Raw genomic sequence first — 517,315 nt, 5'->3', positions numbered from 1 at the left:
TGCTGGCTCAGCTCTGTGAAGCCCCTTCCTTGACCCTCGCTGGTCTCTCCTGAGTCAGCTGCGCTGCCCCTTTTATCCCCCTCCTCCAGGTGACCCAAGAGGCCAATCGGGACAAGGGGGGGGGGAATCTCTGGGGCCTTATTGGTAAGGAAAGGGAATCCCAAGTCCTCCAATCATCTTTTACCTCTTCAAAACCCCTGGGCCAAATCATTACCAGATTGGTGAGGAAAGGGAATCCTAAGTCCTCCAATCATCCTTTGCCCTTTCAAAACCCCTGCGCTAGGTCACTGCCAGCCAGCCCATCACAAAAGTAAGTAGAGTAAGTAAATGCATGATGATGATGGTAAAAAACTCATTACTTCCATGGACAGGGACACATATGTAGACATATCCACCAAATCTGCCTGCCATAGTGCATCAATATTTGAAACAACAGTTTTGTTTCTTTTAAAACGTCTTCTTGCTGGTTTGTGTAGGGTGTAAGCAGCCTGATCTGAAAGCCAGACAGACACCCCACTTCTGTTCAGAACCTTATTCTGCCTTTTGGCACCTTTAAAAAGCGTGTTCACCCCAGCAAAACTGCCAGCTTCACCAGGAGAGTAATAAACTTCCTTTAACATGGCCTCCTGTGTAGACATGGCTGGTAACTGCTGCCCCCCACACTGCACCCCAAGCTAATATCTGTGTGGTGCATTCAAACACTTGAGGACAAATTTAAACCATGGTAAGACAAGGTTTATTAAGCAGGTAAGAAATACATCATTAACAGAGGTCTTCAGCCTTGTCTTGAACAGTTGTTCAAACCGAGGTCACACAAGAAACCTTCTTCTGAAAAGGGGTGGGATACTTTTTTATTTGAAAATAGTCCCCCAGTGCACTCTTGCTCGGTGACCTCCAGGGGGCTCATAGCCCTGCTTGGTAATCTCCACAGGCTGAAAGCCAGGGTTAACGGTCGTTGTCTTTGGACAAAAATGTTGCACCAGTCTTTGGTCTCAAACTGCTCTCTTTTGGATATGAAGAAAAACCGTTCCTACAAGAGACCTTTACTTTCAGCGGGGTGCCAATGTCCATGTTTTGAAAGCTCTCTTTGAAGGTGTCATCTACCTGCAAAAACCTTGTTATTAACACAGGCCCAGACAGTTACAAGAAAATCACTGCCACAAAAATCATCTAAATTAGTTACCTCACTAGAGTCCCTTGGGACAGAGTTGTCCATGTTCTCCATAGGTGGCTCTGATACGGACTGCTCGAGTTCTGTCACGGTCCCTGGTATTGTTTCAGTAGACCTGGCACCCATCTCACACTCCTGAATCTCCTCCATGTCTGTCCCTGCTTGCCTCAGCATGATCTCAGACAAACTCAGGAGTTGCTCTGGGGGTCTAGAGCAGTCTGGGACCTGATAGGTCATCACTGTACCATGTGGTCTAGGGTGGGTCTTGCAGCAAGAGGGGGTGGGTTTTGGGGGTCTACATGGGCTGTCCTTCTGATGTCATGGACCATGTGGTGGTGGTGTCACACACCACGTGACTGAGGGCTGGAGGCAGAGTTGCTGATGTCACACACCACGTGACCAAGGCCAGGGGGCATGGCTAGTGACTTCACACACCATAAAAAGTCACATTTGTATTGAAGGATGGTGAGCCTATATACTACTATCCATCTGTAAAATAAAAGGTTTGTGAAAATTGGGAACACCTTCTTTAGGAGCTCAAAATTCAGCTTCATTTCTGCAGTCCATTTTATGGCCCCTGTCCTTTGCCCATTCAGGACTCCTGTAAGTGGCGCCGCTAGTTCTGAGAAATGGAGAGCAAATCACCTGTAACAATTGGCCAACCCCAGGAAGGACTGTAGTTGCCTGTTTTGCGGCAAATGGTTTCTACTTATCCACCAGCGGCGTGATGGTACCTCCTCCTACTATGAAACCCAGGTACTTTGCCTCTGGGCTAGCATGCACTTCCACGGGTTTGCTGTCATCACCACTTTTCGCAGCTCCATAAGTATGGCTTGTAGTGCCATCCTGTGTTGGGCCCACATCTGGGTGAATATGATAATATCATCGATATAAGCCATGGCATAGCTGGCATGTGACACCAGGATCTGGTTCATTAACTGTTAAAATGTCGCTGCCGCCCCGTGGAGTCTGAATGGCATCCGGATGAACTTGTTGAGACCCCACAGGATCCCGAAGGCTGCTTTTGCTTGGTACCTCTTGGCTGCAGGTATCTGCCAGTATCCCTTAGCTAAATCAAGCATTGTGATGTAGTGTGCATTCCCTATACCAGGGGTAGGCAACGTTTTTTGGCCAGAGTGCCAAAAAAAATCACAATGCCTGCTTTGGAAGGTGCCGGAGTGCCAACATGTTGGACCCTGAAGCAGCTGTTTGCAGCCTCCCGGCTGCAGCTGGCCCAAAGAGCCCAGTCTGCTTGCAGCAGGACTTGCAGCCTCCTAGCCACCTGTTGGGAGCAGCCTGGGCTCCATGGCTGGGAACAGCTGTTTAGAGCCCGGGCTGGTGTGCCGAGCAAAATGGCCTTGTGTGCCATGCTCGGCACACACGCTGAGGGTTGCTGACCCCTGCTCTATGTGCTGTACTAGGTTGGCCATGTGAGGCATTGGGAAGGCATCAAAGGCCACCATTTAATTTAGGTGATGCTAGTCCACACATAATCGGAGGGATCCATCTGGTTTCAGAACTGGGACAGGAAAAAGCGGCTCTTTATATGACAGCTAAAAATGACGTTTGTGTGATAAAGGTGCTTGCTGAAGGCTCTATGAAGATTTGACCAAGTGTTTTTTTGTCATTTGTTGAGATATTAAGCTATATGTTGTTGCTAAGAGGCTAATTCCTAGGAGCTGGCAAGCATCATAGCAGGAGCTGGTAAGCATCATGGCCCAGCCTCTGACACAGGTCTTTGAGAACTCCTGGTGCTCTGGAATAGTGCCTGAAGACTGGAAGAAGGCCAATGTGGTGCCTATCTTCAAGAAAGGGAGGAAAGTGGATTTGGCAAATTATAGGCCCGTCAGCCTGACTTCTATCCCAAGGAAGTTCTTAGAAAAGTTTATTAAAGAGGCCATCCTTAATGAACAGGCCGACACCAGCATCCTGAGGGATAGCCAGCATGGGTTTGTTGCGGGTAGGTCTTGTTTGACCAATCTCATTTCCTTTTACAAGTAGGTGATCACCTGGACAAGGGAGAAAAGATTGATGTCATATACCTTGACTTCAAAAAAAGCCTTCAATCTGGTATCCCATGATCATCTCTTGGCGAAACTGGCCAATGGTGGCCTTGGGTCCACCACGATCCACTGGCTGGGAAATTGACTCCATGGTTGGACCTAGAGAATAGTAATTGATGGAAGACAATCGTCATGGTTCCCTGTGACCAATGGAGTCCCCTAAGGGTCTGTCCTTGGACCTATATTGTTCAACATCTTCATCAATGATGTGGACACTGGAGTCAGAAGTGGACTGGCCAAATTAGCTGATGACACCAAACTTTGGGACAAAGCATCCGCACCTGAGGACAGGAGGGTGATCCAGGCTGACCTAGACAGGCTCAACAAATGGGTGGACGAGAACCTGATGGTATTTAACACTGAAAAATGCAAGGTTCTCCACCTTGAGGGGAAAAACCTGCAGCATCCTTATAGGCTCAGCAGTGCTACACTGGTTAGCACTACGGAAGAAAGAGACTTGGGGGTCATCATTGACCACAAGATGAACATGAGCCTGCAATGCAATGCTGCAGCTAGTAAAGCAACCAAAACGCTGGCTTGCATCCATAGATGCTTCTCGAGCAAATCCTTGGACGTCATTCTCCCCTTGTACTCGGCCTTGGTGAGGCTGCAGCTGGAGTACTGCGTCCAGTTTTGGGTCCCACAATTCAAAAAGGATGTGGAGAAGCTTGAGAGGGTGCAGAGAAGAGCCATGCTCATGATCAGAGGTCAACAAACCATATGACGACAGGCTGAGAGCTATGAGGCTCTTTAGCCTGGAAAAGCACAAGCTCAGGTGTGATCTGATGGCCACCTATAAGTTTATCAGGGTGACCACCAGTATCTGGGGGAATGTTTCTTCACCAGAGCACCCCAAGGGATAATGAGACTGAATGGTTATAAACTACTGCAAGACCGTTTCAGGCTGGACATAAGGAAGAATTTCTTTACTATAATAATTTCCCCCAAGGTCTGGAATAGCCTGCCATCGGAAGTGGTTCAAGCACCTACATTGAACACCTTCAAGAAAAAATTGGCTGCTTATCTTGCTGGGATCCTATGACCCCAGTTGACTTCCTGCCCTTCAGGCAGGGGGCTGGACTCAATGATTTTCCGAGGTCCCTTCCAGCCCTAATGTCTATGAAATCTATGAAATAATTAATGTCTAAGATGTAGTAAGGCCTTTTATGAAGTATGAGGCTAGTAAATTTAGCAAAGCCTTATAGAAGTGATGGTAGGCCCTGTGGCACAGTTAAAATTAACCTTATCAGAAGAATGCAAAGCTTGTACTGCTATTGGTCAGTCTAAAGACAGTTAAAGTAAAAAAAATCTGAATGGCTGTAAGTTATCAGCATAGCTCAGAAGTTATAAATTGGCTGACACATCTGGAAATCATTTAGAAGGAAGATACAGCTCAGTGAAAGCAACTACTAATTAGCTGTTGACCTGGATCAGTGGGCCTGGGGATCTCAAGGAGCCCAAGGAGTGAATACCAGGGTCCTTCTCAGTACCTCTCGGACAGTGCTGATCGGGAACACCTGACTTTGCTGAGCTTTGTGGAAAGAGAAACTTGTCATACATCAGGCTTCAAAGGGGACTGCTGATAAGTTACTGATGTGAATTATTATAGTCTGTCATTATCTGTCTTAGTATACTACAACTACAACTTAGTAGTTGTGTTTTTGTTAAGTCAATAAACCTTTCTTACCTTTCTACCCCCCAACCACACTCTCAATCCTGAAACTTCTGCTGGCTGCTGGGACACCTTAACGGTCGTATCACCCCCTTCTCTAACATCTTAATCTCCTCGCAGATCTCCAAGGAGGTGGTAGGGCACAAGCCGCCATCTCTCCCATACTATTGCTCCTGGAGTGGGTTTGTTGTATGACAAGCTCCTCAGGCCCATCCTGCGTCTTTGGGAAAGACGTCTCTAAAGTTCCACACCATCACCTTCACTTCTGCCTTCTGAAGGGCTGACAGTTACTTGCTTATCTGGACTTGGTTTTCCAGTCAGGCTTTTGGCTCTTCTCTCGCTAACCCCTGTGGTCCTAGGTCTTCCACTTCACCCTACATAAATGTGGTCCATCCTTCAGGCTCTCACCACTCTTGCAGGAGGTTTATGTGGTAGATCTACCTTTCCCATTGATGCCCTGGCCTGTGGACCTCATAATCTACCAGACCAACCCTGCAGCAGTCTCTGGCTGGTCATTCCTGGTTTTGAGGATTCACATCCGGATTGCTTGGAATTCCTCATCTTCTTCTTGTGTTTCCCTGAACTGCAGCCCACTGGCCACATTGCACAGATCCACTTCTTCTGTGTCCTCCGCCAACTCCCTGTCATCTTCAAACTCCCCAAGCCACCCGTTGTGGTCCCTGAACTGTTGCCATCCATCCTCAGCATCCTGCATCCTTTCCAAGACATCATAGATCGGGGTCCAATCTCGCCCCAGCAACATATCACATGCCAGGCATGGGGCCACTCCGATTAGCAGGTCCCCCAATGTTCCACATATCCCGGGGTGCAAGACACGGAAGTGAACTTACCAGCAACTCCAGAGACAGCGTGTGAGGATCAGAAGGCAGCACCCACACAGCTCGTCAGCCGCCTGTTTATCAAGCTGCAGCCAGCTGATGACGTCATCGCTAAACGCCGGCCAGCGGGGTTAAAAATGGAGGTACACGCTGCAGAGCTGAGGGGAGAAGGAGAGAGCACAGCCTCAGAGGTCCCCGCAGCCTGGACAAGCTGGGACTTGGGAACGGAAGAAGAGGAATGGCCAGGACAGGAGCTGAAGGAGAGAAGAGGATGATCCTGGCGACGCTGTAGAAAGGCGGTGGAGGAACATCAGGATCACCTTGCAAGATCAGTGGGAAGAGCAGCCGAAGAAGTCTGTCCAGGGAGAGAGAGACTGCGAGGGGCTCAAGAAGAGCTGCAGCAGGGAAGAGCATCGTCGCTGGATCGGGAGGTGCCTTAGAGCAGCCAGTGAGCTGAGTGCCTAAGGGGATGTGGCAGCCAGTGTTCTGTTGAAGTACAGGAAGGGAGCGGGGGGGGGGTAGTTGAAGGGGCAGTACGCCTAGTTTTGAGTTGGAGCTTCTTTTTTTCTTTTCTTGTGATTTTGTTCTTCCCCCAAGCTCCGGGGTATCTGAGGGCAGTAAGCCCTCATGGTGGCTAGGTAGGGCTGAGGGGCTTGTGTAGGTTCCAGTCGAGGGTCCCAGGAGTGAGACACCAACTATTTTGAAACAGCTACACAGGAGGCGTGAGGCCAGGGTGTAGGGGTGGTGGAGCCCTGTGAGTGACTGCCAGGAGAAACCTCGGGTCTACGAGCACTCTTGATGACTGGTCCTGGACACTGAGGTCAACGAGTCGTGGCAGGCAAGCATGGGGTCAAGGATTCGGGCAGAGGTTACCAGCTCAGACAGAGGTGCGAGTCTGTGAGGCAAGTAACATCAATGTCCCGAGCGAGAGTGGCAAGAGAGCAACTGGTTGAGGCCCGGCGGTTACACCATGGCTTGAAGTCGGATCCACCAGCGTTCAACCTTTTCTGTCTCACCATGGAGGCAAGCCATCCTCACTGGCATTGCTTTGCTGCCCATTTGGGGCAGGACAAGATCAGCCCACAATAAAAAGACTGGGCACACCAGCATGGCCTTGACAGGGTGGTTCCCCACCCATGCTCTCATGACTGGGTGGCTCCATATGGCGTTGTCTCCCCCAGAGGCATAGGTTCAGTTCACTGGCATCTATTTCTTTTTGTCTTTCTGCCTGCCCCTTTGGGGAACTGTCGGCCTCCAGTGCTCTGTGAGGCTGCTTGGGCACTCATGTGAAAAGTGCCCTGTTCTCCCACATCAGAAGCAGACCATCTCCCTTGGTCCACTCCTGCTAGGGTTTCGCCTCTTCTTGGCCTTACGTGGGTGAGAGTTCCTCAGGCTCGGTGCTGGCTTCTTCCAGCTGTACACTGTTTCAGATGCCATGAAGGCTTCAGCCAGTCTTAGGGCCTCTTCACAGTTGGCTGGTGAGTGCTGGCAGACCCATCATTGGGTGCACTCATTTAGGTCATTCTGGAATTGTTCCAGAAGTATTTGGACAGCCAATGCATCTTGGCCATGAGTAGCCAGGCTCACCCACTTATTCAGCAGATCTTGAAGCAATTGCATCAGGATCCAGAGCCATTTCGGCTTGGAAATGCTTCCGATAGTACTCCGGATTGATCTTGAGCCTGTATAAAATGGCAGCCTTAACCCACTCATAATTCCAAGCTGCTCCCTGGGCTAGGGCTCAGTATGCCACCTGTGCTTTACCTATGATGAGTGCCCCCAGCCGGCTGGCCCAATATCCTTTATCCAATCCAGTCATAAGGGCATGCTGCTGGAATGCTTCGATGTACACTTCTGTACAAAATGTCCCAGGTCATTTTGGGCATCTTGAAGGATGCTAAACTGTGGTGCAGCCAATCTTGTTGCTGGTCCATCATTTGTTGTTGTGCGCCTAGTATTTGGGTGAGAGCCTGCAGGTTCTGGCTCAGGACGTCGGGAGGGGCCATTGTTGCTGGCTGCATCATGATGTCGTTGACTTCTGGTGGGTCCCTTTGAAGATTCCAAGCCAATGCACCACTTTGCACCCATCTGGCCTCATGGAGGCACTCTTTTGCCACTTTGGAGCGTGCACCCAGTGCTGGCCACAGGGTGTGTTCCAGCAGCCTTGGCACCGGGTCCTTTTCACCCCAAAGGAAGCCCCAGTACTCACCTGCCACAACTTGATCTTTTCCTTCAGTATCGGGGTTCCTTCTCATCGCTCCACATGGGTTGGGCACTGCCCTTACTGGGCACTCTTGGGGCTCCACCTCCCCTACACCCTGGCCATGCACCAATCCTTAGGACAACTTGGTATTGGATTGTCAGCTCGCTCTTCAACTGTCTCCATCTGCCTCTTCTCCTCCTTGCTCGTCACACAGCCTCTTCCCATGCAAGACACCCCCAGGACATCGGGCTGACCCTGGTCAAAGTGCTGGGTCTTCCTTTCTTACACTGCTGCCTGTTGTGCTGCTCAGGCTTCTCCTGCCCTGAGAAAGCTGCTTACGACCTCTTTTCTGCTCCGGAGCTCTGCAAAGCTTAAAACAATTTAAGAGAGAGAGAAAAAAAAAAGGAACAGTTTGGGTGCGCAGTCTCGGCCCGCCCCCACTCACAGGTCTGGTATCTATGGCTCCCAAAGTCCCTTGATACCATCCTCCTTGCCCAGCTGTTCTGCTGGGCCAGTGTGCTGCCTCCTTCAGTGGATCCAGGACTCCTCTGTCATGTCCCTCCTTGTCTCCTTCCCGGGCTGTTGACACGGCCTGTGTGCAGCCCAGGGAGCAGCCTCCCTGGTGGTGGTGCCCCTTCCGTTTCCCCGCCGTCGGCTTTTAAATCAGCCAGGCAGTGATTTTTGCAATGTCATCAGCCAGTGCTGTTCCCAGCTGGCAATAACAGCGGCTGATGAACCGCGCAGGCAGTTCACCATGGCATGGCTCGTCCGCTCCACTTTTCTTTTCTGAATGGGTTGGCCCTGCCTTGGGTCCTGCTGTGGGCAGGTGTTCCAGGGCCTCTTCTTGTCTTTCCCTGGGTTACTTACATTAAAAGAATAACAACATCAAAGAAAGCAAAAGTAAATTTCCCAAAGCAAAGCTCAGTATACGTGTCTCCTCTATGGGATGCTGCATCTGCCTGCAAAATGGCTACAGCTTCTGCAGTTGTAACAGTTCCCATGTAGATGGAAGTGCCGCCATTTCAGGATGAAGGACATGATAACAAATCCAGAAATAATGACGTTGCAAATATGATGGTCCAGAGCAGTGGTGTTCAACATACCTGATCCCATGGGCCAGATGAGTAGTGTGGAGCCAGTCCACAGGCCAAATTCTACATGTGAGGTCAGCATGCAGGGTTGGTCTATGGGAGTGGTCACACATGCCAGATCCCACTGCAACCCAAACCCTATGTACCAGCACAATATGGGGCTGTGTCATCCAGTTCACAGGGCTCTCCACGGAACTAGAAATTTTGCAGCAAGTGAGCAATGGCAGGGTTAATTGCCATGTCTCTAGGATTCACACTTCCCTGCTGCCAAATTTCTGGACCCGTGGCTCTGCAGGCTGGATCACTGGTAGGTTGAACAACCCTGGGCTAGGGAATGTGTGACCAGTAGGATTTTTTAGTAATATTTTTTATTGGACCTGACCTGTAGAAATATGCATTCAAGACACTTTGAAATAAACACATTTGATGAGTGTGGAAAAAATTTACCTCTGCCAGATGAGGAGCAGAGCATGGCGAAAGTGAAACCATGGCAGGGAGCTGCCGCGGGAAAAAGAAAACAAAACAAAAAATGGCTGAGTCAGAAGGAGCCGGGATTGGCTCCCCTGTTGGTGGGGGCACACTTTATGGCAGTGTGCCAGGACCAATTGGTCAGCCAGGCCCCTGGAGCCGGGATAAAAGACCCAGTGGAAGACCAGCAGGGCGGGACCAGAAGTGAGGTCTTCAACTGGCCCAGAGGGGCCAGAGCAAGAACCTAGTCCCAGTGAGGGGACCCAGTGGTTACCCCAGGAAGGGGTTTCTGTGAGAGATCTGGGCCAGAGAGAGCCCAAGGACTTACCTATAGAGCCTCTGTGGACAACAGATGAGTACAGCGTGGACTGGAGCCTGGCAAGACCAAGTAGGACAAGAAGCCATACACAACTGACCAACGGCAAGTACAAAGCTTGAAGACAGGGCGACATGCCAAAGGACAGAATGGCACCGAATCAGGGCGACACATAGATGAGGAAAAGGGGGCAGTAGGGAGCACTCGGGTTAAAACACTGTCCCGATCCTACAGTCATAAATTCAGAGAGCGGGAGCACCAAAGCATTCGGTATGCCAACTCCAACAATACAAGTGATGACATCTTTAGTTGGCGTTAGGCGGGGTGTAGGGGAGGCAGAGCCCCAAACAGGAAGAACACCTGGGATGACCAAAGGGAGGCACCAGGAGGGACGGGACTGAACATCTTCCTCTCAATTAAAATTATTTTTCATCAAAGACATGGCAGGCAATACCCTCTGGGGGACCAACCGGAAGTCACCCTTTTAACAGAACTGTTTCTTCCCAAAAGCAACAGCAAAGTCAGAGAGGAACCGCCATACTTGATGCCCAGGTGAAAAGCACGGGAGATTACAATGAACTTTAATTCAAAGTGCCCCGCTACCATTTTTTCAGCACAGGGGACATGTGGGGATGCTAATACATATGACGCATGGGCACTTTTAATTTGCGTGGCTCACTATTAAAAGCACCCAGTGCTGCATCCCAGAACATATGTAAAAATGCTCTTTACTCTGTGCGGTGTATGGAAAGTGTTTTAAATGCTATTAGTGTAATAAGTTATGCCATGAATTGCCTGCACCTCACAGAGAAACATTTAGTTCAGGGTATAGCAATTTTAAACACAGTTCATAATGCTGAAGACCATAATGCTGCTTTGCATTGTTTTGATCACTGAGGAATATAAGCCTCTGATACCCTATATGGAATGTTTAATTGGGACTAGAGATTATAAAACCCTGCTTAAGGGAAGGCTTTAGCAAAAACAGTTATAAAATGTATTTTTACTGGTGTTACCTTTACTTTTTGGGGTGGTGGGGTGAGTTAGCCCTGTGAGCGTGCTGTAAAAATAAAACCATCAAGACTTAACAGTTACTAGAAATTATAAAAGCCCTTCTTAGGAGAAGGAGGTTTTAGCAATAAAAGCTGTAAATATTATACATATTTGATGGAAATAAAGACAGTTTTAAAATGCATTCTCACTGGCATCATTCACTTGCTTCAGTTTCTTGGGGAGGGGGAGGGAGCATGTTGTAAAGATAAAATCAGCTTACGTAACTAGAAGCAGGCATGGGTTAGCTATGTAACTGTTTTAAAGATAAAGCTAGCTTATGTAGGTAGAGGGTCTTAACTTCCATTTTTATTAAAATAATTTTTACTGGTAACTGTTTTAAAACAGAGCTTAATATATAAATATTTGGAGATACAAGATTTAACTTTATGGAAATATTTTTAATGGTAACTTTGTTCTAAAACAGTTTGGTATATTATTTTTACTTTATATGTGTATACACACTATTTACTTAGTGTATTATTTTATTTTTATTACAAAGGGTTTAGCTGGTAAGAAAGCTACATGCAATTTTACCACAGCAAGGTAAAAAATTATTTAAAAACAGAGGCGTTATTTGTGCCTGTGTTAATATAAGTACATTAAGTTATAATACTGCCTGTAACTGGGTTTTTTCAAATGGAACTCTTTCTTCTAAAATAGAAAAACAGAACAAAGGGAAAGCTTTATTCAGTACTGAAAGGCACATTTTCTGAAATAAGCTTTTGAATCTTTCTGCATGTGCTTCTTGGAGATGGAGGTTTTGGGTTGGGACTGAATTAGTTCTATAAGTGTAGAGATTATCTATAAGCATTAAAACCCCAGAGAAAAGCCACTTAGTCCACATACACACGGGCCTACAGACTGCTTTCATGGGCTTCCTGAAACCCTGCCCTCCTGGGGCGAGTATAGCAGTGGGAGCCACCACCCCTTTACTGCAGCCCCCGGATGAGCCGTTTATGGCTCCATCCAGCACCACACCCCAGCTGTGCAGCACCTGCCCCTGCCTCAGCCCCAGCCCTACTCCCTCCCTCACCACTGGGGGTCTCGATCTGCCCCCACCACACACCCCTTCCCTCAAAACAGACTTACCAGTCAAACCCGGCTGCTTTCCATGCTGCTGGGCTGCGCTCTTGGCCACCTCTGTGCTGCACTGTGGCTATGCACATGCACAGGGCATTTATCAGCGACATTATCAGCCACATCAGCCAAAAAAAGCCAATTGCCGATACTGTCAATTTTCCTTATATTGGTGACAATCCGATATGGACCCATGTACTGGTGCACCCCTAGTCATTAATAATACTGTTCAACCTGTTTTCATAGATTCGTAGATTGTTAGGGGCTGGAAGGGACCTCAGAAGATTATTGGGTCCAGCCCTCTGCACCAGGCAGGAAAGACAGCTAGGGTCAGGTAACCCCAGCAAGGTGACTGTCCAGCCTCCTCTGGAGATTTCCAGGGTAGACAACTGCACCACCTCTGAAGGGAGCTTATTCCACAGTCTTGACATTCTAACCATGAAGAAATGTTTCCTAATGTTGAGCCTGAAACGGTCTTCTACAAGTTTGTGGCCATTACTCCTGATTTTCCCCCAAGAGTGCCCTGCTGAACAGCTCTTCACCGAAACTTTGATGTACTTCCCTGATGTAGCAGTAAGCTGCTACCCAGTCCCATCTCATCCTTCCCTTTTTCAGCCTGAAGAGTCCCAGTTCCTTCAGCCTTTCCTCATATGGCTTGTCATGCAAGTCTCTAATCATTCGGGTGCCCCTTCTCTGGACTCTCAAGTTTTAACAAGGACATAGTAAAGTGCAGCACCCAGAACTGGATGCAGTACTCCAGCTGCTGTCTTAACAATACTGAGTAGAGCAGAAGACTCACTTCCTCGGTTTTGCTGGAGATGCATGCCAAACTATTATCTGCCCTGCTGGCAACAGCATCACACTGCCAGCTCATATTCATACTGTGGTCTGTTATTACCCCCAGGTCCCTTTTGTTTGTGGTGCTAGTCAGTTTGGTGCCACCAAGCCTATAGGTGTGCAGGAGACTGTTCATCCCCAGGTGGACCACTTTCTCAGTGCTGAAATTTCTCCTGTTCCAATCCACCCAACTTGCTAGCCTGTTTAAATCCACCTGTATCTGTAGCCTATCTTCAAGCATGACCACTGACCACGCTTCCTTATAACTTGGTGTCATCCATGAATTTGACCAGTGAGTTCTTCACCCCCACATCCAAATCACTGATAAAGACACTGAAAAGTACTGGACCAAGCACCGACCTCTGTGGGACACCACTGGCTGCTTCTCGCCAGGATGACAGATCTGTTCATTAGGATTCTCTGCATCCTACCCTGCAGCCAGCTTCGTAGCCACCTAACTATCTTGCAGTTAAGCCCACAATCTTCCAATTTTCTTGTTAGAACATCGTAGGGTACCAGATCAAAGGCTTTTTGGAAGTCAAGGTATACAATGTCAACCTCCTCTCTCTCATTCAGGTGGTGAGTTACCTAATTGTAAAAGGAGATGAGGCTGGTAAGACAAGACCTGTCCACAATAAAGCCATGCTGGCTGTCATTTACAATCTGCAAATCTATTGCACATAAATTCCTTAATGATTTTTTCCCAGGATTTTCCCTGGGATAGAACTTAGGCTAACTGACCTATAGTTACCCAGGTCCTCCCTCCTCCCTTTCTTGAAGATGGGCACAACATTGGCCTTCTTCCAGTCCTCAGGGACATCTGGAGCAACACAAGTTTTGGAAGTTTTTCCAGGGGCTCTGCAATGACTTTGGCAAGCTCCTTCATTACTCTCAGATGGAGTTCATCCCGTCCTGCTGACTTATATACGTCTAATTTATTTAATTGATCACACCTACAGCAACAGTATGAAGTATTCCTGCCCTGCTCATTCTGTTGCCTATCTGGCATGATTTTCCCCTTGGCCCAGTGAAATACTGAAGCAAAGTAGTTATTCTGGAGTTCACTTTTCCCCTGAGTGTCAGTAACCAGCTGTCCTGAGTTGCTGAGCAATGGCCCCACACTCATTTTTTTCCCCTCCTGTTCCATACATACGTAAAGGACTTCCTGTTGTTCTCAATTCCCATTGCTAATATAAGTTCAGTTGCCACCTTGGCCTTTCTAATTTGTTCCCTACAAGTGCAGGCCATTGTTGTATAGTCTTCCTTGGGGCCTGTCCTCAGCTTCCGTTGTTTGTACATCTCTTCTTTCTTAAGAGGACTGTGATTTCCCTGTTTAGCCAAGAGAGCTTCCCAGCCCTTCTGCTACCTTTTCTCTGCATGGGACTGGACTTCCTTTGTGCTTCAAGGATCATATCCTTAGGGAATGACCACTCTTCATGCACTCCTTTCACCTCCGATCCCTGGCCCCGCAGCACTTCCCCTACTAGTGATCTGAGCTTGTTAAAATGTACATTTTTGAATGTGATGGCTTCATGGTTACTGTCATGCATGCTACCCTCTACATAGAAGTCAGTCACCAGGTTGTCTCCTTTGGCCAGGACCAAATCTAGGAGAGTGTTACCTCTGGTTGACCCATGCATCTCCTGAGCCAGAAAGAGCTCTTCAATGCAGGTCAAGAAGGAACGTGACTGGTCCAACTTGGCCAAGTGTTCCTCCCAAGAGCTGTCCGGGTAATTGAAGTTACACATGACTACCATGTTCTGGGCACACATGGCCTCTGTCAGTGCTTGGGTGAACTCTATATTGAGTTCCTCCCCCTGCTTTGGTGGCCTGTAGTAAACACCTACAGTTATATCTCTCTCTCCATGCCAATCTCCCCACCCTACCCCCACAGCTTGACCTAGAGGGTTTCAAGCCATTCTTCTTTGGAGCTGATGTTGGCCTCCAAGGAGATGCACTGCTCCTTCAGATAGAGAGCTACACCTCCACCTTTCTTCCCTACCCAGTCCCTTCTATGAAGGGCATAGCTCTCTATGGCTATGCTCCAAACATATGAGGAACCCCACCAGGTCTCTATAATCCCTACTAGGTCATAATGCCCACCAGAAAGCAGGAGGGCTAGGTCCTTGTCACAGGGCGGGGACCCAGGAGTGGCCGTGATCTCTCCTAGCGCCCCCTACTGTGCCAAGTTGACTATCAAGCACCCTCGTTCTCGCCCACCACGTCTTTGATGACAAAAGTATTATAAGGGAGGCTACCTTTTGTCCCTTGGATACGGTGCTCTTATTTATCCTGGCCCCGTTCCATGTAGATTGATTTGGTGCCCCCCCAGCCTTATAGGCTGTGTGTGGCCCCTAGCACCCCTTATACCACACCCCAAACCTCTCAGGTGTACTGGACGTCATCTTGTCAAACTCCTTTGCTGCGCCCTCACGGCGCCCCCTTGCTATCTTAGTCGCCCCACTGGGGCCTTTCTCTGCACTCCCCGCGGATGCTCTCTGGCCTTTCTCATGGCCATGCCCACACCAAGGCTCCCTCTTACAATCCTGCCCGCACTGGGCTCCTGCCTCGTGCTCCTTGCTCAGGTGGCCGTAGCTGTGCCTGGCCCCCAAATTCCCCTCCCTGGGGCTTCTATCCCTCTGTGTGCCCTCCCTGGGGCTTCTCACAATTGGGGCTCAGGTGGCCGTAGCTATGCCTGGCCCCCAATGCACTGTGCCTTGTCTCGGGGCTGGGGTCAGTGCACCCCCTCCTCAGGTCTACAAACCCCACCAAGGCTTAGGTGGCCATAGCCGTGCCTGGCCCCAGACCCACCTTCTTGGGTCACTTGCCTGCCCTGGGGCTTCCCCCGCACAACACTGCCCCACTGGGGCCGGGGTCTATACGCCCCCAAAACACGGCACCATCTCCGGTGCCAGGAACCCCCACGCTACTGGGGAGCTCCTATGAGGGCTCCTCCAACCCCGGCAGCCTCACCCGGTCCTCCGGTGTAACAACTACCAACAGAAAACTCAAGCCCCTGGGCTACAACATAAACTCCAAGCCATCTGGCTAAAACACAATTTCTAAGCCCTCTGGCTAGCCATCGTTCAAAACTCTACCAGGGCTTGCTCCGCCAGTCCTCAACCGAAGCTGTTCAGGCCATCTAGCTTCCACTCCCACAGCACTCTCTCTTCCTCAGCTGCCAGAGGGGAACTGCCTTGGCCTAAGATGCTTATATAGGCCAGGCCCTGCCCCCTTCTGGTCAGCTGACCCAACTGCAGTTGCTCCGGCAACCAGCACCTGTCCCTCTTTCTAGGAGCAGGGCACTTCAGTGTCCTGTGACAGTCCCCCTGCTTGTTCCCCACACTCTTGGCATTAGTGTACAGGCACCTATTGAGATCCTCTGCTTCCTTTCATGCTAAAGGAAGAGCTATTCCCTCAGCTCCTGCAAGAGTGGCTCTCCTAGTGTCCCTAGTGTCCCTTTCTACAGAGCTTCCTTGTACATTGGTCCCTGGCCAAGCTCTAGTTAGGTTTTTAAACTAAGACTGTTGGAGGACAGGGAAACACTATCTAGATGATAAGCCATCCTGGCTGAGAACAGGGCCTTACCTCTCCACATGAGGTGGATGCCATCCTTTCTCAGGAGTCCCTGAAGTGTGTGCTGTGGTTGAGGAAGCCAAAGCCCTCTTGGTGACACCACTGTCAGAGTCATTGGTTGACTTCCTCGATGCATCCTTCCCTCTTAGGACTGTGGCCTGCAACTGGGAGCACAGAGGAAATGACCACCTGGGCCCCCAACACCTTGAGCCCAGCCCCCAGAGCTCTGTAGTCACTCAGGATCTGGTCTGGATTACTCCTGGCTACGTCATTTGTTTTCACATGAATGAAAAGCCTGGGGTAGTAGTCAGAGAGCTGGACTAGCCTGAGGATCCTCTCCACAACATCTTGGATGCAAACCCCAGAGAAGCAGCAGACCTCATGGGCTAGCAGGTCCAGATGGCAGAGGGGACCCTCGGTGCCCCAGGAGGGAGCCCCCCCCCACCTTACGCCTCCTTTTGGGGGTAGCAGCATGCTGCTTACCTTCCTCTTCCTCTGGTGTCACCGTTGGAGTCTCCTCATGCATGGGGGGGAAGCATACCTGTTGTGGTCCTACATTTCTTGGAGCATGAGGTGACCACTGTCCACAATATGAATCTCCCAGGTTGCTCTCAGTAGTCACTGGGAGATTGATGCCAATTCTGGTAGACTCCCAGCTAATCTGAAAGGGTTGGCAACCCTATGGGGGCTAGGAATTCTGGGACCAACATGGCAAAGTAGTCACCAAAATGGCAGCCTAAGGGACAGGGTTTCTGATGTCATGCACCATGTGATGTGGGGGTTGAAAGTGAGGTTTCTTATGTCTCACACTCGTTCCAAGATGGTGGTCAGTCCCAAGATGGCAGCAGGGGGGTGGGGCACTTGTTAAGTTGGTGGAATGTGCACCCTATATATTACTAGAGACCTAGAATGGGGAGACTGGGTACTGCACCTTTCAAAGCAATATACAGGTTGGCTGTGCTCAGCTTGATCAATATACAGCAGATTCTGATGATCTGATTCAATCAGCTATTAGATAAAAGCATCAAAAGGCCCCACTGAAGTGTACATGCTACACAGGTGCTGGGTGAGCCAGGTCAAACTGATGCAAGTCCTCTTCCAGTATAGCACTGTGTTGGTTTTTTCAGGTCCATCAGCACCCTTAGTTTTTAAGACTGATTCCACTGTCATTGTAGCGCGTAGGGGCTTTTTGGCGCTTTTTAAACTTAAAAGCCCCCAGACATCCTGCTGAAGTGTGCAAGCTGTACAGACACTGGGAAAGCTGGGTCAAACTGACATGATTCTTCTTGGCATGTGCTGTGTTTAGTGCTGGGGGGATGTTAAGCTGAAAGTAAAGCACCCTAAAAGTCTTCCCCTAGAAGAGCTGTGAAGAAATGATTAAGACCAAGTTAAAAATAGGTTCCCCTGCCCCTCTCTTGCAAGTTCATTGTAATGTGTAATTGCCTGTCTATGTGAGTGAAATGGAATGTAATCCTCACTCAGCTTGTCAGGCCCTAATCCTACCATTCTCCCACATCTCAGCCTGGCCTCCATCACTTCTGCTGGAGACAATGTATTCTGGGCACATTCACACATGCCTGGGACTGTGTATTTGGTACTACGCAGTCATTTAGTACTTGGTTTAGTTACAGTGAGGTAGCTTGTTGCTATAGCAACATAGTGTCAGCGTCATGGTTGGTCTGCCAAAGCTATGTCACTGTAGCTCATCGCTATGGCAACATAGGGTCTCCTGTAGACCTGACCTGTAGAAATATGCATTCAAGCAGAAGTGTCTTTCACATACACCTAGGTATTTGCTCTTCTGAGAGGCTCTTTCAGCTTTCTCTCTGTGAGCTTAATATGCAGTTCAAACCTGGAGTGGAAAAATAAATTTCCCTTCCCTTTGAAAGCAGCACTTGACCACCCAAAGCTGTACCTTTCAGGAATTGGCATTCCCCAGTAAAACATTTTTTACATCATCTCACCAGCTCTAGTTTTACTCCCTGTGCTAACAACTCCAAGCTGCTGCTGAGAACTGTTAATACCAGTGCTCTTTACAACTGTGGATTTTAATTTTAGCTCTCTTTCCTTGCATGTCACAACCTTCTTTTTGAAGTTTGAATAGGAGATCAACACCGACTTCTTTCAGAGAAGGAAACTTTAAGGCAATAGTATTGTTCCACATCTACCCTTACATTATACATCTGCTGTTGCTCTTCCCCCTCCTTGGCCCTACAATGATTCTCCATTTAGGCGTGAACTGCAAACCAAGCTGCTAAAACAGGGGCAGGCAATTATTTTGAGCTGAGGACCACTTACCGAGTTTTGGCAAGCCATTGAGGGCCACATGATAGGCAGCCAGGGGCAGATAAATATTAAATTTTCTAAATTTTTTTAGGGGCCCCACGGGCCAGATAGAATGGCCTTGTGGGTCGCATCCAGCCACTGGGCCTCATTTTGCCGACCCCTGTGCTAAGAGAACAGACATCATGTTGTTCTGATTATGCCCCAATGCCTCAAAAGAAAGCACCCTCCTTCCCTCCACAAGAACTAGTACCATACGTACAGCAACAGTACAGCTCTGGCTAAAAGCAGGAAGGTCCAACCCTGCAGTAAACTGCTGCTGCTCACTATATTGAAGAGCAGCAAAGGGCACCACGTAGCAAGGAAAAAGCTTGTGTGCTAACAGCTGAAATGGGAAGGAAAGGGAACAGTGACATGGAAGCAATGGCAGAGGACAAGAAAGAGGAGTAGCAGTCTTCAGATGCTTAAAGTTACCATAGCAAACCCAGAATGACCAAGAATTTAGGACTGTGATTTGCCTCACTGGTTGTGCCAGCTACTATATCCTCCAGGCATTCTGAAGGACAGTCATAATCACCATTTCATTCTAGTAAGTGCCTTGTAAGGGGTAACAATAAGAGTCACATAGCATTCTTTATCTTTATCTATATCACAGCACGGAGTCCCGTAGGATGGCCGTGATCTTCCCAAGGCCCCCTTCCCATGCCAAATCGGCCCAATGGGCATCTTTGATGACACAGACACCTTTATGTCCTCTTGGGCATGGTTTGCTTTACACTCCGACCCCGTGAACTCCTGGACCCCTGGTGGGTCACACTCCAAAAATAGATGGCACAATCGGTGTTTTGGGGCACCCTAGTCTTATGAGCTATAAGTGGCTCCAATCACTCCTTTACCATGCCCCATGCCTCGCAGATGGAACCGACATTGTTTGGTCTGGGCCTTGTTATAAATTTGGCCCCCTTGTCCTCCCTGGGCTCTCCGCAGCCCTGTCTCACACTGCGCCTTCACTGGTGCCAGGGTTGGTGCACCCCAATGCTGCACCCTCTCTGGTGCCAGGGTCCCTATGCTGCTGTGGGTCCCCTGTGAGGCCTCCTCCATCCCCTAATAGCCTCACCCAAACCACCGGTGTTATACAATAATAAAATCAAACACAAGCCCTTGGGCTGTAACAAACTGAAGCCACCCGGCTGTAATGTCATTCAAACCCTACCGGGGAATACTCTGTCCTACAACAGTATCAGGAGCTGCTCATCCAGTCAGACCTCTCCCCTTTGCTTGCTCAGGCAGAGCTCCTTCCTCCCTGGCTGCTAGCAAGGAACTGCCAGGCTGGTCTCAGCCCTGGGGTTTAAATGTGAGCCAGGCCCTGCCCTTTCTGGTCAGCTGACCAATGGCAGGGGTGGGTCACTAGCCAACTCTGGTTGCCCTGACAGCCAGCAGCTGGGGCTCCCCACTCACTGCTAGGGCTCTTTGCCTAGCATTTCCACTCTTTAAAAGGAGCAGGGCACCTAACTGCTCTGCAACAGTCTGCTTATAGTGCCCCTACAATGAAGAGACAGGGTGATTGCTTCAAGTAAGAATGAATGAAAACCGATCTGGTATCAATTCCAGAAAGACACAAATGTTTGGCAATACATTTTAACCTCCCTGGACATTTTATTGCCAACCTCAGATTGGCTGTTTTTAGACAGCAAAACTTTAAAAAAACCCAACTAGAACAGGAAATTGTGGAACAAGATATCATCCACAAATGGATGATGGATGTCTTAAGTCAGGTCTAAAGGTCTTAAGCTGGGTCTAAACCAAAACTATAAATTCTTATCCCATTGGAGTAGCTTTTAATAAATTCTATGTCCCTCAGTGGGTTAACTTGCTTTGTTTTTTGGGTGAAGTTACATGTTAGACTTACACCATACTAATGGCGCTTAAAACATGAGCATCTGCAAGTCAAAGCTCATTAATTGGTGTTAAGTGCCCTCTGAGCATCTCAAAGTTACCCCACTTCAGGCAAGGGTAACTTCAGTTCACTCCAGAGATAAAATTAGCAATTTGCAAGCCTCCATCGTCCCAGGATGGAATAGAGAAAGAGCCCAGCTGTCCTAGCTCCTAGCCATCACCAGCCCTCTAATGGCAAGTCAGAGGTATGCAGGCAAGAAATGGTATTAATTCAATATGCAAACGCACAACGCCACTTAATATTCCACAGATTTAGTCAGGTGTAAGTGTAACATGCAACTTCACTCTCTCTCTCTTGCCCAGCTTGCTTCACTCAGCAATGTCCTTTCTTTTTCCTTCCCCCCCTTCATATTCTAATCATTGCTTTTTATTTAGCAACTCTTCCTGCAGTCTCTTAATGTCAGATGATGTAACCTGCTGCTTAGGAAAGTTTATGCTATGTATCTATGATGTAGTTAATCTACAAGGTGCAAATCCGCCCTGCCTTCTGTCTGACTTCAGACTAACATGGCTAACTACCTCACTCCATTCTTTATCAAGCCACAGCAGCACCTTAACTGTAAGAAAAACTTCCACAACTGCATAAGTCATCACTAATGGCCACAAAAAAAAAATCTCTTTACTTCTATACAAGTAGGAAAATTAATGACAGCTTTTATTAACACAAGGCTAGGGTTGCTATGGGTGATCTAATTTCTAGGACATTGAAACAAGATCATTTAGCCCTACACTTCCGAAAACCGAGAAACACAAGGTACATACTTACACCATCCTAATGCTGCCCACATGGACACAGGGCATCAGCCCAACTGTTGTATATTTTATTATTTGTGATTTATCATAAACATAATAAAAGTCAATTCCTGTCAATATTGACTCATACCTTGTCACTATTTGACAATCACGTGTTGAGCAAGTCCATGGCTTTCTAAATTTCTGAACTACTGATACTAGTGAAATACACGAGCTATATGGCAGTTTGATTTAAAAGAAAAAAAAAGAGAGATGAGGATCACATTGAGCATTGTTAAAACAAGGTCTTTCCTTGCATAGTTTTGAGTATGCATTGTAAAGGTCTGATGAGGTCTGTTTGGGCAGAAAGAGAGGGGAAAAAAAAAGCAATGAAATGAGCCATTAATGAATTGGAGACCTTTATCCCTGCATCTAGATTTCCATGACAAGCAAAGTAACTGATATCAATTAAGTGCAATGCTTTAATTTTGTTTTGCTTCTTAAACTAAGGAGGATTCTACGAAAGAAAACAGTTGTACCCCTTTAATTCATTCTACAGCCTTAGAGCAAAGGCTGTCAACAAGCTTATGTGATTGAAATGGGCAAGACATTTGCCATTCAGCTGTATCCTACTTGGTTACTTCAGAACTTTTTTCTTTAATTTAGCATCACATTTTTTAATGCTTTCATCAATAGCATAGTTGCTAGAGCTCAAACTATATAAAGATTAGTACATTTTTGAATGAGATAAAACTCTTATGAAGATCCAGAGTGGACACAGACACACAGACACTATTTAAAAATCAGATTTTTTTATTTAAATCTTTTTTTTATTTAATTGTATATTTTGCTTTTTTTAAAGATACTTTTAAAACAATAAAATTATATACAGATAGCTTTAATTTAAGCTATGTTAAGACTCAAAGATATCATGGAATAGAGATAACTTCTAATTATATACAATTTGAGACAACATATTCCTGTAACCTTTTTAGAAGTTTTACAAAGAGGTTACAACAGGCCATGGCCTATATTAGGGGCCCAATCTTATGGGGTTCCCAGAGGCTCCTCCACAGACTTGTAAAGATTAAAGAAAACCACTTTACCCAATGGGACTCAGTGCTTATTCCAGAAGATCGTATGAATCATCTCTGCGATATTTAGTTTCAGTTCTCAAACTGTAGATTTGTGTCTCCAGAGATCACAGGAGACAAGGTTCTTCGGGTAGATGTGATATCTTTTATTAAACCAATTAAATAATTGGAAACATTATCCTTTGTACCCGAACGCTTTCAAATACCCTTCTTCAGGCATAGGGAGAACTTGCCGTCTGCAGAAGTAACATCCTTGTTAACAGCACTATATGGAGATGAGATATAACAGACCTGATTACCCACCCTTCAGCCCTCCTGTCTCTCTGCAAGTTTGCATACACATAGTCAAGTCCTTACCTTTCTCTAAAAATGCAAAGTTCCAAAAGGTAAATGAATAAAGGATATCAAACAACAAGAATACACTTTTTTTTTTGTAGAAAATAACTATTAAATGGAGGCTGCCTGACCAGTTATTTAAATCAAAGCCACCCTGTGAAGATCATATCACAATTCCTTAAGGAAATATGCAAGGTTAATTTTTTTTTAAAAGCTACTTATGGGCACAGCATTGTTCATATTTCCATATTAACTCTAGAAAATGAAATTTAATTTTTTCCTGTTTAAAGGGAATGCAAACTCCATAGTGGCAATACTATACACTACAAAGGCCAGAACTTATCCACTTAGGTCTGGAGCCATTTACTTTACATTTTTCCTTTGTTTGACATATTTGTTGCTGATAAGTAAGTTTAGCACCTTTGACTTGAACAAATCCCCATCACCAGTCCTCATCAACTTCATCCCAGGGTACCAAAGGAACTGGTAGAAGAGATTTTGGAGCCCTTCGCAATAATATTTACCAAGTTGTGGGAAACAGGTAAGGTACCAGAGGCTGGAATAGAGTTAAGGGGTAGCTCTCCTTGCTACAGAGCTTATCTTGCCAGGAGATGGAGTGGGGTGCATGCTGTGCCTTCTGTCTTTTCTTTCCCCTTCACTGCTAATGGGGCCAATGGCCTCCCATTACACCAAAACATCTGTAATGCTGATTAAGTCATGGGGGAAAGGGTGTTTGTTTTAACACTCCATGACTTACAGTTCATTTTGCTTGATCCTCATTCTCCTTGCATTTCTGGGCACTGAAAGGGCATTCTATTTCAATTAATTTTAGGTGTTGAAAATAATTTATAGCTTGCCCCCTATTGGTTTTCTTTTCACTTTTTTTTTTTGTTGTTGCTGTACTCGGGTTCCACAGCCTGTCTTCAGAATCGGTCTTCTCTCAGTCTCCATCCCAAAGCATTGAATTACTGGTTGGTGGGTTTTCTTCATCCCTTGTGCCTCAGGTAGTGGCAAGGTTATGCCTCATGAAGGAGGCAGAGGCAGGCAGCCACTTTTCTTCCTCTGGGTCTCCATTAGATGGCAGCACTGCCACAGGCTTCCAGGGGCACATCCAGATGAGCATGCATGTGCCTATTGCTCTGTCTCAAACCCCTTTGAGATGGGGCAAGAGGCATGCGCAGGAATGAAAAAGTGTTCCCCGTGCTGCAAACTTTCAGCATGGGGAGAAAGTTAAACCGGGGTCTAAAAAACACACAAAAGTTTAAAAAAGCAGGGCAGGGCATGGTCCCAGAGGCTGGGTCCTCCACAGAGACACTCTGGCTGCCAGAGTGCCAGTGCCCCTTGCACTGGTGCTGAACACACAGCCTGCCAGGCAGCACAGTACCAGGGCTGCAGTGCTGGTAAGGGGGTGGGGACCAGACCCCCACCAGCCCTGCCAGCTCCCCCAGCCCTGTCCTGCCCCATCCCTTGCCTTCCTCCCTGAGGCCCCCAACCCCTGCTCTGCCCAGCCCCAGCCCTGCCTTTCCCCCCCCACAAGCCCTGCTCTGCTGCCCACATGGCAGTAGTGCCGCCAGGAGGCCAACTCTGCAGCCACAGCCCACTGGCAGGTGGCCCAGGGGGCAGATGCCTCTACTGACTGTGCAGTTCCCATCCAGGTCTGGCAGGTGCACAGCAGCCCCCACTGCCAGACTGCTGCAGTGGGTAGAGGGTGCAGGGCATTCTCAGGGCTGCTTCAGCAGTCTAGCTGGCACAAGGGGTAGTGTCCCCAGGTACCAATTGCCTGGGCCCCAGAAGTTCCTGAGAGCGAGTAGCCCTGAACTACTTGCCAGGACAGCTTTTTACACCACTGGAGACAGCACAGGTGCTGGCCCCAGGCTCTAGCTCCCCCTGGCTGCAGATCCAGGAGGAGCCAGGCAGGGTTATTTTGCCCCATGTGGTACAATTTGCTTGGCAACAAAGTGCATGCCCAAGAAAGTGTGCCGAGACAAAAAGCCCCGGCTCAAATTTACACTGCTTCTATTTGAGCTACTGCAAGTGCCCATGCTTGCATGTGTGGACGCACCCCAGATGGCCTGGCTGTTCACAGGGAGTGCTCTTCCTAATGCTTTCTCCAGCCCAGATTTATATATCCAAGGTTTAACCCTATGCATGGCTCCAGCCACCCCTTTACCACACCCCAAGCCTTGCTGATGTACCAGACATTGTTCAGTCTTTCACTCTCTCTGGCGCTTTGGCTCTCCACAGCCTTGTCTCACACTGCGCCCCACTGGCACTCTGGCTCTCCGCAGCCTCATCTCACTCAGTGCCTTGTCTTGCTTTACGCCTTGCTGGGCATTTGGGCTCTCCACAGCCCTGTCTCACACTGCACCTTACTGGGTGCTTAGATTCTCTATAACCTTGTCTCGTTCTGCCTTACTGGGCACTCGGGGTAGGCACACTCCCCATACTATGCCCTTCCAGCACTCAGAGTTAGTACACTCCCCATGTTGACCTTTTCTGGCTTTTGTCAGTCACTGCCCACTCTCTGGGGCTTCTCAATCACAGCCCACTCTGCAGAGCTGGGGTCCCCCCTCTACTGAGAGCCCTCTATGAAGCCTCCTCCATCCCCTTATGGCCTCACCCAAGCCACCGGTATAAAACAGCAAACAAAACACAAGCCCCTGGGCTATAACATAAACTCTAGCTGCCCAGCTATAACAATTACCCAAGCCACCCCCAAGGGTGCTCCACCCCTCACCCACATCAAGCTACTCATGCATTCAGACCACTTTTCTTTCTTCACCCAGACAGAGCTCCTTCCCCCTTAGCTGCCAGCAGGGAACTGCTTCTGGCCTGTGATTTATATAGGAGCCAGGCTCTGCCCCTTCTGGTCAACTGACCAGGCAGGTGTGGGTCACTAGCTCCCTCTGGTTACCCTAGCAACCTGCACCTGGGTGGCTATCTGGGCTCTCCAAGTAGCAGGCACCTTAATGCCCTGCTACGTAGTCCACTCATTTTGAAAAAAACCAAAGCCACATATGCCAGCCAGACCCTTGACAAAATGTCCAAGCTGTTTGATTAATTCCAGTACAGTAAGGAGGACTGGCCTTGGCAATGTGATCAGCAGTTTGGATAACAGCTCCACATTCAAGCAGTGCTGAGTTGAGCCTTGCCCAAGAAGAGGCAACCCTGAAATGGCCAATCCCAGTGCATAATCTACAGTATTTTTGTGGGACATACCACATCCAGTGATTTAGAAACGAGAGGGAATAAGGATGAGTGATTATCTCAGTGTTTGTCTTGCCATCTGCTGATGCATCACTGATGTCTGTTCATACTCAAGAGTACAGACAAAATTATTTGCTCTTCTGATGAATGGGAGATAATATTTTAAGCCATTGAGGGGGACGTTTCTTCCTTCGCTTGTTGTGAAGAAGGTGCCAGATATGTGATGATTAGATACCAGATACATGATCAAAAAGTCAGAGTTTAAAAATGTGACTGGGAAGTAGTCACTAATTATTGGTCACTGGACATCAAATATTAATGAAGCATTGATCTGAGCATCCATTTTCCTTGTGTGCATAGCTGCATGACAGAGATGTGATATCAGTAGGCGCATCCACAAAGGCCAGTGATGTATTTTGGAGCATGGAGAGACGGGCCCCTCTAAAAGGCACCACAAAGGCTACAGAGTAGGTTTATTCATGCAGCTCTTTTTCCTGCAATTAGTTTTTGTACATTCTCTAAATGTTAGCATCTTACTGAGCTGAATGCCCAAGTATATAGGAGATGCAGAAAAAGAAACACTGTACCACCAGAAGTAAGCAAAAGGTTGACATGGTGTGCAATGATTATCCAAGTGAAACAGTGAGACAGTTTTCTGTGTACTGAGCTGTATGCACTGTCAATAAGAAATATTTTCCCAGGACTCCAAGGTCACAGGAGAATGTTGTCTTCATCATTTCAAAACTCCTGCCTGTGCAGAATAATACCAAATCATCAGCATACAAAAGTTTTGAATTTTTTTTTCTGGTAAATTAGCAATATATGAATTGAATAAGACAGGAGCAAACACAGCATGTTGCAGAATGCTCTTCTTCAGTGTGTGCATGAGATTCCATTAACCAGTGAACAGATTACAGGAACATCTAACTGGACAGAATGCCCATTATGAAGCAAACAAGCTGTGATTAACGTTGGAGTTTCAGTACCAAATTGTGGTGCCATACTGCATTATGATCTGTGGTAAGATCAAGGAGGTTTAAGAGAAATTATTTAAGTCTTTTAAGAGGTAATTTTTTTTTATTAAAATGAAGGCAGAGTCTCCTTCCATAAGAGAGAATTAAATTGTAGAGGTGTACTGATCCAGGGACAACAGGGTAGACCCTACAATGAGAGACTGCGGGACTTGAACCTGTTCAGCCTTCACAAGCGAAGGCTGAGGGGGGACCTGGTGACCATCTATAAACTCACTAGGGGGAACCAGAAGGGTTTGGGAGAGACCTTGTTTCCCCTAGCGTCCCCTGGCATGACAAGGAATAATGACCATAAGTTGTTGGACAGTAGGTTTAGATTAGACATCCGTAAGAACTACTTCGCAGTCAGGGCAGCTAGGAGCTGGAACCAACTTCCAAGGGAAGTGGTGCTGGCTCCTACCCTGGGGGTCTTTAGGAAGAGGCTTGATGCCTACCTGGCTGGAGTCATCTGAGCCCAGTTTTTTCTCCTGCCCAGGCAGGGGGTCAGACTTGAAGATGTACAAGGTCCCTTCCTACCCTACCTGCTATGATTCTATGATTGCCCTGCACTTTTTATTTGCTTCAGAGGCTGATTCTATGTAATTTGTAGCAGCATGTGTAGAAGCCAGTCTGTTTTATTCAGCAAAATGTGTTTTGCTATTAGTTTAATTCTTCCAGGGATGATACTATATTTACTTGAAGACAAAATGTTCCTGGATATAAGATAAGCCCCCAATAATTAGATTCTATATACAGAAAATACATATATTTATTATACTGTTCCATGTATGGAATATAATTATTGGAGAATCATCTTAAATTCATCCCCCCATTATTGAAGGTGGTAGGGGGAGAGGTGATGAGGGGGGCAGTAATGGGGCAGGTGGTGGGGGGATAGATAGTGGGGGAGACAGTAGTGGGAGCTTGTAGGTAGGGCAGGCAGGCAGGGGACAGTAAAGGTGCAGGAAGGGGTGGCAGCATTGGGGTAGGCAGTGTGGTGGTAGTGGGGTAAGCAGTGAGAAAGGCAGGCAGCTCGCTCCCTGCTGCCTGTCCCCCCCCCAACTTACTCCCATTGTGCCAGCTTCTTTCCCCCCTCCACCCACCCTAGCCTCAGGTTGCCCAATTCCCCCTCCCCTTCTTCCCCCACTCCTCCTCTCTCCATGTTGCTTCTGCCACCCACAGCCTCAGGTCTCTGCCTCCCTTTCTCCCATCTTCCCCCCAAAAGTCTCTTGCCCTCACACCTACCCCTCACCCCCCTCTGCTAACCTTTTCTCCACACCAGCAGGCTCCGCGTCCCTGCTGTAACCCATGGCATGGAGCATGGCTCCAGCCTAGCCCTGGAGCAGTGGCATGGAGCCAGCACTGCTGTACCAGCCCAACACCCCCCCTCCCCCCATGCTCAATTGTAAAGCAAGGGGCTTTCCCCCCTCCCCCCCATGTTAAATGTGGGGATAGATGGACCTCGTTTTCTTATGGAGGAAATATGGTATGTTCCAAGAGTTTTGGACGTAGTAGAGCACAGAAAAACTGTCTGATAGCCACAAGGGTCATCTGCAGTCCTGAGGATGGTGACCTTTTTGCCTCTTACACAAACCTCAGATCTGACAAGAGGGGCAGTTAATCATAAAATGACAGAGCCAGTCTAAGACGGTTGAATTGACACAAGTGAATTGTTCAGGATGGATGTTATCCAGGCCCAGTACTTTCAGACGTTTAGTAGCCTTTTTAGTTCATAAACTTTGACCCAATTATCAAAATTCAAGTAATCTAATCACTAAGGGCAACCAGATGGCAGTGTGCACCAAACTCTACTGTCAGAGTACTTACTGGCAGGGCTGTGCGAAACTGCACCATTTCAGTTTAACTTCCATTTTGCCATTTCATTTCGTCAAAATTGTTTCGCTGTTTTGACATTTCGCCCATAGGCTATAATGGGGAAGATTGAAACAGCCTATAACTGTCATTTCTGGCCTGATTTGGATGAAACCTGCAGGGATGGTAGCCCCTTTTGAAGCCTGCCAAGTTTCAAGGAGATAGGAGCAGGGATTTCTGGGAAACTGCACCTCAAAGTCTTGAAAGCAAAACGCGTGTCACATATGTGTGTTAAGGCACAGCAGGGTGAAAACTGCAGGCATGGTAGCCCCTGCTGAGGGCACAAAGCCTGCCAAGTTTCAAGGAGATAGGTTCAGGGGCTTCTGGGAAACTGCACCTCAAGCCGCTGACAAGCAAAATTTGTGACTGCGCGTGTGTATTAAGGTGCAGCTGTTTTTCCGTCCCTTCCCCAGAATACTGGGATTGGAAGGGACCTCAGGGAAGGATCACAGTCACTGGGCAGCTACACGGTCAATATCAGAGCAGTCCTCCCCTCTTCCCCCTCCCACTCCTTAGTTTCTGTTTCCCTGCAAGCAAGCCTAGCTTTGAAACTCAAAACATCGAATGTCCTTGTTTTGTTTCAAGGGTATTTTGAAGCCTTTCGTTTCAATTTTGCTGTTTTGAGCTTGAAATAAGTTGATACAGCGTCAAAACGAAACACCCAATGAAATTTTGCACAGCCCTACTGGCAATGAGTGATAAGATGATAAGCCCAGGAGGGGAGTGAGCAGTGAAAGCAGATTCTGCCCCTTTATTCTGCTGGCCCTCTGTACAGCTCCTGTGTAACAGCAACTACTCAGCATCACTTACCATTGGCTCCTGCTTGGAAGGTTATCTTTACTGCAAGGGCTGCAAATGAACATTTTTCTTCTAGTGAAAATTTAGAGGAAATGGGATTGGATAATCTGTTTTGAGTGGCTATGTGGGTTTCACTGGACGTCATTATTATGAAGCTCTGAGTTTTAATAAAAAAGGCTTTTTTTATTTAGAAATTCACAAATCAACTTTATTTAAAAGCCTTAACTTCTGATCATTATATCAAGGAGCTGACATTTATTTGTTCAATGCTTTAAATGTCAACCACATTGACATTTATAGCATTCATGGTCTGTGAACTCCTAAGAAATGGAATGAAGCTGTTTCTGTATCTGATGTATGAGGGCATGAGGCATGGGGAGTGTGCCAATCCCATTTCCAAGGTGACTCTTATCTGCCAGGAAACTTTCCAGAACTTTTGAGTCCTATCCCTACCAAAAGGGACACTGTGCAGCTTGCTCTTCCTACTTGCAGAAGGCAAACCATCACCCTGTCTCACCATTACAGGCTGACTGGCAGCATCTCAGAACTGAGCTGCACAAATCAAATTAGCACTTTACTTCTGTTTTATGATAGACAGCAGAAGAAGTGGAGGATTTGCTCAGCCTACCTTTGATGATTCCCATCTCCAGCTTTCTTTTAGTTTCTAGGCTTTGAACTGGACTTGGAGGGCACAGGAAACTCCTAGAGGGTTCACTGCCATGCTCTGCATTTACATGAAAAATGTGGCAGGCAGGCATGCTGTTCCCGTGCCCAGGGTAGGTGCTCCAATTGCTCTGTGCTCACAGGGTTTTTTCATGCAGCTCATCAGAGCAGCAACCTGGTCCTGCGGGAGCAACATGTAACCCAGAATAAGAAATACCACAGAACCCAGCTGGTGTCACTCAGTGTGTGTCCAAGATAGTAAAAAACCAAATCCTGGTCTGTATCCAAGTCGGCCCTGTGTTTGTCCAGGAATAAACATTTCTTGGGATGGTTGGGACACATTGCCCTTCTAACCAGGGTTTGCTGAGCAGCGGACTGCACTGCTGCTTTTCGGCCATTGATTCAATGCTGTTATCCTGGGATAAACTCTGACCATCTCTTATCTCCCGGGAAACCTTTGTTAGGATTTATCCCGGGACAACAGACAGCCGTCTGTCTGGCCATGTCACTTTGTCCCGGGATAAAATGGTTTGTCCCTATATTAATGCCACGTGTGCTTGCGGCTGTAAAGGGAAGAAGTGGGCCGAGCGCCCCGGGCGCTGCCGGCACTTCGTCCCCCTTAGTTTATCAACCCGTTTCAAGCCGTGCGAGGGCAGGGCGGCAGGGCGGCACACCCCCTTGGGCCGGGACTTGTCGCCCCGCCCCCAGCGGGCGCGGAGGTGGCGGCGCGCGCCGAGGGAGCAAGTGCAGCGGCACGTGGATGAGACGGGGGCGGGGCTGTACGGGCCGGGGTCGTCGTCAGGACCCGGTTCTGTTGCGTCACGGCTCCAGCCACCAATGGGAGGCCTCGTTGGCGCAGCCATTTTATTTACTCACTAGTTCGCCGCGGCTCTGTCGCTTCGCGATAACTAATCGCGGCGGAGACTGGCGCGTGTCCCGCCCCTTCCGGCCGGGCGGGGGCGGCAGCGGTTGCGGCAGCGGCGGTGAGTGCTGCGGAAGGCGCTGGCTCAGGGGGGGGGGCCGGGGCCGGGGCCGGGGCCGGGGCCGCGGCCGCACGATCCGCGGGGTGGGCGGGGGCTGCCGCACTTCCAGCTCTTCCCTTCCCCCGCCTTCAGCCCGGAGCTGGCCGCGTCCGGCTCCCTCTGCGCCTTCGCTGTGATTGCTCGAATATGTGTAACGACTTTATAGCTGGTTCCTTTCCAGATTCGGCACAGGCCCTGCCTGCTGCCAGCTCCCAGCTGCCGGGCAGCGCAGCACGGCGTGCGGGGTGCTCCAGGTAGCAGCTGGGGAGACCGTAGCTCCTGCTATCTCCCCGCCATTGTGACCCCCCCAGCTGTGGGGGACCACGGCGGCAGCTGATGAGACTCTTAGTCCCGGCTGCACCCCACATGCAGCTGTACTGAGAGCCCCATCGGGCCTAGGACTCAGTCCCAGCTGTGTGTGGTCCCTGCAGCTGGGACCCCATCAGCAAAGCGGGCTCTCAGCCTGGGAGCCTGCTTTTTACTGATGTAAGAGGAGCCCAGGATCTAGTTGCCCCTATACCAGCAGTAAGCTGCAGTTGGATTTAATGTGCAATGCGTATGGCAGGCTGCACTATGGTGTGGATCCTGCATTAGATCTAGTCTGTATCTGCATGTGTAGAGGGGCCCTGTTTCCCAATTTTTTTTTTCCAAATATGAGGAAGTGGCCAGCATCGCTGGCGGTCGTGCATCGCCTTCTCATTGGTCATTATTGTTTAAAGAACTCTAGTTGACCTGCCAGTGAAATCAGAAGTTTTTTTTTGTTTTTTTGTTTTTTTTTTACCTGCTACTGAAATTTGGGCTGCCTCTTATTGTGTGGGTGCCTGATTGTAGCTGTTGTGATGACTGTCATTACTGCTGTCCATACAAAGCTCTTGTATTGGTATTAATATGTTAAAAGACAGCCAACCTGTGGCTACACTAAGAGTGAGAGCCTATTTTTGTGAACTGTTCTTTGCGCATATTGTATTTGAACTTCTATTCCCCTTTCCTTGTTGAGAACTGACACTTATCACTGAGTCCAGTTCAGTGTTAACTTGTGTACTGCAGCATAAAATGGATTTGAATGCATATAAGGTTTCTTTCTACATGGCAGCAGAGATGTGGGTTTTCTGGAAAATTTTGAATTGGAAAATTTCCAGTGCCCTAAATAGAGCGTGATCTGATTTAGCATGTTTATTTGACTTATATTTAGTAAACAAAACTGAAAAAGTACCCCATGTTAATTTTATGTCCCAATAGCCACAAGTATTTGAACTGAAATATTTGATTAGGGGAAAAAAGTAAATATAGCACACTTAATATGGTTTAAATGTTATACTCAAACAAATTCAAAGCTTCATGTGGAAAGAAATTATTGAAATACTAGCAACAATGTAAAGACAATACACAATAGCATGTGCTTCCCTTACATTTTTTGTTTAAATTTTAAGGAAAAAAAGGCACTGAAAACTGTTGACACTAATTTTAGCACACCCAAAGAACTGCAGGATGTGCTGTGCTGCGGTTTTGATTTGACCTGTGCAGCTAATTAGGTGGATTCATACCTTGATTTTTGGTTTGGCTTATTATGTGAGTGTATTTACCCTCCTGTTTACAAATCAATAAAACATACATGTACTGTTACACACTTCCCGGGCATAATCACCTGAAAAACATTAATTGCATCTTTGAAACTGCTAAGCTTGCCTAATATTGTATTGGCATCCATTCATTCATTGTTACTAATGAATATTATGAAACAATGAATTTTTAGAAATGGAAAATTTTCCACAGAAAAATAAAGCACTGGAAAATTTTCTGCTGCACATCTCTGCATGGCAGTGCTTCAAATTGCAGAACTGACAAATAAGGAAGTGTGTTGCATGGGAGAAGATTATTAGGAATTTCTAAATGTTGCAGGGGAAAAGTTGTTGCAGTGATTTCTCTTTGGGGAAAATAGGGTGATTTCCTATGTTGTCTTCTAGCTAAGGTTATCAAGGCTTTGGATGAGGGGGTGGGAGGGTGTGAAGGTGGATTTAGTCCACCACAACTCCAAGTGAAGGAAGAGCAGAAGCCAAGTCCTCATCTGCTGAATCACTTCCTCCATGATGGAAGATGATAAAATAGCATGGGGCTGTGTGGAGAAGGTGCTTGCCCCATAGTGCAAGCAGCCCCTAGCACCCCCAAGCTGGACAGCAACCTCAGGCCTGCCCAACTCACTCCCTACAGGGGCCTCAATCCCCCTCTTCTTCCCCACTTACCTGCTGGACCTGCCCTCAAGACTAGGGGCCATGTGCATATACTTCCAGTGTCCAAAGTAGGCGGATACATTTTTTTTTTTTTTTTTTTGTGCATACACATGGTGCCCCCTGTCTCACCTCCTTCCTTCTGCTTCCTTCCAGCTCTCTGCAGGCTGGGACTCTGCCAGCCTGCAGGGAGCTCCTTGCCAGCTGACTTCACATAAGATTGGATTTTTCTCACAAAGCAAATTTCTAGTATAATTAAGGTTGTCACATATAAGTGAATTTGTACAAAACGAATTCGCATAAAGAGAGACCCGAGTGTACTTTCTTTTTTCTTCAGGGACTTCACTGAGATTTGCAGCTAATTGAAGCAAATTCTGAGAGTGACTAAGATGCAGCTATCAGGTAGAAATAAATACCAATAACACCATTGAGGGCCTTTGTCCTTATATGGTGATGCAAATGGATGACAAAAACTATACCCACTGCTGTTGGAGTTGAACTTGCTTTCACTGATTCACCTGCTGGTGACATCCAAGTTTGATGTCATAAAAAGAATAAGGAAGTTTAGGTTTGAAATTGTTGAGCCTACAAAATAAAATATCCCCCACTTGTCAGAATCTGTTTAGCAACACAAGTGCCCATGAGCATATTGCTTCCATGCTCTTCTTTGCTTGTATGCTTTCAAACAGTAGGGTTAGATTTGAGTTTTGGTCCTTTGTGGGATTGGCCAAAATTACCAGAGGCTCAAAACTGTAATCCTGTTGTTTCAGTGTCTGCTCTGACACATTTGCTGTATGGTCTTTGGCAAATCACTAACCTGTTTGTTCCTTTTAGATCATTAGAATACTTGCTTACTTCTGAGAGCTTTCAGAAGGAATCATTAAGTTGACCTCATCTAGTGGTGTATTGGTGTGAGAAGAACTGCTTAGACACTAGGGGCACTACCAGCTTTCTGACTAGTCACATGATGACTCATTTTTTATCTTTCTCTGTAAATAGGAAAGAGAAATGTGTTCACTGTGAAACTGAGCCATTTGGGTCAGAGGCAACAGTGCTCTAGATATGTATTTAGTTTTCTAACCGTGGTAATCCATTAACAAGATACAAACAGTGCCTGACTTTCTTATACCTGCCTTATTTCTGGAAATTGCGTGAGACCGAGCAACAGTGGTATTGCTGTAATGACGCTGATTAGTACAGCAGCAGATAGGCCTTGTCAAATTTCTAATATTCCAGTGCATTATTTTTAGGCAAGGACTGCTTGAACAGTGGTGAATTCTGTTGACAAAATTTGTGATCTAGCAGCAATATCAGCTACTTTCCTAATGTAAATGGCTAAAACCCGTTGTGTCTGAGAGTTTAGATTCCTCAGTGGGCTTCACAGTGTTTTGGTTTCTAATCAAACCAGAGGAGTCACTTGAACCAATTACAAAATGATCTGCACTGCTTATGATTAAAGTGTCATAGGGTCTCTTACTTCCTTGCATTTGAACATTTTTGTGGGAGATTTATTATTATACAAGTACATAATAATTAATATAATGTTGATAATGAAGATGATATAGCAAGTTTCTAGCTGCCATGCTTGAGTGACTCTGATCCCTCGTGGTTTTCCTAGGGAAAGTTTTCTCACATCCCTGTTTTGTGTTTTTTGTTTTCTCTTCTTTCAACATTTTTTTTTCATCGAAAAGCTTTTCTGCCCTTGTCTTGCATCTGCATAAGAGAAAATAGAGCCAATCATTTTCTACAGATCCTGTAACTGTAACCTCTATTCAGATAGGTAATCTCATACACTGTTCACAGTTAACTGGCCCCTGTACAGCTAGATGCTTATTTCACTAGCTTTTCTGAGCGACTTGGGATAATTTAATTTAGGATGCTGTAGACTTACTATTACCCATATACATTGAGCTCTCAAGCACATAGCCTCAGGACTGAAAAAAAGACTATGCATCTACATAGATCAGGCACATATCCAAAAAATGTAAATACTCTGTGCTGTCAGTGCTAGGGTGTTAGCAGGCCCCAAACTATCTAACTTCCTGTCATTAGAAGTTTTGAAAATAGCAGCCTTCCTTTTGGGAGTTCCTTCTCCTTCACTCTTTCTGGTGGAATTAAAGGAAATACAACTGTGAACAAAGTAGGTGGATACAGTTATCTTATGTAGTTACCAAAGTACAGTTATTTGCAAAGTGAGCCATAGTTCTGAAAGATGCTACATACATAAGTGGTTTATGCATTTAACTAATATGCAGTAGTCAATTTGTTGCAATGTAACTAATAGACGAGTTGGATTTGGCAGTGATAATGCCATTTGTTGAATTATGCACTTACCCAGGATGCATATAAATGCTATCTTGTCACCTCTGTGCAAAGAAAGTTGCTCTCCTCTCATGGTCCTCTGTGGTCACTTCCCATCAGCCTCTGCAAACACTTCTCCATTTGCTTCCACCTCTGCCAGACATAGCCTCCTCTCTACTTTAGGGTATAGACAAACATACATTTGTAGCTGTTTCATGGGGGAAGAAGGAAAATACATGAGCTTAGTGCACTACTAAGTATAGTAAAACTGCTCCAGCTAACCCTGCTTCATCTGTGGACAAAGTTGGGCCAATTTAGCTCGCATGTATCATTACAGGATCATGCAAACACAACAACTGTAGCATAATAGCTGCTGTTTGCTTCTGAGCAGCAATTCCCCTTCCCCTTTTGAAGCCACTATAAATGTATGTTTGTTCACAAAGTTCTTATCAAGCATCATGCAAAACCCTCTTCTGTGCTGTCTATAGTCCACCTCTGTTTGCATTGTGACTGGCACATCTTGTACACTATTCAAGTTTCCACTTAATATTTGGAAGCTGTAATACAGCATATCTGTGTGCTCTAGGAATTGATGTGGATAAGGATTTGCTAGTGCTTTCTTTTGCTGTTTGTCCAAAGAAGTACCAAAGGATTATGCTGTAGGGCATTGTGTGCTGGCAGGTCTGAATTTCAGGTAAAATAGAAGTCCAGGCTACAGTTGGCAAAGGCTATAGACACTTTTTTGCAAGAGGGATAGGCATATTAATGCCAGTGTTCTGGCCAAGTTACTGCCCAAGCAGTGACTGTATTTGCACCTTACTAAATTTTCCCTTTAGTTTTCACTGGATAGAATTCCACTTGTCCCAAGCTGCTGTGCAATACAGTTGTGTGCTCTACTTCAGAGGTGGCTGTACTTCACTGGTGGAGGAGGTTATTTCTGGATATATTTGTTTGTGAAAGAATCCTGAGGTTCTTTAGGATAAAGGTTTTTTATGGCAGTAGTGTGTCTGATGTATGGCTCACAGGTAGCATGTTACCTGTGGACCCTTTGATTCTGCTTACAGCCACAGAATGCTAAAAAAGTAAAAGAAAGAATAGGGCGGATGCTGTTGCCCACAATGTCACTTGCTCAGTATTGTTGCCTGTGGACTAGCAAAGGTTGGGGACTATTGATTTCTAGTATTCTAGGGTCTTTTCTAAGCTGTAAGGTGTTGACCGTTCCTCATGCCAGGGTATTGTTTTGAAGTCCTCTCAGTTTACTATCCGAATTGAATCCAATGAAGAGCTTTGAAGATGAGGTTCTTAAATGCTATTACGCCTTCTTCCCTTCCTGCCCCCCCCCCGCAGTAATGTTTCCATTGTGAAGTGGTGAATAATACATTTGTCACAGCCTTGTACATTGTGAGACTTGTCACCCTCCCAGTGCTTTATACAACTCGGTTGTACTGTCTGATGCCCTGCTTGGCATCTGCTGCACACATCTGACTCGATAGAAGCTTTCCATTGTAAAGGCAATAATGGATTCAACGTGTCATTCTGTGTATGAAAAGAGCAGAGTTGGAGGGCTGGACACTGAAATGGTACAGTTGCCTCTTCACTTCCTGATACCTTCTATGTCAGGGGCAGGCAGTTATTTTGGGTGGAGGGCTGCCTGACAGGCAGCCAGGGGCAGGCAAATATTAATTTTCTAAACTTTTTAGGGGCCCTGTGGGCTGGCCCACAGACCACATTTTGCCCACCTCTGTTCTGTGTATGTGTGTGTATGAACAAAAGGACAGGATAACTCCCCAGACTGTTCTCTGTTTAACTTGAGTTTGGAAGTGCTAACTTCTCATGCCTTTACATAAAAAATAGATAGGCTTCCTGTCTCCCACAGTGGCCAGTTCCAGCCAGTACGAAATAAGGATGAGTGTTCTCATAATGCACTTTTTCTTTTGTCACAGAGCAAACTTCTTCCTGATCAAATTGTACCTTGAAAATTGACAGGTCAGGCTGATGGACTTTCTTACTTGCAGAGATGTGTTCTTGTTCAGAGAGGGTGTAATTGTTCAGTTTCAATGGGCATTTTTACACATTGAAAAGTGCCCAGTGCTGAGAAAATAGTGGTAGCGCGCTTTTGATCTAAAATACCTCGGAGGTGCTTTAGTTCAAAAGTGCATCACCACCATTTTCTATGCACTGATGTGCATTTCACCTCTTATACAACTGCACGTGGCACAGCGCAGCGCGCCTCAGCTTGTGTGCAGAGCAGACACAATTAATTGAGTCTGCTCTGAAGTGGTGGGTCTCCGGTTCATCACAGGAAAAAAAGTGTGTGTATAAATGCCCAGTATGCCCCCCTGCTTAAACTCTTGCTGTAGAGGACATCTTTTATGTCCAAAGTATTAACTAATTTATTACTAAATATAATCTGAATTATGAAGTAAAGTTAACTGTAACTGATGACACAGTATGTGATTATGCTGAACAGTGCTTTGACAGGGTTCAGACCCTTGTAGTCTCAAAAGCCTCCTGGTTGTTTGCCTTGTTCTAAGGAAAGGCTGAATATTATGTTTTGATTTTTTCCTCAAATCTTTTCTCTTCTCTGGTATTTTGTGAAGTATGATCTGAATGAAGATGTCTGAAAAGTAGACTTTAGTTCAGTGTGAAGTATCAAGGTAAGCTTGTATGGGAAAACTGAAAATCTGTTTAAGTAACAGCAGCCCATCCTCTCTAGGGGGTTTTGACATTTGACATGGGGCTACCATTCCCTTTTCTGTGGAAAAGCTAAAACTTCAAGTGATTTTGTTTTCCAGATCTTCCTGGAGATATGCTTATGCATGTGCCTGGAATGTAAATCTCCTTCTTTTTTTCCCTTTTTTTTTTTTTTTTTTTTTTTTAATGTAAACTTTTAAAAACTTTAAATCCAGATGAATTCCTTCCATGAAGTGGATTACATTTAAGTAGGAATGAAGCACTGTATTTTGGAGTAAGTGTGCCCACACATGTTCTTACTGGAGGAATAGCTCTGTGTGTAGATGAGTCCTGAGCTTTAAGAATTTAGCTCTAATCACTCCATTTCCCTCACCTAGAAGGCTTGGGGACCTCCCTTCATACAAGTCTTCCCCAACAGATGGGAAGATGGGTACAGAATCTAAGCGGCAATCCAAGGTCATACAGTGTCAGAGGAAGCACCAAGAAGTCCCTGACTTGAAGACCCCTTTTGTAACAACGAAACCAGAATATTTGCCATGGTGATGCCATTGTGAATTGATAGTGTAAACAGTGCATGGGGTGTCCTGGGAGAATTGGCTGCAGTTTTGGATGGATTGTTATTTTGGGAGAAGGATGTATTCTTGAAACTTAGAATTTTAGATTTCATTTTGCCAGAGAATTCATTCTTGAGGCCACTGTCTGTTACTTGCTTATAGTCATCAGCGCCCTTGGTTTCTTGATCAGGCAGTCACTCACCTCACCAACTTCCTCCTCCTGTGCCTTGCACTCCAGTTCCTCAGTCTCTGCCTCCCTGTTCAGGGCCTGGGGGTTGGGGTGGAGCAGGTGCCAAGGCACAGGGTTGATAGCTCAGAGATTGCAAGTTTGAGGCCATAGCAGAAATACTCATGGCTTGTCAGTTTCTAACAAATTTCTGAGCTCTACTAAATACCTTGTCACAAGGACACATAAAAGGAAAGGGAAGTAGATGCGTAAGTAGCTGGCTACTGACTACAGAGGTCCCAGGAGAATAGGTAAAACCTTGCCAGATCTTTGTGACTAGCATTTCTAAGCAGAGTGGAGTGGAGTTGCACCAACTCGTGTTTTTTTCTGAAGCTAACTGGCCTTGTTATTTTTGCTTATGTAGGACATAGAGCTCTTAAATAAAGGTAGAATCATTTTGGGGAGCTAACTTTAGTCTCTGCCGTTCATTCAGTAGTCGCTGTCTAAATCAGTCTATGTAAGCTTATCAGATGATTTTAACTCCTTATTTTCAAATTTCTCTGCTTTATGAATAAATTCAAAATTTGGACAACTGAAAGACTGAGCTGTGCTAGCCCTGAGACTAACATGAAAACTATGGAGGCATTTTTAATCTCTCTTTAATTTATCACAGTTATCCTTTGAAAAGTCAGCACTTCCTTATTGAAGTGCTTTTCTCCAGTACTCATGTCTAAGTCTGATTTAAATCAGAGGGATTAATGTCCTTTTTAGAGAGAAATTATGAAATGGGGTCAGAGGTGTGGGTTTTCTGGAAAATTTTGAATTGGAAAATTTCCCAATGCCCTAAATAGGGCATGATCTGATTTAGCATGTTTATTTGACTGACTTTTTTAGTTTTGTTTACTAAATATATCCTGTGTTAATGTTATGTCTCAACAGCCACAAGTATTTGAACTGAAATATTTGATTAGGAAGAAAATTAAATACTGTACACTTAATGTGGTTTTAAATGTTATATTCAAACAAATTAAAAGCTTCATGTAGAAAGAAATTATTTTTATTGGAATACTTGTAACAAGTAAAGACAATGCACAATAGCATGTGCTTCCCTGACATTGTTTGTTTAAATTTAAGAAAAGCTATTGACGCACTAATTTTAGCACACCCAAAGAACTGTGTATGATATGCCATGCTTTGGTTTTTATTTGACCTGCACAGCCAATTAGGTGAGTTCATAACTTGATTTTTGGTTTGGCTTATTATGTGAGTGTATTTGCCCTCCTGTTTACAAATCAATAAAACATATATGTACTGTTACATACTTCCTGGGCATAATCACCTGAAAAACATCAATTGCATCTTTGAAACTGCCAAGCTTGCCTAATATTGTATTGGCATCCATTCATTGTTACTAATGAATTTTATGAAACAATGAATTTTTAGAAATAGAAAATTTCCCACAGAAAAATAAAGCATCGCCTCACATCTCTGAATGGGGTTAGGAGCATGCTAAATTGCAAGCAGTTGCCAAGAAACATAGAAGGAACGTTCTTTTTGGGAGAATTACCAATTTTTATAGGAAATTTTAGATCTAAAACACTATTTTCAGCACATTTCACATGCTCTGTATTAACAGTTCTATGCTGCACCAATTTCATAACTATGGCAAAGAGGTGATGAGTCAATGTCGGGTAATCTTAGGGTACCTGATTGATTAGTGGGAGGTGCATATGAAGAAGAGAGTATTTATTAGTTTGGTAGTAGCAGTAGGATGCAACCACATTTTAGTTTGTCCTATTGTTGCATTTGCTTTTGCTTTTCCATGAGGAAATTTCTTGGCTTTTTTGGCTCTGCTTCTTTTAAGAATTGGAAGCAATGCAGGAGCACCCTTCTTAGGACAGATGACAGCTGCTTTTCCCTTAGCTGCATCAGCACCAGCTCTGTTGTGCTGAGGTGTCTTCTGAAAGGCTGGCTTTTCCCAAGGAACATAAGCCTGAACTTCAAGATAATTTGGAGGGAGGGTTCTTATTTTTAGAATCTGAATTTTAAAATATTGGCACTAGCACTAGAGCAAACTGAACTCAAATAGTGGCTGTGATCTTGGCCTTCTGGCCAGAACTAAAGGGGCAATGTGAAGGCAATAATGCACTGCTTCTGTATGCTATTGGAGTAGACTCTATTAATTGCAGGATTTCTAGATGGACTTGGGCAAGTCACTTAACTTTAGCCTCACTTCCCCCTTGTAAAAAGAGGTGCACTTGTCTTATGGTGTATAGAGCTTGATTAAATGTCTGTGCAGCCCTCAGAGGTCACGTACTGTTTGCTGAACTGGTATCTGGGGAATTGGTGACCTGATCAAACAGAGTACAAAGTATGGGTGTGGAAATAAAGCTTACAAACCTTTGTCCCCCTGCCACTTCCACTGGCATTATCCTTTCCAACAGAAAAGCCATGAAGTAGACTTGCAACCATTTTCTAGAAAGCCTGAAGACTGGGACATTGCCTGCCCTTGGGGAGGATCATAATGGGGGTTCAGGGCTCTGAATTCCTAAATCACTAGCATTTCGCTGCCAGACTCGGTTTCAGTCTTGCTGCATGAAGCTAAAGTCCATTACATAGCCTGATTGGGTCTTGGCCTAGTTCTAACTAGGCTGATTACCAGCACAATCATTGCCCTTTGGGTCAAAGTTGGCAGCGTTAGAGAGGGCTGAGAGCATGGGTCATAAATTGAGTAACTCCCCCTGAGTGCAGGGACTACCAGGTTTGGATGAGGCATACTGGGCAAGGCAGGCTTTGCCCTGCTTCTGCTTGTGCTGTACACTGTATATATAAATATAACTCCATTCTTCAGAGCATTCCAGCTGGAACCTTGAGCCTGCATAAAATTCAGTAACCTTTTTAATAAGGTTGCTGGGAGGTCAGTCAGTTCTGGGAAGCTGAAAAAGAGGGTTAAGAAACCAGCAGTAGGTAACTGGAAGAGTAGCTATAACTCCATGGACATCAGGAAGGTTAAGGAGCTTGGAGCACAAGTGGAGTTCACACTGATCCTTCCTGTGGAAGGCAGGGGTCCTGGCAGAGACCATATTATTCTGAAAGCGAATGCGTGGCTGAGAAGGTGGTCTCAACATGAAGGCTCTGGCTTCTACAACAGGCAGATGTTCTTGGGAGGAGGACTACTATCAAGAGATGGGCACCATCTGATAAGAATAGGGTTGAGCATCTGTGAGCATCACCTGGCCAAGTAAGAAGAAGGGCTTTAAGCTAGGTTTCACAAAGGATGGTGATCAAAACCCTCCAGCAGCAGAGCATGCAGTCCAGATGGGAAAGGATTTGAAGCACCTCACCTCTGGAAAAGGGCTAGTGTCACAGGATGGCAACAAGTGGCACAAAAAGGAAGTGAGGAGGTCAAAATGCTAAATGTATCCAGTGCACATGTGAGAAGCCTGGGGAATAAACAAGATGAGTTGAAAGCTGCAGTCTGTGAAAAGAACTACAATCTGATTGACATCACTGAGACCTAGTGGTACAGGTCTTTTGACTGGAATGCGAACATCAAGGGTTTTAAAAAGGACAGAGTTGGGATGAAAGGTGATGGTGTTGCCTTTTATGTCAGAAGTGCATGCGCTTTTTCCCTGGTTCAGGAGGAAGAAGATGACAAAGCAGAATGCATCTGGGTGAAGATAAAAGGTGAAAGACACAGCACAGATTATAAAGGTGGGGATTTATGATAGGCCACCAAATCAGGTAGAGGAGGTAGATGAGGCACTCTTCAAGAATATGATAAATCTATACAAAAGCTGTGAGATGGTACTGATGGGAGACTTCGATTTTTCTGGACATCTACTAGAAGAACATTGTAGCCAAATATAAAATGTCACGCCTAAATTGTGTGGATCCTCCAGAAAGTGGAGGATGCAACTAGTGGATTATCTATCTTGGATCTTGTCCTGACCAACAGGAAAGAACTGGTGGAGGACGTAAAGGTGATGGATAACTTGGGAGGAAGTGATCACAATATGCTAGAATTACAGATCCTGAGATGGGGAAAGCATAAGGTCAGCAAAATTAGGATGCTACATTTCAAAAAGCGGGCTTCATCCAACTCAAGGAGCTAGTAGGCATGGCATCATGGAGAATAGATTGAAGGATAAAAGTGCCCAGGAGGCCTGGGAGCTTCTAAGGGGCACAGTATTAGAAGCCCAACAAGAAACTGTCCCAACATGATGGAAACACAAGAAGCCTGGTAAGAGACTAGTGTAGCTGCACAAGGAACTTCTGAAGTACAAGTGCATCAAATGCAAGAGGAAAGCATACAGGAAATGGAAGAATGGGCAGGACACCAAGGATGCATACCAGGAAATATAGAAGACAAAGGTAAAGAATGAGCTGCACCTGGCAAAGGAGGTAGAGGACGAGATGAGGTTTTGTAAGTATGTTGGCCGAGAAAGATGGACCTGGGAAGTTGCAGGTTAACAAGCCAGGGGGAGCACCTAACCCAGAGGTGGGCAATTATTTGGGTTGGAGGGCCACTGAAGGAGTTCTGATAAGCTGTTGTGGGAAGTGGAGATGCTGACCTGGTCCAGCACAAGGGAGTGGGAGGGAGCAACTCATCCTGTCTGGCCCTGGGGGCACTGGATGGAGCAGGTGGGCGGGTGGGGTCTCCATGGAGACCGGCCTGAGACCCCCGTGGGGCTGGTCACACTTAGCTGGGCAGATGGCATGGGGCTGCAGGTGGGTGGTTGGGTGAGTTGGGAGCAGTGTCCAGGGATGGGATGGCAGGCAGGGCTGGGGCCGGGATCATGGGACAGTGACTGACAATGCAGGGCTGGGGCCTGGGGCAGAGCCACAATACACTTCTCATATGTCCTCACCTGCAGAACTGGTGCCCGCTGCTGGGACAGGTGGGGAGTGAATTGCAGCTCTGCCCCAGGATCCAGCTCAGTGCTGTCACCACCCTGCAGTCCCAACCCTGACCCTGTCTGCCTGTCCTGCCCTATGTCATCCACTCCATGGAGACCTTGCCTGCCCACTCTGTCTGGTGCCCCCAGCAGTGGGTACAGGCCAAATGGGCCCAGGTGCCTGGGAAGTGAGGCCAGGTCCAGTGGTGGCAGTGGAGATGCTGGCAGTGGGAGGGAGGGGGAGGGGTAAGGTGGGAATAGTACTCATAGCGTATGAGGCTAAAGAAGAAAACGGTGGTCAGCCTAATCAGTTAAGCAATTAGCTGTTTGTACACAGGTGCTCTCTCCTGTTCAGCATGGGGGCTTTACCTGAGTTGTGTTGTCTGGCTGGGCTTGACACCCCTCTGTTCTCCCCTCCCCATTCCATCAAAGGGCCCAGGGAATATCTCCCAGCAGCAGCCCTGTCTGAGCTGCTGTGTTATCAGTTAACCATTTAAATGATAGAATTAGAGATTGGTAAATGGATAATTTTTTTAAAGATATGTACATCCCTACTTGTTGTGGGCTGGATGGAATCCCTTGGCAGGCTGGATCTGGCCTGCAGACCATATTTTGCCTGCCACTGCGTGTCTGCAGTGAGGGAAGTGATGCTTTCCCTCTTCTTTATGGTAGCACTTCAAAGAGAGAAGTATTTGAAGACTGCTCTCATTTCCCCTCTTAAGCACCCTTTTCTTCAAGCTGAACATAGATTTCATAGATATTAAGGCTGGAAGGTGCCTCGCAGGTTCATTGGATCCAGCCCCTGCCCAAAGGGCAGGAAAGTGAGCTGGGGTCAGATGACCCCAGCAGGGTGAGCATCCAGGCTTTTCTTGAATGTATCCAGAGTAAGTGCTTACCTAGGGGGGAAAATTCTGGGGGAATCTATTCCAGACTCTGGAGACTTGGACGACAAAGAAGTTTTTCCTTGCGTCCAGTCTAAAATGGTCTTCCAGCAGCTTGACTGTTAAACCTCATCTTTTCTTAGGGTGCCCTGGTAAACAGGCATTCTTCCAGATCCTGATGCACACCTTTTTTATACTTATAGGCTGCCACCAAGTCCCCCCAGAGCCTTCTCTTTTCCAGGCTAAAGAGTCCCGTGCATCTCAGCCTCTCCTCGTAAGGCCTGTTCTCTTGACCTCTGATCATGCATGTGGCCCTCGTTTGGACTCTCTCAAACTTCTCTACATCTTTTCTAAAGTATGGAGCCCAGAATTGGATGCAGTATTCCAGCTGCAGCCTCACCGAGGCCAAGTAAAGGGGCAGGATGACTTCTTGGGTCGGGGCCCCTTGGCCAGTCTGCGGCAGGGAGACAAAGACAGCACCAAGTTGAAAACTGCAGTTTTTGCTTCCCTCCTGATTAGGAGCAAGCAGGGCCCTTCCACCAGTCAGTGGTGGGGCACATGCACAGGGGACCCTGCAAAATTAAAGGAGCTGCAGTGCAGCATACTTCCACTGTGAATCTGGTAGGGTCTACGCATGTGCCTGGCTGTCGGTAGCTGATCTGCCAACGCAGCTTTGTGCTAACTAGCATGGCTTGCAGTCTGCCTTGTTATCTTGGTTACTGTTTTCTGTGCCTCAAACTATAGATGTGCCAGATCAATGCACCTTAAGTTGACCAGTGTATTTGCTGCTAATGGGGAGGGGGCAGCAGTATAAGAGGGTGAATTATTTCTGGTCAGCCAGAATATGTTCAGGAAAATGCTTTGTAAATAAGTAGGAGGCTTGGTCTGTGCCCATCTGACCCCCGATTTGCCATCTTTAACTTTTAAGCTAAAAACAGATGCTGCCTTTGTGCTGCCATAAACTTTTTTTTTTATGGGGGAACAAAGCAGAAACAAGCTGATGTCCATGCTCTGTTGTGCCACAGATGCCTAATTTTGTGGCCACAACCAAGGTGATATTAATTTGTGCTGCTATTTTGCAGACTATCTGTTTGCTTTGTGATGGCAGAGTGTGGGCAGCCTGGAACTGGCTGTGCTCTCTAGCCACCCTTGGCAGGTTCTTTGGGGTTCAAGGGCTGGATCTTGTGTGCCCCTGCAATTAGTCTGCAGGGGTGTTCAGGGGCTCAATCCTCCATACCCCTGGAAGCCCTGGGAGTGCTTTCCCAGATTCTCCACTTGCAGAAAGTGTGCCCAGGAATCCCCCAGCAGGGGATTCCCTGGACTTGCATATCATGTTGCCATGCCCTGAATCAGTTTGCCCAGGTTGGAGTTGTCCTGTAGGATTGAGTCCAACGCTGAAGAACAATGGACAACATCTGTTACCCAACAAAGCGGATCAGCTGTGCTGGAATACATCCCAGCACAGCCAGTGCTGCAACAAAAAGGACATGGTTTTTCAGCCTCCATGAACCTGTGTATCTACACTGAATTTTCTCATTCATAAAATAGGGAATGAGGCAATAGCAGTCAAATGGCTTGCTCGAGGTGTTGGTGTCATAAGTCACGTGTATGATTTCTAGTCCTGCTCACTGCCTCTATTGTTCTGCATGCTGCTTTATCTGCAGCTTTTCAAATAGCCTGCTGGCACCTGTTAGCCAGGAGATTCTATGCTACATATGGTCTTAGTGGGTCATCCTAAATGAAATCGCTTCATGAGCAGGGGAGACATGTTTGGTCACTGCTCTTTGGAGGTGTGGGGTGGGACAGCCCAAGAAAGGCTGTTTGGAAAACCCTGCTCCTGCTTTTAAAGACATTGCTTTGCAGTTTGCAGGCCTGTTTTTCTGGCATTGTTTTACCAGCCCTGTGACTCGCATCTCTTCCCTTCCAGATATACAGCATTGCAGGAGAGGCTTTTGTTAGTCCCTAGCCCAGCTGTCTGTCTCTAAAGCTTAGCTGACTAAACTGGCTGTTGTGAGGAAGAGATGCTGCGTGTTGCTGCTGGAACCTGTTGGCGCATGGGATGAACAAGCAGATTGCAGTCCAAGCCCCAGTAATTAAAAGTTGCAGGAGAAGTTCTGAAGGAGAGGGGTTCACTTCCTTGCCTCGTCATTTTCTCCACTCTGCATCTAGCTTTTCTGCCTTTGGATTAGAGGCTTGGCAATCCTAATGGGGGGAAAATTGTTTTGCTCACAGTGGTATAGAGGCAGTTAATATTTCAGGCTTCTATTTTTGTTCATTTGGCATCTGTCCCTGAGAGGGAAAATGACTTGGGTTGCACAGTGAATCATTGGTTTCTTCTGTACCCAAGGCTGCCAGGTTATCAGTGTGCTTCCTGCTTCTAATACAGCATGTGAGGCTCTGAGCTGAGGCTGTCAGTTCCTTTGCGCAGAGCTGCAGGGACTTCTTGTAGTCTAAGATGCAACTGGATCATTAATCGGTAATGCTGTATATGTTGAGTGGACACAGTGAGACTGTCAGGGGCATGCCTGTCAGTTATCCCTGCCAGTTTCTGAGTTAACAGCCGTCAGTGCCTTTCTTTTATCCTACTCCTCATGGTTTAGGAAGCGTCCCCTGTATTAAGGTGTTGCATCAGTTCTTTATTCACTAAAATATTGCTGGAATAGCTGGATTGACAGATGCTGCTTGTTTTCAAACAGGGCCAGAGTTGAGGACAACAGACTGGGGCTGTGTGGCGATGTTGTCTGATGTAATGGAGACTTCAGAGGGAGTAGATGAAGCAGAAGTGTTACACTACGAAGAAATGGAAGAAGAAAGCGATGTTAGGTGAGTCCTGTGGGCCCTCTTGGGAAATGTGAACAGTTAGCTGTTCAACCAGAACTATACATTTCCTAGCAGGAAATTCAGGTGAGCAGGTCAAAGGCAAACATGATATTGCTGTCCTCTTTCCTCCAGTTCTGCAGGCAAGTCTGGAATGTGGGCACGTTTTTATCCTATTCTTCTCCTTCTAAGCCCACTAGGAGAAGAGAGATCAGTGAACGGCCAGAATGAGAAGTTGGGCAGAATGCTGCATTCACAGCTCAAATACAGCTTGTCTTCCTGGGGTGCACACAGCGATCTCCTCCTTCACAGTTTCCCAACTGGTGGTTTGGGCATGGTGCAGTTAGGCTGCAATGGCCAGGGCTAGGGAAGAGGAATGGTTTAAGCTCCCCGAATTTTCCCACAGCATTCTGCTGAGATACCACTATGCTGTTCTAGACATGCCACCTCTGGGACAGGAATTGGTATGGCTGCCTCGGTACGGTGCTGCTTAAGGGGTAAATAGCTCAAATTCTCATGTAGGCAGTGTCATGCTATTTGACAGGTAGGGAGACTGAGTCACAGGAGGAGCTGCAGAATGTGACTTGCTGTGACTGGCTGACTGATTCAACAGGAAGCCTACTAGCTAGACAACATTACTGATTCCTTGAGCCATCTAGTTCTTTACTGATGATGAGTGTGAATGTCTCATTGCTTGTCTTGGGGTACCCACTTCACCTCTTGTAAGGTGTAGGAAAGAAGGTATTGGATCTCCTGGAGTATAATTAGTGTTTCTACGTATCATTTACAGTAGGATGCTCTGGTCTTTCCTCTTAGAATCTGATGGCTTGGAATATGTTCCATATTACACTTGAATACATCCTGCCATTTATTCTTTCTCCTGAAATCAACTTGGAAAGTTTAAGGTTTCACACTTCCTTGTGTATAGGGAAATGGGAGGAGAGGAGGGTAAGCTTGCTGCTGCCGTTTGCCAGGGCAAGAATTGGACTTAGGGACTTACGAACCTGAATTAAGAGATTCATCCTGTGAAACTTGCATTAGTTTTGGTAAACATTTCACTCTATGTTCATTTTAACTTGTCTTTTATTTTTATTAACAACAAATAGTGTATTGGTTTTATGGCTTCAAAGCTGCCTGTGATTTTAGTTTTGAGCAGAGAAATGCTAATTATATTGACCACATCATAGAGTGAGTGGTATGGTTTAATTGGCATGAGATGAATGAACTTTTGACATTATCCATTAGTCAATTATGCAGCCTTCTTAAAAGACTAGTTACAGGCCTTGAAAGCAAAAGAAAAACTTCTGGAACTCTTAAAAAAATAAGCTTAGGGGTAAGTGTCATGGCTACTAAAATCCAAGATCTCATGGTGTACTAATGCATGAGCAAGTCTTATGCTACTGAGAAAGAGGCCTCCTAGATGTCTGTTTTTATATTGGTGTGTTTCTGCTCTAATGAATAGGGCCCTGACAAACTCATGGATTTATTTTGGAAAATGTGCAGCACATGTGGGTAAAGTATAATTTTTCATGGAACTACCACTGATCTTGGCAAATGGGTCCTGGCAGTTCTGTGAATATTCCATGAAAAATTATACTTTACCTGTGCATGCCCCACGTGTGGCAGGCACCAAGCAGTGGGGGAAAATATTTGCGGGGGCCTCAGCCCCACCTGACCCCTACCCCTTCCTCCCATGGGTCTGTTGTAGGACTAGTGTGTGCTGTGACTGTAAGCAGTGGCAGAGTAGCAGCAGTGCACCAAGCACTGCTGGGTGCTGTGGAATGGCAGTGCAGTGGTGCTGGTGCTGTTGTCAGCTGCTGTGAAAGGTTTTTGGGGGGCTAAGTCCTGCTAGCCCTGGCATTCTGCCACCTATGGCAGGCAACACATGCCCTGGTCCTCCAAAACCTCTTCCCCTCCTCCCTATACACTTAGCTTCATCTGGTTGCATCCTGGCTGTGCCCCCAGCATGTGCTTGTAGGCTGGAATGCTGTGAAAGCCCAGGTTTCCCTTTGCAGGCTGGAACACTGCCGGTCTGCAAAGAGAAACTTGTGCTTTTGCACGTTTTTCTGGCACAGGCTCGCAACGCTTAAAAATAGCAGTGTGGGGCTAATTTCACAGTATCCATACAGTCCACAAAATCCCAATTTTTCTCGGGGCCCTACTAATGAATGGCAAGATGTTGGACCTTCAAGTTTGAATTGAACCGGTTTTGCATAGGACCCCCCTCCCTTTTGACCACGTCTTGAGCTGATAAATCAGAGGCCTGAAATACATCAAGGAATCTGTCATCTCTAGGTTATTTATTATTTCTTATTCCACTCAGAAAAGCCACAGCCAAGTCCAACTGGAGGCTATTCTACCCCTTGGAGCAGTTGTGACAGAAGTGTCACCATAATTGCCTGCCTTGTTCATGGTCTCTCTAGGAAGAGCAAATTGAATGACATGTAGGAATTGAGTAAGTTCTTTCTGCTGATTCTGCTTTGTGCTTTAAGGCTGGCTCTATTTCACTAACCATATTTCATTTGAAATATGTTCAGTGGAATGGTTAGTAGTCATGTTGCTTCTGTAGCTGCAAATAACACATGACTTAAATCATTAGCAAATTCTCTTGTCCTGAAAAGAACTTTTTGATTCTTTATGATGACTTTCCTAGGCTGTTTCAATGAAGTCTTTCAGTTTTTAACAGGTATTGCTATTTTTAAATTCTGAAATGAAAATTATTTGGATTCTTGAAAACTAGATATCCTATTAGGATCTTTTTCTGGGAATAAGTGCAGTTATTGGTGGAGAAAAAAGGAAATTTGTTAGAATGTGAATTTGTACCATTCTGGCCTAGGGGTATAAACAGCATCCTCTATGAGCTGGTCTCATCTTCATGCTTGACTTTTGAACAGGCAATGCCAGCTGAACATTCCTGTTAGATATGGCAGCTCTAGGTTTGCTGGATGTACTGCTCCACTTTCTCTGGCTGTGTGCTTGGCAATCTTCTGTAAAGCTGTGACTGGATGCAGTCTGTTTTGCTCTTCTTCTCAGGCTTTATCGTTTAGCACTGCTGAAATATCATGGCCACCACATCCATACAAAACACAATAGGGGAAATGGCTAGCTGAACACCCAGTGCTTCTGCAACCTGGGGGCTGTACTCCAAGCTAGGTGATAACTGTCCCGAGAGAGGTGTTAATTAGTCCAAGTGGGATAAGATGTGTTTTGGTTATGGGTACCATGAAGTGTCAAGCAGTGATTTCATCGCTTCTACTGACCTAATATAGGACCTGTTTGAAGCACAAAAATGGCCAACTGTGTGGTCTGTTATAGTGCAGATGTTCTTGGGGTACGTCTAAGACCCTTAAAGTCTTCCTAGGGCATCGTCCAGGTCTAACGCCCATGTGTTTTTCTGTTCTTCACAGTCCCGCTGATCTCTCAGAGCTGCTAAAGGAGGGGACCAAGGAGTCCCATGATCGTGCAGAGAACACTCAGTTTGTCAAAGACTTCCTGAAAGGACAGATCAAGAAAAAGCTCTTTAAGGTTTGCACTTTCCCACTCTTACTCCATTAGCAAAGGGCTGGTCCAGTTGAAAAGAGTTGGAAGCTTCATGCCAAATTGAAGACATTCTCTTAAGTCCCAATAAGAAAATTGGCTGGTATGATGTTATATGGGTAGGGTTGTAGCCAAGATGAGAATGCTAGGTCAGAAAAGGCTAATAGACTCCTATGTGGCATTACGGTACCACTGCATCGCGTGCCAGGAGAATCCAAGAATAGTTTTGTCCTGGTGTGTCCCAAGCAGTGGGGTTTCTACCATTTGTCTTCAAGAGTACTTCATAGCCTAATGGGTCATATGCTGGGAAGGGCCAAGTCCATATGGGAAGTATTTGCCATCAGGCATCGTTCTTTACGTTAATAGACATTTTTTCCAGCAATTGATCTCTCATGTACGTTTTATGCTTTTGCTTCTAGCTAGCAACTGTAGCACTCTACTTCACCTACTCTGCCCTGGAAGAAGAAATGGACAACAACAAGGACCATCCAGCATTTGCACCTCTCTACTTCCCTCTGGAACTTCATCGAAAAGAAGAGTTGGCTAAAGACTTGGAATATTTTTATGGAGAAGACTGGAAAGAGAAGATACAGTGTTCAGAGGCAACCAAGTGTTATGTAGATAGAATCCATCAAGTTGGACAGCATGAGCCAGAGCTGCTGGTAGCCCATGCTTACACACGTTACATGGGGGACCTGTCAGGGGGGCAGGTGCTGAAAAAGGTGGCCCAGAGGGCCCTAAAGCTACCCAGCTCGGGGGAAGGGATCCAGTTCTATGTATTTGAGAATATTTCCAATGCACAGCAGTTCAAGCAGTTCTACAGAGCAAGAATGAATGCCCTGGACTTGGACAAGAAAACCAAGGAGAAGATTGTGGAGGAAGCCAATGCAGCATTTAAATTCAACATGCAGGTACCAAGCATCTGCCTGTGCTTAATAAGGTGGTGCTGCTTTCATCTTCTAGTTCGGAGATTAATGGAGGTTTTTTTCTTTATTAGATGGTGTAGAACTAAGGTCATTGGCTAAATCCAGGAGTAGGGCAACCCAGAGGAGGAGGAGTAAAGAGCCAAGCTTGTATATTCTTTACACAGGAAGTAAAGACTAGGCCTAATGTATCTACTCATATGTACAGCTTGCACCACAATTGGATCCAAATCTTGCCTGGAGCTGCTGAGAGCTATTGTGATATCTGTATTTAGAGGCAGCCAGCCCTCTGTTCTGATGCTGAAGTGTGAAGGAAGTGTCTGATGTACAGTATACTCAGTTAATTCAAAGGCTCCTAACCTCTGAGTTGGCAGCTGGGCAAGAAAACCAGAACCGTCTTAATTTCTGTAGACAAAGCAAAGGTGTAGCTGGCTTCCCTCTGCAGTGAAAGTGCAACTCAGAGGCTAAATCTGCCAGCAGCTTTGTTCCACTTAAGTGATACGTTCTTGCTTGTGCTATTGAAACCTTGTCCACTTCTGCATGAATTGTGGAATCACAGAGAAGCAGGGCTGGAAGGGACCTCCGGAGGTCATCTAGTCTAACCTTGTGCTTGAGGCAGAATCGTCCCTATCCAGATCATCCCAGACAAATCCTTGTCTAGCTTATTCCTAAAACTACCCAATTAACCCTGTCACACAACTGCAAGGTATTGCACCCTCACCTGCCACCAGTAAAGGTGAGATTCCTATCTAATACAGTGGTCGACTTGGAACACAGTGGAACTGTAATCATGACTTGAGCTTTCTGGTTTTATTTTATCCAAAATTACTATTAAAATTAAAAAGGAGGGGGGTGAGGCAGCACTCTGGAGTTGCTGGATTGGGGAGCTGGGGGCTAACACAGCAGATGCTGCTGGAGTTCTAATTTGCTTTCCTCCTGGTTCAAAGGAGGCCTATTCTCCCCTGCTGCTGTGTCACTGATGCTATCAGTATAGGTGGTGCCCCCCCGACAGGGCCTCTGCTGGCGGTGGCTTCTGCAGGTGCCCCCCCAGATTGAGGAGACACCAGTCACTCATGGGGGAATGCATTTACAAGAGGCTGAGAGCACCCACAGACATTTCATAGATTTCATAGACATTAGGGCTGGAAGGGACCTCGGGAGATCGAGTCCAGCCCCCTGCCCAAAGGGCAGGAAGTCATCTGGGGTCATAGGATCCCAGCAAGATAAGCATCCAATTTACTCTTGAAGGTGTTCAGTGTAGGTGCTTGAACCACCTCCGATGGCAGACTGTTCCAGACCTTGGAGGCTCGGACAGTAAAGAAATTCTGCCTTATGTCCAGCCTGAAACGGTCTTGCAGGAGTTTGTGACCGTTCGACCTCGTCATCCCTTGGGGCGCTCTGGTGAACAAACATTCCCCAAGATCCTGGTGGTCACCCTTGATAAACTTATAGGTGGCCATCAGATCACCCCTGAGCCTACGCTTTTCCAGGCTAAAGAGTCCCATGTCTCTCAGCCTGTCATCATAAGATCTGTTGTCCTGACCTCTGATCATGCGCGTGGCTCTCCTCTGGACTCTCTCAAGCTTCTCCACATCCTTTTGGAATTGTGGAGCCCAAAACTGGACACAGTACTCCAGCTGCGGCCTCACCAAGGCCGAGTACAAGGGGAGAATGACGTCCTGGGATTTGCTTGAGAAGCATCTATGGATGCAAGCCAGCGTTTTGGTCGCTTTACTAGCTGCAGCATCGCACTGCAGGCTCATGTTCATCTTGTGGTCAATGATGACCCCCAAGTCTTTCTTCTGTAGTGCTATCCAACGTAGCACTGCCGAACCTATACGGAAGCTGCAGGTTTTTCCTCCCAAGGTGGAGAACCTTGCATTTTTGGTGTTAAACACCATCAGGTTCTCGACTGCCCATTTGCTGAGCATGTCCAGGTCAGCCTGGATCACCCACCTATCTTCTGGCGTGGATGCTTTGCCCCGAAATTTGGTGTCATCAGCAAACTTGGCCAGTCCACTCCTGACTCCAGTGTCCACATCATTAATGAAGATGTTGAACAGGATGGGTCCAAGGACAGAGCCTTGAGGGACCCCACTGGTCACAGGGCACCACGATGAGTGACTGCCATCAATTACAACCCTCTGGGTCCGACCACGAAGCCAATTTCCCAGCCAGCGGATCATGGTGGAGCCAAGGCCACAACTGGCCAGTTTGGCCAAGAGGTGATCATGGGATACCAGATCAAAAGCTTTTTTGAAGTCAAGATATATGACATCAATCTCTTCTCCCTCGTCCAGGTGATAGGTCACCTGGTCATAGAAGAAAATGAGATTGGCCAAACAAGACCTACCCGCAACAAACCCGTGCTGGCTATCCCTTAGGATGTTAGCCTGGGCCAGTCCATCAAGGATGGCCTCCTTAATAAACTTTTCTAATATCTTCCCCAGGATAGAAGTCAGGCTAATGGGCCTGTAGGGCCCATTAGACATGTCTGGCAGAGAGCAGTTTAGGAACAACTTTTCCATCCAGAGCAGCAGAGCTCCATGTAACTTAATACTCAAGGCCATTTTGACTTGGCTACTAGGATGTGCCCGATTCCTTCTCTAAATTATGCAAAGGAGCCTGGGAATTCTGAAAGCAGCATTTGCAGCTGTATGGGAGAGAATCTCAGCCCTGCAGTATCTTACCTGGGGCTCTGACCTTTTAGTCCTATGATTGTAACTCCCAAAACATACTTGGTGCTGTGCAGGCATTTCACCTTCAGTGAAACCTCAAAACAGAAACAACACACAGGACTGGACTTGCATCAGGCAGGAAAGAGTTTGCAAAGAGGCAGTTACATTCCCATGGTCCAGCCAGCTCTGAAGAAACTGTAAAAAGAGCACCCTTTCTCCCCTCTCCTTCCAGCTGATGCTCACCCTCCCTGGGAATAAACAAAATAGACACATCATTTTAAAAACAATAGGGAAGTAAAAATGGTAATATCTTCAGCCACGGTGTGATGTACTTGAGCAGCATTTCTCAACCCATGGGCCACAACCTAAATGTGGGTCACAAGAATATTTCAAAGGGTCAAGAGCTGTGGTAGGGCAGAGGGGTGGCAGGATGGTGCCTGCCCCTTCCAGTGGGGGTAGGAGGCAGGGGAGAGCTGCATGGCTGGCTTGGCAGCACCAGGGCTGGTACCCATGTTTGTGGAGGTGAGGTGGCTGGGAGATGCTGCTCAGGGGGTGGGATGGGCCATGACCAGGCTGCCTGGTGCAGCGGGGCAGCCCCAGGCCAGGGCAGGGGAGGGTTCCACAGGCCTCTTCTTCCAGCCCATGCTGAGACTGGACTCACTCCACTGCAGCCACCATGCTCTGGCCTGAGCAGGACATGACAGGGGCAGCTGGGGACTCTTCTGGGAGGAGCAGGGAGCTGCAGGCCAGGAGTAAGGGATGTCACTGTGGCCTGGGTGGGGGGCAGGAGACTGGGGGTTGGGCACTGGCAGGGCCAGGGGGATGTGGGTCAGGACAGGCCATTGATCTTTGCAAATAGGTTCTGGTAGGAAAAAGGTTGAGAACTGCTGCACTAGAGGACAATTGGTGCTTTTCTTTTTAGGGACTTCTAAACCTGGCTATTATTCAGTAGGCTTTAGAGTTTGTTCTAAGCTTATCAAGGAATAAGGGTCTAGGTCCATACACAGCTCTATAGAATCAGCCATGGAGATGTGTCCTTGTGTGAATGATTCTACTTGTTGCACCAAAAAGAGGGGAATAACCTTCAGCACTTACGTGGCTTTGGAAAGACAGGGGAAGAGATTAAACAGGATTTTTTCCCACCCTCTAGGGAATTAAGTGTAGGATCTGGTTTCAGTGAAAGAGGTCTAGAAACCTGGTAAAGAACAGCCTGTGAAATTCTAAGGTCACTGCTCCCTGCAGCTTTGTAGGAAGTGGCCAGACCTGCCTATCAGTCTGCATGAATCTCAGTGGCATGTAGGCAACAGTTGTAGGTGCTGTTAGTTGGGGCGGGTCTGCCCATGCTGACAGCTAATCTGCTTAATGAGCAATTATAGTGCCATTTCAATGGAGCATCAAAGGAATGTCAAATGCCAGACAGCATCAAAGTGCCTGACGTTGTACCTTGGATCCGGCAGTTCACTCACTATTGAGCTAAAAGTAAATTCTGGTGCTGCAGTTGGACTTTTTGCTCTGATTTGAAAATGGCCATTGGCTGGCAGCAGGCCTGTTTGCCAGCTGTGCTGCTGGGGCCACTGATTTCAGGAGGAAAAGCGATTAGATTATATGATTAGCCTTGCTGGGCTAACCCACCTTATAGACGACGAGCAAGTGTACACTGTGGTTTGATAGTCTTGAGCACAATGAATCTCAGCTGAAGAATCTGTTGCTGGATGCACAGTGGACAGGGCCCAGTTAAATTGACAAAGCAGATGGCTAGCAAAGCACCAGGCAAAATGCTCAGAAGTGACTTAGTGATTTTTTTTGGTTGTCATCTTAAGGGTGCAACTTATAAGAGAGTGAGTGCTTAGTGAAGTGGGCATCCAGTTTAGTCACTTGTGAAAATGGTAGCCCATAGCTTTTTACTTTGTGATCTGAGCCCCTTTACCTGGAAACCGAGATCCACTATGTGCAAGATCCTCATCCTCCTCTGGAGCAGCCCCTCATTTGAGTAATTTTTGGGAGCTCATGTTGGGGCTTAATTTTTCCCCTGCAGGTGTTTGATGAATTGGACAAGATTGGTGCACTGCTAACAGAAGAAGCCCAAGATGGAGGCCTCCCTGTACATGATGGGAAAGGAAACCTGCACAAATGCCCCTACTATGCTACAAAACTAGGTGGGTTGTGTTTTGGTTACACAGGATACCCTGTCTAAACAGAAAGCCCAGGATTAAAAAAGTCTGTGCACTTACATGAATGTAACATAAGCCATGTTCACTAGGTATATAGCACTGACAAGTCTTCATACATACTGAGTAAAGCTTATAGTGCTGTCAAAGTTGTATTAACAGCCACAAAGTTGACCAACTCCCTTCATTTTCAAGGCTTTGAGTAGCCAACTTTAGAGATGCACTGAAAAGCTTTAAAAGAGTGGAATAGCAACCATGAAACTGGCTCTTGTGTATTTCAAGGCACCCATACTTTCCATTTCTTACTTCTAGCACAGGTAAGGTCCCAGCACATTTCATGTAATGGTACAATGGGATCTTATCCCTGATACCAGAATTGTGCCTTCTGCCATGTATGGCCATGCACGAGGCCAGATTTGTTGAGATTGAGGTTCAGAACCAAATTGCACCATTAGCGCTTGTCAAGCATAGGGAGTGCTTGGGATTGAGGTCCTGGGGTCTCCCTGCACTGGCGGTTGGTATCTGCGACTGTGGAACCCAGCCCTAGGACCACACTGGGGCTGGTCCTAGAGCCCTGTGCACCAAGATATCCAAAAATCTTCTGTGCAGCTCAGCTGCACATGTGATTTTTTTTCTTTTTTCCTTTTTAAAGAACTTGGTGTGGCAAGGTCCTGGGATCTAGGAGAGACTCCTTGATTCTGGGGTATCTGGGTATTTCAGAAAACTGTATGCAGCTCTGCTGCACCTGTGGTTTTTAAAGGTGTCGTTGCACAGGACCCTGAGATCAGGGAATTTCTAGATCCCAGGTCCCCAAAGCCAGGATGTGTCAGTTGTCTTGTTTTGTAGCTCCAGGACAAGGCCTTCAACCTATCAGGTTGCTGGGAACCCTGCAGCTCCCTGCTATCTGACACTCCAGACCTGCTGACGAGCTCCCCTTGACTCAGCACCATAAAAGCAGCAGGATAACATATGGCTGTCAGTCTGCCAACATGGGGAGCTGTCAGCCAAGCTCTGCCATGCAGTTGGCATCAGATTGCAGGGCTACCCTGACCTAACGTTCAGTTTTAGGTGCAATGGAAACCAGTTGCAAAAATATTATGGATTTTATTGAATGTTTTTGTGGGCAGTTTCTTGTTTTGTCACACCATTAACTGCCTGCATGTGTGACCAGTTTACTATTATGGTGCAATTCACAGGTCAGCTGCATCTTAAGTGTAACATCTCCCAGTGGCCTAATTGTACTTCAGTTAAAATGAAGACAGTGGGGCTGGGAGTTATGCCCTTAATTGATAGGTGTATAAGCTGAGTTAATATATAACCCAGTGGTGTTCAACCTTTTGGCTTCATAGGCAGTGTGTGGCACAGGGCTTGTCTACAGGCTGGATCAGGCCCTGGGGATTGGCACCATCTCCTTCTGTCTCCATCCACCAGGATTGGACAGTAGGAATCTAGCACCACCCCCTCCTGCTTCTCATATGCCAAGGCCCAGCACCACCTCCACTGGCCCTGTGCACTGGAATCAAGTGCTCAGTGCAGTGTACAGGGTCCAGCACTCTCCATCGGTCTGGAAATTTGGCAGCAGAGATGCTGTTCCATCGCTCCCCTGTACCAAATTTCCAGATCCATGAGGAGTCCCATAGGCTGGATGATACTGTGCTGCAGGCTGAATCTGGTCCATGGGCCAGGGGTTGAACATTCCTGATGTAGACAGTAAGGAACAAATCGATGATCTCCCGAGGTCCCTTCCAGCCCTAATGTCTATGAAATCTATGAAATCGAGATTGGTACTGTTATGCAGTTATGTGATATACTTATCTGGTGTGTTTATAGAAGTGGACTACACCACACATGCTAATAATGCAGATACATAAAATTACCATAATCAGCTAACTGCTTTCTGTCCTTTCTACCAGGCAAGGGGGATGCCAGCTGCCCGTATCATATTGCCATGGCCATGCTGAAGCAGCCTACCATGCAGTTCATTCTTGCAGCTTGCATTGCCATGGCAGCAGGAGTTGCAGCCTGGTATGTGATGTGACGGAGTTACATTACATGGCATCATCCATTGGCAGAAGATGTGCGCACACTTTTTTGGGACTGCTCTCCTCCTATTGGTGGAGTTTTTAATGCAGGATTTAAGTAAGAAAATAATAAACCAGAATCTTCAGTGAACGCCTATTACTATCTGCATGTAAATAGTAATGCGAACAGAGTGGTACATACCTAATAATTCATATAATACTTGGGATTCTGAGCTAAGAATGTAGCACGGCATTTCTAGTTAAGCATCTTGGAGCCAAAATCTTTGTTGACCTGATGCAGGTTTATAGCCTGGGTGTGCTTCTATCCCGATGCTGTCAAAAGTTTATAAACAATTAGCTTTCCATGTCTTGAGCCTGGTGATGGAGTGGGTGGGGGTGGAGTTCCAAGTTTGATTTCTTGCTGCATCCAGTGGAGCATGGCTCAATACATACTGATGAGGCGCTTGGCCTGTGACATTGGGAGGATCCTTTTAGAACTGGCTTGAATGGGGAATTTGTGCTTTGTCCTCCCCAAGGAAGTCATGATAGAAAAATGAAACTACTACAGAGATACCCCTCGTCTTTACTGTGGCAATGGGGACCAGAAATCACTTATTTAAAATAGGGGCCTTTTTGCCTGGGTACATAACAATTGCTGAACAGAGGGTTCCTCATGGGATGGGGGAGATGCTCTTGTATATATTAAATGAATCACGTTGTTTACTTTTCATGTAACTTATGTGATGCTAAAACCTTTGACACAATAAAGTTTATACTTGGAACTCTTAAAGTGCAAGTTCTGTTTGTGCAGTAAGAAAGGTTGGTCGCTGAGAACTTCACTCAGCCCGTCATTGCCTACCCTCCATTGTGGCTGTGAGCATGTGCTGGGCAAGAATGGATTTGCTTAGGAGGTTTGACATAGGCCTGGTGACCGAGTGTAGCATTAAGTCACAGCCTTCCCAACCACTCCCTTCAGCCTATTCTGAATGTGCACTTGGAAGGGTGCCAAAAATATGAATTAATGGAGGGTTTTTTGGTTTTTTTTCTTCCCCATTCATTAGAATTCCTACCCAGGCAGGCTTGCTCAACTTTGCCACGAGCCTGCAGGATTCTTATCCCAGTAATTTTGCGACAGTGGTACCCAAGCTTTTTACCCCATGGGCTGGATTGGGCCTAGGGTCATGGCAACAGCCTGGTCTTGTTTTGGCCATACAGGTGTAGGGGGACAAGATGGAGGTACCAGTCCAGCTGTGTGGCAATGGCTGGGCTGCTTTAGGATAAAAGGACCAGTCTTCCCTGTTAAATATTTCTTGTAATGAATGACCAAAGAGCCAGATTCTAACTTGAGATATGAATTCATAGTCATAGGAAGGGCTCTCAGGAGGTCATCTAGTTTAGCCCCCTACTTGAGATAGGATTATCCCTGACTAAACTGTCACAGCCAAGTGTTGGTCTAACCAGTTCTTAAAAACTGCAAACAGTTTTCTCATACAATTGTCAGGCACAGAGCTCAAAACATCCCAAACACCCTAACATGCCGCAAGTAAGGCAGGGCGCTGTCATTCCTTCCACTGCAAGGACCGGAGGTAATTGTTAAATACTCTCGATCCAAGGAAGAGGACTGTGTGAAAGCCAGCTTCCACAGAGAATTAATTTAGGAGATACCATAATGTAGTGACTTGTCCATGCTGGCTTTTGCCTCTGGAAGGCTCTATCCACTGAATTAAGTGAATGGGGGAAATGGCCTTCCCCTTGCTGCAGAGAATAGCAGTTATTCCCAGTATAGAGACTCAGTAGCCTTCACGGGCACTTCCTCTTGGTTAGTCCCTGGGTCTTGCTGCAAGAGTTTGTGCTCTTGAACAGTCTGGAAATAGCTGCTTGGTTGTACCTTTGCCCAGTACTAGTCTGGCAGAGTTTGAACAGATCTTGTGGAGAAGTGTGGTATCCAAAGCAGGCAGGTCAGCACTGGGAGGGGGAGACCCTTCACAGAGATGGGCTCGGTCTGTTTCCAGGGAAGGAGAAGCTCCCCCTGGATTAAGAGAGAAGCTGTGTTCTTCCTCGCTTAACTTGCCCCTGCAAAGTGCATAAAATTTTTCCCGTTCTGGAGAACAGGTCTGTTGCTGACAGCTTCTCAGAGGCAAAGCATCTGGCCTTTCCTCTTGCAGGCTCTTTCTGGACTGGATGTAAGCTGTTGTGAAGTTTAACAGGAGCTCTCCTCCAAGCAGATAGCAAGATATTACCAGCTCACTGGCCAAAGCACAACAAGCCCCCAGTGCAGTAATGCAGCATTTCCCAACCTTTTCCATCCCACAGCATACTTACATAAAAAAAAAAAATTGTGGCACACCAGCCCCTCCCCCTCAACAGATAATATAGCTACCACCCTGCACTGCCGCTGCTCCACAGGGCAGGGAGGTGGCACATGGCACTGGCTGGAGCCATGCTTCCTCCCTGCCACCCCCCCAGCGTTGCGGACAGACACGCAAGTCATTTTCAAAATTTCATGGCACATCTCTTGATGTCTGAAGGCCACGCCAGCGTGCTGTGGCACGCTAGTTGGGAAACGCTGCAGTAATGTTTTCCCTGCTTTGCTGGGAAACTGCTGACTGGCATTGCAAAACCCAGCATGCCAAGCTTGGCTTGTGCAGCCACTAAGAAGCTGTCAGTCAAAGGTTCCCTAGAAATGCCATCCAACTGCAGAAGACAGGTTTGTCTATGCAACCAGTGTTGCCTTTTTCCTTGATTTACAAGAGAAAAGCACATGCATGTGGCCAAGACCTGTCTTTGCTGTGGGAGAGGAGCACCAATTGCTGGGGCTCCGTGCAGGTGAACTCCAGGTGGTGGTGCTCCTTTTTTTTTCCTTTTGCCTCTAGTCCAGATACCCTGACTGGTGTGGATGTGATGCAGCGGGACTGAGCCCAAGTCTTTAACCCTGTAGCAACTGCACACCCAGCTCTTGTGGGTAGTGTGCTGTGACACTAAACAGTGTGGACTGCTGACAGCCCCTCTGCTGAGATTGATCTCCTTGGGAATATGCAGAACTGTGACATTTGATGTTGCTGCAGAAGGCAGTGGGTCTTTTCATTTCAGTTCTGCTCCCCTGGTGCATTCCTTACTGGGCATGGCCTTGCTCTTGCGTGCTCCTGTACTGAGGTGGAAGCATGTTGTAACCCAGGATGTATGAGTAGTGAAGTGTGTTGGCCATGCCCTGGGCAGGGGCAGTGCTGAAGGCTGCCAGGCTTTCATCCCACACATCGCATATACCCCATGAAGGCATCTTAACTGCAGCAAGGAGTTTGCTCTTCAGGACTCTGCTCTGTGACCGATTCAGTGCCAGCATGTGGGGTGTGAGTCAAACAGAATAGGGACTTATAGCTGCTCTGGAAAAGACAGTAACTTAATGTCCCTTTTAAAAGAAGTGGGAAGTGATATCAGGCCCTAATCAACTCTAATCGAAGAGTGTGTCTTTAGGGGTTGAGATATGAAGTTGCTGCAGAGCACCGTCTGGCCCTGCTCTGGTCCCTGCTGCTTCCCCTACACCAGTGGCCTCACACCTTGCTTTTGCCGTCTCTTTGTCTGGGGAGAAAGGACTAAAGGCTTTCTCCAGCAGACACAGCTGACCTCCAAGGCTGTGGCACGAGGTAGTGTCAGAACAGATGAGATGGTGAGACCTCAGCCAGGCTACTCCAGGTTGTGCTTCCACCTAGTCTGAGCCAGAGAGGCAAGTGCCAGCTCTGAGGGGGAAGAAGGGAAGTGTGAAAGTACCAGGCAGCACTGCCTGGCATATTCGGGGTGGGGGGGAAGGATGTGGTAGAGGTCCATCCATTATGGAACAGGGGCACTTTTCCAGGACAAAGTAATAAAGAGGACAATATGTCAATCTCTACCTTGCTTTGGGATGCCAGGACAGCTTCTTTCAAGCTTCCTTTGGAGGCACCCCCCTCCAACTTAGCCTGCTCCTTTGAGTACCTGCTCCAACACAATTTCTGACTCCTGTGATTTTAATCATGATTCTAAGTGATGTCCCATCACTGTCACTAGGGCTGAAGTCAGCAAAATATGCCTATTATTTCCAGGACTGCCCTGTATAACTGTGGGTGCTTCTGCCAACCATTTTTCCTTGAGATTGAAGCCCTGTCTCCAGGCAAAGTGGCAGCCGCTCTGTGGTACAAAAGGACACTAGGGGTCAGTCCCCACATGTAGGGGGGCCTGCTTGTAGAAGCACAAATAGCAGCAGCACAAATTTGTGTCACTCTTTGTGATCCAATGTATCCCCCTGTACACATGCTTTGGCATGCAGCAAATTGTCCTGGGTAAGGGTAGGAGGTTGGGGCTAGTACCTACTGCTAGGTGCTCCACCCCATTTTCCCAGAAGCTTTTTGCTATTGGGTTTTCACATTCCCCACATGCAGTTTTTGACACAAGGCAGTTTGTGGTGCCTTGTGGCATCACATACTGCCTTCTGTGCCAAAAACTGCATGCCCCAGCACATGGGGACCTACCCTAGGAGAACACAGGCCCTATAAAGAACTAAAAGAGGGGCAAAGAGAAAATGAATGGTGAAGCAGCCTGGGGCAGGAGCCAGATTTGGGGGGGAGGACTCACAGGATGCCTGAGAGGCTGCACACATAGGCTAGAGATAGACATTATACATAAACTGGTTTAAGTGATCAGAAACTGGTTTAAATCTGTAACTGAATAGATGTTCAGTGCACATAAACCAGTTTGAAAATGACAAACTGGTTTGAGATAAGTCTGATACTACATTCAACCAGGTTTAACTGATTTGGCTCAAACTGGTTTATGCAATATCTGTCCCAGACCTCTTCCTGGTTTAAGTTAAATAAGAATTCTCTGGCATCCCAGATCTTTTGCAACTCTGGGCAGGGCTCTGCTCTAGCCCAGCAGGGCTGGCCCCTCCCCTTTGCTCCTTGGCTGGAGGTAGAGACGTGCAGGCAAAGCAGGGTCTTCCTGGCTTCTTCCTGCTCAACCCCCTCCCCCCAATCCCTGCTCAACAGGGATCCTCCCCTACTCTCTGCCTTACACAGATGCCTCTTGGCATTAGCTAGCATATCGCATGCTGGCTATGGTCCCATGCTATGGGAGACAGGACAAAGGCAGACAGGACAGTGTCCACTTAGGGCTTTTTGGAACTAATCAACAGATAGCTGGTAATGTTCCTCCGTTCCTTCCTTGGAAAAAGTTCTTTAAGAAGAGTTTGAACTAGTGAGAGAAGCTTTTTGTTTGATGGGCTGATAAATCCTAACAACTCTGTGCAACTCAGTGCTCTGTTATCAACTCCCCATTAGGTCCCTTGCTGGTCAGCAAGGGGTGGACGTGGTGTGGTGGGAGCCCCTCCCTAATAAGAGCATCTTGCTGGGGCCGGGCCATGCCCCCTTCCACTCAGTAATGTGGAAGGGAAGGGAGAGCTGCTCTAGTGCCCCCCAGCTTCTAGCCTGAGCCACTGCAGGCATGTGCCTGTGTTGCTTCAGTCCAGAGGGGATGTCTGTACAGTTACAAACCAGTTTAGCCTAGCCAGGTTAGACTAACCTGCAAAGATTGAATCAATTCAGGCTCAGGCTTTCTGAATGTCCCTAGCTGTAAAAGAAGCCAATTCATACAGAGTAGATGTGAAAAAGGGTTTGGCACCTGCCCCAGACAAAGCAAAGGGTGTCAGGGAGTTTCCACAGGTGGATTAGACCCTGGTTTTTTTGCTTCATTTCCTCTTCCCACAGGTGACCCAGCTGCCTGATGCAGACATTCCAGTCATGGACAACAAAATGGAAAGTACCTGGTTCTCCAGACAGTGTCAGCAGGCATCATTCCTTCTACTCAGAAGCTTGCTCAGATGCAGAGCTTGGAAGAACAGTCTTGCAATTAATTTTTACTGGTCCTGCCTTTTTGGGATGCTGTTTGCTAACCTGTCTGAAGACTGGACCATATAGAGCCCATGTAAAGAAGCCATGAAAGCTGCTTGTAACCAAGGCTTTTCAAGACAAACTCGACGTAATCATGACTCCTGCCCAGCTTTCCCTTTTTCCTTTATAAGACTGGAGCTTTGGGATATGGTTGAAGCAGGTAAGGTTCCAATAAGCCATGTCTCTTTCCAGAATTTCTCCCCAAGACTGCTCACTCTATTCAGCACATCTGGAGCTGGTCCTTTATGTAGTTAACTGTCCACAAGGTGGTTCCTCTCCACATCTGGAAGGGATGAGGGCCAACCCTTGCATTTATTTCACCTCTGCTCCCACTGTCATTCTAGCAAAAGCAAACTAGCTATTCCAATAGTATGCCTTTGCATTTACTACTGCAGCAAGTCCAGTATGAACTCTTAAAAATACACACAAACAAACAGAGCTTGCAAGCACTGATCAAATAAACTTAGACTGCCAACAGCCTAGACTTCTCTTATTCTCTGGCTGCTTCAACTACTTAAATACACTCTATTTCACAAGGGACAGACTTCAACTTTGCTGGATGGCAATGGTTAGAATTTTATTGTTTTTGGAGATCAGTTTCATCTCCTTCCCAGGCTTTTCCATGATTGATGAGAAGAAATAACCAAGCAGTCACTAATATTTATTAGACTGGGTAGCCTGGAAAAGTGGTCTGCAATCCACCAGATGAAATTCAACAAGGACACGTCCAAAGTTGTGCTCGAGAAGAAATACCTGCATCCACAAATATAAATTTGGGGGATGACTGGTTAGGCTGAAGTACTGCAGAGGACTTAGGGGTTACAGTAGACTGTAAGCAGAATAGGAGCTGTGCAGGTTTTTGTTTGTTTATTTGTTTGGTGTTGGGTTTTTTTTGGGGGGGGTTGCAAAAAGAAGCTAATGGCACTGGTTGTATTAAACAGGTGTTAATAATTCAAGCAACATGAGGAAAGACTGCATAGAGCAAGGTGGGTAGCAACAAAAATTATTGGGCAGCCAGGGTTTAGTCTGGAGAACTTAAGACTGAGGGGAGATTTGATAACAGTCTTCAAATACCTGGAGGGTGATTAGAGAGAGGATGAAGATAGGTTTCTCTCTATGGGAATATGGGACAGGACTAAGAGCAGAGGCCTCAAGCTGCAGCAGGGAAATGTTAGGTTGGAGATTAGAAGGAACTTTCTGATTATGGATGGTGGTCAACCATTTGTTCCCTAGAGAAGTTGTGGAATCTCTTTATCTGGAAATTTTCAAGAGGTTGGACAGACACATAGCAGGGATGATCCTGCCTTGAACAGAGGGCTGGACTAGATGGCCTTGTGAAATACCTTCCACCTCTTTTTCAAGATCTTATATTCTTGTAATCTGCTTTATTATTGGAGTCTGCAGTGTCATGTTTTTCTTCCAATGTTAGTGTGAGGAGGGCCTAAAGTATATGTAAAGTGAGAAAGCAAAGATTTACTTGAGCCACAGAGATGGTAGACAGCTTACCCACCCACAAAAAAATGTGATCACCACCTTGCCAATGTGCCACAGACCTCATGGCAAGTCCAAAAAAACCTTTAGTTTCCAACAAAACAGGAGCCACAGTGTGTTGGCAATGACCAACAATTCTCCAATAGCTGGACTGAAAACCACTGAATAGCTATCAGAAAGCCAGTGCTGTCTGGCTGAACTTTGCATACTCCTTACCCCAGACAGAAAAGAGCCATCTCACCACTGTTCCCCAACTCATCTAGATCGCAGATCTTATAATGAAAGCAGTGCAGTGAGATCAGGGTCTGTCTTTTATTTATATACAAACATTATGTAAAAGCATTAACAGTTTGCTTTTCTGAGCGCAAAATAATTCACTCCTGACACCATACAAAGCCCTGAAGAACATCTGGAAAAATCAATCCACAAGGAATTAAGTATCGCCCACTGGTGTCAAATGGATATTTGACTCTATACAGATCAGACTTCAACTGTAACAGTTGAGAGCCAGGGTCATGCTGTGACCAGTTTCAAAATTCATGACCCAGAAGTCTCAGCTGGTCTGGGGGGGGACTACAGTCCCACGTTCATTCATCCAACCCAGTTTAGCAAGTGGGATATAAAATGATCACAGAGCAGAAGTTCACATTGTATTTTGATGCCATGCACTAATAAGGAATGATTTCATCAGCTGAAATAGAAGCTATTGAAAAAGGAGGAGTCAGCCAAGACTCCCTAAAGCACCTTGTGCTCCTCATTCTCAATAGCACCAGCTAGTTTTATCCCTCAACCTTCATTCCCTCTTGCCAGCACTTAAACACACAGAACAGAACAGCAAGCAAAGAGTAACTAGTGCTCATTTGCTTCCCATTATGTTGCAGCCATGAACAGTGGATCTCCAGAGAGTTTTACCACAAACCCAATTCGGCTCAAAGGGCAGAAAATTCACGTCACATAAGTTATAGTTAGAACTTGATGGCCATTTAACAACAGTATACTTAAATTAAATTAATTAAAAAACAAACACTAGTTTGTCTTGCTGCACTGAGGTATTACATGCTACCTGCATCACACTGCCATCTTGTGGCAAGTGAGGGCACATCAGTTGCTAGGTAAAATATGGTGGGTTGAAGGCGATTCACAAGCAGCCACCCCCATTCCCCCATGTTACATGTCAATAGAACACAAAACCCAAGGTAAGAGATACAAACCCACATGCGTAGGGGGAAAACAGGGACTTGGTATATACATTCCTTTGCAATACATGGTGCAGATTCAATAGGTGTGTTCTGGGTCCATGGGAATGGCTGGAGCAGAGCATGATGAAGATTCAAGCTCTGTCATGGGATGGGAGTGTGAGACCTCTTCAGGAGTCCACACATCTCCCCATCCCTTACTCCTGTAATACAGTCCTCTTAACTGAAGACAGCCAATCTGGTGGACAGATTTGACAAGACAAAGACATCTAGTGAGATCATCACACCCACTAGTCATGACTGGCTGCAGATTTGAACCCAAGGATCTTGGGGGCAAAGGCTAATGGCTGAAGACTACATCACTGAACTTAAAGTAGAAGTTTATAGAGGAAGAATAAAGGTAAAGGAAAATCTCACAGCAGACAGCTACATCTCCACTAATGTCTTTGACAGCCTGATCCTACCAAATACCACCAAGGTAATGAGATCATGCAAAAACCCACCTCCTCTGAACGTCTCACCTTATCCTTTATTCTCCATTAGACTCAAGATGGAAAAGGGGAAGAAATGCTTCATAATGCTGAGATCCAGAAAAAACAGAGCCCCCCATGATGGTTCCCCACTGTCCTTTGGCAATACCCAATGCCAAAGGTCCTCCCTATGTTCTAGATCACGCAGGACTTGAGCAGACCTGCTGCTACTGCTCCCTTCCAAAGCCAGGCAGTGCTGTGGGGGTAGAAGGACATCTCCTCAGCCCACACCTGCAGGTATGAAGTTCCAAGACCTGCTGACTTCTGCCACAGTGCCTGAGGGTTTGATCCTTAAAAAGGGGCAAAGCAAGGCTTATGTCTTTCCCTGTGCCCAAAACATGGCAGATACAGGGTTAGCTAGTTCTCACTGTAATCCACCAGCTGGGGGCAGCCCAATGTGTCCCTTCATACACTCCTGGAAGGAAGACTGAAACTTCAGAAGACACTGCAGCAATGGGCTCAAAAGCTTTTCACCAGAAATAAGCCTCACATCTCTGACCTGGCCTGTTTGCCCTCTGTAAGTGGACCTGCTGCTTTTCCCATCCTCCCAGGGCAAGGAAAGAGCTGATTAGGCTTTAGAGGAGGAAACACATGTGCTTTCCTCAGCAGCAGATGTAAAGAAAATAAGCAAACACTGTTTCTAAAATAAAACCTTCCCTTTCATGCTGCATAGCCCATGGAGGGCAGCACTTTTGCCTCCAGCAAGTCATGCCTGTCTCACAGCCAGCCAACAAACAGCCTACAAGCAAGACCTGGCAGGGGAGGAGACCACAAGTATTCAACAGAAGCTGCCTGCAGAGGCATCATGCTGCCTGTGGGAGAATTGACCCCACCCAGAGATGAATGAATAGACAGACACAAAGGTGTCCTTGCCTTTCATATATGGTCTCAAAAGCATAAAACTGTAACTCTTAACAAATTACATCTCTGCTTTCAGAGACCAAGAACAGAGCATATAAAGACAACCCCAGCCCCTCAGGGAGGAGGGCACACCCCACAGCACATTCACAGATGCTAGGAAATACAGGAGATATCTGCATGTGGCAGAAGGACAAAGACTGGGCAAGAGTCTTTTAGAATGGCAGCTGCACATGCTGCCAGTTAAATGATACCTGCCTTGTACAATAATGGTCTCCTTTAACAGAGGCTACCAACAGTGACTTTCCTGGACGGTCCCAAGGGATGAGGTAGGAGCAGACCACTAAGTGTGGCTACCAGGAGGGTGCATATACAAGGGAAGGAAAGTCTTCTGTACAATGCCTTTCATTCACAATCCTACTTACAACTTGCTGTATAATAGCCACAAGGGTGAGAACGAGAGACAGCTGGGAACAGCAAGGCATGTGCCATAGCACTCTGTGGTGCAGCCTAGCCTAGCTACTCTGTGCACTCATACCAGCATATGAGCTCTCAGGGGCTTGCAGCTCCTATGGTCAGTGAGAGCACCAGAGCTCTAAAGGCATTTAAAGCTCTTTCAAATGAAGGAAAACTAAACACACACCACCAAAAGCGGAAAGCATAGAGCATTCTGCACGCATAGGTCGGTACGGCAGCACAGAGGAGGTGACAATATTGCTGGCTGCCTGGGGCACTGTTAGCACATGCGCTTGTATGTGTAGATGTAGGCTTTACAGTTGGGGCAGGTGTGCGTCACATCCTTGAAGTCATCTATCAGACACGGGAGAAAGCAGCAGCCCGCGTCACATCTGGAACAGAAGGAGAAAGCACAGCCATGTGATTTGGAGCCAGGACATAGTGGACAGCCTGACAGCCAGGACTATGCCCTTAAGGCCACAGCCTCCTGGACACACACAGTTCTCAGACACAGGACAGCATCACACCTGGTGGAGGAATCCTGGTAGCATATTATATAGGAAACTGGGGGACACTTCAGAGGAAAAAGAAGGGCTTAACCCCTTCAGCATAGGAAGGAGATCTGAAGCATGTTGCTAATGTGTCTTCACTTCAACTCAACTCCATGCAACCCAAGGAAGGTCATTCTAGGGCCTAGGCACTGAGAACAAGCAGCTCAAAAGAAACACTCTGAAGCAGTTACTAGAAATGAGACCAGCACCCTCCATTAGCTGGGTTACAGGGGGATGACTCTTCCTTGGCTGACATGCTTACACAAGGGAGGTACACAATGTACTCTGCCTGGCTGTAGCCAGCGTCACCCAGGAAGTCTGGCAGCAGGCAGGGAACTGTTTGCAACATACACACCAAAGCCACACACATCAAACCTAGGAGCTGCTGTGACAATGCTGAGGGATGGTGCTGCCTGGTAGGAGTCTTGGGCTGGCTCCTCATACTGCTAAACAGACATATCTGCACTCTGGGAGGATTTTCCTTGCAAACACTCCTTTGGGCCAAATACATGCACAGCCCCTCTGGCAGGCTGGGAAGCGCCAGGGCTTTTAAGACTTGTGTTAGGGAAAAGGTGGTACTGAATTAAATTTAAAAATCCCTCCGTGTTGAAGAGGAACCCACAAAGAGCCTGCAGCTCCAGGGTCAAGCACAATCACTGCTTCACAGCATAGAGCCCACCAAAAGGAGGCACATACTGCCACTGGATTCCATGCATCAAACTGCTCACAGGCTCTCTACAGAGGAAACTGTTCATGACGGAAGGTCTCTCAATACACACTTGGGCAGCTTCCTACAAACCCTACAGCAGGTAGCAAGGGCATCCCCAACAGAGCCCATCTCCAACCTGCCTCAGCCTCAGCTAAAAGGAAATAACTGCCAAAGGGTCCTCTACAAGAGTCTAAATCCCAGAGCAGCTTAGAAGAGGAACACACACACAAGCAATAGCCTGGGACCTGCACGCAAGCTCACTGCCTCCCAGCCTAGTCCCTCCTTCAGCAGTGCAAAAAAAACCTGGCTAAATCTTGGTCCATTTAGATTCAGCAGGGGACAAAACAGGTCTGGAAGAGTAACCATGTAATGGAGAAGAGGGTCAGTTTCACACAGACATGGGTCATCCACCACTGTGCAGCAATGAGGCCAATTCTTCCCTTCCTGAATCCATCCACAACCTGCAGCTGGAAGGTCCTAGGGGAGGATGAAGCTCTCCCAGTCATAGCACGTACCCAACAAAGCAGCAGAAGAAGCTGAGGAGGAAGTTCATGAGCCCTACTTCATATGTGATCTTGGTAGTAATGGCCTGCTGGCAGTGAGGACACACTGTCTGCACAGGGGCACCTTGAAATATTTCCCCTTGCAACACGGTGACGGTGGTAGCAGCCCCTGATGGTACAATAACGGTCGCGGTGTGGCCATCAGGAGAGGGGTAGTGCCCTGGACCAGGGTAATAGCCCATGGAAGGGTGAGGTCCTGGGGGTGGATAATAACCTGTGAATGATAAGCAGACACACCTGAGGCCTTAGCATAATTCACAGAGTACCACTTCCAAAGCATGTGACTAACCACAGCACTTGCTGCGACCCCATTATGGTAGTGCCTTAGGCCCTCTGTCACGCTCTGGGCAAGCGCTGAGTAACGGGCAGTTGCTATCCTAGAGACTTGCAAGCTGCTTAGAGGACTTAGCCAAGGGAGCAGCAGCAGCCAGTTAATACAGTTCCTGCCTCTCTGCAGAGGGAGAACAGCCAGCTGGTACAGCTCTGCCAGACACTGAAGGGGTAGAGACAAAGAGCTGTTAACAGATCGCTACAGTCCTGGGACAATGTCGTCTCCCAAAAGCAACATGTTCTCCAGAAGCACTGTCTACAAATGATACAGAGCTGAGGCTCCTTGTGCCCACTATGAACTCCTCAGTGCCTTGGAACAGGGAGAAAATCTTTGCATTATCATAACTGACATGGCCTGATGGCTTGGTAGAGCAAGCAACAGTACCATGGGATTTCAGGCCTTTGTCCCTGTGCAACCAGACAGGATGCCTAGAAGGTGCATGCATTCAAAGAGGCAATACTCACCATGGGACATGTAGGGCCCAGAGCCTTCTGTGGGCATGTGAGGAGGGATGTACCCAGGCTGGAGTGGAGGTTCATATGGGGGAGGCCCAAAGTCTGAAGGTGGTGTGTGTGTCCCTTGAGGCTGGTTGACAGCAGGGGCAATTCCACCTGAAAAGGAAACCAGGAGTCTGCTTGGAGGAGGCTGTTAAGGACCAAGGGAAGGAAAGGAGGTGCAAATTTAGAGTGAAGGAGTGTAGCACAGCTGAGCCTTATTGTTCTGAGCAAGACCCCCCAGAAAGCAGACAGGACTGACCTAGGGGAGAATTCTGGGGTGATGCTACCAGGTGATGTGCTGTGCTGATGGGATCAGTTGTAGTGGACAAGTGGAAACCCGGGGACACATGACACAGTTGAGGGAACCCTGCCAGAGGGACCCCAGTGTCTGCAATTCTCTTTGAACACAGACAGGAGAAGAAGTGGGAGGAGCTCATTTCTGGGCTCAGATTAGCTGGAAAGGAGGCATAATCAGCTCTTGATGGCTCAGCATAGTGACAGGGAGCTTTATGTAAACCTCTGTTCACTGGAGCCATTGAAGGCCTAAACTATGCAAGGGACATTATCCCTAGAACCAACTTTCATTCAGTTTCTCCAGCTTGCTGCTACATCTCCACCAGTGAAATCTCCTCCCTCAGGGCTGAGCCCAGACTTCACATTTGCAGCAGGGAAAAAAGCAGCTCTGCTTCCTGGCCTCCCAGTGCTGACCCTGGTACATGATGCCCTGCTCACACAAAATGCAGGCTTTAAGGCAAGTGCCCATCCCTGGAGCACTCTGGCAGGGACTGAGCTTTCCCTGGGTTCATCTCCTCACACTACAGTCCAGACAGGGGGGACCCAACTACTTACCTGAAGTAGGGGGTGGGCCATTCTTCTCCTCTATTAGAGGTGCTGAGGGACCCCCAGGATAGGGTGGGGGTGGGCTGCTGGTCATTGCTTAGAACTGTTCTGCAAGAAAAAGAATTACATACAAAATAACTGCCACTCACAGATGGGCAGTAAAGAGGGCTATAGGGCTTCTGGCAAGAGTCAGGCATTTCTAGAAGCACTGTATGCCTGTGGAAGCCTGTTACAGCTTGTAGGCAGATGTGCGCCTGCAACCCTCACCCATGGGTCTTCCAAGTTAAGCAGGCTGTGGCTGGGGCCAGAATTTGGGGGGGAGACAAGATGCTATAAAAGAGCAGTGCTCTGGATTCACCAAGGAATTTTCTTCCCTTGGAGTCAGTACTGATCTAAACCCAGCCCAGTGATAGGTGCAGCATGCTGGAAAGAGGACACGTAACTAAACCCCAGTGGGTTCTGTGCCCGAGGGGATGGCTTGCACCAGGTGCAAAACAGTGGACCCTATAATCAAGACAAGAACAAACATTAACTCAAGTGCCCAAATTTGCTTTTCAGTGATTATATTCCATTGCCCACCATTCTCCTGCTGTTTCAGATACACTCAGGCTGCTTGCAGATGTTAAGAGACATGCTTTACCAGAAGCAGCAGCACATTACTTTGACCCAGTTCCACAGTGTCTATATAGATCGGATGCTTCAGTGGGGTTTTATGGTGCTTTTAGCTAAAGCTGATTCAACCAGCTATTAGACAAAAAAAAAAACAGCAAAATGCCCCACTAAAGCACCTGATCTATACAGACACTGGTGGTGAGCCAGCTCCAACTAAGATGCACTTCTGGGCATGCACTAGGTTCAACATGGAAGTTTAAAGTAAAAGCACTGGGTTTTCTGGTGTTTTTGTTGTTGTTTAACACCTGGAAGCAGCCTCAGTGTCCTGCACCAGTTTCTACCCATAACAAGTATACAGATAAACAAACAGCTGTAATTCACTGATGTCATTCCTATTCATTTCCTAATGCTTGAGAATACCCAAGATAGAGGCACTCAGTGGAAGATACCACTAGCATCACTGTGGGATCAAAGAGAAGACAAAATTATCTGAAACTCCTCCCCGGTGTGCTTCAGCAGTTACATACAAAGTTGCTTCCACTGTTCTGCATGTACACAAAAAGAAAAAAAAAAAATGTACACAGTTTTCCCCTCATTGATCATAATCACCTCACCCAGTGGGGAAGAGCAGACAAAAAAGCCCAGAAGGCTTTTAAGGAAATATTTATGCCCAGAAACATCACCTTCTGAAACAGAATTATGGGAAGTACCATCTTTAATTTGCAAAGTTTTACCTTTCTTCTTCTTAAAAATGGGTAGCTCAGAGGCCTTGATGGAGTTAAGAAAATAGAAGTCTTGTCTAAGCTGCGATGCCTGAAAGTCTTCTTGATCTGATGAAGCTCTTTGAAGAGAAAAAACAAACAAAATTACAAAAGAGTGGAAAAGCTGCTACCAAAAGGCTTGGAAAGTATCCTAAATCCCATTCAGGCTGACAGGTACTTTGTCCCTGGTGAACTTGTAGGGAAGAAGTACTGGGCAGAAATTCTGGATCTTGGCAGTCTTATTTTAGGCTTACTGTGACTGCTTATTTTGTGCATATTTTAGTGGCTAAGATAGTCACACTTGGAGTTCCATGTCCCCTTAGACTGCTGCATCAGAGGCTGAGGTTCACAGAAGCACAGTCTCTCTCAGCAGAACAGAATGGGCACATGTGAATTTTATGCTACCTTTTGTCTACAGAGTTCAAATTCTGGCTGGGTAGTAACTGCTACTTTGGAGGAGAGCAATGGACAAATTATCCCCTTGTTTCCCCTTCAGGTAGTGCACACTACACCCCCACCCCACTCATTCAGGCACCTTTTCATTTCAACCACATCCAGGGCCTACTGTTGGTTAATTCCCATATAGGAACTGTGTCCATTACATGGCACTTTATTTTACAAGGAGTGAAATACTTCCACGCCTCAGGCAACATGCATCATAAACAACTCTGCAGCAGCCCTAAAGCAGCAGCACAGGGGACAACTTTGTCACTCCCAGACTGCTAGGCAGCATCACTCCACCATCACTCCCACTGAGCTTGTAAAGCTCCCTTGAGCTTACAAAACAAACAGCCCTATATTTGGAGGGCAAGAACTCCCCATGGGCTGGCAAACTGAGAGGACTACTCACTAACCAAGTAACCACCATGGAGACCAAGCATCACCAAAGATCAGATGTATTACAGACAAAATTTCCAGATAGAAACCAGAAGGGAGCACCTCCAACAAGAAAGCACTTGGATAAAAAATAAAACTGATCCTGCTGCAGCTCTTCAAAATTATTGTGTAGTTCAGAACCCAAATCCAAGTCCCCTCTGGATGGGTAAGGATCAGTGCTGTGGCTGAAGTTGGCCAAGAGACATTCCCTCACGCAATGCATCTAGCCTGTCTGAGCATGTTCACAAAGAATTTACTTCAAACCATTCATGCTCTGCTGTGATTCTGTTCCACCCAAAAAGACCCATAACTCTGTGCAAGTCCCCAAAACATTAGTCATAGGGAAACCACAACTAGTGACAGTGAGGGAGGGGAGTGCAGTGAGGAACAGCCACCTTTAGCCCAACAACTGAACGGTTGCACCACTTGCTCAGAAGGAAGAGATCCAGGTTAAATCGGTCCACTTTGCCCACAGGGGTTTGAATCCATACCCCTATGTCTCAGCATAGTGCTCCAAATACCAAGCCATGGGCTAGGCAAGGCCTAGAGCTCACTCCCTACCTCCTGCTGAAGCCAGTGCACTGAGTAACCAGGACAGAAATATATATGTGATGGTCAGAAAGAGAACTAGGCATAGTGAGTATGGCTCAGTGAAATCAGCTTTGCAGAGGAAAAAGGGCCCTGGGTTCTGCCTCCTGCCCCTGCCCCCAATGAGGGAAAAAGCTATTCCATTGTAATCCATTTTTATATTAAATATTAAAATGCAGAAACACTACTTGGGTAAGGTAGGAGCAAAGACCAAAACTTAGAGTTATGCAAGTTCCTAGCGGTAACAGGATCTAATATTTGCTTAAGCTGCCCAAATATCTGTTAGCTAAAAAGTTAGCTAAATAGGTATTGCTTGCACATCTAAAAAGCACAGCTGGATTTGAACTGTGGAAACACAGGAAAAGATTAATAATATCACTGTCACAGAATGGATGAGGTCTGCCATCTCCTCAGGCCAGAGTACCGCCACTGCAGGACGACAACAAGGGCTTGTATAATAGTGAAGGATGCTTCTATATAGGGGGTGGGGAAGAGCAAGAATAAAAATCAAGCCTTTCTGTTGGAACAAACCTAGGGAGCAAGCCGGAGTGTAGAGAAAAGGATGTTGATCCTAAACATGATCACTAAAATGACAACAGCAACAAGCTCAAGGGTATAGATCCACCCAGTTTTAGCTAGAAAATTAACTGAATTTTTGGACAAAAACAAAAAACAAAAAAAAAGATCCATAGAGCAGCTCTTCTATAAGTCATTATTTAATTTAATAACAGGCAACAGTTTAAGTGCTCTTTGCTACAATTAAGCAGCATGAGGCACTGGAGATGAATTTATACACATGCATAGTACAGATTAACTAGGGTGACCATAAAGAAACTCCAGGCAACCAGGACATTTGGGACACTCCCCCCGTCACTCCAACCCCTGCCAAGTCAGTGGCATTACTGCAGGCGGTGGCAGAGGCTGATGGGCAGGGGTGCAGGTGAAGTCTGGAGGGGAGGCAGAGCTGCCTGGCACACCATGCCACTCTGCCTCCTTGCCCAGCTATGCCCCATGCCCCTCCAATTACAGGACTCCTATTCTAATTTTTTTTTTTTTTTTTTTTTTTTTTTTTTTTTTTTTTACTAACCAGCCAGGAGAGGACTTTGAAAACTGGGACATATGGTTACCTTAAAATTAACCCAATAAGCATATGAGAATGCCGGAAAGCCAAGCCTCCTCATTCACAGTGGACAGCACCACTGAACTATGCCCTAAGCTGCAGTAACATATGAAGATGGTAAAACTCAACCAGGAGACAGAATCTGAGCAGAGCATGCATTGCAATAGCCAAGCGTCCTGGCCGCAAGACAGAAACAGGGCCCAGCAACACTCTGGCTAATTACATCTGGAAGCACATATAAAACTGGAGGGAGATTCAGCTCTCTTCTGTGCAAAGTTACCACCCAGCAACCAGCAGGAGCATGACAGGGAAAGGGGCAGTACAGTGACTTTGCTGTCTCCATGGGAATTTTCTAGTGCTGCTTCCACAGGGAACTGCTAGCATTCTCAGTTCATTATTCATCTCAAAGGAGCTGGGAAATGAATTACAGTAGATATGATCTAGCCTCATCTACTTCATTTGGACCACAGATACTGTCTTGGCTGGCACAAGGACTGCACAGAGGTCAGTCTTGGTTGATCCGTACTCAACCCTCTCAGCCAGCAGGTGGCAACAGTCTAAGCTCTTTGCAAATTAAAGACTTTTTTTGCAAAAATCTTGCTGGTCTAATAAAAGATATCATCTCTACTACAAGTTCTGATTGCCTTTGCCTAGACCAATACAGCTACAACCTGGATACCCAAGTTCTTTGCTTCACACTCCAACAGCTCCTGAAGCCCACCTGACAGAAGATCAGCCTTTACTCCAGCTTGTGCCATGGTAGAAAATTTGACAGACACGAGATGAACCACCTCTGTTTGAAAAAAAGGCAGCTCAGTCTGTCCAGCTCCTAGGTACAAATAAAACGTGCAGAACAGTTCTCTTGGGCATCTGTTGCTTCTTCTGCTATAACTGAGATTCATATTATGCCAATGCAGATTTTGTAGACTGAACACGCAACGCAATTACTTCTGATAGATGATCTTGACAAAGCTTATTTGCACATGGGCAAATGCCAGCATTTTGCACATTTATTCAAGTAGTCCCTTGACTTGAGTTAACGTAATCAATATTCTCCAGAGGAATGTGGATGGCGGTGAATGTCTCCACTAGAGCCAATGTAGCTGCCTATCTTCTTGTCAAACTGCTTTCAACAGTTCTTTCAAAGACTGAAGACACAGTCACTTGCTTTTTGCTCTGAACCTGAGCCTCTGCAGCAGCTATTTGCTTTATATACCATTTAGTCAATCAATGCTGCTTTTCTTCAACACATCCATTGTCACACTGCACAATGAACAAAGCAACTTCTAACCATCTGCGTATGAGGTTCCTACAGAGAACTGCCTTACATGATCCTGAGCTGAAATATATTTTGCTTTCTTGGATTTCTTTTCACTCATGATCTTTAGACTGCAGCATTGCATCTGGCTTCTTAAAAGACAGTGCCAAAATCCTTTTACTTTCCTGACTGGTGAGTCCACATCACTAGCTCAGCCTCTCAGGAGCTCTCTCTCTTTGCTCTATGGGTGCAAAGATTGCTGTGCTTTTTCTGTATTCAGGTAAGCTCTCTTATTTTTGAGGTGATTCCACACAAAAGTATGAGAAACACTGTTTTTCATGCTTTCCATGAAAATCATAAAACTGTGATTTAAGTAGGTCCCTAGTGAAAACACTGCCAGGTCTAAATTCATGGCCTTGCACACAGCGGCAGGGGAATTTTGCTGCCTGGCAGAGCCTCTTGTGAAGCACTGGGACTCCAGCTGCCTTGGGAGAGAAGAGGGCCTTGCACATAGCAAGTCCATTCTGGTGCTGAGTATTTATTACCTCCACTCTCTAAAACACTTGCCTCAGGCAGTTGCTAAGCCTTGTGGCTTCCAATAAGGCCTCAACCAGGTCCAGGCACACAATGTTCTGGGGCCCCCGATGCAAACAAGCTGTGGCAGTGGGAGGTGGGCGGCTGCTGAAGAAGCCGGCGGCAGCAGCAGCAGCACCAGGGAGGGGTGGCAATTGGATGGATGTGAAACCAGCAGCAGCAGGGGAGTGGAGGATGGCAAGTGGCTGGATGTGAAGCTGGCGATGGCATTAGCTGGGGGGGGGGGGGGGGGGGGGGGGAAGCAGTCTGACTCAGGGGACCCCTGTGGCCACAAGTTTCAAAGGATAGCCAGGGCCAGCCTGTCCCTTAAACACAAATATTAGCAACAGAGGAAGTAGCCCAGTGTGGACAAAGTCAATATAACAGACAAATAATTCTTCTATAGCACCTGTCTCTAAGCCAGTGATTCTCAACCAGGGCCCTTTGAAGTGTGCCCTCAGGTGTGAGGGGGTAAGCAGCTAAGCACAGGCTCGGGTCAGCCCAGCTGTTCTCCCACCCACACATCCTAGCCCAGAGATAGGCAAAACATGACCCACAGGCCAGATTCAGGCCAGCGGAGGGTCTTTGTCGAGCTCGTGGTGCATCCCTTAGTCCCTCCTGGCCCAAGTGCTGTCCAGCCTGTGGCATGTCCTGCTGCCCCCCCAGACATGCAGCAGGGCTGGGGTGGCTCTGCAGCTGGATTACCTTTTTAGGCAGTCCAGGTAGCAGCAGCTTTTTCTGGCTGCCACCTCCAGTGGCCCCAGCCCTGTGGTACTGGCATGGACCTGGGGCACAGCCCTGACTCCAGCCCACCCTGCACTGCTCGCCTATGCCAGGCAGAAGCTGCTGCTCAGCACAGGGGAAAAGCAGCCCCACCCCCTCACCACAGCCAGGCCCTTCTTGCTACAGCTGCCCCGAGTCTGCACCCAGGCTGCTCTGACTCCTCTGCACTGTCACCACTGACCCAGGGGGCAGCTCTGAGGCAGCAGTGACAGAGGCAGAAAGGAGCCACAGGGCAACCTGGGCCCTGGCTCTGGGTGGCTGAAGCAAGAAGGGCCCAGCATTAGTGAGGGGGAGGGGCTGTCCTTCCCCTGCACCTGCAGCAGCTTCTACCCAGCCACTGCTCAGAGCAGGTGCGTGGTGCAAAGCACATGTGCAGCAGCCCAGGTTCAGAGGTGTGCAAGCAGATTCTGGCTGGTCCAGTGCACTGTTAGCAGTGGCAGAGAAGAACTACAGGGTGCACAGGCTCTGGGCTGTTGGGAAGGGGTGCTGATGGACTCCAGGGGGCACACTTATTGGCTTGCTTGTGCACATGTGGCCTGTGGCCTCCTCCGGAGGACTTCCTTTGCAACCATCCCTTCTCCCCCGCACAGTTAATCCCTAGGGTTGGAGGCAGTGGCCCCAGGAGCTGGTGTACACCACACCCCCCAGCCCAGGCCCTGTAGCTGCTGCTGTGGGGGCCTATTGGCTTCCATAGCAATGGCTGGGCAGGGAAGTGTGGCAAGCCTGGGCCCAGGCATCCCCAGTTGCTGGGAGAAGGCAGAGCAGAGGCTCCAGTAACCAAAGCTCCAGGTGCTACAAAAAGTTGCCACCAGTAGCAGCTATAACCCTAGGGCTCAGCGGACCCATCTGTCCCACCTTACATGGACAGGGCTGTCACCCCAGGGTGTGGATATGCATGTGTGACACCCCAATACCCACACTTCCTCCCCAACAAACCCCACCCTCCCCTGCACCCTGCCCCCCCCAGACCCCTCCACATGGAACAGACATGCAGCCCACCAATCAAACTCCACCTCACAATATACAAGAGTAAAACTTTATTTTGAGCTATTTTGCAATTGCCTCTATACATTTGTGTGCGTTTGCATAGTGTAATGGACAAAAATATTTTTGAAATAAAACATGTTAAAATAGATGTTTGATTTTTAGTATACGACTTGGGGTTTTCTCCCAGCTCCAAGACAGCAAATCCCTCTTTCCAAAAAGAGTACTTCCAGGGACAAGGGAAGGGACTTCCAGTGGCAAAGGTTAGGGGTTAGTGGCCAGACTTCTGGTCCCAGATGGCAGTCAAGGGGGGGGGCTACTCTTGTGGCTCTTGACAGCACACCAAAAGTCATTAAGTAGCCCTCCTGCCAAAATAATTGCCTGCTCCTGACCTAGGCCCTCTACAACGGGGTAAACAATGTAGTAAATAGATTACTTTTTGAAATGGGGTGCTGTTTGATTCACAAAAAATTATGGAGAAGTGCCTTGAGTCTATTATGGGGAGCCTACTCTAAAAAGGCTGAGAACTACTGATCTACACATTTCAAGGCACTCCACAAATATGCATCAAGTCTCCCAGCAGCCTCCAAATGAAGTACATTCCCCATATCACAGAAGGTCAAAACAGAGACAATCACTTATGAGGATTTTAAAAACTCCTCTTCCCTCTTCTGCTCCTATCTTTTTTTCCAGTTTCTACCCGAAAGGCAGAGGTATCACATGGTGGTAGGACCAGCCCTAGAAGCTGCACTCAGGCAAGTCTGTTGAGGCCGGGGTTTGGACGAGCAGAGCAGGGCAGGGCAGGGCAGGGCAGGGCAGGGCAGGGCAGGGCAGGGCAGCCACTACCTTGTCTGCAGCTTTCCTGCCACCTCACCAGCCAGCACCTCCCCACCACTGGGCTGTGAGACCGGGCCATGGCAGGGTAGACCACTGGCTTCCACTAGGGAACCAGCATTTTATCTTTATTAAGTTGATTTGGCAGACAATCCATCATTTTGCAGTTTCCACAAAATCTGAACAAACACAAAATGGAGTAGACCCCCTACTTAGAGGCAGACAAGGTTCTCTGGGTAAATCTGATATCTTTTATTAGACCAACTCAATAGCTGGGAAAAATTCTCTTAGCAAGCTTTCAGGTTTAAAACCCTTTGTCAGGCAAGACAAACCCCTGATTTAGAAGAGGCAGTGGTGAGGCCTGGAGCTCAAGTAAGCCAAGCTGAGAGTAGAGCTGTGTTAAGATCTCCGGGGCTCTAAGCAAGCCCAGTGCAAGATGGCTGTATGGTAGGACCCAGAAGGGGACCCTGTTGTCTAAGGAGGTCAGCTACTGCAGGGCTGAGCCCAACAAACCCTGACTGGTCAATGCAAGGGGCAGGCCTGGGCCATGATGAGCTATCTAGCACCCCAACTGGGTTGAGGATGGGGGACTGGAGGTCCCCTTGATAAGAGTCGGGGGGGGGGGGCAGAACATCACTGTCAAGGGGAAGAAAGGTTCAGCAAAACAGAGTGAAATGAAGGAGGCTGAAAAACCTCAACCTCTTGAGGGGAGGCATCCAGCAGTAGCTTGGGAACAAACAAGTAACCCAGTAGGGAGGAGACTGGGGCAGGTAGGCCTGCATTGGTCCTGGGTATTACAGAAAACTGCACCCTCCTGAGGAAGGATGGCCTGGTGGGACTCCCTCAGAAGTGCCAGGGCAGTTCCCTCCCCAGTGAGAGGTGAGGAGGGATGCCTTACAACTCCAGCCCCCGCATCATGGTGGGATACCCAAGTCCAGAGACAGGCAAGACTCCAGACACCTGAGCCCCAGGAGGTAGAAAACCCTAGAGGCCCTAGTGAGGGGGCAGACAGAGTGGTCCCAGTGAGGGGACAGGAAAGGACCAAGTATGTCTGCATGATGCCCAAGTCCCACAGGAGGGTAAGACCCTGTGTAGCCCCAGTGAGAGAGGGGGCAGTAAATGTCCCAGAGAGGGACTATGTGGAAGTGAAAGCCCTAGCATGGGAGCAGGCATTTATTTCCAAGGGAGGGCAGCTTACTGAGTTTTGGCAAGCTGTTGAGGGCTGCATGGGTAGCCCTGCCCCTTGACAGATGCCCCACCCCCTGGTCACCATCTTAGGATGAAGTCCCACCCCATCTCTGACCTTTGCCACTGGAAGTCCCTCCCCCTTACCTCTAGAAGTACTCCTTTTGGGGGGGGGGGGGGGAGGGTTTGCCATCTTAAAAAGGGGGAAAAAAGTTGCATACTAACAAAACCAAACACATAATATTTTAAATTTAATTAAAAATATTTTGTCCTGATTTGTACAAGTTGGACAGCATGGACAGCTAGAGACCCTCTGGGTAAAAAATTCGTGGGGAATACAACACAGAGGACACAATGGTGGGAGTCTACTACAGACCTCCCACTCAAAGTCCTGAGCTTGACCAGGAGTTCGCCTGGGAACTGGCTGAGGCCGCTCGCTCCAGGACCTTGGTGTCATGGGTGACTTCAATTACCCGGACATCTCGTGGGAAGATCACTCAGCAAAATCCAAGCGGTCGCAAAGCTCTCTCTCATGCATGGATGACCTCTACCTGACTCAAGAAGTCTATGGGCCAACGAGAAGCAAAGCGCTGCTCGACCTGGTACTGGCTACGGGGGACGACCTAATCGGCGACCTAGTGATCGATGGGAAGCTGGGTGACAGCAACCACAAGCTGATCACCTTCACCATCTGCCGTAAAGCTGACAAGTCAGTCAGCAACACAGAAGTCCTTGACTTCAGAAAAGCCGACTTTGACAAGCTCAAGAGGTTAGTCAGTCAGGCCCTTAGGGACCATGACCCCAGGGAGAAGAAGAGTGGTTGCTTCTCAAGGAAGCCATCCTCAATGCACAAGCTAAATCTATTCCAACACGGAGGAAAGGCAGCAAGAAGGCACAGCAGCCCCCCTGGCTCTTCAGAGACCTAGCGGACCTCCTATGGCTAAAAAGGAAAGCCTACAAAGGATGGAGGACAGGATTCACCTCCAAGGAGGATTATTCTGCGCTGGTCCAGTGCTGCAGGGAGCAAACCAGGAAAGCCAAGGCTGCAACTGAACTCCAAATAGCTTCAAGCATCAAGGACAACACAAAGTCCTTTTTCAGATATGTGGGGAGCCGGAGGAAAATCAAGGGCAACGTTGGACCCCTGCTAAACCAGATGGGGCAACTGACGCCCAGGAAAAAGCCAACCTATTAAATAGGTACTTTGCATCAGTCTTTCATTAGTCCCATGGGACGTCCATGCCTGCTATGGGACAGGGAGATCCAGGTGATGGGGATCCCCTACCCTCCATAAATGCTGACCTCGTGAAGGAACATCTTGAGAAGCTGGATACCTTCAAGTCAGCCAGCCCTGACAATCTGCACCCCAGGGTACTCAAGGAGCTGGCGAGTGTCATAGCCCAGCCCCTGGCACAGATCTTTGAAAACTCCTGGCACTCTGGTGTAGTGCCCGAAGACTGGAAGAAGGCCAATGTGGTGCCAATCTTCAAGAAAGGGAGGAGAGTGGATCCGGCTAACTACAAGCCCATTAGCCTGACTTCTATCCTGGGGAAGATCTTAGAAAAGTTTATTAAGGAGGCCATCCTTGATGGACTGGCCCAGGCTAACATCCTAAGGGATAGCCAGCACAGGTTTGTTGCCAGTAGGTCTTGTTTGACCAATCTCATTTCCTTCTATGACCAGGTGACCTATCACCTGGACGAGGGAGAAGAGATTGATGTCATATATCTTGACTTCAAAAAAGCTTTTGATCTGGTATCCCATGATCACCTCTTGGCCAAACTGCCCAGTTGTGGCCTTGGCTCCACCACGATCTGCTGGCTGGGAAATTGGCTCCGTGGTCAGACCCAGGGGGTTGTAATTGATGGCAGTCTCTCATCGTGGTGCCCTGTGACTAGTGGGGTCCCTCAAGGCTCTGTCCTGGGACCCATCCTGTTCAACATCTTCATTAATGATGTGGACATTGGAGTCAGGAGTGGACTGGCCAAGTTTGCCGATGACACCAAATTTCGGGGCAAAGCATCCACGCCAGAAGATAGGTGGGTGATCCAGGCTGACCTGGACAAGCTCAGCAAATGGGCAGACGAGAACCTGATGGTGTTTAACACCGAAAAACGCAAGGTTCTCCACCTTGGGAGGAAAAACCTGCAGCTTCCGTATAGGCTCAGCAGTGCTATGTTGGATAGCACTACAAAAGAAAGACTTGGGGGTCATCATTGACCACAAGATGAACATGAGCCTGCAGTGCGATGCTGCAGCTAGTAAAGCGACCAAAACGCTGGCTTGCATCCATAGATGCTTCTCGAGCAAATCCCGGGACATCATTCTCCCCTTGTACTCGGCCTTGGCGAGGCCGCAGCTGGAGTACTGTGTCCAGTTTTGGGCTCCACAATTCAAAAGGGATGTGGAGAAGCTTGAGAGAGTCCAGAGGAGAGCCACACGCATGATCAGAGGTCAGGACAACAGATCTTACGATGATAGGCTGAGAGACATGGGACTCTTTAGCCTGGAAAAGCGCAGACTCAGGGGTGATCTGATGGCCACATACAAGTTTATCAGGGGTGACCACCAGGATCTGGGGAAACGTTTGTTCACCAGAGTGCCCCAAGGGATGACTAGGTCGAACGGGCACAAACTCCTGCAAGACCGTTTTAGGCTGGACAGAAGGAAGAATTTCTTTACTGTCCGAGCCCCCAAGGTCTGGAACAGCCTGCCAGCGGAGGTGGTTCAAGCACCTACATTGAACACCTTCAAGAGTAAATTGGATGCTTATCTTGCTGGGATCCTACGACTCCAGCTGACTTCCTGCCCTTTGGGCAGGGGGCTAGACTCAATCTCCCGAGGTCCCTTCCAGCCCTGATGTCTATGAAATCTATGAAAGTTTGTGGTATATACACAGTGTGTGTGTCATGTAGTGCAGAGTGGCCAGTGGGTGGGCAGGAAAGCGGCAGTGGAGTGGAAGGATCCCTGGTCATAACACAGCAAGAAGTCACAATCTTACACTTGCCGTACCGCTTTAAGGCTTTACAGATTTTGTTCAGGTGGGCAGCTGAATAATATACCACACCCCTGAAGTCTTAACTCAGTCCAGAGGCTGTTCTGGCTGCCAGTCTCTCTTGTTTAATTATGCTAAAAAAAAAATTTCCCCAAGTGCAGAAAGCCTATTCACATGAAACTGAGGGTAAGCAATGAGAAATCACTTAAGGATTAAAATCATTTTTTAGAATACCCCAAAAGATGGCAAACTTTAAGCCACTTAATACTCAACCCTCACCCTCCCTGCTTATGTCTGCTAAAATTTCTATCCTCTACACTACAAGTAGAGATTTTGCACTGCCATCAGCTTCACTTAGGAAGTCAGGAGGGAAAGAAGAATGGAGTGCTTAAGTCCATAGCTACACTGCTTCTAAAGGTTTTGCAAACACCAATTTCAATTTAAAACCAGGCAGATTTCAGTCAGCATTAAAAATAAGCCCCCTTTTTAACCAAAATAAATAGGTTTACATTTGCAATGCAACTCAAGTTAAAGCTTTCTGTGTTTAAAGATGTGGCCATTAAGGCCCCTGACACATGTTACTTTAATTACACAATTAACTGGTTAACTGTACAATAAATTTAGACCAATAATATGTGCAAAATCATCACACAATAAAGAGTGGCCATCCAGATACAAAAATGACCAACTAGTCACAAAGTTGTTACTTGGGGGGCCAGGAAGGGAAGGAAATAAAATATTCTTATAGCCATTTTCTTCTATCAAGCTTTAAAAATTTGAATGTATGATATGCCATACATTGGGAATAGGTCTTTACTGGGTCCAACACCCCAAAGCCACCCATCTGGAACAGCACCTGGACTGCTAAAACAGCCCTTGACACTCCGACATACCCCTCTGAGATGGTGGGTGTCATAGATATTAGGGCTGGAAAGGACCCCTGTCTCAGGGGTAGGAAGTCAGCTAGGGTCAAAGGATCCCAGCAAGATAGCCATCCAAGCACTTCTTAAGAGTCCAGAGTAGGTGCTTGCACCACCTTTGGAGAGAGTGTATTCCAGGCCTTGGGGGCTCAGAAGTAAAGAAGTTTTTCCTCATGTCCCTCCTGAAATGGTCTTGGAGGGGTTTGTGACTACTGGACCCCGTCATCCCCTGGGGACTGGCTGGGGGGGGAGGGTATGCCAGCTGGAGAGGCTGGGGTACCTCCAGCATGGTGTGGCCCATCCACTCGCACAGTTGGTTACGGGTTTCTTTTGCCATTCCAGCTGCCTCCTCTCCTCCTGCAGCCAGTGTGCTGTGCTGCTAATTCTCCTGCAGAAGTGCCATGGGGTGGGAGGTGGGGCCCTGCACAAGCCAATTTGCCTTGGGACCTGCACCCTGCTCAGGTCATTGGGGGCGGGGGCAAAATGCAGGCACTGGCCTCCTGCTGCTGGAGAGCCATGGGATGCCACTGGATTTCCCTTGGTCTCTGGTTCCATATTTGCCTCCCCTATACTAGATGGGGAGAGGGCACTAAGGAAACCACGCCAGTGCTAGCCAAGGAAAGATCTCCCCAGTGTGCCTCCTGATTGGTATAGGCGAGGGATTTTTCCCAGCACTTTGCTTACCAAGAAAAAATGAGAATCCCCAGCATGCCTGACTCCCTGGTAGAGAGACTGGCCCACTGAGCCTGGCTATGCTCCAGTTAGAGACCCCATGCATTCTGCCCAGAGCTGAAAACTCTTTGGCTCAGGGGAAAAAGATTCCCCCATGGGCAGATCCTTCTGAAAAAATGGGGTGTAAGTGGTATGATACATCATATAGCACTTTTTTTTCTCTAGTTAAAGAGAAACTAGAAGCTTTACTTACATGGTAGGAGGACTAGCAGTATATTATTCAGTTCAAGATCAAAGCAAAGAAACAGAAATAGCTATTGGAATATGCACTAAAACTTACTACAATATATGTGGTGTGTTAAATGTTACAACAAGATATACAATATCCTTTAAATAGTTTTTGCCTCAGTCCTGTAGTTGTTTTAGTTAAATGTACCGTATTTTTCGGACCATAAGACGCACTTTTCCCCCCCAAAAGTGGGGGGAAAACGAGGGTGCGTCTTATGGTCCGAAGGTGTGTGTCCCAGGGAGATGGGGCAGAGCTTGCCCGCGGAGCCCGAGCGGGACACCCGCCGCTTGTTTATGCCGTGTCCTGGGGAGACGGGGCGGAGCTTGCCCGCGGAGCCCGAGCGGGACATCCACCGCTTGTTTACACCAGAAGCCGGCGCCCGTGCCGGTGGCCAGGAGCCGGCAATAAAAATGGCCGGCCACCAGCACACAGTCTCTCCTGCCATAAAAACTGGGTGCGTCTTATGGTCAGGTGCGTCTTATGGTCCAAAAAATACGGTAAATATCTTATTCAAATTAACAAAACAAAAAAATCTAGCCTCAAGCACCTTGACAGTGCCTCCAATATTTCACTGTCAGTCATTTCTACACCAAAGTTAATATCACTACATTGGAGTTAAGGTTTTTAACTAGAACTAAAAACAGCTTACAGGGCTGTAAAATAGGAGAGACATTACCAGGAAGGGCTAACAGACACCAAAACTGCAGAAGAAAGTATAGCTTGAATAGTGAAACATCAAGACCATTAAAAAGATAGAGGGGCATTTATCTCTCTTCACTCCACAGGTGTTAACAGGAATCAGGGAGATGATAATGAGCTATGAAGTCAATACTCTCTCTCAGCACTACCCGAATAGAAATGCTACTCCCCCTCCCAAGTAGATGGTTTTACAGCACAGGTGGGCAATTATTTTGGGCAGAGGACTGCTTACTGAGTTTTGGCAAGCTGTTGAGGGTTGTACAGGTAGCCCCACCCTTTGGCAAGTGCCCTGCCCCCTGGTTGCCATCTTGGGACCACAAGTCCCACCCCCTAACCCCCAACATTTGCCACCAGAAATACTCCTTTCAGCAAGGGTTTTTGCCATCTCAGAACCAGAAAAATAGCAAATTATATCTTTAAAAAATATCAAACATCTACAACATTCATTAATTTGATTTCAAAAAATAATTTGACAGTGCCACACACACTGCTCCTGAGGTACCAGGACAGGCCCTGTACTCTGGTGATGCAGCTGGGGGCCATGTGGTGTGGGAGCAGCTAGCTGGTACATAGAGAAGTAGTGAAAGTGGCCGCAGGCAAAGGCTTCCAGTGGGAGGGGGCGGGGCTTGGTCCTGGTTCCTACTACCCCTGGCTCCTATCATCTTTGACAGGCAGCCAGAAACAGATTAATATTAATTTTCTAAGCTTTTTTAGGACAGAATGGCTGGATAGAATGGCCCATGGGCCTTATTTAGCCCACCCCCGTTTTAATGTTTGGGTGGATCAAGGATCAAAAACAGAGGTTCAGTTGTACCACTGCACCCCTCCTGGATCTACCCCATATCTCTTCCCCACTCTGTCTGTAGGAGGTTTGGTTATGCCAAGCTGCAGTCAACGTAAAAGGACCTTGGGAGTAACAGGCTTCACTGACCAATGGATGGCCTGATAAAAAAAATGGAGTAAGCAAAATATTACTTCAAGGTAAGAAACAATAGCTGACCAAGGTGGGAAGTAAAAAATTAGAACTCACTAAAAGTACAGATTACAGGAGACAAGCTATACTCAGCAGGGTAAATCAGATGCTCAAATTCAGTAAGGGAGTAAGCTAGAATAGCCCAAACCTCAGCAAGGAGCAAGATCTAGATGCCCAAACCTGAAAGGCTGCAGTTGGCAAGAAATGAGCTGCCGGGGTCTGGACTTGGCCAAGAAATAAGTAAAGAGGGACATCTCCGAGAGAGAAGAATTGGCATGGAGTGGGGGCCTCTAGACCCCCACTATACAGGGGGTTGAGAGCCTTGTCCTTTTGTAGTAAGTTAAGGGGCACCTGTGCACACGTGTCAATTACCATTGTCTGGGCAGTTTTGCCAAGCTGGGATGATTATCATGCAGACCTGCTAGATTTATTGTCTTTTTAGGACAGCAGCTATCTGAGCTTTTACTGCCAAACACAAATTTGAATCATTATTTCTGTGTCACACCCAAGCTCGAAGAGCAATAGCAGGCAGGAGGCTGGTTGGGAACTCTTCCAAACTCCCGAGTGCCTCAGAACTAACACCATCCATCACCAGAAAGGGGAATCGCCAGTATGCCTGGCTCTGTGGGACAGGGATTCCCCCAACCCTCAGACATCTCCCCTACCCACCTCCAGGGCCAGGTAGGAGCAGGGGGCATGGGGTAGAGGACATTTCTTCAATTAATGTCCCATCACTCCTACAGTTGTACTGGTGACTTGCAACTGAACTCAATGAGCTTCCTCAGCTAGTCAGCAGCAGCACAAGCTGGCACACCATTTCTTCCCCACCCCCCTCCCGCCCCTTTGATAGCCTGCCCTTTGCACATATAGCCATGCAAATGGCCTGATGTTTTCATAGTGTGAAAAACATCTGCTTGGGATTAAGAAAAGACTACCAAGAATTCTATGGCATTTTAAAGCATGTATGCACACTCAGAACATGAAAACAAGCTCAGTTTTCACATTTTTGCTGAGCGCTGTTTTCATGGAAGTCTACTACAATTCCTGCAATTAAAGAACTTCAAAACAGAAAGCAACTTACATTTTGAATCTAGTGTTGATGAGGTAAGTGAAAGAGCACAGCCTTGCCAGTGCAACTGTATCCATACAGAGGGTCTGAAGGCCTGACTGTTGGTCAGATGTCAGCTCTTTACAGCCCAGACAGACACAGCTATATGTCAGTAGGGATCCATAGTGCAGACCAAGTCTTTTAAACAAGGTTTTTTGGGTTGTTTTTTGCCTCCATAGTAAGACCCCTTGAATCAGGCTAAAGGAAGCAGATTCCAAAGCATGCCTCTCTCGTGGCCCTGGCTGCTAATGACAGCCAGTCTGGCAAGCTTTTTAACTAAAACGGTTTACACTTCAGACAAATATTTTAAAGCCAAATCTCTGAAAGCCAGCTCCTCTCTCAAATGACAAAGGTACCATTTATTCTAGAAAGTTGTCCCATATTAACTATGCTGATCTAGGTAAGTGGTGCAACCCCCTGGCATAGACTCAGTTTAAAAAATGGTTTCGAATTAGATCAATAGTTTTTCTTGCATAGGAGTTTCTTGCACAGTTTTCCTTGTGAAGATACCTTTATGCCAGTAAAGAGCCACTCAAATTGGCATTTCAACTAGTGGCATTATTTGAGTAAAATTTATACATTTAATTAAAAGAGAGTTACACCCATAAAGCCTCAGCATGGGACTGAGCACACTCTCCATGCCCCAGTTCAAGACTCAGCAATCAATGAAACAGCAATTTTTGAAGTAAAGTCTGAGGGTTCACAATGCATAACTCCAGCATCCACAAGTGAGTCTCTTGACAAAGAGAAGACAAGATTTAATATTATGCCTACCCCTCAAGGCAAAACGTCTGGGCCTCTTAAGGCAACAAAAGGCAGTAAGAGCCCAGTATTCTTAAAATAATCTTTTTTAAGACATAGGAATCATCAGTAACCAGACTTCAGGATGGTCTGCCCTGCCTAGCCCTTGGCATGAGCTGAAGTGGGCTAAATAAAAATCAGAGGAGGGGGTGGGGGTCCCCCCAGTGGCCAATCGAAGCACACAAAAGTGAAACCATAAGTCCCACTGTGCCACTTCCAGTTTCACTGCTGTGACCTGAGTCCCGCCTAGAGGGCCCACCAGCTGAGAAACCCTGCCTTAGGGTGTCCAGCAAAACCTGGCAGTTCCCTATTGTACGGGAACAGCTGTCAGGACAGTTTGGTAAGTTACCTTGACTCTTCCATAGCAATGGCAAGCAGCTCTTACAGCAGGGGTGGGCAAAATATGGCCCATGGACCACATTTGACCTGCCCCCTCCCTACAGCATGCAGCCCTGCTGTCACCAGCAGCAGCAGCAGCCAGGGAGGTCACTGGGCTTGTGCCTGGCAGGGAACACAGCCAACACTGCATGTGGCAGGGGAAGAGAAAGCACAGCCTGCTCAGCTGCCTCCATTATCAGGGCTCTGTGCCATGCGTCTGCAGCTCCAGCAGGGAAAACCCTGTGCTGGAGCCTGCTACCTTCCCCACCCCCTGCTACGCAGGTCCCTGCACTATGTTGGGAGTGGAGGGAGCCCCAGACCTGCTTCCCCAGAGTCCAGCCTAGGGCTTCCCCAATGCAAGTGTGGGAGGTGCAGGTATGCCACATGCAGCCCTTGTGATAGAGGTGGCCAGTGCTGCACTGGGAGAGAAGCACAGCCCCAGCGCAGCCTGTCTAGCTACCTCTTATTGCAGGGGCGGTGTGGCGCTCCCACAGTCGTAGCAGAGAAGCCCCATGCTGGACTCTGCAACAAAACAAGGGGCAAGGCTCCCAGTGGCAAAGGTCAGGGGGCAGGACTTCTGGTCCCAGTGTGGGAGGCAGGGGATGGGGCAACTATCAAGGGGCAGAGCTACCTATGCAGCCCAACAGCTTGCCTAAACTTAAGTCACCCTCTACCCTAAATTGCCTGCCCTGGTCTTACAACCACTCACATGTAAGCCTGGTATGTACTTTCAGCCCTTTTTTGTGGTAAATATGCAGCCTGTAGTGTCAGTGTCTCAAGTCTACTTCCTTCCATTATATGTGTATGCAAGCCATGTTATTCACCTACACATATGATACAGAGGGGAGAACAAGCTGGGTCCATTTCATCTCCAACTCACACATATGCTTCTTTCTTGTGAGACAGAGAACAGGCATCAACCAGTTAGTCTCCACTTGTGTACCAGATGATTGTGGTCTCCAGATAATGGGTGAGGAATGCTTTGCCAGCAGCAGCAGCAGCAGCAGCAGCAAGAAACTATCCCTGAAATAAGTTAAGTGCAATCATAATACAAACCCAAGAATCAGATACTATTATTCTGCTACGAGCTGAAGTTAACAGAATATTTGCTAATCTGTTTGAGTGGTTTTAGATAGGGACTTCCAGTTCAGCATGAAGACAAGCTCCAATTAACCACCCTGGACTATCAGAGCCATTTATTGCATTGTGCCTGCTGGAAACTTAAAGATTAATTCTGTTAATAAACTGCTACTTGGAAAGAGTTAAAATCTGAGGGCTTCAGCTGAGTTGTGTATTAAATCAGGGTTCAACTGAGATCACTGCTTCAGGGTTCACAGTGTTAACAAGCCTTTAACTAATATGGACATGCCAATGGTGCAGTCCTGAGACAGGCAGCAGTGTTCAGATGAGCCAGCCTTTGGATGACAATCTAAAAATTAAGTTCCTTTCTAGTAACTATTCAAATAAAAAGGTCAAACTTGTGAACAAAAATAATATAAGGTTTGGGCTATTTTTACTGTTTCCACATTGGATAAATAAATAAGGATTTTGCTCTTATACAAGGAGTAACGCACTTGGCTTACCATTAGAAATTCAAGTCTTAACTGAATTGGCACTACTAGGATCTTGACATCATAAGCATAAATGAAACAAGACAGACCGCAGAGATTTTTTTTCTTCTCATTCAACTCCGATTCCTTTGTTCTGTAAGCATATATTTAATACCCAACACATGGAAGAAAAATGCTCTGTCACCTAGATTCCACCCCTGAAAAAGACTCCTAATCTGTATATCCAGGCCCTAAAAGTCTCCAGCCGCACAGGGATGATAAAGCTAGAGTTTCCTGACATTTCTGAGCTAGAAAACAAAAAGCAAAACAGAAGACTTAAAAAAAAACCCCCAAGAATTAAAATTCAGGCACTCATCCTGCAAGCAGCAGCAAGAGGGCATAACACGCATGTACCCCCCCATTTCCTCCCCCTCCTAATCTTGATATTCTTTTGCAGATCATTTTAAAGTAAAAACTGGACACAGTCAGTAAATCTGCCTTTGCAATTTATAAAAGAATAGGGAATAACTACCAATAGCTTGGTTAACATTATCCCAGCCTCCCAACCATTGTGAAGCACCCGGAATAGCAATGCTGCTGCTGCCTTCCACTTGGGACATGCAGCCTGTAAATCTCTTTGGAATCATTCAAGTCAAGCGCTACAGACACCAATACATTCCTTTATATAAATGTATAAACAAAGTATATTGCACACAGTTCATATTTATGCATAGGAGTTACAACCCCTATTACAGCAGAAAAGAAGGGATCCCTAGGGAGATTCTAGGGCTTGGAAGAAGGGACTCTTTTGTAGAGGTCAGGGTTGACAATCACATGAGAGATAGTGAATGCAGTTACACAGTATAGCATTAGCAGCCTCAAGCAAGTTTTCATAAGCCTGATGTGGTGTGCACATAACTACAGTGTACTGTGTAATACCTATACCATAGAGCAGGCAACACCATCCTTTCTTCCCACACAGAACACAAGTCACTTCCCTGAGCTCCAGCACAGTTAATTGCCTGCTTAGCTTACTACACGTTGAGGAAAGTACCACAATGAGCTCAAATCAGAGGGTTATTTTTAAAGTCATAGCAAAATTTACTGCTTTACATGACAGGCAACAGCCATTTCTGTGCGTTATCTAGTAGAATGCAGGAATATTTTCAAAGCAAGTCAGCTTTGAAACAGGCATCCTCATTCCCCAGCCTGTTCTTGGAAGATCCTCAACACGGATGCTGCTTTTAGTTGGTGTTCCTGTCCGTGACAGGGGGCCGTCTGGCAGCTGCTGTAGTCATTAGCCCACCCATCTGCCTAGGACAGTCCACTCACCCATCTTGCCTTTATAAACCATTACTAAATTGAATATATCAAAAGGCAAGAGGCTGTCCATTTTACTGCCCGATGCCAAGGGCGTAACACATTGCACCAAGCCTCCCCTTATACCATGTCTCATGCATCACAGATGACACTGTGTGGCTCTGGCCCCATAATAGACCCCATTCTATGCCCCCCTGGTGTTCAGACCCCACTTGGACCCCTCCTTCTCAGGCAGTCTACCCCACCCTCATTCTGGGCTGCAAGACTCCATAAGCCTTTTCCCTCATGGCTGTGGCCCCCTCTGGGACCTTTGGCCTCACTGGCCTTGGCTTTGTCTCTAGGCCAGTCAGGACTCTTGGCCTTTAGCCCTGGCCATCCCATGTGGATCCTGGTCTGTGCAACCCACACGCAGTCTTTCAGGCCTCCCATGTGGACCCTACTCTTCGTGGCCCAATCACTCTTACATACCCTTTCATTGGGGTCACTACACCACCCCCTCACCAGGGCTACTAGGCAACCCTTGGGCCTCAGGCCTCTGACAACATGCTTGGACCCCTCACCAGCCCCTTCTATGGGGCAACCCACCAGGCTGTGGGGGCTGAAGCTATATGGCGCCCTATGCTCACCTTTCACTAGGGAGGCACTGGTGTGGTATTTCCTGGAGACTGCTCCACCACACCATCCCAGGACCAGGAACCTCCTTCATCCCCATAGTTCCTGCCCTTTACCTCCAGGTGTCCTGGGAACAGCAGCTCCAGCTGATAAAGTTATCCCTCTGGCTACCTGCAGCAACTACACACTCAGCTGAGAGCCTGGGTTAATATACTGAGGCTATCCAGCCCTATCCTCCAATCCAGGAGCCCCCTTGCAGTCAGGTGACCACCTTGTTAAGCCACACCACACCTGCCAGCTGCTCCAGCAGCCTGCTCAAGCCTCTTAAAGAAGCAGGCACCAAAGGTGTCCTGCCACACTGCTCCTAGAGATTATGCAGAACAGAATTAGGAAAATAAAAGAATAAATAATTCACACCCCTATAGCCTTCTTAAGGAAAAGAATGCATTAACCCTACCCCTGGCTCTGTAGTGCACTCCCCTTAACTTAGTCGAGCATTAACACCCATACTACCTCATAAAGGAACACTCTACTCCTTTCCCGGTAGCAAGCAAAGCTGTGAGTGGAAGGGTAGGACTACAAATTTGTTTCCATGGCAAGGGGAAACAGAAATCAACCTAAGTTCTAATGGGAAAAAGGCAGGATCATTTCTGAGCTACTCAACTATATTTTCCTGAACAAAAAGCTGCACGTGTTTAGCATAATCCTCCAAGAGCAGAATCCCCATGTGAAAAGGCCATAAAACAGTGGAAAAAGCAGCCAGTTTGCCATACACCCAGCTGTGAGAGTTCAGCTGGACAAATATTGCTGCTTCCAAGAAAGTAAGGCTTTTACTTTGGTGCAAAGCTAAAGAGATCTGCTAGCAGAATAGATCAAAAGAAAGACTGCCTGCATAGGAAAAATAACACCATTCACCTTGGCAGATGCGCCCAAGTCAAAGCGTTGACACTTCCCACTCTGTTCCTTCAGACACACACAGGCTAGAGAAGATCCTGGGTTCTAGCTGCCATTGAGCCATTCACTCAACCACATGACCTTGGCCAAGTCACTTAACCTTCCATGTGCCACAGTTAACTCAACAGGAAAACCAAATAAGTAGTAGGAACCTGGCTGAAAACCAAGTACTGCTGCCAAGGCAGGTTTTCACAGGGAAATGAATTAAGAGCACAGAGGAACAAGCACTGTGCTGCAGTTAGTTTAACTGTTCCTCAGTCAGAAATTCCGAGCTGTCCCCCCCCCCCCCAGAATGCAGCTGGGTGGAAGCAGAAAGAAGAGTGGGGGTGGAATCCCCAGATGAAACAGCATTTCTTTCCAACATCCCCCAAAGGATTACATTGTGGGAGGACCACTTGGGAGGACCTGCTGCTACCACTGACATTGACTCCAGTGCTATTGGTGCCTCTGGATGGACTGGATTGATTAGGCACTCATTCGCTATTGACACTGGGAAGGCAGGAGCAACACTACTAGGAGCTTAAACATTGAAAACATTAGAAAAGCAAATCAGGGTGCAGTGTTCCCTCTGCAGTTCAGCTGAAACCGCCTCCAGAAACTAGAGCACAGCCATTAATGCTAAGTGAGAGCACACAGGGCTCTAAGAGGACTCAAAACAGGCTTGTAGGAGGCTGCATAGCACAGCTATATTTGTTCCTCCAAAAGAACAGAAGACTGAGAGGAGACCCAGAGCATGCAAAACCTCCCCATGGAAAGTGAATCACTGGAAAGCTAGTCTCACCTCCATTACCAGCTACTTTGCATTGAGCCAATAGTGACCTGGATTCAGAATGAGGGGATGGGCTACAATATTTTGGATGTTATGAATTTGGTTAAAACAAACAGCAGTACCCAAACCTGAAATTCTCTCAACCTTATGAGTCTCTGCTCCAGAAAGGCTCCAAAGACAAACCCCCTCTGCCAAGAGGCAGAGTGACTTCATGCTGGCACTTCCACAGTACCTCCTTACTGGCTCAATCCCATGTTCTATATAAAAAGAAGAAGAGTCAGTGGAAAGCTCCCCCAACACAGGCAGCTGAATGAGACCTTATATCTGCCACCTGATTCCTTCCCAAACTTTTCATAAACCTAAATGTGGATAAGTTATACTAAGGGAGAAAAAAGCATTGGAATAATCTATGTGACTTGTGCAAGATCTACTGAATTTCTTCAATACCTTCTTTAGATTTAGGACAATAACCAGCAAAAAGCCTACAGAGTGTTTGGAAAAATGCAAAGGAGATTACTACAAAATCTAGTCTCACTGGTTTTGCGTGGATTTCTGTGAAGAAATCAAGTTACAATACACTTTATACCACTTTAAGGCTGAGGACTGGATTGACTCAGTTCAGGTTAGACCCAGCCACACCACTGGTACTTTTAACTGCAGCAGCATGGGAAAGCACCCACCACCACCTGCACTTTCCTCACAGTGGCACAGGAAAATGACTGCTGCCAAAGGTTTCCACCATCGAAGCCCCATGTCTGTAGGCCGTATCAAATGGCTCTGTGGGCTGGATATCACAAGCCACAGGTTGCCGACTACTGCTTTCTATCAGGGTCAGGCAATTATTTTGGGCAGAGGAATGCTTACTGACTTTTGGCAAGCCATCGAGGGCCACGTGACAGGCAGCCAGGGGCACATAAATATTAACTTTCTAAATATTTTAGGGGCCCTGCAGGCCAGGCAGAATGGTCTGGCAGGTCACATCCAGCCCCCGGGTCACATTTTGCCCACCCCTACCGTAACCCCTAGCTTTTGCCACTAGAAGTTCCTCCCTTGCCCCTGGAAATACTCCTTTCAGCAAGGGATTTTGCCATCTCAGAACCAAAAAACAAACAAACAAACCAACCAACCAACCAGATGTAGTCTAAAAATCAAACAGTTACAACATTCATTAATTTGATTTAAAAAAAATATTTGTCCTGATTAACATGTTTCTGTAATGTACAGAGATGACTGCACAATAGCTTCAAATGAAGTCTTACTCTTGTATATTGTGGGGAAATGGAGGGCATGGGGGTGGGTACAGGTTTGTGGAGGACTGTGAGTATATGGGTATGTAGGATGTGGAGAGGGTGTAAGCATGTGGGGGATTCTCTGGGGGAGGGGAGGGATAGGTGTGGAGGGTACGATCTGCATGTATGGCAGTGCAGGGGGGGTGCATGTGTATGATGGGGTGTGCATGTGGGACTCACCCAATGAACACACACACACACACACACACACCCCCCCCCCGCTCCCGGCCCCAGGGTACCAGCGCAGCCCCATGCTCCAGTGATGCAGCCAGGGGCCATGTGGCACTAGAAGCCAGAGAGCAGGGAATCAATGAAAGCAGCAGCAGGCAGAGGCTTCCAATTGGAAGGGCTGGGGGTGGAGAGGGGCTGGGGGGCGGGGCCCAGCTGGCCTTGCTCCAGAGTCCTGCTGGCTTCCGCTGGGTCCTACTACCCCTGGTGCCTGTCATCCATGCAGATGAATTAGTTTTCTAAACTTTTTAGGTGTCCCATGGGCTGGATAGAATGGTCTGGCGGGCTGGATCCAGCCCACAGGCTGTATTTTGCCCGCCCCTACCTGCTCTATACCCAACATTAAGTATGCAGTACAACTGCGTCTGTTTTTAACTTAACATGCCCTTTTCTTAAATAAGAACATTCTCTTACTGCAGTATATAATGGAAGAACATACTTCAAAAAGTAGCGGCTAATGTAAATCTACAAAAATACAGCAAATGTGAAAAGACACAAAGTACATGATGGCATATACAAAGCTTCCCCCACAAAAGACTTTTTCCTACCTCAGAGTACTTTGCAGTTTATTGCAATAAAACAAATTCCATTAAACAACTAAGGGCAAGGTGAATTAGCCTCATCATTATTTTTCACTTTAAAACACTAAAAGGTTGGGGAATGCAAAGAAACTCCAGCATCACTTCCATGAATATTTGGCTACATTCCTTTCAAGACTAACTCTGTCAATTCTAAATTACAGCAGATTCAGATTTTACAACATCATGGAAGTGCAAGCTATGGATTAAAAATAAATTCAAAACCCAAGCCCCCCAACAGAATATGTACAACACCTATGCCCCATTTTCTGACAGGAGTTGATGGTACCCTGGTGCTGTGACTTTAGTCTCCAATGGCGCCTATACATGAGCACTGATGCTGCTCCGACACACTGGAATTCCAACATATCAGAGCAGACTCGATTAATCACGTCTTCTGCATCTCAAACAAGCTTTATCTAAGTGCCCCACAACCACCATTTTCAAGCATGGGGATGCTGATACAGGAGATGTGGAAGTGTTTTGGAGTGGCTTCAAAAGCCCTCCCCTCTCCCCCCTCCCCCAAGCATGTGTAAACATGCCCCAGAAGGTTTTGTGCACTCAGCAGTCTTTAAATATATTTGCATTCTCCAGCTGATTACACTCTCTCTACATTATAGATCCTTGCAATAGCACACTAGTAGAAACTGCCTTAGTGTAGACAGGCCCATTGCAAAGGCATCACAAATCTGTGCATCAGCCACCAGTGGAGTGCCAGTGGGGCACTGGTGTTTAACTTTTTACAGTTGTTGGAAGGGCAAACTCACTACCAGTAAGTGTAATAGCCCTAGCCAAGCTTTGCAGACTGGGCTAGTTTAAAAAACAAAAAACAAACAAACAAAATACACCTTTAATCAGAAAGGGACCGTGACAGGGGGGTCTTCCTGGGGCTAGATCTCAAGTGAGCCTCCCCACCTGCCTAAGGCAGTCTGCCCCGACTCACCTGCCACAACCTGAATGTTACTCTGATGTATATTAAGCAGAAGGCTGCCCATTCACTACCCCAATGCCAAGGGTACCATCCAGTTCCAAACCTCCTCAACCTGGTCCTGCCTGACCAACCTGATTGCCTTTTATGACCAAGTAACTAAATCCTTGCATGATGGTGTCACCATGGACATAGTCTTTCTAGACTTTAAGGCCTTTGATGCCATCTCTTACCCCATCCTCATCAATACATTAAGCGACTGTGGCATTGATGCCTGCACAGTTGGATGGGTAAAAAAATTGGCTGATGGGGCACACTCAGAGAGTAGTGGTGGACCGGTTGTAGTCAACTTGGCAAGATGCAAGCAGTGGGGTACCTCAGGGCTCAGTCCTCAGGCCCACACTGTTTAACATCTTCATCAGCGACTCGGACAGCGTGATTTCCACCTCTTGTCCAAGTTTGCTGATGACACTAAAATGTGGGGCAAGGTAGACACACTTGAAGGGAGAGAGAGGCTGCAAATAGATTTAGACAGACTACAGAAGTGGGCAGATGAGAATAGGATGGAGTTCAACATAGACAAATGTAGGGTGCTGCACCTTGGGAGAAGGAATCCACAGCATACGCACAGGCTGGGGAGTTCCCCTCATAAAAGCAGAGGCAGAAAGGGATCTTGGAGTCATTATTGACTCCAAGATGAACATGAGCCACCAATGCTAGACCACAGCCAGCAAGGCTAGCCATACCTCGTCACGCATCCAAAGATGCATCTCAAGCCGGTCCAGAGAGGTGATACTCCCCCTCTGTGCAACATTGGTCAGGCTGCAGTTGGAGTACTGCATCCAGTACTGGAATGCCATACTTCAAAAGAAATGTGGCCAGTCTGGAGAGGGTTCAGAGGAAGGCCACCTGTTTGGTGAGAGGGCAGCAGGACAGGCCCTACAAGGAGAAACTGAGGGACCTGAATGTGTTCAGCCTCAGCAAGAGGAGGCTGAGGGGGGACCTGGTAGCCACCTACAAACTCATCGGGGGAGATCAACAGCAAATAGGTAGAACCCTTTTCTCCCCAGCACCACCTGGGGTGACAAGGAACAATGGTAATAACCTGATGGAGAATAGGTTCAGGTTAGAGATCAGAAGGCAATATTTTACAGTTAGGGTAGCCAAAATCCGGAACCAACTTCCCAGGGAAGTGGTCCTCATCCCTACCTTGGGCAAATTCAAGAGGAGGTTGGATGATCACCTGTCTGGGGTCTTGTGAACCCAGCATTCATTCCTGCCTGTGGCAGGGGATCAGGCTAGATGATCTGTTCAGGTGTCTCCTGACCCTAGCTACTATGAAACAACCGTGGCCCATGCCTCACAGATGGCATCCAGATTGGTATTGCTCCCTAGTCTGAGGCCAAGGCAAACTCAGTCCTTTTGGGGGGGGGGGGGGGGGCCTCATACTGCTCCCCTCTCACAGGGGCCTCTAGGATACCACCCATTACTGGGCCACTCTCCACTAACCTTACTCCCCTTTGGGCCTTCGGGCTTCGCTACTGACTCTGGCACTAGCGCACAGCAATTCTGGATCCTGCGAGTTCACCTACTCCATGTGTCATAACCTTGTGCTGACGTTAGGCTGCTTCTGCCCCTAGCCCCTCACTGGGCAAACAGTTTTCACTCTTAAAGTTGGCCCATCTACTGGCCTTCAAGCCACCCTTGCAGCTCTACTTGGTATGCCCCGCTGCAACCCTTCAAGCTGCTCTATGCAGCCCTACTGTGGACCCCGCTAATGTAATCCTTCAGGCACCCTGCTCTACACAGGCCCACACACTGATACTATCCCCTCTGGGGCCTCCAAGGTCTCTAACCCCTGTTGGACTCAGGTGCTGCTTTATAAGCATGCCTGGCCCCTACCACAAGTTAATGCTGCCACTGCTCACATGCTGCCAGATTTCCTGACTTGTGACATGGTCCCACAAGCTGGATTTGGCTTGTGGGCTGGAGGTTGAGTACCATTGCCTTAGGAGGAAATAACAAAAACTCAGGTCTGTGCAGTGTGGAAGCAGTGACCTATGGGTATGTGTTACAGAATAAGCTATAAAAATCTTAAGTTTGTAAATTCCACTAATAGAAAGTAATTAAATAACATCATAAGACAGTCCAGAGGAGAGCCATACACATGATCAGAGGTCAGGAAAACAGACCTTATGATGAGAGGCTGAGAGGCATGGGACTCTTCAGGTTGGAAAAACATCTGGTGGCCTAGAAGTTTATTTGGGGTGTTTACCAGGATCTGGGGGAACCCCTGTTCATCAGAGTGCCCCAAGGGATGACAAGATCAGACAGTCACAAACTCCTCCATGACAGTTTCAGGCTGAACATAAGGAAGAACTTCTTTACTGTCTGGGCCCCCAAGGTTTAGAATAGACTGCCACTGGAGGTGGTTCAAGCACCTACTTTGAATGCCTTTAAGAGACATTTGGATACTTATCTTGCTGGGATCCTATGACCCCTGCTGACTTCCTGCCCCTAGGGCAGGGTGCTAGACTCAATGATCTTCCAAGGTCCCTTCCAGCCCCAATGTCTATGAAATCTATGAACTCTCTACATTACCTACCGGATGGTGAGTGTTAGGGTTAAGGTGCCCCTACCCACCTGACACCAGAGAGGTTATAGGCCTGGCATTTCTTGGGGGCTGCTCCACCACAAACAGCCCTGTCAGACCACCCTTCCCTAGCAGGGTGCAGTTTCAAGTCATGCCCAGGACCAGGAGCCTCCTGCCATCCCCATTGCTCCTGCCTTTACCTCCAAGATGTTCTCAAGCAGTAGCTCATCCAGGTGACGTTATCCCCTTAGTGACTAGCAGCAAACTCCTGATTCAGGCTGTGTGAGCTGGGTCCTAAAATGGCTGCCCTTATCAAGCACCTGCCGGCTGCCTGCCTTCAGTCCTTAAAGTGGCAGGCACCCAAAGGTGAGCTGCCACAGGGACTAATGTGGTCTCCAAACTGCCCATAGGCAGGGCCAAAGCAAGTCTGGCAGCATGGAATGATGCTCACCTTCAGCTAGTGGAGGAGTGCTGCGAATTGATGTGTGGAGCAACAGCCTTCCCCCTCCCATTCTAGCCAGACCCCTGGATCCAAATACTAAATTTCCCAATCCTAAGAAAGTTATTTTTATTCCCTTTATTTTCAACATACTGCCTACTCAGCTTTTTCCAGATCTCTTTATAAAACTCTCTCATTAGAAATTTCACACACAAATTGGTGGGTAAAGGTAGGTAGCAAGTTGCTCCTGAGATCAACCAGGACCAGACCAGAGGTTGAAGATCAATGACCCTCATGTGCCACTTTAGAAAATACCTGCTCTGAAATCTTATGTGACAACCTTGTAAAGGATAAAAAATGCAGAGCCATCATTCAGGCAAGGCTCATTTAAATATAGGTGGACCTGACAGCCTCACAGGCTGACTAAAATGCAATTCAGCTATGCAAGTTCAGTAAGATTGAGGACTGTGCATGCATGGCTGAATTCCTTTTGCAAAACAAGCTGGGTCAATTGCATATAAACATGTTTCTACAGGCTACAGCTCCTGCCATCAGCAGTAAGCTATTCACCATGGAAAATGGTATTAAGAAGCTCATAAAGGAGTTCAGGATCATATTAATCCACATGGAAACTTATAACATGACGGTGAAGCATTTGGAAATCCAAGCTTTAAGTAAATAGATCAGGCAATCAAGAATGTTTTCATGTGGACACTTGGGGCACTTGTATACATGATGGGGGTTTAGTCCTCAGGGTTTAATTCTATGCCCCCTATATTGAAATGGTGGGTTTTATTTTTTCCCCATCACTGTGTACACGTGATCTCTCAGAAATCTCATAAAATTCTCTGTGTGCTATTCACAGTAAATTACTGTAGGGGTCGTCACATAACAATCCAACCCCTGATCTCTTGGTACTAAATTACAGCAGGGGGTGCCTATAGCTCACAGTATGCTGATATGTACAGACCACCGAAAGTTTCATTTAGATAATTTAATTGTCATTTCATTACTTTCATTACATTTAATTCTTTTTACACATTTTAAAAACTTTTTTTACCAATATTTTTAAAAAGTTTTTATTCTTTTCATTCCTATCTTTACCTTTATTCTCACCTTATTTTTCTGTTTACTATGTCCTCAAGTAAACTTTATTTTGTGTGTAAACCTGCTAGCTTTTTATTTCACTTACATATATCTTCCCGCACGTATTGGTTAGGAGATTCACGCACATTGGGAAGGTTTCCTAAGTATATTGGACTGTTGTGTGGTGATGTACAAGAGGTAAAGTGCTGCTGGACCTGGTACAGGCTAAAGGGGATGATCTAGTCAGCAAACTAAGAATCAAAGGGAAACTGGGAGACAGTGACCACGAACTGATCGCCTTAACATCCGCCATAAGGCTGGCAAGTCAGTCAGCAATGCAGAAGTCCTCAACTTTAGGAAAGCTGACTTTGATAAGCTCAGGAGGCTTGTTGTTGAGGCCCTAAGAGGCCATGACTCGACAGGGAAGGGAGTCCGAGAGTAGTGGCTGCTCCTTAAGGGAGCGATCCTGAAAGCACAAGCAATGTCCATCCCATCTCAGAGGAAAGGTAGCTAAAGGGTACAGCAGCCTCCTTCGCTCAGTAGGGAACTCGTGGTCCTCCTACACCAAAAAAGAGAGGATTATAAAGGCTGGAAGGCAGAAATCACCACAAAGGAGTATTCTGCACTGGCCCATATCTATAGGGAGTGAGCCAGGGAAGCCAGGGCTGTAACCGAACTCCAGCTGGCTACACATATCAAGGACAATAAAAATTCCTTTTTCAAATATGTGCGGAGTTGGAAGAAAAGCAAGGATAACATTATTATTGTGACCAGAATTCAGCATCAAGCTGACCAGAGACCAGCATTAAGCTAACCAGTGGTCAACAGACAACTTCCCCCCAACCTTCCATAAGCTAGCAAGTCCCCCACCCCATCCACAGTCCCCCTTTTAAAAAGAGAAAGTGTGAAATAAAAAATCCAACAAACCAAATAGAAACCTTTATCTACAACCAACAATAATAAAAAAGGGAAACAAATAATAAAACTACTCCTTTAGGATAGTGATTTCTAATCAATATGAATTACTATGAATTCCTATAATGGTGCATGAAGTGTTAAAAAACACAATGATAATAATAATGCCATTACTATAACAATTACCATAACGGCTCACTTAGTATAACAGCGCAAAAATAGTGAAAAACAATAAATAATCAATTCTAACTAAAAGAACCTGACTCTAAGGTGGACTTTCATCCAGAGCTTGACAGAGAACTATAGGATCACAGAGCACGGATTCATGCCGACCATTGCTGCTCCTTGGCAGGGGCAGGGGCAGGGGCAGGGGCAGGGCCAGGTGCAGCACTGGGGCCAATGACCACCAGGCATAGACTCATTACCACTATGACCATCAGTATTTGCCAGTCTTACTGGGTCTTAGAATGTTGTGTCCAGTTTTGGGCTCCACAATTCAAAAAGGATGTGGAGAAGCTTGAGAGAGTCCAGAGGAGAGCCACGCGCATGATCAGAGGTCAGGAAAACAGATCTTACGATGACAGGCTGAGAGCCACGGGACTCTTTAGCCTGGAAAAGCGCAGGCTCAGGGGTGATCTGATGGCCATCTATAAGTTTATCAAGGGTGACCACCAGGATCTGGGGGAACGTCTGTTCACCAGAGCGCCCCAAGGGATGACGAGGTCGAACGGTCACAAACTCCTGCAAGACCGTTTCAGGCCGGACAGAAGGAAGAATTTCTTTACTGTCCGAGCCCCCAAGGTCTGGAACAGTCTGCCAGCGGAGGTGGTTCAAGCACCTACATTGAACACCTTCAAGAGTAAATTGGATGCTTATGTTGCTGGGATCCTACGACCCCAGCTGACTTCCTGCCCTTTGGGCAGGGGGCTGGACTCGATGATCTCCCGAGGTCCCTTCCAGCCCTAATGTCTATGAAATCTGTGAAATCTATGAAATGCCTCCTGAACTAAGTGCGGCTCCTTTCACACTGGACAGCCATGATGCTTCCTGTAGCATGATGGACCCATCTGACCAGCTCACACAGCCACTGCTCGCATTCCCTGAGGGCAACCACCAGTCTGTCGGTTCATGTGCCAGCTGCAGCCTGCCTTGGCTGCTGGTGTGTCATTGGTGGCAGTGTTGAAATCAGAGCTGAAAATCAAGAAACTTGTGAAACAGAGTGAATTAATGATGCTTGCTGCTCTAAAGACGCATTCAGCAAATCTTGCAACCAGAAAAGAAGCGGCCAGACCAAAACACCTGGGAAAGAGGTACCTGACCACAGGGGGTAGCAGGCCCTGAGTGGCTGTAAACAGGTGCAATCCCACTGCAAGCAAGTCTCCCTTCCCCCCCTTCTCCTCACAGCCCAACCTAATCACAGCTATCAGTTTAGATGAAAGGTGCTTCACATACCGGGTGTGGATTTTGAGCTCTTTAGTCCATCCTCCTCCTCAGAACTGGCAGATAACATGGCTAGGACATTTCTGCTATCTTCTCCACTGGAGTTCCTAGATCCCTTGTGACTCACAGCAGTGCTTGGCAAAGTGTCTACAGGCAAGGACACCCTGGAGTCTCTATCCCTTGATGTTCACACAAACCTCCATTAGTGGCTGGAGGTACCTGTAGTGGGCCATATCGCATAGTGGGGTGCCCTGTCACTGTGCTCTAACAATATCCCTGAAGAAGGTAGCCCATGAGATTTTTTGCCTTGACCTGGCACTGGAGCGGGGGGGCCCTGCTGTACCCCTGCTCTGCCATTCTCCTTGCACCATCAAGGTAGATGTGCCAGTTGGCCCACAGGCTGCAAACTGGCACACGACCTCAGGGTCCTCCAGCACCTGCATCAGGCTCTTTGTTTCGGTCAAGGTCTAGTTGGACCTAGATCTACGAGCCCTTAACAGGATCCTTCAGAAACAACAAAGACTCAGGAATGTGTAATAGTTCTATATCTACTTTTGTACTAATCAATTTGTCAAGAATATGAAAAAACTGGAAACTTGGCAGGTTATTGAGGCCATCTCTAATATGGGGGGCCAACAGCCACAAAGGAAAACAGTAATACCAATTTCTTGCCTCTAAAGAAGCTGGTTAGGAAACAGCTTGAGAGAAAGAAAACATGCAATGCATTTTCCTTAGCAAAGGGAGGCTTGATCTTTTCCTTACGTGCAGAAATGCAGATTCCAATATAACCCTAGGCAAAGTGACCCATTCCTCATTCGCCCCAAAACTGTCATGTTATGACATAGGGAGCACTTATTATAGTCTACTCAAATTCTGAATGTACAAATTACCTTACACAGACCACATTCGCCAGTCAGCTATAACTTGGGGAGACTATAACCTCCTGTTTAAACTGTGTACATTTGTAGCCCTTGCCTTTTCCTCTTTGATCATGTAAAATGTCACTGCTTTGTTGTTAATTTAAAGGTACTGTTGATCGCTAGGTTTCCAAGCCTAGAGCATTCAAGACTGAACGCATTTTTGACACTGATGCCAAGTGACATGCCTGCAAAAACCTTCCAACTTAGCTGAGTAAACCACTTTTTCTGCCTCTCCAATCAGAGCACCCTTTTAGTAGGCTTTGAGTTGAACTCCTATCAAACTAAGCCATCCTACAGTATTGTACCCAGAGGGGAATTAACCAGAATCTACACAGCTTGAAATAACTAAGCACGTGCAAAACAGAGTACCGCAAGGAATTCTCAGTCCCTAAAGTGCAAGTGTGTTCAGATAACATCTCTGTAAAAGAGCTATGGCAAATCTAACCAAACATTTTTCTCTTTACACTCTGCATCTCTCCCCTTCCAAAAAACTTCTGTATTATTAAAAGGCAACATTAGGGGTTAGCCTCAAAGCCACATAAAACAATATATTCAGAAATAAGGTAATTTCTTCTATTATATAAACATGATCAATGAACCCACATAAATGTTAACAACAAAAAAATTTCAGTTTGTTCTTTTCCCACTGTTTTTATAATGGACTAAGATGGCACCCGGACTTCAAAGAATACTACTTACATTCCGTCTAATGAAATTGTGAGAAGTCTCAGATCTCACCTTTTTTCACTGAAATGTAAACCAAGGATAGACTTTGGTAGATCTGGATGGTAATATCATAAGTCCAAATATCTGAAGCCCAAATTACAGCTGTCTCCAACTTTAGGGGTGTCTTTTTTCTGGAAATGTTTGTTTTAAAGGTTAATTGAAGAGGAGAAACAAACCATATGCACAGCAGCCTTCAGATGGGATCTCAGCTGGGTCAACTAAAGATGACTTTGGAAGCTTGAGCTCTGAATATAATTTTTGTGTAAGGCAAGTATTTCTTAGGGTGATATTTTTTACTGGACTAACTATGTAGTTGAGATAAAGTTAAACTAGCTTTTGAATCTGAGGAAGAATATCTTATTAGTTTAACTTTATCCCAACTGCATAGTTGGTCCAATAAAAGATATCACCCTAAGACATCCTTGCCTCCTGTATAATTTCTGGACTAGCACAGCTTCAGCATCAGTCTTATACTAACATAACAAGGAAGATAATTTTTGTGCAGTCCCACCCACTGTTTTATAAGTACGCAATGCATAAAGATGCAAACTGCATAAGAAACATCCACTCTTATGATGTAGACAACTAGCACATCAAGTAATTTATTCTTATGCCTGTGGTGGAACGCTTTCAGAGCATGCTTGGGTAGAATGGTGTTTAGTTTGGTTGGCTAAACGGCAGCACAGCATATTCAAGAACATAGAAGGGACGCTTAACAGACACTGTACTCTGTGTTTCAATGCCATAGTACTTTTGTTTGTCTAAGCAATTGCTATTGGTAACCACAGTCTTTGAGAAAATACACAATGCTTTGAGTTTCTATAAAAAGCAGCAGTTCTTGCAAGGCAAGGGCTTTAATACATCAAGACATTTTTTTCTTCTCAGCTAATCTTGATGAAAATAGCTTTGCTCTTGATAAAACAGAAAGCAGATTAAGATTATTTGATATTAAATACTAAGCTACTTTCAAATTGCCCTTTCAACAACATGGTATGATGGGAGGCACCACGGTCACTCAGAGGAGGTCATTTGTCACTAGTAAGCAACACCTTCAAGCCAATGCTTGCAAGGAGCTGATACTTTCTAGAAGAGACTTTACAGGGAGAGTAGCAGCATTACCTAATCACCAGAGATCTGGGTTTTCCGTTTCCCGTGGAAAAACGGAGAAAACCATGAATTTCCCGATTTAATTGGAGAAAATGCAGATTTTCCCTTTTAGCAGGGAAACCTGTGGATTTCCACCTTTTGCAAAGAGCCCTGCAAGCTGGCTGTATTCCAGCCTGCAAGATCGGTTTGCAAAAGGGGCAGAAAAGCCCCAGCCCTGCAACCCCCAAGCCCCACTTACCTCCAGGAATGAAGAAGACTGATCCTGAGGCAGCCTCCTGTAAGTGAGAGTGTTGGGTCCCACACTTTTACCCTCCTTGAAGTCCCTTGTGATCAGCAAGGATCCTGGTTTTCCCTGATAAAAAAATCACAAATTCCCTGATAAAATAGGGGGGAGGGTGAAAGTGCGGGACCCAACGCTCTCACTTACAGGAGGCTGCCTCAGGATAGTCTTCTTCATTCCTGGAGGTAAGTGGGCCTTGGGGGTTGTGGGGTAGGGCTAGGACTAGAGGGGAAGCTGGCTGGGGGTTGAGGGAGTGAGGATGTGTTGGGGGAAGACATGGAGTGCCTTCCCCAATACATTCCCCTCCTTCAACCCGGGCAGGCGTGTAGGCAGGCGGGGAGTTGGGGACAGAGCACGCCACAGGGCACAGTGGTGAAGGGCTGAGGGGCGCTGCCAGTCCCCCACCTCAGCTCATTCTGTGCCAGCTCCCAGGAACAGGGCCGGGGGGGTGAGGGCAGCAGTGCCCCTCTGAGGGCCACACATGCGCTGCCCAGCCGGGGAGGAGGGGGAGCTTGCATGCGGCAGCTGCCACCACCACTTCACCGCTGCCACTACACCTCACACTGCTTGACTGTGGTTGGCGGTGGGAAAGCCACACAGGACGCAGGGTGCGGTGGTGGCTGCCATATGCGAACCCCCACCCCAGCCAAGCTGGCATGTGAGGCCCCCAGAGGGACACTGCTGCCCTCCATCCTGCTCTGGCCAAGCAGCATGGAGCATGGCAGCAGCAGTGCAGTCGTGCTGGTGGCTGCCACCGTGTGTAAGTGGATATGCGATGTGGGGCAGCTGTCGGTGGCGGTGGGGTGGCGGCCGCCTGCAGCAGCAGCAGGGACAGTGCAGTAGTAGTGGCGTCCACTGCATGCCCGAACTACTGCACTGCCACTGCCGTACCCCGCATCACGTGCCCTGAGTAGGGCCATGGGGGCGAGGGCAGCAGTGTCCCTCTCCAAGCTACACATGCCTGCCTGGCCAGGGGGGAGCGGGGGCTTGCATGCAGCAGCCACCACCCACTGCCACATCCTGTGCAGTTTTCCCACCGCCAGCCGTGGGCAAGCAGCACAAGGTGCAGTGGCAGCGATGCAGTAGTGGTGGTGGTAGCTGCTATGTGCATCCCCTCCTCCCTCCCATTCTCCATCTGCCCCCCCCAACCCCTTCTTTTTCCCCTGTCCACCCACACACACCTACCTGCTGGGAGGGGGGTGTATGTCTGTGTCTGTGTGTTTGTCTGTGCCTGTGCCTGCATGTGTGGGGCTAGGAGGCTGTTGTGGGGGGAGTAAGGGGCACGAGCAGGACTAGGGAGGCTGGATGGGGGAGTGAGGAGCACTAGCAGGGCCATGGGGGGCCTTTAATTTTTATCACAGATTTGGGGGGTTTTATCAGAGAATTTGCGATACTTTATCAGGGAATTTGTGATTTTTTTATCAGGGAAAACCACGATCCCTGCTGATCACAAGGGATTTCAAGGAGAATCCTAGAACATCCACCCCTCCTGCTACAGCACAGAACTTAAACAAACCCGACTACATCTAGTCAACCATACCATCAGAGTTTTACTTTCATCTTAGTTCACACTATCTTCCTGGCTGTGACCTTGTTTTTAATATCAGACAGACATAAAACATAATAATTATCCATTAAATTAGAATAGACACTATGCCTTCCATTAGCCTTGAGGTCCCCAAATCATAAAACACTGCAATGCTATGATGCAGTTGGAGTCTGCCTATATATCTTGCAAGTTTTTCTTTCTTGCAAGGTAGATCAGTGAAAAGCGAGACCTGATAGAATCCTAGAATTAGATGCATACAGTAAAGGCTTTTAAAATGTTACATTATACTAAGGATGGGCAAAACATCAAGGAAACAAAGAGAGAGAAAAAAGGATCCCTTTATACTCTAAGCTATTTATAAACCATTCCACAACTTCAGTTATTTCCATATGACAACCTTAACTCTCGGACCTTAATCAATATTAGAGTAATTTTCTACAGGAATTAACATTATTTATTTATTTATTTATTCACTATCATAAACATTATACCTACTCTTCTTGTTGTATGGCTTTGGGAAGAAATGTGGGAGATTTCTGAGGGATGATGGCTTACTGTTTAACGCAATTATTCATCTAGTCTTGACAGCCTATATGGAAGAATCTATTTCTTCTCTCCCAATAATTACTTATGTCCCAAACCACCTTTGAAAAAAAAATGTCAATTTTTTCCTGGGGAATTTGAAGTATACTTCAGTTAAATAATAAAGGCAGGAGTAATGCATACACACCCTCAATGCATTGGTTTGGATATTGATACATAATTAGGGGTCAGGGAACAAAGTAAAATAAACCAATGTTTCAGCCACCATGCTTTACTCTATTTAAAAATCTCACACTGGAAAGATGAACTGTGAATAATGGCATTTGACAGGATATCCACTCAGATGCACAATTTTGAACAGTGAAGTCTTTAATAGCATCAGGCAAAAGACCAGCTCTAATCCAGATTAGATACTGTGAAAATATGTGGACTGTTTGACTGTTCATATTAAATGGGTTAGGGAAAGTTTCAATCCAGTTTCAAATGGAGAAAAGTAAATAGTGGAGGGAAAGGAGGAGTGAGAGTGCAACAACTGGCACTTCTGCCTCCCTTGTTGACAGTCTCAGCTGAGAGGCTGAAATAGTCACACAGCTGAATCTGCTGCCTTACACAGGCACCTACTACACGCGCAAAACTTTTGCCAATATAAGATGTTGGTTAATTAGTGCTGAGATTTTCACAATATTTTTATTCCAACAAAAGCTCTGGGCCAGATGCAGAGATGTTGATCAAAAAAGAGTGTTTTTGTCAAAAGGCCTATTTTATTATGGGATCTTGCACAATCTATACTGATAGCATTTTATTGCAATGGTATAGCCTACACCTGCACTTACAGGGTGCATCAAGACAAGTGCGCATGTGCCTGTTGTGGCATCTCAAACCAGTTTGAGATGCCATAAGAGGCACACTAAGAATGAAAAAATGTTCCCTGCGTGGCATATTTGCCACGCAGGCTCAAAATTTGATACCTGGATTTCCAGGTATCAGAAAAAGAAACGTTTCGGTAAAAAGCGGCGCAGGGCACGGTTCCCCACTATGCCCTGAGGCAAACCAGGGCTAGGACCTCCTGAGATGCTCTGGCATGCATCCAGAGCATCTCTATGGTGCTCCCTGCTGCCCTAGCATGCTGCATTCATGTGTGGAGCAAGCAGGAGCAGTGCAAGGCAGTGTGACCCAGGTGCTGTCCCTGGTAAGCAGGGACTGAGGGTGGTGGGGGGAATTTGGGCAGGGCTGTGGATGTGTAGAGGGACTGTGGGCTGGGGTTTGTGTGGTGGTGGGGCTGGTTGCAGGGCATGGGTCCCCGCAGGGCCCTTAGCCCCCACCCCCCACCCCACACCGGTAGCAGCAGTGGCCGTTGGGTGCTCAGGGCCTGCTGCTGTTGGAGCCCCCCTGCGACACAGCACAGCCCTGGCTGCCTCAGACCTAGCACCGCCTATGCCGCTTGTTGTGGGTCTGGCCTGGCTCAGCATGGGGCTGTGCGCCTTCAGGCAGCCCCGGGCCTCTCGGGCTGTCACCTGGCTCCACCTGGAAGAACACTATTTTCAGTATTTTAATGACAGAATTTAGGTTTCTTATCAGACAATTTGCAGTTTTTAAACACGGAACATGCTGATGAGACAAGTGGCAAGACCAGGGCAGAGGAGCCTGACCAGGGCCAGCACTGGAGACCCAGCTGAAGGGAGACGAGGTGGCTGAACTTTTGGACATTTGGGGCCAAGAGGACACACTTTGACAGTTCAAAGCAGGCCACCACAAGAAGCACATCTTCTGGGTGATAGCTGCCCAGATGGCAGAGCATCCCATCCAGGTCTGGCAAGCATGCAGCCATAGGGACGCAGGTCCAATGGGGTGAATGCTGTTGCAGGTGGTAGCAAGTCACAGCCAGGCAGCAGCCTCCACTGCAGTGGGTAGAGGGTGCAGGGGCCACTCTAGGTTAGGGCTGCTTCAGCAGTCCAGCTGGCATAAGGGGTTACTGTGCCCAGATACCAACTGGTTGAGCCTCAGAAGCTCCCTGAGCTGCTTGCCTAGGGCAGCTTTTTATACTGCTGGGGCCAGTACAGGTGCTGGCCCCAGGCTCTAGCTCCCCCTGGCTACAGATCCAGGCGGAGCTGGGCAGAGTCATTTTGCCCCAAATGACACAACTTGCCCCACACCAGAGTGCATGTCCAGGCATGTGTACTGAGGAAAAAATCTCCAAGGCAAATCTCAAATTTGTGCCACTCCTATTTGAGCTTCTATGAGCACACATCTGCATGTGTGGATGCGTTCATAGGGTGCATCCAGACGAGTGCAGATGTGCATTATGCAGCAATGCAGACCCATACGCTGAACATGCAGGCATTCCTCACACTGCTACTTCGCAGCATTTGGGGTGGGAAGTGCGGGTACAGTTTGACCCTGGGAGATCCCAGAGTCAAAAACCCACACTGAAAAAAAGTGGGGTGATGCATGTGATGGCAGCAAGTGCCGCCCAAAACCTGAGCCTGGCTGGCTAGAGCCACACTCTGGCTGCTGGCCAGGCTTCCTGCTGCACGAGTACCACAGCTGCAGCTCCTGGAGGCCCCAGGACCCCAGACAAGGCTGCTGGGGCCAGCAGGGTTGCTGGTCCCAGCTTCTCCTAGCCCACTCAGGGTAACGTGCAACATACTAGAACATGCGTGACATGAGCATTCCCCACGGACAAGGTATGCTGCTGCTGCTTGTTCCACTCATGGAATTTGCCAATATATCTATACAGGTTTCCCTTGATTTATGCAGGTTCTGTATATGCAAATTTGCTCTTATGCAATGAGCATTTCAGACCCATAATTTGTTATATGCGAGGTAAATTCGCTCTTATGTGAACGGTATAGGTGCCCCCCCACCCAAGCAGGTAAGTCTGTGGGGGGAGAGAAAAGGGCCATGAGCCCAGGGCCCCACTCACCCCAGCCCCTGCTGCAGCATTCTCAAGAGAGGCTGGCGCCAGCTGCCTGCAACTGCTGGGCTGCACCGTGCTCCACCTGCCACCCTGACGCCTGAGCTCTGCCTGTCCCCACTCACCCCAGCCCCTGCTACAGCAAGAGCTGTGCCCTCCCACCCTGCACCCACTGACAGTTCCCTCTGTTTTGCTCCCTTGTGCAGCCCCATGAGTGACACCCCTCCCCATGCCCCTTCCCTAGTCCCAGCCTCACTCCCTCCCTCCCTCACTGCCATGGGAACCTATCCCTATTTGTTACATTATAATGTGGGTTTGCTTTATGACAATTCAATTATGCACTGTTCTCCAGGAATGCATGTACCGCATAAATCGAGGGAAACCTGTACTAGCAAAACCTCTAGGCCTGGTCCTGGAGTGGCCCACTTCAGGCCAGATTAGAGGCAAAGGAGAAACTTGCATCAGGACTGCTCATGCTGCACCTGTTTTAAGGTTACACATTGGCCTCCAGTCTCCAAAACTGTTAGACAGGCATCTTTTGCCAGTATAAGATGCACCCCCAAAATTAAACAGTGCACAGAAAATTCTTCCACAAAATTAATGAGCCCAAAGTAATGACATAACAACTGAGAATTATCTTAATTTTCCCTTTATGTTGAATGTGCAGTGTTCTGACTCTCCTCAAAGAAATCTGTGTCTTATTGATGAAGTTCAGTATGGTCCCCGATGGCAGCTATGCTACATATGTTCATTTTAATAGCTAAAACAGGTTTGTGCTTTGCTCAGCATTCAAAAGATCTAACATAGTTGCTGACAATGCTGGCTCCTACCCTGGGGGTCTTTAAGAGGAGGCTAGATGAACACCTTGCTGGGGTCGTTTGACCCCAGTACTTTTTCCTGCCATGGCAGGGGGTCGGACTAGATGATCTACTCAGGTCCCTTCCAACCCTAGAAACTATGAAACAATTAAGCTTCTTTCTAATTCACACAGTCTCATTTTATCTCCTAGCAGGAATTGCAGCATGAGAACAGTATAAATATTGCAATCAAAAAGAGGAAGCAGACTGTCCCTTCCTGAAAATACAAATAGTGCAAGCAGGCTTCCAAAACTATGAACAAGGACCTGATCCTGTAGTACTTACTGCAATCAAGCCTCAGGTGTATTTCAGAGAGCTTTGCCTGCACAAAACCCTGCGAGATTTAGCTCTGAACTGTTAAGACAGCGGTGTCAAATCTATGGCCCACAGGCTGGATCTGGACTACAGAGCCAAATCCCCTGAACTGGTGGGGCTCCTGGAGGGACAGGCAATTTAGGGGTAGGGTCTGCCACTGAAATTCAGGTTATGAAGCTCCATGTGAACAGTAGGAGGGGGGACAACGGAGGAGGGGAGTGATGGCTGCACTAACCCCTGCAGCTCCCCCATGCTGCACATCCCATTGCTGGGTCCCTTGTTTTAAGATATTTAGTTATGAAATGCTTTTCTTATAAAATATAATTTCAATTGATTTTGGCAGAATATTGAATTAAGATTTGGTAAAGAAAAGTTAAGATACCAACACTATATTTTACAAGGTCACAGGGACAAGTATTAAAATGATATACTCAAGAACTGCAACACAAAACTTGCTTCTATTTAATTATTTTCTACCTTTTTTACCCATTTGGTTTTAAGCAGCTCCATAACCTGGGGAAACAGTGTTTCACCATGGCCTGGTTTGGGTTTACTGTCAGTGTTCTAAGTATACCAGTTCAGAAGCCTGAAAATGGGAAGTTACATACACTGCTGCTCCCCCACCCCTTCCCCCCCACCTCCCCATCTAATTCATTTTGCCCTTTTCCCTCTTGGCAAACACTGATCTCTTCATTCAAACAAAGCAGATACAAACAGGCATGTTAACATTAAACAGCAGCTACAGTGCATTACCACATCACTGCTTACAACCACAGAACTCTTACAGTGGGATCAGCTTAAAGCACAATATAGGTCCTGCAACAGTCACCGTAATTTCTTGTATATTAAAGAATTGTTGTTAAAATCTCCTAGAATACAAAACACTCCCTTTCAGATTATAGGTAAGGACATATGAAAAACATTTACCTTAAAGTTGGGCTGTCCACCTGCTAAGCCCCCAGGGTCCACAAACCCTGGAGGCCATAGCCACACATAGCACCCACCATTGCCTTGCGCAGTCCTGAACCACATCTCCCCCTTCCCCTGCCCCGCTGGCCCGGTCTCACTCTCAGCTCCCTGCACTGCATGGCTCAGCTGCCAGAAGAGGGAGGGGGAGCCCAAAGACTCTGACTGCTGTTGCAGTTGGCACAATGCATGGATCAGCAGTCAGATGAGCGCTCAGGCCGCAATTTAACTCCTTGCAGGCTGCATGCATCCCAGAAACCACCAGCTGGACAACCCAACCTTAAGGTAAGTTAGGGGGTGAATTTAGAGAATGTAACATAACTCATGGTAACTTCCTGTGTGCACTCTCTTACTATTTTGATAAAATTGAGGATACCTGACAAGCAAGTACCTAGTACAATAGATCTAGCACTAAGTGTGCAAGACTGGAAACTGTCATTTTTGGCATCACAGTCCTGACACTACTCTAATTGTGTAATCCTGGACAGGTCACTAAGGCTTTCTCTACACAGGGCCATCCCAGGGGGTGGGGTGAATTGGGGCAACCACCCTGGGCCCTGCACTTCGGGGGGCCCCGCAGACCCACCGCTGCAACTGGTGGCAGCTTCTGCAGGTGGTCACCACCCCCGCCTTCCCCTCCCGCCGCTGCCAGCTTCTGCAGGCAGTCACTGTCCCCACTCCCCCCGGCCCCACACAGGCTGATATGCCCTGGGCCCCACACACCCCTAGGAATGGCTCTGCCTCTACATACACCTTTCATTCCACTAGAACTATTTGGAAACTATTTTACTGTTCTAAAACAACACCAGTACAACCAAGACTGCAGATGCAGCAGGTATAGTGATATTAAGGTATCTTACACAGACACTGATATCTTGTTCCACTTCCTGAATAGCAAAAGCAGCACAGGACTCAAAGGGACCACCGTCAAGTAGAGAACCAGAGGTAGTGAGCGCAGGTGGTAAAAAGCGGGGGGTAGTGCAGGGTAAGGTCCTGTGCCCACCTCTCTCTCCTGGCACCAGCTAGATAAGTGTTTCTCAAAACATTTTAGTCTCAAGGCAGCCCTCTGTAACTATTCTGAATTTGGATTCTGGCTCAGTAAATCTCAACCAGCAGCCCAGGCTGCCGCTAAATTCAGAAAAATTTATGGACAGATCCCTTAAGGCTGAAAAGGTTGAGAACCACTAGTACTAGTTATGTCTATCTTTTAGTCATCAGCAAGTTTCATTAGTTTACTCTGACATTTTGTGCCAAGGCCGTTAATGGAAATATTAAAAGGTCCCAAGATAAATCCTGGCAGATCTGCACTACTAACCTCCTTCCAACCTGATATTTCCTCTTTCAATGTTACTTGTTGCTATCTACCCTTAAATCAGTTCTTCATTTACCCGACAGTTCTTTCACTAAACCCCATCTTCTCTAGTTTAACTAATGGCATCCCATATGACATGATATCAAAGAAAGATCAGTTAGTCTGGCACAACGCACTATCTGTAAAACCATGCTGCATTTTTACTGTTTTCAATTTACCTTTATATCTTCAATTATACATTCAACAAAAGCTTTGTGTTTCATTATGGTCAGACTAATGGGCCTTTAGTTGATTAGACCAGTCCCTTTCTCCACCTCTCAAATGTAAGTACTACAGTTACAATGACATGATATCAGCCCTGACTTAATAGCTGTATTAAAAAATATGACCTACCAGACTTGCAATTTCATGTGCCAGTTTTTTCAGGAGGGAAGCTATCCCTTTCTCCAACTTAAATGCATTAAACTCTGAGTTCTGCTTCCACTCCACCTGTGGCAATTTCCACATCCTCAATCCCATTTACCTTCCTAGTTTTATAAAACTCCATGTTCAAAACCATCATCCATTTTGAAAACTGAGGCAAAGCATTCAGTTTAAGCCATATGTGATTGCTTTTAATCTACTATAACTTCCTTTCAAGGTGACATTTTTTTCTGTCCTGGTTCTCCTCTTATTCTTATGGTTAGGTGTGCACCAATAGAGATTTTTTTGGGGCCGATATTGATAGCCAATATTTAAGGAGGCATATCAGCCAATACAAATCCATTTTCCAATACGGCTGCCTCCAGTTGGTAAGTCCATTGTGGTGGAAGGGGAGGGGGAGGGAAGGGGCATGGGGAGGCAGATCAATGCCCCCGACAGTGATGGAGGGGGCAGGGGCAGGTGCTGCCCAGAGAGGGGCCGAGGGGAGGGGGGGCCAGAACTGTGGCTCATGGGGAGGAGGTGGCTCCCGCTGTTGCCTGCACCCTGGGAGAGCACAGGGGGGTGGGGGGCATGTGCCCCCCGGATCTGCACAGGGCAAGGTTGGATGGGCTGCAGCTGGGGCTGCGTGGGGCTCTTCTTGATGGGGGCTGAGCTTGGAGCAGAAGCTGGCGGCACTGGGAGGATGCTGCATCCACCCCATATTTTGCTACCACTCTGCTCCCAGTGCCATTGCTGCCAGTCGCCCAGCACAGCCCTGGCTCTTTCCAGCACGTGGGTGGAGGCAGGGCGTTGAGGCAGGGCTGCACCGGGCGGCTGGGAGCGGTGACCAATAGCCAAATTTGGGGTGGGTGCAGTATCCCCCCAGCACCACTGATGCCTGCTTCAAACCCAGCCCCTGCCAAGAACAGCCCCACGCAGCCCCAGCTGCAGCCTGCACCACCCCACCCTGCTCTGCCTCGCCCAGATCTGGGGGACACCCACATCTCCCCCCCCCGTGCCCTCTCAGGGTGCAAGCAGTGATGGGAGTTGCCTTCCCCCCAACACGAGCTGCGGCTCGCTCTGGCCACCCCTGGCCCTCCCTGTCTGGGCAGTGCCTGCCCCTGACCCCTCCTTCACCACAGGAGACATTGATTTGTACCCCCGCACACACCCCTTCCCTCCCCCCTCCCCTTCCACCACAACAGACTTACCAGCTGCATGCAGCTCTCCATGCTGCTGGCTCTGCTTCTTGCTGCCTGAGTGCTGTGCTGTGCTGCACACAGCACAGGCATTTATCAGTCAAATTATCGGCCCCATTGAGCTGTTTCCAATACAGCCAGTTTTCTTTATATCAGTACCGATCCGATATCAGACCAATGTATTGGTGCACCTCTACTTATGGTTGAAGAACCTTTTACAATTTAATATCTTTTGCAAGGTCTTACTAAGCTCAGGTTTTGCAGCTATCCCTGGGTCTCTATACTTCTTGACTTCCAAGAGGTAGCTTTCCTTGGCAAGCAGTTCTTTTTCCCTCCTCCCTATTGCTTATAGCATCTCTGCCTATCCCAAGATCTTCCTTGGGATGGTTTGGTTAATTAGATCTGGAGCCTTTCTCTTGCTTGCACCTTTTGGTTTTGCACCTTTGGCTTAAAGCCATTCCAAGCCTCAGCTCCATTCAAATCCTAGAGCACCTCAGCCCAGCTCACTTCTGTAATGAAGGTTCTCAATTTCAGAAGGGTATATTTTGGCAAGTGAACTAGTTAGTTTTCTATTTGTGCATGACCTTTCCTTTAAGATGTCTCTACTTCTAATTCCTTAATCCAAGGTTATCTGTTATACATAGTTCTTGAGGTTCTCATTGCTCACCAAAAATCAAGCCTCAAATATAATCATCTCTGGCTGGTTCTGTGACTATCACATGCAGGACTAATGGCGCACTAGCATGACTAGAAACATTTGTCCTCCCAGCATGTACCTCAAAAGTTAATGTCTTCCATACTAACAGAATTCACAATGCACCATGACAGAACTCACATCTGAACCCCACTGCAGGATGTCTAGTAGAGCAGTGGAGTTAAAGCAGGTAAACTTACATGTGTAGGAAAGATCTTAAGCTTCACCTCAGTCCCCCACCCCACACGCTGTGTGCCTGCAGGCAGCATGCCAGAGCCTGGCAGCTCCACCACAACACTGTTCAGGACTGCCCGTCGAACGTCATCCCGGCCACAGCAGGGGAGATCTCCATGAACCGTGCCATCCCGGGCTCTGAGAGCCAGATGCACCCCAACATCATCATCACTGACAAGGAGGCCAAGAAGGTCATGATAGTGGACATGACCATCCGCTTTGAGAACCGGCGCCAAGCCTTCACCGAAACCCAGGCTAGCAAGCAGGAGAAGTACTCCCCACTGGCCAACATCCTGAGGAGCTGCGGCTATGACATGGCAGTCAATGCACTCAATGGGGGAGCACTTGGAGCCTGGGACCCCAGCAACGAGACAGTCCTGTGTGCCTGCTGCATCTCCCGCTGCTACACCAAGCTGATGCGGCAATTCATGGTATCTGACACCATCTGCTGGTCCCATGACATCTAGGTCGAACACATTGCAGGCCAGCGCCAGTATGCCAACCCTGCCAGACCGACTGCCACTAGACTGGACCCAGAGAGGACCGCCTGAACCGTTCCCTCTGCACCTGATGGACTCTGAGACTTATTCTCAACCACTAACTACTCCACACTACCGGGCACAGACCCTGGCAGTAGGACTCCATGGACTGAATGACTTGTTTGTTCAACTCACCCCCTCCACCACTGTGGACCTTTTTATGGGTTTGTCTGTACCTTCTTTTCTCTCAGCAACCCTGCCCTTTCCCCACCCCGCCTCCCACCCCCGGAGGGCTTGGGAGGCTAACACTGTATTCCTCTCCTCACCTCCATCCCTCTCATGTTAGCTTGGGCACTCTGCATTTCCCTTATGGCCTTGTCATTCTTATTCTATGATCATTAACAAGCCCTTAAGCTTCACCTCAGTTCCCCACACAGACTGGGGCTGTGGGGACCGGCCTCAAGGCTGGTTACAAACAAGCAAGGCATTCAGGTTTAACCTGGGGTGCAAGTGCCATACAGGCCATACAGTCCTGGGGTGGATTTGACTTCCTTCAGAACAGGCGTGAGACAGCCGTTCACACGCAGGGGCTGAATGGCCATGAGCTCGAGCCCACCCCGCGGCCCAGGGGGTTGCTTCCCAGGCCGGTCGGCTCCAGTCTGCTCTCAGCCGCCTGCAGTGGGGCCCGGCGGGTCCGCCTCGGGGCGCTCGCTTGGCGGCGGCAGGTCGCGGGAGAAGCCAGGCTGCTTCGAGCGCCCGGCGCAGCGCGGCCCCGCTGCTGCCCAGCCAAGGGCTGCGACTGCCGGGGCCGCCGGACGCGGCCGGGGCAGGGGCGCCTGTGGGCCCCGGCCTGGCCCGGCCACCCCCGAGCGGGCCGGCAGTACCCCCCCGCAGGCTGCAGTGGCCCTGTCCGCGGCGGCCTTGGCTCGGGTCCGGCCGGAGGCGGCGGACAAGCGAGTACCCAACGCTCCTCGGCCTGGCCCCGAGCCCGGCGCCGCGCCGCCATGTCCCCACATCGACGCGGCACCTACCGGGCTCCAGGCAGCGACGATCCGGGGCGGCGCCGCTCGCAGCGCGGGGCGTCCCGTGCGAGCCCGCCGGAGCGGCAGCGCTGACACCGACCCCGCGCCCCGCGGGCGGCGCCTCGCTTCGGCTCCTCTTGTCCCGGCGGCCCTTGGCGGGGCGGGCCTGTGTCGCCCAGCGCTTCAGCCCGCGGCGCTGCCCACAGCCCGGGGCGGCGGGGAACCTCCGCCACCCCGCTGAGCGAACATGAATTGCTTCGCCTCCGAGGAGAGGGGAAGGCTGAAAACCGTGACGCAAACCCTCCCCCGCGTCACTGAGTCGCAGAGGGCCCGGGGCCACTTACAAATATCCACGTCCCCAAAGCTGTCCTCTCCCCTCCGGGGTTGAGCGCTTGGCCCAGGTGGCCTGCCCTTCGGACACCCACCGAGGAAATCCAGGCTTTCCAAGGCCCCTCCTGCTCCAGTACCGCACACCGGGAACAACTGCTCCAAGTAGGGTTGCCAGCCCTCCAGCATAGCCCAGGAGTCTCTGGGAATTAGGCATAAATCTCCAGGACACCGCTGAGTCACCCGGGAGATAAATGATAGGCCATTCATTCAAATAAATATTAAAGGTTGAAGCCAATTGATACAGTAGTCCAGTGAGTTTTTTAAATGTAACAGTAATGTGCACTTGCCTTCCTGAATACAGTACAGTAGATCAGTCATTAATATCATTGTAGCAGGTGATAACACCTCCCCAGTAGATTCAAACCGGGTTGGCAACCTTAGTTCTGAAGAAGGGTAGGGATAGAAATATCAGCATCCTTAACTGATTCACTGCTGCTACAGGGAGCAGGAGAGAGGAGAGTTGTAATCCAGGGGTCGGAAAGAAGCAAGGTTGGTTTGATAATACTTTGTACATTGGGGACAGAAGTTAGACAAGCTTTTGGACACAAAGCACCCACACACAGCAGAGGCACGCAAGTCCTGGATGTAGTCCAAGTCCCAAACTGCCCCTCTGTGCCTATGTAAAGCCCCAGTTACGCGCTGCCCATCTTCCAAGACCTCCAGCCTCACCCTGAGAGCAGGATGGAATTCTGTTGCATGTTTCAAACAGTGCAAAGAAGTTTGACTGGCAAAGTAGATGTCCCCTGGGCCATTTGTGGACTATTTGTAGTAATCTATTTCATATTCAGTTTGACAAAGCCTATGTTTTGAAGTATAAATAAGGTGCCTACAGAATTTCAGGGCCACCAGTTGAGTGGCAGAATCCTCTTGGGGAGTTGTAGATGGCCTGGGGATTAAGGACACCTGACACACAGCCAAGTAGTAGGAGGAAAGAGTGGTTCCAGATGGAAAAATCTTGAGAGTCATGAAAGGGACATGGGATTAAAAGGAAAGGCACATTCCCAATAACAAATAATAATTACTTAGTGTAATCTCATATTTACAGGCCTCTGCATCTGGAAGGATTGCAAAGTAAAATCCACATTGTGGGTTTTATACTCCTTTAGGCATTGTTCTGGATATTTGCTTATCATATGAAATTCACTGAAATGATGAATGAGCCCTTAGTCCCTGCTAGATTAGACTACCTTGCAGAAAGAGGTGATCCTTTGCCCACTAAATGCAGAACTATTTTGATCATGAAAGCTGCTACTTTATAAATGCAAACTTGCCAGGACAGACCAATTTGTAAATGGGGGAGAGGTGACAAATTCTCTGACAAGCTCTGGATGGTTAGTGCCGAGCTTGCTGGAGTGAGCCTTCTGTTTCCACAGCGTTCTCAGCCACTGCGAGCTCAGAAAGCAAGAGGCCAACTTAGTATCTCTCACTCTATTATTTCATTCTCGCCTCCCTTCTGGCAGGCAGGGGCCATTTTTGTGCCTCTTACCTAGGAGGATTTTCTTCCAAAAGAGATATCAATTTCTGAAGGACAAAATAGACTTTCCCTGGCACACATGGTAATCAATCTATGGATCAAATAGCATGGAGCAGCTCTGAGGTATGAGTTATCCTGAAATTGTCTCTCAGATTTCTGACAGGAAGAACAATCTCAGTGGGAAAGAAAAGCAAAGCAAGGAATTTAGCAGTGTGTTTTTTGAGCCTAGAAATTATATGCACCAAAGCTGCAATGTTTCATCCCAACTACCAGAGAGCCAGACTCATTAGTTGTTATCTGGGACCCAGGATGTATACAGTACAGTTCTCCAGAATACCAATACCAACATTTTAAATGGAAGCAAGAAAATGTTCAATTCCACTTAGTGGGTTACTTGAAGAAACAATTTTACTGCCACAGGCAATAACTTTTCCTATATTATTATTTTTCTTGTAGCAGTTTAAATACACTAAGTGCTGTACAGAAACATAATAAAACCCAGGCCAATCCCAAAGATATTACAGTCTCCATGACAGATTAATAATGAAATAAATTATGGATGAAAAAATTAGTCCAGTAGTCCACAACAGTACAAATATTCTAGAAAACATGGCTGGATTACCTGTAATATTACTTAGCACCTCTGTGACACTTTTTAACCAAGGATTTCAAAGCAGCTTTCCAAGGTGGTTTATCATTTTGCCTATTTTACAGAGGATGAAACTGAGACAGAGAAAGATTAGGTGATTTGCTCATGGCTTCATTTTAAATCAATGCTAGAGCTGTGAGTAGAACCTGTATACCCTGCCTTCCCTGTCACATGTCTTTGCAGTAGACCAATAGTTCTCAAATATTTCCATGGTGAAATTAGAGATTCTTTTTTGGGAACCACCCTTCTGCTTCCACTCACAGCCACCTGGACCATGTCCACTGCTGCTGACTCAGACAAGCATCCCATCCTTCTCCTAACAAATGAGGACCCTGCTACATGTGTGAGGCTGAAGTTGGTTCCTTATTCCCGGTTCCTTATTCCCTGTTCCTAGTTCCTTTTTCAAAACTAATCTAGACCCAGTAAAAACTTGTTATTAATGAATTCCACAACCTAAAGAAAGAGAATTTAATTAACTATGCATACATACTAATTAATATGTAAAATAATATTCCACATCAACTACAGAGCTCTAAGTGAAGATCAGATTAGGATGGGATTATGGGGCAAAATACTTCTTGGGTCACCCCAGATTTCATTGCAATGCCACTGGGGAACTGTCCCAAAGAACCCTGACCACAGTCCTGCTTGGCCCAAAGCATGGTTTGGCCGTGCCAGGCTGCCAACTAACAGCCCCCATGCCCACTGTACTAAGTACAATGGCTTGAATAAGGAACTATCATTCAGGCTGGGATCATGGCTACAAATTCTGCTTGGCCCACCCATCATAATACTCTGTGCCATCGGGGGACTGTCCTGGACATCTGTGACCAGAGACTTACCCAGCCCAAACTGCGGTTTGGCCGTGCCAGGCTGACAACAGACAGTACCCCAGCCACTGTGCTAAATGCATGGAACTGAATAAGGAACTGGATTTTGGACTGGGATTATACCAGGAAACCTCCTTAGGCCACCCCAGATCAAGTCTCTGTGCCACCAGGGGACTGTCCTGTACATCTCTGACCAGAGACTTGCCCAGCCCAAAACACAGTTTAGCCGCGCCAGCGTGCCAAAGACAGCACCTCGGCCACTGTGCTAGATTAATGGACCTGAATAAGGAATTGGATTTTGGGCAGGGAATATACCCAGACATTAGGGCTGTGTGAGTCGGCAGTGATCCGACCTGGCTTCGGACCCGGTCACTTCGGATGGCTGTGATCCGATCCAAAGCTCTGGACTGGGTTTCTGCCTCAATCCAGCCGAAGTGGCTCCAAAGCCTCAGAGCCACCTCAGAGATCCAGCTCCAGGGTGTAACTGGAAGGGTGGTAGCTCTTACTGAGGCCAGAAAGCCTGCAAAGTTTCAAGAAGATTGGTGCAGGGGTTGGGTGGGGAACTGCACCCCAAATCCTTGAAGGCAAAACTCCTGTCATGTCTATGTGTTACAACACAGGGGGCTAAAAACTGCAGGGATGAGGCCACAGAGTCTGCCAAGTTTCAAGAAGATCGGTGCAGGGTTTGAAGGAAACTGCACCTCAAGATGCTGACAAGCAAAACTCATGACACAAATGACCCTGTGGGCTGAAAACTGCAGGGGTGGGCCTATGAACTGCATTTCATCAGCCTCCTAGGGAGTAGATACAGAAACTCACGGACTCCACATACACAGTGGAGTTCTGGCACACTGCGACCTGACACCCCAGGCACCTCTGTACTTTCGCCTGCACTGCTACATCCCCCTCCCCCCGCAACCCGCCACCCCAGTCTGTCCCTCCCCCTCGATGCCTCCATTTCCATTTTCACTGACTGGCTTTCTTGCCTGCATTGCAGGCCAGGTCAGCCTCTGGCTTCTTTACTATTCCTTCCACCCAGGACCAACTGCAGGTACTTCCCCAGCCTGACAAAGGGGTTCTCAACCCTAAAGCTGACATCCCGGGCAGCTAAGCTGAGCTTACCAGGAGCCTCACAACTGCCTTCACCATATTGGCCCCATTGTCGGTGACCATGAACCTGCGGGTGAGCTCAGCCTGCCCAATGAGCCACCCCTGCACCATGCGGTTCATGGCCCCCATGATCTCCCTTGCTGTGTGGGACTCATCCAGCACCTTGGCTTGCAGTAGAGCCCGCTGATGGCCTGACTGATCGCACCAGTGCCCTGTCAGGGAGAGGTAGGCATGATCGCCGCCCCAGCTGCGCCAGATTTCAGAGGCGAAGTGCAAGACTACCTATGGCCCTGCCTTGCGCAGCTTCTCCCTCAAGTACTCCCTGAATGCCTGATACAGGGAGGGCACCACCGCCCTGCTAAAGGTGGTGCATGCGGGCACTTTGTAAAATGGGGCCAGAAGTGCTATGAACTGCCTGAACCCTGGCCACTCAACTATCCAGAGCAAGCATCTCCCCAATGCTCTGGGTGACCTCACACACCTTGGGAACATGCCTTGGGAATGTCCCTTTCTGTCCACCTTTCCCCCACCGGTCCAGGGTGGCCTGCCTCTGCTTTGGGGGTAAGGGGACTTTGAGCGAGTGGGAGACTTCCTGTCTGGCACACTCGCACTGGTGCCAAGCTGAGCATCAGGAAGAAGGGCAAGGGGGTGGTGCCTCCTCAGTTGCAGCAGCATGGCCGTGGTGGAGAAGTGTCTCATGTCCTTGCCACGGCTCATGTGCCTTCGGCAGTGCTGGCAGATGGCAAACCTGGGATCATCTGCCACCTCAAAATGATCCCACACTACACTACTCCCCCGCTTCTGGGTTGAGGGTGAGGATCCTGCCTTTTCCCCCTTCTCAGCAGGCTGAGGCTGAACAGCAGGAGATGCCTCAGCCGAGCCACTTGCCTCCACAACCTCAGCCTCCTCTGAGGTGCTGCTTTCCGGAGGAGACCTGGGTCTAGGGGAAACATGAGGGGTGTGGAGCACAAACTCTGATTCCCCCCTCAGTCCCCAGAATTGCCTGAGCCAGCGCACTCAGCATGCCTGGTTCCAGCTCCAGCTTCTCCTCTGGCAGTGGGAGGCTCAGGCTGAGAGCTGAAATTGGGGTGGAAGAGGCAGTGATTCCACTGCTGGTGCCCATTTCTGGACTGAGCAGAGGTGGTGCAGGTGCAGGGACTGCTCCCACCGCCTGGCTTCAACGGGCAACACCGATGTCATGGCTGCTCGGGAATAGACTGCATCTGTGTTTGGGGTGGCGGGGCTTCCAGCTCTAGCTCTCCCTCTCCCCCCCCCCGCCATTCATCCCATCCAGAAAGAGCACACAGCAACTGCTGAAACTTCCTCAGCCTGACGAAGGGTCTTAAAAATTCTTCTCCAACTATTTAAATTGGTCTATTAAAAGATATCAGATTCACCCAAAAAAGCTATCAGTTGGCAGCCTGGTACCACCAAGCTGCGCTTTGGGTCAGGCAAGGTTCTGGTTAGGGGTGTCCAGGAGAGTGGCCCAGTGCCGCAGTCATGGCATGGGGTAGCCCAAGAAGCATTTCCATCTCTAATCCCAGCCCGCTAACCAATTCCTAACTCTAAACCATATATTTAGCATAGTGTCTGGGGTGCTGTCTGTTGGCAGCCTGGTACAGCCAAACCACACTTTGGGCCAGGCAGGTCTCTGTTCAGAAATGTCTAGGAGTGTCCCCCGGTGGCAGAAAGATGTGGTCTGGGGTGGACCAAGAAGGATTTCTGGGTATAATCCCAGTCCAAAATCCAGTTCCTTATTCGGTTCCATATACTTAGCACAGCGGCTGGGGCGCTGTTAGTTGGCACCCTGGCATGGCCAAACTGCGTTTTGGCCCAGGCAAGTCTCTGGTCAGAGATGTGAAGGAGTGTACCCTGGTGGCACAGAGATATGGTCTGGGGTGGCCCAAGAAAGATTTATAGGTATAATCCCTGCCCAAAATCCAATTCCTTATTCAGGTCCATTCATTTAGCACTGTGTCTGGGGTGCAGTCTTTGGCACGCTGGCGCAGCTAAACTGTTTTAGGCTGGGCAAGTCTCTGGTCAGAGATGTCCAAGAGAGTCCCCCGGTGCCACAGAGGTGCAGTCTGGGGTGGCCCAAGGAGGATTTCTGGGTATAATCCCATCCCATAATCCAGTTTCTTATTCAGTTCCATATATTTAGCACAGTGGCTGGGGCACTGTTGTTGGCACCCTGGCACAGCCAAACTGCGTTTCGGGCCAGGGAAATCTCTGGCCAGAACTGTTCCCTGGTGGCACAGAGACTTGATCTGGGGTGGCCTAAAATCTGGGATTTCCTGGTATAATCCCAGTCCAAAATCCAGTTCCTTATTCAGTTCCATGCATTTAGCACAGTGGCTGGGGTACTGTCTGTTGTCAGCCTGGCACGGCCAAACCGCAGTTTGGGCTGGGTAAGTCTCTGGTCACAGATGTCCAGGACAGTCCCCCGATGGCACAGAGTATTATGATGGGTGGGCCAAGCAGAATTTGTAGCCATGATCCCAGCCTGAAAGATAGTTCCTTATTCAAGCCATTATACTTAGTACAGTGGGCATGGGGGCTGTTAGTTGGCAGCCTGGCACGGCCAAACCATGCTTTGGGCCAAGCAGGACTGTGGTCAGGGTTCTTTGGGACAGTTCCCCAGTGGCATTGCAATGAAATCTGGGGTGACCCAAGAAGTATTTTGCCCCATAATCCCATCCTAATCTGATCTTCACTTAGGGCTCTGTAGTTGATGTGGAATATTATTTTACATATTAATTAGTATGTATGCATAGTTAATTAAATTCTCTTTCTTTAGGATGTGGAAATCATTAATAACAAGTTTTTATTGGGTCTAGATTACCTTTAAAAAAGGAACCCAGAATAAGGAACCCGGAATAAGGAATAGAGAACCGGGAATAAGGAACTGGGAATAAGGAACCAACTTCAGCCCCATGCTACATGTTCATATTAAAACTAGGCAGAAACCAGATACAGAGCTGTTACACATTTTCAAGCAGTAACTTTAAAGCTGGTACCCTCTGTTCTTATCTGTGGTCATAAAATATCCTTGAGTAAACAGTAGCTGTCACCTAGGAGCAGAGATTATTCTACCAGTATAGAATTTAATATGTAGTTCACTATCTCCTCACCATACCCCACCAGCAGGCTCATCAGCCAGAGGCAGGAAATCAAAGCATTGCACCACTTTGCCTTTCTCATACTCAGATTATGCAGCACAAAGAGCATTTAGGGCAGCCTGTTCCTCAGTGGTTCTGCAGACAAGGTTATATGAGTAAATATGATATTTTTTATTAGACAAACTGAATAGTTGGAAAAATTGTTCTTCACAAGCTCTCAGGCACAAGCATACCCTTCTTCCTTGATGTTGTGAAATTTCCATTTCAAACAGCAAAATTCAATATCTTCCATGCATCAGAGGTGTTGGCTGTAGCCATGTTGGTCTAAGGACATAGGGAGACAAGGTTATTTGGGTAAATGTGATATTTTTTATTAGACCAACTGAAAAGTTGGAAAAACTGTTCTTTACAAGCTTTCAGGCATGAACACCCTATTTCAATGGTTCTGAGCACTTATAACCACTGACTTTAGCAGAGACTGGTAGAATTTGTGAGGTTTTTATAGCTATCTGTCTGTGTCTGTCATTTGGTTATGTGTAATATACTAGATCATGGGGCATTGTACAGATACAGCCCCTGCCTGAGGAGCTTACAGTCTAAATGCAAAAGAACTGAGAGGGGAACCCAGGACAAAGAGAAGTAACAATTTTAATGTGGGACAAAAGGGGGTAGGGATTTACCATGTCCTGGCTGTTTTACAGCAACTGCCTGTGTGTATGGCGCTTCTCTAGTGGAAAAGTTGGAGGTAAACCACAGTACGTTTTAGTCCTTAGTGAAAGAGGAATAAGTTACCACAGGTTAGTTTTCATTTACCATGAGGTAAGTGCAGGGACATGGACAAATACCACAGAGCAGCTGATAATAATTTATTATGGAGCTGCCCCTTTTTGCTCCATAGTAAATTATTCAGCCTATGTCTCCTATGCCCCAAGTCAGTGCCACAACTGCTAAGCTATTGTTTCTCAGCAATTATATTTGTGTGTGTGCATGCATATGCACATGCACGAGAGAAGAAAATTAAAAAAATATGCCTCACAGAGGGTTCCTTGTTTTGCTGACAGACCATGAGCAGCACTGTAGTAACCCTTGTGATTTTTAAATATATTCTCATCTGTGCTGCATGGTTTCTCAGAGACACAAGGCTGCATACCACGAGGGTTCAGTGTTGCACATGGTTCTCCAAAGTTGAGCATGAGGAGGGCAGTGGCAGAGAGAAGTAACTTAGTATCTACCTGATCTGTAGGGCTGAGGAGCAAGTTGATGCAGAAGATGAGGCACTGATTCCTCTCATGCTTAATTTTCAGTAATAGTGCATGGAAACATTAAGGCAGAATGGCCACTGTGTTTTATTTAGGGCTGTCAAATGATTAAAACATTTGATTGCGATTAAAAAAATAATCACAATTAATCACAATTTTAATTCCACTGCTAAAAACTCAAAATTATGTGCAGAAAACTCAAAATTATGCAGGTACTTTGTATGGTTGGGAGACAGGTGTTAGAAATATTATTAAAAATGCATTATCAATAGCTGTTAGCTCCCATCGATAGTGTTGTCCTCTGAATAAGCACGGCTGCCAGCCCTCCTTGTCTCCTTAATGAGAGAGGGAAGGGGGGGTTGGAAACTGAAGGAAAAACTCCAAGAGCTCTTTGTACTAAGGTATCACTCTCTCTTTGTTCTGCAAATTTACTATCTCTTTGTTACACTAAATCACACTTTCTTTCATGGCTCCCACATTCTTAGGCTAAGATAAGAATAATTGCAATCTTAGCCTTGGAGTTAAACCCTCCATAACCTCGAGTGCTTTCTGGGCAAGCGCAATAACCTAATACATATTAAGCCTATCCGCCCCGCATACTTAAGTAGTTAATTATAATACACATGGGATGCATGATCTGACGTATTCTCATGCATGTTTGTATGAACCGAAAATGAGTTGTAAGAGTTCCTGCTTCTGTACACGTGCCAGAGGAGAGGGGATAAAAGCCTGCTAATGATTGTGCCGGGGGGGGGGGGGGGGGGGGGGGGGGGGGGCAGAGGGTTTTGATCTTTTGTCTTCTCCCTCTGACCCTATTTGCAAATACATACCTTTTGTCTCACCAACAATGTGTGCCTAAGGATTTGTTATTCAATGAGCCTCCAAAGAAACGAACCGTGATATTTACATCACAGGTGTGGAGTATATGTGTATGGGGCAAATTTGGGGTGCTGTAGGGGTGGTTTGGAGCCTGGGGAGGGGGAGCCCTGCACACCCTGGCAAGATAGGGGGTACTACAGGTCACAAGTAAGGGGCAGTAGCAGAGCTGGGGGGCTGAGGCTTGGGAGCGAGGGGCAGACACACACACACACATACAACGCTGCGCTGGTAAGTCTGTGGAGGGAAAGGGGCAAGGCGGGCAGATTGAGGCCTCCACAACAAGGGAGGGAGTGGGGCAGGGGCAGGCACCAGGCTGAATAGGAGGTAGGGCTGGGGCGGATTGTGGGACAGAGATGCAGGTGGCTTGTCCAGTTGTGGGGGGGGCTCCCCAGCACTGTGCGCACCTCCGGGTGAGACATGCCCCCCAGATTTGTGCGCAGGGCATAGGTGGGCTGTGGGCTGGGGCTCTGTGCCCTGCTGCCTTTGCCCTGAGAGCCACAAGATGTATGTTACACCTCCCACCACTGGGTGGGGTGGGGACATGCAGTGCAGCCAGTGTGCGGTTCCCAGGGCAAAGACAGCAGAGCCCCCAACCTGCAGCAGACAGCCTCCCTCTGCCTCACGCACAAATCCCAGGGGCATGTTGCCCCCCCATGCCTCCTCCAAGTCACACCCCCAAGCTTCCCACGGCTCCATCCCATGACCTGTCCTGGCACTGGGGATGCTGTGCCTGCATCCCAGTGCCTGCCCCTCTTCCCCCCCCTCACCCTGGGGGCCTTGATCTGCCCCCCTCCACCCCTTCCCTCTTTCCCTGCTGCTCCCTGCCCATAATGGCACTGCTGTAGATGCAGCATGCAAGTTGTGGCTGCTCATGTGATTCTGTGTCGGACAAAAGACCAACACACAGGTCCAACAACCAAGATTTTTATTGAATAACACACATAGATCAAGTGGGGAAAAGCAATGCTTTATGAAAAACCATCCTCTCTCTCTCTCCTCCCGCCCCCAATTGGTGCTCAGGTTCAGTCATGATGGCCTTTTGCAGTGCTTCTGGATACAATGATCTTATGGGAGGGATACCGGTAGTTTTCTCCTGAGTTGATGTGGATGGCATACAATGTTGTCAGGGCCCGGTCTTCACTGCCTTTTTTATCTAAACAAACTGCTGCCATGCCTCTGACAACCCACTTAGCCAATCACCTTGTTGCTCCATAATAAATTATTCAGCCTATGTCTCCTATGCCCCAAGTCAGTGCCACAACTGCTAAGCTATGTTGAGCTATGTTGCTGAGTTGACTTCATCAAAACTCAGAGTCTTTTGGTTACATATGTCATTGCTTAGGTATGCAGATTGATGGATGGTGAGGAATCACTTGTTTTATAACCTCAGGAGACAGGGAGTCTGCTGTTTCTTATCTTCTTGTAGATGGTTTATTTGTTCTTCTTAACTTCCTGTTCTCAAGGCTGCTTTCCTCAGCAGACTGGGTATGTTTGAAACCATATTCATTCATTCATTCACTCATGCATTCATCTAAAATTAATTTTTGATAATATTCTCAACATGTACACACTCCTTCCCCCTCCAGCTGCATCTACCCAAAACCCATGCCCAGGCTGCCCTGCAGTCCTCTGTGCTGCCACCGCTGCCCTGCTGGGAGGCCCGAAGGTGGCAGAGCAGACCCTGGGCACAGGCTCCAGAACCATGGGTGTGATTAATGCATTAAAAAAAAAATTAACTCAAGAACTAATCAACATGTTAATTGCATATGTTAACTGCAATTAATTGACAGGCCTAGTTTTGTTACTAGACACTTCTAAATAGCAGCTAACAACAATATCCATTGTTTCTATCTCCTAAAAGGAAAAGGGGATGAACCCTGTTGCAAGAATGGGATATATCCTGCAGCATCTTGGGTAAAATTACATTCTTGCTCTGTGAACTCCCCTGGCAGTTTCATTTGGATCCAATAAACTTTTTCCCTTCCTCTTCTTATCTTTGCTCTGTTCTATATGTGCTGTGGAGTGTCTACTACCCCAGATGGCACTTTTGGTGGGAGGGAAGAGGGGGATATAGTTCTGGAAGATCCTACTGTGCAACCTTTATGCATGCTGGTGAATTCTCTCTCTTATGAGTTGCCCCCCCATGAGCCATCTAAGTGAGTATTACCACTGTTGCTGGTAGGTGTTGTAGGGCTTCAGCCCCTTCTTGGTAGGTGTCTTTTCCCCTAGCAACATCAAGGTCAGATCAGCTGTTGGTGCCACCCAGATGGTTTGGGCACTGCTCCTACTTACCTGCCACATCTTTGATGTTCGTTACTGGGGAGGCAATTCTCTGTAGGTGGCCCCAGAGCAAAGGGGTCTCAACCCTGGTCCTTCTTCGTGGGGCTCCAACCTCCCCTTTACCCCACACTTACCACATCCACAGCCTCAGTAAATGCTGCTCACTGCAGGTCTTCCCCTGGATGATCTCACCTCACCCACACTGCCTGCATCAAAATGGGTTGGGTCTTCTCAGCCGACAATCTTTCCCATGTTGGTCCCCCATCTTTGGGCCAGGTCTCAGGCAACTAAGCCTGCCCCAGCTGGAGCTAACTGTAACCAAGGAGCACTTAACTGAAAGTTCTCCTTAGTTCTGCCAATGGGCCCCTGGGACTCCGTCTCCCAGGACCCACTTAGTTACTTGGGGGGGGGGGGAAGAAACTCATGCCCCCTCCTAGTAGGCATGGGGACAGGCAGCCACCCTGTGTCCAGCCTCTGTCAGTCTTCCCAGTGTGACCTCCCTGGGGCCTGGCTGACCTGCAGCTTATTTTTCATGATTCTGCTAGCTGGTGGTACTTGTTGCTCCCATTCAGGGCTTCATAGCCTCCTGTGCCTTCCTTCCTGCCACCCTGCCCGAGAGTGCCAGCAGTCCCTTGCTGCCACTCCCCGCCACAGTACCTGGGCTCCCTGATGTGGCTGCAGCTCTGCTCCTGGGTGTTCCTCCATTCCCAAGGATTGTGCTCCTCATTCTGTCTGCCGGAGTCCTCCAGCAGATGCTCAGCTCCTCCCCCCACCCCCCACACTTGGGGCTGGTGCTCCCCAGCCCAACAACTGGGGTCTCCCAGCCGGCATCCTGCTCTCCTTTGCCCAGCCCATCAACTGTATTTCCAGCTGCTTTTTGAGCAGCCCACACCTCTCCAGAGCCATGCCCCCAGAGCTTGCAGATTCACAGCTTGGCTCCAGAACTGCTGAGCCTGCATCGGTGTCTCTTCCCAGCTGCTGTTCATCTCAGCTCCTGTGATATCAGGGTCTGTCAGACAGGGGTTTGGGACATGCCAGGGGGCTTTTGCTTCCCTCTCTCATATGTCCCACCTCAAGATGCTGGTAGGCGTTCTTCCATCATTACCTGGTGCCAGATGTGTGTGGCAGTGCTTTCTCTTGATGATCTTGAGAGTCCTCTGATGTGTCCCTTGAATGGCAGCAGTACAGAAAAAATCAGCTACCACATTATTCTTCCAGGGTTTGTATTTTATGGAGAACTGGAATGGCTGCAGTGCCAAGGCCCAACGTGTTATCTTAGCATTATATGTTCTGGCCAACTTTAACCATTTCAAGGGAATGTGGTCTGTTATGGACTGTGAATTCTCTACCAAGCAAGTAATATCAAAAATATTCTACCCCCCATTTCAGGGCCAAACATTCCCTCTCAATGGTGGTGTACCTCCTTTCCTGGTTGTTGAGCTTCCTGCTGGCGTAGGCTACTGGTCTTTCTGCCCCCTCCACTTCTTGGGACAAGACTGCACCCAGTGCTTGGCCTGATGAGTCAACATGCAGGAAAAACAACATTGAAGGAATCAAATGGGCTCTCTGCAGGAAGGTGGTGTTACACATGCCAGATTTTTCAAAGGCCCTTCTTTGTTCCTCTTCTAGCTTTATGGCTCCATTCCCTTTCCCTTTGATTGCCTTAGTGAGGGGGGCTGTGAGGCTTGCGAAGTGGGGAATGAACCACCTATAGTAGCTGGCTAGACTTAGGAACACCTGCATTTGCTTTTTAGTTTGTGTGATCTCATACCTAAGAATAGCGACCACCTTATTGGCCAAGGGTTTGATTTGGCCTTGCCTCACCAAAAATCCGAGCTATTTAGTCTCGGCTTGTCCCGGTATACATTTCTTGGAGTGGGCCATCAAGCTTGCCTGCCTCAACTCCTGCAGTACCGCTCAAACTGTCCATATATGCTGGTCCCATGTTTCAGCATACACTACAATGTCATCAATATAGGCAGCCATGTACTGGTGATGGGGAGCCAGTACCCATTCCATCAATCTTTGAAAGGTTGCTGCAGCCCCCCTGAGGCCAAAGAGCATTCTGCAGAGCTCATACAGTCCCCATGGGGTCCCAAATGCCATCTTAGCTCCATCTTCCAGATGCAAAGGTATTTGCCAATACCTCTTGGCCAGGTCAAAAATGGATATGAACCATGCCTACCCTATTCTTTCCAGCAGTTCTCCCACCTGGGGCATAGGGAAGGCATCAAATTGTGTATGATACTGAGATTGTGGAAAAAGTTGCATTTTTGGGGGCTACCCCACCACAAGGAGCCCTGCCACTGTGACCCCTGAACTCCAATAGGGTACAGTTTTCAGTCTTACTCAGGATGAAGCTCCAGGCTACCCAGCTCTGGCAATTCTTGCCCCTTCTAGGCCACCTCCAGGCTACCCAGCTGTGGCAGTTTTTGCCCCTCCTGGGTTACCTCCAGGCTCCTAGGCCCTTGCTCAGTCTCACCTCTAGACCCCTTAGTTTTGGCTTGCACTCACATTTGGCTCCAGCTCAGTTCAGGGTCTTCCAGGCTCCCTGGCCCTGGCCTCACTTTGGGCCAGTGAGACTCCTGGTCTCAGCAGTGGTTCTTTCTGGGTTCACTTGGACCCCACAATAGGTTCTATACACTCAGCCCTTCTCTGGGCTCCGGTCTCACACTCACCCCCTCCCCGAGCTCTGGATCCTTCACTTGCTGGGTCCCCAGGAATCTCTCCCACCTCTTTAGTTCCTTTCTAAACCTCCAAACTGCTGCAGGCTGTATTCTCCTCGCTTCCATTCAAGTTGCAGCCATCTTGCTGAACTAACTTCCCTTCAGCTGCCTCCAGGATGTTACTGCTGACTCCTCTCAGGGTCTGGGATTATACCCTGCCTAACCCAGCTCTCCTCCAGGGTGAAGTGACTCTTTCAATCAATCCTGGCTCCACCTGCAGGCTGCTTCTCAGGCATAGTCCCTTACTGCTCTCCTGCCCCCTCTTCAAGTAGCAGGACCTCTAAGCTTTCTGCTACACTGAGAAACACCAGGGAAAAAATTTCCTTATGCAAATTTCAGCAAACAATAGCTTTCCCCTAGGACAAAGGAAAACTTCCATCCCCTCCACATCTCTGTAACTGGGAATAAGGAACCAACTTCAGCCCCATGCTACATGTTCATATTAAAACTAGGCAGAAACCAGATATAGAGCTGTTACACATTTTCAAGCAGTAACTTTAAAGCTGGTTGGCTCTTTCTATAGCTAGACAGTCATTTTTGAGAATTACATCTCTGTAACTGCATGAATTTCTCTGCAGAGGGCTGAAGACTTGAGAGCTCTCACTTATTTGAGCTGTCTCAAGAACTAGCTGACTTGACCTGCTGGATGTTCCCTATGGGCTTCTTAGGTAGGAGGACATCCCTTGCTTTACCATGGAGACTAGTCCTGAAAAGCTTATAGCTCTCCTCCCTGAACATACAAGTAGCAAAGACCTGCAATATAAACTCAACACATATTATTCTGCGCTGCATAGCTAGTGTTGGTGACCAGCTCGGATTCATTCCTTCCGGAATAACAGGGCCAGTCCTTTGTGGGGCTACTGCATATTTGGCGTTGCACCATTTTTAAGTTATTCACTGCCTTTATGCAGCCTTCCTGGGCAGCAGTTCATTATTAATCATCCTCATTATGGTACTACATTTTCTGTACCCCATTTAGAAGTCTCCTGCAGTCCAGCAGCCTCAGGCAATCGAAAAGCCAAGCTGCATAAGTGGTATTTCATGACTTGTTGCCATTCACATAAAAAAAATAATAATAATAATCATAGGAGTGAGAGGCAGGTTCCCTACACAGACTCCAGATGGCAGGTGAGGAGTCATCCAACTCACTCTATTGCTGAATTCTTCCCTTGGCCTTACTTGACCAGAATGACCCCCAAGCTACAGCTGAGGGAGCACAAATGGAAGTCTGTCTGTGTGTACTGTGTGGGCAGCAGACCATGGGAAACAACGGCCTTTCACAGCGTTAATCAGGTTGTAAATGGGCAGGTGTCTCTGTCATCGGGCCCCCAGTTGACAAGGCACCGGGGCACCGAACGCGGACACCCCCATGTGGAGCTGCCCGGTTCTGCCCCAGAGGTTTCTCTCACCGACCTCCTGGAACCGACTGCGACCTCAGATCAGACGTGGCGATCCGCTGAATTTAAACATTACTACCAGTTAGAAAGTTTTTTGAGCAGTCACACACCCATGTTTACCAGGATCTCAGCCCTTTGGATGAGGCCAGAGCTGGCCATGCAGTGGACAAACACCTGATCGTCATTTCCATCACCATATTGCACCAGTCTTGAACCGGCTCTGGTGCTATGGTGGAGCTGGTACTAACAAGCCACTACTTGTTGGTCCCAACCCTTGCATAGCACAGGAGTCTGTTCAAGACTCCAGGGCAGTGTGGGGGCTGGAACCAATAAACAGCTGTTCATCAGTCTGTGATGGCACGGGGTCCTAGGGGTGGCCATGAACTCCCCTAGCACCCCCTACTGTGTCAAGGTGATATTAAAAGCACCCTCACAATCTCACCCACCATGTTTTTGATGTTAATAATGTTTAAGGGAAGCTACCCTTAGTCCTGTCTGACACAGTGCTCTGATGCATCCCAGTCTTAGTACTATCTTGGGCAACTCAGTGCACCCCAGCTTTATGGGCTATGTATGGCTCCAACCATCCCTATATCACACCCCAAGCTCACTCTGGGGCTGGGGTCAATGCACCCCTGAATGCTGTGCCCTCTCTGGCACCAGGGTCCCCATGCTACCCTGGAGCCCCTATGAGACCTTCTCCAACCCCTAATAGCCTCACCAGGTCCTCCAGTGTAACAACAACAACAAAAGCAATAACACAAGCCAATCAGCTATAACACAAATCTAAACCTCCTGGCTAAAACAGTCTCCAAACCATGCAACATCTCTCACCCATATAACTAGTGGCTTGTACATCCAGGCCTTTCCCTTTTCCCTGACCAAACAGCACTCCTTCTGTCTGGTTACAAGTTGAGAGCAAGAGCACACTTATAGCCTCCTATCTGGGTCTTATAGTGGTCAGCCCTGCCCCTTCTGGTCAGCTGACTCACCAGGTGTGGGCCCTTAGCTCCTCCTGGTTGCCCCTAGCAACCAGCACCTGAGCCCATACTGCTGCTTTTCAGTAGCAGGCACCTTAGCGCCCTGCTACACAGTCCTAGCCATGGCACCTGCAAATGAGTCATTTCAGGACTGGTGCAATTTGGGGACTGGGACCAACAAACAGTTTCTTGTTAGTCCCAGCTCCCCTACTACACCAGAGTCTTGAACTGGCTCAGTAAGTACCACAAATTGATTATGTTACCTCTGTGGAGCAGTCTGACATTAGCACAACATGGGTTATTTAATACGATCTGGAGATAGATACTCTAGAAGTGTCCTAACTTTGCTAAGACAGGATAGCACTTAGCATATTTTAACTCCTTGAACATGCAGATATTAAAGTTTTAAGTGCAATTAATGCATCCTAAGTGTAACTTGTGACAAGGCCCTGAACCTTTCTGTTACACCATAATGTCTTCAGAAGTGCATCCTTTTCCCAACATCTAAAAAGCATATTAGTTGTGAGACAATGCAGAGCTAATGAGTGTGCTTGTCTTTATCAAACCAACCTGGATCCTTGCAGTCTCAACCTTGACAGAAAGAAGAGCATGACTGGCTACTCTAGGCCTTTTTTAACTGGGGGGGTGGGAAGGAGAGCGTGATTTAACTAGGGGGGAAAGCCACCAGATTTATTTCTTCTAAACTGAACTTTTCTGTTCCTTTATAGATCCTCCCAACTTGCCCTTTATCAGTGAACCCTTGACACTTAGACCAGTCTTTGTCAAAGAATAATTAAATAGACTTCGTTCTTCAGCTGGAAATAATTGCCAGTTCTCTCCAGAAATGAAAATTAATCCTTCTTAGAATAAAATAATTAAAGATCTTTCATAACAGCCCTGGAACTTTTGCCTGTAGCTTCATCTTTTATTCAAGTCCCTGAAGATCTCGTTACATATTAACTGGCAATATAAGGCTGTCAGTGTTCTACGGAACTGGAGGGAGAGCTACTTGGATGAACCAACTGCTTCAAGTTAACAGCAACAAGCAGATCTTCCAGCAGCCCTTTTGCTGTCCTAATTTTCACTGCTTTATAAAAAAAGTCAAAGCTTTTCTCAGCTCATTTCCCTGCTTTTTCTCTTTGCTTGCTTAGATTGCTTGCATGGAACAAAAGGCAGCTTCTCACAGCTATTCAAAACACGACTTTCTCCTTACTTTTGTAAAATTCAGATTTTTTTTCTCTCTGAAAGCTCATCTTTAACATTTCCTTTGTAAACTGCAACAAAATTGTGGGCAAGGCAAGAAGCAGTAACTATGATCATTATCATTTTACCTTTCATTGTGGTAGCAGCAGGAGGCAGGCAGGTCAAAGCACACTTGTGCCAAGGGCTTTACATACAGGTGGCAAATGAGAGTTAATTCCCCAAAGAAGTAACAGTCTAAAGATAAAGCAGAACCAGTGGGTAAGATAAATGAATTGACAGAGTAGAAGCAATTAACCAACAACAGCACAAGTGCTAGTTTGTCTTCTGGGCTGAACAACTAACCCAGCCTACTGTGGTCAAGACTCTGTAGGCTAAACAAATACTATCTCTAACAAACCTAAATCTGCCGGGGAGTGTCCTAAAATAATGGAATCACTCATTTTCCAGGGCACAGGTGTCATCCAGTGTCATCTAGAGCCAGCACAAGGGAATTACCTGGAATGTTACTGTTTGTGCAGAAACCAACGCCTCCCCCCGCAAGAAACCCCCCAAAAAACAACAACAACAACAAAAACCCCAAAACCCAAAACCCAAACAAACAACAAACCCGATGGGTCACTTAATTTCTTCATATTCAAATAGGTTTAGAAATACCTGGGTACATGGCACCTCATGTATTGGGACTTGCCAATATCTTTTTCATGGTTCTCCTGTGGCAGAATCACCAGAACTACAGTTCAGCAGGCCAGTTAACTCAGATCTAAAGCTGCTTTGTAAAGGCAAACAGAGTACAGGTAGGTTTATATTTTGGAGTAGGGGCCACACAGAGCTCAAAATACAAGCAAGCAAGTGCTGTGGTTTAGGTCATGACAGTGGACCCGATTCTGCTTTTAGTTACATCTGCATAAATGTGAGTACCTTTTGACTCAAAAGGAGTTACTCTATGGATGTGTCTACATGTTGCCCTACAGCAACATAGCAACATGCTACATTCCCATACAGGGTGCGATGACAACATAGCAATCATGTGGGTGTACTACACATGATCAGCAGCTACATCACCATAGTGGTATGCTCCTAAAGGAAGTACTAAGCAACGTCACTGTACTGCAATGTGTGGACACGTCCTATATGTGGTAACTCCAGTGAAGTCACTAGAGTTACTTGAGGAAGTACACAGAGGTAGCTGACTGCAGGAGCTGGTCCAGAGGTGTTCCTTGTGCTTGTCATCCTGAAGCATTCATCACTTTTATCCACATAGAGTAGGATTCATTGACCCATCATGGTAATGCAAGCAGTCTCCTCCTTTCTGGTTCAGGGGACCACCCTGCTGTGTGTGATGTAGGGCCAGATGATGGCAGGTGGAGAGGAGTGGTTGCTCTCAGTCAGTCTGCTGCAGCTTCACTGGCTGAACTGGCTGGCAGCTGTCTCAGATTGCCAGAATCTGAACAGTGGTAAAAACCCAGCAGAAGATCCCAGTGTCTGTAAATGTGCTCAGGATGCCAGGCAGACTCTGAGTATACAGATGTTTTTGGCTGCCAGGTACCTGAAGTTATCTTCACAGGACAGATGAAGGCAGAACAACAGTGCTAGCTGCCACTACCAGGGGTAGTTCTGGCAGTCATGCCCCTGGGAGGGATGCTGCTTCTATGAAGTATATCACAGGGTGTTCCACGGAGTCCCCATGCACAGGAGGGATTTGCCTTTGCCAGTGGTTTCATTCCATGCCCACGAGCCGAGCAGTCCTGGGCACGACAGGGAGTTCGTGGAACATCCACAGCGATCACCAGGTAACCAGTCAGTGTTGCGGCTGGCTCTCCGCTGCTGGGCTCTTCTGCTTCCAAGGGAAAATGCCCCTGTTCCTCTGTTGGATTCTGCTGTACTCCTGCGCTGGCCCTGATACAAGTCCAAATAGCTGAGTGACTCACTCATTCTTTGCACAGTCCTTAAGCTGTCTTTTTTCAGATCTTGGCCAGTTCCTTGGTATCCTAGCAACCAGCAGAAACTTTCCAAGCAGAACCCCAAGCAGACTGATGCCATGGTGAGCCAATCACATGCTCATGCCTGTGACTTCCTAATTTTAAGCCTATCAGAGTGTGTTATTATAGATCCCTAAGACAACTAGACCTTGGAACTAACTTCATTGTGTTGAGGCCACCTCAGTGCTCACAGCTACTGGTCTCTCAAGGCCAGAGACGAAAAGAAAGATGAGCTTCTCCCTTACATTTTCGGAGCTGGCGAACATTGCGATTGGCACACCTGAGGTGGGCAATGTCAACTTCAATGCCCTGCACATTCTGCTGCACAGCATTCTGGACCACCTCCAGCTCCAGGACATCAGGAAGGAGATCTTGGAGGAGGAGAAGGATTTCCTCAAACCTTCCTCTGGCTTAACATTGAAAAAGGGGCCCATGCAGCAGGCTGATATGGAGGGGAAATCCAGCTCACTCTTCCACCAGATGCAGCAGAGGCTGGGGAGGATTGAAAGCCAGCTGATTCACTTGAATGATACCCCTTCCACAGCAGAACTGCTGACCAGGAGCCAATCCTTCAACAAGCCAGCTGAGGACATGTGGCAAATGATGCAGCTGAAGAAGAAGATGGAAATGAATGAAGAAGGAATGACAAAGGTGAGAAACCCTGCTGTAGGAAAACTCCCGCTTCCTTTCCATCTGGTGTGTCAGGGCCAAACCCCTCTGCTGGTGGAGATCATGCTGCCCACATGGGGGCTGGCTTCCAAAGGGCCCTGAGAGCACAGGTGGGAGGTAAGAATTAGGCTTAGGACTAGGGGGAACTCTCTAGAAAACTGGCCAGGGCCAGTTCAGGTAAGCAGAAGATAGCATCATTTGGTCCAGTTCATGTAGGCAGGATCAAACTCCATTAAAGAGCAATCCTATGGGAAGGTAAGTCTTCCTGAAACAATTTATTGACTTAGAGCAAGATGATGGGATCCCCAGCATTGGGGATCAGTTATTGATGACCTGGCCTAGGCTCTTGCCATGCCCATTCTTAATGGACAATAACTCAGTGGAGGCCCTGTTCTGCTTCCAATTAAGCCCCATTTCAGTCATGAACAGGGTCAAGTCCTTCGCAGACCTGGCAGAATGCCTCTTGTAATTCCTCTCCTGGGCGCTCTGCAGCACACTGCAATAATACCAGTCATCACTAGGATTCCAGATCCTCCCGATGAGTCACTATATAGGGCCAACAGCCACAAGGCCTGATGTTCTGTGGTCCTGTGCCAGGAGAGAAACTGAATGGAAAAAGTGGCCACATCAGACCCGCTCTTGTGGCCGCTTACCTTCACTCCACATGGATATAAAGGATTACACAAGGTGCAGGACGGGCAGTGGATGATATGGGCTGAAATAGTGTCACCTGACCCAATTGCAAGGATTTATGGCTTTTTTAGACATGAATGACGTGTGCCCCCTGGCAGCTTGGGGGCACGACAGCGGCAGGAGCGTGGTGGCGGCAGCAGGAGCATGGCGGCGGTAAGCGGTATCTCCTGCAGACACCACCGGTGCTGTTGGTGGCAGGGTGGGGGTGCCAAGTGCCAAACAGGGGTGAGCAACCAAACACAGATGCCTCCAGCAGCACTGGCAATGGCCAATGGTCATCTCAGACCACCTGCAGACTCCACCAGCACTGGTGGCAGTGGGGTGGCAAGCGGCAACTGCCCGCAGGTGCCACCGACAGCATTGGTGTCTTTTTGTAGGGGGTGTACCACTGTGATCAGAGGGTGCACATGCACCTGTGTGCACCCCCTACACATTGCCCCTGGATTTAATTTCCTTTGAGCTTGGCTTTTTTATGGTAAGAGCAGCAGTACCATCAACAGGTACCACCAGCAGCCACAAATCATAGCAATAAATGTGCTCCCAGGGATAACTAACAGCACTCAGGATGTCCTTAGCCACTCTCATCTGAAGGCCCATCTTCTGCTTCACAGACATTATAAACCTGACTAATAATCGTAGCAGTCCATAAGGCAAAAAAGGAAACAGAGAATGTGTGTCCCTCTCAGCTGAAATGCAGCCACCTCTGAGCTGAAGCACTGTTGCTGTTTATCAACAAACAGCACCACCACGCAACACTTACGGTTGGACATGAAGTGAGAAACCATGAACTGGCAAGGAGAATGATCAGAGGCAAAATGTAATGTGAGAAATTAGTCATCTTGTCTTTTAATGTCATTATTCTAGATTAGGGGTGTCAAACCCTCGTAGGCCATGGGCTGCATTCGGACTTGGAGTCTTCTCCTGGGCCGGTCTGCAGGACCAGCAGCTGCAATGGCAGTGGATCCAACGGTGACTGCAGCAGGTCTGGCAGTGGCACTGGGGACCTGGCAGTGGTAACAGAACCAAAGGCAGCCACAGGGCAAACAGCTATATCAGCACAGCCTTCATTCATCCCCCTGCTGCCAATGGCCATGTCCATCACAGCCCAGGGGGCCCCAACTCTATGGCAGGTCCCATCCCCCTGCCCCTGCCCCAACTTTCAATAGCTCAGTGGGCCAGATGGAACAGAACTTCAGGCTGCATCCAGCCATAGTCTAACACCCCTATTTTAGGCATGTTTGACACCCCTATTCTAGACTGAGCCAGTGCTGGATTAGCAGTGGGTTGAGTTTCATTGCACAACAGATATAACTGATAGATAGTTTTACTGATAGCTATTCACAAATGACTGTCAAGCCACAGCTGATTAAAAACCCAGTTCCAAGGCCTTTACATTCACTTTTATTAAACCTCTTGCAGGGTCAGTTTGATATAGCAAGGCTGTACAACTGGCAACCTGTGGGTCTGTAGGGGCTACCCTGCAGCTCTTGTGGTCCCAGTGCAGGCTTTGCTCCCTCCTCCAGCTTCTGCTTCCTACCTCTGCCCCTGTGAGGGAAGGAGAAGGACAGCCCATAGGACAGAAGAAACCCACAATTGGAGGTTTTAAGGGAGATGCAGGGATCCTGCACAGCGCAGGGATGCCAGCATGGTGTGGCAGGGTAGGCCACTTGATCTCTAATGTCATAATATCGCCCCTAATATGTGCTGGTGTGGCTGCCTTAGCCTCCAGTGCAGCCAACATCCAAAGCATCAACAGAAACTCTTAACTTTGAGGGACTAACAAGGAGCCTGGAGTTGAAGCCTGGACTTAGGTAATAAAATGTACCATGACTGTCACTGTATGAAAATAGCAGGACCAGCCCTGACGGCCATGCTGCCCTAGTGGCCATGCTAATCCAGTTCCCACTCCAGCTTCTCAGTGTACGCCCTTGCTCTATTTCCTGACATGCCTTGATGTATATAATGTAGGAGGCTGCCTCTGAGTTCTGGAGTGCTCCTGAATATTGGATGCTTGGTCCTGTTCATCTCCCTCTGGACCTACAGTCTAATATCACAACAATTATGCATCCCATTAGCTCTTACACTGCCCTTCAGACAAGTCTTGTGGCCCTACTGACTCTATCTAGGCCATAGGACAGGAAATTACCTAAGGGACATTAATCATAGCCTCCAACCACCCCCATAAGCCTCATCCATGCCTCACAGCTCTCACTCCTTCATTAGACCCTCTGGTCCTGTATTAATTTCCAGTCTCTCGGCTTCCTCGGCCTCTATGGCACCTTCAACCTGCTCAGCATCCTTGACCCTGCCTCTTTCACTGAACCCCTTGACCCTGCTTGCTGTAGGTCTGGGGTCCCTAACCCTCTTTACATGGTGACCCCTGCACAACTGCCTGAACTTTGTCAGCAGCTCTAGTGAGGTTCCTTTGCCCTGCCTAGAACAAACTGGTCACTGTTCTAAAGTTCATCACCATTTAACTGTATTAACATTTCCTAGTAACATAAGACTCCAAGCCTGGTGTGAGCAGGGTATATTGTGTTTGCCCCTATTTGTCATTCTATAACCTCATCAAGGTCCTAGGCACCACTGTGCTGGGCACCGCACAAATTCAGAACAACATAACAGTCCCTACCCCAAAGACATTATAATCCAAAAATAAGACAATAGATAACAGATGGAGGAGTCCAAGGACCCAATGAGACAGTATTGGTTAGCATGACGAGTGGTGGGCTCAGCCTAGTGTCAACTGGCAAAAGCTAACTCAGGCTTCTCCCAGACTTGACCTGACCATGGGTATGTTTCAACACATGGCCTATTTTGTTCCAGCTGTGCCAGCTGCAGTTTTGCTATCATGGGTACCAAGAGCAGTGAAGCCACAGAAGCACATTGGCAAACAACCTGAATATGCACCCATGGTTCAGAGAAACTAGGAGGGCTTCTTCTGTAGTTTGTAGAATGTGATGACCAGGGATCCTGGTTTTCTCCGTTTAAAACTCTAGAATTCTCTAATTGAAACCCCCAAAATCCACATTTTCCATGATTAAAATGAAAGGTATCAGCTGAACACAATGTTTTATTCATATATTTACAATTTTAAAGCAATTTGGAAGCCTACAAGTGCCTCAATCATTATAATAAAATAAATTCTAAATACCTGTATATTTTGGTGTTTGATTTTGGTTTTTTTATCATGGAAAATCAAAGCTCCCCTTGCTCCCTTCGCTCACCAGATCACAAGTCTAGCTGTGGTTGTGCCCCCTGCTGCTTTGTGACGCTGAGCAGTCCTGATATGCAGGTGCCCCTCACTCCCAAACCACAGGCCCTCCAGCTCTGCCAGACAGACTAGCACCCTCCCTGCTCTGCCACTGTCAGCCCTGCCAACATGACCTGCAGGCAGAGCTAGTCTTAGGAGTGGGCAGTGAGGGCAACCATCCAGGGCACTGGAGGGAAGGGGAGCATCATGGCACCCCAGGGCAGGGCCCTGCCTCAGTTCGGGCAGCGGCGGAGGAGGAAGCAGTGAGCTGGGGGTGCCCCTCATTCCTGACCAGCAGTCTGCTGCCCCCCCTCCCCCAACCCTGGACTACATGACCTCTTGAGGGCCCTTTTAACTCTAATATTCTGTGATTATATGATTAATATTCTGTGACCTGATTTTATGAGCAAAGAAAGGTAGTTGGCCACGGATGTCTGAAGCCAAGCAGAAGGCAGGGCAAGGTGGCACCTGTTCAGAAACGCATACACTTTCATGGGTAACAGCCTACTTCAGGGGTGTTCAACCTCAGCCTATGGGCCAGATCTGGCACACATCACCAAATCATCCAGTCTGTGGGATTCCCTATGGGGCTGGAAACTTGGCAGTGGGGGTTGTCTGTAAACCAGAACAAGCTTGTCTCCCAAGGCATTATTTTCCAGGAGTGGTTGGAGGTCATTTATGTGTCTAAGGTGTTAAAGCTGGGAGCTGTAGGTGTAAACAGGAGAACTTTTGCTGTCTTTGTCATAAGATTAATATTGTAGCAAGTCAGAGTGGGGTTTGAGTCTGGCTCTGTAGATTTGAATGGCTGTGGTTTTGAGATTGTATTGTAAGTATAGGAATCCCTATTTCAGATCCTAAAGTGTGCATCCCAGTTGGTGGGATCAGAGCAGATAAGGTTGTAACAGAGAATTTGGCTGTAGATGATGGATCTTGTGGTATGCTTAGGATGAAAGATAATGGTGCAGAGGTAGCTGTGGTGGTCAGTTGGTTTCCAGAACAATGTGGTGGTGATGTGACCATTGCAAAGTTTCATGATAGTATCCCAGAAATGAATTTTCTGGGTGGAATATTTCAGAGTCAATTTGATGGAGGGGTGGAAATTTTTAAAGTCTTGGTGAAATTTCTCTAGATATTTCTTCTCATGCATCAGTGCAGTGAAGATGTCGTTTATGTACCACAAATGAACCAGAAGGATGACAGGGTAGCCATGGAGAAATCAGATTTCAAGGTCTGTCATAAATATATTGGCACACTGGGAGTGGGTTGGGGCATATGTATGAACGGCCAGTACTGTTCATTTGTAGGTGTAGGGAATCATCAAATCTGAAATAACTGTGAGAGGAGAGTGTGATGGAAACAGAAGCAGTGTCCTCATCCGGGATAATGTTCCTTATGGCTTGTGATCCATCCTCATAGGGGATGCTAATGTATAGATATGTGACATCCATGGTAGCTAATAGGGTGTTTGCTGTCAGTGGAGCCCAGTTTCTTTAGCAAATCTGTGATGTCCTTCAAATAGCTGACAGTTCCCATGGCATATGAGAATAGGATAGCATCCACATAACTAGAAACTCTCTCTATGATGGTGCCAAAGCCAGCAACAATATGCATTCTGGGTTGCCAGGTTTGTGGATTTGGGGTTGTAAGCAAAAGTTGTCTAGCCTGGATTCCAGGGAGGCAGAATCAGAAATCCTCTCCTGTGTTTCCAGAAGTAATGTCCTTAAGAGGCTGATTGATTCCTCCTGGTATTGTGCCATAGGGTCCTTGGTCAGGCATTTCTAAAACCCCTTGTTGGAAAGGGAGACAAAGTTGATGTCATTTATCTGGATTTAAAGAAAGCCTTTGACTTGGCCTCCCATGATGTCCTCATGACCAAGCTGGGGAACTGTGGCCTCGACCATCTCATGGTCCAATAGCTGGGGAACTGGCTTTGGGGTCAGACCCAAAGAGTACTAGTTGATAGGAACAAATCAATGTGGCACAGGGTTACCAGTGGAGTCCCCCAGGGCTCAGTGCTCGGGCTGGTACTCTTCAATATCTTCATTAATGATCTGGATTCGGGCATCAGATGCGGACTAGCAAAGTTCACGGATGACACTAAACTATGGAGGAAGGTGGTCACACTGGAGGACAGGCTGGGAATACAGGCCAACTTGGACACGCTTGCAAAGTGGGTGGAGCAAAACCTGATGGCACTCAGAGTAGAGAATTCCAGGGTACTCCACCTTGGGAGAAAAAAACAGCATCTTACTTATAGGCTCGGCAGTGCTATGCTCACTAGCACCACAGCCAAAAGAGACTTGGGGGTCTTGATTGACCACAAGAGGAACATGAGCCACCAACGGTGCTCACCCCACCCCCACTGTTAACACCACTGCAGCTGCCTGCAGGAGCTCCCCACTCCCCACTGCCACGCTCCTGCCGTTGACACTGCTGCTGCCACCTGCGGGAGCGCCCTACTCGCCGCCGCCATGCTCCTGCCGCTGACACTGCCACTGCCGGCTGCAGGAACTCACCATTCCCCCACAGCTTCCGGGAGTATGTGGCATTCATGCCTATAAGTATATAAAGGCAGTGCATCAGGATCTAGGAGATAAGCTGTTCACCAGGGCTCCCCAAGGGATAACTAGGTCTAATGGGCACAAACTTCTAGAAGGCCAATTTAGACTTGGTATAAGGACAAACTTATTTACAGTCTGAGTGTTCAAAGTCTGGAACAGACTCTCCCCAGATGTGGTACAAGCACTCTGGACTCATTCAAAAGGCGTTTGAATGCTTACCTCGCTGGGACAATTTGATCCCTGCAGACTTTCTGCTTCTGGCAGTGGGGCTGGACTCGATGATCTCACAAGGTCCCTTCCAGCTCCTAATGTCTAAAATCTATGAAATTTGCTTCTTGGCTTCCTGTATATATGCTGTTTTGCCCATGACAACAGTGGCACCCCTCCCCCTCCTTATCAGCATTTTGTATGATTATAGCAGCATTGTTTTTCAGTCCAAGTGTGGCTCCCCATTTTGTAGGACTCAGGTAGTAAAGTGCTGTTATTTTTTGGCAATCTCAAAGTGGGCATGGAGGTGGAAACTGTTTATATACAGGTCCAGGGGTTGTGATCCTCAGATGGAGTCCAGGAGGTGTCCTTTCTCTTGTGATATGTAGGGGTCAGGTCCATGGTGGTTTGATCATTGTGTAGCTCTGTTACAGAAATACTCCCTTAGCCAGTGTCCTGTCCTGATCCTCCTACCTCACACCCTACATCTTTCCTGCAGTGGCTCTGGCTCCAGCTCCAGAAGTGAGGAAAGCAGAGCAGCAGTGGTAGCACATAGGGTTAGGAGCAGTGGTCAGAGGCTCACTGCTGCAAGGGAGATGTCACCTTCTTTTCTTGCTGCCAAAAATTGGTGTTCAGCTGTCTGCCTGACACATGTATCAGCAGCAAAAAACGAGGTGAAATTTTCCCTACATCCTTTGCATAAGCAAACTTCTAGCCACGCTCCTTCACTGTGCACTGCCACTGGCTAGGGCACAGTATGGGCACTTACACCTCTGACTCAAGAGTAAATGTGTCGTGTCTGTTCCTTAGTGTGCATGTGTCCTTCCAGAGTTCTGCAAAGCCTTTCAACTGCAACTTGCTGGACATACTAGGAGTCATGGGAACCATGCTTCATGGGTCACATGCAGTCTCTACACACTTGGCACAGCAGAACTGCTGACTGGCCTGGAGACCTGGACCGGTGCCACATGGATAGGTGGTGCACACAGCAGCCGATCAGGATGCTGGCTGCTCCTGAACAGGGGCAGAGTTCAGTAGCTGGCGCTTACTGCAAGTGTGGCTGCTGCAGTATGTGGCCCAGGCTGGGCGGCCTGCTCAGAGTCCCTGACAGCACTGGGCCCAGGCTAGTCTGCCCAATAAGCATTCCTGACAAAATGTCAGGCTTGGCTTCCTGCCAGGTGGACTTCTCTTGATTTCTCTCCAGTCTCCCTGTTCACTGGGGCAATAGAGCACCTAGGGCGGGGCAACCAGGGAAGCCACCCCCGCCTCTGACTTAGAGCAGTGGAAAAAACTGCTGCTGCCACAGCCACACAGTTGTACCGGGAGTGAAGTCACAGCTCCCCTATGCACCTAATGCCTAGTTACACCTCATTACACCCAGATGCCTTGTTACACCTAATGCATTGTGACCTGGTTCCAGCTCATGTTCTTTTGCCCTGTTCACCTCCTCAGGCTATGAATACTCTGCAAGACCTGCTCACCAACATCTACTCGCTGAAAACCACTGTTGACGCCTTCCAGAATGAGCTGAGACTCTTGAAGGACAAGTTCCACAAAGTGTGTAGCCTGCCTGTGCCAGGGGAAAGCTGTCCTGGTGAAGGCATCACAGAAGGACAGCTTATTCTCCACCCCCATTGTGCACTTCCTGGGTGACCCAGCAGGTCTCCATATGGTCCCACATGGCACTCAGCTTCCTCAAGCAGAGAAAAATAGAGCATAGATGGGTGGGAGTGATGTCACAGCAAGGACAAGACAGGTCTTCATGGGCTTCCAAGGGCTCCTGCTGGGCCTCAAAGGATTCTTTCCCCCAACATCAGGGCAACTGAACCTCTCCCTCATCTCCCTATTAATATGATGTGTAGGAGGCTGGAGATTCTGGTTCCTCTCAGTCCCTAGGCAATCTGTTTACACCCCACAGTGCTGCAGTGCATGCTATGTGCAAGGACTGAGTTGAGTCCAAGGCCACGGAGACAAGCACTTTAAATTGTGCAGTTTGGAGTGATGCTTCCCAGCATAGGCTAGAGAGTGGGCTAGATGGAAGCCACCAGCAGCTCAAGCACTCTGCATGCCAGCAATTCACTCCAATGTCATTTGTTCAACAGGACAGCATGGGTGAAATAGGTGAGCAGCTTGCACTACTGAATCAGCACAGCCAGCTTATCCAGACCATCCTGGACAAATTGGTGAGTGGGGGCATGACCAGGGGAAGAGAAACTGCTAGCAAAAGGGCAAAAGCATGTGTGGTAGTAGTCAGGAGGAGTCAGATAGGGATTGCTTAGCCCAGCCCCTATTGTACAGCATTTCAAGAGCCCTATTTATGCAGTAAGTTTAGCGCCACAGTCACTGGTAACTGGTCACAATCACTGAGGGTTCTGCACACAGCCTACACTGGAAACACGTGTCCCAAGGCCTAGGAAAATCCTGATACACACCTGGCCAGATCATCCTGTTGTGCTGGCTCCGTTGACTTCAGTGGGGCAAAGCTGATCGACTCCAGCATGGGCATCTGGTGCCTCCTGAGTCATGTGGGACACTTGCCCCCCCGCCAGTGGCCAGTCATCAACTGTGGGGGTGGTCCTGTGTGTCTGATCACACCAACTGGGGGGTAGGGGGGTATCCCCCCCCAGCCAATCCCACCAACCCACAAGTGGCAGTGGCATGCCGCTGACATTTCCAGGCACTCAACTGATACTTCTGGGAGAGTCCCCACTCCCTGGCTGGTACTCTCAGGGGGGGCACCAGTGCTCTCACCTGCTTTCTCTGCCCGGGAATGCTGCCTGACAGGGGGTGCACCAGTACTCTCAGGGGGTGCATGTGCAGCCCTGTGCACCCTCCACATGTCGCCACTGCACCCCAACTGAGGATCTCTGCTGACAAGTTAATTAAAAAAAAAGCCACCTCCCCCGCAGAGTAAGTAACAAGAAGAGAAGCTGTGGTTGTAAGTGATGCTATCTGGAAAATAAGAGTTCAACCTGGTTTACAAAGGCAAGAGACATGTCTGGTCAGTTAGGCACAGTCAATTCAGATACCTTCACACCCAGATGTGGGGATGTCTTCCTCTCTGCACATGAGCAGCCATATTACCTGTGCACTTGCTGGCCTAGAATCATAAGAAGTTAGGGTTGGAAAGGATTTCTGAAGGTCATCTAGTCCAACTGCTTGCTCAAATTAGGACTATCCTGAACTGGATCATCTCAGCCAAAGCTTTGCTTAGCTGGGCCTTGAAAATCTCTAAGGATGGAGCTTCCATCATCTCTCTGGGTAACCTGTTCCAGTGTTTTATTACCCTCCTAGTGAGAAAATTTTTCCTAATATTTAACCTAAACTTTCCTCGCTGCAACATGAGACTATTGTTCCTTGTTCTGTCATTAGCCACCAGTAAAAATAGTCTAGATCCATCCTCTTTCAAGCCCCCCTTCAGTTGAAGGCTGTTAATAAGTCCCCTCTCAGTCTCCTCTTCTCTAGACTAAATAAGATCAGTTCCCTCAAGCTTTCCTCATAAGTCATGTCCCCCAGCCCCCTCACCATTTTTGTAGCCCTCCACTGGACCCTCTCCAATGTATCCACATCCTTTCTGTAGTGGGGGGCCCAAAATTGAACACAGTACTCCAGATGTGGCCTCACCAGTGCTGAACAGAGGAGAATAATAACTTTCCCTGACTAACTGGCAACACACCTACCAATGCAGCCCAATATCCCATTAGCCTTCTTGGTAACAAGGGCACACTGCTAACTCATATTCAGCTTATTGTCCACTGTGAGCCCAGGTCCTTTTCTGCAGAGCTGCTGCCCAGCCAGTTAGCCCCCAGCCCATACTGGTGCATGGGATTATTCCATCTTAAGTGCAGGAGTTAGCACTTGTCTTTGTTGAACCTCATGAAATTCCTTTTGGCTCAATCCTCCAATTTGTCTAGGTTACTGAATCCTAGCCCTACCCTCCAGCCTATCTAGTACTCCCCCCAGCTTGGTGTCATCTGCAGACTTGCTGAGGGTGTACTCTATGTCATCTTCCAGGTCTTTGATGAAGACATTGAACAAACTGGCCAGCAAACATGCCAAGCAGCTGGTAGCTGAAGAATACATAACAGACACAGCACTCATCTCCCACACTTCACCCCAGGGGACTCCTTAGGAAGCTAGATCCCAGACCTAAACAGGGAGCAGGATTCCTACTGGGATCAAGACTGTTTCTCTCTGGGTAGCTCCTCCATAGGAGTCCTGCTTTGGTGGGTGGTGGGGAAGCGGGCAGGATGGGAGCATTAAAAATGTCTCTGGTCAGTTCCAAGCCCACTGAGCTATGGGACCCCCAGGAGTCTTGTAGCAGCCTTGCTCCAGTACAGACTGGGCATCCTGAGTGGGCACTGAGGACAACAGTGGGCACAGCAGGCTGCCAGCCTTACCTTTAGCATGTTTTTTTAAAATAATATGTACAGCACTGTGCTTAAAGTCCCAGTGATAAGTGAACTGTGGAGGGCACAGCTGGCATAGTGCCTGGAAATCTGTGCCCAGAGGTTGGACTTAAGATACAAGTACAGGGGGCACTGCAGTATAGATGCTGCACCTCAGCCTGCACTAGGATGTCACGTCCTCTGTATGTTGCCCTGAGACAATCATCTCCACACACACACACACACCACAAAAGAGTCTCTGCAGTTCCCAGCCCTCACTGCTCTCTCTTGCATGCCACCCTTCCAGTCTTGGCCCTGAGTAAGGACAAGCATTCTGGCCTTTCCCTACTGCCAGGTACCTAAATTACTAATTCTTAACCAGAGTGCCATATCACCCTGGGGTCCACTGAGATCCTTTCAGGGGTGCCAAAAATGTTATTATTGTTAAGGGTACAAACATGATTCACAAGATAAACCCAGAGATTTCAAATAAAAATCCAGGTTTAAAAACATTGTGACCTGCTGTGGTCTTTCTGCATTCTTTGCTACAGAAGACTTTCTCTATTATTTTTCTGAAGTCAAAAAACAAATAAAAACTTTGGCATTTTCTGAGGGCTGTCTTGAATCTAAGAAGGGGTGCCTTGGGTGTGTCTACACAAGACACTATGTCTCTATAGTGATGAGTTATGGCAATGTAGCTCATTGCTATGACAACATAGCATTGGCTATTATGAACCGTGACTGATGTTACTGCTCAGTACCATCAGAAAAAAAACATTAGGTGCTGGGACTGTGCAGTAGCAGTGGTTATTGCACAATCATTTAGTACTTGCTAAGCAAGTATTTAATGATTGTGCAGTAACAACTGCTCAGTCTGACACACATGTAGATGCACCTCTTGAGTCCAAAAAAGGTTGAAAACTACTGGTTTAAATGCTCTACTGTCATGTAGTTTGCAAAACCTTGGGCTAGCTCTGTCTTCAAAGCTCTTGAACCTGAAAATGAGGATGACAATCTCCTAGAAGCAGGTCCTGCCTCAGATGTAGGGCACAAAACAAGATAACCCCTTGAAGTCCCTTCCTCCCTATACTGTGGTGGTCACTCAGGTTGGCTGCAGCCTGGGATGGTTGATCCCTGTTAGACAGGTGTTACTGCAGACTTGTAGCACTGGTTTGGGTCTGACTTGGCAAGGCTTGTGGTAGTTCTTTGTTCTCTGTCCTAGATTACAGCTCTCCCACTCCAGTGTAAGTGCAGTGTTCCTTTCCAAAAAGAAGATGAAGTCCTCCTCTGATGTAGAGCTGCTTTTTTTCTTCTTCTATTTGCAGGGTGACTTGCAGGAAGAGCTGAGCTCTTTCCCCAAGCAGGCAGACCTGGTACAATGGAGCTGTCTCTTCAGGTCTCTTGCTGACAAGGTTGGCACAAGTTCTTATACATATGGGGGACCTTTGCTAGAACAGAAAAAAGGAAGTACAGAGGCAATAAGAATGTGTCCCATTGTGTGTCTACTATGGCTCTTTGAAGGGGGAATCCAGCTTTGCTGTGGGAGCCCACAGGATGTGGTAAGGGCTTTTATTCTGACTCACGCAATGACACAGATCATGTAGGGCTCTGATTCTGGACATCAGGGGGGTTGTGCTTTTCTCTGAGGGAGAGAAGGCTATCATAGAGCTGATATCTTAGGAACAAGTCAACCTCAACAGAAAGCTTAGGCTCCTGATTAGATGTAGAGAAAACTGGGATTCTGTATCTGTGACCCAGCTGCCCTGGCCCATCCATCTCTCACCCGCTTGGCTGAGCTCTCTGCAGGGGCAGCTGCTATAAAGCCTCTGGGGTGTTCTGTTTCAGAGCCTCTCTGAACAAGGGCACAGCCTGGAGTCCAAACAGGAAATGGCCAGGGAGGCCCTAAGCAAGCTCAGCCAGCTGCCAGAGCAGCACAAGGCCTTGGAGACTCGTGTCAGCAAGCTGGAGAGCCAACTCCAAGAGCAAGCAGATCATATAGGTGAGGCCCTGCTGCCCCTCCTGTCTCCCATCCCCAGCCTGACCTCCAGGGGTCCCTGTGTGTATTGGGAACAAGGGCAGAGCCTTGGCTTTGAGGCTAGAGTAACTGTGGGAGAAGTCCTTAAAACTGTCAATGCAGATGAAGCTCTGTCATCTCTCATTTGTTTTTAGCCAACATGGGGATCTCAGCTGACTTAGCTGCTGAACTGAAAAGAATGCAAGATGAATTAAGCAGGCTTCAGAATGAAGAAGAGAAGGTGATTTTCTGGGCTGAAAGTATTGGTTGTGAGATGGTGTTTTAGTACAATACATAACTTATTTCTACCATAGTCTCTAGGGATGGCTGCATTGGGAGAGTGGGAAGGCTTTGGATGCACCTTGTCACAGATGCGGTCAAATTCCTCAGATGGACACTTGTCATATTGGCCCCAGTCCTCCAGATTCATGTACTCTAAGCTTCCCTGGCCCTCAGTAGGCCTTTTTTGGCCTCTCTTGCAGGTTTCCTGGGCACAAGCTCTTTGTATTTTACCCATAAAGCAGAAATGGAGCCTTGCAGCCTATCTGTCTTAGGTGCCCTAGATCATCACTGACCCTCAAGATCCCTCAGTAACTTAAACTTGCCCTTTCCCAACCACGTGGGCACTCTGGGATAGAAAGCGGCTGGGATGTGGCATGTGACACACACAGACTTTGCACAGAATTCTAAAGCAACATTGTTCTTTACTTAAGCACCAGTGAGTTCTCATATTTAGAAAACAACAAACTTCCTGGACTCAGTGCCACACAATCCCCGCCATCTTGATGTGAGGAGTTCTTTAGGGTCCTCACTATTCAGGTAGGCAGGGATTCTCTCTGCTTCATCAGTCTCCTGCAGCACCTTAAAAAATGATTCACAGCAGCCCCAGCCATTTTATAATCTTCCAATACCCATCACATGACCTTCAGTCCCAACAAGTAACCACAGACCTGCTACTAAGTGACCTCACGTACTAGGCAACCCTAATAAATTGATTCTCCTAGGCTTTAACCAACTTCCTCAGCATACCTAATGCTTATTGAAGCACAGTCTGTGAAGTGAAATATTTTCCTTTGCCCTTAGTCTAGAGTGGATACATGCTAGGCATGTTGCTTGGATGGAACTTCATTTTGTTTTGCTCATCTAAGTAGCAGGTTTTTAATTACATAGCATTTATATGCAGGTAAGCATTTTATTCCTGGACAAACAGATAATTATTTGCATGCACAGACAGGGAAGGCTATACACTGGCCATGTACACTCACCTCTTATGGGCACATAGTGATATCTAAGGCCTAAGATCATAGTTGTCTCATGAATACCCAATATTAGATGGAGGAGGGGAGTCATTCCATCCTTTGTCCTCAGTAGCTGAGGGCTAGGCAGTCATCTGGGGAAGTTAGGAAGCCAACTTCTAGGCCAACCTGTCAGTGGAGGATTGAGCCCAGGCCATGCCTCTCTAATTTCCTCGCACAGCACTCTAACCACTATTCTAACCCCTATGGGCCAAGTACCATAGAAGCTGGTCCCATGGGCAGCCATGAGAAGGAAATATGTGGGAACAGGAAGAAGAGAGTAAGCCAGAGAGTGCATAGCTAACTTAGGTGGTTGCTGGCCTGCTAGGGAGCCTTATGCCCATTGAAGCAGAAACTTCATCCTTTTCTGCCTTCATCCTTCTCTCCATTTTTTCCCTCATGACTTTATTAAATGCAAAGGACAGAGGCTCAGGTGTAAAAATAACACTGGAGTGGGATCTGGAAAACCCCCCTTTGGGTGAGGAAGGCCTAGAGCCTGAGTCTCCAGGTTCCCAGGCAACTATATTAACTACTAAGCTCCCTAAAACATGGGTGGACATTTGTTTTCCTTCACACTGTTGCTGTTGTGCACTCAGGTACATGCGTATGTAGTCATCTACATGTGCAGGGTTAAGCACAGGAAAAGAATGGCTAGCTGTGTATAAGTGCCACAAATACCATTGTAGATGGCTACAAAATTGCTACTTTGACAACCAAACAAAAGAGAATTCCAGTCCTTGTCAGCACAAGTGACATTGCCAGAGAAGTATTCTAAAATGAAGCAATTGTTGAATTAACAGCTTTATAATATTAACCAGAAGTTACAAGCTGCATGTAGGCAGGTTCCCTAAAGCCTCACGTATCCACCTCTTTGAAATCTAACCCACTGGTTATCAAGGTGGTCACCTCCATCAAGTCATGCTTCACATTTCAGGGTTGAACCATAGGAAGATGTCCCTGTCTGGGGAATCCTTGCTGTTAGGGAGGTCTGAGGCAGGATATTGGAATGGAAACTGTTTGGCAGCTCTAATGGGCACAAGGAAGTGGTAGCTATGCTGGGTGTCTAAGGTGCTGATGGTGTCATGCCTTGCTTTCCCCAGAGGCTGGACTTCCGAAAGAACACACTCGCCCAGATGCAGAAGTTGAAGGAGCAATGTGAGAAGCTACAGAAAGTCACTGAGAGGCTCCTGAGCAACACAGGAGACATCCAGGTAATCCTTCAGACATACATACACTTGGGCTCTGGAAGCCAGCAGAGTGTAGGCAGGGCAGATAGAAACATCTCAGAATTATGAAGACCTGTTTGCAGGTCCAAGTGCAGCATGCAAAGCCTTGGGATCTCCAAGTGCCCAGCTGAGAGCTTTGCTGTGTTTGGCAGGGGTGGAGGGAGGGTGCTGTAGCCCAGGAGCATCCAGTGCGTGGTAGACCACACCACCTGCTTGGCTGTTTTGCTTGAGGCAAGATAATGAACTGCAGCCCACTGGGGAAGCTTGCATCTCCTTGGTCATGCAAGGACTGCAGTGATTGAGAAAACAAGGAGAGACTTCCTGTGCTCTTCTCACCTAAGTTAACCTCAACATTCTGTGAACATGTCAGAAAGATTCTGGATCCCTGAGGTTTTCCCTTCTTAGACTGCCTGCTTGCTGATTTGGGACATTACAGATACTTGGGGAGAGGGGCTGTGTTAAACAGGTTGGATGCAGCTTTTCTTTGGCTTCCTTCATGAATACATGAGAAGCCACATATACTGCCAACACCAGGCAGGAAAGAAGAGCTTCCCAGATTTCCCAGCATGCACTTGCTCTAAGCCCACAAGAGGCCAAGAAGCCGTGGCAGAGACAGCATAGTAGGGGAATGTGGTAAAAGACAGCATGGTAGGAGAGGCAGCCCAAACATGACTGGCATGTGGCCACATTGTGAAAAGGGCTGCAGCATGGACATGGCTCAGACCATGCCTGTTATCACTGGGCCAAAGGAAAATGTCACAGATGTGTGCATGTAGTGCAGGCACAGCCTAGGCACCCAGGAAAATGGAAATATTCCATGGCCAGTCAATGTTGCTTGTGGTCACAAGGCATAGGAGGGCTTGTGACCCTTCCCCACTCTACTCCCTCTGGGTCTGTTGACACCAAAGTTTTGGGTGGACTGTCCCAGCCTAGGATAGGCACAGATGGGCAGCTTCAGACTACAGGACAGAAAGAGAATGGTTCAAGATCTGAAACACCTGCCTTACAGTGAGAGGCACAAGGAGCTCAACATCTGTAGTTTCTCCAAAAGAATGTCAGCCATGCTCTTATCAGGATGCTCAAGAGGGAAATAGAAGTGAGCTCTTTATTCTAGTGGATGAAGGCAGTATGACATGCAATGGCTAGATGGTGAGAGGAGATACATTTGGACTGGAGAGATGATGTTGAGGCTTTGCATCAAGAGAGATTGGTGATACTCCTGAGGCCCATGGTGGGTTCCCCAGAACATGTAGCTGTTAAATTGAGACTGGACCTATTTTTCCAAATGATCTGGTCTCACTTAGTCCCCAAGGGTGCAGTGCAGGGACCATGAGATGAGGCCCTTTGAACTAGAGGACCACATCTGTCCTTCCTCGCCTGACAAGTGCTGAGTCTCTACACTGTTTGCCTGAAGAGTGTGTGTTGCCTGCTTGCAGAACCTGCAAGAGATGGTGGAGCAGCTGGACCTGAATAAAGCAGACAAAACCCTGCTTGAACAGGAGATGAATGTGGTGAGTTGAGGCAACCAGTGGCACCAGCTTCAGGGACAAAAGGCCTATCCCCACCTCCCCAGAAATGCGCCTTGCAGTGCTGAGTCCAGTTCTTAATGCTCTGAGGACAGCACTGGCACAGAATATAGTTATCCTGATGGACTGGCCAGGAGCACCATCCTCCTGCATGGGAGTCTGCTCCTTAGGACACTGTCCCATTACATGAAGACAGACCCTGGATCTCAGGAGAAATAGCATCTAGAGTAAATCCTGGTAGCTTTAAGCCTGGCACCCAGACTTCTCTGACTAGTGTATGGAGATGCCTGCATGTTCTGTAAGAATCCAGTTGGCTCCCATCACTGCCTTCCTTAGGTGCTTGCAGGGCAAGGGGAGCACTGCTGGGTCTGATGTCAGGAAGGAGCAGTGTGTTCTGTATGTGAGGGGCCCTTCTCCATAATTCTCTTTTTCTCCTGTTAAAAACAATTGAAGGCCCCATGGCTGCAACTGGATGCTGGCCAATTGGTACAGTGTGTGTGTGTGTGTTGGAATGCGGGGGGCAGCAAATGCTGTTTCTCTTGCAGTTGTGCTTAGTGGCCTCAGTCAGTCACCAGGGCCCACAATGGTGGGCACTAGGGTGCCCAAGTACCTAGCTCCACTGGGAACTGGTTACCTGCCCTTTGGAATTGGAGGCCCAAGGACTTTGAGTGCCAGAGCCTAAATCCTTTCTGTTTCTTGCACAAGCCCTGATGAAGTGCTAGAACTCTGCCCTTCTCTCTCACCTTCCAGATCCTGTGTGCAACCCAGGGAAGAGCCAGGTTTTTCCACTACAGCCCACCTCTCTGAACAGTTCCATCCTCCCTCATGGTGGATGAGAGTTCTCAGCAGTGTGCTGGGGCCATAGCCCCTTCCAGAACTGGGTTCTTTATTTCTCCCAGTGTGGGAGGGGGGATCCTGTTGCTGTCACCCAGTCCAGGCTGCCCAGGTCTCAAGTCCTGCCTTCTCCCACTGTTCTTAGGCCCCAACAACTGATCAACTCCAACTGGCATTAAATTGCACCAGATTTCCCCAGAAGCTGCTCCCTCTCCCCCTTCCTGCCCAACACTGTTACAGCATGGGTAACCACACACAGGTTGCCTGTGCTGCCCTGAGTCAGTTGCATGCCTGCAGCCTGCTCCTAGCTCTGGAGCACCTGCTCCATTCACAGCCCTCCACCCCTGTGGGGAGGAGCCCTGGAGATCCCTTCTGGAGGATGCAGCCATGAGATAGGGGCAGCAGGACTCCAACCCTGTGCAGACCTGAGCCCTGGACCTGCCAGCCTCTGAGCTGGGGAGGAGTCGTCTGAGTATGTGAATCTCTGTTAGAAAGCAGACAAGAGCGAGCTGGAGACCAAGGTGGACCATGACAAACTGCAAAGTGCCACCACTCAGCTGAATGAGATGATGCAGGACCTGCTGCATAAGATGTCCCTGCAGGACAAGGAGTGGCAGAAGGTTCTGGAGAATCTGTTCATCAACATGGACTCCAAGGTAGCAGGTTTCACCAGGGCAGGGGGAGAACAGCCGTGGGGGTGGGAGGCAGTGGGCGGGGTATCACCTCACCCTAACGCAGAGTAAGCGGCCTGAGATTCCAGGAGCTGTAAAACACCCTTAGCTTTGTCTTTGTTTCACACCTCCTCTAGCTTTGCTGGACTAACCTGGTGTCCAAATAGTGTGAGACCAGGATCATGTTCCCTTTCATCTCCTCACCCTCTGCAGTTAGTAACAGATATTATGAGCAGCCTCCCTTGCAGAGGCCCTGGGGACTGAGGGACTGCACAGACCAGGCTCTGCTTACTTACATGATGAAAATGCAGCTCTGTTCCCACTGCATGGGAGTACAATGGGAGCTCATATCCATCCTCAGGGATAACAGTATCTCTGGTGTCCCAGTCCAGGCAGGCAGTGAATAAGCACCCTTTGCTTGAAACCCATATGGATATAGCACCGGGGATCCCTTCAAAGGGTGAGCAAAGGACGTGGAGCCAAGACTGCTCTCTGCTCATTGCTATGTTCAGTAGTGAGCTTACTGTCATGCCAGTAGCAGGAAGGGAAAGGTGGGCACTGATTTTTTCTCCTTTTTCTCCCTTCTGGTCAGGAAAAGATATTATTTACCTTAACCCTGGGGCTTCTCTCCACTTCTGCAGTACTTCAGGGGGCAGCCTCAGTGCTGGGAGCAAGGTGGCCAAAGCAGCCCTGTTTGAACTGGGAGATCAGAGCCCCAGGGGCTTCCATACCTCCAGGGTTGTATCATGGAGGAAGGCTGGGGAGCCCAGCTGGCCTGCTTCCCTCAGGAAGAGCTCTATAGCATGTGCGTGTGAAGACTCCCTGCCCATTACCTATAGTGAGGGGGGAGCCTTCTCCCTGTATCTCTGCTTTAGTATTTGGGTTGGAAGTCACTGCTCGTTGTCTGGGCTTGCCCTCCGTCCCTCCCTGCTGTGGGGCAGCTACATCACATTCTACCTTTGAACATCTGGCTGGGAGCTGAAGTTATTCCTGGGCTAGGGATGGGGCTTCCCCAGAGTGTGCATATCGTATGGACACTTGTTTTTGACTCACACCCATGCTAGGTGATTGCTGATACCAGTTGTCTCTGGTGACCAGGGAAAAGGGGGCACCTGCAGCAGCAGTGGTCAAGATAGAGAGATAACAAGGCACCTATGCTCTGTGCCCTTTATGACAGCTACAGCTGGGCTGGCAGCAACAGTTGCTGTCATTCTTGGGCCTGCTCAAATGGGCATCTGGGGCTGGTATCCTTGCCATAATTGGTTACACTACTGAGCCAAGAAGAAGGTGACAGCTCTTGGGAAGTTAAAGGGTGTGCAGGGGCCAGTAGGGCAGGAAGCAGGGATGTGTCTGCAACAGGGAGAATCTGGCTAAGCAATCAGGAGATTCAGTTCTGGTATGAGAGCAGCCCAGGCCACCAGCAAAGAGGTAGGTTGTGTAGCTAACTTCTCTGCATATCTAGGGCTTGCATCAGGCTTTGTGGCGTGGAGTCACTCCTCCCATGTGAGGGAACTACTGGGGGAGGAGAAGCTTTGAAAGCCCTAGAAGAGTGAGCTGCAGCAGAATGATGCAGACACCTACTGCAAGCAGGTCCCTTCGGAGTCACCTGCTTCTCCTGGTTCTCTGCAGCTGGACCGTGTGGCACTGGACCCCCTGCAAAAGCAACTGGAGGAAGTGTGGAAGTTCATTAAGAAGTATCTGAGCGAGGGCCCACACTTTGATGCTGACAGCGCTGCTGGCTTTAAAAAGTGAGTGGGTGATGGCAGCCTCCTGTGGCAAGGAACAGAGTCTACCCCCTCACTGTGCTATGCCCATGCCTCAGGGAAGTCATGCTGCCCCAATGCACATGGGAGCATAGAGGCTGCACTCAGGTAGCTAAAAAGAAGCCAAGTACAGCTGTTTTCCTCATCATCCTCATGGAGATTCACTCACACTATCAGTTCCAGCAAGTAATGTTCTATCTGGTTAAGCTTGTAACATCACCAAGAAACACTGACTGCTTGGCACTACCTGTAGTCTTTTTTACCTTGCTGCCTTCAGTTACCCTTTCCATAAACAGGGCTATCTGTCCTAACAGGCACATCTGTGTGATAGTAGAGACACCTGTCCTTCATATACAAAGCTAGTGGCAAGTCTCTCTCCCTAGTGCTGAAATATCTTGCTTTCTCTTGGCCTTCTTTGAAGCTCAGGATTTAGCCTGGTACCTTGTGAGATTCTCTGTGAAGCTGTATCGACTGCTACGCAGCACAACCTTCCACTTCTGGACAAAGAGCTCTTGTCCAGGAGCTCCTTATGTTAAAAGCCAAGGGCTGATTAGACTAGACTCTTTGACTCCTATGACAAAATGCTCCACATCACCTTGAGTGTTGGGAAAGGTTGCCCCAGTGGGGTTTATACCTTCTTTTTTCCCTCTTAGTAAAGCCATAAGGCAAGAGTGACTGTCCAGATGTCCTGGGGCTGATCTACAGAGCTAGGCTCTAGGGAATTGGTGTGATCCCAACAGAAGGGTCCTGGCCTTGGTGTCAGGAGATCTGGATTCTGTCCTAACTCCATAATGGGTACTGCTACACCTGGGTGAGCTGTGCAGAGGCTGTCCTTCTGTGGGCATCCAGGACAGTGAAGGCTCTAAGTAGTAGTGTCATGCTAAGAAATACACTTTTAAGCTGCAGTTGATGCCACTGGCATATCTTTGAGCTCTGATCTTATATCTGAATAACACATATCATGGGATCTGTTCCAGGCAACTCTTTGAACGGGTGAAGTGCATTTCCTGTGACAGACCAGTGATGATGACAACTGGGCCGTGAGTACAGAGCAGTATTCCTAACCTTTTTAGATCCAACAGACCCTCCATAACTTTTGTGAACTGAGCGGCACCCCATTGCTAAAATCAATTGATTTATTATAGAGCGTTTGGGCAGGGGAGCAACCAGACAGGGATAAGTCAGGCTTGTGCTCATCTCCTCACACCTTGCTTATCTCTCACACCTTTCAAAGGAACTTACTGCACCCTCATGGTATGTGGTTGAGAGTTACTGATACTGAGCAAAACCCTGATTTTCAATAGTTCTGGTTGAATTACACTACTTGTCACTAGAGGGCACTATTTGACCTTTTGTTTTACACTGTTGCCCTCATACAGGCACCTGGTAACAGTCCGAAAGGCAAGGTTGTACTCCCGGACGCGCCCAGCCAGTGCCAACGGTTATGAGTACCTAGCACAGAAACAGCAAATGAGGTGAGCTACTGCCCAGGAAGCCACGGGGCCCTGAGCCATGATGAAACCAGAGAGGACTCCTTCTTCTTGCACCTGGGCCTTATGTGTGGTGTGTGAGACATGCCATGTACTTGGCTGTAGGGGAGATTGAACACCAGATTCTCCCTGGCCTCCTATGTACTGTCCTGCCCTCTAGTCAGTTTGCCTAGGGACAGACATTACACATAAACCAGTTTAAGTAATGAGAAACTGGTTTAAACTGGTAACAGAACAGCTGTTCAGTGCACATAAACCAGTTTGAAAATGGCTGAAACCAGTTTGAGATTTGGCTCAAACCAGTTTATGCAATGTCTATTTTTATGTTTATGACTCCTTGCTGGTTTAAGATAAATCAGAGCCCCCCAGCATGCTCTCTGGCTGGGCAGGGCAGGGCTCTCTGCTCCACAGCAGGGTTGGCCCTCTGCTGCCTTGCTACAGCTCAGCAGTCTCTTCAGGCATCTGCCTGGCTTCTGCTCCCTCCCCCTCCAATGTGCTAAGCAGGCAATTCCCCCCTCCCTCACAGACACCTCAACATTAGCTAGCAGACCACATGCTGGCTACAATCGTGCTGTGAGAGACAATGGAGGCAGACAGGCTTTTTGAAGCTATTCATCAGGTAGCTTAATGTCCTTCTTTGGAAAAGCTTTTTGCTCCCCCTGTCCCTGCTAAGCAGGAATTCCCCTTTCCCCTCTGCCTTGTGAGAAGGTATCTGTGTATTAGCTAGCCGACCACATTCTGGGTACTTGCTGAATCAACAAGCAGAATCAACAGGTAGCTGGTAATGTCCCCGTGTTTTCTTAGTGGGGCAATAAACACTGAGATAGGAGTGACAGTCTTATCAGCCCCACACCCCTGGCTTGCTTGCCTGTCAGTTTGCTGCAGGCAGTATACAGAAGCAGGGAGGGAAATTGAAAAGCTCTGTATCAGCAGCAGATGCACGCGCTGCACCCCCCCACCCCCCTTTGCCTCAGTGCTAGCTGGGGGTTGGTAACACTCCCACCCCTTGACCAGCCGGCTGGGAAAAGCCTGGGACTGCAGGTAGGCTGGGGGTTTACACCAATTCCTAATCAGAGCCTCCTGCTGGGACCTGGCCACAGTTCCTCAACTCAGCTCTGCAAGGGAAGGGAGAGCTGCTCTAGCACCCCCTGGCTTCCAGCCTGAGCCACTGCAGGCATGTGCCAGAATTTCCTCAGTCCAGAGGGATTGTCTCTATGTTTGGAAACCAGTTCAGTTTAGCCAGATTAAACTAACATGAAAAGGTTGAATCAATTCAGGCTCAGGCTTTTTGAATGTCTGTCCCTAGCCTATGAAAGAAGCCCCATGTCCAGGGAGAATGAAGCAGCCTGTTTCTTTCCCTGGAGATCTGCTAGTGCTAACATTCCCCCTCCACCATCTCACCAGTGCCAGGTGTGAGACACTGGTGTAGCTCAGCTCCTGGCTCAGCAGCATGTGCCTAATAAGGGAGGGGCCTGTGCTCTAGTTCTGCAAGTGATTCAAGTAGGAATGGAGCCTGGTTCCTAACCCCTGAATTTGAGCATCTCCAGGGGAGGTAATTTTCCTTCAAGATTCCTATAGCAAGTTACCCCTATGGAGTCCCAGCTGTCCTCACCGATGATAATGTGAGCCTACTCATGCTTTTGTTCACCTCCCATGCCAACCCCTAGCCATGCTCTTCTTGTTAGACCAGGGTTGGGCAAAATACAGCTCCAAGGTAGCAGGTTTCAGGGCATTCATCTCATCAGGACAGAAGCTCATCACCCCTTGAGAGCTGGTCCTTTCTGCAGGTCCTGTCTTCTGCTGGGGGTGATGCCCATCACTATGCAGCCAGGTGAAACAGTCACTAGTGCATAGCACCAGGTTCAGGGGGAGGATCTTCTGGTTTCTTGGGCATCATTTGCTTCTCTAGTATCCCTGAGCTCACTGAAGGGAACTCCATGTGCCTGTTCCCAGGAGTGGATGAAGAGGGGGTGCTTTGGTGTAGTTGTACCTCCTTTTAATTCCTCCTCCACTCTTGCTGTCTGGGGCCCAGTTCTGACAGAGCTGGGTTGCCCAGCCCCTCTTCCTCAGCCAGGCAGGCAAGCCAGAAACACCTGCAGAATCAGCTGAGGGTCAACTGGGAGCCCAGTTCCTGCCAGGCTGCCCAGCTCCTCTTCTCAAGCTGGGCAGGCAGCCAGCTGCACCTGCCATATCCTGCCAGCCTAGAAGCCAAGGACTTGATCCCAACTGCACCCCGTTTCTAAACTCCCAGATTAACCATTGCCAGGTCTCCAGATCCATGCAGATGGATCTGCCCAGCTCCTGACACTCCTAAAGGATATGATGGCTGATTTTTGGCTAGATAAAGGTGTGATTCCTGTGGTTAACAGTGCAATAAGGGGGCTAATGGGTCCACTCTGTCCTTCTCCAGGGAACAAGCTCTGGAGAAGAAGGACAGGAGTGAAACAACCAGCCATGAGCAGCAGTCCTCGCAGCACTGCTGGCAGTGCCAAGCTCATGCCACTTACCCTGCTGAGCAATATTCCAGTCCAAAGACTCTCACTACCATCTACCCCTATGGAGGCCCAGCTGTCCTCACCTATGATAATGTGAGCCTACTCATGCTTTTGTTCACCTCCCATGCCAACCCCTAGCCATGCTCTTCTTGTTAGACTAGGGATGGGCAAAATACAGCCCATGGACCAGATCCAGCCCACCAGGCCATTCTATCCAGCCCATGGGACCCCTTAAAAATTTAGAAAATTAATATGTATCTGCCCTAGGCTGCCTGTCAAAGATGGCAGGAGCCAGGGGCAGTAGAACCCAGGGGAAGCCATGGCAGGGCCCTGAACAGCAAGGCCTGCCCCCACCAGCCAGAAGCCCCTACCTAGCAGGGGGTTCTGGCCTGGGACCATGGGGCTGTTCATGTCTTCCTGCATGGGATCAGGAAATTCAGGTAAGAAGGTGTAGGGGGTAGGGAGGCAGGGGAGGACTGGGTGATTGCCCCAGTCCTCGAAGCTGGGCTGGCTGGCTCCTGCTGAATCTTGCAGTTGGGCCAGGCAGCCAGGAGTCACATAGTGCAGAGTAGCTGGTGGGCAGGAAAGTGAGGAAAGCAGTGGTGGGGGCAGGGGGAGTGGAAGTGAGTGGGCATGCAAGAGTGTGGGACTTGCACTGGTGTCCTGGGGCCAGCAGGAGCTAAGATGTGGCTGGCAGGGCTGTATGGAGCTAAGCTGGGATGCACCAGCAGGGAGAGCAGGGAGCTGTCCCAGTTCCATAGAGCCTTAGCCAGCTGGGACCCTGCTGTCTCACTCTGGGCCCTGCCAGTACTTGCTCATGGACACCGGTGCGGGCCCTGCGCTCCCGCCCGGCTATCACTGGCTCCCATGCACCGGCTTACCAGTCTCCCCTGTCCCAGCCCCACGGTACAGGTGGGGAACAGTGTGTACAGCCCCAAACCTGCGTGCCCCACGTTCACCTGTCCGGGTTGAGCAGCAGCGGCACAAAACAAACTGCTATTCAGTGTGGGGAAAAAGTGCCACCCCCCCACACCCCCTCCCCGTGGCCAGTGCTTCCTGGTGCAACTGCCCAGAGCCTATGTGGGGCTGCCTGTGTTTCCACTGCATCACCGCCACCTCTGGGCTGCTCCATGGGGCAGTGGTGGCAGCACAGAGCAAGCACAGGTAGCCCCGCATGGGCTCTGAGCAGCTGAACCAGGGAGTGCCAGCAGCAGGAGGGGGAGAGGGAGAGCCCGCTTTTCTCCTGAGTTGAGAAGCAGTTTGTACCACACTGCCACTCCTCAGCCTGGGCCCTACATCCAGCTGGGGCTGAGTGACAGTGGTAGCGACAGTAGCGGCTGGGCAAAAACTGCTGGTCGGTGTGGGGGGAAGCAGCCCCTCTCCCTTGCTACCGCTGGGCAGCTTTTGCTGTGGCCACTGGGAGCTGCGCAAGGCTATGGTGCGGATCCTTTGCTGCTGCTTGTGAGCTGCCCTATGGTTGCTCCACACAGCCACTGCTGCCATGCTGGGCAGCACAGAGGCAGCGATGAAGGAGATGCACTGTAGCCTAGCATGGCATGGACTCCGGGCAGACACAGCTAAAACTGCCTGGTGGTGGTTAGGGAGGTCACTTTCCTCCATGATGAGCAGCAGTTTCTGCCTAGGAGCATGGGGTCTGGGCCGGCAGGGGCTGTATGGAGCTGGGCTGCACTGCTCAAGGAGGCAGAGAAGGAGCCAGCTTGGGTGCATAGACCCCTGCTGGCCCAGACCCCGCACTCCTGCCACCCTGCTCTGGGCCCTGCCAGCACTGGCCCCAGTGCACCGGCATGGGCCCCGTGCTCCCACCCAGCTGTTGCTGCCCACTCGCTGCCCCTTCCCCCTGCCTGCCGCAGCCATTTCCCCACTGCCCCCCACCTGGTTCCTGGCTGTAACACCAGAATTGCAGGAGCAGTTGGGAAGTGGTGCTGGAACAGCGAGGGGTGGAGGGGATGCGGAAGTGGCAGGAGAAGGACAGCAGTGGCAAATGTGGAGATGCGGCAGTGAGCTTGAGCACGGAGCCTGCACCGGTGCTCCAGGACCAGGAGCAGGAGGAGCGTGGAGCCCGGGCTTGCAAGAGCACTGGCGGGGGTCTATCTGCCACAGGCGCAGGGGTGGGCTGTGGGCAAACCCTCCCACTCCACGCAAGCCACAATCCTCTCCAATCACCCTCCCAGTGCACACTCCCAGCCCCCCACAAAACCTATACCCACCTAAACCCCACACTCCCCCACACCTATCCACCCTGCCACAAATCCCACACACACACTGTCCCCCACACCCCACATACGCACAAACCTATACCCACACTCCCACACATACCCAAGAGTAAGACTTCATTTTAAGCTATTATACCATCACCTCTATGTACACTACACAAACACATGTAAATTAGGACAAAAATATTTTTAAATGAAATTAATGAATGTTGTAGTACATTTGATTTTTCCCCAAGCTCCAAGATGGCAAACCCCATTGCTGAAAGAAGTACTTTTGGAGGGCAAGGGGAGGGACCTATGGTGGCAAAGGTCAGGTGTTAGGTGGTGGGACTTATGGTCCCAAGATGGCAACCAGGTGGCAGGGTACCTATCAAGGGATGGGTCTACTCATGCGGCACTTGATGACTTGCCAAAACTCAGTAAGCGGCCCTCCACCCAAAATAATTGCCCGCCCTTGCCTTAGACCCTGCTAAGTGTGTGTCACTAGCATGTCAAACCAGGAGCCTCATAGGGACATGGGAACACCAAGAGAACCTTCCTAAGGGGGTTGACCTTGCAAGGCGATAGGAAGGGCAGTGGTTGCTGGCAAGTGGGTGAAGGCACATGGCAAAGGGAGGTGGGAGGAATTGGGAGACAGTAGAAGAAGTTAATGTCCAGGAGGGTCTCAAGGCTCTTGGTGTCCTGGACTAGGTCTCCATGCACGTCCTATAGTATTCTGTATTCTCCTCCATAGACTGAAGTTGATATTCTGGGCATCGATGGAGTTCTCTACAAGGGCAGGATGAGCTCACAAGCTGCAAAATGGGGCACCTCTCTAGACAAAGAATTTCCAGGTATGGTATGGAAAACAGCTCATCTGGGCACAGCAGGGGTAAGGTGTGCAGCCTACAGCCCAGCACAGCTCTGGCCTGCTTACCCAGTTTGGAGATGCAGCTTGTGGGGGCTGCACATCTCAGCATATGACATGCTAGCTTTAGACAAGCTGTTTAGCTATTTGGCTCAAAATGGCACATTGCATCTTGGGATTGGTAGACACCATGGACTGCACTACAGATGATAATATTAACAACACTACTATTACTCCCTAACACTTACATGGCACCAGCCATTGGTAAAGTGCACAGAACTTTACAAAGGTCATTGTCATGACCTCATTTTATGTGCCTTAGCAGGGTTTCAATGTGGTTCCCTCACTGGCCAGTTTGGGTGTGCCAGAGTGAAAGATGCCAGAGTGAAAGATGGCTGCCCTAGAGTAAAAGCATTTTCCTGTAGCTTGGCTTCATGAATATGGGCCTGTCTTAAGGGCCTGTGGGCCTGATTCCTTGCATCACTCAGATCTCCTGCAGGTGTCTCACCCCATTACCCCATCTCTTTCAATTCTTCACATGGAAGGAACAAAGACCCTTTGGCCACTCTCAAGACATGGGATGGAAAGGACATACTCTGCCACCAGTTATGGCAGCCACTATGTGTCACCCTATGCATGTGAGTCCCTACCACCCTTGTGCTCAGGCTGTCATTCAATGTTAGGGGAATTCTCTGCTCCATAATTGTGTAGTGGAATAAATAGCTGTCCTTGGCATGTGCCATGATAGCAGGTGGAGAGCAGGCTACAAAGACAGGCTGGTAAAATGGGGAGCAGTGAATCTGCTATGGTGAGACATCATTCTTGCACAGCATCATCTGGACAGCAGGGAGTGAGTGAGCACAAGCAGAGGGAGCAGGGCAGGGGCAAGTGCATGGAAAGGCATGAAGAGCTGTGACTGGGAGTTATTATGGAAAGCTGTAAACCAGGACAGCCCAGGGCTGGTGCAGCAAGGAGGATGGAGCTTGGGAAGTAGGGAGGTTCTAGAAGAAGGCTGAGGCAAATCTAGAAGAGGGCAAGATCTAGAAGAAGGCTGGGACAAATCAAGGAGGGTTTGGAAACTAAAGAGGCTTGCTCTGAGCTTCAGAGAATCACAGATGCTCAGAATAAGAGAGCACTGTTATGCCATCCACATCCCCTGCCAGAGCCCCCTAGGTTGCCTTTGGCCAGTGGTAGCCTAACATTAGTCCTGGCTTTACCCTAATGGGGCTGGAGCTGAGGATGAGTGTTAGTTACAATGACGTGCAAAGAACACAGTCTTGTGACTGCTACCCAGTGAGCACTCTGGGCACATTCAGAGCAAAAAGAAGTAGCAGAAATGCTGTATCTGGTTCATGGGAAACACTTATATTTCACCATTTCCTGAGAAATGAACATGCTGAGAAATGTTTGTTTAGAATGCTTCTGTCTCAGAAAATTTTCAAAATTATGGGGATTTTAAGTTTTCAGTTTATTTTTAATATTAATAGTTTGTTATGTTTACATTATTTTAGGAAATATTATTAGTAGCACATCATAGAATTAATTGGTTTTATTTTAAAAATCATTAAGTACAGCTGCTTCCCAGTGCTGGTGGAACCAACTTATTATTTCTAGATCGAAATGGGCGCATCTACATGTTCATTAATATGCCGTAGTTACAGTGCATTAAGTTTAGTACCTGTAATAATGGATACTAACTCAATGCACAGTAACCAATACTACTGAACAGTAACAGTAGTGCATGCCCTTTAAGTGACACTAATGCTCAGTAGATTAATTCTACTGTGCATTAGTGTATCAGCATGGCTTTCACCATGATGCACTAAAGTGCAGTAGAATTAGTCTACTGTATATCTTGTGTCTTGTGTAGATGCGCCCAATGTCTTCCATTTGTGTTGTAATGAGATATTTTGACACTGACAACTTACACAAAAACAGTTGGCACTCCTTGTGCTAATTGGAGGAACAGCTGTTTGTAGTACCTTTGCCTTAGCCTGGAATCATTTTGTAATCTATGAAAAACAGCTACTGCTCTAATTAGTACTAGTGCTTCCCTTCTTGTCTTGTTCAAAGGGCCCAACATCAAACTTCATGATCATAATACAAAATTGAGACACTTGGAGACGGTGGTGCTTGGTCAGTTCCAAAAGTAGCATCTGCCATTCATTTTTTAAAAATAATTTTTAAATACCCTGAACAATGTAAAACAATGCTGATGATCTTGTTCCAGCCTGTTCTGAGTAAGTGCCTTTCCTAGCTCAGCTCCATCAAACCTCTCCTGTGCCCATCAGTGAAATCTGTGCTGTTTTGCCACTGACACAGACTCTGCTTATGTCAGAGTTACCCCACTGAGAGCAGGGAGCCAGGGCCTCCATGGCTAGCTTGCTGTAGCACTTTCATCACTGTGGGCTTTGAATCATTGTTTCACCTGCAGCCATAGTAAACTGAGAAGCCACAGCACCCTCCCCCACCCCAGTCCAGCCATGGACTGCTGTGAAGATAGTGTGAAGACAGGTTTCCTTTTCAAGCTACCCTATAAAGCTAATGTGAATGCAAAGCCCCACTCCTGTCTTCTGGCTTGTGGTTGTGACTTCCCCCTGACTACAGGCAGCTGGAATCTGGACTGAGTCAGATGGTTGAACGCTTTTCTCACTTCTGTGTGTTTCAGCATCTGTTGCCCGGACGAGGGCTGGATCTGTAGGCGGTAAACAGCAGCCTTCCCAGGAGACTACCCTGGATGTCCCCATTCAGCGAGCCACCCCATGGCCTCTGCCAGGAGACAGGGGCATGGCTGGCATGTGAGCCCCACAGGGCAGCAGCATCCACCAGCCCCACCCCTTTCCTTTCTACCCATTATTCCTGGGCAGCTTTAAGTGGCAGGAGCTCCAGGGCTGCTCTGCATGACCTCAGCAAATTGAGCAAGAGGGATTTATGACTGTGTAGAGCCCAGTGCTTGTAGGCAGGGAATTGCAGTCACCATCTCCACCATGAGCTGTTGGGTGAAAGGGCAAGGGCATGGGCAGGATGGAGCCATAGGGCTGCCCTGGAGCATGTGTAATTTCATAATAAACTAGGCGGTCCTCTTCCAGTGCCTAAGCCCTGCATTAACACAGAGACCTGGGGGCAGTCAGAGAAGATCCAACTGGCTGTCTTAGCAGAAGCCCCAGGTCATGAGAGCTCTTTGTGAGTACTGAAGGTGCATGTTAGGGAGGCTTGTGGGTTGCCTGGCTGGTGAACAATGATGATGGCAAGCAGGGCTATGCTTGCCATGCTGGGGGTCAGGGAGCTCCTCTAGGCTGTGGAAAGACTGAGGCTCTGGCACTGCCTTCTGGCTGTCCCAAGGACTGGCATGTCTCCATGCTGTCCACTCAGTAGAACCCAATACGTGCCTGATGCTCAGCTGCTTGTCCCTGCCCTGGCCCAGCAAACTGGCTCTTGGGACTTCAAAGCCACTGATTCTGGCTGCCTAGCTTGCTGGCAGATCCTCAGGGCTCAGCCATGTCCCCAGGAATATTCCTTCCTTCTCCTGCTGCCAGACCAGCAGGCCTTTGTGAGTCCCCACAGGGGTTGTAGAGCTGTAACCAACAGGACCCTGCACCCAGCAGCAGTTGTGGGATATAGAGACACATACCTACAGCTGAAGCTCGGCATTGGTGAGCAACTCCCTTGATCCTAGAATCCCTGAGGCCTCCAGTGAATATTAACAAGAGCCCACATACAGCAGCATGTGTGGGGCTGGAGCGGCTGGTCCCAGTTCTGTGCCTCCCCTAATCCAGCAGCCCTTTGTCCTGGAAGCCCCCTGCCCCTCTCCTTGCCAGCACTAAAGTTGGACAGCAGAGGCCCTGGAGCTGCTCTCAACCCCGCTGCCCATCCAGATGAGGTTAATTTAAGGAACTCCATAAAGTTGTCACTTTTCTAAGATGTGTTGGGTGGGATCATTTTGTGCTGAGGACAGAGGCCCAGGGGGCCAGCAGAGTTACTGATCACACGCCTTTCACAGGACCCGAGACAAGGGAGAATATCTGAAGACATTAATTTTTACCACAAGTGGCTTTTCAGAGATGGGTTACTTCTCTATGGTCAAAAGGAACCTTTGTGGCTCAATCTGACCTCAGTTGTGCCAGTGTAGTACTGGAGTAACTCCATGGAGTGGGTGATATCCAGATCAAGCCTTTTGCCACAAGGGCAGTGATGCTAATCCAGCCCCAAGGGTGTCAGGAGAACAGCTGTTCCCAGCTGTCACCTTTGTATTGTGCTAGTTCATAACACAGGTGTCCACGTTACCCAAACCCTGAGAGATGGAGACAGCCACCCACACGGAGCCCATTGGGTCAGCAGAAAGGCACGTTGCTGAAGAGACTTACAGTGATGCAACCTGTGCTGTCCCTGTAGTGTGGCCTCAGCCACATCAGTGAGTGTTAGTCCAACCCTCAGACAGTTTGGAAGGAGTTTCCCTGTCTCTGCCTGTTTGAAGCCCCTAGGCTGCATCTCTTTCACCTGGGCCCAATTCTGCCTTTGCTTATCCACATGCAGATCCCTTGGTCCCAATTTATGGGCAAGAAAAACAAGGCACAGGTGGGTGAAGTAATTCGCTCAGGGCTTTAGGAGGGAGTTGGTGTGAGCCCTGGGATCAGAATGTGGGAGATCCTGGTTCCCCTGTCTCTTCCTGCCCCACACTTCTGAGTTAACAATACACTCTTGCCTGTAACACTGCTCCCACTAACTGCAGTACTCAAGAGGGGCTGAGCAATGTTCCCTCTAAGAAGTACCGGTCCGTGAGTGCTCTGCTTCAGTCCCACCTCCCCCTTTCAGCACGGCACGGTCTGCTGGTAAGTGTCCCAAAGTAAGTGTCCAGGTGGGAGTGGGCAGGGTTCAGCCACCACCCTTCTCCATGCTAACTGCTGCCCAGAGCAGCGAAGTGGAGTGCTGTGGGGCGATAGACCTGAAAGGGAGGCACCGGGGCTGGTGTGGGACACTTACTGAAGGTACGCTCCTCACTCCTCATGCAGGGGTCAGGCAGAGGCTCCTCCCTGAGCTGGAACAGAGATGAGCAGCTTTTCCAGGGCAGTGGGTCACAGCTGGTGCTATAGCAAGTTGCCATGAGTTTGGGAGTCAATAATAGTCTTCTGGTATATTTATTTAGCGTATGCTGTTTTGGCATATTGTTTAGCTATCTTAAGATGATGTCATCCCCAGCGTAAAGAATTTGAAGACCACCAGGTAGCATAGTAAACGGACACAAGTGAACAATGTAGGACATGGTTTGAATTTGTCCACGGAGCATTTGTTGTCATTGTGAAGGCCCCATTGGTATAGGTTTGTGGCACAGTGACCCTGTCCAGTTCAAAAACAGTTGAGAAGTGCCCAATAATGGCATGGGCAGTGAAATCCTGGTTGATTGATTATAGGGTCAGAGATGATGTGGTGGTCGGTTTGTGCATGTGCTGACCATTCTTCATGCCATCTAGTAATTAAGGAAAATCAAAGGATTTTGAAAGGGTGGAGCATGTTGGACATCTTATGGGTAGCCAAGCTATTGGTGGGTGGAATATGGTCCAATGCATTGACTGTGTAGGATTATCAAGAAGTCTGGCTAATAAGTTTATTTGTGCAGTGGAGATGAGGGGGAGCAATGTTACTGAGGGCTGGTAACCATGGGAGTGGAGTGGGGCACAATGCCCCTGACACAAGACACATTGTAGCATGCAGTTGAGTGTCCACTAGTTTGCCGACTGATGAACGAGCACATACAGGGGCATAGTATTCTGAAGTTGAAAAACAGTGCAGGAGCAGATGAACATGGCGTGGAAGCACTGGCATCCCATGTCTGCTGGTAGCAAAGCAGCTACTTTGGTACAGTGGCTGAAACCCAACATTTACACCTGTGTCACTTAGTGTAGGTGGAACCCCGCTTTTCCCCATTTCTCGCCTGGATTCAAGAAAGTTACACAGGGGTACGGCTGCACATCCAGTGTCCACTCCTTACTTAGGCCTAGGTAAAGGTTGATTATGTTGGTGTAAACACACCCCTAAGAGCCCAGTCCAGTGACAGCATGCACTATCCAGGACTGGCTATAGCAGGGTCTCCACCCCAGAGTGCTGAGGGAATTAGCTGAGGTCACTGCGGCACCCCTGGCTTTACGAGCACTCATGGTGCTCTGGTGTGGTGCCAGAGGACTGGAAAAGAGCCAATGTGGTTCCCATTTTCAAAAAAGGGAGGAAGGAGGACCCAGGAAACTATAGGCCAGTTAGTCTTACCTCAATCCTGGGGAAGCTTTTTGAGAGAATTATCATAATGCATGTCCATGAGGGGCCAGCGGGGGAGATTATGCTTAGGGGCAACCAACATGGGTTCATTAGAGGCAGGTCCTGTCAGACCAACCTGGTGGCCTTCTATGACCAGGTCACCAAAACCTTAGACACAGGGGTAGCAGTGGACATAGTCTTTCTGGACTTTCGGAAGGCCTTCGACACTGTCTCTCACCCCATTCTCATTAAAAAATTAGGGGACTGTGGTGTTGACACCTACATAGTCAAATGGGTTGCCAATTGGCTGGAGGGCCACACCCAGAGAGTGGTGGTGGACGGGTCATTTTCAACCTGGAAGGATGTGGGCAGGGGGGTTCCGCAGGGCTCGGTCCTTGGGCCCGCACTGTTCAACATCTTCATCAGCGACTTGGACAAGGGAGTAAAAAGCCCCCTGTTCAAATTTGCAGATGACACTAAGATGTGTGGGGAAGTGGGCATGTTAGAAGGGAGGAACAGGCTGCAATCGGACCTAGACAGGTTACAGGGGTGGATGGATGAGAACAGGATGGGATTCAACACTGACAAGTGCAAGGTGATGCACCTGGGGAGGAACAACCGGCACCATACCTACAGGCTGGGGAACTCCCTTCTCGTCAGTGCAGAGGCAGAAAAGGATCTTGGAGTCATTATTGATGCCAAAATGAACATGGGCCGGCAGTATGGGGACACGATCAGGAAGGCCAAACACACCTTGTCATGCATCCACAGATGCATCTCAAGCAGGTCCAAGGAGGTGATCCTCCCCCTCTGTGCAGCACTGGTCAGGCCGCAGCTGGAGTACTGCGTCCAGTTCTGGGTGCCACACTTCAGGAGGGATGTGGACAACATGGAGAGGGTCCAGAGGAGGGCCACTCGCATGATCAGGGGGCAGTAGGGCAGGCCCTATGAGGAAAGGCTAAGGGACCTGAACCTGTTCATCCTCCACAAGAGAAGGCTGAGGGGGGATCTAGTGGCCTGTTACAAACTAGTCGGGGGGGGGATCAGCAGGCACTGGGGAAGTCCCTGTTCCCCCGAGCATAACCAGGAGCGACTAGAAATAACAGTCACAAGCTGGCAGAGGGTAGATTTAGGCTATATATCAGGAGGCGCTACTTCATGCTCAGGGTGGCTAGGGTCTGGAACCAACTTCCAAGAGAAGTGGTGCTGGTTCCTACCCTGGGGGTCTTTAAGACAAGGCCAGACAATCACCTGGCTGGGATCATTTGACCCCAGTACTCTTTCCTGCCATGGCAGGGGGTCGGACTTGATGATCTGCTCAGGTCCCTTTTGACCCTACAAACTATGAAACTATGAAACTATGACAAACAAAACTGTCACTTACCTGCAGCAGCAGCCTCCTGTCATCCGGCAGGCAGATCTGGGGGGCTGCACCCCCAGGAGGACTGCGGGGCTGTGCTGGACTCCTCCTGGGGGTCGGCCCCTGATCTGCCTGCCGGATAACAGGAGGCTGCTGCTGCTGCCTGGGACTGGCACTGGGAAGATTGGTGCTGCTGCCCAGGCAGCAGGAGCAGCCTCTTATGATTTGGCAGGCAGATTGGGGGCCTGCACCACTGGAAGGTCTGTGGGGCTCTGCTGGACTCCCCCCCAGCGCTGCAGGCAGGCCCCTGATCTGCCTGCCAGATCACAGGAGTCTGCTCCTGCTGCCTGGGACCAGCAGCAGCACCAATCTTCCTGGCACAGGGTGTGGGCTGTGCCCAGTACCAGTCCCAGGCAGCGGGAGCAGCCTCCTGTCATCCAGCAGGCAGACTGTGGGCCCGCCTGCACCCCCGGGAGGAGTCTGGCAGAGCCTCACAGCATTCCTGTAATCTGGAGGCAGCTTCCTGTGATCCAGCAGGCAGATTGGGGGCCCACACCCCTCTGAGGAGTCCGGCAGAGTAGTCCCGCAGCCCTACTGGGAGTGCAGGAGGGAGTGTGGAGCCAATCTGTCTGCTGGATGACAGGAAGCTGCTGCTGCTGGCTGGGACTGGCACTGGGTGCAGCCCACACCTAATGCCAGGAAGATTGGTGCTGCTGCTGGCCTCACATGCTGTCCAGAGGAGGGCCCCTTGCATGATCAGGGGGCAGCAAAACAGGCCCTACAAGGGGAGGCTACAGCCACAAGAGAAGGCTGAGAGGGGATCTGGTGGCCATCTATAAACTGGCCAAGGGAGACCAGCAGGCAATGGGAGAGTCCCTGTTCCTCCAAGCACTACTGGGAGTAACAAGGAATAACGGCCATAAGTTGACTAAGGGTAGATTCAGGCTAGATACAGGAGACACTACTTCACAATCAGGGCAGATAGGATCTGGAACCAACCTCCAAGGGAAGTGGTGCTCACTCCTACCCTGGGGGTCTTCTAAAGGAGGCTAGATAATCACCTAGCTGGGGTCATTTGACCCCAGCATTCTTTCCTGCCCATGGCAGGGGGTCAGACTTGATGATCTGCTCAGGTCCCTTCCAACCCTACTAACTATGGAACTGTCATATGGCCTGCAGATCCAGGGGTCCACACCCCTGGGAGCACTGGGGGATGTGCAAGAATCCTCCCGGGGGGAGGGGGATGCAGCCCCCGGATCTGCGCCGAATGACAGTAGCCTGCTGCTGCTGGCTGGGACTGGCACTGAAGCCAAGTAAGCCTGGCTTCAAAACTCAAAATGTTTTGAAAGTTTCAAAACATTTTGAGTGCCCTTGTTTCGTTTTGAAGGCTTTTGTTTCATTTTGATTTTGCTGTTTCAAGCTCAAAATGCATCAAAACAGCTTTGATGCAAAATACCTGGCAAAATTTCACACAGCCCTAATGGTTAATACAGGAATAGGTACCACTAGAAGAATTGGAATGCTTGAGGGCCTGGTTTGACTGAACTGCTTACTTAATAGCTGGCTTAAACTCAGCTGCTACCATCAAAAATGCAGCTCTAACCTGCTGCTTTCCTTTTAAATTAGCAGGGGCCATGGCCCCCAGTTACAAAACATGTATATGGATACCTTTACTGGTGTTATGTACAAGTTGTTACATTTGCCTGGGGATTGCAGGAGGGAACAACAGAACTGTAGGCAAGGTACTATTTTTTGAATAAAAAAGCTTTATTGTTCTATAAAATTAACTCCTTGGTCTTTTGAGAACTACACATGGTAAAAGGAGTGGGGTGCAAAGAAAGAACAAACATTGGAGCATCTCAGAATTCCAGAGGAGTTAAAGCTGTCCAGCAGCAGAAAACTGGAAGAAATTTAAGCAGAACTTCACCATATATATGTTGGCCAATGGACCTACAGAGAAGGAAGATTCACTCAAAGTAGCTATTTTTTTTTAAATATAGCGGGCCCAGAAGCTCTGTCTCTTTAGAATAGCCTATAACTCTCAGAAGCAGAACAGAAAACCTATGGCACAATAATAAAAAAGCTTGGGGAATATTGTATACCCAAACAACATGAAACCTTTGAATGGTCTAATTTCCACATGAGTCAGCAAAAAGAATATGAGACAACAGAGGACTTTGTCAAAGACCTCAGACTGCTGAGCCAGACATGCAACTTTGGAGACCTAAAAGAGTCCATGATTAGAGACCAAATGTATTGGGTATAAGGAATACAAGCTTCAAGAAAAGACTGCTAGAGGATCCTGAGCTTAATTTGGAAAAGACAGTTAGAATGTGCCAGGTGGATGAGATAACAAATGCCAGGCTGCGGAAGCTGGAGGAAAAAAACAGAATGAGCTGAACTAGATAGGATTACAAGACTGCAAAAACCTAAGGCAACACACAAGCAATACAGAAAGGAGGATCTCACCATGAAGCAAGCAAGAAGAGGCCAAAGAGAATTGCTTGAAGAAACAGTGGTCAGCTGCAGATGCTGTGGGGGTTACCACAAATCCATGCAGCGCCCTGCATTTGATACATGCTGCAACAAATGCAAAAGATTCAATCACTTTACACGAATTTACAGAAAGGAGCAGGATGCACCACACAAGAAACAGTAGGTACATGCTCTATGCAATGAGGAAAAGGAAAAATTAATTACTGATACAATTCAAGAAGTTCGTTCTTCTGACAATTGGATAATCACCCTGGATACCAATGGACAAATGGTAACTTTTAAATTAGATATGGGGGCACAGGTCAATGTAATACCAGAATACCTTATTCAAAAAATGGAAACTAAAGCCATGTACTATAAGAATAAAAAAGTGAGACATAGAGCTTATAATGGAACAACAAAGGATGTTTGTGCAATGCATGTTAGACACAAATGTAATATAGTAAAAATTCAGTTTGCAACAGTCCCAGGAAAGCTAGTGCCAATTATTGGGTTGCGAACGTGTAAAACTCTAGGCTTGCCACTGAGGGACTAGAAAGCAAGAACACAGAAGAAGAGTTTTCTGATGTGCTTCAAAGCATAGGGAAACTGTCAAATGAGTAACAGATAGAATTAAGAGAACCGAAAACTTCCACCATACATGCTCCAAGAAATGTTCCCCCTGTACTACGGGACAAACTGAAAAAGGAATTTGATTAGTTAACATGGACATAGTAGAAAAAAAAGATGGATCCTTGAGATTGTGTCTGGATCCTGAGCAAATCAACAGGTACATCAAAAGGGAGCATTTTTTCATTCCCACCAGGGAAGTTATTTTTTGCAACATGGCAGAACCTAAATATTTCTCCACTCTGGATGAGTCGTCTAGGTTTTGGCACATTTCCCTAGAAAAGAATAGCACTAGATTATGTACCTTTGATATGCCCTTCAGAAGGTATTGCTTTCATAGGCTTCCTTTTGGACTGTATTCTGCATCTGTGGTATTTCATACAAATGTGCAACAATTTTTTTAATGTCTTGATGGAACTATGGTTTATATTGATGATGTATTAATGTGGGGAAATACTATGGAAGAACATGACTTGAGGCTAAGAAAGACACTAGAAAGAGCTTGCAGAGCGGGTTTGAAACAGAACAAACAAAAATGCAAATTCAGGGTCAAAGAAATAACATATCTGGTAGACAAGCTTTCTGAGAAAGGGGTGCAAGTAAATCCCACAAGAGTTAAAGCCATTACAAACATGCCACCCCTTATAGATAAGGAAAGAGTCCAAATATTACTGGGAATGATCAATTTTGTAGGAAAATATGTACCTAACTTAGCAGAGCAGACCAAACACCTTAGATCACTCCTACAAAAGAATGCTTAGTAGATATGGGAACATGAAGATGAATTTAAAAACTTGCAGGAAAAAATAATTAAAACTCTGATACTAAAATACTATGACCCTTAAAGACCCATTAAACTGTCAACAGATGCTTCTAAAGAAGGCATTGGAGCAGCTTTGCTTTAAAAACGTGGGGATAGCTGGAGATCAGTAGCATATCCATCTAAGGCACTAAGTTAGAGTGTCTATATGCACAAATTGAGAAAGAAAGTTTCGCTCTGGTATATGGCTGCAAGAAATTTCATATATTCATCTATGGGAAGCCTGTGATAGCTGAAACTGATCATAAATCTTTGGTAACTATAGCAAAGAAAGGGTTATCAGACATGCCACCCAGATTACAGAGACTTCTTTCAAATGCAAATATATGATCTAGACCGGGGAGGGCAATTATTTCAGGCAGAGGGCGGCTTACTGGGTTTGGCAAGCTATCGAGGGCCGCATGACAAGCAGTCAGGGGCAGATAAATATTAATTTTCTAAATTTTTTAGGGCCCCTGCGGGCCAGATAGAAAGGCCTGGTGGGCTGCATCTAGCCCGCAGGCCACATTTTGCCTACCCCTGACCTAGACATATAGTACATACCAGGAAAACATCTACTCCTTGCAGATATGTTGTCCAGAGCATATGACACAATGGAAAATTACAGAATTCCAGACTCACACATAGTTAGTACATGTTAATTTAATTAAAAGAGTGATTCCTGACACAGATAAAATGTGGGCACTAATTGCAGAAGCTACTGCTCAGGACATCACATTACAAAAAGTGATAACAGCTATTTGTGATATTTGACCTGGAAAACATGTCTAGCCCCTACTCTCAAGGAACAGCTGTCAGTACTGGGTGGCATTTTGTTCAAAGGCTCACAACTTGTTGTTCCAGCAGTGCTAAAGAAAGACATGTTAAATAGAATACATGAAGGACATCTAGGCATTGAAAAAATGCAAAAGGAAAGCAAGGGGTGCTCTATATTGGCCCAGGATAAATAATGACATAGAAGATGCTGTAAAGGCTTGTACAATATGCCTAAAGTGCATATCGACACAAAGAAAAGAGCTCATCTTGGTCATGGAGGAGCCCGTAGCTCTGTGGTATCAAACGGCCATTGGTTTGTTCATACAAGCAGGAAAAAAATTATGTGTTAGTGCTGGATTATCATTCTTATAACTTACATTACTCGAAAGCACGACAGCAAACCATGTCATAACACACATCAAATTTGGTTTTTGCTAGACATGGGATTCCACAAATGTTGAGAACAGACAATGGACGTCAATGCAACTGTCTTGAGTTTAAAGAGTTTACAAACAAATATAGATTCTGTCACAACACTTCAAGTCCTAAATACCCAATGGTCTGGTGGAAAATGAAGTACAAATAGTGAAAAAAATGTTGAAAAAAACCCTACAGATTCACACACCAACGTTTATCTGTCACTCTTAAATTACAGGGCAACACCCATGAAACATGGATTCTCCCCAGCAGAAATGCTGTTTAACACAAAACAATGTTGCCAAATCTTGTGGATGATTCTCATCAGAATGAAAAGCAAGACATGAAAACATTTAAAAACAAAAAAAAATCAAAGAAAAATGGTACTATGACAGGAGTTTCAGGGAGTTACCACAACTGCACAACAAGGATATGGTGCTTATTTCAGATGGACAAATGTGGAAACAAAAAGCACTAGTTTCCTGTCAAGTACCTCCCAGATCTTATAAAGTAGTCACACTGGAAGGCAGGGCTGGATTAATGCATAGACAAACTAGGCACATGCCTAGGGCCCTGAGCTGTGGGGGGCCCTGGTCTTTCCTCTGCAGTGGCCATGCGAATGGCCTCATTCTCATCCCATCCCTTCCCCTCCCCTCTGCTGGCCTTGCCACTGCAGTAGCTGCTTCCTAGTGGCAGCTCTGAGCCCTGCTCTCCATAGGTAGCAGTGCCGGGCTGGGAAAGGGGGTCTCACCTGGTCCAGGACCCATGAATTTGTTTGCCTATGGCCCACTAGAGGGTTAATCCAGGCCTGCTGGAAGGACAGGTGTTAAGAAGGAACAGGGGGCACTTGCAGCTCATAAAGGGGAGAAAAGAAGCAGCATCATGAGATTCACCAAAGGAACAGAGCTAACATCAAAGCAACCAGAAATGACAGAGGAGGCTGAAAATTACAGAGAAGTAGAGACAACTGAACAAGGAAAGCAAACAAGAACTAGACCAATAAGGATTGAGAATGCAGAGAAACTGAGAAGATCACTTAGAGCTAAAAAGCCAACACAAAGCTGAATAGGGACCTGTTAAAATGTGATTTAATTATGGGTTGAACTAAACTTCCAATGTTAGTATTATATAGGGATATGTTACATGTGTGGATACAAGTGTTATGTACAAGTTATTACATTTGCCTAGGATTGCAGGAGGGAACAGCAGAACTGTAGGAAAGGTACTGCTCTCCAAATAGACAAGCAGAAGGGGCCAGACACATAGCAACCATCTGGATACAGGCAGAAAGAACAGCTGGAGTCTCCCTACTATTGCAGCAAGCAAATAGGGCCTGGGGCAGGGCTGTGTTCCCTGGGCCTAGGTCTTGGAAGCCCCAGTCTGCAGGCAGCACACTGGGAGTCCGGGAGTTGTTCATAGCAGCATGCGACTAGCCTGGCTGAGCACCTACCCTGGGAGGGTTGGGAGCCATGGGCTGGGGGACTGGTTCAGCAGTGACAGGAATGTGGGTCCTCCTCAGTTCTGTTGCTAAAGGCAGCACTTGGGTCTCACATCAGGTGCTGGGTTCTTGCCTTCCTCCATGCTCTTTTCCCTTTGTTACCTTCCCTTATAGGAAGCTAGGCCCTTTCATGTTGTTCCTCTGGCTTGGAGATCTTGAGGCCAAACCTGAGCACAAGAAGAGCAATGACTTGGGAACCTGTCAACAGCCTTTTGTAGTGCATCCTGGCCTGCTGCCAAGGAGTACCAGTCAGGAAGCCCTGCCAACCCTAACCCCAGCACAAGGCCCCTACCAGCTCCATCCCTAGACTTAGCTCAGGGAACCCTGTCAGCCCCAAGTTGCTTCTTCCAGGATCTCCTTTCAGCCCCAAGTCTGTCCTTAGACCAGGGTCTTCTACCATCCCCAACCCTAACCTTTGTCCATCAAACCCTTTAAATTCCAAACCTTGCATCTGTCATCAGTCTCAATCCTAACCTTAACCTGAGAAGGTCTACCTGTTCCAAACCTAGCCCTAACCTTACCCCAACCCTATCAAGGAGATCCCTATTAATGCAAAACATAACCCTTGCCAAAGAACAGTCCAGTCCTAACCTTAGTCCAAGGAGACTTACAAACTGCAACCACCCCCAGGCCTAACACTAGCCCTGGCATGGTGACCCGTACCAGCTGCAGCCCTAAACTTGTTCTTAGCCCAGGGTACCCTGTTAGCCCCAAATCTAACCCTGCCTGGCTCATGAGTCCCGAACCCAACCTTATCTTACTGACCTCTATCAGTCCCAACCCTACACTTACCTCAGGGGGCCCTGCCCTGCCACAGTCCTAACTCAAAACGTTTTGAAACTTTCTTGTTTTGTTTTGAAGCTGTTTGTTTCATTTTGATTTTGCTGTTTCAAGCTCAAAATGCATCAAAACAGCTTTGATGCAAAATACCTGGCAAAATTTCACACAGCCCTAATGGTTAACACAGGAATAGGCACCACTAGAAGAATCAGAATGCTTGATTGAGGGCCTGGCTTGACTGAACTGCTTACTTAGTAGCTGGCTTAAACTCAGCTGCTACCATCAAAAATGCAGCTCTAGCCTGCTGCTTTCCTTTTAAATTAGCAGGGACCATGGCCCCCAGTTACAAGACATGTGCATGGATACCTTTACTGGTGTTATGTACAAGTTGTTACATTTGCCTGGGGATTGCAGGAGGGAACAACAGAACTGTAGGCAAGGTACTATTTTTTGAATAAAAAAGCTTTATTGTTCTATAAAATTAACTCCTTGGTCTTTTGAGAACTACACATGGTAAAAGGAGTGGGGTGCAAAGAAAGAACAAGCTCGAGGACCATCACGTACCCCAATGCTCCACGTAAGTGGAGCCCTACCAGCCTCAACCCTGCTTCTTGTGTGGTGAGCACTGTAGCTCTAGCTGCAGGCCTGTCCTGAGGAGGGCACAGGCCTAGCTCAAGTGTATACATAACCTGTAGGCCTGTGTGAATAGGGAAGTATTTGATTCGGATTCGGCTGATTCAGAGGACAGCAATTCAATTCAGAGATTTGGATTGCTTTTCCAAATTGATTTGGCCAAATTGGCTTCAGAAGATTTGGCACCAATTCAGAGAGATTCGGCCATAGAGTATAATAGGGAATCAATGAAATACCTATAACTTTGTCAATTTGTGGCTGATTCAGATGAAACATACAGCCCTTTCTGAGGGCATGAAGTCTGCCAAGTTTCAAGGAGACAGGTGCAGGGGTTTCTGGGAAACTGCACTTCAAACTGCTGACAAGCAAAACCCATGTCACGTGTGTGTTAAGCTACAGTGGGGTGAAAACGGCAGGGATGATGGCCCCTGATGAGGCCACAAAGCCTGCTAAGTTTCAAGAAGATAGGTGCAGGGGTTTCTGGGAAACTGCACCTCAAGCTCCCGACAAGCAAAACTCGTGGCATGGGTAACTTTGAGTATGTGTTAAGGCACAGCAGAGTGAAAACTGCAGGGATGCAGAAGTCTGCCAGGTTTCAAGGAAATTGGTGCAGGGGGGTTCTGGGACCCTCCACCTCAGGCTGCTGACAGGCAAAAGTCATGACATGGCTAACTGTGTGACTATGTCTGTCTTGGGGCACAGCGGGGTGAAAACTGCAGGCCTGCTAGGCCTGTTGCAACCATGAAGCCTGCCAGCTTTTAAGGAGATAGGTGCAGGGGGTTCTGGCTTCTGGGACCCTGTACATCAGGCAGCTGACAGGCAAAACTTGTGACATGGGTGGGTGACGCTGTGTGTGTGTTAAGGTGCTCCCTCACTGGCACTAGGGCATCTACACAACATGGTAGTGTGCCCCAATGAAGGCTCCTCCCCACCTACAGCCTCATCCTGGTCCACCACTTTAAATAACAACAGGTAAGACAATCTGGTGTCTTTTAGTAGGCCAACTGAATAGTTAGAGAAATACATCTTAGCAGGCTGTTGGGTTACAAAACCCTTTGTCAGGCTGAGGAAGCACCTGCAGTTGGTGTATGTGTGTGTGTGTGTTGTTCCTGGATGGAAAGAACAGTAAAGAAGCCAGAGGCTGGCATGCAATGCAGGCAAGAAAGCCAGTCAGTGAAAATGGAAATGGAGGCATCAGGGGGTGAGGGAGAGGTTGGGGTGAGGGGGATGTAGCAGCGCAGGTAAAAGTGCAGAAGTACCTGGGGAGTCAGATGTCCGGCAGGTTGTAGTGTGTCAGAATTCCACTGCCTATATTGAGTCCATGAGTTTCTGTACCTGCTACCTAGCTGATGAAGTGAAGCTCGTAGGCTTGTCTCTGAAAAGTGGTTTGTAAATTCAAACAAGCACTGAACCTTGCTAACCTAACCTCATCACCATAACTGAAGCCGACTTCCTACAGCTCAAAACACAAAACCCGCCAACAATCTCCAGTACCCCCACAAACGGCACACAAGACTCTATCAAAGACAACAATACCCATCTACCTATGGGGGCACATACCTCACAAAAAAACACTATGTCTCCAGTCTCTCAGGCCTTATCCTGGAAGGGAATAATGTACAAACCACTTTTCACAGCTGGGCGTATGAACTTCATTTCATCAGCCTCCTAGGTATAGAAACTCATGGACAGTGGAATCTTGACATACTATAACGTGCCAGGTATCTGACTCCCCAGATACCTCTGCACTTTCACCTGCATGGCTACATCCCGCTTTCCCCCACTGTTCCCACCCCAGCTTATCCCTCACCCCCTGACACCTCCATTTCCATTTTCACTGATTGGCTTTCTTGCCTGCATTGCATGCCAGGCCAACCTCTGGCTTCTTTACTATTCCTTCCATGCAGGAACAGCACAAACACCAACTGCAGGTGCTTACTCAGCCTGACAAAGGGTTTTTCAACCTGAAAGCTGGCATCCCAGGGAGCTAAGCTGAGCTCACCTGGAGCCTCGCAACTCCACTGCAACCAGCAAGCCTCAGGCCTGTCAAAGACGTGACAGGTCTGGGCTTTCCCCAGCCAGGACTGTGCACAAATGTGTTGTAGCTGGAGGTTATGGTGCCTCCTACCCGCCATTCCCCAGGGGATCCTCAGTCCTGGCATTTAGGGGGCTGCTGTGCCACCAGGCATCCCACCAGGCCTCCCTGACCCTGGCAGAGTGAAGTTTTAGTGGTCATGTCCAGGACCTGGGGCCTCCTCCTTCCCCATAGCCCCAGCCCATACCTCCAAGTTCATCCTGGCATGGGAGCTCAGCAGGGACATGTTTTTCCACTGCTGGCTAGTGATGCAGTGAGTGCCACCTCCAGCTCTGAGAGTGGGGGAGTAACACTAACTGGTGTAAAAACAATAAATGCAGACAGAGTGAGGAGGGTAGTACTCAGTCCACCTGCAGGTGGAGCTTGGGGAACCCCAGCAACGGGAGGTTAATCTTGAGGAACACCAGCTGCTCCACCAAACCAGGATTCAAGCAGGTGTGGGGTGTCACAATATCCCCAGCAATGCTGAATACCCTTTCGCTCAGAACACTGGTTGGTGGACAGGACAGGTGTTTATAGGCAACCGTGGCCAGATCCTGCCACATCTGGCTGTGGCTTGCCCAGTAGGCCAAAGGGTCACAGTCCAGTGTCTCCATGCCCTTGCTGAGATACGTAGCCACCAAAGCCTTGGTGCTACCTCCCCTAGGCTGGGGTCTGGTGTGTCTGGACCCCAGCATTGAAGCCATGCCCTTGGCCCACATTAGCAGCAGCTGACATGGAGGAGACTGACTGGTGCCAGTGCTAGTGCCAGGAGTGCTGGCATAGGAAAGCTTCCACATCCCCTCGCCTCTGTCCTTCTGCCTCCCTGACTCTGTTGACCAGCACCTGCATCAGTGATCAAGGGTTTTGGTGCTGCAAGTGCACATGCACCCCTTCACCCTCGGGTCGCACATGCCCACCAGCATGTAGAGTGTACTAGACCGCAAGGGATCGAGCCATCTCCTGATGCCCCCCTTCAGCCACCTAACCAGTGCCTGCATGTCTAGTGACAGTGGCTTGCCCCAGCCAGGAACATTGATCCTCTGGAACTTCACCATTTGGTTCTCAAGTTCCCTCACTAGGGGGATCACTTGGCTAAGGAGGCCATCATCAGTGCTGAGGGTCTTGGTAACTTTGAGAAAGGGCTTGAGGACCACCAAGATATGGGAGACAGCATCCCACTCAGCTTTGTTAAGGGGACCGACCACTGATCCCAATCTCCCCGAGCAAGGTCATCTCATGGATGGCCTTCTGTTGCTCCATTAGCCTTTCCAGCATCAGGTATGTGGAGTTCTATCAAGTCTCCACATCCTACATGATTTTGTGCTGTGGGATGCACAGATCTCCCTGTTTCTCCTGTAGCATCTTACCCGCCTTGATGCTGTGGTGGAAGTAGCCCACCACCTTTCTATATTTGGAAATGAGCTGGGTGGTAGTGACAGCGCCATCACCAGCAACCCTGTCCCCTTCCAAGGCATCCCTGACTATGAGGTGCAGCCTGTGTGCCACACAGTGGATGCCAAGAAAGTTGGCATCATGGATGGCCTTGACCATATTGGCTCTGTTGTTGGTGACCATGAACCTGCAGGTGAGCTCGTTTGCCCAATGAGCCACCCCTGTACCATGTGATTCATGGCCACCATGATCTCCCTTGTGGGTGGGACTCATCCAGCACCTTGGCTTGAAGGAGAGCCCACTGACGGTCTGACTGGTCACACCAGTGCCCCGTGAGGGAGAGGTAGACGTGATCGCAACCCTGGCTGCTCCAGATGCCAGGGGTAAAGTGCAAGGTTACCTGTGGCCCTGCCTGGTGCAGCTCCTCCCTCAAGTACTCCCTGCATGCCTCATACAGGGAGGGTACCACCATCTTGCTAAAGGTGGTGTGGGTGAGAACTTGGTAAAATGGGGCCATGAGTGTCATGAGCTGCCTGAACCCTGGCTGCACAACAAAGAAGGGCTGGCTATTCAAAGCAAGCATCTCCCCAATGCTCTGGGTGATCTCGCTCACCATTGCAACATGCCCTCCTCTGTCTGCAGCTTTCCCTCACCACTCCAGGGTGGCCTGCCTCTGCTTTGTGGGGGGAAGGCGGCTTTGAAGGAAGAGGGGGCCTTCCTTTTGGGCACACTTCCACTGGTGCCAAACTGAGGAGGAAGAAGGGCAAGGGGGTGCTGCCTCCTGAGATGCAGCAGCATCGCCGTGGTGAAGTGTTTCACCTCCTTGCCCTGGCTGCTCTGCCTTCGGCAGTGCTAGCAGGTAGCATACTTGGGATCATCTGCCACCTCAAAATTATCCCACGCTACACTACTCCCCTGCTTCTGGGTTGAGGGTGGGGCTCCTGCCTTATCCTCCTCCTCAGCAGGCTGAGGCACAACAGCAGGAGGAGCTGACTCAGCTAAGCCACTTGCCTAAGCCTCCACAACCTCAACCTCCTCCAAGGTGCTTTCTGGAAAAGGAGACCTGGGCCTAGGGGGAACTTTGAGAGGTGTGGCGCACAAACTCAGATTCCCCCTTGGTCCTCAGAATATCTTTTGCTAGGGTGCTCAGGTCCCCTGGTTCCAAATCCAGCTCCTCCTCTGGCACTGGGAGGCTTACACTGGGAGATTAAATTGGGGTGGAGATGGTCATTCTGCTGGTGATGGCTATTTCTGGAGTTAGGGGAGGTGGTGCAGGTGCAGGGACAGGTACTGCTCCCACCTCCTTGCTTCCACTGGCAGCAGAAGCCTCATGGCTGCCAAAAAAGAGGATGCGTCTATGTTTGGGGGACAGGGGGGAACTTGCAGCTCTAGCGCTCCCCCTACCCCCTCTAGCCCCTCTCCCTCCCCTGCCAGAAGACCTGGCACTTGCCTTTCTAGCACGCTTCATATTAATCTTTCCTGTGCTGGAAAATGTGTCTGTGTGTCTGATTTCTTCTGTGTTGTGTTTTGTTTATTCTGTGTTGTGTGTAGTGGACTGATATGATTATTGATTATTAATAACTATATATATATAGGTATCTTCTGTGCTATGAATCTGAATGTGTGGCTTCTGTATGTAACTAACTATAATTAATAATATTAATATTGATAACAATAACACAATATTAATAATATTAATGACTATATATATCATCTACTATGAATATGACTTCCTCTTCTTCTATGATGTATGTGTGCGTGTGTGTGTGTGTGTGTGTGTGTGTAATGTGTGCTTCCCTGAACAGTGATAGATCACACTGCCAGGGAAAACACAGCTTTCTTTTATAAAAGTTTTGGGAAAAAAACCCAAGAACAGATATAAATGGAAAGAAATTAATTGGATAAAGATAAGTAAACTAGAGGGATTCTAGATAGTAAGCTAAGCTATACCTATCCAATCCTTTCTAAGAATAAAAAGGAGCAGGCGCTTGACTAGGAAGTCAAGCCAGTCCATTACCTTTCAGACCCTGTTGCTCACTCAGGCAGAAACAGCTCACAAAAGGCACAGAAAGCCTGCAGACAGAGGCTTTTATGTTGTTTCTATGTCTCTCCCCCAGACACTGTGATTGCAAGGGGACTCAGGGAGAGATCACACTCACTGGCTAGCTAGAGATGTCAATCCTTCCCCCCATACTCCCCCTCCCTCTTCTCAGTTTCTGTTTCCCCTGAAAGACGACCTCCAAATCTCCAAATCTTTTCTGAATCAATTCGGAAAGTTTTAAGCTTCTCCCGATTCGATTTGGATTGAGAGATCTGGCCTCCGAATCAGGCCAAATCTTCTCCGAATCAAAGCTTCACACAGCCCTAATAAACTGTTATTTGCATTGTGTATGACCCTAGGTTACAGCTTCTGTCCCAAGGCTTCTGGGCCAGGTTTGCTTCAGCTTTTACTTTCTTTCCAACCAATATTCCAGCTCAGGCTTGTCTGGCTTCTAAGCAGTTAAGGGCCACATTCTATGTGGCTACATGCCCAGGGCTACTAACTGTCAGTGAATGTACTTACTGTCAGTAAAAAAATCAAGCTAAAATGGCTGTCAGCAAAGTCTATAAAAAAACTTTAGCTGTCAGTAAAAACAAAGCAGCTGCAGCTTAACTGTAGCTCTTACAGACCACATCAGTGTCCACATGGGAGTGTAGCACCCTGCAGGGAGCATTCTCTCAGCCATGTGTTGTTGCTACTGCATGGCAGGCTACCTGTAATAACTGCTGGATAGGTTTCTTTGGGGGTCCATGCCAGGATGAGGGGAATGGGACCAACAGGGTGCAGGTTGCAGTCAGAAGCATAAAGATATGGGGATAAGTAGGGGACTCCTGGCTTGGGGGCAAGGAGGTTGGGGGGACAGGACAGCAGAATGTAAAACCATCACTGCAATAAAGTATGGTTACCAAACCCAAGAAAATTGTACTGGAAACTTTTTACTGACAACCAAACTTTTATTTTACTATGGTTGATGTTAAACCTCTAAATTTGAATCCAGGCATTCTAGCTGGGGAATGGCAGAAGACTTGCATTTACTGTATGTAAAACGTATATCAGTAAAAGCATATCAGTAAAAATGTCTGGCTGTCAATAAAAAGCTTGCAGGTTGTCAGTAAAAATATTTGTCTTGGTAAATATTTGTCATGCTGCCTGTGTAAGGGGCTGCTGCCACATGGGCAGCCTCCACTCTCATGCTGCACCCCGCATGTGGGCAGTCCCCTCTCTCCACTGCATCATGTGCATGAGTGTCCCTCCCTGTGCTACACATGCAGGTTCTCCCCCGACCCCATCAGCTTCCTGGTTGCGGGCTCCCCCAACACCCTGGGCTGCATGGCCCCACCCCCTGGGGCAGGTGCAGGTAATGAAGGTGGAAGGAAGGTCACTCAGGATGCTGACTGCTGTTGCAGACCAAGCAGTGTGGGGAATGGCAGTCAGCTGGGGGCCCAAGGACCACAGATTAACCTACAGGTGGCCAAAATATGGCCTGCCAACTAATCCTCTCTGGCCTGTCAGTCACTGCCAAAAGCCTGAGGGAGGGCTGCAACCCACCCTACACTGTGCTGGCCTGCACTACCACAGCCAGGGCTAGTTTGGGCTGTGCAGTCTCCTTCACCCCACCCCCTGCATCCATCCCTCCCTCCTGCCATCACTGTGGCTGCACAGTCCTGGCATCATGGCTGCCAACAGCTGGTCCCACATGGGATGTACACAATGCAGTGTGCTGACTAGATGTCTCATCTGCCAACTGTGATGAGCCGCAGCTGCTGAGGTGCCACTAGAAGGTGAGTCTGTGACAGCTGTGTGGGTAGACTTGGCTTGGAGCAGCCATCCCTAACTTCCCTGGTGCAGCACAGCAGCAATGGCTCATCATGGCAGAATCCAGCATGCTGCATTGCACCCTGTCCTATGCAGGTCTGGCTGTCAGTGGGCACAGTGCCAGGACTCTGCAGTGCCAACTGGAAGCCAGAAGGGAGGGGGAGGATGAATATGGGGGGTGGAGGAGTCCATGTGAGGCCTGGCCTGGCCCAACCCTGGCTGTGGCAGCGTGGAATGGCACAGGGTCCAGCCCCCCCTTCTTAGGCTTCTGGTGGTGGATGGTGGGCCAGATAGGATCAGTTGGCATTTCCCTGCCCCATCCCCCTTCCCCCAGCTCCCAAGAGCTCACCAAAAGTCATTAAATGGCCCTCTAACCCAAACAATTGCCCACCCCTGGATTAACCCTAAAAAATGCCAGTTGGACAGGTCTGTTCCAGCTTATCAGATGCACTATGGCAGGGGTTGGCAAACTCATCAGGTAGTGGGCCAGGATATGGTGGGTGGGCACTAGGACCCAGATGCTGCCACCAGTTTGCTTCATGGCAGCACCAGAAGTGTTGGTTAGCTAGAGCTTTTCTCTGCAGTAGCAAGGGGCTATGGCAACTGTCGCTTTCCCCCATAGGCAATTGGTAGGGGGGACATGCCGCCACTTCTAGCTTTGGCAGGTGGTTGCCACTTGCCAAACTCCACTCCCCCTGTTGCTGCCAGCTTCTGCAAGTGGTTGCTGCTCACCACCCCACTGCCACTGCTGGCTTCTGCGAGCCCTGCTGCCAATGCTGCCACTCACAAACTGTGCCTCCCCCAATCTCAGGATACACCAGTCCCCCATGCTTTCCCCTGCCCCTGCAGGGATCAACACTGGCCACACACACTCCTTGTGCTGCCATTGCTTCTGAGAAAAAAGCAGCAGCAGTAGTGCCCGATTCCTCCCAGACATATTCTGTGCATAGAAGTCCTTGTTTCAAAGCCCAAATCTAAGCAGATGTTTGGGCAGCACTGTGGTATGATGGAGCTCCATCTTAGGCACTCTGTGCCAGGGATGGTCTATGCTACCAGCTACTGCCCCAAACTATGCTGCTGCATGAAAAATTGAGCAGCCACAGGAGCTTTCTCACTCTTTGGCAAAAGACTTGCCTGGTGGGGGTTACACCACAGCAGGAAACACTGGATCACAGCCCTGATGTACTTGACTTGTTCTTCCACCCCTGACACATTGACTCCCTAGCTCTTTTGGGTGATTTTAGCCCTCTGATGCTGCCAGCAGTCATGGTACCTGGGGGAACAATCCATAGGCTGCTGACACCATGACCAGTCTTGAGCCTGTGGCTTCTACCTGACCCTGTACCAGTCCCTTTCACCTCAGGGTGCAGGCTGTGAAATACCACATTCCTGCATGTATCCCCATGCACCACACCTTCCACAGAGTATTACTCAGATCATGTATTTGCATATTACCCATAATCCCATGGGGGTTTGTCTTCGGACAACTTTCAGCCTCCTCTGTATGAACAGTGCATGCCCCTAGCAGTTGGAGGGGGCACAGCAGTGGCAGAAGTGTAGCAGTTGCAGGGTGTTACTCCTGCAGACGCCACTGGCACGGTCAGTGGTGGGAGTGGAGCGTGCTGACCAAGGGGTGGCGACCACCCACTGGCAGTGGGGATTGCGGACTACCTGCAGACACCACTAGCAGTGTTGGCAGCAGGGTGGTGAGCAGCAACTGTCTGCAGGTGCCACCGGCAGTGTCAGCAGTGCCTTTTTTCAAGGGGTACACTACCATGCTCAGGGGGTGCACATGCACCCACATGCACCCCCTATGCATCGCCCCTGCTCCTCTGGATACCAGACAGGCCCATCTCTGCTCCCCAGCTCCTCCTTTCCTCAGCCTTGGGAACCAGAAAGCTCAAGGTGCCTGTTTGACTAAGCCACTTTGTAAATTGGTCTGACCTCTGCTAGTTCCCCATTGGAAGGATGCAAAGTGCTTTTAAGCTGCTCAGCTCAGCAGTGCTTTATTATAGAAGGTTCTCATCCTCCAGTGCAACTTTGCAGAGAAGGTGCTGCCTTCACCCTGGCAAGTGTCTCTGCTAGAGTGAAAAGCAGGGTTGCCTTGTCAGGCACCTGACCTGCCTCTATCTTGGTACTTGTCAACCTTTTCAGACTTGAGGCAGCCCTGGGAAAATGGCAGCTCCTACTTTTCACAAATTTTTTGACTATAGACAAATAATCCAGCAATTCTTCTGTCGCAAAGAACTCAGAAAAACCATAAGTAGTCAGAATCATTTTAACACTATGGATTCCTATTTGAAATTTCTGGGTTTATCTTGTGAATTATGTTTACACACCTAACAGTGATAAATTCAGCAAGCTGTGGAAACCCTAAAAGGATCAAGGCACCCTGGCTGAGAACCATTATTCTATCTAGTAGACTGGGCTGGGCTAGTGTTAGAGCCCCCATGCTGCCTCACTGTAGTTTTCTCTGTCAGAAACTCACAGCTAGAATTTCAGAAACAGACCAGCTCAAGACTGGAGCCAGCAGCAAGTCCCTTGGGAAAGCCAGCCTTCAGCTGAAGGGCTTTGTTCCTTTGATTCTTCTTTGGTGCAGTTGCTCATACGGGGTCTCTCTCTTCACAGAAGCATTTCTTAGTCTACAAATGCCATCAAGTGGCCACTTCTGGGGAAATAAAACCCCAGTATAACCACAGAGCAACACTATACAGGCAGCAAAGAGGTAAGTGTGCCTCAGGCTAAACTGCAGAGCTGCTTTACGGAAACAGACTAAGTCTCTTGCCCTGGCCCCAGCCCCACTGGATTTCCATCTTGGAGTGGGGACATTCTTTTGCTGTACCACTGTAAGGAATACAGCACACCCAACTTCCTGTGGGACCGTGATGCTTTGTGCCCCCCTCTCACTCAGACAATGGACTCAGGCTGGGGTGCACACTGACCCTGGGGTTACACTGGAATGGGTAAGGAAAATATCCTGCTGCTGCACTGTTAGGCAGGGTCTCTTCTCTCCCAGAGTTCTGGCTTTGTGTCAGCTTGGCTTAGTCTGGAAGGCGAGAGGTGTTGCCCAATCCACTGGCAGCAGCTCACAGCAGCCTTGGGGACAGAGCCACCTAGGATCCCTGGTCCCAGAAACAGCTTTCTGCCTCCCCCAACTACTGTGAACAAAAGCAAAGACACTAGGGTCAAAGCAGAAGAATGTGTATTGCAGGTGGCTGCTGCGAAGCACCCAGGCCCCGCACTGCCAGTGTGCCTGGCAGGACTCTCATCCACAAGGAGAAAAGAACAGAGGGTTTAAAAACAATTCCAGCCTCTGTGGGGCTTACACCACATCATGCAAATGGCCCTTCTGCCCAGCCCCTGCCCCAGGGGGCCTGAGGAAACGTGGCATCAGCCAGACCAGGCCAGCTTACTGCCTGCCTACATCCAAACAGCCCCATTTACACATGCCTGGAGGAATCTGAGCCCAGGGGCTCAGGGAAGGGATGCACCCTTTTTGTAGAAAGCAGAGAGTTGTATTAATTAAAAAAAAAAGATGCTAAATATCTTCAAAGGAGCCTGCATTCCCTTTCCCACTCATTCTGCGCTCAGTTTGTGTCAGGGAGGGTGAGGGTTCAAGCCCTACAGCTGAAGAAAAATGGGACTTTTTCTTTTGATTTAAACAAAAAAACAAAACAAACAAACAAAAAAATCACTGGGCATCTTCTTTTCTCTCCCTGCCCTACTCAGCAGGGTGGGTAGGGCCCTGAGGGGAGCAGGAAGGAGGGGAGATGCACATGACTCTCAATCCCATTCTGCTTGGCAGTGGGACCCTAGTCAGTTCTAGGAAGGGGTGGCTGGATCAGCAAAAAGGGACCCCTTCTTCAGTAATTGTCACTTGCATGCAAAACTCCAGCATCCCAAACATGCGGGGAAGGACATCCCCATGTTGAGAGACTCCTGTAAAATCAAGTTCCTGGACGCAGAGGCCACTGACAGCTCCCACATGTGCTGCAGATTCCGTGTGTCCCTGGGGAGCTCCATTCAGTTCTAGGACAAGTAAAACCTACTTCAAACCAAACCCATGCAAGGTGGCTATTTGCTTGTGTCTGTTTGTCTACAGTTGCCAGTCTCCAAGGCAGCCAAATTCCACTGCTCCTTGGGAAGGGACAAAAAAAAAATGAACACAGGGATCATGGGGGGCCTTCCCCTCACTGTGCTCTTACTTCTCCACAGCCTCATCTCTCAGCCTCCATGGTCACATTGGCCTTCTGTTCTGAAGTGGCCTGTTGGGAGACTGCGGCAGGCCAGCCTGAAGGCTGCGAGGGCAGGGCTGGAGTCCACATGGTCTGCTGAGACTGCTGGCCGGGAGGTGAGGCTGCAGGCCAGGCAGAGTTGAAGCCTCCATGCTGGGGGAGTGGCGGGGGTGGGGGTGGAGGAGAAGTCGCCATTGATGCCACAGGGCTGCTGCTGTTGAAGCTTTCAGAGGCCTTAAGGCGGGAGAACATGGTGAGGGCATCTGGGAAGTTCGGGGGAGTGGCTGGCGTGTTGGCAGGAGTACACATCTGTAGGGAAACACAGAGGCAGATGGTAGTCAGGGGCACAGCCTCTCCCACCCCAGGCTAGAGAGCGGCAAGCCGCCAGCTCCAGGCAGAGTATGTCCACAGTGTATTCCATCTCTTTCCCTCAGTCTCTTGTGCTAGGAAGGGAGGAACACCAACAGCTGAGCCATTACAACAGAACCCTGAAGAACCACAGTTTCTTTTGGGTGGCCTCCTACCACAACTGTAGCCAGGCTAAGGTGGGCAGGGCTGGGGGGAGCAGGTACAAGCCAGGGAGCAGGAAGGCAGGAGGGATGCTGACAAAGCTCCTCAGTTTTGCTTTGCAGCCCCTAAGCTGTTTCAGTCCTGGCCTCTCCCGCACAAGCACAAGCACAAGCACAAGCACAAGCACAAGCACAAGCACAAGCACAAGCACAAGCACAAGCACAAGCACAAGCACAAGCAGCTTTGCAGATGCCCCTTAGTCCTCCTGTGCCTCTACTGCTGCTGCAGAAGGAACCCTCTACACTACTCCCTCTCCATTTCCCAAGGCCCTCCTCAACTGAGAGCCACTTGCTGAACCACTACTGCACCTTGTGCAGTATAGCACCCACTTCTACTGCACTGGGGAGCTGAGGATAGTAACCAACTACACCTCCTATTCAGTGGCATAAGAAGCTGAGTTGGCACCTGGGACAAGTCATGTAGGAGAGCCAGAGGGACACTTAGTTTCAGAAGCTGGGGGAGCAGTTCTGAGAGGGGCTGGGGAAAGTCCACGACATGGAAGCACTGCCATACAGGGACTCCCAAAACAGTCCCGACAGAGCTGCTCCCACAGGCTCTGCTTTAGGAGCAGCTGGCGTGAGCAATGACAGCTGGGGACTGCTTTGGAGTTCATAGCCTAGCAGCACTGTTGCTCCATGGTTTCTGCAGGGGTGAGAGGCAATTCTGGCACCCCTCCTAATTTGGTGCCCAGGGTATGTTCCACACTTGCCCACCCAATTATGCTATTGCTCCTACTGGACCCCCACCCTGCTCCCTGTGGTGCAGCACTGCCTAGTGGCAGCAGGGCCTATGCTAACTGAACACCTCAATACTGTGACTACAAAACCCACCATTCTGACCCTTATCAGAGGGTGGCAGGTGAGGTGTGCCAGGTGGCTGGAGTTCTGTTACATCCTGGAACAGGGCTGCTTCCAGCACAGTGATTATTTAAGGCTCCTGAGGACTAATCCTCCTCCAAGCACTCAAAGGTCCCCAACAGGAGCTGCAAATGGTGCCCCTGGGAGCCAGCCTTGCTTTGCCACCTCCCCAGCATCAGAGCCTTCAGACGTGAGATAGTGATCACAAGGAACATGAGTGTGGAATACCATGTTCACAGGAGGGGAAAGGGGAACTCAAAGTCAGTGCTGGAAAAACTACTAGTGCTCTGATACAGCCCTGTGCACCACAACACAGACACCATAGTCCCTGGCATATGCTCAGCTACTACTGCCCATCACCCTTGCTTGGTAGCTCCCCAGGGAAGAAATGTGATCTAGGATGGCTTGGGCTCCAAAAGCCAGGGCTCCCCTTGCACCAATTTTGAAGGCCTGACCCAGGGCAGTAACCTTGAGTCAGTCAGGCAGACTGCATACAGCCTGCCCTGTGCTGCACTGGAGGTCCGATTCTTCAAGGGTTCAAAAGCATTCAGTACTGCAAAGCTCTGTATCCAGCTGGAGTGGAGAGCAACAAGCCTATCCCCACACCCTCAGCTGCCAGAATACATCAGGCCTTGCTGGGTGCTTTACTCCAAACACTCACTGCATGCTGCAGATCCCTGCTTGTCCCAGAGAACTGCAGTCAAATGAGGCCACAGCAAGCAGCAAATCCCTGAGACATCTGACCTAGCAGATTACACGCCACACTAGCAGGAGAGTTTAAGGGGCAAGGTATGGGCAGCCCAGGGACTGTTGTGGGGCTCAGACATAATGGGGGAAGGGCTGTTGCCTTGGGGAAGGGAAGGGAATGGGCATTTACAGGAGGAGCCAACCAGGCCACATGGCTACAAGGAGATGGATCTTGACTCTGGAGTAGAAGACAGGCTGGGCTCAGTGCCCTGGCTCTGGCTGCATACAGATGCTGAGCAGAACTCAGTCCAAGCTCCCTGGCCTCAGAGCAGGACTGAGGCCACTGGTATATAGCAGAGTTCTATGAACTGCATGAGGGCAAGCTGGGTCTGGCACTGCTGTGGCCAGTGCAAAGAGCAGAGCTGCCTGGTATCCTTACACCTCACCCCTGGATGACAAAGAAGGTTCTCAAGGCCAAGTGCCCTGGAGGCCTGTCACAATGGATCCAGCAGCACCTTCCATCAGTGTAGGCTGCCTGCCATCACCAGTGTGAGCTCCTACATACCTACCACACAGCAGCTCTGTGGAGCTACCGCCTTAGCATGTGTGGAATGGGCTGTGCTGGGGGCCCTCAGAGAGTTTGAGTTTCCCCAGGCAGCTGTGCGAGAGACTCGTGTGGCATCGATGGGAGCAGATCCAGGGTCCTGGGAAAGAGGTTACTACTACACTGCTGTTCTGTTCAGAAGCTGCAGCAAATCAGTTGATTGAATGTGCAGGAATGTGGCACCAGTGGATTGTGTCCATCCCCAGCCACCTCCCTGCACACAGGCTCTCTGAAGAACTTCCTGCTGGGAAGGCCACAAGGCTGTGGACTGTCCCCACCCCTCTGCCTGCCCAGTCCTGCTTTCCCAATGCCTGTTCCCACCATGCCCCTCCCTTGTGTCACACAGTCTCTGCTTCACATTAGCAAGCTTCAAATTACAGCTTCTTCTTCCTGGTTTTTCCCTAGATGAGCCCCCGCCCAGCCCTTGCTGCTGTATGGGGCAAACTGCAAGCCACACCAGCAATGCTAGCTCATGCTGGATAACGTGACTGCATACACAGCCTGGGACGCAGGGATCTCCCCACAGGACACTCTCAGGATACAGCCCAGCCTCTGCTATTCTCCACAGGAAGCTTGCTTGGCAGGACATGCACCCCAGCCCCTCTCCACACGTGGCTTTACTGTGAGCGTCTGTCCTCTGCACACTGGCAGTAGCAGCTCAGGTGTGCACAGCAGCCACTGCTCTTCCCCTGATTCAGCAAGGCAAAGGGCTGGGGAAGCACTTACCATCTGATGGTGATGGCTGTAAGGGATGTTTGTTTCTTGGAAAAATGCACTGAGCGCGGTCTGCAAAGAGGAAGGAAGAGATTTATCATTGGGGCTGGGAAGGAGGCATTTGCTTTGCTCAGCCCTCCACAGCCCACACACTGGGCCTCACACACCAAGACAGGCTACAGGACCGGGGCCTTAGGACACTGCTCTGCTCTTGGATCAGCACAGCTGGTTCTTGCCTACCAACACCCTGCTCACTGGAGCATGGGATTCCAGAAAGATCATGAAGAAAAGCTAACCAGCGTGTCAAAACCCAAGATTCTCCATCAGCTTCAGCCCCCTGTGTGTAATAAGAGCCCCAATACAAAGGACACCTCCAAGTACTGGCCTCCACACCCTGCCAACACCAAGCACTGCCTCCTTGGGCAGTACAAACTGCCTCACCATAGCTGTCTCACTCCTACTTCTCTGTGTGAAGTATGCAGACAGGTAAGGCATGGTGCATAGGCAGTTGCTCCTGAGTTTCTGAAGAGCAAACTGTGTTTGCTGTCTGGTTTCATGTTAGACCAACAGATACCATTATTATGCACACAGGTACTACTACTGCACCCACTGGGAAAAGCAGCCACTTCTCAGGTAGAGGCCAGCAGGTTTGTACCTGCTTACAGAAATTTCATGCAGTTGTTTAGCACAGAAGGTGAAGAATATCAAATCCAACTGGGGTGACAGGGAGCATTTAGAGTAAGGGCTAGAACTGGACAAGAGAATCAGGGTTAGCATGCAAACTCTCATGGAAACTGCTAGAGCAGGGGTTGGCAACCTACAGCCCCACAGATCAAATCAAGGCCACAGAGTAATTCTATACAGCCTACAAAGTTGAGGTTCCTGTAGTGTTTTACTGGCAGGGGGCTTCATCCATGCATCAAGGAGAAGCAGTGGCAGTAGCTAGGTCAGATAAGCCAGCCCATCTCAGACTGAGCTAGGTTATTTTGTCCCACTGATTCTGACACATTACTGACCTCTGTGTTACAGAATCTAGAATTATCAGTTAGCGAAGACTACAGTGTTGCTCATCCCATCATATAACATCCCTAAAGCCATGCTGGACTCTGGCATAGGTCAGACACACAGGGACAAGCCCTTCCCACCAGGTTGGCAAGAGCCCACAGCACACGGAAGAGGTCTCCCATCTAAGCTTCACTGCAGGACCTGAAAGGCTCAGAGTGCATGAAAGGCACAAATGCATGGCTGTGTCTGTGCAGGTGCTAAGGCTGAGCTCATTGCCAGCCCAGCCTTATCCCTCCTCTGACATCTGAAGGAACATTTAAGTAAGTTGGATAAAAATGGGAGTGTGGAAGACTAAGGAGGATAATCATCCAAGTGGATTCAGATGAGAGAGTCTTAGACGGAAGGGTCTGGTCCTTCTCTCCCTCGATGTATATCAGGAGTAACTCCAGCCAAGACAGTATTTTATACTGTTGAAGCAGAAAATAGATTCCAGCCCGCAGTGCTTTACTGTATGTTGTATGTGCATGGACTTCCATCAGAACACTGTTATCACCAAAATACTCTGGAAGTGATCAATTCAGCCACTACTAATAAAACAGCAGTAGTAGCATCCAGCTCTCAGATAAGGAATTTTGGTGCAAAACTTACAGCTCTTCAAAGGGTTCCCTGCCAGGTTTCACTGCAGCCACCACCAACAGGCTGCCATGTCTGGGGCAGGACCCAGGAGCTGTTGACCAGCAACTCAATAAAACAGTTTGAGAGAGACTGTGAAGGGAAGGACACTGCCACAGAACACAGGGTGCCCAGTTTGCAGCATTTAGGGTCTACAATGGCAACTTGTCAGGCTTGCAGCTAATTAGCATATACACCAGGGGCAAGCAAAATCCAGCCCACCCAGGCCCGCTGGGCACCTAAAAAGTTTAGATAATTACTATTTAACTGCCTGGCAGAAGTGTTATATCTACATTATGTAAAACATATGTCAATAAAAAAAAAAGTTTGGTTGTCAGTAAAAACCTCTTTTTTGGGTTGGCAACCCCGGGAAGGAAAATAGGTATGGGGACAAAAACCTCTTTGGTGCCCTCTAGAGGTGAAGGGGAAGAAGTCAGGGAGCATTCCTACTTACTGGGTGTGTCTACACATGTATAATTACTGTCTACACGGACACACCCATATTGTGCAGTAACTACATGACTTATACCAACTTGGGCATAAGTTTGCTACCTGCATGACACCCGAGTAGTTACTGAGTAGTAAGGCATGGGTAGATGCTTTACTGTTCAGTAACCCTGTGTGTGCGGATTGACTTGGGACCAACTTTAGTCCCAAGTCAGTCCACAGACAGCTTTACTGCACTGTAATACCTGCATGTGTAGATGCCAGCATAAAAAACACTTACTGCACAGTAAATGCAAGTGTAGTCATGTCCACTGACAGGCTAATCTGAATATACCACTCTCTGACTTTCCCTATGGGCAAATAGGAGAACACTGGGGGCTTTATTTTCAATTGCATTAATATTTACTAATCAGCCCAAACTCAGAAATTTGGACACTTTTCACACATGAAAGAGGAGCAAAGCACACGCCTGGAAGTTAACTGCTGGGGGAACTGGGTCTCCCTAACCACAGCATTATTGGGATGAGCCTAGAGAGTAAGGATGAAGAAAACTGCAGGAGCACAGGATGGTGGCAGTTTACCAAATGAAGAAGACACTTCTGCTTGTAAGTGGGCTGGGTCAGGTTAAGTTGGGCAAGGACATGAGCTTGGATTGTAGCTAGCCAGGCATCTGTTAGCAGCCTGCTCTACTTGTCATGTTGCGTTATGTAGCACAGCTTTTTGATACTAACACAACTCTGGGAGTGGAAGGCAACTGCTAGAGAACAGAGGTTTAAAGGCTTTTAGATGCTTCAGGCCCTAGATGAAGATGAGGCATTAGTCGAGAGCTGGAGCCGGTTGCTGGCTGTTTGTGTGGAATGCTGCAATCTGATCAAGTTGAAACGTCAAGATATAGTCTAAGCATCAGTGGACTATTGATTTTGATGAAAACCAGATGGGGTGATGGATGCACACATTGCTCCTTGCTCCTGGTTAGCAGACCCATCAGCTCCAAGTGGCTCTGCAACTACCTACAGATCAAAGAAGCAAGCAATGGAGCCATCATCAACTCCTTCTGGTATCACTATGCACCCTAGCCATCTCGTTTATAATGCTGACGTACTGCTTGAACTACCTCCCCGAGACAGGAAAGAAATACTGTGATAAGGGGAAATCCAAGCCCTCTGGCAATGGGACAACACTGAGATTGCTTGATACCTGCTAAGTAGTTCCATCACCTCTAGCACCATGTCCCATTTTACCTCTGACCTCCATGCCAAGTGAGCTCACAATATGGATACAAATAACTTACCTAGCTGCACTTGCACTGTATCTGGAACTTTACAGTTCACCACCTAGATCATGCCAGTGGCAAGAAACAAATCAGCACCTCCAAACGCTAAGTGGTAATTGGAACTCCAACAGTATGAAGGTCCTTCAGTGTACAAAAGGGGGCTGTGAACTGAACAAGAATTACCTGCACAATGGAAATTTCAATTTGTATCCCACAAGCATAGCCATACCACAGAAACTTTGCCAGCACATCCATTATGACTGCTGGGCTTAGCAGTATCATACTCCTAATTTAGAAGAAATTGTTGATGCTGGTTGGTTTCTCTTTGACACGTTGACTTGCATGTTAATTGGCAAAGAGTAAAACTGCTCTTTTCTTTCTGAAAAGAAATATCTGGCTGAGATGGTGAGGTCCTATACTGATGGCAGTTCTTTGTCTGTCTGGATGCGATGTGACAAGGCAGAAAACCCTTTTGATGTTGGTGAAAATAGACTGATGCTAGCTATGGACTCCTTCACACAAAACGATATCTCCCACTTGCTCATCCTGAGAGAGGCAATGTAGGTTGGAGAAATGGGGTTCACCCCAGGAGAATGAAGTGCCTGCTACAGAGGAGGGGGAAATGGAAATCACACAGGTACCTTAAAATGTGATAGAGGTGGGGGCACCACAAAGTCATGGGCGTGGGGGAAGAAAGGGAAAAATGGACCGGGGGGTGGGGAGGCAGAGAGAGGAAGAACATGGCCCATAGAGGCCCTGACATTATGGAATGAAGGAGAGACTGAGGGTGTTGCAGGGGATCCTGAAATGAGGGTGGTACCCAGGGAACATGAGGGATGGCAACAGGCAGCACACCCCTGCTAAGTGCAGTGAGCTCAGCTTGCACAAGCAGCACAGTGTGTGACCCCCCCAGTCATAACTAGTTAAAATAGGACCTTGGAATTATTTGCTCTAGGCCCCAAAAGTCAATAATGGCACTTGGGCAGTAGTTACCCATAGGTCCATAACTGTCATCCCCACAAGGTGCTTACTGGCTATATTTGCAAGCAATAGATCAGAGGATGAAACAGCGGGTATAAAGGGCAACAAGCTTCTGCATGCAGGCAGCAATACAGAATTCAATAACCGATGTCAGGACTGAGCTGGGAACCTAAAGTTCTCACATATGCACACATCCAATTATCCTCTCACTCTGCTCCTACTGCAGTGTCATCCTCCTGAATTCAATGGAGACTCCAGTTCAGACAAACACAAGAGAAACAGGACTCAAGCCCTGGACATGCTTGCAAATTTTCCCTTGTATTTCACAATCGGTCTCATGGACTCTCTCTAAACGTCTCTCTGAAACCTTTCTTAGTTCCCTGCTGTTGGCTGGGTGGAGCTATGGCCCTTTCTTGAACTCTCAAAATTAACACCACCTGGTGCACACTGGAACTTGGGGACATGGTAACACTTAGACCAGTTTCTCAGCCACATCCTTCCAGAAGAAGAGTGTGTGGCACACCCAATCTAGTTTGGGCACATAGCTTATCCCCAAAACTGTAGCAACAAAGACAACATCCCTGCAGCAAACTTCAAACACATGGGGAGAAAAAAAATGTTCCAGTTCCCTATCAAATGGGAGGGAACAGAGTACTAGTGATATTGCTGGAGATTCACTTCAAAGCACACAATTCCCAGAGCCTGCCAGATCCCATGACTGAGAAACAGCATCAATGGTTCCGTTGTCAGGCTTGCCTGAATGTGTTACAGACTTCAATCATCTAACACTAAAACAATAACATCCTTGGAACTGCTTCCCCTCCCACATCCAACTTGCACCTGCTCTCCTAGGTTACATTCCTCTCGGCCCCAGATATCAGATACCTAGCACCACTTCTGGAACTGCCAAGTCTGACAGGGTTGTCCCCATGGTCTACAGGACACCCCAAGCACCATGAAATACAACTGGATCCAAGCACTGTTCTTACATCACAACAGCATGTTACACTACCAACACACTGTGGAAGGTGTTTTTCCTATCTAATATTCCCAGCTGATATTAGCCTCTAGGCCTTTCACAGTCATGTACTACTGCCAGTTCTGTTGGTGTGAAGGAATTAATCCAAAGGGAGTCTGGAGTATCTTCATGGACATACACCACTATGCCCACAGTCCAGCCCCTAACAATTGTGAAACCATGTCAGCCAGGATACAGCCATTTCCTGGCCATGGGTATATTTTCATTTATGGGTGAGCACAAGTAAGAACTCTTGGACAACAGCCTCTAAACAGGCTAACAAAACCACCAGAACAAATTAGCAACTCTCTGCCGCAGTCATGTGAGAGTGCCCCACTCCATGTAGTGTTTGACAGCCAGTCAGCACCTTTCTGTTGCTAAGCAGACATGTCCCAAGTGCTATGGAAGTGGCTTGGTGTTCATGGGTCTCGTTCTAAGCCCATGGATCTGGAATCTGAACCAAGCTCTGGGAGACTCTGTATACGTAAGGGTTTGTGTAGACAGGGGCTAGCTAGCATAGCTATCCCAAAGTAACACTTCTCAAGCCACACCCATACAGTAGGAATGGTATAATTACATTGTTATGGTTATAGAGGGAAATACCACCTTCCCCGCAACAAGAATAAAGATGCAGAACCAAAAGCATCCACACCATTCTGCTCTGGTCACTAGACATCCAGTCACTTCAAGTTTCACTACTCTCAGGTAATTTAGTTCTCAAATATCAGTTTAAATAGTAGGATGGAAGGGAAAACCATCCTATATACAGGGGGATGGGAGCAGCAAAACAAAGAGGTCTGGGATGGGCTTTCTGTCTACCTGCACTGGAGCTTCTGAAATCTCATGGGTTCAGGGGCTATCAAACAGCATTAATACCCAGCACACCTTGTGATTTTATTTAGAAAGAGATGGGATGCAACAAAACCAGATCACAATTCTGTTATCCTTACTCTATCTGAGGAATACCTTGCTCCAAGAGCAGTGTTTTGGAAACCAACACGAGCATTCAACAGACCAGATGCTCAGTGGGTATAAATCAGCACAGCTCTACTGAATTACACTCACTGAGGATCTGGGCCAGTAAGCGTAAGGGCCGTGGTGACAGAAGCTAGAGTAACAATATCCTCAGAATGCCACAATATAATAAACACTCCAGCTCAGGGAAAGAGGCATGTCCAGCAGCCATTTTACAAAGGGATTTATCTGAGGGTTGTACTAAAAGTGAATGGTAACATGGTAACTGCTCGTAACACTGCCTTTGTTTACAGCTGAACTTCCTCTGAGTCATGTAAGTACCAAACCAACACTGGAGACCCTTGGCCAGGAGACTGCTGTTTACACTTATGCAACTCACCAAATGGTGGCAAATTTCTGCAACATTAACTGTGAAAATAGCACTTTCAGATATGTTCCTGCCTCAAGTGCTTTGCATGTCAAGCTAGGGTCTAACTTTTTCCTCATGCCGATTTTCCCCATGATCGAGTAGGCTTACTCGTGATTTATAATGGTAATCAGGATCAAGACCATGCTACATACGGGAATGTGTAGCATTCAGGTACGTTGATCTCTTGGTACTTGTGTTAATGCAGCAATAACTGCCCCTGCGTACGCTATCCTGTGTGTCCTGAAGACAAAATGACACCCTCAAGTCCTAGTCTGTCCCTTTCTGCGTGTCTAACCCTCTAGGGTTTTGCATCTGATATTCCCCAAATTAAGTACATTGATCTTTTTTAACAGAATCTGCAAATAAGCAAGTCCGTGAATATGGCACACACTTGATCCCAGTGAAGATGGAGGTTCTCATCTGTTTGGATTTGCACTCACCCACACGTGGACAACCTGATATTGTGCAGCTACCTCTGATTTTGCATCTGGAAATCTCCACAGCAGGTGGACTTGTACAGGATGAGTTACGGGACCTACTGGATAATTTGGGGGGTGTTTTGCATTACAGGGAATATTTTTCATAAGCTGCACTGAGGCACATTGACAGACCTGGGCTACACTGTACATACAACAAGGGGCAGATGCATACAATATAAACCTCTTACTCTCTGCACCGATTCATACCTCCTTTTGCATCCCAAACAGGCACACTAATTACAACGGTGCCACCAGTGTCAAAATCATCACCAAAACAAAGAGCTGCTGGGGCTGCATGAAGAAAATTGTATTAAGAGCCCCGTTTACTATTCCCCTAGCTCTCCCTCTTCAGGCACGCACACTCTTTACCTCCAGGGAGCCTTGCAGAAGCAATACATTCAGAAAGTCTGTCTGCATGTTCCCTACCTGAAATCACAATCCTGTGTGTGACATCAGTCACTTCCACAGCAATCAGTAGATGTAACAGAGGATCCTGACTTTGGGTAAAAGGAAAAAAGCAGCTGGAGCTGATGAAGCTTTAACTGACAAAATCTCTTTTCCTGCTGTTCCTTGAGAATCAAACCCTAGGGAGGGCAGGCACATAGGGAGGGACTCAGGGATGTCATTTTGCCTGGAGGGTACAGGGGATAGCACACAGAGGCAATTACTGCTGCACTGACACTATCACAGAGCACAAGTGTGCAAAGAGATGTTGCACCAGAACTGCAAGAATGCACCCCAAAACCCCACACAGGCAGGGGTATCTTCAAGTGGCACGATCCAGTGTTTACACTAAGCTGGGTTTCTGCTTCCCTTTGAAAGTAAATGTGTTCCCAATTGGGTGGCCTTTACCGATCAGCTACCCCCAGCGTGGGAACCTTACTGTCGGGGCGCAGCAAGTGTTCCATTTTAATGGCATGGGGAAAACACGGTCACAGCCACACGCTGCACAGGCACTTCATGCACAGTCCATCTCAGGTATACATGCATGCGCATGCTTTGGCACACATACATGCACACATCACAGAACTGCAGATACACATCCCAGCACAGCATGCTCCAGCAGCGTCTCCAGAGCCAGTAGGAATGGCTTTTCCCTTACACTGAGTACAGAAGAGTAAATTCCATGCCAGCCCACACATCCCTGGGCCTGGGCAGTGGTGGCAGCATCAGATAAGTGCTCCTTGGCATGAGGGGGGTGGGGGAGTGCTAGGTGCCCCTGAATGCACCGCGACACAGGTGCCAGGCAGGACAACCAGCAGCATCGCCAGGACTGGCTCGTCTGAGGGCAGGCCCGTCCGAGGGCAGAGGCACCTCGGCCTGTCTGACCCGGCCCCTCCCGGGTACAGCGCTCCGCAAGGCTCGGCCGCCGCTCGAGACGCGCCCTGGCCTCGGGGCTGGTAGCGACAAGCCCCCAGGGCCCCTCCTCTTCCGCGCTGTCCCGGCGCCAGGGCCTGCCCCGGCCCCCGCACCCCGCCCGCTGGCGGCGGACAAAGAAGGCGGAGGCTGCTGCCCCCCCGCAGCCCAGCGCGGCAGCCATGGCTCCGCGCGCGGCGCGAGCACGGGGCAGCGGGGCCGCCTGCCGGGAGCCCCCAGCCGCCGAGCGCAGCCGCCGCCCGCGGCACGCGCGGGCACCGCGCACACGCCGCGCGGCTCACCTCGAACTGCCAGTGCGCCGCCTGCAGCAGCTGCTTCGCCTGGTCAGCGGCGCAGCCCGCCGTCAGCACGAACTGGTTGATCATGACCTGGTGCTTCAGCTCGTCCATGCTGCCGGACATAGCGCCGCCCCGCGCCGCTCACAGCCCGGCCATCGCGGCCGGCTCCGGCTCATACAAATATTTACTGTAGGACTGGCCCCGGAGCCTCGCCCCTGCCCCCCGGGCGGGGCGGGGCCGAGCGGGGCTGCCGGGAGCTGTAGTGCCGCCGCGGCCCCCCGCCGGGCGCGTCTGGCCGAGGCGCTCCGCGGGGCGAGGGCAAGGCCGCCCGAGACCAGCTCCCCTCTCTGTGGCTAGGGCCCAGGCCGGGCAGGCTGACGGGCCGCTACCCCTGCGCCAGGCGCGGGGCCGGAACTCGCCCCTACAGGGCACGGGTAGACGGCGGGGGAGCGCGAGCTGCCCCCGCCCGGGCCGGAACACATGCCCGGCGGCGCCCGCGCCTCCATTTCCCAGGGGCCCCCGCTTTGTTTGCAGGCTGGTGTTGGGGCTGACGTACATGCATGGTTTATCGGGACAGCCAATCCCCAGGCACGCTGTGTTACTACCTGGCCATATAAGGTAAACAAATCTGGCGCTCCAATGAGCGCGAGGGGGAGGCGCTGCGGGGCGCTGCCAGCGCGGCCGGGGCGGGGCGGGGCTCGCGCTGTTTACAACCGGCGCGTGTAGTTTCCTGTTGGTGAGCTGGGGCTGCCCGAGTTCCGTTCTGTCCGGCCTTGTCGGAGCAGTGGTGCTGTGTCCGGATGCTGCCGCCCCGTAGCACCGCTCTTGTCTGCCCAAGCGCTGCCCCACCAGGCGCTGTTGCGTGGCGTGCAGCTCCCGTACAAATCTCGAGGGCAACATTGACATGTCCCACGCGCTGGAACAGGGAGCACCGCGTCGCGCTGACGCTTGCCTCGAGTCGGATCTCCTTGTTGATAAGAAGCCTCACAAAGCCATCACCTAGGCGTGTGATAGCAGGGGCAGGACCGGGCTGTGCACGACGCATTTTGGCCTTCCCTGTGATTATATTGTCACATGAACATCCACGGGGGCAATCGATACATTGCTTTGGTTAGACTCTGGGTGATGTTTAACCAGGAGGGTGCTAAAGCAGCGCATACATTACTCTGAGCAGCTGTATTATCCATTAAGAGGATGCGGACCTCCATGTACATGGACCTTTATATGTAGGTACACATATAGCAATTGCCCATGTTCTGTTTTCACTCCAGTACAGGAATGCAGGTCCTTTTGTAAACAGATTCTCCTTCAACGATCTGAAGCAGAACACCTCTGAACTTCTGGCCAAACGCTGCTCTGATCTCCATTCCACATATGCTCTTCAAGAGCCCAGATACTCCCTAAATGCTGTGAAGTTTGAGATCCAAGCAGTTCTGTATTTCTGCTGTGTTCTGTGCTGTCCTGAGCAATGGTTGGAACAGTGGGCACAGACTTATTTTTGCTGAGGGGGCCTAAGATGGACATGTGGAAAAGTTCTATGCATTTTAGGTGACAGCCCTTTTCTCAAGGGGGATCAAGACCCTCAGGCCCCCAGGTACTTGGCACCTCTGGTTCATGGATTCATAGACATTAGTGTCAGAAGGGACTTCAGTAGGTCATCAAGTCTGACCTCCTACCCTGGGCAGGAAAGAGTGCCGGGGTCAGAGGACTCCAGCCAGGTGCTTGTCCGGTCTCCTCATAAAGACCCCCAAGGTAGGGGAGAGCACCACATCCCTTGGAAGCCCATCCCAGATTCTGGCAACCCTGACTGTAAAGAAGTTCTTTCTAATGGTTGGAACAGAAAGAATCAAGAAGGAATTAATACTGGATGATCAGGGTTGAACCAACCTGAGACTTCTTCCGACTCCCAGACTTTGTCATGCTTGAGATTTAGATCCAGATTATAACCTTTGCTTCCATCTAAAGCAGACAGGACTAAGACTGTACCAGGCAGGGAGGGAAAAACATCCTAGGGTTGCTGTGCTCTCCCCTAGCACCCCCTACCGTGCCAAGTTTGCATTAACACATCCTCATTCTTGCCCACCATGTCTTGATCTTATAAAAGTTAAAGGGAGGTTGCCTCTCATCCTCCTGGTCATGGTTCCTGCTACCTCAATCCTTGTTTATATAATGGGGTTCCAAACACCCCAGCCTTATGGGCTGTGTGGCTCCAGCCACCCTTGTATCACCCCCCAAGCCTTGCAGATCTACCAGATGTTGTTCAGTCTTAGCCACAGCCCTGGTCACTCTCTGCACCCCCTGGCACTCAGGCTCTCCGCAGCCCTTATCACTCCACACCCCCTGGCTCTGGGGCTTCTCACACTGCCTATGCTCAGGGCACAGGCCCCCACACTGTCATGGTACCCCTATGAGGCTTCCTCCATCCCCTTATAGCCTCACCCACTCCTCAGGTAGAAACTCAGTAAACAACACATAAGCCCCCCAGCTACAACATAAATCTAAACCCTCTGGCTATCACAACACTCTAAGGCTTCTCCATCTCTCACCCATGTCACACTATTCAGGCATTCCAGCTCCTTCCTTCTCCTCACTCAGACAGCACTCCTACCCCTTCAGCTGCCAGTAAGAAAACTACCTACCTAGCCTACCCTCAGCCTGGGAGTTATATAGGAGCCAGGCCCTACCCCTTCTGGTCAGCTGATTTCCCCTGGTTACCCTGGCAACCAGCAGCTGGGCTCCCTACTTATTGATTCATCAGTAGCAGGCACCTCAGTGCCCTGCTACACAGACTATTAAATTCTTACCTGGATGGCCAGTGCTATGGGCCTGGATTTTTTGTTCTGTGTCTGTACAGCACCTAACACAATGGGGATTTGCTCTGTGTCTGGAACTAGCCTGTGCTGCAATACAAGTAATAATGAGTAAGAAGAGATACTATATCAAAAAAGCATAGCTGCAAGCCTGTTCCCAAGTCTCTAGATTAGCTGAACCACGTTTCTATTCCATCTACATAATTGACAAGCTGTGAAACAAGAGCCCATAGCGGGTGAATGTTCTGGAAGGTGCCAGGGACTCCTGATGACATGAAAAACTCCTCTGAGAACCCAGCATTACCATAGCAGAAGACAGCATGCAGCCAGGCAGGCATCACTGGGGTACTTTGCAATACCAGAGAGGGAGATAAGGAAATAATGCTGCGTTGCTAAGTACTAGGAAATGATAGGCAGGCATGGACATTCAGTACAAATGTCTGGGAGATAATACAACAAAGGAAAAATGGCAAGTGGAGCTAAATAGAAGGAATATTTCCAACTCCACCAAGCTCCCTGTGCTTATCAGAAAGTAGCACTCTGGCTCCAGCAGTTGCTGAGCAGTTCTGGCATCTTTACCACACCCTGTTCTGATACTGTGTGTTTAGAGTAGGGATGGACAATGATTTGAGCCCATGGGCCACATAGGGAGTTTTACTGAGCTCTCATGGGCTGGAACAGCACTCCCCCCTCCCCACCCCCACTTCTCTGAGCACCAGCTTACCAAAACTTTTTGTGGCTAGGGAACAGTGTTTGGAAGTGGGATGGGCAGGTGAGGCTGGGATCATGGGGCAGGGGCATGGGGTGGTGACAGCATGGGGATGGGGCCTGAGGCAGAGCTGTGACCTGCTGCCCACACGCCCCTGCAATGGGCGTGGTTCTGTGGGCAGGGGTGTGCAGGGAGCACATTGCATCTCTGCCCTGGCCCCATGTTATCATTGCCCCGAGATCCCAAACTTGGCCCTGGACACAGCTCCCCACCTGACTGCGTGCCTTGCCTGCATAGCTCCTGGCTGATCTCCATGCAGACCCTGGGATCTTGGGGAGGTGACAGGGTGGAACCAGGGAAGAGCCATGATGCCCTGCACTTCCACGCCTACAGAACCAGGGTTCAGCCTCAGCCCCAGCCCTGCACTGTCACAGTCCTGCAATCCCAGGGTCTCCACGGAGACTGGCTGAGAGCCACGCAGGTAGGGTGCACAGTTGGGCAGAGAGCTGTATCCGGGGCTGGGGCTGGGGCCTGGATCTTGGGGCAGTAACAGCATGGGGCCAGGGCTAGGACCAAGGGACCTGCCGCAAACTAGACAAAATCCCTCGTGGGTCACAGGTTGTATTTTGCTCACCCCTGGTTTAGAGTATTATATAAGGACCATCTGAGGGCTTTCTCTCTAACTCAAATCCATGGGCTGATTTGTGGTACAGTATCTAATTCAGGTCACACATTTCACCTGAGTGATTTGCAGTTGTTTCCTTTGCTCTTATACAAATATGCCAGAGTACGGTCCAAAGCTGCCTGTATTGTAAAACAGTGCTACTATTTTGCCATTAGCCCTCCTGTAAGCTACAGTAATGATGCATAGCACTGCAGCACTTACACCTCTAGGTTCATGATGAACAGTGGAGTTACTCTGGATTTACACCACCATCCTGGAGAGCAGAATGAGGTTATGATTGTACCAGAGTGACAGTGCTGCCTGTGGGGTAATTACCATCCAAGCCTATCCTGCGCTTTGTAGAAGAGCAGAGCATTTCAAGGACGTGACGGGTGTGTTTTATAAGGTCAAGACAGCCGCAGGAGAAAAGGCAGCTCAGAGGAGTTTCTAGTCAGCAAGGTGCAAATACTGTTGGAAAAACAAGTCTGAAAGGGTGCTTAATTAAAGAAAATAGACCTTTTAGACCCTTCACAGTTTGTTTTTCTGTAGGGATGGTTTGGGACCCCAGAACAACAGAGCAAGCAGGGAGAACTCCAGGCCTTTTGCAGGAGGCTGGTGTTTATAGAAGCAAAGTTCATGGGCATCCCACTCCTAGGTCATTCTGACTTTGCCTTCAGTCTCTAGAGCTCCCAAGCTCTGTTATTGTATGAGTACTTGGCAAATAATAGCCTTTACTGCCTGACCATGAGTTGCAGTGGGGACGAGAAGGGATCTGGGAGGAAAGGCAAACCAAGTTGTTTCAGTGGCTAATAAACCAATTGGACTTTGGAACAGCTGATCTGTTAAGTCTAGGATTTAAGGGAAAACACATTGCCTTGTTTACATGGCCGTGCTTTTAACTGTCTTGTCCTGAATTTCCAAGGAGGCTTCTGAATGGCATTTCTGAGTTAGCTAGAGAAATGCTTTAACAATGTTACTAAGAAAAGAGCCTGATCTCCATCGGGTAGATTTAATTTTCACTCTGCCAAATGAAAATCCATATACTGCGCAGGTGTCACTTATTTTATGTCAGATGGCTCCTCAGACTTCACTGGAGTCAGTAGTTTCAGTTGCGGAAAGTCAGAATTCCAAACACGCTGGACTAAATTCACAAGTCAAATATGATGTGCTCTGAGAATTGGTGTGAATGGGAAATAGTGTAGTTGGCATTATTTGGTGTCACCTTGTTTACAAAACTACTGTAGGATGGGGGCAAGCAGGACAAGAGGCTGAGCTTCAAGAATCTCTCACCTTTCCTGCTGCGTTCCACTGGCAGAGGCCTACTCTCTGCACATACCTTCTAAGCCAAATTCGATGACAGGGTGTACTTTCCCATTATCTGGCCAGCTTGTACCCAGTGGCATTTGTCATTCATCTCACCTGGGGAACTGGCCCACAGAAAAACAAATCCATCAGTCCAGGGCAGGATGACAGAAGTAGAAACCCTCAAGGGTGACCACTGCCTTCTCTTCTAGTTTGGCTGTCAGGGATGGTAGACTCATAGTTAGCAAGGTGTTGTCAGGAGATGAGGGGAGAAATCACAGTGTGTATTGCAGAGTAAATGTACTTGGCTAGGGGTGCACTCCTGCCCATATGGTGAACAGTCTTCTCTGACCTCTGTGTGACTGCTGATATCTTGAAGCATGAGACCTGATTGCTCTTCTCCTGCCATGCACAGGCGCTGGTGTGTTACTGTCACAGGCACCCTCCCCTCCCAAGATCAGGGTCCTGCCTCCCCAGCAGCACGTGGATATAAAGATCCAGATGAATGGTCTTTGGGGTCATGTATTGCATTGCTGCTGTAGCCCCACATTGTCTCTGTTGTTTCTCACATGTTGCTCGCTGTGGCTCAGGCATATGAATCAAGGCTTAACCATTCATTGCTGATGCCAGCTCTGTGGAGGAAGCACAGCTTCATGTCTCCTCCAAGCCCTAGCCCAAAGCTTTGCAGAGCTATCTCCCAGGAAGGCAGAGCTCTATGATACAGGGCCTGACTCCAAGCCCCTGGCTTCTATAGGTTTTCACCTTTAATCTGAAACAAGACCTGGGAATTTATGAGAGCTCAGCTAAAGGCAACTGCATAATCACCCTATATTGTGTAGTTAAGGGAACAGCTCTGGAGTAGCCCCAAAACAGGAAGTGGCAGACTCTATCTGGCCCTTCCAGGGGTGGGGAAAGGGCTAATGCAGACTAAGGGATGAGGCTGAGGTTGGTCGCTTATTCCCAGTTCTTTATTTCCAGTTGCCAGTTCCTTTTTCAAAGCTAATTTAGACCCAGTAAAAGCTTGCTATTAATGAATTACACATCCTAAAGAGAGAGCATTTCTTACCTATGTATATGAACTAATTAATATGTAAAATAATATCCTGCATCAAGTACAGTGCCCTAAATGCAGGTCAGATTAGGATAGGATTATGGGGCAAAATACTTCTTGGGCTACCCCAAACTTCCTGTCGATGCCACTGGGGGACTGTCCCAAAGAACCTTGACCTGCATGGACCAAATCATGGTTTGGCCATGCTAGGTTGCCAGCTGACAGCCCCCATGCCCACTGTACTAAATATAATGGCTCGAATAAGGAACTGGTTTTTGGACTGGGATTATCACTAGAAGTTCTGTTTGGGTTACCCCACGGAATACCTCTGTGACACCAGGGGACTCTCCCAGACACGTTGGACCAGAGTCTTGCCCTGTCCAGAGCGCAGTTTGTTTATGCCGTGCTGCTAACTGGCAGCCCCCCATGCCTAGTTTACTAAATAGAATGGTTTGTGTAACAGGGTCCCAACTGAAACCCTGTTACTGGAGAGATTCTGGCAGCTGGAGGTGATTACGCTGATGGGGTGAGAGACACCCCGTGCTTGCCGAGAACCAGTGGCACCTGGCACTGGGGTATATGAAGGGGGAAGAGGCCTGAGGGAGATGCCTTTGGGCACCACGGGAGAAGAGGGTGCTGTTACAGACCCTTGCTGAGGAGGATCAGAAGAGAGGATCCGAGGTGACAGGGCCAATGCAGACCCAATAAGAACTGAGCCCCGGGACTGGTAACTCCGCCGTGCTATTTACTTGAAGCTCCTGGCAGCAGCAGTGAGTCAGAGGAGAGGGAGTCTCAGCACAGGGAAAGCCGTGGCTCTGCGCTGGGACGTGGCAAAGTAATTCGGGAACCAGTGGGGTGGAGGCCACCTGCCCAGCCCCTGAAGAGACAGGGACCCAGCACCCCAACCTGAAACCAAAAAGGGGAGTGGGGCAAAGAGACAGAAATGTCCAGATCCCCCATGCCAGCATCGGGCCTGGCAGGGGAAGCGGGCATCACTCTAATAAGCTGCTAACGATATAATTAGCAGTGAGAAATTGAGATGTGGTGCTGTACGTACCCACTGGGCTAAGCTGGCGGAGATCCTCCTCTTCGGAGTGCAGGGGACCACAGGGACGACTCTGACGGTCTGATCCCTCTCCAAGTTTACCTGTAAAAGAAAGAGCAATAAAGCACCTATTCATTGAAGTCCGATCCAGCGTGATCCTTCTGCCAGGCTGACAACTGACAGCACCCCAGCTGCTCTGCTAAGTATATGGACCTGAATAAGGAACTGGACTGTGGGCCACCCCACGCCATACCTCTGTGGACCCAGAGGAATCTCCTGGACACCCCTAACCAGGGTCATGCCTGGCCCAGAGTGTGTTTTCTTTGTGCCATGCTGCTAACTGGCAGCCCCCCATGCCCACTGCACTAAGTATACTGGCTCATATAAGGAATTTCTTTTGGACTGCAGGTGGTAGAGTCCCTGGATGGCAGCCATGGGTGAGACTCCCTTCTCCAGTGACTTGGCTAGGAGGGAGCTCCCCAGGTTAGTTTGCCACTGACTGTGACTGTGATCCATTTTGAGCTAAAGGTTAATAGTTAAGATTTTAATTTATGCAGGCCCATATACTTAGTACAGTGTCTGGGGAGACTATCAGTTGGCAGCCTGGCACAGTCAAACCTTTTCCTGGGCTGGGCAGGACTCTGGTCAGAGATAACAAAGAGAGACCCCTAGTGCAACAGAGGCATGGTGTGGGGTGGCCCAAGAAGGAATTCAGGCCATAATCCCATCCTAAAACCAGTTTCTTATTTGAGCCATTACATTTAGAACAGTGGCTGGGGAGCTGTCAGTTGGCAACCTGGCACAGCCAAACCGTGTTTTGAGCCAGGCAAAACTCTGGTCAGAGATGTCCAAGAGAGTCCTCCATTGGCAAAGAGGCATGGTGTGGGGTGGCCCAAGAAGGATTTCTATCTATAATCCCAGGCCAAAATGTAGTTCCTTATTTGGGTCCGTATACTTAGTACAGTAGGAATGGGGGGCTGTAAATTGGCAGCCTGGCATGGCCAAACTGCGTTTTCAGCCAGAGAAGTTTCTGGTCAGATATCTCCAGGAGAGTCCCCCAGTTCCACATAGGCATGGTATAGGGTGGCCTAAGACGGATTTCTAGCTATAATCCTGGCCCAAAATCCAGTTCCTTATTCAGGTCCATATACTTAGCACCATGGTTGGCCTGCTGTTAGTTGGCACCCCGGCACGGCCAAACCACGTTTTGGACTGGGCGAGTCTCTGGTTATAGGTGTCCAGGAAAGACCCTGGTGGCACAGAGGCATGGCATGGGGTGTCCCAAGAAGGATTTTGAGCTATAATCCTAGCCCAAAATCCAGTTCTTTATTCAGTTCCATATACTTAGTACAATGGCAGCAGTGCTGTCATTTGGCAGCCGGGCCTGGCCAAACCATGTTTTGGGCCGGGCAAGTCTCTGGTCATAGGTGTCCACAAGAGTCCCCCGGTGGCAGAGAGGTTTGCTGTGGGGTGGCCTAAAAGTGATTTCTAGCTATAATCCCAACCCCATATAGTTCCTTATTTGGTTCCATATACTTAGCATAGTGGCTGGGCTGCTGTCAGTTGGCAGCCTGGCATGGCCAAACCATGCGTTAGACCAGGCAAATCTCTAGTCTCAGATGTCCAGGAGAATCCTCCAGTGGCAAAGAGGCATGGTGTAGGGTGGCCCAAGAAGGACTTCTAGCTATAATCCAAGCCTAAGATCCAATTCCTTATTCAGCTCCATATACTTAGGATAGTGTCTGGGGGACTGTCAATTGGCACCCTGGTACAGCCAAACTGTGCTTTGAGCTAGGCAAGTCTCTGGTGTCAGATGTCAAGGAGAGTCCCCCGGTGGCAAAGAGGTATGGCGTGGGGTGGCCCAAGAAGATATCTAGGTATAATCCCAGCCTAAATTCCAGTTAGTTATTCGGTTCCATGTATTAAGCACGGTGGTGGGGGTGCTGTCATTTGACAGCCTGGCACATCCAAGCCACACTTTGGGCTAGGCAAATCTGTCATCAGAGAGGTGCAGGAGAGTCCCCCAGGGCCACAGAGGCATGGCATGGGGTGGCCAAAGAATGATTTCTATCTATAATCCCAGCCAAAAATCCAGTTCATTATTCAGGTCCATATATTTAGCACAGATGCTCAGCTGCTGTCAGTTGCCTGACACAGCCAAACTGCGCTTTGGGCTGGGCAAATCTCTGGTCAGAGATGTCCAGGAGCATCTCCCAGTAGCACAGAGACGTGTTCTGGGGTGGGCCAAGAAGGATTTTTAGCTATTATCCCAGCCCCAAATCCAGTTCTTTATTCAGGTTCATGCATGAATGATGCGTGCCCCTGGCGGCTGGGGGGGCACGGTGGTGGTGGGAGCACAGTGGTGGTAAGCAGGAGTTCCCGCAGATGCCATTGGTGGCGGGGGAATGGGGTGGTGAGCGCTGACTGGGGGTTGGTGACCACCTGCAGATGCTGGAGGCAGTGGTGGCCAGCAGTGATTGCGGACCGCCTGCAGATGAACGCTGCTGGCAGCAGGGTGGCAAGCGGCGACCACCCACAGGTGCCACCAACAGTGTTGGCGGTGACTTTTTGTAGGGGGTGCACTGCCATGCGTCGGCCCTGGGTCCAGGTACTTAGCACAGTGGCTGGGGTGCTGTCAGTTGGCACCCTTGCATCGTCAAACCATACTTTGGGCTGGGCAAGTCTTTGGTCACAGATGTTCAGGACAGTCCCCTGGTGCCACAGAGGCATGGCAGGTGGTGGCCTAAGAAGGATTTCTAGCTATAATCCCAGCCCTAATTCCAGTTCATTATTTGGGTCCATATACTTAGCACAGTGACTGGGGTGCTGTCCGTTGGCAGTTTGGCATGACTAAACCATGCTTTGTGCTGGGCAAGACTCTGGTCATACGCGTCCAGAAGAGTCCCCCGGTGGTGCAGAGGTATTCTGATGGATGCCCCAAACAGAATTTCTAGCCATAATCCCAGCCCAAATCCAGTTCCTTATTCAAACCATTATACTTAGTACAGTTGGCATGGGGGCTGTCAGTTGGCAGCCTGGCACAGCCAAACTGTGCTTTGGGCTGGACGGGACTGTGGTCAGGCTTTTTTGGGACAGTCCCCCAGTGGCATTGACAGGAAGGTTGGGGTGGCCTAAGAAGTATTTTGCCCCATTATCCCATTCTAATCTGACATTCTTTTAGGGCTCTATACTTGATGTGGGATATTATTTTACATATTAATTAGTATATCTGCCTAGCTAATGACATCCTCTATGTTTAGGATATGTAATTCATTAATAACAAGCTTGTATTGGGTCTAGATTAGCTTTTGAAAAAGGAACCGGGAACCGGGAACAAGGAACCAGGAATAAGGAATAAGGAACTGGGACTAAGCAACCAACTTCAGCCTCATGACTAAGGGCCAGGCAGGAAGAGCTGCCCAGTTTCTTCCCCTCTGTGGACTTGTGATGCCCTGAAATGCATAAGGAAGTTCAGGGAGGAGGCCTGGCTGCAGGAGGACTGCCCCCCCTTTCCCCCCAGTACTGTTGGCACTGCATTGCCTTACTGCACCCCTGCTGGGGTACTGGGTTCTGTTCTCATGGGAATTTTCTTGTCAGGCTCCACTATTTGGGGCAAATAGAGCAAAACTTCATCTCTCCACTCTGCCTCAAATTGTCACTTACTAGTAATCAAGCCTCTGTTTAATCCCCTTCAGACAAGGTGCCTCCCCCTTCCCAGGCCTCTCCCTGCCATTCAACCATGCTCTTTCTACTCCTTGCCATGCTGTGCCTTCTCCTGGGTTAGACTTCTCTGGGGTGTTGCCAGCTCTGTGAGTCACCCTAATTACCTTTCTGGTCACAGCATTGTGAGCTGTTTGGATCAGAGGTTCTATTGCCAAGGAGTGGGTTTGGTTCCTTGTTCCGCCCAACCTGCAGTTTGTCCGCTTATTAAGCACACAACCAGGAAAGCAGTGCTGGACACCCACCAATCACCGAAGTGTTAACAGATCCCCCTCTTCTCTCCTCCTCTTTCTGTTAGAAATGAGAAACTCTCGCCTGAAAGCTCCATAGGATAGAGAGCTTGTCACCTCCAAATACCTGTGTATGGGGTGCCCAACCAAATCAGTAAGTACAACAGCAGTGCTTCTACTGAGCCAGAGTGCTAGGTGCTGGACACATACACATGACAAAACAGCTCCTACCCCAAAGAACTTACAAGTTCAATGGAGACGGGGGAAGTGGCTTGTCCAGGCTGACCCAAATCAGAGACAGAGCCTGGAGTGGAACCCAGTTTTCAGCCTGTTGCTTTGCTTAGTAGACCACCTTGCCCTCCAACAGCCTGAGGCAGCTCGGACACCTGACTAAACATCAGGGGTTCCTAACAGCTCTCTTCAACCAGCTTATGTTCTGTGTCAGGATTGCCCTGTGGCAAGGCAGAAACCTACTGGTATATGGACACATGGAGCTCAAGGAAACAGACTGTGTCAAAACGTTTCTGAGTGAACTCCAGTCCTAGTACCAGAAAGCGGTGGGAGAGGATGGAGAAGATGCAGCCAACTCCACTTGGCAAAAGCTATTCTAATCCAAGAGGCGGAGTGGTCAGCAATAATGAAGATAACAGCAACACAACTGGAACTCGAAACAGCAGTGATGACAACAGAAGAGTCAGCAGCAGTGGAAGCAACGGTGAGAACGACAGTAACAACAACGAAGACGGGGAATAGGTGGACAATGTACACCCCAACAGCGTGGTGAGAATTAAGAGGCTGTGTTATAGAAAGGACTGCGGACGGGTGACTGGGGGTGCAGATGTTGCCTTTGTCACGGGTTTGCGGATTTTAAATACATTTTTAAATTGTCTGTAGAAATGCTTATGCGGGATACTGCATGTGTGTGTGTGTGTGTATGTGTACACACACATATATATATACTAGCCAATTGCCCATCAAGAATGACAAGAAGCGGGGGAGTGGGCCCCATTTGGGCCCACTTCCCCTTCCCTCCTGCTGCTTGGGGTCCGGGCCCTCTCCCCCCCTCCCTGCTGCAGTGGTGGGGAGGAGGGAGGAGTGGGCCTGGGCCAGTTGTGGTGGAGGACCAGGCCCAAGTGTGGGGAGAAGCCAGGCTGCTGGGGCGGGGGGAGGAGCAGCAACCCCCCCCCAAAAAAAAAGAAAAAAGAAAAAAGAAAGAAACTTGGAGCTCTGTCCAAGGCTGTTTCATCTTAAGAAGAGCCAGATGAAAGTGCATAAAGGAGGAGAAAGAAACAGCAAGAGACAAGAAAATACAGCTGGAATTGGATGCTCCCAGTTGTGCTGCTGGATGGCCACAGGCTCATCATGCAGCCCAATGAGCCATACCTGCACCTGGGTTTGTTCCTGACACTGACCAGACAGTCCTCATTTCCTCTGAGCCAGTCTGCAAGCTGTAGCTTTTTGCTGCTGAGACCAGGCCGTTTTCAGCTTCTCGCACCAGGCTGTAATGCTCCCAGCAAGGGATGTACTCTGGGTGGGCTTGTCTTAGCTGGTTCAGGGGGCATAAGGCAGAGAGGCAGGAGGAGAACATCTGGGGAAACAGGGTAAGGTGAAAACTAGCTCTGCAGGGAATCCTCTCATACACAGACCTTTCCCCCACTCACACATACCTCCGCACTTACACATTTGCATGCACACTGAACACTCACTTGCACCCCTCACAGATGCATATAAGCACATTCATACCCACACCTGCACTTATGTATATACTCATACACACTCACACCCCCTTGCACACATACTTAGTCTTGAATACATTCCTATTCACATACCTCTCCTCCCATCTTTACGCTCATTTACACAACTTTGCAAACATTTACACACATCAAACTACACATGTTCCCTCACACTCCTCCATTGGCACGTCTGGCAGCACACATACGCACACTTGAACATATGTTGCCACACCCACCCACTTATCCACATAGTAGGGCGTACACATCCCATTGTATACATAGATGCTCATTTCACGTGCACATATCCACTTCCGCACTCCTACTCCCCTTTATCTCAGTTGAACAGAGGCACCTGCATGCACAAATACTCTTTCACACCCATTCTGACTTTCTCTCCCTTCCAGCAATCCCCCAGAACACTTATCTACTGTTCACTTATGCAGCAGCCATTTGATGCAGGAAATTTCACTCCTCAGTGAGAAGTGAGGTAAGGCAAGCCAGGTAGGGTCCCAGGCCTGTTGGGCAAGTGCCTGGAGAGCAAATTTGACCTCATCAGAGGGTGCAGAAACAACCAACCCTGCAGTGGAGAAGCCTTTTTTTCCATGATGCAGGGGACAGATTGTGTCCTAGGAGGTCCATGCAGAGTTGCCAGAGAAGCCAACTGCCCTTCAGGACACATTTAATTGGTCCTGCAAGCCCAGCAACTGTTCTCCACATTCTTGAGCACCATCTACTGGTTTCTGAGTTGTTAAATTCTTTCTCCAGCCCTCCCATAACTCTAGGAGAGCAGAGGTCACTTCCAGCACACCCAAAGGAGGAGGAAAGAGGGGAGGTCTGGGAGGCTGGCTGGGAAGTGAGAGGCCAAAGGAACTATGTGAAAGTGGGGGCTATGCAAGGGACAGCAGTGGTATCATTCTGGATGTAGCACACTGGCAGGTGCTGATCCTGCATTTTGCATAACAGCTTGTCCCTGAGGCAGGACAATGCAGCTAGAAGCAAAACCCACACCAGACCTTCCCTGAGAGAGACTTGCTTTGCCCTCTACTCCCTTCTGCAAGAAATCAGGAAACATGGGAAGCCCAAAGTCCAGCCTTGCAGTCACGTGACATTGGGTCTGCCCACACAGCCTTGGAGCTCTGCCATTGCAGGGCAGAGGGAGCTGAACTTTGGTTCCTGTTCCTCTCCGGGAGCTTCCATTCTTAGCCCCTCTTTTCTTGCCCAGACACATGGCTTAGATCCTCCATCCTGCCTGGCCAAGCTGCTCTCCCAGTCATCTACCGCATTGCAAACCTCTCTGCACCCAGCTGATCCTCACCTCTCTTGCCTGCTTAGTTTGTGTGAAGTTTGAAGGTCAAAACTGACCTATTTCCAGCTTCAATCTCCCCTGTCAATCCCCACCACAGCTATAGCTTGTCCCCCGACTTTGACAGGTCCCCATTAATAGCCCCAGCCCTGAAGAAGTCTGAAGGTGGTTTAATTGAGCCTGGAGAATCCCAGTACCTACAGCTTCGTCCTGGTTTTTATCTCATTCACTGATGGGCAAAGGCTGGATGAACCTGCTCAGCCCAGGGGCCACCATGTAAACAACATGACTTGTAGGATGTTGGCCTCCAAGAGTTGGTCACTGCTGTGGGCTGGTATAACTCACAGACTGGGAAAGATAGGCTCCTTCAGTAAAATGGACCCTTCCAACCTGACCCAAAGCCCATAGATATCAATAGAAATATTTCCCCTGATTTCCATGGGCTTTGGATAAAACTCCTGAGGTGCATCTACTGCAGCTCAGAATAGATGTACCTGTGGCTATATGTTAGCTTTGTAACAGTGGCACTAAGGGGTCAGCAAAGGCTAACATACACTCAGGGTGCTCCTCTCATGCAGCCTGGGAGTGAGTAACCCTGCAACCACTCAAGCATGACACTGGGGTATATCCTGTTCTTTTTCGCATTATAGCAAAATGAGCTGTCTTGAATTCATTGCCATCTTACTGTGGGAAAACCTGTTTTGTCATTCCTGGGCACATGAGAATTGTGGCAAAACAATGGAGAACTAGATTTGCTTAAGCGGTGCTTGCCTGCATCCACACTATATCATGTTAGCAGCTAACAAGTTGTGTTCAGTAGGACTGAAGCATACACCCCCTTAGAGCCCAGAACAGCTTTATCAGGGCCAAAAGGAAAGGGTGTCTAGGGCCAGGCTTCTCTTGGCCCTCCCACAACTTTTAAAGGGTATTATTTGTATTGTGACAGCATCTAGGAGTCTCAGCCATTCCCTAGGATCCTGTCTGGCTGGACTCTGCAATTCCAGAAGGGAAAGATGGTCACTCTACCACAGAGCCATAAACCAAAGTACAAGGCAAGAGAGAGCAGACAGAGGAAGTGTAGGAAATCACAGAGGAATTGGTCTCAGCACACTAGATACCCAACTGCTAGCACAAGACCATGGGCGATGCCAGATCAGACCACACCTGTGCTCTGTATAGTCCATGTCTTATCTTCAGTAGTAACCAATATTGGATGCTTCAAGGGCTGTTGGCAGAAAGCAGCTGTCGGATAATCAGCTTCTCACCAAAAGTCCCCTTCCAGCTCCTACTAGATAGAGATTGCCTTGGCTTTATTTAATTTTGTCTTAGTATTTACTATAATTCTGGATACTTTATTATTCATAAAAATATCCAGTCCACCTTTGAATCCTGGCCTCACTGACTTCCTCTAGTTGCAAGTTCATGTTATCAGGTTTGAATTTGCCACCTGTTGTTTTGGCTGACTGTTTGTTAGCTCTTGTGTTAGGAGCCAGAGAAAATAAACTCATGCCTTTCCCTGTGCCATTCATTATTCTGCAGACTGTTGCCCAGTCTATGCCAATTTGACCTAGGGGAAAATACCAGTATCTTCCTGAGGCCAAGTCTGACCGTGTCTGATCCTGAGTGGCAGAGGTCCTGTAAGCGCAATGTCATGGCCACGACAGTCCAAAAGCAATGCAAGTGGCAAGGATTTCTTAAGGCAAGCTCTTTTATTGGACCAGCCATGTAGTTGGGACAGTCAGACAACGCCACGCCGCCTTCCCCAGGTCCAAATGCGTCTCTCACTCTCTTTCACGCTCCCCGAGGAGCAGAGAGAGAGAGAGACCCTCCAGCCAGGACCCTCTGCATTTCCTAAGTCCCAGACTTGGCTGTGGCATGTACCGCCGCGAGCCCCTCCAGGCGCCAGGAGGGCAGCGGCACTCTCGAGGGGAATACGCTGCTACTGCCCGGCCCCGGCCCAGCAGCGACAGGAGGGCCGAGACCGCACCCTGCTCCGTGCGCTGCGGCGCGGCGCAGGGCGAGGCTGGGGTCGCTGCCAGCCGCGCGGCGCCTGCTGGGAGCTGTAGTCCCGCGGTTGGACTCGCTTTCCCGGCGGCCCGCGCTGGTACCGTGCGGAGCTGAGTCGGGTCGGGTCTGGTAGTTTGGTCTGTTGTCACCGCCGCTGGTCCCCGACCGGGCCGGCGCCGCCATGGGCTCTCTGCTGAGCCGGCGCATCGCGGGCGTGGAGGACATCGACATCCAGGCCAACTCGGCCTATCGCTACCCGCCTAAGTCCGGTAAGGGCGGCGCGGCCCGTTCCCGGCCCGCTGGAGTTGCCGCTCCTCCGCGGGTCCCGGCGGTGCGGGCGGCCCGGTTCTGCGCCGGGCACTCGCTGCTACCCACTGCTCGGTCGCCAGGCCCCGCAACCCGGGCAGCCCCGAGACCTCGGCAAGTGGGTGGCTAAAGCCCCAAGTGACGCAGTTGCGTGTGTGCGGGCGGGGGCGGGGGGCGCGCGTGTGTGTGCGTGCGTGGGGGGGAGCTTGTGTGTGTGGGCAGGGGGCACGGGTGTGTATCTGTATGTGTGGGGTCAGAAGCAACCCTGCCTTTCATCCCTGTACCTGCAATGTGGACAATGAAGCGCCTGGCTCCAGTGCTGGCGGGGTCATGGGCCTGTGCGTGCACTCAGGTGGGACGCGGTGCCTAGCTGCCACCTGCCTTCTTGGGTCCTCAGGGCTTTTAGCTCACAGCCCTGGTCTTTGGGCTGCATGTGCAGCAGGATGGAGTTTGCCCCGACAGGAGCATCTCACCAAAAATGAAAGAAAAATCAAGACCTGTTTTTCTGCCTTATGGGGTTTAATAAACCCTTAAGTGATGGGCCTGAAACATCTTACAGGGCTCCTTGGCAGGAAAAGGGAGCTTCTGGGGATGAGTGGTTGTGAGCAGAAACCAACCATTAATTTGAATCTCTAAAACTTGGAGCATTAGACTTTTTCACGCCAGGGAGGTTTCTCCTGTCTCTGCATTTCTCTTAATGCTCTTTGACAATGTAAACAATACAAGGTGTGTGGTGTTCACAAACATTAGAGAGGAGGCTAATGTCCTCTGGCAGGGAAATGATTCAGTTCAGCCAGAATCTGACTCCAGAGTTAAAGACAAGGAGTGTGTAATGCCTTGCAGTAAGAGGACACCAAGAGACTGCTGTTACCACCTGCAATTGGGACAGTGTCACAAACCAGTAGAACTTACCAAAAAACTTGTGCCTCAGAGAGACCCTGATTTTTCTTAATGAATCAATGAGTCTGTAGTTTACAGGCTGGCAGGCCCCAAATCTCCCCTGGCTCTGTGGTCACATTTTGCCTCACAGAAAAGATCTTTTTCTTGCCTGGTAGTGATATGAACTGCTTCAATAAAAAGACTCTTTTGTCTGATTTCTGTTTAACTCTACTCTGGAATTTGTGGTGGTAGATGCTTCCTAGCTGATGCTTCTGTTTAGTTCCATCCATCATGTTCTCCTGTGTTTCTCCTACCAATAGGAGACTTGTTTACTTACAAAAGTGTGTTTTTTCTGTAGCTCATAAGATGCTCTTAGTAGCTTTTGCTGATTGATATGATAAGTTCCTTCCCTTCCAGGCCCTGGCTGTGGAATATGGAATTCCAAAGACATGCAGGATGTTACTCTGAAGAACTTAAGTATACATCTCATGCAAATTGGGATGCTGAATTGTAAAAGTCTCTCTTCAGGGAAAATAGGAAATGGGCTGATGCTGTGACAGTTGTTTCAAATTAATCTATTATCTATCAGGCCATCTAATTGGCATCTTATAAACATCTTCTATATTGCCAGAGTCCCATGACTTGTTTTTATTCTTTGTGTTTTTTCTTTTAATTGATGTGAAGCTGAATTAGTGTGGCAATCCTTGCCATAGGGTTCTGGAGGTATAGGTCAGACTAGACTTCAAATAATGCAAATGGAGCAAGAGTGCAGTGTTCTGCCATTTAAGAGCTGGCAGCCAAGAGGCCCTGTCCTTGTTCCCTGAGGACTTCAGAACATGTGCGCCAGAAACTGCTGAGGAAGGGATGCTGTTTGTGATAGCCAAACTTGAGTACACTGTTCATTAGTATACATCAATAACAGGCAAGCAAAGATGCCAAAACAATTCCCATGGCCTTATGAAAGAAAAATAGAAGAGGATGCCAGCTTACTTTGAGGTTCACATGTAAAGCAGTGCCTATTTAATAATGGGGAAAATTCAGGAGATTCATGATGTTACTTAGTGAAATTCTGACATATGGTCATCACAGTGGATTCTAGATATACACTTCTGAAGGCTGTAATTTATCAATCACTCTGGCATTTAGATTACTGTGTCATTTATTCGGAGAGGATGACAAACTAATTTATCTTAATTTAGGAGGAAGTGTAAGTATATGCAGAAGACCTATTCTTGTTTGCAGTACAAAAATAACACTTTCTCAGTAATGTTGGCAGTTTGATCATAGGGATGTTCAAAAACTTGGTTCCTTTGTGGTTCTTTATTACTCACAATGATTACTCTAGTCTTGACCTAGAGTCTGTGTCTTATCCCTGTTCTTCATTTTGTTAATAACAATGTGGAAAGTTTTGTCTCTAACTTGTTTCCTTGACTTCTTCTCTAGTGTTCCTCTGCAACTTCCCGGTCTTCTTGCAGGCTATGTTTACAAGCCTGGTGTCTGGACAGAGCTTTCTCATCTAGGGCTTGAGAGCTGTTTATACATTTGTAAGAAAAAGAATGTGCCTAGCAGCAGAGTGTTCAATCTCTTTCCAAAGGCAGAACAACTCCAACATGAGTCAGTGCATCAATCAGATTCCTAAAACCCAGAGCAACTTGCAAAATTTCTTAGTGTGGGGGTGTCAGACATGGCAGAGCCATGCCATCTGTGATGCCCTTGGGCCTAAGCAGACCCACACAGGGCATGGCACATGCTGGACTAGCACCTTGGGCGGGGCCCAGGCTTCATGATGCAGGTACTGCCTGCCCAGGCTGCTCTGGTACTGTGCTGCACAGGTGGGCACTTGCGGCACAGATCTTAGACCGGCTGAAGTGGATGCTATGCTACACATGGTACCTGTCCTGGCCATGCTGTGCCCCACATGGTGCCTACTCCAGAATGCATTGCTGCACATGATGCCCACCTTGGAAGCTCTGGGATCCCCACCACATCTAGCGCCTGCTGTAGCGACCCTGGGACCTGAACTGTGCTGCGTGCATTGCCCATTCCAACTGCTTCAGGATCTGTGTGCAACACGGGTCCCAAAGCAGCTGAAGCAAATCCTGCATCCAGTAGGCTGGAGAGGGGTTAGGGGAGGGAAGGGAAGTCCATGGGCTTGATCTGGTCTACAGGCCAGCCCCACACTACTCATCTGGTCTGTGGGGCCAGATGCTTTTGACACCCATGGTCTATTGTGACTGTACCCGTATTAAAGGCCAGATCATTTCACTCCAGCACTCTATATTGAGCCCAATAACTTCTGTGCTTGAAGGTAGTATGACTCAGAAAATAGATTATTAGACAGGCACTTCCTCTTTCTGGCTCTGCCTATGGCCTGTTGGATGGCTTTAGATAAGTCAGTTCACTGCTTTGTTCCTTGGTTTCTCCATCTTCAAAGGGGTCAGCATACTTTGGTTTCTGCTGATTAAATAGAGTTCTATAACAGCTTGGTATTAATAGTATTGTGTTTGACTAAAGTATAATTTGTTTGACTATGGCCAAGAAGTCTGTGTACTTTTGAATCTGGTACTTAAATTATTATTCCATTCTCTCTGACTTGGTGCTGTTGCCTAGTTCAACAGCTGCCCTTTGGTGCTGGTGTGAGGTGGTTAAAAAGAATGACTTCTGTTTTGATCCCTGAAGACATGTGAATGCAGCTAATTATTTTGCTCTCTGGTGGGCAGGGACAGCTTATGGTGGCAGAGAGAAGAGGAGTTTGAGGGCTTTGAAGTGCGACCAGATAAGGCAAAACATAGGGTGAAGGAAGATTACTGCAAAAGCCAGTTTGCCTCTTGATCCAATCTGTTGCACCATACTTCCAAACTGTCAGCCTCCGGATTACCACGGTGGACTTGTATATTCATTAGAGGTACACCGATGAAGATTTTTTTGGTCGGTACTGATGGCTGATTGTTAACTGGGTGAGTGTTAACCAGTACTAATCCGATTGCCGATATGCAACCCAGAAACTTGGAGAGCAGCATCCAGGTGGTAAGTCTGTTGGGGGGGAAGGGGCATGGAGGGGGCAGATCAAGGCATCCACAGTGAGGGAGGGAATGGGGCTGGGGCAGGGACAGGAGTAGGCATTGCCCAGCTGGGGCAGTAGTGCAGGGGACAGGATGGAGCTGCAGGAAGCTGATCTGGAAGGGGGTGGCTCCCACTGCTGCTATATTTATATTGGACTTACCTGTTTTCTGACTGAGTGTGCTGTAACGTCTTAGTTGGAATTTGCTTTCCACCTTCTTTGGTTTTGAGTCAGGTGGGTTCTGTAGACAACCTACATATCTTGTTTCCTTGCAAGTTTCTGAACAGATTTAAGGAAGCGATTGACTACCTATCAATCTGGGGTATACATGACAAATCCATTCTTTGATTTTAATGTACGTTTTATTTGCCAGATACTACATGGGACTTTGCTTCTCAGAGGGCAAATATTTTGTGGTTATATTTTCAAGGGTGGTTTGTTCCAGTGCAGGAACCACTTCATAGTATGTAGCCTGGAAAATATGCTACAAATATGGATGCTTTAGGAACACAGCATCTGATTATGAGCATATCTTCCTGTATCTTGAAGGGCAGAAAGGAACTAATTAAGAAAGTAAAGTTTTTGCTTTTAGAATGAAATTCCTAAACATCTGCCAATGACCTATTGGCAGAGAAGTAAATAATGAATAGACACAATTTGAGAGTTAAAATTTAAACATGCGTTTTTAGTAGTGAAGGTGGCAATCCATTAGAATATATTAATAGTGGTTGTGGTGGATTATCCATCAGTTAGTACTTTAAATAAAGATACCTTTTAGAGAAACATCCCGTGTTCTGGTTCAAGCAGGTTGTAATTGAAAGAAGTTATACAGGAGGTCAGAGTAGATTGTTGATCATAGTAGTCCCTTGTTGCCTCAAGTATTACATAAAAATGTTTGCTTTTCCTCTTGCTGTATAGAAATGAACACTATCAAGAGACAGATTTTAAAAAAGCAAAGATTTTTTTAAAATTTGTGTGAAAACTATTTTTGTTGTATGTAATAGTCTTAACCAGACAACTAAAACCTTGGCCCAATACATCAAGTACCTAAATAAACTGAAGCATTTACTAAGGAATAAAAGAGTTAACTATTAAACATTTTTTGAAGTGCGCTTTTTTCCTTGCCTAGGTAAGCTCCTACACACTATCCTCTTTGAAAGAGAAGTTCAGGGTAATTACAGATGTTAAAAATAAATGAAGCAGATCATTCTTGAGTGAATATACAAATGCTTTAATTTTTTGCTGTACAACAAAAGCTTTAATTTTAGCTATACTTTTGTTGTGATCAGTTACAGAAACAGAGGAAGAAGCATTTGTATATTGACTCAAGAATGATCTGCTTCATTTATTTTTATATCTGTAATTCCCCTGGTTACTATATTTGCCCTTGTCTGGGACCTCTCCCGATTGCCATGAGTTTTCAAATATGATGGCCAATGGCACTGAAATATTGGCCAACTTTCTCAGCCCCCTCAGGTGCATTGTGTTTGGCCGTACAGATTTGTACAGTCCAGCTCTTCTAAATAGTCCTTAACCTGTTCTTTCACCACAGGTGGCTGCTCACCTCCTCCCCAAACTACTGCCAGGTGCAGTAGTCTGGGAGATAACCTTGCCTGTGAAGACTGAGGTGAAAGAGGCATTGAGTACTCCAACCTTTTCCTCATCCTCTGTCACTAGGGGCATTTTTACATGTGCTCCCTATGTGGCGCTGGGCACTTCTACTTAGTAAGTTGTGCCGATTAAAAGCACCTGCACATCACATGTATCAGCGGTGCAGCGTGCCTCTGTGTCAAGAAAATGGCAGTGTGCTTTGAACTAAAGCACATAGAACATGTTTTAGTTCAAAGTGAATCGCTGCTATTTTCTCCATGTGGAGGCGCACTGTGCCACTGATGCATGTGATGCATGAGGCTGCCAAAGCATGTCAATATCCAGCAGACTCAATTAATCAAGTCTGCTCTGATGCCCTGGATTTCCAGTGTTGAAGCAAGCTTCCCACATGTGTGTAAGTGCCCCAGGTTTCCTCCCCCATTCAGTTAGGTACCCACACTTTCCCTTTTCTTCCTCTGGTTGCTGATATAGAAACCCTCATTACCCTTCACATCCCTTGCTAGCTGTAACTCCAGTTGTGCTTTGGCCTTCCTGATTTCATCTCTGTATTCCTGAACAATACTCTTATACTACTCCCTAGTTGTTTGTCCAAGTTTCCACTTACAAGCTTCCTTTGTGTTTTAGCTCACTGAAGAGTTCTCTGCTAAGCCAAGCTGGTCTTTGGCCATACTTGCTAGTCTTCCTGGACATTGGAATGGTTCTTTCTTGCCTCCTCGGTAAGGTTTCTTTAAAGTACAGCTAGCTCTCCTGGGCTTTTCTCCCCCTCAGACTGGCCTCTCAAGGGATCCTGTCCATGAGTTCCCTAAGCAAATCAAAGTCTGGTGTCTTAAGTCCATGGTCTTTACTCTGCTGTTCTTCTTTCCTTTTCTCAGGATCCTGAACTCAGTCATTTTTTGGTCACTGCTGCCCAAGTTTCCATCTCCTACTACATTCCCCACAAGTCTTCTGTGTTCATGAGCAGCAGGTCAAGAAAAGGATGGCTCATACTTGGTCTCATCAACACTTGCACCAGGAATTTGTCCCCAACACCCTCTAGAAACTTCCTGTATTGTCTGTGCGCTACTGTACTGCCCTCCCAGCAGATGTCAGGGTGATTGAAGCCCCCCATTAGAACCAGGGCCTGTGACCAGGAAACTTTTGCTGGCAGTTTGAAGAAAGACTCATCTAGCACATCCTCCTAGTTTGGTGGTCTATAGCAGATGCTCACCATGTTGCTGTACCCTCTAACCCTAACCCAGAGACTTCCAACAGGCCTATTTCCAGTTTCATACTGGAGTTCTGAGTAATCATACAGCCCTTTTTACATAAAGTGCAACTCTTCCTCCTCATTTCCCTGGCCTGTCTTCCTGAACAGTCTGTGCCTATTTGTGACAGTGCTCCAGTCATGTGAGCTTTCCCACAGAGTCTCTGTTATTCCAATCATGTCATAGTTCTGGGACTGTGCAAGGACTTCTAATTCTTCCTGCTTGTTTTCCAGGCTCCATGCATTCATGTACAGACACGTGAGGTAACTGGCTGATTGCCCTACTTTCTCAGGAAGAATGAGAAGGCCTCCCATGTTGCCCCTTCCTGCTTGCACTTCCTTCAGGTCACCCACTTCCCCACTTTTACCTCAGGGCTTTGGTCTCCATCTTCCCCAGTGAACCTAGTTTAAAGTCCTCCTCACTAGGTTAGTGAGCCTGTCTGTGAAGATCCTCTTCACTCTCTTTGTCAGGTGGATGCTGTCTCTTCCTAGCAATCCTTTTTCTTGGAACACCATCCCATGGTCAAAGAAGTAAACACCATCTGCACAGCCATCCACTGATCTGTAGGATGTGTCTGATCCTGCCCTGGCCTGTTTCCTTGTCCAAAAGCATTAAGGCGAACACCACTTGAGCCTCCATCCCCTTCACCTTTGCATCCAGAGCCCTGTAGTTGCTTTTGATCTGCTCAGGGTCACCCTGGCAGCATCATTGGTGCCCACATGGATGGAGCATCATGGGGTAGTAGTCAGAGGGCTGGATGAGTCTCAGTAATTCTTCCCTGACACCTCGGATCTGGGCAAGCAGCAACTTCCCTAGACAACAGGTCAGGCTGGCAGATAGAGGCCTCCTCACAGAAGGGAGTCTCTAATCACCACAACCCATCACTGCTTCTTGGTAGCAGTGGTCTTGATCCTTCCAATCTTGGAGAGGCCTGTCCTGTCCTCTTCCACCAATGGAATGTGCTTTTTCTCCTCTGGTGCTAGGACTCGTATCTTTTCTCCAGTCAAACTGCTGTAGGTGGAGATGAAGATTTCTGCTTGCTGTCAGAGGTCACAAGCTTCTGGCTTCCACCTTCCTGGGAGTCTGTGTCCTTTTCGCTAGCACTACCTTTTGGCTGTCTTTCATTCACAGTGCTAGAGGTCTCCTCCAGCACTGAACCGATGAAGTCCTCGTGGCGGAGGATGCTTCAGAGCCTCACCACCTCCTTCTGTAGCTCTCTTACCTGCTTCTTGAGGGATACCACCAGGAGGAACCGCTCACACGACAGGCACTCCCCTACCTGGCTGTCACTGGAAGGAACCTACAAGCCACAGCCTTCACAACAACCAGGACCTGGGTGGAAGCCTCAATGGTGAACAGTCCTGCCTTGACAGACACCTCGGGTACAAGCAGGAAGAAAAGCTGGCAGTGGCTCTGGCATTGTGACATCCTCCAGCCATTTTGGGGTTTTTTAAATCTGTCACCTCTCTTGCTGCCCCTCTTCCAAGCATGGAGCTGATGTCGGGGTTGTGGAGCCCAGCACAGCTGTTTGCAGCCTACCTGCTACTTGCTGAAGCTGCCTGTAGCCCAGGTTGGCTACAAACAGCTGCACTGGGCTCCAGAGCCCTGCCATCAGCTCTGTGCTAGCAGCAGGGAAGAGGTCGGGGTTGCATTGTCTTAGGCCCCTCCCTCACCGTCCGCTCCAAGGCACGTGTGCACCCACTGGTATGGAGCTAATGTCAGAGCCCGGAGTAGATGTTTGCAGCCTCCTGGCTGCAACCGGCTCAGGCTCTGGGTAGCTGCTGCCAGCCATAGTGCCTGGGCTGCTTGCAGCAGTGCTTGCAGCTGTCCAGCTGCCTGCTGGCAGCAGCTGCCTAGAGCCCAGGCTGGTGGTGGTGTGTTGAGCAAAATGGCCTCACATGCCATGTTCGGCACACGTTCCGGGGGTTGCTGACACCTGTACCTAGTCAATGAAATCAAACCTAATTCGTGAAGAAGTTTCACAGTTTAATTTATGGTTACCAATGTAGTGGTTAAAACACTTGTTTTAAATTATTTTAACATGGCTTCTAGAGGTACCGATATGAACTTGTGTTTGTTTAGTTTTGTGGGATGCCTGTTTTCTATGTGCATTCATGAGCCCAAATTCCCTGACCAGCGTCCTGAATGTATATACTGGGTTTCCAGCAGATCTCTTGAAAATCTTAACTAAAATTTTTAAAATAAACTTTAACAAATCCAATTAATCAAATAACAAATGTAATGTTTAAAGATGCCTTCAATCCCCATATCAGGTGTATAGAAATATAGATACTTATCTTCAATCAACGGTGTTCCCAAGTAGTTGTCCACAGTGGAGTTTTATGTTCTTTGTTTCTCTTCCTTTCAGTCTCTAACAGTTCCTGTACATTTTATAGTTCATGTCAAGCATTTGTGTTTCTTCAGATCTGTCTGTAACCTGTTTAATGATTCATCTCACTCTTTTTCTTCAGAATTTTGCATAGTACAAAGCTCACTGTCTTCTACCCAGCTCTTCTTTTAGATTTCAAATTAATTCCACAGTTGTTCCTAACCGTTAGCTAATAAAATTTGCACTCTCCTTCAGGGTTCTAAAAAGTTTTGCAAACTTCATGGTTTGGAGGCGGATGAGTCTCTTTTTTCAGCAAATTCAAAGAACTTCCACTGGATTTCTAAGCAAGGATCTTTTTCCCTTTTTCCGGGCATGACACTGGCTTAATAGGATATCTTTTCTTTTCCACTGCTGAAACTTCCCAAACTTTTTAAAATTAGTCAGCAATTTTTTTTATTTTTTTTTAAGTAATGTCACTTCCAGGTTTTTGCTATAATAATTCTTGCAGCCTCTAGAAGATGAGTGATCAATTCCCTTTGACTCTTGCATGTTGCAAAGTTCTCAGGAAAATTTGGTAAGAATATTAATGGGCTATCTGATAGCTGGCATCCTGTTACTTCCCTTACCATGTCTCCAGCCTTTTTTCAGATCAACTTGATTTTGGTAAACCTACCACCATATGTAATATAATCTTTCCAACTGACCACATACCCTCCAACACTTGCCTGTTCCTGTACCGTAAATACATTTAATTTTAACTGGGATGAGATACCATCAGTATAGAATTTAAAAATTTTCTTTTATTTTTGTGCAGATGGATATGTTAATCAGCTAACAGTTTTGTTTGGGTGGTCTCTTGCTTGGTGCTGTTCTTGGTGCTTGAGTCTGTGCACTCTGGGAAGCCTGTGGTAGCAAGCAATCCAGGGGTAAAAAATGCCCCCCATACTACACTACTCCCCTGCTTCTGGGTTGAGGGTGGGGATCCAGCCTTATCTCCCTCCTCAGCAGGTTGAGGCACAACAACAGGAGGAGCTGACTTAGCTGAGCCGCTTGCCTTCACAACCTCAACCTCCTCTGAGGTGCTTTCCAGAGAAGGAGACCTGGGTCTAGGGGAACTTTGAGGGTTGTGGAGCACAAACTCAGATTCTCCCTTGGCCCCCAGAATTTCTTCTGCTAGGTCACTCGGTCCCCTGGTTCCAAATCCAGCTCCTCCTCTGGCACTGGGAGGCTTATGCTGGGAGGTGAAATTGGGGTAAAGAAGACTGTCATTCTGCTGGTGGTGACTGTTTCTGGTGTTAGGGGAGGTGGTGCAGGGACAGATACTCCTTGTTCCCACTGGCAGCAGAAGTCTCATGGCTGCCAGGAAAGAGGATATGTCTATGTTTGTGGGGACAGGGTGGGACTTGCAGCTCTAGCTCTCCCCCTCTAGGCCCTTTCCCTCCCCTGCCAGAAGACCTGGCACCTGCCTTTCTAGCATGCTTCATATTAATCTTTCCTGTGCTGGAAAATTTGTCTCTGTGTGTGTGCAGCTGTAAAGTCTCTTTTTCTTCTTTTTTCTGATGTATGTGTCTGACTTGTGTTTACTGTTGTGTGTAAAACTATACAATATCTCTTCTTCTCTGTATGTGTTTGTGAGTATGTGTAATGTATGTGCTTTCCTGCACAGTGATGGATCATACTACCAGGGAAAACACAGCTTTCGTTTTAAAAAGTGTGTGTGTATGGAGGGGAGGGAACCAAGAACATATAAGAAGTTTTGGGGGGAAGAATAAGTTGAAAGAAGTGGATTGGATAGGGATAAGTAGAAATATTCTAGCTAGTAAGCTGTATCCGGTCCTTTCCCAGAACAGCAACTAGTTGGAGACTGACTAGGTAGGAAGCCAAGCCAGTCCAGTACCTTTCAGATGCTGTTGCTTAGGCAGAAACAGCTCACAAAAAAGGACAGAAAGGGTGCAGACAGAGGCTTATATGCTGTTTCTGCATCCCTCCCCCAGAGCACTGTGATTGGAAGGGGACTCGGGGAAAGATCAGTCACTAGCCACCTGCAGATGTCAGTCTCCCCCCTTCTCTGTTTCTGTTCCCCTGAAAGACTGACTTCTGAATCTTTTCCAGATCAATTTGGAGGTTTTCTTTTTTCTCCTGAATTGATTTGGATTCAGTGATTCGGCCTCCAAATTGAACTGAATCTTCTCCGTATTGAATCGGTGACTGGAGCTTCACACCCCCCTATTGTCTGGGACAATGATAGCAACATCAAGTGTGTAAATATTATGCTTCTGTAGTTGCTACAAAGAAACAAGCCTGTCAGTACCTACAATTAGCCTCCCTGCTCATTTGTGTGTTCTGTTTTTATATCTCTCATAAGGTCAATCAGAAATCAGTGAGGCCTGGTCTTCCCGAACTCTCTCTTGGAGCCTTAGTTTAATTACAGTTAAGCATAACTGGAAGTCTCACATTATGTAGGTGCAGTATGGAAGCTTTGACAGAGTATTGTTTTCAGTTCCATCTTGGTGTGAATGCTGTATTTTCGTGTCTGCTTAGCAGAACGTTGCCAATGAAACCTTCTATGCCAAGCCCCTCTAGATGTGCAGGTAAAGGTGCAGTGGGATCTGATGTGTGATTCACACCTATGATACCACAGGTGCAAGGCAGGAGGCATGATTGTGGGATCATGAGTCAGATCCGCATCCCACCTTTCTGCTGGTGCAGGTGGAGCCCAGGGCTGTGATTCCTGGCTCCCCCTGTAATGGCAAAAAGCTGACTGGGAGCTCTTGTGTCTGTGTCTGCATCTGCCCCATTGGATCTGCACCCTATGTCTGCACCCCTGCCAGACCTGGATGGGGACCTCACGGGCACTGTAGCAGAGTCATTGCACCCTACTGTAGCAGCCAGCTGCCTGTGAGCTGTGGCTGCACAGTTGGCCTTTGTATGGCACTGCTGCCACATGTGCCTCTGCCCTACCATTTAGGAGCTATCACTTGGAAGATGTTCTCAGTGTAGTGGCCTGCTTTGAGCTGTCAAAGCATATCTTCTTGGTTGCAAGTGGCCAGGAGGTCAGTCACCTCATTTACCCTCCAGTTGGGTCCTAGGTGCCAGCCCTGAGCAGGCACCTCTGTCTGGGTCCTGCCACTTGCCTCACTAGCAGGAATCTTGCTGTTCCCTATTTAAAAAGTGCAAATTCTCTGATTAAAAAAATCCCAAACTCTTTAAAATACCCCCCGATCCATGTTCTTTCACAAGTAAAACAAAAGACTACGATATGTACAGAGAGAGACAGATCAGTTGGGTAATGTTTTATTGATATTTACAATTTTAAGGAAATTTGGAAGCTTGCCAGCACCTCTGTCATCATTTTAATATTATAAAAGCCTAAGTCTGTCTGTCTGTCCATCTGTCTGTCCATAACGCTCCATTCGCGCTCTCTTTGGCTGATACTGGAAACCCAGGTATCAAATTTAGCCTGTGCTGCAAATATGCAGCATGGAGAACAGTTTTTCATTTTCAGTGTGCCTCTTGTGGCATCTCAAACTCATTTGAATCGCCACAGCAGGCACGTTTGCCCCATGAGATTTCTTTTGGTCCAATCCTCCAATTAGTCTAGGTCTTTCTGAATTCTAGCCCTACCCTCCAGTGTATCTACTACTCGCAGTTGGTGTCATTTGCAAACTTGCTGAGGGTGCACTTTCTTTTCCCATTTTCTAGGTCATTGATGAAGATATTAAACAAAACCAGCTCCAGGGGCACTCCACTTGATACTGGCTACCAACTAGACATTGAGCCATTAACTACTACCCTCTGAGCCCAATGATCCAGCCAGTTTTCTGTTCACCTTACAGTCCATTTATTCAAGCCGTACTTTCTTAGCTTGCCTGCAAATGAGTTGTGGGTGACAGTATGAAAAACCTTGCTAAAGTCAAGGCATACCACATCCACTGCTCTCCTTCCATCCACAGAGCCAGTCATCTCATCATAGAAGGTAATCATGTTGGTCAGGCATGACTTGCCCTTGGTGAATCCATTCTGATTGTCCCTAATCACCTTCTTCTCTTCCAGCTGCTTAGAAATTGATTCCTTGAGGACCTGCTCTGTGATTTTTTTTTTTTTATAAGCTTCCATTGTGTTTTAGTTCGCTGAAGAGTTCACTGCTAAGTCAAGCTGGTTTTGTGCCATACTTGCTAGTCTTCCTGTGCACTGGAATGGTTTGTTTTTGCCCCCTTAGTAAGATTTCTTTAAAGTAGATCCAGCTCTCCTGGACTCTTCTTTCCTCAGACTGGCCTCTCAAGGGATCCTGTCCATGAGTTCCCTGAGCAAGTCAAAATCTGCTTTTCTGAAGCCCAGTGTCCTTACTCTGTTGTTAAGTGGTTGTTTAATTCCTCCACGTATTGTACCACGGAGTCTTAGGCTGTGCATTTATGAACTTGACATTTTATCTCTCGCCTCGTATATGTCTATCCATGACTATATGGTGCGTCCTCCACTGCCCCACACACACCTTATCAGTCTGCTGTGTTATAATGTCAGGGTTGTTTTTAAGGTGGAGTATGGCTCTCTGTGCAAGACTGGGGATGTAATATGTATTGTTGTTTTCTTGACAATCTCATGAGAGGGCATTGAAGGGGAAACAATTTATATACAGATCCAGAGTGGGGCTGTGGCCCTCAGGTGGAGTTCAGGAGCTGTCCTTGTGCTGTCTGTAGGTCTTGGTCTGTGGCTGCTTGATCATTGTGTGGCTCCTTGTCATGGAAGCATTCCCTTAATCTTAGCTGGAAGAAAAATACCTTGCCATATAGCTGCACCTAACTGAGTTGTATGGTAGGGCAGAAAGAAAGACCACAAGATATTACAGATGCCTAAGCCAGGCAGAGAATGAGGCTGGATAGGTTGATGATATTACTCTGGACTGTAAGGTGGTTGTTGAAGCATGCAAGTTTGGAAAGTTTTGCTTCTGTTATTTTCTTTAAGGAGTGAAGATGTTTGTGACAGACTTCAAGGCTAGATGCAGAGATCTCCTGGTGAAATGGCTGTTATGTCCATTTGGTTCTGCATTTTGTTAATTCTGCAAGTCTGGTGTTAATCTGCTTGTGTTTGCTGCTAGAACACTAATAACTTGGTTCCTCAGTTTCTCAGGGTGTGAAGCACAGCTTGTCCGAATAGGTTGTGTGGTATATAGAATGGAGTAGATCAGTCATCTGTGGTTCCTTGGGTATGATATTAATTTGCTTTTATCTAGTCAGAATGAAGATATTTGAGTGCACCACAGCAAGTGTGGATTGATTACAGTCCATTTCATTCAGCTGATCATGTCTCTTCCAGGGCTTCAAACTAATTTGACTAGATCAGTTTCTAAACTGACTTAATTAACTTGAAGCTCTTCTCAATTTCAAGCCTCAGCTATTCTAGAGAATTCAAACAGATTTGGAAAGTCAAAATTTAATGGTGACCTGTAAAGAAAAATAAAAAGATGCGTCTCAAGTAAGTCTTCTTGTATATTAAAAATATCAGGAAAGGCAAATCTTGCCTTCTCTAGTTTGGTTGTAGACTTTGCTTTGAGTTCCCAGAATGCACTTCTTCAGTCCTATGATGAAGGAGCAAGGGTAGTAGTAGCTCCCCTTTTAAACCACTTTTAGTGTGTCAGATTTCACATCTTAGTACTGTCTTAGAGCTGTCCCTAGGGGTGTGTGGGGCCCCAGGCATATCAGCCTCTGTGGGGCCAGGGGAGGAGGGGGGCAGGGGAGGTGATGAGTGGCATAGGTGGAGGAAGAAAAAAAAATTTGGGGGGCTGAACGTGTGTGCGCACATGCATCCTCCCCATGGAAAAGTCTACAGGGGGAGGGGAAAGGGCCACGGCATGGCACGGCCCATTGCTGTGGGCCTTATTCCTGGCTGGGATGTGATTCCTTGTGACTGAGGCCCTGGTTGGGCTGGTTGTGGGACAATCAGAGCCCAATAGCTTGTCCAGGGGCGCAGCGTGGGGGAGCTGGGAAGGGGGTGGAACCCCCATCTCACCCTCCCTTGGCTCTCCACGGTGTGCATGGTGGTGGAAGCTGCCCGCCTGCACCCCCAGAGGGGTCTCCAGGCTCCGACTATCCCATGACCTGGCCTGGCCAGGGCCCCAGTCACAGTGAATGGGGCCCTTGCCTGGGCTGGGTCATGGTACAATTCTCATTGTGCAGCAGGGAGGGGACAGGGGTGAATAATTCGCCCTTCCCTTACTCCACTCTCCCCTGCACCATGGGGGATCTCAGTCTGTCCCCATTCCCCCTCCCCCGGCCCAGGGTGATAAAGACAATTAAAATAAACTTACCTGCCTGCATGTGGCTGGATCAGCTTCAGCGCTGGCTGCAAATGCAGGGTAGCTGAGTGTGCCTGCTCCTCCTCCCCACTGCAGCAGCCTGTGTGTGTGGCCTAAGGCTACACCTGATGCTGCACTCCATTTGTGGGGGCTGGGCCCTGTTAGCCCCACCTTCTGCCACTGGCCCGTACATTTTGAAGATGCTGAAAAAGAGGACAGATGATTTTTCTTTGCAGGTCACCTTTAACTCAGTCACACAGTAATTGTATCCTTTTTCATGTTGTCTGAGAAGTGTTAATTTATTTTGTATGTACCTTTTCTAGCCATTTGGAAGGTAGCATTTTTATAAGCCTCCAAAATAAACAAAGGGTGTCTTATATTCTTTTTTCCCTTGTTCATAGTTTCATAGTAGGGTCGGAAGGGACCTGAGCAGATCAAGTCCGACCCCCTGTCATGGCAGGAAAGAGTACTGGGGTCAAACGACCCCAGCAAGGTGATTCTCAAGCCTTATCTTAAAGACCCCCAGGGTAGGAGCCAGCACCACTTTGCTTGGAAGTTGGTTCCAGATCCTAGCCCCTGTGACAGTGAAGTAGCGCCTCCTGATGTCTAATCTGAATTTACCCTCTGCCAGCTTGTAACTGTTATTTCTAGTCACTTCCAGTAGTGCTCGGGGGAACAGGGACTCCCCCAGTGCCTGCTGCTCCCCTCTGACTAGTTTGTAACAGGCCACTAGATCCCCCCTCAGCCTTCTCTTGTGGAGGATGAACAGGTTCAGGTCCTGTAGCTTCTCATCGTAGGGCCTGCCCTGCTGCCCCTTGATCATGCGAGTGGCCCTCCTCTGGACCCTCTCCATGTTGTCCACATCCCTCTTGAAGTGCGGCACCCAGAACTGGACACAGTACTCCAGCTGCAGCCTGACCCAGTGTCGCATAGAGGGGGAGTATCACCTCCTTGGACCTGCTTGAGATGCATCTGTGGATGCATGACAAGGTGTGGTTGGCCTTCCTGTCTGCATCCCCACACTGCCTGCCCATATTCATCTTGGCATCAGTGATGACTCCAAGATCCTTTTCCGCCTCTGCACTGATGAGAAGGGAGTTCCCCAGCCTGTAGGTATGGTGCCGGTTGTTCCTCCTCAGGTGCATCACCTTGCACTTGTCAGTATAGAATCCCATCCTATTCTTGTCCACCCACCCCTGTAACCTGTCTAGGTCCAATTGTAGCCTAGTCCTTCCTTCTAACATGCCCATATCCCCCCACATCTTAGTGTCATCAGCAAATTTGAACAGGGTGCTTTTTACCCCCCATCCAAGTCACTGATGAAGATGTTGAATAGTGCGGGCCCGAGGACTGAGCCCTGGGGGACCCCACTGCCCACATCCTTCCAGGTCGAAAATGACCCGTCCACCACCACTCTCTGGGTGCGGCCCTCCAGCCAGTTGGCGACCCATTTAACTGTGTAGGTGTCAATGCCACAGTCCCCTAATTTTTTAATGAGAATGGGGTGAGAGACAGTGTTGAAGGCCTTCCTAAAGTCCAGAAAGACTATGTCCACTGCTACCCCTGAATCTAAGGATTTGGTGAACTGGTTGTAGAAGGCCACCAGGTTGGTCTGACAGGACCTGCCTCTAATGAACCCGTGTTGGTTGCCCCTAAGTATAATCTCCCCTGCTGGCCCCTCGTGGACATGTGCCAGAATAATTCTCTCAAAAAGCTTACCCAGGATCAAGGTAAGACTAACTGGCCTATAGTTTCCCGGGTCCTCCTTCCTCCCTTTTTTGAAGATGGGAACCACATTGGCCCTCTTCCAGTCCTCTGGCACCACACCAGAGCACCACGAGTGCTTGTAAAGCCGTACCAGGGGTCCCGCAATGAGCTCAGCTAATTCCCTTAGCACTCTGGGGTGGAGATCGTCCAGACCACCTGATTTAAATACATCCAGTCCCTCTAGAAGTTCCCTGACGAAATCCTCCCTGACCCTTGGTCTGGGTGCGCCTTCCCTGGGGCCTGAGGGGGACCCAGTGGGGGGGCTGATCCGGTCCCTGCTCAGGAAAATGGAGGTGAAGAACTCGTTAAATAGGTTAGCTTGGTTGCCTGGTGTGACGACCACATTTTCTAGCGTGTCTCGCAGGGGCCCCACGTTACCTGCTACCTTCTTTTTTGCCTCCTATGTATTTAAAAAAGGACTTCTTGTTGTCCTTGATCTGGGAAGATAGTCCCAGTTCCATCTCTGTCTTGGCCTTCCTGACTGCCCCCCTGCATCCCAGAGCAACCGCAGTATAATCCTCCCTGGTGATGGCCCCTCCCTTCCATTGGGTGTATGCCTTCCTTTTTGCTAGTTAAATGTGAAAATTTATTTGCCACTAGTGGTTATACATCTTATATGTTTCATGGTATAATTTGTCTGAGTTCTGCACCCTGAATCTTAGGAATTTCCTGACTTATTCTTGTTTTTTAACATGAATGTTTCAGTAACACTAAGCAATACTTTTATTTAGTAGGGGTGCACCGATAGATTTCTTGGGCTGATACTGATGGCTGGTTTTTAATGAGCCATATCGGCTGATACCAGCCTGCCACAGCTCTCCATGCTGCAGGGCTGCATATTGGATTATAAATCTGTTATGGGGAATGGGGAGGGGCAGATTGAGGCCTCTGTGATAGGGGGAGGGAGTGGGGTTGGTGCTGAGGCAGGGGCAGGTGCTGCCCAGCTGGGGCGGGGTGGAGCACGGGATGGAGCTGCAGCTTGTCTGGGGGTCAGCTCCTGCTGCTGCATGCCCCCCGGGAGGCTAGTGGGGGGCTGTGTATGCCCGGATCTGCATGTAGGGTGGGGAGGGCGGCTGGGGCGGTGCTGGGCTCTTCCTGGCAGGGGACTGGGCCAGGCTGCTCTTGGGGTGGGTGGTGCTAGGAGAGCAGGTTGCAGGGGCTGCAGCCACCCCAAAATTTGCTGTAACCTCCACTCCCAGAGCTACTACTGCCTGGCCTAGTGCAGCCTGGCCCAGCCCCTCACTGGGAAGAGCCCATGCAGTCCCTAGTCCCAGCCTGCAGCAGCAGCCTGCCCCACCTCCTGTGCAGATGCAGGGGCACACGGCCCCATGCTCTCTCGGGGTGTGTGCAGTGGTGGGAGCTGCCCCTTTCTCTCCTTCTCCCCTGGGTGAGCTGTGACTCTGTCCTGTGCCCTGCCCTGCCTCGGCTGAGCAGCACCAGCCACTTCCCCTGCTCTAGCCCCATTCCTACTCCTTCCCTCACCACAGAGGCCTCAGTCTGCCCCCCCACCATGTTCCTTCCCACCCCGCTGCCCCTTCCACCACAAAAGACTTACCAGTTGGACCCAGCTGCTCTCCACTCTGCTGGGCTGCACTCCTGCTGTCTGCATGTTGTGTTGCAACTGTACGCATACATTTATGGACCACATCAGACAAAAAAAGCCGATTGCTGATACTCTGTTTTCCTCATATTGATGCTGATCTGATATGGGACAGATGTATTGGTGTACCTCTAGTCTTTAGTTTACTTTTTTTTTTTAATTATTTTAAATCAAGCTCAAAAAGATGAGGTACAGCGCAGTTTCATGAACGTACATTTTTTTTCCAAGTGAACCTTTTATAACAGTGTTAGAATCCCATCAGCTAAATATATGGCTGCTGTAAAGAGAAACTAACCAAATTTTGCAGTGCCCAGAGGAAACATTTAAACCAGGAGTCAGCAACCCCTGGCATGCGTGCCGAGCATGGCATGCAAGGCCATTTTCCTCAGCGTGCCACCGCCATCCCTGGCTCTAGGTAGCTGCTGCCAGCTGGGAGCCTGGGCTGCTCCCAGCAGGTGGCTGGGAGGCTGCAAGCCCTGCTGCAAGCAGCCTAGGCACCGTGGCTGGCAGCAGCTACCCCAAAGCCTGGGCCGGCTGCAGCTGGGAGGCTGCAAACAGCTGCTGCCTCCTGGCCCCGGTTAGGTGTGGTGCCAACATCTGCTGCCTTCCTGAAGCCCCGGCAGGGAGGCAGCACCTGTTTGCAGCCTCCCAGCTGCAGGTGGCCCATGCTCTGGGTAGCTGCTGATGGCCACTGAGCCTGGACTGTGGGGCCTGGGCTTTGGGTGGGAGCTAAGGGGCAGGAGCAGGGCTGGGGGGCTCTTGTGGGGGACCTGCACAAAACAAATACACAAGGTCAAAGGGAGTATCAGAAGCTTTATTAATTGTCACCAGGTTTACAATGTTTAGAAAGTCTGGTATTTACTGTAAAAACAAACAAACCCAAAAAACAAACAAAAAATGGGGGGCGGGGGGGCAACATTTATGATGATTAACTATACTAATATGCAGTACATCCTGCCATGTACCACCTGCCCTCGTTTTGTTTTTCTGGCATGCTGGCACTCCGGCACCTTCCAAGGTAGACATTGTGGTTTTTTTTCAGCACTCTAGCCAAAAAGCATTGCCTACCCCTGATTTAAAGAAACAGCACATGTAGGGAGAACCTGTTTGGTTTTGCTGTTTTAAATGTCCTGTGTTGTTATAGTCCTAGATGCTAGTTAGATAGGTAAGGACATTTTAAATAATTTTGTCTGTCTGTATATTGGGTCAGTGGTGACGGTATTGAAAGGATCAGCATAGAACACTGGTTGTAATTTTGTGAGTTTAGCTTGTGTCTGCTGTAGGTGATTCTCTAAAATTTGCTGTAGAACATCTCTTCCTGGGTATTTCTGACTGTGTTATCAATCTGTCACCATAAGTCACTGCCATTTTTTGACTTATTAAGTAATGATCCAGGATTGACTTAGTGTATTCCACAGTTTTTTGTTAGTACCCGTAGGGCTGTAGAAGCTGTCTTGCTCTTTATCATGTCTCCTGCTTAGCTCCTTGAAAACATTTGCCTTGCGCTCTCTAGGACTTGCACTGCACCAGGTTTCTAGCTTGGAAAGTTAATGAGCACTTTATGCACCAGTGTGAATGCATTCGTCTAACAGATGGCCTGCAGGAGGAGAGTAGGAAATAGTGTTTGGGCTTGCATGGTGACTTTTGTCTCTGGCTCCATCAGTCTTAGATTTTTAGGATGGAGAGACTGTTTTTCAGAGCAGAAATTCATATTGTGTCTTGGATTTCCTCCCTAATATGAGATGCAATAGACAGTTAATATACTGTCAGTACAGTAAGGTTTATTTATAGATGTTTCTGCATTACCGTGCTATTTCAGTCCCTTACAGATGTCATTAATAACTTATCTTCCAAAATTCCTCTGAGAGAGGCTTTGTGTTTTGTTGGTTTTGTTTTTTTTTTCTTCTCGCGTTTCACAAACTAAGTGAGGTGTGAGGCCTGGTCTCTGAATCCTGTGATTCAGAGATCTTAGGAGTATTACAGGAAGTGATGTAGTAGGCATGGTGGAAGAAGAGTCTTCTAGCTGTGCACTAAATCAGCGTTGTACCTTATGGTTAGGTGGTGCTGAGTTTCTGGATGGGCCATGTTCTTGATGAAAACCAAAACTTAAGGGCTCTATTGTTTGTCATTGTTAAACATCCTAGTAGCACTTCTGAGAAGAGTGTGAATATTAGTTACAATTTCCTGGCCAAATTACAGCTGGATACCTCTATTCCAGTCCTTTTAATTACCTCTGCTGTTCCAACTGGATATGATATTTTGGCTCCTTCCCATTCTGAACCTCTTGCAAAGTGGAGCCTTTATTTGCTTTCTTAAGTAGCCGCCATTTCTAACCCAGAAAATGTTGTGAAGAGATTCCAGCTGTATAAACTTGCTCCTGCAAATCTGAGGTTATGGACAGGCATACATTTTAACTGCATTAAGAAAGGAAGCACACCAACAGCTGTTACCATTTTATCAGTGTGAGTCCGTAGGAATAGAAGGTAGCTAAATTGGCTTGAGTTTTGACATGAAGCAGGGTTAAAATTAGAACTGTTTTGCTATAGTTGTATCTCTGCAAAATTGTGTAGCTGTAAGTGATGCGCCGTAACCCTTTGATAACAATACAGATGTTATATCTGTACTTTTACTTAGTAAGTAATGTGCAGGTTTGGTCCACAATCTGGATAAAGCACTTAGGAATTTGTGGGGTTAAAAGCACCATAGAGGTGATATCAAAAGGTAGTCTTTTGTGAATGCAGAACAGATTTATGTGCACAGGAATGTTAATGTGAACTGCATATAAATGCAGACTCCCTAAGAAGAGATTATGACCCCTAAACATGTCTCATTCATAGAATACCAAATTATAATCAAGAGTCAGCCATCTGACTTTGAGTCAGGTTAATCAGCCACTGCAATTCTGAGATTTCCTGCATGCAAAATTTTTTTGCAGTTAAACAGATAAAATGCTCCAAAGCAATTCTGCTTGACCTAAAGCAATTCTGCTTGACCTATATAAAATGTGAAATGAATCTCTTTGTGCTCCAAGCTATTATGGAGTTTGGCATAAATGTACATGTCACAATGCACCCCAAGCTGATTGGTTTTATCCATCAGAAAGTCAAACTGGGGTTCTACATTCAGAACGGCTCTTCATTTTACTCTTAATTGCTTGGGGTGCAGGGAAAGGGATTGCTGTCTAGGACACCTTAGCATTACCATGCTGATGTTGTAGACCTGGTATCAGCTAGATTTTGGACCCCACCTGAGTTTGATTATCTTGGGGACAGGATTGGGATGGCATGGGTACTAAGGTGCATGGTTGACAGCTCAGAAGTTGCAAGTTCGAGGCCTGCCAGATTCAAGTGAATCTTCAAATTCTGCTAAGTACCTTGTTACAAGGCCACAAAAAAGCAAAGGATCTCTGGGGAGAAGGACATATTTCTAAAATACAAACATCTGGAAGCCTATGAGCTTGTTAGCAGAGCTCAGTCTTTGGGAGTCCATCATTAAAATGGCACTATCTATGCAGGATAAGACAGAACTTTCTTGAAGCAAAAAGAAAAAAGTTGAAAAAGCGGAAACCTCTTATAAAAACCCTCTTGTTTTCAGAATAAATCATAGTTATGGCTTTCCAGATGGATTGAGAGTTCTGTGTGATTAATGCCTTCGTAACCTTTCAAAGGCATTCACTCCATATAGGGGTTCTTTATAGGGCTCCAAACTGCAGCTAAATGTATGTAGGCAGTGCAGTGAAGTTGTTCGGCTCACTCCTCTAACAATACTGTAATGGTTTGGCCAAGTTTCTTCTTGCTGCTGCTTGTGCTCACTGCTATCGGCATTGACACCACATGACACCAGTGTTGTCAGGAATTCTCTTAATTGCAGTGCAGCATTAGATCTGTACTTTAAAGCACAGCCTGGTTTATGTCACAGGCCTCCCCTGAATACACTGAATAAAAGCTGAAGATTGTTATTGTTTTTCAGGAGTCACTCATTTGAATTTGTTTACGTCTTGTTTTTCCAGGAAACTACTTTGCAAGTCACTTTTTCATGGGAGGCGAGAAGTTTGACACCCCACATCCTGAGGGTTACCTCTTTGGGGAGAACATGGATTTAAACTTCCTTGGGAATAGACCAGTTCAGGCAAGTTGATATGTATTGTCAGTTGCATCTATGTGTATTCTGGTCCTTCAGTAGGAAATCAGCTTTAATACTTCCACTGGAATTGGAGCATGGGACTTCTCCAGGGTTCTGTTTCTGGTTTTGACACTGACTTGCTCTGTGTCTTTGGACAAGTTGCATAAACTGTGTGTTGGTGCTTGTGGCAGAGCACTCAGGTGACCTGTGCCTGAGAACAGAAAAAGCAGCTTGGGAGAGACCCCTAGTGGCCAGAATAGGGAGGCCCAGCTGCCAGTTCCCAGGGCAGCCAGAGCAACAGGTGCTGGTTGCCGAGACAACCGCTGGCGGGGGGGCCAGGTGACAGGAAGGGGCAGGGCGTGGCCTATATAAGCCCAGGCAGGAGGCCAGGAGGGCAGTTCCCTCTGGCAGTCAAGGAAGGCGGGGGCTCGGCCAGTGCAGAGAGAGAGGAGAAGCCCGACTGCATGAGCATCTCCTGATTGCCATGGGTTGGAGTATTTCCCGGTAGGGACTGAATGATGTCCTAACCAGACAGTTTAACTTTTTATGTTATAGCCCAGGGGCTTGTGTTATTGTTTGTTGTTGTTGTTACACCGGAGGACCAGGTGAGGCTATTAGGGGTTGGAGGAGGCCTCATAGGGGCTCCACGGGAGCGTGGGGACCTTGGCGCCAGAGAGGGTGCAGCATTTTGGGGTGCATTGACCCCAGCCCCCGGAGCAAGGGGGGGCTGCAAGAAGCCCCTGGAGCAAGGGGGGGCTGCAAGAAGCCCCAGGGGGGTAAAGGAGAGGGCCAAGTCGCAACAGGGCCCAGGTCAAAAACCACGTCAGTACCATCTGCAAGGCTTGGGCTGCAGTGTAGGGGAGGAAAAGGAGCTGCAGGTAGTGCCCCTGGCACTGGGGCGCATAAAGTGGGCAGCCTCCTGCTAATTGCATCAATCAATTAACCAGTTAAGATCAAGGCATGGCAGGTGAGTAAGCAGGTGGTTGGCCCATAACAGGAGGGTGGAGTCACCCCTAGAAAGCCTCCGGTAGTGATACTCCTGTCACAGTGCTCCTATTTGTAACAAACTTATCCCTTATGTGCATTAGGCTGCAAAGAGCTGTGAGCTTCTGCAGGCAACAGTGATAAGGAATTATCAAATGGTTAATGGGAGATCTATCTCCTAATTTCTTTTGTACGAACACTGCTTTAGAATTATATTCTAAAGGGATTATATTCCCAGAGTCTCAAATTTAGGATTTAATGCAAGGTTCTGTAACTTTTCAAGGTATACCTTTATTAGTGGTAGTGCCTGCTTTATGGGAAATCTTACCTTAATTCTGATTCCTTAATCAACTAATGTAGAATATTGCTGTTAAGCAGGTGGTGAAGATGCAGTGTACCTTGCTATTGTATGGTAATTTAGGAATTTTCCTATGATTGTCTCCAGATGTGTGTCCACCTCGTGTCTTTGAACATGGAGACTTATTTGGCTAGAGGTACCTGTTCAGGACACATGCACCCTCCTGCTTCTTGGGGTTACTAAGGGCATAAAGGGAAGAAAGTTATCAGCCGCTTCACTGCTTGAGACCAAGCTTCTTGGTCTCTGCTTACTGCAGTTTTAACTTCTTTTGACTTTTAATCAGTAGAGTTAGTTTTCCCTATTGCTTACTGGGAATAAAAAAAAATATTTGACCCAGAATAGGTTTCCTCAGTATTGCTCTACTGCAAATGTTGGGTCAGATCCAAATGCTTTTTTTGGTCTGACCTAACTGCCTCTGCTACCTGGAAGAATCTCACATCTCAAGAACATTCATTATCTGTAAGTTTTTCATTTCCTGAACTGACAGGAGGAGGCAAGGCTCGAAGATGCATCCCTTGAGAAAATGGAATGGGCATGCCTCTGATCTGGGAGAACCAAAGTGCAATAGTGTGGGCTCCCTATATTTAAAATCTTTAGCATTGAACTTGAACAAGAAAATGGTGTTTGTGGGTAAGGGGAGCTCAGGGGTAGATTTTTACCTCCCAACAAGTACCTCCAGGAGATTTCCACTTTCTGGCCCTATAAATAGGGTTTTGGTACACAGGAGTTCTTGATTAAGCTCAAGTGCATTTCAGTGTTTTCGCTCAGTTTCAAAATGTTGAGTGAAGAACTGATGCTAACAACAGCTCTTTGACTTTGGCTTTCTCTCTGGCCCAGCTCCATTGGTCTCTGGCTCAATGCTACTGATTACTAGAGAGACAAGTATAGCACTGAGCTATTTACCACTAGTCATTGCACTGCCTAGTTCATTGTTGCAGACCTAGAAGGAAATAATGACCTTGTCCTGCTCCTGGGCATCAAGGGAACCAGTAGCATTGCCCATATTCAAGGCATGAGCAGACTTGTACTGCAGAAGACTGAATCATTACCATTTAACTGCACCTCCCAGATGGTACTAAGAACTTGGCATCAAACTCCCTCAGTGTTCTTTCCTTAAAGCAAAGTTTTCCCAGTGGATCTAACACATGTACTTTTTTTTTCCTCCTCACTGATATCAGAGTATATTCAAGACTTAGAGCACTGGCATGGATATTCCCCTAGAAAGTGTGCCCCACTCTTTGACTATGGGGAGTCTAGAGAGGTGTTTAGCCATGTGAATATGAAGTCAGGCAGAAGGCAGGACAGAGGTAGTACCTTAGAGATTAGCTGGTTCAGAGATTCATGACCTTTCATAAGCAACCGTCTACTTCGTAAAGTGCATCTGATGAAGTAGGTGGTAGCCAGTTAGAAGTCTCTAAAGTGCCACCCTTCTGCACAAGGGTCATACTAGCAAAATACTGGGATACCAGATATAATCATCTCTTGAGCTGTGGTTTGATGTCTTTGCCCTGGGCTGTGCTCATCCAGTGCTAATGTTACCCTATAGGCTATGAGCATTACAAAGGGGAGGTAACTGTAGGAACTGGAGGTGCATTGATGTATCAGTCCATATCGAATTGTCACCAATAAAAGGAAAGTTGACATTGACATTTGGCTTGTTTGGCCAGTGTAGCTGATAATGTTGCTGATCATGTGCGTGCATGCATGCATCTGCAGCAGGCACACAGCGAGGAATGCAGCCCAGCAGCTTGGGGAACAGCGTTGAGCTGGTAAATCTGTGGGGGAGAAAGGGCATGGGAGAGAGAAGGTGCACGGAGAGTAGACCTAGGCCCACATGGTGAGGCAGGGAATGGGGCTAAGGCAGGGGTAGGCGCTGCCCAGGCGGGACATGGGATAGAACTGTGGGTGGATCATCCAGGGTATATGGGAGGATGGGGAAGGGGGGAGCTTCCCTCCACTGTGTGCACCCCTGGGGGAGGCATGTGGGGCATGTGCCCTTCAGATTTGTGAACAGGGTGAGGGCAGGCTGTCCGCTGCAGGCTTGGGGCCGGGAACTGTGCCGGCCTCTTCTTGGTGGGAGGGCTGGGTCGGGATTGTGATTGGGGTGGGCAAGGGTGGGGCGGGCAGCAGTGGCACTGGGGGGGAGGGGCTATGGGGTGACTAAGGTGAATTTAGCCCCCTCCCAGTGATGTTGCCACCTGTCCTGCCCTGAGCACAGCCCCAGTGAAGCCCCCGTGCTGGGAAGAGGCTGGTGCAGACCCAAGCCTGCAGTAGGCAGCCCATCCTTGCCCTGTGCACAAATCTGGGGGATACGTGCCACCCATGCTTGCCCCAGGGGTGCGTGCAGCAACGCAGAGCTGCTCCCCCCACTCCACCCCTCTCTGCCCTCCCTGGCTGAGTCACTTGTGGCTCTGTCCCATGCTCTGCCTGCCCTGGCTGGCAGCTCCTGCTCCAGCCCCATTCCCTCCCTCACCATGGAGGCCTTGATCTGCCCCCCCTTCCTCCCCCCACCCCCATGTCCCTTCCCCTCACTGACTTAGCCCAATGCTACTCTCCAAACTCCTGGGCAGCATATCTGCTATCGGATTGGTATCGGCCGATATGGTTAGTTAGTTAACTAGCCATTGGTATTGGCCAAAAAGATCTTTATAGATGCACCCCTAATAGGAACAAACTACACTGCTCTTTGTTCAAAGGCTTTGGCTTCCCTGTCTACCTTAAAGCCTTCATTGGCTTCCCTGTTTCCTGGAGCAGGAGAGTATGCCTGAGACATTGATCCAACTCACAGACTTGGAAAGTTTTACTGCAGTCTTTCTCCTCCCTCTCCCTGGATTGAAGCAATGATTCCCCAGCCACCCCACACCTAGGTCATGGGCGACTGATGCCTCCCAAGTCTGGGGGGGTCCCCCAGCTGTCAATCCCTGGGCCAGCGGCAAAACCAGAAGTGCGCTTCCACTGGTACTTCTGGTTTCGCAGCTGGTGCTTCCAGGAGGTTCATGGCCAATCTCAGGACCTGCCAATGTAGACAACTTAAAACTTTTTGTAAAGAATGGCATGGACACTCTTCAGATCCCTTTGGAAGAAGCTGAAGAACCAAGGCACAAAACTTTGTCTTAGTGAGAAAAGTGGTTTTGCTTCTAAATTAAATGATTAATGGACCTCGCTAAACGTGTCTGGCAGCCTTTGGTCATGGCATCCCCCATCTTCATGTACAGGGAACAAGAAGTACAAAAGAGATCCATGCGACAGAGTACTTTCATTCCCATTGGGTCCAAGTCAGCTTACAAGTGGTCCTGGATGCAGTCAGCATGACTTCCTCTTTGATGGTGGCTGTAACAGGGTCCCTGCTAGGAGCCCTGTTACTTGGGAAAATCCCAGGCAGCTGTGGGAGGGTTCCCCACACCATGCAAGGTTGGCCAATGGAACGCTGCTTCCGAGGATAAAGGAATGGGGAGGTCTCAGAGAAAATGCCTTTGGGCACCAATGGATAGAAGAGTGGGGATACTTTAGACCCCAGAGGTAGAGGTTCTGGTAGATGATCTGAGGCCCAGAGAGGTGCCGAAATCAAGGGATCACAAAGACAGCAAGTCAGCAATGCTGTCAGTTACTTACGGAGGAACTCCAGCTGCAGCGGTGAGTCTGGGGAAAAGCCGAAGCTCCGCACTGTGATGAAGTGAGGCATCCCTAATTAGAGAAGGGGTCTCAGGGCGAGACCTGGGAGGGGAAGCTGGCAACCACCCCAGAGCTCGGGGGTTAACTGTTCTGGAGCCTGAGGTGCCAGCTCTGACAGCAAGGGAACTCCCAGAGCTGCGCCGGCACAAACCACAGAGATACTGAGGTAATTAGTGGCGATAAGCCGAGGCACGGGCGTGGGAATCCCTTACCCACCTTGAACTCAAAAGTGACTGAGCCCGGCTTGTTAAAGGTTATCACAGACTGAGTGAGAGTAGCTGGGGACGCTCCCCACAGAAGTAGCTGGTGCGGAATGAAAGGTGCCACGTGCACGGACTGCTAATAGCATAATTAGCATCGCAGGACACTGTCCAGCACTTACCTTGAGGATTTCAAAGCTGGAGATCCCCTCCTGAGCCCAGGGGACAGGTTGAACGGGCTGCCGCCTACAATCTGGGCCGCTGTAAAAGAAAAGATAAGAAAAGGAAATGAAATACCAGGAATAATGTAACGTGTCGGAAGTAGTCATTCTGTGGGTACCCGTTAACATTCCATCAATCTCTTTCCTCCCCTAATAAGATTCAAGTCGTAGCAGGCGAGAACCAGAGGAATGGGCGGTGTCCCGTTAACCTGATAACAGTGGCAGTAGCACTCATCATGGCTACAAGGGTTGGCCTTTTCTCCAGAAAGTGAGACTACTGTAGGCAGCCTTCCTTTTGGGAGTGGAGTCGTTGAATGCCAAAGATGGATGCTGTTGAAGAACATGACCTGAAAGTACCTTCTTTATAAGGTGGTCAGCGGGAGCCAGTTGTCTTGGTGCACTGTGACCAGTGAGGTCCCTCAAGACTATGTTCTAGGGCCTATACTATTTAACATCTTCATCAGTGATGTGGACATTGATGTCAGAAGCGGATTGGCCAAGTTTGCTGACAACACCAGACTCTGGGGTAAAACATCTGTACCTGAGGACAGGAGGGTGATCCAGGCAGATCTTGACAGGCTCAGGAAATGGGCGGACGAGAACCTGATGGTGTTCAACACTGAAAAATTCAAGGTTCTCCACCTTGGGAGGAAAAACCTGCAGCATGGTTATAGGCTCAGTAGTACTATGCTGGTTAGCACTACAGATGAAAGGGACTTGGGGGTCATGGTTGACCACAACATGAATATGAGCCTTCGATGTGATGCTGCGGCTAGTAAAGCGAGCAAAATGCTGGCCTGCATCCATAAATGGTTCTCAAGCAAATCCCCAGATGTCATTCTTCCGTTGTACTTGGCCTTGGTGAGGCCACAGCTGGAGTACTGCATCCAGTTTTGGACTTCACAATTCAAAAAAGGATGTGGAGAAGCTTGAGAGGGTGCAGAGGAGAGCTACGCACATGATCAGAGGTCAGGAAAACAGGACTTATGATGAGAGCCTGAGAGCTGTGGGACTCTTCAGCCTGGAAAAGCACAGGTTCAGGGGTGATCTGTTGGCCACCTATAAATTTATCAGGGGTGCTCATCAGAAGCTGGGGGAATGTCTGTTCACCAGAGTGCCCCAAGGGATGACAAGATTGAACAGTTACAAATTCCGCTGCGACCAATTCAGGCTGGACATAAGAATGAACTTCTTCACTGTCCGAGCCCCCAAGGTTTGGAATAGACTGCCACTGGAGGCAGTTCAAGCACCCACTTTGAATGCCTTCAAGATGCATTTGGATGCTTATCTTGCTGGGATCCTATGATCCCTGCTGACTTCCTACCTCTGGGGCAGGGGGCTGGACTCTGATCCTCCGGGGTTCCTTCCAGTCCAAATGTCTATGACATATCCTGACACCAGAAGAAAGCACAGCAGGTAGTCTTGGAGAGGTGTAAAACTACTGACTCTGCTGCTCAGTTCTGTTACTTCAACATAGATTCTAAGATGAGAGTTTTCCCAAAGATGAGGACACCCATACGTTCTGTTCGGTCATCTCTCCCCACTTTGTGCTATGAACGACTGTTTTGATGGGATCATCAAGTCGTCTGAACTAACTCCTGTGATTCTGGTTTCTATTGGACCCTTCCAGCCCTTTCAGGAAGCAGTTGGTCTGTTTCACACCTTTTATAGACCCATATTATTATAGATCCAGAGGTGTTAGATCTAGTTTCAACTGGTTATTTCATCCAGTTAATCATTGCTGTTCACTATTCATGAAGAGGGATGAAAAAAGTGAGATCTTCTCATGAGGTTCTCTTATAACAAGAAGTCTGGTTGCAAGTAGTGATTAAAAGAGCTTTCCCCATCAGCAGGCTGGTTATTTTCTAATCGTAATAAGAGGATAACCCAGGGGTGGGCAAAATAAGGCCTGTGGGCCAGATCCAGCCCACTATGCCATTCTGTCTGGCCTGTGGGGCCCCTACATTTTTTGTTAAAAATTCATATTTATCTGCGCTGGCTCCTGTCAAAAATGATAGGAGCCTGGGGCAGCAAGGCCCAGGAGAAGCCACAGCAGGGTCTGCCTGGCCTTGGCCCTCCAGCCAGAAGTCTCTGCCTAGAGGGACCATGCTTCTGGCCTGGGACTGTGGGGCTGCTTAGGCCTGCGCTGGAGCAAAATTCATATAAGGGCAGGGGAGGGCTGCAAGAGATAGCCCCAGTCCTCCGGGCTGGGCTGGCTCTTGGTGTGTCCTGTGGTCTGGCCGTGCAGCCAGGAGTGAGCAGGTGCCTGGGAGCCAGCAACAGCCAGGATCCTTTCGCCCAGACAGGCGAGTGCAGGGCGTGTGGGGTCGGAGCTGCACGTGCTAGTCCCTGCCTGTACTGCAGGGCTGAGAGTGAGCGGGTGCATGGGAGCCAGCACCGGTGTTCAGGAGCCAGCACCAGCAGGGCCCAGAGCAGGGCAGCTCCCTTCTCTCGTTCCTGGTGCAGCCAAGCCCAGCTTCATAGTCCTGCCAGCTGCACCCCACCTTCCTGCTGCCCTGCTCTGGGCCCTGCTGACACTGGCCTGGGGTAGTACGCAGCTGTTGGTGGCTCCTGCACAGTTGCTCGCTCCCAGACCCCCCACCCCAGCCCCATAGTACAGGTGGGGACCAGTGTACAAACCTGGAACCCTGAGGGCCCCATGCTTGCCCATCTGGGTGAAAGGATTGGGCCCTGGGCTGCCCAGGTGACTGCTCGCCTCCCTTGTAGCCTGGCCTGGGGCCAGGTGGCTGCGGAGACTTGCATTGGGACTGCAGCCACATTTGCACTCTGGTCGCTTCTGCCACTGCCAGGAGGCTGGAGGCCACTGGGGAAGGGCCTGTCTGGCCCAGCTGGCTGGGACATGGCATGGGAAGTCCAGGTAGGCAGTATGGAAATTGCATGCTGCACCTGATGCTTGGGGTGGCAACGGTCTGGCTACCCCACCCCAACCCCTGTACACCCCATGCACTCACCCATACCCCACCCCAAAACCAGTCTACTCACCCATACCCCACCCTAACACCCCTGTACACCCCATGCACTATATAAGAGTAAGACTGAATTTTGAGCTATTATGCAACCACTTCTACATATATAGCACACACACACAATTCAGGACAAAAATATATATTTTTAATTAAATTAAAATACATTATTACGGGTATTTGATTTTTAGTACACAATTTGGGTTTTTTATGGTTCTAAGATGGCAGATCCTCTTCCCCAAAGGAGTACTTCCAGGGGCAAGGAGAGGAACTTCTGGTAGCAAAGTTCAGAGGGTAGGGGCAGGACTTGCAGTCCCAAGATGGCAACCAGGGGGCGTGGCACCTGTCAAGGGGCGGGGCTACTTATGCAGCCCTCGAAGGCTTGCCAAAACTCAGTAAGCAGCCCTCTGCTCAAAATAATTGCCCACCTCTATGATCACCCATCTTGAACAGAGGATGTAGTTCATTCACCTTTAGGCTGAAGTTTCATGATGGTGATGACAGTTACCATAATCCCTTCCCTGGATTTGGAGTATTGGCTTGAATCTCTTGGTCTTCAAGTTGCTTACTTCCACATATCCATCATATCACCCCACAGAAATTACTTGAGGCTTGTGGTAGATCAAAACTATTCAAGGTCTTACCAGTTAGCCTGTCAACAGCTCTATTTTGCAATTGTAGTAGCCCACCTCAGGAGAAACAAAGTGTTTCTGTGCCCTTTTCTGTATAACTGGCTGGAGAAAGGGTGGTCTTCTCTGCGGGTGCTTTAAATTGATGCCTGCTTCCCTGTTCCAGGGATCGAGTCTGATCGTAACCACTCTGAAGTTGTATCTCATGGCAGTACATAGGCTCAGAATCATTGGGGTCCATTGCAGCTTTCACATTAGCTATGACATGCATCCCTTAGGACTAGTTCCAGTTTATTATAAAGATAAGGAATAGATTCAGATAAACCCTGGACAGCCTGTGATTTCACCCCCTGCCCCACCCCCTCTGGTCAGGTCCTTGCTGAAATAGTAAAAAGACCCTATAAATATATTCAAGGAGGTACCCTTCTCTTACTGTCCAGGACAGTGGCTCTTGAGTCTAAAAAGGTTAAGGTATACCTCATTTGACTCAAGGTACCGCTTGAAAAATGCTTGCTGTTAGCTTTCATGCTGGATTTTTTTCTGTATAGAAAAATACATAATTTACTCAAATACAAGTTGTCCCTAAATTCAAGACAACCCCCCAATAATTCGATTCTACACACAGAAAAATTATAAATTTAGTAAATGTTCCATGTATGGAAACTAATTATTAGAGCATCATCCTAATTTGTTGCGTTTCCCACCCCCTACCCCACTATTGCAGGTGGTGGGGGAAGAGGTAATGAGAGGGGCAGTAATGGGGTAGGCAGTGGGGAATAGACAGTGGGGGAGGGATTGGGGGGCTTGTGGGAGTGCAAGTGAGGGGGGCAGGATTGGGGCAGGCAGTGAGAGAGGCAGACAGTTTGTCTTCTTTACACCCCCCCATTATGCCTACCCCCACCCTGCAGCGTTAGGTTGTCCTCGTTTCCTCCTTCCCCTGTTCTCCTCTCTTCCCCTCTCCAGGCCACTTCTGCTACTCGCAGTTTCAGTTTCCTGCCCCCACTTCCTCCTGCCTCTTTTCCCCTACCTGGGCCTCTACCTCCCCCTTACCTTTTCCCTTTGCCGGAGCCTCCATCTCATGGAATATAGTTCCAGCCCATAGCAGTGGCACGGAGCCAGCACTGCTGTTACAGGGCCAGGCTGGAACAGCAGTGATGGCTCTGCGCCCCTGATACGAAGCCTGGTTCCAGCCCATCTCTGTGCTCCAGGCTGCAGCAGGGACAGAGCCTGCTGGCATGGAGCAAAAGTAGGAGTGCAGCAGAGGGAGAGAGGGGGAAGTGTGTGTGTGGGGGGGAGACTGGAGGCTGTGAGAGAGCAGTGGTAGGGCATGTGGAGGGAAATTTGGAGAGGGGCAGGTGCAGCTGTGGCTCTAGCTCCTGCCCCAACACTGAGTTGGGGCCAGAGCTGCAGGAGCTGCCTGCCCTGCCACCGCCTCATGCTTGACTGTGTAAAGTGAGGGGCTTTTTTCTTCCATCTTAAATGAAGGGAAAAATCTTGTTTTCTAATTGAGTAAATAGGGTAATAGAAGAATGTTTCTATTGCAAAGAAGTCAGAAAGACCACAATAGGGCAGCTTTGTTTCTGACACCAAAGATTCCTGTCTGAAATCTCCAGGTGTATATTGTGAATCATGTGTAGGCATTTAGTGGGATCTTTAAAATACTTGCAGCACTCGGGTTGAGAATCACTGGTCTTGGATTATAGTGGCAGAAGTTCTGTTGCGGGACTGAAAAGCTACATAAACAGCATTCAAAAGTGAAAGTTTATGGTCTTGAGGAGAACTACAGACCATATTGACTTACCAGGGTGACACCTGCAAATCCATTCTCACAGTGCATCTCAGGACAGTTGATATAAATTATGATAGACACCACCATAACCATGCATATAAAAAATGTAGAAAGTATCAAATCTTTCTGTCCAGTTACCCTAGGAAGCAGTCCAGCTCCAGATGTGGTGCATTAGCCATCCAGAATATATTTCTGGGGGTTACTTGTCTGACCTTTGGAACCACCTACTCGGGCACGTATTTTTGAATCAGAAGCGGGAAATTAAGGGGTTTATCTTCGAGGCATCTTTTAATTTAAAGCTAATCCAGGATGGAGCCATCTGCAAGGTAGACAAATGAAAGTGTCAGGTTTTCTGTTCCAAAGAAGGCATGGGCCCAGAGTTCCCATCTAATGCATTCTTGAGCTATAGGATAACAAGGTTACTATATGCCTTTTCCCCCGTTGCTTCCCAGAGTCTTGTGCAAAATTAGACAAAATTTTGCCAGTCTGATCATAGCCCTGGTATGGCTGAGCCTGTCCTAGTCGGAGACAACCGTGGCAGAGTGTGGAGCCCAGGGCAGATCGGGACGGGGGGTGAAAGAGGGCCTGAATGCAAAGCTGGCTTAGCTCCGTGGGGCCTGGGGCAGCCAACCCTCTGCCCCCTAGGGATCACCCTGATCCTAGTTAGGAAGTTTCTGTGGGTTTGTCTACACATTCATTAATGCACTTTTGGTAATGTGTATTAAATTTAGTAACTCCACTGTGAGGTACTAGAAAAAGATGCGTTAGCTTATTTTAATGTGCATTAGCGAAAGTGCACTTTTTGTGCTGCTTTAATGCGCATTAAAATAGGCTAATGCTCATTAAAGCACATGCATAGATACGCCCTATGTCTTATCCCTCTGTGTGAAAGGCTTGCTTTTGCTCTGGACCTGAGAGTCCTCAATGTCATGGCCTGGATAAGTGGATGACTTTTGAGAGTAGAAAGGTCCTATTCTTCACTTGTTTATGATATATTAGCTATTAGCAGGAAAATATTTACAAGACAAACTTTCCTGGAAAAGCAAATTAGTTTCTTTCTTTGGTGCAGTTCAAGATTCCCTAATACTGTATGAGATTTTTTTTTAATACCTGTCATAATAGAATACCTTCTGGAGGTGAGCAAATCACCCCACCCATTGGGTTGTTCTGGCTGTATCTACCACGTGTCTTGGTTTACCATCCACAGGTACATAGTTAGGAAGGTGTTTTTCCATTCCACTATTCTAAAAGTATTGGAAAGTATGAATTGGGTAGCTCCACCATAGATTCATAGATTCTTAGGGGCTGGAAGAGACCTCACAGATCATTGGGTTCAGCCCTCCCGCTCAAGGCAGGAAGATAACTGGGGTCAAGAGACCTCAGCAAGGACTCTCCAGTCTCCTCTTGAAAACCTCCAGGGTAGGTGACTGCACCACCTCTGGAGAGAGTTTATTCCACAGTCTAGACACCCTGACTATGAAAGAGTTTTTCCTGATATTAAGCCTGAAGCGGCCTTCCGAGAGTTTGCATCCATTGGTCCTGATCTTCCCTAAGGGTGCCCTAATGAACAGTTGTTCACCGAGCTCCTGATGCGCTCCTCTGATATAGTTGTAAGCCGCTATCAAGTCCCCTCCCAACCTTCTCTTCTTTAGTCTAAAGAGGCCCAGGTCCCTCAGCCTTTCCTCATATGGCTTGCTTTGCAAGTCCCTGGTCATACAGATGGCTCTTCTCTGGACCCTCTGGAGTTTTTCCACGTCCTTTTTGAAGTGGTGCCCAGAACTGGATGCAGTACTCCAACTGCGGTCTCACCAGTGCTGAGTACGTTGAGAGTATCACTTCCTTAGCTTTATATGAGATGTGTTGGTTGATGCATGCCAGCATGTTATTTGCCCTTCTGGCCACCGCATTGCACTGATGCCTCATGTTCACACAATAGTCATTACCCCTAGGTCCCTTTCAGCCGTGGTGCAAGTCAAGCTGTCACCTCCAAACCTGTATGTATGTTTTGGGTTATTTGCTCCCAGATGAAGTTTAACACTTCCAAGTGTAAGGTGCTCCATCTGGTTCCAGTCTGCCCAACTCTCGAGCCTGTCCAGGTTTGCCTGTATCAGCAACCTATCTTCTGGCATGGCCACACTGCCTCATAACTTGGTGTCATCTGCAAACTTGGCCTGTGAGCTTTTCACCCCCACATCCAAATCATTGATAAAGATGTTGAAAAGCAGTGGTCCAAGCACAGACCCCTGAGGGACATCACTGGCCACCTTGCGCCAAGGCGACACGGATCAGTTCATGAGAACTCTCTGGGTCCTACCCTGTAGCCAGTTTCTCACCCACTGAACTGTCCATCAGTTGAGCCCACAGTCTTCCAGTTTTCCCAGAAGGATATTGTGGGATACTAGATCAAAAGCCTTTTGGAAGTCTAGGTATATAATGTCTGCCTTGTCTCCCATGTCCAGGTGGTGAGAGACCTGGTCATAGAAGGAGATGAGATTGGTAAGACAAGACCTACCTGTGACAAAGCCATACTGTCTGTCATTCAGAATCTTATCTTCTGCGAGTGTATTGCACATAGATTCTTTAATGAGCTTTTCCACAATTTTCCCTGGGACACAGGTTAGGCTGATTGGCCTGTAGTTGTCCTCCCTCTTCCCCTTCTTCAAGATGGGCACAACATTGGCCCTGTTCCAATCCTCAGGGATCTCCCCTGTATGCCATGAATTCTGAAAGAGCTTTGCCAGGGGTTCCTTGATGACTTCAGCCAGCTCCTTCAGCACTCTCGGATGGAGTCCATCTGGTCCCGCTCACTTATAAATGTCTAGCTTTTCTAGTTGGTATTGTACCCACTCAGCATCCACAGTGGGAAGGCTGTCAGTCCCAGCATGTCCCCTGTGAGCCTTATCTCACTTGATTTTCCCTATGGCCCAGTGAAATACTAAAGCAAAGTGGGCATTCAGGAGTTCAGTTTTTTCCTGAATGTCAGTTACCAGCTGTCCCAAGGTGTTAAGCAGCAGTCCCACACTTCCATTTGTTTTCCTTCTACTGCCTACATACCTAAAGAAGGACTTCTTATTATCGTTGACTCCCATGGCTAACCTAGACTCAGTCGCCACCTTGGCTTTCCTGATCATTTCCCTACAAGTGCTGGCCACTAAAGTATAGTTCTCCTTGAGGACCGTCCGTAGCTTTTACTGTGCATACACCTCTTTTTTTTTCTTTTTTGAGAGGACCACAATGTCCCTATTAAGCCAGGAGGGCTTCCCAGCCCTCTTGCTACTTTTCTTCGTTGCAGGAATGGTGTCTTTTTGTGCTTCGAGGATTATGTCTTTGAGCAATGACCGCTCTTTGTGCATCCCATTTGCCTTCCCTCCCGGGGCCCTCCCCAATTGCACTGCAATTGGATTATCTTTGCAGCTGTCATGAATCAATCATTTGAGCTAATGACATCATGTCAGTAAAGATGGCCTTCCAGATTGTTGTCACCTCGGTGAAAAGGGTGTAGGAGATCTGAGCCCTAATGATTTGATTCACATTTTCTATCTAGAAAAAGGTGTCTGTAAGCACTGGGGATCCTGGTTTTCTCTGATTTAAAAAAAATCCCCAATTTTTGTCCTCTAAAAACCCTCTAAATCCACATTTTTTCTGTGATTTTTTTAAAATGAAATACTACTAAGATAGATAGATAGTGGTGTTTCATTTTAATCAAGGAAAAATGTGGATGGGGGGAGGGTTTAAAACCAAAAATTGGGGATTTTTTTTTTTATCAGAGAAAACCAGGATCCCTGGTAATCTCCTGCTGAAAGTTCTTGTTAACTGCTGAAAAAAACCTGAGGGGCAAGGATTTCTTAGGATGACAGCTTTCATTGGATCAGCTGTGTAGGCAAACTTGTTTAACTTTATCCCAACTACATAGTTGGTCCAATAAAAACTATCACCCTAAGAAGTCCTTGTATCGTGTATAATTTCAGGACCATCATGGTTACAACAACTTACACAACTCTTACACTGTTGTAAAAAAACTCCAACAGAATTGCACTTAGCCAAAACATTCATCTTCTGATGTCTTCCCAATTCTTTGTGTCCATGAAAGCCATTGCGTCTTACCCTGGATGTGAAATGTGACCTGAGCCTACATTCACAAAGGACAAACCCATCCAAGTCATCTTCTCAGCTTTGTGGGCCCAGCAGGATAAGGACATAGTGATTCCCATCCAGAGACTTTTCCAAATGGATTTATGCGTGTGTTAGAATAGACAGTGAAATAGCCAAGGCAGATGCTCTAACAAATATTAGCACATTTGCACATTAGCACCAGAGCTCAAGCATATCTACAAAGTTACTAGAAAAAAACATCCATCCTAGATTTCATAGATTACATAGACATTTGGGCTGGAAGGGACCCTGGAAGATTGAGTCCAGCCCTCTGCCCCAGGGGCAGGAAGTCAGCAGGGAACATAGGATCCCAAGAAGATAAGCATCCAAATGCATTTTGAAGGCATTCAAAGTGGGTGCTTGAACTGCCTCTGGTGGTAGTCTATTCCAAATCTTGGGGGCTTGGACAGTGAAGAAGTTCGTTCTTATGTCCAGCCTGAATCAGTTGTGGCGGAGTTTGTGACCATTTGATCTTGTCGTCCCTTGGAGCGCTCTGGTGAATAGACATTCCCCCAGCTCCTGATGAGCATCCCCGATAAACTTATAGGTGGCCACCAGATCACCCCTGAGCCTGCGCTTTTGCAGGCTGAAGAGCCCCATGGCTCTCGGCTTCTCATCATAAGGTCTGTTTTCCTGACCTCTGATAACGTGCGTAGCTCTCCTCTGCACCCTCTCAAGCTTCTCCACATCCTTTTTGAATTGCAAAGCCCAAAACTGGACGCAGTACTCCAGCTGCAGCCTCACTAAGGCCGAATACAACGGGAGAATGACGTCCCGGGATTTACTTGAGGAGCATCTATGGATGCAAGCCAGCATTTTGCTTGCTTTACTAACTCCAACATCACACTGAAAGCTCATGTTCATCTTGTGGTCATTCATGACCCCCCAAGTCCCTTTCATCTGTAGTGCTAACCAGCGTAGCACTGCCGAGCCTATTAGCATGCTACAGGTTTTTCTTCCCAAGGTGGAGAACCTTGCATTTTTCAGTGTTGAACACCATCATGTTCTCGTCCACCCATTTCCTGAGCCTGCCAAGATCCGCCTGGATCACCCTCTTGTCCTTGGGTGTGGATGCTTTACCCCAGAGTTTGGTGTCATCGCCAGACTTGGCCAATCCGCTTCTGACACCAATGTCCACATCATTGAAGGTGTTAAATATTATAGGCCCTAGGACAGAGCCTTGAGGGACCGCATTGGTCACAGTGCACCAAGACAATTGGCTGCCATTGACCACCACCCTCTGGGTCCTACCGCGGAGCCAATTCCCCAGCCAGTGGATTGTGGTGAGGTCAAGGCCACAGTTGGCCAGTTTAGCCAAGAGGTGATCATGGAATACCAGATCCAAGGCTTTTTAAAGTCAAGTTATACAATATCAATCTCTTCCCCCTTGTCCGGGTGATAAGTCACCTGGTTATAAAAGGAAATTATATTTTTAAAGTGTTTCCCCTGGAACTCTGTTTACATGTTCTTGAGATGTAAATTTCTGAACCCTTCACTGGAAAGCTGTCTCTGGCAAAGTGTTACTTCAGTAGCATTTCTAGTGGACTCTGATCCCACCTCTGAATGAATTGGTCACTGCTTTGAGGATCACTTTTGGACAAGTGCTTGAAGGAAAAAGAAACACTCCATAGTCATTGTAAAATAATTTAAGATGAGTCCATATTTCAGCACATTCCACAACCTCCCCTATCTTACTCAGTCTGGAATAATTAGGGTTCAGTTGTTGGAAAGAAATTCCCTTTTGCTCTCAATGCAAAATGTGTGTGTGTTGTATGGTGGTTGTACTCAACTTTTAAGCCTTGTGAGCCATACAAGTGGCACAGAGCCTGCCTGTGGGCTGGATCTGGGATTGTTTCCTGGGTGGGCCCAGAGCAATCCCAGCCACCCCCCAGAGCCAGAATTGGGTCCTGGGCACCTGGCACCACCTCACCTCCTGGATTCTCCTCCAGGGGGTTTAGACTAGGGGTATATCGATAGAGATTTTTTGGGCTGATACTGGTATGACCAATTTTTAAGGAGCCATATTGGCTGATCCGATTGGTGATATCCAGCCCGGTCAGTGTCTGGCTGGTAAGTCTGTTGTGGGGAAGGGTCCCCGGAGAAGGAAGGAGGTGGGATGGGGTCAGATCAAGGCCCCCACTGTGAGGGAGGGAGTGGGGTAGGGGCAAGGGCAGGTGCTGCACAGCTGGGGCAGGGTGCAGGATGGAGCCACAAGTGGCTTGTCTGGCATGCGTGGGGGTGGGGGCAGCTCCTCCCACTGCATCCAGCCTGGGAGGGCATGGGGGAGGCATGTCCCCCTGGTTCTGCACGTGGGGCAAAGATGGGCTGCTGCTGCAGGCTGGGGCCAGGGCTTCACTGAGCTCTTCCTGGCAGGGGGGCTGGGCCGGGGCTGTGCTTGGGGCAGGTGGTGGCAGGTGCTGAGATGGGGGCTGTAGCCACCCCAAAATTTGCCATAGCCTCTCGCAAACCCTCCTCCCAGCACTGGTGCCCAGCCCAGCCCCCTGCCAGGAAGAGCCTGGCGCTGCCCTGCCCCAAGCCCGCCCTCGCCCCATGTGCAGGACCAGGGGGACATGACCCCACATGCCCTCTTGGGGTGTGCACAGTGGTGGGAACCACTCCCTGTCCCTGCACCCTCCTGGACGAGCTGCTTGCGACTCTGTCCTGTGCCATGCCCCGCCCTGGCTGGGAAGCACCTGACTCTGCCCCAGCCCCACTCCCTCCCTCATTTCAGAAGGCCTTGATCTGCTCCCCCTCCCCTACACCCCTATCCGTTCCCCCACAGCAGACTACCAGCCAGATGCTGCTGGGCTGTGCTTCTGGTTGATGTGTGTTGCGCTGCAGCTGCAGCGCAATGCATGGGGGGCATTTATCGGTGACGTTATCAGCCAAAAAAAGCCAGTTGCCAATACCATTAATTTTCCTTATATTGGTGCCAATCTTTTCCAGGATTTTCCCTGGGACAGAGGTTAGGCTGATGTGGCCTATAGTTGTTTGGATCCTCCCTCTTCCCCTTCTTAAAGATGGGCACAATGTTGTCCCTCTTCCAGTCCTCAGGCTTTCAGTTCTTTAATACATGGGTATCTAATTCTGGTATAAAGGGCTGCAGTAGTGCCATGGGAACTAAGTTGTCTGTTCCTGAGAATAAAATGGCAAGATCCAGGGCAAGCTCTCCACTATGCCTTGCCAGTGTACTTAGGCTGCATTGCTGAGCTGAAGAGGAGTAGTCAGTCTCCATTGCCCATTCAGGTAGTCTGTCTACTAATACATCTAGCAGATTTGCTGGTTAGTGCCAGTTGTAGTTGGTTAAATGAAGAAAGAAGAGTATTTTGAGGCTGTTTGGACGCTTTTTGTATAGGGCAGATTTGTATGTCATTATAAATCTAATACACTAAGCTGGTGTATTAACAAAGCCCTGTGTCTTTTTTTTCTAGTTTCCTTATGTAACCCCAGCACCACATGAACCTGTGAAAACCCTGAGAAGCTTGGTGAACATCCGTAAAGACTCGCTTCGTCTTGTGAGGTATCTTTACTCATTTAAATCTTAGTTATATTGATTACAAGGACTGGGGCATCCAGAGCCAAACCATGCATTTGGTAGTCCATAGAGGAGAAGGCCAAATAGCAAGCTATTACTCCAGTGTTGCTCTCAAGTCCATGCCAGAGGTTCAGTGTTCATTAGTAATTGCATTTTTTTGTATCAGATTATTCACTTCATTTGAGCAGTCAGCATTTTTAAACAGCACCAGGGAGGCTGATGTTTCTAAAGAGTGAGCAGAGCAAAAAGCTCAGTGTAGGAAACTGTGGTGTTTGAGTGTTACTCAGGACTGTTAGCACAAATGGAAAATATTAATCATATTAAAGCTACAGACAGATTCCTTTCTGAGCTGTATACTTGGAAAGCTAGGAACAAATTGATCTTGGTGCAGGTCCCAGGCAAAGAGAACTGACTAATTTCAAATAAAACTGCCTCAGTTTTTTCTTACTGGCTGGAGTACAGTGTAATCTCATACATTCAGGTGACTGCACCCTGTACATGGAAGGGGTAGACTAGATACTAAATCTCATAATATGTCACCATGATCTAAAGCAACAAAAGTCAAGATTTGGTCTTTGGGTTAAATGTTGTTGTGGTGTGACTAACAATTAAGCCTATGGCTGTTCTTGCTTAATACAAAGATATGGTGCTTTGGGGAGACCAGGTCCCAATGTGTAGTGCTTGTTCTTGGTCTGAGCAGTCTGTAAGCTACCTCCATATAACATTTTTGTAGAATTGCACAGTTGGGCTGTCCAACTGTGTTTCCCCTGTGCAATCTCACCATGGCCCTGTGCCCCTATTGTGTGAGCCACCTCAGGCTCCTGCCAGTTTATAGGCTCCTGTGCAGGGCTGGGCTACATAGATCCCAGAGTCTCATGCTCCCAGGGTTTGTGGTCCTGCCCCCAAGGGTGGGAACAGGAAGCACAAGTCAGAGGATGGAGAGGGAACCTGGAGGTCCTGCCCAAAGTAGCCAAAGAGGTGAGGGAAGCAGCACCTGGAAGGGAGTCTGGGGGCTGCAGTTTAAACTGCAGGATGCCAGTTGAACAGTTTTCATCTAGCCCAACTCCTGCACAGATCCTGGTGTCTCTATGTAGCCCCCTTCATTTTACAGAAACTGGGGGCAGTACTTAGACACCTGTCAAATGTCCAATTTGGCATATGGTGGAGAAGATTTGGTTGCCTTAATAAAGAGTGAGTAAAAAGAACTAAAAGCAGGCAGAGGTGATCAGCCTTATTTCAGCTGTCCAAAACTGCGGTGACAGTCTCAAAACTAGGGAACCAGAAAGAGGGAAGTAGCACCTATTTGCTTAGAAAAAATCTCAGTAAATTTCCATGTTTTGAAGATCTCTTGGCTTTTCTAGCCAAAGTATGTGTCTGCTTCACTAGAAAAAAATCCTTCTGTTTCCTCTGTAGCCAGATCTTATTTTGTAACCAACATTCCCTACTTCTCTGGTAAGCATAATACCAATGTCCCATCTCAGACACTGAAGAGGGCTAGAGCCCCACATTTGGGGAAAAGTCTTGCTGGGAACACAGGAGTTTGATTTCTAGCTTCTGGCTCTCATCTTTCACTTGCTATGTGACTTTAGATGAGTGATTTTTCTCTCTGACTTCCATCCTTTCTACAATAAGAGAAATTAATTAAATTAACCTGTCTTCCAAAGGAGTTGGGAGATGGGATCACTTCTAAGTGTTGTGTAAGTGCTTAGGGGAGTCTAGGCATGTACCACAGTGAGCCTGCATAGTGCTACCACCTCCATCAGTTTTCTGGACTTGTTCTCCTATATAGCACCTGTGTTACAGGGTCTGGGTTAGTTCCAGACTGCTATTGGCATTGATCTTGGTACACCCTGGGGAATTATGCAGTTATGCACCTGAGCAATTTTGTGCATAAAAGGCATGACCATGCATAATCACATAATTTTGCATAATTTAACTCCGGCAGGCCGTGTGCCTCCCTGCACCACTGTGGGGCTCCCAGCACTCCAGCTGGGAGCCCTGTGTGGAGGCACTGAGAGCGGTGGCACACAACTGGACATCTGGTAAGTGGGGAGGGGAACTCCTGCCTGCAGGATGGGGGTAGGTGTGGGGTTTGTGAATGTCTGAGAGCTGTGCAATATTGGGTTGGGCCAGCCAGCTCCATCTTCCACATAGGGCTCCCAACGGGAAGTCACATGTGGAGGCAGAGAGGAAGCCTGTCCTGATAGCATGCAATTTTGTATTTCTAGAGAAGGTTCAAATAGTGTTATATTAAGTTTAATTAGTGAAAAAGGTAAGTAATTTTGTATAATATTGAATTTGTCTATGCATAATTTTGAATTTTTCTGCACATAATTCCCTGGGGTGCATCTTGAGATGGGTCTGAATGACAGATTAATGGCTGTTTCACAAGAAGATTGTCACTTTGCATTCTGCTGCCTTTCCCAGCTAGAGGTTTGACCCTTCTCTCTGTATTTGTGAAAGCCACTCCCTGGTGTCTCCAGTGTGGTTAATTGTAATTGCTGTTTACACTTGCAGATTTCAAAAGAACAACCTCTGTTCTTAGTTAGCTAGAGATTTTCTTCCTCTCTTAGCTCCCTTTCTGGTAAAATGAGGCTGAGTTAAGTGTAAATTGGGTCTGTTTTTAAAAATGTAGTTAGCCATTTGACTTTTTTCCCTGGTTCCTGTCATTACCTAGAAGCTTGCAGCTTACCTTACAGATGGTGAGGGAAGCTCTCTAGATTCCAGTTCCGAGCTCTGTGGATAGATGTGAGGAAACTTCCACTCTGGCTCCCTGCCCTCCCAGAACCTGTGGATAATGTTCCAAGCATGCCAAACCCTAAATGGTTTTCATGGTTGGCCACACGCATTTATGCATGAAATTGTTCAGCTCTGTGGACTTGCAATGGCTTCTGATTTCTAACATTAATTTCAGAGGGGAAGATGCAGTCTGTCCTGGTCAGTGTGTCAGAATAAGATGGCCTCCTAGCCCTTGCTTCAGTCTGACTGTTGTCTCTGAACTATTTGGAGGTCTTGACAGGAAATTGCTGGCTTGTGAGGCTGAAATCATCACAGCAAACAGAACAGCTGTGAGCAAATTGAATTCTACAGGCAAAGTTCTGAGAGTCAAATGACTGAGGAAGAATTATCCTCTCCGTGTTAAGAATATGTTGGAAGTTCTGAGGAGGCTAATATAGCTCAGTAGCTCCTAATCTGGAAGGAACTATCAGGTCTTGGGAGGGAGATTGAGTCTGTAGGCAGTGCGTGCTGCATAGAAAGAGACCACCTCACTGTGAGGTTATATTGCCATATGATGGTTTCTTTGGACTTGCATGAGTTACCAGGGTAAGAAAACTGAACAGCAGTGCACTGAAGGAGGCAGGCAGTAGTCTTCCAGGGTTTTAAGAATGTGTCTGGAGTGAGTAACCTGATCCTTGAAAGCACTAAACTGACATAACTGGGAACAGCAGGGCCATTTCTTTCCTCATTGGATTTGACACATTTTAGGGCCAAATTGTCCTATCCTTTCTTTCCGTCTGTGCAACCAGAACTCCTTGAATAGCTCTCACTATAGCACTGCTTAATTGAGATTTTGAGCATGGAGTAAAGTGCATGCATTTGTAGATAGATACCCAGGCTTGGTGAGACTGTTAGATTATATAATCTGGACTCCTGTATGATGTAGAGCAGTGGTCTCCAACCTTTTTAAGTCAGAAATCACTTTTGGAATTTAAAAGGAACTCAAGATCTACCCTGTGCCAGTGACACCCCCCCCTCCACCCTGTCCAGCAGGTAAGTCAGGGGGTGGAGGTGGAGATAGAGGGAGAAAAAATTATTTGGGGGCATGCCTCCCCAGCAGGTAAGTCTATCTCCCATGTCAGGGAGGGAGTAGAGCTGGAGCAGGGGACAGGCCTTGTACAGCTGGGGTGGGATGGAGCCATAAGTGGCTTGTCCAGGTGGCCGAGAGGGGGCATTTACCCTGGGAAGGCACGGGAGTTGGGGCGTATGCCCCTGGAATTGCACAGGGTGGGGCAGGACAGGCTGCAGGTGCTGGCTGGGGCTGGGCTGTTCCCGGCGGAAGATGTGGCAGTGCTGGGAGCTGGGCTATGGGGAGCTCCAGCCACCCAAAAATTGTCTGTAGCCCCCTCCCAGTGACACCACTGCCAGGCCTGATCTCACTGTGGCTGCAGCCTCTGTCAAGATCAGCCTGCCCTCCCCTGCACAGATCTGGGGCATATGGCCCCTATGCCCTGGTGGGGAGGGCTGGGGCTGGGAGGTGGCGCTGGCCTGATCCTGGTGGAGGCTGCAGCTGCACTGAGGTTGGGCCCAGCGGTAATGTTGTAGTGCCGCCCGGTCTGAGTGAAGCGCAGCTGTATCCTCCACTGGGAACAGTCTGGCCCCAGCCAGTAGCCTCAGGCTGCATTGGCCTGCCTTGTGCAATTCAGGGGGCACATGCCTCCCATGCTCTTCTGTGGTGAGTGCCCCCCCAGGACGAGCTGCCCACGGCTGCGTCCTGGCCCCACCCTGGCTGTGCAAGGCCTGCCCCTGCTCCAGCCACAACTCCCTCCCTGACCACTGCTGCAGCTGCCCACAGTACCCATGTTTGCGGGGGGCACATGCCCCCAATCTGCGCATGGTGGAGGCAGCTTCTGCCGCAGGCTGGGCTTTGCACCTGGACCCCACTACAGCTGGCCTGGGAGAGGCTGAATGCACGTGGCATTGGGCCCCTCCCTGGGAAGCTGCAGTGGGGCTCGGGGTGCAAAGCCCAGCCCACAGCGGCAGCTGCATCCACCAGGCACAGATGTGGGGGCTCATGCCCCCTGGGGCCTCCGCTTGGGTCCACCCCACTCCCCTTCCCTGGACAAGTTGCCCAGGCTCAATCTTCCCACCACCTGCCGAGCTGGGGCCCCACTACCAGACTGCTGCTGCGTTTGGTCCCTCACCACAGGGGCCTCTATTAGGCCCCCTCCTCCTCCTCCCTCCCCCACTGACTGACCTGCTGGGATGAGGGAGGGGGACGCGCATGCACACAGGTGCATGCTCAACATCTCCCAGCCCTCTATCAACTGCAAGAGGTGCCCGGATCTAGCTGTTGATCCCCAATCAACTGGTTGGTGACCACTGAGGTAGATTCAAGGCACCCCTGCATAAATTTGTTTTACTCCTTTACGAATGTAATTGTGCCCTTGTGTGTGCTGGAAGCCTGTCTTCCACAATAATACCTACTTTTGATTTGAAGCCATCAAGAGATGATGAATCCACCATTTTTTTCTTGGTAGCTTATTCCAGTGATTAATTCCCCTGTGGTTTAAAAAATAGTCCCTTATTTTAATTTGATTTCTCTAGCTTTCCCATACAGGGTTGTTTCTTGTTGCGTCTTTCTCTGCTACATTAGAGAGCTCTTTATTTCCCCCCACTATTTCCTCCTTGTTCTGGTGCGTATGTGCCATAATCAAGTCACCTCTTAGTTCATGATTTTAGTATTTTAAGTGTTAAAGTCCCTGAGGAGACACCCCAATCTTTCAACATCCTTTTAAAATGTAGATGCCAGAACTGATTGCAGCATTCCAATATCAGTCTCGCTAGTTCCATGTATGAAAATAAGATCATCCCCTTGATCCCAGGTTAATACAGCCAAGGGTTACAAAAGCTCTTTATACCCCATCAGTGCACTGAAAGCTTACGTTGAATTGTTGGTCCACAATGAGCCCTACATTCTTTTTCATGTCACTGCTTTCCTGAATGTTTTTTCTGCATTCTATAGGTATGACTTACATTCCTTATTTTTAGATATATAACTTTGCTTTTTAGTGGTAGTAAAACTAAAATATGTACTCAGCAGGGTTAGAACTTGCCTAGCTTACAAAGAAATTCAGATAGCTTTGGGTGACTGCTCTGTTCTTTGTTATTGTGCCAGGCTTTGTGCCATCTGCATCAGTGGTATTTTTTTGTATGTTCAAAATCTTCTATGGTATAGTAGTAGTATCAGAAAACATACTGGTCTTTGTAGAAATGTCAATGATTTCTTTCCTTTGCAACTGCTTTTTGAGATCAATCATTTGGCAAGCTTTTTATTCATTTAACATGTGCTCTACTGATATTATATAGTGCTTTTTAAATCAAACTTTTAATATCAACTAATGCTAGTTGATATTCTCCTGCCATTCCTTGAAGTCATAGCCTATCCTCTCTGTGCGATAGGACATGCTGCAAAAAATTGTCTCTGCACCCATGCACATTACATCCTGAAATACCCCTTGATGGCTTCTTGTTCCTGCAACACACTGACCTCATGACCTCATGACCCTCTTCTTCTCCGTGCATTTTCCTTTAGTGGCAGACTTTCTTTTGACATCCAGCCCCAGGTACCTCATGCTAGTTAAATACATACATTATTTTGGGTTGTTGGACTTGAGGCATAAATGCTCTGTCCCTTCCACAGTGACAGTCTTTCAGTTGGATAGAACTTAGCTCCGTTGCACTGCCAACAGGAACAGCTTCCAGAGAATTGCTCTTTAGGAACTGGTTGTAAAGCACGCCACCTGATTATAATCATCTGGATGGATGACATGGAGAGAGATGCTGTAAATCAGCCTTGGCCATCCAGGATTGAACCCCTTTTTTCCTGGATTTCTCCCAGAAATGATGAGGCAGAGTCAAATGCTTTCAGCTAGATCCAGAGGTGGATCTGGAGCAGTACAAGGAGAGCTTCAAGGGTGAGTTGGGGACCCAGCAAAGTCAATGGCTGCTTGGCATAGCAGCAGCTAAGCTGTGTCAGTCATGCTAAGAACAGAATAGCTTGTTCATGATCAGCTTTCTGCAGTGGAAGAAGCTATGAGAGGGTGAAGAGGTGGGCTGCAGTTAGTAAAGGGAGCTGCAGGCCAGGTCCAGGGGCTGCTACTCTTCTAAGCAGGTTTCAGCCACCTAGGAAGCAAGAAATCCCTCTCATGTCTCTCCAGTTGTTCGTGATGGGACATAAAAATGTTATTGGGAACTACCAGTGAATAATTATAATTGGCATCAGAACAGTGGGAGGTATAATCTGCTCATAATTACTTGACTCTTTTAAGGGGTAATGCTAAAAAGGCATACCATTTCCCATCAGATTCAGTCTCTTACAGTTGGCTTAATACAAGACAAATGTTGTCCTTAATAGCAGAAATTTTATTGATACTGGAAGTGAGAACATACCACCAGTCTCACCTGTCTGACCAAAGTTTCTTTATTATTCATGAGCAAGATCTGTAATTAGCAGCATTGATATACAGATGAACATGCAATACATTTTCCACACTTCACTGGAGTACGGAGAGGCACTCACTGGTGTGAGCACAGAGTTGGAAGCTGTGGACTCCTGGATTTTAATCCACATTCTGCTGTTGACCTCATTCTGACTTCAGCAAATTCCTTAATCTCAGAAAATTAGGGTATTAGCATGTCTGCATCCTGATGCTGTTGAAATGGATGTTTGTAAAGTGAAATAAACTCTTTACCTGCTAACTATCTTGACCAGGTAGAGCAGGATTTAGATCATGTGTTTGTGCTCCCAGGGAATCAGTGAGCTTTTGCCTTAACTTCAGTGACAGGAGAGAGAGGCCTGTGTAAAATGCTTTTGAAAAGCCCACTAGAGGGTTTAACATTGAAGGGAGAGACGAGCTGCGATTGGTTTCTTTGGATACTGATAGTGTCCTTGGAATGACACAGCATTCAACTTTTATATTACTAATAATGCTAATAATGCTGCGTTTGTTCCCAGGAGCAGTCCTGCCCATGTTTCCCATCTTGTATGCACATTCCACCTGATTATTTGGTGGTGGCTCATTATATCTAGGGCCTTGTCACCTTTGGTTACCAATTTTAAGCAGCCAGCCAGCAGTACCAGTGGCCTAGGCTCAGCTATGAGAAATGAACTGTATTTTTCCTGAATATTCCCTAGTGGAGAGTATATTTCCCATCCCCAGTCCCACCTCAAAGTTGGTACCAATTCTCTACTATAGGGGATGTCAACCAAGGGTGGGCATACCCCTGGGGGTACTTGGGAAGGCCTCAGGGGGTGCGTGACAGTGATGTAGATAAATGGGGGCACTTCCAGTTTCACCGGTGGCACTTCTGGTTTTGCTGCTGGTTTCATCGCTGCATGCAGGGGACCTCTCCGCCGGCCTTCCCACTCATTGACCAGCTGGGGGACGCCCTGCTTTTTGACCGGCTGCTGGGGTTACACCAATCAAAAAAGGTTGAAAACCCCTGCTCTACCACCATTGTCAGGCTGAAACAAAAGAAAGTATTGATGGGAAATGACCCAGAGAGTCATTATCAGGGAGAGGCACGGGGCAGAGTTATGAAGGGGATATTTGCACTGCTGCAGCTTCTGTTGTGCCAGTCTGAAAGATTGTTTTCTCCTAGTCTGTCAATCCAGTTTGAAATTCCTAAGTTTGCGCTTGTGATCTTGCTGTACCTGGTCATGATTTCAGCTTGGACTATTGTTGTCATTTTATTCAGAGTGCCACTAGTAACCATGTCTTAGAAGGAAAATTTGCAACTATCTATTTGTGTCCCAGGTGTAAACACCACTCAGTTTCACTTTGGCTGCCTTATGTAGGTCACAGCAGACACATTGCAGAATGGCAGTTATTCTTTTCTTGTCCTTTTTATTCTAGCAAGTGGCAAAAGCTGTAGTTAAGAAGCCAAATTACTGCTTAGATCTAGGTGAACCCATGGCAAAGATCTGTGATCTCATGCTAGTAGTTCTGTGGAAAGTCTTTCAAGTAGGAATGTGAGGGTATACTGTAGTGGTATTGTCTAAGGAAAGAAGAACACAAGGATGTAATGATGTACAGATTTAATTATACTACTTTAAACTTTATTTAGCAACTTCAGTTCTCGAAGCATAAAATCCCATGCCCCTGTTTAATGTCTGTGTAAGTAGAATTTGTTGGAACTGTCCTGAATAAGCAGCACTTATTGCTGAATGAGGTCTCCTTGAAGATAACCTGGTTGAATAACATGTATGTATAATCTACTACTTAAATATACCATTTGATAGATGCTGTGGAGCTGGGGGTATTCAAGGCAAGGCTCCCTTGGTACCCAGATCTTCCTGAGTGGTTTAACCATCTAACCTCCTGTCAGCCATATGCTACTGGTTGCACATGAGAGACTGGGATTATGCAGAAAACCTAGTCTCATTATGCGTCCTTAGAAGATTACTGTATTTTTGCGCATGTAGTCTGCGAGCTATACATGTTTTTACAAACATGGATGGGTGCGGGCTATACAAGGGTGTGGGCTATGCAGAGTCTTTAGAACAGCATAGCCTGTCCCCGGCTGCGGGCTGATGTCACGGTGGCGGCAAGCCCTGGCAGGACTGAGTGCGGCTGGCGATGGGGAGTGGGGCTGCCTCTCCCAGCTTGGAGCTCTTCCTCTCCCCTCCCCTGCACCACTTTTAGCTGGCTCCAGTGGGGATGCCCAGCAGAGCCTGCGCTTGAGCATGGCTGGTAGCGGTGGCAGGCAGCGGGGCTCGCAGCTCCTTATCCCTCCCCTCCCCTCCCCTGCAGCAATTAGCACTGGCTGGGGGTGGCGGCGGGGAGCGGGGCTCACAGCTCCTCATCTCTCTCCTCCCCTGCAGCAATTAGTACCAATTAGCTCTGGCAGCCGTGCCCAGCAATAGCCTGCACTGTCAGGTGCAGGGAATACATGGGTGCAATCTATACACGGACCATTTTACAAAAAAACAATTTTCCGCAGGTTATATCAGTGTGCGGGCTATATGCGTGAAAATACAGTACTCATTAAAGTATATATATATAAAAGTACCATTTCTACACAACACTTGAGTAACTGTGGGTGTGTTGGTTACTGCGCTGTGCGTGTGGCACATGGTTAGATTTTGCTGCTTTGTTGCTGTAGTGGTGTGCTATACCAGGGGAGTGCACCATTATAGTGACATAGGTGGTGATCATATGTAGACCCATGTGATCACTATGTAGATGCATCCTGTGGCACTCATTGCTGCAGGATGTTGTTGTAGCAAGGAACTTAGCAGGATTCAGAAAGTGTTTTGAATTTGCATGGCTAATGAGAGAAGTCACAGTGACATTAGGAGGGGTGAAAAGGTTATAAAGGATATAGAAGTTCCTACTGTAGGATGAAATCCAAATACTAGCTGAGAATGTTGAAAAACTCCTTAATTTTCTGTTACGTAGTTTATATCAGAACGCTGGGTAGAGGTGATATCTTTTATTAGACTAACTATATAATTTATATCAGACCTTCATCTGCTGTATGGTACTAGCTGATGAAATAAGCTGCTGGACTACTAGAAGAATGGATGCTTAGAAAACAATAAAAATCAATTTAGTGACCCTTATACCCCAGCATAATGCAACAGGAAGGGGATGTAATGAGAGTGAAGTAATATTTTAAGTTACATTTTTTTTTTCCTCCCAGTGCATTTCGTCTTTTGTCTTTCTTAGATTATAAACTTTTCAGCCCAGGGATAGACTTTTTGTGTAGCAACAAGGTTTGTGTAGATGCTTTACAATGATAGGGTTAATCCTACCCCTCAACAAAAAAAAAAAGTTCAAGTTTTTGGCTCCTCTGTAGCCAGTGTCCTGCAACCCTCATTCTTCTGGTGTAGCAGGACTGCATGAATAGTCTAGAAAGGTCTACCAAGGTTGCTTCTGGATTATCCCCTGCATTGGAGTTCTTTAGGGCCATGCCTCTGAGATTTGTGATTTAGTGTTGTCTCTTGTGGCTCATAGGTAATGTTTAGTATGTTGTGGTTCTTATAGGACCATGAACATGAAATCCCTTTGTCTTGAACTGGTTGACTATGAGATTAGTTGATAGTTTTTTTTCCTATGACTTCAGTACCAGGCATATCTAGTAATCTTAGAGTGAGATCCATCTTCTTTTTGAGGGAAGGTGTCCTCCTCTTGGCTTGGAGTGCTTCTCTTCTCCCTTTACATGTTACAGATATTACACACAGGTTAGGTTAACAGGATAATTGCACAGTTACCTGGAGACCAGCTACACGTGCAAAGTAGCTATCACGCCATGAAAAGCTGCAATCAGCTATCAAGTTAGACCTCAAAGATGTGTACTAACTTTATAGCTGGTTGCTATAAAGGTTTAATTTACACATGTAACAGGGTCTTCCCTGTGATAGGGAGTCCTGCAACTGGGGAGACTTTCAGCCCCAGCAGCTCCCAACTTGGAGTCCTGGCAGCACCCTACAGCTGCTGGGACCCCACATCGTGCCTCCTGGTGCCAGAATCCAGCTGGGTCCCAGCAGCTGTGGGGTGCTGCTGTAATTTCCGAGCTCCCAGGACACATGACCCCCTGGGGCTGGGAGATCATGGCAGCCACAATTGGTGCACTGGGCACCTCCATGCCTGAGAGACTCCCAGCCACAAGAGCTTGCTTCTTGGTAGTGCAGGTGGAGTACTGGATCAGGCTTCTCTTGCACTGGCAATAGGGTGCAATGAGATCTAATGCAGGATCCCACAGTCATGTCTTCTGCCATACACATGAGGCATGGCAGGAGGCACGATTATGTGGATCATGCATTGGATCCCATTGTACCTTTATCTGCATGTGTAGCCCTTAGTGAGGCTCATTTTTGGGTTTATTCCAGCATCAGAGTGCCTTGGATAGACTCAGTGGGGTTCCTTGATGTTAGACGGGTAAAAAGAAAAGTTTTCAATATTAGAAAAATCTTCCTGCTAGCAAAATCTACTGGGAGTACAGAGTTTCTTTAGACGTGGTAGAAACCCCATTGTTAAGTCATGTAGACAAAGCACTTGAGTCATCTCTAGAGAACACTCTTGGTGCGGCCTTAGGAAATGAACTAGATGACCTACTTAGTGTCTTCAATATATATCTGGTCTAACTCTCTCTCTCTCTGTGTCTCTGTCTCTCTCTGTCTGGTTTGCTTATAGGTACAAAGATGATGTGGACAGTCCTCTGGAAGAGAATGGGAAGCAGAAAGTCTTATACAGCTTAGAATTCACATTTGATGCTGATGCCCGTGTTGCCATCACAATCTATTGCCAGGCTACGGAGGAATTCATCAGTGGCATGGCAGTGTAAGTTCTGGGTAAAAGGGGTGCTGACAACTTAAATTACACGCATCTGAAATTCATCTCTCTTATTCTAGTAACAGTTGAGAATAATATTCTGACAGAGGCTGGAAAGCAATGGTTCTCCTTTTTTTCTATTGTATTTGTTTTGTTCATTTGATAACATTGTACATTAGTTACTGTTTCCTCTGTGTTATGCAGATCTTCCATGTGGGGTAGGTGGGGGAGAAACCTGAAGTTGTTCTGTTTGTCAGGCAAACGCAAGGTGTGATACAGTGGAACACTCGTCATGCCTATGGGGGTGCTTCACAACCAGCTTAATTCTCACCAACTTCCCCAATTAAGGACAAGCCTCTCACTTGTCTACTGTGGCTTTTACTTCAGGGCCTAAGTTTCCACTCAGGTAGAGTTAATCGGTGGTCCCGTACACCTGGTGGAAGAAGTGGCGTTCTTTGAAGTAAAAGCTGCAGCAGCAGCAAGAGTACTTTTGTGGCCCTGCTCAGCTCTTTGTTGTGGCTCTGTTTACTCTTAGCTAGTTGGCAACAGCTGATCTGGGGGAGGCATAAGGGGTACATGCAGAGGTGGGAGCCTCCCTGTGCCCCGAATGTGAGCCATGGCTCTGTCCCATGACCTGCACCGGCCCCAGAGCCCCATTCACCCCTGCCCCACTCCCTCCCTCACTGTGGGGGCCTCAGTCTGCACCCCACTGCCCCTTCCCTTCCCTTCCCTGCACCTCTTCTCCCCCAACACTTACCTGCTTGGCACTGCTCCACATGCTGCCAGGCTGCATTCCTGCAGGCTGCAGCTGCATGTCTGTCTGTGCATGCCCCTCCCCCCTGTTACAGTTGCCTGGAGCCTGCACCCAGACTGCCTTGTGGTACTCTGCACTGCCACCACTGCCCCAGAGGTGGTGGTGGTGATGGAGTGGAGCCTGAGGGCAGACTCCAAAACTGTATGTGCTATTAACATGTTAAAAAATTGTATGTGAACAATTAACACATTAATTTCGTGCATTAACCACAATTAATTGACAGCCTTATAATTTATTTTACTAGACAGGTGGGAATGAATCTCAATTCCTTCTACATTTTTTCATCTGATGATCTTTGAAAGGACTCCATCCTCAGTACATTGACTCTACTGATCCAAACATTTCTATTAAGAAGAAACATCTGAAAATCTAGTCAGTTATGTTTTTAAAAAATCACTTTAAACACTTTCAAGTGCAGTAGAAGTTGAATATCATCATCTTCAGCCATAGAGAATGTGGGGAGTATCAACATCCTTTTCATAACCACCCTTTAGGTATTTGGTGATGGTTATCAACTACATGTTCCATCTTTTCTTCTCTAGACTAAGTAATCAGAGTTTCTCCAACTTTTTCTTATAAATTGTCTTTCCCAGACCTCTGGGAACCTCTTTTTTGTTACTTGTTGCTGAACTGTAATTTCTTCATGTCTTTCTTGAAGTGAAGTGCCCAAAATTAGGCAAAAGAGTCCAGATGAGTCCAGTGCTGAATAGAGCAGAAGAATCATTTCCTTTGACTTGCAAGGAACTCTCCTGTTAATACACCCCATGTTGTGAGCTTTCTTTGCAACAACAGCATGCTGTTGGCTCATAGTCAGTTTATGGTCCAGTGTAACCCCCAAGTTCTTTTCCACAGTACTGTAACCAAGCCAGTCATTCCCCAGTCTGTATTTGTGCATGTAGTTTTTCCATATGAAGTACAGAATTTTCCAAATGTCCTTTATTAAAATCCAGTTGCTTAATTTTTACCATTTTTCTAATTTATCAAGATCATTCTGAATCCTTATCCTGTTCTCCAAAGTGTCTGGGATTCCAGTTCCCTTTGGTGTCATCTGCAGATTAGTTGAACATACACTCAATCCCATCCTCCAAGTCATTAATGAAAATATTAAACTACCCTGGATTCTGGACAGACCCTGGGGGTGGGTGGGGAGAACCCTGCTGAATATCTCCTGTCAAGTAGACATCATGCCATCGATGACTCCTCCTTGAGTACAATGATTCAGCCAATTATGTATCTACCTTAGAGTATTTTCTAGAGCAGGGGTTTCAGACATACAACCTCTGGAGACATTTCCTTGAATCTGCATCATTACTGATGGGTGTGGGAATTGCAGGGAGGAGCCTGCTGCAGAATTCAGGGAAACAGGACCCCATTGTCAGTGGCCTTTGGGGACAAGGGAACAAGCAATGGCTACCACCACTCACCCTCGTGCTGCTCTTTGCCATGCTGCCACCAGGTCTGTACCCCTCCCACGAGGGGTCCTAGGGTCTGGATCCTGATCCAAGGGGTAGGTTGAGTATGAGACACCCCTGTTCTAGGATGCATCTCTTTAGTTTACTAGTGAGAATATCTTAGGATACATCAAAGCTTTCCTGAAGTCAAGGTGTATCACATCTACAGAACCCATTCTCTGGGTTACACAGGATGACTGTAATTTACACTTTCATGCAAATGAGATATCCTGTTAGGCTTTTGGTTAAACTGCTACTGACAGCCCTAGATGCCCCCCGATAGAGAACTCACTATTAAGCCAATCTGGGTCCTCTGTAGGTGAAGAACTCAGGAAGTTGTGGAAGACTTTTTTTCATCCCTGACTTTAGATTAACTGACTGAGAGCTCTCCCAGGTCAGTGCTAAGAGTTTTGCAGTTGTTGGGTTCTTGATTTCAAAGCAAATGTACATATAATTTAAGTAATCTATTAAACTTTCAGTCGGGGAAGAAAAAAAACTTTATGAACAGAATTGCTTGTGTTTTAGGTGCAATATAAACATCCTGTTAATGATCAATGAACATGGCATTTTTAGAAATGAGACCAAAGGCTCAAAGTTCCCATCCAGATGCACATTTCTTCAAAGTTTGGAGGGCATCCAGAGCTAAGACTTTGGATTAGGCTCATCTCCACTTCTGTTAAAATCTTCAGCTGTCTTTATTTTGTGTATGGTAATAAATTAGCTCTTTTTAAAAAGTTCTGAATTCTCCTGGAAAAAACCCTCAAAACGCTTTCTGATCAGATCTAGTTTTTCCTGGGTAGTGCAAATAGCTTCCTTAGAAAGCCATCTTGATGAAATTTCCATGTTCTTTTCCTTTGGTCTTTAAAATGCTTCCTGTGAATTCAGTATTACTGAAAGGTGTTTAGCACTTGAAATCCTCTCTTCATATGGCAGGTATAACATGGATAAATAAGGCAGCTCTTCCAGCTTTTGACTTGGAGCTGTGCAAAGTGTCCTTTCCCTTGATCTAAAAAGAGGAGCAACTCTAGAACTGGGACCAGAGGTGTTCAGGTCCTATGGCTATGGTAGATGGATTTAAAAATGACTTTTTTATCATGATTTAAATAGATTTTAATCTTGTTTAGTCTTTTTTTTTTCTACAGCACTTATTTTCCCTTGAAAACTATTAAAACTCGTTGATTTGCCTCTAAATAAGGCTTATGAAAATTTGTACTACTTTTGTTACAGGCATACATATTTGTTTAAATAATTATAGCTTAAAATATATGCATTCAGATTCAATTAAAAACATTATTTTCATGTTAGCAAATGGTTAATGCTCTCATTTTTATTTACTGAATGACTGATCTTTTACTTGCAGTTTTGTTTTAGGCTGCATGGTGAGGGAACTGGAATTCAATTAAATGCACAAAAATGGTATGTTAAGATTCTTAACTAGCTCCTTTACCCCTCTAAAAATGTGCTGGAAACATTGAAAAAAAAGTTTAACAAAGTATGTTTTACATTTTCTAACTGATTGATCCATTAGAGAAAGTTTTACCATTAGAGGTGCACAGATGCATTTGTCTAATATTGGATCGGCACCAATATAAAGAAACTTGACTGTATTGGGAAATTGGCCTGATGTGGGTGATAACTTGGCCAATAAATGCCTGTGCATGTGCAGCACATAGGCAGTGAGGAGCACAGCCTGGCAGCTTGGAGAGCTGCGTGCAGCTGGTAAATCCATGGTGGTGGGCAGGGAAGGGGAGAGGTGTGGGGGGTAGATTAATGCCCCCTTGTGTTGAGGGAGGGAGTGGGGCTGGGTGTAGAGCAGGGGCTGGGGCAGGCACCGCCCAGCCGCAGGGTAGAGCGTGGGACAGAGCTGCAGCTCATCCCGGGAGCACAGACTGGGGAAGCTGGCTTCTGCCATTGCTCAAACCCTGGGAGGGCACAGGGTCGGGGGAGGGCGTGTGCCCCCAGGTCTGTGCAAGGAGGAGCAGGGTGGGCTGCAGCTGTGGGCTGGGGCCAGGGCTTTGCCAGCCTCTTTGCAGCATGTGGGGGAGGGGGCGGGGTTGGGCTGGGGCTGCACTCAGGGCAGGCAGTTGTCCCCCTTAGGGGAGGGGGTTACAGGGGGCCTATGGTAAATTTTGGAGTGGCTGCAGTTCTCCTCATAGCCCCTCTTTCAACACCGCTGCTGCCTGCCTGAAGCACAGCCTGGCCCAGTCCCCACCAGGAAAAGCCTGGTGTAGCCCACAGCTGCAACCTGTCCTGCCCCACCCCGCACAGATCCAGGGGCACATGCCCCGAACCCCATGCCCTCCCATCGTGCGCGCAGTGGCGGAAGCCGCTCCTTTCCCTGCACCCTCCAGACGAGCTGTGGCTCTGTCCTGTGCCCTGCCCTGGCTGGGCAGTGCCTGCTCTAGCTCCTACCCCACTCCCTCCCTCACCACGGGGGGCATTGCCCCCACTACACCCCTTCCCTCCCTCCTCCCCTTTCACCACAACAAACTTACCAGCTGCATGCAGCTGTATCGGAAATCAAATTGGTATCAGTGGATATGCCTCCTTAAAAGTCGGCCATTGGTATTGGCCCCCTAAATTTCTATCAGTGCACCCCTAATTACTATCTAGCCATTAAATAGAATCACTTTATACATGGTGCTCATAGACAAAGTTCTGAAATGAGTAGATTCTATCACACAGGCCTTTTGCTTTCTACTCCACTTTATAAAAAGCTTCCTTGTTTGGTGTTTGTTTTTTTTTTCCAGCTTCCAGTTCTGCACTCTCTAGTTCACTCACATCCACATTCCTGAGTAATTTGAAAATTCTTGATGCACTTGAAAGAAACTTTTACTATTACAAATTGGTTTAGCACATTAACAAACTCTTAGAACCAATACACATGCTGTCCTGGAGCAGACTTTATTAATCTAATTAGAATGTTCCAGTGTGCTGCAGTGTTGCATGTATTTAGCAACCTATGTTTCAAAATGATGGTGGGGGTGCTTTAAAACTCATTGAACAAGCTTTGATTAAACACCCCCACAGCAGTTTTGAAATGCGGGATGCTGAATACGTGTGATACTGTGGCGTTTTAATTAGAGCGTCTGTCTGAGAGCTGCTTTAATTAAACACCCTCTCTCCCCTATTCCCCCTTGCTGTGCAGTATGTGTTTAGACGCCCTCTGGTTCTAGGTTCTTAGCCATGATTTTTACCAGTTCAGTGGTTCAACTTTCTTAAAAATGAGACAACAGACTTACTTGGATTTAAAGATTATCATATTCTTCTTTAAAAGCAAATATTATCTTAATCAGATTTGATTTTTCAATTAAAAATGTTTTATTTTAGAGAGAATCACTTTTTATGTAACCTAACCACAGCTCATTCAGATGGTGGCTTCTGCCAAAAAGAAGACTTTTGTTCTTGAATGCTGCCTATTTTAGCATGAAAATAGGATCCTCTGTTAACATTGCTGCCATGCTAAACAATTGCAATGGTAGTGGTATAGGAATTATTTCTCCAGGATGTGGTGGCAGTAGTGACCCACTATGCAGGCTGTTAGACTGAAAGTCAAAACAACTCGGTTCTACCTTTTGGTTCCTCCCTTGCCTTTTGAGCAAGTAAATCATGCCTCAGTTTCCCCATACATAAAATGGGGATAATATTTGCCGGCCTCTGACATTCTGAGATTCTTGAATGAAAACTGTCATATAAGTACAGTGTGTGTTTTTGTTGTAGAGGACAATGGATTCTTCAGGAGCCAAGATCCTTATTTCATGCAGATGTGGTGGGTAGTAAGGACCTTAGGAAGAAGATACAAATAAGCTGCTTTAATTCAAACCAGGCTATTTTCCCATGTGGTGTTGGCTCTTTAAGCATATCTTAGGTTAAGTGCAGCTGCCTGAAGTGGGCATCTCTGCTTCTCTGGATTCAGAATGCTGCCAGTAAAAGCATTCTTTTGAAGCTCTGATTTTAGCTTTGCAAAGCAGTTCTGAAATGCCAACACTATAATTACTTTAATTTATTCTTTTCAAGTTTTGGTGAAAAAAATCTGGGTTGCATTTTTAGAACTCAGAGTGGAGAGCTACATTTTAGCACAATAATTGAAATTAATCTTCCCTGCCTCTGTTTTGTCTTTTTTTCTTTCAACTCCTTTGAGTCCCAACATCCAAATTCAAGGGCCAGTGCATTCAACATTTACAAGTTCAGTTCTCTTTTTGTATCAGTATATCCAACAATTGCCTTGGGAGCAGAATTTCTTTAGAAAATAGGATAACTTTTTTCCTGTAATGGAAACCAGTCCCTAAAGCAGGGCAGGCTTAAGCCATAGCACCTTAAGCCATGACCAGCCTGCAGCATGCTCTGGGGAGCTTCTAAGTGGCTGAAGCCTGATTCTCTATTTGCTTCACTGAAAAAACCTTCCCAGTATCCTAATCAAGCCAGTAATACTATGGGCTTGAATCTTCTGCTTAAAAAAATTGGCCCATGCTGTGGCTGTGCTGTAGTCGGGGAAGGAGGCTTCCCAGGTGTTTGGGAAGCGTCTTGTATGGAGACTGAGTTCATATATGAACCACAAAGATATCCTTGCTTGCTGCTTGTGCTGCTCATTCCAAAGTGAATAGGTCTTTTTGACCAGAGGAAAATTCTTCCCTTTGCAAAGGGAAAATTGGTCTATTTCAGAAAATAAAGGAAATCCCCTGATCAAATTGCTTGGGCTGCATTTGAAAAGGAAATGAGGCTGACGCCTCGCTAGCATGGTTCCAAGGAATACTTAACAGATCTCTCACTTCCCCAGATAACTGGATTGGAAAGTATTTTTTTAACAGTCGCACTTCCTTAACTAGTTTTGCAGAATGCTTAGCATCCTGTCAGGCAAGGTTCTTTGGGTAGATGTGATATCTTTTACCAACCAGTTTTTATTAGTTGGTCTAATAAAAGATATCACATCTACCCCAAACCTTGCCTGCCTATGTCCTTAGACCAACACGGCTACAACCAACAACCCTGTAGCATCCTATCACTTTCTCTGTCCTCTCCCCAGTGCCAGCAAACCTCTCAAGCATCTGGCAACCAGCTATTCCCTACTGAGCATATTGGCTAACAGCCTGTGAGGAAAGTAAGAGTGTGAGTGTTGGGGGAAGGGAGAATGTGCAGCTCTGTACTGAATATGTGTCCGCCTGCCTGTTAGAAGTACTTAGTTACTATCTGCTGGTGTTGCAGTATTCTGTGGAACCTTCCTGAAGGAGGGAAAACTCAATTTCACAGAGTTTGAGGCCCAGAAGGGGCCATTACATTTTTCTAGTCTGACCTCCTTCATGTTACTTAAATTTCATCTAATGTTATACATAAATACTTTAGTTCAGAGGTCAGCAATGCTTTCTGGTGGGAAAGATGCAGGGGGTGCACTGGAATGATCCAGCTCAGGTCTGAGGTAGGTAGGCAGTAAGACCCAGGCATCTCCTCTGCGTCTGCCTGCCCCATCACTGTGGGGTGGTGCAAAGATAATTCCCACTCCTCCCAAGCCCCAGTGACTTCCTGCACAGGGTAATGCAGGCAGAGCCCCTGCTGCTTAAACCACACAGCTCTGCAGGCCACATCCAAAGGCTAGCAGGATAGATCCAGCCCATAGACTATAGGTTGCCAACTCTGCTTTGGTTGGATTAAAGCATTTCTGCCTCCAGAAGAATAAGCTGCATGCCCCACATACTGGCTAGGAATGATCAAGGTGCTACCAATTCAGAAAGCCTCTCTTACGGCTGGGAATTGATTAGATGAAAGATGGTTAAATGGTCCCAGGAAGTGATCCATATCTCATGCTGTAAAGGAAAACAGATCTCCCCAAGATCCCTGCTAAGTCTGACCATAGGAAAATTCTTTTCTGACTTAATACTGGTGATCAATAAGACATTGAGCATATATGCAAAAACATGAGTTAGATGTTTAGCTGCACTGCCTCAGAGCTCTGGTCCATGAGGTCCAGTGTCCCATCTGTAGTAGCTTCCGAAACCTCAGAAAAGGTCAAAATCCCTTCCACAGCTATCCTTATCTCTGATAAATCCAGCAAAACATGCCCTGGGAAAGATGTTCTGATCCATGCTATATGACCAGATGAGCCATGAGATTTGGTGATAGCAGGGATACTCCACTGTGGGGTTTCTCTTTAAGAGCATGACATATTTATTTATTTATTTATTTTGTTTACTTGTCTCCCTAATTGCTGGATTTTACTACTCCTGTGTTATAGACCGACTCTTTTCTGCCATGTCGTTCTCTAATGTTTATTAATAGTCGGGAGGTGTTATCAACACAGTAGGGCACTAGCAGTATGACGAGACTTGGATCTTTGTGACGCTCTACTCGAGTTCCCTCAGACAATGCCTGAGTTTTTTAATCATCAATGGAATGGAATTCATATATGGTTGATCAACTCTCTTTATTGTTAACTTTTTTCTTTTTATTTATCACTGCTACTATTCACTAACTTCAATACAACTTGTGTCTCTATCTACTGTTTTACATACTTTTATTTCTATCTTCAGAAAACTTTGTTGCATTTATTCACTGTCACAGCAACACAGCCACAAGAAGACAAAGTCTGATCCAGAATTGTTTAATTTTTTTTTTTGGGGACCAGGGTATTGCTTTCAGTCTACTCTTTTCTTCTCTCTTCCTTTTTTTTTGTGGGGTGTTATCCAAAGGAGTTCCTCCGTGTGCTCTTGTCTCCTGCCTGTCTGGATGAGGGAGCAGCACAAAATTGAACTCTTCTTCTCCCTGATTCACTCCATAACACTGGCAGTCCCGAGTGAATTCCCTCAAAAACAACAATAACAAATAAATTTGAACAGGATAAGAAATAACTTTCCCTCTTTGAAAAAGCTACGAGCATCTGCCACTCCCTTCTTCTTGCGGTTTCTATTTTTCAACCTTTCCTCCTCCAAGCAATTGCCCTGCTTCTTCAGGGACTTCAGATTCTCTCTTCTGGACATGTCCTGACTTTCTCTTGGGCAGAACCATCTCCTGGGACTTCTCTGTCTCAGACTCCTTCATCTGAGCCTGTGCTCCATTCTCCCTTTTTTCTCTCGCTGCCCAGCTCCTCTCCCTGTCAGGCTATCTTAAAGATATGGCTACTCCTAAAACGGTGTTCTCCCAGTGCAAACTTCTTTCTGTTCCCTCACTCTTATTTATAGCTAGTCCCTCTTCGCATCCATGTTCCGGTGTTGGGGGCCAGATGAGTGGTGCAGGGCCCACTTGTGGGCCAGGTTGGATCCTATGCCACCTTTGCTTGGACTACCACCAGATTGGGCCCCCCATTTGCCTCCACTGTTGAATTAGGGCCCCACACTTCCTCCACTCAGCCGTGCACTGCAAGATCAGGCCCCACTCTACCTCTAGCTGGTTCATGTGTGCCCAGACTGGGTCCTGGGCCATGTCTGCACGCTTCTCCAGTGTACTGTTTGGCTGGCAAGACTCCCCCATGGGTCCAGAAACCTGTCTTCTAGAAGGGTCTAATCTTCTCCTTCACTCTAAGTGAAGTTAGTGCTTTGCCTTCCTTGAAGTGTATTCCAGTGATTAATTTCTCCCTCAGCTTGGAAATTGCATCTCTTTTTAAGGTAGAGTTTGATCTAATGTTCCAGCCATTGGATCTTGTCATCAAGGTTAAAAAAAGTCTTCCACTACTAGATTTTTTTTCATACACAAGACTTGTATAGAGTCTACTGTTTTACCTTCTTTTGGTAATCTGAGTAAATTTAGTTCCTTGAACCTGATCTAATAAGGCTCATTTTCCAACCCTCAAAACACTTTTGTGGCTCTCCTTTTGAGCTGTAGTATTTCAACAATCTTTAAGCATGAACATCACATCAGGACCAGGTGATGTGTTCTAGTATCAAACTTGCTAATGCCATCTTTGCCACAACATTGCACTGAGAACTCGTGTTAAGGCAATTATCTGGAGTTGCTGCTTTCCAAAACCATCTCTCATCTTGTAAATTTCTTTCATCTGGCTATAGTAAAATATATTTTTGGATTGTGACCATCTCATTAATAATGTCAAATTTATTTGAAAAGGACTGCCTTTCCTGAAGCAGTGCTGGCTGAAATCAACCATGTATAGAAAAATATGTGTACGTATGTTAATTTTTGTTGATATTCTGAATTAATCATTCTAATAATTTGTTTGCAATGACATCAGGCTACCTGTTCATGATTCCCTGAAACATTTCATAGTAAATATTGGAATGACATTGTTAGTCCTCCAATCCTTTATAATTTTCCCCAGTTTTCAAAGGTCTATTTTTTAACAGTGGTTCAGAGGGCTTCTTCTTAGCAAGGCAGTTTAAGACTCTTCTGTTTTCCTTACTTGGGCCTATTCATTATCTGGTTTGAGGTGAAACTGTCTCCCACCTTGCTTTGTTATGGATGGTAAGTGTTCTGTTCCTCCCACATGTCTTCTGCTTTGTTTCATACTCAGATCAGAAATACTTCTTGGATGCTTCTGTCATTTCTATATCACCATTCACAATTTTACCAACTATTTCTAGCAATGTATGTATACTTGACCTGTGGATTTTTTCACAGTATTTTTAAAAGTGTGCCAGTTTGATCCTGTTAGCTCTAGATGGTTCTTTGGTTTCCCTTACTATATATTTTTTTTAACTTGAAATGTACTTTCATTGTGGTTTGCATCTCCTTTTGCAGTTTTTGTTATATAAAATTCATTTTATTGCTGCTTCCACCTTTTTCTTTTTACCAAAATTGCAATTTGCCCAGTAACAGGGTTTTTTTTTAATATATCTATGGAATTGTTTTTTGGGCATCCAGTAAAATGTCCCTGAACAAGTTCTAGTTTTTGTTAACAACTTGCTATCTTTAATTTATTCTTAGTCACTTATGCCAATGATTGCTTTTTAGTTTTGGAACATTAGTCCATTTTAAAATTCCAAAAATGTATGTGTGTAATTGTTGGCATGTTCTGTTCACACAACGTAAAAATAATAAAGAAAAACAGATCTTGATTGCTTATACTTAAGCAAATGCTAATCTTTAGGTCAGTAACTAATTTTTTGTCCACCAATATTAGGTCCATGTGCTAGTATATGACTTTGTTAGGACATTTTTCTCTCTTCTTTTAATGGGAACTTTAATGAGGTTTTATAACTGGCTACATGAGGGTTCCAGCAAATGTCTCATACATTGAAGTCACATTTAAGGGTTACGCGCGCACGTGCATGTGCATACCTACTTGTGACAAGTGTTGATTAAGGAGCAGTTCATCCTGTTCTCCAGTGAAACTTGATAGTTTCTGGGGAAAAAAGCCCACTCTTACACCCTCTCTTTAGGCTTACAAGTTAGAACTATAGTCCATAAGTGTTCAGTCTTCTCAGATTTTTTAATTTTAACAAGAAATGGGGCCTTTGCACTTTTCCTTTCTTCCCCTATTCTGACTTTATGGAAAAAGTTGTGATAAGGGTTTTTAACTTTCAGATCAGTCTCTCTAAGTTTCAGTTATACCTATTACATTACTTTTTATGTACGAGCATCTTTAGTTGCTGTTTTTTATTATCTGGGCTCCTAACATCAGTGCATAGGCAGTTAATTGTGTTTCTCTTAGGTTCCTTTGTGCTTGGGTTTGTCATGCATGTTCTCAGTGAGGGTAGGTTATAAATTTGAGTGAGAGGAAGACCTTCGTTTCCCTATTATTGTCCTCCTTGTGTGAAGTTTGAAGTACTTCTGATTACCTTAACTGCACAAGAGACTGATACCACTCTACTACTGAGACAGAGAAGTCAGAACTGTATAATAATTACTTCTACATATTGTATCTAGGCAAATAATCCCCAACATACCTACAGGCTCGGTGGTGACAATTTGGCTTGCACCACGACTGAAAGGGACCTGGGGTAATTGATCATTGCATGAACATGAGTCATCAGTGCAATGCTGTAGCTAGCAGGGCAAACAATACTTTGGCATGCATCAGTCGATGCATCTCATGTAAAACCATGGAAGTGATTCTTCCACTGTACACGGCACTAGTGAGACCACAGCTGGAATACTGCAACCAGTTCTGGGTGGCACACTTCAACAAGGATGTGGAAAAACCTGAGAGGGTCCAGAGAAGAGCCACCTATATGATCAAAGACTTGCAAAGCAGACCATATAAGAAGAGGCTGGGGGACTTTGGCCTCTTCAGCCTAAAGAAGAGAAGGTTGAGAGGGGACTTGGTAGCACCTTACCGCTACATCAGGGGAGTACATCAAGAGCTAGTTGAATAACTGTTCACCAGAGCACACTTGGGGAAGACCAGGAGTAATGGATACAAACTCCTGGAAGACCACTTCAGGCTCAATTCTAGGAAAAACTCCTTCACAGTTAGGGTGTCTAGATTGTGACTGTCTAGAGCATCCTTCCAGAGGTAGTGCAATCACCTACCGTGGAAATCTTCAAGAGGAGACTGGTCAATCGCCTCACTGGGATCACCTGACCCCCAGTTATCTTCGCTGCCTGGTGTAGTGGGGCTGGACCCAATGATCTTGTGAGGTCCCTTCCAGCCCCTAACAATCTATGAATCTATACTAGGAGATCTAGTGCTCTCCCATACGAAACCTTGCTCCCCAGTAATTACCTCTCTCCTGCCTTCTCTTGCCCAAAAGACAGGAGAGACTTCAGATAAGATTGTCCTGATATTACAGCTCCCTTTTAAATAGAAGTTTTCCTGATCTGTGTAATGGTTCCTGATCACATGCGCCTGCATTACTTCTGCCAAAGAAGTCTGCTCAAGTTGGTCTTTAATCATGTGATGATGTCCTTTGGCTGTACCCCTGGAAGGTCCTATTCTTCTTCTGCCCCTAGGAGAATGGTCACTTCTGCTGCTTGTAGTCACAAATTTCTACACCTTATTTCTCCTTGTCATTTAACTCCATAGCCTCACCCTGTGGGATTTTCTGTGATACTGTCTGTCTGTCTAGATATTGGCATCCAGGGATTTCAGGGAATCCTCCTTAATCATGATGGTAGACAAGCTGGTCTCAAGACCCCGACCCCTTTCCTTCATAATATCTACCGGCTTCACTTCATGCAAAAGCTGTTCTTTCTTTAGGCAGATGACTTGATGCATGTCACAGGAACTGATGGTCCTGTTCATCCTTGTTGTTGAGATGAAACTGTATGTTTTAAATGAAGCTCCCAAATTACCTCTTAAACCCTTGTGGAAATTCCCTTGTTAAATGTTTTTTTGTTAAATGCCTTTAAAGCTTAGCCTAATAAATCAGCCCACATTGACAAGCAGGTTAATCAAAGCTTACACACCTGGAACAAAGATAGTTGGGGCCAGAGTTGCATCCCTAAATATAATTACCAGACTCAAGGGTCCTGACTTGCGTAGTCACCATCAGCCCAAGGTCATGACTGTCCTTACAGGCAAAAGTCCCATGGAAGCTTTTTCTGTAAGCTCTTTACTGGTCTCCTCTGCCTTAGGCTTCTTGTTTCATATGACCAGCTCCATAAGTGGCATCTTTCAGGCTGACAATGATGGCTCCTCTGTATGTGCTGTATTTAATGCTTTCAAGACGCTTTCTGTAATCTGGCAAAAAGGCTGCACACACTGGGTGCCATGTTATTCCTTAATGGTTCCCTAAGAATTTTCTGACTACAGGCATTTTGTGGTATTGGGATAGGTTTTTCAGTTGTCAGCCTAACAAAGCAGTGAGAACCAGCCCTGTGACTAGATTTAAATTAGCCATTTGGTCTGGAGATGTGCTCCAAGGAGCAATTTTGTGCTGTGCAGGGAATGAGGCATTGGCTTCCCCATCTATGTCTAAAGAGCTTTCCTTGTTTATGTGCTCTACAAACAAAAGAGACCCTCTTTCCTGTGCTACTAATGCTGCCAAGCTTCTTTTCTATTATAAGACCCTGGCATGAAGCTTCACTCTTTGTACTATAACCACAAAGATGCACAGATGATTTTATTGAAATGTTTTATTAATCATGTCCATAATATTAGGTGTTTCAGACCTCCCACCTCAGTCCCTTTAAATCAACACCAAACATGATGCTGGCTTATTTGAACATATTACTGTATCCATTCTCCCTGCATCTAGAAATTTGATTTATTTTGATGTTTAGTGAACCAGTTACTGAAGGCCATAGCTTGCCTTAGTGACTCTATTCATTTGAGCCTTTATAGACAGCATACAGAAATACCAGAAAATCTGGTCATTTTAATAGTCTGCTTATGTGCGTTTCCTCTGAAAGATGCTCTTGTTTCTCTCTGTAATGGACACAGGTGATTAATTAAATTGGTTTTGTACAATCAAAAGGAGATTTCTTCTGAGTGAAGAAAACTGGGTTGAGATGGTATTTTTTGCTGTGCACAGTCCCCTAAACCCACTAGAATGAAAATTAGACTGGCATAGTAGAAAAGCCGATTTTAAAAATGCTTTCCAAAGTCTCTGCGTGGTTCTTCAGCAGCAGAGGTGGCTTTTATTTTGATCTGTCTTCTCATCACTAAACATTACCATGTAACATGCATAGTCTTTCTCAGGAATGCAGCATTGGCTTCTATGCTAGGTCTTTGAAATCCATTCTACTTCCATCTGCCATTAATAACAGAAATGCTGCTTTGGATCCCTGCTATTCCCTGTTTCCTGGTTAATATTTTTCTGCAGGGGGTGGCCCCAGCCACTGGAGTGCTATCTCTGCCTTATCTTTGCAGAAATGTTACTATTGTATTATTTGCCTGGTGCCCACAGTCTCAGTAGTTTTCACAGGATACAGTAATACCTAGACACTTTCCAAGCACCTTTCACCCAGGGATTTCATAAATGTTCTACTGAAGGAATCCTTTCGTTTGAGATGCATGAGGCATAATGCTTCTTACTAAAATGCAGCCACATTTGATGGGGGGAGGACCATAGCAAGTTTTAGCTTTCTGCAACAGCTACAGCAAGTGAAGAACTCTGCAACAAGTTAAAATTAGAGAATGCCATTACTGGACTTGATATTTCTTGATGTAATTGGTGGCAAAAAGAATTGTGTGTACTTTATAAACAACAAGATTATGTATCCTTGAATGGCCATATAAGGGATTAGGACTGCTAATCTTGCCCTGTCACCTAAATTAGGACCTCCTCTTTAACTTCTGTTAGCACTGTTTGGTGCTAATTTAGGAAGAACACTGAGTACTGAATTTTTTTGTGCCCTTCCCACAACAGATAACACATGTAGCTGGCCTGACATTGCAACCTGATGGAATCGTAGTGAAGATGTGGCTGCAGAAAGATGGCTTGAGGGGGGCAAAGAATGTTCCAGTTTCTTCCTTGTCTGTTAACTGTTGAGCTGCTCCTTAGCTTCCACCTAAGGCCAGAGAGTAGGGCAGGCAGGATGCTTATGTAGATGATTGAAGTCTTGGGAATACAGTACGCTGTTTCTGGGCTGCACTTGATGCAAATGGAAAACTTTCAGGCCAGATTTGGGCAAAGGTCATTTAGATGCCAGAGGTGCTGTTCATGAAGTCTATCTGGTAGTGCTTCTCAGTCATCTGTGCTCAGCCAAGGGACTTGCTGGTCACATTTGAAGGACAATTAGTCCTTATTACAATCTGGAGAAGAACTCTCACTGGCTGTTTGCCAAACTCTTAGCTTGCTGGGGCTCAGCAGAGTGTGAGGTACATCTCCAGATGTCAGTTCTGTCAGATGCCCTTCTGGCAGTGGCCAGGCCATGAGACTTGTTCCCACAGTCCCAAGCTGTTTTGGTAGCTTTTTTGCACTCCTGAAGCCTAGCAAACTTTGATATTCCTCGTTTACTATTTTCTTCTACAAATCTGTGTTCTGGAGCTTGTGTTGTTGATTGACATGCAAAGCCATACACCAGCCTGGTGCTCTCCCTCTTCAGAAACCTGCTGCACTGGGATTCCAAATGCTCTAAAACAGGGTCTTTGAAACTTCTGCTCCTGATTGCCTTCCTTGCCTTCATGATGACATGTGGTTTACTTCCCTCTCCAGCACTCAAGTGTTGGCCTTTGTTTTGACAGGTCTGTGTCATGGCATCTGTCCTGTATGGCTGCCATTGAGTTTTACTCTCAGAGCTCCTCCAGGCTTGCTGTCCCCTTCAGCAAGGCACTTTCCTTTTCTGTACTTCAGTTTCTCTACCTGCACAATGGGGTTTTTACCCTGTCATGGAGTTTTGATTCTTTGAGATCCAGTGGTGAAAGAAGCTGTGTGAGCAAGGAGTATTCACTCTGACTGACTGTGCAGTAAATAAAACCTCACTCACTTGCTTATCTTGTAATTCGTACACAAAGGTTCTGTTTTTCTTTTTTCCCCTCAGCCCATTAATAGCAGAGACTAGAGTGACCACCTGTTGCTGAAGCTGTTATTTTATTCAGTGTAGTTCAGAACATTTTCTAGTATATTGTGAAGTATTGTCATAATTAAGATAAAACTACTTGCAAATGCACACTGTATGATGGCTTGTTCACTCACCTATTAACTTGCAAAATCAGTCATTCACAGCGGGTCTTCCACAAATTAAAATAGTGCTGCTGACCCCTAATCAGCCTTAAAACTGCTGCCGTCTTGTCAGTTACTGTAGCTTCTATGGATTTCCACTAAGACCATGCCAGTTTGCACCAGCTGGGAATTTGGCACTGTGTTTCATAGTTGATAAGGTCGAAAGGGACCCGAGCCTGACCCCCTGCCATGGGCAGGAAAGAATGCTGGGATCAAATGACCCCAGCTATTTGTTTTGAACATGTAACTTTTTGGGTAGACCAGTGAGGTCCTTAGGTTTTCTTTAATCTCCTTTAGGCATTTATACTGTGCTTGTCACCAAGGCCAGCTTACCCAAATGAGATACTGAAACCTGAAAAAGAAATGGCCTTTTCCCCCCACAAGACTCTTGAGCACTTCCTGCTCCCCTGGACTTGAATGAAATTTGTAGGTCTTGAGTTTCTCTGATTATTAAGTCCTTAGGTTTAGGTGCCTGCATGTAGATTTAGGAGCCTAATTTTAAGCCCTCACATTTGAAAATATTGGCCTGAGCACTTCAGGATAAGGGCAGATGAAGAGGTACTCCTTTCTGACCTGTTGTGAATGGCAGGTTTGTAAAGGTGTTCCTTGTAGGACAGATGTAGCCAGTGATTGGTCTTGTAAGTCATAATGATGTTAAGCCTCTTGAATGTCTGATGGGGAAAGTATAATATGTCTGCCTTGGAGCACCCTGCTTTGGACTCTGAAGAAGCCCATTTTCTGGGAACACAACCTGTCCAAGAGTCCTGTCAACAGATTGGAAAAACATGACTGTTAAGCACTCAAAAGTGCATCCAAAGAGCAACCAACTGTATTTTGTAACCATGGCAACAAAAGTGTTACTAAGGAGATTTGGGAAGCTTAAGCTCGGAAAGCAAGACAGAAAATTTGAGTGAAATAGCTGTTGTATAAATATGTGGGGGCTGCATCGTGCTACTGGCTGGGAACACAGATGGGGTTTCCAATCGCACAACAGGTGGTGGCTGCTGCTGCTGTTGGGTTTCTCTGGTTCCTTTAGAGGAGCTACCTTTCATAGTCCCTCTCTGTGTGCTCTGCTGTTAAACAAAGAGCAGCCTTGCCAAGGTAACCTGCCAGTGAGCTTCCCGGACACAGCTGCTACTTCAGCAGTTAGTAGTTTGTTGAGCTCTATGTCTGCATACAGTCACTGAATACAGACCTAGGAAGTTTTATATTTTCTTTGTGCCTGTGTGGGCTCTGTTAACTTCCAGCTGCAGTGCAAAATAGGGTTGGTTTTTCTGGATCAGCCAGCAAGGGGGATAGCTGCCAAGGGGGTATCAAGAGATCTCTCCTGTATTGCTTGGCCAGGATATGGGCCACCAACAAAGGAGTTAGCCAGAGAAATCTGGAGTGATAACCATCAGGGAAGGTACTGTCCTTCCTCAGGCAAGTTTAAGGAAAGCGTTCAGATCCCTGAAACAATGCTGCAGGGTAAATAGAGAGGTAGTGTTTAAAAGGAAGCCTCATTGGAGTGGCTGTGATATTTTAAGTTGGTAGCTGTGTTGTGATATTCCAGGCCTATGATTGATTGCTCCCCAAGTCAAACTAGTGAAGTCCTCTTTGGGAGCCAATAAATTCTGTGCCAAAAGCCTTGTATTTGGGGTTACTTAATGGAGCGGGAGAGGGAGAGAGCAGTTTAAAAGTGCACTTTGGGTACCCCAATCATTGACTGTGACCAACATTTGACTCCAGTCCCCTTCCCACCCCACCTATGTCAAATAGACACAGGTTGACCCCATCTGAAACCACAAACTCTACATTGATAGTAGTCTGTTTTACAGCCATGTTGTACATGCTACTTCCCTGCAAACCTCCTTCCTGACTTCCTCTCTCCTTGCATGTTCTGATCATAGTAATGGTCCTCCTTCTTGCCCAATATTCTGTTCTCCTCCTCATCTTCCTTCTCCCTTCTCACCACAGGAGCTCACTCCTTCCTTTTGCTTGACTTTCACGTGATCCCCTGCCTCCAAAGCAGTCTCTCAGGCAAAAACCCTATTTTCCAAACAACTTTTAAGTATTGCTGACCATCATATCTTCTTTGGTGTGTTTATAATAACCACTGGTGAAGCTAGTATATTGTGGTGAAGTATTGATAATACTTCACCACTCTTTATTATAGATTTTTGGTGGGAGTACCAAAAAACCCCACAATGCCTACCTTAGAAGGCACCAGAGTGCTGGCATGCCAGAAAAACAAAATGAGGGCAGGGGGTACATGGCAGGATCCCCTGCCCCCCAGCCCTGCTGCCCCTTGTCTGCCACCCAACAACCCTGCCCTGCAGCCTGGGCTCTGTAGCTGTCAGCAGCTACCCAGAACCTGGGCCAGCTGCAAAAGTCTGCTGCCTCTCTGCCCCGGTCCCAGCCCCGGGCTCTGAGGAGGCAACACATACCGGCAGTGCTCCCCGCTGTGCTGCCCTTGCCGCTTCTGCAAAACAGCGTTGGAACCCAGTGCGGCAGGGCACAGTGGGGGGCGCAAGAAGCTGCTTGCTCCGAGCTTCCACACTCCCACTGCTCTGTGTCCACCAATGCACCACGTGTCTGGGCATTTCCCCCTTCCCCCCCATGCCTGGGCATCCATCCACCACATCCCCAGGATCTCTTCCCCCTTAACTCCCTCCCCTGTGTGTATGGGAGTTCTGCCACACCCTTGGTTTATCATTTGTGGGCTTCTTTAATACATCACACCTTTCAGGTGTCCTAGGCTACAGGCTCCCTGAGCCTTGGCCTGTACCACCTTGCCCTGCCCCCTGGGGCAGGGAAGGAGGAGCAAGAGGCTTCTGCAGCTGGAACAGTGGGAGGATTGGCAGCTGGATGGGAGCCCATGGGCTGCAATTTAACCAACCCCTTGCAGGCTGCATGTGGTGCATGGACCACCAGTTGGACAACCCTGGCTTTAGCAGAGCTGTACCATAGTTCCTAGGTCAGCAGTGGGCAAAATACGGCCTGTGAGCTGAATCTGGCCTGCTGTGGGATTTTGCCTGGCATATGGTAGGTCCCTCAGTCCCACCCAGCCCATGTTGTGGCGCGTGTGGCTGGTTCTGCCACCCCTGTGTGCACAGCGGGACTAGGACGGCATGACAGCTGGTCTCGCTTCCCAGCAGCCCTGGTGACAGTGTCTCCTTCCAGCTGCTGCAGTCATGACTGACTTAACCCTGCTGCCTGGGCACCCCAGTCCAAATGTCCTGCACCCAGTGCTGGGGGTGTGACCTATGTGGGCAGAGCGCATGGCTAGGCAGATAGGATGGAGCTGCGGGCGAGAGGGGAGCGGTGTTTGGGAGTGGGATGGGCAGGTGAGGCTGCAATCGCAGGGCAGTGACAGTGCGGGGCTGAGCTGTGATCTCCAGCCTGCTTGGCCCTATGACAGCCATGGGTTCTGCAGATCACAGGAGTGTGCAAGGAGTGGAATGTAGTGCTGCCCTGGGCCCCAGCCCTGTGCTGTCACCGCCCTAAGATCCCAGCCCTATATGCAGCTTCCTGTTTGCCTGTGGCCCCATCCCATCTGCCTGGCCACGCGCCGTGGCTGTGTAGATCCTGGCCGGTCTCCATGGAGACCCTTGGATTGCTGGATGGTGTGGGATTGTGGCTCAGAGCAGAGCCACGATTTGCTGCTTGCACACCCCTGCCTGCTTAAACAGCGGCCATTGTAGGGGTGTGTGGGTAGCAGATCATGATTCTGCCCTGGCCCTGCACTGTAGACCACCCTGCAGTCCCAGCCCTGCCTGCCCCGATCCCCACCTGCCTGCAGTGCCATCCCAGCCACCCAGCTGAGTGTGTGTCACATAGGGAGTTTTGGTGAGCTATTGAATGGGGGGGTGGAGGGGTGTTGCTCACCTGGCCCATGACAGCTCACCAAAACTTGCTGTGGCCCGTGGGTCCACCCTGTCCTCAGTTATTGTGTGCAGGGTTGCTAAATTTGTAGTAGATTGTACACATCTTGGATAAAAAATGTTGTTTTCTCTGTAATTCCTAATACTCCTCATAGACTGTACACACACTGTTTAAGTGGCAACAGGTAGGAACATCTCTTGATGATTAATGTCATACTGGAACTTTTCATCTGGGCCAGCTTGTTACTAGAGCAGAAGAACTGGACTGGTAGCCTTTTTGTCCTCAAAGAAGTCTGGCCCTATTCTTCCTATTGGTGACATGGTATCAGCACTGAGACTTTGTACAATGGAGGAACTATAACTTTGTTTAGGTGATGCACCCCTCCCCCCTGCTGACACCGTCATGGTGGCTGTAGGCGGTTCCCACTTGCTGCTCAGCGCTGCCAACACCACCATGGTGCCTCCCCAGTCTCGGCAGGCACCAGCCATTCATGGGTGCAGCCGTGCTGTTCTCAGATCAGCAGTGCTGTGTTTTTTAGAATGGAGGAAGCATTTGTGAGCTGTGGAGAGCAGAATGGTAGGGGGAGGGGATGTCAAATATCATTCTTTTTTGCCAAGCTGTCTTCTGGTTCTAGAATTTGCTCTGTGAATCCATTAGATCACTAAATGGCATTCCCAGGGTGGGAGGAGTAGGTCACCTGGTAAGTAAGTGGTTGTTTTGAAAATGTGTTGGATCACTGCTCATGTTTTCAACTGTGTATGTGTGGGGAGGAACCAGGCTTCCTTGCTGAAGAAACTGAAATGTGACCCTGTTGGACCACCATTGTGCCTGCACTTCTGATCTGTGGAGTCAGCCTTTGCTTAACTGAAGTCCCTTGTTTGTTGTGTCACACGGTGCTGCTTGACCACTCATATTTCCAGCCAGTACAGTATAGACCCCATCAAACCCTACTGAAGATCAAGGATGTGTTTCTGGGCTGGCTATCCCTCTTTTCCCTGAATTTCTACCTTCTTGCTTTGACCTTTTCCATTCCCTTTTGTCTCCAAAGTGAATGGCTGTGAGCCCCCACCAGCTTTGCCTCTTAGAGTTGCCATTTGTGATTTCTTGAAGGCAGACAGGCGTGAATGACTTAGAGCCCAGCACAGAGCAATAATTTGTTTCAATGAGTATTTTTTTCCCCCTCTTCAGATACAGCACAAAGAATCCTTCTCTGCAGTCTGAGACAGTTCATTACAAGAGAGGGGTGAGCCAGCAATTCTCCCTGCCTTCCTTCAAGATCGATTTCTCAGACTGGAAGGATGATGAGGTAAATCTCTCCTTAGACTCTCCTCTCCAAAACCTTATTGTTCTAGAAGCAATGGATAATATTTGTTTAGTTTCTCTGAGTTTTATAGCTAGAAAAATTACCAGTTACAGCTGCTATAACATGTTTGTCAGTGTGGGTTTGGAGGGCACTGGGAAGAGTGGGTGTGAAACAGTCAAAGCAATTTGGTAGATAAGGTAAGGAAAACAAAAAATAGGGTGTTGTTGTATTGATGTGAGAGGACAAATTTGTGTTGGGCCCTGAATTGAGTGGTGTTAGGCCTTGCTGGCCAGGTGACCTTCTGACCCATGGGTGGGCAAAATACAGCCTGTGGGCTGGATCCAGCCTGCAAGGCCATTCTGTCTGGCCCACAGGGCCCCTAAAAAAATTTAGAAAATTAATATTTATCAGCTCTTGGTTGCTGTCAAAAATGACAGGAGTCAGGGGCAGTAGGACCCGGGGAAGCCCTGGCAGGTTCCTGCAACAGCAGGGCCTGCCCCGCCCCACCCTGCTGCTCCAGAAGGGTCTTCTGGCCTGGGACCATGTGGCTGCACTGCGCTGGAAACTCAGGTAAGTGTGGAAGGAAGGACAGGGGAGGAGCCCGGGGAAAAGCTGAGGGTGGGGAAAAGCGGCCCTTCCCTCGCCCCATGGCTGGTGCTCCCTGCTGCAGCTGCTCGCAACCCGCGCAAGGCTATCCTGAGCAGACAGGCAGCCCCACATGGGCTGCAAGCAGCTGCAGTGTAGGGCGTCGGCCACAGGGTGGCCAAGGGGCTGCTTTTCCCGGTGCTCAGCACCAGTTTGTAATCCACCCCCGCTGCCAGCCTGGGACCTGCGCTGGCTCTGGGCTCGCTCATTAGGGTTACGCATGGCAGCAGCAGCTGCAGGCCCCACCCCCTTGCCGTGTTGGGCAGCGTTTGCCACCACTGCCTCTGGGTTGCCCAGTACGTGAGCTGCTGGTGGGCAGCAGGAGCAAACACTGTCTGGTGCGGCAAGCAGGGGGGCTGCTTTCCTCTGCGCTGAGCAGCTGCGCCCACCGCACACAGCTCTGATGGGTGAGCCTAGAGCTGGCACAGGGCGCAGGCTGTCTGCGGGGGTGGGTTACAAGTTGGTGCTGTGTGGGGAAAGTGGCCCCTGCCCTGCCCTGTGGCCGGTGCCCTGCACTACAGCCACTCGCAGCCCTCATGGGGCTGCCTGTGCCTGCTCAGGACAGCCCCATGTGGGTTGTGAGCGGTTGCAGCAGGGAGTGGTGGCCATGGGGCAGGGGAAGGACCACTTTTCCCTGTGCTCAGCACTGGCTCTTTCCCTGCCAGTGAGTGCGGGGTTGGGGCTGCACATTGCCCCCTGCCTGTACCACAGGGCTGGGGGGCACTGGGAGTGAGTGGGCAGGCAGCCAGGAGGGCCCAGAGCAGGGCGGCAGGAGTACAGGGTCCTGGCCAGCAGGGCTCTGTGGAGCTGGGCCAGCTCCCCCCTCTCCATGCTGGTGCAGCTCAGCCTGGCTCCACAAACCTTTGCCAGCCTGTGCCCCACTTTGGGCCCCACTGGTGCTGGCACTGGGACATTGGTCCCAAGACGGTGACCAGGGGGCAGGGCACCTGTCAAGGGGCATGGCTACCCATGCAGCCCTCAACAACTTGCCAAAACTGGGTAAGCTGCCCCCTGCCCAAAATAATTGCCTGCCCTTGTTCTGACCATTGGAGCTTCAAGTCAAAAGCGTTGGTGCCATTTCCAAAGGAAGCAGCTTGTTTTTCACTCGGTGTAGCTATGATGCTGTTCCAAATGATCACAGAGTTGTTTAGGAGGTTAGAAACATAAACTCCCTTTTAGAGAGGTGCTGGTAGCCTATGTGTGTGTTGGGTTTTAGAGTTTGCTGAAAGATAGGTGTCTGATTTAAGTAGCAGACCTATTAAACAACATAATTGGTATTTAAGTTTCTTTTTGAACAGACATTTTCTAGTTTAGAAATATTTATAGATGTATATTACCTAAGGCTTCATCAAAGGAATAGTAAGAATCTTCTATGCAGGATTAAATTTGACATCGTTTTAAAAAGTGACATTTATCTTCAGGAAAGTTTTGCAATTCCTACTTGTCTTCAGATCTGCATATTAGTAGTATGCATCTTAGGATATCCTATTTGTGCATCACAGATAGGCCTACTATTCATTTTGCTTGCTGAAACAATAGGATATTGCAGGGTACGCATGAATCTGTACACATATTTTTTAAGATGCTGAAAAGATAGCTGAAGGTAGAACAGTTGTCCACACTCATTCAAGGGTTTCAAAGCATCTGGGTTCACAGTAACTGAAGCTAAGTTGGCCTTGACTGCCCTGTACTGTGAGTTTTTACCTATGGTCTAAGCAAGCTTCTCTTTGCCTGATGGTGATGTAGCATAATATTATGACATAAAAATGAAAGGGTTTCTGTTAAATGCCATCAGCTGCAAATTGTAAAGGGCTGTTTTAACACCAAAAACATATTTCCATGCGATTAAATAGTTAATACTGCTGCTAAACTACACCTAAATGACAGGTGAAGAAAAATATTTATTTTCCCAGCTTTCTGTGCATTTGAAAGCACTTTGTGTGTGTTCAGTTTCTCCATTCTTCCTGCTTAGTCATTATTGTTCTGTCCCATAAATCCTAGGTAAGACTTCAAAAATGTCGTATCTTTCTACTTGTACCTTGTGCCCACTAATGAATTTCAGAATTATTTTACACCTCATTGTGGAGTAGGATTGTGAACCCAGTCAGTTCCTAGGCAGCCTTTAGATTGTAATCATAGTCCTGTTCTTTCATTTTATTTGCATTTTTTTCAGTACCTGTCAGTAGTTAATCCATGGTGGTTTCTTAGTTTAAAATATCACGTTTCTTATCACTGAATATTAACAACCCATTGACAGAGTACCTTTGAAATTACGTAAATAGTGCAAGGCAAAGATTTTTGTGGGTGATGTCTTTTATTGGACCAACTGTATAGTTGGGAGGGATACTGGGTACCAAGTATGTTTCCTCAGGTCTGAGAAAATCCTTGCCTCTGTCATTTTCCTGGACTGTTATGGCTATATCATCCCTCTGACTCTACCTTAAAATAGTGCAGGTGAATATTCCTTTAAACATGACTAGGGGGTTTCATGTTTTTCTGTGGCTCTAAATCAGGGGTGGGCAATTTTCAGACAGAGGGCCACTTACTGAGTTTTGTCAAACCATCAAGGGCCATGTGACACCTGGTGAAGCTAAGTGACTGGGTTGTAAAAATTCCATAGGAAGCGGGGAGCTCACTCTTACTTTTTCCTGAGTTTCCCACCAAACAACCTGTGCAACCCTGGGCACTCCACCTGGGGATGTTGATGACTTTTTTAAAAGAATTGGTCTGCCTCAGCTGGGTTCAAATAATGCCTGCTTCTGGGTGGAGCCGGGTAATGAGGTCAGAAATGGTATTCAAGGGTGAGGTCACCTGGTCTGGGCTGCTTCCTCTGGGGAGGCATTTTTGGAAACATGGGCCTCCAAAATCTTCTGGATGTATATGTAAGTAGCTTACTGGGAATTTAGCTAGTAAATTAGGGTTATGCATATTAGCCGCATGTTAAAAGGGCCAACAAGCCCATTCTGTTTTGCTAATACTCTTCCATTGTTGGCTATAAAGGACTAACTCACAGGATCATAATAAATTTTGATTTAGTGCATGGGATGTGAAATTACCAATAAAATCATAAATGCAAACTTTGAGCTATGAGGGGTACTGGTCACCTTAGTGTGCGTACCCTCATTCACTCACTCACGCAAACTCATGTCATTTTAAACCCATGTAGTATAGTGTATAGTAGCTGCTGTAGTGATTGTGAGAGCACTGGTATCAGTATATCTACCTACCGGAGGCCTAGGAGTCTGATGTCGATGGTCAGCTTTCTTCAAGGCAGTCTTCTCCAGCAGTAGGTTGCCTGCTTGTCCTTCTGTCTCGATATGTCAGGTGCTGGATGAGAGAGTGCCACAGAGTTGTGCATCACTGCCTTTTATCTCTTCTGGCAGACTTGTGTGATCCCCCAGCAGCATCTTGGCTACCCAGTCTGGAGGTTGTTATCCCACGTGGGTCTTGAGTCATGCATGACAGCTGTTAGTCACCAGGGTGTCTGCCTGCTGGTACCTGAAGTTTCGGGAGGCTACCCTTGTTTTATTGATATAATGCCTGTATTGCTATGGGTTACAGGAATAGTCAATAGGGTGGGTGCTTAGTTCCAGGAATCATTTCCTTGGCTTGATTAGCCTAAAACGGCTTGTAGAGTAGAGTTTTGTAATGCTAAGTTTCTCTGGCTAGGTTATTATCAATTAACAGCCAGAGACTTTTGCATTGTCTTCAGTTATTTACTGATTCATCATACATACTCACATTCATTCAAGGGGGACCAGCCCAATACAGCAATACAATTCCAGTGATTTCAATTCCAATGCATTATTACAATAATAGTTCTAGTAATACAAGGTATGACTTTACTTTAAAGAAAAATACAGTTGTTAAAAATTAAAAGGTATAAAATACTGAATGCCAGGGTCAACACGAGACAGATGAAATATAAAAATGCACTGTGAGGTGGTAAGGATTAATCACTGGGGACAGTAAGTGAATTAGGTTAGATGCAGTAGACTGGTTTCACATAAACTTTGGACAGATATGGGAAGTTTGCTTTGGGAAATAGGGGGAATGTGTTCACCAGGATATATTTACAGTCATGTTTTCAATGTACCTTGTCTTTTCTTGTATTTGCAAGCCTTGCTTTAAACCAGCTATTTGAGTTCTGTTTTCTTTAGTGACACTGAGCTTAATTGATATGTAGGTGGATGTAAAGTGTAGTTTTCTTCTACAAAAAGCCACTTCAACTTTCTGGCTTGTTCTGAGCCTTGCCACACCCATGCAATGAGTGTGCTAGGTCTCTGCCAATACTTAAAAGGAAAAAGAAATGCACAAAAAGAGAGAGGGAGAGTGTAGGCAAGAAGGGGCTTCTGTTATATCAATGTCCAGAAGGGAAGTGTATGAAGGGGGCTTTCTGCTACGCTATATTGTACTCCTTCCCCATTCTCCCTTTCTCAGATTAATAAAAGCTAACTGTTACAGCACACTTAGCTGTGAATGCTTGAGAGGAGGGACAGGCCTTTTTGCTCCTAACAGAGTTTGGTTGATAATTACCTGAAAACATTCTGGGTGGCTCCAGGCTGTAAGAAGCGCACAAAAATACTACCAGTAGGCAAAGCACCCCAAGGTCTGCAGGGTCTGTGTACTCTCTGGGAAGGGGGTCTGCTGAACATAGGTGTCCCAGGGGAGATACCTGAAGCAGGGTTTTAGTCAAGCACAATGAGGTGGGTGGTTCAGTGTAGTAGCACTGCCTCCTGGGCCTGCCACAGTGTACGCATGGCACTGGCACATGAGGATGTGTCCAAAATTGTTTCTGGTGCTTTTCAACGTGTGCTGAAAGTTCTTCCTTTTTAAAAAGCTTTTGGATCTGTGAAGCAGCTGTGAACTCTTTCCAGAATTGGGCCTTTCCTGTGGTGTTCAGAGACTCAAGTGACTATAGCAGGTATGCATAAATTATTTCTGGAGGTTAAAGCAAATGCAGTGATTATCAATTCAGCATCAGTGACAGGGCTGGTAACTGAAGCCGTCAGATATCCATCCACAAATGATCAATGTAATCCTCTTGCAGCTGTGCTCTTTCCCACCACTGGGATTTGTCCTGATTTGAAAGGGCCAAGTGAAATGAAAAGGTATCAGTGTCTGTAGCAAACTGTCCTTGCCCCCTTTGGTGGTGATACATAAGGTGTCCCCTGTCAGCAGCAAGCAGAGCAAAGTTTCATTTGGTTCACTGAGCAGCTGCTTTTAGATTGCAACAACTTTTAGTCCTTTCTAGGCAGTATTGGAGTCTCCTAAAGATGGTCAAAATTACATGTCTCGTGTCTAGTCCCTGGCGTCGTTCATTAATTCTTGCATGAATTCTGTGCTGCTTTCCTTATGGATCCTTGGGGAAATATATATGACCTAATTGCAAATGTCTAAACATAGAGGATTTTGCAAGACTCATATGAACTGCACTTTGACATGACTAATTAGTATAAATTACTCTGATTAATGCAAGAGGCAAGGATTTCTGTGGGTGATATCTTTTATAGGTAGTTGGGATAAAATTTCAAATGTAATGCATTCTTCAAGTCTGAGGGAAAAGCTGAGACAGAAGAAGATTAAAACTGGTTTGCAGGGCCATGGAATAGAAGATAAATTCTCACAGTTAGCAAACGAGCATATCACAGAAGCTTGTCTAAATCCATCCCAGCCATGCAGCTGGTCCAGTAAAAGATATCATCCACAGAAATCCTTGCCCCTCTCATATTTCCTGGGCCATCCTGGCTATAACATCACTTAAACATTACTCATAGATTCATAGATGCTAGGGTCAGAAGGAACCTCAACAGATCATTGAATCTGACCCCCTGCCTAGGCAGGAAAGAGTGCTGGGGTTGGATGACCCCAGCCAGTTGCTTCTCCAGCCTTCTCTTAAAGACCCCCAAGGTAGGGGAGAGTACCACCTCCCTTGGAAGCCCATTCCAAATTTTGGCCACCCTTACTGTGAAGAAGTTTTTCCTGATAATGTAGCCTAAATCTGCTCTTTATCAGTTTGTGATCATTGTTCCTTGTTACCCCAAGAGGCACCCTGGTGAACAGAGCATCTCAGATCCCTAGCTGTGTCCCCCTAATGAATTTGTAGGCAGCCACAAGATCACCTCTCAGCCTTCTCCTGAGGAGGCTGAAGAGGTCTAGGTCCCTGTCTCTCCCTTAGGGCTTGTCCTGTAAGCCCCTAAGCATACGAGTAGCCCTCCACTGGACCCTCTCAAGTCTATCAACATTCTTCTTGAAGTACGGTGCCCAAAACTGGACGCAGTACTCCAACTGCGGTCTGACCAGTGCCACATAGAGGGGAAGTATCACCTCCTTGGATCTATTTGTCATGCATGTACTGATGCATGATAAAGTGCGGTTAGCTTTGCTGATGATTTCATCACACTGACGACTCAGGTTCATCTTGGAGTCCACTATGACTCTGAGATCCCTTTCCTCTTCTGTGCTGCTGAGAGAGTCACTTCCCAGCCAGTAGGTGCGCTGGATATTTTTGCGCCCTAGGTGCAGCACTCTGTACTCGTCCTTGTTGTACTGCTTCCTATTGTGTACTGCCCACTTTTCTAACCTGTCCAGGTCTGTCTGCAATTGTTCCCTACCCTCTGGAGTGTGTACTTCACCCCACAATTTAGTATCGTCCACAATTACTAAATTGTGGGGTGAATACTAAATTGTGTGGTGAATAAGTGTACTCTTATTAAGCAACTATGCCTTTGGTTTTGTGGTGCCAGCCTAGTGCTTGCTGGCTCATTTTGGCCAGTACTTCTGCTGTAGCAATGTAATTTTGAAGCCTTCTTATGCTGTAGAGCAGATGCATTTGAGCTGTTTTCTCCTATCTTGTAGGCCAGGTATTATGCTGAAATGATAGGATAGGATTGGGGTACTTGCAGGTCACAAAGTGACAAGGGGAAGTCTTTTCACTCCAGGTTCTATAGGGGTCTTCCTCACTCTAACTGGAAAGATAAGCATCTAATAATTTTACTTTTTCACAAACAGGTGTAAGAGGAAGGTGGAAAAACCTGGATCTCCATTTGCATTGTGTCCATTGCAATAAAATCTGTGCCCTGAAAGCTTTGTCCCTCTTAGCAAGGGACCAGTGTCCTTTAGTAACAACTTCTTTCTCCAATGGCAGCAAGGTCCGTGGACCACTGAGACAAGAGTAGTCAAGTTCTAGAGAATGATGTTTGCTGTGTTTAAGTTAATAGTCATCAGTTTTGTCCTCACCCCATGTTTGGGGAGTATCTGTCTGCAAAAATAAACTTGATTCCAGGCTGCCAGTTCCCAAATGGAGGCTGTCCATCTGACTGTGTAAGCCTTGATTTCAGTGTTATTTTATTAATAGCCAATATATTTTGGTATCTGGCATGCCCAAAGTGCCTCCTTTTACTGGAGAGCTTCCTGTCTTCTGGCTATGAGCCACTTTCATTCTTTGCTTCCTTCCTCTTACACATGAAGTTTACTTTGCTAGTCCTCACCTTCTATGCGATAAGTGCCTGCATCTCTGCCATCATTTCCTTCTCCGCTCTTTTCTTACTCTTTAATTCCTTTCTGTTCAATTTCCTTCTCCAGTTCTTGCTTCTGGAGCTATTTTCACACTGGCCTCTGGGATACGAACAGCTTCTGCTTCTTGTGCTGCTCAGTCTTCCTTCTCTTACTTAATGTCCTTTTTAGGAAGCCTATTGTGTTATTTCCCTGTTCCTACCCTTCCCCCATTTATTGGATCTATTTATTTGGTTGGCTTGAGTTCGAAACAGGCATCTTGCTTCATCTGTGTTCTCTAACTGTGCTGATTCCTAGGCCTGTGCAAAGCTTTGGTTGTTGATTCAATTTGGTGGAGATTTGGTCCGATTTGGCAGCCGAATCTCTGAATCCAAATCAAATCAGGAGACCCTTTAATCTCTCCTAATTGAATCAGACCCCTCTGAATTGATTCGGAGAGATTCGATGATTCTGACATAGACAGCTTTAAATGTGTTTTCTGTATACCTCAAGGTACCAGCCAGTTCGTGAATGCTGAGATGCTGGGGTGGATGGAGCATCCCATAGGAGCGTGAGGGGGTCCCTGGCATGCTCAGTGGTGGACCCGGAAGTGGACCAGAAGCACTTCCAGTTCACTTCTGGGTCCTCTAAAGAGCATGCAGGGGACCCTCTCCTGCCCTCCCACTTGGCCACTAGTGCCTCCTGGGTCTGGGTGGTCCCCCCGTGGCAGATCGCAGGGCCGGGGGGAGTGCAGGCAGTCCCCCATGCACTCAGAAGTGGACCGGAAGTACTTTCATGCTCCTGGGGGACACTTCATCCGCCCCATCATCACAGCGTTTATGAGCCGCACCTGGTACCTCGAGGTATGTAGAAAAAACATTTAAGGCTGTGTCTGTGGCCGAATTGCCAATTCTCTGTATTGGCATCGACTTCAGATTCGGCCGAATCAAATCAGGACAGTGATCTGGATCAACGAATTGAATCACTGTCCCCCTATTCGGGCCAAATCCAAATCAAATACATCCTGTTTTGCACACTCCTACTGATTCCCTTTATCTTGCTGCAGTGCTGTGAGCTCCCTCATTAAGTGCCTTTCTAAAAGTGCTCTTCTATGATGGACTGTCTGCCAGGCAGTTGATGAAATCCCAGTGCTGCATCTTTGTAGCTCTCTATTGGACATGCCAGGTTATCTTGGCAAAGTTACTCTGGAATCAATACTTGTTAATGTTGAACAACGGGTCCCATTTATTTATTCATTGTTTTCTAATGACTTTGAAATGCCCTGCTGGAGTTGCATTCTTTGAGTGAGAACTATGGATGCCAGGTCTGACAGACTGCATCAGGCAGAACCTGAATTTTTAATAAAGTTTATGGGTTTTGTGGCCCTTTTGGATCAACACACTTGGAATTCTGTGAACGGAGGTTTGAAGCTTTTAATAAACGGAGACTGAGAAGGAATATAGCAACTGTGATGAAGCCCCTTTGATCTATGTTTGACAATTAAATTTGGTTTAATTTACTCACTTCCTCTGCTAGAGATTTTGCGCTGAAGGTTTAGAACTGTGGCAGCCACCCTGTTGGCTCACATCAGGGCATGAGCTGAGGACCTCCAGAGTTGCCAGCATGCATCACTACAACCTAAAGAGCTGGGTTGTATAGTTGAGCTTTAACAGCCTCTCATCCTGTGCAGCAGGCACTCATGAGACCATTTAACACATGTCAATTGTGGGGGTTACACCTGCAGCTTAGAAGTTGAACAACCATGTTGCAGTAGTTTCTCAGTATTTAGCTCACCTCAAAACTTAGACATAATTATGTTAAAAATAAAATGGAATTGGAGGTTTTGTAATTCCATGGTGTTCTGAGGAATGGATTAAATATCTTGTATGAGATCCCAGATCAGAATGTTGACATCCCCTTCCACAAGTTTTTTAAGTATTTTGTGTAGATATTGTAGATCTAAGCCAGGCTACTCATAAATGACTATGGGAAGGATCAGCTCAACTAACAGTGAGGTTTTTTTTGTAAAGATTGAAACATATATGATCCCTTCTTAAATGTCTGAGAAGAAAGAGCAGTTTCTGCCCCACGCATTTTGTAATTGGCAGAATGTAGGTATACAGCAGTTTCATAATTTTAGTGCTTCATTGGTTTCTTGTTAATCTGTGAAATTATTTAAAAATGAGGCCAAACTTGTGTGTATTGGGCAGACCCACTTCTTATTGATCTCATAGTTACTATTGTATTATTGAATTGTTTTCTTGAGTATGGAGTGTAGAGTGTGTCCTGTAGGTGTTTTCCTTTCTATAATGCATGCATTTGTCTATGGTTTCCTTGAACAAATTTACTGCAGTGCCTAACAATTTAAACGATCCCCAAATTGCAGCCAGGTGAGTGCTGCTGTGTAAGCTAAGACTGATATGCCCGACCATAACAGAACATTGTTTACTCTCACTTTTACTGTATTTCACAGAGTTCATTGTTCTAGGGTAGTGTAAAGGTCCATCTTAAATCAATGTGTATCTGGTTGGAGTTAGTAGAATACAGTTAAAGAAAGTGACATCGCCTTCCTTTGTCAACCTTCTCTGAAGACCAGTATGTGACAGGCTGGAAAGCCTTTTGTGACGCTGCATGCCATGTCAGCCAGTTCTGGAAAAGAAGAGATAAGAATCCCTATGATAGAGCTTATAGCATGCAGCGTTCTTCTGTCTGAAATGATCTTTAAAGAGATACAGTCTTGTGGTACTGTACAGATGGTTTAATTCCCATGAAATTAGAGGTCTTCGAATTGCAAGGTTTGCAGTTGAGGTGGGTTAGGAGAGCAGTTCAAATCTACTTTTAACCTCTAGTAAAAAATAGCTGCTTGTTTAACTTAATGCTGTGGGTTAATCAGAGCTCATGAACCTGTCAAAATCTTTCCCCAGCCTGTATTATTTATTATTTTCAGGCCTTTTAATCTGAATCAACAGACCCCTCTCCTCCTAGCTTTCATGTTAGCTCACTACCTTGGAACATTTCCATTCCTAAAGTTCAAAGTGTGTGCGTGCATGCGTACGCACACATGTGCAGTGTGTGTGTGTGTGTGTACACTCATGCATAAAACTGCTTTTCATTAGTCAGGGAGACCCAAAGGCTCACTTCCTCGTCTTACACAATAAACAGCTGTAATAATGAGGCAGCTAATAGCAGTCAGCTGCTGGAGGTGGCTTTTGAAAGAGCATAGTGCCTGTAACAGCCCTTTCACCCTTCTTTTTGGAGGCAAAGTCACTCAGTAAATTCAAATTGCCTATATGTGGGGTGTACATGGGTAGAGCCTTCTTGCCTAGAATGTGCAGCTGGCCTGATGGCTTAAATGTGCACTACAAAGAAAACAGTCATCTACTTTTTAAATGACATCTAAAGGTAAATTTACAAGGAATTTTCTTTTCTTGTTTGTTTTCCTTAGAAATATCCTTTTTCTGTTGACTGAGAATGTTGCTTCAGGAGCTTTCTTAGCTGCTAATTGTGTATCCTTCCCCTCCCCCCCCCCCACATAGCTGCAGGTGTTTGTAGTTAGACTTCCCTTCTGTCTTCTCAGAACACTAATGATGGATGGACTGGGGAATCTGTGAGATCATGGGCAGATCTCTCCTCATGGCCCTGCCAGGTGGAAGTTCTGCTGTACAAAACTCTTTCCCTGACATCAGTGAGCCTCGCTGATGTAGCTAACAGATCAATTGTGCATCTGTTGAAAGAATCCTTGTCTCTTTGGAAGTGTGTGAAATTGATTTATCAGTTGATAAAATGTCAGTTGTAAAAATTCAGTGAGAAGGCAGGTCAAGTCTTGGAGGGTTCATTTCTGGTTGATCTAGACAGCATACTTTTTAAGATTGCACTAAGTCTGTAGTCCTTCAGGGTGCCCTTCTAAACATTGCATTGTTTAAGTGTTCTTGCTCATTAGGAGTCCAAAAGAAAGAACGTGGCTGGTTTCTCAAATCTGCCTTCAAATTAAATTAGGGTTCAGAAACAGACTACTCTGTTCTTGCCACCTTGTGGCGCACACCCTTGAGGCAGTGGCACAATTAGAATTGTTTAAGAAGACTGCAGAAATTAAATTCTGAACTGTTTCCTCTCCTGGCAGATGCCAAAACATGAAGGATCTATATTCTGTAATGTATAAGCATATGGATGGTTTTAAAATGCTGTAAAAAGTGTAGGCTTAGGAAAAAATTGGGCCCATTTTACTCACCCTTCAGTGAAATTTTAAATTGTTATTCTCAGGTGTTATTTTGAAATTCATGTTCCTGACCTGCTGCCTACAGAATGCTAAGAGATGAAAATTGGTGCTAGGTGTTTCAGGGTGACTTTGAATTACTGGAGAATTTTTATGCCAGCTTGCAGTTCTACCTATATTCTTTATGCTCCTCCAACTTCAAGGACTTCATGTAATGTGTTGGTGTGTCTTGTGGCATAGACAATTTCTAATTGACATGTAAAAGAACATGCTTTAAAATGCAAAACAGGCAGTCCTTGACTTACAGCATATCAAGTTACAATGTTTTGCCGTTACAACCTTTATAAATTGATGCTCTGTTTCAACTTTATGATGTCAGTTTAAACTTCACAGTGCTTGATCTGATGCAACACCATGCCAGCAAACAAGTTCACTGTGTCGCTCATTTCCCTGGAGAACATCTATCCAAACTTGCTTGGACACTTTCTTTAAGAAAGCAGACAAGACTCCAGAAAAACTTGCAGCCAGGACTCCTGAGAAGAGTCCAGGCAAGAACCCTCCACAAAGTTCAACCAAGAGCCTTTCAAAAAGTCTAGCAAAGTCACCTCAAAGAAGTCCTTCCAAATCAATATGATTGCTATTTACGATATAAATACATTAATGTAGCTATATTACCCCAGAATTTTGTACTCTGTCTATTGTAGATGAGTATTTTTGGTGAAAATGGGGTATCAGGCCTTGGTTCGGGAACCAATCCCCCATTTATAACATTGTTTCTTATGAGAAAATTGGTTCCAAGTTATGACGTTTCAACTTAAGACTTCCTGGTTTTCAGGAACCAATTGTGTTGTAAGTCCAAGGGCTGCCTGTAGACTGTTACTAGAACTGCAGTTACGTAAATAATGGGAAACAATCTTTAGCACTGCAGTTAGGGAAGTTATAATATTCCAGGGCAAAACTAATGGCAGTAGTGATTTTCTAGAAATGTTGTTCTGTTGCAAATCGCACAGTAGTAGCTTTGTATATGTGAGTGGATGGGAAGTAACAATACATTGATGTGGTCCTTTAGTATGCTGAGTTTCTGGCTTAATCATGATATTAATCCTTGTTTTCAATGAACATTATAACTTCATAGGAAATGGGGAAAGCTTAAAATGCAGGTCCTCTTTTCAAAGGAGACTAAACAAACTGAATGCAGCCTACATATTAAAGATATAGAAGAAGTATGCTGTTTCTGGCTTAATCATCATAGCTTTAATATGTAGACTGCATTCAGTTTGTTTAGTCTCCCCTGAAAAGAGGGCCTGAATTTTAAGCTTTCCCCATTTTCTATGAAGTTATAATGTTCATTGAAAACAAGGATTATTACCTCAGGAGAACGAAGGATTTCATCTGCACAAGTACAGCTAATGCTCACAGCAAGGGAATTTCTCACCTTTACTGCCCCACTAAAATGTCTCCTCTCTGCTGTGGAAACCTGTCTCCTAAAACAGTGTGGCACTGAGCCACCAAATAGCAAGTTTTGGCAACAGCTTTCAGGAGTCAAAGTTCTCTGTTACTGCTCTCTGAAGTCAGCTTCCAAACATGAACCTTAATTTAAATCTTTCATAGACTATTATAATATGGACCTTTCCTCTAATTGTCTAACTCCTCTTCTCTTTTCCCCTCAGCTGAATTTTGACTTGGATCGTGGTGTGTTCCCTGTGGTTATTCAAGCTGTTGTGGATGAAGGGGATGGTAAGCAAGATGCTTTTTCAGTGTTCTTTTCTTGCAAGCTCCTGATAGAGAGGGGCTGCTTCTGTCTATGAGGGTGTGCCTCATTTACCTGCACCAAGTGATCTTTCTTATATTATAGCACAAACAAAGGCTCTGAATTTAGAACATATCAGTAACAAGCCTTAAACACCTGTGTTAAGGGGCAAAATCTCATTTAAGTGTGCTTTTAAACTTAGATGTCATTCTGAGAGGAAGGGTGTGTGTGTGTGTGTGTGTGTGTTAGGGGGTGGAGTAGGTGGGGGTCAGGAGACCTGGGTTCAGTGTGTGACTCTGCTACAGACTCTCTGAGTGACTGTAGGCAAGTCACTTCATCTCTTTCTGGGCTTCTGTTCCCTAGCTGTGTTATGGGAAAAGTAATGGTTCCTTTTTGCTACTCTTTGTTTTGGTAGTTTAGGTTGTCTATACAATGCCTGGTGCAGAAACCTTGATCTTAGTTTAGACTTCTAGGTGCTACCGTAAATACAGACATTTAAAAATGTCATTCCTGTATCTAACACAGGGGCAGGCAAAATAGAGGCCATGGGCCAGATCTGGCCCACCAAATGATTTCATCTGGCTTGTGTGTGGGAGCCCACCAATTGATCGCATCTGGCCCAGTCAGCAGAACCCCACCCACTCTTGCCAGGGCAGCAGGCTTCACTCCCACCTTTGTGTAGGAGGGTCCTGGCCCTGGCTGGAACACAGGTTTTGAACAGAGCTGCTGCTGCCTCTGCTGCAGCCCCACGCAATAGAGCTGGTTGCCTTCCCACTCAGTGCTGCCACGTGCAGCTCCCAGGACTCTGCTGAAAGCAGGGTGGATAAAAGTCAGTGATTTTTTTTTAATTTAAATCAGATTTTTCATTTAATTATATTTTTAAACTTTTTTTTGTTAAGATGCTTTAAAAAAAAATCTAATATAATAGAGCAGGGGCTGAGGTGAGTGGGGCCTTGGTGAAGCCGGATGGTGGGAGGATCAGAGCCTTGGTGGCTCGTCTAGGGGCACAAGGGTCTCCTGCCACTGTGTACACCCTGGTGGAGGCCTGGGGGGCACATGCTGTCCCAATCTGTGCACAGTGTGTAGGCAGCTGCTGCACTCTGTGCTTTGAGCCCTGAGCCCCACCATAACTGCCCTGGGAGTGGTGCAACGCCATGTGTACCCCAATGCTGGGTGGGCAGGGAGCAAGGCTCACCTCAGCAGTGGGACACATGTGGTGTTTGGCCACTCCCAGGCCAGCTGCAGCAGGGCTCGAGGTGCAAACTCAGTGTGAAGCAGCAACTGTCTCTGCCACATGCACAGATCAGGGGGAGACATGCCAAACACAGGACAGTGTGGGCGGCTGTAGCAGTGGTGAGGGAGGGAATGGGGCTGGGACAGGGGCAGGCACTGAACAGCCAGGGCAGGGCGCAGGACAGAGCTGCAAGTGGATCTGTCTGGGGGTTGTGAGGAGGTGGGGGGCATGCACCATGAAGGACCTGTGCCCCCGGATCTGCACGTGAGTCTGCTGCTATAGGCTGGGGCTGGGGAGCAGAACTGGGCTCTTCCTGGGGCAGCTGGTCTGGGCTGCACTCAGGGTGGGTGATGGTGCTGGGAGGGGAGCTAGGGGGGAGGGGGGACAGGGTGCTGCAGTCACCCGAAAATTTGCCATAGCTCCCCAAGCCCCACTCCCAGCATTGCCACTGCCCACTCTGAGTACAGCCCAGCCCCTCTGTTGGGAAGAGCCTGGCACTGCCCCCCAGTTCCAGCCTGCAGTGGCAGCCCACTGTCCCCCTGCGTGCAGATCCCGGGCACACAGCCCTCATGTGGTGTGCCCTCCCCCTCCCTGCCTTAGGCACCCCCTGGACAAGCCACTAACACCTCCGTCCTGCACCCCACCATGGCTGTGCAGGGCCTGCCCCTGTCCCAGCACCGCTCCCTCCCTCCCTCCCTGCTGTGGAGGGCAGGGGGACAGATTGAGACCCCAGTGGTGAGGGAGGGAGTGGGGCACAGGCAGGAGCAGGGGCTGGGATGAGTGGAGCCCTGGCTGGGCCGGGTGGTGAGACAGAGGCCTGAGGGGCATGTGCCCCCCAATCTGTGTGGGGTTGAGGCGGCTGCTGCTGCCACTGTGTGCTGGCCTTTGCTCCATGCTGCAGCAGCCCCATGCCCCCTGTTTGCTCGGTGGTGTGTGTGGCATCTCGCAGCCCTCAGGGCAGCAGGGCTCAAAGCCCAGCATGCAGTGGCAACTGCCTCTGCTCCTTGTACAGAACAGGGGAAACACATGCTTCCTAGGCCTCTGCCTGTCCCATCATCTGGCCCGGCTGGGGCCCCACTCACCCCAGCCCATGTTCTTGCCTGTGCCCCACTCCCTTCCTCACCGCTGGGGCCTTGATCTGCTGCTCCCACCCCCAATGGCGCTTTCCCCTCCCCCTGCCCCTTTTCCCCACAGACTTACCTTTCTGAATTAAAGTCCAACCCAGGATCTACTGCTCTCAGCCCCCGCCCCCGCCCCCCCCAAATAATTTTTTCTACCTCTGCCTCAATCTGCATGCCACTTACCTCCCCACGACTGACCTCCTGGGTTGGGCCAGGGGGTGGTGTGTGGTAGATCCTGGGTTGGACTTTAATTCAAAAAGTGATCTCGTAATTAAGAAGGTTGGAGACCACTGGTTTAGAAGATCCCATGAAGCATCTCTGTGATGCTTAGTTTCAGTTCTCAGACTGTGAATTTGTGTCTCCAGCAATAAGATCCTTTCTAACAGTGGTATATGAAGATGAGAGATAACAGACCTGATTACCTACCCATTAACCCTGTTGTCTTTCTGCAACTTTGTGGACACAGTCAAGCCCTCACCTCTCTCTAAAAGTGCAAAGTTTCAAGAAGTTAAGTGAATAGAGGCTTGTGGGTGGAGGAGCTCTGGGCAAGGAGGAGGAGTCTGGAGATAAATGGAAGGAGGAAGGGGCAGTAGAAACAGAAGAGAAACATTTGAGCAGAATATTCCAGAAGTCGTGGGGACAAGTTTCTGAGTATAGCCTCTCCACTGATTTAAGATCTAGTGAGGGAATGGTATGGCTGAAAGGGAACACCTATCCACAAGAATGCACTTTTTGTAGAAAACAATGATTAAATTAAGGCTTCCTGACCAGTGATTTAAGTTGTGATGTATATTTATTTCATTTAAATCAAATCCACCCTGGCCAGAAGTGGCAGGGAGCCCAGCTTGGCCATCCCATTCCCTCCTTCATGGTGCAGTCCTGGGAGCTGCTTGTGGTGGCAAGGAGTGGCACCAGGCCACTGACTCCATTATGCAGAGCTTCTCTCCAGCCCTGCTTCCCTCCTCTCTGCCCCCCCTTGCCTCCTCTGCAACACGTGGCTCTGGCTGCACATGAGCTATAGGGAGCCCCGGATTATGGAACCGGGTTGGCCTGGACCTGCTTCCTGCCACCATGTGCAGCTCCCAGAACTGTCTAGGGGCTCTGCCTGCGTGGGCCATGAGCACCCCAAGGGCCCACTGCCAGCAGCGGTGAGGGCTGTGTACCATAGGGGGAAGCATGTGGGGGCCCCCCATGTGTACACCCCACCATATCCACACACCCATGCACCTGATACCGACACACAATCGCACCCTCCCCTACCCCCTATCCCCCATCCCCCAAATCCCCCCCACACATGCAATATACAGGAGTAGGACTTTTATTTTAAGCTATTGTGTAATCACCTCTATATACACTAGGCAAATGCATGTACACTGGGAACAAAATATTTTTTGAAATAAAATTAAAATATGTTGTAGTAGATGTTTGATTTTCAGTACATAAATTTTGTTTGTTTGTTTTTCTGGTTCCAAATGGGAACTCCCCTCCCACCCCCCAAGAAGTACTTTAGGAGGCAAGGGGAGGGACTTTTGTTAGGAATGGTCAGGGCCAGGACTTCCAGTCCCAAGATGGTGACCAGCGGGCAGGGCCACCTGTGAAGGGGCAGGACTACCCTTGTGGTCCTCAACAGCTCACCAAAACTCATTAAGTGGCCCTCCAGCTGAAATAATTGATCTAACATATCCAAAGTGCAGTTAAACCAGACCATTTTTCAAATAAAAGCTCACTGACCGGCTTGAAACACTTGTGACAAGGAATAACGGCCATAAGTTGTTAGAGACTAGGTTTAGATTAGACAGTAGAAGGCACTACTTCAGTCAGGATGGCTAGGATCTGGAACCAACTTCCAAGGGAAGCGGTGCTGGCTCCTACCTTGGGGGTCTTTAAGAGGAGGCTTGATGTTTACCTGGCGGGGGTCATATGAGCCCAGTTTTTTCTCCTGCCCAGTGCAGGGGGTCAGACTAGAAGATCTACAAGGTCCCTTCTGACCCACCATCTATGAATCTATGGTTATTTCAAAGGGGAGGTGAGTTTTCTCTCATCTACTTAGCATAATCAAGAGAGCAGCTTATCTTTTTTTAAATCTACTTGACCATTTAAATACATATTTATTGCTTTTTCATTTGGTAAGAGATGGCTAATTCTTACGCTTATTCTTACTCAACATTTTTCTTAACAGGTCCTTGTATGGCTGCATCTCATTCTAAATATCAGCAGCTAATGTTATACTTTTAGGTCATGTTTGTACTATAATTAGTCAATAGGGCAGGATTCCATTTTAGCTTTGGAAGGGGATAAACTTTTGCAAAGCTCAGGATAAATGAAAGAGTTCATTTGAAAATTCTGTTGTCCAGTCCAGACATTGCAGCAGTCTACCAGTGCACGAACACCCCAAATGTGAAGCTGGTGGCAAATAAAACTGTTCTATTTTTCCATGCACCTTGGAGACCGCCACCCAGACAGACCCCATGGTTCCAGGCTCCATGCAGATGGAGCCCCTGGCTCTTGGCTGCGGGGGCTGCCTGTCGCTTTTTAGGCTCTGGGGCCCAGAAGCATAGCCACCTCCCCTTGTGGGGTCTGCTCCCTTTTGGGGTCTCTGGAGGAGCTCCAGGCCGCAGTCCAGAGACTGCGTGCCATCAGAGACTGTGAGCAGGAGATAGACCCCTACTGCCAGGCCCTTCTCCCCCGGGAGGCGGAGGGTAGACCATGGTCTCCCTCCAGGACAAGGGAAGACTCGGGGACCTCCCTTACTGTCCAGCCCAGGGGTTGGACCAAGGTGGTCAAGGGCCCTAAGGCCCACCGCAGCGAGGTCCCCTCCCCGCTGGAGCTTTGCAACAGGTATGAACCTCTTGCAGCCCCAGCAGAGCCTGCTAAGTCACCAGCTACCTCAGGCAACACAAGCCCCAGCTTTCCCCAAGACAAAATGCAGAGTGTTTGTTGTGGGAGACTCCATCCTGAGGGGGACTGAGGGGGTAATCTGCCACCCCGACCCCTTAGCACAGGAAGTCTGCTGCTTCCCAGGGGTCTGCATCCGAGATATTGTGGAGAAGATCCCTAAATTCCTTCAGCCCACTGACCACTATCCCATGCTCCTTATCCATGTGGGCACCAATGACATGGCTTGGAGCACTCCCAGCTGGGTCATGAAGCACTACAGGGAGATTTGGGAGCAAAGGTAAATGGTCTGGGGGCACAGGTGGTATTTTCTTCGATCCTCCCATTCTTGGGCTATGGGCTGAGGAGGGAGAGAAGGATCCAGGTAGTGAACCAAAGACCGGGGTGCTGGTGTCATCGGGAAGGCTTTGGCTTCCATGACCACACTCTGCTCTTTGGTGAGAGAGGCAGTGAGCTGCTGGGAAGGGATGGCCTCCACCTCTCTCCACTGGGGAGGAGGCTCTTCTCAGCCAGACTGGCTGACCTGCTCCACCGGGCTTTAAACTAAGCCCGCCGTGGGATGGGGGGACTACTGCCACTGCTGGCCCGCTGAGCAACCCTTGCAAAGCCAGCAGGCCAAGGCACTTAAGGGAGCCCATCCCTGCCCCAGCCCTGGAATGTACTGTAGGCAAGGTTAGGGCCCCCAAGGGGACACTTGCATGCCTATGTATGAGTGCCAGGAGCTTGGGGAATAAACAGGAAGAACTTGTCCTCCTGCTAAACACAAATAACTATGATGTCATTGGGATAATGGAGACCTGGTGGGACTCCACCCATAACTGGGCCACAGATATAGATGGCTATAACCTGTACAGGAGGGATCGAGTGGACAGAAGGGGCGCTGGTGTACTCTCTATGCCAAGGAAAGCTATGCATCCCTGCAAGCTGACATTGGTACCCATGGTGGACGACTTGAGACCCTCTGGGTTAAAGGCCGTGGTGAACATGACACGGGATACTATGGTGGGAGTCTATTACAGACCCCCTACCCAGGGTCAAGACCTTGACCAGGAGTTTACCAGGGAATTGACTGAGACCGCACGCTCCGGGTGTATGGTTGTCATGCGAGACTTCAATTACCCAAACATTTCATGGGAGGAACGCTCAGCCAAATCCACGCAGTCGGATAGCTTTTTCTCGTGCATGGATGACCTCTACTTGACACAGGAAGTCTATGGGCTGAGGAGAGGTAAAGCGCTGTTTGACCTGGTACTGGCAACCGGGGATGACCTAATCAGCGACCTTATGATCGAAGGTGAAGCTTGGTGACAGTAACCACGAGCTGGTCACCTTCAACATCCAGTGTAAGGCTGGCAAGTCAGTCAGTAATACAGAAGTCCTCGACTTCAGGAAAGCTGACTTTGACAAGCTCAGGAGGCTTGTCAGTGAGGCCCTAAAGGACCACAACCCAAAGGGGAGGGGAGTTGAGGATGAGTGGTTGCTCCTCAAGGGAACAATCCTGGATGTGCAAGCTAAGTCTATCCTGTCTTGGAGGAAAGGCAGCAGAAGGGCACAGCAGCCCCCTTGGCTCTCCAGGGAACTAGCGGACCTCCTGCATCTTAAAAGGAAGACCTACAAAGGATGGAGGACTGGAACCGCCACCAAGGAGGAATACTTTGCTGTGGTCCAGGCCTGCAGAGAGTGAACCAGGAAAGCCAAGGCTGCAATGGAACTCCAGCTAGCTACAAATATCAAGGACAATAAAAAGTCCTTTTTTAAATATGTGGGGAGCAAGAGGAAAAGCAAGGGCAACGTTGGATCCCTGCTAAACCAGATGGGACAACTGATGCCCAGGAAAAAGCGAACTTGCTAAATGGGTACTTTGAGTCAGTTTTCCACCAGTCCCGTGGGATGTCCCTGCCCACTGTAGGACAGGGATGCCCAGATGAGGGAGATTCCTTACCCTCCATCAATTCTGACCTCATGAAGGAACACCTTGAGAGGCTGAATACCTTCAAGTCAGCTGGCCCTGACGGTTTACACCCAAGGGTACTCAAGGAACTGGCAAGTATCATAACTCAGCTCCAGCACAGATCTTTGAGAACTCCTTGTGCTCTGGTGAAGTGCCTGAAGTTTGGGAGAAGGCCAATGTCATGCCTATCTTCAAGTACGGGAGGAAAGTAGATCCGGCAGACTACAGGCCCATCAGTCTGACCTCTATCCTGGGGAAGGTTTTGGAAAAGATTATCAAAGAAGCCATCCTTAACAGACTAGATAATGGCGATATCCTGAGGGATACCCAGCTCGGATTTGTTGTGGGTAGGTCTTGCTTGACCAATCTCATTTCTTTTTACGACCAGGTGACCTATCACCTGGACAAGGGGGAAGAGATTGATGTCATATATCTTGACTTCAAAAAAGCCTTCGATCTGGTGTCCCACGATCACCTCTTGGCAAAACTGGGTAACTGCGGCCTTGATCTCATCACGATCCACTGGCTGGGGAATTGGCTCCACGGTAGGACCCAGAGGGTGGTTTCATAGATTTCATTTCATAGATTTCATAGACATTAGGGCTGGAAGGGACCTCGGGAGATCGAGTCCAGCCCCCGCCCAAAGGGCAGGAAGTCAGCTGGGGTCATAGGATCCCAGCAAGATAAGCATCCAATTTACTCTTGAAGGTGTTCAATGTAGGTGCTTGAACCACCTCCGATGGCAGACTGTTCCAGACCTTGGGGGCTCGGACAGTAAAGAAATTCTTCCTTCTGTCCAGCCTAAAACGGTCTTGCAGGAGTTTGTGACCGTTCGACCTCGTCATCCCTTGGGGAACTCTGGTGAACAAACGTTCCCCCAGATCCTGGTGGTCACCCCTGATAAACTTATAGGTGGCCATCAGATCACCCCTGAGCCTACGCTTTTCCAGGCTAAAGAGTCCCATGTCTCTCAGCCTATCATCGTAAGATCTGTTTTCCTGACCTCTGATCATGCGCGTGGCTCTCCTCTGGACTCTCTCAAGCTTCTCCACATCCTTTTTGAATTGTGGAGCCCAAAACTGGACGCAGTACTCCAGCTGCGGCCTCACCAAGGCCGAGTACAAGGGGAGAATGACATCCCGGGATTTGCTCGAGAAGTATCTATGGATGCAAGCCCGCGTTTTGGTCGCTTTACTAGCTGCAGCATCGCACTGCAGGCTCATGTTCATCTTGTGGTCAATGATGACCCCCAAGTCTCTTTCTTCTGTAGTGCTAACCAACGTAGCACTGCCGAGGCTATAAGGGTGCTGCAGGTTTTTCCTCCCAAGGTGGAGAACCTTGCATTTTTCGGTGTTAAACACCATGAGGTTCTCGTCTGCCCATTTGCTGAGCTTGTCCAGGTCAGCCTGGATCACCCGCCTATCTTCTGGCGTGGATGCTTTACCCCAAAGTTTGGTGTCATCGGCGAACTTGGCCAGTCCGCCCCTGACTTCAATGTCCACATCGTTAATGAAGATGTTGAACAGTATGGGTCCCAGGACAGAGCCTTGAGGGACCCCACTGGTCACAGGGCACCACGATGAGTGACTGCCATCAATTACAACCCTCTGGGTCCGACCACAGAGCCAATTTCCCAGCCAGCGGATCGTGGTGGAGCCAAGGCCACAACCGGCCAGTTTGGCCAAGAGGTGATCATGGGATACCAGATCAAAAGCTTTTTTGAAGTCAAGATATATGACATCAATCTCTTCTCCCTGATCCAGGTGATAGGTCACCTGGTCATAGAAGGAAATGAGATTGGTCAAACAAGACCTACCCGCAACAAACCCGTGCTGGCTATCCCTTAGGATGTTAGCCTGGGCCAGTCCATCAAGGATGGCCTCCTTAATAAACTTTTCTAAGATCTTCCCCAGGATAGAAGTCAGGCTAATGGGCCTGTAGTTAGCCAGATCCACTCTCCTCCCTTTCTTGAAGATCAGCACCACATTGGCCTTCTTCCAGTCTTCGGGCACTACACCAGAGCGCCAGGAGTTTTCAAAGATCCGTGCCAGGGGCTGGGCTATGACGCTCGCCAGCTCCTTGAGTACCCTGGGGTGCAGGTTGTCAGGGCCAGCTGACTTGAAGGTATCCAGCTTCTCAAGGTGTTCCTTCACGAGGTCAGCATTTATGGAGGGTAGGGGATCCCCATCACCCAGATTTCCCTGTCCCATAGCAGGCATGGGCATCCCATGTGACTGATGAAAGACTGACGCAAAGTACCTATTTAATAGGTTGGCTTTTTCCTGGGCATCAGTTGCCAGTTGCCCCATCTGGTTTAGCAGGGGTCCAACGTTGCCCTTGCTTTTCCTCCAGCTTCCCGCATATCTGAAAAAGGACTTTGTGTTGTCCTTGATGCCTGAAGCTAGTTGGAGTTCAGTTGCAGCCTTGGCTTTCCTGGTTTGGTCCCTGCAGGACCGGACCAGTGTGGAGTAATCCTCCTTGGAGGTGAATCCCATCCTCCATCCTTTGTAGGCTTTCCTTTTAAGCCACAGGAGGTCTGCTAGGTCCCTGGAGAGCCAGGAGGGCTGCTGTGCCTTCTTGCTGCCTTTCCTCCGTGTTGGAATAGATTTAGCTTGTGCACTGAGGATGGCTTCCTTGAGAAGCAGCCACTCTTCTTGAACTCCCATCTCCCTGGGGTCATGGTCCCTGAGGGCCTGACCGACTAGCCTCTTGAGCTTATCAAAGTCAGCTTTCCTGAAGTCAAGGACTTCTGTGTTGCTGACTGACCTGCCAGCTTTACGGCGGATGGTGAAGGTGATCAGCTCGTGGTCGCTGTCACCCAGCTTCCCATCGATCACTAGGTCGCCGATTAGGTCGTCCCTCATAGCCAGTACCAGGTCGAGCAGCGCTTTGCCTCTCGTTGGCCCATAGACTTCTTGAGTCAGGTAGAGGTCATCCACGCACGAGAGAAAGCTTTGCGACCGCTTGGATTTTGCTGAGTGATCCTCCCACGAGATGTCCGGGTAATTGAAGTCACCCATGACAACCAAGGTCCTGGCCTCAGTCAGCTCCCGGGCGAACTCCTGGTCAAGCTCAGGACTTTGAGTGGGAGGTCTGTAGTAGACTCCCACTGTTGTGTCCCCTGTGCCGTATTCCCCACGAATTTTTACCCAGAGGGTCTCTAGCTGTCCATGCCAGTCGCCAACATCAGCTTGCAGGGACATGTAGCTTTCCTTCACATAGAAAGCTACACCCCCGCCCCTTTTGTCAACGCGATCCCTCCTGTACAGGGTATAGCCCTCTATACCTGTGGTCCAGTCATGGGTGGAGTCCAACCAGATCTCTGTTATCCCAATGACATCGTATTTCTTTGCACTGAGCAGGAGGACGAGCTTGTCCTGCTTGTTGCCCAGGCTCCTGGCATTAGTGTACAGGCAGGCAAGTGTGCCCTTGGGGGCTCTTGCCTTGCCCACAGATTGTGCCAGGGCTGGGGCAGGGGTGGGCTCCCTTAAGTGCCTTGGTCTGCTGGCTTTGCAAGGGTTGCTCAGTGGGCCAGCAGTGGCAGTAGTCCCCCCATCCCCCAGCGGGCTTAGTTTAAAGCCCGGTGGAGCAGGTCAGCCAGCCTGGCTGAGAAGAGCCTCCTCCCCAGGGGAGAGAGGTAGAGGCCATCTCTTCCCAGCAGCTCGCTGCCTCTCTCGCCAAAGAGTGGGCTGTGGTCATGGAAGCCAAAGCCTTCCCGATGACACCAGCTCCGCAGTCTTTGGTTCACTGCGTGGATCCTCCTCTCCCTCCTCAGCCCATAGCCCGAGACTGGGAGGATTGATGAAAACACCACCTGAGCTCCCAGACCCCTAAGCCCCACTCCCAACTCCCTGTAGCGCCTCATGACCTGGCTGGGGGTGCTCCGAGCCGTGTCATTGGTGCCCACGTGAATAAGGAGCATGGGGTAGTGGTCTGTGGGCCGGAGGAGCTGCGGGATCCTCTCCGCAATGTCTCGGATGCGGGCCCCCGGGAAGATTGCCCCCTCAGTCCCCCACAGGATGGAGTCTCCCACAACAAACACCTTTTGCTTTGTCTTGGGGAGAGCGGGGCCAGTAGCTGCGGTCGAGCCTGGGTTGCCTGCGGGAGCCGGCAACTGAGCAGTCTGCTGGGGCTGCAAGAGGTGCGAATCTGTTGCTAAGCTCCGGCGAGGGAGGGCCCTTGGTGCGGCGAGCCTTTGGGCCCTTGACCACCTTGGTCCATGCCCCTGACTGGGCAGAGCGGGAGGTCCCAGAGTCCTCCTTAGTCGTGGAGGGAGACGGAGCTCTCCCCTGCGGCTCCCGGGGGAGAAGGGCCTGGCAGTAGGAGTCTATCTCCTGCTTGCAGTCCCTGATGGCACGCAGTCTCTGGACTGTGGCCTGGAGCTCCTCCAGCTGGCGCGCCAGAGACCCCAGTAGGGAGCAGACCCCGCAAGGGGAGGTGGCCATGCTCCCGGGCCCCAGAGCCTGAAAAAGGGACAGGCAGCCCCCGCAGCCAAGAGCCAGGGGCTCCGTCTGCGTGGAGCCCAGAACCATGGGCTCCGTCTGGGTGGCCGTCTCTGAGGTGCCCGGTGTGGGGGCCGCAGAGCCCGAGGGGACCCTCGGGGTGCGGTGCGTGCCCATCCGTGTCATGCCTCTGGTAGGCTGGCTACGGCTGGGGCTGACTACTCTGGGGGGTCGCAGGCAGGGTCTCGTGCCCTCCCGCCCCCTCCCCTGCGCGAACTCCGCACTAACTCGAGCGCCTGTTTATGCAGCCTGTTCGCAGGGCTCCCTGGGGGGCTCCCTGGGGGGCTGGGCCAAGTAGGGGCCTGGGCGGGGCTTGACCCCGCCCGGCACCAGGCAGCGGCCTCCTCCGAGCAAGCAAGGAGTTAACCCCTTCCCACCACTAGCCTGCTTGACTAAGTCGATCGTTGTGGTGCGCTGTGACCAGTGCGGTCCTTCAAGGCTCTGTCCCCGGGCCTATACTTTTTAACATCTTCATCAGTGATGTAGACATTGGTGTCAGAAGTGGACTGGCCAAGTTCGCTGATGACACCAAACTCTGGGGTAAAGCATTCACACCCGAGGACAGGAGGGTGATCCAGACAGATCTTGACAGGCTCATGAAATGGGCGGATAAGAACCTGATGGTGTTTAACACCAAAAAATGCAAGGTTCTCCACCTTGGGAGGAAAAACCTGCAGCATGCTTATAGGCTCGGCAGTGCTATGCTGGTTAGCGCTACGGATGAAAGGGACTTGTGGGTCATGATTGACCACAAGATGAACATGAGCCTTCAATGTGATGCTGCAGCTAATAAAGCGAGCAAAACGCTGGCTTGCATCCAGAGTGCTTCTCATGCAAATCCTGGGATGTCATTCTCCCATTGTACTCGGCCTTCGTGAGGCTGCAGCTGGAGTACTGCGTCCAGTTTTGGGCTCTGCAATTCAAAAAGGATGTGGAGAAGCTTGAGAGGGTGCAGAGGAGAACTATACGCATGATCAGAGGTCAGGAAAACAAACCTTATGATGAGAAGCTGAGAGCTGTGGGACTCTTTAGCCTGGAAAAGTGCAGGCTCAGGGGTGATCTGGTGGCCGCCTATAAGTTATCAAGGGTGCTCATCAGGATCTGAGGGAAGGTCTGGTCACCAGAGCACCCAAAGGGATGACAAGATCGAATGGTCATAAACTCCGCTGTGGCCGATTCAGGCTGGTCATAAGGGAGAAACTGTCTGAGCCCGAAGGTTTGGAATAGACTGCTGATGGAGGTGGTTCAAGCACCCATTTTGAATGCCTTCAAGACACATTTGGATGTTTATCTTGCTGGGATCCTATGATCCCTGCTGACTTTCTGCCCCTGGAACTCAATGATCCTTGGGGTCCCTTCCAGTCCGAATGTCTATGAAATCTATTAAATCAAGCAGACAGAAATGCAAGAGTATGAAGCAATGTAAATATTTAATGTGTAAATCTAAGGTGCTGTAAATAATACTGAGGAAAAAAATACAAGAGTGTTCTGTAAGCACTTTGACAATACACTGCAGTGTGTACACACCCACGCACACGCACACCCCTACCTCCCTCCCTCTACCCCCAGTTAAACAAAAAAAAAAAGGAGGAGGAGATTGGGCATGAGGAAACAAGCCTACTGCAGTTTCTCTAAACCAATAATGTTCCCTCATGCAGTATTCTAATATAATAAAAGCCTTAGTCTGTCTGTCCATAATGCTTTATTTGCACTCTGATTGGTTGTCTTAGAAGTCAGTCACAATGCTGAGTGCTCCAAGAGTGTTCTGGAAAGGAGGAGGTGGCAGTGACACAGCAGATCACTACCACGATGGCACAGCCAGAGGGGATGGAGTGGGGGGGTGAGGCTAGTGCTGCAGGCCTTACCCCGCCCCAGCCCTGCTCCCTGGAGGCGGCAGTGACAGAGTGGGGGGATGAGGCCAGCGTCGTGGGGGGGACGGGAAGCTTGCCCCACTGTCCCTTGTGTTCCCCTCAGCCAGCACCACATGCCACTGCCACCTCCAGGGCCACCCCCACCCCTGGCCCTGCTCCCTGGAGGTGGTGGCTGCACAGGGTGCTGGCTGGAGGGGAAGGCAGTGCAAGTCCCCCTGCCCCCCCTGGGCAATTGGCTATTGAATTAATAAAGTCTAACTTGCTAGTTTATTAGAACCCCCCCCCCCTGGAAAAAAAAAAAAAGTACAGGTGTTTTGATTTTTGCTTTTGTTGAAGAACTTGTGGCTGTGATGCTTCTGGCCTGCCTACTCCTCCTAACGCTGGCACTGTTCCAAGTTAAAAGCTGGCAGAAGCCTCCATCACAAATCTGTAAGTGAGGGGCACCCTTAGCCCTGATTTTTCTCTCCACTGTGCTGCCCCTCACCCCAAGGAACAGACCTGAGGTTCCCCTGAGCTAGTTCCCTATCTCAGCATCTGAGATCCTCTGCCCTCGTAGCTGGACTCTGCAGCTGCAGTGAGGGATTTGTGCCAGTCCCAAGTGGCCCTCACCTTTGGGTTATGAAAGAAGGAATTATAAATCTTCCTCTCCAGGGAGATGGTTGACCTGGACTGTTGCCTGCCAGAAGTCACTCTTTCCACAGGCAAGTAGTATGGGAACAAAGAGCAAAAGATTCTAATATAAAAAAGCCCTAGTTTGTCTGTCTGTCCATAACACTTTATTCACACTTTGATTGGTTGTGTTGGCAGTCAATCACAATGCTGACTGAAACAACCAATCAGAGTGCTCCAGGAGCATTCCGGTCAGGAGGTGGTGGCGGTGCTCCATCCCTGCCCACTCCCCTCCCTCCCATCGTTCCTGATGGGCAATTGGCTAGTTTTATTATAGAAACAAAACAAACATTAGAAACCAGTAGCTGTGTGTTGAGATGCAGTCAGAGGTATAAGGCTAAACAAACAAAATAAAATACCAGAACATAGACCTGTTTTTACCCTACGCCTTGAATCCATAGATGTAGTCTTTAGCCATCTTCAGGGGTTGGCCTGGCCATGATAAGCAGCAGCAGCAGCAGGTGGGCAGAAGGTGCTGCTGGCTGCAGGATTGGCGGCAGGTGCAGCTCGCTCCCCTGCGCTGCTGCCAGGCCCTTCTCACTGCCTGCATCTGCAGGGGGTAAGGGACAGCAGGGAGGAGCTGCGGGCTCCAGGTGGTGGTATCGAGAATGGCCTGGCGGGGGCAAGGGGAAGGCAGCTGTGCCCATCTCCAGGTCCTGCTTTTTCCCTGCATCCAGCAGTAACTTATGCCTGGCCAGTGCTGCTCATTGTGGCTTGGGGTGGGCGGGTCTGGAATAGGCACTGCAGGGACCCTGACCCCCATGTGGGGTGAGCCAGGGTTGTGGCCATGCAGAAGCTGCTGCTGTGCTAGTGTGGCCACTGGTGGATCCCCAGATTATAGGACATGCCCTTGGTGACTGGTGGGACCACTAGCCTCCTTGGCCAATCAGCAGCAAAGGGTGAAGCCATCACAAAAAGACTGCTATTTGGTCAATGAACGTGTGGTGCCCTGTGAAGTGAGGGAGAGCAGGTGCTAGGTTTGGCAGCATGTTTGTGAACCTCTGGAGTTCAGCCAGCAGGGAGCCTTGGCTTGCTCCCCCTGCATCATGGTTTTTCATGTATTCCACAGCTGTACTGTTCTCCCCAGATAATCCAGTCTTGAGAGAACAAACATGGCATAGCAGGTATTAGGCATGGGCATCCCCTCCCCCCACCAGGATCTGGTCTCACTCCAGCCCAGCTCCGTGCTTGGGAGCCAGGGGCACACGATGCCCAGGGACCTCGCCTCCCTCCATCTGCATTCAGCACAGACACTGGGCACCAAGGAGTCTGCCCTGGGCACATTCTGGTCAGAGCTGGGCTGAGTGGGGTCAATGGGCACTGGATACCTGTGGCAGTACAGCCAGCTGTCCAGCAGGACCTTCCTTTCCTCCCAGGAAACAGGCAGGTTTGCCTGGAACCGAGGAGAAATAATGGCTTAATGAGCTGCCTGGGAGCCAAGAGGCCCCTCTGCCAAAGCTCTTCCTCCCTGCTGAGCAGGGCATCCCAGGGACTCACCAGGTTGCTCTGTGGGTGCAAAGAAAGTGGCAAGAGCCTCTTTTCAGTCCCACCTGCCTTTCAGCAGATACAAATTCAGTGCTCTGCCCGCTTGCTCTCAAAGCCATTACCTTATACCAAAGCAGTGGGGGCGGGGGGGGGGGGGGGGAAGGGGTTTGTAGTTTAGCTGCCTGTGGGGCCCAGGCCCACCCAACACATGCCCAGCCCAGGGTCAGGGAGCTGAGGCATGCAACAGTGCCCTGGCTCTCGCTGTGGTGGCACATGAACTGCAGCCACAGCTCCTTGCACAGGTGCAGAGGAACTAGCCTCTGGGATCCTCCACCATCCTCCCTTACTGGCTCAGAACCCTGCTTCTCCTGGCTGCGCACCACCAGTAGAATCCTGAGGACAAATGATTGATATGCATTCTGACCAATGAACTGAAAAACTATGTACAGTCCATGTCTTATTCAAGAATGGACAGGGGACAAAGGGTTTAAAAACAGGATGGCCCAGTATAAAACAGGACCAATGGTCACTCTATGCTGGGTGCTGGAAAATAGTGGGACCTGGTGGTAGGTGCAGCTGCCTTCCCCTCACCACTGCTGGGGCGTCCCTGCTGAGCCTAAAAATCCAGGGTGGCCCAGAGGTGGTGCTGATGGCAGTGGGGAGGAGTAGCAACGCAACCCCGGCATGGACTCCAGGTGGCCACAGCAAGAAGGCCCTGGCAGTAGCAAGTGGGAGGTGGCCACACCCACCACCAGGTCCCGCTTTTTCCCAATGGCCAGGCAGAAGCTGCTGCTAGACATCACCACCCCTGCGCCTGGATCACTGATGCCAAAGCTGGGCAGCAGCTCCAGCCCCTTCTTGGGGTAGAAGGGCAGTCCAGAGGTGGTGCTGGTAGCAGATGGAATCTTGATTGAGCTGTCCCTGCTGAAACTGCCATCTGCCCGCCCCAACGCCAGCTCCTTGCCCACTTGCGGCCCATCCCACATTAGGAGGTTTGGTGAGCTGTTGTGCAGCAGCAGTGGGAGATGGGTGCCAACTCAAAACTCCCTATGTGGCTCATGGGACAAAATAATTGCCCACCCCTGGTCTAAACGTATCTTCTGGCCCTGACCCTTCTGGTTAGGCTTTCTGCATTCCCCTCTTGGCTTGGTTTATCCAGCCTTTGGCTGGGGAATCTCGCCACTCCCTTGTACCAGAGCAGACTGAATATAAACACCATGATTTTTAATGCATGTCACCCCTTCATTTCTAGGGGCTTCACACTGTGCCAGTAACTTTCTGAACCCTTCCAGACATGCTTGTTTACCAAACCACATTGTTGTATACTTTTTAGACATGCAGATTTGTTAATCTGATTCTCTGTCTCTCTTGGATGATGATTTGATCAGCTACGTGTCAGGTTTTTCAAAACATGTAAATAGATCACTGTCTGGCCAGACCCAGGCCAGCAGTGCTGTAGCAATGAAGTTTGGCACCTGGGGCAATGCCCACAGCAACAGCCCACCATCGCCTTGCGCACAGATCTGGGGGGCACATACTCTCCTCCCTCCCCGTGCTTGCCTGAGAGTGCATGCAGTGGTGGAAGCTGCCTTTCCCCTGTCCCTACACTCCACCAACAAGCTGCTCATGGCTCTGGGCTGCACCCCAGCTGGCAATGCTTATTGGGACCCCTTCACTTCAGCACCTGGGGCGCTCACCCCGCTTGGCCCCCCCCCCCCCAACCTTGCTACTGCACTGCAGGCCAGAGGCACAACCTTGAGGAGGACCAGAACACAAAACACATCAAATGCTAATTCTCAGCCATTGGTTCTTCTAAGTTTGAAGAGTTGTGGTTTGTTCAAGTTAATCATCACCTTACACTACCAACACTAACAACTTTAGCAGAAATATAAAGATACATTACAATTTACATTTAAACACTATAACATGTACTGTTATAAGGACAGTAAAACTGAATGCAGCTACAATTAGAGACCAAACACCCCAATAGAGAACCTAATTTGGGAGAATATCCATGCATGCCACTTGGGCAACCCCCAAAGTAACTTTGTCTTGGGGTATTTCTGTGACACCCTCAACTGAGAGGAGAAGCTGTTCAGTATATGACTGCACAGTTTTAGACATGCAAATGGCCTGAATGAGCAGGCATTATTCCCCTTTAGATTCTTTTATCCCCAACTTCTCTTAAAAACAACTTATAGGAGGAATTTCATTGAGCAAGTTAGACCAGGCTTTGTCACCGAATAATCTAGAATTTATTTCTTCTTCACAAATGGCAGGGAGGGGATCAGGAAATAGTCTCTCTTCTACCGATACATGGTTATCTTTGTCAACTGTATCTTAACTACTGTTTTTCCAAATAACTCAATCTGTTGTTAGGGCCTGTAGACCCTTCTCTTACAGATCTCAAGACTCCATAGTTTCCTATCCCGTATGCTGCTGCTATTTCTAAACCTGATTTTTGTGCCAAAATCAAGTGAATAGTTCTTGTTGTCATTTTTGGGACCAAAAAGGAATTAATGAGCTCCTATCTTTATTGGAGACTGACTGGATGCATCTACATGTGCTGTTAGCATGGAGCAATAAACTCTGGCCTAGGACTGCTGAACTGGGTCAGAACATCCCTGGCTGGCAGGGGGCCCAGGGGTTCAGCCTTTCAGCCCAGGGCTGCTCTCACCCTGCTCAAAGTGCTGCAGAGAGCAGGCAGCCGTGCACTGAAGCACACTCATGACCCAGCCAGCAGTGTCAGCATCTACACATGTGCTGCTATACACAGAAGAACACTGCCACAGAACCTGCGGTGGAGTTTAATTAGTTTCTTGCAGCCTCGTAGGGCCGCATGTGTAGATCCTGAGACTTTACTGCAGAGCTGATTAGGCAGCTCTGCAGTAAACATCTCAAGTAGATGCACCCACTGTGTTACTTCCTTCAACCATTACTGGCCTGGAAGCTGATTACAGTGGGCCAGTTGCTCCAGACCTTTCTTGTGTACTGAGCTGAACTGCATATATTTGTGATAATGGGACCTGAAGTTGTATACCTCCTCTAGTGACTCCCATCCCCAGTAGTCTCCAGGTACTTAACAGTTTACTCTTCCCAGCACTCCCTGAGGTAGGAAAGAGTTATTCCTTATTAACATATGACAAAATTGAGCCAGTAAAACAAAATGGCCATACATGTCAATATAAGTGCTGGGACAGAACTCAGGAATTCTCTCGCTTGGAGGATTTTGGATTCTAAGAGCTACATACACTCATTCTGCATTTGACAAAGGATTGAAGAATCTGTTGATGCAGCACAAGAACCTTTGGCAATTACTTAGAGCATTTTGAGTAATGGCAAGGTATCCCATTTGGAAAGTACAAAAATGCTGTTTATTTTGGAGAGAGAGGGTGGAAGGAGCCAGAGAAATAGACATAGAAGTTTCAGTGGCTGTACCTGACAAAAAGCTAGTGCAGTTAGTTAATGCATCATAAGTGCCTAAGACTAGATTGGAATAAGGTGGGTTTGCCAACTGCAGATAAGCTAGCCTAATTTTTCCCTATTCAAGGATCACAAGCTTAGGGAATAAAAGAAACTCGGCAGGTTTATTCACTCGTAGCTTCAATTTCATAGTTTTGTAAAGGGAAAGTTGTTTTCAGTGGTGGCAGAAGACAGAACAATGAGCAGTGGTCTCGAGTTGCAGCGAAGGAGTTTTAAGTTGGATATTAGGAAAAACATTCTCACTAGGAGGGTAGTAAAACACTGGAACAGGTTATCCAGAGAGGTTGTGGAATCTTGATCTTTGGAGGTTTTTAAGACCCAGCTAGACAAAGCTTTGGCTAGGATGATCAAGTTAGAGACGGTCCAGCTTTGATTAGGGGGTTGGACTAGATGACCTCCTGAGGTCCCTTCCAACCCTAATTTTATATGATTCTATGGAACGTCTCAGAGATACAAAACTAATCAAATAAATCTGAGAGTTTAGAGCCTGTTTGTTAGGCATAGGGTTCAGCTCTATGTCCTGCAGAAGCTAATTAAGTGAGTCTTTGAACCAAATCATAGCCAAAGGTCAGACAGCTGACCTTTGGCTAAGATTTAATTCTGATTGTAGGATTAAAATTCAACAAGTCTGGATTAAAGGGGAAAATAGCTGAAATTCTACTTTTAAAACAGCACCTGCATTCCAACTCTTATAAGCTTGGGAGTTTCATTCTTCATTATTTTCTCCATTCATAAATCTCCTGCCGCAGGGTATTGGGCCTCATGGGAAAAATCCAAGGAAGGTCTACTCATGGTAAATGAGGTAACTCTCCTCCTATGCTCATTGGGTGCAGTGGGCTGACCTTCTTCAGCATTTTAATCAATGTTGTTTTTTCTTTCCAGTGGTGGTGGAAGTTACTGGTCACGCTCATGTTCTCTTGGCTGCATTTGAAAAGGTAAATGAGTCCTGTCATTCTGCTTTCATTCTTCTCCTCTGTATGTGTAATCTTGTGGATGGAAGTTTTCATAGGGCATTTGTCCTATTTGTGTAGTACCTAGCCCTGTAGTGTTCAGGTCCATGACCAGAGCTCCCACATATTACCACAGTATACCTCACAGGCTGCGCAAGAGCAGCTGTATGTTACCAGCTTCAGGATTGAACTAAACAACATTTTCTGTCTGTTTGATGATTGGAAGTGTGTTAGTCTCTGTGGTGATTTAAATCTGATGGGTGTTCAAACATAACAACATTGTCATAGTATGATTAGGGCCTTAAGATCTGTCTATAGAACCAGATGTGCTGTGTCTAGAACCGGCTGTAACATGGTTTGGTCTTAGCCTATGGATGGGATTAAACCATGTTAAGGAGCATTACATCTTGAGATCTGGTGGTACTCCTTACATGACTGGAGCATAGCTACAGAGGGCTACACCCTGCATAGAAGGGACTGGGTGGCGAAGAAAGGTGGAGGCATTGCTCTCTATGTGAAAGAGTAGTACACCTCCTTGGAGGCTGACATCAGCTTCAAAAATGGACAGCACGAAACCCTCTGGGTCAAGTTGCGGGGGCGGGGGGGGGGGTGTGCAGCACGAGAGACCTAACTGTAGGTGTATACTACAGACCACCAAACCAGGGGGAGGAACTTGATCTGGAGTTCACCCAAGAATTGACTGAGGCCACACGTGCATGTGACGTGATTGTCATAGACCATTTTAATTATCCAGACATCTCCTGGGAGAAACACTCAACCAAGTTGGATCGCTTGTAATCCTTCCTGACCTGTGTCAAGGTGCTCTTCCTGACTCAGGAGGTGCATGGGCCAACCAGAGGTGATGCTCTGCTAGACTTGGTTCTGGCCAAAGGAGAAGACCTGATGACCAACTTAAATATAGAGGAAAGTCTTGGCGACAGTGGCCATGTTCTCTGTCCGATGTAAAGCAAATCAGATAGTAGGATTGAAGTCTTAGATTTAAAAAATGCGAATTTCAACAAGCTTAGGTCACTAATAGGACAAGTGCTGTAGGACCAGGGATCAAAGGCAAAAGGTGTGCACAAAGAGTGGCTGTTCTTTAAGGACACTATCCTTGAAGCACAAAGGAAGTCAATTCCCATGCAGAGAAAAGGTAACAGAAGGGCTGGGAAGCCCTCTTGGCTAAAAAGGGAAATCGTGGTCCTCTTAAGAAAGAGGCTTAAACAATGGAAGCTTGGGGCTGGCTCCAAGGAGGACTATTCCACAACAGCCCACATTTGCAGGGAACAGATGAGACATGTTAGTTTGCTAAAGCAGTGACCAAACTAAGATTAGGAATAGGAAGTCCTTCTTTAGGTACATAGGGAACAGGAGGAAAACAAATGGGAGTGTGAGGTCGTTGATCAACAACTGAGGAGAGCTGGTTACTGGCACCCAGGAGAAAGCTGAACTCCTGAATGACTACTTTGCCTTAGTCTTGCACCAGACCAAGAGGAAAACCATGCCAGGTAGAGTAGAGGATGAGCATGGTAGGAATATTGCCTTCCTACTATTGTTGTAGAATTGGTGTATGACCAGTTAATAAAATTAGACTCATGGAAGTCAGTGGGACATGATAATCTTCATCCAAGAGTGCTGAAGGAGCTGGCCGAGTCATTACGGAACCTCTGGTGAAACTCTTCTACAACTCATGGCACTCTGGAGAAGTCCCTGAGGACTGGAAGAGGGCCACTGTTGTGCCCATCCACAAGAAAGGCTTGAGGGAGGACCTGGGTAACCATAGGCCAGTCAGTCTAACATCCATTCTAGGGAATATCCTAGAAAAGTTCATCAAGGAGTCTGTGATAAGCTTGCAGAAGCTAGATTTCAGGAGCGCAGACTTCAATGAGCTAAGGAGAATAGTTGGGGAAGCACTGAGGTCCCAGAGGGGAGGGGAGCCAGGTGTCCAAGAAGAGTGGTCACTCCTTAAGGAGATGATCCTCCAAGCCCAAAGGGAGGTAATCCCAACACGGATCAAAGGGAGCAGGAGGGCGCAAAAGTCCCCATGGCTCACCAAAAGCATCTGGGAATGTCTCCTAGCTAAAAGGGAGGTGTACACCCAATGGAAGGGAGGAGCCATCACCAGGGAGGACTTTACTGCGGTTGCTCGGAGATGCAGGGAGGCAGTCAGGAAAGCCAAGGTGGAGATGGAACTGGGACTAGCTACCTGGATAAAGGACAACAAAAAGTCCTTTTTTAAATACATAGGGTGCAAAAAGAAGGTACCGGGTAACATGGGGCCCCTGCAAGACACACTAGGAAATGTGGTTGTCACACCAGACGACAAAGCTAACCTATTTAACAACTTCTTCGCCTCCATTTTCCTCAGCAGGGACCGAATCAGTCCCCGCACTGGGCCCCCCTCAGGCCCCAGGGGAGGTGCACCTAGGCCAAGGGTCAGGGAGGATCTAGTCAGGGAACTTCTTGAGGGACTGTATCACGGCGTGGGGAATTAGGAGCGGCCGTGATCTCTCTAACGCCCCCTGCTGTGCCGAGTAGATGATCCAGCACCCTTGTTCTTGCCTGCCATGTCTTTGATGTTGTCTAATTTTATAAGGGAGGCTGCCTTTTGTCCCCTTGGACGTGGTGCTATGTTTATCCTGTCCCCTATTCTGTATGGGGTGACTGGTTCACCCCAGCCTTATGGGCTATGCGTGCCTCCAACCTCCCCTGTAGCACGCCCCAAGCCTCGCAGATGTACCGGACGTTGACTGGTCAGTTTCCTTTCTGCGCCCTGACGGGCACCCCTGAGGCTTGTCACGCAACCGGCACCCCTCACTGGCGCCTTGACTGGTGCCCCTCTACTCCCTAGCCCTCTTGGGCCTGCTCAACATGCTTGCCACTTCCTGGGGCTTTCCCAATAAGCTCGCCCCTTTCCTGGGGCTTTCCCAATATGCTCGCGCCTTTCCTGGGGCCTTGCTCGTGCTTCTCACACTCCCCGCCCACACTGGGGCCTTGCTCCCACACTTCCCGCGGTCGGGGCTCAGGTGGCTGTAGCCGTGCCTGGCCCCCTGACCCTCTTTAGGGGTCTTACGCCCTGCTCGGGCTTTACTCCCGATGCTGCCCTGCTGGGCTGGGGTCGGGACACCCCACTAGCTCCACCCGATGTCGCCCATACTGGGCTGGGGTCGGGACACCCCAAAACGCAGTGCCACTCTCCAGCGCACAAACTGCTGTGCCCTCTTTGGCACCAGCTTACTGTGCCCTTCCAGGGCGGCAGGAACCTCCCATGCTACTGGGGAGCTCCCCTGAGGCCTCCTCCAACCCCTACAGCCTCACCCGGTCCTCCAGTGTTACACAAACAACCAAAGAGAAACATAAAGCCATGCGCCAACCAGCTATTACACAAGATAAGCCTCCTGGCTATAGTACAAACTCCACGCCACGCTGGCTCTTCATCACACCTCCTTTAGGGTTCTCTCAACCCTGTATCATCATGCAGCCGCTCAGGCGGCTTGGCTCGGCTCAGCTCTGCAGCAGAGCTCCTGCTCCTCGGGCTGCCAGAAGAGAACCCCCTCTGGCCTCAACCTGGTTGCTTATAAAGGCCAGGCCCTGCCCCCTTCGGACCAGCTGACCACAATTGGTTGCCCTGGCAACCCACACCTGTGCTGTCCTTATTACTATTACCAGTAGCGAGCACCCTAGTGCTCTGCTACAGACTGGATGTATTTAAATCAGCTGGTCCGGATGATCTCCACCCCAGAGTGCTGAGGGAATTAGCTGAGGTCATTGCGGGACCCCTGGCACAGCTTTACGAGCACTCGTGGTGCTCTGGTGTGGTGCCAGAGGACTGGAAGAGGGCCAGTGTGGTTCCCATCTTCAAAAAAGGGAGGAAGGAGGACGGGGACACTATTGGCTAGTTAGTCTTACCTCAATCCTGGGTAAGCTTTTTGAGAGAATTATTCTGGCACATGTCCATGAGGGGCCAGCAGGGGAGATTATGCTTAGGGGCAACCAACACGGGTTCATTAGAGGCAGGTCCTGTCAGACCAACCAGGTGGCCTTCTACGACCAGTTCACCAAATCTTTAGATGCAGGGGTAGCAGTGGGTATAGTCTTTCTGGACTTTCGGAAGGCCTTCGACACTGTCTCTCACCCCATTCTCATTAAAAAAAACTTGGGGACTGTGATGTCTACACCTATGCAGTCATATGGCCTTTGATCTAGTATCCCACGATGTCCGCACAAGAAAATTGCAGGGTTGTGGGCTTAACTCTGAGACAGTGAGGTAGGTGAGAAACTGGCTGCAGGATAGAACCCAGAGAGTCATAGTGAATGGATCTGTATCATCCTGGTGAGAATTGGGCAGCGGTGTTCCACAGGGCTCAGTGTTTGGTCCAGTGCTTTTCAACATCTTTTTTAACTACTTGGATGTGAAGGTGAAGAGCTCACTGTCCAGGTTCGCAGATGACACCAAGTTATGGGGAAGTGTGGTCATGCTTTAAGATAGGCTACAGTTACAGGCAGACCTAGACAGGATAACAAGTTGTATGGATTGGAATCTGATAAAGTTCAACACAGAAAAATATAAAGTGCTTCACCTCGGGACAAGCAACCCCCAACACACTTACAGGCTTGGTGGCACCAAACTGACTAATAGCATGAATGAAAGGGACTTGGGGGTAATAATAGATCATAATATGAATATGAGCTGGCAGTGCAGTGCTGTAGCCAGTAGGGCAAATAATACTCTGGCATGCATCAACTGATGCATCTCAAGCAAAACCAAGGAGGTGTTTCTTCTGCTCTATGTAGCACTGGTGAGACCGCAGCTTGAGTACTGTGTCCAGTTCTGGGCACCACACTTTAATAAGGACTTGGACAATCTTGAGAGAGTCCAAAGAAAAGCCACTCATATGATCAGAGTCTTAAAAGGCAAGCCATACGAGGAAAGGCTGAGGAATCTGGGTCTCTTCAGTCTGAGGAAAAGAAGGCTGAGAGGGGACCTGGTAGCAGCTTACCGCTACACTAAGGAAGTACATCAAGGGCTTGGTGAGTAACTGTTCACCAGGGCATCCGAGGGGAAAACCAGGAGTGATGGCCAGAAACTCCTGGAAGATCAATTCAGGCTCAACATTAGGAAAAACTTCTTCACAGTCAGGGTGTCCAGACTGTGGAATAAGCTCCCTCCAGAGGTGGTGCAATCACCCACCCTGGAGATCTTCAAAAGAAGACTAGACAGTCACCTTACTGGGGTCACCTGACCCCCAGTTACCTTTCCTGCTTGTTGCAGGGGGCTGGACCCAGTGATTTTCCGAGGTCCCTTCTGGCCTTACAATCTGTGAATCTTGTGTAAAGCCCTAGGGGGCAGGAGAAACAAAATTGTTCTCACCCTAGGCTCATTGACCCTAATAGGAGACATCAGTGGACATTAGGAGGCCTCAGGCTTGTAATAGTCAGAGCCTGCCTGTTGCTTTCAAGGGAAGGTGCCTGAGGTAGGGGCCTCTTGGGACTTTGATTAAATGAATGGAAGGGTTTTGGCTCATTACTCCAGAAGAGAGGCAGGGAGGTGTAGCCTGCTGGGAGCCTGCATGGCTCCCAGCATATTAAACCTGAGGTCAGAGTATTCCATCTGCATCCATCTTTCTCTGTGCCGTAGTGACTTTTCTTTGTTCCCCTGGCTGCTGCCATTTGCCATAACTAGGTTCTGGGTCTGATGCCAGTGTAATTTGTACTTGGGGTAGGGTTCATCTAGCCACTATCCACTTGGGAAGACTGAATTTATCATTCTTGCTCTGTGCCCCGTCTCCTGTGGTCAGGGAGCTCAAGTCCTGAAATGAACCTGGCTCTGCATTTCCAACATCAAAATTTAGCACCATGTGGCCAGTCTGTATAATGATCTCCTCTTATAGAAATCTCTCCCCAAGGGCTTTATTTTATGCAACAAGTTTCATCTCTTGAGTTGTGAGAAGTGGCACCTATACTGTGACTGATACCAAAAGGTGCAGCATTCCATGGTGCATGTTAATTTGGTTAGAAATAATTAATACAGCAGTAATATTTTCCATTTTAATAGTACCTTTAGTCACAGACAGTCCCATATGTACAGCAGTAAAATGCAGCTAACTCTGAGGAGAAGGCAGATGCAGGCTACTCCAGATTTGCTTCAGAGGGCATTATGTAATAATCACTGTTTTCACATTGGCTGGACTCCATGCTGGACTGGGTGCTGGAGTCCCATGGGAGACAGAGCCAGTGATCACTGTATGGCGCCTAAAACAGAAGGCTCCAAAACATCTCCGAAACTATCCAAAATGTTTCAGAAATGTTTCAAATGTTTTGGAATTTTTCAGATGTGCCCCCCAGGAATAGTCTGGCACAGTCTGCCCTCAGTCCTCCTTCTAAAGTGCTGGGAGGCTAGGGCCAGGTGTGGGATGGGGCAGGGCAACCATGGGGGCTTCTCCCATGGCTCCTGCCCCCCCCCCCCCCGAGGGCAGAAGGAGGCACAGCCAGAGGAGTTGTGGAAGTATCCCCCATGGCTGCCCTGCCTGGCCCCAGGCTCCTGGCACTTTAAAAAAACAAACACACAAAAGCCCTGGACTCACCAGTTGTAGCAACAGCAATCAGGGCCTCTGAGGGCTTGTGGCAGAGCCCTCACCGCACAGCATGGAGCAATGGGGGGCAGCAAGCCCCCACCCCCAACCTGGCACCTGTACGGCAGCTGCCCCATGGTGCAGGAGCAGTGCAGCTCAGCAGGGTGCTGCGTGCTGGTGAGACCGGAGGCCTCTGGGTCTGAGTGGTACTGGGCTCTGGCTGACTGGTGGAGCTGCCCCAGCTCCCAGACAGTGTGTGGTGCCCTGCCGAGCCACATGACATCTGCGTGATGTGATAGCTGCCTTGCAGGTGCTAAGCGGAGTGTGGGGGGGTGTTCCCCGCTAGACCTCAGTGCCTTGCGCTGCACTTGGGGGCTCTGCCTTGAGCCCTCAGAGGCCCTGATTGCTGCTGCTGTAGCTGGTGAGTGCAGGGCTTTTTTTTTATTTTTATTTTTATTTTTTTAAGTGCCAGGAGGCTGCGGATGGGGATGGGCAAGGCAGGGCAGGGCAGCACAGCCATGGGGGCTTCTCCCATGGCTCCCCCTGCCCAGGGAGAGGCAAGCACAATTGGAGGAGCCACAGGAGAACCTGCAGCTGCCCAAATCTCCGAATCAGCATCAAAACTCCCAAACAGATTTGGCCGAATTGAAATGGAACAGTGATCCGAAATACCAAAATGAATCACTGTCCCTCTGAAACGGCCAAATCTGAAATGGAAACTAAACATAGCCATTTCCCACAGCCCTATTGCTCGGCAGTCTTGCTCTCAGCTGTAACAGTGTGTGCTTATGCAATAGTCTGAACTTCCAGGGCTATTTGTGACTTGATGGCTTTGCGTAGAATTCATGTTTCTGACTGAAGCACCTCACATACTGCCTAGCCCCAGTACAGAAATGCCGTGGCCACATCACAAGCATTCTCTACACTGCAGAACAAACACATGGGAACAACTAGGATCCTTCTCATGCTGCAGAGCAGCCAGGGATTATGGTGGGAGAAGGCAATGAGAGTGTGAGAGAAACAAGATCAAGGTGCTGTGATTTGACCAGGCATTATAGGATAGTGATCCTGAAGTAGTGAAATAGTAGTGGGCTGCATCTCTCATTGCATTACAAGAGGGACCCTCAGACATGACTGTTTTATGCCTCTGAAACTCTAGACAGGTTGGCTCTTTCAAATTGAGCTACCTACACCTGCCTGGTCTGCAGAGAGCTTGCAGAGATGTAGAGCTAGCTAGTGAAGGAGTAGCAAAAAGAGGTCTCTGAGGCAGATCCAAGCAAAAAACAACATTGTAGCAATATGTCACTTATTCAGTAGTTTAGTCATCCTTCACCTTGAACTGCACCTACACTACTTGTGAAAGGAATACAGGGTTCACATAGCCAATCAGCTGCATGTTCTCTGCTTTACTAGTGTTGATGCTTACCAATGAAATGGAAATCACTCCCTTATTCAAGATAAAAAATGTGTAGGTTTCTTTCTGTGATGTAATTTTAAATGCATTCACTCTCTTCAGAAAAACAGGGCTTTTGAAGTGCAATCCCATTAATCCAGTGGAATTTTCTTTGTTAATGAGCCCTCTTACTGCCCGAAACACCCGAATGAGCTAAGGAGGATGCTCTCAGAGCTGACATACTAGCAGGCCTCAATAATTTGCTGTTTATACATATTGTTAGAAACAAGCTTGTAACCTCGACAGTACGTGTAGTCTGGTCTTGCAGCTCTGTCAAAGGCAGAAACTTAGCAGCTTGTTATGCTTGACTGGAAAATGGGGCTGTTGAAGCTTTCTGTTAATGATGTAGTTCTTTCCTTCCAAGACTCCTTCCAGTGAACAGATGTGTCATTGCATGCATATGCACCAGTGAATCTGCTAGATGTTTCCAGCGCTGAGAGTATTTCACACTAAAATTTTTTGCCCACCCTAAAAAATCTTCATAAAATGTTTTGGGTTTTTTTTGACATTTCTGAGAACACTGAGAAAATGGAAAAAGCACAGTAGTACAAAACCCCAGTTCTAGCATTACCTAGGTATAAACTTGTTCCACCTGTACGTGCTGCCATTTGATAAGCATGCTAGTTGAGATTAATTAAATGCAGATCTACTCTGAAAATACCATCTTGGGGCTCCATGTTAATTGTCTTTCTGACTTCAGATAATTCAGTTGACAGATAAAGAGGAGAAGGCTTTTCTGTCAACTCTGTACACTCCTCCAGGATCTGTCTTGGCTTATGCTTCAACAGTGATTCCATGATTGGATGCTACTTAGTTAACAATTCTAGTGATTCATAAGCCAGGCTAGATTCCAGCTTCCTCTCTCAGTATTGTGTTGGCGTCAAAGCCTTAACAGAATTAAGAAGGAGTAATCACTTCTAGTGTGTAAAATGTTCTTACTCAGGGGTGGGCAAAATATGGCCCATGGGCCGAATCCAGCCCACCAGGACAGTCCATCTGGCCTGCAGATCTCCTGAAACATTTAGAAAATTAATATTTATCTGCCCCTAGCTGCCTGTCAAAGATGACAGGACCCAGGGGCAGTAGGACCCAGGGGGAGCCGACAGCAGGATTAAGCAGCTGGAATAGCAAGTCCAGCCTGGCTCCACCCCCACTCCCACTCCCAGCCGCAGCTGGAAGCCTCTGCTTACCAGGGGCTTCTAGCCTGGGACCCTGGGGCTGTTCCTGCCTCCCTGCACCCAGGAAAATACAGATAAGAAGGAGGAGGGGAGGGAGGCAGGGAAGGACAGCAAGTGATTGTCTCAGTCCTCAGGGCAGGGCCCAGCTGGGCTGGGCTGGCTTCTGCAGTCCCAGCCCTGTAGCTGGGGACCACATGATGCTGGAGCGGCTGGCCAGTGGGGGGTGGGTGGAGGGAGGAGTGAGGAAATGGGTATGGCAGGCAGCAGGAAGCAGCAGTGAGTGGCTGCATGGAGTGCAGCAACAGCTGGGCAGGAGCATAGGGCCCATGCTGGTACACTGGGGCCAACGCTGGCGGGGCCCAGGATGTGGTGGCAGGAGCACAGGGCCCAGGCTGCCAGGGGCACTATGGAGCTAGGCTGGCTCCCCGCTCTCTATGCTGGCACAGCCCAGCCCAGCCTGGTTCCATAGAGCCCCTGTTGACCCGGGCCCCATGCTCCTGTCAGTTGGCCCTAGTGCACTGGTGCTGGCTCTGTGCTCCCAGCAAGCTGTTGCTGCACTTTGTGTGCCCACTCACTGACCTTTCCCCCCCGCCTTCTGCAGCTATTTCCCCGCTCCCCCCCACCGCTCACCCGCTGGGCAGCTGCTCCAGCATCACATGGCTCCTGGCTGCAGCGCCCGGACTGCAGGAGCAACTGGGACATGGTGCCAGAGCAGTACAGGGGTGGGGAATGGGGAAGTGGCAGGAGAAAGGCAGTGGTGGCAAATGGGGGGGGCGGGGGGGAAGTGGCTGCAAGCAGCACCACAGAGCCCCAGGGCCAGGAGTGACAGGAGCATGGAACCTGGGCTTGGAGCAGTGCTGGTGGGGGCTCTGCCTGCTGTGGGGGTCTGTGGGCATACCCTCCTCCTCCACACATGCCACAGTCCCCCCCCAGACACCCTCCCCCCACACACTCAGAGCCCACCACAAGCCCCATACCCATCCACACCCACCCACATGGTCCCCCACCCCACATACGCCCTCATGCCTATTCATTCCCCCCACACAGACTCTATCTACTGGCACATACCCTCCCACAATATACAAAAATAAAACTTCATTTTAAGCTATTATACCATCACCTCTATGTATACTACACATGTAAATCAGGACAGAAATATTTTTTGAACTGAAATTAATGAATGTTGTAGTACATGTTTGATTTTTAGAATATAATTTGGTATTTTTCTGGTTTGGAGATGGCAAACCCCCTTGCTGAAAGGAGTACTTCTTGGAGGCAAAGGGAGGGACTTCTGATGGCAAAGTTCAGGGATTAGGGGGTGTGGACCTGTGGCCCCAAGATGGCAACCCAGGGGTGGGGTACCTGTCAAGGGGCGGGGCTACCCATGTGGCCCTCAATGGCTTGCCAAAACTCAGTAAATGACCCTCCACCCAAAATAATTGCCCACTCCTGTTCTAACTGAAAAGAACTATGGGGAGTAATCTTAGTAAATATACCATAGTGGGGCTGGTTCTTTTTACATATTTCTTTTCAGGATAGAAATACCCTTTCAGTTTTCCAGTGGACAACTTCTTTTCAAGGTTTCATTTCCATATTTAGCCTGCAGTACCTGAAATTTCACAATCTGATTTTTTTTTCATTCATCATCATTTAGTTCCTTCCTGGAGCCCCTTACTCCATATTAAATGCGTGTTAATGTAGAGAGTGAATTGGAATCAATAAAATCGATATAGTTATGCCAGTCTAACTCTTTCATGTAGACACTCTTATTCTGAAATGAATGGCTTTTTTCTGTTTTAGTTTACATTGCTTTGAAACGGGTTTGAGATGGAAAAAGCCATTGTTATTGCAGAATAAATGCATCTGTGGCCAGGAAAAGACATTACATTTGTCCCTGGACAAGTTATGCTGATGTTTGTCCCAGAACAGAAATGTCCTGGTATTGGTGTGCACACACTTCGCCCTTCTAAGAACAGGGTTTAGCAAGCGGCACTTTTCCGGCATTGATTCAATGATGCAATCCTGGGATAACCGTTCAGGCATACTTTGTGACATCCTGGGATAAACTTCTTATGCAACAAACTATTTTAAGGATTTATCCCAGGAAAATTTAATCTGGGCATCTGAATGATTGGACTTTGTCCCAGGATAAATGGTTTGTCCCACAATAAATGTGATGCCTGTTTGTGGCCTATGTGTCGAACTTACACTGTTACACTGTTACAACTAAAGCGGTTTAGTTATTCCACTACAGCTACACTAATCCTGGATAATCCTATATAGACAAACCCTGATCAGCTTGTAATAAAGTAGATAACCAGTGCTGTTGGGATAAAATGAGATTGTCCTTGTACCAGTCCACTCTCCTTTACCATATTTCCTTATGAGAAATTCCAGTGAAGTTGGTTCATTGCTCTGTTTGCTGTACTGAGTCTGTCCCTTTGTGACTCTGATTCTTGGTCTGAACTGGAATACCACATGCCCCCATGAGCTGAGGCACTTGCTAGAAAATGTACATCTTTGTGCTAAAAGCAAAGTCCATTAATGGAGGAGGAAGGAGGAGCTGGTAAGTTTGGGCTCTTCTGAAATGTATCATAACTGGGAATAAAATTCAGTGAAAGGGAGATCAATGAATAGGCAGCAATGATAGTATTGAAGTTCTGTGAAACTGCACTTAATGAGCCTATGCAGACTGAAGAAAAAAGATGCTGAAAGCACAGCAGGAATGTGGCTTATTAACAAGTGCCAGTCGTGTGCCGAAGGCTAATAACACTCCACCTTTGAAACACTTTCCATTCAAGACACTTTACATTCATTGATCAGTGCCCCCAATCCATGAGAGGCAGGCAGGAGTTTTTATGAATGGGAAAACTGAGGCATAAACTAATGGGCTCCTGGTCACTTACATGCCCATCTATGAGCCCTGCCCTTTAGGACTGAGGCCACACTGTCCACCTGAGATGGTACAGAGGTGTACCTGGGTAGTTTTGCAGTGCCAGATAGGCAGTGGTGGTGGCTGCTATGTTTTTGCATTGCCCAGGGTTGGTGGCCTACTTAATTATATTACTGTGTGATATATTAAGTTGCAGAGGACATGTGGAGTTGCTGCCCCTTCCCCCTGGCCTCTGTTGCTGATCTTGTTGTGAGAAAATTATAGCTCTAGCTGCTACCATCAACCAAGCCCTTCCTTCCCCATGCCCTTTGCCTGGTTGCCCATTTGCATCCCTGCTTGCTCTCTCTGCCGCATATTGATTCTCTCACTTATGTCACATCTCTGTCTTGAAATGTCGTTGCACAGCTGTTAATTATTTAACAAGTTTTTAAAAAGCTCATAGCTTCTACTCCTTTAGCAGGTTTGCAACTTCATCAAGCATGTCATGATGCAGGGCTAGTGATGGAGGCACAGTGGCTGCTGGCTGAGGGGGAGGCAGCACTAAAAGAGATGCATCTAGAAATCTCTTGTGGCCCCTTATAAATGCTCACTCTCCACTGTGCTGAGGCAAAGGAGCAGAATAATAATTGGTCCTAGTGAAATGTCTTCATCACCAATTGAAGCACTCTATTAAACTGATATAATTTTAGTTGATAGCAGCTGCTTTCCCTTCATGCCAGTTATGTATATGGAACCCATCTCTGTAGCCTTAAGAAGTCATACAAATACAAACCAATAATGCTGTCCACATAGGACAGTTAGACCCTACATGTTGCTGTGGGAAAGCTGTATGACTTGTGCATACACAAAATGAAAAGCCTGCCAACCCATGTGTACTGCTTCTTGGATCTCAATAAACCCTGACTGTACAAACTGAGGGAAGGCAGGGGTCTCCACAGGCAAAGACAAGCGCTGAGGTTGAAGTCAAGTCACAGGGACAGAAGCTCCCTTTGTCCTTAGTTAATTTCCCACATTTGAGAAGTTGTTCTACAGTGATGTAGTGACAGCTTTAAAATAAGGACAGTTTTGATTTGCTAGAGAACCACTGGGCAAGCTTTTCTTTTGGATGAGAACCCAACAGCTGGAATATTTCTCCAAATCTCCTGGGTTTACTGCTACAGTGCAGACACATTGTAAGACTTGTTTTTTTGTAGGGTCAGAGTACCTTCTGCATTCGATCTCTGCATCAGTTGGGATGCACAGAAAGTCACTGCAAATGCAAAATTAATTCAGAAGGAATTCTAACTTTGTGAACCTCAGAGGTTCCTTTCAGTGGTTAGTGGTTATTGAATCAGTTAGCAGATGATCTCTGGGCATTTCTGATGGGGTCCCAGATGAACAACTTCCTTTCAGGATTTCATTTGAAAAGAAAAGTCAGTTTTAATATTAGCAGAATTAATGTACAGACAACATTATTTTGCTCTAATATATGTTCCATTATCTTTTGTTTTCTGGTGAATGGAGCAGTTTCCTCATGATAATTAAAGCTGCTTATCTGTACTGTGCATCCATAAAGCAAGAACCCATGATGTTTAGGTTTATTACAGAGTAGTTGGATATACTTCTGGTATCCTAAAATACATAAATGCTTTTGGGGAGTGCAGTCTCCCAAGGTAACTGATTACATTAACTTGGATTCCTCCCTTCCCTGTAGGTCTGTAGAGGAGACCACACAAGCTGTGTGAAACTGCAGGGAAAAGGTTTTTATTTGGTCTTATCACTGGGTCTCTTGAGATTTTTGCTCCCTTTGAACTCTGTAAGATAATGTCCTTACTATAAGCCAGATAATGCAGATAAAGAAAGACCTTCCATACTCAGCGCCTACCTTTTGCGCTTGTACCTCCAGTTAGTGTAACTTTATCTTTGAATGGTGAACACACAACCACAGCTTTCTTCAGTGGGGCCATTTCCTCTGAAATCAAAAGTATGGTTTTCTGTTTTCTTCTGCAAACATCTTGGAGTACATGTTGCCTTGATTACAGAATCAGTGTGCCCTGGAAGGACTGAGTAGAGGGGTGGCTGAAGGGCCCTCATGATGGGCAGCTGTTGTAGATGCATTTTTTCTGGTATAACATTACTAACTATTAAGTAAGCAGAAATCCCGAGAGCTATAATTTTTTACTAAGCTAAAAGTACCATTCCCAGGACCAGGTGAGGACCATCTGTCTGTAAGTCTGGTTTGAAATGTCCAGCATGTTCTGTGTACCTGGCAAATGCATAAAGAACCCAAGTGCTGCAGCATTTTGTGAAGTAGCATGCAGTCTCTATTCTTATAGTGCAGCGGTGGCCAGAGTTGGTCACCCTGGGAGTTGCATCCAGTCCTCCACAGAAGTTCAAGAGGCCAGGGGGGAGAGTAGGGTGGGCGGAGGCTGAGCAATCCAGAGTGGAGGTGACCTCTCCCCCTTTCTCCCCTCACCCTTCCCACCCCACTGCTGCAGCATCGACCCGTTCTGGCTTTCCCTGCGGGGAGCACACCCCAGGGTAAGCAGTTCGGCTATAGCCCCCGCCCCAGCAGCCTAGCGCCTGAGCTGGCGGTCCTGGGAGAATTAAGAATGCTGCAAGTACTGTGCTGATGAGCTGCATGCAGCTCATGAGCTGTGGCATGACCAGCTCTGCTATAGTGTGTCAAATGATGCTTGCAGATGGATTAAGAAAGAACTAGTCCTGCTGGGGCATCTAAGTCCACCTCACAGCTGCTTTAAATATTTCTATATAGAGTGTTTAACAAATGTGTATATCTCTCTCCACCCTCCAGCACGTTGATGGCAGTTTCTCTGTGAAGCCTTTGAAACAGAAACAAATTGTAAGTATGCATTCCATATTCATATCCTTTCAGAGCCAGTACTTGAGCAAAGGCATTTGTTGCCATCTCAGGGATGTCTACTTGTGGTTGGTAGACAGCTACGTTGGCAGAGAGCCCATGGGTTCAGCTGATATATCCAGATAAAGAAGCTCAGGGTTGAAATTTTCTTCTTTATTATGGAAGCTGTTGCTGCACAAATAAATACCCCAGTATTGCAGCCTACAACCTGTAGTGTCACTGAATAGCACCTTCTGCATTAATTTGCATTCCTGTATCTTAGTATCTTTCTTTTTGGCACTTGAACACCAAAGCACTCAGTTCCTTAGAAATATCTGTGGTATTTAAATCTTCAGCAAGTCAGGGGCATCATTTGAGAAGTTTAAAACAGGCTCACTTGATCATAATCCACTCTGGATCCTTTAGCTCAGGGGTGGGCAAAATATGGCCCAGGGGCTGGATTCGGCTGGCCAGGCCATTCTGTCTGGCCCATGGGGCCCCTAAAAAATTAGAAAATTAATATTTATTTGCTCCTAGCTGCCTGTCAAAGATGACAGGAACCAGGGGCAGTAGAACCAAGAGGAAGCTAGTGGCAGACCCAGCAGCAAGGTCTGCCCAGCCCTTGCCCCTCAACCAGAATCCCCTGCCTAGCAGAGGCTTCTGGGCTGGGACCATGGGGCTGTTTCTGCTTCCCTGAGCTGGAAAGGGGAATGCAGCCCTCAGCAGTTCGTCAAAACTCGGTAAGTGGCCCTTTGCCCAAAATAATTGCCTGCCCCTGCTTTAGCTCTTTGCTGTGTGAGAGAGGATATAAAAGTGTAACTGTGGGCCCCAGTCTGGCCACCCTAGTGCTAGGCACATGGTCACCACTACTTTTCCCTTGACACATCTGTGTTATTTTGGGTTTTTTAAAATGATGCAGGGATTACTGTAGTTTTTTGGGTTTTTTTTCTGTGCAATATGTTAAGCTTCCTTTTTCACTTAAAAAAGGAAAGCAACTGGCTGCTTGTATCTGAGGAGCAGTCCTAGGACATCTGAATGAGTGGGTACTGAGTCCACATGCAGGTAATGTAAACCTGGGAGAAACTGCAACAAAGCAGAGATGGAAAAGACCTATTTCTAGGTCTTGTCCATCCTCCTGCTAGTCCCGAGTGACTTGGCAGAACCAGCTTGGATGCTGCCTGGTCGGAGTAATAAGAACCGAAAATGTCATATAAAGGTGTCTTGATTGTACCTGAGGTAAAAGGCCTGGAAGGAGGCAGATGCTGAGCTGAGTTGGTAGAAAACCAGTAATGAGCTGTTCTAACTCACCTGGGGATAGATTTGATGTCTATACAAAACTACATTGGATACTTAGGATCCCTTGCAGATGAGAAGATCCTTTCATAGCATCTGTTGAAGTAAGCGTTCTGTTTACAAAAGCTTATGCTATACACTTCTGATTTAGTTAGTCGATAAAGTACAAATCTACCCTGACTTCTTCCTGACTTTGAACTGACATAGCTGTCTACCTTTCTCTTCTTATCTTCAGTCATCAAATGCATCTTCTCTGGGCTGGGTTGCCAGCATTTGCTTCTGCAAGAGTTGCAGGAAGACTGGGATTTATGGAGAACCTTTTTCCTAATTTAACCATAAGGCAAGAGACTTGCTCTGGAAAATGGTTTGCTCAGGGACTTGCAGTAGGATATAAAACTTTTCATTTTTGTTGACCTGTAGCCCAGGGAATAGCAGTATAACCTTGACTAGGAGGGATCGTATAAATGAAGGGGAGGAATTCAGTCTCAGGCCCGTTTAAACCTTGTTGTTTCTGTAGAGGCTGCCAACAAAGGGGCCCAGCTAGTATAAAGAAAACTATAGGCCTCACACCAGGAAGCTTTCCTAACAATAAAGCAAATTAGATTTTGGCTACTTTTGAAACAGCTGGTCTCAATAAGCTTCTGACTTGAACAGATTTTGGAAACTTGCTTTCAAATAAAGTTCCTATGTGATCTGTATCAGATCTGGGCCATTTTGTAGAGTAGTTGGAGCCAACACAGAGTCAGTGGCTGAAGCACAGTATAGCACTGTGGAAGATGTTCTGAAAAGGTGTCTTCTTGACTTTGAAGAGCTTTCTTTTACTAAACCCATATGTGTAAGACAGGGCAAGATGGTAGCTTAGAGGCTAATTTATTAGTCATAAAGACTTATTAGTCTTTAAGGTGCCACTCAGCTTCTGCCTGACCTCAGACTAATACAGCTAACTACCTCTCTGAACCCATATGAAAAAGCCTACATTTCAAGAATTCATGTCTCTATTTCATGCTACCATAAAGATGTTCATTTAAAAATTCAATTACTGAGGAAAATAACTTCATCTGAGGGGGCCATGCTAGAAGGATGGACCACAGGTTCTCCATAGCTCAGTTCTTGCTCTAAGTATTGTGGCTATGTGGTGTAAGGTGGATGTTACTTTTGGATTATCAAGTCTGACCTCCTGTCATACCTGTGTTGAGCCCCAAAACTTGTTTGGCTAAAGCATCTCTTCCAGAAAGGTACCTAATTTTCATTTGAAGACATCAAGAAATAGAAAATCCAGCACTTCCTTTTGTAGTTTGTTTCAGTGGTTTTTGTTCCTTACTGTTTATGTGTGCATTACTTTTCATTTGAATTGGTCTGACTTCAGCTTCCAGTCATTCTTTTGTAATGCAACTTTCTTGGCTAGATTCAATACCCAGCATTTTCTCCCCATGAAGGTGCTTGTAGTTGGTAGTCAAGTCACCTCCCAGACTTCCTATGGTTAATATAAACAGCCAGGTTCTTTAAGCCTTTCACTGTAGGCATTTTCTCTAGCTTGTAAATCATTTTTTGGCTCTTCTGTTTGCATGTCCCAGTCTTTAAATGTTTTGTAAACTGTGGGCCCCAGACCAGGAGAGTTTTCTAGTGTTTGTCTTAACAATGCTACAGTAGGGAAAATCATTTCCCTGTTTCAGCATACTACTTCCCTATTTACACAGCCAAAGATTTGATACCATTTGTGGACAGCATGACACTGAGACACTGAGCTGCTTGTTCAGTATGACCTCCAAATCCTTTACAGTCACTGCTTTTCAGAATATAGTTCCCCATTCTTTAGTTATGGCCACCAGACCTTGTTCCAAATGCATAACTTTGCATTTGGCTGTATTAAAATGTGGTCTTTTCTTTGTCCTGTATTTGCAGCTCTTGAATACATTTAACAGACGGTGAGAAAAAGAAAGCTCAGAAAGCAAAATGAATGTTTCTGAAGAGGAAGAAAGGGAGAATCTGAAGTAAAAGAGAATCCTAAGTAATCTCTTGTGAGTTAGAGAATCCTGAGGCATACCTAGAGTGGGGAGAGGAGAGAGGTTCTGTCTATGAGACTGCATTGCGGCTCTGAAGGAGCAGAACACAGTGAAATCAGCGGTGCATCATCTTCATCTTCATTTTAAGCAGGAAGAAATGTTGCTTTCATAAGCTCACAAAAAAGTCTGTTCTTCTTGCCAAGCTTGCTGATGGCAGAGCTGACATGGCAGTGATTTATTTAAATAAATGTTTGTTACAGCATATACTAAAACTACATGTGTTCAGCTTCCCCTCAGTATTTCAGTCTGCTAAAATGGAGGACTGTTTCCTTACAACTGGTCTCTGGGGCAGTTCCCATTCTACCACAGTATGGTTAGCCCACTTCTAACCTGAAATAATGTGTGTCTCACTTCTCAGGCAGAGTTCTCTCCCTTCCCACTTATTGCTGTAGATTTTTTGGCAGTTCATGAAATCTAGGACTGCAGGAGTCCCTCCCATAATGTTTCCTGGTTTTTAAAATAGACTTGTAAGCTACTCTTGTAAGAACACTAAATATGGTTGGAACTGATATGGCATCAGCCTACTTCTCAGAGTGTAAAGAGAAGATATAAAGCAGGTTGTTTGCTTATTTGGAATAAGGTGGGGTGAGAAGGAGAGGGTGTATTAGTTAAACTTTTCTTATACTACCACTAGGTTTATTTTTTTTCCACCCTGCCATTGTAACCATCTGATATTCTCTGAGAACTTCTGATAGCTTAGCATAAGCTCTTGGAAGGTTTGGTGGCTGCAGGTAATGATTTGAACTGATTTGCTCTTAGTCTGTTGACTGAAATCAGGCATTGTCTTAACGCCTGAAGGTCTTTTGGTGGAGTCATGTGGCAGAAGGGTGGATTTCCTAATCCCTTGGGCTTTGTCCATTTCTAATTATGGTATAATCCTAATTGATACTGTAATGTGGCATTTCTATAAATGGGCTGTAGAATCTTGTTTTGAATCAAGGGCCAGTGACCCCATCACTGTACACCCTCCTAGCTGACTGCTTTGCACTCTTGCACACTGTGATCAGTGCAGAGGACCAGGATGTTGTAACAGGGCCCTCTCTGAAATGTCTAGCTGTAAATGGGACTGTTTCCACACAATAGTTCTAAAACTCTCTGCCCAGAGCTGGGAGACACTAGGGAGGATTTCACTCCAATCCCAACTACTGACCTCATTGCTTTGAAATGCAGCCCTAAAGTGGATGGTCTGTAAGCTGCATGTTTAGTCAAATGGTGAGACCATGGAATTAGCTTGTTAAAGCTGCTGGCCCCCAAGTCAGAGTATTTTAAACTGGCAAGCAGCATGGATATCATCCAACTTTGCCTGCATCTTGTTACAGCATGGTGTCAAATGGTCACTTTCTGGACTTAAAATAAAGCATTTCTGTGTCCCATGTGCAGGAAGAATTAATCTGGGTGTTACTAAGGGCCACCCCACCACTAGCTTACTCTAGACTTTTCACAGGTGGCCAGAAGAGGCTTGCTCTAAACTTTTTGATTTTGGTAGAGACCTCTGTTTAGCATCATCAACAAATCACAGTATTAATTGGCTGCATATAATACTAAGGAGCTTTTATGCTTGCTTAGAAGGTTTGGGTGAGAGTAAAACTATATCTGCTAGCACAGTGGCTCTGGGTGTTCCTGCTTTTCTTCTTCCTTCTGACTCCTGATTCTTCCTTTCCCTTCTTTGGTTCCCAGCTTCCTCTCCCACAACCCTTCCTGACATACAGAAGAAGGGATTCTTCCCCTGGCTGTCTCCTGGTGCTGTGAGGGCTTTTCCTATCTGGGAATTGACCTAAAAAAATACCCTAGTATGAACTGAACCTGGGTATCCTCCCATCCTGTCCAAGGGCTCTGTGGACTAACGTGCCATGACATCAGCTGCTGACCCAACTTCTCCACAGGTTGCTATGTAGATGGACATTAAGTTGAGCATGTGAACAAAGCCAAGGATGTACAAGCAGCTGCATTACAATCCATAACCTGTTACTGTGTTTGCCAACTCTGTCTGCCTGCCTGCAAGTATTATCCCAGTAATTGCCCACATGCAGTGTTGAAAAACGGAGTCTGTTACAGAAACCCTCTCAAGGGGTGCTTTGAGTGCTTTGGTAGGTGAGCTCTTAAAGTACACAGCACTCAAAGAACATAGTCCCCACATATCTAACCATAGAAGTGGTTTTCTCGCATGATGTAGCTATTAGCAGTTTCAGGCCTGAGGGAGATTTGTCTTAGCTGTGATTGGTGTAGGTTTGTTATGGTATCTGACAATGAAATACCACCATGTAGGTCGTGTTAATGGATACTGGCAGGGCATTACTGAAGTACTTCAGAAGCAAGACCTTTTATTCAACTTTTGTACTAGGATGGTTTGAAAAACTGCACAGCCTTCCTCAGATAAAGATTAATAATGCTTCACAGAAAAAAGGCCTAAACCTGAGAGGGGCTGAGTGCCTGCAGATCCAGTCAAAGCTAGCTTGAATCTTGGGTTCAAACCTGAAATAATCATTGTCGATTCTGAGGTGCAGCATTGTTGACTGCATTTGAAATGGCCCCGTCCTGTCGCTGTCTCACCCAGCTCTAACTCTTCTGCTCCATCTGAATAGGAGACTGTGCTGTGTACAGCAGGAGGGAATCATGGCTTACCACAAACTCTGTTCTTTGCATGGTTTGTTTAGATCGGTGCACCTTTCACGTGGCCCTGTGAGTGCCAGTTCCCCTATCCTATAGCACCGAACCTCGGGATACCTCCCATTTGTTCCATTAACTTGGGTCTGGTGAAGTGATAGAAACTGAATAGCTGCAAACAGAGATGCTGACCTAGAGTTAAGACCATGGTTCTTATTTCCCTAGGTGGATCGGGTGAGCTACCTGCTTCAGGAGATCTATGGCATCGAGAACAAAAACAACCAGGAAACCAAGGTAGAAGCGTCTACCAAGCTCCCTTTCTTTTCTACATTCAGAGCCATGTGGTGGGTGCCCAGTTTTGGGGGGCAGGGTCAGCTTTTGCTTTGAGTTTGTATGTGGGTTGTGGCTCATTGGGGAGTCAGGGGAGGAAGAGAGTCCTCTTTCAGTCATATCAGCAAAGAAGTGGCCTTTCCAGTAGTTGTAGAAGCCCAGGCTCATTCCTTTCAGAACACCAAAGAAGTCAGCATAGTTACACTGAGGTGAATTGGGTCTAAATGTTTTGTTAAGCAACTTGAGACCCCTGAGAATATGCATCAAGCTTGGGACTTTCAAAGCAGCTAGAGAGAGCTGAGTACTAACTCCCAGTTGGTTTTCGAGGGTGCTTCTTTTCATAGCACGTGATGTGTTAGGAGAGTTGTCCCAGTCTCTGCAATTGTTGCCTCATATCCTTTCTAAGCTCCGCTCCAGTCGGACTGCTTCAGCGGCCAAAAGCATTGTCCCATTTCCTCACACTTAAGTAGGTCCTTTACCTCCTAAACAACCTTAGAATCACCTCTTCTTGTGATACCCACAGAACAGGGTGGACTTCTGCACTTCATTCACAACTTGTGATCTGAAATATGCTTCTGGGACCCACTCTATGGGGTTTTTTTAAAATCAGAAGCATGTGCATGTTCAGTCCTCACTGCAAGGAGTTCTGGTTCCCCTTGTGCCCATTTGCCATCCATGCAGTGCAGCCCTTAAGTACTTTGTGACCCTGCAGCAGTAGAGGAGTTGACTCTGTGTTGCATTACTCTTGTCAGGTGGAGTATGTGGAAAGTGCTTTAACTAGGAATGTAACTCCCTCTTTAGGTGGAGGAGTTTGGGATTGCATTCAGGGTTCTGGCATATTGTGTGGCCTTCATCAAGTCACTTGATTTCTGTGCCTCAGGTAGTGCTAAGAGGATCCATGCATTTGGTACTCTGTAGGTGAGAAACACTGAGTGATGTGGGTTTCCTCCAAAGTAAGTTGTTTTTGTAACCACTGTTCTGAATTCTCCAGTGCTGTGTGCAAGTAGAGGAGCTGGGATATGAAGGTCACCAAAGAGGAAAAGCTGAGTCCCTTCTCCCCTAGAGGGCCTTGTGCTGAGGGCTCCTCTTTGTGCTTCCAATGTGTTGTGATCCAGCTCTTTCAGACATAACCCAGTACACAGGCAACTGGTAGAGGGGGTATAGGGGTGGAGGCACGTGCCAACTTGGCATCGCTCAGGACAGGGCAGTTTTTTTGCCACATTGGCCAGTAGCATGGGGGGGGACACAAAGCCATGGCATAGAAGTATAGGAATAGATATTGGACTTTTGGCCTACGCACAAATTGTGCCTCCCCAGACTCAGGAGGCACGAGTCACCCCTCACCTAGGGTACAGTTCCATTTGGGCTGTTTGTTGTGTTCCAGCATACTAGGCCATCAGTGTAAAATGGAAAGAGGAAGGATGATCCACAGTGTGCATTGCTAGTGTGGTCAGTAGGCTGCCTTGCTGCTCTGGCAAGAGCAGGTGCTGTTACATTCTCCTTTACAGCTCATTCGGCAATGTGATCTGTATTCCAGCCTGCATTAGTAAAGGGAACTCAGAATGGCACTGATTTGTCATGTAGTGCTGAGGTCATCAGCAGCAGGGCAGTGGTTCTCAATCTGTTTAGGCTTACAGTGCCCCTCATTCGACTTGAGGCACCCCTCAGAAAATGCCAGCTCTTAGTTTTAATTTGTTTTTGACTGTGGAAAAATAATAGAGCAATTTTTCTGGTGTTAAGAACTCAGAAAGACCACAACAGGGCAAGATGTTTTAACACTATGGATTCCTTTTTGCAATTTCTGTGTTTATCTGGTGAATCATATTTACGCACCAAACTGCTAACATAATGCAGCACCCTTGAAAGGATTTCAAGGCACCCCAGGGTGCTGTGGAACCCTAATTGAGAATCACTGCAGTAGGGGTGTATGCAGCTCCAACAGGGGGAGCTGGATGAGTCTGAAGAATCCCCTTAGGCTCCAGCAGAAGGCACTGTAATGGCTGGGAGGAGTGGTTCCCCCTTTGGAGCGCTGCGCTGCCATGGCCCCCAAGGTGAGGTGCGGCAGTGACGTGGAGTTGTGTTCCTGCTGCTGCTGGGCAGGCAGGGGGCACCTCGCCTTGGCAAACTCCCTTCTGTGCCGGGTCTCATTTGCTGGGCTGCAGAAGCGGCTCCTGTCTGGAGCTGGCCTGGCCCAGCTGCAGTCCCTTGCCCCACTGTGGGTGCAGAAATTGGGGGGGGGCACGTATTGCCCCTCCAATGCATGGCCTATGCCCCCCTCTTGCCCCCCCATATAGACTTACCTGGAGGGAGCTGCAGGAGCTGCTCTCCACTGTTGCCTGGCTGCCACATGCATGTGCATACTCGCATGTGGCAGCCTCTAGCAGGCTGGAACTCTTCCAGCCTGCAAAGGGAAACCCACAGTTTCCCAGGTTTTTTTCCTTTAGAGGAGAAAGTCTGCATTTTTCCATGGCAAATGGAAAACCCAGATCCTTGCTGATCAGCTCTTGTCCCTTCCCTGCTGGCCTCTGGAAGCCCCATGAAGGAAAAGACTTGACAGGCACTCAACTGAGCCTGGGGAAGCTCCTAGTGAAAGGGTGCTCCTCTCATTCTGCAGCTCAGGAGAAGGGAGGAAGGAGAAGCTAAGACCTGAGATCCAAGTACAGCTCCATGATTTCCTGTCCTAGCCCTGGTGCTGTTAAAGCAGGCAAGGTGGGAAGGCATAGGAGCCAGCTGCATCAGCCGGATGCCTTCTGGGGTTGTGCTTTCCCTGGGAGATCCCTGTCTGACTGAACACTGCAGACCTGGGCAAATCCATGCAGCCCCATTACCTGTTGAGAATGAGCTGCATTTAGGCAGAAAGTGTCTCACTGGGCTGCAGTGTTTTCTTTTGGATACCTGGCAGTTGTATTTATATAATAGTTTCTTAACTCTCTTGCAGCCTTCTGATGATGAGAACAGTGACAACAGCAATGAGTGTGTTGTGTGCCTGTCTGACCTGCGAGACACCCTCATCCTGCCTTGCAGGCACCTGTGCTTGTGTAATTCCTGTGCTGACACCCTGCGCTACCAGGCCAACAACTGCCCTATCTGCCGGCTGCGTGAGTATGCCCTATAGAGGAGCACACATGTCAGCAGCCAGTAGCCTCCTAGTTTGAGTACAGAATCCTAGCTCACTTGGACAGGGGTGGTCCCAGGGTCCAGCAACACAAGAATCTTGGGCATCGAGTCTGGTAACTGGTAATCAGCACCTCTTCCCTTCTGCCCAGTTAGTGGGGGGTGGAAGAGCAGATGCACAAAGCTGGATTAGCACTTGGAATCCTGGCATCAACAAAAACAAACCCAAGTTTTAGTATGCTAGTAACCATAGGTGTGACCTAGGTAAGGGGCTCTGTCCGTTTCTGGCCTTCCCTACATTCTGGCGTACTTTAGATGGTCAGTATCTCCTAAGTAATAGCATCCGCAGAGGCACCTTGTTTGCTAAGGTTTCTTTCCCCATCCTGCACTGCTCTCAGTACAGAACAGCTACCCTCTCTAGCTAATCCATTTGGGACAGTACACTTGGAATTGGGTTTCTGAAGACAATAAATGTAGCATTAAAAGAATTCCAGACTCCAGGCTCCAAGGGATAGATGTGGTCATTTCCATTACCTAGCTATTAACCTGAATCTGATTTGTAGACAAAAAGTATCTATGCTGGTTTGGAAGGAGAAGTCAGTAGTGTCTGTTGTGAAGAAATCCTGATTCCAAGTTAAGTTTAGTTGCCCTCTCCCCTTTTTAGGCAAGGGAGCAGTAGGGACCTGCTCTGCGCTAAGCCACTTTGCTTAACTGTCTTTTTGAGGGTTGAAGATCCAGGTGTTACCATGTGATGACAATGTAATGTAATTGAGGACCCCACCCCCACAACCTTCACAACTCTGAAATATGGTCAGCATTTAGAAGAGTGAAATGTTGATTACCTGGGATAAGAACCTCTTCTGCTAGACTGAAGAGGTTCCTATCCCAGGGTGGGCATATCTTTTATATGAGCAGCACAGTTCCTCACTAAGTAAACTGGCTCCTGTCACTCTTGAATGTCAGTTAACTCATTTGCGTTATATTAAATCAATGAAGCTCTTGCAAGCCCATGGTTTGCTCAACTTCTGTTACCAAATGGCTTTTAGTCTGGCATATAGATGTGTTAAACTCTTTCCACATCTGCTAATTCAGAGCCTTTTAAATGAAAAAAAAAGGTTGATGCAGAAGTAGAGTATTTGCTGCCTTGTTTCCATCTAAGTGCCCTGTTAATATGTCAGCAGTTTGCAGGAATAGGATGGTGGCAGATAATGTCCTTCTGCTGCAAGCCAATCAGGTGAAGTTATATTTCTTTACACTAGAGTACAAGCAGGGCCTCTTCTGTGGCTTCCAGAGCCTTCCCGCAGCATTTGTTCCTCTGAGGAGTTCAAAGCTTTTAAACCAGTTTCTGTCTTTTCTTGTGCTAGCTGGGGTTGTACTGAACATCACTTCCTTTCTCATTTTTGGATTTCAGCTCTTTGGCATGTGTTATACCACCACAGAGTCCTCTAACAGCAAGCCACAGAGGTGCAGTCAGATCCAAAATAACTTGTGCTAACTAAAATATATATATAGCCATGCAAGGCCTAGCTTCATATATTTTTGTGCTGACTGATGGTTATGACACACTGGCTCCGGTGTCCACTTCCCCAATTAGGGTTCTCCCACATACCATCACTTCTGTCCTGTAGGGGGCCACCACTTCCTCAGGGTTTGTATTCTTGTAGATACTGGTACACCCACTCGAAATGGCTTGGGGTTCCCCTCTCAATGCATACAACTGTTGCTCGGTTGACATACCTGTTGGGGTTGCTCTGCTTTGGGCAGCGGGCCTTGAGGTGGCAATTCTTTGTATCCAATTTGGGGAGAGTGACTGAATCTGGGGCCACCCAGCACTTGGGAAGGGGAGGCCCACCCTCCTGTTTTGGGACTGGCCTGCCCTTCTTTTTTTGGACCCTCTCTGTTCCTTCCCAAAGTGGGTAGGCTTTCTGTCCAGCCCCTCACGGTTGAGCAACAGCTGATCTGCAGTTAATGCTGTTTTGGGACCCTGGTCCTTGATGAGGTGTTTAATCTCTGTCTAGAGACTTCTAAAGATGAGAAAGCAATGAGTGCCACTAGCAGGATCTAAAATGACTTCATATCATTTTCTTCCTACACACTACAAAAATCTTTCAAGCCTTTCCTTGGTGAAGTAAGGAAGCAAGAATAATCCTAGTTATTTCTTGGTTTTTGGGTCACTTTAACAGGATGGATGGATCTTGAAAAAAATCCCTTGGAAAAAATAGTATCTAATCATGTAATTAAACTGTCATAATGCATGTGCATAAAGGAGTTGAAATGAAGTTATACTGGCAGCATTAATTCTGGTGTTTCTTAAAACTTGTGTCCCTGACTTGGTAACATTACCACTCTTTAACTATAGTGTAGTGCTTGGTTCTTTTTAAAAATTGTTTTTCTATGCTTTTTAAGCATTAAAACCAGAAGCATTGCATCACCTGGAACTGTGCCAGTCCTGGTATTGGTCACCCACAGGTTTGTACCCTTTAGATCAGTAGCACAGACCAGTTGAGTAACTGGGAGCACTGGTAGTCTGTTATCCTCTCTGTGGACAAGCCACTAGACTGGGTATGTGACATGCTTTGCTGATAGATTTCAGAGCTGTTTGCTATCAGGAAAGGAATGTGAACATAGAGACTCGGGACTTGGGTTCAGTTGCAGGTGGCAGAGCAGAGTGTCCCATAATATCATAACAACTCATTTTTGTCTGTCTTGGCCACTGTGTCTGTTGCTTCTCCTCTTGTTCTTTCCCCCATTATACTCTTCATCTATTACTGATCCTGTTGTCCATCTCACTCCTTGTGCCTGACCTGCCCCACTCCTCATAATTTGATATGTGAATTAGGGTGCCGCTTCCTCTTCCTGCACCTCTTCACTACTGGCATGTCAGGAGGGGGAACACTGAAAGCCCAAGACCTGTATGTAGCATTAATCTCTCTTCTAACATGAAGATGAGATGTGCATTCTAGTTAACACAAAGGTGCTTTGCGAGATTGACATGTGCTCAGGCTAGTCTGCATGTAGGGGATGGAGCAGTACAGACAGAACTTAGTGGCAAGCCTTTAACAAGACTATCTTGACCATACAATGGTGTGATTTTTTTTTTTTTAGAAGTTTGCACCTTGACCAAATTTGAGAGAGCTTTTATTGGATGAGAAAAAGCCCATCCCTGATGGAACAACACACTTACTAAATGTTAAGTTCCTGGTCCAAAGCATAAAGACACTAGAGCTTCTCAACAAAACAGTTGTAGGAATTTGTAAAATGGAGAAATAATATATCTTGCCATAAACATAACCTTACAGCTAACTGAATAATAATTTTTCCTAAACTTGCCAGAGAGAGTTTGTCTGAGGCAGATGGCCTGGGAAATCTCAGCCTGAGCAGTTAAAAGTTGGCAAAATTTATAAATAAACAAAATCAGGATTTTGTAATGGAAAGTGTCAGGCAACCTCAACTATGAGCTACCAGCTCTTCCTGAACATAAATTTGGTGCTGTTAGCTTACCTGTAAATGCTAAGAAGAGAGGTGGATTTGCCAGAGAAAGGACCCATAGTATCAGGCTTGCCAAAGATCTGCTTCTTGGGGAATACAGAATCGGTATGGACATCACGCTTCCTGTACTGGCTCTTCTAGCAGCTGAATGGAGTAGGAAAACATATGGCTGGGCTGTTCTTAGTCTTTGTCTTCATTAGGCTGCTTCTGTCACCAGAAATTTTAACAATAGACAGGAGCCACTCTAGGGGAGCCATCAGAGTGCATACATACCCCATTAATTTTGGGTGGCTCTACACAGCTCTAACTGGACCTGTACAAGGGATGTTCTCTTCATTGAAATTAAAAAAAAGGGAATTTAGCCACTGAGAGTCTTGTGTGTAGGGATGAAACAGGACCTGACTCAGACCATCTCACAGATTTCTTGATTGGGGTCTGTCATTGTGCCTGTTCTCCCCTCCAACTTGTGACCTGTTCACTCTTTAATGCAGTTATTACTAGAAATACCACACTGACACAGTGTGAGACCCCCCCCCCTAGAAATACCACACTGACACAGTGTGAGACACCCCCCCCACACACACACACACCCCTACCTGGCACTGAGATCCAATGCGAGGAGCAAAATCATCTGCAGGTTTCACAGAATAAGTTGCAATGGGCTGCAGATCTCCTTGCCCTGAAGACTGATGGTCCAGCTGCTAGTGGGCTGCCAAAGGTCTGGTAGAGGATCTGCTAGGGTCTTGCCTGCTTTCCTTCCTACTTCTCAGTAAGCAGCCTCATGGCTGGCCTCACCCTTACATCTCCCAGCACTAATGCAGCAATAAGCATGACAACTTGCCTGCCTGATGGCATTCTCTCACCCCTCTGTAACCTTGCTGTGTTACTCCAAGGCATTTGTTCCTTGTAGCTGTGTCTTTGTCCATGCATTTCTGTGGGGATCAGCACAATGTATGGTAACTAATAACATATAACACCTCCTGTCCTCCAGCTAGGCATCTCACTAGCGCTCGGGAACCTACCTGAAAGAGGTTGTTAGCCACATTAGCCTGAAGTCAGACAGAAGGCAGGATAGATTTGCACCTTGAAGACATATAGCATCTGATTAAGTGAGCTCAGACTCAAAAATACTTATGCTATATGTCACAGAAGCACTGTGCAGGCATCCTAAGCTGACTCTGCAGGCACTAGCTTTAGAACCAGAAGCAGTACAGGCATGGGTGTAGTCTACTTTCACACTAGTTAGTTTTCCTTGACAGCTATTTCAGAGCATCCCTATATTGGTACTGCCTTGTGCTGCACAGATGCACTTTCGCTGATTGACACAGCCAGCCCTGGCAGCCTTTGGTATGGCTGTTTTCAGATACAGTAGAACTTTCTATTGATGTGAAGCTCAGTTTTTGTCCACAAGGTGGCTTCCAGGACAGGGGATGGGACTACATAGTCACTCCTTGTAGCTAGGTTCTGTCTCCATCAACATATTATTCCTGTCTCTCATTCTTACAGCAGCATTTGGCTTCCAGTTCAGTTGCCAGAGTTTGATTTAAGAATGTCTACGGGCCCTGCTCTCTAGGTCCTAATTTGATTAACTCTTCTTGCTGACAGGGCATCTGACCAAGGTCCCTTACTGAGTGGCTGTGACCTGACCCTGTGACATTGCTGTGGCAGTGTAGTTTATGTAGCCAGTGGTATAACTAGGGTAGGGCAAATGGGCCAACTACCGTGGGTACTGACTTGTTGGGAGAGGGCAGGCAGGGGTGCAAAAGAAAGCAGGTGTGGCTGTAACCGGAAGTTGCCATTGTCCCTGTTCCCTGGGTCTACATCCCTTTGCTACTGGTATAGTCACCTGTATGATGTTCCCTCTTAGCCTTCCGTGCCCTGCTGCAGATCCGAGCTGTGAGGAAGAAGCCTGGGGCTTTATCACCTGTCTCATTCAGCCCTGTCCTCGCCCAAACCATGGACCATGATGAACACTCTGTAAGTAACTTGTACCCCTGTACCCAGTGCCTGTGATCATCTTGGCAAGGAACCGGAAATTGTGTTGTCCACCTCTCTTACCCATTCCCAGGTTCCATCTTGACTGGTTTGGCCCATTGATGGATGTCCTTCACTGAGGCTGAGCCAAATTTCTGGGAGTTGTTTGAGGCCTTTCTACTTAGAGTAATCTCAGACTTGAGTATTTGTTTCTCCTGCCATTGACCACTTTCCTTGGGAGCCCTCTCCCCTGCCACATACTTTATGTATGGTGAAATTGGGCCAGCCACAGGATTACAAATCTGGTTCTGGTTGGTTCTCCTTTTCCTTCTTAGCCACCAGATCTAGAGGAAGAAAAATCCCAACAGGTGCCTTAGCAAGGAGAAGGTTCTGCTCAACCCAGGAGAACAATGGTACAGCAGGGCAGGAGAATGGCTGGTTAAAGCCTGAGATCATGGAAAATTATACTTAAAAGTGTATTTTAATGAAATGCTCTGGTGTTCAACTAAGATGTGGGCATGCTAGCTGGAAACCCCATTAGAGCAAGCTCTCTGTGAGTGAGCAGTGGGCCTATGGTACAGCAGCCAGCAGAGTGAGCCCTGCTATATCCCTGAACAAGAGATCATACAGCCAATTCCCAGAGTGTGCGTAAAAGAACAGTTGACTTAAATCTGCTCTCCAAATGAAGAGGGCTTCCACCATCCTCCTTGCTCTGGGTAGTAGGGAAGAGTGGAGAAATCCAGATCTGAGGATATAAACCTTCCTTTGTCCTCAGCCCACAGAGCTGAATCTGACTTAAAAGTCAACCCTGCTTTGAAGCCAGGGAGAATGTCTGAAGGGTTAGTACTTTAAATCCCAACTAGTTCCTCTGCACAGGGCCGTACAGAGGAACAGATGATATCTGCTGGAACTAGGGTGCCCAGTGCCATCATGTGTCCTTCAAACATAGCACCATTAACTTGATGAACGGCCTCCATCAGGAATGAGCTATAGGTGAGACGTTCCTAGGACATTGTTCAGGGTTTGGAATTTGCTCTACTGCCCCTAGTTCAGTGATACAGATTTATTGCTCAGCCCCAAGATACTGGTGTCTTTTAATGTATAAACCATTCTTACCATCCTGCCTGCTTTCTTTGTTGGCTCCAGCCCTGAATGCTGGCCCTATTTGCTGCCCAGCAGTTAGGTTTAAAAGCAAGCCAGATACACCTTCTTGACTGGTTGGGAGCACTCTGCCCTCCAGGCCTGGATTATCGTTTTGAAAACTCTCTTGACTTAGGGATATGCAAGGAAAGTCACTCTAGACGAGTAGATGCCAGAAGGAACGTATTGGACCTGGTACCTCCCTGGCCTAGCTGAGCTGGGCAAATTTCACCTTTAAAACTGCCCCAGAACTGATTTCTGATCTGCAGTCATGTTCCAGGGCTTTACTGGAAAAAGGGGTGGGAAGACAAAGAGATCTGTTTTGTTTGGATGCTACTTTTTTTGCAAATGCTAAGTAGTCTGGCCCCAGAACTTGGGATTTGTGATGTGACTGTTATTTGATGGGAACAGGAGGTTGTATTCATGGTATTCTTAAACAGTTCAGTTAAAACCAGTTTTATTCCCCCTTCCCCTGTGGTGTAATCAACCAGCAGTCTTGGGTAGGACTGAGAAATGGGACATGAAACTGACCCATTAAGAGTCCCTGCTGAAGCTGAGAGCAGTGTAAGAAGATAACAAGTAGTATCACCAAGAACAAGCTGGTCAGATTCATGAGCACGATCTCAGGTCTTAGTGGTACAAGAAAGGAAAATCCTTGTTTACGATATGATTTTTTCTTGACAGTGTCCCTTTAAAAATCCCAAAGTGAACACTGTCACCCAGCCCAGCAAGAAACCTAAAAGAGAAACAGTAAGTGGACTTGGTCACATTTGGTTACTACAGTAATTACTCACCAGAAGTCTCACTAGCATGTGAAACCATTTTATATATGAGGGCTTGCTAATGCTCTAGGCTTAACTTACTCTTCCTGCATAAAGTGTAAACACTCCAACCACTGGCTCCATGTTAGTTACAGTAGTACTCTCACCCCCTCACAGATGCTCACTAACCCTCACCTGCTCTACCAGAGGGAATGATCAGTATCCTCTTTTTGATAAACTAAGGTATAGAGAAGTTTAAGAGATTTGCCGGAAGTCACAGTCACTGAGATTGGCGCACAGCCCCCAGTCCTGTCCTGGGTCTCCCTTTTTGCTTATTTTCCTGGCTCCTTAGGACTGTGGGTAAGCTGGTATTCCTCCCATGAGATCATTTGGTAAAGTATGTCCACATTTGTCTGACCTCTTTGGAGGTTTTGCTTGTGCATTTATTTCTATAAATGCTCACCTCATGCTCTGAGGTGTCAAGACTGGTAGTAGGCAGAGCCAAGTCAAATCTTAGGTGCAATAAAAATCAGTTTGCTTTTATGAGTTATCTAAAAAGAAATCTGCAAACAAAACAGGCTGGTCTATAGAGATGCTGTCAGCAGAATAAGGTTCAAGTAGAAGGCAGGGTACATTTGCATCTTATAAACCAACCAAAGTAAATACTTACCAAGTTTTGTGAGCTCAGACTTGGGGACAGCATTGTGGTATGTGTCCATCAAGAGAGTGTCATTTCTTAAAGACATTTTTAAGTTTCCATAACACATTCTCAAGACCCTGGTAGCTGCTGGCTGTAAAATTTGCCTCAGTTAGTGCTGGTAAGAAAACCTGTTGGTTACTATATTCTTAGCATTTCTGTCCCTTGAAACAGTGGGCTAGGTCCTATTCCACCTATTATGCATCTATGTAACATGTAAACTTTTAAAGGTCTAAGTACAGTCCTATACCACACTGCTCGAGTCCTTCAAAATATATTACTTTTGTAGTGAGCTTTTGTCTTTGCTGCTGATTTTTTTTGGTTTAGTCTTAAGGCTAAGAAGAGGACTCACTCACCTGTTGCATTAATTTCTGGACCTTTACCATGACTTCCAACACATGCACAGCCCCCTCCTTCCAAACCCTGCACACTGCTTATCTTTTTCAGTACAGAAATCTTGGCACAGATATGCAGCACAAAATAAAACAGCTGAAGCATCTCGGTCAGTTCCAGAAGAGATGCTAAACTGAGTGTATTGTTTGCACTTTTGCTTAACCTAGTGAAATTTATTGGATGGCTGCAAAACCCAAGGGCCCTCTGTTACAGAGTAAGTGACTGAACTCAACGGGCCTTGATGATAATTATCAATAATTTGGTTAAATTAACAGGGGTTTAACTGCTTTTGAAGGGCCATTGTAACAGGGCATGCACCTCCGTGCCTGTTACAATTAGGAGGCTTCACCCAACATCTGTTGAAGGGAGAAAACTTACCAGCATATGAAAGGCAAATTAAAAGAATGGGGCTGCATGTGCCATCAGGATCCAAGGTGTCATTGATTGCCTCTTGCACTGCCGGCGGTGAGGAAACATGTGGGAATGGTACCAGTTCTTGTTGGTTCTGGGAGGAACCCTGGAAGTTAAAACCTTAGTTGGACCACAGAGTCAGTTACCCCAGATAGGGGATGCACTGGAGAGCAGAAGTTCGTGCAAGCCACATGGTGGCATGACAGCTTAACTGGATTTACCAATATAAGGACCAGGAGACAAGGGGATACACATACCTCAGGTGATGGGACAATGCAAGGATCCTTCGTTCGTGTGAGGGAATGGCAATCACTGGTGAGTCCAGCCTACTTGGGTTTTTTTCCTGAGGGTCAGCGAACTGAGGATCCTTGTGTCATCCCGTCGTCTGAGCTATGTGTATCCCCTTTGGTTTGGCTTCCAGGCTGTCTCCTGGTCTTTGTACCAGTTAAGCTGCCATGCCTCTGCACAGCTTGCAGAAGCTTCTTCTCTCCAGTGCATCCCCTCTCCAGGGTAACTGACCCTCTGGCCCAACTTGGGTTTTAACTCCTGGGTTTCCTCCCAGAACCAATAAGAATGCTCCCACATTTCCCCACTGCTGGCAGTGCAAGAGGCAAGCAATGACACCTGGGATCCTGATGGCCTGTGCAGCCCTGTTCTTTTAATTTGCCTTTCACATACAGGTAAGTTTTCTCCCTCCGACAGGTGTCAAGTGAAGCTCTCCTATCTGTAACAGGTGCTGAGGTGTGTGCCCTGTTACACAGGAATCTTTAACTTTTGAAATCCAGTCAGTTGAAGGGGAAAAACAGGGACTTGAAAATCGTTCCATAGCTTGCACTGTTCCCCAGGCTCCTGCCAATGTATGTGGTTTTACAATTGTTTTCATAATTTAAAAACCAAAACCAAAAAACATTGCATGGAAAGACTCACCCAGACGGAGAGAACTGAGTGAGAGAAACAGCAGAAAGGACTGTCAGTGTACAAAGGAAAAAAATGGTAAGACCTTATATCTGCTCTCATCCTACTCTGCAAGGACCTTGGCTGCTATCTAGAACAGTCATGTTCACAAAACTTCAAGACAGAAGGGGTTTTCTTTTAAGTCAAAGTATCCCTTTAACTGTTAAGGAAACCTAGAGCTTACTTTACACAGAAGGCAGCATAGTTTGCAATAGCTCTGCAAAGCCCTGCTTTCTCTCAGTCCTCCCTGTGGAGCTCCTGCTTGGTTGCTGAAATGGCCATAGAGGTGACAAGCACTATTCATAAAGGTAACAAGTTTCAGTCTCAGTGAGATGGTGACTTGGCTCTTTTCTGAGCACTGTTTGGGGAATTGATCTTGAACTTACTTGAAGTATACTGTAATTATCCTAACAGTGTGAAGCCATTCCAGGAGGAATGGCTGAGGCTTGCTTTGGAGTGGTTTCTGTGGTGATGGGCTGCCTTAGGAAGCAATTCAGGGGGGTCTTTAGCAGTGCAGTGCCAATGGGGTGTGGAACTATGTGGTGACAGGGTTTACACAGTGTTTGGCTTGAGGGGTGTGACCTAACATGCCCTATCTTTCTCACCTGCAGAATTCTGACAACATCCCTCCTGGATATGAGCCCATTTCCCTGCTGGAAGCTTTGAATGGCCTCCGCTCCATCTCACCGTCCATTCCCTCAGCTCCTCTGTACGATGAAATCAACTACACCGGCGTGGTGGATGGGCTGCCCCCATCTGGCCGACCTCTTGTTGGGATTGACAGAGCTGTGGAGAGTGGTCATCAGAAGAATAAACGAAGCAAGTCTCCAGATAGGTCAGCAAAGGAATAACTGAATCTATACCTCCACAGGGCGCTTCCCAGCAAATTCCCTAACTGTTGTCTCCTCCATGGCTCAACTGGCCAAGCATAAGCCCACGTCTCTGTCTTCTCTGTCTCTCTCTGGTGATGGCACCAGTAACTCTGCTGCAGTGGGTGTGACAACAGCAGCTCCTTCTGTTGCCCGTTGTATTGATTTTTGAAGAAACTGGGAGGGTTGAGGTGTTTCTTGCATGTTTCACCTTAACAGTGTTTGTAGGAGGTCTTATTTGGAGGTTGCATGTTCCACTGAAGAAAGGTGAATCTTTAACTAGCAGTTCTCTTCTCCCAAGTGTTAATTGGGCATTTGGCCTTAGGTGTTAACAGAAATCTAGAATTTTGAGCACGCTGGAAAAACATTTCCTTCCAAGTTAACCAGGTCATTCTTGACTTGGGTTTTGCATGTCATAAACTTACTAATTCTTGCCTATTCCCTGAAGTCTTTCTGGAGTAAAGGGGAGATGAGATCTGAATTTCTAGTATCAGATCCATGCAGAAAGAAAACTTTTTTTTTGCCTTTGTGAGGCTGTCTCTCTATTCTGCAAGCGTAAAAAATGTGACTCCTGCAGGGTGATATATCAACACAATGTTAGAGCAAGACCAAAGGAGTTCATTCCTGGCTGTCAGTTCTGTGCTCCAACCACTCCTGACCTTTTCTCTACAGTTTTTATCAGCTGCTAAAGAGAAATCTAGATCCCTGAATTCTGCACTCTTGTTCAGAAAGAGAATTAAATGGGTCATGTCAGAAATGATTGGTTAACATATGAAAAGACTTATTTAGATGAGACAGCATGGATTTTACCTCCACTTTCTCTAGACTTTACTTTGACCAGCTTAGTCAAGCCGTGTGGCATATACACCAGCCTCTAGGCTGCCATGTTAGTTAACACCGGCATTGCAAGTCTGGGAAAGTCCCAGTCAGGAAATTCCCAAACTCTGCCCAAATTGCAAACACTATCTTCTGGGCCATCCTTGAGGAGGGCCTGTGTGACTCCCAAATGCTCTTTGCTGTGGGACCCCATACATAGACCTTGGATGGTACTCTCCTCATTACTGCACCATGTTCTTGCTTACGTCCCTTATAAAGTGTTTTGAGACCTGGAGTTTAAAATCATTATAATGTCATTTAGGCATTAATCCAGTTACGTACTTCTAGAGTAAATAGCTACAGGTGTTTCTGTCTCTCTGCTGACTGCGTAACATGATGCTATGGGGAGTTCCTTTAGCTTTCTCTTGCCCAGCAGCCATCCGTGAATATATCGAACTGGTGAGTGTGCTTCCTGGTTTCTTGCAGTTGCAGTTACTGCATCAGTGTCACCATCGCAGGATGATAGTAGGAAATGCTAAGTCTGATTCAAAGGGATTGTGCTCCTGGCTACTGTTCAAAGTAGGCCTCTGTTTCCCTGATTTTGCACCCTTAATGAACTTTTGAAGTGAATGAACATAATTCTTTGCTGACATGCATTTGTACATTTCTTGGCAGTTCGGTGCAGCTGTGGGATGGGTGTGGGAGAGCTAATTCATGCAGGCCCCAAACTATCTAGCTGAAATGAAGGTTCAGGTTGAAAGCAGTGCCATAAAATACATGCCTGCAAGGGGCTGAAAAATAGATGTGATGTCTCTTGAAATCCCAGATCCACATCCCAGTAGGCTGTGTTGAGCCCATCACTCTTGAGTTAATGGAGTTGAATTCCATGTAGGTGACCACTGACAGAGGCTTCAGATGAAACCTTTGGAGCTGGGCGATAGGGCCCTCTGGGAGGGTGCCAAGCTCTTCTAGAACTCTCTGCAAGGGGCCATACATTACACTTGCCTCCTATCTGTGCACCACCTGGCTGCTTGTCTCTGCCCTAGTGTGTGGCTCCAGTTTCTGTGGTACTGTATGTACCTGGTATCTGAGTCTCATAGCTGGAAAGCACTTAACGTGACTAGAACTTACTGTACATGCATTGCAGCTTTTTGCAACTTGAATCTCTCTCTCATCTTCTTCCCCAGCACATTAAGATCTCCTTCATCTCCAATCCATGAAGAAGATGAGGAGAAGCTCTCAGAGGACTCCGACTCCCAGCCAGCACTGAGTGGTGCTGAGCTGGTTCTGAGAGAGGGCAGCTCTCCAGAGGTAAGTCCCCCTTCCAAACTGCTGCAGGTGCCCTGGCAGCTTCCTGACCTGTAGGCTCAGAGCGACATGTTAGGGCCACTCTGCTCCTCTATTTTAGGACCAAGGGAGTGGCTTGGGGAAGTTGCACATCAGGAATCCCAGGACTTAGCCAGCTGCTTTGGATGAAACCTTTTAGTACATGTATGCAAAGGGGGCTGGAGTTGGTGTAGATGGGGACCTTCCAGAGAAGCACAGGACATTACTCCTTTCCTATGTTAACTCTACTGGGTCTCTGCCAACCTTCTCTTTGTGCTGTGACCTTCCCATGCCGCCTATGCGAGAAGGAGCCCTTCTTGTTACCTGATCATGGGAGTGATCAGAATGACTTAGCCCAGGGTTGCATAGTGCAACAAGCGTTAATTGGAGAGGGCAAAGTGTGTTATTGTTTTAAACTCTCCTTCTATTCCCGTTAACAAAGAACAATATTCTCATGGGACACTTCTACCAGAGTGAAAGGCATGAAAAGGCCCGGGCACTGTATGTGAGACCTTCTAACACTGGTAATATTTGTAGTTTGTTGTGCAGTGCACCTCCTGGTTATTAGCCCCTTGGTGAACTGTTTCCCAAGGTTTGTTCACAAACCCAGCTGGGCACAACCAGTGTCTCATGCTGTAGCCAGTGTGTATTAAGACTGACATTCACTCATAGCAAAAAAGCCTTGGTTCCCCCTGCCCTACCGCAAGAGAATCCAACAAAGGGCGAGTGCCATCAGCACTAGCAAAGGGGCTATGTAAGCTTCCTCTTCCTTCCTCAGAAGTGGATATAGAGTATGGGAACTTGGGTGGGTATGCTGGGAACCCTACAGCATCTTTGATGTTGGGGAACCTCCAGAAGTTACTCTGCTGCTGCTGCCAGAGGGATGTTTTCTGCCTAAGGAGATAGACACCCTTGTTCCCCAAGCCAATGATATGCTAATGTGCATATCATTAGGGCATCCTCTATAAGGGTATCAGCTGTATCTAACTGATGTTAGGTACAGCTCTCCTGTGAGCAGTACTACAGGATATTGAATCCAAGGGCAAAGGAGTCTAGCATGCAGACATAATTTTGCTCTTCCTTTTTACAGAGCATGACAGCTGAAGAAATTGAGGAGGCCTCATCTCTGCAGCAAGGTAAGCAGAGAGGAGTGTGAAGCTGGAAGTGACTGCCCCCAGAGGTCCTGGTTCTTTTAATTTATGCATGGGCTTCTCCTACTCTGTCTGCAAAGTGTTCCTCAGGGCTCCTAGGCTGTCTCCTGGGAGTGTGTTCCCCAGATTTACAGTCTCTCATGTGCAGGGATCCCTTTGCAGGGGAACAGTTTAGGATTTCCATTTTCCCTTGGAAGGAAGAGCTGGAAAATGGCAAAGCACCTGAAGTGTTCTAGCCTGTTATTTCTGCTCTATGTGATGCTAGTAGGGATCATGTGCCCTCTAGTGCTTGTGCACAAACACAGCCGGAGCCTTCTATACATCAGAGTGCAGGGATTAGAATGGCCTGACAGGCTTTCACAAAAGAAATGGGGTCTCTGCCAGAATCCTCAGTCTGGTGATTTTTTACAAATGCTTCTACCAGGATTTTTTGTTCCTCAGATTCTGTTGTTAAAACAAATATTCCAACATGAGTTTTAAAACTGCTGGTCTCAGAGTAGAGAATGCCCATTTTTCCCTGACTGGGGGCAGCCAGGGAGGAATGGCTCCTGAATTCCCTTCCTGAGATAGTGTTTTGACCAGGACAGGCTGATGGGTGCAAAGCAGAGAGCCATGACATTTACCTCCACTTAACTAGCACTGTCTCCTTGTTCCTGGCCTACACTGTAGGGGAGGAGATGATACTGACCAACAATGGGCAGGAAAATTCAGAGTCAGTAAAAAACCCAAACCAAATGCCATGGACAATTTTGCAGCAGTACATAGCCTTTTTGCCCTGGGCTGTGTAGTGATCAGCTTGAAGATGACTTCCTTTGAGGAGAGGGGTGAAGCATGTTGATGGTTTTCCCTACCAGCTAAGGCAGTTTGTTCTCCCCCAGCAACTCATTCCCGTTCCAGCACTGATATGCAACGTTCATTCAGCAGTAGCACAACTCTGGGCCCAGGGTGGAGATTCAGGCTGGGATCCCATTGCAGGGACTGAGCTGTCTCTCACTCTGGTGTTGTGATCAGTGCCCTTCCCAAAGAGCTCAGTGAGGGGAAGTTGCAATAAGGAAGTTTCCCCATATTCTACCTTTTCTGGCAGTGGCCTGTCCCTGGTGGGAGGAAGGGCAGAGCTCTACTGTCTGCCCCCCATCTGCTGCATGAGAGAAGCAGCCATGTTAGGACTGAGCTTTCCATGCTCCCTGCTGATCCAGGTAGCCACCCTCCCTCTGGTGAAGACGTCCTGCAGGAGAGCAGCTGCAGTGAGCACAGGAGCCTTACGCAGTCTGAGAGTGACCCTCCAGTAGACGTGTACCTGCCAGGTAACTGCCCAGCCTGGAGGGGCTGCACTGCTGAGGGCTTTGTGCCATGAATGTACTCGGGGCAGAGCCAACATGCCTGCAGCTTCTTGCCCTGGATCCGCTAGTCAGGTAGCTCCTTCCCAGTGAGCCTGGTCTTGTTAATTCAGCAAAGACAGGACTCTCCTTAGGCTCCTGCCCTCACTTTCCCTTTGGTGGTCCATGTCTAGCTGCTGTCCATAGGGTACCCTAGACATGGAGGTTAACACATGGTAGCTTGCCATCTTCTGTCTCCCATTACTGTCCCCTCCCTCTTTGCATTTCTTTTTTCCCCTTGCCCTCTTGTCTTTCTCTTCCCATCCCATCCCTTCTGTCTTGCCACCCTTTCTCCTTTCTGCTCTTTGGGCTGCAGCCACTGCTAAATGACATGATTCCACATGTGATGGCAGTCTCCCCATGCCTGCCAGTGAGAAACCTCCCCTCTTCCTCCTGCAGCCCACTTTTAGATCCATGGGTCAATATGACTAACACTGGCACGTCTGGTAGCGTATCTAAAGATGGCCACATCCAGTTGGACAGGTCACGATGTTCAGTCAGCTCCAGCTGTGTGACATACCCTGAGGAGAAGAACCCAGCAGCAGGCCCTCATCATACCTACAGGAGCACATGGCAAGATATGCAGGCTCCTAATACCATTGCTTGAGATCTTCACACCAGTGACCAAGGGAGGGGAAAGACCAGACCTGCTTTGCTAAGGAGATGCAACAGTAGACATTGCTGGCTGGCCGGCCAGGGGGCTGTTGCATTGCCCCCTGGGCTGTCTCTTACTAGAGTGGGAGATCAGCTTTTAGGGCATGTATGGGTAGCAAGGAGGATGGAGACAGTATTCTGCCTGTCCTGCAGGCAGGCTCTGGGCTCCATGCATTAGGGTCCTCCACCAGTGACTTGACTTCCATGGAAGGAGGTTGTTTCTTCATGATTGCCTGAGTGCTGCCCCTTCTCTACTGTGGCCCTGTAGAGTGCAGTTGCGGTGGGGTGGGGTTGTGCTGGTGGGCAGGGCTGTGCAGCACCCATGTACTGAGCTGCTCCCAGCTCAGCCCCAGAAACTTGTGCAGCCTATTTTCTCCTGTAGAGTTGCAGTCTGTTCTGAGCACTTCTCTAATGTCTCCTTCCTTCCTGTCTGCCTTCTCCCTCCTGTCTTGGGCAGCACTGGGTCCTGATTCCTGCTCTATTGGTATAGAGGAATAAACTGGTACGTCTTCTCATTCTTTGTTATGCACCACTGTATTGTATGGGGCAGCAGGAGCCTTTTGGGGAGGGCAGACATGCTGGCAGGGCTGGAGCCTGGTTGTCCCTTCTCTCTACCCCACCAGTGTGTGCTGCTGTGATGGACACTTCATCCCACAGGGGCCCCAGAGCAGTGAGGTGAGCACATGTCAAGCCAGTTGTCCTGAATTCTGGAGCTCAACTCAGCTCCCAGCATTGTAGTGGTTGCTCTTTCCAGGCTAGCTTGTGCCTCTGCCATCTGCCAGGTGCAGAGCATCACTGTGCTTACAGCATGTCTCTTCAGGCCCCCTCACTGTCTCACTATTTTTTTGCCCAAGAGAGGGGTAAATTCAGCCTGAGCTGCAGGTCTCTGGGGAGCAGGGATCCTGCAGCAGGTCTTTGGGCATCATGTGTTCTAAACCTTTCAGTAACCCAACATGGTTGGCAGGAAAATGTGCATCCAGGACACTGAGCTGACCACTGGCATAGGCAGTCTGATCCCAGGCATGTGCATATTTTGCTTGCTGTGTCAGGACTGTGTGCAGAGCCCATGTCTGAGCACATTCCCTTCTCTGCTCAGGTTCCTACTCCAGGGTCCCCTGCCTCCATGACCTGCCCAAGTTTGGTGGGGGGTGGGGTAGAGGGATTAGCTGTAGAGATTGGAGTTGAAATCCTGTGTGAGCCCCACCCAGCCTACCACTCTCAACTTTGTTTCCCAGAAAGAGGGGTTCATTGTGCATCCAAACCCTGGTAGAGTCTTTGTGAGGAGTGTCCTGTTTGCAGATTGCTTTCCTCAGACCCCCAGAAAGCAGCTGTGCCCAGGTGCCCCCTCCAGCCCTTTTGTCCTGCAGAGCACCACTTACCCTGAACTGCCCCTCATGGCCAGGAAGCAGCAGTGACTGCAATGAGAGTAAGCCTTTAGTCTGGACTGTAACTTCTTTGTCACTCCATTCAGGGTCATCTGATTTCACTACCAAGACCCTTCCAAGCCATGGCGCGAACAGTCCCACTCAGCCCCTCCTCTTCGACCAGACACATCTGCACCTGGAAGACGAGCAAAGCCTTCCCTGAGACTGTCTGGTCATCTCTACCCAGGCTACCAGGATCCAAGACCACACACATGAACTCTTCTGTCCCTGTAGCTGCGGGGAGAGCTGCCCTGCTCCAGCTCAGAGCAGTGTACATAGGCAATGCTCTGATCCTGGCTTCAGTGTGCTAAACCAATGTGCGAGTGCTGTGAGACTTGAAGGCTAGTGTCTCCCCTCTGTCCAGCATCTAGCAGCTTCAGGGTCTTAGTACCCACTTCCCTGGGGATCAGAAGATCCCCTCACAGACTGGCACACATTTGCACAGATTGGGTTTTTAAGGACATGCATGGTTAAAGTACATCCCCCTTTTGATGATCATGGCACCATTCCCCCATAGCGGAGCTGGGGGGGGCGCGTTGGGGGTTGGGGTTGGTTTTTATGTTGGGGAGGGGGGTAGGTTTGGGATGAAATGCAGTAAATGAAGGACAGTACCTGTATATTTTGTACACACACTGACTGAGCACAGCCTTTTGCTGTCACTGTTTCCTTTGTATATAGCTCAGCTGTGGCACTGGCATACCTAAAATCAGCTTTCTACCATCTCCATGATGCAACAGGACAGTACCTCCTCCCTTACACTCTGATCTCTGCTTCTGTCTGGCTCCCACCCTTGCCCAAACCAAGCTGTTCTCCCCAACAAAAGTGGGTTAGCTTCTCTTCCAGGGGCTGCTGCCCCTTCTCTATGCCTTCCCAGGGAATGTGGTGGCAGACTCAAGGCCTCCTGACTGCCTTGCAGCTAATGCTCGCTCCCTGGGGCTCACATGGAAGGACCTGAATGACTGGGCTTCTCCTTCCTGTTCAGAGACAGAGGCTTGGGCTGTGCTGCTAAGGATGTGGTACCCACCCCTTTGGAAACCTGCTCCTAGTCAGTCTGTCCTGGCCAACTGCAAGCAAGATTCCAGCCCTTGCAGGTGGATGACCTGGCCCAGAATCCCCAGGTAGCACAGCATGGAGCTCCCCTTACACCCTGCTACTTGGCCCAGAGCTTGTCCTCCCAGGGCTACAGCTGATGCTAGGCTGAGCAAGTGCCCAGCTCTGCAGCCAACTTGTCACTTAGGGACCACATGGGGATGTGCTGGGCTGAAGGAGAGAGGTCAGAGTTAGCAATTATTTGAGGGAGTCCCCAGGGCAAGGTCAGCACCTGCTGTGTTCTGCCAGACACCTGCAGGTGCTGAAACTAGGGACGGTAATCTTTGAGCTCCTCAAACATAAATCCCAGCTGCTACAGACCCCTGGGCTCTTCTGCACAATGTCCTGACTAGTGCCAAAGCTCTGGACTGGACAGTTGTGCCAAACCCGCAGTGAGTAACAGGTTCCTGGGGCCCAGTACAAGGGGTGCTGGCGTCCCCAGCTCCAATGAGAAGACCGAGAGTCCCCCAGTGGAGGATGAGCCTGATTCTTGGTTCTGGGCTGTATGGGGCCAGTGCCTGGGCCAGAGGAGTGGAACCCTCTGCTATGGACTCTGCTGGGAGAAGACCCAGGAGTGAATGATGAGCAATGGCTCATGGGCCCTGGCTGCTTATACGTGTCCCTACCCTTCTCATAGAGGTCTGCATCCATTCCTGCTGCCTCAGGCTGTGGCAGGGGGTTCCTTACATACAGGTCACTGAAGGCCTCAGTTTGTCCCCAGGCCACACAGTGGGTTGCCACAATAGGGTGCTGTTGCTGGGCAGAGCCTGGGTTGGACTCCAAGAGCAGATTCCCATTAGACGTGGTGATGGAGTTGGGATGGCCCTGCGCTGTCGTGTATAGGAGGGCAGGGTACCTTGGCCTGCACAAACCAGCACCACAGAGGCACCAGGGCTGACTGCCTCACAGGGGATTCCTGTCACTGCTGGATCACAGCCAGTTACTTTGAGGCAGTAGGAGATCAGCCCCAAGCCTTCATGGATGTGCAGTGAGGTTCCATTGCTCCTCCCTCCCTGAATACGTGGAGCCTTCCTGCCTGCCGCAGCCCAGGAGCTGGAGGATTCCAGGCCACAGTCTGGGCCAGAGGAGCTTGGGGGACTGAGGCCATCACAGCCTGCAGGGTGAGGGAGCCCCTGCACTAGAGGCAGCCTAGTGCAGATTGCAGCTGGGCCTCTGCATTTCCCCAGTTTGTGTGCCAGTGCCACAGCCTTGTTTGTGCCCTTGCACCCACGATGATCATGTTGCTCAGTGCCGTGGCCTTGCCGTGTGCCTTGTCCCTGCTTTCTGTGCTGTGGGGAGCTTCCCTGCACCTGGTGTTGGCCCAGCTGTGTTCTGGGGGTGCTGTGGGAGCAAGGGCAGCCTCAGGTCCCCCCTTGCCCATATCAGTCCTGTGGACATGGCCACTGCTTGCTGCCTCCTCTGTGTCTCAGCACCCTCCTTCCCAGTGAGATGGTGCCAAGGCTGCCCCTCTGAGCCGGAGCACAGAGCTGCCCATCTCCACAGTGGCAGAGGGGCACTGCAGGCTTCTGCCAGCCAGGATCCTGTTATTTCTATATTTATAGTAATAAATCCATGCAGCCACACACTCTGTTGTGCTTTCATTGGGTGTTCTCTAGTGTCATACAAAGCAGGCAGCCCGTCATATCCACAGAACACTGCTCAGAGCACCTTGTGCCTGTGAGACTTGCAAAAGAAATGCCCCACAGAGGTGCCAGCACAACAGGGAACCCTCACTGTGCTAGCCACAGGGCATTGACACCACCTTCTCTGGCAGTAATGGCAGAATCCTAGTGCCACTGGGAACCGGAGAGCAGCCTAGTTCCTCACTGCAGTATCCTGGATGTCAGGACCCAAGTTATCGTTATATTTTCAGAGTCCCTGTTGCACGTCAGAGACTGTGCCCACAATGCCGCCCATCCCCCATGTATTGGAGCCAAACACTAGCTCCTGCCTCAGTTTCTCTCTACCACTTCCCAGTGCCTTTCTGTTATGTCTCTGGGTTGGCACTAATGTGGTGGTGGGCCTGGCCACCAGGGGGCACAGTGTCTGCATGCATGAAAGACTACTGGACTGGCTTTTATTCCTGTGTGGGAAGCTCTGGGTTTGCCCTGTTGACAGGCAGTGAGGTGGAGCTCAAGAAGTGCTTCTTTAAGGTGATCAGACCCTGGAATATGGCATCAGGGCTGACATCTGGAAGCTGTGGTTTGTGGGCATTTGGCCCTGCCCAGCCAGCACAGAGCTATACAGAGCTGGCAGGACCATGGTCTTTCAGAGGGCAGGCAAGCTACTTGGCCAGTGCATACATGTAAAGGACTATGTTCACACACTCAAGGCTTGGGAACAAGCCAGGTCCCGGTGGTTCCAAAATGTTGGCTTTGTGCTGGGATCTGGGACATGCTATATCTCCCTCTGAACCTGGAGGTCTGTGTTGGCTTTAGAAGCAGCGCAGAATCTCACAGCAGCAGCTCCAACGCTATCTGCTGGGTGGACAAACAGCTCTGTCCTGTGGATTCAAGGTCAAACTGGTGCTTAGAGCTGGGCTACTGTGAGAAAAAAGTTGCTTCATTAAAAACAGAACCAGCTGGGACTAGTTGGTTCTCTGTGGAGTAGGATCACTGCACAGGGGATAAACATGCTCAGTGCACGGCCCAGACACCCTGGTGAGGCAGAATTGGGACCTGAGATGAGGCACACTCAGTACATGGGACTAGCACACCAGTGCTGATGCAACAGGAGGAGGGGCAGGTGGAGCAGTTCATGAATCTTGGACATAATGCCTCAGGCTGGGTTCATCTCATGAATAGGATGCAGCACTTGGCAAGCACATTTCCATGGGGTGAAGGGGCTCCCTGCTCCTTTGCTGGCATCCCAGGCTGCAGATCCTGTGCAGAAACCTGTCCTGTTAGGTCTAAACTAGGAGCGGGCACTTGGCCCTTTCCTATCTTCTGATTTCTTTAGCCTCTCCAAGTTTCTGGGGCAAAGAAGCCAGAACCCATATGCAAGTGGAGGAGAGCTCATAATAATGGAAGGTGAGGGGATGAATGGAGGGGCAGGAGAGGCTGGAGCAATGTTGTGTCACAACAGTGGGAGATCCTGGGGGTCAGGGAGGTGGGAGGGAATGTGGTGGGCTAGAGAACCAAGAGAGAATGTGAAGCCTGGTGGAAACACTGCCTCTTTGAGCATCCACTGTGGAACAAGAGTCGTACAGACTCAAGTCTCCAGTCTTTCTACAACCTCTTGCAAGGAAGAGCTTGTCCACCAGGCTCCTTCCCCTACTACAGTGATTCTCAACACAAGGGTGCTGTAGTGTCTTGGGGTGCTGTGTGGTCCTTTGAAAGGTGCAGCAAGGTGTGAGCAAGTAAGCAGATAAGTGCTGGGTCAGGCTTGTCCCTGCTTAGCCATTCCCTTGCCCCACTGCCTGGCCCCTCTGCAGAGGCCCTATAATACACAAATTAGTGTTTGGAATTGGTTGCCTTGAGTCCAGCAAGGATGAGAACTGCTGCCCTAGTCATCACATCCCATTAGCACCCCAGGTGCCTGTTGGTATCTCCCACAATTCCTCCTTGCGTGGAGAGCATGCCCCAAGCACTTCCATGGCCATGGCACTCAGGGTGGCCTTGTGACAGACTGGGCTGCAGGAAACCTACCCATTGGCCACAACCTGTCTTTTGGCCAGTGCTGCCTGATGCTGCTCCCTTGCCTTGTGTTACCAGGTTGAGGAGCCGCCCTGGTGAGCAGGGTGCAGAGGTGCTGCCTCCTGCATTCATTAAAGGAAGCAGGACCACACTCACAGAGTTAGCATGACCCCCACCAGGCCCTTTCCTGTGCATGCAGGGACAAAACTTACCTTGAGAGGAAAAGCAGGTTCTCAGTGGCCCAGGGCTTGGCCAAGGTCATCAAGGGGAACCCAAGGCTAGGGCTTAGAGCCCACTTTCTACCACCCAAGCCCACAAGCACCCTTCTCCCAAGCACACCTTGACCCCTGGGGACAAGCATGCCCTGTGTTCTGGTGCATTTGCTGTCATGGTGCTATCCACCTCAGCTGTCCTGGTCCTTGTGTTGACCTCAGGCAGTTCAGCCTCTCCTGCTCCATCCTCGCTGTACAGTACCCAGCAAGACAATGAAAGGAGGGGCTGCTACTGGAACCCAGCACAGCTTTGGATTCACTCCAGCAGGGCAGGTCCCAGCTTGCCTACGTGCACACTAAGCTCAAGGGAACAAAACTGGTGCAAGGTCAGTGTTGGGGTAGGGGCGGCAGCAAAAGGGCCAGCTTCCCTAAGACCCTGGTCCTGCACCCCTAGAGTGGGGCAAGACAGCCTTCCCTTTAGACATCAGCCTCTTCCTGCTGTTGTCTTCAGTGCCAGCCTGGGCCTGGGGTGTGGGGATGCAGCCCACTCTTGCTGGTTACTGCATTCCTTGCTGCCCCAGCACACCCTGTGCCTCGGCTGGAAGGTCCCAGGCACCTCCGACCATCAGGGAAAGGAGAGGAAACAGCCTGGAATAAACGAGCCCTTTCATTGGTGTCCCAGATTCCAGTGGCCTGGCGCTGAGCAGTGCCAGCAGGGGCAGAGCTCAGACAGAACTTTGCCCTGCTCTGGCCAGGGGCCCCCATGGCTTCAGGTGGAGTTAGTGAGCCTCACAGCCCCACTGGGACACCAAAGTGGAGAGTGGCTGGGCTCCTACACCCTGGGCTGGTCATGCCAAGGTTGCTCTTGGGCTCTAGGTCCTTGAGCACAGCTCAGCAGGGTTTGGGGCTGTCTGGGCTGCAAGGTCATCTCATAGAAACACAAAGGAACATGTGGGGAAGCCTGTGGCCCCTGATACAGACATGGCTGCTCTGCCCTTGTGTGGCAGGAATGACTCAGCAGGCCCTAGCAGCCTCACAAAGGAGGCCGAGGCCAGGGCCAGGAACCCCTGCTGCACATGGCTTGGGCCAGGGAACATAGGTGGTGGAAGGCCGGAGCTAATGTGTAGCAACACAGCCTGCCCCCTGGGCTCTGCGTGGCTGCAGCAGGGGTGGGGAGGGGCACACATGCAGCCAGGATCACAGCCTGGTGTGGGGATCACTGGCTGCCCAGCACAGCAGGCAAATGTCAATCTATTCTGTGAAGGGGAAGGGGCTGGGGGAAGGGAGGGGGCAGGTTGAGACCCTGCCAGTGAGGAAGGGAGCGGGGCACAGGCAGGGGCTGAGGTGAATGGGACTCCAACCAGGCCAGGTGGTGAGACAGAGCCTGGGTAACTCATCCAGGAGCACGGGGGGCTCCCACCGTTGCATGCACCCGGGCAGAGGCCTGAGGAGCATGTGCCCCCCATCTGTGCATGGGGCGGAGGCAACTGGTGCTGCACACTGCACTGTGCTCCCTGTGGCAGCTGCCCTGGCCTCAACGTGACACTATGTGCCTGCTGCACCTGGGCTGTGCCATGGCCCCTGCCCGCCCATCAGAGGGACGCACGTAGCATCGCGTGGCTCTCAGAACAGCTGCAGCAGGGATCATGCAGTAGCAGCTGCCCTTGCCCCACACGCAGATTGGGGGTGGGGGGCATGTGTGCCCTAGGCCTCTGCCAGGGTGTGTGCAGTGGTGGGAGTCCTCTGCACCCCTGGATGAGCTGCCCGGGATCCAATTGTCCCACCACCCAGCCCAGCTGGGGCCCCAGTCACCCCAGCCCTTGCCCCTGCCCCTGCGTATGCTTTGCTCCCTCCCTCACCACTGGGGCCTTGATCTAAATCCCTCCCCCCACCCCACCCCCATTGCCTTTTCTTCTCCCCTTGCTCCTTCTCGGCTGGCTTACCTGCTGGGGTGAAGCACGTTTACACGCATGTGCACATACGCCCAGCCCCCCCCCCCAAATAATTTTTTCTCTCTGTGCCAGGGAAGTAAACAGCCATGACACCCCTGTGCTGGCTGTTGGGGCCAGGTGAGGGGCCCTGGCTGGGCTGGCTCTTCCACCTGGCTGAGTACAGTAGGGTAGAGCAACGTATGTGTGTAGCTGCTTGGCACAGGACAGGACACATCCCCTTTTCCCCAGTGCCAGGTAAGATTTTGCTGTTCTCTCCAGTTTCCCTCCCTTTGCTGTCCCAGGGCTTCCTCTTGCCCCTGCACCAGCAGGGACATGACACAGCTGGGCACCTGGGACAACCACTCCAGGTGTTCCCCATCGCTACTATGTGGTTACCAACGGCAGCCATTTTTTTGCCACCACCCTAGAGCGGCTGCCCCCATTGCTATACCCTACCTATACCACTGCACTGAACACAGCACTGAGCATGGAGTCACTGCTTTCCTCTCCAAAGCCCCTAGCAAGGGGAAGAACTTCAATTCCTTCCTAGGGACTGGAGCTACTGCCCTTGGGTGACCCACAATCAGAAGGAAGCCAGGCCAGGGCTGGGGGACAGGCAAGAGGCCCAGAGTTCATATTGCGGCCCTTTCCCTGCTGCAGAGAGCACTTGGGGCCAGGGCATAATGTTGGTTCGCTACTTATCTGCCAAGCCCACAGCAAAGGAACCTCCCTGGGCTGGCCTGGCCTGGCCTGGCTGAGAGAGCCTGCCCGTCCAGTCTGTGACTTCAGCCTGGGTGAGAAGACAGCTGTCTTCTCTTCCAGCCGCTCCAGCACAGCCAGTTGGGAGGTCACAGCTTGGTGGGCTCAGCCACCAAGGAGGAGGGCAGAGCCATGTATGACACACAGGGAGGGAGTTTGTTAGGGGCAGGTCACTTCAAGAAGGGTCACTGTGGCCCAGCCTGTGTAGAAGCAGTAGTCAGTGACTCAAGGGCAGATCTCAAGCCCTCCAGAACCGAGGCATGGAAATGAGTCAGCCACATCTAGAGTGTGCAAGCCAATCCTGAGTTGCACCCAAGCTCAGGTCTCTGGGATCAGTCACTGGCAGAAATCTGCCGGCTCCCTTGCACAATGTCTGTTCTCCAGCCCTCCCCCCCCCCCACCAAGATGCAGTGCCCCCAGCTCCCTCCCCAGCTAAGCTATGACTTACTTTGACTCCTGTGCAAGCAGGGGCATCAGCACTGTGGGAGCTCCTGCTCTTTGTGGTGCAGGAGCAGTTCCACCAGCCAGCAGTTGTAGGAGACCCTTACCCTCTTATATAGACCAGTCACTACCTAGCATATACCCCTGCTCTAGCACCCCTGCTGTAGCTCACTCCATACAGTGACTGCCCCAGGTCCCTGGGGATAAGTGCCCCTATCTCTTGAAGCCTGCAAACTGTGAGGACAGCCTGGACACCAGCAGGCCTTGCCTGGGCTACCGTGTGGGCTGTCCCTTGCCCTTGAAATGGGAGCTTGGAGCCTATCTCCTCCCTTCCTCATTTCTCCTTCCCTGGGACTCTGCTCTCACATGCCACAGCGAGTCCTCTTGCTGTGCCACTTCTTTTCCCCCCTCTGCACATAGCCTGTCCATACTCTAGATCTAGTGGGAAGGACTGACAGGGACAGACCTGCTCACTTTGGGAAACGGGCTCAAATAGCCTAGGGCTCAGGGCAAGTCACAGTTCAGCTGAGGTGGGAGCACTGCATCTCTGGAGGACTGGAGAACAGACCCTGCTTCCACTGTGCATAGAGGGAGACCACAGTCACCCCAGCCACATTGTAGAGTTCAGAGCAAGCACAGCCTGGCAGCTGGGAGAAGTGCATGAGCTAGAGGTAAAGTCAAAGGGACCCCTGCCCCAGAAAGCTCATGGATTTGGACAGGTCAGCTGAGACCCACCCCCAGCCACCAAGTGCCACTGTGGGACCACTCTGAGCGGGAGATTACATGGCACCAACCAGACCAGGGGCTGAGGCAAGTTCTGCCATTGCAGTAAGCTTGGGGCTGATTAATTGTGCCCCTGCAGAACACACAGCTGGGGAGAGGGGCAGGGAAGGGCTGGCACAGAGCTAACAGGTCACAGTGGGGTGCAGAGTGCACAGGGGCTCTTGTTGGCTTTGAACCCCTGACACGCAGCAAGGAGAAAGACTGGAGGGTTGGTGGCTGCTGGGACAGGAGCTGCTGTGAAGTGCTGGAGGAATACTTTGTGCTGGGCTGGTGACTGGGGGCCATTACTCTGTTGGTCCCTAGGGTGCTGGTAGCAGGGAGGAAAACAGTGACTCCAGACAAGATGTCCTTCAGCAGTGGCATTAAGGGTGGGTAATGGGCATGAGGCTCAGATGTGCAGTAAAGGCAGGTGCCTCAACCTCCATCCCTGTGGGAGGTGCTGTTGCCAAAAGGGGAGGGGTCTCTGCCAGCAGACAAGTTAACCCTTTCTTGCCCTCCAGCCACCACCAAGTTAAGGGCTTCATATCACTTCAGGGCCAGGGGAGGGTTAAGTTGGCTGTTGGGAGTGTCCCCTCCCCTTGCAACAGCATCCTGCCAGCTCTACTCCATTCCACACAGCCAGAGCTACAGTCCCATCAAGTTTGCCTCCGCTGCGCAGGAGCCCCCTGGGGAGGAAGGGCAGGGGGTTAAAGAGGGAAAGCTGGATAGGCCAAGCCTCAGGAGCCCCAGGACCTCAGAAGGGCTATAGCAGGGCAGAAGGAGTCTCTCCTACCAAGTGGTGGACAGTTGTTTGAAGCGCTCTTCCAGGAAACCAGCCAACAAGGGTCCACTGCACTTCTTGCTCCCCATGTGTTATGCTTTAGTTCTCCTTTTCTTCCTAGTCTGTTCCCTTTCTGTTGCTACAGGTGTCTGGGGGTTTTCTGCTTTCTTCAGAGGCAATGGCTGCAGCCAAATTTGGGGATTTTGACTGGGGCATGCCAGTGCTCCTGCTGATGCTAAAACCCAGAAGTTTCTTACTAGAGGGTCTTGCCCCTCCACTCAGGATCAGATGCACCCCACATTTGGGAGGAAGGAGTTTTCCCCCATGGTCGGACTGGTACCAACTGTGGGGGGTTTTGACTTCCTATGCATCTGGGGAGTGGCTCTTCCTGGGATTTCTCAAGTGCATTTGACAACCCTTGCAGCAGCAGGACACTGACAGCCCTTGTGCCCCCTGTGGCAGGTGAGAGAGTCTTTGATGTCTGGGCAATGTGCCTTGTGTGACAGGGTTGACTGCAGTTTTTAGGACTGGGTTGGACAAGGACTTGTATGGGATGGTTTGCATAGGGATGATCCTGCCTTGTGCAAGGGGTTGGACTAGATGACCTCTTGGGATCCCTCCCAGCCCTACTTTTCTATGATTTTACGTTGCTGTTGAGAGTGAACAGTAGGGTGGTCCCTGGTCATGGTGTTCCCTGGTGCTCACAGCTCCCACAGTGAAGGCTCACAAGACCCAGTAAGACCAGCTGAAAGACCACAGCTGAGACCCAGGGTACTGCAGCTTAAGGCTAAGCTGGGAGTGGGAGCATGTGGGATCGAACTGCAGAGAGATACAGGCAAGAGGCCTGTGACCCACAGAGGGTCACAGAGAGACCAGGAAGGGACAGGCAGACAACAAATCCTATAACCAAAACAATGTCTTCATGGCCACAAGTCCAAGGGGGGTTGTCTGAGCTGCCCTTGTCATCTGTGGAGACCACTGCATCTCCTGTGTAAACGCAGCTCAGGGGAGCTCTTCTTCCTCCAGACCTGAGGAGCTGTGACTGGAGTCAGGCCCAGGAATGGAGTCCCAGGGGCAGGTGCTTGCTGTATGGCAGAAGAAACCAAGGTGCAGGAGATGCCAAGGCTGGGCCCTGACCCAGCTTGGCTGTGGGCAGGCCTCATCTGAGCAGCGGGGCTCATGGAGAGAAGGGGGCTCAGTCAATCACACCTGGGCCACTGCAGGTGGCACCTGCTTGGCTCATGCTGCTGGACTCTGCCGGGTGTGGGTGTGAGCAGTCTGGAAGCATCTCTATCCTGTTGGCACTGCTGCCTGCAAAGCAGAGGTTGTGGGGCCCCTCACTATGCTGGGCCTGTTTCTTTGGCCTCCATCTCATAGAATCAGAATCACAGAAGTCAGGTTGGAAGGGACCTTGTAGATCTTCAAGTCTGACCCCCCGCCTGGGCGGGAGAAAAAAAAAAACAACAACCAAAAACTGGACTCAAATGAGTCCAGCTAGGTAGGCATAAAGCCTCTTCTTAAAGACCTCCAGGGTAGGAGCCAGCACCACTTCCCATGGAAGTTGGTTCCAGCTCCTAGCCGCCCTGACTGTGAAGTGGTTCTTGCGGATGTCTAATCTAAACCTACTCTCCAACAACTTGTGTCCATTGTTCCTTGTTATGCCAGGGGACGCTAGGGGAAACAGTGTCTCCCCCAAACCCTTCTGGTCCCCCCTAGTGAGTTTATAGACAGTCACCAGGTCCCCCCTCAGCCTTCTCTTGTGAAGGCTGAACAGGTTCAAGTCCCGCAGTCTCTCATTGTAGGGTCTGCCCTGTTGTCCCTGGATCATGCGGGTGGCCCTCCTCTGGACCCTCTCCATGTTGTCCACATCCCTTGTGAAATGGGGCACACAGAACTGGATGCAGTACTCCAGCTGTGGCCTGACCAGTGTTGCATAGAGGGGGAGGATCACCTCCTTGGCCCTGCTAGAGATGCACCTGTGGATGCATGACAAGGTCCGGTTAGCCCTGCCAACTGTGACCTTGCATTGTCGGCCCACGTTCATCTTGGAGTCAAGTAATGACTCCAAGATCCCTTTCTGCCTCCGTGCTCTCAAGAAGGGAGTTTCCCATCTTATAAGTGTGCTGCTGGTTACTACTGCCCAAGTGCAGCACCCTGCACTTGTCAGTATTGAAACGCATCCTGTTTTTGTTAGCCCACCTCTGTAATCTATCCAGATCTTGCTGCAATCTTTCCTTCCCTACTAGCATGCTCACCTCACCCCAAATTTTGGTATCATCAGTGAATTTAAACAGGTTGCTTTGCACCCCATCGTCCAAATCGCTAATGAAGAAATTGAACAGCGCAGGCCCAAGGACCGAGCCGTGGGGGACTCCGCTGCCCACTTCCCCCCAGGATGAATATGACCCATCCACCACCACCCTCTGAGTACGACCCTTGAGCCAATCTGCAATCCATCTGACTGTGTAGGCATCAATGCCACAGTCACCTAGTTTTTTAATGACGATGGGGTGGGAGACGGTGTCAAAGGTCTTGCTGAAGTCTAGAAAGACTACATCCACGGCAATACCTGCATCCATTGCCTTTGTGACCTGATTATAAAAGGCAATCAGGTTGTGCAGGAGGAGGAGATAGACTGAAAGAAGGGGACTCTGGTGGAGGGGAGCTGGGACCCTGATCTGCATGGTGACCTCAGGAGTGGGGACCAGTGGGAGGGAACCTCCCCTGGCCTGACATTGGCCTTGTCAATGAAGGAGCTAGTCACTGCCTGGTCTTAGAAAGACAAAGCGGCAGGAACAATGCAGCAATAGTCAGGTTGTTCAGGCAGCTCCTGTGGCTGCTGGGACACTCTGCACTGTGCTGCTCACTGATCCCTGCCTTCCCATTCACTTGTGCCCTGGCGTGCTCCCCTCTGCCCTTTGCCAAGAGACAGGCAGGCACTGGCAAGAAAGCCCGGGCTCACTTGTGCACCTGATCTGTGGGTGGGGGTGGAGGTGCACACACTGGGTGGGATTAGGCTGGGGCAGCAGTGCAGTGCTAGAGTATGGGCCCTGCCCAGCCTCTTTTCTGCAGCTTCCTGAGCTAGGCCTTTTCCTCCACAGGAGCAGTGGCTGCAGCCCAGCTAACTGTGCTACCTGGGCTTGGAGACTTAGCAGTTTCTGTACAGTGTGTGTGTGTGCGCGCGCGCACGTGCACATATGTGTGGAGGGGCTTACACTCACACCCTCATGATAAGACCCTGCTGCTAACTGCCCCAACATCTGGCCTGGCCTGACTGGCCTACTTCAGGGTTAGGCTGTGGGACTCAGGCCTCATAGGCCACAGTGTCCCTGAAAGGCCAAAGCAGGCACTGGTCAGCCCTCACAGTTCCTCCTCTCCCTGAGGTAGACCTGGGCCCAGAGCAAAGGTGTAACTAGTAGGTTTTGTACCCTGGGAAAAATCTGGCAGGAGGGAGGATGGGCAGAGCCAGAGTGCTGAGTCCTGGGTAAACCCTGCTGGGAGTCAGGGAGTTTCTGAGCACTGGAGAACAGGGGAAGGAGAAGAGCCTGTCTTATCTGTCCCAGAGATTCCCTGGCTGCTGCTGGCAGAGTGGCCTGCCCATCTTCAGTTGTTGCTGTGCTGCTGTTACAGCAGTGACCTGGAGACCCTGCTCCCTGCTCCCTGCTGCTGCTGCTGCTGCTGCTACTTCAGGGACACAGACTTGCTGGGGAGCCTCCAGTCTGGCACCCATTCTGGGTGCCCTGGTTGCCCCTGGTTGCCCGCCCCCTTGTTATGCCCCTGGCTCAGAGCACCATGCAAGGACAGGGCTTCCTTTCTGACACAGCCTCTTCACCCTGCCCATGTGACCAATCAGGGCAGTTTCTGTGCTTGTGAAATACTTTGACAAAAGATGGATTGAGATCAGGGGGATTGCTGCAGAACCCAGGTAGCTTTCACCTCCTGGACAGGGGTATCCTCCAGCCTGGTCCCCAGAGCACTTTCCAACCTGGCTTCAAATTGGCTCAAAGACAGGTGGAACTGATGTGTCAGGATTGCATGGGTCATCAGGGAGGCTCTGGCCCCCTCAGTAGAGCTGTGGTCTCTGGGGCAGTCCTAGTGCTGGGACATCCAGGGGCTGAAAGGGAGGTGGGCATTCCTGCTAGCACTGGGCTGGCACAGGGGATGAGCGGGTACAGGGAATTCCATTGTGGCGGGTTAGCCTAACGCAGAGCTGGGCCCGGTGTTTGCACCCTTTCTGCTCTGGTGCTGTCACCATGGGCACCAGTTGCTGGAGGTTTAGGACTAAGCCCTGTCCTACCCAATAGAAAGGTCTTTCTTTCCTCAACTAAGGCTGAGAATCCATCCTGCCTCCAGCTTTCAGCCACAACTGGGCCCAGGCGGGGAAGGGGCAGAGACAGGCAAAGACCCCACTGCTAACCGTCTGAGCTCCACATAGCCTCTGCTGGTGGGGGAAGATGTGGGTGAGAATCTGTTATGATACTTGATGCCTCATACTTGTCACACTTTGAACCCAGACACCCCTGTGAAGGGTAAGTGCGACCCCTCCCCTCCCCGCCCCACAACCTACAGAGCTCCCAGTCCTTGGGGGTATGTGCTTGGGGAGGGAGGGATAGGGGGAGTGAGAGGTCCTAGTAGGCATGCTTAGCTCCATTCCCAGCTCAACATGTCTGGCTAGCAGCACTGCTGGGGTCCAAGAAGCAGTCCCCACCAGGTCTTTGCTGCACACCTACAGCTCAGGAGGATGCTGCAGCTGAAATATGCTAGTTCCAGGTATCATCTTCTGCATGAGACCCACATCCCAGAAGCCAAGGGGTTAATAAGACCTGTGTTGGGGTCACCAGGGGTCACCTCAGTGCTCCCAGACTTCTCATGGCTTTGTTCCGGCGCTGCCCTGCACCATCCAGGACTGTGCACTCACGTGTGACATTCCCAGTTACTAACCAAGCGGTGAATACAAACCTGGCCGCTCACATTCCACCTGTTGCTGGAGCTAGACCCACCCAGGCAGTGCAACCCAGGCCATGGCCCAGCCAATAGCCAGGAGCCAGAGGGACCAGTGTAGGGAGTGTGGGAGGCAACCTCACAGAGCAGCGGGACGATCTGGGGGGGGATGGGGGGCGGGGAGGAAAGCAGGGGAAGCAACTGCTCAAAGCAAAGGGTGGGGTGGGGGAAGCAGTGATGGGAGCCTTCCCTGTGTGTGGGCATGGGTGTCTGTCCAGGGGTGGTGCGTGAGCACATATGCTTTTATTTTAGACATGCAGAGTAGCTCATTTGGTGATTTACATTAAATGTCATCCATGCCCATTGAGCATCTGCCTGGGTTCTCAGCAGCAGAGGGGTGTCTGCAAATAGTGAGGGTAGGGTAGAGCAAATGCCTTGCCTAGGGTATAGCTCAACAGTCCTGGGGTCCATCTGAACCTAGTCATGCCTCCCCAGGCCCCAGCCTGTGTGTCTAGGATTGGTACTGTGGGCTCCAGAGAGTCCCCAGTCTGTCATCCTCAGTGCTGAGTCCTGCTGTGCGAACCTGGGCCAGCCCCAGAAGGGAGGGATCTAGAACAGCCTCAACAGACACCAGCCCTTGGCATCTAGCTGTCTCAGCTGGCATTGTTGCTTGTGGGCCTCACTGCATGGCTTGGCTGTACTTGGCCAAGAATCAGAGTCAGTGCTAATTCATGCCACTCATACTTCTGCTTTAATTTAGGGTTATTGGACTTAAGAGGTGGTGCCTGGTAATGAGACATGAAAGCAGGAGGCCTGGGATGCTGATGACCAGAGACAGTTGTGGAAGGCCTGAGCCTCTTCACCAAGTCCCTGATGAAAAACCTACAGCTAGTGGTGCTGACAACAGAGGTGCCCTGGGTGCACTGGACGATGGTACTGCAAGGATGGGCAGATCCCACTGCTCTTGTTTGCAAGCTGGGCCAGCACATGGAGCTAGTCACAGTTTGTACACCCTGCCACCTACTCCAGGAGGTCAAGACCATTGCCTACATTGATCTGGTCCTGTGCAAGAGCAGTCCCTGGCCTCTGGTATTCCCTAGTCCTCTGGAGCTTGTTGTGGGGCCCATGCCTTGGCAGACCCAATGGAACTCCCTGTCTCACCATATTAGCAAGCTGGGAGGGTATCAGGCTGGTCTGCTTCTTAACTGCCCATCACCACCAGCTCTACATGCTCATGATTTGCACCTTCCACCATCTTGTCCTCGTGTTCTGCCCAGACACCAAGTGGTGGGACATGCTTGGCAAAGACAAGGGTCTCCAGTCAGGGTCAATGCGTAGGGGGTGCATATGGGAGCATGTGGACCCCCTGAGCATGGCAGTGCACCCCCTACAAAAAGGCACCAACAACAGTGTCATTGGTGCCTGCGGGTGGTGGCCCTTTGCCACTGTGAGCTGCTGCTGGCAGCTGCTTCTTCCAGAAGTCCAGCCTAAATATGCTTTCTGTCAGCTTATAGATTTCATAGACATTAGGCTATTGTTCCTAGTTACTCCAAGGGGTGTCTGGTAAACAGAGCATCTCCTATTCCTTGCTGCCTCCCCTGAAGAATTTGTAGGCAGCCACAAGATCACCTCTCAGCCTTCTCTTGCAAAGGCTGAAGAGATCTAGGTCTCTCAGTCTCTCTTCACAGGGCTTTGCCTGCAGCCCCCTAACCATACAAGTGGCCCTCCTCTAAACCCTCTCAAGGTTGTCCACATCCCTCTTGAAGTGCGGCGCCCAAAACTGGGTGCAGTACTCCAGCTGTGGCCTGACCAGTAGTGCATAGAGAGGAAGTATCACCTCCCTGGACTTGTTTGTGATGCACCTGCTAATGCATGATAGAGTGCAGTTAGCTTTACTGATGGCTTCGCCACATTGATGACTCATGTTTATTTTGGTGTTAACAATGAATCTGAGATCCCTTTCTGCTGCTGTGCTGCTGAAAAGGTCGTCCCGCAGCCTGTAAGTGTGCTCGTAATTCCTTTTCCCTAGGTGCAGCACTTTGCACTTGTCTTTGCTGAACTGCATCCTATTCTGTTCTACCCACTTTCCCAACCTGCCCAGATCAACCTGGATTTGTTCCCTTCCGCTAGTGTGTTAACTTTACCCCATAATTTGGTATCATCTGCAAATTTGGACAGAGTGCTCTCCACACCCTCATCCAAGTCACTGATAAAGACATTGAACAGCACAAGTCAAAGGAGCGACCCTTGTGGGACTCCACTGCTGACATCTTTCTAGGTTGATACCGTCCCATCCACCACCACTCTCTGGGTATGACCCCTAAGCCAATTTGCCACCCACTGAGCATGTAATTATCTGTCACAACTGCTCAGTTTATTTATGAGAATAGGATGAGATACTGTATCGAAAGCCTTCTTAAAATCCAAGTAAATGACATCCACCTCAACTGCTGCATCTAACCATTTTGTGACCCAGTCATAAAAAGGAACAAGGTTAATCAGGCAGGATCTACCTGCTATGAATCTCTTCAGCATTGTTTTTCCTGCTGGACTCCTGCAAATGTGACCCTTAATAATTTTTTCAAAGATTTTCCCAAGGATAGAGGTGAGACTTATGGGTCTATAGTTACTCAGATCCTCCTTTCTCCCCTTCTTGAATGTAGGGACCACAGTGGCCCTTTTCCTATCCTCTGGGACCTGTCCTGAGCACTATGAACGCTCAAACAACCATGCCAGTGGCTCTCCTATGACACTGGCCAATTCCTTCAGCACCCTTGGATGGAGATCATCTGGGCCTGCTGACTTAAAACACATCTAGTCCTTCCAAGTGCCTCTTCACCAAGTCCGCACTAACCGTTGGTGGGCTGGTGTCCCTTTTGTGCCTGTCTGTAATCCAACTGGGAGATTTGTCCTGATCCATGTTCAAGAATATGGGAGTAAAAAAACTCATTGAAGAGCTCAGCCTTGTCCCCACTGTCTGTCACTAAATTGCCCTAGTTTGTCCTGTAGTGGGTCCTAGGCTACCCTGAGCCTGCTTTTTACTCTCTATATACCTGAATAAGGACTTTTTATTGTCTTTAATTTTTGTTGCCAGTCTGAATTCCATTTCTGCTTTGGCCTTTCTAACTGCCTCCCTGCAAGTGCAGGCCAAGTAGATAATACTCTGTCTTGGTAGCTACCCCCTGCTTCCACAGCTTATATCCCTCTTTTTTTGCCCCTAGGCTTTCCTGGATTTCCCTGTTCAGCCAAGATGGTTTCTTGGCCCCTTTCCTGTGCAATGGGATTGCTCCCTTTAGGAATGACCAACCTTTCCTGGATTCCCATCTCACAAATGCTCCTGTTCTTCAGTGCCTTACTAACTAATCTCCTGAGCAAACTGAAGTTAGCCCTTATGAAGTCTAGCACTTCTGCCCTACTGGTTATCTTTCCCACCCTACCCTGGATAGTGAATTCAATCAAGTGATGGTCACTGTCCCCTAGGTACCTTGTGTCAGTAGATCCCCCACCAGGTCATCCCCTGTAGCTAGCACCAAGTCCAGTAGGGTGTTTCCTCTAGTGGGACCATATACCTCCTGTGTTAGGTGAAGGTCCTGTATGCAGGTTAAGAATCTACATGAATGGTTGGATCTAGCTGATTGATCCTCCCAGGAGATGGCAGGGTAGTTTAGGTCACCCATGTCCATTGACTGTACAGTCTCTGAGAGCTGCCTTGAGAATTCCAGGTCCAGCTCATCCTCCTGATATGGCAGCTTGTAGTAGATCCCCACTACTAAGTTTCTTTCCCCACAACCTCCTTGCATTCTGACCCACAATAGCTCAATTTGCCCCTCCTCTGAGCTCATCTTGATTATGGAAGATGTATATTGTTCCTTAACATAGAGTAGAGGAAAAAGAGGTGGGTATTGCTCTCTATCACATCTGTACAGCATATAGCCCTCAATGCTTACTGCCCAATTGTGGGTAGGGTCCCACCAGATTTCAGTTAGCCCAACTAAGTTGAAGTTCTTGTTTGCAAGCAGGAGTGTGAGTTCCTCCTGCTTGTTCCCCATGTTTCTAGCATTAGTATAGAGACGCTTGAGCCCCCTGATGGGTGCCCTTTGTGCTCCCATCCTGTTGCCCATCAGGCCCAATACTTACATGGGCTGTTCCAGCACATGGCTTGTGGTTCGTTTTCTCTGTCATCTGCAGCCCCATCCCCTGATCAACCTAGTTTAGTTGGTGTTATCCTGGTGGCCTTCCTTTTTAAGGGAGGTTTATAGAATTTTTTTGTGGGCAGTGGCATATGGTCCCTCAAAGCAACAAATAGGCCTGTTGCCAGTGTAGCCACATTTGGTTTTAAGTGTATGGAGGCACCTGAGTCATGGTCTCAAACGGGCCAGCCAGCACCAGGCAAGTTCAAGGACACACTCCAGCCTTGGCCTCTTGCATTAGGGCTGCTTTAAGCATGGAACAGCCCCAGATCAGCCTGTCCCTCCACCCCCATCCTAGGCATGGGAGGTCTCACACCCACTCTGCACAGGGCTGAGCTATCAGGCTCAGGCCCCCAGGGCAAGGGCCCACAGGTAGCAGAGAGCTGCAGGGCTGGCCTGAGGCCTGTGCCTTGTAGGGTGACCACCTTTTCAAAATGGAAATGTGGGCCATAACCAGTGGCATGGTCAGAGCAGAGCTAAGTGGAGCAGGGATGGATGCAGGCTGCCCACTGTGGGCTTATGGCTCTCTGCCCTGCTGCCCTTCCTCCAGGAGCTCTGCATCAGCCATGAACCCCCTGCATGCCTGGCAGCACTTGGAGGCACAACTCCACATGGCTTTCATCATCACTGCTGCCAGGCAGGGAGGGGGTGCCTCACCATGGTGGTTCAGTGCTCCTGAGGGGAGTGTATCTGGAAAGGGAGACCTGAGCCAGCAGCTGGCAACCCACATCTGCCTCCCCCTGTGCACAAATATGGGGGGGTATGCCCCCCTCAAGAAGCCTCTCATGGCTGCATTCCATTCCCCGCCCCAGTCCCAATGCACTGTCCTGGCTGAGCAGCACCCCCAGCCCCTGTCCCATGCCCTCTCACTGTGGGGGCCTCAATCTGATCCCCCCTCCCATTCCCCCCCTATAGACTTACCTGCAGGGAGCTGCTCTCCATGCTGTCTGGATGTATTCCTATGTACATGTGTGCAGGCATGCATGTGCACTTGGCACTTCCTGTGTATGGCTCCTGGCCATGGTTTCTGTGGTGAACAGAAAACGTGGACTCCTGCATGACACTGTGAATCTGGGACAAAAGCTGTCCTGGAGTCATACAGCTTGGGACTAGGACTTGAAGTTTCCATTTTGGGACTGTCTTGCTCAATTAGGGATGAGTGCCATGCCAGCTGGCAAACACAGTGCTCAGTGAGGTGACTGTGAGAAGGCAGCCTGCACAGATGTGGGAGCTGGGGCAAGCTCCTCTGCATGAGGCAGCTTTGGTCATCTTGGCATGGAGAGGGCAGCCACCCTGGAAGCGGGCACTGTATATGCAGCCTCCTGCTCAGCTCAGAAGCCTGAGAGAGAGAGGAGGGGGGAGCAACATGGGGCTTCCTAGGTGGAGGTGTGCAGCAGCAGTAGCTGAGGGAGGCCTGGGAAGCCAGGCTCAGAGGCAGGAGGTGTGTGGATCAGGGTGCCAAAAGGTACAGCTTTCTTTCTGCTGGAGGGGAGAGGTGGGCTGTATTCCCCTGGTCTGTAGGCTCTGAGCAGATTGCTCAAGACAAAGCCTGGCAGAGGAAGTTAACTGGCCTTTCTGCATGCAACTCTCTTCATGGGACTTGGGGTGCCCCGCCCCGTTCCCAGTGGGAGTGAATTAACTCCATGTGGAACATATGCATGTTTGAGTTGGCCTTTCGTTGGTCTTGAAGCTGCCTCTATGCACTGCTCAGGCTGCAACACTGCCATTCTGCCCCCAGCCTTGCCCTGGTGGGCTCCCACTTCACAGAGCTTGGCAGGTTGGGCGGGAGGATTTGAAGCTTGTTCTCAGCCCAGGGACAATTCAAGGCTCTAACACATGAAGTCTCAGTGCCTGCATGCCAAGGAGACTCATACTGAGCGGTAATCTTTGTCCCCAGGCACATATTTATGCTGTCTTTTACAATAATCATAATAATAATAATAAAAAAACTAAAACAAAGGCATTTCTTGCCAAGAGCTTTGTTATCGGACAGGACCCAGAGCAGTCAGCCAGAGCCTTCTCCCCAGGATGCTGGTTCAGCCGGGAGGGGCACAGGGCTGGAACAGACCTCGGAGCAGCCAGCTCAGCCCCACCTTGCGCACTCTTCCTTAATTTAATCAAACATCCCCTCTGGAACCAGCCAGGCATCTTGACCCAACTGTGGCAGGCTCATACACGAGTAGCTTCCACATTGGAAAAGGACTGTGTACACAGTGCCCATGCATGGTCTGGCTTCTCTGTATTGCTTCAGTCCTGCTCTTCAAGTAACTGAGCTGTGCTGTGGTTAGTGCTGTTTTCTTACCTGCAGAGAAACCTGTCTCCTGCTGTGTGTTCCTACTTGTTCCACCGTAGTAAAAGCTTTCAGAGGCCTATGGAGCAAGGCAAGCATGGAGTGGACATGGGAAATGCAAGCCTGAGGCTCTCGAGTCATGCATTGGTAAAATCCCAGCCAGGCAGTGCAAGCCCAGTCAGTGCAGGATGGAGCTCATGCAGCTAAAAAGGACCTTTTAGCCCTGATCATTTCTGCTTCTAATACCTGCTACTCCTTTGCCTCCTCCCCTGCTCCCGTGGACATGTGGAGGCACTGCTGGATGGGCAGTTTTAGAAAATTAATGCTGAGCCCCTTAGGGAGCTCTCGGTATTGTGTTTTCTATGACCTGCAACTTTACATCTCAAGGGGCTCCATTAGCTGCCCAATGGGTCTGCCAGCAAAATGGCTGCACTTTCTCCTAGAGACTCTATTTCTGCTTCACTTGTTGCGGTGCTCACTGCCTCCCCAGGAGCACAGGCAGGGGCATAGGAGGAAAATGCATGGCCCAGGTTCTGCTGGGCAAGGCCCTGCCCTTTCCCAGTGGGCACAGGCAGAGGAGTCATGGGTGTGTCCCACGGCAGCACTAGCTTTGGGCTGTCTCAGGCAGCAGCTGTGATAGACACGTATGCCCTTTGCTGCCTCAAGCAAGGGCTTCAGCACCTCTCTGTGCTTCCAGAGCTAACTCAGGGTGTCCCTCAGTCCTAGCACTGTTGACTGTTGCAGCACAGACCCTGACTCTCTCCCCTGAGACAGCTGGGCAGATGGGCCTGGAACAGGCAGGGCTGTATTGCCCCATTTCCCAGAACCAAGGCTGTAATCCTGTGGCAAGGAGTGTTGTTTGGGCACAGCTGAGAAGGGGTTTGGGCAGGAGCATCCTGCTGTTGAGAGGTGGCTGGCTGTTCTGGATGCTCTATGAGTAGAAGCCAGGCTCAGTCGGGGTCTCATAGATTCACAGATTGTTAGGGGACCTCATAAGATCATTGGGTCCAGCCCTCCTGCACTGGGCAGGAAGACAACTGGGGTCAGGTGTCCATCCAGTCTCCTCTTAAAGATTTCCAGGGTAGGTGATTGCACCACCACTGGAGGGAGTTTGTTCCACAGTCTGGACACCCTGACTGTGAAGAAGTTTTTTCTAAGGTTGAATCTGAAACGGTCTTCCAGGAGTTTGTAGCCATTACTCCTGGTTTTCCCCAAGGGTGCCCTGGTGAACAGTTGGTTGCTAAGCCCTTGATGTAGTCCCTTGATATAGTAGTAAGCTGCTACCAATTTCCCTCTCAGCCTTCTCTTTTTTAGGCTAGAGGCCCAGGTCCCTCAGCCTATTCTCCTATGGCTTGTCTTGCAAGTCCCTGATCATATGGGTGGTTCTTCTCTGGACTCTCTCAAGCATTTCCATGTCCTTGTTGAAGTGCGGTGCCCAGACCTGGATGCAGTACTCCAGCTGTGGTCTCACCACTGATGGCTCATGTTTCAAAGGCCCTGTCAACACTACAGCAACTAATGGTCCAGTGCTCTGCCCCTGCTGGCTGCTAGCATGGCTTACCCTGCATTGTTTTTATAGTATCTCCAGCCCTGCCTGTGCTACCATTTCAGCCAGGTTAGCTTGTCTCAGAGTACATTTCCCTAGTATCACTCTGCATCCAAGCTCTTGAGCACACTAGCCCACTAGACACACTATGAGACAGCTGCCTGCATTACCCAGAATGTAGCAATATGCACCTAACTTGACAGGGTAGTGGCAGAGCTGAGACAGCTCGCTGTCAGCTGCAGTGGGAGCACAGCACAACCTGCAGCCATGGGAACTGGCTCACAGGAGCATCACTGACACGCTCAGTTGTGTCTCTGCTGCAGCTTTTTACATGCTGAGCCTTCACTACTTAGCCCCCAAACAGCAAAGCTGTGGGGGTGCACCCGGGTGTTCTGGGAAACTGGGGCACTCTCCATAGCACCTTGTGGGAAGAGTGTGCCTGATGAGGCACAGTATCTACAGGTGGGCCCAGCCAGTACCAAGTCCTGTAGTCTTGTAAGCCCTTGGGAGCACCACATGCTGCCCTTGGGACTTCTAGACCCCACCCTGGCACTCCAAGAGCCAGTGTTTGGTCATGGACTCCCTGCTGACCACCGGGAACCAAAGGATCAGTGAGAAACTCCCATGAGTGACAGCTGTCCTGTGGGGCAGAGGGAGAATAGGATCCAGTGGTGCTTAGAGCTGCCGTGAAGTGCTTGACTGGGGACATCCCCACTTTACAGATGGGGAAGCTGAGGCACTGAACAGATAAGTCACTTGTGAGGTCAAAGTGTGTGACACAGGCAGGGTCAAAATCAGATGCCAAGTGTCCTGCTGCTGTGCCCTGCCTCCCATTGATGCCCTGGTCCCTAGACAGTGTTAGTGACTCCAGTCATGACAGCTCGATGGGGCATATGGAAGTACTCCTGCTGTATGGGGAAGACAGGGTGAATGGTGTTTCCATGGTGAAGGGGACTTCGGGGCAAATCCAGGTGGTCCTCAGCCAGGAACAGAAGGAAGAGCAGTGTGTGTAGCCATGAGCAGTCTGGCAGACAGGGGACAGGCAGGATGTTAGCCAGGCTGGGCTTACAGCTGCTTAGGCAGGAGAACGCTCCCTTTGGCATTGTCTGACAGCCCAAGCTTTGGCTACTGCAGTGCCAAGAGGGGATTTACCTCACTCAACAAGTCTGGTGCTATGTTGGCTTCCTACTCCTCCCTTTGTCTTACTGGGAGGCAGACTCAGGGGAGGCCCCTGCCAGCTGGAAAACAGGGGCTGTCGAGCAGTGCCATTTCCTTAGACCCAGGCCTGGGTCTGGCTATGTAGCAGGACACTATTTGCAGTGATGGTTTTCCAAGCTTCCTCAGCACCTTGCCTTGGCCTCCCCCTCCACCCCCCACAATATTCTCCCCAAGGCTGGTTCTTCTGTTTGCCATTTCACCTAAGGCTCCCTGCAGCAAGTCATCTCCACAGCATGGTAGAACAAGGCTAGGCCCAGTAGGAGGGGTCACATCATCACAGCTGGGCAAGAACATCCAAGGAGATGTTCCTCAGGGAGACCAGGCCTGCACATGGTTGCAGAAGCACTGGGCAGGTGCACAGCTTGATTGCTGGAGTACAGCCTGCTCTGTGTTGGCAGGGAGGGCAGAGAAAGACACACATCTCAGCTGTCAGGGTGGAGTGCAGGGCCCTGCCCTTCCTTCAGTCTGTGGGGCAGGGGGGCATGCAGTAGCTCTGGGGAACTTTCACACGAGCAGCCCAGTCCAGTCAAGGGCAAGGTGCCTCCAAGCAGAAGGACCAGGGGGACAGCAGGGCTGGGAGACCAGCAGACTTCAGTGCCAGGTATCTGCTTCCCACAGATTACAAGCTTGTCCTTGCCCCAGGAGAGGTCACAGTAAGGACTCTCCTTTGTCCCACAGCTGCATTTCACCTAGGAAGCCTTCGGAGAAGGTGAAGCCTTGCTCAAAGCCCCAGGAGAGGCCCAGATCCTCTTCCCTGGCTTCCACCAAGGGGGGCTGCAGAGGGTCTGTGAAAGGGATGTCTTCAAGGAGGGAATGCTCTGGACAGAGATGGTGGGTGTCCAGGGCTCCCCAGGGGCTGGCGGGGCTGGAGTGCCTGCTTTGGGTCTGGCCCATGTCTGCTCCCAGAGAGCCGAGTGCTGCATTTATATCCAACTCCTCGAAGTTGCTGGCGCTTTCATCTAAGACATCATCGAAGATGCTGGCCCAGCTGCAATCCCTTGTCAGGGTGCTGTCCCCAGCACCATGGTCAGGTAACAGTGGGGACGGGCAAGTTTTGACTGCTGTGGTGCTGTACTTGGGCACAGGCTGCTTGCGTTTGCTGGTAGCATGGGGGGCACCTGCAAGGCTGAAGCTCTGATCCTGCAGCTGCAGAGCATGGGCTGTGGCATGTCCTGGGTGCAACTGCTCGCTCCCTGGGTGGAGTGTTGGAGATGAGAGGCCATAGGCAGCATTTGGGCTGGGCACGTCAGGCTGTGGTAGGGGGTTGTAGCTGGGGGCTGGTGTGCGCCTCCTCTTGAAAACCCCGTTGACAAACATATCTGCATAGCGGGGGTCGATCTGCCAGAAGCCCCCCTTTCCTGGTTCGTCTTTCTGCCGTGGCACCTTCATGAAGCACTTATTCAAGGACAGGTTGTGCCGGATGGAGTTCTGTGGGCCAGAGGGCAGAAGGAACAAGGCTGTGAGCCATCAGGCAGCTCAGGGAAGCTGCTGTGCATTGCCCAGCTGCCTCCAGAGCCTATGGCACCCAGCTCAGAGGCTTAAAGCAAACAGCCCTGGCAGCACCTTCACAAGGGATCTTAAGGCATAGGAAATTCATTAAGGTGCCCAGGGGCTGGGACTGAACTAGAATGGAGGCCTCCCACTGGGTTGTGGGACTTAGTAAGCCCTCTATGGGGGGTGGGATGGAGGAGAGTAAAGCCATAAACCTCCTGCTCCTGGAGTCAGCAAAGGCTGTTTTAATTTGGAAGAACAGAGGGTTCCAGCTCTCTTGGCTTGGAGGAAAAGTTTGCAATGCTGATACCTGCATCTGCTGGAGGTTCACAGTCATCACTGTGGGTTGAGCCACCTCACTGCAGTGCCAACACCAATTGCCACTGCTCCAGCATCCTGAGACAGAGGCAGGGAGGCGCTAATGTACAGGCCTATTCTGGCAAGCAGGCTATGCTAGCCACCAGAGCCCACATGGGCAGGTTGGCACACAGTAATCATATAAACCTGGGTGGCTGTTCCTGTGGTATTATTTTTTCTTAATTTTCCGTATTCCAAGCCAAATTAGCCAAAACAAATTCCAAATCCGTGAGTCAGTCCAGAACCATAAGTGGCCCTACTACTGGCAAACATCCTCCACCACTATCTGGGGCTTCAGATGTTCCCAAATCCTTTGGTGGGTATCCTACTTGCATTCCCAAGCCCAGGAAGAGTCTCCCATTTCCATAAAGTGGCATAAAGCCAAGCCCTTCCCACTCCAGCAGCTAAGTGGGAGGTTTATTATACATTACGTTGGCAGGTACTATCCCTGTGCCAGGAGAGTGGTCTTCCCCAGTGCGACTAGGGAGACAGCTTCTGTGGTCACGGTGTTTTTCTTACTTGATCTGAGCCAACAAGAGGCCAAGAAGCGACAAGCCAACAAGAGACTGTTCCTGTGGTATTTTTATTTTTAATTTGTATCCAAGGCCAAATTAGCTGAAACTAATTGCAAATCCAAGAGTCCAGAAACCATAAGCAGTCCTACTACTGGCAAACATCCTTTACCCACACCTGGGGTTTCAGAGGCTAAGATCACATGTCTCGGCCTCTTGAAGGCTCGGATCAAGCGTAGAGGCTTCTGAACCTGGAAAGGGAAATACCATACATCTGTGTCCATGAAGGCAGTTTTCCTGAACTGTGCCACAGGAGAACTGCTCTTCTGGTGTGGTTCAGTACCCACCGAGGTGTAGCAGCTTTAAGCCTAGTTTATGGAAACGAGAGTCTCCTCTTTTGCTTGCTCCAACAGCCTTATTGCTAAGGGCAAGCAAAACTCAGGGGCATCTGAACCCCAAGCCCCTGGGCTTGGGCTTGCAAGTAGGATGACTGTCAAAGGTTTTGGAAACATGGCTGTTCCTGTGGTATACACTTGGCCCCAGCCATGAACTACGTAAGACAGTCTCTTCTGCCACATGAAGCTTCATAGTCTTCCCTCCACTCCAATTCCCTATTAGAAGGGATGTAACAGGAGTGCTAGATAAAAGGGCATGAACCCTTCTTACCCCAGGCTCCCCTGGAAGGCCACACTGATCAGAGCCTGATCCCCTTGAGCACAACATTAAGGTCAAGGAAATCCCTGTGGCTCCCTGGGGATTGGTCTGTGGAGGGCAGGAATAAAGGTTTGGCTTAAACTGTAACTTCTGCAGAAGCCCTGAGGAGTGGCTTAGGCCTGGCCCCTCAGCCACAGCTGCCACAGCAGGGCACTTGCAGCCTAGCACACTGCTAACCAGTAGGGCTGTACAAAATTTCACCACCAGTTTTGTTTCGACCCATTTTGAGGCTGAAACAGCAAAACTGAAATGGAACAGATGTAGTCAAAACAGCCTTGAAACAAAACAAGGCAAGTCAAAACATTTTGCCATTTTGCCCATAGGCTATAATGGGGAAGGTTGAAACAGCCTATGACTTTGGCATTTCTGGCCTGATTTGGATGCAACTTGCAGGAGCGGTAGCCCCTTCTGGCGGCATGACGCCTGCCAAGTTTCATGGAGATAGGTGCAGGGGGTTTGGAGAAACTGCACCCAAATTCTTGAAAGCAAAACTCATGTCACGTATATGTGTTAAGCCACAGCGGGGTCAAAACCACAGGGATGGTAGCCCCTGCTGAGGCCACAAAGCCTGCCAAGTTTCAAGGAGATAGGTGCAGGGGTTTGGGTAGAACTGTACCTCAAGCTCCAGACAAGCAAAACTCATGAGAGGGGTAACGCTGTGTGTGTTAAGGTGCAGCACAGTGAAAGCTGCAGGGATGGTGGCCCCTGCTGCAGCCACAAAGCCTGCCAGCTGTCAAGGAGATAGGTGTAGGGGGCTTCTGGGGCCCTGCACTTCTAGCTACTGACAGGCAAAACTCATGTCATGGGTGTTTGGGCAACTGTGTCTGTCTTGGGGCATGGAGGGGTGGGGGGTGGGAAAACATGGCAGGCCTGGCTGCTAGGCCCTGCTGCGGCCACAAAGCCTGCCAGCTGTCAAGATCGGTGCAAGGGGGTTCTGGGGCCTGGAAGAACCGTTCCAAAGCCATATCTCCTAAGATTTAGGCTCCAGCCACTCACGGATTCCTAGATTGTAAGGCTGGAAGGGACCCTGCAAGATCATTGGGTCCAGCCTGCTGCACCAAGCAGGAAAGACAGCTGAGGGTCGGGTGAACCCAGCAAGGTAACTGTCTAATCTTCTCTTGAAGATTTCCAGGGTAGCTGATTGCACCACCTCTGGAGGGAGCTTATTCCACAGTCTGGACACCCTAGCTGTGAAGTAGTTTTTCCTAATGTTGAGCCTGAAACAAGCCTGAAACCATCTTCCAGGAGTTTGTGACCATTACTCCTAGTTTTCCCCAAGGGTGCCCTGGTGAACAGTTGTTCACTGATCCCTAGATATACACTTCTGATGTAGCAGTAAGCTACTACCAAGTCCCCTCAGCCTTCTCTTTTTCAGGATGGAGTCCCAGGTCTCTCATATGGCTTGCCTGACACCCCTGCAGGCATGCAAGTCTCTGATTATATGGGTAGCCCTTCTCTGGACTCTCTCAAGCTCCACCATGTCTTTGTTATAGTGTGGAGACCAGAATGGGACCAGTACTCCAGCTGCGATCTCACCAGTGCTGAGAAGAGCCGAGTAGAGCAGGAGAATCCCAAGGTCCCTTCTGGCCTTCTTTGCAATGGTTTTGCTGGAGATGCATCAATTGATGCATGCCAGTGTATTGTTGGCCCTGCTGGCTACAGCATCGCACTGCAGCTCATGTTCATACTGTGGTCAATTATTACCCCCAAGTCTGTGATGGCAAGTGATGTGGGATCTTCAGTCCTGCTGCGAGGCAGCAGTTGTACAAACATCCATGTCATGAGTTTTGCCTGTGAGCAGCTAGGGCACAGAGTCCGAGAACCCCCCTGCACCGATCTCCTTAGCAGCTGGCAGGCTTTGTGGCTGCAGCAGGGCATAGCAGCCTGGCCTACAGTAGTTCCCCCCCCCCCCCGCCACCTCCAGTGCCTCAAGGCAGACACAGTTCCACAAGCACCCATGACACAAGTTTTGCCTGTCAGCAGCCAGAGGTGCAGGGCCCCAGAACCCAGAACCCCTGCACCTATCTCCTTGAAAGCTGGCAGGCTTCACGGCCTCAGCAGGGGATAGCCTGCCTGCAGTTTTGACCCTGCTGTGGCTTAACGCATACACGTGACATGAGTTTTGCTTTCAAGAATTTGGGTGCAGTTTCTCCAAACCTCCTGTACCTATCTCCATGAAACTTGGCAAGTTTCATGCCGTCAGAAGGGACTACCATCCCTGCAAGTTTCATCCAAATCAGGCCAGAAATGCCAAAGTTATAGGCTGTTTTGACCTTCCCCATTATATCCTATGGGTGAAACATCAAAACAGTTTTGCCGCTTCGATGGAACGCAGCAGAACAGCTGTTTCGAATCAAAACAAAATTCGAAACAGAACGGTGCCATTCTGCACAGCCCTGCTAGCCAGGAAGCTTACATATGGGAAAGGAGCAATGGTTTGGGCTTTGGTTTCTGTCAGTTCCAGGTGTCCGTAGTGCCCCCTTACCGCCCAGCAGATGGAGCCATGTTGGTGAAGTGCTGAGCGCAGCTCTGCCAATGCCCACCATACCGGGGGCTCTGGGAGTCATGTACCTACATAAGAATCTCAGCTTTAATTTAAAATGTATGGCCCTCATGGGAAAGGAACTGACACCAGGCTCTAATGGCTCTGACACTAGGAGTGAAACCAGAACCCAGCCCTCTATGTTCTCTTTTTCATGATTTTAAAGCCAATTTCATGGTCTTCTGTCATCTGGCTGACAATTCTGGAATCCTAGGGGTTGGGATGCAGGGAGTGCCTGTAAAGTGGGAGGTCAGTGAGTTTGCTGGGGAGTGTTACATCCTCCAACCTGACCCATGTGCAACACCTTCAGGGACCAGCTAATGCCTTGTGGGAACCACCACCAAAGCAGATTCCTCCTGCTGGTCCTACTGCAAGGGATCCATCTGGCCTTGAGTCTAGACAAGCCACATGAGGTGGGGAATCTGCTCCTCCTCTGGTTTGCAGGATCCCAGTGTGTTCTTAGAAGAGAGATAAGAACAGAAATTGGGTCCCCTCACTATGCTGAAGTGAATCACCAAGGAGGCAGTCTGTTCAGCCAGCAAGACTCCAGGTGGGAATAAGCAGGAAACTGCTCTGTAGGTTTGCTGTATGTGTTCAGAAAGCCAGCATGACCCACCACAGAGCTCCCTGTATTTCACTCAGAATGACAAAGATCATGTAGATTTCTACAGAAAAGAGGATTTTGGAAGCACATTTCAGGCTTTCACCACTCCAGCAGAAAGCCATTAGAGAACCTGCAAAGCATCTAAATAGAACGCTTATGCCATCCAAGAAGCAAGACAGGCTCCCTCCCTGCCATCCCCCACCCTCTCATACTGCAGGACAGAGGTGCTATGGGATATAACTGAAGGCAAAGGGAATTAAATGCAACAGCTCATTTATCAGCTTAATGAGTACCAGTGCTCTTGCTGACAGACAGCAGCCTCCATTATGCATCGCCTCACCAGGAGTATTAATTATTCAAGCTGCCAACTCACCTGCCAGCTGGGGTCAGCATGTCTGTAGTAGCAGAAGTTCTCCATGATCCAACTGTAGATGGCAGACAGGGTGATCTTGGCCTGCTTGCTGGCCTGCATGGCCATGCAGATGAGGGTGGCATAGGAGTAAGGAGGCTTCATTGTGGAGTTGTTCTTGTAATCGATTTCTAGGGCACCAAGGGGAAGTCTGGTGAGGGGCAGCAGCTGGCCAGTGCCAGGGGAGGTGGCTGCAGAGGTAGGTTTGCCCAGGCTTGGGGGCATCCCCTTGGCTGCAGTGTCTCCTGCTGGGGGGCTGGCAGGGGCTTCGGCATTTTGGAAAGACTTCCCACAAGGCTGGTGGAGATGGTGGCCCAGGGCAGGCAGTCTCTCAGGGCCAGTGCTGAGGATGGAGAAATTCTGGAGCCACTGCAGGCTGGTGAGGCTGTCATCCAGTGTCACAGCCCCACTGACATTGTCCTGGTCCTCAGGGTGTAGTTGCAGCCACTTCTCTTTGAACTTGGTGGCAATCTCGGGCGAGGTGAGAATGGGCATTCTCCTCCAGCACAGTCCCTCTACCCGCTGGGAGGCAGAGGAGAGGCAGATCAGCTACAGGACCCAACTTCACTGTACTGCGCACCACACAGATTCAGGCCCCTTAGCAGAGCTCAGAAGACCTGCCCCAGGGAAGGACAGCTCAGGGAGGGGAAGGACAGGGGGCATGGGATGCAAGGAACCAACAGTCTCTTCTGGAAACATATTGGAGCCTGAAGTGAAGCACAGACTTTTCCCCAGGGAGAAATATTTCTCTCACATGGTTATGCAAGGCTTTCAGAAGTGGTTGGGCCAGTGACCACTGGGTCTGTGGCTCTTTCCCTGGGGGGAATCTGACACAGCAACAGGCACCTTCCATTCAGGATGTCAGCTTCCAACCAATGCTAATTTTATGGCTCTGCATTTGCACATGGGGAAACTGAGGCAGTAAGGGCACAGAACTTCCCAGGACCCTGCAGGGAAGGCCATGGACAGGAGTGAGAAATGCCAGTTCCCCGGTCATCCTGCTCTATCCACTGAGCAATGCCTACCCCCCCACGTGCAGGACAGACGCCACTGAGACAAAGGCTGAGGACTTGCCCCCTGCAGCTCCTGAGCACAAAACAAAATCCCCAGGCAGCCAGATTTGGTTACACTGGTGTCCCCTGTTCTGCCCACAGGGGATTTGCAGTCTGCCTGTGTATTTGTACTGAGAGAACCTCCAGGGACCTGTTATCCTGTTACAGCAGGCGTCCAGGTGCTAGCAAGAAAGGGTTCATATTTACCTTCATTAAGGTAGTGCATGGCTAGAGTGATCGCACTGCCGCACAAACAATGCAACACAATACGGCCCAGGGTGGCCAGCTCAGGGCAAGCCAGATACATGGACAGCTGGATACTGGAACAGCAGTGATGCCTTCAGAAAGAGCCTAGAGAACCACACATCCCACCACTCATCAGCATCGGGCTGCCTGCAGGGGTGTCAGGACAGCACAGCAGAGAGCTGCTCCTGTCCCCAAGCAGCCTAGGACTCCGTAGCTCAGAGCAGGGGATAACTAGACTGCCATTTCTCTGGTTATTCCTGACTTTTAGCTGAATGTCTCCTGGGCTGCTCTGCACAGCTCCTGGCAGCCCGGCAGCTCTGAGGCTCGCAGCACTAGTCTGCTGGATCTAAAATAGAGCCCTGCTCAGTGCTGCTCTGCACACTTCAGTCCACCACCCTCTGAGCACCCACGTTTCCCTGGGCAGCAATCAGGAACTACTGAGGCGGGGTGGGGAGGCAGCATCAGGATGAGCTGGTAGAAACCAGAGGCTGGTTTGGAAAAAAAGGTGGTGCCTGTTCCTGCTTTGATTCTGTGCCAGGATGGACTGAAATTAGTCAAAGTGCTTTTGTTGGCAAGAGGGAGGGAGATCAGCCCAGAATTGCCCTGAGGGGGTGAGGCACTTGTTGGCCCCGCTCTCCCTCAACTCCAGCAAGTCCTCACTGCCTGATCCAGTCCTGACCCAGGCTCCCCCAGCCCAGATAAGCGCTCCGACCCCACCGCTGCTGTTCCTCCCTCCGCCTGAGGGGAGCTTTCCTGAGAAACCAGCACGGGCGGCTCTGCCAAGACCTACTCGCTCCCGCAGGAGGGGCCGGCGCGGAGGGCAGGGGCCGAGGTGCAGGGCAGGCAGCGGCCCCGCGGCGGGAACCAGCAGGCAGCCGGCTGGTGCTTGGCGCTACTCCGCTCTCCGCTGCCCGCTCCCCCGGCGGCGGCGGCGGCGCGCCCCGGGAGGCCGAGCGAGCGAGGCAGGCGTGCAGCACCCAGCCCGGTCTTACCTTCCCTGCCAGGTGCGGACGCCCCGCGGGCACGGGCTGCAGCGCCTGTCGGGCTGGGACGAAGCGGGCAGCCCTGGGCCGGGCCGGGCGCGGGCGGGGCAGCACGGGGCGGGGAGCCCGGCGGCCCCACCCTCCGCAGCGCCGGCCGAGCTCCGGGCCTCGCCCTCCGCTGCCCTGGCGCCGCTCCCGCCGCCAGAGGCACCAGGGCTCCCCGCGCCGCGCCCCGCCCCGCCCCGCCCCAGGGCCGACCCGGGAGGCGGAGCGCGGGCGCAGGGAGGCGCGGAGCGTCCCGCGGCAGGAACGGGTGCCCCGCCGGGGAGGCCCGTGGCAGAGCTGCGGCGCGAGCTCCCCGCAGGGGCCGCCGCCGGCCGGCCGGAGCCCCAGGCTGCAAACCCGGCCGCTGTCGGGGGCGTCACGTAGGAGCGCGAACCGCGGGACGGATTCGCCCGCCGCGGCCGCTGGGGGAGCTCCTGGGCAGCCGCAGCGCCCTCCCCCAGCGAGCCCCGCAGTTCCGCCTCTCTCCTCTCCTGATTGGCTGCAGTGGGAGAAACGCTCGTGGTGATTGGCTGCTATTTTTTAATACAGCTACACGGAGCTGCGATTGGCTCTGCCGAGGCTCCTCTGTGCGACGATTGGCCGAATGGCAGGAGCTGGGCGGGCAGTCGGGCCGCCGATTGGCTGTCGCGGGGGCTGGTCCCGCCCCGAGGCGCTGCGATAGGCCGACGGGGCGCGGCGCGGGCGCTCTCGGCGGCTTGTGGCGGTGATGGCGGCCGGGTGCGGGGCGCTGGCCGCGGGGGCGCTGCCGGCGTTGCCGCCGCTGGCGGTGCCGGGCGTGCCCGAGCTGAAGCCGCTGACCCGCTATGAGGCCATGCGGCTCGGGCCGGGCTGGAGCCACTCGTGCCACGCCATGCTGTACGCACCCAACCCGGGCATGCTCTTCGGCCGCATCCCGCTGCGCTACGCCGTGCTGGTGAGGCCGGGCCGGGCGGGCGCGGGGCCCCGGACTGCGGCCGAGGCGGGGACCCCGAGGGGTCCGGGCGCGGGGCAGCTCCTGGGCTGCGCGCGGGGCCGGCCGGACATGACGGGCGAGGCGGCTGCTCTAGGGCCGGCAGGGGCTCGCTCCCAGGCTTTCCCCCAGGCGTGGGGCCCGCGGGACCGGCGCCGTGGCTTTTTCAGGCTGCGAGGGAGCCCGCAGTGTCACACCCGCTAGCGGTGTCCTGAAGAGGCGGGAAGGGAGGCTGAGGGCACAGCTGGCCTGCGAGGAGTTGACGGGGCAGTGTCACGTCGCCCGGGTAACCAGGAGCAGCTGGCAGCGGAGTTGCTGTTGGGGTTCATCACTTGCTTCCTGTTAGCCTGAGTGGGGCCATTTGGGCTGAGAGCTGGCACCGGGCCCTGTGCTTGGGGCTCGTTTTGCAAGGACAGTGTTTGGAAGTTAGGTTGTGCTGAAGCTAGGGAGGCTGCAAAACCTTTTGGGTTAAGCTGCAGGCTGTCTTGTGCTTTGTTTGCCTCAATCCCCCTTTCTCTTGAGAAGCTTGTTATGGTGGTGAGTGTCCAGCTCTGGCTGAGGAAACCTTCTCCTCTCCCACCAGGTCTCTGGGGCTGTTGGCCATGCCCCTTTAACACAATGCGCCTCTATTGCAGATGCAGATGCGATTTGACGGACTACTGGGCTTTCCTGGGGGGTTCGTGGATCGCCGTTACTGGTCCCTGGAGGACGGTCTGAATCGGGTGCTGGGCTTAGGTTTGGGCTGTGTGCGCCTGACGGAAGCTGACTATCTGTGCTCGCACCTGACAGAGGGGCCACATCGTGTGGTGGCACACTTCTACGCCAGGCAGGTGACCCTGGAGGAGCTGCACGCCGTCGAGATCAACGCGGTGCATTCCCGAGACCACGGGCTGGAGGTGGGGTGTCAGGGAGTTCTGAGAACTAGCACCCTGGGCCGGGTCTGCTGGGCTGCTGACCGTTGCAGCTGGGCGGGGGAATGCACCGCATTTAACAGCCACTTGTGGCAAGTGCTGTGCACTGCCGGGTGGTTATCCTGAGTTGTAAATCTTGGCTGTTCTGCAAGGCAGTCCTGTTTCCCTGTTAGTGGTGAGGATTGTGTCTCTGACATAGGCTTGGGGAGTTTTTGGCCACTTGGATCTGTCACTTGGCTCCTTTCTGTGGTGGTCATCTGCTCTACCCCAAACTGGACTCAGAGTGTAGATAAGTTGGCAAGAGGTAGACAGAGACGCACTTCCTTTGGGGAATTTGGTGCTGCAGGATCTTTGGGAAGGTAGGAGCTCTTGTGCCAGGTTACCTAATTCCTCTGATGCAGAGCACAGATAGTGAAGAATCCTAAGGCCACTCTGGATAGGACACTGCCATCTGCCAGGGAATAGTGTGTGTGCACTGTCTCCCCTTGGCATGGACCCCTGTTGAGGGTGACACAAAAATGAACAGTGGTATTCTTGTGGAATGGTAGATAGGGTGAGACTTGGATCTAAAGAAGGTAGGATATTCCCGGCAGCAGTGGGGGTACTCCTGGGATGTTGGACAGTGGTAGTGGGCAGTGTGGTGGGGTTAATGGTCATGGGTGAAGCTGTGGGACTCATCCTGGAGGGCTAGGGGAGCTTGGGTGTGGTGCTGGGGGATAAGCAGTGGTGCTCAGTGGCAGGGGATGGTACATGGAGAAGTCAGGTGAAGACTAGAAGGGTTGGGTGTGCTATGATGCTTGGGCACGGGAAGTATGGGGCATTATTTGGGTTTGAACTGAAGGTGAGGGCATTCTGTGGTTTGGGGGACAGGGTGGGGCATCTTGGGGGATGCTCTGTGGAGGTGCTGGAATGAGGGATGGGTGCTGGGCTGTGGGATGGTGGTGCTAGCAGCTACTGGGGCACTGGGGTGGTGTGCACAGGGCAAAATGTGGCAGTGGGGCAAAATGTGGCAGTGGCTTTGGTGTTGGGTGAGGAGTGCCGTTTGTGTTACTCAATTGTGTTGCTGTGCTGTTGCAGGTGATGGGGATGGTCCGCGTTCCCTTGTACACCCAGAAGGACCGCATGGGTGGGCTCCCAAACTTCCTGGGCAACTCCTTCATTGGGACCGCTAAGTTCCAGCTGCTCTTTGCCCTGAAGGTCTTGAATATGGTACCAGAGGAAAAGCTGGCAGAGGCAGTGGCTGCCACACAGAAGCCAAAGAAGCCAGCGATGGAGCCTGCAGCAGCACCTGTGGCTGTGCCAGCAAACCAGCCGGTAGCCAGGCCAACAAATGAGCTGACATCTGAGCCAGCTGCTGAATCTGTGGCTGAGCCAGCAGCTGCATTGACCACTGTGTCTGTGGCTGAGCCAACGGCTGTATCTGTGGCTGAGCCAGCTGCTGAGGCTGAGCCAGTGGCAGTGCCGGTGGCTGTAGCTGTGACCATGCCCGGGCCAGCAACTGTGCCGGCTGCGGAGTCAGTGGCTGAATCAGCAGCAATGTCCATAGCTGAGCTGGGGGCTGAACCAGCAGCCAAGCGCATGGCCGAGCCAGCAGTGTTGTCCTCGATTGAATCGGCGGCAGTATCTGTGGCTGCAGCAACAAATGAGCTGGCAGCTGAGCCCATGGCTGAGTGATGCTGGTTTTGTTTGTGGTTTCATTAAACTGGGAGAGGAGATTGGAGACTGTTCTTCTAACTTTCCAAGTTGTTGCTGCCCAAGCGACTCCACCTTAGAGTTGTCTGGACAGGGAGGGATCAGATTTGCCTGAAGCAGTGGAAAAGCTGTTCTTTAAAAGCCAATACACTATACCAAGCTGTCCAGATCAATATTAACATCCCCCAACGCCCTCCCTCCTGTGGAGTCCCTGAGCTTATACTATGGCTCTGACCCTTAGAACAACGCTTTGACTTAACAGAGACACGTTTGCTCATTTTAGGTCCCAGTTTAGGAGTTTTTGTTTTTGTTTTTTAAATGAACGGAAACACATTGCTTTTAAATTTTTTCCAATAGGGTTTTTAAAGCCCCCCCGCTGCTATGCTGCAGACTTAGCCACAGCTGCATTGCACTGGGCAGCAGTGAACAACAAAGCAGTCCTCATTGAAAAGAGCTGCAGATGCAACACTGCCATCAACCCAGGGAGCTGCCTTCTGCTTGGTGTCTTGCAGTGTACCTAGAGCTCCCACTTGGTAATAGGGGGATCATGGGGAGGATGGATCTCTTTCCAGCTAACATAAAAATCTTGAGTGGCTTAGCTGTGGGTCACCATGAGTGCGTACAGGAAGGGCAGGGGTATTGGCTTTGCATATGGAGATTGTGTGGGAGAAAGAAAATGAAATAAATGGCTTTGCTGAGCCCCTTTTCAGGTGTGATCTTTCGTGCAAGAAAGTAGCAGAGTATGAGTAGTGCTATTCCTACTAGTGCATGTGGGCTTTGAGGTAATTTGTGCCATTCTCCTAAAGGGTGTGGGGAATGATCATACACCCCAGTGTCTGCAGCTGGGTGGATTAGAACAGCCAGTACTTGCCCTTTGCTGAGCTGTCAGGATGGCCTTCTCTGTGCAGGTTACTGTAGCATGATGTTGTGTAGTGGCTGGTGTTAGCACACTAATTAGAGCCCTCCCACCCCTCCTTGTCCCATACCCAAGCATCTCTTCTTCAGCTGACCACTAATCAAACTAAAGGTTTGGTGGGATCTCAGCATACATCTGTTTTGTATAGCTTATAGAACATTTGGGTTGGAAGGGACATCTAGTCCAATCCCCTGCTCAAAGCAGGACCATCCCCCAACTAGATCATCCCAGCCAGAGCTTTGTCTAGCTGGATCTTGCAAACCTCCAGGGATGGAGATTTTACCACCTCTCTGTGTAACTTGTTCCAGTGTCTTGCTACCCTCCTAGGGAGAAGATTCTTCCTAATATCTAACATAAACTTCCCTTGCTGCAACTTGAGACTGTTGTTCTTTGATCTGTTATCTGCCACCACTCAGAACAGTCTAGCTCTGTCCTCGTTTGAGCGCCCCCTTCAGGAAGTTGAAGCTGCTATTAAATCCCCCCCTATGTCTTCTCTTCTCTAGACTAAATAAGCCCAGTTTCCTCAGCCTGTCCCCAAGTAGTGTGCCCCAGCCCTCTAATCATTTTTATTGCCCTCTGCTGGATTCTTTCCAATTTGTCCACATTCTTTGTGTAGTGGGGGCCCAAAACTGAACACAGTACTTTCCTTGTAGTGTTCACCTGGCTGACTGTAATTCAGCCTGCTTAAGGGCTGAGTTTGGGTAAGCTGCAAAAACGTAGGAGCATTCAGGCTCCTTATACATGTTAGCTCTTGAGTTGCTTGGCCTTGCATAGGATCATATGAAAGTAAGGTTGGAAGGGACCTCACAAGGTCTAGTCTACCCCTGCTCAAGGCAGGACCATCCCTGACCAAACTATCCCAACCCAGTGTCAGTTTAACTTGCTCTTGAAAATTTTAAAGGCTGGAGGAATAGGAATAGAAATTTTAAAGGAATAGGCTACCTACAGAACTGTGCAATCTTTGACCACCCTCATAGTCTGAAAGTTCTTTGTAATCTCCAGCCTAATTTTTCCCCCACTGTACTTGGGGCCATTGCTCTAGGCCCATCATAGAATCACAGAAGTAAGGTCGGAAGGGACCTTGAAGATCTTCAAGTCTGACCCCCTGCCTGGGCATGAGAGAAAATCGGGCTCAAATGACTCCAGCCAGGTAGGCATCAAGCCTCTTCTTAAAGACCCCCAGGGTAGGAGCCAGCACCACTTCCCCTGGAAGTTGGTTCCAGATCCTAGCCATCCTAACTGTGAAGTAGTTCTTACAGATGTCTAATCTAAACCTCCTCTCCAACATCATGTGGCCGTTATTCCTTGTTATGCCAGGGAGGACCTACAATCACAGAAAATCCATCTCCATCCTTTATAGAATCACCCGTTAGGTATTGGGAGATTTATCAAGTCCCTTTTAGTCTTCTCTTCTTCAGAATAAATAATCCTAGTTCCTTCACCTTTTCCTCAAAAGTGGACCCTAATCATTTTTGCTGTTCTGTGATGGACTTTCTAATCTGTCCACATTTTTTGAAGTGTGGGGCCCCAAACAACACAGTACTTCAGGTGAAGTTTCACCAGTGATGAATAGAGTGGAAAAATCACTTCCCTTGATTTGCAGGCGACTGTCCTGTTGAAACAACTCATGCTGTTGCCTTTTTTGCAATAAGAGCATACTTTTGGCTTATAGTCTGCTAATGGTCTGCTGTACCCCCCACATCCTTTCTGCAGTACTGCAACCTAGCCAATCACTCCCCAGTTTATTTGTTCATGAAGTTATTGTATCCCAAGTGCAGGACTTTGCGCTTGTCGTTGAATCTCACCTGATTGTGGACTGTTTCTTCAGTCTGTTCAGGTCATTCTGGATCCTAGCCCTGCAGTCCATAGTGTCTGCAATTCTACCCAACTTCATGTTGTCAGCAAATTTGCTAAACAGGCACTCAATCCCATCATCAAAAACACAAACAAAGATATTAATACTAGACCCAGGACAGGCCCCTGAGGAACCCCACTTGATGCCCCCTCCGAGCTAGACATTGAGCCATTAATGATTACATGTTGAGTATAATGAACTGTTATGCAACCTTACAACACTTTTGTCTAGTTTGTATTTCCTTATCTTGTTAATCAGAATGTCATGACAGACTTTCAAAATGCCTTGACTTCAGGAAGGCTATCGCATCCATGGCTCTTCCCTATATGTGCTCCCCACCCACAGAGCCTGTCACCTTCCCATAAAAGGAACTCTAGTATTCAGACATCACTTGCTTTTGTGAATCCGTGATGGCTGTCCCAGATCCCCTTGTTCTCCTTTAGGTGCTTCACAGGGGATTCCTTGAGGGCCTGCTCCATGATCTTCCCAGGTAACGAGGTCAGGCTGAATAGTCCAAGGACCTGGATCTTTCTCTTTCCCTTTCTTAAAGATGGGTGCCATGTTTGCCATTTTCCAGTCATCTGGGAGCTCACCCAACCTCCATGAGTCCTCACAGAGGATTACTGATAATGCTGACATTATCTCAGCCAGTTCTTTCAGTAACCTAAGATGCATCCCATCTATCCCTGTAGACTTGAAAGCACCAGCTTCTCTAAGTGATCTTTAACCTGTTCTGCCTTCCTTCCCTGTCTTTGCTGCCAACTGCACTCATCATCTGGTAGCTGCCCTGTTTGTGAAAAGTGAAGTAAAAAATAGGGGTGCGCTGATAAAGATTTTCTTGGCTGATACCGATAGCTGATTATTAACCAACCATGGTGGCTGATGCCTATCTGATAATTGATGTAGTTTAAAATGCAAGGCATCTTGAAGTGCTGATAATTTTTTTTTTTTTTTTTTGGCATGCTCCAGCAGCTTCCTGCATCATGTGTATCAGAGTCCTGGCACTTAAAAATGGCAGCAGGGGCTCTTGAACTAAAGCTTATTCAGTGAGCTTCAGTTCAAGTGCCACCACCACCACTTTTAAGCATGGGGATGCTTTAAGTGAAGCACAGCTGAGTGGGGTGAGGGCTAGGTGGGCTGCATGCTGTGTGCTTGGGGCTCTCTGCACTGCTGCCTTTGTCCCATGAACCCCATGCCACCAGTATGCCCCCAGCCTGCTCAGCAGTGGGAGATGCAACTCACCACCCCCAGCGCTGCCACATGGGCAGGGTGTGTGTGGCCAGTTTGGGGCTCTTGAGGGGAAAGGCAGCAGAGAGCCCTGAGCCCACAGTGAGCAGCCTGCATCTGCCCCACGCACAAATCAGGGGGGGCACATGCCTTCCCATGCCTACCCCAGCAGGTGCACACAGTGGTGGGGAGATTGCCCCCCCCAACAAGTGAGCTGTCTGTAGCTCCATCCTGCTCCTTGCCCTGGCCTCGTGTCCCATGCGTTGCTCTGGGCTTCCCTGGCTCCACTCCCTCCCTCACCATGGGAGCCTTGATCTGCCCCCTCCTCCATGCCACTTCCCTCCATAGACTTACCTGGAGGGAGCTGGTCTCCATGCTGCCTGGCTGTTTTTCTGCCACGTGCATGTGTGCAGCTGCATACATGCACACGGTGCCCCGTGTCTTGCTTCTGGTTGCCTGCAAGGTACAACCTGCTGTTTCCTGAGGGAACTCAGGCATTTGGGGGCCCTGGCCCCATAGGGGAGAGGGAACCCAGGTGTCCAGGGTTCTGGCCAGAAGGCATAATTATTGGTAAATATTACCAGCTACATTGGTTTAAAAAAAAAATCTGATGGCTGATAATGCCATTTCCCCTCTTATCAGTGCCAATCCAATAGGCACTGTCTTTTTTTGTCTTTTCTGTCTTTTCTTTTGGTTTACATTGGTGCAGTGCTAGTAAAAATGCATTATATGCTTCAGCCTTCTTTGAATCATCCACATTCAGTAAGGGACTTCTGGTTCTCTGGTCTTTCTCAACATACTTAAAGAATCCCTTTTCGTTGCCTTTTGATTAACCTGAGGCTGGCATTTTCTCTTAGTTAGTACCCTCAGAGAGATTCTTCTCCCCTTTGCTTGAGCACTGTGTACCAAGGGCTAACACTTAAGGCAGGGGTGTCAAAATCATCTGGCCCTATGGGCCAGGTGAGTGGCATGGGGCTGGTCCACGAGCCAGATCACGCTCATGGCCCCTTTCCTCCCAGCATACTGCTGTTCCAGCTACTCCAGAGAGTAGCAGGGATCCCAGAATGGCCAGAACAGGCAATTCATTTAGTGTGGTCTGGCTAGAGTTGCATCTGAGTTGCATGTGGCAAATATTGGCCGATGGCCATTATTTTTTAAAACTTGTGCAGATTGGGAGAGGTCTGAAACAATTGGAAAAGGGCAAATCAATGCCCATCTTTAAGAAAAGGAAGGAGGAAGATCCAGGGAACTACAAACCAGTCAGTCCCTGGAAAAATCATGGATCAGGTCCTCAAGGAATCCATTTCCAATCACTTGGAGGGGAAGAAAGTGATTGGTATCAGTCAGCATGGATTAACTAAGGGCAGGTCATGGCTGACCAACCTGGTTGCCTTCTATGATGAGACGACTGGCTCTGTGGATGCGGGGACACTGGTGGATGTGATACACTTTGACTTTGGCAAGGTTTTTGATACTGTCTCCCACAACATTCATGTAAGCAAGCTAAGGAAACGGGCTGGATGAATGGATTGTAAGGTGGATAGAAAATGATGGAGCATCAGGCTCGGAGAGTAGTAATCAACGGCTCGATGTCTAGTGGGTAGGTAGTATCTAGTGGAGTGCCCCAGGGGTTGGTCCTTGGGCTGGTTTTGTTCAATATCTTCATCAATGAACTGGAAGATGGGAAGGAGTGAACCCTCATCAAGTTAGCAGATGACATCAAGTTGAGGAGAGAAGCAGATATGGGATTCAGAGCAACAGAAAAGGACCTGGGGGTTACAGTGGACAATAAGCTGAATATGAGCCAGCAGTATGCCCTTGCTGCCAAGAAACATAACCACATATTGGACTGCATTAGTAGGAGTGTTGCCACCACACTGAGGGAAGTGATTCTTCTTCTCTATTTGGCACTGGTGAGGCCACATCTGGAGTACCGTGCCCAGTTTTGGGCCTCCCACCATGGGAAGGATGTAAACAAACTGGAGAGAATCCAGCAGAGAACACTGAAAATGGTTAGGGGCTGGGCCACATGATTTATGAGATGCTGAGAGAACTGGGTGTATTTAGTCTGGGAAAGAGAAGACTGAGAGGAGATTTAATAGCAGCCTTCAACTACCTGAAGGGTGATTCCAAAGTGGATGAAGCAAAACTGTTCTCAGCAGTGGCAGAACAAGGAGGAATGGTCTCAAATTGCAGCAAGGGAAGTTTAGGGGATATTAGGGGAAACTTACTCACTAGGAGGGTAGCAAAGCACTGGAACAGGTTACTCAGAGAGGCTGTGGAATCTCCATCCTTGAGGGCGGTTTAAGATCCAGTTGGGCAAAACCCTTGGCTGGGATGATCTAGTTAGGGCTGGTCCTGCTTTGTGCGGGGGATAGGACTAGATGATCTGAGGTCCCTTCCAATCCTGATTTTCTATGATTCTGTGACCGTCTTGGCTGACTTGTGCCATATATGGTGTGTTGCATATGGTGGCCACTCCAGCCCATCTGTGACCTATGCTGTATGCACAGCATGTCCCAGCCTGCCTGGAACAGATGATGCATACATTGCAGTCCTGGCGCTGCTGGGGTGGGCACTGTACAGCACAGCTGCCACTGACCAAATTATGCATCACATGATGCCTGTTCTCACTTTAATGGAGCAGGTCCCAAATGGGTTGGAGCTGCCACTGGATCAGGTATGCTGGGGGGAAAGGGGTCCACAGGCCAGATCCGGACTGCAGACCAGCCCCACATCATAGGTGCATGCTGTGTCCCCTATGGTTCTGATCAGACCCAGAGGCAGCACCAGGGGCTGGATGGCAGGAATCTGCAGGTTGGATGTGTCCCTTGGGCCATGTTTGACACTCTTGACTTAAGGCCTCCCCTTCCCCTTTCTGGGACCTAGTCTCTACTGACCTCCAACCCAAACCTCAGTGCCCTGGTGTCCTTTCACAGCTGCTTGAGCTTTTCTGTCTTTTCTTTTGGTGGTACCTGAGTTCTTAGATTCTACTTGTGTTGTTCCTCTTTGCTACTATTCCCATAACAATTACTAATGATTAAACTCATCATTTAACCTGATGGCTTCTCAATAAAAATGTCACCTTAATGTGGCTGACTCTAGCTGGAACATGATCTGCTTTAAAGTATTTCTGAAGATTAGGACTAAGGCTGGGCCTTAAGCTGAAACTAGTGGCAGAGTTAGTTTACAGGGCTGATGTGCTCATTATGGCTGTGCTCATGAATAAGAACAGGCAATGTCATTCTCCATAGCTTGCAGGGCCCAGCCCTTATCTGAGGTAAGACTGAAGTTTGACCATCTGGGATGTGTTCCCTCTCTAGGCTCTGGGAAGACTAACAGGGTTGGGGTGGTGGAAGGGTATGTGGGGTGAAAAGGTAAGGAGCTAGTGTCCTGGCCAGTTCTGAATTTTTCCTGCCATGCTAAGGAGCAAGGAGAAATGTCTTTTTCTTCTGCTAAACACCCTGTGGACTTTCAGGCCTCTTTTGGGAGAGAAGCTATTTTCCACCACTCTAAGATGCAGTAGAGACATACCATGGCCAAGAACGAAGGACTGTGTGATCATATGAACAGTGGTCTGGCAAGGATGGCTCTTACATAACTGGCTGGTACTAGTTTTCACTGCCTTCTAGCGGGCAAGAGAGAATACAACTTGCTAGTGGGTTTAAATGGCTTGTGTGTTGAACAGTGGAGGTTTTATATTGTTCTGCTCTCTTCACCTTGAGTAAATAGGTTTTCCACTGAAATTGTCATAGCTTGGGCTGGAAGGGACCAAACCATCCCATAAAAACCATAATCTAAACTCTACATAAGATTATCATCAACCCTGAGGCAACACAGGCATAATACCATAACCTGCCAGAGGTAAAGCAGGGGAACCATGGCAGCCATTGTCCTGCTTCTACAAAATATTTTTAATATTTTGAAAGAAGTCCAGGGTAGAGAGCCAGGCTCCCCCTTACTAAGAAAGGCAACCCCCCCCCCCACAGTCTATACCAAGATGACCATGGGGTAAAATTTCATGACCCCAAACACGGCACTCAATCTGACCCTGAGTAGAGGGGCAAGACCTTCTGGCTTTGGTCCCAGAAAGCGACTGGGCCTGCCACTGCTAAGTTCCTAGCCTTGGCTGTAGTCAGCACCCAATGCCTCTGAGAGAGCTTAAAGACCCCCTGATATATACAGCAGAAAAGGTGGGGAACCAACAAAGCCCAGGAGCATGAAAATTAATCATGGTAGAACATGGGCATAGCTACACCTGGATCATACCTGACTGGTGACTGTCCAACCCCTTCTTGAACACCTCTAGAGATGGAGAGTTCACAGCTCCCCTCAGTCTATCCCACTGCCTCACATGAACAGCAAAGAAGTGTTACCAGATATCCAATCTAAACTTACTTTGCTGCAACTTCCAGCCATTGGTCGTCCTCTTCTCTACAGGAAGAGAGAACAGGTGCTCTCCCTCTTCTTCATGGCAGTCCTTCAGGTATTTGAAGACTGCAATGTACCCTCTTAAGCACCTTTTTAAGAAGCTGCATATGCCTAGCTCCTTCAGCCTCACCTCATATGACTTATTTTCCAAGCCCTTTATCATCTCTGTTGCCTGCTTCTGAACTCCCTCTAATGTCTCCATGTCCTTTTTAAAATGTGGAGTCCAGAACTGTACACACTACTCCAAATGAAGTGCTAATCAGTGCTGAGTAGAGTGGCACTATCACCTCCCATGGCTTGCATCTCATGCTTCTGTTGATGTATCCCAAAACCATGTTCACCTTTTGAATGGCTGCATCACACTGCAGACTCACTTTTCCATACAGCTGCCATCCAGCCAGCTTTCACCCACAGGGAGTGCATGGGGGAGCACATGCACGCCCTGACAGGCCGTGCTCCCTGCTTAGGTGACAGGTGGGGGGAGGGGAGGGAGCAGGCAGGAGCGCTGGTGCCCTCTGTGGATGCTGGCTGGGGAGTGGGAGCACCAGATGAAGTGCTGAGGCCACTTCCTGTTCAGCACAATTGGCTGTGGGGGAATTCCCGCCCCCCATGGCAAGATTGGCTGTGGGAGAATTCCCCCCCCAGTTGCTGGGGGGCATGTGCCCCCCTTCCCCACTAAGGTGGCACCAGTTGCCCATGGTCACCTATTTTATATTTGTTTTTTTGATTATTCCTCAAGCTGTAGCACTTTGTATTTGTTCACACTGAACTTCATCCCACTAGTTCTAGCCCAGATTTCCAATCTGTTGAGTTCTTTCTAAACTGTGCTCACATCCTCCAATGTGTTCACAGTCCTTCCCAGTTTTGTGTCATCTGTGACTTGCTCAAGCTTTCCCTGCCAGCATCTAAATTGTTAATAAACATATTGAACAGCACCAGGCCCAGGGCAGACCCCTGTGGCACTGCACTCAAAAAACCACTTGTCATTCTGATGTGGACCCAGTAATAATTACTAGGGACCTACTCAAATAACAATTTTGTGATTTTTGTGGAAACAGTGAAAAATGGCGGTTTTCATGATTGTGTGTGGAAGCACCAGAATAAAAACAAATTGCTAAAAATAAATGCTGGGAGCCCAGTGGCTCCTGTGGTCCAGCCTCACAGCCTTTTGGGGTTGGGGGTGGGAAAGGTTGGAAAACTGCTGGCACGAAGGTGAGTAGCCAAGGTGGCAGTCTCCCCTCCTCCCTCTGCCAATCAGTGGCAAGGGGTGCAACCACACAAAAGGTAGTCCTTTTGGCCAATCAGTAGTCCTCTTAGCCAATTTTAGCAGCAACTTGTGCAGCCACATTGGTCTCTTGCCATTCTTTTACTTTCCTCATGTTGGGACAGTTTCTTGTTGGGCTTCCAATACTTGTGCCTTTTAGATGCTCCCAGCCCTCATGGATTTTTTTATCACTTAATCTGTCTTCCCATGATATCATGCCTATTAGCTCCTTGAATTGAATGAAATCTATCTTTGTGAAAGCTAGTGTTCTAATTTTGCTGACCTCATGCTTTCCCTGTTTTAGGATCTGGAATTCTAGCATATTATGGATTGCATCCTCCCAAGTTACCCATCACCTTTACTTCCTCCATCAATTCTTCCCTGTTGGTCAGGACAAGGGCCAAAATCCTCCATACAACTTAAGAACTGGCTTGACATTTTACATTTGGCTGCATTGTTCTTCCAGCAGATATCCAGAAAACTGGTCTCCCATCAGTACCATTCCAAAGCTTGTGTATAGATTTGTCATCTGCTTAAAGAGAGCTGGATTTACTTTCCTCATGTTGGGACAGTTTCTTGTTGGGCTTCCAATACTCGTGCCTTTATGCTCCCAGCCCTCATGCTTCCCACCCTTATATTGGTGCCATGTCTTTTGCCTTTCATCATCCAAATGCAGTCTGCTTTGCTGTCTTCTTCCTCCTGAACCAGGGAACAATGTTATGTATTCCTGACGTAGAAGGCAACACCACCTCTTATCCCAAACCTGTCCTTCAGAGACTATAAGCCTTCATGTTGAAATTCCAGTCATAAGAGCTGTCCCACCATGTCTCTGTGATGCCAATTGGATCGTTTTTTTCATAGGCTGCAGCTTTCAACTTGTCTTCTTTATTCCCCGTATTTCTTGCATCTGCATATATGCCTTATGGTTTTTAAAATTCTGGGAAGTTTTTGCACCAAGTGATACAACTGGGAGCAGTGGGTCCCAAAGACTTGTTGAAGTATTGCCCATGTCATTTTAAATTTGCTAGAGTACATCATTAACCTGCTCTTTGTTCGCCTTTCATCCCACAATGCACGATGCCTCCACCCATTTTCCTGTAGCAAACAAGTTATTTTCTATAAAATGAAAAACTATGAATGAGAAGTGCTAGTGGCTAGCATTACTCTGGATCTATTTGCAAGAACTCCCCCTTCCATGTTTGAAGTGCCTAGTTTCTGCCCCACCCATCTAAGAGAATTCATATAGGTTCTTGAGCAGCTGCTGAAGCAGTGGAGAAGCGGCACAGCTGCCCAGAGGTAGGACGTACTGCTGTAAGAGGACAGCTGCTGGTTCAAACTGCCTGCAGCCAGTCACACAAGTTAGTTCCTTGAACTTTTTTCCAGCATGGTGGAAGGGAAAATGAGCAAGCCTCCCATAATAAATAAAGCATATTTGCCAATCACTAGTATGGAGATGGTAGCGTGATACACTACGGGTACCATAGGTCCAGCCAGCCTCCGTCATTCCAGCCTCCATGCTAAGAGGGCCAAAGGAGGGAACCGTCCATGGTTCTGGCAACAACAGGATGCAATCAGTGATCATCTCAGATAGATGGAGTGATGCTGAACAGAAGATTAGTTCAGCTCTTTAGAAACCATTTTGAGGTTTGCCAGGAGAATATAGCTCAAGGATGGGGACTTCAGTTACAGTACCTTGGACAGCAAGGAGGAGGTCAAGTTATCTGCAAAGAAATAACTTCTTTCATCCCCGTGCTCCGCTGGGATAAACAGCAGCTTTCATGACATGGCCATAATCTGTGAATGGGATAAGGCTGCTCTCAGGTTTCCTTTTCCATTGATACCCAAAGGCAAGCAACACCCATGCCCAATCTGAGCCATGCACTGGCTCAGACTGGGCATTATGGTGGAGTGGAAATGAAGAGGGCAGCTCCATCATGCTTGCATTAGTCAGGTGTCACTGCAATGGAGCCTCTAATGGCTCTTTTAAGGCTGAAGGTTGGCTCAGCTCTAGCGGGAGTGGCACAGTTGCTTTTGTGAAGGGGAACAGAGAACAGAATACAAGCGACTGCATTCCAGGTAGCTAACACAGTGCCTATCACCATGAGGGATGAGTAATGGCCCCTGCACAAGCCCTTTAGGGACTAGCAGTTTCTCTTCTACCTGTAACAGAAAAAGGCATAAACAGTAGCTAGAATGGAGTGCTTGAGGCTGAGCTTGGAGCAGCAGCAATAACACATGGGTGCACCCCGTCAATCTTTGAGATCTAGTGCCAGAATGGTGCAGAGACCAGAAGGCAGCCCAGGCAGGAGCACCAAGGTCTGCTATGCAGGGTGCACAGCAAATATCTAGGGAAGGTAATGCAGGTTCCTTCAATCATCTCTGAAGAGATGGCCAAGACTTTCACCAACCACTTTCCTAAAGGAAAGGCTTTGCAGCAGTGGCCCTCAGCATTCTCCTTACCAGTGCCAGAACTGTCAATCATGTTTAGGCAGATGGTCAATATGTCCCACCCCCAAGGAGAATGACCATCTCCCCACTGAGGGAGCACAAGGTGTAATGCTGCTTGTGGTAGGCAGCTTTCTGCAGGCACTAGCCGCAGTCAAAGTCTAGCTAAAACAAGAGAATCACAAAAGAAAAAGAATCTTTTTAATTGAAGACATTTAGAGAGACAGGCCAATAGTGGCAGCAAGATACTCTTCAATAAATAACAGGGTACAGTGGGGACATGATGCAGGCTGATGCTGTGTGTGGCTGACAAGCCTTCCAAATGAGGACAGAGTTTATAGGTGTACTGAAGCTAGGACAAGTTGCTGGTCTCTGGGCTTGCTCCACTTCAGTAGCATTTAAGGTTAGTACGTGCAACACAGAGGATACAAAACGGTTGTAACACTTCCAACCCAGGCAAACGTAAAAATGGAGATCAGTTATTGTACAGCTATTCAGAGAGACAATAAAGTGCCAAAGAAAACCCTGGTGCACAAGAAAGGGTCCTTAGTGTTTACAAAATCCTCAAGATGAAGTAAAAATGCATTTAAAGAAAAAGTCAGAGAAGAAGGAACCAACACAACAGGTGCTGCTGTGACTGGCTGCACATCCTCGAGCCTTCAAGGAAGTGAGGGATGTAGCCAACTGGAGATCCTGGCTCAGGGATCATTCACTGTCCTCAATGAACACCACACCAGTCACTATGCTGCAGTGCAGAATACATGATGGAGAACAAAAACTAAGCATTGGACTCAGTCTGCTTGGGTAGGGAGGTGGGGTTAAAGAACTGTCCCTAGGACTGGCTTCATGATTAGGAGCCTCAACACAGCTTCACTTGGACCCCTTTAAATTGGTAAATTCTTCCATATCATCTGCCCCACCTGGGAAGAGCCTGCTGACTGAGACCTAATTGGAACCAACATTTTAGGAAAGCTTCCAGCAGGGTTCTCACCAGCCCAGAGGGAAAGTGCTTTTCCAACCAGGGGATCTAGGTTACTAGCAATTAAATAGGGAGGAGACTGAAACTAGCCAATGCACAATGACTAGCAAAGGGCAAAGACTTTTTGCAAAGTCAGGAATGGGGAGCTCGGTCCAATCAGACCCAGAACCTCAGAGTGCTCTGATAGCAGGCCCTGCCTGAAGAATGCTGGTGATCTTACTGTACCTAGTGCCTACTTTAGGAGAATTTGTCCTGCATCTGCATGTGTTACTGCAGTTCCAACACACTGATCCTCCCCTTTTCACTTCCCAAGTTTTTCCTGTGTGAGAGAGAGCTGGTCCTGCACTTCATTTAGAGCCCCCTGTTAAAATGCAGCACTGGGACAAGTGCATGATGGGGGAGAAACTGAGAGGTTAAGTATGGAGAGTTCTGCAAGGCAACTACTACCCAAAGAAAAACCCATCCATGCTAAGATGACCAGGTTTCCTCTTCCTCCTGACAATAGTTTTTAAGAAATTCTACTTGGGTTCCAGCAGAAGTAGTAAAAAATCTCCCAGTCCACAAGTACGGTAGCATTGCAGTTGCTCTTGACTATAAAAAAACAAACTGAACAAATCCTGCAAACAGAGTCCAGGCCCCTTGCCTTAAGTTCAGAAGGACTTGCAGCTTCTCGGCATTCTGGAGAGATGTGCTGGCCAGATTACAGCCAATTTTCCATAGCCTGGGATTCTTCTTTCTTAGAGTCCAATACTCCACTGGGCCATGGGACACAGAGAACACCTCTCTGTATGATATCCATGGGTCCACCTGCTATCAAACTCTACGTAATGTAGACTTATGCAGCTCAGCCCCCACAAACACAACAAAAAGGACGAACTGCACTGCCCAAATAATACCCAAGGGTTTGCCAATGCCCTGGTTACTCTGATGGGGAAGTAGTTCTGGACTCCTATGACCCTTGTTCACTCCACTAAGCACAAGGGCATCAGCGGCAGAGAGTATCATTTACATCTGGATCAGGGAGATGAAAGGAAACAGTACGTTGGTTAAAATAAGAAGGTCAAACCAGAGATTCTGCTTTAGGGCTTGCTGACCCTTCAAGGGAGCATGCACGTGTTGCAAATCCAACTCCTCCCTCGGGAAACAACTTTACACCCAAAACTGGAAGCACCCTAGTCAACACACCTGAGTTTAGAAGCAAGGGATTCCCCCAAAGGAAGCAGAGCTGCAGAGGAAGGAATGCTGATTCACAGTTTGAGCAAGTGAAAACTGGCTGCCTCAGAGCACTGTTCAGCTGACTGGAACTGCCCACATCTCCCTCCTCCTCATTGCCAGTGGCAAGCCAGACTGACCCCAAGCTCTCCAGTGCTAGCTCTTGTGAGTGGTCACAGTCATCTCAGGTGGGGGCTCTCATTTCCTCTCTATTCTGAATGAGACATAAGTTACCCTCAAGGCCCTTCATGTTGACTGTCCCTGACTCATTTCAGTCTCTTATTCTGCAAGCTCTGCATTGCAGGAAAGATCCCCATTTGCAGATTTACCATGTCTGCACTGCAAAGCAGCACTAGGGACCATGCTCCTCTGTTTAGACCAGCCCAACAGTAGCTGTTCCCTGATCTAGACAAGGAAAGCCCAGCTATTACTTTGCATGCTTTAATTCAGAAACAAGCACATCTGTCCTGAAACTAGACTTGTTCCTGCAACAGGACAGAAGGAGCTACAAGTGCCAAGGTGAGCTGGAAAAGGAGGAGTGTCTTCCAGCAGAGGTTCTTTCTGCTGCCCATAAAGAGATGGGTACCAGCATCTCGGGCAGAGCCTGATTTAAGCACTTCCTGCAGTTGGCTCCTCACAGTTTGAGATGATGCTATGAAGCAAAACCTGCATTAAAAATGGGTGCCTTCAGCTTTTTGTTTAAGGAGGTTCCGTAGCCAAGGCTGCCCACTACTTAAGAGACTGGCAATGCCAGCAGCAGGGAAAGAAGCTATTCCCATTTCACTTGGGGATTAGCTGTCCTGATAAAACTTGGAGGTTGAGTTATCCTGTACTAGGTGTTTGCATGCATTTCAATGCTACCTGGAGGGCTTTGTCTTTCACTAAACTGAAGTTACTTTAGGAGGTCAAGTCTGGCCTGCAAAACCCCGACACTTTCTGTCTCCATAGGGACATTTATCTAGGGACTGGTTTAATATACTGAGCTGTGATTCTGCCCCCAACCCTACTGTCTGGGCTCATGCTTTAGCACAGGGCTGTCTGCTAGCAGCAGAATACTACACACCATTTTGTACAGAGCCTCCTCTGTCAGCTGAAGTCCCAGTTTCAAAATGGCTCTGTGGGGCTTAGCAAAGTGAGTCCAAGCCCTGTGAGGGGGAAGAATGGGCTCAGTACAGCAGGTGGAAGGGGGCTAGGCATTCACCAACATGTGCACTTTGCTCAGTTCCAAGTACTCCCATTAGCAGAGGTAAGGAGCAGGTAGAACTATTCCAATGTCATCCTAAGAAACACACACTCCTCTTTTATGGACTTAGGACCCATTTTTAAAAGCTAATGCAATAAGCAAGTAGGACCAGGGCCTTGTGAGCCCATGAGGAGAGAGGTATCCTGGAAAGATCAAATATTTCACTGCATTGATATAGCCACACAACAACAGGGTAGACGGGGGCACAGGGAAGAGGGGAGGAGGAGAAGAGTCCATAACAGAATTTGGGATACCAGACTCCTGCCAAGAGGCAATAAAGCTGCCCAGTGACACACTTCCTCCTGGCTTCCCCTGGGCTGAAACTCTACAAAGGAGCTGCAGCTAGTTTTCTTCAGTAGCAAAGAAAAGTTGCAGTGATCTTTGCACAAATCTTGTTCCTAAACATCCTGCTGAGGTTACCCCACATCTCAAGGGGAGATGCTGTGCAAGGGGGAAGAGGGGGCCTCACACCTGTTTCTCCAGGACTCTGGCTGCAGCAGTGGGTCTGCACACCCAAACCCATGCCTGGTCAAGTTCTAGCTCCGATACAGGCAGGCTGATCTATATACTGTAATTTATATATTTATATTTCACTATGAAACAGCGATTTCACTCCCAGCCTTCTACTTCAGTGCAGCCTGAACCAGATGCTGCTGTTGAAATCCTAAGGTGAGGGGGGGGAGCTGTTGCTCACACTCTCCCTGGGCATCTCAGCAGCAATTTTCTTCCTGTGACTGGACAGAAGCTGTTCCTAGCATCCACACAGACTCAGTAACAGGATGAGCAAGGACAGCTCCAAAGGAATGCACCCATTCCCCACCCACCTTCAGGAATGAGGATGTGGCTGCCCCACCTCCACCCCTGGCATTGGCCCCTAAGTGTTCCATGGACTCTAATGTGGCTGGTTGGTGTCTGCCAATTAGCCTCATGGCACATTCCCTTCAGTATCTATGGGTTAGCAAAGCAGATGACTGCACTGCATATGCAGCTACATGCACCTATTCAAGTGGCCAAAGGCACGGGGAGTAACAGTGGAAGTGAAACGCACGCACAGACCTGTGATAACAAAGGCCCCTGCTTGGAGCACAAGGATGTCTGACAGGACGAGTGACTGTCAATCTGTGCAGTGCTGCTTGAGGCTTTGGGTCAAGTTGATGAGAAATCAGGACTATGGCAAGTCAAGTACAAGGTCTGCCAGATCTTGGTCAATCCAAGGAGCAAGGGGTCAACTCCAAGGGGCTAGGGCTGACAACTGGAAGCCAACATCACTGGAATCAGTGCAGAGCAGGATGGTTCAGAAGATGAAGGGAAGAATGATCCTATCAAAAGACAAGAGAACAGCCACTGGGTAATAATGGGAAATCCATTATTTCCATGTTAAGCACCAAAGCCAGACAGAGCCAGTGCCATGAGGAGCAGAGTCCAAGGGAGACATGTTTCATTCAGTGGGCAGCAAATGGATAATGTTTTACTAATTACCAACTCAGGAGGGAGTTCAGGGAACAGTTACTACTGTTCTGGGCTCACGTGAGTTACACCAGGTTCATGCCCTGATCCTCCTCAGAATGAAGTAAGCAGATGTTTTGCTGCTGAGCACAGTCAGTGATAAGAGGCTGGACTAGGCTGTTAACTGCTTATCAGCATACAACACTGGGGAATCCCAGACTGCAGCCTGTATAGCAGCTCTTTGCAAGGCACCAAACTGCAGGCTGAGCTGGAGCCTGTGTTGTTATAGCCCATTACAGCAGGGTTTTACCTACTCTGGCACTGGAATGCGGTTGTTTTGACCTTGGCTTGAGGCAGTCCAAAGCAGTAAGGAGAGATGGTATGCTCCTCCCACCCCATTGCCTACCTCATGTTTTCTGAATACATTCTGTGCAGGTCACATTGTCCGGCTGTATTCAATGCCACTCTTTGCAGAAATGCCAGACCATGGTAGAAGGCTGCAAAGAAGGCTCTGGGCTTGTCGGTATATCCTCTGAGGAATTGAACATGGGCTCAAGTTAGCTAGCGTTGATCCAATGTGCTGTAGGTAGTCAGTGGGCCCCAGTTAAGGACAACAGGGATGTTTAGACTGAAAACTAAAGAATAATTTAGAACACGATAGCAATACCAGCTTGTAGGAAGTTAGCACTAAACAGCGAGCCTAGTTAGCTGCCTCTCATATTTAACTAATGCTCACTTTCTAAAGTAGCAGGGTTCACTTTGCAGTGAAAGAAACAAGGCTGCTTGTAAGTGTTCTCTACCAGCTGCACATAGAATGATTTAGCTGAATAGCCACTGGGTATCCTTCTTTAGGGCCCAGTAGTTCACCTATTGGCACTATGATCCATGACAGCAGAGACACCGAGATATTAGAGCTCTAACTTGGGAGATGGAACTTCTTTAAGCAGCTCTACTCACTGACTGATCTAAAATCATATCTTATGATGTAGTTTGCTATTTTGTACTCACCTGGCCATTATATATGATAAAAACTCACTGAGCTGCTTGCTTCCAGCTGGTTCTTGAACCTACCTACTACACTACTCCATTCTGGTGGGGTTTCTCCATTCTGTACGACTTGCAAGAGCTAACTTGTTTCTGATCTACACAGAAAAGGACACTGTTTGTAGTTTGTGCGTCTTCCCGTCTTGGCAGAAGGTTAGCTCATTAACATTCATTTCTGAGACTTGGTTTCATGTTTCAGTTATGTGCAAAGTAGAAGTGTTTCAAAGGTACCTGGCCTCAAACTTGCATCTGTTAGGGTCAAAACTGCCACTCAGCAGGGTGGCCTCTGTTCAAGTTGAAGCAAGGACTGGGTCAACAGGTGGCGCCATAGGTCAGGATTGATTCAGCCATGTGGGGACCCCAGGCCTGGGACAGGCTACAAGGTTAGACAGCAGGGGCATACTAAGGAAACGCTGTAGAAGACCCATTCCCATTGTGCTTGGCTCAAGCTAAGCAAGTCACATTCACCAAAGTTTCAAGCCCAGTTATAAATTCGTAGGCCCACTGTTTCACTGAAATGACCTAAAAGAGCTTTGAGACAAGTTAGACTCAAACAGGGCAGTAATAAGAGTCCTCAGCAATCTTTCAGTATGACAAAGCCTGGATCTAAACTGACACTGGTCACCAGCTGCACAAAGGCCTGGTTTGCCAGATAATTTTTTTTAACCCAACACATTCAATTAGGTGCATCCTGCCCCACACCCAAGCAAACTCAGGTAAAGGATATAAGATTGTCCAAGGAGGATGTCCGCCATTGATGTACAGAACATAAGTGAAGCCATCTTTGAGGACCCCTCTTATGGAATAATAATAGGGCAGATAGTGGTGCTGTTTAAAGTCTCTGTTTTCATAGAAGTTTATTGCCGTGTTGTTGGTGGTGAGGACATGTAAGTAGATGGCTTTGCAGTGGTCTTGTGCAGTTGTTGATATATGATCCTTCAAGCTTTCAAGTAAGAGGGAACCTGTCAAAAAAGGGAAAGCAGCTTTACACACATGGCAGCAGCCCTCCTACTGATAGCTTGGAGCGCCACCCTGACCACTGGCCTCTGCACCAGCACAACTAGCCACTGTAGATGCTTTTTAGAATGTTCAGCAGGACATGGCTTGAGCTGGGTTAAAGACAGCTCCTTCCTCATTACTGCCATTTGGTTTTGGTGGGAGTCTGCACAGTGGGTAACAGTGCTGTGGATGCATGGTGGGACAGGTCCTACATGTATGTACTTGGGGTGCCCATAAATTTGCCAGCAACAGACCACTGCAAGCTAAGCAGTGATCTGCTACGGTGTAGCTAGGTACCATTTGAGGCATTACATCACCGAATTCTCTTGAAGGCAGCACCTGTATCAGTCCCAGAACTGAGTACTGGGATACAGTTCCCATGCACAGCTCCCACTCTGCATCTGGGATGATCATTTTACAAGAATGGAATGTGTTATTGGTAACCCAAAACCTCCCTGATTTAGGTCAATGTAGGGGAACATTTAAACATAGAAGCTGCATATTCTTCTCTATTCTTAAAATGCAACTGAGCAATACTGTATTTTCATACCTACTCTGGGAAATTAGTCAATTAAATTCATAATGCACAATTTTGTCCCCCAAATAAATCTAGTTTCTTTCTGGGTAAGGGACAGCACATAACTAGAACTGCTTCAGGGAGGAAAAAAAAATCAGAGCATTAGTGCTCAAATACTACTTAACTGGAAAATACCTGGAACTAAAAAAGCCTCCCCTGTGAAAGGCTTAGATTTAGAGTGGAAATGGAAAAAACTTTTGAGAGCTCTCAAAACTTCATTCCCCCCGAAAGACAACAGCAGCAGTTATGTAATTGTAGATTGTTCCCTTGTATTGTTCTGTTACAGCTATGAGATTCTGAACACTTACGGAGTCGGTGGAATTCCAATAGTGTCACAAAATGCTGTCCAGATTTAATGCATGCATAGAATATACTGACCTCAGGAGAGAAACTCCAGAAAGGTGCACTTGTTTGTCAGGTTATCTGAAGGTAAGTCAGAGACCTCAAACCTGACATTCAGAAAAAACTAAAGGGGGATCCACTCTTGGAATAAGAATTTTCCAGTTGTATTAAAAAGATTTCATCCCAACACTTCACTTGCATATGAACCAAGTCTAGTCTTCTTCCTCTTGGTCATTTTGAAGGCCTATCATGTTGATTTGGGTTTGCATTTCCCTAAATGCAAATGTTTTCCCCTGAGCACTCCTTTATTCCTACAATTATAAATCCACCTATTGAATAGGCCAAATAAATGATGCTGGGTCTGATATGGTCCCAGCTGTACAATATCTTTGTGTGGGCTTTGTGTGGACACACACAGCACAGTATTCTAGCTCGTAACCTAGGTTCTTAACCTTTTTCCTACCAGGACTCATCTGTGCAAAGATCCATGGCCTGTCCCAACCCATACCCCCCTGGCCCTGCTGGTGCCCAGCCCCAGTTTCCTGCCCCCCTCGGGCTATGCTGGTGTCCCTCACTCCTAACCCACAGCTCCATGCCCCTCCCGGATGCTCCCATCCCACTTGGGCTGCAGTGCAGTGGCTCTGGCTCATGTGGGTGGTAGAGGAGCGAGTCTGGCCCTGGCATGGACTGGAGAAAGGAGGAGGAGAGGTCTGTGGCACACCCCTGCCCCGCTCCCCCCCCACCCCAGGCTGGAGCTGCTGTGCCGCACCAGGCAACCTGGTTATGGCCCCCCCAGCAGCATTTCCCAGCTATCCCACCCCCATGAGCACAGGCACCAGCCTCAGTGCTGTCAGCCTAGCCACACAGCTCTCCCCTGCCCCTTTTCCCTGCTGGAAGGGGCAGCTGCCTTCCCACCATCCCTCTGCCCTGCTGCAGCTTGCAACCGTTTGAAATATTTTTGTGACCCACTTTTTGGTTGTGACATGCTGTTTTAGCTGACAGTGTTTGAACAGAATGTTATTCCCATGCACCGGACACCTAAGGATATATGGATGGTACCTGCTGCACACTAAAAGAACATTTTGTCTGCTCATGAAACATATAGTATACCCCTGCAACACTGAAAAGGGCAAGACTATTTTGCTGTAGGATTTTCCCACAGCAACAACAACTGCTGGGCCGTAGCTGGGACAACAGCTGACTAGTGCATCTACATGCTAGATGTAATTGGATTCATACTGTTCTTTATCCCAACCGCCTTGGTCTCTTTTTAAGGATTTTTATTGAAAGCTGGAGAAGGTGCAACATCTGCAGCCTCTGGGGGGCTACAGATTTAGCTCCTTGAGAGCTGCAGCCTGTATCTGGTCCTTTGCAGTGGACTCAACCCTGACCTGGAGAAGCCAGTTGAGTTCCATCTCCAACTGCATTCAGTCCATGGCAGCTCTCCCAGGCCTCCAAGCAAGAGAAACAGTTACAGGAAGGTTTGTACAGCATGATCAACTAATTTTGTTCCTAGTGGATGAGAGCTCCACCTTCTTGTTTTGGATGCCAGTGAATGGCCCCAGATGCCAAGTCCTCTCAGTCGGTCTTTATTCAGAAGAATGCGACACACGGCAAACTTCATTCCCCTTATAGAGCAAGCCTGTCTCAAAAGAGAAGACTCAAGACATCTAATCCTTTTGCCTGTACCCATACAGCCAGACTTAAACGTACATCACAAGAGGCAAACAAACAATCTAGATAACTGATCAGGACTTGGGAACAGAAAAGGTTATTTTGCATAGTCTTACCTATTCCATGTTTTCTAAATTCTTTCACCACTCCTAGACTTAAAATGTAAGCGACTTGAGTATCAACAGGAAAATTGGAAGCTAGGATATCTCCATCCTGAGTAAAGACATGACAGATATTAAAACGGCACAATGTGAAATCTCTGTACAGCACTGAACATCAGCTAAACAAAGCAAGTAGCAGAAGAATTCTTTTTGTCCTGCCATCGTTGCAGAACTGCTAGAAAGGAGAATTAAAAAAACAAACAGATGAACCCACAGGCTCCTAAATGGAAGAAAAAGACAAAGTATTTAGTTGCTTGCAGAGGTTAGAATGGGACCCCGTACGTGGGGGAGAGTTACGCTGCTTTAACTTTTTCTTCCAGTCTCTATGGTAGGAAAAAAATCCCAACAGTTTCTTTAATATTTTAAAGAGAATACATATATTAACTCAATGTATTTAACATATAGTTGCTTACTGAAAGAGACAAGTTTAAAAATCACAGCATGGAGTTCCATGTTTAAGTGTCCCTATCAGAAGTCAGCAGTTTGCCAGCAATTACACACTTTTCCCCAGCAGTTTTCCTTCTCACACATCACCAGCCGCCATGTGATGTTCTACAGGCCAAACTGTGAACTCAGCAGGACCTGTGCAAGTCTACAGATTTCAGTGACATTTCACAAGTGTCACCAAATGAAGCTTAGTAAACAAGCTAGCAATGCACAACGGCACACTGATTCCATATGGATACCAAGAACTGCCTCAATAAAGGGAAAGCACCTGTCAGGCCAAATGATGCCTGGCAGAAGCAGTGCTGCTATACGTACATCTGCTCCTCAGATTCTTTTGCTCTCTCAGGAACAAAGAAAAGTGTAATCACAGCTAAAGCGCATTTGAGAAAAAGCAAAATATGAATAAATGAAGCAGTTTGTAATGCATCATGCCTGTCTGCACAAACACAGAATTCAGTGGTCTGCAGAAAAGTGCTGCTGGTCAATATCTGTACACCACTAATGGATTAAGAACCCATTCATTGTTCTCCCACTCCAAGCAGGGGAAGCCTGAATTTAAACATGTCCTACTTTTTCTCTCTTTCACAATAAGCTTTCTTTTCATGTAGAAAAGTTGCTGCCCATGACATTCTTTTGATAAGGTCAGGACTGCTCAGGAAAACTGGAGAGATGGATCCCAGTGCATGTAATCACTGGGAGGCCGGCAGGGCACAAACATGAGACATATCATATCCTGGGAGCATAATCTGCCTACCTCTTTATGCACTTTCGTTCTGCTCTTTATCTCAGCTACTATCATTCCCACAATGGCACCTCTGTAAGTGGCTGCAAGGGAAAAGAACTTCTTGTTGGAAGTGATGTCCCGATACCATGAGTCAGGATACCTGAGAAGAAAAGCCAACATTACTCACGAATCCTTGAGAACACAGCATTTCAAATTCAGCCATGATCCTGAAGTCAGTCAGACTTTCCTCAGAATTTGAGTTACAGTAACATTTCAATCAGGACAGGCAATAAATGTTGAGCTGTTGCTGGCTGATTGGAAATATAGCAGGTGGCACCCTTTCACAAAGGTCAGTCACAGGTGGATACCCAAGCTAGCCTAAACATAAATGAGTAACCCATAAACATCAGAATTCCCTTGTTGATGGCGACAAAATTTAACACAAATACCTGACAACAGACCCTCAACCCAAACAATTGTTACTTTTTTGCCACATTAGAAACAACTAAAAACAGCTTCTAATACTTTTCTTATCCTACATCTCAACAGGTATTGTGAGGACTTGAAGAAAAACATGCATTTCAGATGGGAAAGGTTTGTATAATTTTAAACCTCTGCACCTCTTGAAGACTTTGTGCAATTTGCCTCACTTTCTAGCCAGGCTCCATCCTGGGATAAGACCTGACAAACACATTTCTCAAATTGATTTATCTGTGCTAACTACAGGGGGTCTCAAACTGCACACATAAATGGAGAAACTAAATTTCTTTCTACTTTAATTACAGGAAAGCCAGTCTGTAAATCTATAAGAGACATGGCATTGCTTCTGTTAAAACAGGGATGGAAGTGTGAGCATGGAAGTATTTTGGACAAGTGTTAAAAGTAATTTTAATAACAAGATGTTCTGTTTAGAGATCACTCAAAGCCTGTTTCAAAGAGCTATGCCATTTAATACACTAGCTCTACATTTTGCAAATAGCAATGGTTTTCTTTTCTGAAAAACTCTGTATTTACTCCTATGGTCAGGTTTAAGGCACAGAAGTTAGTCCTTTTTATCAGTTGATTCCTGGAGCAATGGGTTGGCTTCACTGACTATTAGATTGACACCTTGACAGGGTCCTCCAGGAAGTCCTTCAGAGTGACAGCTACAGAAGAAACTAGAAATTAGCACTGGACCAGTCACTGAACTTGATGCTGGAACATGAACCTCTTTACCTCAGATTTTAGTAAACTACCAAACACACAATGGTGTCAGGAAAGACCTGTACAGGATTTTAACAGTACAAGATGTCAACAAGAATTAAATGAACAGTCCTGATACTTTGCATTTTAAGTTTCCAGATTCTAGTGATTTCTAAATTCAGAGATGTCCAAATTTAGATTTCTCCAGATTTCTAGATTTAGAAACTATGCAATGTTGTCAAGATCTTGGCTCGTGAATCTCTTTCCACAGTTCACCTGGGTAAAGAACCATATTCAGGTCTAGTGCTCTACATGTCTGTTTCACTGTTCATAACCATACATCTCAAGCACCTCCTCGGGCCCAGGTGCTGACTAGAAGTAATACCAGGAGAGACAGACCCTGTGCAAAACCACCACAAAAATATTACGTCAACAAAGGAAAGCAGGTTGCATACATCTATCCACTCCATTTTCAGTAGATGCTGGGGGCCAAAGGAGGCAGGCATGCAGTGGGATCAAAAGGCAGCATCCCTTAACTCAGCAGTGAACTCCTGTATCTACACAAAGTCCTTACACAGCAATCAGGGCCCCTGGCAGATGTTCAATAAAGGGACCTACTGAGATCTGATCCACCACCTCAGTACACATGCTGCCGTCCATGCTACACATGCATAGCAAGAGGCACAACTGTGGGATTAGAGACCAGATTCAAATCATGCCCTATTCCCAGTGCAGGCAGAGCCCAGGATCATGATCCTGAGCTCACCTAGAATCAGCAGTTAGGAAGCCAAGTGCCTGGTGTGGCCAGCTTAGAGTGTCAGTCAGCTGATCAGTGCTCCTGAGGCTGGGAGCACTGATCAGTTGATTGGTGGTACTGGCCACACATTCAATTTAAGATGTGATAGGAACCAACCACAAAAGTTATTACACATTTTCTGTAATAACTCTGTGGCTTGTTCCCTGTTTTTATTGTACCATTAACTACATGAACACATGGCCCCACTACTAAAGACATAATTATTGTATTTATTCAAATCCAACACAAGGTCCATCCGTGCTGCTGTCCCCCCACCGCCATATTCAACATGGGGAGGAAATCACCTTGTCTTGGATTTGGAGTACAAGGGGAAGGGGAGGGGGAGGGGGAGGGGGGAGCTGGGTTGGAGCCAGAGTCAGAGCTGCAGCAGCCTCGGGTCTCCACTGAAGCCTCTGCTCCCTCCCTGCTGTTGGGTGCTGGTACATGGCTGGGCAAGAGCTGGAGCTTGCATGTACCCCATGTCCAGGAGAGAATGAGGCTGGAGCCGGAGCCATGCATGTCTGATAGCAAGCAGTAAGGGGGAAAGGGTAGAGGCTGGGGTGGGGGGGGGGAAACAGGAAGGGGGCAGAGGCTGTGGGGGAATGAGCTGCACCTGCCACTGCTACTTTCCCCACTGCAGTGGTGGGGAGAGGGACAAATTTAAGGTACCCTCCCCCGCCACAATTAGATTCTATACATGGAAAATTACGATAACTTTATAGATTCTACATATGGAAAATGTAATTATTGGGGGGGTCATCTTAAATTCTGCTTACTGGTGTCTTAAGTGTAACATCTGCCAGGGGCCCAGGATTTGGATAGAATAGCCTTTAACTGTTACATCATCTGCTGCACTTGTTCTTGGCTCTGTATTTTCACAAAGGTCAAATTCACAGCTCTTGTTTACAAAACACACCCCCTCCCCTGCCACCTCCCAGGACTGTTACCTACTCAATTGGGAACCAGTCAACGCAGAGCTGTTTCACTGTGTCTATGTCATCGTGGCAGAGAAGACGCAGATTTATGTCAGTAAGTGCAGTCGGGGGCACCTCCTCTGTCATTCACACCTACAAGGCAAGAGAAGCATATTAAGGACACAACCAAATGCTTAACTCTTCTCAGCCACTGAAAAGAATCTGCGACAAAGGCAAGATGGAGCTGGGAGAATATCTGCTTTCAAGTAAGTTCTCCCAGGCAAACATGAACTTTCAGAGCTGAAACAAATGTAGTAAATGTAACTTGTACAGTATCAGTGCTGGTACAAGCATGGCTCGGTAGATGGTTCACACAGCGCTAATTCCCATCCTTACACCAGGAACCTGGACTGCAGGCAGTAGGATGTGTGAAGCTTCAGTAGCCAATTTGATTTGGAGGAGATTCGGCTTGATTTGGGAGTCAAATCTTCAAATCTGAATCAAATCGGGAGACCCATTAAAAAGTCCAAATTGAATTGGAAGCTGGACCCGGGCTCTGTGCTGGTAATTGTGGGGTAGGGGGGAGGCCTGAAGGAGGGGGGAGGGGATCATGGGCAGATCCCTGATGGCTCACCCAGCCCCCCCCCATGGCTGCCCCACCCAGCCCCAGCAGCTGGGCACTTAAAAAAAATAAAATAAAATAAACCCCACACTCACTGGCTGAAGCAGCAGTGACTGGGGTCTCTGTGGGCTCGTGGCAGAGCCCCCCCGCACAGCATGGGGCAGCAAGGCCCCCCTCCCCCCACAGCACCCGTGAGGCAGCTGTCACATTGAATGGGCGCAATGTGGCTCGGCAGGATGCTGCGCACTGTCTGGAAGCTGGGGCTGTTCGGGCTGAGTGCTGCCGGGCTCTGGGTGACTGCTGGAGCCGCCCCAGCTCCAAGACAGTGCACGGGGCCCTGCCAAGCCACACTGCTGCTGTGTGGGTGCCAAGCCGGGGGGGGGGAACCCTACTGCCACCCGCTGCCCTGCAGGGGGGCTCTGCCACAAGTCCCTGCATGGCTTTTAAGTGCCTATTCGATTCAGAGGAGATTCAGTTGGAGTTGACAGTCAAATCTCCGAAGCCAAATTGAATCGGGAGACAGCGATTCGAATCACTGAATGGAATCACCGTCTAGCCAAACTGGCCAAATCCAAATCAAATACTTGCTGCTTTGTACAGGCCTAGCAGGCAGTGCTCACTCTTGCACATCTGGAACACTACATCTGGTGAACCACCACATATATCCAAGACACTACATAAAAAGGCGACTCAGACTGAGGTTACTATATGCAAAGCAGCAAGAATACCAATTATTTTCAAGGCCATAATAGTGCACTAGAGATACACATCCAAGCCGGGAATGGGGACGGGGGGGCAAGGAACCAGAAAAAAAAAGTTGTATACCAAAAGTCAAACACTTACTATAACATTTTTAAATTTAATTTCAAAAAATATTTTTGTCATGATTTGTGCTTGCGTACTGTGTATAGTTCAAAAATAAAGTCTTACTTTTGTATATTGTGTGTGTGGTGTGGTTGGGAGCTGTGTGCGTGTGTGTATATGTGGCGGGGTTGTGGGGACAGGGTGTGCGTGTGTGGGGTGAGGACTCCCCCACAGATTCCCTCTCCTGTGGCGCATAGCAGGTAGCAAGGCCTTCAGGGTGCTCGTGGTTCATGCAGGCACTGCTGCCTGGTGGCACACGGCTCCAGCCAGTTCCAGGAACTACATGTGGCAGCAAAGAGCAGAGCCAGGCCAACCCGCCTCTATTGTACAGGGTTCCCCATGGCACATGTGCAGCTCCCAGGACTTGCAAGCCACTGGGGAAGCCCAATGCGATGGAGCCAGCGGCCTGGTCCTGCTCCCTGCCACCATGTGCAGCTGCTAGGACTCTGCCAAGAAGCAGGGGCAGGGATCCCCTCTATTTCTGGCAGGGTCCCAGGACCTACACAGTGACAGGGACCAGGGAAGGTAGCTAGCTCCATCATGCAGGGCTTCCCCCTGCTGATACACGAGTGCCAGTAGTTGCACATGAGCTCTGGGGAGCCCTGCGCAATAGAGACAAGCCAGCCTGGCTCTGCTCCTTGCCACCATACGCAGCTTCCAGAACTGGTTGGAGCAGTACGCCACCAGGCGGCTGTTCCTGCGTGGCCCATGAGCACCTCAAGAGCCCGCTGTCTGCTGCTGCCACAGGTGGTGGCAAGGGCTGTGCACCATGGGGGGCCACCCCCCTCAACCCTTCCTTACACCCCACACCCTTCCCACCTGATCTGTGCTCCTGCTGCTCCCCTGGGCGTGGGCTCCCCTGGGGCTACACTCCGCACTCCCACCCAACTGCATGCTCCCCCTCCCCCGGCTGCCCAGCGCAAGCACTACATCAGGGACAGAAAGAGCTACTAGATGCCAGGGAAGCCAGGTAGGTCCCCTGGTGAGAGATGTGGGGCAGAAAATTTTCTAGTGCTTTATTTTTCCACAGAAAATTTTCCACCCCACATCTTTGGTTCTGAATCAGATTTGCCTCAATTTGATCCTGAAATTGAACTAGTAAGTTACAGATAGTGAGTGACAGTGAAACTGGAGGTGCTGCAATGATCTCAGTGAAAGAGAGTTAAACTGTGTTGAAGTAGATGAGTGGACAACCACGGCATATCATGCACAGTGTGCTAAAGTTAGTGTGTCAACAGTTTTCAGTGCCTGTTTTTTCCTTAAATTTAAACAAACAAGGTAAGGGAAGTACATGCTATTTACTTTTTAACTTTATTCAGGGACAGACAGTAGAATGAGATCAATTAACTCTGCTTCTGGTCTTTCTGTACCAACACTTCACCTCAGTCTGGATTTAAAGCACAGCAGGGAGTACAAAAAAAAAAATCTCAACTTCTCTTCCTTCACTGTCATCACCACAGAATCTGTGGGATCACACAAATATACAATGAGAAATTTTCTACTACGTTATCACAAAGCTTATTTAAAAATAAAGGGAGGAAAAGGGCGGCCAGTAAGCGGCAAAACAAATAATTACTTCCCTGTGCACAAAGAAAAGAGCGGAGCTTCATCATACACTCCAGAAGGGACAAATATTCTTTATAGAGCCCTCCAGCTCTGAGGGCTGGATCCAGTGTCTCCATGGGCTGGCTCTTCCCCGCAGGACATATGATACCAACCCCTGGACAAATGCACTGATATTCATGGGAACTTCTGTGAGGAACGGGTGTCAAATTAAATGCTTGCTGTTGGTTTTTTTGCTGTTTGACACAGCCAGACAACAGCTTGTATACTCCAGCAATTATTGGTCACCTTTTGTCTCTTGTAGAGAATTTGTCCTGTCTATCCATTTTTTTTTTATTTTTTTTTTTAAAAGAGCCTCTCGCCACTGATATGCTGCTGAAGCCACCTGGTTCACTTTGGACTGGCGCTGGGTTTTTCCATCCCACAGTTTGAAAAAGGTCCCTGCCTTTTTCCATCTTCTCTGCTCCAGTTTCTATAATTTGTTTCCTCTACACCTCCCCCCCCAAAACTCAAAAAAGCTCTCAGACAGTAAGTGATAAGTAGAACTGTTTCAGTCATAAGCATCCCTCAGGCCTTCAAGCAACGGCATTTTCAAATTAGTTAGGCCGCCTTAGGAAACAGGATTTTCAGGAGTCATTTAAACTCAAGAACTAGGCAGTTCCCCCATTTTTTGGAGCAAAGTCAAAAATGATCTGGACATATAACTAGAAAGAGCAGAGAACACCCACAACGCCAGAAGAGAAGGGCATAATGATCTAGACTAGAGCAGCAGTTTTCAACTGGGTTGCTACAAGACCCTTTTAAGGATCCTGTGATGGCAGCACCAGCCAGGTGAAACTGTCCCACATACCTATTTCCAAGAGAGATGCACAGAGCTGGACAGTGAAGCAGCTGCAACAGGAGCAGCAGGCACTCCTGCCTCAATGGGTTTTGCTCCCCTCCCTTCCCTGCTCTACTCCTCTACAGGCTGGTAGTTTGTGAACTGGAAGTACAGGCAGCAGCCCCAGGGAGACTCTTTGGCTATATCCAGATGAGTGCAGATGTTTGGTTCCCCGGGTACAACCATCCATGCCATGCACGGCAGGTTACCCTAGGTGCGGTAAGGGACGCTGGGGCCAGCACACCTGCTGGCCCCAGCTGCCTTACTTGGGGTCCTGGGGGCTAGGAAGCTGCAGCTGCTTTGCTTCTGCAGCTTAGAGTCTGGCCAGCAGCTGGAGCATGGCTCTTGCCAGCCAGGCTCTAGTTTTGAGGGATGCATGCTGTCCCTGTGTACACCACTCCAGTTTTTTTCTGTGCAGAGATCCAGAGGTCAAAAAAACCTCTGCATTGCAAGACAGCAGCATGGAAAACACCTGAATGTGTGGTATGTGGTGCTGCAGATGGGTCAACTGGCGACAGCCTTTAAGTGTAGGGCACAGCCACTGTTTGGCTTCTGTAAAACCTGCATCTCCTATTTACAAACTGCCAGGTAATGGGGGAAGAGAGGGGTAGGGAGCAAAACCTACTGCAGGCTCCACACATCCTTCTGGAAAGAGGCATGTGGGGCAATTCAATCTAGTAGTGGCAGCCTGGAAATAAGAAAGCAGAGACTTTACAGTGGTTCTCAACCAACCTGGTCAGCCACCAAATTCAGACAAGTTAGAGGGTGGCATGAATTTAAAAGGCTAACATCCACTAATCTAGAGAGATTCACCTGATGCAGTTTATAGGCAACAAGCACACAATCCCAGGGTTAGCAAAAAACATTAACTAATGGAAAGCAGTCAAGCAACTACAGCCATACGTTCTCTAGTTTTGTTCTAGCAATTCAAACAGACTGTACTTGCCCTCAGGACAGCATGGAGTGGAAAGGTGGCGTCGATCAGAAATGTTGCAGGTTTGGCCCTTACAGCCCTATGGCTTGCTTGCTGATACAGACACAAGACACACTGCAGACACTTGAGCACTGAGTGTCTCCAGACAGAGCACTAAGGCAAGAAGCTTCTGACTTGCAGAGAAAGCCAGATGTTTCATGGCTTTGCCACTACAACTGGTACAGGTGTTATTCCAGGGTAAGTTTCAAAAGAAAAGGATGCCACCTTTAAAATGCTGGGAGTTAAGTATCAAGTGAGATTAAGTCAGTATACCCAAAGATCATGCATCATGGATACTTCAGCATGTTTTATTTCCAACAAACACCATGCTATTAACTCCTTTGTACTGAATCAAACCAACTCATATAGTAAGTTAATAACATTTCATTTATTTCTTTGTTTGTTTAGTTATATGTCATCCTTTCCAACAAAGGCTCAAGGCATCTTACAGTAGAAGACAAACAAAACAGAATGGTACCCTGGACAGGTGAAAGTACTGATCCAGAGCAAGAATCATAGGAGAGACCAGATTTGGGATTTACAGGACTTAAGGCCAGGAGAGATCAATGGATGCTCTAGTCCAGTGGTTTTCTACCTGTGGTCCATGGACCCCTGGGTGGGTGAGGTCTGTAGAATATGTCTAAGGGGTCCATGAAAGATGACTATGATCAATCAAAAGTATGCGAATACCCACGCTTACAATTCAAAGGGGTCTACACCTCCATTCAAAATTTCCAATGGGGTCCATAACTCCATTCAAGATATTTTTTAGGGATCTGCAAATCAAAATGACTGCTCTAGTTTGCTTTCCTTACATTGACCTGATCAACATCTACGAGTCCCCAAATCAGAGACCTACAGCTTTACTGTCTGCTGCACTTTGCTCTTACTGGCCCTGCTGGACTAAGTGAGAATCTAACTATCCACTGAGTTTTGGGGATTATCATCAGCACTTGTTGGCAGTCTGAGCAGTGGTAGACAGAAGTGAGACCAAACAAGTGTAATTCACACAGGACACAGCCCTTAATTTTATGGCTGCAAGAGAAGCTGACAATTTTGCAGGAGCACTAGCTTCACAATATCTATTTTCTTAAAAACAACTCCCACTTTCATTTGATTTTGAAAACCTTTGCTTTCATTACGTTAAATTTCTAACTTTTGTGGATACCAAAGGAAGCTTAAAAATGTGAGCATAGTGCAACCTAAAGTATCAAGCCAGAACCAAAAAAGGAAAAGGAGGCTCTACCTAGTTTACTGGGCCTCCATCATGTTTGGGTTCTAGTAGGTTGAGATGTAACAGATTTAAACTCTATTCCTCAAAAGGATGGGGTGTACCATTCAAAGCGTGCACATCGGTTCTCTAAAGTTAAGTCATGATTTCAGCTTGATCTGCCTTAGCAACACACACAGCACATTCTGTTCCAACCATTTTTCCACAGAGCTGGGAACAATCATTCCTTCAGACTGTGTGAAATCTGAAGGTCCCCAAGGACAATTTAGGAGAAATTGGGATATGCACACACACCATACACAAAACTTGTTACAGGCACAAAATAACAAGATTTTTTAATTCAACACTTCCCTGAATGCAGATTATGTAGCCCTACACCGGGACTCTGCTAGACCAGAAATTTCCCCAGACACTTGGTCTTTGGAATACAGCAAGAACTCTGGGAAAGGGATACAGTTACTCCTGCTAATAGGAACAAGCTACATCCCCAACATAGGACCCTGGCACTCTTCCAGCAACATGTGTTACAACTCTAGTTTTCCCAAGCACTTTTGCCCATGAACATCTCAAATATACCCCATCCTTCTTGATGATACTGCTGGGGCTGTTATGGCCTAATGGACTGAGCCCCAGGTTGGAGAGGTTCCTCAGTGACTGTGGTCTTCTCCTCAGACTGCTCAGTACCTTTAGCACTTAAAAGGGAGTAGGCTGGAATGTCAGCTGGTTGGACCCTTCCTGCATGAATAACATTTGCAGTCAGGGCGGCTAGGATCTGGAACCAACTTCCAAGCAAAGTGGTGCTGGCTCCTACCCTGGGGATCTTTAAGAGGAGGCTTGATGTTCACCTGGCTGGGGTCATCTGAGCCCAGCTTTTTTTTTTGTCCTCCTGCCCAGGCAGGGGGTCGGACTTGAAGATCTACAAGGTCTCTTCTGACTCATCTTCTATGATATGCAATTTATTTTTTTTAAACAGAAGAACTACAAAGTAGTTTTTTAGTTTGTTTTTTTTTAAATCTGCTGCCTTAAAGGAGTTCTGTTTCTGAAATGGATTTTGGCATTTGTGATTGCAGTAAGACAGTTTTTTAAACCATCTAGAGCAGTGGTGATCAACCTTTTTGTCCACGGAGCCAGGTGGGCAATGCCCCAGGGACTGAATCTAGCCAGTAGACCCAACCCAGTGCCCAGGGCACATGTGGCGGGGCTCCATCCAGAAGGAGGTAGGAGAGCAGCCCATCCCCAATCCAGACCTGTGGGGAAAGGAGGCTTGGCTCATCTCCAACCTGACCTAGTGGGTGGGGAAGGGGTATGACCCAGCCCTGATCTAGCTCTCCAGTCAAGCACCATGGGGGAAGGAAGCATGGTTTGGCCCCAAACAAGCCCTGTGGAGGAAGAGGTGTGGCCTGGCATGAACTGAACCCCATGGGGGGAGGTGTGGCTCAGCTCTGGAAAAGAAAGAGGCACGGCCCAGCCCTAATCTGGCTAGGCAGAGAAAGAGGTTTGGCACAGCGTTGCAGGGCATAGCTCAGCCACATGGGGAAAAGGGGGCTGAGCTATACCCCACCCCAGCTGCACAGAGGGAGGCGGTGTGGCCTGGCGCCGATCTGGCCATGCTGAGGGAGGGTCGTGGTTTTGCTCTGACTCACTGCACGGGGCTTGGGATTTTGGCAGTGGGGAGGGATGGCAATGTTAACTACCACTGCTGCACGGCCACCAAATTCCCTGACTTGAAGGGAGCCCTGCAGGCTGGATTCCAAGGCTCTGCAGGTCATACTTGGCTGGTGGGCCAGAGGTTAAGCACCCCAATCTAGAGATATTTTTTACAAAGTAAAGAGAGTAAAAATTTGCCCGTTCTTTATATGGAAGAAATATGGGATTTTCAATAATACCGGGATACAATTTCCTTTGAAAACGCAGAACACAGAAGCTTTGTTAATCTTCACTTTAAGAAAGCTATGAAGGGAGCCACTGAACTGTTCAATGTCTGGCCCGCAAATAAATTAACACTTGATAGAGACTGAAGTCTGACACAGAGTACTACTACTACTGAACATGATGCAGAGCAGTGAATAGGGACAGAAAAGAGTATTTCCATGGTACAAGAATATGTAGGAGGCAAAATTAAAAAAAACACTGAAAACAAGCAGAAGATTTTATAGACATTAAGGCTGGAAGGGACCTCGCAAGATCATCTGGTCCAGCCCTCTGCCCAAAAAGCAGGAAGTCAGCGGGGGTCAGATGACCCCAGCATAATAACCATTCAAACATTTCTTGAATGTGTCCAGAGCAGGTGCTTGCAACCACTTCTGGGGGACTCTATTCCAGACTCTGGAGACTCAGATGGTAAACAAGTTCTTCCTTATGTCCAGTCTAAAACGGTCTTCCAGCAGGTTTGTGACTTTGTCTGTTCACCAGGGCACACCAGGGAAAGACATTCTCCCAGATCCTGATGTACACCCCTGATATACTTATAGGCTACCACCAAATCCCCCGAGCCTACACTTTTCAAAGTGAAGAGTCCCCTGTCTCTCAGCCTCTCATATGGCCTGCTCTCTTGACCTCTGATCATGCACGTGGCTCACTGCTAGACTCTCTCAAGCTTCTCCACATCTTTTTAAAACTGTGGAGCCCAGAACGGGATGCAGTACTCCAGCTGCGGCTTCACCAAGGCTGAATAAAGCCGGAGTATGACATCTTGGGTCTTGTTTGAGATACACTGGTAGATGCAAGCCATGGTTTTATTTGCTTTGTGGGCTGTGGCATTGCATTGGTGACTCATTCATCTTGTGGTCAACCATGACCCCCAAGTCTCTTTTGAACACAGTGCCAGTGAAGCACTGCCAAACCTATAGGTATGGTGTGGGTTCTTTATCCCAAGGTGCAGCACCTTGCATTTCTCTGTGTTGAAGGTCATCAGATTTATATCTGCCCATCTTGCGAGCCTATCCTGGTCAGCCCGAATCCCCAGCCTATCCGTCAGTGTGACCATGCTTGCTTCCCCACAGTTTGATGTCATCCACAAACTTAGCCAGCCCACTTCTGATGCATGAATCCAGATTGTTCAATATATTAGAGTACTGGTCCAAGTACTGCACCCTGAGGGACGTCACTGATCACCACACACCATGCTGACTTGGTTCCGCTGACCATCACTCTCCAGGTCCAATCAGAGCCAGTTTCCCAGCCATCGAACCATAAGGCTGTTGAGGCCACAGTTCCCCAGTTTTGCCATGAGGACGTCATGGGAGACCAAGTCAAAGGCTTTTTTGAAATTCAAGTAAATGGCATCAACCTCTCCCCCCAATCCAGGTGATGAGTCACCTGGTCATAGAAGGAGATGAGGTTGGTCAGACACGGCCTACCTGTAACAAAGCCACGTTGGCTGTCTCCCAGAATGGCACCTTCTGTCAGCCTGTGGTTGATGGATTCTTCGATAATTTTTTCCAAGATCTTCCCAGGGATTAGTCAAACTAATTGGCCTGTAGTTTTCTGGATGTTCCTTCCTTCCTTCCTTTCTTGAAGATAGGCACCACGCTGGCCTTCTTTCAGTCTTCAGGAACCTCTCCTGAGTGCCATGAGTTCTCAAATATTTGCGCCAATGGTTGAGCTATGATGTCAACCAACTCTTTTGGCACTCTTGGGTCCATTCCATCAGGGCCTGGTGACTTATGGATGTCCAGTCTCTCAAGGTGTTCCCTCACAAAGTCTTCAACAAATGTAGGCATATGGTCACCCGTAACCTTGTAGCCCTGTGTCCCATCAGGCAGAGTGATCCCCTTGGCTGGTGGAAAACTGATGCAAAGTAATCATTGAGGAGATTAAGCTTTTTCCTGCGTGTCAGGTGTCAGCTGCCCCATTCGATTCAGCAGGGGTCCAATGTTGACCTTGTTTTCCTTTCAATTTCCTAGGTATCTGAAGAAGGACTTTTTAATTGTCCTTGATTCCCATAGCTAGCTTTAGCTTAGTATCAGCCTTGGCTTTTTTGGTCCATTCCCTAAAGATGCAGGCCAGTGATGCATAATCCTCCTTAGAGGTATTTCCTGTCTTCCTTACAGGCTTCTCTCTTAAGACTGAGGAGGTCCATGAGTCCGCTATTTGGCCAAGGGGGTTTCCCAGCCCTTTTACTACCTTTCCTGCAGGCCAAAATGAACTTCCTTTGTGTTTTTAGGATTGCATCCTTAAGAACTGACCACTCATCTTGGACTCCCTTTGCTGTCAGATTGTGATCTTTCAGGACCTTGACAACCAGCCTCCAGAACTTGTGAAAGTCAGCTTTCCTAAAGTTGAGAATTTCTGCATTGCTGACTGATTTATCAGCTTTGCAATGGATAAAGAAGGTGATCAACTCGTGATCACTGTAACTGAGCTTCCGTTCAATCCTCAGGTCGCTCACTAGATTATCCGCTTTGGCCAGAACCAGATCTAGCAGCGCCTCGCCTCCTGTCAGCCCATGGACTTCCTGAGTCAGATAGAGCTTGTCAATACAAGTGAGAAAGCTACTCAACTGATCAGATTTGGCTGAATGCTCCTCCCATGAGATGTCAGGGTGGCTGAAATCACTCATGATAACTGTGCACTGAGAGCATGCAGCCTCTGTTAGTTCCCTAGAGAATTCATGGTCAAGCACTTCCTCCTGGTTAGGAGGTCTGTAACAGACTCCTACAGTAATATCCCCTTCACCACATTCTCCCTGTGTTCTAACCCAGAGGGCTTCAAGTCACCCTCCTTGGGTGCCTATGTCAGCTAGCAGGGAAATGTACTGCTCCTTGACACAGAGAGCTACATTCCCACCCTTACTCCCAGCACGATCCCTCCTGTACAAGGTATAGCCATTTATATTCGTACTCCAGTCATAGGTGGAGTCCCACCAGCTCTCTGTTATCCCTATGAGATCATATTTCTTATTGTTTAGGCTGGGATAGGAGTAAGTTTGATTGTATTTCCTGACCTACTGATTATGTGTTTGACTCTTCCTGGGCTTGTTCTGATGCATGTCCACCCGTTGCCCAGTGATCTTAGTTCTGTTGAGCAGGTCAGCCAATCTGGTTGAAAACAGCTTTTTTCTTGTTCGGGTAAGGCAGAAGCCGTCTCTTCCTAGCAGAATGCTGCCTCTCTGCCTGAGGTGTGGACTGTGATTGAAGAAGCCGAAGCCTTCATAGTGGCACCAGTGCCACAGTTTTCTGTTTACCTCTTCAATACATCTCATCCTCCTATGCCTGTGGCCTGTAATGGGGAGGATTGAGGAGAAAACCACTTGTGCCCCCAACTGTCTAAGCCCAGCCCCCAGAGCCCCATAGTCACCTATGATCTGCCCGGGATTGCTCCGAGCCGTGTCATTTGTGCCCACATGGATGAGGAGCATGGGGTAGAGGTCGGAGGGCTAGGTAAGTTTTGGGATCCTCTTGGCTGCATCCTGGATATGGGCCCCTGGGAAACAGCAAATCTCATGGGCTAAGGGGCTGGGGTGGCAGATCGTACCCTTTGTCCCCCTCCAGAGGGAGTCTCCCACAACAACCACTCTGCACCTCTTCTTAGGTGTGGTTGCTAGTCACCTTCCTTCCTCAAGTGCTGGAGCCAGCAACTCTGCTGATGTTGCAAGGGGTTCATATCAGTTTTAAAGCGTCAGGGGGGTGGTGACCCTGGTACAGGATGCTTTGGGGCCAGGGGCTACCTCTGTCCAAGTAACCCCCACCTGGACTTTACAGGGGCTCCTCTTGTACACCCTCATCCTGCTAGCCTTCCTTGCTCTTCCCTCCTCAATCTTTAGATGAAGAGCCTTTTGGTAGGCATCGGTCTCCTCTTCGCCATTCCTGATGGCACGCAGCCTCTGAACCACAGCCTGGAGCTCCCCTATCTGGCATTCCAGGGACTCTACTGTGAAGCACACCCCACAAGGGGAGGTGTTCTTGTTCCTGAACCCACATGCCTGCATTTGTGCCAGGCAGCCTCCACAGCCAAGAGCCAGGGGCTCTGCCTGGGTAGAGCCTGGAGCCATGAGCTCCATCTGGGTAGAGGCCTCAGTGGTACCAGGGGGGTGGGGCATGCGCCTCCCTGGGGGGGTAGACCAAATAAGAGTGGGGGGGGGAGGGGGCAGGGGCATAACCCTCCTTAGCTCCTTTCAGCTGCCTCCCGCAGCTATCTAACACTCACCAACCACAGACTCCACCTACTACCTGGCTGCGCTGGGGGGTCAAGGTTGGGGTCTGCTGTGTCTGCTGGGGATCCAGGCTTGGAGGGGTGCAATGGGCTTCCACACATACGTTTCATGCTGGACCCCAAAGTGCGGATTCTGCTGTTGACAGGTCCTTTTAAATCCTGCACATGTGCAGTGAGCCTGCTGCTGTGCTTCTTTAGGGCCTGGGAGATCCCTGACCCACAGGAGAAGGGGGCATATAAGTGCCTCCCCCTTCCTCTATTTCACATGCTGGGTGGCACCGGGACGCGTGGCTCCCTGGGAGACTGAACTGAGTAGCAGCTGGGAGGACACAACAACAATACACCCTCCTTGGCTCCTCTCAGCTGCCTCCCACAGCTATAACATCCACTCACTGTGGGCCCCACCCACGCACTTCTCGGCTGCACTGGGGGTCAAGGTCAGCATCCACTGCATCTGCTGGGGGTCCCTGGCGCTCGTAGGCTCACGGGGGTGTGACAGGTTTCCACCCGTGCAGAGCCGGACCCCAAAGTGTGGCTTCTGCTGTTGGTGGGCCCTTTTAAATGATACTTTTATGCAACCTATAAATAGCATGCCTCAGGATATTGAAGTAAACAATGTTTCACAATAAGAATTAGCATAAATGAGCAAGAACAGTATTATCAGCTAGACTAAGGCCTACAACAAGGGCGGGCATTTATTTCGGGCAGAGGGCTGCTTACTGAGTTTTGGCAAGCCATCAAGGGCCGTATGACAGGCAGCCAAGGGTAGATAGATATTAATTTTCTAAACTTTTTTAGGGGCCCCACGGGCTGCATAGAACAGCCCGTGAGCCACATTTTGTCCACCCCAGCCTATAAGAAACTTCAAATCCTCAAACTTAAGCTGATTGCTAGGGCTACACCGATAAAGATTTTCTCAGTGGATACTGATAGCCAATGATTAATCACCCATATTGGCTGATGCCAATCCAATAACCAATATTTAGTAATACTGCAAAGCATTTTAAACTACTGACATAAATACAAAACAAACAAACAAACAGGTTTAACACCCCCCCCCCCGCCTGCTCTGGCCCTTGGTGAGGAATGCAGTGACTTCTTTATTCCCATGCACATAGCTTCCTCGCCTGCAGCTCCTACCCATTCCTGTGCAGCCCGTGCTGCTGTCCTGAGCAGGCAGGGCAAAACCCTGAACAGAGAACAGCATTAGGTATGTTTGGAGCCACAGAGCATGATGCTGCCTCAGTGTCCACAGTTGCTGGGGCAAAGCTGCTTTTGCAAGGGTGCTTGGTGCCCAGCAGAGCAGAATGTCCCTCATGCGGCACCTTACCCTGCCTGCGCACAGCTCAATGTCTCCATGGCAGCCCTGGTGCTCAGGCCCCTAGTGCACATGCAGCACTGATATTGCAGCAAGAGCCAGTAATGGTCCCTTTGTTGCTGAGCGCAGTGCCCTGTGACCACTCTCTAGCACCCCCTCCCCTTATTCACCAGGACCTGGAATCTGCTGTGGGTTTGGCCCATCAGCAGTGCATGGGGACTGGATTATGCTCACCAGGGTGCTCTGTGGACACAGACTTAATTAATCAGTTACAACACCAAAAGGAAAGGAAAAAAAAAAAGCTGATAGCCAATAACATCATTTCTCATTTATCTGTGTTGATCCAATAGCCAACTGATATACTGGTGCACCCCTATGTGATTACCAGCTGTAATAGCAGTGTTTCAGTTAAACACCTGAAAGCACGGGGATTTATGCCTGCCCTGAAAGCTTCTTGTATTGGCTCTTCCCATCAAGGGAAAGCCTGGCTCGGTACTCAATGGCCCCTTCTAGTTTAGCTGGTCCTTTTGTTCTGAAGCATGACAATCTAAGATCTCTTTGGCCAAGATATCAACAGTTACTAAGCAAAAGCACACAGATATACAGGCAGTCCTCAATTTACAACTTTGAGTTACAATGTTTCTAAATTGACAACCTGTTTCAACTTTCTGACCTCAATTTTGACTTTACAGTGCTTGATCTAATGCAACACCAAGCCAGCAAACAAGTTTGCTGTGTTGCCCATCTCCCTGGAGAACATCTGTCCAAACTTCCTTGGACGCTTTCTTTAAGAAAGCAGACAAGACTCCAGAAAAATCTACAGCCAAGACTCCTGAGAAGACTCCAGCCAAGAACCTTTCAAAAAGTCCAACCAAGACCCCTCAAAAAAGTCCCAAGTCACCTCAAATAAGTCCTTCCAAATCAATATGATTGCTATTTACAAAATAATTAATGTAGCTATATTACTCATCTATAATTGACTGAAAACAAAATTCTGGGTTATTTTTGGTGAAAATAGGTATCAGGCCTTGAATCAGGAACCACTCTTCCATTTATAACATCATTTCCTATGAGAAAAATTGGTTCCGAGTTACAGTGTTTCGAATGAAGATGTGGTTTTAAGGAACCAATTGTGTTGCAAGTCCAAGGACTGCCTGTACACACATCCATCTACAGCACTTTACAACATCCACCTGCAGTTGTAACATATTAATTAGATCTCATTACTACAGCTTCTGCTTTGTATGTAGCTCATCTGATTGATCCTACCATCTCCTATCTCTTGGGAACTCCTGAAGTAAAGTGTGGTTTTATATGTAGCCCTTAGGCTTTCTAAGCAGCTGGAAGGGGTTTCAGTGTTCTCCTGAGTATATGCAATCGGAGGGAAAAACTGGTGATGGGTCTGGTGTTCGGTCTGGAAATAAAACTACAGGAAATTCAGGAAAAACTAGTGACAAAGGTTTAAAAACAAGTCAGTCAAGTTTCCAGTAGAGGTGAATAAAGAAAAGCAGGCCAGCAGGACACCAAGGTGCCCAGAGAATTAATAAAACAACAAGCACAAACGGTGCTCTTGAGATCCTAAACTCAGATCACAAACATTGCCAGTGAAAGTGCTTCCTAGGGCATCAAAACTCAGCCTCAAAACAAATCAAATGCACATGCATAGGTAGGTATGAACAGGTCAGCATTTTTCAGGGCTCCGGCTGTCTGGCACAGCTAGAACTCCTCCTGCCCACAACGACCAGGGAAATCCTGCTAGAATCCATACAGCCACTGGGATATTTGAAGTCGAATCTACTACTAAAAGTTCAAATATAAGTATGTCAGGTGGGGTGTGATTTTTACTATTTCTTTCTGGTGTGTATGCAGTGATATTAGTGTAGTGGTATGTACTCCATGTCTTAAAGAAATGGAGAATTTGCATACAATAACCTAGTAGTGGTGTAACTGTGGCCATAGTAGAGGGCTATACTGGTATGATACCGGCACTGTTTGTGGTGCATCTTTTAAAAAGGCAAATAAGCCCTAAGCAGAACCACTGCTACCACAGTTCTAATCCAAAAGTAGCAGGGCTTTAATATGGGGACAGGCTGAACCAGAGGGTTGTCTGATTCCTAAATATCCCTTACAGAAACAATTGGGGGTACAAAGAAGAAACAAAGACAAAAATGAATACTACTCTAGTGCAGTGGTTTTCAAACTTTTTTGTATCAGGACCCATTTGTAAACATCAATGGTCAGTCCTGACCCAGTACCCCTTATTCCTGATCCACTACCCTCTGCCCCCAGGCCCCAGCCCCCCAGCGTGCAGGGCAGAGGGGGTTGTGTGTGGGCAAAGGGGCCCAAGCAGCCCCCTGCAGGCTGGAACTCTGCAAGGGAAAAGCCAGTGTTTCCCACATTTTTCTCCTTTAAAGGAGGTTCCATTTTAAAAGTTTGTTCACGATCCTTTCATATATCCTTGAGACCCACTTTTGGGTCATGACCCACGGGGTTGAGAAACACTGCTTCAGTGATTCCATGCTAGCTGAAAGGGCCTCTGTATAATTCTAATTCTCTTCACTATTACTATATGGGTAAACAGTAAATTCCCTGATCCTAGAAACAAAAAGTTCAGTGCTGCGAAATGCATCTAGGCGAGCAACCTTAAACAACAAAATTAACTTTCTAACACTTTGGAAAGCACAACATAGAGTTATTTTATTTTCTTTTATTACAAGAGGGTACAGGGAAAAATACTGTTCTCATTTATGTCCAGACAGTCTTCTAGCAAGATGACATTCTGGGGAATTATTGTAGTCAACAAGGTGGCTGCTGCTCTCTAACTTAGCAACGTATATGAGTAACACACAACTGTACATGTGGAAAAGATTCTAGCTCCTGAGCCTGGTCTGAGTCTTGGGGGTGGGGGCAGGGGAGAGCCTGGAGATATAGATGGACAGGGTTTTTTTTGTTTGTTTTTTTACTCGTACACAGTAGCTTTTTCCTGTCATCATGAATAACGCAATGCAAATTTAACTAACCTAGCAGCTTTCTCTTTTGAACTGGAACGGGTTTGCTACAAGTCACCTAGGGGTAAGCATTATGGACAGCTATACATGTGGAGTGGACGCTTTAATTAGAGCGGCTCTGAGAGACACTTTAGTTAAAGTGCCTGCAGTATCACATGTATTCAGCATCCTGGTGGCGGAGGCTTTAAGTGAAGTGTCCTCACCACCATTCTGAAAAGCAGGGACGCTGAATACACTGGCAAGGAGGCTGCTGAAGCATGCTAATTAGACTTGCAGCAGACTCTATTAATAAAGTCTGCTGTGATGTGTGCTAATTAGCACATATTGGAGCAGAGGTCCATCACATGTATAGGTGCCCTCTAACTTTACATTTACCACTGGCTACCTAAGTGACTCCTGAGCCAGAGAGGAATGTGTGTTAATGGTTACTGTTGTATCTCAGACAAAAGGGCAGTAGTTTATATTACCTGTTGCAGAGAGGAAGGGAGAAGAGCCCAAGCATTTGGTGTTGGAGAACCAAACAAAGCAGCAAAAAAGCAGAATTACAACTTTCCAGTATGGACAAATCACTTGATCCAGGTCAGTTTTTCCAGCAAACACCAAGGTTTTATTCATGTTACATTATCCTTTCTTACCTCAATTCAGATAAACATTCTACATAAAACACACAGTAGCTAATGTAACCTTCCATTTACAAACATTAGGTGGGATTAGGGAAGTGTCACTAGATTTGTACAGGAGAGGTGTGGAGCTGCTGAAAGAAGTAGGTAATAATTCCAATACAGCTGTCTATACCAATATATTATATTTATATCTGAAAAATTGAACAGAAGGTACAGTGGAAGCAGGGTGGATAAACAATGACAACTTGATGTTTTAACTATTTTGAATTAAATACATTTCTCAAAAATAACCCATTTAAAATTAAAGTCTGAAGCCTAAATTTGCTATATCATAAATTGTTTTAAAAAGCAGCACAATTTAACTCATAATTAATAAAAATATGTGCCCTTAATTATGAACAGAATCCAGAAAATATTTTATTTTTCAGAATCAACCTGTCATTCACTGGAACAAAGAATTAAAAATTAAGGATTTGAATCAATGCCTATTAAGATATTTTTTCAGGGTGCACTGATATAGTGTCTCTTCCTGTTTAGTAGGAACTACCAAATTTAGTGTAAAAATATACTTGCTTGCAAATCAACAAGCTTTAATTGTTACCAGCTGAGAATGAATCTTTTCTGGAAAATAAATACACAGCAAAACAAGCCTAGTGATTTACAACATGATTTCTTGTTTACTGATTCAACCTACGATCAAAATCAGCCATTTAGATCTATTCAACCAGACTGACAGGAAACTAGGGTGGCTGAAATGTTAAAGAACTAGGTTTCTTCACTGTAATGAGTTTTATACATAAATGGATCCTGTAAATTTGGGAAACACTATAAACATAATCCAGCCACTCCATTCGCATACAGGCAGCTGAACAAGCCAGTGCTACAAGTAATTCTTTAGTGGGGGGTAAGGATTCACACCTGCCATTACTTAGCAATGGCTTGTTCTGAGAAAACATGTTAGGTTACCAAAAAGAAATATTCTGTTGCATTACCTGCTATAAAGAAGAGCTCTCTCACAGTGAGGGTTTTAGATTGCCTAAAAAGCTCCAGGAACATGCCATGTGTTAGCTGGATTTGAGGATTGCTGTGGATCTTCTCCACATGGCAAGTTTGCTCAGTAGGGTATCAGCTGCTAAGTCCAACACTGAGACACACATCTGCTGCTGAAGGGTTGGCATTGTTCCAATATTAATCTAAAATGCCCTTTCAATCTATACTGGACAAAGGTCTGACTAATTCTCATAGACCAACATAGCTTTCCCTCCTGAATTTCATTTCATGGTTACTGCAATTTATACTGCTGCTGACTTCAAGAGGAATGTTCAGCCACCAACTAATCCACCCTTTTCCTTTTATTAGATGCCAGAAGGGTTCCAACTAGATACAAAAACCTTACACTTCATTTAAATGCTCACAAGTTTAGGGGAAGTCCATGTGGTCAGTGGTTCAAAGTAAAAGAGAAGAGCCAGGTTTCTACTACATCTACTTGAATCTAAAATAAGGCTTTTCTCCCCACAATCAAGGGGGACGGGGGGGAAGCCATCTTAAATTAGAGTATGTACTGGAGGCAGATAACAGCTCCGCTCTGGCTTTGGCCTCAGGCTCCAGGCTGAAGCTGGAGCCAAGCTGCTGCCTGTCCTTTGCCAGGATGGCTCATGAAACAGGAGAAGAGGGCTTGTGGCAGGAGAAGCTGGGAAAGACTATGAAGCCTGCCACCCTCCCTTCCCCCCAGCTACTTACCTTCTGCTCCAGCTCCACCCCCTCTGGCTGGGTCTGGAGCTACCACTGCTGTAGAGCTGGAGCTCCCACAGAAGGGAAATGGCAGTAGGGTGGTGTGCATGAGAGAGAGAAGACGGTGGCAGGGAAAGGGGGAGCAGGCAGCCCTCACACAGGCACAAAAGGGGCAAAGAGCAGGAAGGGCAGCCACCAAGGGAGGTAGAGGGAGGGCAGGTGGCCAGGTTTAGGCACAGGCACTGGAAGGACAGAAAATCGGAGACTGGCAGGGAGGGCAAAAGATAGGGGTCTGGCCCCTCACCCACCACCGCTGCTTTCCTTGCCACAACAGTGGAAGGGATGAATTTAAGATTATCCTTTAATAATTAGATTCTAAGCTAGAAAATCATAACCAATTTATAGTGTCCTATGTATAGAATGTAATTATTAGGGAGTGATCTTAAATTTGAAGTCATCTTTAATTCAGATAAATTAAGGGTTATTAGATATTTCACTCACATTAAAATAAAGCAGGAATTATGTACCTAGAGACCAGGTCCCATTTCACTTCAGAGAGACAAGTGAACAAACTTGATTCAGCTTCCTGTGGAAGGGTCTTTTTTAGGTCTGCTACGTTTCATCCTCACAAATGTCAAAGTACTGTTTTTATACAGTGCACAGTTATCTTGTAGAACTCGTTACCACAGGATGTTAGACAGGCAGAGAATAAAGTCAGGTTCCAAAAGAAAGGAGACATATCCATTAGGGCCGAGTGAAATTTCACCCCCAGTTTTGTTTCAACACGGTTTCAACCCGTTTCCCCCTGGGGAGGCTATAAAGCCTGCCAAGTTTCAAGGAGATAGGTGGAGGGGTTTGGGGGGAAAACTATACCTGAAGCTGCAGACAAGCAAGACTCGTGACATGGGTGACAGTGCATGTGTTAAGGCGCAGCAGGGTGAAAGCTGCAGGCCTGCTAGCCTCTGCTGAGGTCACGAAGCCTGCCGGCTTTCAAGGAGATAGGTGCAGAGGCTTCTGGAGCCCTGCACCTCTAGCTGCTGACAGGCAAAACTTGTGCCATGGGTGCTTGTGCAACTGTGTCTGTCTTGAGGCACGGGGAGGGGGGAACAGGGGGAGGAGAACTACTGTAGGCCAGGCTGCTATGTCCTGCTGCAGCCACAAAGCCTGCCAGCTGTTAAGGAGATCGGTGCAGGGGGGTTCTGGGGCCCTGCGCCCCTAGCTGCTCACAGGCAAAACTCATGTCATGGGTGCTTGTGTAACTGACCGTCTCTGTCTTGGGGCAGAAGCAGTTCCTGGCTCTGTGTTGATTCTTTCCTCTCCATCCTCTGCAGTTTTGTAGGTGTTAATCCTTGCTCATTAATTCATTATGCTGGCTACCTACTGTGTATTGAGCTGGTCCCTGAGTGAATCATGACTGATTGCAGAACACAGCAGCTATCTAGCACAAGCACCCATGTCATGAGGTTTGCCTGTTAGCAGCTGAGGTGCAGGGTCCGAGAACCCCCCTGCACCTACCTCCTTAACAGCTGGCTGGCTTTGTGGCTGCAGAAGGGCCTAGCAGCCAGGCCTACAGTAGTCTGTGCCCCTCCCCTCCTCCTAAGACAAACAGTTGGACAAGCACCCTGTCATAGAGTTTTGCCCATCAGCAGCCAGAGGTGCAGGGCCTGAGAACCCAGAAGTCCCTGCACCTATCTCCTTGACAGCTAGCAGGCTTCATGGCCTCAAAAGGGGCTAGCATGCCTGCAGTTCTGACCTGCTGTGGCTTAACACATACACATTACATGCGTTTTGCTTTCAAAATTTGGAGTACAATTTCCCCGAACTCCCTGCACCCTTCTCTTTGAAACTTGGCAGGATTCATGCCCTCAGAAAGGGCTACCATTCCTGCAGGTTTCATCCAAATCAAGCTTGAAATGAGATTGTTATAGGCTGTTTTGTCCTTCACCATTATACCCTACAGGCGAAATGTCGAAACAGTTTCAACCCTGTTTCAACAGAACAAAACAGAACAGCCGTTTCAAATCGAAACAAAATCTAAAACGAAATGCTGTTGAATCAAAACGCTGAAACAAAATGCTGAAACAAAATGCTGCCGTTTCTCACAGCCCTAATATTCGTAAATGATAGATCCATTAACAGCTATGAAAAACGAGTCAGTGTGTATCCCCAGGTGCCTCTAAATCAATGATGGCAAATGCAAGGGTGGGTATGTGGGACAAGGAATGTATCACATTAGACATACCCTGTACATAGTCCCCTCATCTCCCCCCACTCTTGCTGTGCAAATTCCTTATACAAAGAATTTATATGTCCCTGTTCTGAAGTGGTATCTGGTATTATAAAGATGAAGAAGAGAGTAATGCCACAGAATCCCCAGAAGAACTTTAAGGGCTTTTCCCTTAACCTGGAGTGAAGGGTGTCAGTTATTTGTGCAGTAGAGTTAGCTAGGTTGACAAAATCTTTCGCATTTAAGTGTTGAGACTATTTAATATTGGTCAATATGTTTTCTCTCCCCATTTTCTGGGAAGTACAGAAGCATGTTCAAATTAACATCCTCCACAGTTTCTTCCATTTCTCCTTGTAACAAGAGGGACAAGTCCTAGCAATTAGTGTTAGGCTCCCCATATGGGATCCCATTTTTAATTCTGTCAGGACGTTTTATAAATCCATCTTAAGATTCATATTGGATGAGGAGTACTGAAGACTGACAACCCAAAGATGTGGCCCTCTTCAGCTTCAATAAATAACCTGTACCCAAGCTGCTTGGTAAGAACTGTTAAGAAATCAACCTTCAGCTTCTGGGCGACAAGTAGACCAGTCGATATTCTTTTTTATTTAGGTTCTTAAACAATATCCAGGACCATGGTATCCAAGTGTTTTCCGAAGTTACATGTTTCTCTTACTTCCAGGTCAAGGGCACCAGAGGGCACCGAATCTTTGAAGTCACAGAGATAGAGAGAAGAAAAGGCCAACTGGGGAGGGAAATGTGGGATGAAGTAGTGAATTTTGTATTTTGTTCTGAAGATGTTACAGCATCACAACTGGAGAGGAGCACTGAATCACCAGGGACAACAGACCATACCACCTTTGGTCTCAATGCTACATTTGCTTACAAGTTATGTTTTACTGGTCACAAACTACTGCCCTAGAGAGGAATGACTTCCCTGAACACCACTGTCCCTCCCTGTTCTCACTGGCGTTCAGACTGCACCAGCAACATCTTTCTGCGTGGAGCTGCCTCTCTCTACTGCCCGGCTTTCTTTACAAAATTCTAAGATTTCACACCTTTATATTTTGTTGGTGGGTCTTGGTCCAATTTCCAATGATGTTAACACCACACCTCCTGGAAAGTCAGTACAGGTGATGGCTGAGACAGTGCAGAAGGCATTCCCAGATGGTCAATGTGCTATATTGCTTCTGCGAACAGAAGTCTTCAGTGCTGCCTAGACCACACCCTGTTTGCATTAAAAGAAAAAAAAAACAAACCCTAAAAAATGGAGATGCACACACTTCCCTTGCAACTTCAAGCTTCATTTCCCCAGCCCAAATTTAGATGTGCTCAGAAAAACCTGGACCAAAAACTTGAGTGAAACAAACTGATTTTGTATATTTCATTTTTCACAGTTGGTTGGCTTCCTATCACAACAGTTCAGATTTTGAAATGGACACCAAAAAGAGACTAAGAAATGCATGTTCAGAGTCTTTCAATGGAATACGATATAAAAAAGATTAAACCTCACACCATGAATTATTCTGTTACATCACTAAACTGTGTTGTCAGCTCTTCAGCTCTGCAACTTCGATTTTAAAATGTAATGACTGAAATGGCCAGTTATGCTAGAGCCTGTATCTAGGTGACATTCTATATTTAAGACAGTCTGCAAGTAGCACAGCTTGCTGATGTCCCAGATACAGCAGCTGCCCCAGGGAACGAGGAACAAGAATCATTAAGAGGGTTTTGTTCTTAAACCTTTTGTGGTCAGATGTAGAAAAGAAATCTGTTTTGTGACACTAGCTTTAAGGGGGATGAAAGCAGAGGGCTACACTAAAGCCAGCAATAGGAAACCTGCCAACAAGGGGAAAGATTTAGTGCCATGCAAATGCTGAATACAGCAACATTCCAATAGCAGCTGCTATCTCCAAAACCAAAAGACATGCTGGGCACATTGCCATTTCAGAATTAGAACAGGCAACTACATTTACAATGTATGCAGGAACAAAAAAAACAAACAAACAAAATCCCAGCTAGAATCTCAAACCAGTCTGCAAAGCACAAACTGAGGGAATAGGACTTCCTGTCTGTCTAACAAGGGTGGCATCTAGAAAGCCAGGCCAGGCTCTTGAGCAATAATTCTTAGCTGTCACTCTTAAGCACCATCAGTTAATAACATCCACTCCTGTAGCATACCAGTCAACTTAAAGGGACTGCCAAGCTACTTCTGCTTTTTAACACCTGGTTTGCACGGGCTCCCCAAGAAACTCAAAAAACATTTCTCTCCCCACTGGCCACCACATTCTTTCCCCAGACCTTGCATTTCAAATACACTGCAAGCCAACATGGCTCTTTTTCCACCCCCCCAGGAATGACGTAATTGTCATAAAGACATTAGATTTGGCTAAATGTTGAAGTATGTAGGACAGTTGTCTGGAATGAGACACAAGGACTTGGGGGGTGGAGTGGGGGGCGGGGGGTGGAATCCTACTCATTCCCAAACATCAGAAGACTGAAGTACTAATAGTAACCCCCAAGGTCCTGGGTGACCCAAAGCCAGTAAGATCAAGATCCACAGAACTGGTTCAGTGGTAGACAGATCAACAAGGAAGCCCAGGCCACCTTCTCTTTGCCATACAGCTCTAATCATTCCTTGTTTTTTCTGAAGACAATCAAGCACAGTAAGGAAAGTAAAAGTAAATTCAATGAGTGAGCTAGACCAGTGATGCTCAATCTGGGTGCCATGAAATCCTTTGAAGTGTGCTCCAGGGTGCCACACAATATGAGCACTGTTAGGTGCACAAACCCTGACAATTGACAAAACAAACCCAGAGATTTCAAATAGGAATCTGTAGTGTCAAAAGTTCTGTTATGTTCCAAGTTCTCTGAAATAGAGAAACTACTTTATTACAGCATTTTCCTTGTGTACAGACAACACGCATCTTTTTATTCTCCCCCACCCCCTCCAACAGCAACTGGAAACCGCAATGAGCATTATATGCACAAAACACAGTAAGAGTAGTTTAAAGGGCAATAGCAAAATAAAAGTCTGCAAGCAAGTCACGGGAAGCAGACAGGGCCGTCCCTACCTGCTGTTGCTCAGTCACTTATCACAAGAAGAGATTGTGCTTCCCCATCCTGCCTTCCACAAGCCAGGTGCATGCTCTATTCCAGGTATGTTGTGCACAAGAACGTGGTGTTTTTCCATAGTCAAAAAGCAAGTGAAAGCCAAGACCTAGTACTTGCCAAGGCCTGCCAGGACTCCACGAGGTGAGAACCACTGAGCCAGATGCCAGCACCACAAGTACCAGGTTATCCTTGACACGTCTCCCGCTCACTCCTACTGCCGTGTGCCAGCGAGGACAGGCCACAGGAGATCGCAGGGCACCACTGCCGACGCTTCAGCGACCGAACCAGGGTAAGAAGTGACGCCTGCTGCAAACCCTCGGTTCTGCCACTCCCGAGCTCCAGCCACCGAAACACGCCCCCCGTCAGTGTCCCTGTCCTGCACCGACCCCGCGCCCAGCAGCGGGGCACAGCCGGGCCAGGCCGCCCGCACTCGGGGCTCTGCCCCGCCCGGCACAGGCCGAGGACCGGGCCTCGCCGCGCCACGAGCCCCCCGAGCCAGCCCCCACTCACCGCGGGCGGGCGCCGGACGCCTGGGCCGGGCCGGGCTGCGCCGCCTCTGAACGCCAAGTCGGGGCCGCGGCGACGCCAGCAGCGCCACTTCCTCCCGGCTGCCCCCGCGGCGCCCCCGCCCCATTGGCTGCCCGGTTCCACGTGACGAGTAGTGCCACCGCCTCGACGCGTGCGTGGAGGAGGGCTTTGGGCCCCCAGAGCTCCCGCCCCAAGGCAGCCGGGTCCTGGAAACGCGAGCTCCCCTCCCCCGGCCTACAGCAACCGCTGCATCCTGTCCCCCGGTGAGGAAGGCGGAGGCCGGACAGGATAGGTTTGTCAGAGGCACAGATGGCAGCACGGTCGGAGCAGCCGACACTAGTGCGACACGAGCAAGTGCTTAAGTAGGGAACTGCCACAGAAGCAGGGATTTAGGAGAGGCAGCAATGAAAGAAACTTAAGTTAACACACAGGTACTCACGAGGGAAAAGCTGAGGTAATAGATGAGGCAGATAAAAGCCCCTTTTGGGGGGGAAAAAATGATCTGGATTTGTTGAAGCTCAATCACTTCAATGAGAGCTCATCATTCATCACAGGAAAATGCATGTTTAAATCATCTTTGCACAGCACATCTCCAACAAATCTAAATTAGTTTTCAGGAGAAAATACCAATGGAGTTTCAGTATGACTCTCAGTGACTTAAGTTATTAGAAATACTATTGCACCTTAAAGGGAGCAATACAGTTTCTCTCTAAAATGAGGAAACAAATCAGGTACCAATGCCTACACTACACAGCATGAACAGTGCACTTCCAAACATAATGCTAATGTGCCCTACTCATAACGTAAGCCTCTCTCCAGATCCAGCAGGCTAATTCATGCATTTTATTTAGAGTTTTAGAACTGCAATCTTTGCACGTGAAAAGGAAAATTTATTCTGACGGAATTCCTCTAAAATAATATCCCAGGGCAACATGAGCAATTTTGTACATGCCATCCTGAAAGATTTCATTATGGTGATGTCATATGTAAAATTTTAGTTTTACCAGAGGATTTTAAGCAGTGGTTCTCAACCTCTTATTCCAAGACACTTTTTAGCTACTTCCATTTCCTGTAATTCTCCAAAGGTGGCTCAGCCGCAATCAGTGCAACATGCGACTAGGAGAACTGACAGGATCTTAGTGTGGACAGAATGAGGACTGCAAACAACCGTTAGTAGCAAAATAGTAACTAGGGATCCTGGGTTTCTCCAATTAAAACCCCCATAATCCATCACCCCCTCACAGCTCCCCCACCCCTGCTGGCCCCCAGCTGCCAGGTCCACAGAGTCAGGTCCACAGGCCCCTGCAGCAGGTGGCTGGAGTGGAGTGGAGCAGAGCAGAGTCTTGCTTCCTCTCCCCCATGGGTGGCATGAGCAGAGCCTATGGCGGAGTGGGGGGAAAAGAGGGGGAAGTGTATTTCCCCTTCCTCCTCACCCCACGGGCTCTGCTCAGGGCTGCCCTCCATGGACTTGGGCTCCCTGCCCTGCTCCTGGGGCCCAGCAGATGAGACCCAGTGCAGCAGGGCAGAGATGTTTGGTGCTACCACTGCAAGCCAAACACCACCATGGTGAGGCACCTCCTGCCTGCTTGGTAGCAGCAGCAGACCTAGCATGGACATGTGCCTTCCACTGCTACCAGGTGGGCAGATGGCACCTTGTTTGCTATGGCAGTGCTTGGCTTGTGGCAGCAACACCAAGCTTCCCCTCCCAGCCCTGCTCTGTCCTGCTGCATCAGGTCCTGCCCACTGGGCTGCGGAGGCCCTGGGGGGAGGAAAGGCAGCAGGGGGCCCAAGCTTGCAGGCAGCCCCCATCCACCCCCACCCTGTACACAAATCTGGTTGGCATGAGCCTCCCAGCCCCCCTTCTCCAGCCTGCAAGGGGAAACCCAGTTTCCTGAATTTTTCTTTAAAGGACAAAATCTGTGTTTTACTGTATTTTCCTGTAGTGAATGGAAAACCCAGATCCCCGATAACTCATACATGGAGCACTACTAGTATAAGCTCTCTCATTGTTTCTTCCTCAGGAGCCGAGATCAGTATCTAAAAACTGTATTGTGCAAGTGTCTTCTGTACAATAAGAGGATGAAGACCGTTCATGTAACAACAGATGCTGGCTACTCCTTACCCTAGAGCTACTCCTTGCCCTTTAAAGATTTCATAGATTTTTTGGGGTTGGAAGGGACCTCAGTAAATCACAGAGCCTGACATCCTGCCCTGGGCAGGAAAGAGTGCTGGGGTCAGATGAGCCCAGCCAGGTCTTTGTCCACTCTTCTCTTAAAGACCTCCAAGGTAGGGGAAGACCACCACCGCACTTGAAAGGTCATTCCAGATTCCGGGAATCCTTATCATGAAGAACTTCTTCCTGGTGTCTAGTCTAAATCTGCTCTCTGTCAGTTTGTGGCCATTGTTTCTAGTAACTCCAAGGGAAGCTCTGGTAAACAGAGTAAAAACAGAGTATCTGCAAAACCTTTGCTGCACTACCCCACCAACGAATTTGTAGATGGCCACTAGATCACCTCTCAGCCTTCTCTTATGGAGGCTAAAGAGATCCAGGTCCCTCAAATCTCTCCTCATAGGACCTTACCTGCATGCCCTTAACCATGTGAATGGCCCTCCCCTGGACCCTCAAGGTTATCCACATCTCTCCAAGTGCGGTTCTCAAAACTGGATGCAGTACTCCAGCTGCAGCCATACCAATACCGCATAGAGGGGAAGTATCACCTCCTTAGACCTGTTTGTGATGCACCTGTTAATGCATGATAGAGTGTGGTTAGCGCTGTTGATCACTTTGTCACATTGTTGACTCATATTCATTTTTGAGTCAACTATGAATCGAGATCCCTTTCCTCTGCTGTGCTCCTTAGAAGGTCATCTCCCAATCTGCAAGTGTGTTGGCAATCCCTTCTCCCTAGGTGCCATACTTGCACTTATCTTTGTTAAACTGCATCCTATTTTGTTCTGTCCACTTCTCTAGCCTGTCCAAATCCACCTGAATCCATTCCCTACCCTCCATTGTGTTTACTTTGCCCCATAATTTGGTGTCATCTGTGAATCTGGACAGTGTGCTCGCTCTCCATGCCCTCGTCCAAGTCACTGATGAAGATATTAAACAGCACTGGTCTAAGGTCCGAGCCTTGGATAAAAATGGTCTCCTCCATCAAACCAGTATTTCATCAGGTACTTCATGGTTTTGAAGGGAGATCACTATGAAAACACTTAGATTAAACACATTTAATCAACATTAGCATTATGAAAAATGCAGCAAGTAATTCCAAAATATAGGAAACAAGGGGTTTTTGTTTGTTTTTAACTCCTCCAAGCAGCAGTTGACAGTATTGTGATATTTAGAGACTGGCATCATCTTGGTACTCACCCAGAACCACCTCTCAAGCACTGACCAAGAACAGAGGGTATAAGTTCTTTTCCTGTTTGTTCTGTATGGGAAATATTTATAAATGAAACCAGTTAAATTTGAAATTAAACTATACTGCTTCAAAGCCCCAACAGCAGAGAACTTCAAGGCACTTTAAGTTTTTTTGTATGCTAAAACTGAGTTTCTCAAATAAATGACATACTAACAGGGAAAGCTTATAAAAGAGGGAGCAAACTTCAAAAGAAATCCAAGTTTTAATTAAAAAATAAATAAAATTAAGAACCTATCTTTGAGCACAAGTTTGAGAAACAAGATGCAGGGAACTGAAAAATCAAAATTACAAAAACAGATAGCATCCCCAAACACAGAGAGCTATCACTACCTCCACTTTTACTTTTATGTAACCTCTTAAAATATGCTGTAATGAACATCAATATTTTTTTCATACTCCATTGTGCATAGTAGTTTTTTAGTTTCAGGACTAAAATAATTACACAAACAGGATCTTTTAACCTACTTGGAGCTTCCACAGATGAAGATTCTTTTCTTACTAGGAAAAAATAGATAAACATCAGGCTTTATCTTGAATCTGAGTGTATTTTAAGTGCCAAACCACAGCCCCCATGTTTGTCCTGTGCTTCAAGTGGGCACAACTACCAATAGATGGTTATGCATATCATGCTTTTCTCTGATCAGTAGCATAGCATCTGAAACTTACTACAAAGACAGCTCCCTTCTTAAAGCCAAAGGGAGTTAGAGAACTGCACTCATTTCATTTTGCTAGAAGGCACCACAACTCTTGATGGGATATATTTTGTATTCTATTGCAGCAATCAGACAATACTGTTTATGAAAACCACTTGAGCAGCTGCAAATAGTTTAGCTGTAGCAGATTTACTATACAGTGTGCATTTGCTTCATTTTAGCCAGTCAGCATTAGTTAAACTCTACCAGATCTGATCTCTACATTTCACAAGCATATAGATTTGAATTTGCGAAACAGGACATTTTAGAGACCCTAGAACAAGAGACTGTGGCAAAGGGCATACATTCCCTTTCTTATAAAGGCCTAATGAGCTGGATTTTGTAAACATTTAAGAGAAAGTGGGAAGCAAAGGTTCATTTTACAATTTTCTCTTTAATGTTTCCCTGTGACAGGAAGCGCAAATTTTTTTTCTATCTTGTGCTTCTGAAGCAGACAGCTGTAATTTCAAAAATATACAGTGTACACACCCCTCTGTAGGTATAGATACAAACATTTACAAAGATAAATAGCATATGAATTATTTTCTTTTTGGCCCTCTCAAAAAGAAACAAGAGGTGCTGGTCTCACCAGTCAGACGTGTGTGCTACTCAAGTACCAGACTAAGGAATACAGTGGTATTGTTCATTAAAAAGGAAGTTAAATCAGCATTTAAAAATCCCATATATTCTAGGGGACTCATTTTTTTTCTTTCCTTCAACTAACATGGGTTAATAAAGAAACTGCCTTTGTTTAAGATAAGTGCTGCCTACCACTCTGCCTTGCTTTTATTCCTGTAGAAAAACATCTTCTAGATAATCAAACTGCACTAAATTAAAAAAGAAGAAAAATATAGTTCCTAAAACATTTGGCTTCCTCTGTAAGGCTTCCCCAGTCAAGGAAAAATGGGTCCATGTTATAGTTTAAGTGAGATTCTTTAGCGAATGGGCCTGTATGGAAATGTCATTCCAGGTATGAACGTCTGTACAGGATGGGCAGGAAGCGCTGGGTGTGCTGGATGTGCAGGCAATGCAGGGTGTGCTGCATGAGCAGGATAGCCCAATGGAGGAGTGTGGATGTGAGGATAAAATCCTGGTGGCAGAGCCCCATGAGTTGGCTGTTGTACTGGACCCGAGATTACCAGCTGGAGCAGGCTGCAAAAAGAAGATTCAGAGAGATGCAGCTATTACTTCAACCTTGAATTAGCCAAAACAGAAATAGTCTGTCAAGTGATCCCATACAAGACAAGGAGAGCCACTGCAAAGCCTTGTTAGCACACAGCAACATTTAAAGGAGAGAGGGCAGCAACTATGTTATTAGAGCTTCAGGCAGATTGATATCTTTGGAGCCGAGTAAAGACAGTGCTATTTTTCAGATAAGCACTGTTCACAATAACTAATAGTTAAGTACTTTCAAAATGTTGTTCCATAGCTAGATCATCAAGAGGGAAAGAGCGCCAGTCACCACCTCTTTAAAGCACAGGTGCTCCATGAAGCTCTACAGGACTTCTTGCTGACTTCCAAATCCCTATATTAAAATAAAGGCTTTTCCCCTCCCAATTAACAGAGAGCATCCTGGTTCTAATTAGAACTGATACTTGGAAAACTTGTCTACAGGTATTTATGCATCTAGCTCCCAATTCATTATACTGATTTTTCACAAGAAGTTGAGACTAATAGACTACAGATGGGAGATGGGTGAGCTACATGTCAGGTTGTATATTTGTGCAAACATATGTATGCTTGTCTAAAACTAGATTGTATATTTGAAGGCATACAGTCATGTAAAACCTGCACAAAAACAATATTTATTTATTACCATTTATCACTTGTACATAAACTCCAGCAATTTAGATTAACAAATGTTGTAGGATGCATGTGTAGAGTTTTTTTTCCATATTTATACAGGTTTTTTTTTTTGGTTTTTTTTTTTTTTTACATCTTGGAGCCTAGAAAGTGAGAGTGATGGATTTCAGCTTCAGGACTTTCCTGCACCAAGATGATGATACAGATTTTTCAGGGAGCAGGAATGTGCTGGGCGTTGTTTCTGGTTTTTCTTAAACTGAAAAAAACAGGTCACAGAAACACTTTTATTGGCTTCTCCAATTTATGGCTACAATGTGGCCTGCATCTCACATCTATAAGTAAATTGTGTGTCCTTGAGCATTGCAGATCATTTTAATTCCCAGGCAACAACACTACTTTAAAACCTGGAAACTTAATTCAAGTGCAAATACTCATGACGAGGCATCAGCATCACAGGGGTCAAATACTGCACATCTTACAGGTTTTTGCAGAGGCATTTTTATCTGAACATTTTTCTAATTTTCACCTTTAAAATTTCTTTCCACCCTTTATTTCCCCAACTGTTGCAACATCATCCTAATCAAGCAACCTGGCAATCATACTGATCTTCAGATAAAGTTACAAAATTTCTCAAGAACATGGGCTTGTGCCACTCCTTCCCTTCTTCCCAGCCAACAAAGCAGGCTGAGAGTGCACAGTTCCCAAGGATATTCTTACAACAGTGATTTCACCCTAGTACAGACATACCTGACCTAGCTTCAACCTAGGTAACCTATGTACTAGCAGCAGGCTAGCTGTCAGCAGCCTAAACCTTCATGCAGGCTTCAAAAACTATCCGGCAAACAGGATAGATTCACCTATACTGAATTCCTGGACTACTACTGGTAGCCATTTAGCTAGTCTTAGACTAGCAACTTATGTTTGCACTACAGCTCTGTAGGTGTGGCAGGGAGGGGCAGTGCTCTGGGGAGGTTCAGTCCTACTGAGAGGGGAAACAGCTTTCACTCCAGCAGAAAACAGCTTCTTCATCTTAATGATATCTGATTTTATCCAATTTAAGTTTAGTCCTCATTTCCACTGACTACAGCAGGGAGGTGGGGGGAGGAAGAGGGGAGAGGAGAGGACAGATAAAGGGGGTGAGGATTTTCCCCCTGCTAGCATAAGAGGCTGCCAAGGTTTTATTTATGTTTATGAAAATAAAACAGGATTAAAATAAGAAAAAGAGTCAGCCAGGGCTCATTTTTAAATACAAACAAATATTTAGGTGAACATTTTCACACCCAGATGCCCAAAAAGTTATCTTAGATACCTGAATAGACCTGGCTAAATTTTCAGCTATGAAAGTCTACTTACAGACACTCAGGTTTGAACTTTCTGACTATTATCAGGGACCCCCTACACCTCCCAGAAATTACATGGGGATTACCATGAGAATGAACAGTACCATTACGTTTTTGGTTAGGGCACAATACATGGGAATCAGTGATGGGGCAGAATTTTTTGGATGCTTTCATATCTGTCCCCCCCCAAATCTCATTTATCTAACTGTTGTAAAGCAGGCTATGATCCTCCAAGCTTACCTCTGCAGGTGGAGCCCTACTGACTCAGGATATATTTGTGGGGGGGGTTAGAAGGAAGGGAAGGAGAGGAGGGGTAAGGATCTGTGCATGCTAATCAGCCTGTGTAAATGGGGATTTTCTGAGTCCAAGGTCAAAAGAAGCCTTAGGATCATCTAATTTGAACTCCTTTAGAGAATGTGCCTTTACTTTTTACTAAGCTACTCGGTTAGTAGCCCAATACCTTGTTTGCCCAATAACTTGTTTTCTGGAAGACATACTTTAGTCAAGCACACGCATACTGTAAACTTTTCATGACAAATGTCCTGATGTATATCTTGACACACACCTAGAGATGCTTTAACATTTATATTAGACTAAACAGAGCTTTAGGAAAAGGGCCTTACTTGTTGTGTGGTAGCCTGGAGCACACAGTTCTCAAATCATCTGAAACAGAAGAGAAGACAAACAGAATAGATTTGAAATAAATTGTTATTTGTAGCCCAATTCTCCCTTCCAGAGGCAAGGAACTTTTGTGATATCTTTTAATGAACCACATGTATAGTTAGGATAGCTGTGGACACTCAGGTCACCTGGTGCCCCAAAGCTTGTCCAACAGCTTTTCAAACTATTCAACTGGTACAGGAAATGACATCACAAAATATCCTTACCTCTCGTATACTTCCTGGAGTATCACAACTACAACACTCCAACCCTACCATCTCCTTTCTAGGAAGGTCTCATAAAATACTAAATCAAAAGATGTAAATGAAAAAACTTATTAGGAACATTTCATCATACCACTTTACACATCGTTCTTGCACAGCTGATGAATACCACAGGTCCCAGCATGCAAGACTCCATCTTGAGCAAAACAATTCTCAAAATACAAAAAAAACTCTGCATCTACTCCAGATCAGAAGAAAACAGCATATTTTAGGGAATGGATTGGGCAATCTACAACACCAAAGTCTAGAAATTGCACTATAAAAAAAGAAAAAGGAAATTGACAAAAAACTATGCAACCTACCTCTAGTGCACAGCAAAGCCCCTGATGCCATGGCCACCTGCAGAGCCTGAGCCAACCTGTCCAGAGCCAGTTCAATCTCTTTGGAGGCATTGAGTGGATTGAGTTCATCAGACAGTCTGTTTATTTCCTCCACAAGTGGAACCACATGGTCAAAGGGCACTAGCCCCAGGCGGCCATAAAGGTTTTTCTCTGTTAAGTGCACCTGAAGCATCATGAGAACTTGTAAGACACTTAGATGCAGTTTGGAATACAGCTGGTGACAGTCTCTATCATCTCCTGTGGCTAACTCCTTGGCAGATTTACTGGCGAGGTGACCATTTGAGACAGAAGCCTTCTTTTTCCTCTTGTAAGCTAAGGGGGCCTTCACACACCAGCGGATCAATCCAGTGAGTGGGGTGAGCTCTAAAAATCCTATTGGTAAGTTGGCTGCAATAGGAGTGTTTAAGAAGGTGATGAGTATCAAGCGGGGGTCCTCAAAGATCCAGGAGACTATCATCTCAAGCAGTTCTGAAGGGGGGATGAGGTCATCTGAAAAAACAAACCAAAAAACCCCAACTGCTCAACAAATTGAGGGGGGGCAGCCTGGAGAAAGCAAGTTTAGTCCCTTCCTACATCAGCCTGGGCTCAGCCTCTGCAGAAATCCTTATGCAGCTGCCTTTTTGAGCAAGTGAGTGAGAGCACAGGCGCAAACGCAAGAATTGCAATTATTGGACCAACTATGTGGTTAAGCTCATCTAACTTTATCTTTCAAATGCAAGATATTGAGACCTGAGGAAGAATGTCTTGCATTTGAAAACTTGTCTAACTTTATCCCAAGTACACAGTTAGTCCAATAAAAAGATATCACTGTAAGAAATCCTTGTTTCTTGCATAATTTCTAAATCACCAGAGCTACAACATCGCTCTTACAGTACCTTTTTTGATACCGTCTTCTAAAATCCCTTTCACATTGCTTCAAATCAGACACTCCTTCACCTTTAGGAAGTCAAGGCCAAAAGGCTAATCATGCTATCCTCCTTCACTGACTCTATAACCAGCACTGAATCTAATGCAAGATACTGCCTAAACTGAATCTCTCTCTCAAACATGCTGCTCTCTTATTACCCAAATTTCTCCAACCTCACCTGTCCACTTATATTACAGTCTTGGTAACCACTGTGTCTTGCCACAGGAGTTCAGGAGGAGCAAAAAAAGAGTGAAGATCTCCCCTTTCACCTGCACTATTTTGAAACACTTCCCCTGCTCCTTTTCACTCTGCTAATCACTTTCTGGCTTGAGAGGCAGATTGCCAGGACAGCTTAATATTATGATAACCACTTTACCTCTCAAATATTTCCAAAATATGCATATGGTTATGATTTCAGAGACACATCAACAGCAGTAAATTGCTGTGATATACATGCTGGCAGCTAGCACTACACCAACAGGAGTGAAGAATGCATCAAGATATGGATCAGTGGTTTCTTAAAGCACGTCCCGTTTGTTGCTATTGTCCCACTCCAGCCTGCAGGTCACAGACACTTAAAAAAATAAATAAATAAAGGGTTTTATTCCACTGAAAGTACTAGACTGAGAGTCCTTTAGCTACTGGGCAACTGAAGCATAGGTAACAGCAGCTTAGGTCTGCCCATTCTGGAAGCTGGCAGCTCTAATAGAAATACTGCACTTGATTTCAGGCTCCTTCAGTCCTTGTCCTTTGTTGAGGTCACTTACCACTGGCAGAGCTACATCCCACTTTCTACCTTTACTCCTTCAGAGTGCAGGCACTGCATCCAGTATATTAAAATCAAGGTGCATCTACCAGTAATTCTACAGTGATGAGTGCCAGAATGCCAACAGATAGCTAAGCAAGTGAATGTGGCAGCATCAGTAGTGTGCACTACATTACAGCCTACATGCAGCTTACCTGAAGAAAGGTCATAGAGGGCTGTGACTGATGTTATAAACTGGCAGCAGAAGCGAGGACTGACATTGAATATTTGTTTCAGCGTTTGAATGGAACCTGGCACCAAATTACAGTAGTCATCAACTAAGGCCCGGGCTAGCCTCACACAGTATACTGCAGGTGTCCGCTGTAAGAGAGTTGCAACAGCAGGGGGTGAAAAGTCCATAAAACCAATGCACAAGAAATTTTAGTGAAATGCCAAGTATTTCGCTAAGGCTCAATTATAGGAACATACTTATTGGCCAATACATTTTTTTGTTCGTTTTGTGGGGCTCTGTGTGGCCCGCCATCCAGGGGGGTGGCTTGGAGCTAGATGGAGAGCCACAAGAAGCCTGACATGCCAGCATTGGGCCCCACTGGGCTCTGGCACTGCTCCCGCCCACCAAGATTTGGCCTGATGGGTCCAGAACTACTACATCAGGATTGGGCCTTGGGGCCTAGCATTGCCCCCTCTTGGCCCTGTGCACTGGGATCAGGTACCTGATCTCAGTATATATACAGGCCCTGGGGCTCCCCATGGATCTAGAAATTTGGCAGCAGGAGAGCAGATGACATGGCACTGTGGGCCAGATCTGGCCTGCAGGCCAGGGGTTGAGCACCCCAATCTAGTATATTAAGGTAATTCAATGCAACATTTAAAAAGAGCCTTCAACTCATAATCTACTCTCTTGCCAGAGACGAGTTAAAAACAGCATTCAAAGGTTCTCACTGCCCACATTCCCCTGCAAATTTGCAATTTTGGCATTTATACCTTCCTGGTTTTTTTAATAATTCTTTCTTTCCCTCTTAAAGTACAAGAGAGGTAATTAGCTGTGTTAATCTGAAGACAGGCAGGAGGCATGGTAGATTTCCACTTTATAGACTAACTAAATTAGAGATAATTATAGCAAAAACTTTCACGAGCCCAAATTCACTTCATCAGATGCTGTGAAAGCATATACACAGAGCAGCGCAGAAAATGGGAAGAGCAGTTTGAATATAAAAGACAGGCAAGAAGGAAGAAGAGGGGGGCAGTGTTGGGAGAGGCAAACAGAACAACAGTTCCATTCAAACAGGGATAAAATGAATATTCCCAGACCCTGCCCAAAATGTGTTTAAAATTTGAGAATACAAGTGAATAAGGAAAATCATCCTTCCAACACCTTTGTACCTGGCAAAAGTGGCATGCATCTGATACAAAGTGTGATGTTCACCACCTCTGCTCTGTCTTTTTGCTCCCTGCATGTAAGTTATCTAATATTATTATCCGGGCACAGCAATGTTCTCAACCTGCTGGTGTCCAAGTCTTTCCAGCTGCAGTCCCCATCCACATTCCGTCTTAAGGGGCACTGATGTTGCAGATCACACAAGTCCAATAAGAAAGCCAGAGCCCCCATGGATTTCTCAAGGTAACAAGACCAGGGTAATGAGACCTCTGGAGGTTCTCAGGAGAGAGAGCAAGTAGGGAGCATAAAAGACTTATGGATGGAAGGAAGAAGGAAGATTACCAGGACAAAGTCCCCACCACATCCTTTTAGCATCACAGTTTCAATGAGTAAAAGTCTCCTGCAAACAACATATCATTCCTTCCTGTTCCTATAGGTCTCATGGAACCTGTATGGAAAAGCAGCATCCCTGGGACCTCAATAGAAGAGGGAAGTGTCTCTATTCTGCACTTCTCCCAAAGCCCAGTCTCACACCTCTTCCCAGATGTGGAGGAAAGCCCAATCTGTACACCTGGATTGGGCAGGAATAAAGACATGGCCCACATTCTACAGGCGTAAGTCAGAGCAGGGCTCCCCCACACAGATGTTAAGAGATTCACAGGAGTTGGAGGGGCAGGGGAGAGGGCACCTGGATGCTGAGGAAGCAAGACTGTTTCCCACACAAACCCTCAAGGAGGCAAAGCGGTGGAGAATGTCTCTTACTATACTGCCTTGCTGTCTCTCCTAAACTCCATAGGTGTTATCAAGAGAAGGTTCTGTAGGTATTTGAAGAGCAGGTCCCAGTTCTGTGAGTCAAGTCCTAGAGTCCCACTTAGTTTCAACCCACTGTTCACATTAGCTACTTGGCAGCACTTCACCAGCAAGCACGTATTGTTTTGCTTACTAACCCTGGAGACTACTCTATTAATTAAGAAGCTTTACCTGAAGCCAGGATGCAGCACATTCCAGAACAGGAATTCTACACACCGCCACTGCCATGGAAACCAGTTTTCCTAATAAGGTCATCCTGTTGTCATCCGCTTTGTTTCCTTGAGGGCTGAAGAGAGATGAGAAAATGATCTGCCGAACAGAATCCTTTGTCTGCTCTTGGAAATAATTGCACATGATTTCAAGGAGCTGAAGCTCTTGAAGTGAATTCAGCCTCTGGAAACAAGGAAGCCACAAAGTACATTAGGATTTACTCTATTAACATGTCTAGAAACAGAAAGCACTGCTTTCCCTTTCACAGTTCAGTCTCCTACTCATGGCTAAATCCAACCATACACCTGAAGCAGTTTCATGGAGAACAGGGTATAGCAACATGTGGACTAGCTCTAGAATAAATCTTAGTTTTTTGCTGAAAGAACTGGACACAAGCAGTGGAGTTTTCAAGCAGTAGCAGACATTGCACCTTCCCAGACTTTACCACCCAATATTAGGGACCTCTGGAATTCATATTGGAAGTGTGGGGCACGGCAGCTTCTTTAAATTTTGCAGTTTCCCCTGCATGCCCCATCCACTGCTGACTGGTGGAAGGGCCCCATCACTTGCTGCTCATGATCTGTGCCTGATGGTGTGGAGGGGAAAACTGCAGCTGCGGTTTCAGGTGTGAGAAACAGCCCGCCCCCCCAATCAAGTTCGAGGGGACGTGGTGGGGAACCCCAAAATTAAAGCCGCCACCGCACTGTGCCCTCCCAGCATGAATTCCGGAGCGCCCTACTTATGGGTAGCCTGGACCTTCCCACTTCTGGTATTTTTTTTTTTTTAGTACAATGTGCAAATGCCTGGCTCCTAAGCAAAAGTTGTATTTACTTGCCAATTCAAAATGGTTATTGATTATATTTTATAGGAAACGTCAAACAGGTACTGTTATCAAGGCAAAGGATAAAGTCTGCAAGAAGATCAGAGCAAAAAATACAAAAGAGAAACAAAACCAGAAATACAAAACAAAAGACACCCTACCATAGTTCCTTTCACTCATGTTCCCTGTGCACTTTTTCTAATTCCACAACTAAACCACCATAGGCAGGTCCTTGCACCCCCATGGGGCCCCCAAAACTCTGGGGCTCTTGATAGATATGAGTTTCCAGCTATGCTGGTCAGATTGCAGAGTCAGGATGCCAAATTTTAAAGTGCTCTGAAGCAGGAAGAGGCTTGACATTTGTGCCTAGCACAGAACCACGCACACTGTTGGTACTGAATAATAATGGACAAAACTGCTATGGAGAAGTGCTTAAAGAAAACTGGCTTAACAGCAACTGCTGTGGGTAAGCCTCCTTGACTGACACTACCTGTGAAGGGGAGCAGGAATCCAACTACAGGCAGCTAGAGATGCTGAGGGGATTCCTTGTACTTTCCTGTGCAAACCCCTCTACTGAAACCCCTTAAAAGGTTCTCAGCTAACCAAAGCAAGCAGCTCTTGGGGTGCAGGTACAGAGCAGCCTCAGGGATCTGTCTGCCCAAAGTGCATTTCCCAGTCCCTGCAGCCCTGCCACTTACCTTAGGCTGGGAATTGCGTTCCTTTGGGACCTGAAATATAAACTCTTCCAGCAACTCGATGGGACCTTTGTCTACGATGGGAAGCGGGGCACTCTGCAGCTGGCTGCTGAAGTAGATGTCCAGGTGATACAGCACTTCTTTGGCGGCGCTGAGGGCGTCCCTGCGGAGCAGGGAGTGGCGGATGTCGCTCATCGTGCAACTGCAGCAGACGGGAGGGGGTGTTAGCGCTGGGGGAACCCCCCGCCCGCTCCGCGCGTCCCTGGCCTAGCCCGGCCCCTGGGGCCGCAGCCCTAGGGGCGAGGGGCCGGCAGGAGCGGCCCGCAGCAGCCCGAGGATGCGGCGGGCCGGGCACAGCTCCCAGAAGCGTCGCCCGCCCCCAGGACCCCGCGCGGCTCAGCGCAGACCCGGCCGGGGAGCGCTTTGCCCCGGGGCAGCAGAAGCGCGGCCAGGCCCAACTCCCCCGGCCGAGGTTGGCTCGGCTCGGCCCACCGCGCCCCGGATCCGGCTGCCCCGGCCCCACCTGCCGCGGAGCCGCTCAGGCGGGCATGGCCAGCAGCGGCGCAGCCTCCGGGCCCAGGGCGGTGCCAGACGAGCAGGCGACACGGCGGCCCGCAGCGGCCAAAAAGCGCCCGCGCGCGGCTCTCCGGCGGCAGCGCCACCTGCAGGCCGAGGGGCGGGAGCGGGCGGAGGCCGCTGCGTGGCCGGAGTTGTGGGCCAAGCCTTCAGTATAAATCCGAGCGGAGCTGCTGTTGTGAAGCTGCTCACTGCGGCCACGTGCGGCGGTGCGGGACGCAACTCGCCTTCCCCTGGCCTGGACATGCTCATTCCCACTTCCGACCTGTGCCCGCGCTGGTTAGACTTCCCTGGGGAATTCCCGGGACGGGACTGCAGCCTTCAACATCTGCCTGGCAGTAGTGCAGAAAAGGGGCCAGGATATAGTCCACCAGTACGGTTCTTGGGTCTGTCTGGTTTTCTTCAGGTATCTCTGCCTCCTACAGGAATGATCTTTGTGTGGCTATTGAAACGTGACCTGGGTAGCTGGTAAGGTGCTAGAGTGGCAAGCTGGCAACTCTGTCTGTTTGGGGTCCAACATCCTTTCTTGCAATGACTCTTGTCGTGATATTTACTCTGCTCCCATTTCCTGACACTCAGCTCTTCTGTTGCCTCAGGAAGACGTTAAGATGTTAGCATTTCTTGGAGTGAGGATGCAACTGCTGCCAGAGTGACCCTGCCTAGAACTGAAGTCAGACTATCTCCTTTTAAAATTGGCGCAATGTTAGCATGCTTCCAGTTTTACAGAAAATGCATGCCAGCAGGTTGGAGAGATCTTTTGTTAGTTCTTTTAGGGCTCAAGACCTGCTTATTTAAAATGTCTATTCCTTGTTTGACATCCCTTACCATATGAGGATGAAGAAGTAAATAAAGGATATTTGCTAAGAGACTGTAAGGTACCCCTTCATGTAATACAAGTACATCAGTGGTGCTCAAATTTTTGGCCTCACAGCCAGATGAGTGGTACAGGGCTGGTGTGCAGGCTGGATTGCACCCAACATACCAGGATCAGTCCCACATGCCTGGATTGGGCCCTGCACTGCTTCCAACTGCTTCCGTGTGCTGGGATAGGACCCTGGGATAGGACCTTTGCCTAATCTTGTGTGCTGGAAATGGGGCCCAGAGCCCCATACTACCTCTGTCTGGCCCCACAGGTCATGATCATGCCCCACACCACCCTGCTTGCCTGATCCAGTGCATAGGGCCGGACTTCAGGGCTCCCTATGTATCCATGAGCAGCACTGTGGGCTGGATGACAATGCAGGAGTTGCATGTGGCCTGGGGGTTGAGCAGCCGGGGAAAGTGGGAGAGTACTGCAGGGAGCAGGAAAACACAGGAGAGGGTGGAAAGGGATGATTGATATGCAGCCTCTAGTACTGCAAGAAATAACATGACACCTTAGTTGAGATTCATTGGCCTACACTAGGGTGCACAACTATTTGGGCCTGTGGGCTACATAGGGAGTTTTGGCGAGTTGTCACAGGGTGAGCCAGCACACCTCTTCTCCCACACAGCTCACCAAAACTCTAAATGGCCCCCACACACAGCCAGGCAGTAGGGATGGGGCTGTGGACAGGTGAGGAGCAGCATCTGGGAGTGGGACGGGCAAGTAGGGCTGGGGCTGGAATCAGGATTGCAGGGAGGTGACAGCATGGGGCCAGAGCAGAGCTGCAAATCACTGCCCATATGTCCCTGTGATGAGCATCAGTTCTAAGTGCAGGGGGTGGATTGTGGCTTTGCTCTGGGCTCTGGCCCCATGCTATCACTGCCCTGTGATCCCGAGGTCTCCATGGAGACTGGCTGGGACTCATGTGGGCAGAGCACACAGCCAGGTGGACAGGATGGGGCACAGGTGGGCAGGGAGCTGTGTCTAGGGCCGGGTCAGGATTTTGGGGCAGTGCATGCCTCTGCCTGTAGAACTGGTGCCCATCAGAGGGGTGTGCAGGCAGTGGATAACAGCTCTGCCCTGGCCCCATACTTTCACTGCCCCGTGATCCTGATCTCTGGCCCTGGCCCTGCCCACCTGTCCCTCTCCTGAATGTGGCTCCCTTCCTGCCTGTGGCCCCATCCCAGCTGCCAGACCATGCACTCTGCCTATGTGGGTCCTGCACCCAGCAGTGGATGCAGAGCAGATGGGCCAGGGTGCCTGGGTAGTGGGGTTGGGTCTGGCAGCAGGAAGGAGTCATCACTGGGGCTGGCAGGAAAGAGAGTCTGACCACTGAGCTATCCCAGCCCCAGCCCTGCTGCACACTGGGACAGTGGGACCAACAGCATGAGCCACAGCATGGCCTGGGCTGTCCGCCACGCCTGGGCTGGGCAAGGCCAAGGGACCCACTGCAGACTGGACAAAATGCCTTGATAGGCTGAATCTAGCCCATGGGCTGTATTTTGTCCACCCCTAACCTATATCATTGCTAAGATTTCATAGAGTAGGGTCATTTTCATTGGCCTTCATTGGGGTCAGAAGGTTAGTAGGAAAGGCATTGGGGTCTCGGAGCTTCAATGAGATGGGAGTCCAAGACAGGTGGTTGTTCTTCAAGGAAATGATCCTCCAAGCTCAAAGGGTGTCAGTCCCAATGCACATCAAGGAGGGCAGAAGTACTAAGAAGCCCCCATGGCTCAGCAAAGGCATCAAGGGATGCCTAAGGGAAAAAAAGGAGGTGTACAAACAGTGGAAGCAAGGGGCTATCACCAAGGAGGATTGCAGGGAGGCTGTTAGGAAGGCCAAGGCAGAGACGGAGCTAGGGCAAGCGACCCGAAGTAAGGATAATAAAAAGTCCTTTTTCAAATAGATAGGAAGTAAGAAGAAGGGATCGGGTAATGTGGGGCCCCTACAGGATAGGCTTGGCAATCTGGTGATTGTGGCAAATGAAAAACCTGACCTCTTTAATGAATTCTTTGCCTCCATATTCCTGAACAGGGACCGGGACATCTCCCCGACAAGAACTGCAGATGGGGAGGCACTGCCATGCCTAGGGTCAGGAACGACCTAGTTGAGGAACTTTTGGAGGGGCTGGATGTGTTTAAATCAGTAGGTCCAGATACGCTTCACCTGAGGGTGCTGAGGCAATTGATGGGGGTCATACCAGGGCCCCTGGCGTGGCTCTGTGAGCACTCGTGGGGCACTGGCCAGGTACCAGAGGATTGGAAAAGGGCCAATGTGGTCCCCATTAACAAGAAGGGGAGAAAAGAGGACCCCAGCAATTATAGGCCAGTCAGTCTTACCTCAGTCCTTGGGAAGACCTTTGTAAGAAAATTATGAAGGAGCACATCTGCAAGGGCCCAGCAGGGGAGGTGATGCTCAGTGGCAACCAACATGGGTTCACTGAGGGTAGCTTCTGTCTGACTAACCTGGTTTCTTTTTATGATCAGATCACAAAGTCTCTGGACGAGGGTGTCGGGGTGGATGCCATCGTCCTGGAATTTAAGAAGGCCTTTGACACTGTTTTCCACCACATTCTCTTAAAAAAACTTTGTGACTGTGGCATTGATGCCTACAATTCACATGGGTGGCAAATTGGCTAGATGATCACTAGATGAACAGTCGGTGACATGCACAATTCCCATGACACAGTAAGTGTTCTATTTCAGGTGAAGCCTGGCCCCAGGGAAGTTCTAGTAAAGCCAACAATTTCTGAAACTGATGTAGCTAGAAGTGGAACCCATTTAATGAATGAGCTTCAGTGCCATAACATTCAAGATTACTACTAAACTTTGCCTACTTGCAGATTTCTGGGCTGATGACTCCCTTATAAACTTCAAACACAAAGTTGAACTACAAGCAAAATCAAAGTTTATTCTCTCCTTGGTGAAGAATGGGCTTTGAGGTGAAAGCGCATCAGCCACACCCACTCCTACAAGGGCTGGATGTTGTGCTTTATTATTAAGAGCAAAAATACCACTGATATTGGTTTCCTGGCAGTAATATTGGTTTCCTGGCAGTAATTCCAAAACCTGTTACAGATTATGCGATGGTTTATACAGCCCATAAAAACCTTCAAAGCATTCTCTCTCAACTGAATCAGATATCCCTACCTGTCTTTTATGATGAGGGAGTATTTCATATAATTGCAGATATAATAATGAACCGAGATATAATAATAAAACCCATAAGAGTTTACAGACATTGTTCCAATGATGGGAAATTTTCATTGGACTGGAGTTGTCATGCACATTATTGGAAAATACCTCCTTGGGAGTGGTGCTCAGGGTGCTTTGGTGGGAAGTGGTATAGAATCAATTATGATAGGTAGTCATTATGTGAGGTCATTCAAGGGATTTCTGATCTTGTCAAAAGTCATGCAAAAACTGAAATGGGATTCCCTTGGGAAAATAACTCCCTCTGACAATTATTTTGTAGTACTAAAAATACACAGAAACTGGACATCTCTCACAGATAAGGATGCAAAGACATCTCAGGCCACCTATGAAAACCTTTTACTGCTGGTTAATGATCTCTGTGAAGATTACAAGGCTTTCAGCACTTCCTGTCAGGTGAAATCTGAAATGTGCAAATATTGGGATGGTTTTATTGGGCTAGTTCAGATGCTCAAAAATCTGGTAGCTGCCGATAGAGAAGGTGACTGGAAATCATATCTTCAACCTGGACAAGACTTCCTCCCTATGTTTACAGCAGCGTTTCCCAATCTTTTGGTTCTGGCAACACACTGGGCCTCTCCCATCCTGTGGCACACCAATCGAACGCAGAGCAGGGGCAGCGGCAGGGGTAGTGAGTGGCCAGGCACAGACCAGAGGGTACAGGGGCCAAGCAGCCAGGTGTGGAGCAGGAGGGGTGAGGGAGGCTAAGGTGGCACAGCTGAATACAGCACGTGGATGCAAATAACTGGCTGGAGCCACACCCCAATCTGTCTGTGCGTCCATGGCAGCAGAAGGTGGGGGGGAGGGTGGCTCCAGCCAGCAGGAGCGTGGCTCCAGCTCAAAATTCTGCGGCACACCTGGACATGTGTGGCAGGGCACTGTTGGTGCCTGCCACTTTAAGAGTGGAGCCAAGCAGCCAGCTGGTGCTTGATTGTGGTGGCCATTTTAGACCTCTGACTGCCTATATAAAGAGAGCAGCCTGCTGCAGGCAGGCAGGCAAGGTAGTAATATTGCCTGGCTGCATGTAGTATCTTGGAGGTAAGGGCAGGAGCTGTAGGGGATGGTTTGGAGGCTTCTGGTCCTGGGCATGACCTAAAACTGCACCCTGCCAGGAGTGGTTGGCTTGGTGGGGCTCTCAGTGGTATGGGAGCCCCCAGGAAATGGCAGGCCAGTTATCACCCTGGTGAAAGGTGGGTAGTTGGGGCCAGGCATGGCTACAGCCATCTGAGTTCACCAGGGAGGGAAGCCATGTAGCCCTAGTGAGTGGGGGTAGAGATGAGGAGCCCCAGTGAGGGGAGTAGGCCAAGGTATGTTTCTGGGTGCCTGAGGCTATAGTTTTGGCCAGAGGCTGAGTAAAGGGGGCTCAGTCAGAGTTGGGGAGTCCTGACCCTGGTAAGTCCTCCATCCCTGGGAGGCTGAGTGATTGCCATTTTGTTTCTTTAATGTATAAGTGATTGCCTTGTTTTATAAGGTAGCTGAAAGGCTACTTTCATTCAGAGAACATGCAAAGGAGACTTATATGCAGTTTAGAGATGAATATTTCTTTAAGAGAACAAAAAAGCTTTCAGATACCATTAAGAAGGTAAAATGTCCAGGATTTGTTTCTGATGGTTTATGTTTTTCTACCAGTTTATCTCCAACTGCAGCATCAGAAAGGAAATCCTATTCTGCAGCTGAGAAAATCCTACACAGCAAAGGATCAAGGACAGTCTCTTAAGAACATACTGAAGTATAATCTATTACCGTCTAACACATTATTTGATGATTGTGGCCTTCTTACAAAACCAACCAAGTCAGTTCTTTTCATAGTTGGTGATCTGCTCAGGTCCCTTCTGACCCTACCAAGTCTGACCCCCTGCCATGGCAGGAAAAAGTACTAGGGTCAAATGACCCCAGCAAGGTGATTGTCTAGCCTCCTCTTAAAAAACCCCAGGGTAGGAGCCAGCACCACTTCGCTTGGAAGTTGGTTCCAGCTCCTAGCCGCCCTGACTGTGAAGTAGTTCTTATGGATGTCTAATCTAAACCTACTCTCCAACAACTTGTGGCTGTTATTATGCCAGGGGGCACTAGGGGAAACGAGATCTCTCCCAAATCCTTCTGGTCCCCTCTAGTGAGTTTATAGATGGTCACCAGGTTCCCCCCTCAGCCTTCTCTTGTGAAGGCTGAACATGTTCAGGTTCCGCGTGGATGCACGACAAGGTCCGGTTAGCCCTGCCAGCCGTGACCTTGCATTGTCGGCCCATGTTCATCTTGGAGTCAGTAATGACTCCAAGATCCCTTTCTGCCTCCGTGCTCTCAAGAAGGGACTTCCCCAGCTTATAAGTGTGCTGCTGGTTACTACTGCCCAAGTGCAGCACCCTGCACTTGTCAGTATTGAAACGCATCCTGTTTTTGTTAGCCCACCTCTGTAACCTATCCAGGTCTTGCTGCAGTCTTTCCCTCCCTACTAGCATGCTCACCTCACCCCAAATTTTGGTATCATCAGCAAATTTAAACAGGTTGCTTTTGACCCCATCATCCAAATCACTGATAAAGAAACTGAACAGCACGGGCCCAAGGACCGAGCCCTGGGGGACTCCGCTGCCCACTTCTCCCCAAGTTGACTATGACCCATCCACCACCACCCTCCGAGTATGACCCTTCAGTCAATCTGCAATCCATCTGACTGTGTAGGCATCAATGCCACAGTCACCTAATTTTTTAATGAGGATGGGATGGGAGATGTTGTCAAAGGCCTTGCTGAAGTCCAGAAAGACTACATCCACGGCAACACCTGCATCCAGTGCTTTTGTGACCTGATCATAAAAGGCAATCAGGTTGGTCTGACATGACCTCCCCCTAATGAAACTGTGCTGGTTGCCCTTGAGCATCATCCCTGAGGCCGGCCCATTGCAGATGTGCTCCTTGATGATCTTCTCAAAGAGTTTCCCTAGGATTGAGGTAAGACTGACGGGCCTGTAGTTGCCCAGGTCCTCCCTACTCCCTTTTTTAAAGATGGGGACCACGTTGGCTATCTTCCAGTCATCTGGCACCTGGCCCGAGCAACACAAACACTTGTAAAGCCATGCCAAGGGCCCTGCAATAACCCCTGCTAGCTCCCTCAACACCCTCAGGTGGAGAGCATCTGAACCTGCTGATTTGAACACGTCCAGCCCCTCCAGAAGCTCTCTAACCCGGTCCTCCCCAACCTGAGGTCTGGAGGCGTTCCCCTCGAGTCCTTCTTGCATCATGGTGGGGAAGTCCCGGTCCCTGCACAAAAAAACGGAGGTGAAGAATTGGTTAAAGAGGTCTGCTTTCTCCTCTGGTGCAACCACCAGATTGCTCAGACTATCTTGCAGAGGCCCCATGTTTCCTGGTGTTTTCTTCATCCTCCCTATATATTTGAAAAGGGACTTTTTATTATCTTTGATTTTTGACGCAAGTCCTAGATCTATGTCCGCCTTAGCTTTCCTGACTGCCCCCCTACAGGCCCGAGCAGAGGAGGTATACTCCTCTTTGGTCATGGCACCCCCCTTCCACCGGGTGTACACCACCTTTTTGGCAATCGGGCATTCCTGGATGCCCTTGGTGAGCCAGGGGGGCTTTTGGGCACTCTTGCCCCCTTGCTTCTTGTGGGGATGGCCTTGGGACCTGAGTATCGTCTCCTTGAGGAACGGCCACTCATCTTGGGCACTGAGTTCACCTACTCTCGAGGACCCGAGTGCCTCTCCTACTAATCTCAACTCGTTGAAGTTGGCCCTCTTACTAGGGTTGCTGCCTTGCTGCAGGCCCTTGACACCCTGCACTGGATGGTGAATTCCAGCAAGCGATGATTACTATTACCCAGGTGGTCAAGAACCTGGAAGTCCCTTACCAGGTCATCGCCTGTGGCCAGGACCAGGTCCAACAGTGTGTTTCCTCTGGTGGGACCGTGCACCTCCTGGATTAAGTGGAGGTCCTGTATCTCAGCCAGGAACCTCCTGGAATGGTCTGACCTGGCTGACTGTTCCTCCCAGCAGTTGTCCAGGTAATTTAAATCACCCATGACAACTACATCCCTTGCCTTAAGTGCCTCTGCAAGCTGGCCCGACAATTCCCAGTCCAGCTTCTTCCCTTGGTTGGAGGGTGTGTAGTAGACCCCCACCGTTAAATCCCTCTCCCCACAGCCCCCTTGTATCTTAACCCAGAGCACTTCAGCTTGCCCCTCCTCTGACCCCATTCTGCTGGCAGAGGATGTTTATTGCTCCTTGACATAGAGCGCCACACCCCCACCTTTCCCTCCTTCTCTGTCCTGCCTGTAAAGCCTATAACCCCTAATGCTAACTGCCCAGTTGTGGGATAAATCCCACCACGTTTCTGCAAGCCCTATTATGTCTGGGTCTGAACTGGCTGTTCTGAGGGTGAGTTCCTCCTGTTTGTTCCCCATACTACGAGCATTGGTATATAGGCATTTAAGGCCTTGCATAGCTGTGTGTGCCATCCCCTGATTTGGGAGACTGTCTGGACCCCTGTTTCTTACCTGGGCACTCCTTGCATTTGTCACCTGTCTTGCTCGGGTGGTGTCTCCTCGTCTTCCTGCGGGCCCCTCCCCCAGTGAGGCTAGTTTAAAGCTCACCGTACGAGATCAGCCAACCTACCTAAGGGACTGTGGTTTACCCTCTGCCAGCTTGTGACTGTTATTTCTAGTCACTCCTGGTAGTGCTTGGGGGAACAGGGACTTCCCCAGTGCCTGCTGATTCTCCCCCGCCGACTAGTTTGTAACAGGCCACTAGATCCCCCCCTCAGCCTTCTCTTGTGGAGGCTGAACAGGTTCAGGTCCCTTAACCTCTCCTTGTAGGGCCTGCCCTGCTGCCCCCTAATCATGCGAGTGGCCCTCCTCTGTACCCTCTCCATGTTGTCCACTTCCCTCCTGAAGTGCAGCGCCTAAAACTGGATGCAGTACTCCAGCTGCAGCCTAACCAGTGTCACATAGAGGGGGAGGATCACCTCCCTGGACCTGCTCGAGATGCATCTGTGGATGCATGACAAGGTGCGGTTGGCCTTCCTGACTGCATCCCCACACTGTCGGCTCATGTTTATCTTGGCATCAATGGTGACTCCAAGATCCTTTTCTGCCTCTGCACTGATGAGAAGGGAGTTCCCCAACTTGTAGGTATGGTGCTGGTTCTTCTTCCCCAGGTGCAGTACCCTGCACTTGTCAGTGTTGAATCCCATCCTGTTCTCATCCGCCCACCCATGTAACCTGTCTAGTTCTGATTTTGCAGCCTATTCCTCCCATCTAGCATGCCCATCTCCCCCCACATCTTAGTGTCATCAGCAAATTTGAACAGGGTGCTTTTGTCGCTGATGAAGATGTCGAACAGTGCGGGCCCGAGGACTGAGCCCTGCGGGACCCCACTGCCCACATCCCTCCAGGTCGAAAATGACCTGTCCACCACCACTCTCTGGTTGCAGCCCTCCAGCCAGTTGGCGACCCATTTGACTATGTAGGTGTTGATACCACAGTCCCCCAGTTTTTTAATGAGAATGGGGTGAGAGATGGGGTCGAAGGCCTTCCTGAAGTCCAGAAAGACTATGTTCACTGCTACCCCTGTGTCTAAGGATTTTGTGACTTGGTCATAGAAGGCCACCAGGTTGGTCTGACAGGACCTGCCTCTAATGAACCCGTGTTGGTTGCCCCTAAGCATAACCTCCCCCGCTGACCCCTCATGGACATGCGCCAGGATAAGTCTCTCAAAAAGCTTCCCCAGGACCAAGGTAAGACTAACTGGCCTATAGTTTCCTTGGTCCTCCTTCCTCCCCTCTTTGAAGATGGGAACCACATTGGCTCTTTTCCAGTCCTCTGGCACCACACCAGAGCACCACGAGAGCTCGTAAAGCCACTCCGGGGGTCCTGCAATGACCTCTGCTAATTCCCTTAGCACTCTGGGGTGGAGATTGTATTAGCTGATTTTAAATACATCCAGTCCCTCCAGAAATTCCCTGACTAGATCCTCACTGACCCTTGGGCTGGGTTCATTTCCCCTGGGGCCTGAGGGTGTCTGGGGGGGAGTGGGGAGGCTGATCTGTTCCCTGCTCAGGAAAATGGAGGCAAAGAAGTTGTTAAATAGGTTAGCTTTGTCGTCTGGTGTGACTACCAGATTTCCTAGCGTGTCTTTTAGGGGAGCTTGAGAAGAAACTACAGCCATTTGGTTACAATTTCCATCAGAACAGCAACAAAAAAAGTGGTAGACTTTATATCTCAAGTATGCCAAGTCAAAAGCAAAAAAATGAAAACTTGTTGATACTGTATGGAGGAAAGCTATCCAAACCCAACTGTTTCAGAGGGTAGATATCATATTTGACAGTTATGTGGAGAAGTCATTGAAAGAAGATAAATGAGAATGGTGTAATTAGTCTCTTTCTCCTATCAAGTTTGTAAAACTGGATGCTGACACTCCTTTACCTGTTCAGATGGAGAAGTTTTGGCCTTCTTCAGAAAAGACAGATTTTTTTGGCTGGCAGTTGTAATAACTACTTTTGTTGAAAAAAAGGAAGAGAGTAGCATACATACTACAGTGTTAAGTGGAAGTATGACAGGAGAAAGTGACAGAAAGGAGGCCATAATGATCACAGATAATGGAATTCGGGTATGCAGTCATGTCTGCTGCTTTAGAAGAAGCAGATACTTAGCTGGTCATCCATTTATTTGATGCAGTTTCACCTAGTTTCACACGTCATAGTGCCGTCTAATGATGTAGATGCTTTTTGTCCTTCTTCAGTATCTGTTTCAATTATTTGAAAAAAGACTTTTAGAACTGTGGATTAAAAGTAGGCTTTGTGGTGAGCCAGTAGGGGGTGCTCCTGTGCTGAGCCACCCACCTCACTGCGCCCAATCACCTTCCAGGCTCTGAGTGCCTCCCTGGGGGCACCTCACGACCCCCTTCGTGGAGCACACCTGGAAGCCTGGGGGTAACGCAGCTACTACTCATGAGTCTCAGTCTGTTAGTGGCTTTGTACCTCATGAGGTGCACAGGCTTTATGGACCTGAAGGGGGTACTCAATCCACTGCAAGAACTCGGAGTGCTTCCCTCAGTCTGAAGCACAAACAGTGGTCTCCCTTAGTCAGCCTGACCAAGGGAACCCCAAGGCATAATCTAGACCCACTCAAAATAATTCTCCCGTGCTAGGTACAGAGAAGAACTTTACTGATTACAAGGAGTAGGTTTAGAGTAGGGTACAGGGTAGAGCAATATCAAAGAATAACCCTTAGAGCAAACAGTTGCATATTAGCCTTTCATTATGCAACTGAGTTACTGCAAGCTATATATCTAGTTAGATTTCAAGTAGCTTACTCACAAGTGTCATCCAGAGGCTGATAGAGCTTTCCTCTGGAGGCAGGCAGATCATAGCTGAGCTGCTCTCTGTCTTCATCATAGCTGCCGCCCCTCCTCCTCCTGGGTGGTCTCTAAGTTTTGTATAAATCTTATGACCTCCATTTACCTGATCCAGTGAAGGCCAGCCAACCAATTTGAAATGCATCACTGGTTGCCAGGTAGACAGGCAGGGTTTCTAGCTCCCCTCCCATTCATGATGTCATTGTTTAGAACAATAGGGAGCTTAAGGCCCCCCACACCCAGGTGTGTGAGGCCAGTCACATAGGCAAAGGGAGCAGGTCCCCTCACCCCCGCCATACTCAAGAATGTATCCAGTTCAGGTTACAACTTGAGGTTACCTGAAACAGATGGAGGGCAGCCTGAGGACCAGAGGGATGCCTGCCCTCTGCAGTGACCATGGCACCTAAATTGTCAGATGGGTAATAAGCCTGATAGCAGAGTTTGGAGAGAGAATGAGCTGGCATTCTGCCACAGGCTTGGGTGATAAAATAAGATTTGTTCCTCTTCACACACTTGGACAGAAGTTAGGCGTGTGTGTAAAATAAACTATATTTTCTGTTTATGCCAATGCAACTGCATTTGTGCTTTCATGACCTGGGATTTCTCTCCACTCTAAAAGTCCATTTAGCGCCTTTAACTAACACTACTTGGAGATGTGTTATTTTGCAGTGCTTCCCAGTTATGTCACCCCAGCTATGGATTTGTTTCATCCAAACAGCCAGCAACTCCAAAGACTTCTAATTAATCCCCTTTGTCATGAGGTGGCACTGAGTTCCAGCCTTTAGGCAGTAGGTGCCACTGTGTGGTGTCTTTTTTTTTTTCTTTGTTGTTTAACCCTTGGTCACTCCTCACCCCTCCCTCCTCCCTTACAGCACACAGTGGCCACAAGTAGCCAGGTATGTGTGGCTCAGAATTCAGGTTGGTATGTCACTTGGTGAGGGATGGGGGGAGGGCAAGAGGGAGGGAGGCAGCCAGCCAGTCAGCCCCTATTCCTGGTTACTGGCTGTGACCCATCAGCAGATGTCTGGGGACAGGGAATGTTCCCCACCAGAAGATGGGTGAATAAAGTGTTTTATTTTTGGTCTATATATGTCATGTTTTCTTTGATAGATGGAACTGGCATGCATGGCCAATGGTGGGTGGGTGGGGTGGTTTTTGGAGAGCTGATAACTGCATGACTTTTATGGAGTCATGGCATTACTGGAAAGAGTTACAGGCTGGACTGTCATTGGAGGGAGGGAGACTGAATGCTTGGCCAGTGCTTGTGTGCAGTTAGCTTTTCTTGCAAGAAAAAAGACTAAACAACCCCACCCACCCCCAGCGGCAAGCATGGACCTCCCAGGGCTTTTAACATTTAGCAACTCTTTAAATAATTTAGCAATGCATTACAATGTTCCCCACCAGAAGATGGGTGGGGCGGGGGGGTGCATGACTCAGGGAGGGGGAGAAGGCCCCAGCCGTGGTCCCAAAGGGACCCCAAGAGCATTTCCTCAGGTGAAGATGGATGTCCTGATTCAGCTGGCTGCCTGAATCAGGCCAAGGTAATATCCATTACAGATAGTAACTTTCAAATTGTTGCTGGCCACAAAGCTTAGGGATGGATGGATAGATAGGGAGGGGGATAGGGAGGCAGGCAGGTGTCTATAGTTTTATAGAAGTTTTACAATATTTTATACTGTAAAGGTACTGAGGAGGAAAATCCTCCCCTTCTGTTATATTACTTTCTGTTATCCTTATTTATTTAAAATCTTCCTTCTGCAAGTCAGAGAAGAAACTCAAGGAGACAGAAGCCTCAGACAGATGGGTGGGTGGGTGAGTGGGGCAAAGAGCCCTAAGGCATGGGCTTACTACATGGCCCCCAGAAGGGAAGTTGCCAGAGCACTTGGCCAGCAGCCAAAAGGAAAGCCTCCACAACTGAGAGAAGAAACTCAAGCCTTAGCTGCATTTGTGGCCAGCAACAATTTGAAAATTACAAGGTGTAAGGGAGAGGTATTTTTTACATGATACAGACTGGTGTGTGGGTGGGTGAGTGGGGCAAAGAGCCCACAGGCATGGGCTTACTACATGGACCCTGGGAGGGAATTTGCTGGAGGGCTTGGCCAGCAACTGAGAAGAAAGCCTCCACAATTCAGGGAGGAAACTCAAGGAGTGGGTGATAAGGAAAGCCCCACTTGCACTCCCAGCCCTATGCCACTTCAGTGGGCATAGCTCCTGAGCACAGCTGCAGAAATAAATTAAATGGGCTGCAGAACTTGTGCAACTCATTTTGATGCAGGAGAAAGGGAGGGTTTTCCCCAGCAAGAAGCTTTACCCCAGTCAGAAGAAATGTACCCCAGTCTGAATTTGCTGGGACATGGCCAGTAACCAGGAGGAGGTTGAGAAGGAACTTCCTCATTGTTATTATGGCCATTTACCAGGAGGTGGGCAATCAGGGGCAGCCCCCACCACCCTGACATGGAGAAAGAGGGAGGGAGGGTGCATAATCACCTGCCTTATGCTCAGTAATAGGTGTCTCGCTATAAGGAATGGAACCGTAACTATAACTCTATATAACAAAAGTATATATCATATATATGAAGGAATCATTATCAACAGTATATTGATATTTTAAAATATAATATGATATTTTATAAATTATATATTATACAAATACAATAATATAATTATATTATATTGTGATATTATACCAATGTTTTTATATATTATTCATATGTATAATTAATCATGAATATTACTATGATTAAAAACTCATATTAATATATTACCATTGGAATTAATATTAAAATTGACTCCTCTTATTAGTATTACCCATTATTGTAAGTCTATAGGATGAAAGTCAATTGTAATTATAATGCATAGTATAATATATAGAATTTGAGTTGTTGAGAGAATCCTGAAGGAAATGTTTGTCATTCTGTTCATTTTCTCTTTCTTCCTCATCTCTTCTGCTGCTTGTCACACCCAGAGGGATCAGTAAGCCAGCGTCTAGCAGCAGAAAGGAATCTAAAAACCAGAGGGAGGGAGGATAGAAAGAGCATCAGAATTTGTATTGGTGCCTCTTGTGCACCTCGGGTACCTTCCTTCATGCCCATAAAATTCCACCAGCCCTATTTACACTATGCTAAATTTGAACTAAACAATGCATGTGGGCCAGCCCCCCCACGATGACCCTATCAGGGTGACACTATCAAGGTGCAGGGCAGTGGCATAATGACGGACAGGGCAGGGGGAACTGGCCCCTGCATGCTGGCCTGGGGTAGGGGGTGGCCAGTGCTGTAGCAAGGAGGTGACAAGCAGGGCAACTGCCTCAAGTGCAGTCATGTATTGGGCGCCATTGGCAGGTGCTTGGGGGGTGTGACCACTCCACAACACTTGCCATCCCATCCCCCCGTGCCACCACTACCAGTGGATTTGTGTCCATCCACCTGCCATCCCCTAGCCACCAACACTGCCAACAAAGGCGGTTTTCCAGGGCACACTGGAGTGAGGGTGGCGGCACCCTGGGCTTGATTTATGGGCACTGGAGACCTATGGTACACCACTGGTGCAGGGCCATTTCCAAATTAGACCCCCCACCATGCAGAGTCGATCCTGCATGCCACAACAGTGGGGTGAGGGGAGTTGGCGAGCATCCAGATGTGAGGCTGGCTGCAGCTCTGAGGAGTCACCACGTATGCCCATTTCTGCGGGGCCCCCAAAGCACTGTGCCTAGGGCAGTTGCTTGTATTTGGGCCCCCTAAGAATGGCCCTGCCACCCTCTGGGCACAGACAAGTGTCAGGTGTCACTTACCAAAAGTGCTGTGGAGCACATCGCCATATCCCCTTTGGAGTCGCACATCACAGAGGTCCGGGCTTCAAATAGTACTCGAAGCTTCACGGCACCCCACTTGATCGGCCTGCAGTCATCTTGAACCCTGGATTCACATTGCTGTGTCCCCCAGAGGCAAATCTTGTAACTGAGATAAGTCCTTCTCTGCGTCCGCTGTGCTGTTGTCCCTCACCCATCTCAAACCTCCCTCGTCAAAACAGCAAACGTGCACCCCAGCTTCTGCTCCTCCAATGTATAGTTCTTCAGCAGGGCAAACCTCCCTTCCCACCAGCAGCATTGTTTTGGTGTGAAAAAAATCCTAAACGCTCTGGCTACAGGCTGGAAAAGAGCATGAAAAGAAGGCAGGAAAGCCTGCAAAGTCCCTGGGTTTGTGTGCAAGCAAAGCAGGTCTTAAACCCCATGCCACTGCCCACCCACAGCCTTGCTTTGGTGTTCCAAAACAGAGGAGTTGTCTGCCTCCTGGCTGGAAAAGAGCATGAAAATAATGCTGAAAAAGTGCATTTGCAAAGTTTCTGTTTAGGGAAAATGCAATGGTTGTGAAGGGTGAGCCAAAGAGCCTCCCTACCACTAAGCGTAGGCAGACCTGACTGGGAAGGCTGACTTGCAGGTGACTTTGTAAAGTGGCTGGTGGCAAGCCTGGCTTCTGGGGGGAGTCCTACACCACTTCCCTTCTCCCGACTAAGGGAAGTGAAATTAGAAGCAATATGGCCTCAAAAGTGACTTTGCTTAGTGGGTGCTGCCTTTCCAAAATGCTGGTATACAGGTGAGCACTTGTGTGTTGCAACCTACCAAGGCAGCCCCCCTATTTACCTCTGGAACCCCACTGTGTACCTGTGCAAGAGAGATTGTCAGGCCCTTCCCCCCCAGCACCATGCAGCAATTGGCAGGAAAAATGAACAGATAAATGAACCCAAACAATGAATGAAATCCACCTTCCCCACCAAGCAGTGCAGGGGTGGATATGGAGGAAGATGCAGGAAGCTGTGACATTTTATTCTTTTGAACACAGTATTGTAAACAGTTACTTGGGCTTCTTTGCCTTCATCCCACCATGACCCTGAACCACCCGTCTCTCTGAAATTCAGTGGCACCCTCCTGGCCCCGCTGACAGTTGTATGGCCCTCCCATGACCCCCACTGAGTTAGGGGGAACAGGCTCAGCTGTAATTCTCCCTCTGGGTTTTTCCTGCACAGAGGCAAGCCAAGTGAACCGGTTTTTCCCTTTTGGGTGTGGTACCTGTTTATTTAAGAAGTATTTCTGCACACTCTGAAAGGCATCACTGAAATTTTCCTGTGACCTCTGTAATTCAACATGGGACACATCAAACATTTCTTTCAAATTCTGCACGGTGTCCTGCACTTCCTCAAGGATGGCATCATCCTTATGCAGGAGCTCAAGGAGTTTGTCCTGTCAGGCCACTCTGGCTAGTGAGAACTCCACCAAAGCCTTGTGCGACCTTTTGTGGGGCCGTTGCAGCTTGCTGTGAAAATCTCTGCAGCGCTCTGTTGTAGTGTGACCTGGGGGTTGTTCTGGGTGGCCATGGGTTGCAGTGGCTGATAAACAAATAAAAAAGCAATGGTTGCCTTCCCCCCCAAGAGGAGGAAAGTACACACCCCTCACCCCCACCATACAGTGCAGAAAATGCTGGCAGGCATTGAAACAGAATCTGCAACAGTGGGGCACCACTCGTACTGCCCAAAATTTACAAGTACCCGCTTCAGAAACAGGTCCATAGCTGCCACTGCCCATGCTAGCTGCAAAAAATTAAAGCAAATAAGTAGTTTGGCATCTGTTACATTATGAGCTATCAAACCCATCATGCACTACCACCGAAAGAGCATGGCGAGTCATCTACAGTGACACATGAATTTCTCCCTGTCCTCCCCAGCTCCCCAAACCCAACCAGCATGAACCTAAGCATTGCCTGGCAGTGGCAAGAGACTTACGTGGTCCAGCAAGTTCTTGGGTCTTGACAGCAGCAGATAATGTATTGGCTCCATGGGATTCTTCCTGACCCTCCATCTCCTTCACTTCATCATCTCTGCTGGTCCATGGAACAGAGGGGCAAACTGGCACTAAGTGCATGGTGACTTATGGTTCTTCCTGCCAGTCATGATCATCAGGGAGCAGGGAGAGGTCTGTGTACAGCTAAGACCTGCTGCTCATGGTTTCCCTCATGAAACCCTCATGCGGGGCTGCTGCCAGTGCCTCCTCCTGCACAACCCCAGTGCTGAAAGTCTCCATACCCGGGTTGTCTCCCATATCCTTGGAGAGAATGATGGACAGCTTGTCATAGGAGGGAGCAATTGTGCGACCTGCCCCACAATGAGAGCTTGCATCTTTGGCTCGGTAAAATGCAGATCTCAGGGACTTCATCTTGCCCTGGACCTGGGTCCAGTCATGATTGTGCCCCTGCGCCTACATGTCTTTTGTGACCTTGACATAATTATTCCTCCTACTTTCCAGGCTGTCTTTGATACTTTGCCCCTACCAAATGTTGATTAAATCCTCCAGTTCTTCCCAGGTCCAGTTGGGTCCGCAGGCATTGGAGGTATCAGCCTCTATCGGTTAAATACTGCTGGCCTTGGCTTTCTGAGACATGGCAAAGCAGTTCATGACCAACAGCACAAATGACTTGTAAGAGGGAGTGGGCAAAATTTGCTGGGGGGGGGAGGAGGGACACGTCTATACTCAGTCTGTGGTTGCATGACCGTCTTGAAAAATTCTGAGGATTGTGAAGTCATTACCTGTAAGTGTCAAAATACCCAAAGGTGATGAAGCATCCAGTTTACCAACAAAGATCTGGTGATGGGGTTGAGCATGAGGTGAATAAGGCCCTTGTCCTTTGGGATGGCTGTTCAGTGGCCCAGAATGTTGCAAAAATTGATACCTACCTGCCTGCTTCTGCAAAATAATTTTATTACAGAAGCACAGTTTGTTTTCCTTGAAGTGGCAAAAGTTTTGAGTAGCCTACATTGCCAGGAGAGGAGTAGGCAAAACATTTTTTCTTTGCAAGCTTGATTATATCAGAACACCATTGGCTGCTAATCTCAGGATTAAATGGATGTGAAAAAGCCCCAATACCCCAGTGTAACTTGTTGAAAAAGCAGCTACACCAAGCTCCAGACCACACAACACCCTAAAGTCCCTACCCCCAGCTTGGTGCAGATGGGCGAGAGGCCACTGCTGACAGAGAGAGGCAAAATGGAGAATAAGGACAAAATGCATGACGATGGAGAACAACGCGGTGAAGAGTCCACAATGCAGTGGTGAGCAGGAGGAGGAAGAACTGCTTCTGTAAATTCTGTTTACTTGGGAATTACTGCTGCACCACTTGAGAAGGATAAAAATGATGATTCAGTGGCAAGGTGTATCCCTGTGTCACGGGGCAGGGCGCCGGGGCGGCCGTGATCCCCCTAGCGCCCCTACCGTGCCAAGCAGGGCGACTCAGCACCCTCTGTCTCGCCCGCCACATCTTTGATCTTAAATGGTTCTCTATGGGAGGCTGCCTAATTGTCCTCTTGGACACGGTGCCCAAGTGTCTCCCGTCCCCTGTCCTGGGTGTACCACCCTGGTGCGCCCCAGCCTTATGGGCCACGCGTGCCTCCAACCTCCCCTTTAGCACGCCCCAAGCCTCGCAGCTGTACCGGACGTTCTTGTGTTGTGTACTCGCCCCTCCCGGGCTTCTGTTCCCCTCTCACTCTTCCTGGGCCTTTCTCCTATAAACTCCCTCTCGGAGTTTTCCCCAGTACAAGCACCCATCTCCTGGGGCCTCTCCAATATATGCACCCCTCTCTGGACCAGTCAACCGTACACGCAGCCCTGCCCGGGCTCCTGCCCGCGCGCTCGGCCTTGTACAGCTTCTAACCGCGCGTTCAGCCCTGTCTGGGCTCCTAGTCGCACGTTTGTCTCCGTCGGGTCCCTATCTGCACATCCGCCCCTCTCCAGGTTTACTCTCGCGCGCCTGCCCCTCTCCGGGACTTCTACCGCGTGCCTGCCCTTCTCCGGGACTTTGTGCTGGTAGGAGACCAATCGCTCACTCTGGAGCCTCTTGTCCTGATCTGCCCTCCCTGGGGCCTGTGCCGTGCTTCCCACGCTTCCCTGCCCTCTCTGGGGCCTGTGCTGCGCTCCCCGCGCTTCTTGCCCGCACTCAGGTTTCCCAAGTTTGGGCTCAGGCGGCCTTAGCCCTGCCTGGCCCCCAGACCCGCCTTCTCGGGCCTAGCTCACGCACCTCCTGTGCTCGGGGCTCAGGTGGCCCATGGCCATGCCTGGCCCCCTAACCCTTTCTGGGTCGTACGCCCTACTGGACAAACACTGCCCTCACAGGCTGGGGTCTCAACACCCCCCACACCGCGCCTCTCCGGCGCTCACTCACAGTGCCAACTCCGGCACTAATCCCTGTGCCCTCCCAGGGCACCCAGGAACCCCCCCACTCCACTGGGGAGCTCCTAATGAGTATCCACTCGCTCCTGCGGCTTCTCTCTGCTTTTTCCGGTCTTGCCATTATCACCGACACTGCGCCACCTGGCACCCAACAACCATGCCGTCCCTGGCACTACTCGTTTGCCCACACAGGGCACTGGGAACCCCCAAGCAACTGGGGAGCTCCCGTGAGGCCTCCTTGCACCCCAACAGCCTCACCCGGTCCTCCGGTCAGGGTCAACACCCCCAACACATGCCCCACCGGCACAAACAGCTGTGCCCGCCCGGCACCACTCGCTGTGCCCACTGGGCACCAGGAACCCCCGGATTATTGGGGAGCTCCTGTGAGGCCTCCTCGCACCCCTACAGCCTCACCCAGTCCTCCGGTTTTCACACAGACAATCCTACCACAAAGCAAAGCTATCAGCCCACTGGCTCTAACTCAAAATAAGCCTACCAGCTATAACATAAGGGTCCAGGCCCAAACTGGCCTCTTGCAAAGGCGTCTCAACCAGGGTTCTCTTCACCCTCACCATGGTGCGGTCCCTTAGGTGCTCAGGCGGCACCACTCATCTCCTCTCTGCTGGACTCTTCTGCAGAGCTCTTGCACCTCAAGCTGCCAGAAGGGAACTGCTGCTAGGCTTTGGCCTGGGCTGTTTATAAAGGCCTAGCCCTGCCCCTTTCCGGTCATGTGGCCAGCCTGGTTGCTCTGGCAACCAACACCTGTGCTGCCTTAGGGAGCTTCAGCAGCCCTTATTCCTACCGTCTGTAGCAGGCACCCTTGTGCCCTGCTACACCCTGCTTTAACAGCAATGAGAATAAGAAGAAGATACAGGTACCCAGAGGACTTGGATTACCCAGAGGAAAGCAAAGAAGTGGAAGATGATTGGGCTCTGTTGAGAACCCTGAGGAGGACCAGCATCCGCATGGAGCTGCTTGGACTGGTGGGAGCAAATCATGCTGATGACTTGGAACAACCAGCAGTGGCTGGAGATGTCCTGAATGAAAAGGGAGATGTTCTATCATATTGTCTCGATGCTGAGGCCCCACATCGTGAATCAGGACACTAACATGCATTGGGCCATTCCACCAGACAAGAGGGTTGCAATGGCCATCATGAAACTGGCCAACTCATCCAGCTTCTGCTACATTGTGAAACAGTTCAGTGGGGCTGCCTGGACGGCCAGGTTGGCAACTCATGAGGTATGCCAGCTGCTAAAGGAAGTCGCTTAAAAACAAAATTATTTGCCTGGCGAATCTGCAGCAAGTCAATGATGGCTTCAATGATAAGGGGTTCCCAAACTGTGTGGGGGCTTTAGACAGCACTCACATTCCAGTGCTGTGTCCTGTTGGGAAGAGGAGGGCTTTCACAAAGAGGAAAGGATATGCCTCTGTGATCCTGCAAGCTGTGGTGGACCACCGGGGCTGGTTCACGAACATTTATACCAGGGTGCCAGCAGCACGCACGATGCATACATGTTCAGAAACCCCCCTCTGCTTGGCCTTGTAGGACACTATGCACCCAGTGTGGAGGAGACAGTGATCTGCAGTGTCACCTTTCCCCTGGTTATATTAGATGATGCTGCCTACTCCCTAAAGCCCTGGCTCATGAAGCCTTATGGAGGGAATGTCACCGACCTGCAGAAGCTGTTTTTTAACTACTGTCTGAGCAGTTGCAGATTGGCTGTGGAATGTGGTTTTGGCTGACTGAAAGGACAATGGAGGGCACTTACGTGCTGGCTTGAGATGGAACCAGAAAGTATCATAGCCTTTGTAGTGGCAGCCTGTGTACTGCACAATATCTGTGATAGCTGCACAAAGGCTTGCAAGGAGTTTGCAAGGTTTGGGCTCCACAATTCAAAGAGGATGTGGAGAAGCTTGAGAGAGTCCAAAGGAGAGCCCCGTGCATGATCAGAGGTCAGGACAACAGACCATATAATGAGCGGCTGAGAGCTATGGGACTCTTTAGCCTGGAAGAGTGCAGGCTCAGGGGTGATCTGATGGCAACCTATAAGTTTATAAGGGGTACTCACCAGGATCTGGGGGAACGTCTGTTCACCAGAGCGCCCCAAGGGATGACAAGGTCAAACAGTCACAAACTCCTCCAGGGCTGTTTCTGGCTGGACATAAGGAAGAACTTTTTTACTGTCTGAGCCCCCATGGTCTGGAATAGACTGCTGTCAGAGCTGGTTCAAGCACCTACTTGAATGCTTTCAAGAGAAATTTGGATGTTTATCTTGCTGAGATCCTATGATCCCTTCTGACTTCCTGTCCCTGGGGCAGGGGCTAGATTCGAAGATCTTCCGAGGTCCTTTCCAGCCCTAATGTCTATGAAATCTATGAAATCTGTGAGTCGTGGGAAGAAGCATGACAGGCAGTGGCCAGACAACAGAGATGTGTCTGGGCAGCAGCAGCACAAGGACCGAGGAGAAATCCTCAAGGAGAGGCTGGTTGGGCAGCCCTTGTGCATGAGTGTCTGGTGGGATATATTGCTGACAACAACACCTAGGAGTGCTTTGTTCTATCTCTTGGTTATGTTAAAATAAATTAATTTACACTTTAAATCTGAGTCTTTCTATAGGGGCATGCAGTGTGTCAGATGCAGGGCAGAGGGAAGGATGATCAAGGGAAAGGGGAGGAAATCTGGGCCAGGGGTTTGCTGCTTCCAGACTGTCAGTGGTTTGGGGGAGGGAGGCATTAAATGCCATTACCTACATCTGAATGAGTCTGTCCCACCCCCCACATGGGCAAGAAATTTAACTATACCTCTTGGCGGGCTAGGTGGGTGGGGGACCAAGCCAAATAGCAACCCACATTTTCAAAAACATTTTGAAAATATTTATAAAACATTTCATAACAGACCTCCAAAAGCCATATGTCGCACTACCCAAACAGATCGATGGTGGAACCAGGGGAGGGAATGGGAAGGTTCCAATGGGAGCCCCCATTGGAAATGGTTCAGTGATCAATGAGCTTGGGAATGCTGGGAAATGTAGTCCAAAAGCATCAGAACAAAAAAGAAGCCAGATGAGCTCACTGCTGCCACCATCAACAGCAATCACCAATCAATCAGGCAGCAACAAACAACTACTCTAAACCCTCAACATTTTATGATATCATAGCAGTTATATAGTAAATAAAAGAAAAAGCACATATATTTGTAGCATGGTGGGATGGGAACGGAAAAGAATGGGAGGGGAGGATTTACACAGCTGATCTTTGGAATGGGGATTGTGATGGGGACTTTGGGATTGCTGTGGCAGGGATATCACCACAGATAAATACTTACCTGGTGAACAGGAGCAGAGGGAGGCATGGAGCTGGTGGGACTCTGCCGAGGGCCGGAAACATGGTGAAAGAGTTACCGCTGCAAGAGAACACACTGTGCCAAAATCAGAAGAAGAAAAACCACAGCGGCTGTAGCGGGCCACGGGAGAACTGGTGTGTGCATTCGTGTCAGTGTGGACGCGCTTTATGGTGGTGTGCCCATGCTGGTTTGCCAGCCAGCCCCCTTCAGGAGGAATAAAAACCTCACCAGACAGCAATTGAGGAAGACCGGAAGTGGGTCCTCTGGAGTGGCCAGGATCACTGTAGCCCCGATGGGGGCGAGTGGTGGCAGCCCCAGGATGGCACATGCCTAGACAACACTGGCTCAGCAGAGCTTAAGCTCTTACCTGGGATGGGACCCTGGATCCTGGATGCAGCTGGCTGGGACTGGAACTGTGGCGAGCCTGGGGAGAGAAAGAGAAGAGAAACCACAACATACTGTGAGTCAAAACCAAAAGAAAAAGGAGTGTATCTGGGAGCAAGGCAACCAAGGGCAGATAGAAATATAAGTTATGCTAACTTAAAGCCTGAAGGTACACTGCCCGAACTTGACTTTGAACCTAGAAAGGCTAAAGCCCTTACTGTGACAAGCAGACTTTGTCTCAGTTGTGGCACGGAATCAACATCTTTGGTTGGCACAGGGTGGGGTATAGGGGAGGCAGAGTCCCAAAACGGGAGGCTGGGCAAGAGGGCCGAATGAGGGAACATGGGGAGGCAGGACTTTAAAACACCCTCTCAACAATAACCAATACCAACAAGATGTGGCAGGAAAGAATCCCTGGGGATCTTTTAATGTATCTGCCCAGATGACAAGCTGTTGACCAGAAAAGAGACAGGCGCCCAAAAGGCCAGAAAAAGCAAAGTGCATTAGTGAGTGGCATGGGAGGTTACAATTGCATACTGATGGAGAGAGACAAAACCGATTGACCAAGCATAGGTGGGTGCAAGTGGCAAGGTTTTTGGGGTGACCGTGCCCAGGGGAGATTCCCAGTGAGAGGCCAGGGTGGGGTCAGGGGAGACCAGTTTACATGTGCCTCCTGTTGTAACACATTAGGAAAGGCATTACGGGGGGTCGATTGGTATTTGACTCCCCCTACTGAAATCTGTGGGGAATGACACAGGAGACTTAACTTGCTCAAAAGCGCCATGCTGTACAAACACGAATGCTGTGTCATGGAAGCACAAATGTGCCACACCAAAAAAAAAGCTGTGTTAAAATTTTGAGGCAGTCTACATTAATGCCCATTTCGTCTACACATGCCCTAGGACCAACTTTGTGAAGTGTTCTTATTAATGCTCACATTCTCACAGAATGTGATGTCACCAGCAAAGTGGGAACAAAACTGCCAGCATTGAATGTATCACCAGAGAATTCCTTTTAGGTTTTGCTGAAGTTAACATGCTTTCTGAGGACATAGTTAACAGAGCCGAAGAATACTTGTTAAGGTCCTACAGCAATCACTTCATTGCAAAACATTTGATGAGCTTCATTTTGCACTGTACAAAAGTACACATATCTCACAGCTTTCCCCCACTTCTTTTTCTATTTGAAATGGACTTCTCAGGAGATGCTTCTTTGTGCCTGTTGCAGAGCGCCTGAGAGCAGAAATGGCTCGGGAGAGACCCCTAGTGGCAAGAGAGGGGAGGCTCAGCTGCCAGTCACCAGGGCAGCACAGGTGCTGCTTGCTAGGGCAACCGGTGGAGCCAGCTGACAGGAAGGGGTAGGGCTTGGCCCTTCTTAAGCCCAGGTGTGAGGCCAGGAGGGAGAGTTCCCCTCTGGAGGCCAAAGAAGGGGGAGCTCGGCCAGTGCAGAGAGAGGGGAGAAGCCTGACTGCATGAGCATCCCCTGGTTGCTGCCATGGGTTGGAGTATTTCCCAGTAGGGATTGAATGTTGTTTTGGCCAGACAGTTTAGCTTTTTATATTATAGCCCGGGGGCTTCGTATTTTTGTGTTTGTTGTTACACTGGAGAACCGGGTGAGGCTTTTAAGGGGTTGGAGGAGGCCTCATAAGGACTCCACAGTAGCGTGGAATTCCTGGCACCAGAGAGGGCACAGCATCTGGGGTGCACTGGCCCCAACCCCAGAACAAGAGGGCAGTGAGGAGCCCCAGAGCAAGGGGCCAGTGAAGAGCCCAGAGAGAGGGCCACAAGGAGCGAGAAGCCCCAGAGTAGGGGGGGCAGCGAGAAGCCCCAGAGTAAGGGAAACTGTGGGCAGCCCCTGAGAGAAGGCAAGGACCAAGTTAGTACCATCTGCGAGGCTTGGGCTGTGGTGTAGGGGAGGAAAAAGGAGCCTCAGACGGCGCCCCCTGGCACCAGGGTGCGTAAAGTGGGCAGCCTCCCACTAATTACAATCAATCAACATCAAGGCATGGCAGGCGAGTAAGCAGGCAGTTGGCCCTGTGACCGCCAGGCTTTGCTCGCTTCTGAGGGCGCCGCCCTTCGGATGTTGGTCCCGCCCCGAGACCCTTGAGGGCAAAAACGGGTGTTCTTTCACCGCGTCACCACCCCACTCTCCCCTGCCATGTCTTGATGTATCATCAATGGGGGGAGTTGTCTGACGGGTTCTTATTGCCCGGGTCCACCCAACGGATGTACACAGGGCTCCAACCACCCCTGCACCCTGACCTTACGCCACCTTCTGGAGCTGGCCCTGAGGAGGTGGCACAAGACTCCTCTTGCCCCTCTGCCGCCTTCCTTTACCCCTTTTCCCTATACTGAAAGGGTTGAGCCTCTATAGTTATGGATCAGGCTCCAGCCCCTCAGCCCCTAGGACCTATGCTTTCTAATGGGCTCGGGCATCCGTGGTCCCAGCAGCGACCCTGCCCCGATCTGGCTCCTCCTTAGGGATCCTTGTCGCCCTACCACGCCCCGAGTGTACCTGGCTCCAGCGGGTCCTTCGCGGTGACTTCCTTTCACCGCCATCCTGTCCAGATGCCTCCTGTCTGTTGCCGACTCCTGGATGCTGCCGCCGGCTCCTTCCCTCCGGCTCCTCCAGCTCTGGCTCCCTGTCCTTCCCCAAATGCCGCAGGGCCTCACCTTCTTCTTCCTCTGTCAGCGGCTTTCCCTTTTCGGGGCCATCCCCCCATCCCATTGCAGCTGCCACCACTTTTATCTTCGCTGGCCGGCATTCATAGATTTCATAGATTTCATAGACATTAGGGCTGGAAGGGACCTTGGGAGATCATTGAGTCCAGCCCCCCGCCCAAAGGGCAGGAAGTCAGCTGGGGTCATAGGATCCCAGCAAGATAAGCATCCAATTTACTCTTGAAGGTGTTCAATGTAGGTGCTTGAACCACCTCCGCTGGCAGACTGTTCCAGACCGTGGGGGCTCGGACAGTAAAGAAATTCTTCCTTATGTCCAGCCTGAAACGGTCTTACAGGAGTTTGTGACCGTTCGACCTCGTCATCCCTTGGGGCGCTCTGGTGAACAAACATTCCCCCAGATCCTGGTGGTCACTCCTGATAAACTTATAGGTTGCCATCAGATCACCCCTGAGCCTACGCTTTTCCAGGCTAAAGAGTCCCATGTCTCTCAGCCTATCATCGTAAGATCTGTTTTCCTGACCTTTGATCATGCACGTGGCTCTCCTCTGGACTCTCTCAAGCTTCTCCACATCCTTTTTGAATTGTGGAGCGCAAAACTGGATGCAGTACTCCAGCTGCGGCCTCACCAAGGCCGAGTACAAGGGGAGAATGACGTCCCGGGTTTTGCTCGAGAAGCATCTATGGATGCACGCCAGCATTTTGGTCGCTTTACTAGCCACAGCATTGCATTGCAGGCTCATGTTCATCTTGTGGTCAATGATGATCCCAAGTCTTTTTCTTCTGTAGTGCTAACCAACGTAGCACTGCCGAGCCTATAAGGGTGCTGCAGGTTTTTCCTCCCAAGGTGGAGAACCTTGCATTTTTCAGTGTTAAACACCATGAGGTTCTTGTCTGCCCATTTGCTGAGCTTGTCCAGGTCAGACTGGATCACCCACCTATCTTCTGGCATGGATGCTTTGCCCCAAAGTTTGGTGTCATCGGCGAACTTGGCCAGTCCACTCCTAACTCCAATGTCCACATCGTTAATGAAGATGTTGAACAGTATGGGTCCCAGGACAGAGCCTTGAGGGACCCCACTGGTCACAGGGCACCATGATGAGTGACTGCCATCAATCACAACCCTCTGGGTCCGACCACGAAGCCAATTTCCCAGCCAGCGGATCGTGGTGGAGCCAAGGCCACAACTGGGCAGTTTGGCCAAGAGGTGATCATGGGATACCAGATCAAAAGCTTTTTTGAAGTCAAGATATGTGACATCAATCTCTTCTCCCTTGTCCAGGTGATAGGTCACCTGGTCATAGAAGGAAATGAGATTGGTCAAACAAGACCTACCCGCAACAAACCCGTGCTGGCTGTCCCTTAGAATGTTAGCCTGGGCCAGTCCATCAAGGATGGCCTCCTTAATAAACTTTTCTAAGATATTCCCCAGGATAGAAGTCAGGCTAATGGGCCTGTAGTTAGCCGGATCCACTCTCCTCCCTTTCTTGAAGATCGGCACCACATTGGCCTTCTTCCAGTCTTCGGGCACTACACCAGAGCGCCAGGAGTTTTCAAATATCCGTGCCAGGGGCTGGGCTATGACACTCGCCAGCTCCTTGAGTACCCTGGGGTGCAGATTGTCAGGGCCGGCTGACTTGAAGGTATCCAGCTTCTCAAGGTGTTCCTTCACGAGGTCAGCATTTATGGAGGGTAGGGGATCCCCATCACCCGGATCTCCCTGTCCCATAGCAGGCTTGGGCGTCCCATGTGACTGATGAAAGACTGACGCAAAGTACCTATTTAATAGGTTGGCTTTTTCCTGGGCATCAGTTGTCAGTTGCCCCATCTGGTTTAGCAGGGGTCCAACATTGCCCTCGCTTTTCCTCCGGCTCCCCACATATCTGAAAAAGGACTTTTTGTTGTTCTTGATGCTTGAAGTTAGTTGGAGTTCAGTTGCAGTCTTGGCTTTCCTGGTTTGCTCCCTGCAGGACCGGACCAGTGCAGAATAATCCTCCTTGGAGGTGAATCCCATCCTCCATCCTTTGTAGGCTTTCCTTTTTAGCCGCAGGAGGTCGCTAGGTCCCTAGAGAGCCAGGAGGGCTGCTGTGCCTTCTTGCTGCCTTTCCTCCGTGTTGGAATAGATTTAGCTTGTGCACTGAGGATCGCTTCCTTGAGAAGCAGCCACTCTTCTCGAACTCTCATCTCCCTGGGGTCATGGTCCCTGAGGGCCTGACCGGCAAGCCTCTTGAGCTTGTCAAAGTCGGCTTTGCTGAAGTCAAGGACTTCTGTGTTGCTGACTGACTTGCCAGTTTTACGGCGGATGGTGAAGGTGATCAGCTCGTGGTCACTGTCACCCAGCTTCCCATCGATCACTAGGTCGCCGATTAGGTCGTCCCCCATAGCCAGTACCAGGTCGAGCAGCGCTTTGCCTCTTGTTGGCCCATAGACTTCTTGAGTCAGGTAGAGGTCATCCACGCACGAGAGAAAGCTTTGCGACCACTCAGATTTTGCTGAGTGATCTTCCCACGAGATGTCCGGGTAATTGAAGTCACCCATGACAACCAAGGTCCTGGAGCAAGCGGCCTCAGTCAGCTCCCGGGTGAACTCCTGGTCAAGCTCAGGACTTTGAGTGGGAGGTCTGTAGTAGACTCCCACCGTTGTGTCCCCTGTGCCATTTTTCCCACGAATTTTTACTCAGAGGCTCTTTAGCTGTCCATGCTGGTCACCAACATCAGCTTGCAGGGACATGTAGCTTTCCTTCACATAGAGAGCTACACCCCCGCCCCTTTTGTCAACACGATCCCTCCTGTACAGGGTATAGCCCTCTATACCCGTGGTCCAATCATGGGTGGAGTCCCACCAGGTCTCCGTTATCCCAATGACATCATAATTCTTTGCACTGAGCAGGAGGACAAGCTCCTCCTGCTTGTTACTCAGGCTCCTGGCATTAGTGTACAGGCAGGCAAGTGTGCCCTTGGGGGCTCTTGCCTTGCCCACAGATTGTGCCAGGGCTGGGGCAGGGGTGGGCTCCCTTAAGTGCCTTGGTCTGCTGGCTTTGCAAGGGTTGCTCAGCGGGCCAGCAGTGGCAGTAGTCCCCCCATCCCCCAGCGGGCTTAGTTTAAAGCCCGGTGGAGCAGGTCAGCCAGCCTGGCTGAGAAGAGCCTCCTCCCCAGGGGAGAGAGGTAGAGGCCATCTCTTCCCAGCAGCTCGCTGCCTCTCTCGCCAAAGAGTGGGCTGTGGTCATGGAAGCCAAAGCCTTCCCGATGACACCAGCTCCGCAGTCTTTGGTTCACTGCGTGGATCCTCCTCTCCCTCCTCAGCCCATAGCCTGAGACTGGGAGGATTGATGAAAACACCACCTGAGTTCCCAGACCCCTAAGCCCCACTCCCAACTCCCTGTAGCGCCTCATGACCTGGCTGGGGGTGCTCCGAGCCGTGTCATTGGTGCCCACGTGAATAAGGAGCATGGGGTAGTGGTCTGTGGGCCGGAGGAGCTGCGGGATCCTCTCCGCAATGTCTCGGATGCGGGCCCCCGGGAAGATTGCCCCCTCAGTCCCCCACAGGATGGAGTCTCCCACAACAAACACCTTTTGCTTTGACTTGGGGAGAGCGGGGCCAGTAGCTGCGGTCGAGCCTGGGTTGCCTGCGGGAGCCGGCAACTGAGCAGTCTGCTGGGGCTGCAAGAGGTGCGAACCTGTTGCTAAGCTCCGGCGAGGGAGGGCCCTTGGTGCGGCGAGCCTTCGGGCCCTTGACCACCCGAGTGGAGCTTTTTTCCAGACAAATGTCTCTATTTTGTTCCTGATGAATTATTGCTGACATGTAACTGTGCAAGATGCAGGTACCAGAAAAATTACATTTCTTGTACTGAATACTACAAATGTGGTGAAAACTGTATAAGGAAAACCAAGTAGTCTAGTGGACGATATGTTGAATTGCCCTAAAACGTTTAAAGAAAAATTCTTTCAATAGAAGCATTCATTTCTTTAATATCATGTTGTATGTTATAGCACTTCTAATTAATTCCATATTGATATTCCAGGACTGACCACCCGCAGACTTCACTGGTGGTGTCGGCAGCAAGGTGAGAGGGTGGCGAATGGTGACCGCCTGCAGACGCTGCCAGCAGTATCAGCGGTGCTTTTTGCAGGGGGTGCACCACCAAGCTCAGGGGGTGCACACGCACCTGAATGTACCCCCTGCACATTGCCAATGTATCACTGTGTTCCTCCTTAAAGGTCAATCAGTGTTGTTCTTTCGCTGTTCTGGGCTTGATTTTTTTTGTTTTGGTCTTTTATCTGTCTGCATTCTTCAGCCAGTCGCCAACTGGCTTTTCCACAACCTTTTTCCTTTTCCACAACCACAATCTCACTCAATTCATCACACATGCAGCATACTAAGGAGTGAAAGGTCAAGTACTTATGTCAAGCTACAGAGCAATACAAAATGGAATTATTTAAGGCAGTGCAAAACTCAAGAAAATACACACACAGACACAAATCAAGATAATACACAAGATTAAGGCAATAGGCAAAAGTCTATCTCTATGTTAAAGTCTAGCTCTATGTTATTTACCTAACCTAAAGCTGGTATTTATGCTATTTGCATAACACCCTCCCCCCGCAATTTAACTGCAGGCAGCTGGGGGAATTACTCTCCACCAGTGCCAGCTTGGAGGTTCTGTTCACAGAGCAGAAGGGCTCTGCTTCTGCCTGTGCCCTGTAGGAGCCCAGTGCAGGGTTGGCTCCTTTTGCCCATGTGGCCACACTGGAGCTGTGTACTAAACCATTTTACAGACTGAATATCATCTAACAACAGATTTGGGAGGCTTTATAGAACCTACCAAATAGATGAGCTCCAAAGAAAGGAAGATTATTCAACAGATAATATCCACTGTCCCCACATGGATTGTGCAACTGTCTCCCATCTACCTTAATGGCATGCACAGAGGTGCTGGGGCTGCCCATCTGGTGCCATCAGTAACCCAGTTCTGAGGCTCATTAGGTTGTCCTTGATTCTCACTTTAAAATAACCAACCCCAGCTCTGGCCTGAGGGGGCTGAGGGCTGTCAGAACTGTCCCAGAATGACCCAACCTGTCCCTTCTGAGAAACTCCCCAGCTGCATTTCAAGAATGAAGAGCTCTAGGAAGATAAGGGAATATAAATAAGAACAGCTGCTCCAACCAAACTGGTGCTGTCAGTGAGCCAAGAAAAGTCTGGAAACAGCTGCAAGTTGTACAAGACAGGGCAAAGATGATATGGGGAGGAGGACATAAGGGAAATGGGGGAGCAGTGGGTCAGTAGTATAACTAAGAAGGGAGGTGAGCAGGGCACCAGCCCCAAATACAGATTTGGGGAGGGAGGGCAAAAGTAGCAGCCTTTGTGCTGCTGGCCTAGCTACAGCCACCAGCAGCCTGGCTGTAACTGCTGTGTGCCATTTCTGCCCAGGGCCCAGAACTGCATGGTTATGTCCCACAAGTAGAGGCCTAACAAGCTTTTTCAGTATTTGGGGTTGAGGGGAAGGAATGCTAACTGCTGGAGAATGAAGGGGGAGGGGTAGTGGGAAGGGATTTCTACTTGTCAGGGCTCTCTGCTCTCTTTACTTGAGTGGCAGTTGCTGTTTCTGCTGCCACTGAGGCACAGGCAGTAGCACAGGCTCCCCAGGGGCCAGCATTCTCTCTAAGCTGTGCGCATGTGTGGCTGCGCACAATAAAAAACTCATGCTGTGCAATAACTTTTTAAGGCTGTGCACACAGTGGTATACTGACGGGGTGGGGCGGTAGGCCCCTGGGCGCTGGCCTGAGGGGGACACCCAGTGTCGTAGCAAGGGGGTGCCAATGCCCCCCTAGCCGATGCCACCAGCTTCGCATGTGGCCTCTTGCCACCTGCTGCAACCTAGCCACAGGCTGCTGCAAGAAGAGGAAGGGGCAGGCACACTGAGATACTCACGCACTCCCAGCCAGGATTGCTCACAGATCACTAAACCTTAGAGCAGGGGTAGGCAACATTTTTTGGCTGGAGTGCTGAAAAAAGCCACAATGCCTACCTTGGAAGGTGCCGGAGTACCGGCATGCCAAAAAAACAAAACAAGGGCAGGGGGTAGGTACATGGTAGGATGCCCTACTTGTGCCCCTTGCCCCCCACCCAAAGCCCCTGCCCCCCAGCCCTGCTCATGCCTCTTGCCCCCCAGACCAGGCTCCTTGGCTATCAGCAACTACCCAGAACCTGGGCTGGCTGCAGCCAGGAGGCTGCAAACAGCTGCTGCCTCTCTGGCCTCAGTCCTGGCCCCAGCCCTGGCCCCAGCTGCCTCCCAGCACAAGACCTGGCCCTGGGCTCTGGGGAGGCAGCAGATACCAGTGATGCTTCTCACTGAGCTGCTCTCACCAATGCTTCTGCAAAGCAGTGTGTGCAACCTGGCATGGCAGGGCACAGCTGGGGTCACAGAAAGCTGCCTGCCACTCTGAGCTCCCTGCTACCCTAGCCACACTTCTCCTGCAGCCAGGGGCAGCAGTGACAGGCACAACCCTGCGTGCTGCCCATGCCGCTCCCAAGCACACAGGAGAAGTGTGACCCAGCAGCACAGAGCTTGCAGCAGCAGGCAGCTTCCCTGTGAGACCCATCTGTGCTGCCACTCCAGGTCACACACACTGCACTCCCGGCCCTGCTGCCCTCCCCTGGGCCCTCCAGAGCATAGCATGTGCAACCTGGAGCGGCAGTGCACAGAGGGGCCACACAGGGAAGCTAAACCTTTTCAATCTGCACCCCAGGGCCCTGACAATCTACACCCCAGGATACTCAAGGAGCTGGTGAGCATCATAGCTTAGCCTCTGGCACGGATCTTTGAAAACTCCTGGCGCTCTGGTGAAGCGCCTGAAGACTGGAAGAAGGCCAATGAGGTGCCGATCTTCAAGAAAGGGAGGAAAGTGGATCTGGCTAACTATAGGCCCATCATCCTGACTTCTATCCCAGGGAAGGTGTTAGAAAAGTTTATTAAAGAGGCCATCCTTAATGGACTGGCCGACACCAACATCCTGAGGGATAGCCAGCACGGGTTTGTTGCGGGTAGGTCTTGCTTGAACAATCTCATTTCCTTCTACGACCAGGTGACCTATCACCTGGACAAGGAAGAAGAGATGGATGTCATATATCTTGACTTCAAAAAAGCCTTCGATCCAGTATCCCATGATCACCTCTTGGCGAAACTGGCCAATTGTGGCCTTGGGTCCACCATGATCTGCTTGCTGGGAAATTGGCTCCGTGGTCGGACCCAGAGGGTGGTAATTGATGGAAGTCAATCATCATGGTGCCCTGTGACCAGTGGGGTACCCCAAGGCTGTGTCCTTGGACCCATATTGTTCAACATCTTCATTAATGATGAGGACATTGGAGTCAGAAGCGAACTGGCCAAGTTCGCTGACGACACCAAACTTTGGGGCAAAGCATCCATGCCAGAAGACAGGCAGGAGATCCAGGCTGACCTGGACAGGCTCAGCAAATGGGCGGATGAGAACCTGTTGGTGTTTAACACTGAAAAATGCAAGGTTCTCCACCTTGGGAAGAAAAACCCACAACATTCTTATAGGCTCGGTAGTGCTACACTGGCTAGCGCTATGCAAGAAAGAGACTTGCTGGTTATCATTGACCACAAGATGAATATGAGCCTGCAATGCAATGCTGCGGCTCGTAAAGCGACCAAAACACTGGTTTGTATCCATAGATGCTTCTGAAGCAAATCCCAGGACGTCATTCTCCCTTTGTACTCAGCCTTGGTGAGGCTGCAGCTGGAGTACTGCGTCCAGTTTTTGGCTCCACAGTTCAAAAACGATGTGGAGAACCTTGAGAGATTCCAGACAAGAGCCATGTGCATGATCAGAGGTCAGGAAAACGGAACTTATGACGACAGGCTGAGAGCCACGGGGCTCCTTAGCCTGGAAAAGCGCAGGCTCAGAGGTGATCTGATGGCCACCTATAAGTTGATTGGGGTGACCACCAGTATCTGGGGGAACATTTGTTCACCAGAGCGTCCCAAGGGATGACAAGGTTGAACAGTCATAAACTATTACAAGACCATTTCAGGCTGGACATAAGGAAGAATTTTTTTTACTGTCTGAGCCCCCAAGGTCTGGAATAGCCTGCCATCAGAGGTGGTTCAAGCACCTACATTGAATACCTTCAAGAGCAAACTGGATGCTTATTTTGCTGGGATCCTATGCCCCCAGCTGACTTCCTGCCCTTTGGGCAGGGGGCTGGACTTGATGATCCTCCAAGGTCCCTTCCAGCCCTAATGTCTATAAAATCTATGACATTTTTCCATCAAGTTATGGCAAGGAGCACGATCCTTTTTTTTGTGAGAGCTAGAGCCTGCCTATGGCCAGGGGGTGAGCTGCCAGTGAGATGAGTGGACCCTGAGCTACATGGGACACCAGTCCTTCCCTCTGGGTAGCGGCACCCGCCCCCGGGACCACTAGGTGGACTGCTTGTGGGCCAGGTGCTGCCCCAGATAAGAGGGGAAGATGGGGTGGGGCAGAGGGGGTGGGGGGGTGAGCTGACGGCTACATTGTTGCAATTTGCAGTGATACAAACTCATTTAAACCTCCCAAAACTCTTGCAAGTATACAATGTGATGCCATTAAGCCACACAAAATGACCTTTTTTATCATGTGTACAAGCACCCATAGTGCCCAGAGTTGGTTCCCTGCTAACTTTCTGTGCCTGCCTGGCCTCGATCAGCCATTCGTGTGCTGCCTTGGCCCAGGCGGTCAGTAATGGGCATACCGGTGTTTCCTGTGGACCCTGAGGTAGGTAGCTATCACCTAGGTGGCCACCCCCAAGCTCTCCTGCCACGACTTTGGATGTAATTTCAGTGGGGGGTAAACTGCCTGGGGTTCCTCAGTGGTAGGTAGTCTGCTGGATGGCTGTCCATGGGGCTCCACCTCCCCTACATCCCAGCCTTACACCAAACTTTGGTGGGTCACTAGGTCTTGGGTCGGCTGTTCCTCCAATGCAGCTGAGCCCTCAACCCCAACACTTTCTTGGGTCTTGTGTATGAGCATTTTTCTCCTATGGCGGTCCACTGCTACTAGCTAGCCTAAGCCTGGCCTTTTCCTCCCTAGAGCTACTTCAAAACGTAAACGCCAACAAAAAAAAAAGGAACAGGAATAAGCCGCACTGCTGCACTCTATTCCCCTTAACTGAGACTTCTCCTCTAGGAGACTTAGTTCATGTGTATTTGTCACACCACCACAAGCCCTCCAAAGCAGGAGGGGAAAAAAGAGAAGGAAACAAAATTATGGATTGGGGAAGGTCTGCTCAGTTCCCTCTCTGGCCCTACAGTTAGGACATCACTCCCCCTGGAATTTCTTCGCCCCTGTCCCTGCCAGTCAGTCTTCCGTGCCTGGTACCTGGGCACATTCAGGACAATGACCTGTCGTCTGGTCTGGGGTGGCTAAGGCTCCTCTTCCTGGGCTGTTGCTTCCTTCATGCCACCGAATGCAGCTTGCAATGCCGCTTTCCCTTGGTGTCGTCTGTGGCATTCTGCCGCTGGCACCCCATGGTCCTTCAGGCTTGGGTCTGCCACTGCCTGTGCTGCAAGCTGCTGCCACGTCTGTTGATGCCCCTCTTCCAGACTCTTCTCCTCTCTGCACACACCAGTCTCCACCGATGCAGAGAGCCTCTTCTGGCTCTCCTTCCTCCCAGGCACAACAGCTGTCACCAGTGCAGAGAGCCTCCACTGGCTCTCCTTCTCCCCCAGTGCCTCCCATGGGGATCCTTTTCATTTCTGCCGGCCGGTATTTGCCAATGACATCACTGGCTCACCTCAGTTGTATAAAGGTGTGGCTTATAACCCATGCAGGTTCCCCTCTTTGTTCTTGCAGCACCACAGGCCCTGTTACAGGTAAGTAGTTTTCTTGTGTTTTTTTTCTTTCGTACATGGCCCATGCTCTCGGAGCTCCTAGGGTGCAATTCAGGGCTCTTTCATTTGATTGCCTCCAGGACACTTTCCTTTAGTTACATTAATACCTTACAGTGTGGTTTACTGTCACACTGCAGACCAGAGATAAATGAGGGCACAGAGACTGAGGGATTGAGAAAGAGGAGCTCCTGGCATGCTGTATCCATCCCAAATGAACTCCACACCTAGTGTCCACCATTGAGAAGTGGCCAGTAGGTTCTGCAGGAGGTGTGGAGACCATCCTCCTTCCTTTCCTTCCACTCTCTTTTGTGAATATGGGAATACTGAAGTCAGTGGAGTGAGGGGAGAGCTGGGCACAGTGCCAGACCAGGGTACTAGGGAGGTGTCCCGGGGAGCACATTCGTGGCAGGCTGAAATGGAGAAAAGTTCTTCCCTAAGTAATAAACATGGACTAAAGCAGTTGGGATCAGTCTGGCCAACAACACTGTACAAACAGGATCCTAGGTCCAACAATTCACCTCCCTCCTCTGGAAAACAGCAATTGGCTAGGGCTTGAGCTGTGACAGCCCTCAGAACACTCCCGTAGTGAGACAACTATATATGAGCAAGTGCATACATTGCACCTAAATATATGCAGAAGCCTGCACACAGATGTAGACATACACACACACTTGCAATGAAACCAGTTTTCAGACTTGGATGCACAGAAGATGTCCAGGCACTAAATGGGTGTTTAGTGGCATAAAGCCAGAGGTGTAACAAACAATTTCTGCACCCTGGGGAGTGGTGGTGGCTGGGACAGTTGCAGCCAGGTCGGGAACCAGCATTCTTGTACTTCTTCAGAACTGGAGCTCAGGCAGCACATATGTAGGTTGCACACCACAAGGGGAGCACTAGTGAAGGCTAAAGGCCCCCCAGCTGCACACTTCATGCATGCATGTGTCAGTGTGTGCTCCCCCAACCTCCTGCTTCACATGTGCGTGTTGGTGGGCAGTTGCTGACATGACAAAGCACCTGCCTCACCTTCAGCTCCCTGAAGACTCCCTTGTGGCATCACACTGCATGGGTACTCTGGGCTGCCAGCTCATTCAGCACGATGAGGCCCTGACCCCTGGGGTAGGGTCACACAGAATTAGAAAAAGGACTGCAGAAGTTACCTGCTACTCCACAATAAAACATGTTGTTCAGTTCTTCTTATTCATGCCTGTCTTCTTTGAACCTAATGATCATTACATGGTGTCAGCGGTGGTGAATGAGAAAGAACTTGAGTTCTAAAGTGAAAAAGAAGTTGGAAACAGAACAAATAGAGCAATGCAGCTATGTGGATGGATAAGGGCCACTGTAAGATTTACCATCTTCATCTTCCTTTCTGATGTTTTGCAATATAACAGAGAACTAAACAGCATTCAGACATAGCAGCCATCAGACCAGAAGAGAAAAATGATTATGTCAAATCATCTATCTTTTTGCTTATTGTTGGAAATCCCTGGCTGTTTATAACGGTGTACATGAACAATGCATGCTCCCAGCAGCTGGGGGGCATGGCTGTGGCAGGAGGGTGGTGGTGGCAAGCAT

At 48.5% G+C, this 517,315-nt stretch overlaps 9 protein-coding genes and 2 long non-coding RNA genes across 25 annotated transcripts; 4 read left to right on the top strand and 7 right to left on the bottom strand.

The window, feature by feature from the left end:
• Positions 1 to 31,148: 31,148 nt before the first annotated feature.
• Positions 31,149 to 59,992, top strand: HMOX2 (heme oxygenase 2). Its single transcript, XM_090024571.1, has 6 exons — positions 31,149 to 31,300; positions 47,755 to 47,881; positions 51,283 to 51,400; positions 51,832 to 52,323; positions 57,049 to 57,169; positions 59,095 to 59,992. The coding sequence occupies exons 2-6, from the start codon at positions 47,793 to 47,795 to the stop codon at positions 59,217 to 59,219; spliced, it is 945 nt and encodes a 314-aa protein (XP_089880697.1). The 5' UTR covers positions 31,149 to 31,300; positions 47,755 to 47,792; the 3' UTR covers positions 59,220 to 59,992.
• Positions 35,042 to 38,787, bottom strand: LOC149854771 (uncharacterized). The gene is made up of 2 exons (XR_016438768.1): positions 35,899 to 38,787; positions 35,042 to 35,277 (listed from the first exon to the last, which is right to left on the bottom strand). It is a non-coding gene; the product is annotated as an uncharacterized LOC149854771 (long non-coding RNA).
• A 6,912-nt stretch (positions 59,993 to 66,904) lies between the features above and the next one.
• CDIP1 (cell death inducing p53 target 1) lies at positions 66,905 to 122,381 on the bottom strand. 4 transcript variants are annotated; one of them, XM_090024573.1, is made up of 6 exons: positions 122,116 to 122,381; positions 74,489 to 74,595; positions 73,152 to 73,250; positions 72,270 to 72,416; positions 71,427 to 71,688; positions 66,905 to 70,043 (listed from the first exon to the last, which is right to left on the bottom strand). In XM_090024573.1, exons 3-6 carry the CDS (start codon positions 73,234 to 73,236, stop codon positions 69,932 to 69,934), a joined length of 606 nt encoding a protein of 201 aa, XP_089880699.1. In that variant the 5' UTR covers positions 73,237 to 73,250; positions 74,489 to 74,595; positions 122,116 to 122,381; the 3' UTR covers positions 66,905 to 69,931. The 4 variants fall into 4 exon arrangements, with proteins under 4 accessions (XP_089880699.1, XP_089880701.1, XP_089880698.1 ...); XM_090024575.1 differs by lacking the exon at positions 122,116 to 122,381 and adding an exon at positions 121,781 to 122,100 and having other exon boundaries at positions 73,152 to 73,245; XM_090024572.1 differs by lacking the exon at positions 122,116 to 122,381 and adding an exon at positions 121,781 to 122,099.
• An 18,912-nt stretch (positions 122,382 to 141,293) lies between these two features.
• C12H16orf96 (chromosome 12 C16orf96 homolog) lies at positions 141,294 to 173,014 on the top strand. Its single transcript, XM_090024506.1, has 15 exons — positions 141,294 to 142,697; positions 150,882 to 150,986; positions 151,532 to 151,612; positions 155,143 to 155,229; positions 155,663 to 155,816; positions 155,987 to 156,072; positions 158,227 to 158,337; positions 159,789 to 159,863; positions 161,204 to 161,368; positions 163,013 to 163,131; positions 164,124 to 164,186; positions 164,526 to 164,621; positions 167,047 to 167,224; positions 170,099 to 170,198; positions 172,881 to 173,014. Exons 1-15 carry the CDS (start codon positions 142,275 to 142,277, stop codon positions 173,012 to 173,014), a joined length of 1,977 nt encoding a protein of 658 aa, XP_089880632.1. The 5' UTR covers positions 141,294 to 142,274.
• A 23,323-nt stretch (positions 173,015 to 196,337) lies between these two features.
• On the bottom strand, positions 196,338 to 210,260 carry UBALD1 (UBA like domain containing 1). Of its 2 annotated transcripts, XM_090023825.1 has the most exons (3): positions 209,737 to 210,255; positions 200,832 to 200,891; positions 196,338 to 197,696 (listed from the first exon to the last, which is right to left on the bottom strand). In XM_090023825.1, exons 1-3 carry the CDS (start codon positions 209,854 to 209,856, stop codon positions 197,370 to 197,372), a joined length of 507 nt encoding a protein of 168 aa, XP_089879951.1. In that variant the 5' UTR covers positions 209,857 to 210,255; the 3' UTR covers positions 196,338 to 197,369. The 2 variants fall into 2 exon arrangements, with proteins under 2 accessions (XP_089879951.1, XP_089879952.1); XM_090023826.1 differs by lacking the exon at positions 200,832 to 200,891 and having other exon boundaries at positions 209,737 to 210,260.
• Positions 210,261 to 226,052: 15,792 nt separating this feature from the next.
• On the top strand, positions 226,053 to 380,730 carry MGRN1 (mahogunin ring finger 1). Of its 9 annotated transcripts, XR_016438639.1 has the most exons (19): positions 226,055 to 226,576; positions 249,406 to 249,524; positions 267,939 to 268,027; positions 279,961 to 280,107; positions 301,905 to 302,022; positions 316,042 to 316,108; positions 336,215 to 336,267; positions 351,173 to 351,220; positions 357,403 to 357,471; positions 360,446 to 360,605; positions 365,978 to 366,087; positions 367,909 to 367,974; positions 371,052 to 371,275; positions 373,313 to 373,436; positions 374,542 to 374,587; positions 375,799 to 375,906; positions 377,090 to 377,134; positions 377,256 to 377,307; positions 378,104 to 378,155. XR_016438639.1 is itself a non-coding variant. In XM_090023432.1 (18 exons), the coding sequence occupies exons 1-18, from the start codon at positions 226,489 to 226,491 to the stop codon at positions 378,111 to 378,113; spliced, it is 1,698 nt and encodes a 565-aa protein (XP_089879558.1). In that variant the 5' UTR covers positions 226,053 to 226,488; the 3' UTR covers positions 378,114 to 380,730. The 9 variants fall into 9 exon arrangements, 7 of the variants coding, with proteins under 7 accessions (XP_089879558.1, XP_089879564.1, XP_089879560.1 ...); XM_090023432.1 differs by lacking the exon at positions 377,090 to 377,134 and having other exon boundaries at positions 226,053 to 226,576; positions 378,104 to 380,730; XR_016438640.1 differs by lacking the exon at positions 375,799 to 375,906 and having other exon boundaries at positions 226,054 to 226,576; positions 378,104 to 378,156.
• Positions 239,027 to 254,985, bottom strand: LOC149854766 (uncharacterized). The gene is made up of 3 exons (XR_016438641.1): positions 254,915 to 254,985; positions 242,042 to 242,232; positions 239,027 to 241,178 (listed from the first exon to the last, which is right to left on the bottom strand). It is a non-coding gene; the product is annotated as an uncharacterized LOC149854766 (long non-coding RNA).
• A 12,128-nt stretch (positions 380,731 to 392,858) lies between the features above and the next one.
• Positions 392,859 to 411,327, bottom strand: LOC149854764 (forkhead box protein J1-B-like). Its single transcript, XM_090024613.1, has 3 exons — positions 410,771 to 411,327; positions 408,445 to 409,002; positions 392,859 to 403,279 (listed from the first exon to the last, which is right to left on the bottom strand). The coding sequence occupies exons 2-3, from the start codon at positions 408,973 to 408,975 to the stop codon at positions 402,500 to 402,502; spliced, it is 1,311 nt and encodes a 436-aa protein (XP_089880739.1). The 5' UTR covers positions 408,976 to 409,002; positions 410,771 to 411,327; the 3' UTR covers positions 392,859 to 402,499.
• Positions 411,190 to 415,077, top strand: NUDT16L1 (nudix hydrolase 16 like 1). 2 transcript variants are annotated; one of them, XM_090024615.1, is made up of 3 exons: positions 411,190 to 411,328; positions 412,412 to 412,672; positions 413,765 to 415,077. In XM_090024615.1, exons 2-3 carry the CDS (start codon positions 412,412 to 412,414, stop codon positions 414,359 to 414,361), a joined length of 858 nt encoding a protein of 285 aa, XP_089880741.1. In that variant the 5' UTR covers positions 411,190 to 411,328; the 3' UTR covers positions 414,362 to 415,077. The 2 variants fall into 2 exon arrangements, with proteins under 2 accessions (XP_089880741.1, XP_089880740.1); XM_090024614.1 differs by lacking the exon at positions 411,190 to 411,328 and adding an exon at positions 411,405 to 411,740.
• Positions 415,078 to 426,696: 11,619 nt separating this feature from the next.
• Positions 426,697 to 465,223, bottom strand: NAA60 (N-alpha-acetyltransferase 60, NatF catalytic subunit). 2 transcript variants are annotated; one of them, XM_090024617.1, is made up of 7 exons: positions 465,075 to 465,223; positions 440,295 to 440,410; positions 437,396 to 437,525; positions 436,150 to 436,246; positions 433,169 to 433,403; positions 431,804 to 431,990; positions 426,697 to 431,270 (listed from the first exon to the last, which is right to left on the bottom strand). In XM_090024617.1, exons 2-6 carry the CDS (start codon positions 440,402 to 440,404, stop codon positions 431,834 to 431,836), a joined length of 729 nt encoding a protein of 242 aa, XP_089880743.1. In that variant the 5' UTR covers positions 440,405 to 440,410; positions 465,075 to 465,223; the 3' UTR covers positions 426,697 to 431,270; positions 431,804 to 431,833. The 2 variants fall into 2 exon arrangements, with proteins under 2 accessions (XP_089880743.1, XP_089880742.1); XM_090024616.1 differs by lacking the exons at positions 426,697 to 431,270; positions 465,075 to 465,223 and adding an exon at positions 464,525 to 465,042 and having other exon boundaries at positions 431,863 to 433,403.
• A 3,474-nt stretch (positions 465,224 to 468,697) lies between these two features.
• INTS15 (integrator complex subunit 15) lies at positions 468,698 to 480,184 on the bottom strand. The gene is made up of 7 exons (XM_090024432.1): positions 479,744 to 480,184; positions 479,224 to 479,422; positions 477,667 to 477,888; positions 475,502 to 475,667; positions 473,596 to 474,123; positions 472,973 to 473,012; positions 468,698 to 470,358 (listed from the first exon to the last, which is right to left on the bottom strand). Exons 1-7 carry the CDS (start codon positions 480,046 to 480,048, stop codon positions 470,142 to 470,144), a joined length of 1,677 nt encoding a protein of 558 aa, XP_089880558.1. The 5' UTR covers positions 480,049 to 480,184; the 3' UTR covers positions 468,698 to 470,141.
• Between the last annotated feature and the right edge of the window lie 37,131 nt (positions 480,185 to 517,315).

This window comes from Crocodylus siamensis, chromosome 12 (assembly GCF_052110815.1).
Source record: "Crocodylus siamensis isolate JL-2025a chromosome 12, ASM5211081v1, whole genome shotgun sequence".
NCBI classification, from domain to species: domain Eukaryota; kingdom Metazoa; phylum Chordata; order Crocodylia; family Crocodylidae; genus Crocodylus; species Crocodylus siamensis.
The sequence above is the reverse complement of the archived record's forward strand: the minus strand, read 5'-3'. Positions and strand labels throughout refer to the sequence as shown.

Excerpts from the sequence above, each read along its gene's own strand:
- HMOX2 (XM_090024571.1), top strand. The coding sequence starts at position 47,793 with ATGTTGTCTGATGTAATGGAGACTTCAGAGGGAGTAGATGAAGCAGAA. Across the intron at positions 51,401-51,831 it reads TCAAGAAAAAGCTCTTTAAG|CTAGCAACTGTAGCACTCTA; the intron begins GTTTGCACTTTC and ends TTTTGCTTCTAG. Across the intron at positions 52,324-57,048 it reads CATTTAAATTCAACATGCAG|GTGTTTGATGAATTGGACAA; the intron begins GTACCAAGCATC and ends TTTCCCCTGCAG.
- CDIP1 (XM_090024573.1), bottom strand. The coding sequence starts at position 73,236 with ATGACCAGCAGCCCACCCCCACCCTATCCTGGGGGTCCCTCAGCACCT. Across the intron at positions 71,689-72,269 it reads TGGGCCCTACATGTCCCATG|GTTATTATCCACCCCCAGGA; the intron begins GTGAGTATTGCC and ends TATCATTCACAG. Across the intron at positions 70,044-71,426 it reads TTCTTCTGCTGCTTTGTTGG|ATGTGACGCGGGCTGCTGCT; the intron begins GTACGTGCTATG and ends CTTCTGTTCCAG.
- C12H16orf96 (XM_090024506.1), top strand. The coding sequence starts at position 142,275 with ATGAGCTTCTCCCTTACATTTTCGGAGCTGGCGAACATTGCGATTGGC. Across the intron at positions 161,369-163,012 it reads TCATCAACATGGACTCCAAG|CTGGACCGTGTGGCACTGGA; the intron begins GTAGCAGGTTTC and ends GGTTCTCTGCAG. Across the intron at positions 164,622-167,046 it reads GCACAGAAACAGCAAATGAG|GGAACAAGCTCTGGAGAAGA; the intron begins GTGAGCTACTGC and ends GTCCTTCTCCAG.
- UBALD1 (XM_090023825.1), bottom strand. The coding sequence starts at position 209,856 with ATGTCCGGCAGCATGGACGAGCTGAAGCACCAGGTCATGATCAACCAG. Across the intron at positions 200,892-209,736 it reads CGGCGCACTGGCAGTTCGAG|ACCGCGCTCAGTGCATTTTT; the intron begins GTGAGCCGCGCG and ends TCCTCTTTGCAG. Across the intron at positions 197,697-200,831 it reads ACAGCCATCACCATCAGATG|ATGTGTACTCCTGCCAACAC; the intron begins GTAAGTGCTTCC and ends GTTTCCCTACAG.
- MGRN1 (XM_090023431.1), top strand. The coding sequence starts at position 226,489 with ATGGGCTCTCTGCTGAGCCGGCGCATCGCGGGCGTGGAGGACATCGAC. Across the intron at positions 367,975-371,051 it reads AGAAACCTAAAAGAGAAACA|AATTCTGACAACATCCCTCC; the intron begins GTAAGTGGACTT and ends TCTCACCTGCAG. Across the intron at positions 371,276-373,312 it reads CGAAGCAAGTCTCCAGATAG|CACATTAAGATCTCCTTCAT; the intron begins GTCAGCAAAGGA and ends CTTCTTCCCCAG.
- LOC149854764 (XM_090024613.1), bottom strand. The coding sequence starts at position 408,975 with ATGCCCATTCTCACCTCGCCCGAGATTGCCACCAAGTTCAAAGAGAAG. Across the intron at positions 403,280-408,444 it reads ATGCTGACCCCAGCTGGCAG|AACTCCATCCGGCACAACCT; the intron begins GTGAGTTGGCAG and ends TCTGGCCCACAG.
- NUDT16L1 (XM_090024614.1), top strand. The coding sequence starts at position 411,534 with ATGGCGGCCGGGTGCGGGGCGCTGGCCGCGGGGGCGCTGCCGGCGTTG. Across the intron at positions 411,741-412,411 it reads CGCTGCGCTACGCCGTGCTG|ATGCAGATGCGATTTGACGG; the intron begins GTGAGGCCGGGC and ends CCTCTATTGCAG. Across the intron at positions 412,673-413,764 it reads CCCGAGACCACGGGCTGGAG|GTGATGGGGATGGTCCGCGT; the intron begins GTGGGGTGTCAG and ends GTGCTGTTGCAG.
- NAA60 (XM_090024617.1), bottom strand. The coding sequence starts at position 440,404 with ATGACAGAGGAGGTGCCCCCGACTGCACTTACTGACATAAATCTGCGT. Across the intron at positions 437,526-440,294 it reads GTTGACTGGTTCCCAATTGA|GTATCCTGACTCATGGTATC; the intron begins GTAGGTAACAGT and ends TTTTCTTCTCAG. Across the intron at positions 436,247-437,395 it reads GAACGAAAGTGCATAAAGAG|GATGGAGATATCCTAGCTTC; the intron begins GTAGGCAGATTA and ends GTCTTTACTCAG.
- INTS15 (XM_090024432.1), bottom strand. The coding sequence starts at position 480,048 with ATGAGCATGTCCAGGCCAGGGGAAGGCGAGTTGCGTCCCGCACCGCCG. Across the intron at positions 477,889-479,223 it reads AACGCAATTCCCAGCCTAAG|AGGCTGAATTCACTTCAAGA; the intron begins GTAAGTGGCAGG and ends CCTTGTTTCCAG. Across the intron at positions 473,013-473,595 it reads GGCTTTGCTGTGCACTAGAG|ATGATTTGAGAACTGTGTGC; the intron begins GTAGGTTGCATA and ends CTTCTGTTTCAG.